Source organism: Myxine glutinosa, chromosome 8 (assembly GCF_964187855.1).
Source record: "Myxine glutinosa chromosome 8, kmMyxGlut1.1, whole genome shotgun sequence".
Classification (NCBI taxonomy): Eukaryota; Metazoa; Chordata; class Myxini; order Myxiniformes; family Myxinidae; genus Myxine; species Myxine glutinosa.
In genome coordinates this window covers 136,682,914-137,115,413 of record NC_136268.1, presented here as the reverse complement: position 1 = coordinate 137,115,413, position 432,500 = coordinate 136,682,914, and the positions used below count along the sequence as shown (strand labels likewise).

Genomic DNA, 432,500 nt, shown 5'->3' with positions numbered 1-432,500 from the left:
TTATTCAAAAAATAAAACTAGAAATTAATGCGTCATCTGCCAGTGTAATGGCCACATTCAAGAAGGAGTTCACCATCAAGAGCTGCATTTGGGCAGTTGCACATGCCTGGGACTCAGTAACACAACCAACATTGAAAAATGCATGGCATAACTTATGGCCACTTACAACATGAAGACTTTGAATGTTTCAAACTTTCACGTGAGAAGCTTGACCCAGCATAATTGCTACGTCATGCAAAGGGTATGAACACTGAAGTGGCTAAGGACTTGCATGAAGATGATGACATCATGGAGTGGATGAATTGCGACAGTGAAGTGCCTGTGGTCCGCCAGATGATGGATGAAGAGATTGTTGACATGGTTATGAACCCCAATGAAGAAAATAATGATGCCAGCGAAAGTGACAGTGAAGGAAACAAAGCATAAGATGACCATTTATCAGGAAATAAAACCTGGAGAACACTATATAAGCTTCTTGCAGGGGATGGATTATTTTTTAATCTCTCAACAAGAAATAATTAATATTCACCTCACCGAAGAAAAACGAATGAAGGTGAAACCGAACTTCATGAAACAAATGACTTCAGGAAATGTTTAATAGGTCAACAAAGCATTGTCAACAACCATTAAGTGGTAGTTCAACCTCTTTACAGAACCTATGTGTCTCTCTTTCCTCCCACCCTTATTTTTCCAACCTTTCCTCTATTTTGTCTTTCAACCCTGCTGTGGTGTTTCCATCCTCCTCCCTCCTCTCTACTGTTCCGTTTGTTCTGTTGCATTCTGATTCATTCAGTGTTTATAGCTCTTCCATGAGCCTTGACCTATTATACAAAAAAACCCCACAAAGTTTCATATTCTAAAATCAAAAAAAATTATATAATCCAAACTGTTCAGTCCCAAGAAATTCGGATTTGAGAATTTTCACTGTACAGTATATCCAAACAATCCGACATTTTAATCCATTTTTCTGGTCTAAAACACTTTACAGTCACTCACTGACGACCCTCTGAAAGATTGACAAAGATCCGTTTGGTCATCTCTATGAAAAATGGCAACACATAGACCCACAGGTCTTGGGGTCTTTTGGGTCTTTGGGGTCTTTCTGTCTTCTGGGTCTTCTGGGTCTTTTCTATCCTTTCAGTAACCGGGATCTTTTGGGTCTTTGGGGTCTTTATTATTATTATTATTTTTTGGTATACAGAGTCAAGGCTCATGTAAGAGCTGAAAGACCTTTTTGGTCTTTGGGTCCTTTGGGCCTTTGGGGTCTTTTCGGTCTTCAGGGTCTTTTCAATCTTTTAGGTCTTCAGGGTCTTTAAGAGTCTTTGGGATATTTTGGGTATTTTCAGTCTTCATGGTCTTTGGGGTATTTTGGATCTTTAACAGTCTTTGGGGTTTTTTGGGTCTTCGGGGTATTTTGGGTCTTCAGAGTCCTTGGGGGTCTTCTGCGTCCTTGGGGTATTTTGGGTCCTCTGGGTCATTTGGGTCCTCTGAGTCGGTGGGTACTCGGGGTTGTTTGGGTCTTTTGGATCCTCAGGGTCTTCAGGATCCTCAGAGTCTTTTGGGTCTTCAGGGTCCATTGGGTCTTCAGGGACTTTTCAGTCTTTTGGGTATTCAGGGTCTTTTGGGGCTTCGGGGTCTTTAAGGGTCTTTTGGGTATTTTGCATCTTCGGGGTCTTTAAGTGTCTTTTGGGTCTTTTGGGTCTTTGGGGTCTTTGGGGTATTTTGGATCTTCAGAGTACTTGGGGGTTTTCTAAGTCCTTGGGGCCTTTTGGGTCCTCTGAGTCATTTGGGTCCTCAGGGTTGTTTGGGTCTTTTGGATCCTCGGGATATTTTGGGTCTTTGGGGTCTTTTGGATCCTCAGGCTCTTTTGGGTCTTCGGAGTCTTTTGGGTCTTCAGGGTTTTTTGGGTCTTTGGGGGATTTTGAGTCTTCATGGTCTTTTGGGTCGAACAGTCTTCAGGGTCTTTTTGGTCCTCAGAGTCTTTTAGGTATTTTAGCCGGTGGACAAACAGTTGTGTTCAGAGATTCCCCATTAAACTCCCCACTCAAATCCCATGAAAGCACGACTCAAAGCCTTTAAAACCTACCCATATTAAGGACACACACACACACACACACACACACACACACACACACACACACACACGCGCACGCACGCACGCACACACGCACGCACGCACGCACGCCCACACACACACACACACACACACACACCAACATATTTCAACATACAGCTATTTGATCTTCATTTCAACAATATTGATAGATAAAGGTGATATAATATAACAAATATCATGAAACATTTACATTTTGTAGTCCATTGGATAATTTAAATAAACATAAATGCAAATTTTGCATGTGGAAAAAGTAAGTACACCCTTGGCTCTTATAGGTGGTATTGCCCCCTTTGCAGAAACAACCTCAAGTAGGCGTTTCTTATAACTGTCTACCAGTCTCTGACATCTTTTGTCTGACAATTTTTGCCCACTTCTCCATGCAGAATTCTTTCAGCTGTGCGATGTTTGAGGGGTTTCTTGTATGCACAGCTCGTTTGAAATCCCCCCACAACATATTGATGGGATTTAGATCCGGGCTTTGACTTGGCCATTCCAGAACCCTCCATTTCTTTCTTTTCAGCCATTCCTTGGTGGATTTACTGGTATGTTTAGGGTCATTGTCATGTTGCAAGGTCCTCCTTCGGTTGAGCTTCAACTTTCTGACAGATGGCCTCACATTATCCTCAAGCACCCTCTGGTACAATGAAGAATTCAAAGTGGATTCTATGATGGTGAGCTGCCCAGGCCCTGATGCAGCAAAGCTGCTCCCAACCATAATATTTCCACCACCAAACTTTACAGTTGGTATCAGGTTATTGTGGTCAAATGCTGTCTTTGGTTTTCGCCAAACATGTCTTCTGGTACTGTGGCCAAATAGCTCTATCTTTGACTCATCTGTCCAGAGCACATTGCTCCAGAAGTGCTGGTCTTTGCCTAGGTGTTCATAGGCAAACTTTAGTCTTGCCCTGATGTTCTTTCTGGACAGCAAAGGTTTCCTCCTAGCACACCTCCCATGTAGATCAAATTTGTTCAGCCTCTTTCTAATGGTAGACTCATGCACTTTGACATCAACAGTGGCAAGACCTACGTGTAGGTCCCGTGATGTAATTCTGGGGTTCTTAGAGACTTCTTTCAGCATCTTGCGGTCTGCTCTCGGCCTGAACAAGTTGGCAGTTGTTTGGAATCTTCTCCACTTGTTGATGATCTTCTGGACAATTGAATGATTGATTTCCAATTGTTTGGAGATCTTTTTAAATCCCTTCCCAAACTCGTACGCATCGATAACCTTCTTTCTGAAGGCTTCAGAGAGCTCTTTTAATCTAGGCATGGTGACGCCGCACACTTCAACAACAAAGAGCAATCCAAACGAAATCTCTGAGTTTTAAATAAGACAGGTTCCTCCAAGATCCTCTCTAACTAATCTAATCATTTGCACCTGAGCTGGTGCACCTGATTCTAATTTTAGGTATTTGAAGTAGTGATAAACGTAGGGGTGTACTTAGTTTTTCCACATGCGAAATTTGCATTTATGTTTATTTAAATTATACAATGGACTACAAAATGTAAATGTTTCATGATGTTTGTTATATGATATCACCTTTATCTATCAATATTGTTGAAATGAAGATCAAATAGCTGCATGTTGAAATATGTTGAAGAAGTCAAAACTTTACATGGGGTGTACTTACTTTTTCACGTGACTATATATATATATATATATATATATATACAGACTTGGCATTTAATATGGAATATTTTTTTTGTGGGAGTGAACTTACTTTTCAAGATGTCTTAGAACCAGAAATTCATTGGAATTATGTTGAAATTATTCTAGATTTTGTTAATGTGACCTTTAAAAGAAACAAAAACCACATTTGACATTTCGAAACAAATAAATTGATCCTTGAAAGTGATGTAAGCTGATATCGAACTCATTTCATGGACAGTACTGTGTTAAACTTCTGTACGTTTTCCCAGAAGTATCTCTTTATTTTGCACATTAGCCAAAAATGTTTTTAACAAAAACAAAAGTTAAATTACGACTGGGATTACGGACAGTAAAATTACAGTTCAGTACTTCATGTAACCCCCACGAGCATTCAGGAGAGCACGTACATGTTGAGGCATGCTGTTCACGAGATTTGCCAAGGTTTGGACAGGAATCGCTTGCCATGCAGTGAAAATAGCCTGCTGCAATTCACGCACAGAGGTCGGCTGCTGGTCCAAGTGGTCGATTTGACACGTTAATTCTGCCCACAATTTCTCTATCGGATTCATATCCGGGGACATGGCAGGCCACTCCATATGCTCTCCACCACGGTCAGCAAGAAAGTGTTGGATCATGCGAGCACGATGAGGCCGTGCATTGTCATCTTGGAAGACAAAGTTTCCTCGAAAGGCTGCACGAGCAAATGGAAGCAATGTTTCTTCCAGAAAGGCCCTGTACTTGAACTGGTTCAGGTTTCCATTCAGAACAACCAGGTCAGTTTTCCCTCCTGCATGAAAAGCAGCCCAAACGGTCACCCCACCACCTCCAGCTTGGACTCTTGGCACTATACAATGTTTGTTGTCGGCTTCATGCACTTGTCTGCGCACTCGGACACGGCCAACTTGACGATAGACCAGAAATCTAGACTCGTCACTGAAGATCACTTGATTCCAGTGTCCTGGCTGTCATTGATGGTGCTCTCTGGCCCACTGCAATCGGCGCTGGCGGTGTTGTCTGGTCAGGCGTGCCTTTCTCAGGGGACGCCTAGCATGATAGCCTGCTTGAACCAGTCCTTGGTTGACTAGCCTTCTGGATACAGGCACATTTGTCAGTTGCTGCCACTCAGCCCTAAGCCGATTAGCTGACTTGGTACGGCCATTGCGGACTTACCGGTGCAGCTGGCGATCATCCCTCCTCGTGGTTCTGCAGGGACGTCCTGGCCTCGGTATTGGAGTCGGGACACCCCTCTGAGCATTTCGTTTCAGGATCTTTGACGCCTGACCTTGAGTGATGCCATACTGCCGAGCAATAGCACGCTGTTTCATGCCGTAATTTTGTAAAGCCACCACTCCATGACAAACAGCATTGTCGAGTTGATGGACCATCTCCAGAGGAAGCGGCAATAACTTTGGGAGACGTGCAGCAGTTGCTTTCCACGAATACAGAACGCAACAACCCTTGTATACCCGACTGTGAAGCCAATCATCAAATGCACCTGTCCGTAGATTTTGCCACGCCACCTGTGATATAATCCTGTTGTTGACTTCTTGCTGCGACAATCAGTGACATGGTTTTTTTAAACAAATAAATCACCAAAGTGTAAAAGAAACTCACCAGATTGATATACTGAGTTAAGAAAGTAAACCCAAGTCAAGAAAAAAAAAATTCCATATTAAATGCCAAGTCTGTATATATATATATATATATATATATATATATATATATATATATATATATATATATATATATATATATATATATTTATATATATATATATAAGAAGCTTTATGATTATAGGCAAGCTTCGCCGACCTCCTGCTATATATCAATTGAGGCTTTTTAAAATATGCGTTTGCAGTTGTAAATTTTTATTGCGGTTTTTATTTCACAGTTTACAGTTATATAAATTACAATTTTCAAATGCTCGATATTGATTGAGGATTGTTTTTCTTCAACGGATGCGATTATGGTTTTTTATGTAAATTTTCATTTACGGATGCTTTGCAATGGGTCTGTGATTTTTCCCGGTGTATCAGCTTCGATGTCCGCCGGCACACCAAATTTCAGCTTTCTACATCATCTGGAAGATACCAAGCATTAATATCAGTCAATGCGTGAGTGGGAAGAATGATGTATATATATATATATATATATATATATATATATATATATATATATATATATATATATATATATTAGGATAAGTTTGTGTGTCTATTGGTCCCACCATGAAATACAGAAACGCCCCTTGGAGAGAAAAGCAATGTGAACTGGTACAAATTTATTCGAATTAATCCGAACTTATTGGAAAATTATAACTTTTAAAATTTAACAAGGAAGTTAACCTTTTTGTATAACCTCCCATTTTTGAGCTCTTTAAAACAATGCAAGAATAAAAATCTTCCTTTTTTTCCTTTTTGTAAAATGTGGTATTTTTCCCATGGGTATCTGCTTGCATTTCATATATATCTTGGGGAGATATTCCCATGTCACAACGAGAACAGCACTCAGTCGAGAGCATACCTCCGCCAGATGAACAGTTTACGTTTTGTATCCTAGACTAGACCAGAAAATCACAATACAGAATCATATTTAATCAATATCATCCATCCACAACTTTTTGAGATATCCTGCTATGTATCGTTTTTGGCCACATCTCCCAATGGTGAAGAATCACTTAAAAATTCTACTAGCCGGATCCGGATCCGGATCTTCACCAAAATGGAATCGATTCTTCCTTCTCACACACACAACCTGTCCACCAAGTATCGTCCAAATCCATCCATACCTTTTTGAGATATCATGCTATATGTTGGTTTTAGCCCTACCCCTCAATGGTGAAGAATCACTTAAAAAATCAAATATTTCTCATATGCGAATCCATATTCAGATCTTCACCAAAATAGAATCGAATAGTCCTTGTCAGACATCCAACCTGCTCACTAAGTTTTGTCCAAATATGTCCACAACTTTTTAAGATATCCTGCTATGTATCGTTTTTGGCCCTATCTCCCAATGGTGAAGAATCACTTATAAAATTATATCAGCCGGATCCGAATCCGAATCTTCACCAAAATCTAATCATTTCGTCCTTGTCACATATGCTACACCTCTGCCAAATTTCGTCCTAATCCGTCCACAACCGTTTGAGATATCTTGTTCACAATCAAACAGACATACAGGTGAAAACATGGTCCTTCCACCTTTGGTGGCGGAGGTAAATATCTCAGGGAAATCATCACTATATTTCACATATATCGCAAGGAAATCTTTGCATAATTCACACGTCTAATTTGTGAATGCAAAAACGTAGCAACATGCCATATACAGTACTCATAAAGGATGTGCCTGTTCAACTCCCATTTCAACATAAAAACGTTGCAACAAAACCACAAATATGTAATGGATTAAAAAAAAATTGACAGGTCTCAGCAGCCTTCGATTGTGGATTTGTGTTATGTAATATAGTAGCTTAATAAATACAATCAATTGATAATCACCATAAAGCTCCCTGGTAAACGTGTTATCAGTTTTTTCTGACTAAGTGGTATTCTTCGTCATTGCACAAGACAGACAAACAGACTAGCTGACCAGCAAGCAGTTTGTTTGCACACAACCTAATGACTGTTTTTTGGTTTCCCAAAGTCCTGGCAAATTGTCTTGTCTTAACCTGTAGAGTTTTCCTGATTATTTTTTTTTGATGTACAGTGGTTTAAAAAGTTTTGTACAATTTATCTGGAATTTATGCAGAACCATACTAAAACAACAATGCAGTGAACAAGCAATCAACTCGATCATAATAATTTGGGTTTCCCTGATCGTGATCCTATATGAACTTCTGGCTAATGATGTGGAACCCAGGTTCGAATCCTGTGTACCATGTGCTATCCATTGTCCGGCAATGTCCTTGTAATTAATGTAAATGTACAATGATGTTTATTATTATGTCTGTCTCCTCTGGTGTTGGCTTAGCGGTTAGGGTGCCGGCTTGGGATCCTAGGATCCTGGGTTCGAATCCCGGTCGATCGCTGATTAACGCCAGGGGGGTTGACTCAGCCTGTCATCCTTCCGAGGTCGGCAAATTGAGTACCGGCTTGCTGGGATAAATGATCGCGGTGTGTACCCCGGCTAGAATAGGTACACCATATCCCTGCGCATCGTAAGAGGCGACCAAGGGTTGACGTCAGGAAGGGCATCCGGCCATAAAACCATTGCCTCAAACAGGGAACCATGATTGTCATGGGGCCCGCAAGGCTAACCCCCGCTCTGGCGGGGAAAAGGCCTTAAAACGATCATTCATTCATTTATATTCTCCTCTATGTGATATGCATTCAAGCTTCTACGTGAACCGTAGATCAGTGTATAAGCAAATGTAGTGCATACCTCTACCAGGCGGAACAGTTTGTTTTGTATCCCACTGATAAACCTGAAATGCTTCCGGACGTGAAACAAATCTAATGGGCTTGTTCTTGTCACCGAAGCAACTCATCCAACAAGTTTGCAAAATCATGCTATATATTTTTTGACCCCATCTCTCAATGGTGAAGAATCACTTTGTTTGTTTTTAAAGATCCTCATATCAGGATCTTCAGCGAAATCTAATCAATTCTTCCTTGTCACACACCAAACCTGTCCACCAAATTTTGTCCTAATCTGGCCACAATTTTTTGACATATCCAGCTCACTGACAGACAAACAAACAAACAGGAGTGAACACAAAACCTCTGTCCACCTTCGGTGGCGGAGGTAATACCAATTGAAGGAGACAAACTCTTGCTTGTGGACACACGTTTTGATACATCTTTATGATACGAAATGTTTTTGAAACTTACTCACACTTAATGCAACAATTACAGTCACGTGAAAAAGTAAGTACACCCCATGTAAAGTTTTGACTTTTTCAACATATTTCAACATATAGTAAGGGCATTTTATGAGATATTTCACAAATCTGTTAACTAAATTGTTACCAAAAATTTTCTTCACCAATATGTTTGTAAAGGTGTGTAATAACATGTGTTAAAATGTTGAAGTTCAACTCCCGTGGGAAACCCAGAAAAAAAGCTGTTGAATTCGGGTACCGAAAAATTATTTTCGAGAATTTTTCTTATTTTAAATCGGCCCTTAAGTAACTTATGAGGGGTCAAATAAGGGTTTTTCATGATTCTGAGTTGATTGTTAACATTTATATTTTCACTTTTACATTTACACACAAAGTAGCTTTTATTTTACATACATATATAATACTCAAGAGTTATTTCTCATTCACAATGTCAGAAGTTTCAACAGTCATTGTCTATGTCTTCTTCAGACTCAACAACATCATGACTGCAGTTTCTGCATGTAATGCCATTACAGACTCCACAGGCCGAGATGCACGTGACCCCATTCTTCTTGCAGCTGCATCGCCGGTTGCTGCAATCTCCATGACAATTACAGCTCGTGAACTGCAATAGCTCCTCAGGAGCCGTGGGGTCCAGTGTTGGAACTGGCTCATACCCATGCACACCTATTGTCCATCCATAGTCACTGGGGTTCAGAGACATGCTCTGTAGAAGGCAGGCCTTTGTAAGCAGGCAAAGTTTCTAGTTCCTTCATGAGTTGACAGTACAGCCGTGCGCCCTTGGCATACTGATGATGGCCTGCAGCGGCAAAGATGTGAAGCATCTTGGTAACAATGCAGGACAGATGCCCATTGTGGTCTGCAAGTCGCTCGGTTCTGATAAAGACCTTGATCACATCTACCATGTGGTGGTACTCCACCCAGAGTGCAGGTGTTCTTCCTCCTTTTGCGAGTCGTTTGAAGGTTTCTTCAAACCTTTGCTCAAACACTGGCACTACTGGGTCTGAGTGTCTGGCTCCCATCTTCCCATCAGCCACCTTCTCCATGAAGGTCTTCATGTCACCACGCTCCTCCTCAGTGAAGGCAAGTTTCATGATGTGTTGATAGATGGCTGCATCGATGAGGAGGTGAACACGCATTGCCTTGTCAAAACATCCTCCATCCATGATGTGGTTGGCTGTCGTACTTCCAGGATAGATCAACTGGATCACATCTAGTAGTCCAGAATCTTCCATGATGTTACCCATTGATCCAAGATAAGACTTCAGCAGGTGAAACCACCCAACCTTGGAATGACGGGTAGATTTGCCTGCTTTATTATATTCACAGCCTTCAGCCAAATCGGAAGATCAAAGGTCACTATAGCGACCCCAGCGTGCCGTATGCACTCTTTCAGAGTGGTGAAGATGGTGTTGAGGTCATTAGGGTCTCCTTCAATAACTGGGAGGAACTCGATCTGTGTGCTCTGCTTTGCATCATTAGCATGGATTCTCTTCATCCAGCCATTCCAGTTGGAGTGTGGGAACTCAGGATCGTTGGCTTTGATCACCCACCCCACTGCCCAGAGTGTGTCACCTGGAGTGAGGAGTGGCTGATCATGAGCCAGGGAGGAGGAAAGCTCAGCGAGGGGGAGAAACATGATCGCGTTCGTTCCTATCTGTTTCCTGTTCGTAAATGGAATAATCTTTACTTCAGTTCCTCTCAGGATCTTAGCTTTGTCGAGTGCCTTCAACTTCACCCGGGGGAAAGCTGCTGTTGTCTGTGGATCTGGCAAAGGTGGTGCCGGAGAGGTGACTTCGATCCAACCCATTGAGTGAAAGGGAGTGTTTCCGTGAATAGAGACAATGTTTAAATCTATATTGTCTCCAACAAACTGAGTGACTGCATTGTTTGTTTCCCCAACCTCCATAAAGACCACCTGATCATTACTTGACAATTCACTTTCACTGGCTGGCACTTTGGCTGTCATCACTGATTGATCCTCAAGCGCAGCATCAACCGCAACCTCATCATTGATCTGTTCATCGGTTTCCTCCACAATGGTGTCAAGAGTGCCAGAAGTATCTGGAACATCATCTCCACTCCTACTATTAAGGAAGCAGTATTTGTAGTTTTGTGTCTCCGTGTAAGACTCAGTGAATCCCAGCCGGTGGAACTTGTTGAGCATCCATTTTGACCCAAATATATGATCAAGTTGTATGGCAAGCCCCATTTGGTGTGGCAATACTCCAGACCGAGGTCGACAGGCCTTAATAAAATTCTGCCCCCAAACGGCAACTCTTTCGTCTGTCTTGACAATCGGTCTCAAGAACATCTGAAGGCTTGCAGGAACAAGTGTCAGCTGACTATCGATGTCAGTCATACTGTGTGTGGTGGGGTATGACTTTGGACCTAAATCAATCAAGGCAATATCATTGGATATGAACTTGAGTGCCGTCTTTATGATCTGAGTCTTCTCATCTCCATGGTCAAGATTAGCATGATGCTCTCGCAGAATATTGTCGGTGCCATCTTTGAGACAGAGTACATCTGCCCTTCTTTCCTGTGTTGTGAAATACAAGGTGTCTTCGTATTTCTCTAGAAGTTTTATCTTTAGCCAATGCTTTGAATAAGAAAGGCTCTTCTCTGGTGACTGATCAAACTCCTGCAGCTTTTCATGGACTTGGTCCATGTTCATTACCCCATGCTCTAATTCTGAGTCTAACCATTCGCAGAATTCAATAAAAACTGCCTCTCGCTCCTCATCAATACTCCTCTGTCCTCTCTTCCTTTTTCCTTCCTCATCAGTCTTGGACAAACTGTCACCTCTCGCAAACATAAGTTTGCATCGCAAATGGTACAGTGTTTCTTCTGCTACCAAGTCGTTGATCCCTTCCAGGCGTCCAGTGACTTCAGTGCCCCAGTCATCCCCGCGACTCCGTGCTGTCTTCAGCAAGCTTGCCTTCAGTGTATCTGCAGTCAAATTATCTGGCACTCTGTATTTCTTTCTAGCTTGTGCTGGATTATTTTTGTAGAGCTGGGCTGGTTGGTTGCAAAGAATGCATACATCCTTATACAGGAGGTCAACTGACTGTGATCTTCTAGAACTGCAGCCAGTTGATGAACTGAACTCACAAGTAGTGCGTCTTCTCTTCAACTTTGATGACTCTTTCTCTGCCTTTGATGCTTGAGCTGACTTCTTGGTGGTTGCAACAAAGTTGTTGTACAGATCATTTTTACACTTCTGGTGGTACCTCAGTTTTCCTTCCTTTTGAGCCTCCTTCATACGTTCCACAACAGTAACATTTTCGACAGTTTCTGCTTGTTTCAATAAAGTTGAGTATCCCTTTGGAGTTGCCTGTATGAGCCTTTCAGCTGGTGTATCCGAGCGTGCACAGATGAAGCAATTGAGCACAGGTGGAGTAACGTCTTCATCCATATTGCTAGACTCCATGTCCTGCAAAGTAGAAAATGAGATATATTTAGAAATTATTTTTCCACAAAGGAGTGTCTGTGGTGAAATATAAATGTTAACAATCAACTCAGAATCATGAAAAACCCTTATTTGACCCCTCATAAGTTACTTAAGGGCCGATTAAAAAAAATAAAAATTCTCGAAAATAATTTTTCGGTACCCGAATTCAACAGCTTTTTTTCTGGGTTTCCCACGGGAGTTGACCTTCAACATTTTAACACATGTTATTACACACCTTTACAAACATATTGGTGAAGAAATTTTTTGGTAACAATTTAGTTAACAGACTTTCATATGTTTCCCTTACTAATACAGCTATTTGATCTTCATTTATCAATATTGATAGATAAAGGTGATAAAGGTGAGTCAAATGTGGAGCTATTTGGCCACAGTACCAGAAGACATGTTTGGCGAAAACCAAAGACAGCATTTGACCACAATAACCTGATACCAACTGTAAAGCATGGTGGTGGAAATATTATGGTTTGGGGCAGCTTTGCTGCATCAGGGCCTGGGCAGCTCACCATCATAGAATCCACTATGAATTCTTCATTGTACCAGTGGATGCTTGAGGATAATGTGAGGCCATCTGTCGGGAAGTTAAAGCTCAACCGATGGTGGACCTTGCAACATGACAATGACCCTAAACATACCAGTAAATCCACCAAGGAATGGCTGAAAAGAAAGAAATGGAGCGTTCTGGAATGGCCAAGTCAAAGCCCGGATCTGAATCCCATGGAGATGTTGTGGGGGGATTTGAAACGAGCTGTGCATGCAAGAAACCCCTCAAACATCGCACAGCTGAAAGAATTCCGCATGGAGGAGTGGGCAAAAATTTCTCCCAGTCGATGTCAGAGACTGGTAGACAGTTATAAGAAACGCCTACTTGAGGTTGTTTCTGCCAAAGGGGGCAATACCACCTATTAGAGCCAAGGGTGTACTTACTTTTTCCACATGCGAAATTTGCATTTATGTTTATTTAAATTATACAATGGACTACAAAATGTAAATGTTTCATGATATTTGTTATATTATATCACCTTTACCTATCAATATTGTTGAAATGAAGATCAAATAGCTGTATGTTGAAATATGTTGAAAAAGTCAAAACTTTACATGGGGTGTACTTACTTGTTCACGTGACTATATTTTGTTAAATAAATTACACAGTCAGCCTTTCTTTGAGGTTTCACTTTTAAGATGGCATGTCGCCAAGCTTTAAAAACTTCTTCTTCATCATCCTGTTCTTCTTCTTCTTCTTGTTCTATGAAGCTCAGACATTCGTTTGGTGCACTTTCTGCGATGTGGGTGGGTGGTGTGTTTCTGTGTCGATGATCTGGCTTGAACCCATGTTCCCTTGAGGCCAAGCTCGGAGCTCCATCTTCCCAATTAGGATGGATTATCCGTGTTATCCCTGATCCTGTGCGAGCAAGGTTCACCATGCTTGTTTAGTAAATGGCTCCTGCCCTGTTCACTTAGGTACTGAGCACTGGAGAACCAGATATTCATTGCTCGCTCGATATATAGGAAATCATACTTTCAATGTTACACTGGCCTGGTATGCCTACACCCCAGTACATCACGTCCTGTAAAGATGTAGGCCCAAGATTAAAATCTGCCGCTTCATTGCTTGTGGGTTTAAAGTCCATGATCTGTCATTTCAAATTTCCTGCTACGGACCGATAGTCTTTTCGACGCTCGTTTATTTTTTTTACAATTCGAGATCATAATAGTTAACTCCATTGATGGATCACAAACTTGAATGAGCAATTTCATGAAAGTTAAAACCTTTGAGAGCTGCGTCGAGTAATAACAGATTTTCTAAGTGACTTTTTACATTAGGCCATTGTATAAACCAAACCAAAACCAAACCTCACCTGAGTAGTTATGAATTAAATAACGAAAATTTATCTTCAGTCTAAAGCTTTAAACAAACCATAAAGTTTATGTTCTCTTAATCCAAAGTAGGTGACACATTCAAAAAGAATACCAGAACTAGATACTCAGAATAGTTCATAAAATACCAACTTTTAAATACTTGTTCATTTTATATGTAGTTATTAGTAAGAAAATATATTTCCTTACAAAACAATATACACTTACAGATTCATGGGGCTCGCAGGATGACTTAGAGAAAGTGTAGTCATCTTTGAGCTGTCTAGCCTGGAATCCAATCTTGACCGGGCTATAAACTGCCACCCTGGTGATTCGCATGCAGGCCTGGCCATGTGTGCGCCATCCCTTAAATCCATCTACAATCACTGCTCCATTGGTATATGTTAAAGATCCAACTGTGTGTCTTCCTCGAAGAGTAGGCAAGTTATTACCGGCACGCTGGGCAAATTTAGTCCACGAAATTAGGCAAATGTTGTCAGTATTTTGCGTCCATTTACCAATACACCACTCAATCCCCATTACCTTTCGCATGGTTTCAAAACCGGTCTTTGCATTTACCCCACATTGTGTATTTATTTGATGCATCACGCAGGTGAAACACCAACTGGAAACAACTGTATTTATTTGTATTTATTTGTGCATCACGCAGGTGAAACACCAACTGGAAACAACTGTATTTATTTGTATTTATTTGTGCATCACGCAGGTGAAACACCAACTGGAAACAACTGAAACAAAGTTACTTTCTGTAGGTGAAGGTGGTTGCTTTACCTCCACCCACCATTGTCACAATACAAACGCTCGCTCTCTCTCTCTCTCTCCAGCCATTTCCTTCCCAGATCCCACCTGACACCTCCTTCCACATTTTCTTCTCCTTATGTTTGTCTAAATACTCCTTCCTGTCATAAGGCACAACAGGAAGTCAAAGTCTGGAACTGTTAGATACGGGGACGAATGGTTCCCTTGCAACACGTTCGAGCTAGGTGAAGGAGTAGTGAGGTTGGTGGTGTGGAGGCTGGAGGGGTAGTGATGGATGGTATGGGGAAGGATGAGGTGTGTGATGAGTTCAATGAGGCTGTAGAGATATGGCAGAGGGAGATCTGTTGCTGCTCCAGTATAACAAGGCTTGCGTGTCATGGTGCTGAATCTGTGCACTAAAACTTTCAACAAGTTATTCTCACTGTTTATTTGTTCATTGTTTGTGTCATTTCTTCCATTGGAAATTAAAAAATACAAAGAAAAAGAAGCATAATTCTATTTTGCTGCACTTAAGCATTGTTTTTGCAAATGACAAAGGGATTAACTTATTCATGAAGACTTAAAACTATTGTGGAGTTTAAGTTTCTAGAGTCGAAATTATTTTTGTCTGATGTTTTAAAAGTTTAACTTCAAAACAAACCAAATTATTTATCTTACGATGCATCCTATCAATGCATCATGTAACCTTGTTAAAAGTAAAAACAAAAATATAAAACGGAACTTCATGACATCACGTCGACCTGAATATGGGATGTTCCTCCAAGCGTTTGTTGTCTAAGTAATGAAGACTTGCTGAGGTCTTCAAGATCGACATTTCACTCTTTATGCACAACACAGAACTGCTTCAGGTGGACTTAATGAATGAGAACCACAAACACATCCCTGAACCATAGAGAGTTCAGAGAACACCTCGTTCCACGCGGTCTTGAGAAACAAGGAAACAAGGGCGGGGCCTGCGAGCGGCAAATTTGATTGGTTGAGATGATGTAAAATGCCGGAATATTTTGTCCAAGTACTGCTAAACAGAAGGATTTTTGAAAGTGCTAAAAAGGCGATTTGTGTTCTACAGTGTTCACGTATGAAGTTCAATTAAAAATAACCACCTTTAGAGGCCATTTTTCTCCGCAAAGCGGGGGTTGGCCTTTTTCGGGAACCGTGGTTGTTGTTGTTTTTTGGTCCCCTTTTTGAAGCAATGTTTTCAATTGAAAGTTGAAAGTTTTTAAACTTAAGTTTAAAGTTAAAGTTAAAGTTTAAAGTTAAAAAGTAATTGAAAGTTCAATTGAAATTAAATAAAGTTTTTAAAGGTTGTGGGGAAAAATAAAATTCAGAAGTTTTCCGCGGTTGATGCAGCGTCTTTTACACCACCTCTTTGAACACGTTACATTAGTTCTTCATAATAATTTAAGCATTGAGAAAGAACATATCCAATCTCATACATCGACAGTAGTGGAAGCGTAACTCCTTGATTACAGCACTATCTACAGTATCATGTTCAAAAACAATCGTGGAGCAAATGACACTACAATGGAGTAATGAACCATCTCACACAACCCTGAATACTCACTCCAGTTACACCAATTGGTAATCTGCCAGAGATTAGAAGACAATGTTCAAGAATATTTAACACAGGTAATAGATAAGGTAATTATAATGGAAAGCACATGTAAGTTACCACACTTCATCTCCATATTTATACTTATGGAGTTTTGAAAGAAAATCAATGAGCCATCTACAGATTGCATATGAAAGAGAAGCAGAGAACTTGAGAAGATTAAATTTTGGGTAGAATGGGAAGACAAGGAAAGGAGGAAAGAGAGGATGGAGAGGATAGGAATAATGATAGGGGAGGGAAGGGAAAAGGATTGGTGTGGTGATCGAGGGAGTGAAAAAACTTGCCAGCTATTGTGTATGTAACATACAGACAACTCGATTTGTTTGTTAAGTGATGCCAATAATATGGTGTAGTGTTATACTTTGCTCCTTGTTACCCTCAATTGACTTCGAATGAAAACACATTCCAGAACAACTTCTTATTTTGTTTCCTGCAGATTTATGATTCTTACACAGCAGTAAACTTGCTTTGCACTGTATCAATATGCTTCAATAACACAACAACAATAAGCTTCCCGAACACAGCACCAATAAGCTTCCCGAACACAGCACCAATAAGCTCCCATAACACAGCACCAATAATCTTCCCGAACACAGCACCAATAAGCTTCCCGAACACAGCACCAATAAGCTCCCATAACACAGCACCAATAAGCTTCCCTAACACAGCACCAATAAGCTTCAATAACACAACAACAATAAGCTTCCCGAACACAGCACCAATAAGCTTCCCGAACACAGCACCAATAAGCTTCCATAACACAGCACCAATAAGCTTCAATAACACAACAACAATAAGCTTCCCGAACACAGCACCAATAAGCTTCCCGAACACAGCACCAATAAGCTCCCATAACACAGCACCAATAAGCTTCCCGAACACAGCACCAATAAGCTTCCCGAACACAGCACCAATAAGCTTCCCTAACACAGCACCAATAAGCTCCCATAACACAGCACCAATAAGCTCCCACAACACAGCACCAAAAAGCTTCCCTAACACAGCACCAATAAGCTCCCATAACCCAGCACCAAAAAGCTTCCACAACACAGCACCAAAAAGCTTCCCTAACACAGCACCAATAAGCTTCCCTAACACAGCACCAAAAAGCTTCCACAACACAGCACCAAAAAGCTTCCCTAACACAGCACCAATAAGCTCCCATAACACAGCACCAATAAGCTCCCACAACACAGCACCAATAAGCTTCCCTAACACAGCACCAATAAGCTTCCCTAACACAGCACCAATAAGCTCCCACAACACAGCACCAAAAAGCTTCCCTAACACAGCACCAATAAGCTCCCATAACACAGCACCAATAAGCTCCCACAACACAGCACCAAAAAGCTTCCCTAACACAGCACCAATAAGCTTCCCTAACACAGCACCAAAAAGCTTCCACAACACAGCACCAAAAAGCTTCCCTAACACAGCACCAATAAGCTCCCACAACACAGCACCAATAAGCTTCCCTAACACAGCACCAATAAGCTTCCCTAACACAGCACCAATAAGCTCCCACAACACAGCACCAATAAGCTTCCCTAACACAGCACCAAAAAGCTTCCACAACACAGCACCAAAAAGCTTTGTAGAAAACATGCTTTTGTGTATTTTCTTATTTCGTACCGGTCGGGATGTGTATTTAATATACACACAAACATACATACTTATACATTTGAAAGTGGGCTGGCAGGACAGCCCAGAAGGTTTTGCGCAATCACCACTGACCCGAGGGACGGTTCTGAGTGAAGGTTTTTAACATCTCTGTGGGTTCTTCTTCATCATTCCTGTTGCTCTAATTATCACTGGTATAATTTCGATGCTCTTCGGCTTCCAAGATCTCTTGGCTTCATTTTTGAGATTTTTGGTATTTTTGTTCATTTTCTTGATTCCTGCGTTGTTTAGTATTCGCTGGGTACAGACACCTCAATTAGCAGTCATTTTTTTTCCTTTTGTACCTCCGTACTATCTTGCTGTAAGTGTGTGTGTGTGTGTGTGTGTGTGTGTGTGTGTGTGTGTGTGTGTGTGTGTGTGTGTGTGTGTGTGTGTGTGTGTGTGTGTGTACGCACACAATCAAATGCACACTTCAGTTTCTCCTTTTAAATTTCAAACCAATATCAATAATAAATTTCACACCAAAGTGTTTGATAAATGAGATGCTTCTCCATTCCATGAATGTCTTTCATGGAAACAAACATTCCTAAAAAATCTCTACTATAATAGATACAGTTGTGTGTGAACGAATCAGAACAGTGAGAGCAACAACACACAGCATGGAACTTATCAATATACTAAAACAGCAAGTCACCTGTATTACAGACGGACGGACAGACGCTACAGTTAGCACATTATAACAAGTGTTTCAAGGGAGCACAGCAACAAAATATAATTTATTGGTGTCCTTTGAGTAATGTGCTGTGTGGATTTGCACCAAACTTAATGTTTTGCATTTAGGCCAAAATTTCCATCTTCGTTTCATCAGACCACATCATTTTTTGCCACATGGCTTCAGAATCTCCAGAGTGGTTTTTTGCATATCTCAAACGGGCCTCAAGCTGGGCTTTTTTGAGTAATGGCTTCCTTCTTGCCACCGTACCGTACAGGCCAGACTTGTGCGGTGCTTGGGATACTATTGTCACATGCACACAGTGACCAGTCATTGCCATAAAGGCCTGTAGCTCTTTCAAAGTTTCCATTGGCCTCTTGGTGGCCTCTCTGATCAGTCTCCTCCTTGACTGGTCATCCACTTTGGAGGGACGACCTTATCTAGGTAGAGTTTGGTGGTACCATAGGCCTTCCACTTCTTAATGATTGTCTTGACTGTGCTCCAAGCAATATCCAAGGCCTTTGAAATATTTTTATACTCATCCCCTGATCTGTACCTTTCCACAACTTTATCGTGGAGATCTTTTGAAAGCTCCTTGGTGCTCATGGTTCAGTCTTTGCTGTGAAATGCACTACCCAGCAGAGGAAACCTAGAGGAACAGCTGATTTTATTATGAAATAATTAGAATCATTACAATTTAACACAGATGGAGGTCAATTAACTTGGTGTGTGATTTTGAAGGTGATTGGTTGCACCTGAGGTAATTTACAATTCCTATTATAAGGGGGGTGGACACTTACACAACAAAGATAGTCTAGTTTTCTACTTTTAATTAATTTTCTGAAATTTATAGAATTTGTTTTTCACTTGTAGAAATTGTGATGTATAAATAAAGGTGGAAAAGGTCTGCTTTAATGCATTTAATTCCATGCTATAAGGCACCAAAATATGAAAATTTTGAAAGGGGGAGTAGACTTTCTTTCGGCACTACATATATATATATATATATGTGTGTGTGTGTGTGTGTATACGGATGTATATATATATATATGTGTGTGTGTGTGTGTGTGTGTGTGTGTGTGTGTATGGATGTGTGTGTATACGGATGTATATGTATATGTATGTGTGTGTATGTATGTATATATGTGTGCATGTATGTATGCGTTGAGATTTATACACCACACATGTGATTACGCTTTTGCAAAATGTATCTGTCACTGATATAAGGGCAAAACACTGAAGCATGGCGAGATGCCACATTGAAATGAGCACGCATTGTGCGGGCTCATTTAGCGTGCTTTTCCATTACCTGTCCTTTTCAATTTGCACACTTTAACCCCGTTGAGTCTCACTGTCCGCTCTTGGAAATGACATGTTAGAGGAAAATGTCTCTTTGTGGAAGCATTTTTTGCATCCAATTTGCCCGATTTTTCTCCTGCGGCTACATGGGTTGAGACCCTTAAAATATTCGCGAGTCTCATAATTATTTGACAAAATCCAAGTTTGCGATTACAAACCACAGCTGCAGCAGTGAGACGGTATGTGGTGTGCTTTTGGAAGCCGTCTGCCTCCACGGCCTGTGTGGTTACCGGCGATCTCAAACACTCCTCTGCTTTCCTCGTATGCTGCGGCTAGATTTGCGCAAAAAATTTCTCCAGGCCTGGCAGTGCCTCTTTGGACGGCTTGTGCACAAGAGAGTTAAACCGGCCCACGAAACGTTGCTGTTGCTGCAAATTGGTTGGACAAGTGCTGAACCGAGAGAGCGGTGTAATGATAACGCACTGACATGTAAATGCACAATAGGTTTTAATCAGGCAAAATTAATTGGACAACTTATCCATGCCATGGGAATTGTTTGCACTGCTTGCGTTCGATTGTGTGGGTAATTATTTATCTGTATGTACCTGTGCATCCAATTTATCAAGCATAAAGCGAAAATGCACCCGATCGAGTGTTTAATAATTACCTGAAAGCCATTGTCCGTTGAAATCGGAGCAACGACCGATGGGCCGAGGAGGTTCGGAGGAAACATCGAGGCTGCATTAAGCGGTTTAGGACTGAAATGATACTCGGCTGATGCCATCGTCGTGCGCAAGGATGCGTCCAACAGATCACCAAAATCGCCGTCTCTTTCTTGAAGAGGCATTTCCAGAGCACCATTTCCTGTCCCATTGCTGTTGTTTAGCTTCAGCTTTCTGCACAGCCATTGTGATGAAAATGCGAGAGCATGGGCATGGGCATGCGCATGGACATACACATGGGCATGGACATGGGCCGGAGAGCATGGGTGCTTGGTCGTCGTGCGCGATGATGATGACCTGCAGCCTTCGGTTGTGAAAGTTTAATACATTCTGCAATTCACTGTTTGAACTGGTCATTGCTGTTGTCGAAAACGCGCAGCCAATCTTGACATGTAGTTGTCGACACTACACCGGAAGCTGTTTTCTGTTTGGTGCAAAGATAAGTTGGAAACAAAAATGAAATTATTACAAGTATGTTGCGGATGAGCCAAGTGGCTGCTGTTATAAGATTGGCGGTGATGAATTGGTCTTCACGATCATCATCACGATCATCGGTTGGCAATCCTGAGCTTTTGTGACGAGACGTTGTCATATATTCTCTTGCGCTACATCTTATTTAATGGCCCCAATTAGGTCCAACTTTTTGTGGTGCCTTCAGAAATCAGCTAGAGGTACAGTGCCTTCAGAAAGTATTCACACCCCTTGACTTTTTCACATTTTGTTGTGTTACAGCCTGAATTTAAAATGTATTAAATTGAGATTTTTGTCACTGATTTACACGTAAAACCCCATAGTGTCAAACTGGATTTGTTTTCGATTTTTTTATTATAAAATAATTAAAAATGAAAAGCTGAAACGTCTTGAGCAAATATGTATGCAACCCCTTTGCTATGACACTCTAAATTGAGCTCAGGTGCATCCAATTTCCTTTGATCATTCTTGAGATGTCTCTACAACTTCATTGGAGTCCACCTGTGGCCAATTCAATTGATTGGACATGATTTAGAAAGAAACACACCTTTCTATATGAGGTCCCACAGTTGACAGTGCATGTCAGAGCAGAAACTCGACCATGACGTCCAAGGAAATGTCTGTCAAAACTACGAAATAGAATTGTGAGGAGGCATAGATCTGTGGAATGGTAAAAGACGATTTATTGAGTGTTGAATGTTCCTAATAGCACAGTGAGCTCCATCATTAGGAAATGGAAAGAATATGGAACTACCCAGACTCTTCCCAGAGCTGACCGTCTGACCAAACAGAACAACCGAGGAAGAAGGACCTTAGTCAGGGAGGTGACAAGAACCCAATAACCACTCTGAGAGAACTATAGAGTTTCTTGGCTGAAATGGGAGAACCTGCCGGAAGGACACGTCTCGGAAGAACTTTACAAATCTAGACTTTATAGGAGAGTGGCCAGACCGAAACGACTCCTGACAAAAAGGCATGTCAAAGACTCTGAGAGCATGAGGAAAAAGATTCTGTGATCTGATGAGACAGAAATTGAGGGCATGTGCATGGGCCGAAGAGCATGGGTGCTTGGTCGTCGTGCGCGATGATTTGGCGGAAACCAAGCACAGCTCATCACCCCTCGAACACCATCCCTACTGTGGAGCATGGTGGTGGCAGCATCATGCTATGGGGATTCTTTTCAGCAGCAGGGACTGCGAGACTTGCAAGGATCGAGGGAACAATGAATAGAGCCAAACACAGGCAAATCCTCGAGGAGAACCTGCTTCAGAGTGCAAAAGGCCTTAGACTGTGGCAAAGATTTACGTTCCAACAGGACAATGACCTCAAGCATACAGCCAAAGAAACACTGGAATGGCTTCAGAACAACAATGTGAAAGTCATTGAATGGCCCAGCTAATGCCCAGACTTGAATCCCATGAATAAATCTATGGAAAGACTTGAAGATTGCTGTTCACTGACACTTCCTATCCAACTTGATAGAGCTTGAGCAAATCTGCAAGGAAGAATGGGAGAAACCTCCCAAATCCAGATGTGCAAAGCTGATACAGACATACGCAAGAAGATTTGAAGGTGTAATCTCTGCCAAAGGTGCTTCCACAAAGTATTGACTCAGTGGGTTGATTACTTATGCAAATTCGATATTTCTGTATTTGATTTTTAATTATTTTGTAAAAATTTATATGGACAAAATTCCACTTTTGCATTGTGGGTTATTATGTGTAGATCAGTGACAAAACATTTCAATTAAATCCATTTTAAATACAAGCTGTAACACAACAAAATGTGAAAAGGTCAAGGGGTGTGAATACTTTCTGAAGGCACTGTATATTGCCCAAGTCTTTCATGAACTGGTTGGCGTGGCTTGACATTGACCTACCGTTGACAGGTACTTTGAATTTGTGCCGGCAATTGCCTATTCTTCACAAAAGACAATGTGACATCACTAATGTCCATTATGTAATGCTAGAAATCTGGACACCCAGCTTAATGTCCATCCGAGAGATGGCACAACTTGTGATGCAATGCCCGGCTTGCAAAGCACCAATCCAGCAGTTTATAGTCGGATTGGGGATCAAACCCAGACTCGACAGCTCTTCGTTGAGTGTGCTGTCTCTGCACCATCCTGTCAGATAGCTGTTGTTGTTGAATCTGTGGATAAATGTGACGTTTGGCACTTGTTGATGGTGTCTTTATTCTCTTTTTAATTGCTGATTGTAACACACCTTTTCCCAAACAACCGTTCGTCACATTCTGATACATTTCCTACCTATTTGGCATACTTTCCAGCTTGATTGCAAGTTACATATATTGTGAAAATCAATATTTATATATCGATTTTCTTTATTGAAATTTGCCTTAAACAAGTCTAAGAGCCACTAAATGTAAATGGTTATAGAGAAAAAGAAGAAGAGGAAAAACTGGCAAAACCTTCACAGAGTCCTGAAACAAGGAAGCCTCTTCACAGTATCACTGTGCAGGATGTCCCTTAGTATGACATGTCCTTATCTTTCAAATGATCTTCATACAAGCTACACCACAAAGAAGAGCTTATAACACAAACATAGAAACGAGAAACCATCTGAAAATGCAATGCCCATCATGGGTCCGTTTGCATTCAGACGTCTTCTTCTTCCATAAGCGAAACGTGGCAAACAAACAAAAACAAAAACAGACAAATACAAAATTAAAATTTATTTTATGCAGCCTTGACCTTTGAGCTTTTTAATTAAAATAATCAGGTTATAGATTTTGATTAGTGAACCAATTCAGTGACCCAATATGCAAATTTTTAGAAATTTCAGGTCAATTGGGTGGAAATTGGTGATTTCATGCAACCTTGCCCTTTGACCTTTTGATCAAAAAAACAAAACAATCACCTTCTAGCTTTTGATTGTTGAACCAATTAATTGACCCAATATGCAAATTCTTAAAATTGTAGGTCTTTCGGATGAAAATGGATGATTTTATGTAACGCTGACCTTTGACCCTATGACAAAATTATTAATTTGCCTTATCCACATTCTCGTAATAAAGCTTTATTGAAAATTTGATTGTCAGATTTTGGTGAAGATCTGGATCTGGATCGGAGAATATGTTAGGTGATTCTTCACCATTGAGTGATAGGCCTAAAACCGATATGTAGCACGATATCTCAAAAAGTTGTGGACGGATTAGTATGAAACTTGGTGGAGAGGTTGTGGGTGTGACAAGGACGAATTTTTGGATTTTTGTGAAGATCCGAATACGGATCATGGCACGGGAATTTTAAGTGTTTCTTCACCATTGAATTTCTTCACCTTGTCTTTAAAACAGCTGTTCACCGCCATCTCTTGTCGTCCCCCATCCAAAACCTTGATCTTTTCTACCCCCGCTAATTTCACCCCAGATCTACTTTTTTGAAATACCAACTTCTTTCCTGGAAGTCCTTGCAGTGTCCTTGTGTTTTATACTTCTCCCCTCCCCCCCTTCCCACGCCTCCTCCCTCCAAGCCCTCTCCCTCCCACAGATCTCCCGATGTCCCTGCTCTCAAATGTTGTGTTTGTGCTTCCCCTTCTCTCCCCATATTATCTACCGCTCCCCTTATTATATACTTTGTTTGTCTGTTTGATTTGTTTGTGTGGTAAATGTTAGCTCTTTCCCGAGCCTCGATCCTGTATACAAAAAATACAAAATAAATAAAAGAGTGATTGGGCTAAAAGCGATAATAGGTGGATGAGTTGGTTAGGCGACAAGGACAAGCCAATTAGATTTTGGTTCCGGTACAAATCCAGTTCTGGCCTCTAAGTGGGATACAAAACATAAACTGTTTGGCTTGGCAGAGGTGTGCTCTCTACCGAATGCCGTTGTAGTATTACTTAGTGTTCTCCATGTTCTCATAATGAAGGTTTGTTGAAAATTTGGTGACAAAAGGTGAAATGATAAAACTAAAAAACGCAACCAGGTGTATTTCCTCTGAATTTGCCCTTGGACATTTTGACCCAATTATCAATTAGTCTTCTCCATTATCATAATAAGGGTTTGGATACTTGATGACATAAGTGCAAATTGTAAAAAAACGTTATACCCTGGACACACACACACACATACACACGTAAAACTTGGCTCCTATTCCTAATAACAATCCTAAACAGTGATGACACCTTCCACATCAGCTCATTGAACTCATACGCTGCAGCTGCATTGGGCATCATCACATCTAAAATGATATTTTATATTTTTCTAAATCACCAAAGTATAAATAACAATCCCATGTGTTTGTGCAGCACAGTCCAAACTCTCAGTTCAGTTGCTGCAACGTCCTTCCGCATGTCGTCACAGTGCAGCTGAGCATCTGATGCTCGTCACGTGACCTGATATATGTTTCCCCGCTCTCTGCGAAGCATTTAGCATCCCGTCTTGAAAATGTCCGAGGGTGATTGAAAACCAGTGTTCGTTTGAAAACCAGTGGTGGAGAACTTCCCTGAAGGATAGGCGAACTCAGTAGAGTCGAATCTCACTGAACAAATGGCCCAAATCTTATACTCTCTGTAGACCGTCTGTGCTTCTCGGTGTTTCATTGTGTTCTTTGAATATTTTGCAAATGGAATTTTGGTTTTGGACGTGGATTAACCAACGGTTGACCGCTGTGGTTGGGAGATAGGCCAAGTTTCGGTCCCAAATGCAAAAGGCAACAACTGCAAACGTTTTCACGACTGCGCAGATGGCTCCGAGGAAGCGCATCGACTGTAACTCTCGAGGTATTTGAAGCTTGCTTTCATACAAATTCAGAGTGATCACGTGCTTAATTTTGAGGACACACTTGAAATTGGTTTCTCAAACATCTATCTGCATGAACGAATTGGTTTTGAAAATTGCTTTGAGGAAATGTTTGACCCCTGATACTTGACAAATTCCCCTCTTTTATACAACGTTTTTTTTGGTTAAAGACGTCACCGAGTGTTGTTACATATGTCATTCATGACGCCATCGGTATTCTGGCACTGAACAGGTAAATGGTAAGGTGTAATCCATCAGGCGTTCAGAATGTTTATAAGATACTTTTGTAAGTTGGTCAGGTTGAAGTTCACTTTTGTTTCTCTTATTATTGACGAGCTCGGCGTTTCCTGGCATTTTGAAGAAATTATTATTTTTATTGAAATGTTTTTGTGGGGGCCTAAAACTCTTCCATACACATACTAAGGCATGAGGTCAGGAATCATTTGATATTACCTTTGACATCGCCACAAAGGCCAACGCAATAGAGAGTGATTAAAAAAAACAAAAAAACTTTTTTTTCTTTCAAACATTCTTTCAATTTCTTCTTTTGCTTTTTGGCGTAAAACACTCCCCGGCACTCACTGATGAATCTGTGAAAGTTTGACGAACATCCATCTGTAAAAAATGGCCACACACACAAACACACAAACGGCTCTCTTATAATATCGATAATCAGAGTACCGGTAGTGTCAACGTTATGCATTCCCATACATGGTATAATTGTTATTTACATGCTTTTTGGTATACTGGTTGTTTTCAAATGTAGTCACGCATGGCATATAATATTCAAGGAAACAATAAATTATTCTCAATTCCCTGTTAACCTCCGTTTTGCTCATAAAGTAACAACAATCTGTAAGAAAGCAAGCAAATGATCGCAATATAATCGCTTGTTATCTCAAATTTCACGTTACTGTTTAGTTAATGTGTAAATAACACCCTCCTTCTTGTAGTGACGAGTCGTTTGGGAAACCATTGATTATTGCCATGTGTCAGATTCGCAAAAGCACGACTCGGTCCCAAGCATTAACAAATACCTTTGGATGGCACCCACAGGTGCAAACTACAATGACACTCCGTAGAGCGCATACTTCCGCCAGGCTGAACGTTTTGTATCCCACTGATAGGCTGGATCTGGATCTGGAGCTGAACCAAAATCTAATCTGCTTGTTCTTGTCACCGACTCAACTCATCCAACTAGTTTTGGCCGAATCCATCCACAACTTTTTGGGATATTGTGTTATATATCGGTTTTGACCCTATCTCTCAATGGTGAAGAATCAATTTTAAAAATCCTCCATATCCGGATCTGGATCCGGATCTTCACCAAAATCAAATACATTCGTCCTGGTCATACATCCAAACTTTCCACCAAATTTCGTCCAAATCCATCTACAAATTTTTTGAGATGTCCTGTTCACAGACAGACAGGATTGAGTAAAAACATAACCTCGGTCCACCTTTGGTGGTGGAGGTAACAATGTGTGCACACGGTGTACGTATTCCTTTCTGATGTGTGGATTTCTGGTTGCTGTGTGCCCTTTGCTACATTACTATATGCAACATGCATGATGAAGGGATGTGATAAATGTGCTTTTATCTCCTGAATGTATTTATTTTCTTTAGCAAACAACCTTCTTCCCCCTCACTTTGTCTCAAATAATTATCTAGAACATTTTATCTAAAATCTCATAAACAGTGTGATACAGTATAATACAGTATATTAACATCATATTCATGGAGTATAACAATTAAGCATCAGGTTCATTGAGTACAACAATTAAGCATCAGATTCATGGAGTATAACAATTTCTCTTCTCCAATGGCTTGATCTCTGATCATCAATTTGGTTTCAGACCAGGTCACTCTACTCTGGACATGCTGCTTCTGCTGTCTCAACAATGGATGGAGGTCCTCAATGCCAAACAGGAAATTAGAGCTGTCTCCCTCGACATATCACGTGCCTTCGACACGGTCTGGCACCCCGCTCTGCTCACCAAACTCTCCTCCTTTGGTATCCATGGAAATCTCCACGCATGGCTGGCGGACTTCCTCTCTAGTCGTCGTCAACGTGTGGCCCTGAATGGGTTTCTCTCATCTCCTCTTCCTGTTCAGGCTGGAGTTCCCCAAGGCAGTGTTCTGGGCCCCGTGCTTTTTCTGGTCTTCATCAATGATCTCTCTGACTCTCTCGAAAATCCTCTCTATCTCTTTGCTGATGACTCCACTCTCTGCCGCTCCATTCCTCTTCCCTCAGATCGGCAGTCTGCTGCCTCCTCACTCTCTGAAGACCTGGACAAAATCACAGACTGGTCAAACAAGTGGAACATGTCTTTCAATCCTGACAAATCTCACACTCTTACTATGTCTCTCCGAAAAGATCGACTGGACAACCCTCCCATCTACTTTCTCAACAATCCTCTCCAAGAAGTTCTGTCGCTCAAGATTTTGGGTCTCACTATCTGCCATGATCTTTCTTGGGAAAACCACATTTCCAAGCTGGCCTCCAAAGCCAGTCGCCGACTGGGCATCCTCCGTCGTGCGAAGTCCTTCCTCGGCACACCTGAGCTCCTCACCACATACAAGGCTTTCATCCGCAGCTCAATGGAATACTGTTCTCCCCTATGGGCCGGTGCTCCTGCCTCACACCTAGCTCGGCTTCACGCTGTTGAAACCAAAGCTTTCAGAATTATTGGAATCTCCCGCGATGAAGCTATCTCTGAGGGCCTTTCACTCACTCACCGCAGGCAGGTAGGTGGTCTTTCTGTCTTCTACCGACTCCTCTCCGGCCTTGCACCCCCAGCTCTCTCTGTGCTCTGTCCCCCAAATATTCCTACAGGTCGCACAAGATCTGCCAGCAACCCTCTGATGGTTAAACTGCCGAAATCTCGGCTCTCTGCTCACCTTCACTCTTTCATTCCTCTTTTCTCCCGCCTCTGGAACAAACTCCCTCACTCCCTTCAATCCCACTCCTCCCTCCAGGTCTTTAAAACAGCTGTTCACCACCATCTCTTATCTTCCCCCATCCAAAACCTTGATCTTTTCTACCCCCGCTAATTCACCCCAGATCCACCTTGTTTGAAATTCCAACTTCTTTCCTGGAAGTCCTGGCAGTGTCCATATGTTTTATACCTCTCCCACCGCCCCCTTCCCATGCCCCCCCCCCCAAAGCCCTCGCCCTCTCTCAGATCTCTCGATGTCTCCATGTCTCTCGGTCCCTGCTCTCAAATGTTGTGTTTGTGTCCTTCCCCCTCTCTCCCCATCTTGTCTACCGCTCCCGATGTTATATGTTTTATGTGTCGGTTTGTCTTTCTGTGTGATTAATGTTCGCTCTTTCACGAGCCTCGATCTTGTATACAAAACAAAAAAAAGAAAAAAAGAAAGAAAAAAAAAGCATCATATTCATGGAGTATAACAATTAAGCATCATATTCATGGAGTATAACAATAGAGCATCAGGTTCATGGAGTATCACAATTAAGCATCCGATTCATGAAGTATAACAATTAAGCATCATATTCATGGAGTACAATAATTAAGCATCATATTCATGGAGTATAACAATTAAGCATCAGATTCATGGAGAATAACAATTAAGCATCAGATTCATGGTGGATAACAATTAAGCATCAGATTCATGGAGTATAACAATTAAGCATCAGATTCATGGAGTATAACAATAAAGCATCATATTCATGGAGTATAACAATTAAGCATCAGATTCATGGAGTATAACAATTAAGCATCATATTCATGGAGTATAACAATAAAGCATCAGGTTCATGGAGTATCACAATTAAGCATCCGATTCATGAAGTATAACAATTAAGCATCATATTCATGGAGTATAACAATAAAGCATCAGGTTCATGGAGTATCACAATTAAGCATCCGATTCATGAAGTATAACAATTAAGCATCATATTCATGGAGTACAATAATTAAGCATCATATTCATGGAGTATAACAATTAAGCATCAGATTCATGGAGAATAACAATTAAGCATCAGATTCATGGAGTATAACAATTAAGCATCAGGTTCATGGAGTATAACAATTAAGCGTCAGATTCATGGAGTATAACAATTAAGCATCAGATTCATGGAGTATAACAATTAAGCATAAGCTTCATGGAGTATAACAATTAAGCATCAGATTCATGGAGTATAACAATTAAGCATCATATTCATGGAGTATAACAATTAAGCATCAGGTTCATGGAGTATAACAATTAAGCATCAGCTTCATGGAGTATAACAATTAAGCATCATATTCATGGAGTATAACAATTAAGCATCATATTCATGGAGTATAACAATTAAGCATCATGTTCATGGAGTATCACAATTAAGCATCCGATTCATGAAGTATAACAATTAAGCATCATATTCATGGAGTATCACAATTAAGCATCAGATTCATGAAGTACAATAATTAAGCATCATATTCATGGAGTATAACAATTAAGCATCAGATTCATGGAGTATAACAATTAAGCATCATATTAATGGAGTATCACAATTAAGCATCAGATTCATGAAGTACAATAATTAAGCATCATATTCATGGAGTATAACAATTAAGCATCAGATTCATGGAGTATAACAATTAAGCATCATATTCATGGAGTATCACAATTAAGCATCAGATTCATGAAGTACAATAATTAAGCATCATATTCATGGAGTATAACAATTAAGCATCAGATTCATGGAGTATAACAATTAAGCATCAGATTCATGGAGTATAACAATTAAGCATCAGATTCATGGAGTATTACAATTAAGCATCAGATTCATGGAGTATTACAATTAAGCGTCAGATTCATGGAGTATAACAATTAAGCGTCATATTCATGGAGTATTACAATTAAGCATCAGATTCATGGAGTATTACAATTAAGCATCAGATTCATGGAGTATAACAATTAAGCATCAGATTCATGGAGTATAACAATTAAGCATCAGATTCATGGAGTATAACAATTAAGCATCAGATTCATGGAGTATAACAATTAAGCATCAGATTCATGGAGTATTACAATTAAGCATCAGATTCATGGAGTATAACAATTAAGCATCAGATTCATGGAGTATAACAATTAAGCATCAGATTCATGGAGTATAACAATTAAGCATCAGATTCATGGAGTATTACAATTAAGCATCAGATTCATGGAGTATTACAATTAAGCATCAGATTCATGGAGTATAACAATTAAGCATCAGATTCATGGAGTATAACAATTAAGCATCAGATTCATGGAGTATAACAATTAAGCATCAGATTCATGGAGTATTACAATTAAGCATCAGATTCATGGAGTATTACAATTAAGCGTCAGATTCATGGAGTATTACAATTAAGCGTCAGATTCATGGAGCATACTGCAACAATTATCTCGAACTTTCCCTTTTACATCCAAAGCCTCGTGCTATGTACACATGCCTATGAGCTGTCTCGCCTGGGTTCGAATCCCAAACTCTAAACTCGCTATAAACCGCCACTTTGGTGTTTTGCATGCAGGTAGACCCATCATCGTGTGCACCATTCATCGGATTGACCTTTAGCCAGAGAACCCCTCTGCCAGCACCGGTTGTTGGTGGACATTAAAGATCCAATCATCCCACGGTATCTTTCATAATGAATCGGCGAGTTATCGCCGGCAACCCTGGAAACAATTACAAATTCCTGACACCTTCAGTCGAACATCAGGCAATAATTCACCGTTTCGTCCATCTCGATGCAATGGAACACAACAATAAGACAATGTACACAATATAATAATCTCTCGACACACCATAAATGGCACCAACTGTGTAATTAAAAGTGCAAAGGGTTTCTGAGTTTGTTTACTTTACAGCCGCATGAGATCGTAAATACATTTTTGACAAACTGCTGATAATGTTTAGTTCTTTCTTGGAGTTTTTCCATACGTAGTGTGCGACGGCCCAGCGGCACTTGCCGGATGTTACATCAATGATTTCAGACAGCGGACAGAGGACTATGAAAACGTAGTTTTACCCTCACAGTGATTCGGACATCTTGACTGCGTGTGGTGTGCCCGAGAGGATGATTTCTAATTTGTGGGAGAACGTAAAGTGTTTTGAACATAATTTACCTTTTTCAAAAACAGAGTTGTTGCAATACAACACTTGTCTGTTACTGCTACCTTAACGGCCCAAAGTTATTCCCACCTGTTGTTTGAGTGAACTGTCATTTTTCTTTCTTTTTTGGCTCACGTTTTTCACCAAGGCTTGCCAGGTCTGATGTTCACCTGAAAGATGAAGGTTTTTAAAGACTTACATGCCTCCGCCCCCGGAGGTGGCCGTCTGTCCGTCCGTACGGGCTAAACCTCGTTTTTCTCAGCAAACACATGTCCAATTGGGACAAAACTTTGAGGGTAGGATCGACACCTATGTAGAATGTTTTCATGATAATTGTCATGTCATAGGTCACGTAGTATGGCAGCCATATTGGATTAAACTCAAATAATTATAAAAATTATTTCTCGGAAACCGCTGAATGGAAAAATTTGAAACTTGGCGCATTGTCAAGTACTCCTAATGGGGAACAAAAGCATGATAATGATATCATCAGTGAAGTGGTGTACTAGCCAAAAATGTTTTAATAAAATGCCTCATCCTAAAAATCTGAAATTGCATGCACATGAGCAATGACCCATTTGTATTTTAATATTAAATTTATGACATCATAGGTCACATGGTTTGGTTTGGCAGCCATATTGGATTTAACCGAAAACCTCTAAAAAACATCCCCCAATCCACCAAAGCGATCTACTCAAAACTTTATGTGTGTCATTGACTCGGCATGACGATTGAAGGTTGATCACAAAAACATCATCGGTCACATGGTTTGGCAGCCATATTGGATTGAAGGAAAATATTAAATAATTATATCTCAGAAACCGCTTACTCTATTGATGCAAAACTTTACAAATGTCTTCTAACGCCATTGCTGCATATAGTTTGAAAATTATGACATCGTAGGTCAAGTGGTTTGGAATCCATCTTGGATAGAAAAACGAACCCTATCTGATCAGCACAAAACTTTACAAACGTGATCCCCTACCCATATGTATTCAGAGTTGACATTTTTAATATCATATGTCACGTGACTTGGCAGCCATATCAGCTGGAAAGCCAATAATTAAAAAAATCCCTTCTCCGAAACCGTGTCACCGATCGATATGAAACCTGTCCTGTCTGGTAAAAATGTGATACTTGAAAATATCTGAAGGGATTTAAATAAAACTTTGTTTATTCTTAGGACAGTGGACGAGGGCATCTACTTGTTGTCACGGGCAGGGACAATGTGGAGGCATATTGGCGACACAGTCGCATTGCTCTAGTTTATGATTATTTAAATTAATTCAGTGTCATAGTGCTAACAATAGCTCACCTACTCTATACGTTAAAGAACAATGTGGGATTGTTAACGTCCCCAAACAAACAGTGCAAGCAGACGGATCTTTTGGCCTAATGTATGTCTGATCAATGGTTCTACTCAATAATGAGTTCCCCTGCATGCGAAACACCATGAGGACAGTATACAGCTGGGTCGAGACTCGAACCTTGGTCTGATGGCTCAAAGACCAGTGCACATACCTCCAAGCCATCCTGCCAGACCTATAGCAGGATACAATTAGAACGGCACTCAGTAGAGAGCATTCCTCCGCCTGGTTGGCCATATCACTCAATGGTGAAGAATCACTTAAAAATTTCTACTAGCTGGATCCAGATCCGGATCTTCATCAAAATTGAATCGATTCTTCCTTGTCACACACACAACCTGTCCAACAAGTTTCGTACAAATCGATCCATAACGTTTTGAGATATCCTGCTATGTATCGTTTTGGCCCTATCTCCCAATGTGAAGAATCACTTTAAAATTAAATAATTATCATATCTGAATCCATACTCAGATCTTCACCAAAATCGAATCGAACCGTCCTTGTCACATACGCTACATCTCTGCCAAATTTTATCTGAATCCGTCCACAACTTTTTGAGTTATGTTGGTCACAAACGGACAGACAGACAAACGGACAAACAGACAGACAGGGGTGAAAACATAACGTCCATCCACCTTTGGTGGCGGAGGTAACAATTCGTCCTTGTCACACGGATTGGCCGGTAGGGCTGTAGATTTACAACAACAACAACAACACCAATGCTGTGATCAATGGGGGAAAAAAACCCAGAGAAAACAACCGGAAAGATCCTGGTAAATGTGCAGTTCGAACCCCGACTAAGTCACACCAAAGACTTAAAAATGGTCCGCGCTGCTTCCTTGCTTGGCACTCAGCATTCAAAAAGGATAGAGCAGAGACAAATTACCATATGTTGGCAACCATAGCACAGGCTTTGCTGAGCCTAATGGCCTCCTCCTGCATTGGGGTTCCTTACAAGGGAACTCCTATTATATTATTATTAAACAATAACAATCCCGTTAAGGTTGGGCTTGAAGCGGTGCACACCTGAATGCCGTGACGTCATCCAGCACGGCGAACCTTTTGAGAAAAATCTACTTTTGACTTGGCCGAATGAAATAACAAGAGTTGGAAGGAAATTTCGATCTCATAAGCAGAATTGTAAGACATTCCCATACTTATTTGGTCAAGGTTTGGTGATGATGTGCGAAGCGATGAGAGAGGATCCGGATCAGATATGGACAGACAGACAGACAGACAGACAGACAGACAGTCATTTTATTCATATCGGTAAGGAAATGAATCCAAAGGATATTTCAACCTCAGCTTTTGCTTTATTCTCAATTCCTTGTTCCACAAGCTTCCTTTAACCGTGAAAAATTGTTACCTTTTTTTTTTTTTGAGGTTATCTCTATTTTCATTGTTTTACACCGATGACATCACCCTTAAAATATACAATCTTTAGAGAGGTGTTTATCTTTAGGGGGGGGGGGGCAGATGGATGGGAGAGGGGTTTGTGGGTAAATAGGGTGGAGGCCCGACCATAAACTGTTGGATTGGTGCTCGCAGGATGGGTGGGCTCGCATCACAAAGTATGCCGACCCTTGGATGGAAGTTAAGCCGGGTATCCTATGTGTTAACATTAGTTGGTGGATGTTGAGGCCCACACCCTGAACAAATGACCAAAAAAATCCTGCTCCGAGCAGCTCCAATTGAACATCGAGCCTGACCAGCCAGTTTGTGAAAGACTTGGGCCAATCATATACGCTCTGTGAGCCACAGCTGACCCCCACAATAAAGTGTGATTCGTTTAGGCCATTAAGGTAGTACTAGATGTGAGGACTTATTAAATAATTTGTTTTTTGCTATTTCCCACCTCTATCCCCTGTAGCAGGTCTCTATTATGGAACTGGAGAGGGTGTGGTGGGTGGCATCATTATTAGACCTACTAGGTGCTTACCTTTTAGTTTGCTAGGGGATAAAATGCCCCTTTTCTTACATAATTCACGACCCCATTTCCCAGCCCACCTGCCATTCTTACATACTCCGTGCACCAATTCCAGTAGCCTACTTGTGCCAGTGTCTTCAGGGAATGCACAGAAACATCTGGGACACCTGGTATTGTAAACGCATGTAGCAACACATGATGTTGCTTCACTTTCGCCAGGTGATTGAAGAACCGTGCGCGTGTGCAGCAGATTCCACTGAGACCGATGGGGGATACCCCCCATCACTCCGGGATCCACAGCTGCCGGTTTTGATATAGTTACCCTGACATAAATCGGAAGACTTGAGAGACTGGAAATTAGCGTCGGTCCCATATTCGCTTGTTCCATGGTCTTTCTCGGTTGGAATATGGGAAGTTAAATCTCGAACAACGACCCACGGACTGTGGCAAACTTGGGGCGCAACGAATGGTGTGTGTGTGTGTGTGTGTGTGTGTGTGTGTGTGTGTGTGTGTGTGTGTGTGTGAACTTCAGAGAATAGTATGAACTGTACTCGAAAGTTACATATTTCATACTCATTTGGACCCTCTCTGCTTGTCGTGACACGTACAATAGGACACGTAGGACACGTACAATAGGACACGTACAATAGTGACACGTACAATTGTCGTGACACGTACAATAGGAAGGATGAAATTTTTATAAAATGAAAAACAAATAAATGCTGTTTATACATTCTTTCTCAACAAGCTTTCGAAACTTGAAACTAACGGGTCCAAATTCGTAAAAGTTACAAAAAGGGGGGAAAAATATTCTTTTGTTTCGCCCTGATCAGGTCATTTGCGTTAGGTCTGTTTGCGCAAGTGGATACAGTAGCTGCGCATTGGGGGACTTTCATTTCATCTCATAGTTGTGAATTAGCATAAAGATGTTTAGTAACTTGAAGAGTGCTAGCAGGATACTCTTCAACTTGACCATCAAGGTTAAGCTCTGGTATTAATGTGTCTGCCTGCAAGACGGTCTCTGAGGCTTACCTACACATGGAACAAGTTGCAAACTGGTCACAGGACTGTAGTGGTACTTGACTTGACTGTAGTGGTAAACCTTGACTGGTCACAGGACTGTAGTGGTACTTAACTTGACTGTAGTGGTAAACCTTGACTGGTCACAGGACTGTAGTGGTAAACCTTGACTTGACTGTAGTGGTAAACCTTGACTAGTCACAGGACTGTAGTGGTCCTTGACTTGACTGTAGTGGTAAACCTTGACTGGTCACAGGACTGTAGTGGTACTTAACTTGACTGTAGTGGTAAACCTTGACTGGTCACAGGACTGTAGTGGTACTTAACTTGACTGTAGTGGTAAACCTTGACTGGTCACAGGACTGTAGTGGTAAACCTTGACTTGACTGTAGTGGTAAACCTTGACTAGTCACAGGACTGTAGTGGTCCTTGACTTGACTGTAGTGGTAAACCTTGACTGGTCACAGGACTGTAGTGGTCCTTGACTTGACTGTAGTGGCAAACCTTGACTGATCACCGGACTGTCGTGGTCCTTGACTTGACTGTAGTGGTAAACTTGACTGGTCACAGGACTGTCGTGGTCCTTGACTTGACTGTAGTGGTAAACCTTGACTAGTCACAGGACTGTAGTGGTACTTGACTTGACTGTAGTGGTAAACCTTGACTGGTCACAGGACTGTAGTGGTACTTAACTTGACTGTAGTGGTAAACCTTGACTGGTCACAGGACTGTAGTGGTAAACCTTGACTTGACTGTAGTGGTAAACCTTGACTAGTCACAGGACTGTAGTGGTCCTTGACTTGACTGTAGTGGTAAACCTTGACTGGTCACAGGACTGTAGTGGTCCTTGACTTGACTGTAGTGGCAAACCTTGACTGATCACCGGACTGTCGTGGTCCTTGACTTGACTGTAGTGGTAAACTTGACTGGTCACAGGACTGTCGTGGTCCTTGACTTGACTGTAGTGGTAAACCTTGACTGGTCACAGGACTGTAGTGGTCCTTGACTTGACTGCAGTGTTAAACCTTGACTGCTCACAGGACTGTAGTGGTCCTTGACTTCACTGTAGTGGTAAACCGTGACTGGTCACAGGACTGTCGTGGTCCTTGACTTGACTGTAGTGGTAAACCTTGACTGGTCACAGGACTGTAGTGGTCCTTGACTTGACTGTAGTGGTAAAACTTGACTGGTCACAGGACTGTCGTGGTCCTTGACTTGACTGTAGTGGTAAACCTTGACTGGTGACAGGACTGTAGTGGTCCTTGACTTGACTGTAGTGGTAAACCTTGACTGGTCACAGGACTGTAGTGGTCCTTGACTTGACTGTGGTGGTAAACCTTGACTGGTCACAGGACTGTAGTGGTCCTTGACTTGACTGTAGTGGTAAACCTTGACTGGTCACAGGACTGTAGTTGTCCTTGACTTGACTGTGGTGGTAAACCTTGATTGGTCACAGGACTGTAGTTGTCCTTGACTTGACTGTAGTGGTAAACCTTGACTGGTTACAGGACTGTCGTGGTCCTTGACTTGACTGTAGTGGTAAACCTTGACTGGTCACAGGACTGTCATGGTACTTGACTTGACTGCAGTGTTAAACCTTGACTGGTGACAGGACTGTAGTGGTCCTTGACTTGACTGTAGTGGTAAACCTTGACTGGTCACAAGACTGTAGTGGTCCTTGACTTGACTGTGGTGGTAAACCTTGACTGGTCACAGGACTGTAGTGGTCCTTGACTTGACTGTAGTGGTAAACATTGACTGGTCACAGGACTGTAGTGGTCCTTGACTTGACTGTTGTGGTAAACCCTGACTGGTCACAGGACTGTAGTGGTCCTTGACTTGACTGTAGTGGTAAACCCTGACTGGTCACAGGACTGTAGTGGTCCTTGACTTGACTGTAGTGGTAAACCTTGACTGGTCACAGGACTGTAGTGGTCCTTGACTTGACTGTGGTGGTAAACCTTGACTGGTCACAGGACTGTAGTGGTCCTTGACTTGACTGTAGTTGTAAACCCTGACTGGTCACAGGACTGTAGTGGTCCTTGACTTGACTGCAGTGGTAAACCCTGACTGGTCACAGGACTGTAGTGGTCCTTGACTTGACTGTAATGGTAAACCATGACTGGTCACAGGACTGTCGTGGTCCTTGACTTGACTGTAGTGGTAAACTATGACTGGTCACAGGACTGTAGTGGTCCTTGACTTGACTGTAATGGTAAACCTTGACTGGTCACAGGACTGTCATGGTACTTGACTTGACTGTAGTGGTAAACCATGACTGGTCACAGGACTGTAGTGGTCCTTGACTTGACTGTAGTGGTAAACCTTGACTGGTCACAGGACTGTAGTGGTCCTTGACTTGACTGTAGTGGTAAACTATGACTGGTCACAGGACTGTAGTGGTCCTTGACTTGACTGTAATGGTAAACCTTGACTGGTCACAGGACTGTCATGGTACTTGACTTGACTGTAGTGGTAAACCATGACTGGTCACAGGACTGTAGTGGTCCTTGACTTGACTGTAGTGGTAAACCTTGACTGGTCACAGGACTGTAGTGGTCCTTGACTTGACTGTAATGGTAAACCTTGACTGGTCACAGGACTGTCATGGTACTTGACTTGACTGTAGTGGTAAACCATGACTGGTCACAGGACTGTAGTGGTCCTTGACTTGACTGTAGTGGTAAACCTTGACTGGTCACAGGACTGTAGTGGTCCTTGACTTGACTGTAGTGGTAAACTATGACTGGTCACAGGACTGTAGTGGTCCTTGACTTGACTGTAGTGGTAAACCTTGACTGGTCACAGGACTGTAGTGGTCCTTGACTTGACTGTAGTGGTAAACCTTGACTGCTCACAGGACTGTTGTGGTGCTTGACTTGACTGTAGTGGTAAACCGTGACTGGTCACAGGACTGTCGTGGTCCTTGACTTGACTGTAGTGGTAAACCTTGACTGGTCACAGGACTGTCATGGTACTTGACTTGACTGCAGTGTTAAACCTTGACTGGTCACAGGACTGTAGTGGTCCTTGACTTGACTGTAGTGGTAAAACTTGACTGGTCACAGGACTGTCGTGGTCCTTGACTTGACTGTAGTGGTAAACCTTGACTAGTCACAGGACTGTAGTGGTCCTTGACTTGACTGTAGTGGTAAACCTTGACTGGTCACAGGACTGTAGTGGTCCTTGACTTGACTGTGGTGGCAAACCTTGACTGGTCACAGGACTGTAGTGGTCCTTGACTTGACTGTAGTGGTAAACCTTGACTGGTCACAGGACTGTAGTGGTCCTTGACTTGACTGTGGTGGTAAACCTTGACTGGTCACAGGACTGTAGTGGTCCTTGACTTGACTGCAGTGTTAAACATTGACTGGTCACAGGACTGTAGTGGTCCTTGACTTGACTGCAGTGTTAAACCTTGACTGGTCACAAGACTGTAGTGGCAGAATGCCTCTAAATGGACGAAACCAGTGAAGAAGATCCACCGGCCATGGTATTGGATACCATGTGGGAAGGTCCGTGTGTGCAGCGTTGGCACAAATGGTGCACGTGTTCGACATCGGATGAGACAACAATGTAACCACAAGAGCAAGACCAAAATCTGACCCCAAGTTTAATTCCCAAGTAACCGCCAATCTAATCGCTGTACTTGCATCACGGCCATTTTTTCAGTAACCCTGATTAATCCAGAGCTGCTCAGCTCTTTCAAACACAACGTTGTGATTGATCTTTCAAAAAATGATCACCACCATGTGTTCTTGCCGGAAGTGCCTTTGAACCCAATGGGCCTGTAAAGTTCTTTGGCATTTGGGGGAAAAAACAATCTCATTTCTTGCCAGGTCCTCGTGATGACAGACACCCGTATGTCTGCACGGCTTCTCTCCTCACATCTGATATCTCATTTCCTCGGTGGATAAGCAACTCGTGTGGGAGGATCGGTGGAGTTTGAGAGAATGTCTAAAGTATAAACAATAATCGTGATAAGGGTGATGGAAAAGACATGGAATAAAAAAAGCAAACAAGGAACCAACCTTAGGGAAATTCGGAAAGGATGAACTTGATGACGTGCTTGTGGAATTGCGTGAATCTTGTGTCTGCCAAGAAATTGGTTCTCAAATCCTGGCTCTGAACATTACAATTGTGCAAGAAAATAGAATCCTGTAAAGTTTGCTATAACTGGTGCAGGCGACCATTCCTCGTCTTCCTCTTCTTCTTCTTCTTCTTCTTCTTCACTGTGTGCAGTCCTGCGCAAACTTAATACAAAAGGAAATAAGCAAAATCGAATCGCAAAGAGTTTTTGTCGTTTTGTTGTGAATTTTGGAATCGGGCAATTTGGGAAACACTCTTCTCAACAATATATGTGACATCTTAGGACGAAAGTTCCCAGAAGCCTTAGCAGTTTGGAATATGACATGATTTGAACTTTTCTGGTCTTGTTTGTGTTTTGCACCATGCTTGAGCGTGGGATTTTGTCCTTTACTTTGTTACTTCAACCCTTTCACCATATATACATTAGCTCAACCCCTCTAGCTGGATAGAGTGATACCATGTATCGAGTCCCAACATGGTGATTACCACACCTTCTGTCAGCATGCCCATCACACAGGTGCATTGTCTTCGGCTCTACTATAACACAGCCAGAGAGTTACAATTTGTGGTTGGGGAATAAAAGAGCAAACATGTCAGTTTTATAACCTGGGGATCATTGTGACGTCACCATCAACCATAAACAGATGGTGGTAGAAACTTTTATAGATTCGGCAAAAAAAATGGCAGACGTAGTTTAATATGAGGAAATGTAAGGTGCTGGGGATGGGTAGGAATAATGAAAATAGGGATTACATGATACAAAGGGCAGTCTTGGAGCGTGTCTCACAACGGAAGGATCTGGGGATGGCAATAGATAAGGGGGAAAAGCAGACAGCACTTTGCCAGGTAGCTATAGGTAAAGACAACAGGATTGTAGGTTGTATTCGTAGAGTAAGTAAGGAGAAAGTGTTAACACTATTGGTTCACGAGTTATCAAACAGAGTGACCACTATATTCGTCATGGGTGTGTGTCTGTCTGTCCGCAGCATAACTACCCGATGATATCATCCGATCGTGATTAAACTTGGGTTGGAGGTTGATATCATGATCTAGTTGTGTCCTGCCGAGAGTGGGCGTATTGTGCCAATTGTGGGCGGAGCCACACCCGAAAAAGATGTCTTTTTAGGGGGTAATCGAGTTCAAGCTACATCTTCTCCGAGGGAGTTGGTGGAATCTGACAGGGGTTTCGGTATTTGGTTCGGCCAATGTCATGTGTCTAGCCCCACGGAGCTCGATTTTTCATTTTCGCCCCAAGGTCAAGGTCACAAGGTCACGAAATTTAGAAAAGTCGATTTTTGATGGTTTTATTACATTGTTCGCTTCCTGATAGGGTGGAATGTCGTACATGATCTTATATTATCACATACATCATGAAATACAAGTTTTCCAACAAATTTCCGAATCTTCGACCTTTGACCTTTGAAGGTCACACAGGTCAAATTTTCAAAGTTGTCGGAATCGAACCGAATTTTCGGTATTGTGTAGCTAACTAACCTCATAACTGATTATACATTATTTTCTATCTAATTTCAAGATCAGTAACCTTCGTTTTGACATTTCAAGGTCACAAAGGTCAAATTTTCAAAGTTGTCGGAATCGAACCGAATTTTCGAAATTGAACCGAAGAATACCGCTCGCTCGTGAACCATCGTCGTCTCCTGACTTTATATTTTTTCCCGTGAGCAACACATGAGTTTCCCGTGTTGGTGAAAATTTCAGCTTTATACCATTTTTTTCCCAGTTGACCCCTTTCATCATTTTTTTCGACAAGCCCATAGCCGTCATTTTGTAAAATGGCTGTCACAGCCGTTAGTGGCCTAATCCAGGTTGCCTCCATATCCAAATATGTTTAGAATATGTTACTCTATCTCTTTGCAAAATTTGGCGCTTTTATCACAAAACGAATAATTGGTCCATATTTCTCAGCTAAACCGCTCTACTAATAGGAATTTAGTGAGGCCTCATCTATAATATTATGGTCAATTTTTGTCATCATCTCCGAGGAAGGATATAGCTGATGTAGAGAGAGTTCACCATAGTGCTACTAGATTGATTCCGTGGCCTATATAGTCAGGTTCACTATGTTAACAAATATAATTTCTTTCAAAATTTTGGGATTAGCAAACCTGTACGTTTTTGGAATCATCAGAGCATGGAGAATCCGAAAATCAATGTTGGCATTTGCACAGACACCTGCATGGCCGCCATTTTGGATTTTGAAAATGGCCACCATAAAATACATATTTTGTGCGATCTCGGCTTCTAGTCAGCCTAGAGACTTAATTAAATATGCTAATCCTATGTTTTCTGGGTCAAGGAATCCAATAAAGGCCTCAAAATAGTGCTCAGGATTATAGAAAAGCAACAAACAAAGGTAATTGAAAACCATTGTCTTTATATTTGTGATATAACTGTATTACATAATACATGATATTGCAAGTCCTTTGAAGTTATAGGTATGGGTTTATAAAGCAAGGAAGCAGCCTTGTTAGTATCAGATTGAACTATAAGTCCTATACACAGGATCTACGAGGTCTATACCGTTCAGGAATATGCTTTTACAGATCTTCATCACTGTCCTGAGTGTCATTTTCGCAAAGTCTCTACGCAAATGTAAACATTAATTTTTGGATTCCTCATGCTCTGAATATTCCAAAAATGTATAGTTTTGCTCATCTACCAAAATTTTGAACGAAAAAACATAGTGAACCTGACTAATAGCTAGACTAAGCTAAGAGGAGCTGTCTGAGGAGACAGGATGAGGAACCTCAGACGAGGGGAACAGATACAGGTATTGAGGATAGTGAAGGGTGTGTGTGTGCACAAGATAGGTGAGGTGAAGTGGAGTTTTTCAGAAGAATGGACAATTTCAGGACCAGGGGCCTTAGCTTGAGGGTAAATAAGATGAGAGTTATGACAGTTTTAATGCAGGAGTTTTTCAGTCGGAGAGTGGTCAATTCATGGAATGGTCTCCCCGGAAAGGTAGATGCCGTGGAGGTGGTGGATACGTTTAAATGGGAATTAGATAGGTGCTTAGATACATTGTACATTGTGGGGGTATCGGGATATTGGCTGGACGTGTAGGTACCTTGTGTGTGGATGGGTGATGATACCGGTACCGGTGCAGCGCAGGCCAAATGGCCTCGTCTTGTGCCAAAGGACCTTGTGTATCCTTGTGTAACAGTGGGACGAACTGTTGAACGTGACGTCACAGTGATGCGCAGATTGCAGAACTGACTTTTCCTTGTGTAAATTAGGTGGACCAGTGTAAATTTTGCAACCATAGAGCAATCATCCACTGCAGGATTAAGTCCGTATCCCATGTTGATTGAATTGAAATTTTAAATTAACAAAATCTTCTAATTGAAGTCAAAGGTTTTGTTTTTGGTAAACCCGAAGCGACGAGAATGACACTTTTCTGAAGAGCTGTGCGATTAGCAACCTATCGTATTGGGCCCGTCGGAAAGTTAAACTGTTGCGGACGAGGAAACCCTTGCAACATATTCGACAATATCCAGCATTTTCAGTTGCAATACGCACAGCTAAGTTGTGTTAAACTCTGACATCCTTCCAACCGACTCCCCGTTCTCAGCTTTAACTCCCGTCTCCCTCAATCCCCCAGGAGCGTAGCCTCTTCCACCACCACCCCCTCGTCCATCCCCACGTGCGCGGGAGCGACCGGTAGCTATCAGGAGGGACGGATGGAAGAATTCCCAGGACTGTAATCGGATGGACACAGGTGGAGAGGTCTACAGCAGCTGCCAGGAGGCGGCAGCTTGGGCTTGGGAAAAATTTGCTCACACCAGAGGAGTGTTTCTGAACACAGGACTTAAACAAATTTGGAAAACATAGATCTGTTGTTTTTTCTTCTTCTTCTTTGTTTCTATCACAACTGTGATAACACAAAGCTATCAGCACCACCTGTCGTTTCTCATAAAGACTTATTACTCGAATCGGAGTTCTCTTTATTTATTTAGCTTTCACAAGCTTTTAATGAAGATATGAAGGGAGTACAGTTAACACTGGAGAGTTCATAGAGCACATTACCCATGTAGTCTTGAGAAAAAAGGACACGTGTGGGCTCTGCGAGCAGCAAATTTGATTGGTCGTGATGACGTACAATGCCGTAATATTTTTTCAAAGTACAGCTAAAGTGGATGTTTTTTTAAAAAAGTGCCAAAAGGCGATTTGTGTTCTACATTCTTCAAGTATGTGATTAAATTGAAGTAAAATAACGATGTTAAAGGTTCAAGAAGAAAACTTTTTCCGCGAGCAAACTTTTTCAAACTTTTTTTAACACGTCACATTAGTTCTTCCTGCATGTGTGTGCCCCTTATGACATTTAAAAAAACGGATTTTCAATTTTATTTGATTGCCAGACTGGCAGACGGACTAAAGAAAAATCTCACCGCTATTTACACATGCGCAATCGGGACAAATTCAAAGCCAAAGTACTGCAAAACTACAGGTTTGTTTTCCGATTCGTGTTCAAACTGCAACATTCAATTTAAATGAAGTTGTTTCCCTGATAATAAATTGACGTTTTTAGGCAGGACAGACAGACAGGCAGAAGTGAAACAATTCCTTAACCCCGCTTTTTGCTTCGCAAGTGTGGGGTAAATATGCAAATGATACTGACATTTGTGCCCCCTTGTAGATTAGAGCAGGGATTTGAAATTTGTTCAGGATGCCACCGATAGCAAGGACACCGTGGGACGTTTGACATCGACAAACTGATGCCCGCAGATGGGAAGCCCAGTTTTGATGGCTATCCGAGGGATGGCAGAAACATGAATACCTTGCCCCACCTGTGAAACTCAATGATGACAGTTTGTAGCCGGGCCAAGATTCGAACCTGGGCTAGACAGCTGCGCATCCCTCTTGACTATCCTGTCAGCCCCACCAATACCAGCCGTAATCACTAATCACATGTTTTTGGCTGAATAAATGTGCTGAAAATCAAGATGGCAGCTCGTGATGTACTGAAGAAGGCAGAACCAGTGAATAATTCTTTAAATTTCTGGTGAACATAGATACCAAACGTGTTCAAACTGACAGATGATTTTCTGCACAGTGATCATGGTTACCTGCCAAGGTTTTGCACAAGCTTCCTTATAATCAAAGCACAGGTTAATTTTTGAACACACAAGATTAATTATGTTGGTTAGTACAAACTTGACATTGACTTATGCAATTAGGTACAGTATCTTGCCCATTATCAAAGCGAGGTCACCTTCGCAATTGCATGGGGATTTGAAAGAGGCGATTGTGATCCACAAACCAAGTCATCAGAATTTACAGGAGAACGATAAGCGGAGACGGTTTAATAAAGAAGCCCACCTGCTCGATATATCCACCTGTGCATGAAAACACACAAAACACTCGGGCGATGTCATGAACATCGACATAATGCGTACCGATTCTCTCTCTTATTATGCCATTTTATAAATTCCGATTGCTGAATCCACTACGCTGGTCAGTGAGCTCCATTGCTCAACATGCCAGTTTCTTGTGCCATCCCAGTTGTCACCTGGGGACATCAGGCCACAAACAGGTCAGCTTGTAGTAACATTTGGCTCAAAGGCCACTTTGATTGTGGGAGACTTGCTATCAAGAGACAGCGGAGACAAGAAAGGAAAACTTGCCAACGTCCATCTCCGCAAGGTCCTGTCTATACCTGTGATGTTTGGGGTTGACACTGTGGGTCCCACATTGGACTATATACAGCCGCCACACGACGCACAATGCTTATTGAGCACACCAACGAAGGGAAGAGATTATCGAAAAACGACGACTCACGCCATCATCATCATCGCTCTAATAATGGAGCTTTTTACAATATTTCACTAGAAATATCCTTTTTTGTAGCTCTTTTTATGGGAGTTGTGCATCAGCGAAATTTCTGTGCGATGGTAATAATAAAGATTCTGTGGGTGCATACATATAAAAATTTAACGCAGCCCAGACCTTCGGGGACAGCAAGCGAACCAAGATAAAACTGACACAGGTGTGACCAAGGAAAGGTGTAAACGCCCTCACATCTGATAACAGGGACCATAACAGGTCCACCGATATATGCAGGAGTCGTTTTTTATGGGCAGGTGTACACCGCAGCCTCTTGACCGAGCATAACTCACAGCTCACACATGGAATGATTTGCACACTTGACGGCGTGATAACCAATTGTAAAAAAGCATCAACGGGTCTGTCTACGGTTGCAAATGGCAAATGCTAGTCTATCTGGTTCACGCATCATCAAAATGACTCCGTTTCAATTGCTCGGGATTTCGCTCCGCGGATCTGCTCGGAGAGTGAAAACGAGCTGTGGTTACCGGCATACAAAGCACAGTGTGTCTGCTTTTAGTGGGAGAGGTTCTCGCCGTGCTCAGGAGTATCTTTTTGGAATCAAAAAGGCGAACAAGCGCCCATTGTCTGCGGACACTGATGAATCGCACGTCCGCGCACTTGACAGGCTCCAACGGGCCGAGGGAGGCAATTTTTCACCATCTACAGGTTGATAGCTGTTTGGGAAAATATCCAAGTTAGGTTTATTAATTAGAATGAATAGTTTGACATCATTAACGAGGAAAGTTTTCTTTTATTTTTAATAATGCCTCTGTTCACACAATTATTATTGTTCTTATTCTTTGTGCATCATTCTTCAATCCGAACCCTATTGTTGAGTATACATTGGGGTTCTGTTTAAACAGCTTGTTAGTTTTAAAATTTACTTTTATGCTTTTTCACCAAAACGATTTGATGTCTTTAAATCATTGTCTGCTTTGACGTGGGATTTTAATTTGGAAAAACAATCCAGAATGCTTTGCCATAACAGCCCTGCCATTTTCCAGACCACTTCAGTGCGCTTGTGCTCTCCTCCTTTCAGTGTGTGTTTCAAAAATGAACCTTGAACTGGCGTCGAATAAACTTCTCAAATATTGCTTTTACAACTTTAATGTGTTAAGTTGTCGCTGTTTGGTCGAGGCTTTCATGCCACTGACTATCGATTCACTGCACGTTATGGTGGCCTTTACTATGAGATGCTATTTATAAATTTTGATAAATTTTCAGGCATCGGGAAAGCACACACACACACACACACACACACACACACACACACACACACACACAAACACATACAAACACACACACACACACACACACACACACACACACACACACACACACACACACACACACACACCAATGGTACAGACCAAAGGAAAAGGAATGGATAGGAGGCTGTGGGAAAGGAAGGTGCGGGTGGGGTACAGGGTTTGGTTGGGTAGTGCGGAAGGGTAGTGAAGAGAAGAGGGCTAGTCGGTGGGGGTTGTGAAGCAACATGTAAATACAACAAAAGCAAACCAATTTATTATATAAAAGTAACTGAAATAAATAGCTTAATTTGAGTTGTAGAATACATGGAATTAATTGGAAAAGTAAAATGTCACATCAGCACCACATGATGAAACATACATATACAGTTGGACGCCGACATTTGTGGTCCCAACATTCGCGGTTTCTGCGTGTTTGCGGCTGATAAATTGTGACCTGCTTCTACATTTGCAGCCCTGTGTCCTACATATCTGCGGTTTTTCACTGGCGCAAAAAAAAAAAAAAAAATTCCAGGAGCCGCGAGAATAACAGTTCTAAAACATATCTTCCACCAGCTACACACAAAACATATCTTCCATGGGCTGCAAGCATGAGCTGTTTTTACATTCGCGGCCATGTGCTTCGCTTTTTCACGGGTTTTGCGGCCACCATTCACATTGTAAACATAGCTTCGCGGAATGTTCCACCTCTTTGCACTATAAACATAGCTTTGCGGGAATACTCGCCGCCTTTTTCATGAATCAGGAACCGCCGGGAACCTATAACCTATCCCTCTTTCCCCCATTGAAACAATGGCATGACATTCACAGATTTTCCTCGACATTGGCGGGATTTTCCTTGACATTTGCAGATTTTCCTCGACATTCGTGGATTTTCCGTGATTCAGGAACCGCCAGGAACCTATCCCCCCTTTTCCCATTGCAACAATGCTTCCACATTCGTGGTTCCGACATTCGCGGCATTTCCCAGGAACGTATCCGACTGTATATCAAAATAGAAGGGCACTAGGTAGAGCTCATACCTCTGTCAGGCTGAACAGTTTATGATTTGTATCCCACTGATAGGCCAGACTGGAACCGGACCTGAACCAAAACTAAATTGGCTTGTTCTTGTCATCTACAGTCACGTGAAAAAGTAAGTACACCCCATGTAAAGTTTTGACTTTTTCAACATATTTCAACATACAGCTATTTGATCTTCATTTCAACAATATTGATAGATAAAGGTGATATAATATAACAAATATCATGAAACATTTACATTTTGTAGTCCATTGTATAATTTAAATAAACATAAATGCAAATTTTGCATGTGGAAAAAGTAAGTACACCCCTACATTTATCACTACTTCAAATACCTAAAATTAGAATCAGGTGCACCAGCTCAGGTGCAAATGATTAGAACATCGTTATAGAGGATCTTGGAGGAACTTGTCTTATTTAAACCTCAGACATTTAGTTTGGTTTGCTCTTTGTTGTTGAAGTGTGCGGCATCACCATGCGTAGATCAAAAGAGCTCTCTGAGGCCTTCAGAAAGAAGATTATAGATGCCTACGAGTCTGGGAAGGGATTTAAAAAGATCTCCAAACAATTTGAAATCAATCATTCGACTGTCCGGAAGATCATCTACAAGTGGAGAAGATTCCAAACAACTGTCAACTTGTTCAGGTCAGACCGCCCCAGCAAGTTCAGCCCAAGAGCAGACCGCAAGATGCTGAAAGAAGTCTCTAAGAACCCCAGAATGTCATCACGGGACCTACAGGTAGCTCTTGCCACTGTTGATGTCAAAGTGCACGAGTCTACCATTAGAAAGAGGCTGCACAAATTTGATCTACATGGGAGGTGTGCCAGGAGGAAACCTTTGCTGTCCAGAAAGAACATCAGGGCAAGACTAAAGTTTGCCAATGGACACCGAGGCAAAGACCAGCACTTCTGGAATAATGTGCTCTGGACAGATGAATCAAAGGTGGAGCTATTTGGCCACAGTACCAGAAGACATGTTTGGCGAAAACCAAAGACAGCATTTGACCACAAGAACCTGATACCAACTGTAAAGCATGGTGTTGGAAATATTATGGTTTGGGGCAGCTCACCATCATAGAATCCACTATGAATTCTTGATTGTACCAGAGGGTGCTTGAGGATAATGTGAGGCCATCTGTCGGAAAGTTGAAGCTCAACCGAAGATGGACCTTGCAACATGACAATGACCCCAAACATCTATCTATAATTCCAGCAATCTCTGTGTGTCTGTCTGTGTGTCTGTGACCGCTGTTTCTCGACAACCACGGGTCCGATATACTTGAAACTTGCCAGGTATATTGCTGGGGACCCGAGGATGTGCCTTTTCAAGGTTTGTAATTAATCGGACAAGTACCTACCGAGCTATGTCCAAAAAACGCTTCAACCAATCAGAGAGCAGCGAGCTATCACGTGTGCCGAACCGTTAATGCAATGCAAGCGTTAATGCGTTAATGCAAGGCTTTTCTTTTTTTCCCTCTTCTCTTTCTACTTTTCCTTGCGATTAAATTGCAAACAGCCAAAATACGTTGGCGCTAATTGAATAATTGGCCATTAACACTAAAATAATCGTAACTGCGATATGCCAACTTCCGGACAGTGCAGCCTTCCATGTTGTTGTTGTTTGCAGCAGCTGTTTGCAGCAAGGCAAGGCTTTTCTTTTTTTCCCTCTTCTCTTTCTACTTTTCCTTGCGATTAAATTGCAAAAAGCCAAAATACGTTGGCGATAATTGAATAAATGGGCATTAATAGATAGATAGATAGATATGCGATATGCGAACTTCCGGACAGTGTGCGCGTTACGAGCTGACCGCCATTACGGTACGTAATTCGATTTCTTATGCGCATTATTTCTCCCAATTCAGTCAGAGCGAAGGGCGGAAGCGAAGAGCGTTGTTATTTTTTGTTTACGGGCGTACGGGCGGGGTAGAGCGTACGGGTAGCGTTTTTTTTTTTTTTTGGCAAGGAACGGGCACCCACGTACGGGCAATGCCCTAGTACCAGTAAATCCACCAAGGAATGGCTGAAAAGAAAGAAATGGAGGGTTCTGGAATGGCCAAGTCAAAGCCCGGATCTTAATCTCATCGAGATGTTGTGGGGGGATTTGAAACGAGCTGTGCATGCAAGAAACCCCTCAAACATCGCACAGCTGAAAGAATTCTGCATGGAGGAGTGGGCAAAAATTTCTTCCATTCGATGTCAGAGACTGGTAGACAGTTAGAAGAAACGCCGACTTGAGCTTGTTTCTGCCAAAGGGGGCAATACCACCTATTGGAGCCAAGGGTGTACTTACTTTTTCCACATGTGAAATTTGAATTTATGTTTATTTAAATTACACAATGGACTACAAAATGTAAATGTTTCATGATATTTGTTATATTATATCACCTTTATCTATCAATATTGTTGAAATGAAGATCAAATAGCTGTATGTTGAAATATGTTGAAAAAGTCAAAACTTTACATGGGGTGTACTTACTTTTTCACGTGACTGTATCCAACTCATCCAACAAGTTTCATCCGAATTGGTCCACAACGTTTTGAGATATCATGCTATATATCGTTTTTGGCCCTGTCTTTCATTGGTGAAGAATCACTTAAAAATACAGGATTCGGATCTGGATCTTCACTAAAATCGAATCAATTCTTCATTATCACACACCCAATATGTCCACCAAGTTTTATAATAATCCGTCCATAACTCTTTGAGACATCCTGTTCACAAACAGACAATTAACAGACAGAAATGCAAACAAACAGGAGTGAACACATAACCTCCATCCACCTTAGGACGTGGAGCAATCAATAGACAATTGGCGGAGACAATAAATTGCCATTTTATGTCACGTGGAGCAATCAACATCAGATGATGGTAAAGTATATAATACATTTTGTAATGTTGTTATCATGAACACTAGCAGTGCCAGAAAAGCAGAGAGGTGTCACAAAGGAGAAAAACAGAAAAGGAGAGAAGGCAAGTGATTTGTGAGACAAAAGGACACATCTGAGGAATGACAGAGCTGCCTTAAGGAGGGTTCAGCGTAGAGCAACTAGATGGATTTCCAGACCTAGCTATGAGCAGTGCATGAAGGAGACAGGACGTTTAACATTAGAAAGGAGGTGATTACGAGGAGATCTGATTGAGATGTTTAAGTTTATGAAGGGTATATACAATAAGTGCGGAAGACATTTTCAGCGGAACAGACCATAGCTTGAGAGTGAAGAACGGAATGCTCTTCCGGATAGTTGTTGCAGCAACAACAGTAGATAGGTTTAAATTGGAATTAGATAAGGTATAATTCCATTGGGGTTATAGTGGTACAGGTGTATATTTGTGGACATGTGCAGGCATGATGGGTTTAAAATGGCCTCCTTCTGCATCAAAGTTCCTTGTATTTCCTTAAGAGTCAGAAGAGGAGCTTGTCTAACCCCAAAACAGCCAATGGTGGATGGATAAGGTTTAGAGATGTGGTGAGGCCATAAAACAATTTATCAAAAACATGCAGGCCTTTACAGATGTGTTCTTTCAGAAACTTTTATTGGATGCATTTTGTCTAATGATCCTGAATTCTGACAAAAGTTTGGAATATCTGCCCTTCCATAAAGAAATGACGCACAAAGCGACTTGTTTAATGTACGTATGTGTTTAAATGACCGGTGCATTGCTCTCTATTCTTACAGGTTGATGATCAGATGAAGCTGCTCCAAAACTGCTGGAGTGAGCTCCTGGTGTTGGACCACATTTCTCGACAGGTCCAGCACGGGTGTGAGGGTACCGTGCTCATGGTCACCGGGCAACAGGTGCGATGCTTAGCCACGTCGTGTACTTGAGCACATCTTGTGTTCGGCTTTTCACCTCCACATAATAGAAATAACGGGTTTCCAAAAAAGAACTAATGGAAGGGATGAAGGAAAACATGTTGATGACAATTTCAAAGAATGACTAGGGCATTGCCCGTACGTGGGTGCCCGTTCCTTGCCAAAAAAAAAAAAAAACGCTACCCGTACGCTCTACCCCGCCCGTACGCCCGTAAACAAAAAATAACAACGCTCTTCGCTTCCGCCCTTCGCTCTGACTGAATTGGGAGAAATAATGCGCATAAGAAATCGAATTACGTACCGTAATGGCGGTCAGCTCGTAACGCGCACACTGTCCGGAAGTTCGCATATCGCATATCTATCTATCTATCTATTAATGCCCAATTATTCAATTATCGCCAACGTATTTTGGCTTTTTGCAATTTAATCGCAAGGAAAAGTAGAAAGAGAAGAGGGAAAAAAAGAAAAGCCTTGCCTTGCTGCAAACAGCTGCTGCAAACAACAACAACATGGAAGGCTGCACTGTCCGGAAGTTGGCATATCGCAGTTACGATTATTTTAGTGTTAATGGCCAATTATTCAATTAGCGCCAACGTATTTTGGCTGTTTGCAATTTAATCGCAAGGAAAAGTAGAAAGAGAAGAGGGAAAAAAAGAAAAGCCTTGCATTAACGCATTAACGCTTGCATTGCATTAACGGTTCGGCACACGTGATAGCTCGCTGCTCTCTGATTGGTTGAAGCGTTTTTTGGACATAGCTCGGTAGGTACTTGTCCGATTAATTACAAACCTTGAAAAGGCACATCCTCGGGTCCCCAGCAATATACCTGGCAAGTTTCAAGTATATCGGACCCGTGGTTGTCGAGAAACAGCGGTCACAGACAAACACACAGACACACAGACAGACACACAGAGATTACTGGCATTATAGATAGATGATAAGCAAAAACAATGTAATTATTTAAACAATGTAATTGTGTTAACAATGTAATTAAGACAAAACGTTCATTTTATCTAAAAATTATCAAAAAATTTTGAATTTTGTTTGGAGTTTGCAGTCTCCCATATCGCCCCACCAACTTCCAAAAATGGTTGTAGTTTTGAAGACCCATATTAAGAAATTGATGGAACCCGCATTGCTGCATGGTATGCAAGGCTCAGCTCCGATGTTTCGACCACCGAGTAGTTTCAGTCATGGTTGAAGACCACTGAGCGGTCCAACGTCAAACCTTAGTTTGACCTACTGGGCAGCTATAGTTGCACGGTGGCACCTTCAAGGTTAACAAGCTTGGAGTTGCACGTGGTCATTTTGATGACGCCGACCAGATTAAGTACGTTAGGCCTATTCTGGATAATTTCCTTAATAGACTAAAAAGGGTAAAAAGTTTTAGGTCAGGTCAGTCTTTTGGGAATGCCACTGGTAACATGTAACCCAGTGCTACCTTTCGCATGGTCGGGTTGTCTGCGACTAAACCGACACCCCTCACTGAGGTTTATTGTGGCATGGCTGACTGTGACACCTGAGAAAAGGCAGATGAGCTACCGTAGGGAGCCAATTGCCATCCAGTAAGGAGATGGTGTCCTCTAAAAAACACCCATCCCGTTTGGACCGGTTCAAGTCATACCAAAGAATCCACGTCAATGAAATGTATGATGATGATAATAATGGGACCCTAACACACCGGTTGCATGCCATGTTGTCATTGCCACGATTCGCAGGTGGATCTCTGCGCATTGTCTGCTCATGCCAGCGAACCTCTGCATGCGCTTCTGTGCCGCACCCAGGAGCTTGTGAGCAAACTCCGCTTGCTGCAAGCAGACCGCCGAGAATTTGTGTGCCTCAAATACTTGCTTCTGTTTAGTCCAGGTGAGGTCTGCCACTCTGTTGTTCGTCCGTTCATTAACCAATGAAAACTGATTTATGTTTAAAATGAATGTAAAGCCAGTAAGATGGGGGGTAGATGCCCCTGTCGTGAAGGGTGGGCATGATGCCACCCACCCGCTGTATGACCTCCTCGGTCCTGGTACAACCCTGTTCAGCATCCTGAACCTTTGTACCGGAGGGATACCTGGCTGACGGACGCGGGATAGCGGGCAATTCCACACGGACAATGTTCATTATATAATGAATATATATGAATTCGAACAAAAAGGACTGAGGACGATAACAGGTCAGGGGTGATAGGGTGAGGGGGGAATGTTGCCCCACCTTCCCCAACAGTAGCATTTTAGCCAATATCACTGTAATAACAAGGAAGGGAAACACCGTCAATTATAATTGTTCATGGAATATTTAATCGTGGAAGTTCCAATTGTACAGCTGGGGAGCCGAAGCTGAACACACTTTGCTTAAGGTTTCACTGCTGGATATGCTTTTTGGTGGTTGCATTCACATTATGGACACAACGCAAGGGAGTGTGTGTGTGTGTGTGAGTGTGTGTGTGTGTGTGTGTGTGTGTGTGTGTGTATGTATGTATGTGAGTATGGATATGCATTGTATGTGTGTCTTTCTGTGTCTGTGTGTGGTTGTGGGTGCTTCTGTCTGCATATCTGTCTGTGCATGTATGTGTGTGTATGTGTATGTATATGTGTGTGTATGTGTGTCTGTGCATGTATGTGTGTGTATGTGTGTATGTGTGTATGTGTGTGTATGTGTGTATGTGTGTATGTGTGTATGTTTGTATGTGTGTGATGTATGTGTGTGTGTGTGTGTGTGTGTGTGTGTATGTGCATTGTGCATGTGTGCATGTGTATGTGCATGTGTGCGTGTGTATGTGCATGTGCGTGTATGTGTGCATGTGTGTGTATGTGTGTATGTGTGTGTATGTGTGTGCATGTATGTATGTGTGTGTGTGTATGCGCATGTGTGTGTATGTGTATGTGTGTGTATGTGTGTGCATGTGTGTGTATGTGTGTGTATGTGTGTGATGTATGTGTGTGTGTGTGTATGTGTGTGTGTGTGTGTGTATGTATGTATGTGTATATGTGTGTATGTGTGTATGTGTGCGTATACTGTATATGTGTGTATGTGTGTATGTGTGTATGTTTGTATGTGTGTGATGTATGTGTGTGTGTGTGTGTGTATGTGCATGTGTGTATGTGCATTGTGCATGTGTGCATGTGCGTGTATGTGTGTGCATGTGTGTGTATGTGTGTATGTGTGTGCATGTATGTATGTGTGTGTGTGTGTGTATGTGCATGTGTGTGTGTATGTGTATGTGTGTGTATGTGTGTGTATGTGTGTATGTGTGTGATGTATGTGTGTGTGTGTGTGTGTGTGTGTGTGTGTGTGTGTGTATGTGCATGTGTGTGTATGTGTATGTGTGCATGTGTATGTGTATGTGTGTGCATGTGTGTGTATGTGTGTGCATGTGTGTGTATGTATGTGCATGTGTGTGTATGTGTGTATGTGTGTGCATGTATGTGTGTGTGTGTATGTGCATGTGTGTGTGTGTATGTGCATGTGTGCATGTGTATGTGCATGTGTGTGTATGTGTGTGCATGTGTGTGTATGTGTGTATGTGTGTGCATGTGTGTATGTGTGTGTGTGTATTTTGGTATGTGTGTGTATGTGTGTATGTGTGTGTGTGTGTGTGTGTGTGTGTGTGTGTGTGTGTGCGTGTGTGTGTGTATGTGTGTGTGTGTGTGTATGTATGTATGTATGTGTATATGTGTGTATGTGTGTATGTGTGTGTATACTGTATATGTGTGTATGTGTGTGTGCGTGTGTGTGTGTGTGTGTGTGTGTGTGTGTGTGTGTGTGTGTCGAAGTGGATTGTGGATTTAACAGAAAATATTCAGAAGAGTATAATAAGGGTGAGTGGGTGGAGGTGGCTACGGTTACAATATATTGTTTATAAAATATGTACTTTTATCATTTCTCAAAGAGTTGCCACAGAACGGTTGGCTAAACTAAATCGATGTTGCCCTTGTCCAAGTTAGTCTTTTGACATCATGTGGTTTAGTTATCTCTTCGCTCGCAGCATTTACATTCTGAAATCATCACTGAACGCAGAAGCACACTGAATTCACAAGTGTAGCTTCCTGCTCCAACGAGGGCTCCGAGATGTTTCCCAGGCTGTCGGTGCTGGGAGCAGTCCAACAAGGCCCAAGGGGCAGGGATTTCACAGATGGACATCTTTGCTAAGTGGTGAGACAGGTGCGCACGAATGCCATGTCATAGCCTTACCTGTCGCCCTTGACTAACTGCACAACCTGCGTTAAAAAGATGTTTCTTCCAGAATCGTTGACGAAACAAGAGTTTCAGCTGCATAGAGTCTCCTACTTGATCTGACGCTCTTAACAGCTTCGAGACAGTTGTTTGAATACCACAAGACATTCCAATCCAGATCACTGTTTAGCATTTACATTACTACACCATGAGAGCACAGATGTGTCTGCCATAGGGACGCCGTATGGTGTAATCTTTTGGCTGAGAAATGGGGGAAAAAAATCGCTGCTCGGTTGCTTTGGGAATAGTGACGGAAAGGCCTGTAACAGCCATCGCAACCACACTCAGCTGCCTCGCTGTTCTCCCTTTGATCCATCCGTGAGTACAAGACTAAGCGAGAAAGGAGCTCACTGAGAACCGGGGCAAACGCAGGTCATGGGATTGCCGCAAAGGACGCGACAAGGTACAAGGAGTACACGGGGTTCGACGGAAGGCAAAAGAGTTCATGTGTGAGTGCAGATGCTGGGCCAGAGTGTGCGTTTTCAGTTCTGGAATTCTGTGACCCAAATCCACCGGGAAGCATTGATCTGCGAGCGTTGCACGCCATTACGGCTAGGTGACCGTTTCTATCTGCTGCGTCAACTTGCACTCCATATTTCTTGAAAGAGTACTGGAAGCATCCGGCTTCCAGTTGCGGGAACAAGAGCGGGTTGTCGTCGCTTCTTCTGCAGCCTGTGGCTGCTGTTTGCATCATCTTCTGGAAGCGGGGCTGTGCCGCCGATGCAGTACCCCTGTTGCCAGTAAGCTGGTACGCATTTTACCAATCTCGGAAGGATGACAGGCTGAGTCAACCCACCTGGTGTTATGTCAATGGCATAACAGCTAAAGACCGACCCTGATATCTTAAGCGTCATCTTAGCCGTTGAGCCAACACCAGTTACAAGAGTGTGCAAAAAGCATCATGAGACAGCAAAGTAACATGGCGTCCAAACAATTGGCTCAAACTCAAAGTGGTGAGGAGTCGGTTGGGGGAAGGGCTAACTCGGGTGAAACAATCCTCATTTTGAGCTACAAGCAACGTGGGCCCGCGTCTCGCGGAGTGCTGAGAATTTCTTGCATTTGTTGAACTCTGATACAAGATGTTTATGAAAAGACATTTATTGCGGTGATTCTCATGGCTGACATTCCCAAAACATGAAGGCGTCGTTTTTTTTCGATTTGATTCCATTGTTATCTATCAACATCCATTAACCCTTGGCATTTTGCATCGTGTTGTACCATTTTACGGTGCTTTAATCCATCCTCTTGAATGTTTCTTGTTAAAATTATTATTATTGTTAATAATCTCTTCCTATCTTTGCTTTTTCTCATAATGATCTGTCCTCATCATTTTCATCATATAATTGGAAATGAGGTCACTTTGTTAGTGTGGTTGGCCTTGTTTGGTGTTCCCATCAGAACACGTTGCTCATGATGCTGGGAGACCAGATATGAATCCTGTTTCCTGTGTTGACATGTCCTTTATTTACTGATGTCCTTGTAACTAATGTAAAAGTCCATCAATTTCTTCTGATGCCCTTGTGCCGCACCTGATTTATGTACAAGTTCCTCAATACGCCTTAGACACCGTAAGGGTTATTTTATGAAATTATTTCACTCTTCTTCTTCATTAACATGCAGCACATGGCTCTTGGTGGCATCATTTGTTGGGGGTGCAGCTGGGCCAGTGATGCAGTGCCCCCAGTAGGTTAGAGCAGGAACTTGGAATTTGACCAGGGTACAGGAGATAGCCCACCTACACCTCATGAAGGACACCGTGGGGTCTTTAACGGCCACCAATTAATTCCGGCACATGCGGCGCCCATTTAATGTCCATCCGAGGGCACATTGATGCCTCGTGAACCTCCTGGATGACAGTTTGTAGCTGGGCTGAGATTCAAACCCAGACTAGACAGCTTATAGGTGAATGTGAGTACCTCTAGGCCATCCAATTTTCACTCTCTAATGATTTTTAAAAATTCCTTTTTTCTACCATATTACTATAATATTATGTTTGTAGATTAATCATAATTGATTTTTTTCTTTATTATTCCTTCATTTATTACATCATCAATTTCATTTTTTTCTGATGAATGACATCACTTGACAGTGATGAATGACATCACTTGACAGTGATGAATGACAGTGAGAATATCCAGGATTGAGTTGATGAGTGGTAAGTTACATTCGCCCCTGATTAAACAGGGTTACAACTATATCCAAGAAGAGGAATCTCAGCAATATTCCATGGAATTTCAATGGTATCAGCGTATTTCTGCAATGACAACATATTGGTGGTCGTCATAGGCCAGAAGCTCAACTGGAACAACCAAATCAATACCGTAACTATAAGAGCAGGACAGAAGCTGTGAACTCTCCAATAAGTAGTTTACCTCCTGTTTCCTCAATACTTCACCTTCTATAAGGCTCAGGTCAAGATTGTGATGGAATACTCATTTCTCACCTGGTTAGGTATATCCGAAACAATGTGTAACTCCATCCAGGACAAAGCCTCACACAACGATCAGCTCACCACAATCTCCAATCAACAACCCCCGCTTGTCTATCCAGCTGTCTTTGGTTGCAGTCTGTACTACAGAGTTTGTAGAGTATGCACTGCAGCAAACTATACCCTCTCTGCTTCGCCAACGCCCCCAGGCCCATTACACTAGAGCAGTGCGCACACGTACAAGTTGGCAAAACACGCCAACGTCAGCCTCAACTGCAACTCACACGACATCCTAACTTCTATGTTTGTGTACAACTACTCCGTCATCATAGATAGATCAAAATTCTTGGGAAAATGCCAGGGGCATAGAAAATGCCAAACAATAGAAAAAAAGGGACATTCAAAAAATCTCGTGTGCATGCTAGACTACCCTTGTGTTCTGAGGAGGAACCAGGTAATGCTATCGAAAAGTTCATATAAAGGGGCACCCTACATCTGGCAAATAAAATACATTTAGTTCTTCATGCAGGTGTATGAATCAAATTGGCACCCCTTTATATGAACTTTTCTAGAGCATTACTTTCAGTCCCTATGTTAAAGTGGCATACAGAGAAACTGTCCCATATAAAGGGGGGCGGGGGTGTTTGCACCTCCCTTGATACTAGAATGTCCAACCAAGTGCCATTACAGGTGAAGCATCTGCAAAGCAATTTTAAGAGAAGGCCCACTAGCACCTTCTAAATGCTACCTTCAAGGAGAGAGTGTAAATGCGGTTTCCATGCAAATCCCATATGCGAATAGTAAAAATCATATATTAACTGAGTTATCTTATTGCACTGATAAAAATGTATTTACCATCTCCCATTGCAATATACCATTTTCAGCAAGACACCTGCACCATGACTCCATTTGCCATTCCTGCTCCGCACCGTTTCCATTGGACGGATGCGGTTTAATGTCTTTCTTTCACACAGCTATAAACTTTGCTGTGACTATTGATTACCGAGGGAGACTTTGCTTGTTTTACATAAGAGCTTATCTTATCTTGCTGTACACGTACTCCACCACCGTCGGCGGAACCATGCCCAATCACACCTGGTTAACTTGTGACCCAAGACTTGCATTAATCACCAGCATTCTGACCTAACATCTCATAACAACTATACACATCAAAATCAAAGTCTCATAAATACACTCAGCAGATGCGAGCACAGATGATGAAACTTTGCAAATGCAGTTAAAATTGGGTGGAAATCAGTAGTTTCACAGGAAATTGCTGAGTTTGACTTGGAAAGATAGAATTAGGCCATGGCCAAAGTTATAACCCCCCACCCCATAAACCAAAGCGTAACAGCTGTTTCTCGAATGTGTTGTCCCTGCAGTGTCCCAGGCAGGCCCTGTCCATGCTATGTTTGGCATTACTTTACGTGGCGGTGAGTTGTCCCAGTGTCCACATGTGTGTGTTATGCTCCTCGGCCTGGGTTTTTGTGCCTGAAAACGAACGTACAAGCCACAGGACGGGTAGGAGGGAAGGCTACCCATTGGTAAGGACAGTATTAGCCAGCACATCAAGGTTTACTCAATCGCTTCCAGGCAGTGCCATAATGATAAATCAGTTTCTACAGAACGCGAGTATAACAGGTGCACAAAACGTTAGCCATTGGGGATCGGAGTCTTTCTCGAACACTCTCACAGCTTATTGTTTCATGATCTATGAGAAGCGTTCAAATAAATGATCTCCAAACAAGACACTCACATGAGTCCATGAAGCTGCAACTTGTTACTTGCGAAATTCGAAGATTTTTCAAGCATATTGGTTGAACTTCTGCGTTATTCTGTCTGTTTGTCAGTCGCCTCCAGGTCACAATTTTCAACCGATCTTCACGAAACTTCACCAAATGGTGAGGTTTGTCATAAGCAAGAAGCCTGTTGTTTTTGGGGTTAAAAGGTAAATAGGTCAACATAGGGCAAAGGTCACCAACTTTGTCAAATTCCTAAAATCCTCAATTTTTATCCGATTGACTTGAAATTTGAATAGGATTTGCATATATGGTCACTAAATTCAACCACCAACTATTTTTGAGGTCAACTTAGGCCAAAAGGTCAACATAGGCCAAATTTCTAAAATCCTCAATTGTTATCCGATTGACTTGAAATTTGAAGAGGACTTGCATATTTGGTCGCTGAATTCAACCACCAATAATTATTTTTGAGGTCATCATAGGCCAACAGCATAGTTTAGGGATTTCGCAAGTATCGTGCTATACACGACATTTTTTTTTTCCAATGCAGAAGCAGATAGAATTAGGAAGAAAAATGTTTCCTCACTAACAATAATAGTGTGTTGCAGGATTAGCCTTGCGGGCCCCATGACAATCCTGGTTCCCTGTTTGAGGCAATGTTTTTATGGCGGGATGTCCTTCCTGACGCCAACCCTTAGTCGCCTCTTTTGATGCGCACTGCGCAGGGATACCGTGTACCTATTCTAAACCCGGGTACACACCGGGATCATTCATCCCAGCAAGCTGGTACTCCATTTGCCGACCTCAGAAGGTGACAGGCTTTGTCCCCTGGCATGAATTCACCAATCGACCGGGATTCGAACTCAGGATCCCAGGATCCCGAGCCAGCACCCTAAACTGCTAAGCCAACACCAGGCTTACAGTATATGTATGTATATATGTTGGTCTGTCGCCATTTTTCTCAGGGATGGCTTAACGGATCTTTGTCAAACTTTCAGAGGTTCATCAGTGAGTGCCTGGGAGTGTTTTCGGCCAAACAAAAAAAAAGTTTTAACAAAAGTTCGGTTTTTTTGGATTTTTAAAAAATCGCTCGATAGTGCCGAAGCCTTTTTGATTAATGACAGTTATATACAAGTACACAATCGTATATATAAATACAAAACATTTACCAGACATTTGAACACAAATAATCAAACAATTCTGGAAGCAGGCAAAGTTAGTTGTAAGGCTTCTTCTGCTTCCTAAATTCATCATACTTAACTCAGAAACGTGATCATTGGCACATTCAGCAGCATATATTCAACGAAAAGGTAAAATGATGATTTGACATTTCTGATGGATTCTGATTTGGATGTATTTGCTTTTCCATTATATTTTCCCTCATTTCAAATATGTCTATGTTTCTTTTTCGCTTGAGCAATGCCGGGTACTCCAGCTATAAACACTTATATACTTTACTTGGGGTACAAATAGAAATACAACTTTGTCTGGGGGTAACATAGGCTATGTGGCTGCGGTCTTATGCGGGGGTGTGGGAGACCGGGAGAGGGGTGTAAATCCTCTATGTAAATGTGTACCGTGTCACGCCAGCTGGTGATGGTGGCAGAGGGTATCACAATTTCCCTTTTTTACCTGAGCAACACTGCAGTTATCAAGCACTCTTTGTACGGGTAAATTTTCCTCCTTCCATTCCCCTCCCTCCCTCCCCCAAAATGGAGGGGCCCGTCAAAGCCACCGCCCCGCCTCCCCCCCCCCCAAATATGTATAATGTATATGTAGTATATCTTTTGTTAATATCTCATTCGTACAACCTTTAAAGCACCCCATGTACCATGTATGCCTCCTGCTGCAAGTTATGTGCACTCATGTGAGATAATGCTTCACTTGTCATCTCAGTTTCTTGATATCTACTTCATAGCTTCAACATGTTTTCATCTTGAATGATTCCTTTTACTATTGGACTTTTTTGTACATTTATTGCAATTTTCCCTCCCAGGGTGAGCCCATAGTATCATAATATATCACTTTCATCATAATATATCAAGGTCATAATATATCACTTTCATCATAATATATCAAGGTCATAATATATCACTTTTAGCAATCAATTTCACACTCAATAAATGTGAATGTAAAATAAACCCAAACACAAATATTACAACATGAACATTGTTACTATTTAGCAGACGTCTAAAGTAGTCGATATACTGTACAGATTCACAAATTTTAACACAGGACATGTAAAATAAACCTAATTAAGAGGTGACACCAAATATCTGTGACATAAACTCGGTATCATTAGTTTCATCACTGACTGAAGGTTGTTTGTTGAACTTTCGAATAAAGAGTTGCTGGGTAAATCGGCATCCACAAGTAGTAGTGGTAATAGTAGTTCTGCTTTACCTACCTGTTTCATTGAAGCAGTATCATTTAATTGCTATTCCCTTATTTTCAAACCTTATTGCAAACGTTAATTTATTTCCTTCCTTTTGCGATCCATAGACTTTTTCACAAATGTCTGAAAAAGTTGCGTAATGGGTTTTTGTGAACTTATCTTGTTCTTTCTTTAAAAAAAAAAAGCATTATTTGCATCATCAATTTGACAACTGCTCTAACTGATATTTGCACTGAATCGTAGTAAAAGTTTATTTATTTATTTATTTTAAACAAATCTCTGCAATTACAGCCAAAGACACCTGTTCAAAGATCTTAAACACGAGCACTCTTGTGAACTCGTGAATACCCACCTGGTGATCACCTTTTGGGTGCATGCTCCACAGGAAATCTCCAATAAGCTCAGTACTAAAGCAATATCCATTCACACACTTGCTTTTTGGCTTTCCTCGAAATTGAATTTACTTTAATGCCCTTTACTTTTTTTCCTGTCTTTTATAGCTTCCGGCACCATTTTTGTCTGTGGTCCATAATAATATTGTAAATTTTTTCATGGGTTTGTTTGATTATGCATTTGTACGTCATTCTTTCATGGCTGAAGCGTAGCAGCTAGAGGCCCCAAATTTTAGGTGTTGGCACTTTAGAATGTAGGCAAGCTTTTTAGACATAAGCTACCGCACGATGGCCTTGACATCCATTTTGAGGCCACCAAATGCCGCTATATGTGTATATCGGGATGTGGTTTCAGGTAGTGCTGCCGCCGGCTTGCAGGGAAAAGGTAACCACCATGAGGCCAATAACTCCATAACTTTTCAATGTCCAACACATCCTGAAACCACTGCCCTCAAGCTCACCCAGCCAGGCAGTGCCGGATATCAACCACCCCTCTCCTGGGGCAGCGCCAGGTAGCGCCTGCTAGTATCATAATATAAGTTACCTTACAAATGAACTTCAATGCAGGAGGAGGCCATGAGGCCCATCAAAGCCTTTGTCATGATTGATAACCTATGGTTGATTGTCCATGCTCCATCCTTTTTTAAATGCCGAGCATCAAGCAACGCTTTTTTTTATTTTTAAGTGTTTGGTATGACTCAGCCGGGGTTCTAACCGGCCAAAGTCCCAGACGCAGTACAGATGATCTATCCATTATTCCACCGAGTCTGGTCAAAGAATGTCATGGAAATATATTCCACATACTTTACAGTGCAATGATGAGAGATCTATTAGGTTGAATCTATCAACCACAAGTAAATCTATCAAGATCAATCAAGTATGTGGTAATCAAGTATGTGGTGTAGTATGAGTAATCAAGTATGTGGTTGAATCTATTAGGTTAGGTTATTAGGTAAGATTAGCTTGAATAATCTCATATCAGGTTTAAAACAATAATATTGACATGAAAATGCTACATATCAATATTATTTAATTTCCTGCCTCTCCATTCTCATTCTGCAGATGTGAAGTATTTGGAGAATCAAGCGATGGTGGAGACCGTTCAAGAGCAAGTGAACGCGGCACTACTCGAGTACTCGCTCTGTCGCTCGCCACAGCTCTCCGACAAGTTTGGCCAGCTTCTCCTGAGGCTGCCTGAAATCCGCTCCATTAGCCTCCAGGCCGAGGAATACCTTTATTACAAGCACCTCAACGGAGAGGTTCCCTGTAACAACTTGCTCATTGAAATGTTACATGCAAAGCAGGGCTGATTAGCACTTGTCCACTGATGTTTGAACGCATATCGAGACGTGTCACAAAAAACGGTTTCATTTGTGATGTCAGATTGTTATCATTGTCATATTGTCTCTGCCCTGGTTAATGTAATCTTATTTTTCATTTTTTAAATCACATGCTCACAAAGTCTTCTGCCTTCATATGGTTTCCAGAAGCCTTTATGTACACACACTTTTGAGTGGGAAAAAGTGAATTTGCTTTTGTGCATTGAAGGCTAAAAGAAAAGGGTTGATTTATAATCAAAAATGTTTTCTTTTCACTTTGTCAGGTTTGAACATAAATTACTGACTGTCGTCACAAGCGGTGCACCGATAATGTTCCGACACCTGTGTCGTGTCATATTGGATACCTTTCGGCGAGACGGATATGCATTAGGTTACAAAATTTTGAGTCCTGAATACAGTTGTGTATGTAGGCAATCAAAGCTTTGTATAAAATGTACAATGATGTACATATTTATGAATTGAGATCAATTGATATTTGCAAAAAAAAACAAAAAACAGTTTTTAACGTTTACAATACCCCGCTTTGATTGGCTCTTTGCAGTGTTAAATAAGGCAGGATAAACCTTAAAATGGCAGCAGTGGAGAATCCAATACAGGCAAATAAGTAGGATAATGTGTTGCAAACAAAGCAAGCAAAGTACAAATGGCCAAAAATTGTTTGCATGCACAGAAACCCCAATAAAAGATGGAAAACAAGTAAACAGATTGACTAGTTATCATGGTTAAACATTTCCAGATATCTACAGGCCATAGTGGATGCTGATGGTTAAACAAATAACGTATTCCTTCCCTTATTGATGCTTCAAGCATAATTCACACATCGCCGATGTTAAGTCGAATACAGGTACTTCCGATAGTATGTCGTCTATTGTTTCAAATACATACGTAATCCATTTACAGAGATCACAATTTTCAATAGTTTCTCAATTTTTTGATGGAAATGAGTAACACTCCCTTTGTAGGGCTCACTATTTTGTACTCTACTATGTATATATATAGATATATATATATAGATATATTTGTGTGATTTAGATACTTAGATAGTAAGTGTAATGTTAAAATGTCCATTGTCCATCTGATTCCGAGCGGCTTGCATTTTTTTTTTTTTTTTTTTTTGTAATATGGTATGTGCATAGCGCAGCATTTTCATACGATGAATGCATCGCCTATTGTGCTTGTTACAAAAAAAAGAAAGAAGAGAAGACAAAACAATTTTATTTATTACCTTCATGTAAAGAAGCATACTGAGTGCACATTAAAGAATGGCACATCTTTGTATACGAGGCCAAACGCTTTAGCCGCACGTAGTGCGTGCACGTTTCAATCAGAATATAATATTTTGTTACAAATCAAAGTGCAACTTTGCCCATGTGTAGCTCTGGACTTGCTTGTAGATAAACCCCACCAACCCCTCCAAAAAAAATGTAACAAAAATTACTACTGTTCAGTACATATGACGGTACCAGTTATATGCTCACGGAACATTTTTGGAACTTTGTTATTTTACTGTGAGGAACACAACAGACGTCACACAGAGGTTTATTATCTAAAAGTTTGCGAGTTAGACATAGAAGGTGATGATTCCTTTGACGTTCTTGGTACACACAGGTGGGGTGATAGCTCCAATTACTTTAACGCCAGAAAACTTACAGTAATAGTTTTCCTTGATCTAATATACTATGTGTACTTGATTCTTGTGGTACCGACTTGAGCCTGTGAAATGTAGTCAACTGTATGTACGACTGTGCCTTGTGAGCTGTGAATAGACACAACATGCACACGAAACTGTCAAAACAGTTCGGTGTTTGCCATGGGCTGCCATGGACAAGTACTTACTGTACTGTCGAGTTAACCCACTGCCCTTCAGACACTGGACGGTCATCTTGTAATACCACCGTTTTCGCAAGAGGAACCATCGAGTCGGAACGTTTATCCCGGCAAAGATCCATATACTGTACAGTTTGTACATTTTTCAATAAAAAATGGGAAAACATGCATTCTGGACTTTGACTTATTATTCTCTTCTCATCCTGATGATCATCGCAGCATGTGGAGATGGCCGAACAGATCCTGTGATGCCGTTTCAAAGGTTTACATCTGATGGCTTATTTTATTCGAATTCAAAATTCCATCGATAATGTTTGCATTCCCTCTTCTTGAAATTATCAATTTTCCAGGATTGTCATGGAAAGAGATTAAGCGGTCTTGACGAGCTACAAGGAGTGATCAAAAGGTTCTACGAGCGAGATGGCTATGATGGTGCGAGATGAGGAGGGCGCTGTTGAAATATATAATTTGTGAGTAAATAGTTTTTCTTCCAATTAGTTACATACTTATGTATTGAAAAAAGTCCTTGGCCTTTCTTGGAAGATCAGGAGTATCTTGTCCATAAACATTTTTGAATTCACCATGTATAATTCAAACAACAACAACAACAACAACATGCATTTTAAGGCCATTTTCCCTGCTAGAGTGGGGGTTAGCCTTGCGGTCCCCATGACAATCTTCTCCATATTGCCCTATTTTCTGCATCTCTCCTTGTTAACCCCCTTGCCCGCATTTCTTCTTCCACCATCTTTAGCCAAGTCTTTCTCGGTCTAACCCCGTCCTCTACTTCCTTCTACATTAATTTCCATCACTCTTCTCAACCAGTCACTTTCATCCTTCCTCAACACATGACCAAACCATCTCAACCTGTGCCTCTTCACAGCATCAATCACAGGCAATATTCCCATCATCTTTCGCAATTCATCATTTGTCTTCCTCTCTCTCAACGATACTCCACACATCCATCGAACCATTCGCATTTCCACCCTTTCCAGCCTTCGTTGCTGCTCTACGTTCATTACCCATGTCTCGCTCCCATAAATCATAACACTTCTCACACATGCAGCATACACCTTTCCCTTCAGCTTCAGCGACACTCCCCTCCTCATCAGCACGCCACTCAGTTCCCGAAACTTATTCCATGCACATCTCACTCGAGCAACCGTTGCCGAGTCTGATCCACCTTCTCCATTCAGCATGTCTCCGAGGTAGCAAAATGTTTTCACACCTTCCACCGTGCTTCACGCCGTCTCCAAGATCCAACTCAACATTTCCTCCATCTGCAGCTCCCTCTGTGCACACCTTACATTTGAATGTAGCTGCCACACTGGTTAATGACCCTCTCAGACCACTACATTTTTGATGAACCCACTCAGCGCACATTGTACATTGAATGGAGTTCACTCCGACACCCTTCCTGTACACAGCACACGGCCACTTCCCAGTTCTTTCCACCTCACCACATGCTTTACCACTTGCCATCACCTTCGTCTTTCCGATATTCACCTTCAGACCTTTTGTCTCCATACATTCCTTCCACTTGTTCATCTTTTCCTTCAGTCCATCCATACTTTCCGCAATCAACACCAGATCATCTGCATACAACAACTCCCATGGTAAACCCTCCTTTACGTTCTGAGCCAGCACCTCCATCACAGCTACAAATAGTAGTGGACTTAGTACCGACCCCTGATGCACTCCCACCTTCACCTCAAACTCACCACTGTTCCCGTCCTTCGTCCTTACAGCGGTGCGCGCTCTTTTGTACATTGCCATCACTACTCTGATCAACCATTCCTCCACTCTTAACTTCCTCAATGCCCATGTCAATACTTTGCGTGGAACCCTATCGAATGCTTTCTCCAGATCAACAAACCCAAGAAACAACTTCTTCCTTTTCTCCATGTACTTCTCCTGCAACTGCCTCACAATGAAAAGCGCGTCTGTCGTTCCTCTTCCTGGCATAAATCCAAACTGCATTTCGTCGATCTTCACTTTCTTCCTTATCCTCCTCTCCAACACCCTTTCCAATACCTTCATTCCATGCTCCAATAACTTTATCGCTCGGTACAAGCCACACTCCAGAGGGTCACCCTTCCCCTTGTATAGAGGGACGAGGGTACTCAGTTCCCAAACCACTGGAATGCGGCCTTCTTTCACCACCAGATTACAGATCTCTGTCATTCTCTTCACACCCCAACTTCCTGCTGCCTTCAACATATCTCCCACAACTCCCGTCGGCCCTCCCGCTTTTCCACTCTTCATTGCTTTTATCGCTTCCTCAACTTCCTTCTCAGTTATCTTCTCTGCCGGTCCTAAAACTGGGTTACTCTCTATGTTGCCATCCCATTCATTCTCTGTATTCAACAGCATTTCCATATATATTTTCCATCTTCCTTTAATTCCATCTGGGTCGACAACGATTTGTCCCACTTCATCCTTCAAGCAACTCACCCCCATCACATCACACCTCTCGTTCGCTATCTGCTTTGCAATCCTGAATACTGCTTTCTGACCCTCTTCCGAATCCAAGCGTTCTCCGAACATTTTCCTACATGCCTCCTGCGCCTTTGCTACCTCTTTCTTTGCAGCCTTCCTGGCTGCCTTATAACTTTCATGCTCTGCTGTTTCTGCTCCCGTACCCTTCGCCTTCTGCCACTCCTTGAACTTCTTCCTCTTCTCGTCAATCCTCTTTCCAACTTCATCATCCCACCACCATGTGTCCGAGTGCCTCGGTGGTCCTTTTGTCCATCCACATTCCACATACCTCACCAACGGCTCCCAACAGACTAGCTTTCATTGACATCCAACCACTTTCAAGCTCAACCACATCATCCTCTCCATCTCCATCATCCTCAACCTCAACCTCAACCATGTATAATTCAAAAATGACAATAAACTCAAGATATCATGTAAGTGACATGAATTACCTGGTTTTGAAATTACTTTATACAATAACTAGCAAAATAACCCATCTCCAATTACGAGAAAAGATTAAGTTAATCTATCAATTTAAAATCTTTCATGAACTTCAAAAAAGGTTAATTGTGTTGCACACAGAAAATCCAGCCTTTTAGATTTGAGACCAATTGCTGGTCTTTATCCCCAAAATTGTAATATTGGTCACTTAGGCCTAACTTTATTGCCTCAAAACGACCTCTGAGGCGGTCTCCATATAGCCCATGTTACTTCCCACGCAAAGTTATGTCTGTACCCCGGGTATGGAGTTTATAGCTTTAAAGATGTGGCCATGCATGAGGAACAGACCCAAAGAGGGATGGAGAGGGAGAGGGGGAGAGAGAGGCTCACACTTATCTAATATACTATAAAGAAGAATGTTTGTGTGTTTGTTTGTTCGTTTATGCATTCGGACCCTGTAGGAACCAGGGCAACCAACCTTTTCATGGCATCCTCTTTCATCCAGAGGAAGGTCGAGGGCTATGTTCAGATAAATTTAAAAAATGATCCCAAATAAACCCATAAAATTGGCCCTCAATCCTCGATCGCGTCTTGTGCTTATATACTGGCACTGCCTGGGTTTTTTTTTTTCCACCGGGAGCGATTGAGTAATATGGATTGTGAAGATCATATGTTGAGGTTGTCGTGATTTGTTGTCAAGAATAACAAAAAAAATTATTATATTGTTTCATGTGCACCTGTTATTAAAAAGATTGCTTTACACAGGTTTATTATAACACAACCATGTTCAGGCCTCAGGTAAGTATGTTGGTTATACATTGCCTGGGTTTTTTTCCTGGGAACGATTGAGTAGTACGTTTTGTGAAGATCGTATGTTGAGGTTGAAGTGCTTGGTTGTATTTAAAAAATGAAATTAATAAAAAAAATTAAAAGTTAAAAGAAGCTCGCCATGTCCATATCAATCGGTTGCCATGTCCATTCTCAGTTAAGACCTCAAATGACATCTTGGCTTGAAAAGTATTTTTCAAGAGTTATTTCTTGATAACCTAGGGTAAACGTATCTCAAATAAGTTCTCCACATCATCCTTCATTCACATTCACGTGAGGGAAATGTGTGAATTAGTTCACAATATTCCTCAAATCAAGAAAAAGCTAACATTCATCCATGATTTAAAAAATTTCATGATTGTTTTGTCAGAACAGGAGTTTGGCTTAGGGATCACCTGCAAATAGACCCCGTCTACGAGTAAACAAAACAATAACATATACACTAACACTGACAAAGTTTTCCAGGATTGGAATTACAATATACAGTATATGAGAAAGTATCATTTATTTGTTTTTCCACTTATTGCTGACTAGCAGGCATATTCGGCATTGCCCGTTGCTGTTCTAATCCTGTTGGCATTTGAAAAAAAATCAAAATTTTTGAGATTTTTTGTGGTGGCCTAAAATACCTACACCAACTAAGGAATGGGTTCAGCGATCAATTGATATTACCTTTCATGTAGCTACAACGGCTTTGGCACTATAGAGCGATATTTAAAAAAATCCAACTTTTTGGGCAAAAATCTCAAAATCATTTTACCAAAAACACTCACTGATGAACCTCTGAAAGTTTAACGAAGACCCGTTTGGCCATCTCTGAGAAAAATGGCGACAGAGAGACAAACATATATCTCTCATAGCATAGATAGGTAGTCCACTTCCTGTTTTTTGAATTGTTGCTTCCTGTACAGTTCATTAATTGTAATTGTATCAGTTGTAAGTTGAATGTAATATAGGTCTCAGCCTGTTGTAGTTGAGCACCATCTATTGATGAGAGGCTGGAAGAATCGGCTCTTAACAGTGTACAGGATGTTTATTTGGAATGCCATATCGTAGAGCTGTCCTTTGAGTGCAGTCATTTATTGCATCTATTTTTTACTCCACAGTGGAATCTAAGGCCATGAGGAATCGGAGTCTCTCAACACGAGGATAAAGCCTGCTGTCTAGTGGACTGGTTGGGTAGTCTTGCAAACCACCTCAAATTAAATTCTTCCCCGCACTTATCTTTTGATCTGAAATCCAAATTTATTGAGTACTAGCCGAAAGCACCGGCGTTGCCCGGGTTCTTTTTGAATGAATTTACTACTACAATTCAGCTTTTACTTGCGGCCGTCGAAGATTGACTACTATAATTCAGCTCAGCTTTTAATTGCGAAATGGGCCCAGCCCAGCCGAGATGCGCCTCGACCGGCCTCGCCACCTAGCCTAAAACCTTCGCGGGACCCATCCCGACATTTTTTGTATTGGAGGTTTCCTCCTATCTTTCACCGTTCAGGAGATTAGCTTGCGCAGACAAACAAACAAAAACTTTCTTTTATAATATAGAGAGATATAGCAATAATAACAAATTAGAATTCACTGTTCCAACCTCTGTGCTTTTTATTTGAATAAATCCATTGGGGGTACATATGCTTACTCCAAGTACATCATGTGACCACTTTTGGAGGCAGGAAGGGAAGTATGGGTTATATCATACCCTTGGGTAGGACTATACTTGGTTGAGAGAAAAAGCTGTGTTGGTCCATTCCAAAGTTGCGCTTTCAACCCACATCAAGGCAGGACCCAGGGCAAGTAACCTGAAACTTGAAAATGGTTAGAGAAGAGTGATTACAGACATGGAGCTTGGTGTTGGCTTAGCGGTTAGGGTACCGGCTTGGGATTCTAGGATCCTGGGTTCGAATCCTGGTCAATTGCTGAATTAACGCCAGAGGGGTTGATTCAGCCCGTCATCCTTCCGATGTCGGCAAATTGAGTACCAGTTTACTGGTAATTCACTGTGTCGCAAGAGGCGACTAACAGGGTTGGTGGCAGGAAGGGCATTTGGCCATAAAACATCGCTTCAAAAAGGGGACCAAGGTGCCCCAAAAAAAGACATGCGTTTCATACTTTCCTCCCCCCAATCCCTCCCACTCCCACAGATCTTCCGTTTTCCCTGTTCTTTGCTGTTGTACCTGTGTTTTTCCCTCTCTCTCCCCCCATCTTGTCTCCCGCTCCCTTTTTTGTATGTTTTGTGTGTCCGATTTTTTTTTGTGATTGCCTCAAATGCCTCAATCATGTATACCTCATGCCTCAATCTTGTATACAAAAAATAAAATAAAAAAATTAAAAAAAAATTGTCATCTATCTATAATTCCAGTAATCTCTGTCTGTACGTTTGTCTGTGACCGCTGTTTCTCGACAACCACGGGTCCGATATACTTTTAACTTGCCAGGTATATTGCTGGGGACCCGAGGATGTGCCTTTTCAAGGTTTCATATTAATCGGACAATTACTTACCGAGCTATGTCCAAAAAACGATTCAACCAATCAGAGAGCAGCGAACGATCGCGTGTGCCGAACGTGGCGGGCACACTCTGCCTCGGATGGCACATTTGAGAGCGTATTCATTTATTTCACGTTTGCAAACTATGTTGGCGTTAAACTATGTTTTACAACTAATAAAAACGAATTTGCGATTCATTCGCTTTCCTGCGCGTTTGTGCACGCGATGGCGATTTCTTTACCAAACTCCGGAAGCCGTTCGCTTTGGACCAAACCATTGCATGTAAATAGAGGGGGGGGATTGTCACCACTCGCAAGCCGTTCGCTTTGGACCAAACCATTTCATGTAAATAGAGGGGGGGGATATAATTTTAGATATAGATATAGTACGGGCATGCCCTAGTCTATCTATAATTCCAGTAATCTCTGTCTGTACGTTTGTCTGTGACCGCTGTTTCTCGACAACCACGGGTCCGATATACTTTTAACTTGCCAGGTATATTGCTGGGGACCCGAGGATGTGCCTTTTCAAGGTTTCATATTAATCGGACAATTACTTACCGAGCTATGTCCAAAAAACGATTCAACCAATCAGAGAGCAGCGAACTATCGCGTGTGCTGAACGTGGCGGACACACTCTGCCTCGGATGGCACATTTGAGAGCGTATTCATTTATTTCACGTTTGCAAACTATGTTGGCGTTAAACTATGTTTTAAAACTAATAAAAACGAATTTGCGATTCATTCGCTTTCCTGCGCGTTTGTGCACGCGATGGCGATTTCTTTACCAAACTCCGGAAGCCGTTCGCTTTGGACCAAACCATTTCATGTAAATAGAGGGGGGGGGGATTGTCACCGTACTCGCAAGCCGTTCGCTTTGGACCAAACCATTGCATGTAAATAGAGGGGGGGATATACTTTTAGATATATATATAGTACGGGCATGCCCTAGTCTATCTATAATTCCAGTAATCTCTGTCTGTACGTTTGTCTGTGACCGCTGTTTCTCGACAACCACGGGTCCGATATACTTTTAACTTGCCAGGTATATTGCTGGGGACCCGAGGATGTGCCTTTTCAAGGTTTCATATTAATCGGACAATTACTTACCGAGCTATGTCCAAAAAACGATTCAACCAATCAGAGAGCAGCGAACGATCGCGTGTGCCGAACGTGGCGGGCACACTCTGCCTCGGATGGCACATTTGAGAGCGTATTCATTTATTTCACGTTTGCAAACTATGTTGGCGTTAAACTATGTTTTACAACTAATAAAAACGAATTTGCGATTCATTCGCTTTCCTGCGCGTTTGTGCACGCGATGGCGATTTCTTTACCAAACTCCGGAAGCCGCTCGCTTTGGACCAAACCATTGCATGTAAATAGAGGGGGGGGGATTGTCACCACTCGCAAGCCGTTCGCTTTGGACCAAACCATTTCATGTAAATAGAGGGGGGGGGATATAATTTTAGATATAGATATAGTACGGGCATGCCCTAGTGTTATCAATGGGACAGAAAGCCTTACCTCAGCGGTTCTTAACCTGGGGGTCGTGACGTACGCGCATATGCGAACAAAATACTGTGTGTGGTATGTACCTTTGTTAGGTTCCTAAAAATGGGCTCAACAAATTGATATGTTATTTATGACCCCTTCATGACCCCCAGAAACCCCCAAACGACCCCCAGGTTCGGAATCGCTGCTTTACATGATAGGGGAAATTATTACATGTACACTTTCTTACCCCTGGAAGTCACAGGAGCATCAGAGTCCTGATTAAGCCAAAAGCAGAAACGAAAATAATTTTCGTTATTTTCGCAATTTAAATAAATAATTATCAATCATTCCGTTTCCATCTGCAATTTCCTTTTTTGTTGTTCTCTCACCAAGATAGATTTTTATTATGACTCCGCACCCGAAGATGGCTGGAGGAGCTATGTTTTGGGGTTGTCCGTCTGGGGTAAACTTCTTTTTAACTCAGCAACCACATGTCCGATTGAGACGAAACTTTCAGGGTTGGATCGACACCCATGCAGAATGTTTTTTAAATGATAATTGTGACGTCATAGCTCACGTGGTATGGCAGCCACCTTGGATTAAAAACAATTAATTAGAAAATTATTTCTCAAAAAGTGGTGAATGGAATTTTTTTTGAAACCTGGCACATTGTCAAGTACTCCCAATGGGGAACAAAAGCATGAGACTGATGACATCATAGGTGAAGTGGTATACCAGCCACAAATGTTTCAATCCAAGGCCTTATCCTAAAAATCTGAAATTGCATGCACATGATCGGTGACCTATTTGTATTGAAATATTAAATGTGTGACATCATAGGTCACATTGTTTGGCAGCCACATTTGATTTAACCTAAAACCTTAAAAAAACACCTCCCAAACGACCGAAGTGATCGATTCGATACTTTTCATGTGTCATCGACTAGGCATGATGATTAAAAGTTGATCACGAAAACGTCATCGGTCACATGGTGTGGCAGCCACATTGGATTGAGGGGTAATTTTAATAATATTTCAGAAACCGCTTAACCTGTCAATGCAAAACTTTAACAATTTCATCTAACACTGCTGCTGCATATAGTTTGAAAGTCTGCATATAGTGTATGTGCTTGAATGATGATACAAAAATAATAAACTTAAATCCCTCACCTATTGTGGTCGCAAATCCATATGAAGCTACAAATCAATTTACGACAACTCTTCCTATTCTGATCTCTTGCTTTGTGCAATGAGTAAATAAATAAATATATAAATAAATAACACGAGTTCTCTTGCAAGGAACTTTAATGAAGGGGGAGGCACATACGCCCATCAAAATGTGTGCTATGGTTGCCAACCTATGGTTGTTTTTTTCCATGTTCATCCTGTTAAATGCTGAGCGTCAAGGAAGTCGTTGGAATGACTCGGCCTGGGTTCGAACCACCGTTCGAACCACCGAGCCCCCAGACTCAGAGCCCATACAAGAGCAGACGTCCGAACTCTAACCATTACACAAGCAAGTATATGAAATAGGACGCACTCCAGCATGATTGAACGTGCGAATGGCTCGTCAAGTGGTCGTGTGTTTGTATCACCATTAGTCCGTTCAATGGAGACCAGATGAAAGCAACATGGTTCATGACATTCCTGGATAATTGCATTTCTGCTTCATCCGCTGGATAAATGACGAGCGAAATAGGATGCATAGAATCTTTCTCATGAGTACCACGGTATGATTGTGTAAATTTGAATGTGCAAACGAAAAAGGCTGAGCACCTACCTCTTTTGAAAATTGCTCTTCGATAAAAGATTTGTAAAGCGAAATTTCAGCTTATTGTATTCAATGGGACAATTGGATGTGACAAAAACAGGTGTACACGTTGGAACCCATCTGTGGATCGGTCCCATCGGCCGATGGGTCTGACCCATCTGTGGATGCACGAGAAATGACAATGCAGACCCATCGGCCGATGGGTCTGCGCCATCTGCGGATGTGTTGTTCACCTTGAAGGAATGTGTTGACAGAATGGTGCTCTTCAATCAGGTACACAGTCATTGGAATTACATGTGGTAGGAATTTAACAGAGATGATTTTAAAATGTTTTATTATCTATTTCTACCCATCTATTTATACATTTTGTCAATACATTTTGTAATTAACAGATACATGGCAGTTTTAGTAAAGCTTTACATAACATACTCAACATTCATACAAAACATTAGGTGTTCTTCTGATAATGGCGGAGGGGAATGTTAAATTCCTTTATATTAAATTAAATAAAATAAAATTTAAATAAAATAAAATAATAAAATTTAAATTTTAAAAATAAAAGTTAAATAAAACATTTTAAAATCTTCTCTGTTAAATTCCTACCACATGTAATTCCAATGACTGTGTACCTGATTGAAGAGCACCATTCTGTCAACACATTCCTTCAAGGTGAACAACACATCCGCAGATGGCGCAGACCCATCGGCCGATGGGACCGATCCACAGATGGGTTGCAACATACACATATTGGGATGTTGCTTTAAATCAGAACTTGTCAAAATAATCAAATTAAACACAGGAGAAAGTAAAAGAGACATTTCTAAATAAAGTGTGGAACGATTGTAAAACGATTGTAAACCTCAGACACCTGCATCCTAAATAGGCACAATTTATGAGAATTTAAAATAAATGTGTTAAGTTATCTCGTTATGGTTTAAATGTGTTAAGGTATCTCATAATATGGTTTAGGGGGCTGACAGGATGTCTCTCTAAGCTGTCTAGCCTGGGTTTGAACCCTGGCCCATCTATAAACTGCCATCCTGGTGGGGCGATTCATCAATGTGTGTACCGTCCCTCGGATGGACGTTAAACGGTCTGCCAGCATTAGATGGTGAAGGTTAAATATCCCATGGGGTGCTTTGTGACGAGGAGGCGAGCCATCACCGGCATCATGGCCAAATTACAAATTCCTGACCCAACCAGCAGAGGGCACTCTGCATCAGCGGTGTGGCCGCACCCTCAGCCAATGATGCTACCCCGCATCCCTGTGCTGCACAGAAACAAAAAATATTAAGGTTTGGGAAATTCATACAGATTCACAGATTCACCTATGTACATCTTTTATCTTTATACGTACTTAACCTTCACAAATATATTTCATTGTATTCAATAAACATTTTTGTTTGTAATGGACTTTTGCGGTAAATCATGGTTTCCTGTCCAAATAAACCTGATTTAGGTCCCATATAGTCAGGGCCCTTAGGGATATTTTGGGGCCGTTTGGTTCAAATTCTTCCAAAAGCACCAAATTTGGCCCAGATGTTGCCCATGCCATACTCTTTCGATTTTTGACGGGCGCCAGGACAGGCGCCCCCCCCCCCCCGGGGGTCCCATATTGGCGAAATACTAAATGGCCGCCACCCGGATTAGAGGAAAATCAGTGAAATGACCAAAAGGGTTGGAATCATGTATGATACCACTTTTCAGGGGTTTTCGAGGTCGAGGAATCCAATTATGATGTTATTTTGATGATTCGAGGTCAAGGTCAACCCTCAAGGTCATCTTAAAGGTCATTTTTGAGTCAAACATGTCGGTTTTTGAGTTTTTTGTCAAGATTTACGCGAGGTTCACCATTTTATGTTTCTGGGTTGGATAATCGAACTCTGACCTTATTTTTGACAATTAGAGGAAATATTTACATGTCTATTTCCTAATTTTCAGGCATATGCAGTTCATCAGTCTAATTACAAAGGTACGGATTTTGATGTTTTATGAACTGTATGCCATATCCTTGTGTTTAATTTTTGTGCGATCATGATCCGGGTTCATGTATACATGATTGTATACATGTCATAAATATGACGTCATAGGTCATGTGACCTGGCGGCTATATTGGATTTTATGAAAACCTTAAAAATGGATCCCTGCCTTCATTTTTCGATCGATTCATTTTGAACTTTGACCACTTATAGTACGCCATGTGATTGGATGCATATCCTAATTATGACGTCATAGGTCAGGTGACATGGCGCGACGGATCGGTATGGTCCCCGGATCATACCGCCATTGGCGCCCGTCAAAAATCGAAAGAGTATGGCATGGGCAACATCTGCGCCAAATTTGATGCTTTTGGAAGAATTTGAACCAAAATATCCCTAAGGGCCCTGACTAATACACTTGATGGTGAATTTTAAATCACTAGCAACGGTACCCGCCCTAAGGGCGGGGCTTCAATTGCGAGGCGCAAATGATTATTTAACGAAATGACAAATGATTAATTATTTAACCATACCCCCATTCAATGAATGAATGAATGAATGAATGTATTTAATATGCCATGCGTCAAAGTTGGCAGCAGCGACAATATCAAAATGTTTGCCAAGAACTTCAAAGAGAGAAAAGGAACTTATCTCAGCAATGTCGTCTATCCTGAAGTTCTAAGCTGAAGAAGAGGTACAAAATCATTCCATTTTTTCCCCTAAAGAAAAGCGTATAGTTGATATCACGATGGAATAATATTTACCGATATGAACAGTGACGTGGCTTTTATTGAAATTCTAAAAATACTGTTTAGATTTTGATGATTTGCGTGTGATATGATTCAACGGATGTTCATATAAATCGTTTAAATAATCATTTGCGCCTCGCAATTGAAGCTCTGCCCTTAGGGCGGGCGCCGTTGCTAGTAATATACTAGTACCGACTGCAAAGCCGCAATGAGCCGGCGAAGCCAAAGCCTCTTGCCACTATTTTACCCATCACTATGGCATCAGTAGGTTAGGTAGTTGGAAGTAGGTAGGTGTAGTAGGTACCGTACCTAGTTCAAAATGACACCATTTCCATTCTGGATGAGATTAAAATTTATAAAATTTGCTTCTTGATTAATTCGGTGAATTCCGTCTCAACTTCGGATATTTCCGGCCGTGAAAAACTATCGCCGACGGCCGCGAGATTTCTAAAAAAAATTTTTTTTCGTCAATTTTAGAATATTTGACGCCTCCGATCCAGATCTACAGCCGAGTTTCTCCGTTTCGCCGAATTTCGCCGAATCTGGATCCGTCCATTTTCAGCCTCCGAAATGCGGTAAAAAGCTTTTTTGAAATATTTTTTCAAATACTCGAATCTCATTGGTTCCGGTGTTTGGTGACTATTTTCGTTGAAGATAACCAGGGCCCGTGCGGGCCCGGGGAACGAGGTTGGTCTTAAAGTATTTTAATTACAAATTAGAGGTGCATTACATTGTGAATCCAAAAAATACGGGTGAAACAAACTCCTATTGAACTTTTTCGCAATTTTTAATGCATACTTCCGCATCCGCAAGATGGCGGCCTCCATGGAGCGATTTGGTGCGTCAAAGCTTGGAAATCCTCAAAGGATTCAGCAAAATCTGGCTTTTCAACATAATACGTACGCGTTCATTCACAACACCGGCTTCGCCGGCTAATATATAATGGCGATACAACAAATTTTACCGCTTTGCTTTGAAGAACTGGAATGAAGGGGGAGGAGCGTGTTAATATGTCTGTTTGAAGGCTTCAGGTGGTGAGGGGGCTTGAAGCCTGATTTTAATCTTACAGCCGCCATGTTGGTGCTCGCCGTCACTGCGATGCAAAGCGAAAGACGCCTCAGAGCTGTCACATTCACAATCGCTATGTAGTATATAACCACCTTTAGAGGCCATTTTTCCCCGCAAAGCAGGGGTTGGCCTTTTTCGGGAACCGTGGTGGTTGTTGTTGTTTTTCGGTCCCCTATTTGAAGCAATGTTTTACGGCCGGATGCCCTTCCTGACGCCAACCCTTTTTGCCGCCTTTAACTACAAACAGGGAATTACCAGTGAACTGGTACTCAATTAGCCGACCTCGGAAGGATGACAGGCTGAGTCAACCCCCCTGGCGTTAATTCAGCGATCGACCGGAATTCGAACCCAGGATCCTTGGTATCCTAAGCCGGCACCCTAGCCGCTAGCCCAACACCAGGGATATAATCGCTATGTAGTATGTGTATGTAAAAAATTTAGTAATAAATTCTGTAAATAGTAAATAAATTTAGTAGTATTTTCAACCCTTTTCTCGTCTTATTCCTTTTCCTCTTTGCATTTGGTCGCTTTAGAGTTTTCCATATTGAGCAGCTGCGGTGCGATACGGCCAACGTTTGGGGTTGAATCGGGTTAGTTGGGGAATAACTGTTCGAGGTCACCGAGGTCACCGAGTCCGAGCACGGTGCAGCCGTGCAACGATCGGTGCAGCCGTTTGTGTGGTACGCGGGAAAATAACGTTATGCGGGAGTCCAAACTTGAAAATGCTGGAGGCCAAAGCTGAAATTGGAAAAACAATATAGCTTATTTTACTCCAGGAGATCCCAGGATTACCCACCCGAAATATCGTTGCGATCGGTTCAGCCGTTTTTGTGGTACCTTCGAACGAACGGACGGACAGACAGACAGACGGACGGACATTTGGTGAATTATAGTAAGATGATCCAGCCCAAAAACACATATTCAAATCCCATATACTATGTGTATATTAGTTCATTGTGTAAACCTGATGTTGGCTTAATGGTTAAAGTGAATTGAATGAGATATTAGGGTTCCTGAGTTCAAGCACCTGCCAAACTGTTGAACCGAAATCTGGTGGGTTGACTCAGCTCGTCATCCTTCTTACGTCAGCAAAATGAGTACCAGCTTACTGGTAATGAGGGGCACTGCATCAGCAGCACAGTGGGCTCCACCAAAAAATGATGCCACCAGCAGCCACAGGCTTGTGGAGCAAAAAATGATACAATTCTTGTGAAGCATGTACCTGCTCCTTCAGATGTCAAGCCACTGTATTTAATAAGTTTATTATTTATGCAACACAACAGAAAATTCCTTGATGTTACGTAGAGGAAATGCACAAGATTACCAATGCGACTTATATTTATCCCACAGATACACAGCTCAGCTCAGATAGAGGTTTGGAATAACATGGACTCTCGAATCTTAATGAAGGTTTTCTTCATCACCATTGTGGTACGATAGGGTGTTTATTTGTGGATAATCATCCCTCACTCCTCCAAAAATCCCGTCACTATGTGAGATAAACGTGTTCATGCAGGATGTTCAGATAGTACCAGGAATTCATCCATCCTTCTATGTACATGAAAGAACCTGTTCTTTTGCCAAAGCCTGAACTATTCAACAGTTCTCTACATTCAACTTTCAAGGTACCTCTTGAGGTGAACTTTGAGCTCGAAGAAAGACTTTGCAACCTGATGCCAAGCCAAATTTGCGAAATTCTTAATAAATGTGCGATGGTATAAAACCGGTTTGTAATGGACCAGGAAAAGAGTTCATCATTTGTTTTATACATACCTGTAGGTTTGATAGCAATGCTACTGCCATATATATGTGTGGATATATATGTATATTGCAAATCCAAAACCATGAAACCTATCAGACCCAAACTTTGCATGCAGACTTCTCAAACTCCAAGTGGATGAAAACTGGGTGATTGGGTGTGCTAAACACCCTTTTTGAAGATTAATTAACGGGGTGTTCATACCAAAAAACTTAAATAAACCTCACCAATGTGGTGGTCCACCATTTTGGTCAGCTCTCTGTGAATTTTTCTGGGTTCTTAACACGCCATTTTGTTTTGGCCTATTGAAATGTACCTTGGCTTGGAAACACGATATACTCTTACGGACTAATTAAAGCATATTATAAAAATCTGGATCCGGATTTGAAGATTGTATCCCATGCACTTGATAAGTACCGTACTGTAATCTGGAGTGAAATCTGAAAGATTTACCAACATTGGCGATTCTTAAAACAAAATGTATTTACATAAGTAAAGGTGTTCTCTTCCTTCTTAATTCACACCTCCATAGGATAGCATGTTTTTTCAAGTTGTGAAATGCTTCAACTTTATTCCCATTTGTCATAATTTCATTATTGTGATTGTAAACAAACAGAATACAGAGAAACAGCGTGAACAAAGCATTCGCGCTTATTCTTCTTCAAAGCATGACGGAGAAACTCAGCTACTAATGAGATTGTCTAAACATCAACATAAACAATAACATACATTTTATTACTCCTTGCTTGCGCTTTTCGCAACATACACCACCCAGATCTTCTTCAAACTCAACTAGAAACTTCTTATTCAAACTCTGAAAACGTTACAGAGAAAGTCTGCTTCTAATTTTTCTCCTTCAAACACTGAAAGCATTACAGAGAAACTCGGCTGTAGATTATCTAAAGGCTCCTCCGTTCACCACTCTTATGTCTGGGCGCATGGCGTATATAGAGTCTCACGGCTCTGAAAACGCCATGAAACTTAAAAAGAAGATTAAGATCCCTCCTTTTCCATATTCAGAAAGCGACGGGCGTTATTTTGAGAGAGACCAGCGGTGCCATCCTCATGGTGTTCACACTCGTCGAATTAACAATGCGTAAGTGGTAAGTTGAAAGTGACAGAAAACCAGTTGGTAGGAATCTAAAGCGGGTTTATTTATTTATTAGCTGTGAGATATTATTACTCTTATTACTATTAGCGTGGAGGGTGGTGATGTGGCTCTCGGTGTGGGAAAGCTCATGCCGGCACACAGCCAATTAACGAGAGTGATACCTTGCATATCGACTACAGGTCTATAAGTCCGTGTGTCAATCCTTGTGCGTGGAATGGAAGTGAAACATTGTGATTTTAAAATTGATCGAACTTTCCATCCAATATGGGTTTTGACCACAATAAAGCAGGTCTGTGGGTTTTCAGAAACAAAATGAGCCAAACCCATGAAATGCGGGCCACTTGCCATGGTGTCTGAAGAGCACAGGCTGGGGGTATGTTCTCCCCTCCGCTCTAGCTGCCCCCTCCAGATCTCCTCCACCTCATCCTCCTGCTCTCCCCTCACTGTCCTCTTGCTCTCTCCTACCCCCTTTCTCTCCCCCAATCCTATCCCTCTCTCTGTTTCTCCCACCACTCTCTCTCTCTCCCCCGCCTCTCTCTCCCCATCTCTCTCTCCCCCCACTCCTCTCCCTCTCTCCTCCAACCCTCTCTCCTCCAACCCTCTCTCTCGACCACCCCTCTCTCTCTTTCTCTTCATCACCCCTCTCTGTCTCCACACTCCTCTCTCCCTCCACCCCTCCCCCCCCCCAGAATTTTCCCGTCCCTTCTCCCCTCCTCCTTCCCCTCCCATTTTCCTTCCCTACGCCACACCTCCCCATCACCTTTCCCCTCCCCCTCCCTCCCTCACCCCTCACCCGCCGCCTCCCTCCTTTCTCTCCCCTCCCCTCTCTTGGCATGACACCAGGTGGGTAGCCTCGCTTTTCATATGCTTGGTGGCAGCTTTTGACTTTGCTTTCTTGAACTGCTCGATGCCCTTCTGTGTTTGCAGACATGACATCATCGTGATGACATCATCACGGCATCAGTCTAAGTTTAAAGCATTTAGTATTTTTATATATATATATATATATATATATATATATATATATATATATATATATATATATATATATATATATATAAATAAATATATAAATATATATCGCGATCGCGATCACGCGATCACGTGGTTAGAAATGTATAATCTCTCCCCTGAACAACTATTTTCTCTCATATATTATAACACCCTTTTCTTCTTTTCCTACAAAAGGATGCTTTCGTCTTGCTCACCAAATCTATTCATTCCAAAAAATATATATAATACCATCTCTTACAGTTCCTCCTTTCTACATTCCCTAAACTATCCAGAACTCCACCCCTCCTTCAGTGTCCTCAAACGTATTTTTGACTCGAAGGTCTCAAACTCATTTTGCAAAAAATGTTCGTTTCCCATGAATCGTACACTTTTCAAAATCCAATCTCACCCCTCCCCTCCAAATCCTCCCCATCACCCATCCCTTTCAAATCTCCCCCCTTGCCCCTTCCCTCCCCTCCCTCCTAAACTCCCCCCACACCCCTCCCCTCTGAGACTCTCCCTCGCTCCTCCCCTCCTAGACTCCCCTCTCACCCCTCCTCCTCAAAGCATCCTCCCTGCTTCTTCCCCCTTCCAACTTTCACCTTCATCTCCCCCAACCTTCTGCCTCGCTCTTCCCCCTCCTCAAATAACACCTCACTGTGCCTCACCCAATCTCCATCAAACCTTTTGTCTGCCCCATTCTTCCCTTTCTCCAAGCTATTCTGAAATCTCTGATACACCTTCAACAGCTCTCCCTACCTCCTCCTCCTCTTCCACATCTTACCCTACCCCTCCCCCCCCCCCTGTTCTGGACCCGATGCTCCCCCTTCCTTGTCATTAACGGTATGGACCTCAAACATCCGGGGCCTTCGCTCAAACTTGACTGATCTCTCCATACAGGTTGCTTCTGACAAACCAGATGTGATCTGCTTAACAGAAACTTTCCTCCTTCATGATGTCTCTGATGCCTTGGTATCTCTCCCAGGTTACTCCCTCCTCCGGTATGATAGACCTGAGCCTCGTCCTGGAGGTGGGGTTGCTATCTTTATAAAAAACTCTCTTCCTCACTCGCCCTCCACTGCCCTCTCTCCACCTCACCCCCAGGAATACCTTTGGCTACGGCTTCCCCTTCGCTCCCACCTTTTGTTCATATGTGTGTTGTACCGTCCACCAAACAGCGATGACTTCATCTACATCTCGCTGTCTGATAATATGGACCAACTTCTATCTACCCATCCCAACTCTCTCTTCCTCATATGTGGTGATTTCAATTGTCACCATGCCAGTTGGCTGGGTGTGGGTACCTCTCTCACCAGCCATGGCTCTTCAGCAAAGGACTTCTGCGACTCACTGGGACTGACACAATCTGTCAATTTCCCGACCCGGATCTCAGTCAACGGAGCATCTTCTCTTCTGGATTTGGTTATGACAAACTTCCCTGAAAATGTCTGCTGCTCTTCTTCTGCTCCAATCGGCTCATCTGATCATGTGCTTGTCAAAGTGGACATCTCTCTGACCATTCTCAGAGAGCCTCCTCAGCGTCGACGAGTCTGGCATTTCACTCAGGCCAACTGGCACGGTCTTCAAGCAGCCATCAATCACCTGGACTGGTCTCCCATCTCTACCGCCTCTGACATCAACTCATCCTGGGAATTCTTTCAAAGTAAATTGCTCTCTCTCATGCACAGATTTATCCCATCTTGTCTTCAGTTGTCATACCCTTCCTCCCGTCCATGGTACACGGAATCTTGTGGTGAGGCTGTTGCCCTGAAACAACTTGCTTTCGTCTCCTGGAAAGCAAATCCAACGGAAGGAAATCTCATTTCCTTTCACAAAGCCCGAAACAAGTGTGTGTCCACCCTCAGGAGAGCCAGGAAACAATATCTCACCGTTCTCAAGACCGAACTCTCTTATCTGTCTCCCTCTTCCAAATCCTGGTGGCGTCTGGTCAAATCTGTTTCTGGTGTTTGTTCCCCCTCCATCCCCTCCTTCACCTCAAACGGCTTAACGGCTGACTCCGCACGTGAAAAAGCTGAATGCCTCAACTCTGTGTTTGCCTCTAAATCTTGTGTCCCAAACCCATCCCTCTCTGTACCCACCGTACCCAGTCGTACCCAGCTGCTCCTGGACTCTGTGTCCTTTCCTCCTTACAAGGTGGAAAAGTTTCTGTCAACCCTCGACTCTGATTCTGCAACTGGTCCTGACGGCATCAGCCCACGGGTCCTAAAATCATGTTCTTCCGCTCTTTCACTCCCTCTTTCTGTTCTCTTCACCCTCTCTTTTGCTCAAGGTCATCTGCCATCTGCTTGGAAATCAGCCAACATCACCGCTTTGCACAAAAAAGGTGCAAAAACAGATCCCAGCAACTACAGACCAATCAGCCTTCTCCCAATTATCAGCAAAGTCATGGAATCCATCATTGCTTCAGATATGAAATCTTTCCTCTTCTCCAATGGCTTGATCTCTGATCATCAATTTGGTTTCAGACCTGGTCACTCTACTCTGGACTTGCTGCTTCTGCTTTCTCAACAATGGATGGAGGTCCTCAACACCAAACAGGAAATTAGAGCTGTCTCCCTTGACATTTCACGTGCCTTCGATACGGTCTGGCACCCTGCTCTGCTCACCAAACCCTCCTCCTTTGGTATCCATGGAAATCTCCACGCATGGCTGGCGGACTTCCTCTCTGGTCGTAGTCAACGTGTGGCCCTGAATGGGTTTCTCTCATCTCCTCTTCCTGTTCAGGCTGGAGTTCCCCAAGGTCGTGTTCTGGGCCCTGTGCTTTTTCTGGTCTTCATCAATGATCTCTCTGACTCTCTTGAAAATCCTCTCTATCTCTTTGCTGACGACTCTACTCTCTGTCGCTCCATTCCTCATCCCTCAGATCGGCAGTCTGCAGCCTCCTCACTCTCTGCAGACCTGGACAAAATCACAGACTGGGCTAACAAATGGAACATGTCTTTCAATCCTGATAAATCTCACACTCTTACGATGTCTCTCCGAAAAGACCGACTGGAAAACCCTCCCATCCACTTTCTGAATAATCCTCTCCAAGAAGTTCTGTCACTCAAGCTTTTGGGTCTCACTATTTGCCATGATCTTTCCTGGGAAAACCACATTTCAAATGTGGCCTCCAAAGCCAGTCGCCGACTGGGCATCCTCTGTCGTGCGAAGTCCTTCCTTGGCACACCTGAGCTCCTCACCACATACAAGGCTTTCATCCGCAGCTCTATGGAATACTGCTCTCGCCTCTGGTCTGGTGCTCCTGCCTCACACCTAGCCCGTCTTCACGCTGTTGAAACCAAAGCGTTCAGAATCATTGGAATCTCCCGCGATGAAGCTAACTCCAAGGGCCTTTCACTCACTCACCGCAGGCAGGTTGGTGGTCTTTCCGTCTTCTACCGACTCCTCTCTGGCCTTGCCCCCCCAGCCCTCTCTGGGCTCTGTCCCCCAAATATTCCTACAGGTCACACAAGATCTGCCTGCAACCCTCTTATGGTTAAACTGCCAAAATCAAGACTTTCTGCTCACCTTCACTCCTTCATTCCTCTTTTCTCCCGCCTCTGGAACAAACTCCCTCACTCTCTTCAATCCCACTCCACCCTCCAGGTCTTTAAAACAGCTGTTCACCACCATCTCTTATCCTCCCCCATCCAAAACCTTGATCTTTTCTACCCCCGCTAATTTCGGTCCCCTTGTGTTTTATACCTCTCCCCCCCCCCCCCCCTCCCCTTCCCACGCCTCCTGCCCCCAAGCCCTCTCCCTCCCACACATCTCCCTGCTCTCAAATGTTGTGGTTGTGTGCTTCCCCTTCTCTCCCCATCTTGTCTTCCGCTCCCTCTTTTTGTATATTTTGTTTGTCTGGTTGATTTGTTTGTGAAATAAATGTTAGCTCTTTCACGAGCCTCGATTCAGTATACAAAAAAAAAAAATACAAATATATATATATATAAATGTCGAGGTTCTTAACATGTTTAACACGCGTATTCGCGGTTCTTAACATGTGACCTACTTCTACATTCAGAATTTTCTCATTTGCGGTTACACCCTAGGATGCATGGCTTGGGTCCAATAGACCTGGCTGCCCATAGAATGCCCTGGAGCCATGCATCCTAGGATTAAATATATATATAATTTTTTTTACACATCAGGACTGGTCTCCGATATCCACCGCCACTGATATTAAGTCAGCCTGGAAATTCTTCCATAGACACCTGCTCTCTCTTTTGCACAGATTCATCCCATCTCTTCAATTAATCTTACCCATCCTCCCACTCTTGGTACTCTGAATCCTGTGGTGCGGCAGGTGCTTTAAAGCAACATGCATTCTTCTCCTGGAAGGCAAATCCATCTGAAAACAACCTCGTATCATTCCACAAAGCTCGCAATCAGTGTGTCTATTCTCTGGAGAGCCATAAAACGGAAAGGAAAAAACATAAATGCCCCCGCCTCCATTCAAACAATGCCCTCCACATTCGCGGATTTGACATTCGCGGCATTTTCCAAAAACGTATCCCCCGCGAATGCCGGAGTCTGACTGTATATACATACAGGGTGTTTCTAAAAGATTGATAGAACTTTGACTTCCTGCCATTTCTTTGGCTTTAGACCGACAACATTTTCCTTTTCAGAATTTGGTGGTGTTATCGTGGTATTTGTTCTCTGGGATTTCTAGCTCCGTAGCTCAACTATACCATTGATAGTGGAGCAGAAAACAAAAGTGGTGGCTCTGTGGTATGAGACTAAATCAACAACCACACAACATTTTCTGGGGGGGGCAGAACCACCTGATGAGATCACTGAGAGGTACCTATAACGGCCTAAGGTCACATGCTTCTGCACCTTCAATGCCAATGGGGAATGCTAGGGCCTTACTGGTTTGAGAATGACAACAGTAGGACGGTGACGATCAACGGTGAGCGCTACCTGGTCGTGCTCCAGAAGTTCCATAATGATTTATCCCAAAAGGTCACCCAAAACCAGCGCAGCATGACCTGGTTTATGCAGGATGGTGCACCCTCGCATACAGCTGGTGACACCATTACTTTCCTGCAGCAGCTCTTCAGAAACCGCCTCGTTGCCCTGGGTACCGACCGCTCTGTCTTCGTCAATCGCCCTGCCACACTGGATGATCTGAAGCAGGAGGTGTCAGGGTACCTCTAGGCAGTGCCACATGAGACCGACAGGAAAGTTGGACAGAACTTTGGAGTCAGGATCAATGCCTGTTTGAACCGCGGAGGGGCACACATCGAGACCGTCAATTACAAGGATTTTGCGTAAATGCCAATTTCAGTCCTTGGCCTCTTACTAACTCCAGCAGCGACTTTCTGCAATAGCAATAAGTTCGAGAAAATACCATGTCATAAACTTTCAAGGAATGTTTGGTTCATGTTCCTGCAGTTTCTGTTTCTTTGTAAATAAACGTTTAAAGTTGTATCACTCTTTTTGAAACACCATGTCTATATATATATATATATATATATATATATATATATATATATATATATATATATATATATATATATATATATATATATATATATATATATAATTATATATATATACATATATATATACACAACAGTATATATACTAATAGTGGAAAACATTGCCCAATAATTAACCCATAGTAATCGATATGTAACAGTCCATAATGATTATATTGTAACATTGTTGTTTTTACTTGCTGTTCGATTATTCGGCTTCTGGGTCATACCCATTTTAACGAGGCCAAACTGAAATATCACAAACCGCTCTACTTGTACTCTAATTTCTATTCCTTGGAGTCTACAAATTATTTGGCATCCATGAATTCCTTGGGGTCCATATTCCTTTGTTACATTTATCCCATTCTTCTCGATATCATTTTCAATGTTCGATTCCTGTCTGCCTTTATTGAGCCTTGTACTCTAAAACGCTGATGCATCAGACAGCTGAGATGGACAGAACATGTACACACTTCATATTATTAATAAAACGGTACAAGTATTTTAAGGGTTAAAAAATGTTGTTCAAATATATATGAAAATGTGTGAATGGCAATCATCAAAATCATATTTATTACTCATGTCCCCGGTATCAACTGACCAGAAAATCTCGTTCAAGAGTAGAAAACATCCTTGAAGCTGCTTTTGACCTTGCGGTTACCACACAAGGCCTCGGTATAATTCGCAAAGCTATCTTGTGGGTAGGTCACGTGACAGCCTGAGTGGGGTTTACCCACACAATTAGACGTGTGCCATTTTATGTACCTTCTGCCGTTTCCTAATTTCCATTCAAACAACAACAGGTAACCAGCTGGCATTACGGTGAGATGCAAGATGGTGGTTAAAAAAAGCTATTCTCATAATTATTGCGTTGGAATGGAAAGAACATGATGTTTTGAGCAATGTAGATGATTGTTATATTTATTAATATTCAATACTGATTAGGCCTTTAAGCTTTGGTAATATTATAAATAAGTTAAAGTAGATGATTGGACAACGGTAATTATTTTAAAACTTCACTTAGCAATTGTCGAGACACAATGAGCATTAAACACAATCAGCACATGTGCAAGTATATATGTAGGATTCTTCGTTTGTGGCCTGTAAAGTTTTGTTTCCCTTTTTTTCACTTTCTGCAACAGTAGAGCAACGTGACCTGTAGGCCTACGTTGGCCCGGTTGACCTGTAGGCCTACATCGGCCTGGTTGACCTATAGGCCTACATTGGCCTGGTTGACATGTAGGCCTACATTGGCCTGGTTGACCTGTAGGCCTACATTGGCCTGGTTGACCTGTAGGCCTACATCGGCCCCGTTGACCTGTAGGCCTACATCGGCCTGGTTCTAGCGTAAGTGAGGGCTAGCAAAGCGTCCAAGCGGAGAAGGATACCCAGATTGGCCCAGGGTCTGTGGATTAGGTTGACCTGAAGGCTTACATCGGCCCGGTTGACCTCTAGGCCTACATCGTCCTGGTTCTTGCGTAACTGAGGGCTAGCAAAGTATCCAAGCAGAGGAGGATACCCGGACTGGCCCAGTGTCCGTGGATTAGGTTGACCTGTAGGCCTACATTGGCCCGGTTGACCTGTAGGCCTACATCGGCCTGGTTCTAGCGTAAGTGAGGGCTAGCAAAGCGTCCAAGCGGAGGAGGATACCCGGACTGGCCCAGTGTCCGTGGATCAGGTTCAGCTGACCGCAGACACAGAATGACCGTGGGACAACGGCGCACACCGCGGTGATGGTGAATCGAGAGCTGTGGGCACGTGCAGATTGCACCCGGGATCCAGACCTCCAGGAGAATAAATCTTAGGAGTCTGGAAAAGAATTAAGAGAAGGCCAAAAGTGAAGACCACTTGCATATATTTAACACCGTAATACTGGAATCGCTGAAAAGAACTGACTGAAGGAAGCAATTTGAGGCGCTTAACCTAACACACAGCACAGTTCACACCGGGCATTTTGAGAGCTCCGACCTTTCCCAAACGCTAACAAGACCTTTAATTGTTTGGAAATCCAAATGCCTCACTGGCCGCGACGCCACAACCAGCACAGTTCCGACAGCCCACAGAAGGCAAGGTGCTTCGAGAGAGACAACTGCTGCAAAAAGCGAGAAATTAACGGAACATTTACATGCCTAGGCCAAAATATTCCGAGACGTCCAATTAAAGGAAGCGAGACTAAGTCATGTTCCATTGGATCTGGAGAAACCTTTCCAATGCCACTGGGATGGCATGTTGCTGAATCACTGATGCTGACGTATTTTGGGAAAGCAGTTTTTGCATTTGCAAGCTGGGGAAGTTCATATGTGCTGAATGTATAAATGGGAGGACAATTGCCATTTGTGCGTCAATTTATGAGGGACAGAGACAGACAAATGCAGAGATATGGCAGGAATTAGGAAGTGAATATTGTTCTATTTCATCACAGCTGTGGAGCTGACCTTGTCTCAGAATGAATGAGCAATCCTTAGGATGCACTAATCAGTGGGATTTTGGGAATAACCAAAATTTTCTGGTGGACGTTCATTTTATCAGTAATTATGAGTTTATTATTCTTTTTTGGAAAAGAGTTATTCAGCAATGGACACACATAATGGGGTAATCCGTTAACTTGCTGAATAGACAAGGTCGTGAAAGCCAATCAAAATGTGTCATATTGCTGAAAGCAAAGAATCTCATTGGTTGAAAGATTATGATAGACCGAATTTGCTGTGAAACCACAAGTTATGTAGTTTTGGTTAATTCTGTAAAGATTTTTAACTTGCGTTTCTATAGTCATGCGTCTGATGGATGCACGATGGAAGTTCCTTCTTTGGCAAAACACGGTGGCGGATTCACCTCGTAAGTAAGCTCGGAGAACCCTGCATTCCGACAGGCAAACAGTCTGGGTACACAGTCTACTCGGTGAGACATCACTGAAGCAACAGCGAGAAACAGCATCATATCGAGATGGGGACTGTGTGCTCAGCACAATATACGCTATGACAGCTCAGCCTGGCAGCGACATGGGCATGGAGCGAACCTTGTGGCGCACGTGTCTCAAAAATAGTCCACGCCACCACCGAGAGACCCTGAACATATCAAGGACCCGATTTGCAGCTGGCATGCGAAAAAGAAAACTCCCAATGCTGCAAAATTGAAATTGTCAAAAACTCAACATACACACGATTTGGTTGAAAGAGAGCTGGTGTTGTCGGTGAGATGAAGCATTATATAACCAACCTTGACTCCAACAGCGCTCATGCTCCATTCAAGGCTGTGGGTACTAAATTCAGCACTAATGTGCCGTGATAAGTGAAGTCCTGATACAAATCTCATTTGTCCACGCTCTATCCACACACAAATCATTTAAATATATAATGCGGCAATTATGCTAGCTCTCGGGCGTCAGCAAGTAAAGAGAAAAAACTCAATATTTTCTCTTTTCCAGACGCAAACTTATGGCCTCGCCGTGCCACGTGGGCGGTGAATCAACCGCCTGAATCCATGGGCAGAAGGTTAAGAGAGGGAAAGAGCGAGAGGGCACAGGCAGCTGAGAAAGCGGAGGAAAAAGCACTGCAAGCACTCTTCCATTGGAGTCTGTAAAAAGCAAAACTATAACATAATGAAAACAGATTAATTGAAAATAACAAAACTGTCACAACATCTTGGTTTGACATGAACAAATACTTCACTTTATTCTTTCACAAGTGCTTCCTTTTGATCTCCATGACACCTTGCCAAAGATCACATAACAATTCTGAATGCCATTAAATCTATCAATCAGCCAGAAATGTAATGAAGGGTAAAACAATTAAGTACAATAAGGAAAATTATTCAATCAAAAGCCAAACGTTATTGTTTAAATTATTAAATAGAGAATTCTGCTCAAAAGTTTGCAGGGGAAAAAAAAAGTACAAAAACTTTTACTAATTTATTGAAAATTAAATACAGAAATATCTAATTCACATAAGTATTCAACCCCCTGAGTCAATACTTCATGTAAGCACTATTGGCAGTGATTACAGCTTCGAGTCTTTGACTATATCAACTTTGCAAATCCGGATTTGTGGAGTTTATCCCATTCTTCCTTGCAGATTTGCTCAATCTCTGTCAAGTTTGATGAGGAGCGTCGGTGAACAGCAATCCTTAAGTCTTTCCCGATTCTCAATGGGATTCAAGTCTGGGCTTTGCCTGGGCCACTCAAGAACTTTCACATTTCACATGTTCTGAAGTCATTCCAGTGTTGCGTTGGCTGGATGCTTGGGGTCATCTTGTCTACCGCTCCCCTTATTTTGTGTTTTCTGTGTCGGTTTGACTTTTTGTGTGATTAATGTTAGCTCTTTCACGAGCCTCGATCTTGTATACAAACCCACCCTCCCCCTTCCCATGCCTCCCCCCCCCCAAGCCCTCTCCTCCCACAGATCTCCCGATGTCAAAGCTCTCCATCTTGTTCTCCCGCTCCCTTTATCATATGTTTTATGTTTTATTTGTCCGTTTTGTCTTTTTTGTGATCAATGTTAGCTCTTACACGAGCCTCGATCTTGCATACAAAAAAAAACAAGTACAAAAAGTTTTAATTAAAACAAAAGCCGCGTCGATGTTACACAATGCCTAGATGCAGCGTTGCCTATAACGTCGATGTTATAGGCACAGGACATTCCTATTGATTTGATTACTTGATGTTATTTTTGTGCAAAGTGAAAATATATCTCGGCAATTTCCCGTGTGTGGCGACGAATTTTTAATATATCTCGGCATTTTCCCGTCTGTTATTTCAGGCGGTGTATGACTGACCATGCCGCGATTTAAAAAAAATATATCTCGGCAATTTCCCGTGTGTGGCGACACGTGAACGAAGCTATGCTCCTCTCTCCACATTATTGTGACGACGTATAAATTAAATATTTCATCGTGACGATTGTCATCAAATGGACGAATTTTTAATATATCTCGGCATTTTCCCGTCTGTTATTTCGGGCGGTGTATGACTGACCATGCCGCGATTTAAACAAAATATATATATCTCGGCATTTTCCCGTCTGTTATTTTGGGCGGTGTATGACTGACCATGCCGCGATTTAGAAAAAATATATCTCAATGGACTTGAAGTTACAGGCCTTTGAGAATTCATTTCGGTCTATAAAGGGCAACTTTCATTCGGATTTTCTTCCCGTTTTTTTTCAACCGAGTCTAAAACTATGTTAGCGACTGTGAAAAATGAAATGATATATCGAATTTGTTTTGAAAAAAACTGTGTGAGAGAGGAAGACACCACGGGCCTACAAAACAGGCCTCAAAGCTATGCGAGTTAATAAAATGGTGGATATTTGTTTATATGAAGCCTCTCCCACAATGGGTGGAGCTATGGTTCCCAGAATGGGTGGAGCTTTGAGGTTTTGTCTTCTCTGCAAGAACAAGAACAAGAAGAACAACAACAACAACAACAGCAGATTGCACTCTATGAGCAGCGTCTGCGACGCGGCCAAAAAAAAAAAAATCCTGTTGGAATGTAAATCTTCGCTGCAGTCTAAGGTCTTTTGCACTTCGCTGCAGTCTAAACAGGTTCTCCTCAAGGATATTCCTTCATTTGGCTCCATTCATTGTTCCCTCTGCCTTTGCACGTCTCTCAGTCGATGCTGCTGAAGAGCATCCCCATAACATGATGCTGCCACCACTATGTTTCATGGTCGAGATGATGTGAGATGGGTGATGAGCTGTGCTCAGTTTCTGCCAGACGTAGCGCTTTGCATTCAGGCCAAAGAGTTCAATTTTCATTTCTTCATACCACAGAATCTTTTGACTCATGCTATCAAAGTCTTTCGTGTGCCTTTTTGTAAACACCAGATGTGTTGCCATGATTTTTCACCTTTTTCTCAGGAGTGGATTCTGCCTGGTCACTCTCCCAGAAAGCCTATACATGTGAAGTGCTGCAGAGACTGTTGTCCTTCGGGCTGATTCTCCCAACTCAGCTAAGGAACTCTAGTTCTGTCAGAGTGGTCATTGGGATTTTGGTCACCACCCTGACCAAGGTCCTTCTTGCCCAGTTGGTCAGTTTGGTCGACCGACCAGCTCTAGGAAGCGTCTGGGTAGTTCCGTATTCTTTCCATTTCCTAATGATGAAGCTCACTGCTCTTGGGAACTTTCAACACTCTAGAAATTGTTTTATACCTTTCCCCAGATCTTTGCCTCCTCACAATTTTATCTCGGAGTTCTACTGACAGTTCCTTGGACTTCATGGTAGAGTTTCTGCTCTGAAATGCACTGTCAACTGTGGCACCTTATATAGCAAGGTGTGTTTCTTTCTAAATCCTGTCCAATCAATTGAGTTGGCCACACGTGGTCTCCAATAAAATTGTAGAGACATCTCAAGGATTATCAAAGGTAATCGGATGCACCTGAACTCAATTTGGAGTGTCATAGCAAAGGGGTTGAATACTTATTGACTCAAGACATTTCAGCTTTCATTTTAAATTAATTTTTGACATTATAGGGTATTATGTGTAGATCAGTGACAAAAAAAATCTCAATTTAATCCATTTTCAATTCAGGCTGTAACACAACAAAATGTGAAAAAAGTTAAGGGGTGTGAATACTTTCTGAAGGCACTGTATAATACACACGCACACAGTATAATGATTAGTATGAACATATAAATGTCCTTATATTTAAATATACTTTTTTGGCGTGTCTTGGACTATTTTGTCGTGTCTTGAACTATTCCCTCGTAATTTTTCTTAAAACAGATCTAGAATACCAGTCTTACCTGTTGTGAAGCTGTGCAGTTACAGGCAACTGGTAGTTGGTGAACTTGTGGCTCGGGAACGTGGTTAGATCTCAATTGTCCTTCTGGATACAACACAATATCACATGAAACGTTTAAATTCTGCAAACGACCATTGTTCATCAGGACATACAACATACACATAATCTAGTGCATCACGCCTGATGGCAAAACTCAAATAATTGAAATGATCAACAGCTAAGCTAAACCAAGACGTGTGTGGTCTTTCATTACTTATGCCTTGTGTGTATAATTTGCCATCTCTAATCTTTTCTCCTGTTTTTACTTTCGTTTTATTTCCAAGCATGCATTAATAACAGTGTGAAATACTGTGTTACCATCCTAAATGGAAGCACACACAGTGTTGGCACTTCCTAACAATTTGATTGCTGAAATATTGAATTGTTTGTATTGATCACATCACTCATCATGCTCAACCTGAACAATCAATTCCATCAACAAAAAGTTGATGAGGGTATGGTATGTTTACTGCCATGGGAAACAAGGTAAGGCTGACATTTGAAGCGTTAGTTCTTTGTTGCAGTAGTTCTTTGAAAAAAACTTTGTCTCCAAGGAAGGGTGAACTCTCAAAATGTCAGCTAGGCATCATTTCCCATGGCAGTAAACAGGCTTTTATCAACCTTTAGTTGATAAAATCCAGTGTTTATCTTGTCCGCAGATGTAGACTGACAAAAGCCTTCACAGGGATGACTTTTCCGTTTTGTCTTTTAAATATGAAATCAAATGTTTTTCATCATGAAATATATTTATGAACAACAAACATGTCGTTTATAACATACATTTACTCATTCGGTGATTTTAGTCATACACCGTGTAATTCCAAGTATGTGTTTGGACATCCTGTTGGTCATGAATCTTGCAGGAAATGCTGGTGTGCCAGAGTGTTTCATGGTTACCAATAGAGTTTACAGGTTCTAGTTGTTTTGTATGTATTCTCTCAGAGGAAGGCCGACCAGCTCATCTCCAGGGGGACGCCACTTTGAGCTGGTGACGGAAATTGTTGGTCAAACATAAAACGTTGATGCCATGATCATGCGTTCTGGCCATGTGGATTAGCATGCATGTGATATTGTACGACCATGAGCTTTGGCCTGGGGCCAAGGTGCATGTGTATTCATTTCAAGAGTTTTGTTTAAATGTGTACTTTAGTCTTTGGGCCAAAGTACATGTGCTTAACTTTGTTCAAATGTTTGGTTGTTTATCACATTTTAAATATAAAGGTGCCTGTCTCTCAACATCAATGATGGCTGGGGAGCCAGAAACGTGTTTATGGATTGATTGCTTTCCCCATGGAGAAGGGGAGGTATTTATTTGCCATTAAAGGCTTCCAACACCTATGTAGGCACACTAAAGCTGCTGTTATCAACCGAGCAGCTAAAACTGCAGTTGGAGATTGTATTAATTGATATACTTTAATGCCGAATCGACCGGGAGTGCAATACATACATTTATATATATAATATATATAATATAATACATATTATAGTGCAATACATACATACAATACATACATTTATATAGACAGGCAGATGGTCTTACCACTTACCACTTGTGAAACTTACCACTTGTTTGAAATGTAATAAAATTGTAACAGTTCAAAATAAAACAAACCAACAATTGCTAATTGAAACATTGGCATTTTATTGATGACATGTCAAGTTTTTGACCAAGATACACCATCTCATCAGTTTGTTCTACAGTACAGAACAGCACAGGGTGCAATGTCAGTCCCCTTTCGATAGCGTGTGTGGCCACCATTGTTTTGGATACAGGCAGTGACGGCGGATACTGCCTACCAGTCTTTGGATGGATTGCTGCTGGATTCTGTCCCACTCAGTCCTCAATGTCTGAAGCAGCTCTGCCCGTGTCCTGGCCCTGCCAACTACGCGTCTCCCAAGCTCATCCCACAGGTGCTCTATGGGATTCAGGTCAGGGGAGAGCGCAGGCCACTGCATGGTGTTGATGTTCTCGCCTTGGAGAAATGCAGTGGAAAAGCGAGCAGCATGGGGACGAGCGTTGTCATGCTGAAAGGTTCTCAGTTCTGGGTGGTCTAGCAGGAATGGCAGCAGATGAGGTCGCAGGATGTTATCCACATACCACTGGGCGTTAAGATTCCCATCCACAACCACCAGTGGCGCCCTGTACCGGCCTGATATGGCGGCCCACACCATCACACTTGGGCCACCCCACCTGTTGGCTTGACGCACGCAACAATCGGCATATTGCTCGCCAGTTCTTCTCCAGACACGCTCACGCCCATCAGGACTGTCCACACAGAACCTTGACTCATCGCTGAAAGCGACCTCGTTCCACTGCGCCAAGGTCCACCGCTGATGCTGCTGGCACCATCTCTGTCGGTTGCGGCGATGGGCAGCCGTCATCAGGGGGCCTCTGTATGGTCTTCTGGCAGTCAGACCATAGTCATGCAGTCGTCTTCGTGCAGTATCATTGGAGATCCGTGGGTTTGCACGCCCCGGAGTTTCTGCCGCAGTGCAGGATGCTGGACGGAATCGATCCCGCAGGTGACTTCGGACCATCGGCCTGTCCTGCCTTGCAGTGGTGACTCTTGGCCACACTGATCGAGGTCTGTCATCTGCAGAGGGTTGGAGGGTGTCTCTGTCCACCAGGGCCGATATCGTCTGGTGTGAACAGCCAAGGCGACGTGCCACCTCACGGTAGCTCAGTCCGCCTTGCAGCATGCCCAGGGCACGCTGCCGTTGATCCCTTGACAATCGTGGCATGTTGATTGAAATGCCCATTTTGCACTGGCCTTTTAAAAGCCAACATCAAGACATCACGTGCAGCTCATTAAAATCATCTCGTACCCCTTGGCTAATCACTGACAGTCAAAACGGCTGTTCAACAGCTGTGCTATGAAGTGACCATTGAAGGTTCAAGGGACCATCCGTGACCATTTTGTCTGACAGTGAGGACACTATTGTCCACAAATAAGTTCACACATTTACTACACGCAGTGTTATTGTTGATATTTAAAGGTTTCAAAGGTGGTAAGTTTCTTTTTCGTTTCAGAGTGTATATATATATATATATATATATATATATAAATATATATATATAAATATATATATATATATATATATATATATATATATATATATCTATATATATCTATATATATATATATTGTTGCGGATATGGGATTTGCATCCATCCATATCCGCTTGTAAATATTCCCCTATTTCCTCAATACTTCCCAACTCTCCCCAATCCCCCATTCCCTAGTCCCATTTTCTGTAAACAACACTCTGTAGACCCGACCTCCCCCTATTTCCCCCATTAAATGTCGCATCCAGGTCCACCGCATCTCATGTAGACAACTATAGGACATCTTGCTAGTTATTCTTAGTCTATGTCAGGTAAGGATTCGTTTCCATTAATTCTGACCCTTCGTTGCACCAGAATGTGATTGTATGGCACCGTTAGGAAGTTTAGGACCTCCCAATACCTCTCCGCAGCTCTTCCTCACAGTTCTCTTCAACAACAACAACAACAACAACGAGCGCAGGGAGTGCGCGTCCTCACTCCGGCTTGGTAGGAGTGGTGGGAGGACACCAGGCCTTCCCAACGAGCCGCCATCGGACATGTGCTCGACGGGGTTACCAAACAGGGGCAGAAGATGGCTCCCTGTCGGCTCCTCGTCAAGGGCGGAGCCCGGTAACCCCCGCACCCAATGGAAGCGGCGGACCGGCCCCAGTTGGGGCGGAACCAACCAGCCGAGGGCGTGTCACTCCCCGTTGAGCATGCGCAGTAGGGAGAGAGGTGACGTCAGATGCGCGCTGAGCTTGAAGAAAGAAAGACGTACCCTCCGAGCGCTGTGAGACCTCCCTGCATCTTTGGACCGTGCTTTATCCTGTCCCCGAGCCAAGGTGCACCTTGTGCCATCGACCTACCTGTCCATTCCTGCCATCAATCCCTGTGTGAATCTGCCTTGTCCGTTTGTCCGTGGTCTGTCTGGGCTTTAAATAAGCCTGTATTTAAGTGCCCATCTCTTCTGTGTCTTTACCTCACTCTGCCTTGTAATCTACCCCTTTTCTCCACCACTGTAATTACACCCTCCTCCGGAGGTCTTGAGAACTGTACCCCCCTTGCGTCGTTTCATCTTTCCCAGTCGTCGTGTCCTTTCCATCATTGATTTAGCATAGCGCGATTTGGCCAACGTTAGAATCGGGTGCAGTTTGTTAATGGTTCGAACTACGGGTTACTAAACCCGCTCGGTAACCTAAAACCGTAGCTCGAACGGCCGTCTCTTCCCTGTCTCACGACCGAGCGTTGCACTCAGGTCCCGGGAAGGCCATTCCGACTTTCTGGCCCGAATACCCTGGCGGCGCTGCGGGCGGGAGGGAGCGTTGGGACGACCAGGAACGGAGAGTGGGTAGTAGAAGGAACGACGGGTTAATCTCCGCAGGGCAACGAGGGAAGCCCTCTCCGTTTCCGTAACAATATATATATATATATATATATATATATATATATATATATATATATATATATATATATATATATATATATATATATATATATATATATATATACAGACTTGGCATTTGTTATGGAATATATATATTTTTCTTGACTTGGGTTTACTTTCTTAACTCAGTATATCAATCTGGTGAGTTTCTTTTACACTTTGGTGATTTATTTGTTAAAAGAACCATGTCACTGATTGTCTGTCGCAGCAAGAAGTCAACAACAGGATTATATTACAGGTGGCGTGGCAATATGTACGGACAGGTGCATTTGATGATTGGCTTCACAGTCGGGTGTACAAGGGTTGTTGCGTTCTGTATTAGTGGAAAACAACTGCTGCACGTCTCCAAAAGTTATTGCCGCTTCCTCTGGAGATGGTCTGTCAACTCGACAATGCTGTTTGTCATGGAGTGGTGGCTTTACGAAATTACGGCATGAAACAGTGTGCTATTGCTCGGCAGTATGGCATCACTCAAGGTCAGGTGTCAAAGATCCTGAAACGAAATGCTCAGATGGGTGTCCCCACTCCAATACCGAGGCCAGGACGTCCCCGCAGAACCACAAGGAGGGATGATCGCCAGCTGCACCGGTTAGTCGGCAATAGCCGTACCAAGTCAGCTAATCGGCTTAGGGCTGAGTGGCAGCACCTGACAAATGTGCCTGTATCCAGAAGGCTAGTCAACCAACGACTGGTTCAAGCAGGCTATCGTGCCAGGCGTCCCCTGAGAAAGCCACGCCTGACCAGACAACACCGCCAGCGCCGATTGCAGTGGGCCAGAGAGCACCGTCAATGGCAGCCAGGACACTGGAATCACGTGATCTTCAGTGACGAGTCTAGGTTTCTGGTCTATCGTCAAGATGGCCACGTCCGAGTGCGCAGACAAGTGCATGAAGCCTACAACAAAGATTGTATAGTGCCAAGAGTCCAAGCTGGAGGTGGTGGGGTGACCGTTTGGGATGCTTTTCATGCAGGGGGCAAAACTGACCTGGTTGTTCTGAATGGAAACCTGAACCAGTTCAAGTACAGGGCCATTCTGGAAGAAACATTGCTTCCATTTGCTCGTGCAGCCTTTCGAGGAAACTTTGTCTTCCAAGATGACAATGCACGGCCTCATCATGCTCGCATGATCCAACACTTTCTTGCTGACCGTGGTGTAGAGCATATGGAGTGGCCTGCCATGTCCCTGGATATGAATCCGATCAAGAACTTGTGGGCAGAATTAACGCGTCAAATCGACCACTTGGACCAGCAGCCGACGTCTGTGCGTGAATTGCAGCAGGCTATTGTCACTGCATGGCAAGCGATTCCTGTCCAAACCTTGGCAAATCTCGTGAATAGCATGCCTCAACGTGTACGTGCTCTCCTGAATGCTCGTGGGGGTTGCACGAAGTACTGAACTGGAATTTTACTGTCCGTAATCCCAGTCGTAATTTAACTTTTGTTTTTGTTAAAAAAAATTTGGCTAATGTGCAAAATAAAGAGATACTTCTGGAAAACGTACAGAAGTTTAACACAGCACTGTCCATGAATTGAGTTCGATATCAGTTTACATCACTTTCAAGGATCAATTTATTTGTTTCCAAATGTCAAATGTGGTTTTTGTTTCTTTTAAAGGTCACATTAACAAAATCTAGAATAATTTCAACATAATTCCAATGAACTTTTGGTTCTAAGACATCTTGAAAAGTATGTTCACCCCCACAAAAAAAATATCCCATATTAAATGCCAAGTCTGTATATACATACATACATATATACAGACTTGGCATTTAATATGGAATATATTTTTTTTCTTGACTTGGGTTTACTTTCTGAACTCAGTATATCAATCTGGTGAGTTTCTTTTACCCTTTGGTGATGTCTTTGTTGAAAGAACCATGTCACTGATTGTCTTTCGCAGCAGGAAGTCAATAACAGGATTATATCACAGGTGGTGTGACAAAATGTAAGGACAGGTACATTTGACGATTGGCTTCACAATCGGGTATATAAGGGTTGTTGCGTTCTGTATCAGTGGAAAACAACTGCTGCACGTCTACAAAAGTTATTGCCGCTTCCTCTGGAGATGGTCCGTCAACTCGACAATGCTGTTTGTCATGGAGTGGTGGCTTTACGAAATTACGGCATGAAACAGCGTGCTATTGCTCGGCAGTATGGCATCACTCAAGGTCAGGTGTCAAAGATCCTGAAACGAAATGCTCAGAAGGGTGTCCCTACTCCAATACCGAGGCCAGGATGTCCACACAGAACCACAAGGAGAGATGATCGCCAGCTGCACCGGTTAGTCTGCAATGGCCATACCAAGTCAGCGAATCGGCTTCGGGCTGAGTGGCAGCAACTGACAAATGTGCCTGTATCCAGAAGGCTAGTCAACCAATGACTGGTTCAAGCAGGCTATCGTGCCAGGCGTCCCCTGAGAAAGCCACGCCTGACCAGACAACACAGCCAGCGCCGATATCAGTGGGCCAGAGAGCACCGTCAATGGCAGCCAGGACACTGGAATCACGTGACCTTCAGTGACGAGTTTAGATTTCTGGTCTATCGTCAAGATGGCCGCGTCCGAGTGCGCAGACAAGTGCATGAAGCCCACAACGAAGATTGTATAGTGCCAAGAGTCCAAGCTGGAGGTGGTGGGGTGACCGTTTGGGCTGCTTTTCATGCAGGGGGCAAAACTGACCTGGTTGTTCTGAATGGAAACCTGAACCAGTTCAAGTACAGGGTCATTCTGGAAGAAACATTGCTTCCATTTGCTCATGCAGCCTTTCGAGGAAACTTTGTCTTCCAAGACGACAATGCACGGCCTCGTCGTGCTCGCATGATCCAACACTTTCTTGCTGACCGTGGTGTGGAGCATATGGAGTGGCCTGCCATGTCCCCGGATATGAATCCGATAGAGAACTTGTGGGCAGAATTAACGCGTCAAATCGACAACTTGGACCTGCAGCCTGCCTCTGGGATGCAGCTATGTCTGAATTGCAGCAGACTATGTCACTGCATGGCAAGCGATTCCTGTCCAAGCCTTGGCAAATCTCGTGAACAGCATGCCTCGACGTGTACGTGCTCTCCTGAATGCTCGTGGGGGTACATGAAGTACTGAACTGTAATTTTACTGTCCGTAATCCCAGTCGTAATTTAACTTTTGTTTTTGTTGAAATTTTTTTTGGTTAATGTGCAAAATAAAGAGATACTTCTGGAAAACGTACAGAAGTTTAACACTAGTACTGTCCATGAATTGAGTTCGATATCATATTTACATCACTTTCAAGGATCAATTTATTTGCTTCGAAATGTCAAATGTGGTTTTTGTGTCTTTTAAAGGTCACATTAACAAAATCTAGAATAATTAACATAATTCCAATGAACTTTTGGTTCTAAGTCATCTTGAAAAGTAAGTTCACCCCCACAAAAAAAAAATTCCATATTAAATGCCAAGTCTGTATATATACATATACACACACATACAGGTTGGTCCAGAAACCCTGGGACCATTTTGATGAATGATACCTGCAACAAACAACATCGTTTATTATTATTGTTATTTTGTTCTTTGGTGCAAAACAAAAAAAATATTACTCGTTAAGCAGTCTAATCAGTCTAATATACATGAAACGTCTAATATACATGAAACAGATGCGTTCAAATGTTCAAACTGCTTTCCTTAATTGTCGATGCACAGCTGTAGCCGTGAAGAAACACTCTGACACACAGTTCTGCATGTTTCAGTCGTTAAAGCAGCAGTCTCATTACGGATGAATTGTTTCAAGTATCTGAGGGTCAGAGGATTCCTCGTATACACTTTGTGTTTGAGGAAACCCCAAATGAAGAAATCACAGGGTGATACATCACAAGACGCGGTGTCACGTGGCGGCCATTCACCCGAACCACGACGGCCAATCCATTTGTCTGTAAAATTCAAATTGAGGGCCTGGCGTACACTGGCAGCATAATGAGCAGGCGCATCATCATGCATGAACCACATTTGGCCATCATTGAGTGGAAATACATGCTGCTCCAACATTAGAAGGTAATTTGCAGCATTCACATTTTCTTCGAAAAATATTGGTCCAACAATGCCTCCAGAAGAAATGCCTGCCCAGACAGACACATTTGCTTGATACTGGACGTTGTGCTCAACAGTAAATCGTGGGTTGTCTACTGTCCATATCACGCTGTTATGACGATTCACAGAACCAGATAAAGGAAACTTGGATTAATCTGACCACAAGATCCTGTTCTGAAAATCATTGTCCATATCCATTAACGCAAGCAATGTCTCACATACCTCAACGCACCTGCTAAAATCATCCACAGATAGTTGGTGAATTAATCTGGGTATGTATGGTTTTGCATTAAGGTCTTTTAGTATTCTTCGAATCGATGATAGGCTTATGTTGGTGACGTTTGATAAACGACAAGTTGGTAATGGTGTGTTACTGTCGAGTTGTTGTTGAATGACCCCGCTCTGCTTTCCTCAGTTCGAACAGTGTGAGGCCTACCTTGTGACTGTTTTGGAGGAATGCTGCCGGTTTCATCAAACTGCTTGTTTATTCTGCCGATGGTTCTTCTGTCAATTGTGTCGGCGCCACATTCTTTGACAAGTTGTCTATGAACTTCAGCTGAATTTCCAGATACAGAATACAAGCGTACAGCATGAATTTTCTGTCTCACGATATCCTCTGTCATATTGGGGCGACTAATTCACAATGAACTGAACTAATGCAAAGACAAACGTGTGCAGCACAGTGAGCGAAGCTCACCCCAATCCATATCATGTTATTCACCTCACCGTGTTGCGTATCACGTGATGCCTGTGTCACATCCATTTATGAGTAATCATGTTTTGTTTTGCACCAAATAACAATAATAAACTTAGTTGTTTGTTGCAGGTATCGTTCTTCATAATGTGCCCAGGGTTTCTGGATCACTATATATATATATACAGTGTATATATATATATATATATATATATATATATATATATATATATATATATATATATATATATATATATATAGTTATGGTTTTTAGAACCTTCACTTTGTATAATAATAATTCTTGTAAATATCCCCCTTTGTAAAGGTTGCACCTTAGTTAGGCCCATGTACAACACATCGGACACTGTAGATTCTTCTTTAGTTATTTCATTAATATGTGTTTCAGGTAAGGATCTGTTTCCAAAAGTTGAATCTGTGTTGTATTAATCAAATAAGATAGGCCCCTTCAATTATCCCCAATCTCTCGCTCTCTCCAAAGTGCCAGTAGCCGTATTGCAGCGTTCGCTGCCTTTTTGGTTTGTTTGCTGGCCCCAAGCCGTCATTACGCACGCGGTCAGAGTGGGAGAAAAAGGGAGGAGCGGCCCGGAACATAGGTGTGGCCCCATCGACGCGTCACGAGGGGAGGTACGAACGAACCATTGTGACCAATCTGGGCCGAGGCGTGTTCACGGGTAGGCGGAGCAAAGCGGACGCGGCTTGATACGCGAGGCTTCCAATAAAAGTGGGAGCGCAAAGCCTTTTCACGGAGAGGATTCGGGAGAGACCGAGGGAGATGAACGACATCGGCAGAGGCGAGAGAACAGTGCAGAGGCGGCAAACATAAGAACATTGCGCAGAGGATCGTTTGGGACGATCGTTGTCAATACGAACTGCCGTGGTTTTGAGAGCGTCTGGTACGCTATACGTTCATTCATCCCAGCCCCTTGCATTTGTAAGGTCCGGTCGCGCGCCAACGACATCAAGCTGCCAGCCGTCCTTCACCCGTGGACACGGAGCCTGGACCATCCCCTCACCTGGAACCATCTGCCTGGACCTTCCTCCCCTACCAGCTACCTTTTGTGTGAGTCTGTTTGTATTGTCATGGGCGTGTTATATAAGAGTGTCTAAGGTTGCCCTATGTTCTTTTGTTTCCTCTCCTTGTATATTCCCTTCTTTCATTTCCTCTTTTAGATAGTAATAAATCATATTTGTTCTTCCTTTACCCTTCTTATTCTTTGGTTCCTCTCATCCGGGTCGCTTTAGTCTTTTCCCCATTGAGTACCTGTGGCACGATTTGGCCAACCGCTATAGTCGGGTTTAGTCCTTTTGTTAACGGCCTGAGTCGTGGCTCGCTTCGCTGGCGTGTCCATTACAGCCGCGGCTCGGGCGGGGTTCATTTCCTCGCTTACCGGAAGGCGCTGGTAATTAGGTAATAGGAACAATTGGCCTACCACCCTATTCAGCGCTGACCGGAAGTGACGTCATAGCTCCAGGACCGGAGACGGCCAGTTTAATAGACGAGGGGATTAACCCCCCCCCCCCCCACCTCGGTAAGGGGAGCGCCATACTCTGAGATCCGTAACAATATATATATATATGTATATATATATATATGTATATATATATATATATATATATATATATATATATATATATATATATATATATATATATATATATATATATATATATATATATATATAGATATATATATATATATATAGATATATATATATATATAGATATATATATATATATATATATATGTATATATATATATATGTATATATATATATATATATATATATATATATATATATATAGATATATATATATATATATAGATATATATATATATATATATATATATATATATATATATATATATAGATATATATATATATAGATATATATATATATATAGATATATATATATATATAGATATATATATATATATAGATATATATATATATATATATATATATATATATATATATATATATATATATATACACGCATGCGTGAAGATCGGGAGGAGCACTCGTCACACTCCATATATCTCATCATACTATTAGTTACATACTATTGCAATGATAATGGTTATGATAATGCCACAAATTCTAATACATAATGATAATGATAAACATTATTATGATAAAAATGAAAATAATGGTAATAAGAATAATGGTAATAATGTTGTAATGGTACATGATGATAATGTTAATAATATTGATGTAATACACCCTTCCTGCATCAATAAAGGCTCGGAGAAGCATCTCATGTGAGGAGCGTTCAAAAAGTTCTGAACGAGATACTTACATAAGTCAATGACATGTCAATATATAATATATATAAGGTAGGTACATACAGTGAAAAATGCTACGTTAAAAAAAACAAAAAAAACGAAGCACATGCACTTATATTTAAAAAGAAAATGTTGGCGTGTCTTGAATTGTTCTGAGTATCTCATTTGTAAAACTTTATGAACACCCACCGAAAAAGAGGAATTGAATGTCGAGTAAGGAAGACAGGGGGCATAATATGTACAGCAACCAGAAGATTAAGAAAGAGATCACCCTTTAAGATTACCAAAAACAACAACCATTAAAGTGGTAGTAAGGGTAGTAAGCGTGCATTTAACCATCAGTCTTGGACACATCTTAAGTCTTTGTTTAAAGACGGACCACTTCACGTAAGGCAGAGAGAGAGAGAGAGCACAATGGTAAGTGAGACAAGTAAAAAAAAATAGGAAATGAGCTGTGGGAATCAGGGACACAAATCACTGGACAGATCAGTAGGGAATTTTTAATGCAATTTTTTTGACTCGGTGGTAAGCATGATAACCACTCAAGCCTTTTTGGCCGAGGAGATAAAGCCACAGACTTGGAGGTACACTATGTACTACTTGTGAGAATCTCCTGCAAGTGGTGATACACTGAAGTGATGATAATGTGAGCGTATCGCAGAACGGCAAATGTTTCCCAACGGTCGCTCTCGTGGAAACATCTGACTTCTTGGATTGAGACGTCAAAACACAGGATGTGACTTTGAGCCATATTCTATGAGATTCAAATCAACAAACTCTCCTTCAAGTGGAGGTGCAAGCAATGACAAATTTTACATTTTGAGCTTTTCTTCCAATTCCATCATAAACTTTAAGAAGAGTAACAGTGCTGCAACCAAAAATGAAAAACACAATTTTTACCTCCACCAGCGGTGGTGTAAGTTGTGTTTTCACCCCTGTTTGTCTGTTTGTGAGCAGGATATCTCAAAAGGTTATGTACGGATTTAGATGAAACTTGGTGGACAAGTAGGATGTGTAAGAAGGATGAACTGGTCCGATTTTGGTCAAGATCCAGATTTTAAATTTTTTTAAATGAAATGTGATTATTCAACATTGAGAAATAGGGCCAAAAACGACAGATACCAGAATATCTCAAAACGTTGCGGAGGGATTATGACAAAACTAGGTGGACGAATTGGGGAGGTGAGAAGAACAAGCCGATTCGATTTTGGTTTGGGTCCGGATGCAGATCTGGCCCATGAGTGGGATACACAACGTGATCTGTTCAGTCTGGCGGAGGTATGTGCTCTACCGAGTGCCGTTCTAGTTCTATCCTGTAGTCACCAGATAATACAATGATGTATTTACTGAACTAGATATGGAAGAAAAGCAAAAGCAGAATTTGATAAAGCTGTGGAAAGATAAACAAATGACGATGAAGATAACATTCTATATTTTCTCCACTATGTTATCCTATATCTAGGTGATATGAGTTTTATACGCCGTCCCGGTGAAGCAGACTTGTTTACCGGATGATAGTTAATTTGCAAAACGAAGCCTTGATGGAACCACTTTTGGTGCAATTCTGCATCAAGGCATGCAGACAGATAAGTCTAAAACGGTACAGGTTAATCTGAAACACAGACTTAAATCTGCTGCTGTTGTGGGGGATGAGGGGAGGGAGGAAGGTAATTAAATTAATTATCTTTTTGAGCTTTCAGGGCCTGTTTTGAGTAGGTGCAGACAAGGACAGGAAATGAAAGCATCATGTTTTGGTCAACGAGGAAGAACATGTATATGTATGTATATATATATATATATATATATATATATATATATATATATATATATATATATATATATACATGTATATATATATATATATATATATATATATATATATATATATATATATATATATATATATATATATATATATATATATATATATATATATAATATTGTTATGAATTTGAGAATGGTGTTTTTTTTGTGTTGTAAAATATCACCCTCCTTCCTCCAGTTGTTGTGTATGAAGGTCAAAGGGCGTCCCTTAGTTAGGTCATATACAATCACGTAGCCAAATCATAGATCTCCCTGTTCAGTAGTTATCTCCTTATTGTGTGTATTAGATTAAGGCTGTGTCTTCCATTAATTGACACTCCATTGCACCGAATTCAGACAAGGTAGATTCCCTGCACATTCCCCTTTTGTCATGCCAACTGCATCGGGCGGTTCGCTGCATTCTGCTGCAGCTGTGGGTTGTGGTTGTTTTCGCTGCAAGACTCCATTAGCCACGAGGTCATCTCGGAGCCGAAGGTGGGAGGAGTCGGCCCAGCGCCGGGAACAAGGCGTGGCCTTGCCAACGCCTCCTCTAAGGGCGGGATCGGTGAGCCCTCGCGACCAATCAGGGCCGAGGCGACCTCACCAATGGGCGTGTCCTGGAGGCCGGCAGCTTGATCGCGGGAGGCGAGATATAAGCACGGGCGGAAGCCTTTGAGAGGGAGAGGGGAGATATACGGCAAAGAGAGCGAACCATTAAGTTCAAGAGAGAGAGAGAGAACCCGTCACGCCAGACCCCCCACCAGCAGCTTGGCTCCACCAGCAGGTTGGCTCCACCAGGCAGCTCTGACCCGTTACCCCGCGGGAACCAGGATCGGTGGCATCGGTGGCTGTCGAGGTCCAGCCCGACGTCCCGTGCGGGATCAAGCTCCAGTCAGCTCCGTGCCTTCCTCCCCTTCTCTGCCGTCCCAAACCATTCCTGCCATCATCCCCCGTGTAAGTGTGCTTGTAGTCTGTCTTTTGTCTTGTCCTGGGGTATAAGTTAAGCCTGTTTAGTGAAGCTAGAGTTTCACTGTGTCCTTCTGGTCCATCCCTCTTTCTGCATTATTTTATTATCCTTCCTTCTTCCTTGGTTTCTTTTGGTTGTAAATAGTAGTAATAAATTATATTCGTATTTCCTACTTCTGTCTTCCTCTTCTTCCCATCCGTCGTCTTTGTCTTTTCCAAATTGAATACCTGTGGCATGATTTGGCCAACGTTCAGGAATCGGGTCTAGTCATGGTTAATAGTTCATGCCGCGGTTGCTTAAAACCGCTCGGCAATTAACATCTGTCCGCGGTATGAACGGGGCTGTGCCACCGGCCTTTCCGGAGGTCGCTATACAGCCACAGGGACCACGTCGGTCAGTCATAAGCGAGGGGATTAATCCCCCCTTTGTAAGTAGGGAAGGCCGACGTTGGATTCCGTAACAATATATATATACATACAGACTTGGCATTTAATAAGGATTTTTTTTTTTTTCTTGACTTGGGTTTACTTTCTGAACTCAGTATATCAATCTGGTGAGTTTCTTTTACTCTTCGGTGATGTCTTTGTTGAAAGAACCATGTCACTGATTGTCTTTCGCAGCAAGAAGTCAATAACAGGATTATATCACAGGTGGCGTGACAAAATGTAAGGACAGGTACATTTGACGATTGCTTCACAATCGGGTATATAAGGGTTGTTGCATTCTGTATTAGTAGAAAACAACTGCTGCACGTCTACAAAAATTATTGCCGCTTCCTCTGGAGATGGTCCGTCAACTTGACAATGCTGTTTGTCATGGAGTGGTGGCTTTACGAAATTCTGGCATGAAACAGCGTGCTATTACTCGGCAGTATGGCATCACCCAATGTCAAGTGTCAAAGATCCTGAAACGAAATGCTCAGAGGGGTGTCCCTACTCCAATACCGAGGCGAGGACGTCCACGCAGAACCCCAAGGAGAGATGATCGCCAGCTGCACCGGTTAGTCTGCAATGGCCGTACCAAGTCAGCTAATCGGCTTAGGGCTGAGTGGCAGCAACTGACAAATGTGCCTGTATCCAGAAGGCTAGTCAACCAACGACTGGTTCAAGCAGGCTATCGTGCCAGGAGGCCCCTGAGAAAGCCACGCCTGACCAGACAACACAGCCAGCACCGATTGCAGTGGGCCAGAGAGCACCGTCAATGGCAGCCAGGACACTGGAATCATGTGACCTTCAGTGACGAGTCTAGATTTCTGGTCTATCGTCAAGATGGCCGCGTCCGAGTGCGCAGACAAGTGCATGAAGCCCACAACGAAGATCGTATAGTGCCAAGAGTCCAAGCTGGAGGTGGTGGGGTGACCGCTTGGGTGGCTTTTCATGCAGGGGGCAAAACTGACCTGGTTGTTCTGAATGGAAACCTGAACCAGTTCAAGTACAGGGTCATTCTGGAAGAAACATTGCTTCCATTTGCTCGTGCAGCCTTTCGAGGAAACTTTGTCTTCCAAGATGACAATGCACGGCCTCATCGTGCTCGCATGATCCAACACTTTCTTGCTGACCGTGGTGTGGAGCATATGGAGTGGCCTGCCATGTCCCCGGATATGAATCCGATAGAGAACTTGTGGGCAGAATTAATGCGTCAAATCGACAACTTGGACAAGCAGCCTACCTCTGTGCGTGAATTGCAGCAGACTATTGTCACTGCATGGCAATCGATTCCTGTCCAAACCTTGGCAAATCTCGTGAACAGCATGCCTCGACGTGTACGTGCTCTCCTGAATGCTCGTGGGGGTTGCACGAAGTACTGAACTGTAATTTTACTGTCCGTAATCCCAGTCATAATTTAGCTTTTGTTTTTGTTGAAATTTTTTTTGGCTAATGTGCAAAATAAAGAGATACTTCTGGAAAACGTACAGAGGTTTAACACAGTACTGTCCGTGAATTGCGTTCGATATCAGTTTACATCACTTTCAAGAATGAATGAATGAATGATCGTTTTGAGGCCATTTTTCCCCGCTAGAGCGGGGGTTAGCCTTGCGGGCCCCATGACAATCACGGTTCCCTGTTTGAGGCAATGTTTTTATGGCCGGATGCCCTTCCTGACGCCATAACTTTCAAGGATCAATTTATTTGCTTCGAAATGTCAAATGTGGTTTTTGTTTCTTTTAAAGGTCACATTAACAAAATCTAGAATAATTTCAACATAATTCCAATGAGCTTTTGGTTCTAAGTCATCTTGAAAAGTAAGTTCACCCCCACAAAAAAAACATTCCATATTAAATGCCAAGTCTGTAAATATATACTAGCTTGGCTCGGCTCGCGCACAGAGAAACGGGCTTGTTTTAACTGAGGATAATGACTGTACTTGAGTTTCTGTGTTGTCATGATTGACACCAATCATAATACAAACAATTACTTTGCACAAATTTACTTGTAATGTTTGTGATATTACATTTTTACAAGCAAATTAGGTTTTAAAAAATATATAAAAAATAAAAAAGAACCCCTCAGCACATACATACGGGAGGGGTAGGTGCAGACTGGAAGTTTGGGACGATTACACCTCACCACCATGTAATTAAAAACACCTCACCACCACATAATTAAAAACACCTCACCACCACGTAATTAAAAACAACTGACCACCACGTAATTAAAAACACCTCACCACCACGTAATTAAAAACACCTCACCACCACATAATTAAAAACTCCTCAGCACCACGTTATTAAAAACTCATCACCACGTAATTAAAAACTCCTCACCACCACATAATTCAAAACACCTCACGACTACGTAATTAAAAACACGTCACCACCACATAATTCAAAACACCTCACCACCAATTAATTCAAAACACCTCACCACCATGTGATTTAAAAACACCTCACCACCATGTGATTTAAAAACACCTCACCACCACGTCATTTAAAAACACCTCAGCAACATGTAATTCAAAACACCTCAGCAACATGTAATTCAAAACACCTCAGCAACATGTAATTCAAAACACCTCAGCAACATGTAATTCAAAACACCTCAGCAACATGTAATTCAAAACACCTCAGCAACATGTAATTCAAAACAACTCAGCAACATGTAATTCAAAACACCTCATCACCAAATGAATCAAAACACCTCATCACCATATGATTTAAAAACACCTCACCACCACGTGATTCAAAACACCTCACCACCACGTGATTCAAAACACCTCACCACCATGTTATTAATAACACTTCACAACCACGGAAACAAAAGTTTGAGGGAGTAGTTCAGTCACAACACAGACACTGCCCAGATATGTAGATAGATAGATAGATCACTATACCTGAGTTATTGTTTTGTCATGGTTTACACCAATCACAATACAAACAATTATTTTGCACAAATGTCTTTGTAATATACATGATATTACATTTTATAAACAATTGAAGTTGAGGATTTAAGTTGAATTTTTTTTTCTTCAAAATAAATAGCCTTAGGACATACACAGAGCAGAGTATTTGTAAACTGTTTTTGCTCCTGAGATGAAGCGTTAACAACATTAACTTTGCCTTTCAGTTTAGATTTTGTGTTGCACTTTTCGTCCTATTTCCAAAAATTGCTTTAAACCTATGTTTTGCACAAGAAAGTTGCATTGAAGCACAATCTATTATCAGTAGATAAGCAGGTATATCTTTGATAAGAGTTCTGTTCACATATTATGTTTATTTTGCAAATTAAACACATTATGTTGGGTATACCTCAACTTTTAACTGGCAGTGTATATATGTATAATATATGTATTACTAGTGGGGTCACCCGTGGGAATTCCACGGGCATGGGCGTGTGTGACATCTGGACATCTTCATTTAGATGCTGCACATTCAGTTTTACAAAATGGTTACTGGCAATTTATCAGATCCACAAATGATGGAATCTACACAATGTATTTATTTCTGATAACATGTGAATGCGCACATGGGAAATACAGTTTGAAATGTGTAATTACATCTCATGTAAAATGTGACTTCAAAAACTCAAATCCTCTCCCTCCCCACCCCCATCCCTCCCACATCACGCACACTGCACCGGGGAGAGGATCACTCACAGGGGTGTGGGTCACACACAGAGGAGTGGGTCACACACAGGTGAGTGGGTCACACACAGGTGAGTGGGTCATACACAGGGGAGTGGGTCACACATGGGTGAGTGGGTCACACACGGGAGCGTGGGTCACACACGGGAGTGTTGGTCACACACGGAAGTGTGGGTCACACACGGGGAGTGGGTAAAACACGGGGGGGGGGGGGTCACATACGGGGAAGTGGGCCACACACGGGGGAGTGGGTCACACACTAAGGGGTGGGTCACACACGGAAGGGTGGGTCACACACGGGGGGGGGGGGGGGGTCACACACGGGGAATGAGTCACACACTGGGGAATGGGTCACATGGGGGGTGGGTCACACATGGCGGGGAGTGGGAAACACACAGGGAAGTGGGTCATACATGGGGGAGTGGGTCACACATGGGGAGAGGGTCACACACAGGGGAGTGAGTCACACACGGGGTAGTGAGTCACACACGGGGGAGTGGGTCACACACATGGGAGTGAGTCACACACATGCAAGTGGGTCACACACATGGGAGTGGGTCACACACATGGCAGTGGGTCACACACATGGCAGTGGGTCACACACATGGCAGTGGATCACACACATGGCAGTATATCACACACATGGCAGTGGATCACACACATGGCAGTGGATCACACACATGGCAGTGGGTCACACACAGGGGAGTGGGTCACACACGGGAGAGTGGGTCACACACGGGGGAGTGGGTCACACACGGGGGAGTGGGTCACACACGGGGGAGTGGGTCACACACGGGGGAGTGGGTCACACACGGGGGAGTGGGTCACACACGGGGGAATGGGTCACACACGGGGGAGTGGGTCACACACGGGGGAGTGGGTCACACATGGGGGAGGGGAAGAGGATCACGACGTTCATTGGTGGTCTCATTCTGTTCCCTCATTCTTATGATGTGTTGCCTAGTTGTGTAAAATGTTTCGAGCAATCCACTCTGAGTCTGGGATGTCGGTGGTTTTAACCCTACCATGGCCAAGTCATACAATGACTTAAAAATGGTATGGGCTGCTTCCTTGCTTGATGTTCAGCATTTAAATGAGGTAGAGCATGGCCAAGCAACCATTGAGCAGACTTGATGGGCCTAATAACCTCCTCCTGCATTTAAGTTCCTTGTAGGAAAACCCATATTTACCTTCATATAGAACTTGTTTTGATTTCGTCACTGGTAGAAAAACACTTTACTACTTACACATGTATACAGTGTGTATATACGTATATCTATATATATATCTGTGAAGTGTCTGTCCTGTCCTGTGTTGTGTTGTCATGTCTTGTCTTGTCACTGAACTACTTTCTCAAACTTTTGTGAAATCGTACCAAACTTATGGTATGCACATATCTCTCCCGTCGGTATGTCCTAAGGGAATTTTTTTGTGAAAAATTTTCGATTATTATTATTATTTTTTGGGGGGAATTTTTTTGGGGGTAAAAAATTTTTTTCAACTTAAGTTTTCAACTTCAATTGTTTATAAAACGTGATATCACGTATATTACAGATACATTTGTGCAAAATAATTGTTTGAATTATGATTGGTGTAAACCATGACAAAACGGCAACTCGGGTACAGTCATTTATCTATATATCTACACATCTGGGCAGTGTCTGTGTTGTCACTTAACGACTCCCTCAAACTTTTGTTTCCGTGGTTGTGGTGTTTTTAATAACGTGGTGGTGGTTTTGAATCACGTGGTAGTGAGGTATTTTGAATTATGTGGTGGTGAGGTGTTTTTAAATGACGTGGTGGTGTGGTGTTTTTAAATCACATGGTGGTGAGGTGTTTTAAAATCACATGGTGGTGAGGTGTTTTTAAATCACATGGTGGTGAGGTGTTTTTAAATCACATGGTGGTGAGGTGTTTTGAATTACGTGGTGGTGAGGTATTTATAATTACGTGGTGGTGAGGTGTTTTTAATTATGTGGTGATGAGGTGTTTTGAATTACGTGGTGGTGAGGTGTTTTGAAATACTTGGTGGTGAGGTGTTTTTAAATGACGTGGTGGTGAGGTGTTTTTAAATGACGTGGTGGTGAGGTGTTTTTAATTTCGTGGCTGTGAGGTGTTTTTATTACGTGTTTTATGGCTGTGAGGTGTTTTTATTACGTGTCTTATGGCTGTGAGGTGTTTTTAATTTTGTGGTGGTGAGGTGTTTTTATTTCGTGTTTTATGGCTGTGAGGTGTTTTTATTACGTGTTTTATGGCTGTGAGGTGTTTTTAATTTTGTGGTGGTGAGGTGTTTTTATTTCGTGTTTTATGGCTGTGAGGTGTTTTTAATTTCGTGGTGGTGAGGTGTTTTTATTTCGTGTTTTATGGCTGTGAGGTGTTTTTAATTTCGTGGTGGTGAGGTGTTTTTATTACGTGTCTTATGGCTGTGAAGTGTTTTTAATTTCGTGGTGGTGAGGTGTTTTTATTACGTGTTTTATGGCTGTGAGGTGTATTTTATTTCGTGGTGGTGAGGTGTTTTTATTACGTGTTTTATGGCTGTGAGGTGTTTTTATTTCGTGTTTTATGGCTGTGAGGTGTTTTCAAATTCGTGGTGGTGAGGTGTTTTTATTACGTGTTTTATGGCTGTGAGGTGTTTTCAATTTCGTGGTGGTGAGGTGTTTTTATTACGTGTTTTATGGCTGTGAGGTGTTTTCAATTTCGTGGTGGTGAGGTGTTTTTAATTTCGTGGTGGTGAGGTGTTTTTATTATGTGTTTTATGGCTGTGAGGTGTTTTGAATTACTTGGTGGTGAGGTATTTTGAATTACGTGGTGGTTAGGTGTTTTGAATTACTTGGTGATGAGGTATTTTGAATTACGTGGTGGTGAGGTGTTTTGAATTATTTGGTGGTGAGGTGTTTTGAATTACTTGGTGGTGAGGTGTTTTGAATTACGTGGTGGTGAGGTGTTTTGAATTACTTGGTGGTGAGGTGTTTTGAATTACGTGGTGGTGAGGTGTTTTGAATTACGTGGTGGTGAGGTGTTCTGAATTACTTGGTGGTGAGGTGTTTTGAATTACGTGGTGGTGAGGTGTTTTGAATTACGTGGTGGTGAGGTGTTTTGAATTACGTGGTGGTGAGGTGTTTTGAATTACTTGGTGGTGAGGTGTTTTGAATTACTTGGTGGTGAGGTGTTTTGAATTACGTGGTGGTGAGGTGTTTTGAATTACGGGGTGGTGAGGTGTTTTGAATTACTTGGTGGTGAGGTGTTTTGAATTACGTGGTGGTGAGGTGTTTTGAATTACGTAGTGGTGAGGTGTTTTGAATTACGTGGTGGTGAGGTGTTTTGAATTACGTGGTGGTGAGGTGTTTTGAATTACGTGGTGGTGAGGTGTTTTGAATTACGTGGTGGTGAGGTGTTTTGAATTACTTGGTGGTGAGGTGTTTTGAATTACTTGGTGGTGAGGTGTTTTGAATTACGTGGTGGTGAGGTGTTTTGAATTATGGGGTGGTGAGGTGTTTTGAATTACTTGGTGGTGAGGTGTTTTGAATTACGTGATGGTGAGGTGTTTTGAATTACGTGGTGGTGAGGTGTTTTGAATTACTTGGTGGTGAGGTGTTTTGAATTACGTGGTGGTGAGGTGTTTTGAATTACGTGGTGGTGAGGTGTTTTGAATTACGTGGTGGTGAGGTGTTTTGAATTACGTGGTGGTGAGGTGTTTTGAATTACTTGGTGGTGAGGTGTTTTGAATTACGTGGTGGTGAGGTGTTTTGAATTACTTGGTGGTGAGGTGTTTTGAATTACGTGGTGGTGAGGTGTTTTGAATTACGTGGTGGTGAGGTGTTTTGAATTACTTGGTGGTGAGGTGTTTTGAATTACGTGGTGGTGAGGTGTTTTGAATTACGTGGTGGTGAGGTGTTTTGAATTACTTGGTGGTGAGGTGTTTTGAATTACTTGGTGGTGAGGTGTTTTGAATTACGTGGTGGTGAGGTGTTTTGAATTACGGGGTGGTGAGGTGTTTTGAATTACTTGGTGGTGAGGTGTTTTGAATTACGTGGTGGTGAGGTGTTTTGAATTACGTGGTGGTGAGGTGTTTTGAATTACGGGGTGGTGAGGTGTTTTGAATTACTTGGTGGTGAGGTGTTTTGAATTACGTGGTGGTGAGGTGTTTTGAATTACGTGGTGGTGAGGTGTTTTGAATTACGGGGTGGTGAGGTGTTTTGAATTACTTGGTGGTGAGGTGTTTTGAATTACGTGGTGGTGAGGTGTTTTGAATTACTTGGTGGTGAGGTGTTTTGAATTACGTGGTGGTGAGGTGTTTTGAATTACGTGGTGGTGAGGTGTTTTGAATTACTTGGTGGTGAGGTGTTTTGAATTATGTGGTGGTGAGGTGTTTTGAATTATGGGGTGGTGAGGTGTTTTGAATTACTTGGTGGTGAGGTGTTTTGAATTACGTGGTGGTGAGGTGTTTTGAATTACGTGGTGGTGAGGTGTTTTGAATTACTTGGTGGTGAGGTGTTTTGAATTACGTGGTGGTGAGGTGTTTTGAATTACGTGGTGGTGAGGTGTTTTGAATTACTTGGTGGTGAGGTGTTTTGAATTACGTGGTGGTGAGGTGTTTTGAATTACGTGGTGGTGAGGTGTTTTGAATTACGGGGTGGTGAGGTGTTTTGAATTACTTGGTGGTGAGGTGTTTTGAATTACGTGGTGGTGAGTTGTTTTGAATTACTTGGTGGTGAGGTGTTTTGAATTACGTGGTGGTGAGTTGTTTTGAATTACGTGGTGGTGAGGTATGATCGTCCCAAACTTCCAGTCTGCACCTACCCCCCCCCCCCCCCCCCCCTATGTGTGTGCTGAGGGGTTCTTTCTTGGAAAAAAAACATTCAACCGAAATCTTCAACCTAAATTGTCGATAAAAATGTAATATCACAAACACAACAAATACATTTGTGCAAAATAATTGTTTGTATTATGATTGTAAATCATGACAACACAGCAACTCAGGTAGTCATTATACTCAGGTAAAATAAGCCCGTTCCTTAGTAACGGACCTAGCGAGCCGAGCCAAGCTAGTATGTATATATATATATATATATATATATATATATATATATATATATATATATATATATATATATATATATATATATATATATAGACACACACGCACATACACATACATATACACATACATATACAAACACACATATATATATATATCCAGAAAGACAAATTGTTGGTATTCATGCCACAAAGACCCTATTTTCTTTGTTACCTTACTCTGATAACAGCGCAAACATTCCGCAGAAGCATGCAAATGCGGACAAGAAATAAGCATATTGGAGCAAACATCCTTCATCAAGTGACGTCATTCCTTGTATAAAAATAAATATTTCTCAGTAATATTACAGAGAGGAAATTGAAATGCGATGCAGATTCTAAGTAGATGAAAGACTAAGATCACATCATGGCAGGTATGAGGTGAACCCACGTGCTATGGAGGACTCTGTGGACATAGAATCGATCTCCATTTGGGGCTGATGATTAAGTGGGCCGGGTAGTTCACAGGTTAGTTCTGTGTACACGTTCTCCTCTTGTCCTCGCTCGTTTAGGGTCAACCCGGTGGGTCCTGTAACTTGGGATTCTGTGCCGGATGGGACTCGGGAACTGGTGAGAGAGCTGGATGGCCGAGAACTTGCGGCGCAGTTCTTGGAGCGGAAGAAGGGAACGGGGGTCGACAGTTAGAGACGTGTCATTCAAAGAAAGGACACAAAGGGTGAATTCAGAAAAATGAAACGGTTTACACCAAGTGTCAGGAACACAGCTCTTTGATTTTATAAGAAGATTGCGCCCCTTGCTGGACTTTCCCCGAATGTTCTCGTTAAAAACAGAATGCTAATCTCTCGAACAAGTTGCGTAATTGTGGAATAAAATACCGTAAAGAGGAATAAAGCACCCGATGTAGCATGGTACTAACATAGCTGCATTAGAAAGGGAACCTACAGTTACAAAAGGTCATGCGACTTACATGAGGCATTTCAAACTTTGTAAGAATGAGACACACAACAGTCCAATGATTGCCAAAAAAAACAAAAACAAAAAACAAACCCTTGGCCTGTTTCGGGCAAGTGTGAGTATCGGTTATCCTGTTCTGAGAACATGTTGAACACATATTATACACTTAACGTGGTGCTATATAGAAAATCATGCCCCAGTTGTGAAGATTTACCTGAAACCAAAATAAAAATACTTTTCCTATGAATAAAAATATCTGAGTGAAAGGAGTTATGTATTTAGAAAAGAAATACGTGCTGAGGGATTAAACCTGTGCGCCATTTGTGTTCTCCTAATTTGGCTTCAGACAAAACAATCGCACAATCTCCACCATGTTGTTTTTTTCTTTTTCACTCCCCAGAATCCACTTTAAAACGTACACCATGTTTGCCATAACCTCTGCCCCCTTGCACCCTGACCCCACATTTTCTGAGTTTTCTTGACGACTATCGAATCTCAAGGTGCTCAACACTAGATAAATATATATATATAATCATTCAGTGCTGCATCGCATGGCACGTGCACACACACACACACACACACACACTGTATATATATATATATATATATATATATATATATATATATATATATATATATATATATATATATATATATATATATATATATATATATATATATACAGTGCATTCAGAAAGTATTCAGACCCCTTCACTTTTTTCACATTTTGTTATGTTGCAGCCTTATGCTGAAATCGTTTAAATTCATTTTCCCCTCATCAATCTACACTCAATACCCCATAATGACAAAGAGAAAACAGGATTTTAGAAAGTTTTGCAAATTTATTAAAAAGCAAAAAACTGAAATATCACATTGACATAAGTGATCAAGTGACTCAAAGTGAATCAATCTAGAACTCTTGAGGAAGATTAACGGAGGCGTGTGGCTTTGTCACATGTTGTTAATCGAAACGTTGAGTCATTGTTTGTTCAATTAACAAACTATATATATACAGTCATGTGAAAAAACAAAAAAACAAAAAAAAACAAAACTGTGTGTACCGCAATGAGCATGAAGAAAAGAAAGAAAACCAGATAATTGTCTGAGGAGATCAGACAAGATTGTAGCCAAGCATGGATCATCTCAAGGCTACAAGTCCATCTCCAGAGACTTTGATGTTCCTGTGTCCATGGTACGCAATGTTATCAGCAAGTTTAAGGCCCAAGGCACTGTAGCCAACCTCCCTGGATGTGGCTGCAAGAGAGAACTTGATCAAAGATTGCAGCAAGGATTGTTCGAATGGTGGGGAAAGCGCCTCGATCAACTGCCAAACAGATTCAAGCTGACCTATTGACACAAGGTACGACACTTTCAACTCGCACCATCCATCACCAACTCAATGAAAGGGGGTTCTATGGCAGGAGACCCAGGAGGACCCCACTGCTGGGAGAGAGAGACATAAGAAAGCCCGACTGGCGTTTGCCAAAACACACCTGAACAAGCCAAAATCCTTCTGGGAGAATGTCCTGTGGACAGATGAGACCAAATTATAGCTTGTTGGTAAAGCACATCATCTCTATGTTTACAGAAAACAAAACTAGAACGACACTCAGTCGAGAGCATGCCTCCACCTGGTTGGCCATGTCACTCAATGGTGAAGAATCACTTTAAAAAATCAAAAAAAATCCTCATATCTGAATCCATATTGAGATCTTCACCAAAATCGAATCGATTCGTCCTTGTCACACACCCAACCGGTCCACCATGTTTCGTCCAAATCCGCCCTCAACTTTTTGAGATATCCTGCTATGTATCGTTTTTGGCCCTATCTCCCAATGTTGAAGAATCACTGAAAAATTATATTATCGTAGCCGGATCCGAATCCGGATCTTCACCAAAATCGAATCATTTTGTTCTTGTGACATACGCTACATCTCTGCCAAATTTCGTCCGAATCCGTCCACAACTTTTTGAGATATTTTGTTCACAAACTGACAGACAGGGGTGAAAACATAACCTCCATCCACCTTTGGCGGCAGAAGTAATGAAGCCTTCGAACAAAAGAACAAAAGAAAGAAAGAAGAAGAAAAGAAAAGAAAATGGACAAAATCACAGACTGGGCAAACAAGTGGAACATGTCTTTCAATCCTGACAAATCTCACACTCTTACGATGTCACTCCGAAAAGACCGACTGGACAACCCTCCCATCTACTTTCTGAATAATCCTCTCCAAGAAGTTCTGCCACTCAAGCTTTTGGGTCTCACTATCTGCCATGATCTTTCCTGGGAAAACCACATTTCAAATCTGGCCTCCAAAGCCAGTCGCCGACTGGGCATCCTCCGTCGTGCGAAGTCCTTCCTTGGCACACCTGAGCTCCTCACCACATACAAGGCTTTCATCCGCAGCTCAATGGAATACTGTTCCCCCCTCTGGGCCGGTGCTCCTGCCTCACACCTAGCTCGTCTTCACGCTGTTGAAACCAAAGCGTTCAGAATCATTGGAATCTCCCGCGATGAAGCTACCTCCAAGGGCCTTTCACTCACTCACCGCAGGCAGGTTTTTTTTTTTTTTTTTTTTTTTTTTTTTGTATACAAGATCGAGGCTCGTGAAAGAGCGAAAATTAATCACACAGAAAGACAAACAGACACATAAAACAAATAACATCGGGAGCGGTAGACAAGATGGGGAGAGAGGGGGAAGGACACAAACACAACATTTGAGAGCAGGGACCGAGAGACATGGAGACATCGAGAGATCTGTGGGAGGGAGAGGGCTTTGGGGGGGAGGCATGTGAAGGGGGGAGGCATGTGAAGGGGGGGAGGCATGTGAAGGGGGGGGGGGGGTGGGAGAGGTATAAACATATGGACACTGCCAGGATTTCCAGGAAATAAGTTGGAATTTCAAACAAGGTGGATCTGGGGTGAATTAGTGGGGGTAGAAAAGATCAAGGTTATGGATGGGGGAAGATAAGAGATGGTGGTGAACTTTCCGTCTTTCCGTCTTCTGCCGAATCCTCTCCGGCCTTGCCCCCCCAGCTCTCTCTGGGCTCTGTCCCCCAAATATTCCGACAGGTCGCACGAGATCTGCCTGCAACCCTCTTATGGTTAAACTGCCAAAATCAAGACACTCTGCTCACCTTCACTCCTTCATTCCTCTTTTCTCCCACCTCTGGAACAAACTCCCTCACTCTCTTCAATCCCACTCCTCCCTCCAGGTCTTTAAAACAGCTGTTCACCACCATCTCTTATCTTCCCCCATACAAAACCTTGATCTTTTCTACCCCCGCTAATTTCACCCCAAATCCACTTTTTTGAAATACCAACTTCTTTCCTGGAAGTCCTTGGTGTCCTTGTGTTTTATACTTCTCCCACCCCCCCCCCCCCCCCTTTCCCACGCCTCCTCCCCCCAAGCCCTCTCCCTCCCACACATCTCCCGATGTCCCTGCTCTCAAATGTTGTGTTTGTGTGCTTCCCCTTCTCTCCCCATCTTGTCTACCGCTCCCTCTTTTTATATATTTTGTTTGCCTGTTTGATTTGTTTGTGTGATAAATGTTAGCTCTTTCACGAGCCTCGATTCTGTATACAAAAAAAAAGAAAAAAAAAGAAAAAAAAAAAGTAAGTACACCCCATGTAAATTTGGACTTTTTCAACATATTTCAACATGCAGCTATTTGATCTTCATTTCAACAATATTGATAGAAAAAGGTAATATAACATAACAAATATCATGAAACATTTACATTTTGTGGTCCATTGTATAATTTAAATAAACATAAATGCAAATTTCGCATGTGGAAAAAGTAAGTACACCCTTGGCTCCAATAGGTGGTATTGCCCGCTTTGGCAGAAACAACCTCAAGTCGGCGTTTCTTATAACTGTCTACCAGTCTCTGACATCGACTGGGAGAAATGTTTGCCCACTCCTCCATGCAGAATTCTTTCAGCTGTGCGATGTTTGAGGGGTTTCTTGTATGCACAGCTCGTTTCAAATCCCCCCACAACATCTCGATGGGATTTAGATCCGTGCTTTGACTTGGCCATTCCAGAACCCTCCATTTCTTTCTTTTCAGCCATTCCTTGGTGGATTTACTTGTATGTTTAGGGTCATTGTCGTTGCAAGGTCCACCTTCGGTTGAGCTTGAACTTGCTGACAGATGGCCTCACATTATCCTTAAGCACCCTCTGGTACAATGAAGAATTCATCGTGGATTCTATGATGGTGAGCTGCTCAGGCCGTGATGCAGCAAAGCTGCCCCAAACCATAATATTTCCACCACCATGCTTTACAGTTGGTATCAGGTTCTTGTGGTCAAATGCTGTCTTTGGTTTTCGCCAAACATGTCTTCTGGTACTTTGGCCAAATAGCTCTACCTTTGACTCATCTGTCCAGAGCACATTGTTCCAGAAGTGCTGGTCTTTGCCGAGGTGTTCATTGGCAAACTTTAGTCCTGCCCTGATGGTCTTTCTGGACAGCAAAGGTTTCCTCCTGGCACACCTCCCATGTAGATCAAATTTGTGCAGCCTCTTTCTAATGGTAGACTCGTGCACTTTGACATCAACAGTGGCAAGAGCTACCAGTAGGTCCCGTGATGACATTCTGGGGTTCTTAGACTTCTTTCAGCATCTTGCGCTCTCAGGCTGAACTTGCTGGGGCGGCCTGGCCTGAACAAGTTGGCAGTTGTTTGGATTCTTCTCCACTTGTAGATGACCTTCCGGACAGTCGAATGATTGATTTCAAATTGTTTGGAGATCTTTTTAAATCCCTGTATATATATATATATATATATATATATATATATAGTTACGGTTTTGTGCCGCCCTTCTTACCCTTACCAAGGGGGGATTAAGCCCCTTGTTCTTTCTGGGTTTGGCGTAACTGAGAGACTTGAAACGCCTCTCCCGGGCAAACGCAAGTTAGGGATTCGGGACCAATTCTCCCTCGTACCTAAATACCTGCGCCGCCACGGAAGCGGGGAACCAAACCTCGCACAAGCCACGTGTAATTTGAGTACACCGAGTGGATTGCATACCACGTGGTCCGTGCAGTCACCGTTGATATTGGACCTCGATTAGAGCGGTTTTACTCGTACCACGCTTAGTCAATGATGGAAATCACAAGAACAATCGAATGGAAGGAAGAACACAGGTTTAATTAGTATTCGCAATATTATGTACAATGATCGGTAGAAGCAGAGACACAGAGCAGAACTTAAGCAGTCTTATTCCAAAACCCAGACTCGGGCCCGTTCACACTTACACAGGGGATTGCAGGCATGATGATGTTCAGGCCAAATGCGCCGACTTGGTCGTCCAGGAATGGCCCCGTCCGGCTCTCCTCGGTCACAGCACGTCCCGCGATGATAGCATGCAGGCGGTTGAAGGATCCTCGTAGCGCGTCTCTCGAACAAAAGCAGATGATGAGGCAGGAAGGCGGGAAGGAATGTACGCGTCTCTCGGCGCGGCTGGCAGTTCCACAGCGCGTTTAGCAACCAGCGCGCTATCACTCACGTAACGCAATGCACTATAGCGGCTCGGCTTCAAGCTCAACCGAGCGTCACGTTAATATGAGCATGTATCTTGGTTCATGCGTGTCTTCCTCCGATCTCGTATCTCTCAAACTCCACTGCTGACCGCGCTCCTTCCACTCCTCTTCTCTCTCGTCAGTCCTCTCAATGCAAACTCACCGCCAACTGCTCGACGCTCTTACTCCACTTACTGCTCACCACGCTCCTTCTACTCGCGAGTCCTTACTCAATTCCACTTACTGCTCCTGGTGGCTTTGCACAACGGCTTATCTCTGCATGCCCTGAGCCTTCTCGAACGTTCCAATCACGCCATGTGACGCAGTGCTGCAGCCACACCCTGTGAGCCCTGATTGGCGGCTCACGCTTACCGTCAGCTTCTCTGCCACCCTCATTCGGTCCCGACCCGACCCTTCAGGCCGGCCTCGTGTTAATTCGCGCCAAAAAGCCAAAACAGCACAAAGAGGCATAAGGCAATGGAGGCGGGATAAGGCAATGGAAGTATGAGAAGGACCTATTCTCCTTACTCTACTCAACGCAAAACTAACACAGGAAAAGGTCTATTCTCACACATACTATGAAATAACTGAACTATCGCGAGGCTACGTGTTGTTTGTGTGACTAACTATGAGGGGGAAATTTAACCTTTATTATACAAAACTCAAAACCGCAACACTACCCCTCTCCCTCTTCAGACTCGTCCCCGAGTCGAACCTAAAAAAAAAAATGGAACGACCGGTTTTGAGAATGATCTGGAAATTAACTTTTACTTTTACATGTGACATATAGATGTGGTTCCCTCTAACATTTCCTCTAACCCGTGGGTGTGACAGTTTTAAAACACGAAATATGTCCCACCTATTGCGTTGAGTAGCTACTCTAACAGAATCACGCCCACAATTCGAATCCGGAATTTGTCAAATGAAACATAAAGCCGGTGGGCAGCATTTTATATACAAACACAGAAAAACTTACTTATTTACAGTTCTATGACCCAGGACCTGTCCTTTTTGGAAAGAAGATTGGAGGGGAGAAAAATCACAGCAAAATACTCAAAAACACACTCAAAATCATCGCATTTGCTACTTGCTTCTTGCATCTTCTGTGTGCATATATCAAACCGGCCAGCCCCCGGACCGGCATACAGGCCATTCCTGCTCTTCAGGGCTAACTAAACTTACAACTCTTCTCGTCCCTAGAACACCATAATAAAAATGCACAACAAAATGCTTTTATTTCTCTGCTAGGCAGGGCCAACCCTATGTGGTCCGACTGCGTGACATTAATGCCACTCAAAACAAGTGGTCCGAAGATGCAAGGTGAATTTGCAGCAAGGTGCTGCACAGTAGAGGTGTAAGGCCACAAAACCTGTGGTCCATGAGTGTATGTGGTGCAGCAAAGTGTTTGTGGCAGCAAAGTGCTGCACAGGTGCATCAAAGTTACAACACAAGGATATGGCAGCAAAGTGCTGCGCATTTCGGCTGCACAGATGTAGAAAGTGCGGCAGGGATGCTGCACAGATGTAGCAAGGTGCAGCAAGATGCTGCACAGGTCGATGGTGCTGCGCAATTGCACCTCCAAAGTGGTCCTGGGGTGGGGGGGGGGGCGGGGGGGGAGACAAAGCACGACCAGCAAAGCGGAAAGGGTGCAAAGGTACACAGCAAAAAACAAGGTAATGCAACGTGAGGGGCGCGGAAGAGTGAGCAGAGCAGGCTCGTCCCTATCCGTTCATATCCCCCATCGTCGGCTTACATTACCCTAACCCTTCCTTGTATTTACAAATTCGTCTCTACGTCTTGTCTCCCATATCCCCCTCTATACCAAATTCGTCTCCCAATCCCTCCCAGGAAGGAAGGAATGGAACAACAATGTCCCATTACGTCGTGATGCGTCTTTACCACTCAAACAGTCTACCAAGCCCTGGTGTGGAGTTCCATCCTCCTTGGTGAATGGCTGTGGATGGCACGAAGGGGATTCTCATCTCCTAACTACACTACTGACATTAACTCATTTAAACTACCCGGGGTTTTACCCTGCCAATCGGCCATCTTTAAACTATGTGGTTCTAAAACCGAATTCCCATTGTCCACCCTGCGGTGCCCCTGAAATTTGGGTCTCACTCCCTCAAATTTTCACACTGTGCCTTTGCACAATTTCAGGGCTGGGTCCTGTGGCTCCACTAGCAGTTCCAACTACCTGCGCACCTCCGTCACTGAAGTCGCCACCCGGGCTTACCTGCTCCTGCGACTAACTAACTGGGGAAGGCCCCTCCTGGCATTGCACCCCCTGATGCCCACCTTGGCATTGGGCAACCTGGGTCCTCTCCTGGGATCCTCGGGCCCCACTCACAACTACCCTAACTGGCTCCCAGAGCCTACCTGCGGCCTCACCTGGCCGACAAACTACCAGTGGCGGAGTGCCCCAATAACCATACGCACCAATTAAACCACACGCCCAGCCATTCCATAGTCTCACGCACCCTCCAAAGCACTACTTGCCACTACCTGCACCACAGGTGTCAATATCCAGACAATTTACCTCAGCCCTCTACCTGACTTTACACTACCCCCCCCGGGCTTTCACGAATGGGTTCCATCTCCCCCCATTCACTCCTTCGCACCATGCATTCCACACCTTTTATTCCCACACCAAGCATTCCACACCAAACATTCTCAAACACCATTTATTTCACACACACCTTTTGTCTAGCACACCTTTTGTGCTCACACACCTTTTTCCATACCCTTCAACACAATTCCACTTGTCTCATCACAATTCCTCACACATACAGCATCATCTAGCGAACTGCTTTTCCCCTAAAACTCGTGCTTCCCCGTCTTCCCTTTACACAATGCACTCCCTTCATCATTATCAACCATCTAATCTACCTACGTCCCCACTACAGTACAAATGTCACTACTTAAATCTCATGTCCTATACAGTCTTCTAATTCCCTAACAATTATTCTAGCCCTCCCTTGGCTAGCTTCGGTGCCCCATGGAGGTAACCATCGCTGGCCTCCCATGTGCCTGTCACTGCCCATCCCCCTAATCTAATGCTCATGAGCCCTGTGCGTGTGAGGAATGGTTAAACTACCATTCCCCCACGTAGGGTACACTATTTCCATCAGTCCACTACACTCGAGCCTGTTCGTGCGGAAATACATTGTCACAGCTCGGATTCGAAAGGCCGAGCGATCCATGCGGTTGGTTAGTCTACTGTAGGTTGGGTCCGTCCGGCATTTTCAATCCAGGGGAGGAGGCATGGATGGGCCGAGGTTCAGGGCTCCATCTCTGCGTGGGGCCTCGCGGTCCCACGCACGATGGCCCAACCACCCACGGTCGGAGCACCGCACTCGCTAAGGTGCGCGGCTCCGAACTATCCTACCTCCCCTTGAACCTCGCCGATTGCCTTTCCCGTCACGGCATGGCACCAACCATACAGGGTGGGGTCCGGCACGGGTCGTGCACGTCGGTCCTTGTGACATGGCCGTGGCATCGATCCCAGCTGGTCCTTGCCGCACGCAACTCACCGACGGCTCACGTCGGCTATCCGTCACACTAAATGCTACCCCGGTCGGTGTCGATGCTTGAGCCGCGTTCTCACCACTCGCGACCCACTTCACACTCGCACACCGAGGCATCCCTGCGCCTCCCATACATTCTGTTACACACGCTCCTTCCACGTCCGCTGGTGTGCATTCTCCCTCGCACACCATACTCGCACCTGCACACCTACGCGCACTCACACCCCTCACACACTTCAGTATGCACTCTTCTTCTACGCACTCTTCTACCGCACACTCTGTAACACCCATGGGTGTGCACTCTCCTGTTGCACACCCAATCATAGCACACCCTCGTGCACACCCTGGTGCACACTCTTCCGTTGCACACTCGGTAACACCCCTGGGTGTGCACTCTCTTGTTACACACCCTGCAACACGCTCTGGTGTGCACTCCTGCACACTCTCGGTAACACACTCTGTTGTTACACACTCTTCCCGCACACATTCCGTCATACACCTTTCTCGCTCACACTCATGCTCCGGTGCACACTTTTCTCTCACACGCGCACCAGTCGCCCTCGTACACCGCACAATGGGCCTTCCACGACCTCCCGGGTTTCGTTTCTTTCCCAAGCGCACCAAAACCCTTTTCGCGCCAAACACACTCGCGCCATTATTCCTACTCACCTTGGGGACCTTCTTTCCCGCCAGCACCTGCAAACTTTCCATTTGATTTGCAAGCCCGACATCACGATGCAAATACAGACTTTGTACAAATCCCATCTCTTTCTCCCGCGATTGATTTTCTGTTTCTGCCGTCTCTTCGGCCCAATTGTTTCTGCAATTTCCATTATTTCTTCGACGACCGCCGGCACGCATAAAATTTTTTCGTCCAATTCGGCGGCCGTCGGCTCTTTTACACCCCGTGTCACGATTTCTATACCCTCGGACATCTTAGCTGCGCTCTGCTCTACCTCACTCCCCACGCGTTCCTCACACCGCGTCACCTCATTGTGCCCCAATGCGACCTCCTCGCTCAACCTGCGCCCAATGTCCTTCCCCGCTTTTCTCATATCCCTCTTCGACGCCACTCTCATTTTTTCCAATTGATTCTTTTGGATCTCCATTTTGTTTTCCAAACCATTTTTCACCTCTTCCAATTCCCGAGTGGATTTGTCCCCCATTTCCTTCAATTGACCACCCATTTTTTCCATATCCCGGGTGGATTTGTCAATTTGGGCGTCCATTTTTTTCTCTTGGATGTCCATTTTTGCCATTATTTGGTCCATAAATAATCGCATGTACCCTGGCATCGCGGGTTTGGCTTCCGCCGCCACGTGCGAAGCGCCACCATTTTCTACCCCTGCTGCCGGCCCCTCATCAATTTCCTCCTCTTCTACCAACTCTTCCTGTGGGTCCTGGGTCATTAATTCCTCCTCATCATCTACCCCCACTGGCATCCGACCGCCTTGACTAGCCATGGCACGAATATAATTTGGCTTTTGCTACTAATTTTAGTCCACCCGTAATTTTGAGTGCGTGAAGCACATTCCAGGTCCAATCCCACTCCCCAACACCAAATGTTATGGCCAATATGTAAATTTGGTGTCCAAAATATTGTCCAAAAATTTTGTCCAGGGTTCCAAATCCCACTCCTGACACCAATTGTTACGGTTTTCCGCCGCCCTTCTTACCCTTACCAAGGGGGGATTAAGCCCCTTGTTCTTTCTGGGCCTGGCGTAACCGAGAGACTTGAAACGCCTCTTCCAGGCAAACGCAAGGTAGGGTTTCGGGACCAAGTCTCGCTCGTACCTAAATACCTGTGCTGCCACGGAAGCGGCGAACCAAGTCTCGCACGAGCCACGTGTAATTTGAGTACACCGAGCGGATTGCGTACCATGTGGTCCGTGCAGTCACCGTTGATATTGGACCCCGATTAGAGCGGTTTTACTCGTACCATGCTTAGTCAATGATGGAAATCACAAGAACAATCGAATGGAAGGAAGAACACAGGATTAATTATTATTCCCAATATTATGTACAATGATCGGTAGAAGCAGAGACACAGAGCAGAACTTAAGCAGTCCTATTCCAAAACCCAGACTCGGGCCCGTTCACACTCACACAGGGGATTGCAGGCAGGATGATGTTCAGGCCAAACGCGCAGACTTGGTCGTCCAGGAACAGCCCCGTCCGGCTCTCCTCGGTCACAGCACGTCCTGCGATGATGGCAAGCAGGCGGTGGAAGGATCCTTGTAGCGCGTCTCTCGAACAAAAGCAGATGATGAGGCAGGAAGGCAGGAAGGAATGTACGCGTCTCTCGGCGCGGCTGGCGATTCCACAGCGCGTTTAGCAACCAGCGCGCTATCACTCACGTAACTCAATGCACTATAGCGGCTCGGCTTCAAGCTCAACCGAGCGTCACTTTAATATGAGCGCGTATCTTCGTTCATGCGCGTCTTCCTCCGATCTCGTATCTCTCAAACTCCACTGCTGACCGCGCTCCTTCCACTCCTCTTCTCTCTCGTCAGTCCTCTCAATGCCAACTCACCGCCAACTGCTCGACGCTCTTACTCCACTTACTGCTCACCGTGCTCCTTCTACTCGCGAGTCCTTACTCAACTCCACTTACTGCTCCTGGTGGCTTTGCGCAATGGCTTATCTCTGCACGCCCTGAGCCTTCTCGAACGTTCCAACCACGCCCTGTGACGCAATGCTGCAGCCACACCCTGTGAGCCCTGATTGGCGGCTCGCGCTTACCGTCAGCTTCTCTGCCGCCCTCATTCGGTCCCGACCCGACCCTCCAGGCCGGCCTCGTGTTAATTCACGCCAAAAAGCCAAAGGCAGCACAAAGAGGCGTAAGAGGCATAAGGCAATGGAGGCGGGATAAGGCAATGGAAGTATGAGAAGGACCTATTCTCCTTACTCTACTCAACGCAAAACTAACATAGGAAAAGGTCGATTCTCACACATACTATGAAATAACTGAACTATCGCGAGGCTATGTGTTGTTTGTGTGACTAACTTTGAGGGGGAAATTTAACCTTTATTATACAAAACTCAAAACCGCAACAATATATATATATATATATATATATATATATATATATATATATATTTATATATATATATATAGTGTTGCGGATATGAGGACTGTATTTTTTTTTATTGTGTGTATTATTATTATTGCTTGAGTCTGGCCCCTCCTGCCTCCGGAGCTGTGTAAAGGTCAAAGGGCGTCCCATAATTAGTCCAAAAGCATGCACGTCAGCCAATCATAGAATACCCCTGTTCGATAGTTATATCTTATTATGTGTTTTAGGGTAAGGCTGTGTCTCCCATTAATTGAAATACTCCATTGCACCAGTGAAAGAGATAGATTCCCTTCATTCCCATTTCCAAAACTTTCATTTCCCCTTTCGTCATTGCCAGGCCTCGAGTGCCATTGTCAATTACCTCCCCTCCAATTGCCGCCATTGACCACGAGGCAGGGTCGGAGAATAAAGGCGTGTCTCCACCTCGTCATAGAGGGGAGGAGTGAGCCAGCCCCACTCGACCAACCATGAGCCAGGGGTTTGGCTAGAGAGGGCGGAGGAAGAGCGATCGGGGAGGTTCGCAAAGGTTGAGGGGCGGGGCCTATATAACCCACGGCAGGGCGTTTCCCGAGGAGATGAGCTTCTACAGAGAGACGAGAGGGAGTCCAAGCAGTTGGGTCCAAGAGAGGCGCTTTGAGTTGAGTCCAAGAGATGCGCTTTGAGTTGAGTCCAAGAGAGGCGCTTTGAGTTGAGTCCGAGAGAAGTCCAGAGTTGAACTGCAGCTCGAGCCACCGAAACTGCACTTACTGCAGCTCGAGCCACCGAAACTGCACTTACTGCAGCTCGAGCTACCGAAACTGCATTTACTGCAGCTCGAGCCACCGAAACTGCATTTACTGCAGCTGGAGCCACCGAAACTGCAGCCACAGCAGCGTGAGGCCTGGACGGCAGTTTGGAGCAGGGCCGCGAAGGAACGGCGGCTGCCCAACGAGTCGATCATGCTGCAGGACCAGTTGGACCTCCCTATCCCGCCAGCCATCCATCTGCCATCCCTATCATCATTCCCCGTGTAAGTGTGCTCGTAGTCTGTCTTTTGTCTTGTCCCTGGGAATAAGTCAAGTCTGTATAAGCTAATAATTTTCACTGTGTCACCTGCGTCTGATGTGCCTGTAAATAAACGTGACTGCTCCTTTTTGCTCGTGTGTAAATAATAATAAACCCCGTTACTCTTCTGTACGTCTTCTTCCTCTTTGCATTCGTTCGCTTTAGAGTTTTCCATATTGAGCAGCTGCGGTGCGATACGGCCAACGTTTGGGGTTGAATCGGGTTAGTCGGGGAATAACTGTTCGGTCGCGGTAATACCACCGCTCGGTAAAATAACATCTTTAACCGCGTCCGTAACAATTGGTGTCAGGAGTGGGATACGAGGCCCGAAGCGCGCTTAACGCGCTCAAAATTACGAGCTGCTGAAAAATTGTGTTTTAAAGAAAAACCCGAATTTTGAAATCGCGCCATGGCTGGTCAAGGCGATCGGATGCCGGTGGGTGAGCTAGAGATAGACGGGGTGGAATCGACCCAGGACCTTGGGGAAATGTATATGGAGGATGTGGTTGAGGGGGTATCAGACGCGCAAAATGGCGCTCTCGCGCACGAGGTTTCGGGCGCGCAAAATGGCGTCCTCGCGCACGTGGGTGTAGCGGCACCAAATTTTGCCGCGCCCGCGACCGTAGCAGCGCCACCGGTGGATTTGAACCTTTTTTTTATACAAATGAAGGCCCTTATGGAGAAGAATAGTGAGCAAATGAGGGACGAAATGAGGGCTAATAGTCAGCAATTAGGGAACCGGATGGAGGCTCAGAGTGAGCAAATGGGGGAATTGGGGGGCAAAATGGGGGTAATGAGGGACGAAGCGAGGGGTATCGGTGAGGGATTAGAAAAAAAATTTGAAGGGTTAGACAACGGGATAAAAGAGGTAAAAAGTGGGTTAACGGGGGTGGAAAATAGAATGGCTGCCCAGGAGAATCAGTTAGAGGGGGTGAAAAATGGGTTAATGGGGTTAGAAAATAGGATGGAAGACAAATTGCGGGAAATAGGGGAGCAATCCGCCCGGGAAATCGAACAGATGGGGAACCAGCTAGAGGAGGTGAAAATCGGGTGAGAAAGTAAATTGGATGCTCAGAGGGATGAATTGGGACAGATGAGGGTGGCATCTACAAAAGAGAGGGAGGAGATGAAGGAGGAAATACGACGAGGTGTGAGTGAGGAGGTCTCGGGGGTACGCGAGGAGGTAAAGCGAGGCGAAAAGCGTATAGAGAAAGAGGTGAGAAATGGGACGGCAAAGTTACAAGGGGGCATAGAGGACCTGACGGAGGAGGTGGAACAGCTGACGGAGGGACAGACGGAGTTAGTGGAGCAGGTTCAAAGGAACACTGTGGTACTAGGAGGGTTAAAAGCGACACAAAGAGATATCAAGGACAACTTAATAGCGACACAGAGGCAATGTCAGATGGTACGTGAGTGACTGACAACGAGGTTGGAAGAGGTGACAGAAGTAATGGAGACGAAGGACCGAGAGGTGAGGACGCACATAGAAACGGTCAAGGTAGCCTTAGAGGATGAACTTGAGGAGACGCACCGGGAGATAAAAGAGGTGAAGCAAAAATTAGAGGAAGTGGAAGAAGAGGTGAGTGAAATTAAGAAGGGACGGACAGAAACTAAGAGGGAGATAAAGGAGGAAGTCATGGAATATGTACAAGGTCGGTGCTCAACTCATAATGATGTGCTCGCTAACCAAATAAAGAATTTGCAGGTGGCGAAGGAGGTGAGGAGACGAGGTGCCAAGGTGAGTGGCGATATACGTGAAAATGCATATGATGTGAGGGGAGCTTCAGTCAGCTTGGGGGTTGTTGTGGACCCGGGTGTTCGTGAGAGGCCGTTGGTGAAGTGTGCGACAGGTCTGGTGTGCGAAAAAAGAGGTGTGCGAGAATGTCCGACCATGGGGTGTGTGAGGAAAAAGTGCGCGCCGAGGAGTGAGTGCGCTGTCGAGAGTGAGTCTGTCGTAGCGCATGTGCGAGGGAGCACATGGAAGCGTGTAGTGAGGAGTGTTACAGAGGATGTAACGGAAGTATGCACGCCTGTGGTGAGTGTTACAGAGGAAATAACGGGAGAGTGTGCGCGAGAAAGGTGTGTAACGGACAGGTGCATGGGGAAAGAGTGCGCTGTCAAAAGTAAGAAAGAATGCACACCTGTGGTGAGTGTTACAGAGGAAATAACGGGAGAGTGTGCGCGAGAAAGGTGTGTAACGGACAGGTGCATGAGGAAAGAGTGCGCTGTCGAGAGTAAGGGTGAGTGCGCTGTCAAGAGTGGTGGTGAAAGTAGTGAGAGTGACACGGAGCGTGAGTTGGTTGTGACAGGTGAGCGAGGATGTACACCTGGAATGGAAGGATGCACACCTGGAATGGTAGAGCGTGTATGGGAATGCACGCTGGAATTGGTCGTGAGGCACGTGGTTGGGTGTGCGAGTGAGAGCACACCTGTGATTGTCACAGAGGAGGTGACCGAGGAGGGGGCGCAAAGAGGTGTGTTGGTGAGGTGTGCGAGCGACGAATGTGTGCCAAGGTGTTCGGTGGTCAGGTGTGTGACCAAGTCTGTGAGCGGAATGAGTTTAGAGAAGGTACGACGAGGAGCATGGGAACAGCTGGATGTATGGGCAAGAAAGGGGTAGCGTATGCGTGTAAGCATGCAGGTGAGGCATCGACGGTAACCGGGTTAGCGGTTAGAGCGACGTATAGCCGAATCGGGCCCTCGGTGCGTGCCGGGCTTCGCGTGCCGCGAGAACCAGCGGGGATCCGAAGCACGGCGGGTTCGAAAGGACCGCCGTACGTGATCCACGCTGGGCCGCGCTGGGAACGGCCGCGTCCGTGCTCCGCTAGGCGGAACGGGCAGCCCGATAGGAAGGGTCGTCATGGCGACCCCTTTTTGTTAAGGCGTTCCGGCAGGTCGAGATCGGGCAATTGGATGGCTCCGCGCCGAGGTGGTGCATGGGATCTCGTCCCGGGTAAACCTCCTTCCCTGCACCGAATGTCGGACGCATCCAGCCGCCGGCACCAAACAACCCGCATTCATTGCGCGGCTTTACGAAGCCGGGCTTTGGACAGGAATTGGCGCACCGAGAGGCATTAGGGAGTAGACTGTGTGACGAGAATAGTGTTTTGGCCCCGAAATTAGAAAAACAAAATTTGATGATTGGCAAAGGATTGGCAGAGTGATGATTGGTAATGATACAGTGATTGGTAGATGATTGGCAAATTTTTGATTTGTTGGATTTGGTGTGCAAAATTGATAGTGGAACGTCCCCGATGTGGTGGGATGGCAACTCTGTCATCCCTCACACCGTGGGGCAAAGGAGCATTAGCTTATGGGGTTTATGGCAGTGAAAACTAGCCCGGGTGGGTTTGGATAATGTGTAGGGACCTAGAAGATGACATTAGGTAACGTTAAGATTAGTTAGTGACAAGGATACCTGTAGTGGGGACGCAGGTAGATTAGTTTGGATGATAATGACGTAGTATGTGCTTAGTTTAAAGGGAAGACGGGGAGCACTAAGTTAGCAGGGCAACAGGTAGTTCAGATGATGCCGTGTGAGTGTTGGAGGTGTATTCAAGTGTATTGAGCAGTGTGTGAGGATTGAACAGGTGTGATTGCACAGGTGTGCAACTGAACAGGTGTATGGAGCAGTGTATGAGGGAGTAGTGGTGATGGGTGTTGTGTTGACCAAATGGTCCAGGAAGAGGAGGAGGGTGCAGGTGGCACCAGGTGTGAGTGCACAGGTGTGCAACAACAGGTATGAGGAACCGGTGTGTGGAATAAATGGTGGAAATTGTGGAGTGGAGTGGATGGTGCGAAGGTGTGAATCGGGGAAGGATGGACCCCCATCACGGATACCCGGGGCGGGTAGTGTAAGTGTTAGGTAGAGGGTACAGGTAAATTTGTGGTTGGATATTGGCATCTGTGGTGCGGTTTGAAGAATGATGTTTGGATGGGTGCATTAGTGTTGTGGAAATGGCTGGGCCTGTAGCTGTTAGAGTGTGTAGTTGGTTTGGGCACTCCACCACTTGTGAGGATGTCGGCCAGGTGAGGCCGCAGGTGGGCTCTGGAGCCGGTAGTTGTTGTGGATGGGGCCTTGAGGATCTGGAGGACGGACCCGGGTAGCCCAGTGCCAGAGGGCACCGAGTGGGGGTGACAGAGCCAGGAGGGCCTTCCCCAGTTAGTTAGGTTAGGGTGAGGAGCTAGGTAAGCTCGGGTGGCAACTGCAGTGGTGGAGGTGTGCAGGTGGTAGACCTGCTGGGGAGAGCTACACATCACAGCCCAGAAATTGTGCAAGGGCACCGGGAGATGAATCGGGGGAGTGAGACCCCAAATTGAGAAGCACCACAGTTTGGGTCAATGAGAATTGGTTTTTTAGAACCCATAGTGTAAGTTGGCCAATGGATTGGCAGGGAGAGACCCCGGGTAGAGTAAAGTGTGTTAAAGTCATTTAGAGGATAGATAGGATGCAGGATCTCCTCGCACCCAATCTGCATCCACTCACCTGAGGTGACAGGTACTCCGCACCATGCCATGTTTATTATTTTTTGAGGCAAATGTTTTGGATTGTGAGACGCATCATGACGTGGGTGTGACATTGTGCTTTGTGTTCCATCTCTTCCTGCTTATGAGGATTGATGATGAATTTGGTGATGGCAAATTCTTGGATAGAGGGATTGTGGAGACGAATTTGGTATAAGGGAAACATGGGAAGACGTGACGATAGCGACGGATTGGTAAAGGTGTAGATTTTGTAAATATGGGGTAAGAGCAAGGGGTAGTGTAGGTGACGGGGGGGGGGGGGGGGGGTGACGTACGGTAGGGACGAGCTTTCTCACTTCGCTCTCCGTACGCATTTCACCTTGCTTGCCTTATTGATGTGTACCCTTGTGACCTTACCCCTCGCTCATTTGTTTTCCCCCTTTTGTCTCCCCATGACACTGTGCGCCATTGGGCGCCGAGGGGAGCGTGCGTGAGTCGGCATTGTGCCGCCCGGAACTCTCAGAACCAGCTGTCTGCATCGATGCACCACATTATGGGAACCACATGCCTGTGGCGAGCAACACTGATGGACCCCATGGGTTGGGGCATGGCCCCTCTGCTGGAACAGGCCATGAGGGCCCGAAATCTTGCTGGGCGGACCATTGGCCGCAGGGCACCGATGCCCCACAGGTGAACCACACGTAGTCGGCCCTGTGGGCCATAATAAAAGAAAATAAAAAGGACACATTGGGTGCATTTTTCAGTTCGATAGGCCGCCAGTAAGAAAGCAAACAAAAATGACAACAACTGGAAGAGATAATAATAGCCAGCAGAGGGAGCCGAAGAGCAAGAGACCACCTGCAGGGTTAGGGGTTGTTGGTTTATTTTTATTATTGAACATTGATGAACAGTGATGACTGCACCGATTGGTGCTTGGGGGTATTGGTGCGTTTTTGGGTGCTTTCATGGTGCGTCGATGCAGAGCAGACTGTCTCCCCCCCCCCCCCCCAGAAAGAACAATTACAGGTCCTGGGTTAGTTTTGTAAATAAAAGCAGAGTCATTGTAAATAATGCTCCCCACCGTCAGTGTGTAGTTTGAAGACCATTCCGCCAATTCGGTTAACTGTGGGCGTAAGTCTGTTAGGCAGGGTGCAATGGAGCAGCGGGACACATTATTTATGTTTAAAAACTGTCGCACTCAGGGTCAGGTTAAGAGTAGAGGGAACTACACCTACGTGTCACACTAAATAAAAGTTGTAGGCCCGGGTCGTGCCTAAGAGGAGGAGGGTGCAGTGTTGCGGATATGAGGACTGTATTTTTTTTTTTTGTGTGTATTATTATTATTGCTTGAGTCTGGCCCCTCCTGCCTCCGGAGCTGTGTAAAGGTCAAAGGGCGTCCCATAATTAGTCCAAAAGCATGCACGTCAGCCAATCATAGAATACCCCTGTTCGATAGTTATATCTTATTATGTGTTTTAGGGTAAGGCTGTGTCTCCCATTAATTGAAATACTCCATTGCCACCAGTGAAAGAGATAGATTCCCTTCATTCCCATTCCCAAAACTTTCATTTCCCCTTTCGTCATTGCCAGGCCTCGAGTGCCATTGCCAATTACCTCCCCTCCAATTGCCGCCAATGACCACGAGGCAGGGTTGGAGAATAAAGGCGTGTCTCCACCTCGTCATAGAGGGGAGGAAGTGAGCCAGCCCCACTCGACCAACCATGAGCCAGGGGTTTGGCTAGAGAGGGCGGAGGAAGAGCGATCGGGGAGGTTCGCAAAGGTTGAGGGGCGGGCCTATATAACCCACGGCAGGGCGTTTCCCGAGGAGATGAGCTTCTACAGAGAGACGAGAGGGAGTCCAAGCAGTTGGGTCCAAGAGAGGCGCTTTGAGTTGAGTCAAAGAGATGCGCTTTGAGTTGAGTCCAAGAGAGGCGCTTTGAGTTGAGTCCGAGAGAAGTCCAGAGTTGAACTGCAGCTCGAGCCACCGAAACTGCACTTACTGCAGCTCGAGCCACCGAAACTGCACTTACTGCAGCTCGAGCTACCGAAACTGCATTTACTGCAGCTCGAGCCACCGAAACTGCATTTACTGCAGCTGGAGCCACCGAAACTGCAGCCACAGCAGCGTGAGGCCTGGACGGCAGTTTGGAGCAGGGCCGCGAAGGAACGGCGGCTGCCCAATGAGTCGATCGTGCTGCAGGACCAGTTGGACCTCCCTATCCCGCCAGCCATCCATCTGCCATCCCTATCATCATTCCCCGTGTAAATGTGCTCGTAGTCTGTCTTTTGTCTTGTCCCTGGGAATAAGTCATGTCTGTATAAGCTAATAATTTTCACTGTGTCACCTGCGTCTCATGTGCCTGTAAATAAACGTGACTGCTCCTTTTTGCTCGTGTGTAAATAATAATAAACCCCGTTACTCTTCTGTACGTCTTCTTCTCTTTGCATTCGGTCGCTTTAGAGTTTTCCATATTGAGCAGCTGCGGTGCGATACGGCCAACGTTTGGGGTTGAATCGGGTTAGTCGGGGAATAACTGTTCGGTCGCGGTAATACCACCGCTCGGTAAATAACACATCTTTAACCGCGTCCGTAACAATATATATATATATAATATATATATATATATATATATATATATATATATATATATAATATATATACTATATATACTATATATATATATATATATATATATATATATATATATATATATATATATATATATATATATATATATATACATACATACATATACCGTTTTCAAGAAAATACAACCAAATTCATAGAAAATCAAATAAAAGGAGAAACAATCAATGTAATGTACTACATTCCAAAACAAGAGATTGCAAAGACAAGGAAACACCTACATGTAAATCTCTAATACATTTTCATTTACTCCGCATATTTTCCCCACACACCATGTTTCAACAAAGGCCTTATATTACTATTTGCATTGCTACTATAATACTTAAATTCCAGTTTTAACCGAGTTGAGACCAGGGATTGGAAGTGCAGGATCACATTACATTGCTCGTATGGCTTGCCCTTAATTTTTGCTTTTCTCGACAAATAGATGGCCAGTTTAGCCTCTGACAATAAATAATTTAGAAACATTAACAATTTTTCCTTTGCTAAAGTGACTCCAAGTCCAAAAATAAAAAACCGGAGAGAAAAAGGAACATTAACTTGACAAAACACATTGTTCAGTAAAAGAAAAAGAGGACACAATCATATGCAATCAACATACCCATGAAACAAATCTTCAATATTATTACAAAAGGGACAGCTCACCGATACCATGGCATCCAAACGGTTTACAAAAGTGTTTGTTGGCAATACCCCGTGAGCCAGTCTCCATTGTAAATCACCCGACCTTTTTGATATGGGTGTACCATACATTGATTTCCATTCAGGTTCAAAAGGGGGGCCATTAGGTAAAAGAGCTTTCCATCTCATAACTCCTGCTGTAGAGGTGTTTACATTAATCAATGAAAGACAGAACTGGTACATAGATTTACTCTCAAGACTACTAAATAAACAAGAGCCATTACTGACTGGGGACAAAGTAGAACCGGTGAAAGCAACAAGTAAGTTAGGAAGCGAATGATTATGGCTGCCCATTTAACCCCAGTACTCTACTGCAATCCAAGGCTAAAGGATGTACGAATGACTTCGACAAGTACCTGACATACAGCTCTCATTGATCTGGTACCAGTAATCTCAGTGACTTCCTTTGCAGATCTCCAACCACAATTTGGTGAGTCACGAAGATGCCAGACATTTCTGATGCCACCTGAAATGAAGTTTTGGGCAAAACAACGGCTCTTGGGAACCTGGGGAAAGAGTGGGTTTAGGAATAGAGGTTCTCCCGCAAACATTTTAACCTCATAGGACTCCTTTTGGCGGCTTACCACTTTGGCTTGCCAAGCATTCAACAAGCTCTGGTAGAACAGAGGAAGGTGGGACACATCAACCTTTTGGGGTTCGATCAAAAATGTCTCAAGGCCGTAGCCGAGCATTCCAGCTTGCCTCGATATTCGTTGTGCCACAGGGTGCCAGGGCAGTTTTTCAACATTGAGCAGACGTTGTTGTATTGACTTCAGCCAAAACGCCATCAGCCGACACTTTAGGTCAATGAGCCCTTGGCCACCAAAAGACAAGGGGCGGCAAAGTACGTCCATTCACAACCAGTGGTAACCTCCCCAAAAGAAATTTACCAGTGTCTGTTGAATAGCCTTAAGCAAGCCCTCTGGTGGCTGCAAACAAATAAATTTATGCCACAGGACAGAGGCGACCAAGGTGTTAATAATCAGTATTCGGCCTCCAAAGGACATTTGTGGAAGGAAACTTTTCCATTTGTTGAGCCGCTTGGTTGCCTGTTCTACCACTCCTTCCCAGTTAATATGGGAGTACTGATTGGGTCAAAGATAAACACCTAGGTATTTAACCCCTTCTCTTGTCCAACTTATGTCTTTCGGAAGAGACTGAGGGGGAGTGAAGGGAAGCCTACCGGATGTACCGTGAGCTGAGGACACCCACAGAGCTTTGCTCTTTTGCCAATTGCACCGCAAACGTGAAGCAAGGTAAAACCTGTGTAAGGACTCAACAAGAATGGTTAGGTCCTTATCATTCTTAATGATTACACAGACATCATCAGCGTATGCTGATACCATGATGTGGTTCTCTTCTGCAGAAGGCACAAAGCTGGAAAGAGAGGCTCTCAGACTTATGAGTAGTGGCTCAAGAGAAAGGCTAAACAGCAACCCTGACAAAGGACAGCCTTGCCGAACACCCCTCTGAATCTGAATGGGTGAACAAAGACGATTATTTACTTTGCACAAACTAAATACATTGTTGTATAACAATTTCAGAAAGCCTATAAACTTTTCACCAAAACCAAACTTTTGCAGAACATGAAACATGTAAGTATGATCAATGCTATCAAAAGCCTTTTCAATGTCTCGGAAATTCAACCCAAGCCCCTCTTCCTCCTTAAGGCCACAGTCTATCAAGTCTCTAATTAAAGAGACATTATCAGAGACTGATCTTCCCGGAATGCTGTAACTCTGATCAGGATGAACAACAGTGCCAATGACAATCTTTAGCCGATTGGCCAACAATTTGGAAAAAAGATTGTAGCCAGAACACAGTAATGAGATGGGGCGCCAGTTCTCTATCCGATGGAGATCACCACCTTTTGGGAGAAGGCATACAACTGCTCTTCTACAGCTGAGGGGTAGTATGCCAGAGCGTAGGCTTTCTTGTAACACCAGCAATACTTCTGGACCTAAAATGTCCCAAAACGCTGCAAAAAATTCCACTGGAAGGCCGTCGATCCCAGGGGCTTTTCCGTGTTCAAAGCTACGCAGAGCTGTGCTTAGCTCCTCCAAAGTAAATGGCTCTTCAAGACCTTGACACTGGTCACAACTCAACAAAGGCAGGTAATTCGTCATATCATCAACCATATCTTTACACACAGCTTTCTCTGCAATTATACCAGAAAAAACCTTTTCACAAGCATCTTAACATCACTTTCATTTTGTGTAATATTCCCCTTAGCATCTAACAAGGAAAACATTTGCCTTTGGGACTTCTTAACCCCTTCTAACTGGAAAAAACTTGTTTGGGGTGTCAGAGAACTTCACATTTTGGATTCTGAGTCTAACTGACATCCCCATTACTTTTTCATGAATCAGTTCTCTTAAATAAACTTTTTTCTCCAATAATAACTGAAGTTTCCTGCCATTTTGAGACTTAGCCAGGTCTTCCTCAAAGGGTGAAATTTCAGTTTCTAAGAGAGAAACAGCAATCTTACTCTTGCTTGTGGAAAAGGACTTAAAATATTGACAAAAGACACGAATCTGGGCTTTCACGTTATCCCACCATAACTGAACAGAAGAATAACAAGGTTTTCTTTGGATGAGTGTTTCCCAAAAACTACGAAAAGTATCCTTAAAACAGCAATCCTCCAACAGGCTGGTATTGAAAGTCCAATACACACTTTTACGAATTGACTGAGAAAAGGAAAGACCAAGTACAACCAGGTGGTGATCGGAGAAAGTAGAAGGGAAATGATTACAAGACACGAGTACGTTTCTAAAAGTGGATTTAATATACCATCTATCAAGCCTTGCAAGTGTTATTAACCCACTAGCACAACGGCACCATGTGTATTGAGATGTTGAAGGGTGCTGTATACGCCATGCGTCAAGTAGACCAAGTGATGAAAAACAATTCAATAAATCTTTATGAGATTCTGGATGTGGTTCTGGTGTATTTCTATCTAAACTAGGTTCAAACAATTGAAATCTCCTTCAATACAAATACAATGATCAAAGGCTACTGTGTGAAGGTAATTGGCCAGACGTGTGAAAAAATCTTTACGAGCTAAGCTGCTACTCGGAGCATATACATTGAGTAGGGTAAGGTGAAATCCTTGATAGACCACCTCTAAGGATGCTAAGTGTCCTATAACTATTTCATTAAAATTACAAGAGTCAGGAACAAACCCCGGACGAAGCAAGAAAGCAATTCGCGCAGAAACAGAAGACAGATTGCTAAAGAAGCACTGCCCAGTATTAAGGCGAAGCCAGTCAGGCTGTGAAGTCTCTGTTATGTGTGTTTCCTGCAATAAACATGTATCGATATGTTTCTGAAACAATAAGTTTTTAACTTGGAGCTGACGTAAATGGTTAGCACCACCACCATTCATGTTTAAGGTGCCAAACAGCACTTCCTTCCTTTTCATGCCTTATCAAGGGGGGTTTAGCTGCTGCTGAGACAGTTCCAACCTTGCTTTTGTAATGAATTGCCTCAGTCGATGAATTTGTGCTTTTGTTACTTCAAAATCTTTAGAATTTCGAACTATACACTTTGCAGTCTGCATGAAGGAAGGCAAGTCAGGAAAATGTTTTTGAATCATGACATTTCGCTGCCTAAATGTCTCATTTAGAAAGGTCACAATAACCTCGGGGGGTATTTGTAACTGCTCAGATGACGACTGTGACGGCTCAGTCACCTCCATGTCATCATCTGAAGCAGACAGCCCAGATAGCATTCCACCAGGTTCATAAATTTCAGTTTGAACTTTTACCAACTCGTTTATAGATTGGTCTTGGGTCTGGGGGGGAGGAGGGGGCTGGGGAGGTCTACTTCGACATGAGATGGGGCTGTTACACCACCATCTTGTACAACTACGTCCTCTGTCGAGGCCACACAAACTGTATTCTGATCATTTGTTGCAGTGGGAACATTGGGAAGGATTGATGCACTATTTTGTTGAGGCTCAGGCAGTGGTGATGATGATGATGATGGTGGTATCTCCTTACATTCAACCAACGTCTCACCAATAATAATAGACCCTTCATTTGTACAACTATTTGATGGAACCGTACCACCTTGTGCACTTTGGATTAAAATTCCATTATTGGAGGATAATCCATCTTTTTTCTCACTATCTTGAGGTTCCTCAGCTACTGCACCACTCGTATCGAGTACACTACTTTTGGGGAACTAGTGGAGCCACGAGGAGCGGAGGCTCTAAGTTTTTTTGCCACAGTCACAAAATCCTCTTTACCCTCCTCACTCTGTAAGGACACAGTGTCAGCGGAAACATTTGAGACACTGGGTGTCACCTCCTCCACCACACGAGGTAGTGGGTTGTTAACCGTTTTACAATCTTGATCGACGTGTCCTGATTTCCCACACTTTGAACAAGCAGCTTTCGGACAAAATCTCTTTAAATGCCCAAAAGCCCCACAAAGAAAACATGTTAAGGTCGCTGATGAAGCGTATATTTGATAATCACTTTTAGTCATCAATTTTAATCTTAAATGAAATCTTTAAACCCGTATCATCCCCACGGTCTGGAAGAACCATGTGAAGCTGCCGTCGAAAGCTCATCACGTGCTCCACTTTTTCATGGCGCCACCCGAGGGGGATCATCGAGATTCTCGAAATGATTGTACCATATCGAGACAAAACAGACACGAGTTTTTCATTGGACACGAAGGGAGGACAATTTGAAACGATTATTTTCATTGCCGGGACATCCATCGTGGAGGCCATAACAATGTGTCCACTCTCTGTGGTTAACCCGGAACTCACGACATCGTGAGCTAGATGCTCATCTGCAATGAAGACCACTACCTTCTGGTTCATACGTGACGCAGCACGTACATGTTCGATTCTGATAACCTCTCCAACCGCCAAGACGATCTCTTCGGTCGGAATCCCTTCAGGAGGGAGACAAACTAGAGCATGTTTGCGGGTTAACGATTCTAACGCAGCGTCTCGCTGCGAACGAGTCGTCGCCTTGACTAAAAACAAAGGAACTCCGTTTTACCCGAACAACTCAGGTTGAGGAGAATAAAAAGAAAAAAAGGAAAAGGTAGTAATAATTAAACCAGAAAATACATTTGATTTAAAGTGGAACGTCTATACTCTGACTAGATGCGGGATTAACGACGAAGTGAAAAAAAAACGAAACCAAATTTTATCACGATAACCATCGCCCAGAATGGGGAAAGGCCTACGGTCAATACCTCCAAATAGCTGCTCTCTCTCTCTCTCTCTCTCTCTCTCTCTCTCTCTCTCTCTTGTCTCGACAAAGAGAGGAAAACACGGGGAAAACTCCACAAACACGTTCAAGACACAAAGGGAGTGAAATGGGGATAGGAAAGACAACAACACAGCACAGTACTCACAGCTCCTCACACACAGCCGCCATGACGCCACACCCAAATCGCAACCAGCCGGCAGGGGGCGAGAGAGAGAGAGAGAGAGAGAGAGAGAGAGAGAGAGAGAGAGACAGAGAGAGAGAGAGAGACACAGATAAAGACAGAGAAAGACAAAGAGAGAGAGAGAGACAGAGACAGACAGACAGAGACAGACAGACAGAGACAGAAAGAGATACAGAAAGAGAGACACAGAGAGAGACAAGTCAGGAGACGACGATGGTTCACGAGCGCGCAGTATTTAATGACCAATGACGGACTATAACCGAAACAGGCCCGGGCTGGGGGGTCGGGGGCCCACATGGCAGGTGTCGGCCCCCGACATGCGGTGCACATGCCTATTTACAAAGGGCCCAAATGCGCTGCGTATGCAGGCCTTTAAGAGCCAGCTGTACGTAATTGTGTGTGGTGCTGGCCTGGAAATGTCAAAACGAAGGTCACTGACCTTGAAATGAGATCGAAAGTAATGTATAATCAGTTATGAGGTTAGTTAGCTACACAATACCGAAAATTCGGTTCGATTCCGACAACATTGAACATTTGACCTTTGTGACCTTCAAAGGTCAAAGGTCGAAGATTCTGAAATTTGTTGGAAAACCTGTATTTCATGATGTATGTGATAATATAAGATCATGTACGACATTTCACCATATGAGGAAGCGAACAATGTAATAAAACCATCAAAAACTGACTTTTCTAAATTTTGTGACCTTGTGACCTTGACCTTGAGGCGAAAATGAAAAATCGAGCTCCGTGGGGCTTGACACATGACATTGGCCTAACGAAATACCGAAACACCTGTCAGATTCCACCAAATCCCTCAGAGAAGATGTAGCTTGAACTCGATTACCCCCTAAAAAGACATCTTTTTCGGGCGTCGCTCTGCCCACAATGGGCGCAATACACCCACTCTAGGCAGGACACAACTAGATCATGATATCAACCTCCCACCCAAGTTTCATCAAGATCGGATGATATCATCGGGTAGTTATGCTGCGTACAGACAGACAGACACACACCGATGACGAATATAGTGGTCACTCTGTTTGATAACTCGTGAACCAATACAGAGAGAGATAGAGAGACAGAGACAGAGAGAGAGAGAGAGAGAAAGAGAGAGAGAGAGAGAGAGAGAGAGAGAGAGAGAGAGAGAGAGAGAGAGAGAGAGAGAGAGAGAGAGACAGAGAGACAGAGAGACAGAGAGACAGAGACAGAGACAGAGAGAGAGAGAGGGAGAGAGAGATATATGGGAAACATCAAACAGAAGGGTTGAAGATCAAGATGGAGGGAGAAGGACAAATAATGGGTTGGGGAGGAATTGGGGACAGGACAGGATGCATGTGGTGGACAAGATGGATACATTAGAAAATTCTCAGGAGGGAAAACTGGAAATTTGGAATGAGGAGGGATTGGGGTTGGTTAACGAGGGTAGGAAAAGATCATGGTTTTGGATTGGCGATGATCTGAGATGGTGGTGAACAGCTGTCTTGAAGACCGGGAGGGAAGAATTAGATTGAAGTGATGAAGGAAGTTGTTTCCACAGATGGGGGAAAAAGATGAACAAACGAGTGGAGGTGAGCAGCGATCCATCCAAACCAGTGAGTAGTTCCATAGGTGGTACAAAATGCAAATTGTACCAAATTTTATTAGGCACAATTGGCATTTGTCTGTTCAGAAATATCCCACAATAGCAAAAGTACACGTTGCTTTGCTGGAAGATTTAATCTCAAGACATTGTACTTCACAAACATTCTGCTCTATTCACTCTATCATCTGTCCAACGTCATCTTCCATCTGATTGGAAGTCAGGTAGCATAACCTTTGTTAACAGGTCAACTTGCTGCTTACATATAGCATGAGCAAAAATCACCTCCTGCTTCACTGCGAAGGTCAGTGTTGGATGCTGTGGTTTGAACCTCTGCTTCAAATGAATGAAATGAAACATTCTGAAAATTTCAAATTATTCTCACTCAGATTTCATCATCACCATAATGTATATTGTCAAGTTATTTAAACCTTCTTAATACAAGAAGATGATTTGTAATACTGGCTACCACCGGGGGTGATAAACGATACACATTTATGAAGAGAGAATTGGGGTCTTCCCACTACCTTGACCCCTTCCCCTAGACATGCTACCCTGACAGAAACCATACTCGTGGTATCCTGAGGCAACATGCAACATTCTGTTGGATTTGGTTCCATAAGTTTTTTTTAAAGTTTTTGAAAATAAACAAAACAAGTCAGGAGACGACGATGGTTCACGAGCGAGCGGTATTCAATGACAAAGGATGGACTACTTTGAAATGGCCGTCCTTTGTGACCTTTAAAAGTCAAAAAAGACATTGAAAATACATAAATAGGAATGTATTATCTGTTATGAGACTAGTTAGCTACACAATACCGAAAATTCGGTTCGATTCCGACAACTTTGAAAATTTGACCTTTGTGACCTTGAAATGTCAAAACGAAGCTTGTATATCTTGAAAAAACGACCTTGAAATGAGATAGAAAATAATGTATAATCAGTTATGAGGTTAGTTAGCTACACAATACCGAAAATTCAGTTCGATTCCAACAATTTTTAAAATTTGACCTTTGTGACCTTCAAAGGTCAAAGGTCGAAGATTCTGAAATTTGTTGGAAAACCTGTATTTCATGATGTATGTGATAATATAAGATCATGTACGACATTTCACCCTATCAGGAAGCAAACAATGTAATAAAACCATCAAAAACCGACTTTTCTAAATTTCGTGACCTTGTGACCTTGACCATGGGGCGAAAATGAAAAATAGAGCTCCGTGGGGCTTGACACATGACAATGGCCTAACCAAATACCGAAACCCCTGTCAGATTCCACCAATTTCCTCGGAGAAGATGTAGCTTGAACTCGATTACCCCCTAAAAAGACATCTTTTTCGGGCATGGCTCCGCCCACAATGGGCGCAATACGCCCACTCTAGGCAGGACACAACAAGATCATGATATCAACCTCCCACCCAAGTTTCATCAAGATGGAATGATATCATCGGGTAGTTATGCTGCGGAAAGACAGACACACACACACAGACACACACACAGACAGACGCACACACATGACGAATATAGTGGTCACTTGATAACTCGTGAACCAATATATAAAAAACAAATATATAATAAGCAAATATACAAATTCACGTTTGTAGTATAGACAAGTCAGGAGACGACGATGGTTCACGAGCGAGCGGTATTCAATGACAATGGACTATAGCCGAAATAGGCCCGGAAAGGCCAGGCCGGAAATGTCAAAACAAAGGTTACTGACCTTGAAATGAGATAGAAAATAATGTATAATCAGGTATGAGGTTAGTTAGCTACACAATACCGAAAATTCGGTGAAAAATGAAATGAAAAAAAATTCAAAAATAAAGAAATAAATAAAAATGGAAAACGAAAAATTGAGCTCCGTGGGGCTAGACACATGACATTGGCCAAACCAAATATCGAAACCCCTGTCAGATTCCACCAAACCCCTCGGAGAAGATGTAGCTTGAACTCGATTACCCCCTAAAAAGACATCTTTCTCGGGCGTGGCTCCGCCCACAATGGGCGCAATACGCCCACTCTAGGCAGGACACAACTAGATAATGATATCAACCTCCCACCCAAGTTTCATCAAGATCGGATGATATCATCGGGTAGTTATGCTGCGGACAGACAGACACACACACACACAGACACACACACAGACAGACGTACACACATGACGAATATAGTGGTCACTTGATAACTCGTGAACCAATAAAAAACAAGGTGAAATAAATCCAAACTTTCAGTCAAATCCAAGCACATGTACCTTTACCTCAAAGAACAAGGTAAATAATAGCCCCGTGGGGGACTGGCGGTTATTTCCCTATGGTTTCTGAGAAGATTAAAAAAACAAATAATCTGAATTTGCGGTGAAATTCACCTTACTGTTCTGATGTATCGTACCAAATTTATTTCATATCGTTCATGTAGTTTGTGAGGAAAATATTTTAAAGTGATTACGAGTGATTAGGGGAGGGAGCCCATGGCCCCCTTTCCAGTGGATATACAGCCATGGGGAGCATAATTTAAGGTTAGGGCCTGGTCACGATGCCACATGGCCAGTTTGATCTGAATCTAGTGCCAGTTTCTGAGAAGATTTTTAAATGAAATACCATTATTTGGAGCAACCTCCCTCTCCCACACCCTTTTATCACCTTTAAATGAGCGGATCCTGATGGGGAGCACAACCCTGTGAGACCTTACTGTCCTGATGCATTGTCCCAAATTTGGTCCGCATCACTCAGGTATTTGAGATGTTTTAGTGAAAATGAGATTCGGGGAGAGGAGCCGTGGCCCCCCTTTCTGGGGGAGGTACGGCCATGAGGAGCACAGCTTAAGGTTAGGGCATGGGTCTGATGCCTCATGGCGAGTTTTGTCTGGATCTGTCTGGTGGTTTCTGAGAAAACGATTTTTGAATGAAATACAAATATTTGGGGCAACCTCCTCCCTTTTATCCTCTTCAAATAGGCGGGTCCGGGAGGGGAGCACAACCCCGTGAGACTTTACTGTTCTGATGCATTGTGCCAAATTTGGTCCGTATCGCTCAGGTATTTGAGGAGATGTTTAAGTGAAAATGAGAGATTCGGGGAGAGGATCTGTGGCCCCCTTTCTGGGGGAGATACGGCCATGAGGAGCACAACTCATGATGCAATGCGATGCCTCGTGGCAAGTTTGGTCTGGGTCTGTCTGGCGGTTTCTGAGAAGAAGATTTTTGAATGAAATACCAATATTTGGAGCAAATTTCCTTTCTAGGCCTTTCACTGCCTTTAGAGGTGGTGCATCCGAATGGGGAGCACAACCCCGTGAGACTTTACTGTCCTGATGCATCACACCAATTTTGGCCAATATCGGTAGGGTGGTTTGTGAGGTCAATATTCAAATGTTCAAATGTTCGGAGAAATAACCTAAAAAGTGTCGATCATGGTAGATCTTGCCCAAGCAATATATCTCCCACTCCTTAGGCGAGACTCCAGAGCACATCGTCATACAAAAAAACATCCTGGTCCAAAAGGCAAAATGTATGGTCTTGCATGCTATGCCTGCTGTTGCTGCCTGAATAGATTCTCCAGCAGGAGAAAAGGGAATATCCAAGATAAATTGAGTGGAAGGAAAAAGAAAATCCCTGCCTCAAAGACAAAGGCTAACAGGAATGGAATGATGCTGAAAATTCCCCTTCCACCCTCACCCCACCTCTCCCACCAAAAACCCTCACTGGCAGGGATGGAAACAAAGTGAGAAATGTAAGTTGAAATGAGGAGCAGTTAGGAAGTATGCAAAATCAGAAGTATAATTATAGAAATACCAAGAAAGAGAAACTTTTTTCACAGTACCTGCATATCATTAGCATAACCCTAACCCTAACCCTACCCTACCCGAACCCTAACCCTAACCCTAATCCTAATCCTAACCCTACCCTACCCTACCTACCCCATCAATTACCCTACCCTAAACCTAACCATACACTACCCTAACAACCCTCCATAACCCTAACCCTACCCTAACCCTAACCCTACCCCTACCCTACCCTAACCATAACCATAACCCTAATTAGTGGATTGATTTATCCTGAACCAGGTGTTTGATTAATTTCAAATAACTTTTGAAACTTCAATTTCATAGTGAAATTAAAACAGATTAAATGCTCGAGATAATTCACCCTTTGAAGGTGTTTTTTTCCGAGTTGTTACTCCCGCCAGGGAGTAATGCATTCGATCTTGTCCGTGCGTGTGTGTGTTCGTGTTTGTGAACAAGATATCTGGAAATGTTCTGAACGGATTTGGATGAAAGTTGGTGGGATGATTGCCCTTGGGATAAGGAAGAATTGATTAGTTTTTGGTGAAGCTCAGGATAATATTCCCGATCCAGGAATTTTTTGAAGGATTGTTTACCATTGGAAGACAGGGCTCTTTTTTTTAAACATTATCTTCTATATATTATATATTTAACATTGTGATATTAAAATAGTTTTCATATTTGTTGTAAATGTAGTTTAAACTCGTGGTTATGCGTTAGAGCGGTGTAATTTTTTAGCAGCGTCGTCTTCAAGGTTCTTTATTTTTCTTTTTTCTAATAAAGCCATATTATGTCATTTTAAAACCACCAAAGTGTGTATTCGGTTTCCCCGTTTCATAAAATGTATCGTTTGATACGTATACTGCTTTAAAACTTTTTTTTGTTGTTTTTTTTTTAACCTCAGAAGAGATATCAACATTTACCTCAGCGAATGTCAATCGCGGTGTCAGTATTACTATTTGATGAACTTATAAAGACTTAGGTGACTTATAGGTGTGACCAGCATGTGCACGGGATTCTTCCCAGAAGAATGAGTGGTCGCATTAGCTTGTGCGACCTAAAATGAGCGAGTTTTGTTTTGACGTTTGGGCCAGTTTTACATGTTGTATCCCTAAGGAATGAAACGAACGTTTTCCAGGCTTACAATTTTATTTGAAGTCACACATGCCTCAACATACACTCACTTATATAGAATTGAACGCTGAATCCGAAAATGTAAGTGAAATTGCCTTGTTTTTTTTTTTTTACATTATCTTCTATATATCCTATATATATAATATATCTGTGCAGTCTGTCTTGTGTTGTCTTGTCTTGTCACTGAACTACTCCCTCAAACTTTTGTGAAATCTTACTATTCCAACTTGACCCACGGCGGGAGTATGCGCTCTACTGAGTGGCGTTCTAGTTTATGACTGTACTGAGTCTAAATGAAATGATATGAAGGCTTCATTCCAATCTGGCAGGCAATATCTGACCCACCCGTGGAACTACACTTGGAGCGGAGAGTTTACATATTTACACCTGTCGGTGAAACCGTGCTACTTCCCCAAGTGACCCACCGCCTGCAAAGGGTTTCCCCGACAAGTCCCCAGAGATTTTTGAGGAAACACAAAACTTTCCTTCCAGTCTTAAATTAGTGACCACAGCAGATGGTGCAGCTCTGTGGGTGTGTTGAAAACCGCCCTCGCAAACCAGCGGAGTCTCAATGGGAGGATTGAACCATGGGTGAAGAGTGTAAGCTCGAAGTAGACCCGTGACAAGCGGACATCAAAGTGGGAACATAAAGCAAACCATGTCTCTGCTTCATCCCGTTATCGGTTCATGTCCGATGGTTACAGTCGACACACTAATCGGGGTGTTGCACTGCTTGCATGAAGTGTAAATGGGCATTACCTTTCTCAGAAAATGCACGCAGTCCACATTATCTACCTTACTATATGCTAAGGTAATTGTGTTGCAGAGTTTCTCTATAAATGTCGATTAATAAAGCTTTCAACAATTCAGTGTTAACGAAATTCAAGAACCTTTTAATGCAAGAGGACATTTTGGCCCATTATTGCTTCAAAAATGAAAAACATTGTTGCCGACAACATTGTTACAACCATAGATTGACATCTATCGTTCTGCTAATGAATTATATTCCCTTTCCTATTTTTGGAAGAATAACAAAAAAATATCACTCAACCTTTGCTTCCATTTCGTTCCCAAGTAACCTATATTTGTTTTTCAAAGCCCGAGAGTAAACCGTCCCTATATTATTTGCTCCTTTGTGCACCACAAACAACGTCTTCCTGCCATGCCCGAACACGATGTCATTCCTTTAATATCCTTTAACTTCCTTTAATATCCCTTACTCACACTCCTTCGAAAGAACACACTCTGTCTACACATTCATGCCTGCCTGCACTCACCCTACCGTCATTCATGCCTGCAATGACTCCACCGTCATCTATGTCTGCAATGACTCCACATATCATCTGTGCCTGCAATGACTCCACATATCATCTGTGCCTGCAATCACTCCACCGTCATCTGTGCCTGCAATCACTCCACCGTCATCTGTGCCTGCAATCACTCCACCGTCATCTGTGCCTGCAATGACTCCACCATCATCTGTGCTTACAATCACTCCACCCTCATCTGTGCCTGCAATGACTCCACCGTCATCCGTGCCTGCAATGACTCCACCATCATCTGTGCCTGCAATCACTCCACCGTCATCTATGCCTGCAATGACTCCACATATCATCTGTGCCTGCAATCACTCCACCGTCGTCTGTGCCTGCAATGACTCCACATATCATCTGTGCCTGCAATCACTCCACCGTCATCTGTGCCTGCAATCACTCCACCGTCATTGGTGCCTGCAATCACCCCACCGTCATTCTTGCCTGCAATCACTCCACTGTCATCCGTGCCTGCAATCACCCCACCGTCATTCTTGCCTGCAATCACTCCACTGTCATCCGTGCCTGCAATCACCCCACCGTCATCTGTGCCTGCAATCACTCCACCGTCATTGGTGCCTGCAATCACCCCACCGTCATTGGTGCCTGCAATCACCCCACCGTCATTCTTGCCTGCAATCACTCCACTCTCATCCGTGCCTGCAATCACCCCACCGCCATCCATGCCTGCAATCACTCCACTGTCATCTGTGCCTGCAATCACTCCACCGTCATCCGTGCCTGCAATGACTCCACCATCATCCGTGCCTGTAATCACCCCACCGTCATCAGTGCCTGCAATCACCCTACCGTCATCCGTGCCTGCAAACACCCCACCGTCATCCGTGCCTGCAATCACTCCACCATCATCTGTGCCTGCAATGACTCCACCGTCATCCGAGCCTGCAATCACTCCACCGTCATCCGTGCCTGCAATCACCCCACCGTCATCGGTGCCTGCAATCACCCCACCATCCTCCGTGCCTGCAATCACCCTACCATCATCCATGCCTGCAATCACTCCACCGTCATCCGTGCCTGCAATCACTCCACCGTCATCCATGCCTGCAATCACTCCACCGTCATCCGTGCCTGCAATCACTCCACCGTCATCCGTGCCTGCAATCACTCCTCCGTCATCCGTGCCTGCAATCACTCCACCGTCATCCGTGCCTGCAATCACTCCACCGTCATCCGTGCCTGCAATCACCCCACCATCATCCGTGCCTGCAATCACCCCACCGTCATCCATGTCTGCAATCACCCCACCATCATCCATGCCTGCAATCACTCCACCATCATCCATGCCTGCAATCACTCCACCGTCACCCATGCCTGCAATCACCCCACCGTCATCTCTGCCTGCACTGACCCAATTTTCATCCCTGTCTGCACCCACTCCAACCTCACCAGTGCCTGCACCCACTCCAACCTCACCACTGCCTGCACTTGCTGCACCCTCATCACTGCCTGCACTTGCTGCACCCTCACCACTGTCTGCACAACCCTCTGTCTCCACCTGCTCAGATACTGCCTGCATCCAACATTTATCACAGTTTACAATCTTCCTCTATTCTCCTTGTTCCTCTAATTGCTTTGCTCTCTGTTGACTCCTTTTCCATCTGTATGTTCTCCACCAGTATTTACCTGCACTGTCCACTGATTAATCCAATCCTATGATAAAATCCCCCCAAACATATAAAATAATAATAACCTACTTCTCGACTTGTTACTAAACGAATCGGCCTTGGAACACATGCCTTCAAAGAAAACGAATGCAATTATCCATTAATCTGCTATTAACACTACTGGAGCCTTAAATATTGAATAGACCACATTTTACAGAGCAACGCAATAGCAATAACTTAAAAACCAACAGTATAATAACACCTTATCACCTCTTTCCTTGGATTTTAACAACATATACCATAACATTCATTATAATTATCATTTGGTATACTGACATTTAAGCTTATCTTATACATTGGAACAAGTAATTTTAAAGATTTATGGGTGGTGGGACAGCTATTGGTGATGGGCTCACTGTTGAGCTGTCGAGTCTGTGTTACGTCTTTTTATGGGGATCAGATTTAACTAAAACGTGCCGTTGTAGTTTAGTGGGTGCGGCATCTTGGAGCCCACTACTTCTCGGATGGGGAATCCAACCCTTGACTGTGACATTTCTGAGTCTCAAGTAATACATTCGCAAAGCAGTAATAACATTCAAAACTAGAACGGCACTCGGTAGAGAGCATACATCCGCCAGACTGAACAGTTTACATTTTGTATCCTACTGATAGGCTGCACCTGCATCCGGACATGAACCAAAATCGAATCGCTTGTTCTTGTCGCCTTAACCAACTCATCCATTTTGTCATAGGTTGTCCACAACTTTTTGAAATATTATGTTATTTATAGTTTTTGACCCTATCACTCATTGGTGAAGAATCGCTTGATAAATTTAAAAACTCTCATTTTCGGATCCGGATTCGGATCCGGATTTGGACCTTCAAATCAAATCAAAACCAAAATCAAATCGATTCGTCCTTGTCACATACCCAATCTGTCCATCAAGTTTCGTCCGAATCCGTCCACAAATTTTTGAGATATCGTGCGATATATCAGTTTTAGCCCGATCAATCAATGGTGACAAATTATCTAAAACAATCTCTGATCTGGATCCGGATTTGAATCTTCACCAAAATCCTAGCAATTCTTCCTTTTAACACAACCAAACTGCCCACCAAGTTTTGGCCAAATCCATCCACAATTTCTTGAGATGTCATGCTATATATAGTTTTTTTTTGGCCTATCCCACAGTGGTGAAGAATCACTTAAAATTCTCAGATCCTGATACACAGATCTGGATCGTCACCAAAATCTAATCAATTTGTCTGAGTCACATGCCCAACCTCTCCACCAAATTTCGTCTGAATCCATCCACAACCTTTTGAGATATCCTGTTCACAAACAGACAGACAAACAACCAAGAAAGACGTTGTGCAGAGCATGATACATGCAAAATCTACCCCACACCCCAAAAAAGGTTGCCATGGATACATCAAATTGTCAATTTCATTAACATTAAAATTGACGATCTTAATCAAAGCACAGATCTTTCACATGAAAATTGATCATTATTTAGATGAAACTTGATGATTTTAGAAGTTTGACCTGGAGTTGACCTTTGACCTTTTGACCTTAAAATAGTTGCTTTCCCTATTCAATGATGCATTATGCAATTGCTCTTTAATTTTCAGGTTAATCATATGAAAATTGACGATCTGTCAGATGAAAATGGATTTTAGAAGTTTGACTTGGAGTTGACCTTTGACCTTTTGACCTTAAAAATAGTTGCTTTCCATATTCAATGATGGATTATGCAATTGCTCTTTAATTTCCAGGTTCATCATATGAAAATTGACGATTTGTCAGATGAAAATGGATTTTAGAAGTTTGACTCGGAGTTGACCTTTGACCTTTTGACCTTAAAAATAGTTGCTTTCCCTATTCAATGATGCATTATGCAATTGCTCTTTGATTTTCAGGTTCATCATATGGAAATTGACGATTTGTCAGATGAAAATGGATTTCAGAAGTTTGACTCGGAGTTGACCTTTGACCTTTTGACCTTAAAAATAGTCGCTTTACCAATTCCATGATGCAATATGCAATTGCCGTTTAATTTCTCAAGTTAAGAGGATGAAAATTGATGATTCTTCAGATGAAAATTGCTGATTTTAGAAGTTTGACCTTGAGTTGACCTTTGACCTTTTGCCCTCAAATATAGTTGCTTTCCAATACTTTCCAATAATCCGGCCTCCCCTCGCCCACCCACTTTAGTTTCCACATCCCAAATAACCAAACCAATTTTGTTTGTTCGTTTTGGAAGTTGCTGTTGGTCTCGTCATCAATATGAAAGTCACAGACAATTAATGTTTTGAACATTCTATCTCTCTATATGTACATCTTAAAAACACACACACAAAAAAATAATCATGTATTCACATACGAGTACAAATGTATGAAAACAACTGCTCGTTTTACATCAATGGGATGTGCGGTGTATAAACGGGTCTGAGTGAGAGGGCAAGGCAACTTCCTCGCTCCCCTGGAATTAGCTACAGACTCACAGAGAAAGAGAGAGCTTTTCGTCGCTCCTTCATCCTTTTGAAGGTTGTGCGTACCTGTCAGCAAGAGGTACATGCAAATACACAGTCAGGAAGTGGCATTGTTTTTCCCAAACATATTTTCGTCTCAGTTTTTTTAACAGCAACAGAAAGCAAGAAAAAGACAACAGTCGTGTTTTCGAAGGGCGGCACACTCGTGGCACACTCTAGGCACACTCGTGGCACACTCGTGGCACACTCTAGGCACACTCTAGGCACACTCGTGGCACACTCTAGGCACACTCGTGGCACACTCTAGGCACACTCGTGGCACACTCTAGGCACACTCTAGGCACACTCGTGGCACACTCTAGGCACACTCTAGACCGGTCCGATTGCTGGAGTTACGAAGAGCTTGAACTTGATGGATTTAGGCCTATCCTCCACCCACCACTCCGAGACTTCTTCCTGTTGCAGTATAAGTTATCATATCCATCACAGTCTATTTTCGGCTGACCCTTTTGCACAAAAGAAACATATTTATAGGACGTCATACAGTGTAAAGTATTTCTTGCCACGTCCTCGAGTACGTAAACGTCTGCACTCTGTCTATCCTAATCGGCTTATCTAAAAGCCGAGCCATGGACACGTGTGCGGAGACGATACAAGCGAGCGCAAACCACAATCAATCAGAGCATTATTTAGGATGCTGTTTCGAAACTAGGATTTGAAAGAAAATGTTCGAAATCACCTTGAGGCTGCGACCGTTCAAAGCCGCACGGTTTCGGTGCTACGCGTGTGGCCGTTTCTGAGGGAAGCTTTACGTGTGAGCGATCGCTCGGAGACGGGAAGATGAGGTGCTTGTGGTGGTTCGACGCAGAAGCTTGGTATCACCCTGTGGTTTGAAACTTAAATCGGGATACATTCCTAGGATGTGTTGACGGGTGCGTATCAGTTTCCGAGAATGCAGAAACGGAAAAAAAAGGTTTTTTCTCTGTTCAGGCCTACAACCTCAAGATGGCCGTGTGGTCACGCACAAGAAGGTGGTGAATGTTGCTGTTTAGAAACGAGTACCATCTAATTTATGTTCATCGATTGATTGATGGAAAGTACATCATTATCTCCTCGTCTCCTATAAAATAGTACTCAGGATTTGTAATTACCAGCCCATCTATATATTATGTAAGCAAGCGGCGGAGTGGAAAAAATTTCAATGTCATCTTACCTCTGTGTTATAAACACCGTAAACAAGGAAAATGAAAAGGCCCTGAAAAAGACAACACAAGATAAATTTCAGTCAAACTTCTGGAAAGAGAACAATCTTACTACGTATTCTGGTTCAAACCTGCACAGAGTAATGTGTCACACTCTTATTGTACAGGCGGCGTCACATCTCCTGCAGTGAGGTTTTCTAGGCTGCCATGCACATTGGGTTACCCTGCATCACCTCCACGGAAAAGGCCAAGGATGTATCCATCCCTTTTCTTGAAATTTACATTCCCCAACATTCTGTACATTTTCCTGGGGAAGGGTCCTAAGCACGGCGCCTTTATGCAGGCACGGTTACATCTACAGCACATGATGCAGTGTCACGGTGGTGCACATGGAAGCAATTCCCTTGTGCAAGGCTTTGCATCTGGCAAATGCATTCAGGCAACCTCATGCTACTAACCCTTATATAATAAGGTGGGGCACGATGCCCCCCCCCCTCCCACACACACACACACACACACACACACACACACACACACACACACACACACACACACACACACACACACACACACACACACACACATATATATATATATATATATATATATATATATGAATTTTGGGTAGGGGCATATATAGATTTAGGTAGATCTGCATAGGTAGGTGCTTCGACTGTCATGACAGGGAATCCTCACCTGTAATAAGTTCTGTCTAGGCGGATTGTCGGATTAAGCTGTGTGTCTGTGTCCCCGCCATGAGCGGGCGGGGCATGTTAAGTAGTTGAAGGGATTATGCTAATTCCCCTGTGTATCATTCCCTCTGTGATCATTCCGGTGTCCCTTATGGCAACACATCACATACATTAGCTAGGCCCAATAGAGCACCAGATTAATTAAATTCCCCCGCCGCCACAAAGACTCACGGAAGAACAGACCGGAAGCAACCACACACAACGGCGCCATGACAGGCAGACATCGAGCAGGCAGGCCGAGAGCCACACCCAGGAGAACGCATGATTGACAGGGGGGAGGGGCAAGTTGGAAGCAGGTCCCTGATTGGAGAGTAGGGAAGATGAAAGACATGCCACACTGATTGGCCACCGACAATGACGTGCGACATGATGACGTAACACCAAAGACGCGAGACGCTCGGCCAATCAGTGCGGAGGGCGCAAAACATTATCAACAAGCGACGTACTCATTGGAGGAGAAGCGCCGGCGACATGAGGAAGGCACGAAAGGCCACAAGGAAATGATGCAGTGGTTGGAGGGGAGAGCTGACGTCATGGGACGAGCAATATAACCACTCGCTGGCCGACATTTCCTTGTTCTCGTGTTGGATTCTTCCTGGCCGGACCTCCCTCTCTTCTTGCCTTCTCGTTCCCATTTGGACCTTGTTTATTGAGCGCTGACGATCATCCTCCCCTGTTGTTCTGGCTCCGGGTGCCTGCGTACGAGTGCTGTGTGGCGTGGGACGGACCGTGCAGTGAGGCCGGTATTCACGGCGACCGGAGCCGCGTCGGAAGGAGCCTGACCGACCCGACATCCAGACTGAGATAAGCTCGCATCCACAAACACAACGGTTTCTTTGATTCAACTATCCATTTGTTGTGTAGTCGAAGTCTGTATGGGGACATCCCAATTTAGGACATTTATTTACCGGTGCGTTCTTGTTATTGGCATCCGTGGTAATAAAGCCTTCTTCTTTTGTATATTCTAAATCCCGTATTGTGTGAGTTTAATCACTTTTCAGGTTGAAGACGCTGGCATGCGCGGACCATGAGGTAAATCTCGCCGCTTCTTCTTCTTCTTTCCTTCTACCTCCCACGCGTGTATAGGAAATCCGCCATTGATCGTCACCTCATTAAGCTCGTTTCCATCCGTGATTGAGCGGTCTTCACCTGCCACAGGTATGTATAATATATATACATACATACACACACACATATATATATATATATATATATATATATATATATATATATATATATATATATATATACATACACATACATATACATATATATTGTTGCGGTTTTGAGAACCCACACTCTTGGAAATATCCCATCATTAAAGGTTAAACGTAGCACCCCATAGATAGGCCACAAGCAACACGTAGGTCACCATAGGACTTCAGTTATTTCATTAGTATGTGTATAGATAAGGCCATGTTTCCAATAGTTGAATCTGCGTTGTGTCAATCAAATAAGGAGTAGGCCCCATTTCGTCCATTTTGGCAGCCTCCCTCTCCAAGCGACGCCATCAAGCGTGCCCTCCTGTCTGTACCCCATGGCCCTCCCAATTGTTACGCGCCTTGCCAGCAGCCTTCGCTGCCCGTGAGCTCGCTCAACGCCGCCATAAGCCACGAGGTAAAGCCCGAGAAAGGAGGCGGAGCACAAGAATGGAGGTGTGACCACGTCAACCCACCATCAGGGCGGGGCCGGTAAGCGATGACCAGCCAACCAGGGCTGAAGTAAGATCGCCTGATATGCGTGGCTTTTGGGCTGGCGGAGCGATCGCTTGTTTGAGATATAAAAGCGCGAACGCAAAGCCCTTGCACAGGACTTACCAGGGGACTTATGCAGCGGCGCTCATTAAAGAGGACTTGTGGGTACATGCGCTTGGCAACAGGACTGATGAGAAGAGCTCGCCTTGAGAGGACTTGTTGAAAGATTGGTGTTGACAGGACGTATTGGGAGAGCGCACATTACAACGAACTCGTGGGTACATGCGCTTGATCAGAGAGGGCTCGTTGGCATTGGGAGCTCAAAGCAGGACCTTGGAGAGGGGGCGTTTGGCGCGAGTGTGCAACTATTACGTATGCTAGTACCAGGCTTCCCACCCGTCATTATAACTGTCCGTTCGCGTTACACTGAAGAGCTGCCTGCCGGGTTTCGTCCGCTGGACCGGAGCCTGGACCGGAACCGGATTGGAGCCTGGACACACTGGTGACCATCAACCTGTTCCACCCTACCATCTACAATCCCCGTGTGAGTGTGTATGTGAGACGGGCCCATTTGTCCAGGGAATAAGATAAGACTGTTTAAGGCTGCCCTGTGTAACTGCTTCTTCCTCTTCCTTGTACATTCCCTTCTTTCGTTTCCTCTTTACTTTGTACATAATTAATAAACCCATCTGTTCTTCCTATCCTCCTGGTTTCCTCTAATCCGATCGTCTCAGTCTTTTCTCCAATTGGGTAAGCGTGGCACGATCGCAACCACTATAATCGGGTCTAGTCAATTGTTAACAGCTCGGATCGTGGATTGCTATCCGCTCCGCATTTTCCATCCATATCCGTGATTCGAGCTGGGAGTTATTCCCTCGTTTCTGGTCGGCGTTAGTAATTAGGTAGTAGCAAACCCCTAGGCCTAACAAACCCGACCTAACGCCGTGCCTGGAAGGACGTTATAACTTCCAGGACTCGCGTCGGTTAGATAAAAGGACAAGGGGATTAACTCCCCTTTATAAGGGGAGAGCCGACGTTCGAGATCTGTAACAATTGGTGTCAGGAGTGGGATTTGGAACCTGGGACTAAATTTAGTAGACCAAATTTTGGACACCAATTGTGCTATTGGCCGTAACAACTGGTGTCTGGGAGTGGGATTTGGAACCCGAACCAAATTTTCTATCTTTTGGACAATTTGGTCAAAATTAAGTGCGGCCGAAATTTTATTTAACACCTAAATTTTGAATCGTGCCATGGATAGCCAAGGCGATCGGATGCCGGTGGGGGAAATAGAAGTAGAATTAGAGTTAACCCAGGACCCCCAGGAGGAAGTGGAACAATTGGGAGAGATGGAGGAGGAAAGGAATGAGGGTGCGGCAGTGGGGGTTGCAGGCGCACAAAATGGCGGCGCCTCGCACATGGCGACGAGGGCCGCGCCCGCTGCGCAAATGGGGGTGGGCGACATGCAAGCCTTAATGGCGCAGCTCATGAATGAAATGAATAAAATAAACGGTAAATTAGACACCCAAAAGGACGAGACGAAAGGCCTGGGAAACCAAATTGGGGGATTGCGAAATGATATGGGAAACCAAATTGGGGAATTGCGAAATGATATGGGAAACCAAATTGGGGGATTGAAAATTGAGATGGATGCACAAAGTAACCAAATGAAGGATGGGTTAAGTAATTTGGAAAATATAATGGGGGAGCAATTGGGAAGTCAAATTGGGGGGTTAGAAAGCAAATTAGGGGGATTAGAAAACAAATTAGGGGGCCAGTTGGAGGACGTGAATGGCCAAGCCAGAGAAATCAACGAGGGGTTAACTGGGTTTGAAAACAGAATGGGCCACGTAAAATAACATGGGAAAGACAGAGACCGCAAGTCGAGTGGGAAAGGCACACGGGTATGTGACGGGGTAGCGCGACTTGAGAAGCGCGGGGAAAGCGAGGCTGAGCAAGGCATGGTTATGTGGACCGGGGTAGAAATCGCGACTCGGAGGATAGAAAAGCCGACGACCACAGAATTAGAAAATTTTATTTTATTAGTGCCAGCGGTCGTCGAGCTGAATGAGGAAAAAGAAAATGAAATAATCGTAGTTGAAATCGGGATTAAGAAGCCGGCGGACTTAGAAGAGCAATCGCGGGAGGAAAGAATGGAATGTGTGCAAAGTCCGTGTTCGCATCATGATGCCATACTTCTTAACCAAAATGAAAGTTTGCAGCTGCGTGTGGAGAGGAGGATCCCAAAGGTAAGCCGGGCTGTATATGGCGTGACAAGGTTTGGCGCGAAAGGATTTTTCGCGCGCTTGGGATCCTGGCGGCACCCGGGCGCTCGTAGAAGGTCCGTGGAGAGGTGTATGAAAGAGAATGGCACGCGTGTGAGTAAAAAATGCGCGCCGAAGCGCGAGTGTATTACAGACTGCGAGGAAGGATGCACGAAAGAGTGTGAAAGTGAGGGAGAATGCACAATGGAGTGTATGTGTGAGAGTGAGTGTGATACAGAGAGTGAGATGGATGGAGAGAGTGTGTGAGGATGCACACCGGAGATGGATGAGGAGCGTGTGTGGGGATGCACACCGGAGCGGGTGAGTGGGTATGTGCAAGAGTGCACACCCATGAGTGGTACGGAGGACGTACCGGAGGAGAGTGCGCAAGAAGGTGCGCGAGGAGTGCGTAATGGAGTGTGCAGAAGGAATGAGTGCGCATGAGTGGTGTGCACCTGAGTGTGGAACGAGAGAGTGAGGTGACGAAATGTGTGGGATGTATGGGAGGCATTGGAGCGCTGCATTTTGCGAGTGAGAAAAGGACCGCGTGGTGCGAGCATGCGATTCGAGCATCGACGATGACCGGGGCAGCAGTTAGGCTGACGGGTAGCCGACGCGAGCTCTCAGGGCGTGGTGCGCATTGTGTGCTGTGGGGGCCGGCGGGGATCGTTGCCCCGGTGCTTTTGCAAGGAGCGCCGTGCACGATTCGGGCCGGGCTCCGCCCTGTTTGGTCGGTGCCGCGTCGTAGCGGCGACCGGCACGATTCCGGGGGAGAAAGGCCAGGTCGGACCTTCGCCCCCTGGCGGGCGTGGTATTCCGACCGGGGGAGGTTGGGTCATCGGGCCGGAGACCGAAGGGCTCCGCACCGAGATGGACCTTGGAACCTCGGCCCAAGTATGCCTCCTCCCCAGAATCGAAAATGCCGGACAGACCCAACCTACAGGAGACAGACCGCCAATATGCATTGCTCGGCTTTTCGAAGCCGAGCGGTGGAAATGTATTTGCACCCAGAGGCTCAAGTACAGTGGACTAATGGCGATAGAATGGCAAATGGTATACGGTGTAGAGGGATGGTAGATCTACCATCCCTCACATCGTACCTTGGGGCAAAGGAGTTATAGACTTATGGGGTTTGGCGGTGTGAACTAGCCAGGGTGGGCTAGGATAAATGATAGGATTCTAGAAATGACCATAGGAGACTTGAGATTTAAGTAGTGACATTGTACAAGTAGTGGGGATGTAGAGAGATTAGGTGGATGATAATGACGAGGGATGTGCAGTAGTATAAAGGGATGACAGGGAATGCACGACTTTTAGAGGGGCAGTAGTTAGTTCGATGATGCAGTGTGTTTGTGGTGTAGTTTATTAAATGAGGAATTGAATGAGAGTCTTGCTGGGGAGCATGTTGAAATGAGGAATTGGAGTGTGGGAATATCTGAGCGAATGAGGCAATGGTTTGGAGAAGTGATGTTTTGTGAGGGTATTGTGGATGAGTGTAATGGTGTTGAGTGAATGACTTGCATAGGATGCAAGTGGAGATTTGGGGTGTATGGAAACAGGTGTGTGGAATAATTTGTGTGGAGTGAGTATTGTGGGATGAGTGGAGTGGAGTGCATGGTGCGAAGGAGTGGATGGGGGAAGGTTGGACCCCTTCACGAATACCCGGGGAGGGTAGTTTAAAAGTAGGTAGAAGGAGTAGGTAAATTGGTTGGATATTGACATCTGTGGTGCGGATAGTAGCAGAGTACTGCTTGGATGGGTGCATAAGTGTATGGAATGGCTGGGCGTGTGAGCCTGTTAGTGAGTGTGGTTATTGAGCACTCCGCCACTGGTAGTCTGTCGGCCAGGTGAGGCCACAGGTAGGCTCTGGGAGCCAGTTAGTGTTGTGTAGAGTTCAGTGGGGCCCGAGGATCCTCAGGAGAGGACCCGGGTAGCCCAATGCCAGAGAGGGCATCGAGGGGGTAAGTGCCAGGGAGGGCCTTCCCCAGATAAGTGGAGTGTGAAGGAGGTAGGCAAGCTCGGGTGGCGATGTTCAGTGGCAGAGGTGCGCAGGTAAGTAGACCTGCTGGGAGAGCCACATGACCCAGCCCCGAAATTGTGTGAGGGCACAGAGAGAAAAATGGGGGGAGTGAGACCACAAATTGGTAGAGCACCACAGGATGGTCAATGGGAATTGGTTTTTAGAACCACATAGTGTAAAGAGGCCAATGGATTGGCAGGGCAAGACCCCGGGTAGAGTAAGAGAGTTAAGGTCATTTAGAAGGATAGTTAGGAGAAAATCTCTTCGCACCATCTGCATCCACTCACCGAGGTGACAGGACTGCAGACCAGGTTTTTGCAAATGTTTGGAATGTGAGACGCATCAGGACATGGGTGAGACATTGTGTTGATTCCATCCCTTCCTTCTTGGGAGGGATTGGTGACGAATTTGGTTTAGGGGAGATATGGGGAACAAGACTGGTAGAGACGGAATTAGTAAATTTGTAAAATTGTGTAAATACGGGGAAGGGCACGGGTATTGTCGGTTGACATGGGGGGTGACGAACGAGTAGGGACGAGCTTTCTCAGCTCGCACTCCAGCGTCCCTCATGTCGCATTACCTTGTATGATGTGTACCCTTGCGCCCTGGCCCCCCGCTAACCTCTGCTTTGTCTTCCTTCCCCACTCATGGACCATGGTCTTCTGTGCGAGGGGAGTGTGCAGGTGCCCTGAATTGTGCGGCCGCACTTTTTCTGCCTGCACCCTTGCTGCCTGCATGCCTGCCTGCACCGGTACACCCTATGGACCACACGTTCTGTGGCCTGGCACCTATGGACCACACGCTCTGTGGCCTGGCACCTTTGGACCACACATTCTGTGGCCTGGCAACTCTGCTGGGACAGACCATTGCTGCCAGCAGTATCTGGCTTGCGGACCACTGTTTTAAGTGGCATCGATGCCATGCAGGTGGACCACCTGAGTTGGCCCTGCTGGCCATAAATAAAAAAGCGGACGCGGTTTGTGCCCATTTTATTAATTAAAGAAAATCAAGCAAGAAGATACCGCCAAGATACATCGGCCCAGCAGAAAAGCACCAGAAGCCATCTTTTTTTATTTTAAAATGTTTTTATGTGTGCATTTTTGGTGCTTTTCATGCATTTTTTTTGGTATGGTGCATTTTTATTGGTACATATGGGTATGGTGTATCGGTGCAGTGCATTGCAATGGCATTTCCTCTTTTCAAAAATTCCTTCTCTTTTTCCCACAAAAGACAGGTCCTGGGTTGCAGTGTAAATAATTAGTAGTGTCTTGCAAATAATGCTCCCCACCGGCTCTATGTGTAGTTTGAAAACCATTCCGTAATTTGGTTAATTGTGGGCGTGTCAGTTAGATAGGACACAACGCAGCAGGGGGGACATATCTAGTGTTAAAACTGTCGCACTCAGGGTAGTAGGTTAAAAGTAGAGGGTAACCACACCTAAGTGTCACATGTAGATGTAAAAAAATAGTCCTGATGTTTCGGCTCGGGGCGAGCCTGGCAAAAGGAAGGGTGCAGTGTTGCGGTTTTGAGAACCCACACTCTTGTAAATATCCCATCATTAAAGGTTAAAGGTAGCACCCCATAGCTAGGCCACAAGCAACACGTAGGTCACCATAGGACTTCAGTTATTTCATTAGTATGTGTATCGATAAGGTCATGTTTCCAATAGTTGAATCTGCGTTGTGCCAATCAAATAAGGAGTGGGCCCCATTTCGTCCATTTTGGCAGCCTCCCTCTGCAAGCGACGCCATTAAGCGCACCCTCCTGTCTGTACCCCACGGCCCTCCCAATTGTTACGCGCCTTGCCAGCAGCCTTCGCTGCCCGTGAGCTCGCTCAACGCTGCCATAAGCCACGAGGTAAAGCCCGAGAAAGGAGGCGGAGCACAAGAATGGAGGTGTGGCCACGACAACCCACCATCAGGGCGGGGCCGGTAAGCGATGACCAGCCAACCAGGGCTGAAGTAAGATCGCCTGATAGGCGTGCCTTTTGGGCTGGCGGAGCGATCGCTTGTTTGAGATATAAAAGCGCGAACGCAAAGCCCGTGCACAGGACTTACCAGGGGACTTATGCAGCTGCGCTCATTAAAGAGGACTTGTGGGTACATGCGCTTGGCAACAGGACTGATGAGAAGAGCTCGCCTTGAGAGGACTCGTTGAAAGATTGGTGTTGACAGGACGTATTGGGAGAGCGCACATTACAACGAACTCGTGGGTACATGTGCTTGATCAGAGAGGGCTCGTTGGCACTGGGAGCTCAAAGCAGGACCTTGGAGAGGGGGCATTTGGCATGAGTGTGCAACTATTACGTATGCTAGTACCAGCCTTGCCCCCCGTCATTATAACTGTCCGTTCGCGTTACACTGAAGAGCTGCCTGCCGGGTTTCGTCCACTGGATGAGTACCTAGTACCCTCCGCCTGGACCTGGACCTAGTACCCTCCGCCTGGACCGGAACCGGATTGGAGCCTGGATGCACTGGTGACCATCAACCTGTTCCACCCTACCATCTACAAAGCCCGTGTGAGTGTGTATGTGAGACGGGCCCATTTGTCCAGGGAATAAGATAAGACTGTTTAAGGCTGCCCTGTGTAACTGCTTCTTCCTCTTCCTTGTACATTCCCTTCTTTCGTTTCCTCTTTACTTTGTACATAATTAATAAACCCATCTGTTCTTCCTATCCTCCTGGTTTCCTCTAATCCGATCGTCTCAGTCTTTTCTCCAATTGGGTAAGCTTGTAAATATTCCCCGAGAGGGCTCGTTGGCACTGGGAGCTCAAAGCAGGACCTTGGAGAGGGGGCATTTGGCATGAGTGTGCAACTATTACGTATGCTAGTACCAGCCTTGCCCCCCGTCATTATAACTGTCCGTTCGCGTTACACTGAAGAGCTGCCTGCCGGGTTTCGTCCACTGGATGAGTACCTAGTACCCTCCGCCTGGACCTGGACCTAGTACCCTCCGCCTGGACCGGAACCGGATTGGAGCCTGGACGCACTGGTGACCATCAACCTGTTCCACCCTACCATCTACAAAGCCCGTGTGAGTGTGTATGTGAGACGGGCCCATTTGTCCAGGGAATAAGATAAGACTGTTTAAGGCTGCCCTGTGTAACTGCTTCTTCCTCTTCCTTGTACATTCCCTTCTTTCGTTTCCTCTTTACTTTGTACATAATTAATAAACCCATCTGTTCTTCCTATCCTCCTGGTTTCCTCTAATCCGATCGTCTCAGTCTTTTCTCCAATTGGGTAAGCGTGGCACGATCGCAACCGCTATAATGGGATCTAGTCAATTGTTAACAGCTCGGATCGCGGATTGCTATCCGCTCGGCATTTTCCAACGATATCCGTGATTCGAGCAAGAGTTATTCCCTCGTTTCCGGTCGGCATTAGTAATTAGGTAGTAGGGAACCCCTAGGCCTAACAGACCCTACCTAACGCCACGCCGGGAAGGACGTTATAACTTCCAGGACTCGCGTCGGTCATATAAAAGGACAAGGGGATTAACCCCCCCTTGATAAGGGGAGAGCCGACGTTCGAGATCCATAACAATATATTGTTGCGGATATGGGATTTACATCCATCCATATCCGCTTGTAAATATTCCCCTATTTCCTCAATACTTCCCAACTATCCCCAATCCCCCATTCCCTAGTCCCATTTTCTGTAAACAACACTCTGTAGACCTGACCTCCCCCTATTTCCCCCATTAAATGTCGCATCCAGGTTCACCGTATCTCATGTAAGACAACTATAGGACATCTTGCTAGTTATTCTTAGTCTATGTCAGTTAAGGACTCGTTTGCATTAATTCTGACTCTTCATTGCACCAGAATGTGATTGTATGGCACCGTTAGGAAGTTTAGGACCTCCCAATACCTCCCCGCAGCTCTTCCTCACGGTTCAGCAACAACAACAACAACAACAACGGCGGCGGCGCGGGGAGTGTGCGTCCTCACTCCGGCTTGGTTGGTAGGGGGTGTTGGGAGTGCACCATGCCTTTCCAACGAGCCGCCATCGAGCATGTGCTCGACGGGGTTACCAAGTAGGGGCTCGCTGTCAGCTCCTCGTCAAGGGCGGAGCCCGGTAACCCCCGCACCCAATAGAAGCGGCGGCCCGATCCCATCTGGGGCGGGGCCAACGAGCCGAGGGCGTGTCACTCCCCGCTGAGCATGCGCAGAAAGAGGGAGGTGACGTCAGATGCGCCCTGAGCTTGAAGAGAGAAGGACGCCACCTCCGAGCGCTGTGACACCTCCCCGCATCTCTGGACTGAACCGTGCTTTATCCTGTCCCTGAGCCAAGGTGCACCTTGTGCTATCGACTGCCTGTCCTTCCCTGCCATCAATCTCTGTGTAAGTCAGTCTTGTTCCGTTTGTCTGTGGTCTGTCTGGGATAGATAAGATTGTGTCTAAGTGCCCATCTCTTCTGTGTCTTTACCTCATTACCTTGTAATCTACCCCTTTTCTCCACCACCAATTATATCCTCCTCCGGAGGTCTTGAGAACTGTACCCCTTGCGTCGTTTCATCTATCCCAGTCGTTGTGTCCTTTCCAATCATTGATTTAGCATAGCGCGATTTGGTCAACGTCGGGTGGAATCGGGTGAGTTGGGGAAGAATCGGGGGAACTGTTAGGTCGCGGCAATACCACCGCTCGGTAAATAACATCTAATCCGCGATCCGTAACAATTGGTGTCGAGGAGTGAGATCGGACCCGAAGCGCGCTTAACGCGCTCAAAATTACAAGTAACCGAAATTTGTTTTGTTTTAAAATAAAAACCCGAATTTTGAAAGTCGCGCTATGGCAGATCAAGACGGCTGGGTTCCGGTAGAGGAGAGTGAGGCAGGGTCGATCCAGGACCAAATTGAGGGACAAGAGGAGAGCGAAGCAGTGAGGGCGGCAGGTTCGCAAAATGGCGTCCTCGCGCACGAGGTTGCGGGCGCGCAAAATGGCGCCTCGCACATGGCTACGGCGGCCGCACCCGCTGCACAAGTGGGAGGGATGGCCCAAATGCAGGCCCTCTTGGAGCAATTTATGGTACAAATGCAGGCGTCCCTCAACCTGCAGAAGGACGATATGAGGGCTAATAGTGAGCAAATGAGGGCTGATAGTGAGCGATTGGGTGAGCGATTGGAGGGCCAAATGGGGGTAATGAGGGACGAAGCGAGGGGTACCGGTGAGGGGTTAGAACAAAGGATGGGGGCCCAGATCGGAGGGTTAGGGAGTAGAATAGAGGGATTAGACAATAGATTAGGGGAAATACAGGAGGGGTTAATGGGGGTAGAAAACAGAATGGCCGCTCAAGAGAATCAAATGGAAGGGATGCAAAAGGGGTTAGAGGGGTTAGAAAACAGTATGGAAGGCAAATTGAGGGACATGAGGGACCAAGCGGAAAGGGAAGTTTAAAAAATGGGGCAGCAGATAGAGGGGGTCAGAATGGGGGTAGAAACTAAATTGGATGCTCACAGGGAGGAAATGGAGCAGATGAGGGTGGCATCTGGGCAGGAGATGCAAGTGATGGGAGAGGAGATCAGAAGAGGTGTGAGTGAGGAGGTCGGAGGAGTGCGCGAGGAGGTGAGGCACTGTAAGGAGCGCATGGAGAAGGAGGTGAGAAAGGAGACTGTAAAATTGCAAGGTGGTATAGAGGAGTTGACGCTGGGAGTAGAACAACTGACGGAGGGACAAAAAGAACTAACGGAGCAGGTTCAAAGGAACACTGGGGTACTAGGAGGGTTAAAAGCGACACAAAACGACATAAAAAATGACTTGATAGCGACACAGAGGCAATGTCAGATGGTACGTGAGGGACTGACAACGAGGTTGGACGAGGTGATAGAGGTAATGGAGACGAAGGACCGGCAGGTGAGGACGCACATAGAAACGGTCAAGGTGGCCTTAGAGGACGAGCTTGAGGAGACGCACCGGGAAATAAAAGAGGTGAAGCAGAAATTAGAAGAAGTGGAAGAAGGGGTGAGCGAAATTAAGAAGCGACGGAGAGGGGATAAGAAAGAGATAAAAGAGGAGGTAAAAGAATTGGTCCAAAGTCTGTGTTCGGATCGTGATGATGTGCTCATTAACCGGATGAGGGATTCGCAGGTGATGGAGGAGAAGCGAAGAGAAAGAGGACCCGGTGTAAGTGGTGACCAATATGGTCGTGCGTATGATGCGCCAGGTGATTTAATAAGCTTGGGGGTCTAGATGGACCCGGGTGTTCGTGAGAGGCCGTTGGTGAAGTGTGCGACAGGTCTGGTGTGCGAAAAAGGAGGTGTGCGAGAAAGTCCGACTCTGGGGTGTGTGAGGAAAAAGTGCGTGCCAAGGAGTGAGGGTGCTGTCGAGAGTGAGTCGGTCGTAGCGCGTGTGCGAGGGAGCACATGGAAGCGCGTAGTGAGGAGTGTTACGGAGGGTGTAAAGGGAGAATGCACGCCTGTGGTGAGTGTTACAGAAGATGTAACGGGAGAGGGTGTGCGAGAAAGATGTGTGACGGACAGGTGCAAGAGGAAAGAGTGCGCTGTCGAGAGTAAGGGTGAGTGCGCTGTCAAGAGTGGAGGTGAGAGTAGTAAGAGTGACACGGAGCGTGAGTTGGTTGTGACAGGTGAGAAAGGAAGCACACCTGGAATGGTAGAGCGTGTGTGGGAATGCACGCTGGAATTGGTCGTGAGGCACGTGGTTGGGTGTGCGAGTGAGAGCACCCCTGTGATAGTCACAGAGGAGGTGACCGAGGAGGGGGCGCGAAGAGGTGTGTTGGTGAGGTGTGCGAGCGACGAATGTGTGCCAAGGTGTTCGGTGGTCAGGTGTGTGACCAAGTCTGTGAGTAGAATGAGTGTACCGAGGTGTGTAAGAGAAGGTACGACGAGGAGCATGGAAACGGCTGGATGTATGAGCAAGAAAGGGGTAGCGTTTGCGTGTAAGCAAGCAGGTGAGGCATCGACGGTAACCGGGTTAGCGGTTAGAGCGACTTATAGCCGAATCGGGCCCTCGGTGCGTGCCGGGCTTCGCGTGCCGCGAGAACCAGCGGGGATCCGAGCCACGGCGGGTTCGAAAGGACCGCCGTACGCGATCCACGCTGGGCCTCGCTTTGAACGGCCGCGTCCGTGCTCCACTAGGCGGAGCTGGCAGCCCGATAGGAAGGGTCGTCATGGCGACCACTTTTTGTTGAGGCATTCCGGCAGGTCGAGCTCGGGCCATGGGATGGCTCTGTGCCGAGATGGTGCGTGGGACCTCGGCCCGGGTAAACCTCCTTCCCTGCACCGAATGCGGGACGTATCCAGCCGCTGGCACCAAACAACCCGCATTCATGGCTTGGCTGTACGAAGCCGGGCTGTAGAAGTGAATTGGCGCACCGAGAGGCATTAGTAAGTAGACTGTAATGACGAGGATAGTGTTTTGGCCCCGAAATTAGAAAAACAAAATTTGATGATTGGCAAAGGATTGGCAGTAATGATTGGCAGATGATGCGTAGTGATTGGCAAATTTTTGATTTGTTGAAATTTGATGTGCAAAATTGGTAGTGGGAGATGCCCGATGTGGTGGGATGGCAACTCTGTCATCCCTCACAAAGTGGGGCAGATGCGCTATAGTTTATGGGGTGTATGGCAGTGAAAACTAGCCCGGGTGGGTTAGGATATTGTGTGTAGGGCCCTAGAAGATGACATTAGGTAACGTTAAGATTAGTTAGTGACTGATACCTGTAGTGGGGACGCAGGTAGATTAGAGTGGATGATAATGACGAGGGAGCGCAATAGTTTAAAGGGACGACTGGGAAGCGCAAGTTTCAGAGGGGAGTAGTTAGATGAGATGATGCTGTGTGAGAACTGGACAGGTGTGTGGAGCAGTGTATGAGTAGTGAGTGTTGTGGATCAGCGCGAATGCGCTTGGGGGAGAGAAGGGTGCAGGCGGCACCAAGTATGAGAGCACAGGTGTGCAAGTACAGGTGTGTGGAATACATGGAGTATTGGAATGAGTGGTGTGGAGAGAGTTGGAGTAAGTGGTACGGAGTGGTGTGCCTGGTGCGAAGGTGTGGATGGGGGAAGAGTGGACCCCTTTTCACGAGTACCCGGGGAGGGTAGTTTAAAGAATAGTTAGAAGGTATAGGTAAATTGTGGTTGGATATTGGCATTTGTGGTGCGGATGCAGAATGGTATTGTGGATGGGTGCATTCGTGTTGTGGAAATGGCTGGGCGTGTAGCCTGTTAGTGTGTGTAGTTGGTTTGGGCACTCCACCACTGTGAGGATGTCGGCCAGGTGAGGCCGCAGGTGGGCTCTGGGAGCCGTTAGTGTCAGTGGGTGCCTGAGGATCCCGGGTCTGGATCGGGCAGCCCGTGCCAGAGAGGGCACTGAGGAGGTGAGAGTGCGAGAGGGCCTTCCCCAGTTAGTTAGGTTAGGGTGAGGAGCAGGTAAGCTCGGGTGGCAACTACAGTGGTGGAGGTGTGCAGGTGGGTAGACCTGCTGGGAGAGCTACACGTCACAGCCCAGAAATTGTGCGAGGGCACCGGGAGATGAATCGGGGGAGTGAGACCCCAAATTGAGAAGCACCACAGTTTGGTCAATGGGAATTGGTTTTTAGAACCCATAGTGTAAGTTGGCCAATGGATTGGCAGGGAAAGACCCCGGGTAATGTAAAGTTGTTAAAGTCATTTAGGAAATAGTTAGGATTGATGAACCTGTCGCACCATACGCAGCCACTTACCTGAGGTGATGATGATGACTCCACACCTGTGTTCCTTTGTTCTGTGTTGCAGGAAAGGAGAATTGCTGTGTGGATTTGTGAGACGCATCACGACGTGGATGAGACATTGGGGTGATTCCATCTCTCCCTCCTTAGGAGGGACTGATGATGAATTGGTGATGGCAAATTTTGATGTTGAGTTGGAGATGGCAAATTTTGATGAGAGTTGGAAATGGCAAATTTGATTGGTTAGGAGGGAGAGAAGACGAATTTGGTTTATGGGAGGAACGGGGAAGACAGTAGGGACGTTTGTTGATGTGTAAAGTAGATGTTTATGGGTAGTGTTGTGTTTTGTGGATACAGTAAGGGGTAAGGGAGGGGCAATGTAGGTTACCTGGTGGGGGGGGGGGGGGGGGCGTACGGTAGGAATGTACCTGTCTCACCTGGTTCCCATGTGCCCCCAGTGTGCATTACCTTGCATTGCGTGCACTTTTGCGCCCTTACCACCTTGCTCACTTGTCTTATTTTGTCTCCCACCTCCGAGGATCTGGCTTTGGGGCAGAGAGAGAGGAGAGAGAGGTGCTGGCTCTGCAGTTGTGGGCCTGTACTTCCGCTGCTTGCTGCCTGGATCGATACACCATATGGACCGCAATTTTTGTGGCCGCCCACCATGGACCGCAGTTCTTTTGCGGGCAAGCACCACCCGTGGATGGACCTCTGGGTCAACGTGGCACCTATGCCATACAGGTGAACCACTTTTAGTTGGCCCCCCTGACGGCCACAATTTAGAAATTGACGCGGTTGGCGCCTTTCTTTATTTTTAAAGAAGCCAGAAGGCCAAGTGCACTCCAGGAAGGCAAGACCAGCGGCAGAACATCGGCCGGCTGCGACACCACCGGTGACCATGGACACTTGATTGTGCATTTTTATTGAACACTTTATTGGTGCACCGGATGGTGCTGACTGTGTGTATGGGGTGGTGCTTTTGGTGCTTGGATGGGGTGCTCTGCACATTATTAAAGGCCGTAGGGCCACAGGGCACTCGTGGGTTGGTGTATCGATGCTGGCATGCGTGCTCTCTCTATGCATAACATCTGCATGTGTTCCTCAAAGAACAGGTCCTGGATCGTAGTGTAAATATCAGTGTAGTCTTGTGTAAATGATGCTCCCTACCGGCTGTATGTTTAGTTTGAGGATGCTTTCCGCGATTCGGTTATCCTGTGGGTGTGTTTCTGTTAGGAGAAGGGTGCAACGTCGCAGGGGGACATATTTACTCATTTGTGAACATCTGTAAAACTGTCGCACTCAGGGTTGAGTTAATAGTAGAGGGAACTACATCTGAGTGCCACACTAAAGTAGGTAAAAATTTATCGGGTCGGGACGCCCCGAGGTAGAGAAGGGTGCAATGTTGCGGATATGGGATTTACATCCATCCATATCCGCTTGTAAATATTCCCCTATTTCCTCAATACGTCCCAACTATCCCCAATCCCCCATTCCCTAGTCCCATTTTCTGTAAACAACACTCTGTAGACCCGACCTCCCCCTATTTCCCCCATTAAATGTCGCATCCAGGTCCACCGCATCTCACGTAGACAACTATAGGACATCTTGCTAGTTATTCTTAGTGTATGTCAGTTAAGGACTCGTTTCCATTAATTCTGACTCTTCGTTGCACCAGAATGTGATTGTATGGCACCGTTAGGAAGTTTAGGACCTCCCAATACCTCCCCGCAGCTCTTCCTCACGGTTCAGCAACAACAACAACAACAACAACGGCGGCGGCGCGGGGAGTGTGCGTCCTCACTCCGGCTTGGTTGGTAGGGGGTGTTGGGAGTGCACCATGCCTTTCCAACGAGCCGCCATCGAGCATGTGCTCGACGGGGTTACCAAGTAGGGGCTCGCTGTCAGCTCCTCGTCAAGGGCGGAGCCCGGTAACCCCCGCACCCAATAGAAGCGGCGGACCGATCCCATCTGGGGCGGGGCCAACGAGCCGAGGGCGTGTCACTCCCCGCTGAGCATGCGCAGAAAGAGGGAGGCGACGTCAGATGTGCCCTGAGCTTGAAGAGAGAAGGACGCCACCTCCGAGCGCTGTGACACCTCCCCGCATCTCTGGACTGGACCGTGCTTTATCCTGTCCCTGAGCCAAGGTGCACCTTGTGCTATCGACTGCCTGTCCTTCCCTGCCATCAATCCCTGTGTAAGTCAGTCTTGTTCGGTTTGTCTGTGGTCTGTCTGGGATAGATAAGATTGTGTCTAAGTGCCCATCTCTTCTGTGTCTTTACCTCATTACCTTGTAATCTACCCCTTTTCTCCACCACCAATTATATCCTCCTCCGGAGGTCTTGAGAACTGTACCCCTTGCGTCGTTTCATCTATCCCAGTCGTTGTGTCCTTTCCAATCATTGATTTAGCATAGCGCGATTTGGTCAACGTCGGGTGGAATCGGGTGAGTTGGGGAAGAATCGGGGGAACTGTTAGGTCGCGGCAATACCACCGCTCGGTAAATAACATCTAATCCGCGATCCGTAACAATATACATACATACACATACATACATACATACATACATACATACATACATACATACATACATACATATATATATACAGTGGAACCTTGACTTACGAGTTTAATTCGTTCCGTGACCGAGCTCGTAACTCAAATTGCTCCTATCTCAAATCAAATTTCCCCATTGAAATGCATTGAAATGCTATTAATCCGTTCCAGCCCGCCAAAAACCACACCAATTTTTTTTAAAATATACAGTATATATAAAAATATCTCGCGCTTTATATTTCACCTGTATGCAGCATACAAGTTGGCAGGATGGCCTGGACTGGAGGTACGCACACTTGATTCTAAAGTCTAAACTGTCCAGCCTGGGTTTGAATCCCGACCCAGCTATAACCTGTCATGGGTGAATCACAGGCAGGGTGATTCATCAATGTGTGTACCGCTAAACTGGGCGACCCGTTTGCGTTCCATTAGTTGTTGGATGTTAAGGATCTCACCGTGTTTTCCACAAAGAGAAGGCGAGCTATCGCCGGCATTCTGAACAAGTTGTGGCCTGGCATGCTCTTCTCCTCTGCCGTTATATACGTCCTCCTCGGCACCTCGCTCATGTTTTTCGACGATTGCGTGTTTTATATCCAAGCACAAGTTTTATATAAAACACGACGATTGCGTGTTTTATATCCACAAGTTGTGGCCTGGCATGCTCTTCTCCTCTGCCGTTATATACGTCCTCCTCGACACCTCGCTCATGTTTTTCGACGATTGCGTGTTTTATATCCAAGCACATCATCCTCTTCTTCTTCTCAGTACCGTGTTTTCCACAAAGAGAAGGCGAGCAATCGCCGGCATTCTGAACAAGTTGTGGCCTGGCATGCTCTTCTCCTCTGCCGTTATATACGTCCTCCTCGGCACCTCGCTCATGTTTTTCGACGATTGCGTGTTTTATATCCAAGCACAAGTTTTATATAAAACACGACGATTGCGTGTTTTATATCCACAAGTTGTGGCCTGGCATGCTCTTCTCCTCTGCCGTTATATACGTCCTCCTCGACACCTCGCTCATGTTTTTCGACGATTGCGTGTTTTATATCCAAGCACATCATCCTCTTCTTCTTCTCAGCACTGCACTTGCCACTCACTTTCTTAGGCCCCATGGTTAAAACTAAGAAATTTTCCGAAATAACCAAAATGCGAAAACAAAAATGCAGCGCTATACGACAGAGATACGTACTGTACTTGCACGGCAAGATAACCACGTGACCAGAACCCACCTGGCGGCGTAAACTCGAAATAACCAAAATGCGAAAACAAAAATGCAGCGCTATACGACAGAGATACGTACTGTACTTGCACGGCAAGATAACCACGTGACCAGAACCCACCTGGCGGCGTAAACTCGAAATAACCAAAATGCGAAAACAAAAATGCAGCGCTATACGACAGAGATACTGTACTTGCACGGCAAGATAACCACGTGACCGGGTGGCGAAAGCTCGTAACTCGGATTTCGGCTCGCATCTCAAAGCAATAAACCGCCCGAGCGACGGCTCGTATCTCGAAAAACTCGTAAGTTGGGGCACTCGTAAGTCAAGGTTCCACTGTATATATATATATACGTATATATATATATATATATATATATATATATATATATATATATATATATATATATATATATATATATATATATATATATATATATATATTGTTACGGATCTCGGGGGTCGGCGCTCCCCTTATCAAGGGGGGGTTAATCCCCTTGTCTTTTTCGCTGGCCGTCCCGAGTCCTGGGAAGCTATAACATCCTTCCTGGCACGGCGTTAGGTAGGGTTTGCTAGGCCTAGGGGTTCGCTGCTACCTAAGTACTAACGCCCGCCGGAAACGAGGGAATAACTCCCGCTCGAACCACGGATATGATGGATAATGCCGAGCGGTTAGCGATCCGCAATCCGAGCTATTAACCAAGAGACTAAACCCGATTCTAGCGGTTCCGAAACGTGCCACAGGTACTCAATTGAGAGAAAGGATGGATGCGATCGGATTAGGGAAAACCAAGAAAGAACAAGGTAATTTATTTACAAACCAAAAAGAAGAGGAAAGGAAAGAATGTACAGGAAGAAGAAGAAGAACCAGGACACAGGGCAGTCTTATTTCAGTCTTAACTTACGATCCCAGACAAAGATACACACTCACACGGGGATTGTAGCTGGTAGATGGAAGGTCCAGGTGGATGGTCCAGGCGATGGGGTCCAGGCTCCAGTCCCGCGGGCGAAACCCGGCAGGCAGCTCTGCGCGTAGTTGGAACGCGACCGGACCTTACATATGGCAGGGGGGGGGGGGCGGGGGGAGGGGGGAAAGGCTCGTTTCCTTTGTACGTAATAAACGTATTGTCGAGTCAAACACTCTCTCTCTCTCTCAAGTTCGTTATCAGCGCCAGCGAGTGAGTCCTCCTTTGCCAATGTGCGCTCTGTATAGGCTTTCGCAATGCACTCAGCGCTCTCTCATCAAGTTCACCAAAAGAAGAGTCCGTGCAAGTCCTGTTACAAGAGCGCCGCTGAACAAGTCCTGTGAAACGGCTCTGCGTTCGCGCTGATATTACGCGAGCCAAGATTACTCCGCGCGCTCCAAAACCACGCCCGCCAGCGATCTCACCTCAGCCCTGGTTGGTTGGTGAGGGATTTCCGGCCATGCCTTTGATGGCTGGTTGATGGGCCACACCTTGTCCTTGGCGTCCCGCCCCCTTTTCCTCTGGCCTGACCGCCTGGTTAATGGCGTCGTTTGAACGAGCTTCAGCTCAATGGCAGCGAACGCTGCTGGCAAGGCGCGTAACGGCGGCGCTTGGAGAGAGAGGTCGCAAAATGGACGAAAGGGCCTACTCCTTATTTGATTGACGCAACGCAGATTCAACTATTGGAAACACGGCCTTAACTAAAACACATAATAATGAAATAACTGAGTTCCTATGGTAGCCTACGTGTTGCTTGTGGACTAACTAGGGGTGCAACCTTTAACCTTTAATGTCATATTTACAAGAGTTATTTATTTACAACAAGTGTAGGTTCTAAAACCGCAACAATATATATACATAATATACATATTGTTGCGGATATGAGGATTGCATTTTTTTGATTGTGTTGTATTGTGGTAAATTGGTGATGAATATTGTTTATTCTGTGCCTCCTGCCTCCGGAGCTGTGTAAAGGTCAAAGGGCGTCCCATAATTAGTCCAAGAGCATGCACGTCAGCCCATCATAGAATACCCCTGTTCGATAGTTATATCTTATTATGTGTTTTAGGGTAAGGCTGTGTCTCCCATTAATTGAAATACTCCATTGCACCAGTGAAAGAGATAGATTCCCTTCATTCCCACTCCCAAAACTTCCATTCCCCCTTTTCGTCAATTGCCATTCGCATTGCCAACCAACAATTGCCGCCATTGGCCACGAGGCAGGGTTGGGGAAGAAAGGCGGGTCCCCACCTCATCATAGAGGGGAGGAGTGAGTCAGCCCCACTCAACCAACCACGAACAAGGGGTTGGACTTGGAGAGGGTGTGGAGAGAAACATCGAGGAGGTTCGCGAAGGTTGAGGGGCGGGGCCTATATAACCCGCAGCTAGGGCGTTTCCCAAAGAGATGAGTTTTTACAGAGAGACGAGAGGAAGTCCAAGCGGTTGAGTCCAAGAGAGGCGCTTTGGGTTGAGTCCAAGGGAGGCGCTTTGGGTTGAGTCCAAGAGATGAGCTTTTACAGAGAGACGAGAGGAAGTCCAAGCGGTTGAGGCCAAGAGAGGCGCTTTGGGTTGAGTCCAAGAGAGGCGCTTTGGGTTGAGTCCAAGAGAGGCGCTTTGAGTTGAGTCCGAGAGAAGTCCAGAGTTGAGCTGCAGCTTGAGCCACCGAAACTGCATTTACTGCAGCTCGAGCCACCGAAACTGCACTTACTGCAGCTGGAGCCACCGAAACTGCAGCCACAGCAGCGTGAGGCCTGGACGGCAGTTTGGAGCAGGGCCGCGAAGGAGCGGCGGCTGCCGAACGAGTCGATCGGTTACAGGCACCAGTTGGACCTCCCTATCCCGCCAGCCATCCATCTCCCGCCAGTCCTATCATCATTCCCCGCGTGAGTCTGTCCTTGTTTGTTCTGTCCCTGGGTTAATTAAGACTGTAGGTAAGCTAGCGTTGCACTGTGTATCTAATATCTTCTGTAAATAAACGTGATTGCTTTCTTCCTGCTTATATGTGTAAATAATAAATCCAATTACTCTTCTGTACGTCTTCTTCCTCTTTGTATTCGGTCGCTTTAGAGTTTTCCATATTGAGCAGCCGCGGTGCGATACGGCCAACGTTTGGGTGGAATCGGGTTCTAGTCGGGGAATAACTGTTCGGTTCGCGGTAATACCACCGCTCGGTAAAATAACATCCTTTAACCGCGTCCGTAACAATATATATATATATATATATATATATATATATATATATATATATATATATATATATATATATATATATATATATATATATATATATATATATATTGTTGCGGATATGAGAACTGTATTTTTTTTCTTGTGTGCTTTATTATTATTATTGTGTATTCTGCGCCTCCTGCCTCCGGAGTTGTGTAAAGATAAAAAGGGCGTCTCGGTAGTTATTCCATGAAACACCACATTGCAGGACCCGATAAAACCCTTGTTCAGTAGCTTATATCTTATTATGTGTTTTAGGGTAAGGCCTTGTCGTCCATTAAAATGACATTCCATTGCACCGAGTAAAAGAGATAGATTCCCTTCATTCCCATTCCCAAAAACCTCCATTTCCCCTTTCGTAATGGCCAAGCCTCAATTTGGCAATTACATCCCCTCCAAAGCCGCCATTGACCACGAGGCAGGGTTGGGGAAGAAAGGCGGGTCTCCACCTCGTCATAGAGGGGAGGAGTAAGTCGGCCCCGCTCATCCAACCCAGAACGAGGGGTTTGGCTTGAGGGGGCGGAGAGAGAATGCTTGGGGGAGGTTCGAAAAGGGTGAAGGGCGGGGCCTATATAACCCGCCGTGGGGACGCTCCCAAAAAGGAGAGACAAGCAGATGAGTCCAAGAAAGTTGCAAAAAAAGGTCCAAGGCTGAGCTGAGCTGCGTGGTGAGGTGCAAAGGAAAGAGCTGGGTCGTCAGAGCAGAGCTGAGTTGTGAGGTCCAAAAGCAGAGGTCATCCAGGGAAGCGCAAAAGCCTGCTATTCGTCACCTTGCTCGCCAGCGGCAGCGTCTACAGCAGCAGCAGCAACAACGCTCGCCAGCCGCTTAGGGGCCTGGACGGCAGTTCGGAGCAGGGCCGCGAAGGAACGGCGGCTGCAGAACGTGCGTATCGTGCTGCCGGACCCAGTGGACTTTCCTCTCCTTCCAGTCAATCCACTCTGCAATTCCCCGCGTGAGTCTGTGTCTTCGTTTGTTCTGTCCTGGGTATTAAGTAAGCCTGTTAGATAAGCTAGTAATTTGCACTGTGTCGCCTGCGTCTCATGTCCCCTGTAAATAAACGTGACTGTTCTTCTTGCTTGTGTATGTGTACATAATAAACCCCGTTACTCTTCTGTACATCTTCTTCTTCCTCTTTGCATTCGGTCGCTTTAGAGTTTTCCAGATTGAGTATCTGTGGCGCGATACGGCCAACGTTTGGGTGAATCGGGTGAATCGGGTTTAGTCGGGGAACAACTGTTCGGCCGCGGTTACACCACCGCTCGGTAAAAAAAAAAAAAACATCTAATCCGCGGACCGTAACAAATTGGTGTCGGGGAGTGAGATACGAGGCCCGAACCAAATTTTTAAAACAGCCAGAAAAAAATTTGGTCAAAATTTGGAACCACCGAAATTTGTGTTTTAAAGCAAAACCCGAATTTTGAAATCGCGCCATGGCTGGTCAAGGCGATCGGATACAGGTGGGTGAGCTAGAATAGGGGTTAGGAGTAACCCAGGATCAAATGGAGGGGAGCAATGAGGAGAAAAATGGCAATGTGATTGCGGAGGTTTCAGACGCGCAAAATGGCGCTCTCGCGCACGAGGTTACGGGTGCACAAAATGGCGCCTTTGCGCACGCGGTTACAGCAGCACCAAATCTGGCGGCGCCCGTGACCGTAGCAGCACCGGTGAATTGGGACATCTTTATGATACAAATAAAGGCGCTCATGGTCCAGACAAGTGAAGACCTGAGGAATGAATTGGGGAACCGGATGGAGGCTCAGAATGAGCAAATGGGGGCAATGAGGGACGAATTGGGGGGCAAAATGGGAGAAATGGAAGGTACCCAGAGGGAGGCCTTACACAAACTGGTTGGGTCCCATTTGGACCTCTTCTCCTTGTCCACCGAGGATATTGGACGTACGGGCCTGGTGAAAGATCAGATCCACACCGGTGAGGCCCGGCCTATTCGTCAGGCCGCCCGACGGCTCCCTTGGAGCAAGAGGGCGGAAGCTGACGAGCAGGTTGAAAAAATGCTCGACACAGGTGTGATCGAGCCCTCGGGAAGTCCTTGGATGTCATCTGTTGTGCTGGTCAAAAAGAAGGATGGGACCACGCGGTTCTGCGTGGACTATCGCCAGCTAAACAACATGACACTCAAGGACTCATATCCCCTGCCAAGGATTGATGACACCCTCGATGCCGTTGCGGGCTCAAATTGGTTCACAACTTTGGACCTCAAGAGTGGGTATTGGCAGGTGGAGATGGATCGGACAGGGAAGGAGAAAACGGCATTTTCCACAGGTAAGGGGCTGTATCAGTTCACTGTGATGCCGTTTGGTTTGTGTAACGCCCCCGCCACCTTTGAGAGATTAATGGAGCATGTGCTAGGCGGCATGCCATGGCAATCATGCCTGGTATACCTGGATGACGTCCTGGTACATGCCAAGACCTTCCCCCAGGCGTTAGCTAATTTGGACCAGGTGTTCGGGTGCCTCAGGCAGGCAGGGTTAAAGCTGAACCCGAGTAAGTGCACTTTGTTTGCAAGAGAGGTGGCCTATCTAGGTCACGTGATCGGCTGCGAGGGGGTAAAAACGGACCCAGACAAAATTAAAGCGGTAGAGGAGTGGCCCGCACCACGTACCATCAAAGAGGTGCGGGGATTTCTAGGACTCTGCTCCTACTACCGGCGCTTTGGGGCAAAATTTGCGGAGTTGGCCCGTCCCCTCACCGGCTTACGGAGAAGGGGACGCGATTTAATTGGACGCAGGAGTGCCAGGAGGCCTTCCAAAAATTGAAGGGGTGTCTAACATCCGCACCCCTTCTAGCTTACCCCACTAGCAACGGGGCATTTACCCTGGACACGGATGCGAGCCAGGAAGGATTGGGCGCAGTTTTGTCTCAGACACAGGAGGGCGTGGAAAGAGTGATTGGTTACTATAGTCGGGCCTTAAGTAGGCCCGAGCGAAATTATTGTGTCACTCGCAAAGAGTTATTGGCTATGCTGGCTGCCATGAACCATTTCCACCCGTACCTGTACGGGCGGAAATTTTCGGTTCGAACTGACCATTCCTCCCTGCAATGGCTCCTTCAGTTCAAGGAACCGGAGGGCCAAATTGCAAGGTGGTTGGAAAAGTTGCAGCAGTACGATTTCAATGTGACCCATAGGGCCGGGAAGGCCCATGGTAATGCGGACGCACTCTCTCGGCGTGCTTGTCTGGGGGAAAACTGCAAATTTTGTGCGAGACACGAGGAGAGGGAACAATTGGGCGATTCTGCCCTGATTCTCGTCGTCCGGGCAACCCGGGTGAGAGGGCCAATTTTGCCACTAACCGCGGACGAGGAATTTGGAGATTTGGCTTGGAGCACGGCCCAGCAGGAGGATCCTGTCCTGGGGCCGGTGTTCAATTGGGTCAAATTGGGGCAAAGACCAAAGGGGGAAGAGGTCACCCCCCTCGGGGCGCAAACAAAGGCGTATTGGGCTCAGTGGCAGACCTTGGAGTTGAAAGGCAACATCTTATATCGCAAGTGGGTGGAGGTTCCCTCTGATAGAACGTCCTGGCTGGTGATAGTCCCAGACAAATTCAAGAACGTCATCTTACAACAGGTGCATGGTACCCACTCCGGCGGCCATTTGGGCAGAACAAAGACAATATCTCGGGTCCGCCGGAGGTTCTATTGGGTGAATATGGGGCGCGACATACAGGACTGGTGTCGGAGATGCGACGCCTGTTCTGCCAAAAAGGGACCAGCACGGAGGATGAGGGCCCCCCTTCAATTACATCAGGTGGGGGCCCCCCTTGAGTGGGTGGCTATGGATATTCTAGGACCGCTGCCCCGCACCCGCCAAGGTAATAAGTATATCCTCGTTGTAATGGACTATTTCACCAAGTGGCCGGAGGACTACGCCCTCCCCAACCAAGAAGCCGGGGTTGTGGCGCAGGCCTTCGTAGAAGGATTTGTATGTTGGCACGGGATTCCACAGGAGCTGCACACCGATCAGGGACGAAATTTTGAGAGTCAATTATTAAAAGATGTGTGCAGACTCCTGTCAATTCGAAAGACCAGAACCACGCCCTTGCGGCCACAATCTGACGGGATGGTGGAAAGGTTCAACAGAACATTGATCCAACAACTGGCATTATTCACCACCACCCGTCAGGATGACTGGGACGAACATCTCCCGTACCTGTTGATGGCCTACCGAACTAGCCAGCACGGGGCCACCGCATGCAGTCCAGCGTTGCTTATGTATGGGCGGGAGTTACGGGCTCCCGCCGACTTGCTATGCGGTCCCGTGCCAGACACCACGGATACACCGCCGAACGTCACCTGGAGGAAGGCATGGAGCGGGTCCATGCCTTCGCCCGCCGCCAGCTCCATCTGGCGGGGGCCAAGATGAAGCGCAGGTACGACGACCGGAGCCAGGGGAGTCAATACGCTCCGGGGATGAAGATTTGGTTCTTTAATCCCCGGAGGTGGAAGGGCAGGTGCCCAAAACTCACCTCCCCCTGGCAAGGCCCGGGAGTCGTCCTGTCGCAAATCTGTGACGTGGTCATTAAGATCAAAATGGGGCCACGGCCCCCCCCCTCGGATCGTCCATGCCGACCGGATAAGACCTTATGCCGGCGAGCAGGCGCCCTCATGGATCGCCTCGGCTCTAGATGCCGAGGCAGGACCCAGTACCTCTTGCGACGGGGGCTCGTAGCGTCAGAGGACTGGGGGGATGGTAGTGGGAAATGCCCCCATGTGATGGGATGGCCAATCCACCATCCCTCACAGCAGGGGGGCAAAGGAGCACTAGGTTTATGGGGTTGATGGCAGTGAAAACTAGCCCGGGAGGGTTAGGATATATCGTGTGTAGGGATCTAGCGAAGATGACATTAGGTAACGTTAAGATTAGTTAGTGACAATGACACCTGTAGTGGGGACGCAGGTAGATTAGTGTGGATGATGATGACGTGGTATGTGCTTAGTTTAAAGGGAAGACGGGGAGCACTAAGTTAGCAGGGCAACAGGTAGTTCAGATGATGCCGTGTGAGTGTTGGAGGTGTATAGAAGTGTATTGTGAAAAGTGTGTGAGGAACAGGTGTGATTGCACAGGTGTGCAACTGAACAGGTGTATGGAGCAGTGTATGAGGGAGTCGTGGTGATTGCGTGTGGTGTTGACCAAATGGCCCAGGAAGGAAGGAGGGTGCAGGTGGCACCAGGTGTGAGTGCGCAGGTGTGCACCGACAGGTGTATGGAGAATGCTTGTGTGGAATAAATAGTAATATGGAGTATATGGGGTATTGGAATGGATGGTCGTGGAAGTGAGTAGGATGGAAACTGTGGAGTGGAGTGGATGGTGCGGAGGTGTGAATGGGGGAAGAGTGGACCCCCATCACGAATACCCGGGGCGGGTAGTGTAAGTGTTAGGTAGAGGGTACAGGTAAATTGTGGTTGGATATTGGCATCTGTGGTGAGGGTGAAAGAATGGAATATGGATGGGTGCATTAGTGTTGTGGAAATGGCTGGGCGTGTAGCCTGTTAGTGTGTGTAGTTGGTTTGGGCACTCCACCACTGTGAGGATGTCGGCCAGGTGAGGCCACAGGTGGGCTCTGGGAGCCGGTAGAGTTGTTGTGGATGGGGCCCGAGGATCCGGAGGACGGACCCGGGTAGCCCAGTGCCACAGGGCACCGAGTGGGGTGGCAGAGCCAGGAGGGGCCTTCCCCAATTAGATAGGTTAGGGTAAGGAGCTAGGTAAGCTCGGGTGGCAACTGCAGTGGTGGAGGTGTGCAGGTGGGTAGACCTGCTGGGAGAGCTACACGTCACAGCCCAGAAATTGTGCAAGGGCACCGGGAGATGAATCGGGGGAGTGAGACCCCAAATGGAGAAGCACCACAGTTTGGTCGATGGGAATTGGTTTTTAGAACCCATAGTGTAAGTTGGCCAATGGATTGGCAGGGAAAGACCCCGGGTAGTGTAAAGTGTGTTAATGTCATTTAGAAAGTAGTTAGGATTGGAGTCTCCTCGCACCATCTACATCCACTCACCTGAGGTGACAGGTACCTCCACACCATGCCATGTTTGATTATTTTTAATGTGCAACTATTTTGGATTGTGAGACGCATCATGACGTGGGTGTGACATTGTGCTTTATGTTCCATCTCTACCTCCTTATGAGGGTTGATGATGAATTGGTGATTGCAAATTTTGGCTAGAGGGACTGTGGTGACGAATTTGGAATAGAAGAAATATGGGGAGACGTGACAGGAGCGACGAATTTGTAAAGGTGTAGATTTTGTAAATATGGGGTAAAGGCAAGGGTAGAGTAGGTGACAGGGGGGTGACGTACGGTAGGGACGAGCTTTCTCATTTCGCTCTCCGTACGCATTTCGCCTTGCATTGCCTTATTGATGTGTACCCTTGTGACCTTACCCCTTGCTCATTTGCCTTCCCCCTTTTGTCTCCCACATGACCTGTGCGCCATTGGGCGCCGAGGGGAGCGTGCGTGAGGCCTCCATTGTGCGCCCGGAACTCCCAGAACCAGCTGTCTGCATCGATGCACCACATTATGGACCACATGTCTGTGGCCGAGCACCACTGGTGGACCCCATGGGTTGGGGCCTGGCCCCTCTGCTGGAACCGGCCATGAGGGCCCGAAATCTTGCTGGCGGACCTTGGCCACAGGGCACCCGATGCCCCACAGGTGAACCACACGTAGTCGGCCCTGTGGGCCATAAATAAAGAAAAATAAAACGGACACGTTAGGTGCATTTTATTTTCACAAATAGGCCACCAGCAAAGAAAAGACAACATCTGGAAGAACAAATAATAATAGCCAGCAGAGGGAGCCGAAGAGCAAGAGATCACCTGCAGGGTTAGGGGTTGTTTGGTTATTTTTATTCATGAACATTGATGAACTATGATGACTGGGCACCGATTGGTGCCTGAGGGTGTATTGGTGCATTTTTGGGTGCTTTCATGGTGCGTCGATGCAGAGCAGACTGTCTCCCCCCCCCCCCCCCCCCCCCCCCAGAAAGAACAATTACAGGTCCTGGGTTAGTTTTGTAAATAAAAGTAGTGTCAATTGTAAATAATGCTCCCCACCGTCAGAGTGTAGTTTGAAGACCATTCCGCAATTCGGTTAACTGTGGGCGTGAGTCTGTTAGGCAGGGTGCAATGGAGCAGCGGGACACATTTATTTATGTTTTAAAACTGTCGCACTCAGGGTCAGGTTAAAAGTAGAGGGAACTACACCTACGTGTCATACTAAATAAAAGTTGTAGGCCCGGGACGTGCCTAAGAGGAGGAGGGTGCAGTGTTGCGGATATGAGAACTGTATTTTTTTTCTTGTGTGCTTTATTATTATTATTGTGTATTCTGCGCCTCCTGCCTCCGGAGTTGTGTAAAGATAAAAAGGGCGTCTCGGTAGTTATTCCATGAAACACCACATTGCAGGACCCGATAAAACCCTTGTTCAGTAGCTTATATCTTATTATGTGTTTTAGGGTAAGGCCTTGTCGTCCATTAAAATGACACTCCATTGCACCGAGTAAAAGAGATAGATTCCCTTCATTCCCATTCCCAAAAACCTCCATTTCCCCTTTCGTAATGGCCAAGCCTCAATTTGGCAATTACATCCCCTCCAAAGCCGCCATTGACCACGAGGCAGGGTTGGGGAAGAAAGGCGGGTCTCCACCTCGTCATAGAGAGGAGGAGTAAGTCGGCCCCGCTCATCCAACCCAGAACGAGGGGTTTGGCTTGAGGGGGCGGAGAGAGAATGCTTGGGGGAGGTTCGAAAAGGGTGAAGGGCGGACCTATATAACCCGCCGTGGGGACGCTCCCAAAAAGGAGAGACAAGCAGATGAGTCCAAGAAAGTTGCAAAAAAAAAGGTCCAAGGCTGAGCTGAGCTGCGTGGTGAGGTGCAAAGGAAAGAGCTGGGTCGTCAGAGCAGAGCTGAGTTGTGAGGTCCAAAAGCAGAGGTCATCCAGGGAAGCGCAAAAGCCTGCTATTCGTCACCTTGCTCGCCAGCGGCAGCGTCTACAGCAGCAGCAGCAACAACACTCGCCAGCCGCTTAGGGGCCTGGACGGCAGTTCGGAGCAGGGCCGCGAAGGAACGGCAGCTGCAGAACGTGCGGATCGTGCTGCCGGACCCAGTGGACTTTCCTCTCCTTCCAGTCAATCCACTCTGCAATTCCCCGTGTGAGTCTGTGTCTTCGTTTGTTCTGTCCTGGGTATTAAGTAAGCCTGTTAGATAAGCTAGTAATTTGCACTGTGTCGCCTGCGTCTCATGTCCCCTGTAAAGTACATAATAAACCCCGTTATTCTTCTGTACGTCTTCTTCTTCCTCTTTGCATTCGGTCGCTTTAGAGTTTTCCAGATTGAGTATCTGTGGCGCGATACGGCCAACGTTTGGGTGAATCGGGTGAATCGGGGAACAACTGTTCGGCCGCGGTTACACCACCGCTCGGTAAAAAAAAAAACATAACATCTAATCCGCGGACCGTAACAATATATATATATAATATATAATATATATATTATATATATATATATATATACATATATATATATATATATATATATATATATATATATATATATATATATAGATAGATAGATATTATATATATATATATATATATATATATATATATATATATATATATATATATATATATATATATATATATATATATTATATATATAGATATATATATAGATATATATATATATATATATATATATATATATATATATATATATATACATGCATATATATACATATATATATATACATACATATATATATACATACATATATATATATACATACATATATATATATACATACATATATATTGTTGTAGATATGAGGATTGTGTTTTTTTTGATTGTTTTATTCTGGACCCTCCTGCCTCCAGTCTGTGTATAAAGGTCAAAGGTCGTTCCGTAGTTATTTCATAAGCACCCACGTAGCCAATAATAGATTTCCTCCTTGTTGACAGTTATTTCCTTATTCTGTGTAGTAGGCTAAGGATTTGTCTTCCATTAATTAATACTCCATTGCACCGAATTCAGACAAGGTAGATTCCCTGCACATTCCCCTTTCCTCAATTACCAACTGCATTGAGCGGTTCGCTGAATTCTGCTGCCGCTGTGGGTTGTTGTTTTCGCTCCAAGACTCCATTAGCCACGAGGTAGGCTCGGAGAAGAATGGGGAGGAGCTGCCGAATCCTGGGCGTGCCCGCCCATCGTCATCAAGGGTGGAGCCAGAGTGCCGTGCCGACCAATCAGGGCCGGGGTGAGCTCACCGATGGGCGTGTTCTAGCGGCCGGCGGCTTGATCGCCCACGGCGTTATAAAAAGCGCACGCGGAAGCCTTTGGCAGGAGTGATGAGAAGGAAGCCTCTGAGAGAAGTGCGCGAAAGAAGCGCGGGGGAAGCCTTTGACACAAGTGCGCGAAGAGTGATGAAAAGGAGTCCTGAGAAAGCACACGACGTCCCCACGGCAGCAGTTTGAACCACCGGAGCTTGAACCACAGGAGCTTGAACCACAGCAGCTTGAACCACAGCAGCTTTGAACCATCGCAGCTTTGACCGCCGCAGCTTGAGCGTAGACGACAGGTTGCTGTTGAGGAAGGGTGGCGGCTGCTCCCTCCCGGCCCGGCCGTCCTCTGGTCCGAGCTGAACCTTCCTCCCGGTCCAGCCAATCGTTCCTGCCTCCATTCCCCATTCGTGTGAGTCCGTCTTTGTTTGTTCTGTCCTGGGTTAAGTAAGACTGCATAGGTAAGCTAAGTTTCACTGTGTCCTTCTGGTCCGTCCCTCTGTCTGTAATTATTTTATTATCCTTCCTTCTTCCTTGGTTTCTTTCAATCCTGTAAATAGTAATAAATAATAATCGTATTTCAAACCTTTTTGTCTCCTTCTTCTTCTTCACATCCGCGTCGTCTTTGTCTTCCCAATTGAACATCTGTGGCACGATTTGGCCAACGTTTCAGGATCGGGTCTTAGTCATTGTAAAAACGGTTCGGGCCGCGGCGCCATCCGCTCGGCAAATCAACATCTTATCCGCGGTCCGTAACAATATACATATATATATATATATATATATATATATATATATATATATATATATATATATATATATATATATATATATATATATACATACATACATACATACATACAGATGACCTTGAGCAAAAGAGAGGGTGAAGAGAACAGAGAGAGGGAGTGAAAGAGCGGAAGAACAGGATTTTAGGACCCGTGGGCTGATGCCGTCAGGTCCAGTTGCAGAATCAGAGTCGAGGGTTGACAGAAACTTTTCCACCTTGTCAGGAGGAAAGGACACAGAGTCCAGGAGCAGCTGGGTACGACTGGGTACGGTGGGTACAGAGAGGGATGGGTTTGGGACACAAGATTTAGAGGCAAACACAGAGTTGAGGCATTCAGCTTTTTCACGTGTGGAGTCAGCCGTGTGGCCGTTTGAGGTGAGGGAGGGGATGGAGGGGGAACAAACACCACAAACAGATTTGACCAGACGCCACCAGGATTTGGAAGAGGGAGACAGATAAGAGAGTTCTGTCCTGAGAACGGAGAGATATTGTTTCCTGGCTCTCCTGAGGGTGGACACACACTTGTTTCGGGCTTTGTGAAAGGAAATGAGATTTCCTTCCGTTGGATTTGCTTTCCAGGAGACGAAAGCAAGTTGTTTCTGGGCAATAGCCTCACCACACGAATCCGTGTACCATGGATGGGAGGAAGGGTATGACAACTGAAGACGAGATGGGATAAATCTGTGCATGAGAGAGAGCAATTTATTTGGAAGAATTCCCAGGATGAGTTGATGTCAGAGGCGGTAGAGATGGGAGACCAGTCCAGATGATTGATGGCTGCTAGAAGACCGTGCCAGTTGGCCTGAGTGAAATGCCAGACTCGTCGACGCTGAGGAGGCTCTCTGAGAATGGTCAGAGAGATGTCCACTTTAACAAACACATGATCAGATGAGCCGATTGGAGCAGAAGAAGAGCAGCAGACATTTTCAGGGAAGTTAGTCATAACCAAGTCCAGAAGAGAAGATGCTCCGTTTACTGAGATCCGGGTCGCGAAATTGACAGATTGTGTCAGTCCCAGTGAGTCACAGAAGTCCTTTGCTGAAGAGCCATGGCTGGTGAGAGAGATACCCACACCCAGCCAACTGGCATGGTGACAATTGAAATCACCACATATGAGGAAGAGAGAGTTGGGATGGGTAGATAGAAGTTGGTCCATATTATCAGACAGCGAGATGTAGATGGAGTCATCACTGTTTGGTGGACGGTACAACACACATATGAACAAAAGGTGGGAGCGAAGGGGAAGCCGTAGCCAAAGGTATTCCTGGGGGTGAGGTGGAGAGAGGGCAGTGCAGGGCGAGTGAGGAAGAGAGTTTTTTTATAAAGATAGCAACCCCCTCTCCAGGACGAGGCTCAGGTCTATCATACCGGAGGAGGGAGTAACCTGGGAGAGATACCAAGGAATCAGAGACATCATGAAGGAGGAAAGTTTCTGTTAAGCAGATCACGTCTGGTTTGTCAGAAGCAACCTGTATGGAGAGATCAGTCAAGTTTGAGCGAAGGCTCCGGATGTTTGAGGTCCATACTGTTAAAGAAGAGGAGGGGGAGCATCGGATACAGAACAGTGGGGGGGAGCGGTCGGGTAAGATGTGGAAGAGGAGGACGAGGTAGGGAGAGCTGATGAAGGTGTGTCAGAGATTTCAGAATAGCTTGGAGAAAGGGAAGGATGGGGCGGACAAAAGGTTTGATTGTGATTGGGTGAGGCGCAGTGAGGTGTTATTTGAGGAGGGGAGGAGTGAGGCAGAAGGTTGAGGGAGATGAAGGTGAAAGTTGGAAGGGGGAAGAAGCGGGGAGGACGGTTTGAGGAGGAGGTGTGAGATGGGAGTCTAGGAGGGGAGGAGTGAGGGAGAGTCTCGGAGGGGAGGGGTGTGGGGGGAGTTTAGGAGGGAAGGGGCAAGGGGGGAGATCTGAAAGGGATGGGTGTTGGGGTAGATTTGGAGGGGAGGGGCAAGGGGGAAGATTTGAAAGAGATGGGTGATGGGGATGATTTGGAGGGGAGGGGCAAGGGGGTAGATTTAGAGGGGAGGGGTGATGGGGAAGTTTTGGAGGGGAGGGGTGATGGGGAAGATTTGCAGGGGAGGGGTGAGATTGGATCTTGAAAAATGTACGATTAATGGGAAACGAACATTTATTGCACAATGAGTTTCTTGAGACCTTCGAGTCAAAAATACGTAAACCCACGGATCTCCAATGATACTGCACGAAGACGACTGCATGACTATGGTCTGACTGCACGCCCCGGAGTTTCTGCCGCAGTGCGGGATGCTGGACGGAATCGATCCCGCAGGTGACTTCGGACCATCTGCCTGTCCTGCCTTGCAGTGGTGACTCTTGGCCTCCCTGATCGAGGTCTGTCATCTGCAGAGTTGTGGAGGGTGTCTCTGTCCACCAGGACCGATATCGTCTGGTGTGAACAGCCAAGGCGACGTGCCACCTCATGGTAGCTCAGTCCGCCTTGCAGCATGCCCAGGGCACGCTGCCGTTGATCCCTTGACAATCGTGGCATGTTGATTGAAATGCCCATTTTGCACTGGCCTTTTTAAAGCCAATTTCAAGACATCACGTGCAGCTCATTAAAATCATCCCGTACCCCTTGGCTAATCACTGACAGTCAAAACGGCTGTTCAACAGCTGTGCTATGAAGTGACCATTGAAGGTTCAAGTGACCATCCGTGACCGTTTTGTCTGACAATGAGGACACTATTGTCCACAAATAAGTTCACACATTTACTACACGCAGTGTTATTGTTGATATTTAAAGGTTTCAAAGGTGGTAAGTTTCTTTTGCGTTTCAGTATATATATATATATATATATATATATATATATATATATATATTGTGACGGATCGCGGTTTAGATGTTATGATGGGCCGAGCGGATGGTCCACCGCGACCTAACAGTTCCCCCGATTCTTCCCCAACTCACCCGATTCACCCAGACGTTGGCCAAATCGCGCTACGCTAAATCAATGATTGGAAAGGACACAACGACTGGGATAAATGAAACGACGCAAGGGGTACAGTTCTCAAGACCTCCGGAGGAGGATATAATTAGTGGTGGAGAAAAGGGGTAGATTACAAGGTAGAGTGAGGTAAAAGACACAGAAGAGATAGGCACTTAGATACAATCTTATCTATCCCAGACAGACCACAGACAAACGGAACAAGGCTGACTTACACAGGGATTGATGGCAGGTAAGGACAGGTCGGTTGATAGCACAAGGTGCACCTTGGCTCGGGGACAGGATCAAGCACGGTCCAAAAGATGCAGGGAGGCCTCACAGCGCTCGGAGGTGGCGTCTTTCTTTCTCCAAGCTCAGCGCGCATCTGACGTCACCTCCCTCTTCCTGCGCATGCTCAGCGGGGAGTCACACGCCCTCGGCTGGTTGGCTCCGCCCCAGATGGGACCGGTCCGCCGCTTCCATTGGGTGCGGGGGTTACCGGGCTCCGCCCTTGACGAGGAGCTGACGGGGAGCCCCTATTTGGTAACCCCGTCGAGCACATGTTCGATGGCGGCTCGTTGGAAAGGCCTGGTGCCCTCCCAACACCCCCTACCAACCAAGCCGGAGTGAGGACGCGCACTCCCCGCGCTCGCCGCTGCTGTTGTTGTTGGTGTTGTTGTTGTTGCTGAACCGTGAGGAAGAGCTGCGGGGAGGTATTGGGAGGTCCTAAACTTCCTAACGGTGCCATACAATCACATTCTGGTGCAACGAAGAGTCGGAATTAATGGAAACGAGTTCTTAACTGACATAGACTAAGAATAACTAGCAAGATGTCCTATAGTTGTCTTACATGAGATGCGGTGAACCTGGGTGCGACATTTAATGGGGGAAATAGGGGGAGGTCGGGTCTACAGAGTGTTGTTTACAGAAAATGGGACTAGGGAATGGGGGATTGGGGATAGTTGGGATGTATTGAGGAAATAGGGGAATATTTACAAGCGGATATGGATGGATGCAAATCCCATATCCGCAACAATATATATATATATATATATATATATATATATATATATATATATATATATATATATTTCAAATTCCCTGCTATCCGGAGGAGTCTGTTAGTGCAGACATACAGGATACTGAACTAAGAATCAAAGAGATTATACGGAGGCAGGGGGAGGGGGTTCTAGCCCCACCGTACTCTTGTGCCATTTTACAGTAATCTAAACACTGCATTATAGCGACACGTCTCACAACGACAATTTGACTCTCACGGAACTAGTCAAAAGCCCTTGTTTGAAGTGTGAAAAATCATCAAATAATCAGCTGCCTTACAAAGTCCTAATTATTGTGGCACAAGCATCACGGGCTTCCGGAAAATAGCACTGGAGTAAAAGTATCACGTGACTCATTATGAGGATACTGGGGTCAGGGTCATAGCAATCGAGTGCTATTGGTCCTCACACATGCAGGTTCCCTTAAACTCCCTAGCCAATTAGAGAGTGCTCGCCTCATCAAGTATCCAAACCCATTTGGAGCGGCATCTGGTCCTTTCCCTATTAGGCATTATGGGATTATGGTGGGATTAGGAAGGACTGCCCTCTAATGGTTAAACAAGCGCAATAAATGTTCAGACACTGTTGCCACAGCTAATCTTCTTCTCCTCTGTTGTCCATAAACTTTGCCTCCAAATCCTTTGGTACGATGTGAAATACAGTAAAACAAAGTCATTGTGACAACTCTCAAAGCTCATTCACCAATGCGTATGCAAAACCTGACTATGGGATGAAATCATTCCCAGGAGTGAGGCTGTGATGTCGCCACAGTTCCCATCCCCCTCTGCCTTGTAGATCAGCCCAGGAATTCAGAATTTGGCCAGGGTACAAACACGTGACTGTGTAGTGGTTTCCAAAGCTACCATCGGGTGTTTTATACCCTGGATAACCAAATTCTAACAGACAGGAAAGGCAACCTAACGGCCTTCTTGAAGGAGTTCATAAACCTTCGAATTAGCGCTCGGTTTAGAGTTTGTAGTCAGTCTGGGACTCAAACCAAGACGAGAAGGTTCAAAGATGAGTACATGACCTCTAAGCGATCCTGTCAGCCCAAATTGTGGTTGATAAGTGTGAGAAGTAGATCGTTTGCCACATCTCTTAAACTGATAGTTTTCAGAATAACGAAAAGGATGATCAACCAGCACAGAAATAAGAAGTTATATAATTTGCAAGAAAGGAGGGCAATGGCTCATTATATGATAAGGAAAAAGGGTTGTTGTTCATTTTAATGTTTTTTTTTTTTTTTACAAAGATGGAACCCATGGACGAGCTGAAGGCAATAATTAATACTTACACTGCATTAAAAGCATATGGTAGTAACCTCTACGAAATGATGGAGAATTTTCGGGAAGAATATAATGTGTATATATATATATATATATATATATATATATATATATATATATATATATATATATATATATATATTAAGCTCTTTCTAACCACTGACTGACTCAATGACTGACTGACTTACTGATACCAATGTTGGGTACCTTCTGGGTGTCGTAGAAAGCTGAAATTTGGCGTGCCGATGGACATCAAAGCTCGTACACCGGGAAAATTCACAGAACGGTCGGAAAGCGTCCATAAATGAAAATTTACGTAAAAAACGTAAACACATAAATAAATTAAAAAACCTCAATCGATATCTAACATTTGAAAATTGTAATTTCTATAACTGTAAACTGTGAAATAAACATGACAATAATGTCTGTAAATGGAAAAAATAAAGAGTGTCTGTAAATTAAAATTTTACTTTAAGAAAATGCAAAGGCATCTGCAAGAAAAAAAAAACCTCAATCGATATCTAGCATTTGAAAATGGTAATTTCTATAAGTGTAAACTGTGAAATAGAAATCTCAATGAAAATTTGCGTAAAAACTATAACCGCATCTGTAAAATAAATAAATAAATAAAAACTTAAATTGATATCTAGCAGCAGGTCAGTGATGCTTGCCTATTGTAATGAAATTGTGTATAAGTTTAACCCAGGTGTTATGCGGTCTCTGTCCGCTGCGTGGCAGTTATAAGAACTCTGACAGACAGTGCTATGACTCATTCCTGTGACATTTATTCTGTGTAATGTTGTGCATACTTAGATGGTGCGTATTGCTCTTTGTTCCAGGCTTGCTTCTACTAGTTGCAAATCCTTTACTGCTTCCTGTGAATGCTGAATATTGATATGTTGCTTGATGATTGTCTTACAGGTATTGCTAGAGATCAATTCAGAATTAAACTCACAATCTGGGACAATGTTGTAACTCTGGTTTTTACAACAATTATTTCTGTTCCAATCCAATCTCGGAGGCTGATCGCATCTACACCGGGTTTGAATCCGGACAGAGGTTGTACCAGTTCACCAGGCTGCCTTTTGGGGTCACCAATGGGGTAACCTGCTTCCAAAGGGCTATGGACGACATCATTGCTAAGGAGGGCTTAACCGATGTCTTTGTTTATCTGTATAATCTCACGGTTTGTGGGTACGATCAAGCTCATCATGATGCTAACTAGAAGCGCTTCCTCGAGGTTGCGCACAAGTACCGTCTGACTATGAACAAGGCTAAATGTCGCTACTCCACTCAAACAATAGATCTCCTGGGGTACACCGTGACCCACGGCACTATCACTCCAGACAAGGAGCGACTACGACCTTTGCTCGACATGGCCCCGCCACTCGATCGAGCTTCTTTGAAGCGTGCTCTCGGGCTTTTTGCTCATTACTCGAAGTGGGTTCAAAATTTTTCTGAGAAGCTTCCTCCCCTCGTGGATTGCAAGGTGTTCCCCATGGCTCACGCTGCTAAGGCCGCTTTCCATGGCCTGAAGTCCGACATAGCTGGCGCCGCTGTGTTGTCTATTGATGAAAACAAGTCCTTTGTTTTGGAAAGCGATGCATCGGATCACGCGATAGCTGCTACACTCTCTCAAGGGGGGCGACCTGTGCCATTCTTTTCAAGGACCCTCTCCCCCATGGAACGAAGACACTCGTCTGTTGAAAAGGAGGCGTACGCCATCATTGAGTCTATCAGGCGCTGGCGGCCATATTTGCTTGGCCGATGTTTTGAGATCATTACGGATCAACAAAGTGTTGCCTTTATGTATGACATGCGTCATGCTCAGCGCATTACGAATGAGAAAATCACTCGCTGGAGGATTGAGTTAGCCGATTTTTGTTACACTATCAGGTATCGTCCGGGGTGGGATAACCTCGTAGCAGATGCATTATCATGGCTGGCGGTGTGTGCGAGTCTCACCCCCTTTGAGGACCTGCACGTTCTTCATGACACATTGTGCCATGCTGGCGTGACGCGTTTAGCTCATTATGTGTGCAGGCACAAATTTCCCTACTCCATTGAGGATATTCGTCGGCTATGTCGCACTTGTTCCGTTTGTGCTGAACTCAAACCTCGTTTCTACAACCCTCGGATGGGTACGCTAGTCCAGGCTACCCGGCCGTGGGAGCGCTTGGCCATGGACTTCAAAGGGCCCCTGCCGCCTTCGTGTCTACCGTCTTGTCCGGGAATACCGGCTTCGGCTTCGGGTAGTTCTCGTTATCTTCTCACGGTGGTTGATGAGTTCTCCAGATTTCCCTTTGCTTTCCCGTGCGGGGATATGTCCGCTGCCACGGTTATCTGGTGTCTGCGGGAATTGTTTTCTATGTTTGGGAATCCGGCCTATGTGCACACTGATCGTGGAGCGGTGTTCCTATCCCAGGATGTGAGAGCATTCTTGCTCCAGCGAAATATCGCTTCTAGCTATACTACTCCGTATAGGCCACAGGCGAATGGACAGGTGGAACGATTCAATGGCATTATATGGAAAGCCATTACTCTGGGCCTTAAGTCCCAAGGTATCGGACTCGACCGGTGGACCTGGATGGTACCCGGGGCGCTCGGCTCGATCAGGACTTTATTGTGCACTGCTAATAATCAAACTCCCCACGACTGTATGTTTCGTTTTTCGCGATGTTCTGGTGGTTCCCGTCCTTTGCCGGGCTGGCTTGCTGAGCCCGGACCGGCTTTCCTCAAACACGCGGTTCGCTCGAGTAAATACGACCCCCTCGTTGACAAGGTTCGTATCCTCCAAGCCAACCCCGAGCACGCTCGAGTGCTGATGCCAAATGGACGTGAGTCTACTGTCTCGGTGCGCCCTCGTGCCCCATGTGGGGATACTGTCGGGCTGGACTTCGGCATGGTTAACCGACAATGAAGAATCTATCATCTACCCCACCACCACACGCGCCCAATCTGGATGGCTTTGTGGAGCCACGCCGTCACCCGAGTTAGGCGGAAATTCCGATGCGGAGGAATTCGGTCCCGTGGTTGGGGCTCCTGACGTCTATCGGACACGCGCCGGAAGAGAAACTCGCCGCCCCTATCGCTATGGCTGGACTGACTGACACGGATTGCTGTTAACTGATGTTTCTAGGCTGCAATGACTTGCGAGCTTGATTTCTGCCACGAAGGGTAGTGTAGTTTTAACGCCGGGGAGAATGTAATGAAATTGTGTCTAAGTTGAACCCAGGTGTTATGCGGTCTCTGTCCGCTGCGTGGCAGTTATAAGAACTCGGACAGACAGTGCTACGACTCATTCCTGTGACATTTATTCTGTGTAATGTTGTGCATACTTAGATGGTGCGTATTGCTCTTTGTTTCAGGCTTGCTTATACAAGTTGCAAATCCTTTACTGCTTCCTATGAATGCTGAATATTGATATGTTGCTTGATGATTGTCTTACAGGTATTGCTAGAGATCGATTCAGAATTAAACTCACAATCTGGGACAATGTTGTAACTCTGGTTTTTACAACACCTATAACCATAACACTTTTATTTATGATGTATCTACTTAGGAAGCATGGTTTATTATTGATTACACAATGTGTAAACATACCCCACTAGTACTATATATATATATATATATATATATAGATATATATATATATATATATATATATATATATATATGCTGTTTTATATATATACAGAATATATATATTGTTATGTGCTCCTCCCCAACCCCCGGTCACGGTGTACCTCCGAGCCCCGAGAGGAGTCACGGCAGAAAAATGTGTTATTCTGTATGTCAAAGATCAATGGTGAAGCCACACCAATTGTTAACAACAAACAAATATTGTATTAAGATCACACAAGAATAACAGTACAACAATAATAGTAATCAAAAGTACAATCAATATATGTCCTATGATGGTACCATCAGTTTCGTAGTATATAACTCACTGTGCTCCAAGTGAGTGAAACAAGAACATTCCCAATGTCTTTTTCCCAGCTTCAAACCAAAGTTGATTCCGGTTTCAAACCAAAGTCGATCCCGGCTTCAAGCCAAAGTCGATCCGCTCCAGCGATCGTCAGAACGATGTCTAATTGAGACCAGAATCCCGTTCGGATGACATCACAGTCACGCGGCCAAAACTGCGCAAAGGCACCCTCAAGGCGACTGGGAAATCCAAAGGCACCCTCCAGGCGACTGGGAAATCACACCCTTGGGTATGGACATTTCACGGCTTCAAATCGGCGAACCGCAGATTTACCTTCAAAATCCACGTTACACACACACACACCAGATAAACATCTGAATGCGGTGAAAATGGCTGAAGCGAAGCAAAGACCTTGCGCAATGCACAAAGCGCGCGAGTCAAAATGGCCGACAGCCCGTTCTCGAGGCGTAACAGCCCGACGATGATTCTCCTCGGACTCAACCACCAAAACCTGACACGCAGGTTGATCTGTCACAGCGATAACAACTCTGTCGCAGGAATCCCTTTCCTGGGAAACCCAAAGTTCACGAGCGATTCTCGTTCGACAACGTTCGCTCAGGACCTTGAAGCAACTAGGCTTCTTGTCCGACGACTCGCTCCGCCTTCTCTCTCTCCTCCTCCTCCTCTTCTTCGTCGTCCGGTTCCGGTTTCATTTAAGACCTTAACTTTTTTACCTTTTGAAAATAGTAACCTCTATCTCCCTTAAACGACAACAATAATAGTACATGGAATCAAAAATGTTTACAGTGGATGAAAACCACAACAACGGAAGTGACGAATCCGTAACAATATATATATATATATATATATATGCTGTTATATATATATATATATATATATATATATGCTGATATATATATGCTGATATATATATATATATATATATATATATATATATATATATATATATATATATATGTATTACAATTTTAGAAACAGGAATCAAATTCCTGCGAGGGGCTAAGTGTGAAAAAATTCTGACAATGCGGGGCTCGAACCACGGACCTCCGTTGATAACGCGTCAACAGCCCACTGTGCTATTGAGCCAGCCACAATCTCCTCAGAACTTTTCCACACTTAACACTGCGAGCTTTATCATGGCCGATGTCTTACATGCCTGCTAAGCAGACCCCGAATGTTAGCGTAAGTATATGCATGCGTATGTATGTGTGAATAAGTAGAAATGCATTGAAGATTAATTGAAATACAATTTTAGAAACAGGAATCAAATTCCTGCGAGGGGCTAAGTGTGAAAAAATTCTAACTCAATGCGGGGCTCGAACCACGGACCTCCGTTGATAACGGGCCAACAGCCCACTGCGCTATTGAGCCAGCCACAATCTCCTCAGAACTTTTCCACACTTAACACTGCGAGCTTTATCATGGCTGATGTCTTACATGCCTGCTAAGCAGACCCCGAATGTTAGCGTAAGTATATGCATGTGTGAATAAGTAGAAATGCATTGAAGATTAATTCAAATACAATTTTAGAAACAGGAATCAAATTCCTGCAAGGGGCTAAGTGTGAAAAAATTCTGACTCAATGCGGGGCTCGAACCACGGACCTCCGTTGATAGCGCGTCAACAGCCCACTGCGCTATTGAGCCAGCCACAATCTCCTCAGAACTTTTCCACACTTAACACTATATATATATATATATATGGATGAAATGAAAACCACAATTAAACTCTCTCCTCCTCCTCTTCTTCGTCGTCCGGTTCTGGTTTCATTTAAAACATTAACTTTTTTACCTTTTGAAAATCTTAACCTCTATCTCCCTTAAACGACAACAATAATAGTACATGGAATCAAAAATGTTTACAGTGGATGAAAACCACAACAACGGAAGTGACGAATCCGTAACTATATATATATATATATATATATATATATATATATATATATATATATATATATATATATATATATACTGTTAATGAGGGGTATTGTGATGCAATTAATAAACCATGTTCACCAGGGACATCGTACCTGCAGTGAGTTGAGAGTGACAAAAATGTAAGCAAGTGCAGGATTCAAGTGAACAGTGACGCCACAAAGCCACGTCAAGCCGAGGATTGGCAGCAGTACCACCATTGCTTTAACTGCAGACCTGCCACACACACACACACACAATGTGCATCCACAGTTTAAAGGTTGGAATCCATGTACTTCTATGTGTCACCTTGATCAAAGACAAGTATTGTCTTCCGTTCAATAAACAATATTATAAGCATTTATACAATCCGAATTGTGTTATTACCCTACGTTCGCAAAGCGAAAAGTGAGGTTAAGCAGTAAGTTGCATACATACATATGTTGTACGTACGTACGTACGTACGTGTCTGCATTTTAAAATTCATTTTCTCGGCAAGCATTGGTCCAATTGACACGAAACTTTGCAACGTAGGAGCGCCTCTTCCTGAAGAATCATTTAGTGATAATTATGACGTCATAGGTCACGTAGTACAGACGCCATCTTGGAAAAATGTTGCACGTCTATATCTCCGAAACCACTTTATGGAAAAAAATTGAAACTTGACTCGTTGTCAAGTACTCCGGATGGGGAATAAGATATGTTAATAATGACGTCATCTGTGCCTTCGTTATGACGTCATAATTCAACAAGTACAATGCTTAGTCAGATCAATTGTAAATTTATTGAGCGTGATCTCACAACAATTATATTGGAGAATGTAAATGTATGATGTCATCAGTCACGTGGTCTGGCAGCCATGTTGGATAACGAAAAAAACCAAAACTTAAAAACAGAAGAGTTGGCTCGCACCAAGTTGACTGTGTGGGGTAAGTATTCTATGAATGTCATTTATTTATCAATGAGAAGATCAATTTCTATCTGTACATCCTTTTCTTCTTTAATAGGAGAAACTATTCACAACTTCTTGAGAGGCTGGTTGAGGTGTGGGGGAATGTTTCTTGCCCAAATCTTTCACGAAGCAGCTGGCTTGGCCTGACATTAGATTGGCAGGAATTTGGCCAGAATAGGATTAAGCTATCTGCCATCCATAATGGTAACAATACAGATAACATTTATATGTACACAACTGTTGTTATAGTGATTCGTCTTTGCATTGGCCTGTTTGGCATTCTCAGTTGATGACACAGCACATGACGCTGGCATCCCAGTTTGAAATCACACTTACTGTGCTCACATGTCCATGGTCCACTAATGCCATTGTAATTCATTTAAAGGCACACTAAATATCTTCCAATGTCCTTGTCCAAAATGTGATATTTCTACAAGCTCCCCTATAGTCATATCTCACTGTAAAATAAAAGCACATTACATGCTGATGAGACTACCGGTGCCTTACACATATGATATCTAGCCCACGCAAGGCAAACGTACCGTATCTGGTCATAGGTCTGCCCAGAAGTAGAGCTGTTTAGAGCCAGCATGATGGAGCGACGCTTTGCAGTCGCCAATGTAATCAAGAGGACACGAGTCAAAATGCAAAGATTTACCTGTGGATGCAAGGATTCATGAATGTTATAGAAACATGCATCTCAACATGATGGTTATCAATTTATACTGGCATGGTGGTGGCCCATTGGTGAGTATCTCTCAGATTGAGGATTCAAATACAAGTGAAGACAACAGTATTAATGAAATGGATCCTAATGTTATATGGAAACTGAACTAGTCTTAGGAGAATAGTTAAATGATTCTGGGTAAAAAGCTAGTTGGCTCTTTAATGGCCTACAGCAACAGGACAACATGCCCTTGCTGCCTCGTCAGGTCTACATATGATTCTAGTCCACCCACTTTGTGGTCGACTCTTAACGCCCGCAGCGCAATTTGGAGCTGAAAATTGAAATTGGACATGTTAAAAAGCAATACTGCTCAAAGAAACATCACTTCCAGCATAAAAGAAAACCTCATCAAAATTACCTTTAAAACTCTGCCGAAGGCCTACAAAATTCCATTTCAGTCTCACAGGCACATGCACCACCTCCTGTGCAACAATATTTTAAGCTTAGTAAAGTGAGAAAAAGTTGCTACAGCATAAAGAGAAAAAAAAATTTCCCCCAAAGGACGAGGAAAGGAAAGGATAGGAGAAGGGGTAGTAAGTGTGTTGAATACTGCGCTGTCACGTCTTGTGTTTGAGAATGAATTTGCAGCCATTAAATTGTGGAGTCTTATGCAGCCAAAGTGCACAAAAGAGCAAAACCACAGAGGCACAGCCAACTGGAGGTGTCTTTTTATCCAAAGGCCCAGTTGGTCTTTTAAAGTTATACAAGGACATAGAAGAAACGTTAAAGCTTGATGAGGACATTTGCTCATCATTTTGGAACCATATCAGCAACACACCAATTCAATGTATGAGGCACATACATATAGTCATATATACAAACAAATATCAAAACCTAATCACATCTCTCACCCATAATTGGAGTGAATAATCAATCAGCAGTAACCTACCCAATTATTACAGCTGGTTAGGATTTCCATAACTTAACCCCCATGCTCTTCTAGCCAAGGAAAACTGCATAAAGCAACCAAGAAAAGAACCACAAGGTAAGCCCTTTGCTGTTTCAAACCCGACCCGGATTATTCTGCAGCTGCAGACATTCACAAGTAGTACGCACATAGGAATTCCAATGCTACACTCCTCGGATTCCGAACCGGCTTCGTCACTTATTGGTGAGTAATCGACAGCATAGACAGAAATGCGCACCATAGAATCTCCCAAGCACATACCACGTGCAATGCCAATAGCAATTTAGATATAAACAACAACACAGCTGTATGTTCACCTATTGGTCTTGCATGACCATTTATTATCAGTTTTGCATCTGTGATCCTCCCGAAGGTGACCTCCAAGAGAAGAGCATGGAAGGTGATACAACTGAAGATTCCACAAAATATTTGTGCTTTTGATGAACCTGACAGGAGAGGTTTGATGCTAAACAGAAGAGGAGGAAGTGTGGCGTCAATTCCGGACACACATAGATCTGCAGAACCTTTTCATTTCATTCTCTTCTTTCCTCTTGGAACAGATGGCTGGCATCTGGAGCTAAAGAAGAGGTCAATTGAGGGAAATTGGGATAAACGATGCCCCTCCCATGATTATTATATATTTCATTTAAACGAACACCCAGGGCATTCGGATTCTATTTTTGGAGGGATGAGATTCTTCCAGGAATGCGTTTGCATTGCATTTACCAAAGTAGAGAATTGACGGCTTTATTACGTCGGAATGAATCAAGCAAAACTGAGGGCTGAATTATACAATAACATTATCGATGCAATAGATGTGATTGATACTATGGGTCAAGAAGAAGATTCAAATGTAGGACGAAAAGTAATTCTCCCAGAAACAGCAACAGGAAGTCCAAAGCATATGCCAAGGTTATTTCAAGATGCCATGGCAGTTGACCAGGTCCATGGAAAGCCAATCCTTTTTCCGCAGCTTGATGGAATACTGCTCTCCCCTCTGGGCTGGTGCTCCTGCCTCACAACTTGCTCGGCTTCACACTGTAGAAATCAAAGCATTCAGAATCATTGGTATCTCCCGCCATGAAGCTGATTCCGAGGGCCTTTCACTTTCTCACCGCAGGCAGGCTGGTGGTCTTTCTGTCTTCTACCGACTCCTCTCCGGCCTAGCTCCCCCAGCTCTGTCTGTGCTCTGTCCCCCAAATATTCCTACAGGTCGCACAAGGTCTGCCGGCAACCCTCTTCTGGTGAAACGACCAAAATCAAGACTATCTGCTCACCTTCACTCTTTCAGTCCTCTTTTCTCCCGCCTCTGGAACAAACTCCCACATTCTCTTCAATCCCACTCCTCCCTCCAGGTCTTTCAAACAACTGTTCTCCAACATCTCTTATCTTCCCCCATACAAAACCTTGATCTTTTCTACCCTCGTTAATACACCCCAAATCCTCCTTTTTCAATCTCTGACCTCTTTCCTGAAATTCCAAGTAGTGTCTATTTGTTTTATACCGTGTTTTATACCATTTGTCCGATGAAGATGAAATTTCTTGAGCATCATCTTGGCATAAATTGGTAGAGAAAAAAAATGACATCATCGGTCACGTGGTTCGGCCACCATATTTGTTTTAAAACAAAAGCCTTAAAAACCACTGAAAACATGTCCTGGCGAGGGTCTGGAAACTGATTGCTCTTTCTAGTTATTATATGTTTTATGTGGTGTCTCTGTTTATGTCTTTGTGTTTTATGTTTCAGCTCTTACATGAGCCTCGACTTTGTATACAACCCCTCCCCCCTCCCTCCCCCCAAAAACCCCCCAAAAAACAAGTAGGAATCGAAAGGAGATGCAGCATACTCTTTTGCCTGGACAAACACCGGAAGATCGGCCTGATTTGGTTGCCAGATATTTCAAACGGAAGTTGCAAAACAATGATAAAGGAAATACTCCTCGGCCAAGACCAACCTGAGATCTTTGGAAAGTAGTGGTCTTTCTTTTGGTGATATAAGTCCAGGAACAAGACCTTCCGCCTGCCCATATCCTATTGATTATTCAGACAACAGATCGATTCATATCAGCAGAAGATGTCGATAAAATAATCAGTGCTGAGAGTCCACCAGATCCAGAGCGATTTGAAGAAGGCTCACTTAAGCATGAACAGGCCAAACGGCTTGAACTGTTGGTTTAAAATAAAAAAATTTTACATGGAGTAAAAAACAAACAAAAAAAACCACATGGACACAGCTAGGACTTCCAGGAAAGAAGTCGGTATTTCAGAAAAGTGGATCTGGGGTGAATTAACGGGGTTAAATGTAAATTAACTTAAATTAACTTAATTAAATTAACGGGGGTAAACCGGGTAAATTGTGAAGAATCATTAAAAAAAATTTAAACTCGTATCCGGACCCGGTTCTTCACCTAAATCGAATCAAGTCACACTCCCAACCTGTCCACCAAGATTTGTCTGCATCCATCCACAACTTTTTGAGATATCCTACTCACAGACAAACAGAAAAACAACATCGTCCACCTTCGGTGGGAGAAGTGATGGACGGCAAGTTTTCTTTCAAGAAAGGTAAGAGAAGGATTTTTTGAATAATACAGTCAAGGAAGATTGAATTGACAGAATCATCATACTAAAATACGCCATTTCGTGTCTGTCTGATAAATTTTTGACGCCAATACATTCCGTCGTTACTTATCCGATCTCAACCAAACTTGACAGGATGACCAAGGGTTACACAATGAAGGTTGCAGCGCATTCATTTGCCCCTCTCCCCAAGGGGGTTTTCTCCCCCGAGTGGTGTTTCCCCACCATTGCCGTCAATGGGGTTGCATGTTGAGGTGTATATCCATGTTAAATAGCTTTATCGTGGCGTATTTCCAAAGAAGAAGATTTATCGTGGTGTTTTTCCAAAGATGATTTTAATAACAAAATTAATGATAATCGCATATTATTAATGTTATGTCAAAACAATATTAATACTAATAAGGTCTCAATTCCCCAAGGCCTTTTTCCTGCAGTGACAACATGTATCAATAGCTTATAGTTATAATGGCGTTTCCATGGGAGCAATGGCTGCTACAGGAAGTAAAAATATAAACCACAAACATGTATGATCAGCTTTTTAAACAGTCGCTAATGCTCTTTATAACACTAAATGAAGAAATTTGGAGGAATCCCGATATCTGTGAAGAAAGATTTACATACAGAACTGAGTGAAAATCTATGGTAATCTATATACCCCACAAATGTTGGGTTAATAACATGGCCCTTTCTGGCGCTACCGCGGCATTTTTTGTAGCGAACTTTTGAAACTTGATCCTACTGTTTAACAAGAAACTGAAAGGGAGGAAGCCCGGGTTGTGCTCATTTACCAAGCAGCTAGCTAGCACTTGCCAAGCCAGCCATTCCTTAACGGTTTCGAATGGAGCGCTTGCTCGAATGCTTAAACCACTTGGCGATCTCTCCACAAGAAACTTGGTAAATTAACACACACCCAATGTTCTTGAGACTCGACCATAGATCGACTGCAATCTATATACCCCAAAGAGGAATGACCCTTCTTGCCGCTCCCGTAGTGAGCGGGTGTACTAGTTCTTCAAATTCAATAGCGAAAATCCATTAACCCCACGGCAACATACTCAGATTCTCCAAAGCAATTTGTTTACGACAGCAGAGAAAAAGGACGGAAACGCAGAGAGGCAAAAATGGATGCAATTGGACATGTCACTGTTCACCCTAGAGGAGGAGAAGAATTTTACCCCCATATGTTCCTTTGTCATGATCATAGCAGAGGAAGAACCTCCGATGAACATCTTAAAACAGTGGAGAAACATACATGTGAAACATTTCGAGAAACATGTGAAGAATGGCTGGGTTTGTACTTGGCTGGCTGGCTTTGTCCTTGGCTGGCTTTGTCCTGCAATCAGAGAGCTCTTCGTAACATGGCTTCTGTACTGCCACCCAACAAATGCGACTCAGCTTTTTGAAAACCATTGGCAAGTATGGATCGATGACTTCAAACGTAAAGTTCAAGAGGAAATCCCAGAGGATGTTTTTAAGGCCATGGTACCGATGGACTTAGAGAATAGACTGCAGCTTTAGGGAAAAGAACTGAAGCATTTCCTTCCGCCAGAAGTTGAACAAAACCTTAGAGAGAGGATCAAGCCAATTGAACACATTGACGGAATTCACCACCATGTGACCATGCAAGAAGAGTTGGACTTTAATCATGAAGAGCAAAATGAGTTTGCAGCAGTGAATCCGGCAAGACTGACCGACTCCCTAACAAAATCAGCTATTTGATTCGGTAATTAACGTGATTGAAAACAATCAGTCCATAGCAACCATCATTGATGCAAGAGGTGGAACTGGAAAGACATTCCTCCTAATATAACCTTTCGCACTTCGAGTGGATCTGTCCTTCCAGCAGGGAAGGACATTCCCAGAAATACTATTCCCTTTGTCGTGTCCTAATTCCATGCCTCAGTCGTAGCCAAGTAGTCTATCCGATTATATTTCTCATTTTATTATTTACAGCAATTAATGTGCAACTGAGTGGCTTGCCACATGAGAGGGCAGTTAATTGTGTCAACAATATTCATGGACGTCAACAACCACATATAGTCAAAAGCAGGTAAGGATGGCATTTTACCTTCCCTGAACCACCTTTAGAGGCCATTTTTCCCCACAGAGCAGGGGTTGGCCTTTTTTCGGGCACCGTGGTCCCATTTTTGAGGCAATGTTTGTTGGCCTTTTTTCGGGCACCGTGGTCCCCTTTTTGAGGCAATGTTTTATGGCCGGATGCACTTCCTGCCGCCAACCCTGTTAGTCACTTCTTGCGACACACAAGGAATTACCAGTGAGCTGGTACTCAATTTACCGACCTCGGAAGGATGACAGGCTGTCAACCCCCCTGATGTTAATTCAGCGATCGACCGGGATTCAAACCCAGGATCCTAGGATCCCAACCCGGCACCCTAACCGCTAAGCCAACACCAGGCTGAAAAATGTGAATTTTACCTTCCCTAAAGGACAATTTTGAAGTAGATGGGTTCATGTGAAACGAACTATGAACACTAGGAGGCTACCGTACTCGGGGATAACTCTGAACCATCGATCACTGTAAACAAAAAATGGCCAAATGACGGACATTTCAGCCACAGCTTGCCCTTCATCGAGGACTATTTGAGTTGTGTGAACCCGTTTTTAGAGTAGCGAGACTGCATGGCCAAGCAATGCGCTACAAAAGCTCTTTGGTTTAGATGAGGAGTTACCATCTGAAATGCCAGCTTCTTGTTTGCCATGGCAGTTAACATATTACGCACATCAGCATTCAGTTGATTCCATCCATTGCTCTACCTGTCCGCCGACGTAGAACGACACGAAGCTTCACGATTAAGACTATTTTTCCATTCTGTGATACAAAACTCTTAATGATATCCCCAACTACACAAGTTTCGTTCTTTTCCAACTTGCTATTACCCTAAAGGAGCTCATGATGTTGAATTGGAGCACAAAAAATATATAAAATGAAACTCGTAACAGATGCAAGCATTAACTGAAGTAGCTCAGTGGCCTAATCTGCATCACTCTATGATCCATGTCTTCCAAAGGAGCTCGTTTCGTTTTCAAAAGAAACGATTCCTGAATCATGGCTGCCCTCTTTTGGTGTTGCTTTGTAATGTTAGCTCACAGTGCAACTCTTTATAAGGACACTTATGAATGCTGCATTTGGTCTCAGTCTACTCGATAAACTTCTGAATTTGAGTTTGACATCAACTTACTTTGGGTGATTGAAAATATAGCAATCCTTTATTTATTTTTTTGTATACAAGATCGAGGCTCGTGTAAGAGCTAACATCAATCACAAAAAACAACAACGAACGGACACACAAAACATACAAAAAATGGAGAGGGAGACAAGATGGGGAGAGAAAGAGGGGAGCACACAAGTACAACAGCAGAGAACAGAGACAACGGGAGATCTGTGGGAGGGAGAGGGTTTGGGGGGAGGAGGCACGGGAAGGCGGGGTGAGGGGAGGGGAAGTATAAAACACATGGACACTGCTGGAACTTCCAGGAAAGTAAAAAGTCGGTATTTCACAAAAAAAGTGGATTTGGCATGAATTAACAGGGGTAGAAGAGATCAAGGTTTTGGATGGGGGAAGATAAGAGATGGTGGTGAGCAGCTGTTTTGAAGACCTGGAGGGAGGAGTGGGATTGAAGCGAGTGAGGGAGTTTATTCCAGAGGCGGGAGAAAAGAGGAATGTAAAAGAGTGAAGATGAGCAGAGAGTCTTGATTTTGGCACTGATTTGCGCAGAGAGTCATTTGTGATTCATATTAATCCAGATAGCACATCCTTTTGAGCAGCCACTTCACAGAGGTAAACGAGCTCGGGGGTGTGTGGGGGTGCACAAACTCACAGTGATGATAAAAAGGACAGGACCCACAAATGCCCAGATGACTCCACTCTGAACGTCCAGCCAGCAATGAGTGCTTGCAGATGTATAGGAATCAAAAGCAGCGAGTAGAGTGATTCCAACTATAAGCACAGGTATACCTGCAATGTACATGGGATGTCAGTTTAAGAGCAGATATTGACGTCGTGCAAAAGTAGTCAGGAAAACCGGGACACCAGACTTCACACGGGATCAGGTGCATCCACGGAGGAATAAACACATCATAGCATTGAGGAATTAGATTTCTTAGAAATTGCAAAGCTTTCAACATACGAAGTGGCATCGCAAAATGAATACCTTCAATCTTATTCTTGAAGGGAGATTCCAAAACTTGGAGGGAGACTTGCGTGGTCTTAACGAAAATAATTTAAATAATTATTATCCAGAACTAGAACAGGGGAATGCAATGAATGAGGAAAGGGGCCAGCAGGGGAGGGACACTTCCTCATTATTATAATGTTTCCAAGAATTCTGTTTTGCCAGGGTTTTAATTTTTTTTTTTCTGTTCATGCATTGAAGTTGAGATAATGTCTGTTTAGAGAACCAGTTAAGTAAGGTAAGAAGCTAAGTTTGGTTGGTCCTGAATGGGTTAAGGTAGTTCATATAACGGGTTAAGCTCGCTTGATTGTTCATGCTTGTTTGACCGATTTCTAAAATTAAAATCACAAAATTAATCTAAACATTTCACGTCAATAAATGAACGAAGAATGAAAGTTTTATTTTTTATTTTTCAAAACATTGGAGTCAGAGCCTCTATCAAAAGTATATCATAGGAGAGCAATTCAAGCTCTACCTGTATATTATGTAATAGTAATTTAGTTCCGGCCACAAATTTTATGCAACAATATTGTCCATCTACCCTGTGTTGGCCTAGCGGTTAGGGTGCAGGCTTGGGATCCGAGGATCCTGAGTTCGTAATCCCGGTCCATCGTTGAATTAACGCCTGGGGGGTTGACTCAGCCTGTCATGCTTCCGAGGTCCGCAAATTGAGTACCCGCTTGTTTGGATGAATGTGCCGGTTTGTGCCCAGTTTAGAATAGGTACACCGTATCCTGCGTGTCGTAAGAGGCGACTAAATGGATGGCGTCAGGAAGGGCATCCGGCCATAAAAACATTGCCTCAAAATGGGAACCATGATGATTGTCATGAGGCCTGCAAGGCTAACCCCCGCTCTAGCAGGAAAAATGGCCTTAAAAGGGGGAATTTTTTATTATTTTCTAGCTACCCGGTCCATCAGAATTGTGCAGATGTTGCGCATTTGCCTTTGAGCTGTACAGTCTGAGTTTTATTCTCCAACCTGACTATGAATTGGTGGATTTATGCTCATCATCAGAGCTGGGCATTGTATCGATGAGTGCGATAAATAATAAGTTTGGGACATGTCTGCTCACTCGCATTGGCTGGTAGACGTTAAAAATCCCATGGTATATTTAGACGTCTAGTGGGTGAGTTAACAACACCACCCTGGCCAAATAACTACCCGAACATACAAGGGGCAATGCATCAGAAGCACAGCTTATGCTCCCCATATAAATTATGTTATCAGAAGCCGCTTGCTGCATATAAGAGAAAAAAAAGAAGAAGTCTACCCAGAGCAAGTTAGAAAGGAAGTCTCATCAAAGTTGATCAAAACATTTGGCATCTACCAAAGATGGTCACCAACATAGTCACGTGTGCGGTGGAGCAGACTGTTTACCAAGAATGTCTTGACAAGTGTTGATGTTACTTCCTGTCGAGGTTGCTCATGGCAGACAATATCATTAGCCCATCCGTGCAGCAGGAGACGGGGTTTTGCAATCACTTTGTGTGTGTGTGTGTGTGTGTGTGTGTGTGTGTGTGTGTGTGTGTGTGTGTGTGTGTGTATGCATGCGTGTATGTGTTTATGTGTGTGTGTGTGTGTGTGTGTGTGTATGTGTGTGTGTATATATATATGTGTGTGTGTGTGTGTGTGTGTATGTGTGTAATGTGTGTGTGTATGTATGTATGTATGCGTGTATGTGTGTGTGTGTGTGTGTGTGTGTATGTGTGTGTGTGTGTGTGTGTGTGTACGTGTGTGTATGTGTATGTGTGTGTGTGTGTGTGTATGTGTGTGTGTATGTATGTATGCATGTGTGTGTGTGTGTGTGTATGTATGCGTGTGTGTGTGTGTGTGTGTGTGTGTGTGTGTGTGTGTGTGTGTGTGTATGTGTGTGTGTATATGTGTGTGTGTATGTGTGTGTGTATATGTGTGTGTGTATGTGTGTGTGTATATGTGTGTGTGTGTATGTGTGTGTGTGTGTGTGTGTGTGTGTGTGTGTGTGTGTGTGTGTGTGTGTGTGTGTCTGTCTGGACCATAACTTTTTTCCCATTTGAGCTTTTGTCATCAAATTTTCAACAGAGCTTTATTATGATAATATGGAGAAGGCTAATTAATAACTTGGTGGAAATGTCAAAAGGTCAAAGGTCAGTGTCACATACAATCATCAATTTTCATTAAATTAACCTGAAATTTCAATTTATCATTTAAATTTTGTCATCAGATTTTCAACAAAGCTTTATTAAGATAATATGGAGAAGAAAAATTAAAGATTTGTCAAAAGGTCAAAAGGTCAGCGTCACCTAAAATCATCAATTTTTCATTCAAATGATCTGAAATTTAAATTTATCATTTGAGTTTTTGTCATCACATTTTCAGCAAAGCTGTATTATGAGATTATGAAGAAGGCAAATTAATAATTTGGTCAAAAGGTCAAAGGTCAGCATCAAATAAAATCATCAATTTTCATCCGATTGACCTGAAAATTTAAGAATTTGCATATTTGATCACTGCATTAGTTCACCAATCAAAAGCTAGAAGCTGATTATTTTTTTTAGATCAAAACATCAAAGGTCAAGGTTGCGTAAAATTGCCAATTTTCACCCAAATCGTCCTGAAATTTAAAGAATTTGCATATCGGGGCACTGAATTGGTTCAATAATAATCAAAAGGAAGGAATCGATTGTTTTTTAATTTTTTTTATAAAAGGTCAAAGGTCAAGGCTGCATAAAATCCTCAATTTTCATCCAATTGACCTGAAGTTTTAAGAATTTGCATATTTGGTCATTAAATTGGTTTACCAATCAAAAGCTAGAAGCTGTTTTTTTTTTAGATCAAAAGGTCAAAGCTCAAGGTTGGGCAAAATCGGCAATTTTCACCCGATTGGCCTGAAATGTAAAGAATTTGCATATCGTGTCACTGAATTGGTTCAATATTCAAAAGGTAGGAGTGGATTGTTTTTTTTTTAGATCAAAAGCTCAAAGGTCAAGGCTGCATAAAATCATCAATTTTAATTTTGTATTTTTTTTAACGGTTTTCGTTACTTTGAGCATACGGAATAAGAAGAAGACGTCTGAATACAAACGGATGCACGCAGATGGCCTCAGCATTTTCAGATTCTTTCTAGTTGCATAATTTTAGGACTGAACTAAGATTTTTCCACTTCCGACAAAAACAAGTCCATGTTAACCTTGATCCATCCTTTTATTACATGCAAGACATTAGTAGACATTATTTTTCTTTTATATGAACTACAAGAACATTTGTACACAAGGGATAGATAATCACAATGTTTGTGATTGGAACCTGAGAGCTCAGTATCACAAGCCATGTGTTGAGATGGAACATGAAACAGGTGAACCCCACACACTCAAATTTGTGGTTACATGAGCGAATATGTTCAGGTTCGACGGACGTTGAGCGATGGCAAACCGTACCCCATCCAACAATGTAGTAATACTTCATATGGCTCTCCTCGCTCAGATTAACTGTGACAACCTTGCTCCAAAGCAACAAACCCTCCACAAGCATCCAGGTGAAGGAGGCCATGAAGAGCAGGTGCATGAGTGCTGTCACGACCGTGCAAGCCACCTGTAGGGGATGGAATAATGCCTAGTTTGACATATATGGCCGCAGGCCCAAAGCCGGTGATGAAAAATGTGCCACTTGGAATTGCCCTACCTGACTGGAAGTGGCAGAGTTGCTACACAGAAGAACCACCTGGGCAGCAATGAGGGACAGGAACAGGTTCTTGTGGATGGATATCCGGTCCGACTTCGGGATGCTACAAAACAGAGTTTTCTTGTTATTTTTTTCCAATCACATTGATTTTACAATCCACCTTTGTTAATCAAAGCATGGCCGTCTATTGGAGGAGAGCGATCTTGTGAAACAGGCAGAGGTAGCATGTGACAACTTAAAAATTTAACATTATACATTTAAAAAGAGTTGGCCATTAAGTGGCAGTAGCCTGGCCATATTCGAGATCTCTGCCCTAATTGATGGGGTGCTGTGTCATTGTCATCGACCCAACATTGGTGTAATCCAGTACGCTGACACTGAAACTGCCATTCTGAAAAATCTTGTAATCTCCTAAAGATAGCATAAAGGAACATTTTGTGTTGGTATAAAATACCAAGATTCTTTCAGGGAATAAGGTGCGATATGTCCATGATGTAATTTTATTACTTCCAAAATCGAAGATTTTTCCAAGTATATTGGTTGGTCTTGTGCGTTATTCTGCCTCTCTGTTTGTCTGTTTGTCTGTTTGTTACTTGGCAGAATAAAAAATAAAAAATTTCAAGTATGTTGATCACTCCGGTTTGTATGTGTTTGTTTGTCCGCTCACTTATACTTGCCTACAGGTCACAATTTAAAACTGATCTTCACGAAACTTCACCAAATGGTAGTTTGTGGTCCGACAAAATGCTATATTTTTTTTTAGGTCAAAAGGTCAGCAAAGGTCAACCACTTTTTCACATTTCTAAAATCCTCAATTTTCATCCAATTGACTTGAAATTTGAATAGGATTTACATATCGGCTAACTGAATTTAGCCACAACCTATTTTTGAGATCAGCATAGGCCAAAAGGTCAACATAGGCCAAAGGTCAACCACTTTTTCACATTTCTAAAATCCTCAATTTTCATCCAATTGACTTGAAATTTGAATAGGATTTACATATCGGCTAACTGAATTCAACCACCAACTATTTTTGAGATGAGCTTCGGCCAAAAAGTCAACATAGGCCAAAAGTCAACCACTTTTTTTGAATTTCTAAAATCCTCAATTTTCATCCGATTCACTTGAAATTTGAATGGGATTTACATATCAGTTAACTGAATTCAATCAACAACTATTTTTGATATCAGCATAGGCTAAAAGGTCAAAATAGGCCAAAGGTCAACCACTTTTTTTGAATTTCTAAAATCCTCAATTTTCATCCGATTCACTCGAAATTTCAAAAGGATTTACATATCGGCTAACTGGATTCAACCACCAACTATTTTTTAGATCAGCATAGGCCAAAAAGTCAACATAGACCAAAGGTCAACAACAATTTCACATTCTAAAATCCTCAATTTTCATCCGTTTCACTTGAAATTTGAATGGGATTTACATATCAGTTAAATGAATTCAACCAACAACTATTTTTGAGATCAGCAGAGGCCAAAAGGTCAAAATAGGCCAAAGGTCAACCACTTTTTTCGAATTTCTAAAAGCATCAATTTTTATCCAATTGACTTGAAATTTGAATTGGATTTTCATATCAGCTAACTGAATTCAACCACCAATTATTTGTGAGGTCAAAAGGATGCTCTACAGAGTGCCATTCTGTTTGTTCTCTTTTGCCAAGTGTCGCTCTATGAGTGATTTTTCATTTGTTTGTCTGTTTGTTTGTCAATCGCCTACAGGTCACAATTTCGAAAATCACAATCACAATTTAAAACCAATCTTCATGAAACTACACCAGATGGAAGAGTTGGTCATAAGGAAGAAGCCTATCGATTTTAAAGTCAAAGGTCAAAGGTCACCTTGAGGTCAAATTTCTAAAATTGTCATTTTTTTTCATCCGATTGACTTTAAAATTAAACAGCTATTACATAGTGCATCACTGAATTGGGAAACCAACTATTTTTGAGGGCAAAAGGTGAAAGGTCAGCTCAAGGTCAATCTTCTAATATCATCAATTTTCATCTAAAAAATCATCAATTTTTATGTGAAACATTTGTGCTTTGATTAAGATCGTCAATTTTTGCGTTATTCTGCCTCTCTGTTTGTCTGTTTGTCTGTTTGTCTGTTTGTTTCTTGGCAGAATAAAAAATAAAAAATTTCAAGTATGTTGATCACTCCGGTTTGTATGTGTTTGTTTGTCCGCTCACTTATACTTGCCTACAGGTCACAATTTAAAACTGATCTTCACGAAACTTCACCAAATGGTAGTTTGTGGTCCGACAAAATGCTATATTTTTTTTTAGGTCAAAAGGTCAGCAAAGGTCAACCACTTTTTCACATTTCTAAAATCCTCAATTTTCATCCAATTGACTTGAAATTTGAATAGGATTTACATATCGGCTAACTGAATTTAGCCACAACCTATTTTTGAGATCAGCATAGGCCAAAAGGTCAACATAGGCCAAAGGTCAACCACTTTTTCACATTTCTAAAATCCTCAATTTTCATCCAATTGACTTGAAATTTGAATAGGATTTACATATCGGCTAACTGAATTCAACCACCAACTATTTTTGAGATGAGCTTCGGCCAAAAAGTCAACATAGGCCAAAAGTCAACCACTTTTTTTGAATTTCTAAAATCCTCAATTTTCATCCGATTCACTTGAAATTTGAATGGGATTTACATATCAGTTAACTGAATTCAATCAACAACTATTTTTGATATCAGCATAGGCTAAAAGGTCAAAATAGGCCAAAGGTCAACCACTTTTTTTGAATTTCTAAAATCCTCAATTTTCATCCGATTCACTCGAAATTTCAAAAGGATTTACATATCGGCTAACTGGATTCAACCACCAACTATTTTTTAGATCAGCATAGGCCAAAAAGTCAACATAGACCAAAGGTCAACAACAATTTCACATTCTAAAATCCTCAATTTTCATCCGTTTCACTTGAAATTTGAATGGGATTTACATATCAGTTAAATGAATTCAACCAACAACTATTTTTGAGATCAGCAGAGGCCAAAAGGTCAAAATAGGCCAAAGGTCAACCACTTTTTTCGAATTTCTAAAAGCATCAATTTTTATCCAATTGACTTGAAATTTGAATTAGATTTTCATATCAGCTAACTGAATTCAACCACCAATTATTTGTGAGGTCAAAAGGATGCTCTACAGAGTGCCATTCTGTTTGTTCTCTTTTGCCAAGTGTCGCTCTATGAGTGATTTTTCATTTGTTTGTCTGTTTGTTTGTCAATCGCCTACAGGTCACAATTTCGAAAATCACAATCACAATTTAAAACCAATCTTCATGAAACTACACCAGATGGAAGAGTTGGTCATAAGGAAGAAGCCTATCGATTTTAAAGTCAAAGGTCAAAGGTCACCTTGAGGTCAAATTTCTAAAATTGTCATTTTTTTTCATCCGATTGACTTTAAAATTAAACAGCTATTACATAGTGCATCACTGAATTGGGAAACCAACTATTTTTGAGGGCAAAAGGTGAAAGGTCAGCTCAAGGTCAATCTTCTAATATCATCAATTTTCATCTAAAAAATCATCAATTTTTATGTGAAACATTTGTGCTTTGATTAAGATCGTCAATTTTAATCTTAATGAAATGGACAATTTGATGTATCCGTGGTAACTATATATTTTGGGGAGGGGAGGATTTTGCAAGTATCGTGCTGTGCATGACGTTTTTCTGGTTTTATTTATTTATTTGCATGCAGCCTCCAGATGCTTGGCTGCATCATTTTCTGGGGAGTGATCATGCTGCTGATGCAATGCCCCCTTACCAGCTAACGGGTACTCATTTTGCCAACCTCAGAAGGACGACAGGCCGAGTCGACCTGCCTGGTGTTAATTCAATAGCACAACAGGGACTTGAACTAAAGAACCAAGGATCTCAAGATTGCCACCTTAACCATTAAGCCAACACCAGGCTCATGATGTAGTGATTAACTCAAACGTCTCCAAAATACAAGAATGAAATAGCCAGTTATGTGATCCTGATTCGTTTTTAACACGTTTCCCTGAATGGATCATTGGACAAATTATTATCCTTTTACAGCTCAGAGCTGGAAAATGTGTCATTGTCAAGTATTCAATCATGATTTACAGCTTATCTATATATAATATAGGCCTATATGTGATATTATTGATGTATAGATATGTTTGTGTAGCAATAAGGACAAAAACCTGCATCTCTGATGTCTGTGAGTTCAAAAATCGGTAAAGACAACAGTATTAAGGAATTGTCTAATATTCTGGAATCTCAGCTATAGTTTCCATTCATAGCCAAAGACAGCCTTTCACAAATGGCACACGAACAACCTGGGAAGGCAAATTTGTTTACAGTGTCGGAGCTGCTGCCCTAACAACAACCTCATCTCAGTGATAGAAAGTAGTGTATCTTGGTGTAAACGTAAAGGGTCATCAAAGAAGGGCAGTCCTCCCTCTACTACCTGCAGTTTTAGGCAGAAGTTTGTTCAGGGTGCAGGTGGACTCTCCGTGATTGGTATCCTTGGTATCCTAGATATCTTATTGGACATGGTATCTTTAACATCGACCAACATCCATTGCTGCTATGAGGGTCTCCGGCTTAACATCCATTTGAAGGACAGTGCACACAATGGCGACCTGAAATTTCAATTTACCATTTGAGTTTTGTCATCAAATTTTCAACAAAGGTTTATTATGATAACACGGAGAAGGCAAATTAATACCTTTGTCAAAAGGTCAAAAGGTTAAAGGACAGCGTCACCTAAAAGCATCAATTTACATCCGATTGACCTGAAATTTAAATTTACGATTTGCGTTTTGTCATCAAATTGTCAACAAAGGTTTATTATGATAACACGGAGAAGGCAAATTAATACCTTTGTCAAAAGGCCAAAAGGTTAAAGGTCAGCGTCACCTAAAATCATCAATTTCCATCTGATTGACCTGAAATTTAAATTTACGATTTGCGTTGTCATCAAATTTTCAACAAAGTTTTATTATGAGAATATGGAGAAGCCAAATTAATAATTTGGTCAAAAGGTCAAAATATCAAAGGTCAGCGTCACCAAAAATTGTCAATTTTCATTCGATTGACCTGACATTTTAAGCATTTGCATATTGCGTCACTGAATTGGCTCACCAATAAAAAGCTAGAAGCCAATTGTTTTTTTGGATCAAAAGGTCAAAGATCAAGGTTGCATAAAATCACCAATTTACACCGGATTGACTTGAAATTTAAGGAATGTGCATATGGGGTCACTGAATTGGTTCAATAATTATCAAAAGGTATAAATCGATTGTGTTTTTTAGTTAAAAAGGTCAAAAGTCAAGGTTGCATGAAATCGGCAATTTAAATCCAATTGAACTGAAATTTTAAGAATTTGCATATTGGGTCACAGAATTGGTTCACCAATCAAAAGCTAGAAGCTGTTTGTTTGTTTTTTAGATCTAAAGCTCAAAGGTCAAGGCTGCATAAAATCATCAATTTTCATTTTGTATTTTTTAAAACTGGTTTAGTTATTTTGAGCATACAGAAGAAGAAAACCTCTGAATACAAACAGATGCAGACAGGCTTTGCATTTTCATACACTTTCTAGTTGAATACAGTTTTATAGGCACTGCCTTGCCAGTGGAGAATGATAAGGTAAGACTTCAGAACCCACTGTTACTAAACACACAATGGGTTATTTAACACCCGGAAGTGAGTGTTAGCAGAAGAAACAGAGGGATTACCACCAGGCCTTCAAAAGGTGGTGCACTCCATGATGCCGTGCGATAACCGTTGAGTGACATGGATCCTAATCTATCGTGAAATTAATCTTCAAGGCAAAACAACCTTGAGACGAGTACGTTATCACTGAACTAACGATTTCGTTTTTACAAATAGATAGAGTTACGGGATGTTAAGAAACAATAAGTGAACAGTAATAGTACAACTTGGGCTGGCAGGATGGCTTAGAGCAGGGGTTAACCTTTTTCCCTGTCAAGACCCCCAACGGATTGCCCACGATGTCCCTATACCCCCTTCGCCAGACTGTTGACTGACCAAGGCGCACCGAAGGTGTACATAGCTCGGGGGGACTGGAGGCATGTCACCCTATAATTTTTTTGATTTCTAGGTGCTCTGTGGTGCATTCTGAGGGGTGTTTTTACTTTAATTGCCTATTTGTTGGATGAAAATTGGTAACTTATTACCCAGAAAATGAGCCAAGTTCGGGGATCCGCGCCTGATTACCAGTCCCATTAGGTTCCAGTGTGACTTCAAAACATCTCAATAGCTTAGTTTTACATTATGGATAATTAGGAACAGAACAGGAAAGAAAATCATTAGGATTTTATCCCTATTTATTTCTTTGCTTGTTAACAAAGAAAAAAAACCAAACTAAACTAAACTAAAACATGCAAGTTTTATGCAAGCCGTTTTACTAGTCCAGTGAGATTGTTGCTGCTGTTTTCGTGCATTCAGAATATGGAATCGGGGCACAGTTCGTGACAACGCCACTCGCATATCATCGGACACATCAAGTCGATTTCTCCACTTTGATTTCAGGTTCAATAATGCAGAGAAACCTGTTTCACAGAGATACGAAGTTGTGAAGGGAACCAACACGTTCATTACCCTCTTCGCCAAGCTAGTGTAAGCCGCTATCTGCTCACACCAAAACTGCTTAAAATCCAGCCCAGCCTTTCCGAAATCAGCTTTCTGTCTTTGATCTTCTTGGAACTCGATCAAATCATCCTTCACTAAATCGTTGTCACTCATAGTATAAATATCAAACAAAGGGTTCTGGATCCAAATGGATTCCGTGCTAAAATCATCAATATCTGAGAAGTAACCCTCAAAATTGGTACTTAGGACCTTCAAATGGTCCTTGACTTCTTGAAGTATTTCCCCAGGCAATGCCTTTTCATCTTCTCCATCAAGAATGATATCGCCAAGGATTGGAAAGTTCGCCATGTTTCCGCTTTCAACACGGCGACTCCAAATAGGTAATTTCTTCGTGAATGCCACTAGCTTTCCCCTGGCTTGAATAATGTCCACATCCCTTCCATGCATCGACATGTTCAAGTCATTGAGGTGACCGAAAATATCAGCCAAATATCCCAGGCTAACAATAAAATGCTCATCTTCAAAAGCGTTCGCAAGAGGGGATTGTTGATGCCTGAGGAATTCGAGAATTTCTTCCCGAAGTTCCACTACACGTGCGAAACCACGACCACGAGATAGCCAAAGTACCAACGTACAGAATTTTTGAAATAGCCGATGATTTAATGCCCGTCCACAAATAAAGTTGACTGTCTGCACGACTATTACCTTCACTTCTTTCAGTTTCTTTGACAACGTTTTGGACGCCAAGGCTTCGCGATGTTGAACACAGTGTGTGGTCAACACATGTGGAGCTTTTTCCTTGACCAGAGCGATGAAACCAGATTTCTTGCCCCATCATGGCAGGAGCTCCGTCCATGCAAATAGACCCAACAAAATCCCATGTTAACTCATGGTGATCAAAGAACAGTTCGATCAACTTGAACACATCAGCTCCTTTAGTTGTTGTTTCGAGTCGTTCGCATGATAAAAATTCTTCCTCGAGTTTCATTTCATGAACGTAGTGGACGAATACGAGCAATTGACAGTGGTTTGAAACGTCAGTCGATTCATCGAGCTGCATGCTCATTTTTGCAGGACTGTTTTTCATCTCGCTGACAATTTGTGTTGCTATGCCCTGACTCGTGTCTCCAATTCTCTGGCGTACAGTGTCGTTGGACAAGGACACCTGACTCAATCGCTTCACAGCATCCTCCCCCAGCACGATTTAAACCATCTCCAACGCACAGGGCTTCACTAGGCTTTCTCCGATTGTGTGGGGCTTCTTTTCCTTGGCAAACATGTACGAAACTTTGTAGGAGGCTTCCAGAAGAGGCTTCCCAGTGGGAACAAACCCATGCGATGAAAGAGTTCCTTTCTGATCATAACGAAGTCTTTTCACGTTGAAAGCATCAATGAAGGTGTCAACATGATCCCTGTGTTTGCTTTGGAGGTGCTCTCTCAGTCCTGATGGCTTCAAATTTCCATTGCTCATTACCAAATTGCAAAGCATGCATTTGTCATGCACACGGATATCCGGCCGCCATATTTATATTATTGCATTATAATGAATGTGAACGCCCTATTTTTTAAAATATACTTTGAAAACGTTGAATATCTTCAGATAAGTAGGCTTACTACTCACTTGTTTCGCAAATGTTTTCACCGGAATCAAATTGAGAATGAGGTCGTAATTGCCGTAATTGCCGATATTCGGTTCTTCACCGAATGTCCTAATGGCCGACAATCTCAGGTAATGTAGGGCCTACATTACGTGACAGCACATTGGCTCAGTGTGAACTTTGACCCGCCCTAATCACTATGTAAATGTTCTCATTGTCATGTCAATCATGTATTGTAGTCGCATGCATACGCCCGGGGCGTATAGTTCATTTATTCGAATTTTATTAGAAAACTGAATTTATATTTGTTTGAAATATAATTATACAAATATAATTTGTTTTGAAATATATATATATATATTTAAATATATATTTATTATATATTTAAAGTTGATATTTCATTGAATTTATTACAATTTATTTTTATAATTTATTACGAGTCCCATACCCCCAGATTTTGTTTCCCATACCCCAGGTTAAGAACCCCAGCTCATACTCACCTCTAAGCTGTGTATCCTGGGTTTGAATCCTGTCCCAGGTCTAAACTGTCATCCTGGTGTTTCATAGGCAGGTGATTCATCGGTGTGTGCTGTCCCTCGGATGGACAATAAATGGGGGTCCCGTATGTCGTCATTTGTTGGTGGGCGTTAAAGACCCCAAGGTATCCTTGGTGAAGATTAGGTGAGCTATCGCCATCATAGTGGCAAAATGACAAAATCCTGTTCTAACTGCTGTTGGACAGGCAATGGCAAACCACCTAGCATAACCCTGGCTCAGGAAGCTGCGCCGGTGGCACCGACGCTCTGGAAAGAGTATGGTGCATGAGAAAGAGTATGGTGCATGAGAAAGAGTATGGTGCATGAGAAAGAGATTGGTGCATGAGAAAGAGTATGGTGCATGAGAAAGAGTATGGTGCATGAGAAAGAGAAAGAGTATGGTGCATGAGAAAGAGAAAGAGTATGGTGCATGAGAAAGAGAAAGAGTATGGTGCAAGAGAAAGAGCAAGAGTATGGTGCAAGAGCAAGAGAAAGAGTATGGTGCAAGAGAAAGAGAAAGAGTATGGTGCAAGAGAAAGAGAAAGAGTATGGTGCAGGAGAAAGAGAAAGAGTATGGTGCAAGAGAAAGAGAGAAAGAGAGAAAGAGTATGGTGCAAGAGAAAAAGAGAGAAAGAGAGAAAGAGAATGGTGCAAGAGAAAGAAAGAGAGAAAGAGTATGGTGCAAGAGAAAGAGCAAGAGTATGGTGCAAGAGCAAGAGAAAGAGTATGGTGCAAGAGAAAGAGAAAGAGTATGGTGCAAGAGAAAGAGAAAGATTATGGTGCAAGAGAAAGACAAAGATTATGGTGCAAGAGAAAGAGAAAGAGTATGGTGCAAGAGAAAGAGAAAGAGTATGGTGCAAGAGAAAGAGAGAAAGAGAGAAAGAGAATGGTGCAAGAGAAAGAGAAAGAGTATGGTGCAAGAGAAAGAGAAAGAGTATGGTGCAAGAGAAAGAGAAAGAGTATGGTGCAAGAGAAAGAGAGAAAGAGAGAAAGAGTATGGTGCAAGAGAAAAAGAGAGAAAGAGAGCAAGAGAATGGTGCAAGAGAAAAATAGAGAAAGAGAATGGTGCAAGAGAAAAAGAGAAAAAGAGAGAAACAGAGAAGAGAGAAAGAGAATGCTGCAAGTGCAAAAGAGAAAAAGAGAGCAAGAGTATAGTGCAAGAGAAAGAGAAAGAGTGTGGTGCAAGAGAAAGAGAAAGAGTACAGTGCAAGAGAAAGAGAAAGAGTACGGTGCAGGAGAAAGAGAAAGAGTATAGTGCAAGAGAAAGAGTATGGTGCAAGAGAAAGAGAAAGAGTATGGTGCAAGAGAAAGAGAAAGAGTATAGTGCAAGAGAAAGAGAAAGAGTATGGTGCAAGAGAAAGAGAAAGAGTATGGTGCAAGAGCAAGAGAAAGATTATGGTGCAAGAGAAAGAGAAAGAGTATGGTGCAAGATAAAGAGAAAGAGTATGGTGCAAGAGAAAGAGAAAGAGTATGGTGCAAGAGAAAGAGAAAGAGTATGGTGCAAGAGAAAGAGAAAGAGTATGGTGCAAGAGAAAGAGAGAAAGAGAGAAAGAGTATGGTGCAAGAGAAAAAGAGAGAAAGAGAATGGTGCAAGAGAAAGAGAAAGAGTATGGTGCAAGAGAAAGAGAAAGAGTATGGTGCAAGAGCAAGAGAAAGACTATGGTGCATGAGAAAGAGAAAGAGTATGGTGCAAGAGAAAGAGCAAGAGTATGGTGCAAGAGCAAGAGAAAGAGTATGGTGCAAGAGAAAGAGTATGGTGCATGAGAAAGAGTATGGTACATGAGAAAGAGTATGGTGCATGAGAAAGAGTATGGTGCATGAGAAAGAGTATGGTGCATGAGAAAGAGTATGGTGCATGAGAAAGAGTATGGTGCATGAGAAAGAGTATGGTGCATGAGAAAGAGTATGGTGCATGAGAAAGAGTATAGTGCATGAGAAAGAGTATGGTGCATGAGAAAGAGTATGGTGCATGAGAAAGAGTATGGTGCATGAGAAAGAGTATGGTGCATGAGAAAGAGTATGGTGCATGAGAAAGAGTATGGTGCATGATAAAGAGTATGGTGCATGAGAAAGAGTATGGTGCATGAGATAGAGAAAGAGTATGGTGCATGAGAAAGAGTATGGTGCATGAGAAAGAGTATGGTGCATGAGAAAGAGAAAGAGTCTGGTGCAAGAGAAAGAGCAAGAGTATGGTGCAAGAGCAAGAGAAAGCGTATGGTGCAAGAGAAAGAGAAAGAGTATGGTGCAAGAGAAAGAGAAAGATTATGGTGCAAGAGAAAGAGAAAGATTATGGTGCAAGAGAAAGAGAAAGAGTATGGTGCAAGAGAAAGAGAAAGAGTATGGTGCAAGAGAAAGAGAGAAAGAGTATGGTGCAAGAGGAAAAGAGAGAAAGAGAGAAAGAGAATGGTGCAAGAAAGAGAGAAAGAGAGAAAGAGTATGGTGCATGAGAAAGAGAAAGAGTATGGTGCAAGAGAAAGAGCAAGAGTATGGTGCAAGAGCAAGAGAAAGAGTATGGTGCAAGAGAAAGAGAAAGATTATGGTGCAAGAGCAAGAGAAAGTTTATGGTGCAAGAGCAAGAGAAAGATTATGGTGCAAGAGAAAGAGAAAGAGTATGGTGCAAGAGAAAGAGAAAGAGTATGGTGCAAGAGAAAGAGAAAGAGTATGGTGCAAGAGAAAGAGAAAGAGTATGGTGCAAGAGAAAGAGAGAAAGAGAGAAAGAGTATGGTGCATGAGAAAGAGAAAGAGTATGGTGCAATGGAAAGAGCAAGAGTATGGTGCAAGAGCAAGAGAAAGAGTATGGTGCAAGAGAAAGAGAAAGAGTATGGTGCAAGAGAAAGAGAAAGATTATGGTGCAAGAGAAAGATTATGGTGCAAGAGAAAGAGTAAGAGTATGGTGCAAGAGAATGAGAAAGAGTATGGTGCAAGAGAAAGAGAGAAAGAGAGAAAGAGTATGGTGCAAGAGAAAAAGAGAGAAAGAGAGAAAGAGAATGGTGCAAGAGAAAGAGAAAGAGTATGGTGCAAGAGAAAGAGAAAGAGTATGGTGCAAGAGAAAGAGAAAGAGTATGGTGCAAGAGAAAGAGAGAAAGAGAGAAAGAGTATGGTGCAAGAGAAAAAGAGAGAAAGAGAGCAAGAGAATGGTGCAAGAGAAAAAGAGAGAAAGAAAATGGTGCAAGAGAAAAAGAGAAAAAGAGAGAAAGAGAGAAGAGAGAAAGAGAATGGTGCAAGAGAAAAAGAGAGCAAGAGTATGGTGCAAGAGAAAGAGAAAGAGTATGGTGTAAGAGAAAGAGAAAGAGTATGGTGCAAGAGAAAGAGAAAGAGTATAGTGCAAGAGAAAGAGAAAGAGTATGGTGCAAGAGAAAGAGAAAGAGTATGGTGCAAGAGAAAGAGAGAAAGAGAGAAAGAGTATGGTGCAAGAGAAAAAGAGAGAAAGAGAGAAAGAGAATGGTGCGAAAGAAAGAGAGCAAGAGAGAAAGAGAGAAAGCGTATGGTGCGAGAGCAAGAGAGCAAGAGAGAAACAGTATGGTGCGAGAGAAAGAGAGAAAGAGTATGGTGCTAGAGAAAGAGAAAGAGCGAAGACAGAAAGACTATGGTGTGAGAGAAAGAGAGAAAGAGAGAAAGAGAGAAAGAGTATGGTGCGAGGGCAAGAGAGAAAGAGTATGGTGCAAGAGAAAAAGAGAGAAAGAGAGAAAGAGAATGGTGCGAAAGAAAGAGAGCAAGAGAGAAAGAGAGAAAGCGTATGGTGCGAGAGCAAGAGAGCAAGAGAGAAAGAGTATGGTGCAAGAGAAAGAGAAAGAGAATGGTGCAAGAGAAAGAGAAAGAGAGAAAGAGAGAAAGAGTATGGTGCATGAGAAAGAGAAAGAGAGAAGATAGAAAGACTATGGTGTGAGAGAAAGAGAGAAAGAGAGAAAGAGTATGGTGCAAGAGAAAGAGAAAGAGAATGGTGCAAGAGAAAGAGAAAGAGAGAAAGAGAGAAAGAGTATGGTGCATGAGAAAGAGAAAGAGTATGGTGCAAGAGAAAGAGCAAGAGTATGGTGCAAGAGCAAGAGAAAGAGTATGGTGCAAGAGAAAGAGAAAGAGTATGGTGCAAGAGAAAGAGAAAGAGTATGGTGCAAGAGCAAGAGAAAGAGTATGGTGCAAGAGAAATAGAAAGAGTATGGTGCAAGAGAAAGAGAATGGTGCAAGAGAAAGAGAAAGATTATGGTGCAAGAGAAAGAGAAAGATTATGGTGCAAGAGAAAGAGAAAGAGTATGGTGCAAGAGAAAGAGAAAGAGTATGGTGCAAGAGAAAGAGAAAGAGTATGGTGCAAGAGAAAGAGAAAGATTATGGTGCAAGAGAAAGAGAAAGAGTATGGTGCAAGAGAAAGAGAAAGATTATGGTGCAAGAGAAAGAGAAAGAGTATGGTGCAAGAGAAAGAGAGAAAGAGAGAAAGAGAATGGTGCAAGAGAAAGAGAAAGAGTATGGTGCAAGAGAAAGAGAACGAGTATGGTGCAAGAGAAAGAGAGAAAGAGAGAAAGAGTATGGTGCAAGAGAAAAAGAGAGAAAGAGAGCAAGAGAATGGTGCAAGAGAAAAAGAGAGAAAGAGAATGGTGCAAGAGAAAAAGAGAAAAAGAGAGAAAGAGAGAAGAGAGAAAGAGAATGTTGCAAGAGCAAAAGAGAAAAGAGAGCAAGAGTATAGTGCAAGAGAAAGAGTGTGGTGCAAGAGAAAGAGAAAGAGTATAGTGCAAGAGAAAGAGAAAGAGTATGGTGCAAGAGAAAGAGAAAGAGTATCGTGCAAGAGAAAGAGTATGGTGCAAGAGAAAGAGAAAGAGTATAGTGCAAGAGAAAGAGAAAGAGTATGGTGCAACAGAAAGAGAAAGAGTATGGTGCAAGAGCAAGAGAAAGATTATGGTGCAAGAGAAAGAGAAAGAGTATGGTGCAAGATAAAGAGAAAGAGTATGGTGCAAGAGAAAGAGAAATAGTATGGTGCAAGGGAAAGAGAAAGAGTATGGTGCAAGAGAACGAGAAAGAGTATGGTGCAAGAGAAAGAGAGAAAGAGAGAAAGAGTATGGTGCAAGAGAAAGAGAAAGAGTATGGTGCAAGAGAAAGAGAGAAAGAGAGAAAGAGTATGGTGCAAGAGAAAAAGAGAGAAAGAGAGAAAGAGAATGGTGCAAGAGAAAGAGAAAGAGAGAAAGAGTACGGTGCATGAGAAAGAGAAAGAGTATGGTGCAAGAGAAAGAGAAAGAGTATGGTGCAAGAGAAAGAGAAAGATTATGGTGCAAGAGAAAGAGAAAGATTATGGTGCAAGAGAAAGAGAAAGAGTATGGTGCAAGAGAAAGAGAAAGAGTATGGTGCAAGAGAAAGAGAAAGAGTATGGTGCAAGAGAAAGAGAGAAAGAGTATGGTGCAAGAGAAAAAGAGAGAAAGAGAGAAAGAGAATGGTGCAAGAGAAAGAGAAAATGAGAAAGAGAGAAAGAGTATGGTGCATGAGAAAGAGAAAGAGTATGGTGCAAGAGAAAGAGCAAGAGTATGGTGCAAGAGCAAGAGAAAGAGTATGGTGCAAGAGAAAGAGAAAGATTATGGTGCAAGAGCAAGAGAAAGATTATGGTGCAAGAGCAAGAGAAAGATTATGGTGCAAGAGAAAGAGAAAGAGTATGGTGCAAGAGAAAGAGAAAGAGTATGGTGCAAGAGAAAGAGAAAGAGTATGGTGCAAGAGAAAGAGAAAGAGTATGGTGCAAGAGAAAGAGAGAAAGAGAGAAAGAGTATGATGCATGAGAAAGAGAAAGAGTATGGTGCAAGAGAAAGAGCAAGAGTATGGTGCAAGAGCAAGAGAAAGAGTATGGTGCAAGAGAAAGAGAAAGAGTATGGTGCAAGAGAAAGAGAAAGATTATGGTGCAAGAGAAAGATAATGGTGCAAGAGAAAGAGAATGGTGCAAGAGAAAGAGAAAGAGTATGGTGCAAGAGAAAGAGAGAAAGAGTATGGTGCAAGAGAAAAAGAGAGAAAGAGAGAAAGAGAATGGTGCAAGAGAAAGAGAAAGAGAGAAAGAGAGAAAGAGTATGGTGCATGAGAAAGAGAAAGAGTATGGTGCAAGAGAAAGAGCAAGAGTATGGTGCAAGAGCAAGAGAAAGAGTATGGTGCAAGAGAAAGAGAAAGATTATGGTGCAAGAGCAAGAGAAAGATTATGGTGCAAGAGAAAGAGAAAGAGTATGGTGCAAGAGAAAGAGAAAGAGCATGGTGCAAGAGAAAGAGAAAGAGTATGGTGCAAGAGAAAGAGAAAGAGTATGGTGCAAGAGAAAGAGAGAAAGAGAGAAAGAGTATGGTGCATGAGAAAGAGAAAGAGTATGGTGCAAGAGCAAGAGAAAGAGTATGGTGCAAGAGAAAGAGAAAGAGTATGGTGCAAGAGAAAGAGAAAGATTATGGTGCAAGAGAAAGATTATGGTGCAAGAGAAAGAGAAAGAGTATGGTGCAAGAGAAAGAGAAAGAGTATGGTGCAAGAGAAAGAGAGAAAGAGAGAAAGAGAGAAAGAGAATGGTGCGAAAGAAAGAGAGCAAGAGAGAAAGAGAGAAAGCGTATGGTGCGAGAGCAAGAGAGCAAGAGAGAAAGAGTATGGTGCGAGAGAAAGAGAGAAAGAGAGAAAGAGTATGGTGCTAGAGAAAGAGAAAGAGAGAAGAGAGAAAGACTATGGTGTGAGAGAAAGAGAGAAAGAGAGAAAGAGAGAAAGAGTATGGTGCGAGGGCAAGAGAGAAAGAGAGAAAGAGTATGGTACGAGAGAAAGAGAAAGAGAGAAAGAGAGGAAGAGTATGGTGCGAGAGAAAGAGAAAGAGAGAAAGAGAGAAAGAGTATGGTGCGAGAGAAAGAGAGAAAGAGTATGGTGCGAGCGAAAGAGAGAAGAGTATGGTGCGAGCGAAAGAGAGAAGAGTATGGTGCGAGAGAAAGAGAGGAAGAGTATGGTGCGAGAGAAAGAGAGGAAGAGAGAAAGAGTATGGTGCGAGAGAAAGAGAGGAAGAGAGAAAGAGTATGGTGCGAGAGAAAGAGAGGAAGAGAGAAAGAGTATGGTGCGAGAGAAAGAGCGGAAGAGAGAAAGAGTATGGTGCGAGAGAAAGAGCGGAAGAGAGAAAGAGTATGGTGCGAGAGAAAGAGTATGGTGCGAGAGAAAGAGAGGAAGAGAGAAAGAGTATGGTGCGAGAGAAAGAGAGGAAGAGAGAAAGAGTATGGTGCGAGAGAAAGAGAAAGAGAGAAAGAGATAAAGAGTATGTTGTGAGAGAAAGAGAGAAAGACAGAGACAGAGACAGAGACAGAGACAGAGAGAGAGAGAGAGAGAGAGAGAGAGAGAGAGAGAGAGAGAGAGAGAGAGAGAGAGAGAAAATAGTACAACTTACTCTAATATGACAAACAGTGCCATTGTGAGCAACAGAGCACAAAGTGAGGTTCCACAGCCCACTAATGTCAGAACGTTCAGGATTTCTTCTTCTGCTTTACCTCTCTGTAGGAAATAAACACAGATTGAGAAGTGGTTAGTCGTGACGGTGAACAGATGAAGTAATAGTGTGTGACTGTTTCTGGAAGGAAGATCAATTGTCCGGTGATTCCGTTCAATATTTTGACAAATTAGATTACAGCGCAATAGTGAAATTATTAATTGAAATATCGCGAATTGTGTTGAAATCAGTATTTGTTACCTTAACATCTACCAGCTGAAGCAAAACCGCAAAGTTGGTGGTATGATTGCAATAACACGAGGTAAAGTTAATGTCGGTGTGGACCGGCTTACAGCCATCATCAGACCAATCTCCTCCGGCATCCTCACTGGAAAGGCAGAACGAGATGACAAGGGTTCAAGAACTGCAATGAGCAACATTGTTAATCTCACTTTAACTCCAATAATAATTTACAACTGACAGTTTTAAGGTCCATTATGCATGCAGTTAAAAAGCAATTGGATTTCTAATCCTACAGCCGCAGATTTCCACTGGCATGGCTATCTGAGGTATTGGCGGCACACACAGACGAAGGCCTGCATCGCCATGTTGCAGTGGCACACTAACACGCACACACGCACACACACACACACACACACACACACACACACACACACGAGGAGACATATTGGAGCCTTCCTGCTAGTGACCCGGGCATTCTCATCTACTGCAGCTAGAGCTAATCATACAGTTAATCCCCAAGTCGGGAATTTCTTCAGGATAGCATCATGCAATGTCATACACTTTGCGGAAGTTATCATGGGTTATTTGACATCCACAACTTGATTGTAGATGGGACAGCCAGCTTCACATTCCCATATGGAATGTAGAACACCCTGAGCCCCTCAAACACCAGTCGCCGCACCAGAAGAGGAGTTTATTTTAACATCAGGTCAGTCTTTTGGGACCACCACATGTAACCCAGTGATACCTGCCTCATGGTCGGGTTGTCAGCGACTAAACCGACGCAACTCATTGGCTTTTCTAGTGGCGAGGGTGACCGTGCCAACTTTCCAAGACTTAAAACAACACCTGGCAAAGGGCGGATGAACTCCCGCAGGGAGCCAACGGCCATCCAGTAAGGAGATGGTGTCTCCTAAATCTAAAAAAACACCTGTCTGGTTTGGACCAGTCCAAGTTACCCAAAAGACTTTAAAATGGTACGTGCTGCTTCCCTGCTTGAAAAGGATATAGCACGGGCAATCCCCATTGGTTGGCATCCATGGGGAAGAGGAAATGCCCCACTGAGTACGGTGAGAAAAGCTGCACCATTGTTATGACGTCGCTGGTACCTAGAGTATCCCAGGAAGTGATGCCACTTCCCCCAAGCTCAGTGGCTGTGTTTGTTTGTCTTGTCAGTATGTCCTTGTGTGTGTATGTGTGTGAGCTCTACTATGAGCCTTAGCCCATGGATGAAAATAAATAAATAAATAAAATTGTTCAGTCAGTCCAGTCCAACTTCATCAGGAATTAAACACAGGCTACACAGCTCAATGATGAGACCACGGTCTATTCTCGGCACTATTCGCATCATCCTATTATATGATTACATCACTCAAACCCAGCTTTTCGGGACAATACAAGGTTGTGGATTGTTCAACGCATCTGATTTTAATAGATAATGCTTGTCTTTGTAAAGCAAAGTGGCCTTGAATGTAGTCTCACAAAGCATGTTGTCCTGCTGTTAGCAGGTTATAAAGGTGCACACCTGGTGGATTCATACGATGCATGTTAAATGGGGTTGCCTTTGAAAACTAATACTGCATCTGGTTATAAAAGCCAGCAGGATAACTTGGAAAATTGTGCTTTGCAGTTTCTTCAACTATCACCACCCAGGCTGAGAACTCACTTGAGGCTGAAATTCCAAAAAACACAAACAGACTTTCTTGGACTGAGGATTTCTTCCTGCAAGAGAAGCAAATATCACTGTTAGCCCACTTATTCGGTATTATATTTGATCAACACTTCCAAAGAAACCACTGTAAAGTAATAACATAATTTTTATGCAACTTAAAGGTATATCCAAGTACGCGGTCAAACCAAAAACATCATATGAAGGTATCTTTAAAGTGAAATATACAAATTGTTATTGAAATACAGAAGGGACAGAAGGAACTTAGTCTAAGTAAGTGCCCCTTCACATTCCCATATATCCTCGTTTTTCCTGGTTATATCTTCAGTATCCTGAATCTTGGTAGCTGATCGAGTGCTCTCTGGATGACGGTATAGCAGACGATTCAAATAACAAAGTTCAGTATTATAATGTTTGTGGGGAAAGAGGCAATAGTTTTATTAAGGCTGTATAGACACTTGATATGTTCGTATAGCTTTAGGACTTCTTACCAGTATTAAGTGTTTGTGTGTTTAGGGAAAGGAATGTTTAAGATTTGTCTGCAAGGGGACGGTTATTTTCTGCTTAAAACATAGCTGGCTGATTAAGAGGTCTCATGTCTCTTCTCTTTGTGCAGCTTTGGGGCTGTGTGACTGTACTTGCCATCCGCATGGGATTCTGGTCTCGATTGGACATCGTTCTGGCGATTGCTGGAGCGAATCGACTCCAGCCTGAAACCGGCAGAGCCTGGAACAGTGTGGGGTGGATGGGGGTGATGTCACATCTCCTCTGTCCTGCTGTCGGTGGCCAATGTGTGAGAGACAGGGATTGGTGAACGTCTTTGAAGCTGATCCTTGTGGAGGTGGGCATAGGAGGCCTGAGTCATGAGGGTCTCGGGGATGAGATGGTAAAACGCTGGATGCGGGGCAGTGGAGACCTTGTTGCCAGTGATTTGTGGAATTCCTCGGGGTGCGGTTGGCTAATAGAACACAGCTCTGTGAGGATGTTAGGCGCTTTTGCTCTGGTTGTTTGCTGGGGGAATGAGAGAGAGAGAGAGAAGGAGATAGCACCATGTGTGTACACCTTCTCCATGTTCTGCTCCAGCTTCATGCCCCAGCCGCCTGTCCAGTTGCGTGCTACAATGCTACATGCTCCGGTTGTGTGCTCACCCAGCTACCATGATTTCCTGCTGCACATCCCAGGTCATGTTTTAATGGTTACGTGTGTGTTTGGCACTTATGGGGGAGATAGGTTGTTGTCTTGTGATTTTGTTTCTTGTGAATTGTGACTTATTGTGTGACAAATTATAAATATATTTCTTAAAGAAGGGCTTGCCCTGTGCTTCCGCCATTTTGTCCTGCAAACAATTGGGTTCATTTGCAATTCCTGGATGGATTGTAATGTTGTTTTATAAGCAGCATGGGATTACCTCAAATTGGATCACAAGTTGGGAACATTTGCTCGATGTCAGCGCAGGAGAAATATTTTTAATCGAGCCATTGTTGAAGCCTTAGCTTCAGTATGTGACGGTTACCACTCAGGTGTGGTAGCTCCCTGTCTAAGAGGTTGCCGTCCACACAACACTATACTGAATGGAATTACTGTGGAGGATATTGAAAAGGAGGGGAAGTGGTAACTCACCCCATCTTTCCTGATAGGGGAATCTTGCCTCATATAACTCTGAAATAATGTAACACAAAATATCCTTAATTGACGACCCATTCCTCAGTACTAGTCATTTGGGTCAAGCTCTAAAGTACCACCTACTTAGATAGGGATAGTTCATAAAGACTAATGATGAAGGTATTGCATTGGATCTCTGAGTCTAATGATCTCTGAGATAAGTGAAACTCTAAAAAATTATTGGAATCTCTCGCGATGAGGCCGAACCACAAGGTTTGTTCCTCTCACATCGCAGGCAGGTTTCTCTGTTTTCTACTGTTTATCTTACGATATTGCTCCATTTGTTCTCTGTCCGTCGACTCTCGCTATCTACTCCAGGATGCATACATTCTTCCAATAGCCCCTCCCTGGTTAAACATGCAAAATCCAGGCTAACTGCACACCTCAACTCTTTATTCCTCACTTCTCCCATTTGTGGAACCACCTTTCGGAGACTGTTCTGTCTCACTCTTCTTTCCAGGGCTTCAAGCAAGCAGTGCACCATCAACTATGGTTATCCACAATTCTGACACATTATCTGATCTTTATTACCCCCATTAGCCTTTCCTAACCTAACTATATATATATATTAGGGTGCATCAAACGCCCCATGATTTTCAAAAAGTTGTTGTATTTTAATGTCTATTCCCTCAAATGTTACACTTGTTGGTAGAAGTATGTATGCAAAAAATAGATGAAATCAGAGGTGGTCCTGGGTGGCCACCGGCCACTTTTATATATTTAGGGCCATTTAGGGCCACAGCTAAACTACTTTACAAGATAATGTAAAATTAACTACAAGATAATGTAAAATTAACCATTATACCTATATACAAAAGTAAAGTCCTACTTTTACTAAATGCCTAATATCAAACAGTTAAAACAACCTTACATGTCAATGTAAAATTAACCAAAATCGTTCTTCATATTACAAAGTTGTAGTACAGTGTTGTAGTATTGTACTTTCATTGATTAAAAGTTTGAAAATGTATTAAGCACAACGCCAATGTCACTACTCCAACTTTGCTCGTTTCCGCAAATTTGGCCTCGCTTTGCGGTCACATTCAACCACTTGAAGAAGATTTTGGAAGTGGTCTTCTCTTCTTGCAGTTGAGACAAAATCAGTTGCGAGCTTTACTGCTCTCTCCGCAGGGTCATTCACAACATTAAGCCCATCCACAATGGACTTGGCTGCCTTGAAGTGCTCATTGTTCTGCCAAGTGTCAACATCCTCTGTTAGGAAGGTCATATCTAGGTGAAGAAGGTTTACTGTAAACCACGAGTCCTCGTTCACAAGATCAGCCAGGGTTGTCGCTTCTGTAATTTTTGGAAATGACGGTTTGCCATATCCAGAACCGTAGCGGTGTTTTGGAGTGCTTGGCATTTCATCTGGTTGTATGGCCAGTAACACATCTGCAAGGGCACGACGATCCTTTTGAGGAATTGCATTGCTGAACAGTGCCAAAACAACCAGTTCTGGGGTTAAATACCACAAATGTCTATCAAAGGCTTTCACAGCGCTGACTGAAATGGTTGAGTTGACAGCTTTATAGTTGAGCAGAGTCTTGTAAAAGCACAAATCAAACCATGGGGCATTTGAAGCAGACTGACATATGAGCCACCAATCACAATAAATATAAACAACAAAAACAACAAACTCCTTCAGTTTTTTCTGTTGATGTTGTGTTGTTACAGTTCCTCGAGGTAGTAGAGAAATTTGCTCTTCAAGTAGGCATATTTTGATGGAATAAAGAATCTTTGACATCCACCTTGCTTTATGCATGGCCCCTGGTCTGTGGAGTGTTCCTTGTTTTGTGACATCATCATCGAGGACTACCTGGCAGAGTTGTGCCATTTCCTTGTAGTCTTCCCTACAGTATGAAGCGCTTGTGCGGATTGTGCTTAAAACCTTGTTTTTGCAGGATAAAAGCAGCTGTTGTGCATAGTCATTGTACATGGAAATGTCAATTTTGGTTAAACTTTCATTCTTTGCATGCGATATGCGTTCCCAATTCTTCTGGAATTTTTGGAACAAAGATACTTCTGGAGACTTTGATGCCTCAATTTTGAGAACGTCAAACACATGATCCAGGATTACCTCTCCAACATGATGGCGACATGCACACCACAGAAGAGCACGGTCCAGTTTTGATTGAATGGTAACACAGGCAGCTGTAACGTGTCCAGTGTTTGATGCTGTTGTGTCAAAACATAAGTTGACAACTGATTGTTTGCACTTCCATGAATGTAGATACGTGTAAGTGTGCTCGGCAATGATGTCACCTGATGACCTATCACTTCCAGGAGGATATCTAGCCACCCCCAGTAGCTTTACATCAGTGGCATTCCCAACCAACACTGGCAATCTTTCTTCCTTGACATTCTTGTTTGTGAGCGTTGGTATCTGCTTGCCATCCCAGTGAAGTGTTGCAGCTGTTGGGGCGATCCAATTTTCTTGAATATCTTTGGCGATAGCACTTGTTATTGATCGTCGAGCCTTATCAGCAGTTGAGTACGACTTGGCCACACGACGTGGATCACCTCCTGCCTCTTGAATTACAGCTTTGGTGAGCGCAACCTGTTGAACAGGAGTTATGTTTAGTCGAGTAGCAACAGACACAACTGAATGTCTTTTCAGAATATCATGAGGAATAAAGGCAGATGTACCTGCATATGTTGATCTGTGGTGACTACGCTTCCTTTGAAACTCTGGAATCGCCTCTTCTTCAGTTTCTTCCAAGCTATCTGCAGAGTCACTATCATCAGAGCATACAGAACTAATTGTCATCTCTTGTACACTGGATGATTCATGACGTTCTCGTCTTGAAGCTTCCGCTAAGAGGCGTTTTTCTTTTCTATGATCTTTATCAACTTTCTTCTTGTCAACACCACCAAATGAGGCTACTCTGTCAGATTTCATTGACTCTAAAAATACTCTATCTTCCTCATTCTTAATGTTTGTCATTGCATCTTTTGTCCATACACCAAAGGTCTTATCAAGACGTTCATTCATGGTTTGCAACTTAGCCAAAGTGCTTGGAGATTCTCGGCGAGAAACAGGTATTTGACGCAATTTGTTATTGTCATTAAGAAGGTCAAGTATTAGTTTGCAGCATTGATGGTCTGAAAGCATAGGAATATTTGCTTTAGTGTAGAATTTTTTCAGCTGGATAAGGACGATGCTGGCAGATTTCCATTTCAGTGGCTGAGTTTGTTTGCCTTCACATATTTCTTTCTGGATGTACCACATCACGCATCGAAGAACCTGCCGGCAAGTTGGGAGGCGGACTCCTGTCAATGTACCATCTGCTTCTGTAAAAGCATTGCCAAGACCAAAAATGGCACTTGCTAATCTGGTCTTCTTATCTGCCATCTGAAAGAAAATAAAGGATATTATTAGACTACTAGTATGGGACCCACGATTAGACCTCCGATTTCATTCATGTAAAAATACAAACTAATTATCAAACCATCGTTTTTTGCATAAAATTGTTATATTTGTATTCCTCTCATCAAGACCTTCAATTTGATACCAAACATGACTAGGTTTGGGTGTAAAATAACAAAATCAAACATTTTTACATAGTGCGGCCCCGAAAATGGCCCTAAATATATAAAAGTGGCCGGTGGCCACCCAGGACCACCTCTGATTTCATTTATTTTTTGCATACATACTTCTACCAACAAGTGTAACATTTGAGAGAATAGACATTAAAATCCAAGAACCTAAGGGCGTTTGATGCACCCTAATATATATATATATATATATATATATATATATATATATATATATATATATATATATATATATATATATACAGTATATATATATATATATATATATATATATATATATATATATATATATATATATATATATATATATGTGTGTGTGTGTGTGTATACTGTATATATATACTGTATACACACACACGTGTGCGTGTGTGTGTGTGCGTGTGTACATGCTCTTTTATCCTTTTAAATGTGGAGCATCAAGCAAGGAAGCACCACGCTTTTTTTTTTTAAAGTCATTGATATGACAAATGACTTGACCGGGGATTGGAATGCCAAACTCCTCGACTCAGAGTGGATGCTCTAACTCTAACGAATTACGCCTCATTAAATCAGAATTTAATTTAAGTTTATTTTGGACATCTGAAGTTTATTATTAAACATTACTTTCAGGTCACAATGATAAATGGAGGTTTTTCTTTAAATGAATGATCGCATTGTGATCAACGTTTCTTCAAAGAATTTCACTCTGGGCTGCCGTTCTTAACAATGCTGACATGGTTTGTTCAATTTTGTGGTAATCCTAACGTCTTATACGGCACACACTGTTAAACAAACCAATTACAGTTGTATTTATGCGTTTAAAATTTATCTCCTTTGGTACCATGCTATTCTTCTGGTTGGATGTTGAGCTTTGCCTGCATGCGCAGCTTTTCAAATGCAGCATGGAAAGTGGCCGCCAGAAACAGGAGACAGACGAACACACGGATGCATGGACAGACACAATGGTTCACATTATATTATAGTTCACCAGCTGCCATAGACTAGGTGCTTTACTATCTGTGCTTGAGGTGATCTATGGAGATAGAGCCTTGCATTTGGTGGGGTGGACCTACTTATTGAAGTCTGGATGTGATGAGTCCAGCTATTACAGCTTCACAATACCACTCGACCTGTTGTTGCCTATTTTACAACTCGCTAAGCGGATGCATTAGCTAAGTCATTCATTAAATTATTTTTCTTATTTTCATGTGTTAGGTTTCTACTCATGCTCTTTGCCGTTTCCATACTTTACATTCTCGCCATTTTCATTTTGCATGGTTATGATTTTACATAATGTACACTTGACTCATTTACATAATGTACACTTACAGAAAGAATTCACACCCCTTGACTTTTTCACATTTTGTTGTGTTATAGCCTGAATATAAAATGGAATTAATTGAGATTTTTTGGTCACTGATCTAAACATAATACCCCATAACGTCAAAGTGGAATTTGTTTTTGAGAATTTTTTACAAATTAACTAAAAATGAAAAGCTGAAATGTCTTGGGTTAATAAGTATTCAACCCCTTTGCTATCACATTCCAAATTGAGCTCAGGTGCATCAAAAAAATTTTTTTAATGTTGGAGGTTCCAGGCATGGACTATATAACCCCAGAGGCCAGGCCTTAAATAAAAGAGGAGAAAAGTGTATGATGAAAAGTATATGTTTTTTTTTTTTTGCGAGAAAGAGGGATTGAAGCTAGCTAGCCTCGTAGCTGTAGTTTGAGTGAGACAGTAAATAAGACCAGAAATCCGGACACAGAGAGTGTAAGATGGTTCTGGGCAACACTTCAATGCTCCAAAGTCAGGACAGTAGTACTACCCTGTGCGGTTGCTGTCTACAACCTACTACTTACAATTCAAGTCGTACAGGACAAATACCTTTGAACATCCTTGAGATGTCTCTACAACTTGATTGGAGTCCACCTGTGGCCACAATTCAATTGATTGGACATCATTTAGAAAGAAACACACCTTGCTTTATAAGGTCCCACAGTTGACAGTGCATGTCAGAGCAGAACCTCTACCATGAAGTCCAATAAACTGTCCGCAGAACTCCCAGATAGAATTATGAGGAGTCATACATCTGGGGAAGCGTATAAAACAATGTTTAGCGTGTTGAAAGTTCCCAAGAGCACAGTGAGCTCCATCATTAGGAAATGGAAAGAATATGGAACTACCCAGAATCTTTCAAGAGCTGGCTGTCCTACCAAACAGAGCAACTGGGCAAGAAGGACCTTTGTCCAGGAGGTGAAGGACCTTTGTCAGGAAGATCCCACTGACCACTCTGACAGAACTACGGAGTTCCTTGGCTGATATCGGAGAACCTACTGGAAGGATAACAGTCTCTGCAGCACATCACAAATCTCGGCCTTATGGAAGAGTGGCCAGATGGAAGCCACTCCTGAGAAAAAGGCACATCACAGCATGCCTGGAGTTTGCAAAAGGCACATTAAATACTCTGAGAGCATGACACAAAATATTGTGTGGTCTGTTGAAAATTGAACTCTTGGGCCTGATTGCAAAATTACAACTGGTGGAAACTGAGCACAGCTCATCACCCATCCAACACAATCCCTACTGTGAAGCATGGTGGTGGAAGCATGATACTATGGGGATGCTTTTCAGTGGCAGGGAATGGGAGACTTGTAAGGATAGAGGGAACAATGTGACAAGGACGAAATGATTCGATTTTGGTGAAGATCTGGATTGGGATCCGGCTACTAGAATGTTTTAAGTGATTCTTCACCATTGGGAGATAGCCAAAATCAAAAACGATACAAAGCAGGATATCACAAAAAGTTATGGACGAATCTGGACAAACCTGTGTGGACAGGTTGTGTGTGTGACAAGGAAGAATCGATTCGATTTTGCTGAAAATCTGAATATGGATTCGGATATGAGAATTATTTAATTTTAAAGTCATTCTTCACCATTGAGTAATAGGGCTAAAACCAACATATAGCAAGATATCTCAAAAAGTTATGGACTGATTTGGACGAAACTTGGTGGTGTTACGGATTCATCACTTCCGTTGTTGTGGTTTTCATCCACTGTAAATATTTTTGATTCCATGTACTATTATTGTTTTCAAAAGGTTTATTGTTTATGAACTGTTTTCAAAAGGTGAAAAAGTTGGAGTTAAAAGAAACCGAAAACCGGATCGGGAACCGAACGACGACGAAGAGGAAGAGGAGAAAAAGAAGGCGGGGCGAGTGAGTCGGAGAAGAAGCATAGTTGCTTTGCGGTCTGGAGCGAACGTTGGCGAGCAAGAGTCACGAGTGAACTTTGGGTTTCCCAGGAAAGGGATTCCTGCGACAGAGTTGTTATCGCTGTGACAGATCAACCTGCGTGTCAGGTTTTGCGGTCGATTCCGAAGAGAATCGTTGGACTGCCGTTACATCTCGAGTACGGGCGTCGGCCATTTTGACTCGCGCGCTTTGCGCGTCGCGCAAGGTTTCTTTGCTTCGCTTCAGCCGTTTTCACCGCATTCAGACGTTTATCTGGTGTGGGTGTGTGTAACGCGGATTTTGAAGGTTAATTTGCAGTTTGCCGACTGTGAGCCGTGAAACGTCCATACCCGAGGGTGTGATTTCCCAGTAGCCTGGAGGGCGCCTTTGGATTTCCCAGTCGCCTTGAGGGCGCCTTTGCGCAGCTTTGGCAGCAGGACTGTAACTGCCAACCCAACAGGATTCTGGTCTCGATTGGACATTGTTCTGACGATCGCTGGAGCGGATCGACTTTGGCTTGAAGCCGGAATCAACTTTGGGTTTGAAGCCAGGAAAGAGACATTGGGAATGTTCTTGTTTCACTCACTTGGAGCACAGTGAGTTATATATTACGAAACTGATGGTACCATCATAGGATATACGTATATTGATTGTACTTTTGATTACTATTGTTGTTGTACTGTTATTCTTGTGTGATCTTAACACAATATTTGTTTGTTGGTAACAATTGGTGTGGCTTCACCGTTGATCTTTGACAAACAGAATAACACATTTTTCTGCCATGACTCCTCTCGGGGCTCGGAGGTACACCGTGACCAGGGGGTTTGGGGAGGAGCACGTAACAGAAATTGGGGGCTCGTCCGGGATAACGGAAATTGGGGGCTCGTCCAAAATTGATCTCCGGGAAATCTCGGAATCTCGAAAAATCCTAAAATCTCGTCCGGGATTAAATTCCCTAACACTCGTCCGGGATATAATTCCCTAACATTCCCAAAATTCCCAAATTTGGAATTTTTCTAACATTCCCAATTTATTTATTTTTTAATTGAAAATTTTTGTGTGAAGGTTAAGAGGTGCTAACTAATAGTCACCATGGTGTTTGACGCAGAACAGTTTGCGGCGTCCCCTAACGAGGCAGAGTTCCAAGCGTTAAAAAGATCAGAACTCTTGATATTGGCCAGACATTTTAACTTGGAGGTCCGAGCTCATATGAAGAAAGCAGAGATGCAGACATTGGTGGTAGAATCTCTGGTGGAACAAGGAACATGGAAAGAGGTAGCCTTGGATTCGTCCAAACCCGAGGAAAAAGAAAATGTGGCGCTCCGGAAAATGAAGATGCAACTGCAGAGCCAGCAAAGGTTAAAAGCAGAGGAAAGGAAAGCAGAGGAGAGAAGAGCAGAGGAAAGGAGAGTTGAAGAAGAAAGAAGAGCAGGAGAAGAGCAGAGGAAAGGAGAGCCGAAAGGGAGTTAAAGGAACGTGACATGGAGTATCAGAAGGAGCTTAAACTCAAGGAGCTGGAATTAATGGGAGAACCGAGAGAAGTAGTATCCATGCCGGCTAGTTCAACAACTAGTCAGAACACTTGGGATGTTGGTAGGCATGTGAGGCTGGTTCCACCCTTCAATCAAAAGGAGGTAGCCAAGTTTTTTTTACACTTTGAGAAAGTGGCTCAAATGCTAAAATGGCCTGTGGGGTCCTGGACTATGTTAGTGCAAAGTGTTCTGGTGGGTAAAGCTCAAGATATCTATTCGGCTTTACCGATTGACCAATGTGCAGATTATGAGATAGTGAAGAAAACCATTCTCAAAGCCTATGAATTGGTCCCTGAAGCTTACCGGCAAAAATTCAGGAATGCCAGGAAGAGGGATAGTGAGACCCAAGTGGGGTTTGCCAGAATGAAGGAAACCATGTTTGATCGGTGGTGTGATTCGAAGGGGATTGCAAAAGACTTCAAACTGTTGCAACAATTGATCTTGGTGGAGGAATTCAAACAGTGTGTCCACGCGGACATTAAAGTACATCTGGATGAAAAGAAAGTACCAGAGTTGTATGAGGCAGCAACCATGGCAGATGACTATGCCTTTACACACAGGATGGGGTTCCACAAACCTAACTTTCCGCCGAGAGTTAGCCAGGGGAGTTATGGTAAATCCGGTGCGGAGAACAAATATTCATGGAGGCGGCCTAGAGATGACTATGAGGACAAATCTGATACCGTGACTTTTAGGGATCAGAAGACAACAGTTCCAAGACAGACCTATCTTCCGGGGGGCCCGAGGCAGACCACGAGTTTTTCCTCTGGGCCTACTTGCACTTTTTGCAAGAAACCTGGGCATTTGATGTCCCAATGTTACGCCCTGAAAAGAAAAATCAGGAGCGGAGTCAGACTAGTACAACTCCGAATGCATTGGCAAATGCAAGAAATCGTCCTTGGAGGACAGTGCTTTGTGAAGGTTCCCATGCCAAAGTTACGGCATCACAGAACGACCTTGTTCAAGAGGGTTACAAACCTTTTATTTCAGAGGGGTTTGTGTCACTGGATGGAGACTTAACGAACCAGAGACCTGTTAGGGTATTGAGGGACACCGGAGCACTTCAATCTTTGATGCTTGTAGGCATTTTGCCATTGTCAGAGAAGACGGCAACTGGTATTAGTGTTCTTTTACAGGGGGTTGGTGGCTATGTGAAAGCTCCACTTCATGTCATCCATTTGAAGTCTGATTTGGTGTCAGGACCGGTCACTGTAGGTTTACAAGCCACTCTTCCTGGAGAGGGAATCTCTTTGGTTATCGGGAATGATTTGGCCGGTGGTTGAGTTTCTGGTAATCCGATGTTTGTTGAAAAGCCTAGTATGGAAAATAACACCGCACGGTTGGAGCGGAAGATTCCGGGTATCCTTCCATCCTGTGCCGCGACTCGTGCTATGGGTAGTGTGGAAGTGTAACTCAGTGTAACTTATTAATTGGCACTGGTAACTTATTAATTAACCTGGTAACAAAGCAGATACATTTTACCTGCAAACTATGTGAAAGACGAGTTCGTAAATGAGTGTTAGGAATGTGCCCGAACATGATAATCTCTTGTCCACCTGGTCACAGCCCCTGGCTGAAGCACCCCCCTATCGTTTGGTAAACGGAACTCACAGCAGGAGGGGAGCGAGCTGATGCCAGGACTCGGTGCACGCATGACCTCGGGGCATTAGCGGAGAAAGGATTAACGGTCAGCGGACAGGGGATTAAGTCCAGTTTGTCCATATAAACAAGAGCAAACGTGGAGTCGAGAGGACTTGCTACCAGGAGCTCTGACCAACGGGAGTGGCGGAGGAACATCAGCAGAACGAGAAGGAAAAGCAAAAAGAGTTAACCTGGTCCATTGAATTATGCGGTATTATTTGGTAAATGGAATGAAGTGAATAACCAGTTAATAAACCAGACCTTTTGTAAACCTGTGTCCGGTCATTGGAGTCTTGAGTCTCTCAGATACAAATTCTTCTACAATTTGGAGGCACCGCTGACATCAACTGAACACAAACAAGTCTTTAAAAGGTGAGTGTGTCTTGTTTTGTCCAGTATGATTTACGAACTTGGGAATAGTTATGTTGTATATACATGGAGGATTTGTGTGGGACTTGTGATTGTCCATAGGTAATCCAAGGATGAAACGTTTTAAACGATTGTAGCTATAATTCGTGTTTTCCTAAATGATTTCTGTAAATACGTATTTTTGCGCTGTCTAAATAAAATGCACAAGGTCGGCGCTGGTCATTAAAGGCCTTACTGTGACCTGGAAGCAAACGGAGCATGCGTGCACCTTGCGACCATTTGCTTCCAAGACGTGTAAGGCCGGTAAAGTAGTTTTTTTTTTTTTTTTTTTTTTTTTGCACTTGTTCAAAGCACTCGACTTGCTCGGCGAGCGACAGGGAACCGGGAAAGGGAATTATATTTATATATATATATTTTTACCTCATTCCAATTTATGGTATTGCGACAAAACGGCTTATATCTTTGGAACGACTGGTCGGATTTAGACAAATTAAAACTCGTTCGATCAACAAATAAATTCATGACAGACAATCCCACCTCATGCCGGTCCAGAATTACTGTGAAAGATGGCGATTGGATAAAAATTGCATACCAACACTCCCTCACTGTCCCTCATTGTCCCTCATGTCCATTCCGGCACCCTGTCTCTTGCTCCCGCTCCTTTTTCCTCCCTTTACTTCCCATTGGCGGACGTTTTGCGAGAAGCAAAGCGTTTTGCAGGACGCTTCCAGGAAATAAAACCAGTGCTGTTGTTTTTTTTGACGAAATTTGCCAGATAAATAGCATGGGTGACACGGACAAAATGATTGGATTTTGGTGAAGACCCAGGTGCGAATCCGGCTACGAGAATTGTTTAAAGTGATTCTTCACCATAAAGAGATCGGGTGAAAAGCGATATACATGATATTTAACATAATATACTTATTAATGTTATTATTTTAATATTATTCATATATATAAAAAATAAAATAAAAAAGTGACAAAAACACGCCGATTCCATTTTTGGTTCAGGTCCGAATCCAGATCCGGCCTATCAGTGGGATACAAAACATAAACTGTTCACCAAGGCGGAGATATGCTCTCTACTGAGCGTCGTTCTAGTTGTGTGTTTGTTCGTCTGGGCGATATCTTAGCCATCCTTTGAGATAGGAAGCTGAAATTTGGGGAAATTGGTGAACAAGTGCTTTTGAAAAATAATAATAATAATAATAATAATAATTCTGTATTATTTGGTTAACCAGTTTGTGTGAAACCTCAACCTAAATATAAAAATTGATCTGCTTGGTGTTAGTTTAAGGGCTGTTCCAAATTTATCCTGATTATGAGAAATAATTACAGGAAATGTGTACTGTTCTTGTTTGGTGATTATGAGACAAAAACAGCAGAGTGGGAATCGGCAGACAATGGAACAGCTAGCGACGAGTGTTTGTGAGTAACAACCACCCTCTGGTCGAGGCTCATAGGAGGGGTGATGCTTACTGATTCGGCACGCTTACAATAGGTGTTAATGGTGGGATGTCAGAGGTTTTGGTGTGGTTTAATGTTCACACTGTTTTGGAAAATAATGCTCGATGCAACATGATCCTAAAAAGAACCCATCCCTACATCGAAAGATCAGGAAGGGAAGGAATGGAAAATTTGAAGTATTAAAGTTACGGAACTCAAAATGTCTGGGTTTGGATGTAGTCATTAAAGGATTGAGTCATTCATTGGTGTGATGATGGTCCTAATATTTTGATAAATGTTTGATAATGGTCCTGGTAATTTTAGTCTGGTAAGGTAAGGTAAGGTTAGTCCTGGTAAGGTATATTGCTGGGGACCCGAGGATGTGCCTTTTCAAGGTTTGAAATTAATCGGACAAGTGGTTCCCAAGGTATGGTCACCGTACTCGCAAGCCGTTCGTTTTGGCTTTGCGAATGGACCAAACCATTTCATGTAAATAGAAGGGGGGGTTCTGTGGTCGTTCGCTTTGGCTTTGCGAATGGACCAAACCATTGCATGTAAATAGAAGGGGGGTTCTGTGGTCGTTACTGCCACGTGGTTTCAAAGTTTTTGTTGTTGTTTGCACGCATGTTTTTTTTTGTTTTTTTTGCAAGCACGTACGGGCAAGCACGTACGTGCGGGCACGCCCTAGTATATATAAATAGAGGTAATATTGAGTTATGGAATTAATTGCTTTCAACAATGCAAAGGGTGACAAGATATGGGATTTTAATGGGATTTTAATGAGATTTTAATGGGATATTGGTTTAGGAATGTTTAGAGGTCATTGCAATGTGATAATCCACAACGTTTCACTTTCGTTGTTGCAACGTTTTGCTCCAACGTTTTGGGGACACTCAAATGTTAAATAAATCGGATAAGAATTCACGATTTATTTAATTATGAGCGATTAATGAAGTACTTATTTAATTAATTACATTTCTTATTAAATTACAGTAATTACATTACAGTAATTACCTGAGGTAATTACAGTAATTACAGTTCCGGTAATTACAGTAATTACAGTAATCATTACAGTAATTGCAGTAATCTTATTACAGTAATTACATTACATTAACTCAGGCACCTTTTGAGTAAGGAAGCTGATATTTGGACATGACACTGACCAAGTGATGTGGCTGTCAAGGAAAATATTGATTTATTGATTAATCATTTAATAAATTAACTCGTTGATTTATAAATGACTTATTTATTTAAAAGTCCTCAGAAATACATCTTCGGATGAAATACTTACAGATTGGTTATGCTATGAGCCAATTGATTAAGGAAAATATTTTGTGATGGCCATATTGGCAATTTCGTGGCCATATTCGTGGCAACTCAGTTAGTGCCACTGCACCTTTAAAATGCATCCCTGCGTTCATTTTTCGATCGATTGAGTTGAAATTTTGAACAATCGGATCTGGACTGTCGTTGTTAACGACTCTAGCACGCACTCGTCCAATCAGGATGGAGCGGTATGGTCCCCGGATCATCACTGCCCACAGTTTTTAATTAATTTTACTTTTTCTCTTGGTCATATAATTTTGAAGACATGCATGTCATGATAGAGGAAATGTTTGTTCTGTTGAACGGAATAAATGTTGTTTATTTGTGTGGGTGTGTATTTTTGTGTATTTTGGATATATTTTTCACGACTAGTTCCAGTTAACATCCTGCAAAATTTGCTCGTTTGCTGGCCGAGTCGAAATTGCGTTGAGCTTCTATGGCATGCGCCATTAAAAGCGCTGTGTAATGGTTGAGCTCCCTTTATTTCGTTTTGGTCATGCGGATGAGCAAACAAAGTGACAAATGCTGCGGCTGGAGCAGTAGAAGCGATGTTTTTTTAAATGGAAACGATGTAATGAGTAATTAAAAGTGGGAGGGGGCAACACCACGCATAGCTCTTTTAAGGTGTGTATAAACCCTGGAATAAACGTGGGAGGGGGCAACACCACGCATACCTCTTTTAAGGTGTGTATAAACCCTGGAATATTTCAGCAATCAATACAATGCTGAAACTATGTAAGTTAAGTTAATGAGTAATTTAATAAGTAATTTAATGAGTAATTTAATGAGTAATTTAATGAGTAATTTAATAAGTAATTTAATGAGTAATTTAATGAGGAATTTAATGAGGAATTTAATGAGGAATAAACGTGGGAGGGGGCAACACCACGCATCCCTCTTTTAAGGTGTGTATAAACCCTGGAATATTTCAGCAATCAATACAATGCTGAAACTATGTAAGTTAAGTTAATAAGTAATTTAATGAGTAATTTAATAAGTAATTTAATGAGTAATTTAATGAGTAATTTAATGAGTAATTTAATGAGTAATTTAATAAGTAATTTAATGAGTAATTTAATGAGTAATTTAATGAGTAATTTAATGAGGAATTTAATGAGTAATTTAATGAGTAATTTAATGAGTAATTTAATAAGTAATTTAATGAGTAATTTAATGAGGAATTTAATGAGGAATTTAATGAGGAATTAAAAGTGGGAGGGGGCAACACCACGCATACCTCTTTTAAGGTGTGTATAAACCCTGGAATATGTCAGCAATCAATACGATGCTGAAATGATGTAATTTACTGTGTAAGATGGTCGACCTTGGGTTTGTTTGGGTTTTGTTGTTTATTTTTGTGGGTGTGTATTTTTGTGTATTTTTGATATATTTTCACGACTAATTCCAGTTAACATCCTGCAAATTTGCTCGTTTTCTGGCCGAGTCGAAATTGCGTTGAGGTCCTATGGCATGCGCCATTAAAAGCGCTGTGTAATGGTTGAGCTCCCTTTATTTCGTTTTGGTCATGCGGACGAGCAGACAAAATGACGAATGCTGCGGCTGGAGCAGTGGAAGCGATTTTTGAATTGTTCAATGATTATTCGATATTGTTATGACTTATTGTCAATAGGTATACTAAGTGGCCATGAGGTAGCCTGTTGCTATGTACAGTTTTATTCTATTGTTGATTATACCACATAGCTGTGGTGATAAAGGAAATGTTCGTTTTAAATAGATGATTATGATAGGACCATGACTATAAAATCATGATGATTATTATGAATGATATCATAGGGTTCAAATGCAGAATGATTGCATGAACTTGGGAAAGAACTTTCAAGCCCTATGGGATAAATTGGGTGTTACAAGCGATGGAGTTTCAAAATTTAGCATGATTGAAGGAATTTTACAGTCTTATTTCAGGAGTTTTACGAAATTTATATTGCCAAGAGATTTTGGGTACTATTAAAAGAAAAAATGATGAGATATTTTTCCCAATGAACTTTAATATCTGCCATCCATTTTGGCTGTCTCACGAATGAAGGATGAGTTGCCTTTAGTGGTTGCAAAGAAAATTTGTGGAGACCAGGCAAAATGGGGAAATATGTCAGATATGACCCTAGGACAGGACGGTGATTCATCAATTGACATGAGGTACGAACCCGAGGTGACGACCGATGAAATTCGATCTCAGTCAATGGATGGACCTGTCCTGACATCATTGGGGAAAGGGCTTATGCAAGGAGACATCCAAAATGATTAATTTGATTTATTGATGAATATTGATGAATTAATTGAAATTGAATAATTGATTGAATTGTTGATTGATTGAATCTAATTGATTGAATTTAATTGAATAAATTTAACTGAATAAATTGAACTGAATAAATTGAATTGAATATATTGATTGTTTGATTGATGAAAATGCGGTCTCAAGAAAGAAGCTTTGATATCTTTGCGAGATATTATCAATGTGGAGACAACCTGGGAAAATTGAGCAAGGTGGTGAGTTTATATACAGATATATATGTGCGGTTACCATTGTGTGATTTCCCCGTCAACAGAGCGGACACCTGAGGATTCACCCATTTCATACTGACCCTCCGGCTCATCTGCAAATACTGATCTGTGAGATTGGATTGTGCAAAAGCCACAGCTGAGGGAGATTCTCTGGAAATCACCGTGTGAACAGGTGGAGAGATCCTTCCTGGAGGTACGAGTGAAGCTTTAGAGGAACCTGGAACAAGCTACAACACATCCAACGCTACTTTGATAAAAGGCAGAATGGGAAATGGAGCCTGCAAGAATACACAAGGACAACCAGAAATTCCACAAAAAGGTACTTGTACACATCATATGTACGACCGTTATGGTGCCGAAGCTATAAGGCAGGTCGAGAATTGGTATTTGTGGACAAAGGGACATGATGAGGAGTTTCCAAGAGATGGTACATTTGAGCGAAGTCGATTGGAAAGATTGGAACAAAGATTGAAAGCCAGGAAGAGACAGAATCTAACGGTAGACTGGCTTGCATTCCATCTTTGGGATGGTGAATCCAGACAACGGGAACAGCAAGAACGGATAACGGATCTAGAACTTAAAATAAAAAGGATACAGGATACAGTGGAGGAGACAAATGCACAACTGCCCTCGAAATTAGGAATGAAAGGGACAGTTGTCCCATCTGATTTCCAGTTGTCTCCCCAAAAAGGACGGTACAGAGAATTTTTTCGTGTTTCGGGAGATAACGAGAGATTGCAGTGGCAACTCAGGGATGTAGAGATGCAGCCCAGCAATACAAGTGCACAGGTGCACAGACCAGGCAACGACAGAAACCGGTGTTTCAAGTGTGGACGGATGGGACATTGGAAAAGAGGATGTCCGTATACCAAAAGGAAGACAAGTTCATAGGGTAAACTAAGATCAAGGGTACCAGTGCTGACCGATACCTCAGACAATGATTAGGCCTTCATTGCGACAAATCCCAAATGACGATTGGCCTCAACAAATTAGATTACTGGACAAACATGAATAACTGTCGATGATTCTTGGGTCTGAAAAGTTTTCAGAGCAAGAATTATTCATTTTTTCTTTTGCTTGTAAGCAAATTAGTAATTAATTGATCACATGCCGAAATTGGATCTTTTATGTTGGGCACACAATTTTAAATTTACAAAGTTGGAACAATTGCTTTGCAAATTTTTGAAACCAGGTGACAAGGGTCACATGATGATCAGGTGAGAATTTCGGACTAGTGTTCCGCATGATTGATAAGTCAGTGGTCGACTGACATGTAAATGGGTGTGTAGTCAAATTTGGATAAATTATTGTGGGAACTGAAAGGGTAATTTCAATGTGACATCATAGGGGTTTTCTAAGAATAAACTTTTTGGTCCATTTGTGTATTAGCATTTATAAAAAAATTTAAGGACAAATTTTATGAAATTGAAATAAAATTGACACCCATCTTGATCTGTAAATAATAGTTCCAACGCAAACAAATACGCATAATGCATGTGTGTGTGTATTTTTGTGTGTCAATGTTAGTGTTTTTTTTATTGTTTTGTGTATCAATCTTACAAGATTGTTGACACCGACAGTGTGCCTGTCTGGAAATGGATAGTTTTATGTGGATGGGATTGAATATGCAGAGAATCCGTAAAATAAAATAGAAATATAATTTGATTATTAACATTATCTCTTTTGTCAAGGGAGATGGAATATAAAGATTTGATGTGCTGGGTTATGAGCAGCCATTAATTAATAGTAAAATTGTGAGTAATATGGGGATTCCATTTTGATAGAATTTATATGAGAATTTGTAATTTGATATGAGATTTGGGGATTTATGAGAGTAATTTGAGAGATTTATGAGAGAAATGAGATTTTGAGAGAGATTTGAGAGAAATGAGAGATTTATAAGAGAAATATGAGAGTAATTTGGGGATTCCATTTTGATAGAATTTATATGAGAATAACAGCTATTTATGGATATGAGCTTCATAAAAAGAAATGAGGGAGTACAAAATTAGCCAAATTTGGGAGAGGTCTTACACTGACTTCCCAGAATACTCTGCTCACGGATTTATATATATATATATATATATATATATATATATAAACTTGAATTTTATCAGCATATAAATTGTGCTGTACGTATGGATGTGTATTAGGCATAGATGATATGGGAAAATAGTAAAGAAAATCTTGCTGATTTGAACTATTGTGAGTTTTAAAACGGAATGCATTGTGCATCTTAAACCAAGGGGCAGACATGAACGCGCTGTTACGTTATTTATACTCAGAACGCGCTGTTACGTGTACCTGCAACATATTTGTTAATCTCGCACACCTATATTGGCAAACTGGTGTCAGTAGTACTGACTGGGTGCATAGAAATGGATGAGCAACAGTTAAGGGGGTGTAAAAAAAAAACACTTACTTGGATATTTTCTACAAAAGTAGGGGTTTCAATAAGTGGTACCATACACATGGGATTCATCAAATTAAGTTTTGGAGTTCAAACAAAGTCACTGGTTAACAGATGGGAATGGATAGTAAATAAATTCTTCGATGCTGGGTAAATGAAGTGAGATATTACAAAGACTTATTAGAGCTATTGTTCTTCCTTGCAGCAGTGGGAGAAAATTTAGATCCAACATAATGAATCTATAAATGAATGTGATAGGGATAATATCCTCAATTTGTACTAATTATTTGATTGTGGGTAAAGGAATTAATTTATCGTAGTGGATTGTTAACAAGCAGCCTGAAATGTCCTGAGAGTGTGCATCCATGTAATCAGAAATCCCAGATTTGTTTTTACAAACAACATTTTGGTAGAGATCTTATGTGGACGAATACTTGCTTGGTAGATAAAAACGGTACTGCATGTTGGCAGCCACTTCAGTGGCCATTCAGGCCGAACAAATAGGAAAAAACTGTAATTGAATATGTAATTTACAGATGAGTATTTGGGAAGTAAAAAGGGAATTTATTGATTTGGGAGACATTTTTCGAAGGTTTATTAAAGTGTTGCAATATGACATTTGGCAAGGAAAATTATTGGATGGGAAAATTAGATCTGTTTATAAAATGAGTTTGTTGACCCATTGAAGTTAATTCTTTGAATTGTTGTTTAATTAGCATTTTGAGTTCAAATTGGAAATAGTTTGGTAGAGCTTTGGTTAAAACCTTTGGTTGCAGTGTTTTGGAACAAATTAATAAACCGTAGGAGGTTGATAAGAATAGAAACAAATATGGACCTAAAATAGAAAGATTGTTATGATGATATGAATAAATACTGAGATTAAAAGATTAAATCAAGTGATGTTGCAAATGAAACAGTAGAATTAAGATAATGGCATAACGACAATGTTATGAGTTGTGTCAATTACAATATCAGTGAACTCATATCACCACGAGTGACACACTGTTAGGAAAAAGAGGGAAAAGAAAAAGTGGAGAGGAATTATGGTAATAATACATTATGTTTAATTTGTTGGTTTGGAAAAATTGTTGTTGGGAATTAGGTATTCCCGTTTGTGATTGTAATCATATACAATGCTATTCTTAGTTTAGTAATAAAATACATACCTGATTGAATATTATTTGTGTGACGCATATAAATGAATATAACTTTTGTGTTAAGGAAAAACAACAAATTGTTGAATGTGAAACTGTCGGAAGATATACATGATTATGCTGATGTCATGGTAAGATGTACCCTATCTGATCCAGTGTGTGCGGAAAGCAGATTCAGATGTGACTGAGCATAAGGATAAGACGAGATCACATTTTGGAGGGATTGCTAATGGAATTGGGAAGAAGTTCGAGAAAGAAAATTTGTGGCTAAAAAAAATGAAGTTAATCGTGGCATACACCCTCTTTCTCAAAGAATGATGAAGACATTCTCCCGTGTAACTTGGAGATGAATGCTTACCTTCACCAAGGAAATTTATGTGACCATTTGCCTGGATCACACTGCAACATATGAAAGAAAGGCGATCACTTACTCTTGTTCGAAGGCTTCGAACATTCACCACATCAGAAGTTGCAGGACAACGACATTTTACCTGCAACCTCTGTGAAATGCGGGGACATATGTTATTACTTCACCAACGTCCGGGGAACCAGCATGGAGCTGCAAAAAACGGCTGTGCCCTTGTCACAACAGCTGTGCACGATTCTGCTGGTTGCTCCTGGTAAGGACCATGAATGACCTGAACACCATGGTCCCAACATCATTGTGGATGCATCCGGCATCCCTGTTCCACATCTTGCTGGCCAATCAACGTCACACCAATACTTGCTGCCCACTCACAATGAGGGAGGAGGCAAGTCGACTACAACTGGGTGAAGGCCTTGTTCAGGAATTACTATGGTTTACAGCAAAAAGTGGCAAGAATGCTACAAGGAGAGCAGGGTCAGTCTATGACTCCGCAATGTTACCACAACAGCGAAATCCTACACGAAGTAGTGCAGGAGCTATGAAGACATTAGGAGAAAATGTTTCATACCAGGATTCAAACACAAGTGATCAGCCCTTCCTTTCAAACAAAGTCAACATTTGTGTGGAGGCAAACGTTTTTTGCCAGATGGTGCAGATGCTTTACAAAACTTGAAAATGAAGTGAAATTGTTGTATCTTGGTGATGGTGAAGTGTTGTTTTGAAAATATATTTGTGATGCAAATGCAATAGATTGAACGATATGGAAGGAGTCAATGACCAACGAAATGTTTTGTGATTCTTGCAGGATGACGGTGTATGCCCAAGGGAATTTGATTACCAAAGTGATTGATTATTTACTTATACTTGTAATGATGTTTACTTGTAGTGATTGATTATTTACTTATACTTGTAATGATGTTTACTTGTAGTGATTGATTATTTACTTATACTTGTAATGATGTTTACTTGTAGTGATTGATTGTTTACTTATATTGATGTTTAGATTAATGGTTAATATAAACAAAAAACAAAAAGATGAGGGAATTGTGGAAGTGTAACTCAGTGTAACTTATTAATTGGCACTGGTAACTTATTAATTAACCTGGTAACAAAGCAGATACATTTTACCTGCAAACTATGTGAAAGACGAGTTCGTAAATGAGTGTTAGGAATGTGCCCGAACATGATAATCTCTTGTCCACCTGGTCACAGCCCCTGGCTGAAGCACCCCCCTATCGTTTGGTAAACGGAACTCACAGCAGGAGGGGAGCGAGCTGATGCCAGGACTCGGTGCACGCATGACCTCGGGGCATTAGCGGAGAAAGGATTAACGGTCAGCGGACAGGGGATTAAGTCCAGTTTGTCCATATAAACAAGAGCAAACGTGGAGTCGAGAGGACTTGCTACCAGGAGCTCTGACCAACGGGAGTGGCGGAGGAACATCAGCAGAACGAGAAGGAAATGCAAAAAGAGTTAACCTGGTCCATTGAATTATGCGGTATTATTTGGTAAATGGAATGAAGTGAATAACCAGTTAATAAACCAGACCTTTTGTAAACCTGTGTCCGGTCATTGGAGTCTTGAGTCTCTCAGATACAAATTCTTCTTCAGTAGGAAGCGCTCTGAAGAGAAGAGGAAGGTACTGACGTCACGCTTTGCACAGGCACGTCTTGTCAAGTACCCTGAAACTAAGTGTCAGTGCACACGAGTCATGAATGGAGGCAATGTTGGCAAGCTCTTTGTAGGTGGACTGAATTTTGACACAAGAGAAGATGTTCTGGACTCTATCTTTGGCAAATATGGACCACTCTTGGAAGTGCTACTGATAAAAGACAGGGAGACGCAAAAGTCGAGAGGGTTTGGCTTTGTCACGTTTGAAAACGCAAAGGACGCCAAAGATGCAGAAAAGGATTTGAATGGCAAGGATTTGGATGGTCTGACCATAACAGAAGAGAAAGAAGGCAGGCCATGGGCGTCGAGGGGGCTACAGAGGAGGAAAATGTGGAGGTAGTTTCAGGGGTGGCTATGGCTCCCGGGGTGGGAGTAGTAGTTTTGGTGGCGGCCGCAGTCGTGATTACTATGGAGGCTCCCAGCAGCAGCAGCGCAGTTTTGGTAACTCTCGACGGGATGACTATTACGGTGGTGGCCGAGATGGGGACCGCTACTCACGTGACTACAGCACCCGACTCTACAATTGTGATTATGATTTTTATGATCCAGAGAAGATTTGGAAGCACTGAATGCTCAGGAGCAGCCGAGCCAATATTCCTGCATGGATTAACCCGTGAACTCCACGTTCCTAAAGGCATCCATGTAGTGAATACTTCCAGGCCTCACCACCCAACCACCATGAAACCTGGCTCTCAGCTCGGCCTCCTTCAAAAAGTGCTATAGACTTGCCTTGCTTTGGATTTCACTGATCACAACCCCTAAACCTTCATTCAAAAAATGAAAAATAAAAACCAGAGGTTGATGAGATGGAGTTTGGCTTTGCAGGAGTTCAACTTCGAAATTGAGCATGTAAAGGGCAGGGACAATGTCGTTGCTGATGCTTTGTCCAGAGTGAACTAACTTTGGAAATTTCTGTAGGTTGTTTGGAAGTGTTGTTGCTTTATTTTTGGAAATATTAATTATCGTTACTCACGGGAATTGATGATTTGGGTGTGAGTTTTACTTTTGTTTGTTAAAAGAGTTTTTGCCTGCAAAGAAAGTTTTCACGATGTTCAAACTTTCTTTCTTGAGGGGGGGAAGTGTTACGGATTCGTCACTTCCGTTGTTGTGGTTTTCATCCACTGTAAACATTTTTGATTCCATGTACTATTATTGTTTTCAAAAGGTTTATTGTTTATGAACTGTTTTCAAAAGGTGAAAAAGTTGGAGTTAAAAGAAACCGAAAACCGGATCGGGACCCGGACGAAGACGAAGAGGAAGAGGAGAAAAAGAGGGCGGGGCGAGTGAGTCGGAGAAGAAGCATAGTTGCTTTGCGGTCTGGAGTGAACGATGGTGAGCAAGAGTCAGGAGTGAACTTTGGATTTCCCAGGAAAGGGATTCATGTGACAGAGTTGTTATCGCTGTGACAGATCAACCTGCGTGTCAGGTTTTGCGGTGGATTCCGAAGAGAATCGTTGGACTGCCATGAAGTCTCGAGTACGGGCCGTCGGCCATTTTGACTCACACGCTTTGCACGTCGCGCAAGGTTTCTTTGCTTCGCTTCAGCCGTTTTCACCGCATTCAGACGTTTATCTGGTGTAGGTGTGTGTAACGCGGATTTTGAAGGTTAATTTGCGGTTTGCCGACTGTGAGCCATGAAACGTCCATACCCAAGGGTGTGATTTCCCAGTCGCCTGGAGGGCGCCTTTGGATTTCCCAGTCGCCTTGAGGGCGCTTTTGCGCAGCTTTGGCAGCAGGACTGTAACTGCCAACCCAACGGGATTCTGGTCTCGATTGGACATTATTCTGAAGATGGCTGGAGCGGATCGACTTTGGCTTGAAGCCGGAATCAACTTTGGGTTTGAAGCCGGGAAAGAGACATTGGGAATGTTCTTCTTTCACTCACTTGGAGCACAGTGAGTTATATATTACGAAACTGATGGTACCATCATAGGATATATATTGATTGTACTTTTGATTACTATTGTTGTTGTACTGTTATTCTTGTGTGATCTTAATACAATATTTGTTTGTTGGTAACAATTGGTGTGGCTTCTCCGTTTATCTTTGACATACAGAATAACACATTTTTCTGCCGTGACTCCTCTCTGGGCTCGGAGGTACACCGTGACCAGAGGGTTTGGGGAGAAAATCCTCTCTATCTCTTTGCTGATGACTCCACTCTCTGCTGCTCCATTCCTCATCCCTCAGATCGGCAGTCTGCAGCCTCCTCACTCTCTGCAGACCTGGACAAAATCACTGACTGGGCAAACAAGTGGAACATGTCTTTCAATCCTGACAAATCTCACACTCTTACGATGTCTCTCCGAAAAGACCGACTGGACAACCCTCCCATCCACTTTCTGAATAATCCTCTCCAAGAAGTTCTGTCACTCAAGCTTTTGGGTCTCACTATCTGCCATGATATTTCCTGGGAAAACCACATTTCAAATCTGGCCTCCAAAGCCAGTCGCCGACTGGGCATCCTCCGTCGTGCGAAGTCCTTCCTTGGCACACCTGAGCTCCTCACCACATACAAGGCTTTCATCCACAGCTCAATGGAATACTGCTCTCCCCTCTGGGCTGGTGCTCCTGCCTCACACCTAGCTCGTCTTCACGCTGTTGAAACCAAAGCGTTCAGAATCATTGGAATCTCCCGTGATGAAGCTACCTCCGATGGCCTTACACTTACTCACCGCAGGCAGGTTGGTGGTCTTTCTGTCTTCTATCGACTCCTCTCCGGCCTTGCTCCTCCAGCTCTCTCTGGCCTCTGTCCCCCAAATATTCCTAAAGGTCGCACAAGATCTGCCTGCAACCATCTTATGGTTAAACTGCCAAAATCAAGACTCTCTGCTCACCTTCACTCTTTCATTCCTTTTTTCTCCCGCCTCTGGAACAAACTCCCCCACTCCCTTCAATCCCACTCCTCCCTCCAGGTCTTTAAAACAGCTGTTCACCACCATCTCTTATCTTCCCCCATCCAAAACCTTGATCTTTTCTACCCCCGCTAATTTCACCCCAAATCCTCTTTTTTGAAATACCAACTTCTTTCCTGGAAGTCCTTGGTGTCCTTGTGTTTATACTTCTCCCACCACCCCCCCCCCCTTCCCACCCCGCCTCCCCCCCACACATTCCCAATGTCCCTCACAAATGTTGTGTTTATGTGCTTCCCCTTCTCCCCCCATCTTGTCTACCGCTCCCCTTTTTATATACTTTGTTTGTTTGTCTGTTTGATTTGTTTGTGTGATAAATGTTAGCTCTTTCACGAGCCTCGATTATGTATACAAAAAAAAAAGGAGCACGTAACAGTGGACAGGTTGTGTGTGAGGCAAGGAAGAATCGATTCAATTTTGGTGAAGATCCGGCTCCAGATCCGGCTAGTAGAATTTTAAAAGTAATTCTTCACCATTGGGAGATTGGGCCAAAAACGATACCTAGCAGGATATCTCAAAAGGTTGTGGATGGATGATATTGATTAAATGCGATTCTGTATTGTGATTTGCTGGTCTACTCTGCGATACAAAACGTAAATTGTTTACCTGGCGGAGGTATGCTCTCGACTGAGTGCCGTTCTAGTATTGAGGTTGTAATTGCCTGGCATCATGCGTGTAAACACCCATCATTGTCTGGCATCATGCGTGTAAACACCCATCATTGTCTGGCATCATGCGTGTAAACACCCAACATTGTCTTCAGGGTGGTATCAGTTGTACAGGGTAAGGCCCTATAATGACCAACACCAAGTCATGGCTGTAAAGCAGCATAACACACATTGATACATGTTTGCATTTTCTTTTCATTCAACATGAAGGGTCTCATTTTGTTTGTCAGATTAGAATTCCATAAATCGACGAAGAAGAGTGACGAGGGAGAAGAGTGAACTCCTTTTATAGCACCAACTTTGTACTGCTTATTATACAGCAATATGGAGCTTAACCCCAAAAGGCCCTTTGATATTTTGACCACGTGGGCATGCTTTCACTGCGGATCAGCTGATTACAAAAGCCGTGACAGCTAAAGGTAATGCTCAGATTATATTTCTAACCGGGTGGGATGAGAAACCCAAAGGACATTTGGGTAACCTGGGTGATGTTGCTGCAGAGATTTTACCTTTGGTACTTTTGTTCTGTCACAACACACGCCTATGTTCAGTTTAGTGATGTTATTTGTGACATTTCATCTGCACCAACCACACTGCATGAAACAATCAATGACCGGAGAAGGAAATCGAGCAAACATTCAAATTGAATGAATGCTCTTCCTTCTTAATGCCTTGTACTTTCACTCCACGAGGGAACTTGGGAAGATTGACATCAAATTTTGGTGTTTCTGTTGAGTTATTGCTCATGAATGGGAACGATATGACGCACTCTAAATAATTTGATGAATTAAGGGTCATGGGGTCAACTTGATTCGAGGTTTTGTGAAAGTGTGCTTATCATCAGGGGGCGCTCGTGTGATGCAACTAGAGGGTATCAGAGGACGAGTTCAGGCCTTGTCCAGCAGGGAGCGCAGCAAGAACGTTTCAACAAGATAATGTCTTCTGAACCCTTGTTCAAAGTGTCACTTCTCAGATCTAGCTCAATTGACAGTCCCTTGTAATACCAGATGTGCAGTCATGTCTCGTTTTGCCAGTAGGTGTAATACTGTAATATGTTAGATGGAAGATTGAAGCCCAATATGCTTTTGTCTTCACAAGAATACAGAGGATTACATTGTGTTAATATTTATCCCTGCCTTGTATTGCCCACTGAGGGCTTTCAAAATTAAAACAAGACAAAGGTAGTAGGTAAAAGAGAGAGGGGGAGAGGGGAGACAGAGGAAGAAAGAGTAAGTGAAAGGGAGAGAGAGAGGGGGGGGGGGAGAGAGAGAGAGAGAGATAGAGAGAAAGAGAGAGAGAGGGAAAAGGACGAAGGAGAGAGAAAGGGAGAGAGAGAGAGAGAGAGAGAGAGAGAGAGAGAGAGAGAGAGAGAGAGAGAGAGAGAGAGAAAGAGAGAGAGGGAAAGAGAGAGAGAGGGAAAGAGAGAGAGAGGGAAAGAGAGAGAGAGGGAAAGAGAGAGAGAGGGAAAGAGAGAGAGAGGAAAGAGAGAGAGAGGGAAAGAGAGAGAGAGGGAAAGAGAGAGAGAGAGAAAGAGAGAGAGGGGAAAGAGAGAGAGAGGGAAAGAGAGAGAGAGGGAAAGAGAGAGAGAGGGAAAGAGAGAGAGAGGGAAAGAGAGAGAGAGAGGGAAAGAGAGAGAGAGGGAAAGAGAGAGAGAGGGAAAGAGAGATAGAGGGAAAGAGAGAGAGAGGGAAAGAGAGAGAGAGAGGGGAAAGAGAGAGAGAGGGAAAGAGAGAGAGAGGGAAAGAGAGAGAGAGGGAAAGAGAGAGAGAGGGAAAGAGAGAGAGGGAAAGAGAGAGAGAGGGAAAGAGAGAGAGAGGGAAAGAGAGAGAGGGAAAGAGAGAGAGGGAAAGAGAGAGAGGGAAGAGAGAGAGGGAAAGAGAGAGAGGGAAAGAGAGAGAGAGGGAAAGAGAGAGGGAAAGAGAGAGAGGGAAGAGAGAGGAAAGAGAGAGAGGAAAGAGAGAGAGGGAAAGAGAGAGAGGGAAAGAGAGAGAGGGAAAGAGAGAGAGGGAAAGAGAGAGAGGGAAAGAGAGAGAGGAAAGAGGGGAAAGAGGGAAGAGAGGAGAGAGGGAGGGAGGAGAGAGAGAGAGAGAGAGAGAGAGAGAGAGAGAGAGAGAGAGAGACAGAGAGGGAGAGAGAAAGGGCGAGAGAGGGAGAAAGGGTGAGGGAAAGAGAGAGAAGAGAGAGACAGAGAGAGAGACAGAGACAGAGACAGAGAGAGAGAGAGAGAGAGAGAGAGAGAGAGAGAGAGAGAGACAGAGAGAGAGAGAGAGAGAGAGAGAGACACCTCCAGAGGCCAGCACAGAGACCAATATCCAAAAGGATTGTGTGCAATGGAACCATGGGATTTTTCTTGACTGATATTATTGGCAAATGTTTGGGATTATGCCATTTCATATATCGGCAGGCATATTCAGCCTATAGGGGCATGATAATCAGCATAGAAAAGCAGTAATTATTTCCTTTAACTCTTAAATGTCCGTCCGGGTTTTGATATGCCAGCCAATGCCCATGTGCAATTCCTGTTAATGAGAAATATGTATGAAGAGCAATTAGTAAGTCCATGGCCTGAAATAAAGAAGACAATAACAGTTACCATGGTAACAATGACTATTGTTCAAAATTTTGCTTATACAACTACTTCATCAAAATTGCAGGTGGGATAGCATATTTGCTCCGTCCATTTATTCATATGGCATTTGAATTCCATGTGACGTGACAGCAAAGCACCTCCGGTGGAATTCCAAATGCATCGTTGTTGACCGGCAAAGCCAGGCTTTGATTTATTGTTACATTCTGTTCTTTTTAACTTTCATCCCTTACCTCTTTTTTTTTTTTTCCTTTTTTTCTCTTTCGTGCACATACATCACAGACAGGGAACAGAGATTAGAAGTCATCGGTGATTTGAAGCTAGGATCCCAGTACTATAGTTAAAAGTAACACAGACAGTGAAAGCTCGACCAATGTTGGAAGGCCTTAACATCACTTAGTCACGTGATTTGCAAGGCAATTAAAACTAACTTGGAATAGGCCTCTTCTGCCAACCCCATGGACGCTGCCGTTTTTGGAACATGCTCGAATATCTCACTGAATCTCAGCGATTATACAAAGTCATTTTTGTCCAGACCTAGAGAGCCATTTCTGGTATCATTCCAGGAATCGCTTTTAGAAATCAGGAGGCAGTCTCCATGGAGACAGATAGATAGCGTTGGATACAGATTTATAGGATAATGTTGTGCTTTTTGATTCACCGGAGCGCTTCGAGTGCTTATTTTATAACCCAGGAATAATTGCTTTTACAGTTGTGCACTAAAAGTATTTATAACTATTGTTGTTGTCCTTTATGTAATTATATGCAAGAGAGACCAGGGATTGTTGGAACATGGCAATTGTATATACAATCAGTTCTTTGTTTTTGATGCCATCACATGTGTGGTGGAAAATTAGACAAGATAGGAACTTGCTGCCGTTTTGTTTTCAAGAAAATATATGTACTTGGAACACTGAAGAGGTCAAAAAACACAGAACTATGATTGGATAATCGAAATGTTTCAAGACGCTTCATGTTCCAGCTCGCCCAGGTCTCCAAAAGTCAATGTCATGATAGAGAGATCCATTGTTGCCAGAAGTGCAAGAATCATTTAAACCAAATACTTACGACCAGGAAAAAGAATATTTGCTCATTCTTTATGTAAAAAACTGTAAAATTCTCATTCTTTATGTAAAAATCCCTGGTGTTGGGCTAGCGGCTAGGGTGCCGGCTTAGGATCCAAGGATCCTGGGTTCGAATCCCGGTCGATCGCTGAATTAACGCCAGGGGGGTTGACTCAGCCTGTCATCCTTCCGTGGTCAGCTAATTGAGTACCAGTTCACTGGTAATTCCCTGCTTGTCGTTAAAGGCGGCAAAAAGGGTTGGCGTCAGGAAGGGCATCCGGCCGTAAAACATTGCTTCAAATAGGGGACCGAAAAACAACAACAACCACGGTTCCCGAAAAAGGCCAACCCCCGCTTTGCGGGGAAAAATGGCCTCTAAAGGTGGTTATTATTTTTTTATGTAAAAAAGACAGATTGAAAAATAAAATAACAATATTGTAAATATAGAAATAAGGATATTCATTTATTTGGATTGTTTGAGTCGATAAAACGAAGACCTGCTTTCCCTTCATGTCAGACAAAAAAGATGGAGCTCCTGTCATCTTGTCACTTAAAATGTTATCATAAAGCAGAGGTTCGGGTCATCTGTAGAGTCAATATCAAGTGATAAACGGTATCACAGATATTGCGACACAGTATTACAGGTATCATTAAACAGCATCATGGGTATCACTACACTGTATGACCATTATCACTAAATGGTATCACAGGTATCATTAAACAGTATCACAGGTATCACTAAACAGCATCACAGGTATCTCTAATTGGTATTACAGATATCGCTAAATGGTATCACAAGTAACACTAAACAGTGCATGGGTAACTCTGAACAGTATCACAGGTATCACTTCAACTGCATCACAGGTATTGCAACACAGTATCACAGGTATCAGTAAACAGCATCACAGATATCTCTAACGGTATTATAAAGCACAAACAGGTATCACACGCTAAACATCAACGGTCGACATTTTAACATCGCTAAAAGGCTGAAGGGATACATCAACCCTCATTAATCCGGACTACTATTATTCCCAGCACCCACTGTCGGATTAGCGAGATTGTCGGGTAAACGATTTTGCGGATTAGAGGGATAAAAAGAATGGCGGAAATCTGTTCCTGGATTTTTTTGGTCGGATAGCGAGATTTCCAGATTAAACGGGGTCGGATTATCGAGGGTCGACTGCATATGAAATGTTGAACTTGTATCGTAATCTCAATGATACATCAATCACATTGTCCTCATGATCAGGTAGCCTAATTGTGGCCAAAATATTTTGGGTCAATTTGGACGTGTTCTCTGCACTGAAAACCCCAGGAATTTTAACCAATAAAAACTGCACAAAAATGCTTTAATGCTAAAACATCTTCAATTGGATATTTCAAACCTCACCGGGATGCGGTTCTGGCAGCGTATTGTTATTCCATGTGGGAATTTTGTTTTCCTGGGTCAAGTGGTACAAACATGTCCGGCCTGAATAAATTCATTCATTGGTAGTTTGGTAGGTGATTGACTATGTGAGGATTTGAAAAAACAAAATAAGCGGCAGGGCGATGGGATTTGAACAAAGATGAGATGAGCAGGTTCTTGAAAGACAAGAGCTGGGTCTGTGCCCTTGTTACCAAGCTGCCAGGTGTGGCCGAATAACAGTGAAGACGTAGTCCCGCAGGTGAAGGCTGGTATCCATCTGCATCGGCGGACAGGTACACCAATATATGGAATAAACCAGAAGTTGATCGAGGTATACTAGCCACCATGGGAAGCAAGGAGATGACGTTTCAGGTGCTGAGTACGGTGAGAAAAGCGGCGCCATAGTTATGACGTCGCTGGTACCCAGAGTATCCCAGGAAGTGACGACAGTGACGGAACTTTCCCCAAGCTCAGTGGCTAAGTGTTTGTCTCGTCAGTGTGTCCTTGTGTGGGTGTGTCAGTTCTACTATGAGCCTTAGCCCATGTATTAAAAAAAAAATAAAGGTGTTAACGCACCATCTCCATAACAAAATAACCTGCCCAGGTGCCTTCTGAGCATTGTCAGGAGGACGTTGGAGGAATATACCAGACTGTCTGGCACCGCAGCATGCACCCCCCAAAATGGAGATGCAGTGGGTCTCAGTTTACCGGAATCTGATCCTCGGGAGGATTTTAAGGTTAACAACCCCATCCTCCCCACGGACGGGAGTCGTTAACTCTCTTTTTCTGCGACGAAGGGTTAATTCCCGAAACATCTGCTTCCCCTTGCTTCCCACTCTGGTTAGCATACCTCGATCAACATCACATTGATTTCATCCATCTTGCCAGAATAAGGTTCAGGTTCATTCCTTATGTCATTTTCTAATTTCTCAATCACCGCATGATTGTTTTGTGTTAAGTGCTTCAAACGGTTCCCCTGAGTCTTAATGTCAAACATGAAATTAGAATTAATAACAGACTGTCAACCGAAGCTCTGTACCTTTGTTCATTTTTTAATTTGAATGCGTAACACTTTAAGAGCTACATCACATAATATGTGTAAACACAGTCCGTGCGTGGCAAATCCACCCACGTAATTGCTCCGCTCTCACACACCCTGCTCCTGCCACTAGTAAACACAGTCTGTGATAGGTGCACTAATTAGATACTAAAACACATTAACCAATGACATTTGCTGCAATTTTGGACAGACTTGAACACGTCCACCTGGTCAAAGTCACCGCTTGCATTCGATCTGCTCAGACCATCAGTTGTTATGCAGTACAGAAAATTGAGAGATATTTCCCTGTCTGACATCTCACTTTTTTTTTTACTTTTTTATACTTGGGCTAAGGCTCGTGATAGAGCTGACACACACAATTTAAATTTCAGGTAAATTGGATGAAAAATGACGATTTTAGGTGATGCTGACCTTTAACCTTTTGACCTTTTGACAAAATAATTTATTTGTCTCTCCATAGTATCATAATAAAGCTTTGTTAAAAAAAATTGATGACAAAACACAAATGGTAAATTGAAATTTCAGGTCAATTGGATGAAAATTGATGATTTTATGTGACGCTGACCTTTGACCTTTTGACAAAATTAATAATTTGCCTTATCTGCATTATCATAATAAAGCTTTCGTGAAATTTGATGACAAAATTCAATTGGTAAATTGAAATTTCAGGTCAATCGGATGAAAATTGATGATTTTATGTGCCGCTGACCTTTGACCTTTTGACATTTTGACAAAATTATTAATTTGCCTTCTCCGTATTATCATAATAAAGCTTTGGTGAAAATTTGATGACAAAACTCAAATGGTAAATTTCAATTTCAGGTCAATTGGATGAAAATTGATGATTTTATGTGACGCTGACCTTTGACCTTTTGACAAAATTATTAATTTGCCTTCTCCGTATTATCATAATAAAGTTTTTGTGAAAATTTGATGACAAAACTCAAATGGTAAATTGAAATTTCAGATCAATTGGATGAAAATTGATGATTTTAGGTGATGCTGACATTGAACCTTTTCACCTTTTGACAAAATTATTCATTTGGCTTCTCCATATTATCATAATAAAGGTTTGTTAAAAATTTGATGACAAACATTTAACACACACACACACACACACACACACACACACACACACACACACACACACACACACACACACACACACACACACACACACACACACACACGAGATAAACACTTAACGCAGCCACTGAGCTTGGGGGAAGTGCCGTCACTACCGTCCCTTCCCCGGATACTCCAGGTACCAGCGACGTCATACCAATGGTGCCACTTTTCTCACCGCACTCAGTGGGGAATTTCCTTTTTTATATTAAAAAACGCCGCTTTTCTTGAAAAAAAAAATTCCACAAAAATAAAAACATTTAGGGTCAAGGCTAAGTTGGGCGCCACTTTAGTCGACACAAGGCCGTTGCGGCAAATTACAGGAGTCAGTGGATCCGATGAAACAGATCAGGGCCCACATGCATCTGGGTCCTCAGAACTGTGGGTGGTGCTCCATTAGACAATAGGTCAGGCCGGAGAGCCTTCTTCAGGAATAGATTTTGCCAATGTGCGGCTCATTGGCAGTGAAACCATGCAAGCTGGCCTTCTGACCACCATTGCCTTTCCCATTAACCACACCACACTGTATAAATGTCAGACGGCAGCATGACGTGACGTGGCATAAAGGCTAGAGCAGGAGGATGACAAACAAAGACAAAAGGCCTCACCTGACTCCTATGTTTTACGGTGTAGAAAATTGGAGTGGAGAGACTCTTGGATGCTGCGTTTTCATCACCAAGGAGTCTAATGGTGGCGGATATCACAGCCGAGCTCAGCACTCGGTCTTCTTCTCTGTGGCAAACTTTGCTTCCTGAGTTTCCCTCTCTCACACATCTATTGGGCACACCATAGAATGCAAGGACAACTGGGACATTGTAAAGCATTAACATGGTCATATTAACTCTTAGATGCAGACGTCAAAAATCCTATATAAACGCAGCCATTGGGCCTCGGAGGCCCAACGGATGTATTCGTGTAATGTTTTATTTATTAATTATTTTTTTATAGATTTTTTTTCTTTCAAATCCTTTTTCAATCCAAGCCGATGCTCATGGATGTGTATTTGCTCAGAAAATGTGAATCATTGATCCTATTAGTTGAAAGAATCCCATACAAGTAATGAATCTTTTTTTTTTTTTTTTTTTTGCAAATTTTTTTTTTTGGTTCCTGGTTTTTAAAACTTTTTTTCTCTAAAAAGTTGAGGCTCATGGAGGAGTATTTGCTCAAAAATATGATTCACTAATCCTTTTATATAGAATTTATATGTCCACAACTGTCAAAAATCCTACACTTATGCAGCCATTGGGCCTCGGAGGCCCCACAAATGCATTCGTGTAAATTTTTTAATTTTCATATTTTTGTCACTGAATTATTTGTAACCAAGTTATAGGAGCATATAATGAGGCTCATATCAAGAAAATAATGATATAACATAGTAGTACAACAACATTTATGCGGGGCCTCGAAGGCCCCAGGCCTGCATTCGTGTCAAATTTTCGGGTTATAAGTGAAGAATGAAGATTTTCCCACGAGCCTGAATGAAAAATTTTTTTATATCACTGAATTTTGTGTAACAACATGAAAGTCGGTGAAAATGAGGCTCATTCCAAAAAGAAAATTGTACAGCATAGTTTTTGCAACAAAAAAAAACTTTGTGGGCCTCCGAAGCCCAATCACTGCTTCCAAGGGTTAATGTGACCTTGAGCTAAAAGTCCGAATTGATTGGCACTATTCCTGTGCATAACAAGTAGCATTATGAAAGAGACAGGGCCAAAGACTTAGTTGAGGCGTGAACTCTACTTCAAAATAATGGATTTCCTTTTTGCTCCTGTCATCATGTTGCACTCCCATAATCCCTCTCCCGTGCATCCTCCAGAAATCTCTTTTTTTTAAACCACTTCCAACATCAAAACTAAAATCTTATTAATGCATGTCCTATCAATGAACCCCTTGCACAGCCAGGTTGCGAGAAGCAATTGGAACTAATTGTAGAATTAATGGAGCAGATGGCACAGATAAAAGTAAGAGGAAATTGTTTCACACATGAGCGACTGAAAATGGAGTGCAAGCATTCCGGTATATTCCACATGGATTTTGTACTTGCTTTAAAGAACAATTGGCAGGTTTGGGGATTTTGAGTTTATGGACGGGGTAACGTGAGCAGATAAGTGAGGGAAATGGGCTTGTACAGCAAGTGCTGGTTTCAGAAATGAATTCTTTATTGCTTAACTCGTTTGATTTGCCCGTATTTGGTGAATGCAGACATATGGACGTCGCCGATTGCGTGCAGATGCAAATGCCATTCCAGATTTCCTGTAAATAACTCGATTTTAAAGTCATCATAGTTTTGGCTCACATGCAAAAAAAGTCATCTCCAGGCTCATTGAGATTCAAAATGTCAGAGCATTCCGCTCACTGGTCTCGCAACCCCCACTGACATTTCCAAAGTGAGCCACTCACCCAGTGAGACTTTTTAAAGGATCTCCACCACGGTCTTCCCATTCAGTGGTAGTTTGCTTTACATCGATTGTACATACATCCTGGGTAGCAGGGTAGCAGTTTTTCAGCTACCCCAGGGAGTGACGTCCCTGCCCTATGCGAGTCCCTGGCCCAACTGGCTGCGGCTGAAAGTACCTGGTATGGGCCCCTTGTCCAGGGTAATGGATCCCCACTTCCTTGTGGGGGAAGCCCCTTTAGGCTAAGGCTATGAAAAGGACAGTCAGGTATCAAATCGCACCTGTAGGTCAGTGCTACATCGTGGATGAAGGTGCCCATGAAAGTCAGTGGTGGCACCAATTTAGACATCACTGCACAGCATCTGCAGACAGCTGTGTCTACTTAGGACATCAAGGGCAGGCATCATCACACCGATGATCTGGGCAGTCTGCTGCGCCCATGTGCATTTACTGCACCTGCAGCCAACGATGCTCATAGGAGAGTGGGAGAGGGATAGCACACCCCTCTATCACTTTAAACACTTCTCTGTGCGGGGTTTTCCCTTCATTGGCACCTGCTCACCACCCATTTTTACCCATACAGCCATCGCACAGCACACAGCGCTTAGTGAGCACGCCAACGAAGGGAAGAGGTTCGGTGAAAGCGACGACTCACACCATCATTGTTTGTCCATCCAATGAAAGTCCAAACTTTCAGCACGAAGGAGAAATTATAACTTAAGCGATGATTGTCGGTGAGACTCTGAATCCTAATTAAGCGATTTTGATTTTTGAAATTTTTTTTTGTGTGTCTGAGCCAAAACTACAATGACTTTAAATCGAGTTATTTACAGAAAATCTGGAATTTCATTTTCATCTGCACACAACTGGTGCCGTCCATGTGTTTGCATCCACCAAATATGGATAAATCGAATGAGTTAAGCAATAAAGAATGCATCTCTGAAACCAAAACTTGCTGAACAAGCCCAGTTCCCTCACTTATCCGCTCAAATTACCCCTTCCATAAGTTGATTCAAAGTGCTTTTGAATCGCTTCAATTCTGCAGGTAATTTTACACCTTCATTGCTGGATTCCATTATGGTTCGTCAAGCTAGCTTTTTGTTCTTTTACAAGAGCGAGGCTCAATGAAGAGCAAGGTCATAGCAACAGTGGAGTAGCGGGGCAAAGAATTGGCACAACCAGAAAGGGGATAAACTAACAGGAAAGTAAGAGGGTTGGGTTAATAAGGGTCTTCTAGGTTACTTTCATGGTGCCTTTTCTGCAAATGGCACAAGGACCAAAAAAAAGACCTATAAAACATTCCGCAACAAGTTTCCGTTGTTGATTTCAATTCACGAATCGACTAATCCAATGGAAATCCCAAAGCAAGTGACTTTTCCGGTACTTCCTGGTAAAGCTCAATAGCTAGCAGACTTTTGTGTACTGTGAAATGAGTCACCCTTCCCCAGTATATGGGGTTCCTGAAACATCTATTTAAACCACAAAGCAAATCTTTTATTGGTATGAACATTTGGGATTTGTTTAAAAGTGTATCGATGGATTCTGGAAGGCAGGTTCGCTTGTTAGGCAAAAGTCAAAGTGTGAAGTGTTAAACTCACAAACTCCTTCTCCTCTCAGTCTGGGTCCCTCTGGAGTCGCCGGCTTGGGATGAGGTGAGCCGGGCCAAACTGCTGTACCTTGCACTTATAAGTCCAACATACTGGTGACCTGAAACAAGTTTCACTGCAGGTTACATTGTGAGCTTCGGAGGTCGTCAAGCTCTTTGTGGATCAACAAGGAATTTTCGTACATTGTATGCTGGGATAACAGTTCATTCAGAGACTAGCAAGGTAAAATAAATGTGAGAGGCAAAAGTCACACAACACACAACAGGCAATTTAAGGCCATTTTCCCTGCAAGAGCAGGGGTTAGCCTGAGAGGCCAAAGTCAGAATTTACTATATACCAGGATCTGGACATAGAGGACTGAACAGCTCTGTGTCCAGGAGACCTCATATTTACCTTACATTAAACATAATAGCAAATAATACATACTGATAAGACTTATCTGACTCTTTACTCAAGACATTGTTCAAAAGCACATGTTACCAAATAGTGCTCCAATGTATAAATGAACAAATGAACTGCCCCCCTTTACAAATACAACAAGAAAGAGCAATCAGAGATTGCAAACCCTCACCAGGATGTATATTTTCAGTGGTTTCTAAGGCTTTTGTGTTGGCAGCAAAACAAATATGGCGGCCGAACCACGTGACTGATGACGTAATCATTTTTTTCTCCACCAATTTATGTCGACATGACACTCAAGAAATTTCATCTTGATAGGATGAATTTTATACTTGTCGAATTATGACGTCATAATGGAGGCACCTATGACATCATCATTAACATATTTTATTCCCCATGGAGAGTTCTTTACAATGAGCCATGTCTCAATTTTTTCTATTCAGCGCTTTCGGAGATATAGAGGTGCGATGTTTTTCGGTTTTTCCAAGATGGCGGCCGAACCACGTGACCTATGACGTCATAATTATCATTAAAAAATTCTGCAGGTGGCGTTGCACCTATGGTGAAAATTTCCTGTCAATCGGACCAACTTTTGCAGAGAAAATCGTATTTATTCTGTGCAGACAAACAAACTGACTCAAATACAATACCCTCTCCTCAGGCGAGGGTAACAATTATCGAGTTACAGGCAGTCCCCGAGTTACGAACGCCCGACTTACGAACGCCCGTACTTACGAACCGACCTCCGTAAAGCCTATGATTTAAAAAAAGAAAAAAAAAATTAAATTTTGTTTTTTTCTTTCTGTATACAGAATCGAGGCTCGTGAAAGAGCTAACATTTATCACACAGAGGAAAAATCAAACAGACACACAAAGTATATAATAAGGGGAGCGGTAGACAAGAGAAATATGAGAAAAGCTCTGTTCAAGCCACCCTTGATGTTTACTTTAAGAAAATTGACCAGCACCAGGTCCATCCTCTCCAGCACCAGGTCCATCCTCTCCAACACCAGGCCCATCATCTCGGAGAGAGATATCAAGGTATGATTGTTTCAAGGTTTGCAAGACATCAATTGGAACGAGAGTAAGTGTTAACCTTTAATCATTATCTTTTCTTTTCTATCTAAACAGTTTAAGAAATGTTTCTTTCATGTTTTTTATACCTATAGATGTTTTAGGTAAAATATATACTATATACTAAGACAAACATTTGAGTAATTGACGCTAGATGTGAACCGTACGCAACTGTTCCGACTTACATACAAATTCGACTTACAGACAGACTTAAAAACGGAACTCGTTCGTAACCCGGGGACTGCCTGTATATGATTGGTTGAATCATGGAGGTCTCATACTTGATTGCGGCTTGATTTGAAACAAAGGTACACAAATCGATGAGATGCTACGAGTATGGTAACTCCAGTAAACAATGAATAATGGCATAATATACCACATACAACACAATGTCAGTTTGTGTGTTTGTGCAGATGTCTGTCCCCCTTCATAAGGGAAGGTTTTAAAGGCCAATATTTTAGCACGAATGTGTGTTCACTACAGTCTATTTTGGGGGGGGGGGGGGGGGGGGGGGGAACAAACTCAAAAAACCTTTTCCATAAAAGAGTAGTTATGTCTCTTTTATTGGAATTGTAGACGGTGGCTTGCAAACCGAGTCTCAAGGGCGGTGTACAGCAGCGTTTTTCTAAATAACAATAAATACAAGGTGCAGGGAGGTGAAATTTGCTGCAAGTGATGTGCAACATGTGGGGACTAAACCGAGTGTTCATTTACGTCCACAGGATGTCAAATAAATAAAGAAGATACAAGCACACATGAAACTCGGCTGAGGCTTCAGACTTTGGCATGCTCAGGCTGCACCATCAAATATACTGTTCGACCTGTCAATTTTTAACAGACTTTTTATTAGTATGACATGTTTGTTGCTATTTCTTCCAAACGAGGCTAGAGTGTCATCGGTTGATTTGTATTACTAGTACCCGACTGCAAAGCCGCAATGAGCCGGCGAAGCCAAAGCCTCTTGCCACTATTTTACCCATCACTATGGCATCAGTAGGTTAGGTAGTTGGTAGTAGGTAGGTGTAGTAGGTACCGTACCTGGTAAGACTTGGTAAAAGAGAAGAGCAGACAGTCCTCCCCAATACCTACATACAATAAATGTCACAAGAAGCTTAAGGAAGTAACTATACGATGTGCTAGCTTAGGGCCTATTTTAAGATATTTTAACTGGGCTTAACATACGTTTTCACAGTATGTGTGTCGTCTTCTAACTTCAGTCGCTGTCAGGGCTGGTTCTCTCTGGGCACTGCGGCTTCCTCCACCAGAAGAAGTTAGCTTGCAGTAAGATCAGTGCCGACAGATCAGACGATAGCGCCGTTTCAACGGCAATGTGTGACTGTCGTTAATCAAACCGAGCTTTCTTTCTTTATGTAAACCGCTTATACCGTATTTTTGGCCGTGAAAAACTATCCCCGACGGCCGCGAGATTTCTAAAAAATAATTCTTCGTCAATTTTAGAATATTTGACGCCATTTTCACCCGCCGAAACGCGTAATGAGCTTTAAAAAAATATTTTTTCAAATGCTCGAATCTCATTTGTTCCGGTGTTTGGTGACGATTTTCATTGAAGATAACGAGGTTGGTTTTAACGTATTTTATTTACAAATGAGAGGTGCATTAGATTGTGAATCAAAGAAAGACGGGTGAAACAAACTCCTATTGAACTTTTTCGCAATTGTTTTATGCAAACTTCCGCATCCGGTCGATGGCGGCCTCCATTGTGTGATTTGGTTTTAGAAATATTTTTTCAAATGCTCGAATCTCATTGGTTCTCATGTTTCATGTTTGGTGACGCTTTTCGTTGAAGATAACCAGGCCCGTGCGGGCCGAGGTTGGTCTTAAAGTATTTTAATAATAAATTAGAGGTGCATACGATTGTGAATCAAACAAAGACGGGTGAAAGAAACGCCGATTGAACGTTTTTCAATTTGTTATGCATACTTCCGCATCCGCAAGATGGCGGCCTCCATTGCGCTTCGGAATTCTGAAGCCAAGGCATAATCTGGTTTTCGACATAATACGTACGCGTTTATTGACAACACCCGCTTCGCCGGCTATGATGTCTTCAAGAAGATGCTCCGACTGGGAGTGTCAACACGTGAGGAGCAAAGGGGTGTCATCCATCCATCTTCATAATTAATGTCATCTTCACAAGGTGGATGAATAACCACACAGTGAAGAAATGAAGTGTCTGAGGGCTAAACTTGTAACAAAATACCAGATATGAGTGAAAGATAACATAAACTTGCTTCATTTTCATGGATATCCTCATTCAGCAAGTATCACGATGGATTGCAGAATCGCATCATCTGGTTGGGAGATTACGGAACCCTGCAGACAGGGACTTCAAGACAGGTGAGCAAGTGATTAACGAAAGGAAATGAGTTATTGGCTATGTCCTCATGCCAACAGAAATCAATGAAAGTGGCAATAAGGACATGATGTCATTGGATAAGGTATGTGGCAATAAGGAATAATTAGTTTGCGGATGCCAAAGGGAGGGTCTGTCCCGGATGCCAAATACTGTAGGTACGCCCCGGCTGGGCAATGTATTTTGTCAAAAATCTAGGTTGTAATAGAGAGCTTCGTAAGCGAACCTCTATGGCAATTGCATGTATATGTAAATCCATTCAAAATTTCACTGTCATTCCCCTTTCCCTTGGGAACAAAATTTCATGTTGTCATTTCAAATGTCCCTTCCATGATCCGCCATCTTGCCCCTTCCATGATCCGCCATCTTGCTCACGTGACCTTGCTTTGGTCTGGCGCGACCGATAAATTATTTTCACCTGCTGATTAAAATCAATAAATTACAATACAGTACTGTACAGAACGGATTTTGAATTCGAAACCACTCATCATTTACGTCAGCTACACCTACTTCAGTTTTCCGCCAGCTACACCGACTTCATTTATAATTCTAAGCCCAAGATCAAACAACCTAGCCTAGCTCGGCCAAGGCCTACAGATGTTTGCGAGGGCTGCGTACTCGATCGACTGACCATTGTCGACGAAGCTCTCTCTACGCTATGCGTATTTTTATATTAAAATTATAGTTTATGGTGATGTTTTGCCATTCTCATTAATAGCTGAATTTCTTTGTCATGCTTTGAAGAAGGAGAAGAATAAGCACTAATGCTTTGTTCATGCTGTTTCTCCATATTTTGTTTGTTTGCAATTGCAATAATTAAATTAGGACAAATGGGAATAAAGTTGAACTTGAAGCATTGTGCAACTTTAAAAACATCCTATCCTAATGAGGTGTGAATTAAGAAGACAGTGCAGAAGGAGGAATGACAGCCTTGTTTCCATAAATACATTTAGTTATAAGAATCGCTAATATCTGAAATTTTTCAGATTTTACTCCAGATTTCAATACTTATTTAATGTATGGGATCCAATAGATCTCGATTATATGCTTCAATTAGTCCATGCCAGTAGATAGTTTTTCCAAGCCAAGGCACGTTGAAATAGGCTGAAACAAAATTTTCGGCATAAGAACCCAGCGACATGACAGACGGCTGATGAAGATGGTGCACTGCCATTTTGGCAATGGTTGTTTTGGTTTTTTTGTTATGAGCACCCCGTTAATCATCTTCGAAAGGGGTATTTAAACACACCGAGACACCCAGTTTTCATTCATGCAATCCCTTGGAGGTCGATAAGTATGCATGGAAAGTTTTGTGCCGCTAGGTTTCATGGTTTTGGAGTTATGGAGGAGGCACACACACACACACACACACACACACACACACACACACACACACACACACACACACACACACACACACACACACATACACACACACACAGTCTTTTATTATTATAGAGTGTTTTTGGCTCTATCTCTCAATGGTGAAGAATCACTTTACAAATTCTAGTATCTGGATCCAGATCTGGATATTCACCAAAATCTAATTAATTCGTCCTTATCACAATCCCAATCTGTCCACCAAGTTTCATCCGAATCCGTCCATAGCTTTTTCAGATATCCTGCTCACAGACAAACACACAATAAGACAGACAGATCGACGGGGGTGAAAACACAGTCTGCATCCACCTTCAGTAGCAGAGGTAAAAAGGAGAGGAGAGGACAAAGAAGAAGAAGAAGAAGAGGAAGAAGAAGACGAAGAGGGAGAAGAAGAAGAGGAAGAAGAAGCAGAGCAGGAAGAAGAAGAAGGTGATACTCCACATACAAGCAATCAATTATAGTCTGCATATTATGCTGACTGTATAATATAGGTAGAAGGATGCTCACACTGATCCTACTACAGGTGATCCAAGTGGGTGTTGAAAATATGTACCGCATTGTGTCCGTTTTACCTCCTATAGATACAAAAAGTTTCCCAAGGTGAATCGACTTGCTCTGTTTCTAGTTGGGAAAAACTGATTACCAAGCACTATTTCTAATTAATACCCGGCATGCACTCGGTCCGATATTTAGCCATGCACTGAGCTATTAAACTAATGAGCTTGGAAGTATTGACCCTGTCATTAGAATAACATTGATAGTTTTATTTGGTGATGTTACAAATTTGTTCCGATTGTATGCTTCATCATCTATCTATAATTCCAGTAATCTCTGTGTGTATGTATGTATGTATGTATGTATGTATGTATGTATGTATGTATGTATGTCTGTGACCGCTGTTTCTCGACAACCACGGGTCCGATATACTTGAAACTTGCCAGGTATATTGCTGGGGACCCGAGGATGTGCCTTTTCAAGGTTTCATATTAATCGGACAAGTAGTTACCGAGCTATGTCCAAAAAACGATTCAACCAATCAGAGAGCAGCGAGCTATCACGTGTGCCGAACGTGGCGAACAGACTCTGCCTCGGACGGCACATTTGAGAGCGTATTCATTTATTTCACGTTGGCAAACTATGTTGCCGTTAAACTATGTTTTAAAACTAATTACGTGCACGCTATGGCGATTTCTTTACCAAACTCCGCAAGCCGTTCGCTTTGGACCAAACCATTTCATGTAAATAGAGGGGGGGGATTGTCACCGTACTCGCAAGCCGTTCGCTTTGGACCAAACCATTTCATGTAAATAGAGGGGGGGGGATATAATTTTAGATATATATATAGTACGGGCATGCCCTAGTATTCTATAAATACAACCAAGGGCAAATATATGGGGAATCCCGAGGCTCCTTGCATTGTGGTATTAAATAAGAGGAAAAGTGCACATGTGCACAGGTACATCGTAAATTAACTCATTAACAAGTAATCGTGAAATAGTCTCCGAATAATTTGTTTGTCCAGGTCGAACATTTTGAAAAAGGAACAACCTGCCATGAGCAGCTTATTCGTGTCTTCTGGAAGGATGAGGATGTGATCCGAGGTATCGGTTTGCAGAGACTCGTCTGGATAGTACAAGATGCTCTGATTGGCCATCTCCACTAGATCCAAATACTGCAAGTGGAAATCTGAAGCACAGCGCACATAATGACACCTCAATATTTTTATCCATGTGACGGCAAGTCAACACACCAACAGACAATACACAGTAGGATAAATGTCGACCCGTCCGTCTGTCTGTTTGTTACACATAAACTCGTACACCTCTGGACGGATTTGGACCAAATTTGTTACACAGGTAAAGGGTTTTCCCGGCCAGGTTTTGGCGGAGTTAATGGGAAACCCCCGGGAACCCGCAGAAAAATGATGATGGGTATACATCCTCGCTGTTGCAATTGGTTTGAATAGCGCCACCTTTGGTGAAGGTGAGTGTTACAGGATGAATTGAATCAGCAAGAGGATTGCCCTACATACCCAGGTGGCCAAATGGGTTTAACACACATGCCGTGCTGTAAAAGATTGGCTGCCAAAAATCATATCTATATATATATCTAGGAACAAAATGTATATGGACAACCTTCCCAACAAGCTACTGCAAATCTGTACGAAGGCTCGATACAATATGACCCGACACACGAATACGGCGCCTGCAGCCATTATGATTCATCCATGTTCCTTGAGCAATGATGAAGGAAAAACTTTATTCTAACAAATCAAATCGACTATATAAGAGAGATTTTTGACTGTGTGTGTGTCTGTCTGTCTGTGTCGCCATTTTTCTCAGATATGGCTGAACGGATCTTCGTCAAATTTCAGAGGTTCATCAGTGAGTGCCTGGGAGTGTTTTAGACAAAAAATAAAAATAAAAAAATTTGAAAAAAAAGAGAACGTTTAAAAAAAAAAATTGCTCGATAGTGCCGAAGCTTAAAAAAATTAATGACAGTTATATACAAGTACACATTCGCAAAAAAATACAAAACAATCACCAGACATTTGAATACAAATAAATCATACAATTCCGGAAGTGTACGAAGTTGGTCGTATGGCTTCCTCTTCTTCTTCCTGATCGGCATCACACTTCACTCAGAAACGTGATGAATGCCACATTCACCCCATTCACCCACCAGCATATATATGAACCCCCTTCCTCTCTTGCCTCACCCCTCCCTTTCCCCCTCCCTTCCCTTCGCCACCCCCCCCCATCACCCCTCCCCCCCCACCCCCCCCCCCCCCCCATCACCCCTCCCCACCCTCCCCTCCCTCTCCCCTTCCCCCCACCCGGGGGGGGGGAAGGGTACATCTGCTAGTATATCATAAATAAATTGTTATTACTCCATGAACCATTTACATCTCAATATAAAAGGCATATTTTGGGGGCAAAACATTAAATAATTGTTGAAAATGCTCAATCATGAATTTAATTGTTTTGTTTGTGAACGTAACATTAGAAGACGCATTTCTGTGGTGCTGTTAGTTATCACTTTCTGATTCACTGCTGCTGTCAAAGGTGGCAGTATAGTGGACACAGCTGCACTTATTTTTCGATCCCTGACAGCGGCAGCCCATATAACAGGTAATGTTCTTCTTCCCACATGAGCAGTTTGTGTTGCCGCCCTTGGTGCAGCCACAGGAGATCGTCTGCATCATCTGCTGTGGCCAGGTCGGGTGTGTGGATTGCACTGGTACCAGCTTTCCATCATCCACGGCCCACACATAGTCCTCACATGGTTCGACACTCGGCTTGCAAATGTGAGCACTCTTGTCGATTGCAGTCGCCAACGCCGTACGTTTGAGATGTTATTGGAATGCGTCCTCTGTGGGCGGCACGTTTGAGATGTTATTGGAATGCGTTCTCCGTGGGCGGCACATTTGAGATGTTGTTGGAATGCGTTGTCCATGGGCGGTAGCAGCTTCAGCAGAGTTGACTTGTTGTTTAGGAACTTGTGAACTCGGAGCTTTCCAAGGTCTGAACGCTCGAAGTTATCACCCTTGTTGGTAGATACAGCGACCACAAGCTCCTTTGCCTGGTTGATCTGCTGTGATCCAAGCCGGACCTTGATCTTCGTCCGCAAAGTCTTCCAATGCCGAGATGTCGGTTGACTTGCTTCTGCATGAAGGCAGAGTAACTATGTGTGCTTCTTCTTTGCCCCAAAATATGCCTTGATATTGAGATGTAAATGGTTCAGGGAGTAATAACAATTCATTTATGATATATTTGGTTTGTTAGAATTAACTTTTTCCTTCATCATTGCTCCAGGAACATGGATAAACGATAATGGCTGATCGCCGCTGAAGGCGCTGTATTCGCGTAGAGGGTCATGTTGTATTGAGGCTTCGTACAGATTTGCAGTAGCTTGTTGGGAAGGTTGTCCATATACATTTTGTTCCTAGATACATATAGATATGATATTTGGCAGCCAACCTTTTTACAGCACGCCATGTCTGTTTTTTTCAAACAAAAACTAGGTTGGCCCCCTTGGTAACATGGGTCGTGGTGCCAACCTACACTTTGTGGTGAACTCTGAAGCATGTTAAAGCAACCCGGGATGTGCACTATCCTGCAGCCCATAAAAGGCAGCAACAATCACACAGATAAACAATTTTAAAAGATTAGAACAATTGCTTGTGCAAAATTATTACATTTAATTATTTGATCACAATTTTCAGTCTTGTCCCTAATTTTGAGATTACATAACTTCAGGAGGCGGATCTAGCATTTCAAGATGCCAAAGCATTAGAGGGCGAGCTCCTCGGGAGTTTTTGACTAACATTTGTGATGAATGAGAAAAGCCATCTGGGAAGTTACAAGTTGGGGCGCGGGGAGGTGAGAGAGGATAGGAGAGGTGAAGGTGCTTATGGGGGTCTCAAATCAAAATATTTTAGAACGTTACACTTCAAATCTGGCACTTGATGCAATCTGGATTCCCCAAATCATTATTCTTTGCTCGGTTAAATGAATAAAAACGTAAGGACAAGAGAAAAGAAAGTTGGATAATACGGATCTACACACAGTTGGGAGGAGGGAAGGGGTTAAATGACAAAATTGGGAAAATGACAATTTAAAAAAGAAAGAGGAAATGACAGTAATAAAGAGAGACAAGGTGAAAGAGAAGAGAAGGCAGAGATCGTGGAATGTGAGAGAGAAAGGAAAGAAGGTTGAGAGGAAATGGAAGATGAAGGGAAGGGAAGGAGGAAAGGGGACGTAAGCAGGTTGATGGAGTACTGCTCTCCCCTATGGGCTGGCGGCTCCCCTGTCTATCATCTTGCTCAGCTTGACACCATGGAAACCAAGGTCCTCAAGATTACTGGAATCTCCCGCAATGAAGCCGAGTCGAGGGGCCTATCACTTCGCCATTGCAGACAGGTCGGTGGTATCTCTGTCTTCTACCACCTCCTTTCTGGTCTTGCACCCTCTGGTCTTTCCAACCTTTATCCCCTCGAGGTTTCTGCAGGGCTCACACAGTCCACCAGAAACCCTTTTCTGGTGAAACGACCTAAATCCAGGATCACTGCTCACCTCCACACATTTGTGTCTCTTTTTCCACATCTGCAGAATAAACTTCTACATTATCTTCAATCTCATTCTTCTCTCCAGGTCTTCAAGACACCTGTTCACCACCATCACAGATTGTCCCCAATCCAAAATCATGGTCTTTTCTCCCCTCCTAATTCCACCCCAGTCTCTCATCCATACACATTTCCAGTTTTCCCTCCTGAGTCTCCTTCTGTATCCATATTATCCAACCCATGCCTCCTCTCCCACCCTCCATTTATCCCCCCACCCATTATTTTCCCAATTCTGCCTCCATCTTGGCATTTAACTCTGCTGATGGTGGTTCCCCCCTCTCTCTATATCTGTTCCTTTTGCGTGCGTCTCTAACGTGCCCTTTGTATCCTGTTACATCCTGATCCGTTCAGTGTACTAGCACTAGCTCTTCCATGAGCCTCGACTATGTAAGCAAATTTTAAAAATTTAGAAAGATACAACGAGATAGGAGTGGTGGTTAAAAATCCTGAGATACATGCTTACATCATGAATATACAGTCACGTGAAAAAGTAAGTACACCCCATGTAAAGTTTTGACTTTTTCAACATATTTCAACATACAGCTATTTGATCTTCATTTCAACAATATTGATAGATAAAGGTGATATAATATAACAAATATCATGAAACATTTACATTTTGTAGTCCATTGTATAATTTAAATAAACATAAATGCAAATTTCGCATGTGGAAAAAGTAAGTACACCCCTACCTTTATCACTACTTCAAATACCTAAAATTAGAATCAGGTGCACCAGCTCAGGTGCAAATGATTAGAACATCGTCAGAAAGGATCTTGGAGGAACCTGTCTTATTTAATCCTCAGACATTTAGTTTGGTTTGCTCTTTGTTGTGGAAGTGTGCAGCGTCACCATGCCTAGATCAAAAGAGCTCTCTGAGGCCTTCAGAAAGAAGGTTATAGATGCCTATGAGTCTGGGAAGGGATTTAAAAAGATCTCCAAACAATTTGAAATCAATCATTCGAATGTCCGGAAGATCATCTACAAGTGGAGAAGATTCCAAACAACTGCCAACTTGTTCAGGCCAGGCTGCCCCAGCAAGTTCAGCCCGAAAGCAGACCGCAACAATGCAAGATGCTGAAAGAAGTCTCTAAGAACCCCAGAATGTCATCACGGGACCTACAGGTACCTCTTGCCACTGTTGATGTCAAAGTGCACGAGTCTACCATTAGAAAGAGGCTGCACACATTTGATCTACATGGGAGGTGTGCCAGGAGGAAACCTTTGCTGTCCAGAAAGAACATCAGGGCAAGACTAAAGTTTGCCAATGAACACCTCGGCAAAGACCAGCACTTCTGGAACAATGTGCTCTGGAGAAATGAGTCAAAGGTAGAGCTATTTGGCCACAGTACCAGAAGACATGTTTGGCGAAAACCAAAGACAGCATTTGACCACAAGAACCTGATACCAACTGTAAAGCATGGTGGTGGAAATATTATGGTTTGGGGCAGCTTTGCTGCATCAGGGCCTGGGCAGCTCACCATCATAGAATCCACTATGAAGTCTTCATTGTACCAGAGGGTGCTTGAGGATAATGTGAGGCCATCTGTCGGAAAGTTGAAGCTCAACCGAAGGTGGACCTTGCAACATGACAATGACCCTAAACATACCAGTAAATCCACCAAGGAATGGCTGAAAAGAAAGAAATGGAGGGTTCTGGAATGGCCAGGTCAAAGCCCAGATCTAAATCCCATCGAGATGTTGTGGGGGGATTTGAAACGAGCTGTGCATGCAAGAAACCCCTCAAACATCGCACAACTGAAAGAATTCTGCATGGAGGAGTGGGCAAAAATTTCTCCCAGTCGATGTCAGAGACTGGTAGACAGTTATAAGAAACGCCTACTTGAGGTTGTTTCTGCCAAAGGGGGCAATACCACCTATTAGAGCCAAGGGTGTACTTCCTTTTTCCACATGCGAAATTTGCATTTATGTTTATTTAAATTATACAATGGACTACAAAATGTAAATGTTTCATGATATTTGTTTTATTACATCACTCTTATCTATCAATATTGTTGAAATGAAGATCAAATAGCTGTATGTTGAAATATGTTGAAAAAGTCAAAACTTTACATGGGGTGGGTGTACTTACTTTTTCACGTGACTGTATGTATATATATATATAATTCACGTGTTTACCTGTTTTAAACACATCAGGAAAATAATGTTAAATCTGTGCAATGTTTAAAGTACATACTTAATTCTTTTTCTGCTCTGTTTTTCCATGTTTTTAGAAGAAAACGAATTTCATTTTCATGATTTGTATGTTCTCGGTAATTAGCCGTTTGGTCACACTCGACAGGTGTTTGAGAAGATGAAATTGAACCATCAATATGACTTCGGAACACGGCCTTGTTATTGTTTTACAATGACGACAAAACCAAGTTGCCTTGATGTGTTTTGCTCCAAATACACTGGAACGTTTTTGCCTAGAGCTCAACAAAAGCCCATTGATTGAGCATCACCAAGCTTTGCACGTTATCGTGTATTCCGAGGGTCCACCGTGCAAACACCGAGGCATCGAAAGCCTCAGGGATTTCCACGATGAGGCTTGTGGAGAATGATAATCACGTTTATATTCCTGCGTAATCATGTTGTATTCATCAAACACCTTACAAAGGGCATCGGCTTCAAGATGCATTAATATGGGAGATTGTGTGATGAAGCCATTTTTACAAATGCAAGAGTTGGTTGTGGCGCGATGGATGCATAGTTGTAGCTCTGCAACATGATGTCACATTATTGAATGCCTTTATTATAATTATTATTATTATTGTTGTTGATTTGATTGTTGTATGCACATTTCCAGCCCATGTCTTTGGGTGTTTGTGTCTCTCTCTCTCTCCACAAAGGTACCACATCCCATCTCCCCATATCTCTCTCCCTCCCCCCCCCCCCCACTCTCTTTATCTCCCTCCCCTCCATCCTCCATCTCCCTCCCCATCCATCATCTATCTCCCTCCCCCTCCATCCTCTATCTCCCTCCCCCTCCATATCTCTCCATCCTCCATATCTCTCCACCCTCTTTATCTCCCTCCTCTCCATATCTCTCCCCCCCCCCTCTTTATTGCCTTCCTCCTCCATATCTCTTCCCCCTCCTCTTTATCACCCTCCTCCTCCATATCTCTTCCCCTCTTCTTTATCTCCCTCCTCCTCTTTATCACCCTCCTCCTCTTTATCACCCTCCTCCTCCATATCTCCTCCCCCTCCCCTCTTTATCTTCCTCCTCCTCCATATCGCTTCCCCTCCTCTTTATCTCCCTCCCTCTACATTTCCTTCCCCCCTCTTTACCTCTCCCCCTTTCCATATCTATCTCTCTCCCCTTCTCTCTACCTCCTTCCCTTTCCAACTCTCTACCTACCCCACTTTATCCCCCTCCCCCTTCCATATCTCCCTCCCCCTCCCCCTCTTTATCTCCCTCTCCCTCCATAGCTCTGTCCTCTTTATCTCCCTCCCTTTCCATATCCCGCTCTCTCTTCCTCTCCCCCTCCATATCTGTCCCCCTCTTTATCTCCCTCCCTCTCCATATCTCCCTCCTCCTCGTTATCTCCCTCCCTTTCCATATCTCTCTCCTCCTCTTTATCTCGTCCCCTCCTCCATATATCTGTCCCCCTCTTTACCTCCCTCCCTTTCCATGTCCCTCTCACCCCCCACCCCTCTATCTCCTGTCCTCTCCAGATCTCTCTCCCCTCCTCTCTATCCCCCTCCCTCTCCACAAATCTCTGTCTTTCTGCCCAAATGCAGGTTCTTTGCTACCAAAGCAGTCTCAAAGGCAAGCCTTTGCTTTCCTAGCAGTAGCCACAACAGGAATTTTGGGATTGTTCAGGGTGCCGGAGATAACTCATCTATCCATTGCAAAAGACAACGTGGGATCGCACACATCCACCAACGAATGCTCGGAGACGGGACACGCAGATTAGTGTCCATCAAAGGGACGGCACACTTTGTGATGGCACGTCATGCCTGTCAATTACCAATGCGACCGTTTTTTGTTAATTAGTGGATCAAACCAAGGCTAGATAGCACTAAAGTAAGATCGCTTCGTCTGCACTGTCTTGTCGGACCCTTTGGCTAAAACTGTTGATTGCAAACTGTTGCAAACATCTCTCATCAGATATACTGACAATCTCTTCAGATGTCTACCTTACTATGTATGCTGTGACTGTACACTCAACATGAAAATGCAAGTACCCTGCAAACAAAATATTACACCAACAAGCGTCGAATTAATGTGTCACAGGTATATAATTATATTCGGACAAAGGTAATGCCACAGCAATAATCACCAATGTTTTCTGCATTGATGGTGATGTTCAGCTGATTAGATGGTAGGTAATTCAGTAGTCTGGATGCAAATTCATCCAAGTTCTGGGCAACAATCATGGGACCTCCGATCACCTACCAAGAGTGATGGTGATAAAACAAGGAGACATGAGGGACACAAAAAAAAACCAGATGTTTGGATTTACAAGCAGCATCCCCTCATGTGACAAACATTGATGTTCTTCCGATCTCACGCTCTCATAAAGGTAAAACAGATGTCTATGTCAGGCCTCTGGTAGTCGGATGACACATGCTCGCTGTTGTCTGAATCGCTCCGGGATTAATCCTCAGTGTTAGTAGGAGTACCAACCATATAGATATGGTGACATCAAGGGATGCTAAATTACTGCATAGTGAAATCCATGCATCAAAGAGAATGTAAAGCCAGCAGTCCCATATGTAATAATGTGGCCCCACAGTACACTGTAAATTAAAGGTTAGGCCTTTGGGGTAGATACCACTATAGCAACAAACGCCCATGTTCAACTACCTGCCATTATAGTCCGGGACTGAGATGTTCATTCCTTATTACCCGGCGTACAGGAAGCAGAGAAAGACGGAGTCAAGCCATTGGTTCGCCACTGTCTGTCTGGCTACAAGAATCAGTTTATGATTGAGGAACAACTTGATTTCAATTGAATTTTACATATTGAACAGGATTCGGAACTTCATTCGGAACACAAACCCACAGTTTAGCAGTACTTTGCCTCTGAGTTTGTCCCAATTGCGCATGCGCAGAGAGGAGAGATAATATTTTTACTGTGTTTACCTGTCTGGCAATCAAACAAAATTGAAAACCATTCCAAAAAGGAAACTTACTGTTTTTAAGGATGTCATAAAGGGCACAAACACCAGGCAGGAAAAACTAATGTAACGTGTTAAATAAGGTGGTCGAAAAGACATAAACGGTGGTAAACTTCCGAATACCTTTTTTTTTGACATCCTTTAAAACATGTATTTTATTTCAAATGAATTATATACTTGAACAAAAAAAAATAAAAAAACCACCTTTAGAGGCCATTTTTCCCCGCAAGCGGGGGTTGGCCTTTTTCGGGAACTGTGGTTGTTGTTGTTTTTCGGTCCCCTTTTTGAAGCTATACTTGAACAATGTAGAACACAAATTGCCTTTTTGTTACTTTCAAAAACATTCCGTTAAGCAGTACAAATATTCATGCCCTGAGGGCAGAGTATCTATGAGAAAATCTATGGGAATCAGTATTCATCCCATCAAACCCTGAGAACAGAATAACTGTTTGAGATTCTGACAAATATGGCGACGCGTAGCGCTGTATAGTTACCATCAGACCTGTCATGCAAGGTTCACAGACAAAAGGAATGCAGATCGTGCTCAGAAACACAAAGCACGAGTTTAAAAGACTCTTCCCATGTCCTTTTTCTCAAGACTGCACATTGTAAGGTGTACTATAAATTCTCTAGTTTTTACATAGTTTGGCTGAAAGTCTTCAAAAGACTAATGGTGTTATTTTTGAGCCAGCTTTTGCAAGGTGCACTCTAATGGTGCAACGTGAGGGAGGTGTTATCACCCAACCAGGTCAAAATGCAACGATGATCGACTTGGACACTTGGAAGAATTCAAAATTATTCTCAGTATGTTATTCCTAGTCGACTTGCAACAAACAATAATATATTTATCCCCTATTTTTGGCTGTTTTTATTATATTTTTGGTATTTCAGCTAAATTTTAAAACTATATTTTTTCAAAAAATAGAAAAAAAGGTTTTCCTTTCCTTTTTTTTTTTACTATTTTGTGGACTTTGGTGGTTGCAGTACTCTTTTTCCCCCCACCATTTTGTTCTCAAAAATTGTAATGCTATTTTTTTTTTTTTTTACTATATTTCTGGATTTAGTGTTTTGCAGCAAGTTTGTTACTATTTTTTCACTATTTCCTTGGATTTTCTTCCCACCAATATTGTTGCTATTTTTTCACCATTTTCATAAGCCTGGTATTGGTTTAACAGTTAATGAGGCTGGCTTGAGATCTTTGTGTCCTGAGTTTGAGCCCCTGATGTGAGGTTGAAATAACACCAGATTGGTTCACTCAACATGTCATCCTTCTGAGGTTGGCAAAATGAGTACCAGCTTAATGGTAACAGGGACACTGACTGCATCAGCAGCACAGCCACACCCCCAGAAAATGATGCCACCAAGCAGCCATAGGCTGCATTCGAACCGATGAAGACTATTTTTGTGGTCTTTTTTGTTTTTTAACACCAAATTTTCCCCCATTTTTTTCTTCCAGAACAGGATACTGAAAATATACTAGCGGTACCTGTGGAAAAATCTACATTGAAAAATATACAACTTAAAGAGAACTAGAACAATGCGACTGTCACCCATATGCCTCCACATAGTCCCACAACGGGTAGATGCCATCACTCTGCATATCTATGGGTAGGGGATCACGTTTGTGAAGTTTCGTGTTGATCGAATAAGGTTTGTTTTTCTATCCAAGATGGCTGCCAAACCACGTGACCTATGACATAATTTTCAAACTATATACAACAATACTGTTGGATGATATTTGTAAAATTTCGCATCGATAGGGTGAGCGGTTTCAGAGATACAATTATTTAATATTTGCCTTCAATCCAATATGGCTGCCAAACCATGTGACCTATGATGTCATAAATTTAATATTTCAATACAAATGGGTCATAGATCATGTGCATACAATTTCAGATTTTTAGGATAAGGAATTTGATGAAAACATTTTTGGCTGATATACCACTTCACCGATGATGTCATCATTATTATGCTTTTGTTCCTCATTGGGAGTACTTGACAATGTGCCAAGTTTCAATATTTTTTATTCAGCGGTTTCCGAGAAATAATTTTTTAATTATTTGCTTTTAATCCAAGATCGCTGCCATACCACGTGACGTATGACGTCACAATTATCATGAAAACAATCTGCATGGGAGTCACTCCTACACTGAAAGTTTCGTCTCAATCGGACTAATGGTTGCTGAGAAAAACGAGGTTTAGCTCGTACGTACGGACGGACGGACAACCCAAAAACATTATGCCTCCGGCTACGAAAAAGTGAAAAATCAACAAATGGATATAAACTTATCCAGGTCCATAACATGGGTGTGGATTACACAAACTTTGGATATGAAGTAAATTGGCAAGTATGTAAACTATCTGCTCAATGAAAACCTGATTCAGCACTTAACAGTTAACTGGTAGAATATATATATATATATGCAAAGATTTGCGGTTGGGAGTAAGTCCAAATGACTCCATGGTAAGATCTCCATCCTTTAATTGAACAAACAATGACTCAACGTTTCGATTAACAACATGTGACAAAGCCACACGCCTCCGTTAATCTTCCTCAAGAGTGATAAAATCATCTCAACATCCCCTTATATGCAAAGTGGGCGGGGTATATGCAAAGTGGGGTGGGCAAAGCTGGACAGCCAATGAAACCGTATCACACCGCTCTCGTGAACGGAGACGTTACTGACCAAATTCAAAAATCAACCGCATATTAACGGTTCAAAATAATCCTGTAAGCAATGCTGGATTATAACAAGTGTTTAGAAAATCAGGAACAATCATTACATTTAATTAAAAGTTAAACTTGTAAACAATTATTAAATTGTAAATTAAATTAAAACTGTAAATATATGAAAGCAAAAAATTTTAAGATAAAATAAAATTGCCATAATATCAAGATCATCCATCACATGTGGCCCTATGCGGTAAAGGGGAATGCGGGAAGTAGAGGGGTCATAGGGGGGGATAAAATGGGGGGGGGGGAACCAGAGGGGCGTGGAAGCGGAGGGGGGGGGGGTTGGGAGAGGGGTGGTTTGGACGGAGGAGGGGAGGGGGCAAATTGTCCGAATAAAAACCTTGTGTGACATATTATGTGGACTCGTTCAAAGTACGGAATGCCTGCTTCGTTTACACAAGAGTGGGTCAAACGTTACCGGTAAGTCAACTACCTCTTGTGTGATCGAGGTAACAGTTTCTTCTGTGTGCCAAGCCTCCATAACACGTCTTCTGTTTCTGTTGGGTGTTGAACCCAAAATATTAACCCTATCCCATAAAGGTGTGTGGCCTTCCTTAAGGCCGTGTTTGGCAATAGCAGATCTACTGGGATAATTACATTCAAATGCTTTTTGGTGTTCAGCAATACGTTGACCTAAGGTCCTCCCGGTTTCACCCACATACTCAGCTCCACAACCACAGGGCACTACGTATACCACCCCTGACCTATCCTTCCTCGGAAGCTTGTCCTTGACCCTCATAAGGGCTTGGCGAAGGGTGAAAACCGGTGTGAAACTAACCCTCACTCCTGCCGATTTCTGCGAAATTTCTGCGAAAATTTCTCTTGCAAATAATAATTTCGTTTCTGTGAAAGGGGGCAATACCACCTATTAGAACCAAGGGTGTTCTTACTTTTTCCACATGCGAAATTTGCATTTATGTTTATTTAAATTATACAATGGACTACAAAATGTAAATGTTTCATGATATTTGTTATATTATATCACCTTTATTTATCAATATTGTTGAAACTAGGGCATGCCCGTACTATATATATGCCCGTACTATATATCTATCTAAAATTATATCCCCCCCCTCTATTTACATGAAATGGTTTCGTCCATTCGCAACGACCACAGAACCCCCCCCTCTATTTACATGGAATGGTTTGGTCCATTCGCAACGCCGGCACACGCGATCGTTCGCTGCTCTCTGATTGGTTGAATCGTTTTTTGGACATAGCTCGGTAAGTAATTGTCCGATTAATATGAAACCTTGAAAAGGCACATCCTCGGGTCCCCAGCAATATACCTGGCAAGTTAAAAGTATATCGGACCCGTGGTTGTCGAGAAACAGCGGTCACAGACAAACAAACGTACAGACAGACAGACAGAGATTACTGGAATTATAGATAGATGAAGATCAAATAGCTGTATGTTGAAATATGTTGAAAAAGTCAAAACTTTACATGGGGTGTACTTACTTTTTCACATCACTGTACATATATATATAATTTCAAAACACACCTGGTCACAGGTGTGCCTTAATGACCGGGGCCTCAGTCGAGGTCCTCAGCATTATCCCGTTTCGGCCCTTCAACCTCGATACGATCAGCTAATGTGGGCCAGGAAGGGCACATAGCCTCCACATGCAGCAACTACACCCGGATGCGTACATACCCCCACCCACAGCCAGTGAGATCACAGACTACAAAAACAAAACCGCCTCCACTCTCAGAATCCACAGCCCCTCATCCACTCACTCATACGCCAAAAAAAACAAAAACAACCGACCACCTACCCTTACAACATGCACCACTCAAAGAAAAACACATTCATGCAAAACCACACCCACTCCTGCAACACACACACACACACACACACACACACACACACACACACACACACACACACACACACACACACACACACACACACACACATCTCCATTTCCCTTCAACGCTCAGTCACTACTCCTTTTGACTGAAATGAACCACCACCCACAACCTCAACCTACACCGTTCGACGTGCCTCCATAAACTTCCTCCATATCCAAATTGAGCCTTTCAAGGCAACCTGGGCCACTTTGTCACACATCCTCCTTCTTTCTGTCCCAAACACTTCAAGCCGAGCAAGAAATGCAGAAAATGAATTGTCAATATACCCTCTACTCCTCACCTAAAATGGCTGACAATAAACTTGCCAACCTTTCTCCCGACACTCTGCCTCCAGCTCACTGTACTTTCCTCTCTTCCTCTCGTGCACCTCCTCCATGTTCTCTTCCCAAGGTACAGACAATTCCCTAAAGATTACCTGTCTTGTTGCATCTGACCAGATGACAATGTCAGGCCGCAACCTTGTCACACAGATCTCCTCTGGGAATACCAATTGTGGCTTTAGGTCTGCCACCACCTGCCAATCACAAGCATCTGACAGCCTTCTTGCTTTCACCTCCTCCTCTTTCCACCTCTTACCACTTGGCCCCTCTTTGACAAACAACACCTCTCCCTATCGGTCTCCTTTTCCACTCTTCTCTCTCTCGATCTCAGCACCTCTTGTTGCACCATCTGCACTACCACCACCCGCACCTGATCATGCCGCTACTTGTATCTTCCTGCTACCAGCAGGAATATATATATATATATATATATATATATATATATATATATATATATATATTGTTACGGACGCGGTTGAAGATGTTATTTTGACCGAGCGGTTGGTATTACCGTGACCGAACAGTTATTCCCCTAACTAAAACCCGATTTACCCCAAACTTTGGCCGGATCGCGCCACCGCTATTCAATCGGGAAACCTCTAAAGCGACCGAACGAGAATGAAGAAGAGGAAGAAGTACGGAGGAATAACAGGATTTATTATACACACAAGCAAAAAGAAGGAGCGATCAAAGTTATTTACAAGCAATGGATGGAAGAAGCAGTCACACAGTGAATCGTTAGCTTATACTATTCAATTTACTTAAATACCCCAGGACAACATTCAAGACAGACGACGTTCACACTTACACGGGGGATATTGCAGGCAGGTATGGCTTGAGGATGGATGGTTGTTTTGGGAGGCAATGGAGGGTCCAGCGTGGATTGCTGCCTGGCGCGTCCTTTTCGTGGCCTGCGGCCCCTTAGCTGCCCCCTTAGCTGCAGCGCAGCTGGTCGCACAATGGCTCGCACACCTGCTCGTTCAGGCGTCTTCCTTCTCCCCAGCAACAACGAGCGACAGCAAGCAAGAGGACGGGGTCAGAGCAAGAGAGTGGAGTGCGTCCCGCGTCGGCTTATATTGGTTTCTCACCGAACCTTCGCGCACTTTCTCGGGGGTTCCCGCTCCGCCCTCTCTTAGCCAAACCCCTTGTTCTGGGTTGGATGAGCGGGGCCGACTTACTCCTCCCCCCTATGACGAGGGGGGCGACCCGTCTTCTCTAGCCACTCCCCTTGTTCGTAATGGCCGCAAATGGCGAAAACCGGTCAGCAGCTGCAGGTAAGGCGCCGTCACGTTGCACAGCAGTTCAGTACTGCAATAAACGGTTGCTGTCAAAGCTCAAGTGGGGGAATCCCTGGCACTTGAGCTGCCATGGATCATCGGAGGGGCCTACGCTTTATTTCGTTTGATGCAATGCAGAGTCAATCTAGTGGGAAACACATATTTAGCCTACATAGAATAAGGAAATAAACTATTTAAAAAGATATATCGTGGCCTGTGTGTAAGTTTCATGGAATTAACTAGGAGGACGGCTGCGACCATTATTTACATTACAAGGGTGTTACACACAACAAAACCATACTTTTCACATTCGTTACACTTTCTCCAAAATTGTTACACTTCTCAAAACCGTTACACTTCTCAAATTCGTTACAATATATATATATATATATATATATATATATATATATATATATATATATATATATATATATATATATATATATATATATATATATATATATATATACACATATATACACATATATATATATATATATATATATATATATATATATATATATATATATATATATATATATATATATATATATATATATATATATACATATATATATATTGACTAAAATATATAAAAATCTATTTTGAAAAATATAATTATATATATTATAATAATATATTGAAATTATGTAGAAAAATATAAAATATATTGAATATGAAAATATATATTGAAAAAAATTAATATATTGACTCAATATTGTATAATATAAATTTTGTATGGAGAAATATCAAGAAAAAATATATTTTTGGATGTATTATTTCCCTATTTTTCGCTTATTTTCTTTTCGAATAGGGATGGTAGCAGTGATGTCAATGATACAATGATACTGAGACCTATGAAGTCCTCTTTGGGTCTTTAATCATGACAAAGTTAAACTCGTAAAATTCGAAATACAACCATGAGCTTTCAATGAGGTCTTGATATGGCTAGTGGAGGAGATTTCACATTACTCTGGAATAAAACACATGGACACTGCTAGAACTTCCAGAAAAGAAGTCGGTATTTCAAAAAAAGTGGATCTGGGGGTGAATTAACGGGGGTAGAAAAGATCAAGGTTTTGGATGGGGGAAGATAAGAAAGAGATGGTGGTTTACCCCCAAACCCTAACACTTCAATAACTAAAATATACTTACCCCACGCATGCGAAGCTAAAGGTGAGGTTAAGCAATTGGTTCACTCTGTCTGTTCGTCCGTCTACAAACGTCAGCGTATGATCGAGGAACAACTGAATTTCAATTTATTGAATGTTATATTTTGAACATGAATCGGAAAACAAACCTGGAGTTGAACAGGTATTTTGGCTCTGAATTTGACATGATCACTGATGCGCAGAGAGGAAGTGAGATAATTTTTCTTCAGTCTGTCCACCTGCTTGCAGTCAAATAAAATTGAAAATCATTCCAAACAGGAAACTCACTGTGTGTCCTTTATGACGTCCTTGAAAAATCAATAGACACGAAGAACTAATGTCACGTGTTAAATAAGGTAGTGTAAAAGGCGCTGAATCAACAGTGGTACACTTCCAGAATTTTTTTCTCTGCGACCTTTAAAATATTTATTTTATTTCAATTGAACTATATAATTGAATAGTGCAGAACAAAAATCGCCATTTTGGCACTTTCAAACCCTTTGGTTTAGCAGTACTTGGAAAATATATTATGGCATTTCACGTAATCTCAACCAATCCAATTTGTCGCTCGAAGACCCAGCCCAAGTCCTTTTTTCTCTCAAGACTGTGTGGGGTAAGGTGTTCTATGAACTCTCTAGTTGCTGTTTAAAATCATGCCTATGGTACCATATTCTATAGCACTTCATTACCTCTGCCACCGAAGGTGGATGGAGGTTATGCTTTTACCCCTGTCTGTTTTTTGTCTGTTTGTCTGTATATTTGTGAACAAGATATCTCAAAAAGGTGAGGACGGATTCAGACTAACTTTGGTGGAGAGGTAGCGTACGTGATAAGGAGGAAATGAAAAGATCCGGATTCGGATCTGGCTGATATCATTTTTTAAGTGATTCTTCACCATTGAAAGATCGGGACGAAAAGCGATATATAACATATTTTTAAAAGTTGTGGACGAGTTATGAATAAACTTGGTGGACGAGTTGGTGGGGTGAAAAAAACAAGCCGATTCGATTTTGGTTCAGGTCTGAATCCAGATCCGGCATATCAGGTGGATACAAAACAAACTATTCAGCCTGGCGGAGGTATGCGCTCTACCGAGTGCCGTTGTGATTTGAATCTGTGTTAAATGCAATGATTTTTTTTTTTTAAAGTAATCATAATCTATTACATATTACAAACCATGATATCTGGCCATGCGTTTGTCTGTCTCCCATTTATGGTGGCTTCTTCCTTCACCATCTTTGAAAAGCTCAACATTCACTTTTGAAATGATGGGAGAACAGGCATGAATAATGTTGATGTCAAATTTTGTTTCTCAAGCAGAATATTTTTCCCTCTTTTTAGATAAATTGAATCTCCACCACCCGATATTGCACCACCATTTAGGGCTTGGTGGTATAAGTAGCTCAGAGCTTTGGCTCCGAGTGAAACAAAAATTGCAACACAGTTAACCTTTTTAAATCAATGAAATAATTTAAATTGACAGATTAATTTAAACTTTTCCCGCCGCTAGAGACGGCTATTTTGTTTGCTTTTCTCATCACTGGAGATGGGTACTTTTGCTAGTACTGAAGTAGATAGTTCATAGAACACCTTACCCCATGCAGTGTCAAGTATTCAATTAGGCAAGATTTTAAAGATTGGATAAAAAATTAATTCCGGAAGTTTACCGTCGTTTAAACAGCGTCTTATACACTGCATTATTTAACATGTTACATTAGTTATTCCTGCCTGTTGTTTATGTCCTTTATGACGTCGCTAAAAACAGTAAGTTTCCTGCCTGGAATGATGTTCACATGACTGGGGACAGGTACTTTTGCTTGCTTTTCCTGTCACTGGGGACGAGTACTTTTCCTAATGTTTTATAATACAAGATGGAGGCTCATGTAAGTATGCAGTGACAGAAGGTAAAAAGGCAATTGCAATGTAACTCGACAGACTCGACACACAATGATCGATTGTCACACAAATTTTTAACTCTCAGGATACAGGCCCGTTTCACGTCCACACCATCTGCACTCTGACGTAACTCCTGGAAACGGAAACAGACCCGTTTGAACACGGGGAACGTTTGCACGTCCATATATAACAGCAATGTACTGAGAGTATGGCACCTGTGGGTAACAATTGGACACAACAAGCAATGGAATGAATGACCAGGAAAAGAGGAGAGAGAGAGAGGAGAGGAGGAAACAAAGTAACCTGAAAGTAAGAGGGTCCAGATAGGTAGGGTCAATGGGGGTATAACATATTGTGGGTAGAGATGGGATGACATGAGATGGCGGTGCACTGCTTTCTTGAAGCGCTGGAAGGAAGAGTGTGATTCAACAATCTCGTGAATGCAATTCAACAAATGGGAGAAAAGGAGGAATGGTGAGACTGGATTTTGGGAGTTTATCAAGGAGTAGGTTACGGGAAGTATGCACATCCTGGAGAGGTTGGGGAAGGAGGTGAGATAATTGTTGCGATTTTTACTGAATGCCTCAGGATATCAAATGTCAATTGTAATTGTGGTTATGCATAAGGCAAATAAAATGATTTCCACATAATTCATTCTGAGCATTTAAAGATCCATAAATAGAACAATGTAATTATAGAGATGTATATGTGATGTATCAGGGCACATTGCATTGACAGTCAATATATATATATTATTTTTTGGAAAAAAAGAAGGTACATCGGAACCTGTCATTGGAGAATAGAATTGGCAATTAGAGGACGGGCAATAGTGAAGAGGTATACCAATGAAGGCGAGTGTGTTTTGTCGGTGGGAGACAGGGGAGACGTGTCTCTCCCCCCCTACTTTTTAGAAAAGGGGGGACAACATAGCGATTGCCCACCCCACCCCCATCGCCCCCCACAACCCTCCACGTATTTGGACAAAAACAAAAATTGTGCATTCTGTGTTCAAAAACATTAAAAAAAATTGTGCAAAAAATAATACATTTTATGAAACGTTTGAATGAGCGGTAGCGTACATTACTTAAAGAGTGGAATCTTAATAGATTCTATGCTTTTTGGGAACATTGTTTACCTGAATGCTCTACGGCCCAAACATAATTAACCATCTTTGGCTGCAAATGCTCCATAGCACACACGGATAGCACCTGAGAGGGCAAGTTGATAACACTTGAGGGAATGTCTCATTATATCATCAATAATCATCATTATCATCATCATCATCGTCATCATCATCATCATCGTCGTCGTCGTCATCATCATCATCATCATCATCATCATCATAGTAAAATACACAATTTGGTGTCTGTCTTTGGTGGATGCACTTAGTTGTTAGTTATCCAATCTGAACCAAACCTGCCAGGGTGACTACGGGTCCATCATACCTCATAAGACAAAGGTTGTGGGTACAAAGTTTTCCCCCATCTCTGAGCCTTCCAAAGCAAACCCCAAAACAAACACACACAAATACAAACACACAAACACACACAAATACAAACACACAAACACAAACAAACAAACATACACAAACTCAAACAAACAAACCCATGCACAAACCCACAAACAATCCCACACAAACAAACACATAAACACAAACAAACTCATAACACACTGTCATAGTACTTCTCATTGTATGCAAGTCACATATATATGACAATAAACTCATTATTATTATAAACACAAACCCACAAACAATCCCACACAAACAACCCCATAAACACACACAAATACAAACCCACAAACACACACAAACAAACAAAATACAAACAAACACACAAACTCAAACAAACAAACCCATGCACAAACCCACAAACACACACAAATACAAACCCACAAACACACACAAACAAACATACACAAACTCAAACAAACAAACCCATGCACAAACCCACAAACAATCCCACACAAACAAACACATAAACACAAACAAACTCATAACACACTGTCATAGTACTTCTCATTGTATGCAAGTCACATATATATGACAATAAACTCATTATTATTATAAACACAAACCCACAAACAATCCCACACAAACAACCTCATAAACACAAATAAACACACAAACAAACCCACAAACAATCCCACAAACAATCCCACAAACACAAAAACCCCACAAACAAACCTATAAACACAAACAAAACCTCACACCTTGCTCGGCTTCACGCTGTTGAGGCCAAAGCTTTCAGAATCATTGGAATCTCCTGCGATGTAGTCAACGCCGAGGGCCTTTCACTCACTCACCGCAGGCAGGTTGGTAGTCTTTCTGTCTTCTACCGACTCCTCTCCGGCCTTGCTCCCCCAGCTCTCTCTGTGCTCTGTCCCCCCAATATTCCTTCAGGTCGCACAAGATCTGCCTGCAACCCTCTTATGGTTAAACTGCCAAAATCAAGACTCTCTGCTCACCTTCACTCTTTCATTCCCCTTTTCTCCCGCCTCTGGAACAAACTCCCCCACTCCCTTCAATCCCACTCCTCCCTCCAGGTCTTTAAAACAGCTGTTCACCACCATCTCTTATCTTCCCCCATCGAAAACCTTGATCTTTTCTACCCCCGGTAATTCACCCCAGAGTCCTTGCAGTGTTCATATGTTTTAATCCTCTCCCACCTCCCCCCAAGTCCTCCCGATGTCCCTGCTCTCAAATGTTGTGTTTGTGTCCTTCCCCTTCTTCCCCCTCTCTTTTGTGTCCTCCCCCCTCTCTCCCCATCTTGTCTGCCGCTCCCCTTGTTTTTTGTGTTTTATGTGTCGGTTTGTCTTTTTGTGTGATTAATGTTTGCTCTTTCACGAGCCTCGATCTTGTATACAAAAAAACAAAAAAACAAACAAAAAAAACCCCACAAAGAATCCCACACAAACAAACCCATAAGCAAACCCACAAACAAACCCACAAACAAACCCACAAACAATCCCACAAACAATCCCACAAACAATCCCACAAACACAAAAACCCCACAAACAAACCTATAAACACAAACAAATCCACAAAAAAATCCCACACAAACAAACCCACAAACAAACCCACACGAATCCAAACACAAAAAAACACAGACAAACCCATGCAAATACAAACACAACCAAATCCACAGAAACACAAACCCGCACACAAACACACCCAAATACACACAAACCCATACAAACCCACAGAAGCATAAACCCACAAGCAAATAAACAAACAAACCCACAGAAACACACACACCAAAGCATTGCGTCCGGACATTGTACTCAGGAACAAAAAGGAAAAGACAACATTGATGATTGAGATATCAGGACCCAGCGATTTTGGCCTAAACAACACAGAAATCAAGAAAATAACCAAATACCAGGATTTCAAAAATGAGGTTAATAGATCTTGGAAGCTGAAGAGCATCGAAATTGTACCAGTGATAATTGGAGCAACAGGAATGATGAAGAAGAACCTCACTGAGATTTAAAAAAATCATCCCCAGGAATATTACCACAAATGAACTACAACTGGAGGCAATTCGTATCCAAAGCATTTACCTCTTATCTTCCTGACTATATTTAAGTTAAACTAACTGGCTCCGTATTCCATACTGGTTCCATCAATCCTTCATGAAATATTGATCCGACATTTTCTATCTTCCCAACCTCTGCTTCGTCTCCAGTCCCTGTCCCAATTGATTGTTAAACATTTCTGCTCCTGATATATTAACCCCCTTATCTATCGTATTCAATACGCTTGGATACAAGTTCCCCATTCATGAATATTTATCCACCCTTTCATTTCCAAACAGCTTCACAACTTCTTCAATATTAATTATATTGTCCTCTGACAGCTCATATTTTCCTCCTGTAAAGCCCTTTCTTTGCTCCGGTACAATCCCTACACCTTTTCCTGTATATGGGAATGTAAAATACTGATTTGAAATTCTGCCATCTAACTGTCCTCACATTGCAATCAATCTCCCTGTACTAAGCCAGACTGGACAACTATCGAGGACGCCTCTTTGCGGTGGTTGTACCCCTCAACTCAAATTGGGGGGGGGGGGGGGGGGGGGGAATCTTCCTCATTCTTCCCTGCTGCCTGGATTTGTCAGGGCAGCGCTGTCATGATCAGAGAGCTGATCGGTCCACATGGACCGGCCCTTTTCCTCTTGTCTCTCTGTCTGTGTGTCTCTCTACCTCTCTCTACCTCTCTCTACCTCTCTCTACCTCTCTCTACCTCTCTCTACCTCTCTCTACCTCTCGCTCTCTCTCTCTCTCTCTCTCTCGCTCTCTCTCGTGGCCCTGACTTTGTGAAGGCGGGGGTACACCATCTTGGATATGGGGGCTATCTACGTCACTCCTGGGAGATCGATCGGCTGTCTCCGTGCCGCAGGCTTGTTCAAGAGAACTGTCCGGGGCTATACAACAACAACAACAACAACAACAGCCCCGGAACAGTTTAACATTATCTTTCATACATAATGCAAATATTTAAAGAAATATTTTTTGTTCTGCCACAAAAGGGTTGTTGTATCCCTTGCTATATGTAATGTATTCCTTTGCCACTAAATTTTTCCTTTTATGACTAATATTTCAACTTACTTTAGTTTTCCCTGCCTTCATCCACTACCAATCCAGTCTCTTTCTAAAGTTGAAATGCTATATATGTACTTGTCCCACTCTTCCTGATTTCCTTGCTAATTCAGGCTGATCTCTTTCAAAGTTTTACTGGAATTGACCAACGCTGCAACTACCATATGATATGCTTATACATCTGCAACTTTTGTTTTAAAGTTCCTGTCTAATCGACCCACGAAAGACCTGCCTTCTTGAAGTTTAACATCTTTACCAACTTTAAAATCTATTCTTTGCATACTTAGAATTAGCTGATTTAACAGTCAAGGTTTTGGAATTAATTGAAACTGCTGGGAATCTGACGCTCTCCCCTCTGGGCCAGTGCTCCTGCCTCACACCTAGCTCGGCTTCACGCTGTTGAAACCAAAGCTTTCAGAATCATTGGAATCTCCCGTGATGAAGCTATCTCCAAGGGCCTTTCACTCACTCACCGCAGACAGGTAGGTGGTCGTTCTGTCTTCTACCGACTCCTCTCCGGCCTTGCTCCCCCAGCTCTCTCTGTGCTTTGTCCCCCAAATATTCCTACAGGTCGCACAAGATCTGCCAGCAACCCTCTCCTGGTGAAATTGCCAAAATCTCGGCTCTCTGCTCACCTTCACTCTTTCATTCCCCTTTTCTCCCGCCTCTGGAACAAACTCCCACACTCCCTTCAATCCCACTCCTCCCTCCAGGTCTTTAAAACAGCTGTTCACCACCATCTCTTATCTTTCCCCATCCAAAACCTTGATCTTTTCTACCCCCACTAATTCACCCCAGATCCACCTTGTTTGAAATTCCAACTTCTTTCCTGGAAGTCCCGGCAGTATCCATATGTTTTATACCTCTCCCACCCCTCCCCTTCCCATGCCTCCCCCCCCAAAGCCCTCTCCCTCCCACAGATCTCTCGATGTCCCTGCTCTCAGATGTTGTGTTTGTGTTCCTCCCCCTCTTGCCCCATCTTGTCTACCGGTCCCCATGTTATATGTTTTATGTGTCGGTTTATCTTTCTGTGTGATTAATGTTGGCTCTTTCACGAGCCTCGATCTTGTATACAAAAAAAAAAAAAGCATCTGTACTGAGAATATCAATCTCGTAATGAGCAGGGATGTTTGATATCAACTTATTCATTCTGACTCATAACTGAGAAGACATCATCAAGGAATGTCCGATCCCTGTTTATGAAAGTGGTGCGAGACATTTCTTAGAAAAATATTTTGATGTCGATAAGTAAGAATATTTAATAATTTGAGAGAATTTATGTTTAAATCTTTAATTAAATCAAATTAAAAATCAAATAAATCAAATCAAATCAAATAAAAATTAAATAAAAATTTTAATCTTTAAATCTTAATATCTTTAAATTTAAAGTGTTGGTGCAACATATATGTTTTGGGGTGACATGACAACTAACTTCAGGGTTCATCCTGTAAGACTTTTATCCTCCATAACTTTTTTCATCCTCCATAACCTTTTGAGATATCCTGCTACATGTTGGTTTTAGCCCGATCACTCAATGGTGAAGAATCGCTTAAAAAGTAAATAATTCTCATATCCGAATCCACATTCATATCTTCACCAAAATCGAATCGATTCTTCCTTGTCACACACACAACCTGCTCACCAAGTTTCGTCCAAATCAGTCTATAACTTTTTGAGATATCCTGTTATGTATCGGTTTTGGCCCGATCTCTCAATGGTGAAGAATCACTTTTAAAAATCCTACTAGCCGGATCCGAATCTGGATCTTTACCAAAATATGATCATTTCGTTCTCGTCACATACGCTACCTCTCAGTCAAATTTCGTCCGAATCCGTCCACAACGTTTTGAGATATCTTGTTCACAATCAAACGGACAAACGGACAGACAGACAGACAAGGGTGAAAACATAACCTCCATCCACCTTCGGTGGCGGAGGTAAAAATACCAAAAATTAAGGCCACTCAAGTCCCTGTGGACTGTGAACAAATTAAAAAATATATGTTCCATTAAATAGAAGGAACTTCATTGTGAGAGGAGTGGATAGAGGAGTGGATAGGTGGATAGGTGGATAGAGAGGAGTGGATAGGTCCAATAAAGCCTTAACTATGGTTAACAACCTCATGCATCAATTGAGTTTATAAAGATATACCGGTACCTAAGATTATCTTCCTTTCCACTTGAAAACCAAAATCGGGACATTGGGATCAATGTTAAGTGATAAACTGAGAGTTGATGGATCAGGAAACCTCAGTGTCAAGAATGAGAAGATAATCAAGTGAAAGTTCTAATGGTGGCTTATGAATTGGCCAATAAGTGTCACAAAATTAATGGCAGTATGATCCCAACTCTTCCTCAATAAATGAGCAGAAGAATTTATGAACCATAAGTCAAATAAAAGTCATTTAAATAAAACCAACTCACTAAGAAGATGGAAATGTTAAACCAAAATTGATGCGGACCTGCTGAACTCCATCCCATTGTGGAGAGTTGCGTGCATCCAGGAGCTGTCCAGCTATGCCCAAGAAGGCACCACACACACGCTCAGGGGACATGTCTAACGTGCCCGCTCGATGCTCTCCCATCAGGCCGCTCACATCCTGCAGAAGTCGTGTCACCACGAGCACATCTGTGGCCTGCAGCACCACTCCACCATGGAGGAGCACCCGATGGGCCTTTTCCGCCAGCTCGACTACCGTAGAAAGGTTTTCAAAAAGAAGATGGCTGTCCATGCCCATGAAATCAGACACCTGGAGTATATCATACCGTTAAGTAGGAATGTTATTGTCTTTCACTTCCTTTTCTACATAACTGGAATTTGTTATTGTCAGAGGGGTTACACATCCCCTTTCACATCAATTAAACTCTACTCTTCCCATCAACTTCATCGAATACATCGACAACAACCAAGATTATATAAATTTGTCACTTACATACTTACTGTTGTGTTTCCAGCGAGGGCAGTGAGCTTTGAGACAAAATCTGTAGTCAAATTCGAACTCAGTTGTTGGAATGTATTAAATCCATCTAAAAATGACACATGAATGTCCTCACATTCAGCAAGAAATGCAATAAAGGTCAACATTCTTGATGAGACATAAAGAAAGCCATTTGATATAATAATTCAATGGAATGACACAACCATTGGTGAGAAATGGAATATGAGATGTGTTAAAGAGAAGATTGAAAAGTGATGAAAATTAAGCACGAGACATCTGTTTAATTCAAATAGTGGATTTTAAGAAACACATAATTTGACTTATAAATTCTTTGCATAATCCTTTAAGTTATGGCAGATTAATGTTAATCTGATACCATTCATTGGAAATGTAATTTGGTGTCTGCCACTCTACCGAGGTACCAAGCATAATTACACTGTCAAACAATGTTGATATACACAATACACACACATATATATATATATATATACACATATATAATCGCACGGTTTCCAAAAGGAAATATATTACTCATTATTCATACTTCTTCGGTATTTGCAGAAGGGAAAATGTTCTTCTTGACAATCGGAGAGTTGCCACTTGCCACTGCGAGGGTGTAATGTGATGCAGGATGTGCTGGTGAGGTTTTGAAAACTGGTGGTGGAAAGATTGTGGTAATTTTGACTCCTGGGAATGGGTGCTTGAATACGAGACTCTGTACGTTGGAGGTTCGTCTCTGCTGGTATTAGGGGAGGTAAATATTCAACAAACAGAAAAATAACATGAGACTCGGACTTTGACAATGTCAAGATTGCATCATCCATTTACCGAGGCGGCTAACACCATATGTGCTATTTAACTTTTTACTCTCACCAGAGGAGATGGTATTGCATTTGGGCCTGTTTGTTAATTGTAAAATCGAAGATTTTTCAAGTATATTGGTTGGTTGCGTTTGTTATTCTGTCTGTCTGTCTGTATGTGTCACTCGCCTGCAGGTCATAATTCCAAACCGATCGTCATAAAACTTCACCAAGTTGTAGAGGTCGTCACATTTTCATTACCTACCCCTACACACAAAACAATATATATATATATATATATATATATAACAATATATATATAACAATATATATATATATATATAACAATATATATATATATATATAACAATATATATATATATATATAACAATATATATATATATATATATATATATATATATATATATATATATATATATATATATATATATATATATAACAATATATATATATATATATATATATCTATCTATAATTCCAGCAATCTCTGTGTGTCTGTCTGTGTGTCTGTGTGTCTGTGTGTTTGTCTGTGACCGCTGTTTCTCGACAACCACGGGTCCGATATACTTGAAACTTGCCAGGTATATTGCTGGGGACCCGAGGATGTGCCTTTTCAAGGTTTGTAATTAATCGGACAAGTACCTACCGAGCTATGTCCAAAAAACGCTTCAACCAATCAGAGAGCAGCGAGCTATCACGTGTGCCGAACCGTTAATGCAATGCAAGCGTTAATGCGTTAATGCAAGGCTTTTCTTTTTTTCCCTCTTCTCTTTCTACTTTTCCTTGCGATTAAATTGCAAACAGCCAAAATACGTTGGCGCTAATTGAATAATTGGCCATTAACACTAAAATAATCGTAACTGCGATATGCCAACTTCCGGACAGTGCAGCCTTCCATGTTGTTGTTGTTTGCAGCAGCTGTTTGCAGCAAGGCAAGGCTTTTCTTTTTTTCCCTCTTCTCTTTCTACTTTGCCTTGCGATTAAATTGCAAACAGCCAAAATACGTTGGCGCTAATTGAATAATTGGGCATTATGTTTTACAACTAATAAAAACGAATTTGCGATTCATTCGCTTTCCTGCGCGTTTGTGTACGCGATGGCGATTTCTTTACCAAACTCCGGAAGCCGTTCGCTTTGGACCGAACCATTGCATGTAAATAGAGGGGGGGGGATTGTCACCACTCGCAAGCCGTTCGCTTTGGACCAAACCATTTCATGTAAATAGGGGGGGGGATATAATTTTAGATATATATATCGTACGGGCATGCCCTAGTATCTATAATTCCAGTAATCTCTGTGTGTTTGTTTGTTTGTACGTTTGTCTGTGACCGCTGTTTCTCGACAACCACGGGTCCGATATACTTTAAACTTGCCAGGTATATTGCTGGGGACCCGAGGATGTGCCTTTTCAAGGTTTCATATTAATCGGACAATTACTTACCGAGCTATGTCCAAAAAACGATTCAACCAATCAGAGAGCAGCGAGCTATCGCGTGTGCCGAACGTGGCGAACACACTCTGCCTCGGATGGCACATTTGAGAGCGTATTCATTTATTTCACGTTTGCAAACTATGTTGGCGCTATGTTGGCGTTAAACTATGTTTTAAAACTAATAAAAACGAATTTGCGATTCTTTCGCTTTCCTGCGCTTTGTGCACGCTATGGCGATTTCTTTACCAAACTCTGCAAGCTGTTCGCTTTGGACCAAACCATTTCATGTAAATAGAGGGGGGGGATTGTCACCGTACTCGCAAGCCGTTCGCTTTGGACCAAACCATTTCATGTAAATAGAGGGGGGGGATTGTCACCGTACTCGCAAGCCGTTCGCTTTGGACCAAACCATTTCATGTAAATAGAGGGGGGGGGATATAATTTTAGATATAGATATAGTACGGGCATGCCCTAGTATATATAACTGTAAGAAATAGTAGAAACTCCAAAGTACGAGCAGGGCGTCTCATTTGTATTGAATATATAATCGTTAGATTAAATAAGACGCGGACGTAGCTTCAGGACGTCGATCTTTAATTGTCGACAAGCTTTCGACCAACAAAGGTCTTCTTCTGAGTCAGCCCCAAGATGACTTCCGTTGAACTTGGGGCTGACTCAGAAGAAGACCTTTGTTGGTCGAAAGCTTGTCGACAATTAAAGATCGACGTCCTGAAGCTACGTCCGCGTCTTATTTAATCTAACGATTATATATTCAATTCAAATGAGACGCCCTGCTCGTACTTTGGAGTTTCTACTATTTCTTACAGTTATATATATATATATATATATATATATATATATATATATATATATATATATATATATATATATATATATACAGACTTGGCATTTAATATGGAATATTTTTTTTGTGGGGGTGAACTTACTTTTCAAGATGACTTAGAACCAAAAGTTCATTGGAATTATGTTGAAATTATTCTAGATTTTGTTAATGTGACCTTTAAAAGAAACAAAAACCACATTTGACATTTCGAAGCAAATAAATTGATCCTTGAAAGTGATGTAAACTGATATCGAACTCAATTCATGGACAGTACTGTGTTAAACTTCTGTACGTTTTCCAGAAGTATCTCTTTATTTTGCACATTAGCCAAAAAAAATTTAAACAAAAACAAAAGTTAAATTACGACTGGGATTACGGACAGTAAAATGACAATTCAGTACTTCGTGTAACCCCCACGAGCATTCAGGAGAGCAGGTACACGTTGAGGCATGCTGTTCACGAGATTTGCCAAGGTTTGGACAGGAATCGCTTGCCATGCAGTGACAATGGCCTGCTGTAATTCACGCACAGAGGTGGGCTGCTGGTCCAAGTTGTCGATTTGACGCGTTAATTCTGCCCACAAGTTCTCTATTGGATTCATATCCGGGGACATGGCAGGCCACTCCATATGCTCTACACCACGGTCAGCAAGAGAGTGTTGGATCATGCGAGCACGATGAGGCCGTGCATTGTCATCTTGGAAGACAAAGTTTCCTCGAAAGGCTGCACGAGCAAATGGAAGCAATGTTTCTTCCAGAATGACCCTGTACTTGAACTGGTTCAGGTTTCCATTCAGAACAACCAGGTCAGTTTTGCCCCCTGCATGAAAAGCAGCCCAAACGGTCACCCCACCACCTCCAGCTTGGACTCTTGGCACTATACAGTCTTCGTTGTGGGCTACATGCACTTGTCTGCGCACTCGGACGCGGCCATCTTGACGATAGACCATAAATCTAGACTCGTCACTGAAGGTCACGTGATTCCAGTGTCCTGGCTGCCATTGACGGTGCTCTCTGGCCCACTGCAATCGGCGCTGGCTGTGTTGTCTGGTCAGGCGTGGCTTTCTCAGGGGACACCTGGCACGATAGCCTGCTTGAACCAGTCGTTGGTTGACTAGCCTTCTGGATGCAGGTACATTTGTCAGTTGCTGCCACTCAGCCCTAAGCCGATTAGCTGACTTGGTACAGCCATTGCAGACTAACCGGTGCAGCTGGCGATCATCTCTCCTTGTGGTTCTGCGTGGACATCCAGGCCTCGGTATTGGAGTAGGGACACCCCTCTGAGCATTTCGTTTCAGGATCTTTGACACCTGACCTTGAGTGATGCCATACTGTCGAGCAATAGCATGCTGTTTCATGCCAGAATTTCGTAAAGCCACCACTCCATGATAAACAGCATTGTCAAGTTGACGGACCATCTCTAGAGGAAGCAGCAATAACTTTTGTAGATGTGCAGCAGTTGTTTTCCACTAATACAGAACGCAACAACCCTTATATACCCGATTGTGAAGCCAATCGTCAAATGTACCTGTCCTTACATTTTGTCACGCCACCTGTGATATAATCCTGTTGTTGACTTCTTGCTGCGAAAGACAATCAGTGACATGGTTCTTTCAACAAAGACATCACCAAAGGGTAAAAGAAACTCACCAGATTGATATACTGAGTTCAGAAAGTAAACCCAAGTCAAGAAAAAAAAAAAATTCCATATTAAATGCCAAGTCTGTATATATATATATATATACATATATATATATATATATATATATATATATATATATATATATATATATATATATGTATGTATGTATGTATATACACACAGTCAGGGCTAAAAAATATTGGCACCCTTGCACCATTTCTTCCAAAAAATTGTTGAAATTAAAAAATATTTTGGTATCCACATATGTATTTCTTTGGTTTGCAGTGGAACAAAACAAAAAAAACTGAAAAATTAGTAAATCTAAGCTTATTCCACACATAAATCCTAAAATGGCCCGGACAATATCATTGCCACCTTTTAAAAGTTGTTATAAATAATTAGATTTCAAGCAGGTGATTCTCCTTTACTTTGGAATTGGACTCACCCATGGTGAGTTGCAGGTGCCTGCGATATAAAAATCACTCATTCAACCAGTTTGAACAGAGAAAAGGAGTCATTCTGCTGTTTTGTGTCACTGTGTGTACCGCAATGAGCATGGAGAAAAGAAAGAAAATCAGAGAATTGTCTGAGGAGGTCAGACACAAAGTCCATCTCCAGAGACTTTGATGTTCCTGTATCCACCGTATGCAATGTTATCAGGAAGTTTAAGGCCCATGGCACTACAGCCAACTTCCCTAGATGTGGCCGCAAGAGAAGACTTAATCGAAGATTGCAGCGAAGGATTGTTCAATGGTGGAAAAAACACCTCGATCAACTGCCAAACAGATTCAAGCTGATCTTCAGTCACAAGGTACAACATTTTCAACTCGCACCATCCGTCGCCAACACAATTAAAGGGAGTTTTATGGTAGGAGACCCAGGAGGAGAGAGAGAGAGAGACAGAGAGACAGAGAGAGAGAGAGAGAGAGACAGAGAGAGACAGAGAGAGACAGAGACAGACAGAGAGAGACAGAGACAGAGACAGAGACAGAGAGAGAGAGAGAGAGATAAAAGAAAGCCGGACTGGAGTTTTACAAAACACACCTGAACAAGTCAAAATCCTTTTTTGGAGAATTTCCTGTGGACAGACGATGTCAAATTAGAGCGTTTTGGAAAAGCACATCATCTCTATGTTTACAGAAAACAGAATGAAGCCTTCAAAGAAAAGAACACCTGCTCTACAGTCAAAGATGGAGGAGGTTCAGTGATGTTTTGGTGGTGCTGTGCTGCCTTTTGGAGCACAATGTTCAACCTAGTGTCAGAAAGCTGGGTCTCCGTCGAAGGTCATGGGTCTTGCAGCAGGAAAATGACGCCAAACACACATCAAAAAGCACCCAGGAATGGTTCACGACAAAACGCTGGACTGTTCTGAAGTGGCCAGCAATGACTCCAGATCTAAATCCCATTGAAAACCTGTGGGGAGATCTGAAAACAGCAGTTTGGAGAAGGCACCATTCAAATCTGGGAGGACTGGAGCAGTTTTCCCAAGAAGAGTGGGCCAAACTGCAAGTACAGAGATGTAGGAAGCTCATTCATGGCGAAAGGAAGCGCTTGACTGCAGTTATTTTATCCAAAGGCTGTGCTACCAAATATTAAGTCGAGGGTGTCAATAATTTGGTCAATGCCATTTCTTTAGATTTTCTGATTTATTTTTTCTTTTTTGTGTACAAGATCGAAGCTCGTGTGCAAGCTAACATCAATCACCAAAAAAAAAAAAATAACGGACACACAAAACATACAATAAAGGGAGCGGGAGACAAGATGGGGAGAGAAAGGGAAGCACACAAGTACAATAGCAGAGAACAGGGACATCGGGACATCTGTGGGAGGGAGTGGGCTTGGGGGAAGGAGGCATGGGAAAGGGGGGGGGGGGGGTGGGAGAGGTATAAAACACATGGACACTGCTAGGACTTCCAGGAAAGAAGTCGGTATTTCAAAAAAGTGGATCTAGCATGAATTAATAGGGGTAGAAAAGATCAAGGTTTTGGATGGGGGAAGATAAGAGATGGTGGTGAACAGCTGTTTTAAAGACATGGAGGGGGGAGTGGGATTGAAGAGAGTGAGGGAGTTTTTTCCAGAGGCGGGAGAAAAGAGGAATGAAGGAGAGAAGGTGAGCAGAGTCCGTTTCCGGTCTCCGTTTCCGGTCTTGCTGGCGATGGTTCATTTTTTCGCAGCTCTCCACGCTCTCCATCTAAATCGAAGTTAAGTAATTGTTCCAATTTGTATTTTCGTTATAACTGTATTTCTTTTATGGTGTATGTACGTATATTGTCCCGTCAAAGATTTTCGGTGCAAATCTTTCATACCTGTATTGAAAATCGTGTTAATTCGTGTCGTCTTGAGGTCTTGTACAGTGTACACTGTACAACCTTGAGGCTTTGTTTTTCTCTCAGCGCCTGTCGTTTGTGATCCAATAACTTTCGTTCTCTGTTTTCGCAGTCTTTCCACCCCAAAGCCTACTTCCTTATGTAAATCTCAACTCAAAAAAACAAAAAAAAAGACATTACCTTCTCTGTGCTCATTCGTTTATTCATTCTTATTCGTTCGTTCGTTCTTCGACCACGTGTTTCTCCCCCATTTCCCCAGATAGATTGTCAAATTTCAACTCGTTATTTTATCGTCCATGTGATATTGTTTGATTATAGTTAGTTTTGGTTTGAATTTCCTGTAACTCGTAATTAATTAATCGTGTTCTGCTCCTCGTGTGTGGCCTTGTAGTTGTACCCCCGTCGGTGTTTTATTAACTTAAGCGTGTTTTGCTTGGCTCTTGGTTTTTTCCCTTCTACCCCGAACATAATACTGTCTAACGTTCTAAATCCCCACCCCCCCCCCCCCCCCAAAAAAACAAAAACATTTATTTTCTTTTCTCCACGTGTACTGTTGTCTCATCCTGTATTTTCTGTCCAGGTGTGCTGTTCGCCCCACCCCCATTATCTCCTTGCCATCCACCGTTTGCCCTGTTCACGTGACTCGTGGTGGTCCCTCTCGGCTCTCCCCCCGTTGGTATTTTTGTGCATATAAGATTGTTCATAGTTCTGTTTAAATATTATTTAAATATGTTTAACCTTTCCCCTTCTGTTTTTTATTCAGTGGTATATTACAACACGCTGTTTTTCTTCCTATTTAAAAGGCTTTTCTCAATTTCCTCTCCAACTCATTCCACTTCAAAAAAAAGAAATTCAATATCTTATACGTCTCCCTCACTACATGGTCTAAATTCACATTCATTCCATCCCTCCTCCATCGTTCTGAATCGGATTGCTAACTTGAAAATCACAACAAACCCAATTTGTTATCAATGTTCGTCGTTCATTAATCATCCACTTTCTAAACTCCCCTCTTGCCCCTCCCATCCAAATCCCCCCCCTTGCACCTACACTCCGAAACTTCCCCCTTGCCCCTCCACTCTTAAACTCCCCCCTTGCCCCTCCACTCCTGAACCCCCCCCTTGCCCTTCCCCTCCTAAACTTCCCATTTGCCCCTCCCCTCCTAATCCCCCCCTTGCCCCTCCACTCCTGATCTCCCCCCTTTCCCCTTCCCTCCAAAACTCCCCCCTTGCCCCTCCCCTCCTAAACTCCCCCCTCACTCCTCCCCTTCAAAACTCCCCCCCAATCCCTCCCTTTCAATTCTCCCCCCATACCATTCCTCTCCAATTCTCTCTCCTCCCCCCTCCTCCTCCAAGCTGCCTCCTCCCCACTTCGTCTCCCTTCTATCTCATACCTCCACCCCCCCAAACCTTCTACTTTCCTCTGCCCCCCCTCAAACAACCCCTCACTGTGCCGCATCCCTTCACCATCAAACCTTTCATCCTCCTCATCCTTCCCTTTCTTGGAACTCTTCTGCAACATCTGAAACACTATCAACTGCTCTCCCTACCTCCCCCTCTCATCCTTCATCTTACCCTACTCCTCCCCTCCCCTGTCCTGTACCCGATGCTCCCCCTCTCTCTTCATTAACGGTATGGACCTCAAACATCCGGGGCCTTCGCTCAAACCTGACTGATCTCTCCATACAGGTTGCTTCTGACAATCCAGACTTGATCTGCTTAACAGAGACTTTCCTCCTTCAAGATGTCTCTGATTCCTTAATATCTCTTCCTGGTTACTCCCTCCTCCGGTATGATAGACCTGAGCCTCGGCCTGGTGGTGGGGTGGCTATCTTTGTCAAAAACTCTCTTCCTCACTCTCCTTGCACTGCTCTCTTTCCTCCTCACCCGCAGGAGTACCTCTGGTTACGGCTTCCTCTCCGCTCCCACCTTTTGTTCATATGTGTTCTGTACCGTCCCCCAAACAGTGATGACTCCATCTACATTTCAATGTCTGACAACATGGGCCAACTTCTATCCACTCATCCCAACTCTCTCTTCCTCATATGTGGTGACTTCAACTGTCATCATGCCACCTGGTTGGGTGTGGGTTCCTCTCTCACTAGTCATGGCACCTCAGCAAAGGACTTCTGTGACTCACTGGGATTGACACAATCTGTCAATTTCCCGACCCGGATCTCAGCCAATGGAGTATCTTCTCTTCTAGACTTGGTTATGACAAACTTCCCTGCTAATGTCTGCTGCTCTTCTTCTGCAAACCATCTCTTATCTTCCCCCATCCAAAACCTTGATCTTTTCTACCCCCACTAATTCACCCCAGATCCACCTTGTTTGAAATTCCAACTTCTTTCCTGGAAGTCTTGGCAGTGTCCATATGTTTTATACCTCTCCCACCCCCCCCCCCCCCTTCCCATGCCTCCCCCCCAAAGCCCTCTCCCTCCCACAGTTCTCTCGATGTCTCCATGTCTCTCGGTCCCTGCTCTCAAATGTTGTGTTTGTGTCCTTCCCCCTCTCTCCCCATCTTGTCTACCGCTCCCGATGTTATTTGTTTTGTGTGTCTGTTTGTCTTTCTGTGTGATTAATGTTCGCTCTTTCACGAGCCTCGATCTTGTATACAAAAAACAAAAAAAAAACAAAAAAAAAAACAATGACATCAGTCACGTGATATGACGGCCATCTTAGATTGAAGGAAAACCTTTAAACATCTTTTTCTCCAGAACTGCTGAACGGACCAATACGAAATTTCATATGTATGATCAACTCCCCACGAAGAAACAAGTTTTTAAACTATGACATCATCAGTCACGTGGTATGACGGCCATCTTGGATTTAAGGAAAAAGTATTTGAAAATCCATATCTCCAGAACCACTCAACAGATCAATCCTAAAATTCATAAGTATGATTGACTACATATTTGGTGGGCCACATTTCTAACTTCTGATGCAGCCAACATTACAAATAAATGTTTTGCCTATGATGCTGCGTTGCCCTGATTAAGCCCCAACAAGGGCGAAACCAGGTCGGTAACTGTGAGTTTTGCATGCACTTGTGACAGTATCTGAATTTATAATCCATAATGACGCACTGCTAGATGGTTCCCCTGGAGCTTTGCAGGCAATGCGGACATGCATGGCGATGACGTCATGACGTTCGCTCATTAGGTTGGAGAACCAGATTACAGATACCATATATATATATATATATATATATATATATATATATATATATATACAATTAAATAATTAGCAAACAGATAAATATACAATTAAATATGCAAAAATATAGAGTTAAATAATTAGTTAGAAAAAGTACCCTTGCAAGGACGGATGTGGTCAGAAATTTCCACGGAGCTTTCCACATCTAGGAGCTTGCGGTCCCAGGAGAAGAGGAGAGCCTCTTTGGGCACCACACACTGATGCATTGCTGCTAATATGTCAGGCTCGCTCAAGCATCTCTGCCACAGATGAAAGTCCGTCAGGTTCCCAGTGAAGGCCTCGTTAAGTTTGAAGGAACCTCCGAGGGAATCCTGCTCCTGTCAACAGGTAATGATAGACTCTTTGTGGCTGAGAACAAGAAAGTTTTGGATCATTTCTATCCATGCTTTGATTTTTTGACAAAGTTTATAAATTTCTTATTTTGGAGAACACATGAGAATTATCCTGATTAAAACATTCCTCACTTATGTCACAGTCCCACAGAATGGTGCAGAGGGAGTGCACTTAACCTTGAGATATCTAGTATGGGTTCAGTTACCGACCCAACTATAAATTGTCAGATGGGTGCTTTGCAGGTATGATGATAAATCACAAAGTACACGCCTGCCTCGGATGGACGTGTTACTGGTTGCCCTGTCTCCTTGCATTATCTGGTGTACATTAAAGATCAAGTGGTGTCTTTCATAAAGAGTTTGTGAGTTATCAAAGGAACACTATGTCTAACCAGGCGGTTCATGAAAAACTTGTGCTACACTCAGTTGAGATTATTTGGGGCAGTTAATGTAGTAGTAGTAGTAGTAGTAGTAGTAGTAGTAGTAGTAGCAGCAGCAGCAGCAGCAGTAGTAGTAGTAGTAGTAGTAGTAGTTGTTGTTGTTGTTGTTCTCGTAGTGGGAGCTTTGCTTATATCTTAGAAAAGACCCCCCAAGGAAAATGAGAATAGTACACACATTGGGGGTTCTTTTGCATCCACATCTTTACAGAAGGACAGTTGACTTCACTTGCACTCCAAGGAATCCCATGATCAAGGAGCTGGGGTGTGTTCATTTCCCAGGTTTCTTGGACAGAGCTCGCAAAGCGGCTTAATAACGCAAGCAAGCACTACATTCGAAACCGTTGATAAGAAACGGCTGGCTTGACAAGCGCTAGCTAGCTGCTTGGTAACTGAACATGAACCCTAATGAGATGGTCAGCAAATAATTACTACACATCATCAGGTCTCGTGTTAAATGCCTCTGAAACATTTGCAATGATGCTGCAGATCAGGTATTGCAGACCCCTGTGCAGTGGGATACGAGGTTTTGTAATTGGTGGCACGTGTGTGTGTGTGTGTGTGTGTATGTATTATGTATGTGTATATGTGTTTGTATGTATTATGTATGTGTATATATGTATGTGTGTATTATGTATGTGTATATGTATGTATTATGTATGTGTATATATGTATGTGTGTATTATGTATGTGTATGTGTGTGTATGTATTATGTGTGTGTATGTGTGTGTGTGTGTGTGTGTGTGTGTGTCTGTGTGTGTGTGTGTGTGTGTGTGTGCATGTATGTATGTGTATATGTATATGTATGTATTATGTATGTGTATATGTGTGTGTATGTATTATGTGTGTTTGTGTGTGTGTGTGCATGTATGTATGTGTATATGTGTATGTATGTATGTATGTGTATATGTGTGTGTGTATTATGTATGTGTATATGTGTTTGTATGTATTATGTATGTGTATATGTATGTATTATGTATGTGTATATGTATGTATTATGTATGTGTATATTTGTATGTATGTATTATGTATATGTATATGTGTGTGTATGTATTATGTATGTGTGTGGGTGTGTGTGTGTGCAATTAATTATATTTGCGTATATTTAGGTGTGCATATATGCCACAAACAATATAATTAATTGTGCAGTAATTGTTAGATCTTACAAGTTAAAATAAACCAAATAATTACCTACTTATTAAACTTATTGACTTGTAGCAAATGTGTGATGCAATATGTTGGTGAAACAATGCAGAGATGAAATGTAAGAATGAATGCACATAGGAGCGGCAGAAAAAAACCTCAATAAACCACCAGTTGTCCAGTGGTCACTCGTCACTTTACTTATGGATATTGTAACAAGACCGAAAGTTTAACAATGGCATAACCAGGCTTGTTTTATACTTCAGTTGAAGAGGATAGTATGACCTGGGTAGGGTACCAGTTGTAGTAAGTTCAGGAATCTCCTTTAATCAAGTGGTTTATTAAAGACGATACCAAGCTCTCACAGAGCACACGCCCCTCATGACGAGCCGCCATTAACCACCCAAGCCACGCCCCCAGACGTCATTACGCAGTACGTAGTACCAATCACAACATCTCCCTTTCATTGAAATTATTATGTTTGTATGCAACAAAACACTACTAAACTAAATCAAAATAATAAACACAATCAGACACAACTGGTACCACACATGGATGGGATATGGGGTTACTGTTATAACTCTTAACCAAAATGTAATTACTGCTCAGTATGATTAGCTAAAACAGAGAAAACACAGAATCATTCCAATCAACGCATCGTCTCTGCACCAATATTACAAGGGCTGATTTCTGGTGGTCGTTATTCACTATCACGATATCTCAACGGTTTTCGAATCACACGGCCTGATCTGGTCGAGTACGGAGAGTTGTCCGGCCTTGTTGTCTCAGCACTCTCGTCATCCTTGGAGCTGGAGCAGCCGTTAGTTTCCATTGCTGAAGCGTCGTTGTTGAAATGTACGTGTCGAGCAGTTGGTAGACTTTGATGTGTTGGTTGGGTCGGTTCGTCCTTCCACTTGGCGCCACAATCGGGTGGATGAAGTTCACGCAAGTGTGCCCTGGTTCTTCGAAGATGCGTCCCGTTAGGCGTCTGTACTATATACGAGCGGGGTTCATTACAGCGGGCCACAACTTTCCCGGGGTACCATTGGTGCGTGTCCTTGTTCAGAATCCGAACCTGATGTCCAATAACCAATTCAGGTAATTGCGGCCCAGCCGTTCTGTTGTATTGCTTCGCCATCCGGTCTCCACGTTCCTTCAATCGTTCCTGAATTTCCTGATGCCTTTGTTGTGCAGGAACCAACAGACGACTTGGTAGGTTGGTGCGTATGGGCCGGTTGAACAGCATTTCGCTTGGACTTGGGAGGTGGGAATCTACAGGTGTGCACCTCAGGTGTTGTAGTGCAATATCTATGTCACTCCCTGATCTATTACACTTTTTGATCATGTTCTTCACTATTTGAACTTGTCTCTCAACCAATCCATTAGGCCTACTGCGTGGATACCTCGGCGATGTTGTCGTGTGTTTTACATTCCATTTGGTACACATATCACGGTACGGCTTACCCACATATTGAGGTCCATTGTCCGATATGATCTCCAGAGGTGGGCCGAACATACTGAAACACTCAGATGTGGCCTTGGCTACTGCACTGCTCGTCGTGTATTCCATTCTCTTCACAACTGGGTACTTGGTGTAATAATCCATCACCAAGAGGTAGGTCTGCCCGTGTAGCTCACACATATCACTGGCTACCTTTGTCCATGGTACCGCTGGTATCTCATGAGCTATCATAGCCTCACGCCTTTGTTCTGGTTGGTTCTCTTGACATGCCTTACATGTTCTGACAGCTCTCTCAACGTCCAGATATATACTTGGCCAGTAAACACATTCGTGTGCTAGACGTTTTGTCTTTTCGATCCCCATGTGCGCCTCATGGAGCTGGTCGAGGATATCCTTCCGTAGCTGCTCTGGAATTAGTACCTGTCGACCTTTGAAGAGCACACCGTCACAAATACCAATTTCATCACGGTATGGCCAGTACGGACGTAGGTCCACAGGCAGCTCTGTAATCCTAGCAGGCCACCCTCGATGTACAACCTGCTGCAATGCTCGAAAGCTTCTATCAGCCTTTCCACACTCTCCGAGTTGGTCCTGTTTCCTTGAACTGAAATCAATGAGGTCAAAGCGATGATGATCATCCACATCATCAAGCTCAATACCATCTACACGTGTCCAACTGCAGTTCCTGATTGTTCTCTGGGTTCGGTAGCCTCGACAGCGTGTCTGATAGCATCATCTCACGGCCGGCCTTATACTCCAGATCAAAATCGTAGCCTTGGATTTTCACAAGAAGGCGCTGAAGCCGTGGAGGGGCGCTTGTAAGCAGTTTGCTGATGATCATGACCAATGGTTTGTGGTCTGTGTATACCTTGAAGCGTTTCCCAAACACATACGTATGGAACTTCTGTATGCCAGCAACAAGAGCCAGGGTTTCTCGTTCAATGTTTGAATAAGCAGACTGAGTGGGTGTCAGAGTTCGTGACGCAAAAGCAACAGGCTTGTCATCCTGCAAAAGGCATGCACCCAGTCCCTTCTGTGACGCATCTACTTCCAAAACTGTCTCCTTGTCATGATGATAGTATGTTAGACAGGCGTCTGCATCAACACTCTGTTTCAGTTGCTCAAATGCAAACTGATGGTCTTCCTGCCACATGAATGGCACTCCATTCTTCAGTAAATCTCGGAGGGGTGCCACTTTATCCGCAAAGTGGGGAATATGTGGTGACAGATATCTCATCAGTCCAATGCATCGGCTCAAGTCTTCCTTATCCTGCAGTGACGGCATCTTCCGGATGTCGCAGATCTTCCCAGGATCAGGTGAGATTCCTTGTTTGCTGTAGATTGAGCCGAAGAAGTTGATACGGTCGGTCTTGATGATACATTTCAAAGAGTTGAAAACCAGACCCTCTCTTCGTGCTACTTTCATCAGGTTCAGAAGATTACGATCATGCTCCTCTTCAGTTCGTCCTGATACTGCCACATCATCGGAGATACCAATACAGCCTGGTGCTTGCTCGAGTATGCGGTCCATGGCTTGCTGGAACAGATCCTGGCTGACACATAACCCAAAAGGCAATCTCTTGAAGCACCAGCGCCCAAAAGGTGTGCGGAATGTGGTCAAATCCTGGCTTTCTTCGTCCAGATGCACAGCCCAATAACCAGCCCGAGCCTCTAATTTTGAGAATATTGTGGCGTCAGCAAATTCTGGGTTCAGCTCGTCTAATGTCGGTATTTTATGTGGACACGTCTTCAGCCAAGAGTTTAGGCGTTTTGGATCGAGACATACTCTTAAGCTCCCATCTTTCTTTACACTATTACAGATGGAAGAGCACCAATCCGTATGATAGTCCACTTTCCTGATGATACCCTGTTTTTCCATTTTCATTAGTTCCTCCTTCAACTTCCCTTTGATGTGAACACTACACTTCCTTGGTGCGTCAATCGATGCCTTTGCATCAGGCTTTAGATGAAGCCTCACCTTTTTTTTTTTTTTTCTGTGTACTGAATCGAGGCTCGTGAAAGAGCTAACATTAACTTCACAAACAAATCAACCAGACAAACAAAATATATAAAAAGAGGGAGCGGAAAACAAGATGGGGAGAGAAGGGGAAGCACACAAACACAACATTTGAGAGCAGGGAGATGTGTGGAAGGGAGAGGGCTTGGGGGGAGGAGGCGTGGGAAGGGGGGGGGGGGGGGGGAGAGAAGTATAAAACACAAGGACACCAAGGACTTCCAGGACAGAAGTTGGTATTTCAAAAAAGTGGAATTGGGGTGAAATTAGCGGGGGTAGAAAAGATCAAGGTTTTGGATGGGGGAAGATAAGAGATGGTGGTGAACAGCTGTTTTAAACCTTTGCCTGAAGAGCTCACCTCCACACGTGTCTGATAGTTATCCCGTTTAATATGAATATCTCACCTCCACACATGTGTCTGATAGTTATCCTGTTTAATATGAATATCTCACCTCCACACATGTCAGATAGTTATCCCGTTTAATATGAATATCTCACCTCCACACATGTCTGATAGTTATCCTGTTTAATATGAAGAGCTCACCTCCACACGTGTGTCTGATAGTTATCCTGTTTAATATGAATATCTCACCTCCACACATGTCAGATAGTTATCCCGTTTAATATGAATATCTCACCTCCACACATGTGTCTGATAGTTATCCTGTTTAATATGAAGAGCTCACGTCCACACATGTGTCTGATAGTTATCCCGTTTAATATGAATATCTCACCTCCACACGTGTCTGATAGTTATCCCGTTTAATATGAAGAGCTCACCTCCACACATGTGTCAGATAGTTATCCCGTTTAATATGAAGAGCTCAACTCCACACATGTGTGATAGTTATCCCGTTTAATATGAAGAGCTCAGCTCCACACATGGGTCTGATAGTTATCACGTTTAATATGAATAGCTCAACTCCACACATGTGTGATAGTTATCCCATTTAATATGAAGAGCTCAGCTCCACACATGGGTCTGATAGTTATCCCGTTTAATATGAATAGCTCACCTCCACACATGGGTCTGATAGTTATCCCGTTTAATATGAATAGCTCAACTCCACACATGTGTGATAGTTATCCCGTTTAATATGAAGAGCTCAGCTCCACACATGGGTCTGATAGTTATCCCGTTTAATATGAATATCTCACCTCCACACATGTGTGATAGTTATCCCGTTTAATATGAAGAGCTCAGCTCCACACATGGGTCTGATAGTTATCCCGTTTAATATGAATATCTCACCTCCACACATGGGTCTGATAGTCCCTTAAAATTCCCAATGCAGTCAAACCTGTCCGGGAACAGCCTTTTCAAATCATCCACGAAATTCACCTTGTAGGCCTGTTCCTCATGGCGCATTGGTTTCAGAATCCTTGATGCTGGAGGTGCAGCCTTCAGCAATGTCCTCCGTTGTCCAGCAATGCTGTTTATGGTGATGATGTTGAGGCGTTCACACGCTGGTAGTCCAAGTACTGCAGGTCCAGGTACTTCAACCACATAGAACCTGTACTTGAACCAATCTGAGTCTTTATGTCGACACAAAAGCTTTAGGATTCCATGCCACTTGATCTCACTGCCATTGTAAGCAGTGAGCTTGGTCCCACCAAGCGGAGTCAGTTTTGACATCCATTTGTTTCCATACATGTCCTTCACAATACGCTTTGGCAAAGTATTCCCTGACGCACCTGTATCCACTTTCAACTGCAGTTTGTATACACCTTTCATGTCAGGGCATACAATGTTCAATAATGTGTACACTTCATCCCTCGTCTCCTTCATACACAGTGCAGATACCCTGATCACGTGAAACGGCTTGGTGTGTTCATATGTGTCAGTGTCACTTTCGTAACTGTCTTCATTGCCTTCAGTACAATACCCCGACACTTCATTCACCGAGGTCCCATTATTGTTACTTCCCCGAAGCATACCTCTCAACTTGCTTCTGCTGACTCGACGGCCTCTTCCACCCATTGCAGGACGGCGGCTCCACTCGTATCCATCAGCATATCTCGTGCTTCGTTTGGGATTTTCACAACAACGGGCCCAGTGTCCCAGTTCACCACAATACTTACAATAATCATTGTATGCTGGGCAGTTCCATGGTGGATGTGATATTGTGATAGTCCACACCTTGTGCACTTTTGTCGATGTGTCATGGCATTCACGGACGATGAAGGCCCTTCCATCTTCTGGATGGCCTGCTTTCCGATTACCATTGCTTCGTACTTGCGTCCCTCACTTAAAACCAGGTCCATGTCGTACCCGACCTCCTGGTCGAGCAGATGCTTTTGAAAATCAGCATGTGGGGTGCTCGCAACAATCAACTCGATAATCCGTTCCGAGAGTTCTGCTTCGGAGAAATTGCACAACCTTCCCTTCCGTCGGCATCGGTTGACCAAATCATCAATGGACTCTCCTTCTTGCTGCCGAAATCTCATCATTTCCAGCCGGTGAATCCAAAAGTTTACATGAATGTCCAACTGATCCTCGAATAATTTATATAATTTATCCGGATCCTTTTTATCATCCTCACTCAGAGTCGATGCATTGATCTGCCTCAGTCTTTCGTCTCCCACAGCAATCTGAATCTTGATGGCCTGCCTGGCTTTAGTATCAATGCCCTCGTCCGACAACACCAAGTTCATTCGTTGCTTGAATAACTTGAAGGTCTCCGCCAGGTCCGAGCTGGACCAGTCCATTGTCGGGAACTTCGCCATGTTGAAAAAAACACGGAACGTGCCGCCGTGGTAATCCGCAAAGAAAACAAGACCAAACGTCAAACTGCTTGTTGATCTTCACGATCCCGCGCTGCCACCATGTAGTAAGTTCAGGAATCTCCTTTAATCAAGTGGTTTATTAAAGACGATACCAAGCTCTCACAGAGCACACGGCCATCATGACGAGCCGCCATTAACCACCAAAGCCACGCCCCCAGGCGTCACTACGCAGTACGTAGTACCAATCACAACACCAGTTAGGCCCAGGCCTCACTCGGCCCCACCCACAGCGGCCTCATCGGCCCCGCGCACAGCAGCCTCACTCGGCCATACATGCACTACACTCTTCCCCCCCTTAAGTCACATAGTCTTTCAAATATGCTGGTCGCACAATGCGTCTAGAAGAAACACACGGGCAGTGGACATGATCGGCGACGGTGAGGCATTGGAAACAGATGACGGCTCCACACCAGACACCAAGCGAAACTCAACCAAAACCAGAGGAACATCCACACTACTCTCACTACCATGAACATCCGGCTCCACAGATGGATGGGCAGCTGGCCGAAACGTGGTCACGTGCACCGCAATGGATGAGGACACATCGCACGGCAGGACAGAATTGGTTGTGTGTGAATGACCGGACTTCCGAGCCAACAATTGATTCACATGACGTTTCCAGATAAGCCTGGCCGAAGTACGAACAAGGTAGTTAGCCAGACCGAAAACTCGGACCACAACAGCCGGCACCCATTTCTGTCGGTGTACATAGTCGCATGCCAAAACTGGCTGGTCCACCGTGAATTAACGAACATTGGTCACCGTAACAACTTCAGGTGCACCAGGTCGAAGCAAATCCAGGCACGACCGCAATTGTCGGCCATACATGCGTGCCGCCGTGGTAATCAGGTGGTTCCTGTGTAGTAGAATGCACTGAATTATGATAGTCATGAAAACACACATCAACCCAAGTCTGCAGAGATCGAACCGCTTGGCCTCTACGCAAGGCATGTTCCAACGTTTTGACAAATGACTCCGCCTGGCCATTTGTAGCTGGGTGGTAAGGCGCCGACCTCAGGTGTTTGATACCATCAGCACGTATGAACACAGCAAACACCTCAGATACAAACCGCGAACCATTATCCGAAACTAAAATGTCCCGAACCTCCTTGTTCGCAAAAATACACCGCAGATGCTTCACTGTGTTCTCTGCCAAGGTGGACTGCATTATAGCTACTTCTGGTCACTTTAAGTAAGCATCGATCACCACCAGAAACATGCGGCTCATAACTGGCTCTGCAAAATCTACATGAACGCGCTGCCATGTTCTATCAGCAGGTGGCCATAACAACGACACACGTGAGGGATTATCAGCATCAGTTTGACACATATCACATGCTTTTACCATCCGCTCGATGTCCGCATCAAGCCCGGGCCACCACAACAAACTCCAGTGCCAATGACCAATGGTGAAACCACACCAACCAATTGTTACCAAAAAACAAATATTGTATTAATGTCACACAAGAATAACAGCACAAGTACAATATTAATCAATTGTACAACAAATATTATATCATTCCTATGATGGTACCATCAGTTTCTTACTCAATAACTCACTGTGATCCAAGTGAGCGAAAAGAACATTCCCCAAAGTCCCTGTCCTGGCACCAAGCCAAAGTCGATCCACACTCTGGTGATCGCAAGAAAAAGGTCGTATCGAGACCAGAATCCAGGTCGGCTGACAGTCAACGCTGCCAAGGAGGCGCAAAGGTGCACCCAAAAGGTGACTGGGAAATCACACCTTCGGGTATGAATGTTCAACGGCTCCCAAACGGAGGACCGCAAATTCCCACTCAAAATCCACGTTGCACACGCAAACCAGGCTAACGGCTGGGTGCGGTGAAATGGCTGGAGCGAGGTGAAAAGGCTGGAGCGATGCGAAATGGCGGGAGTGAGGCAAAATGGCGGGCGGGCCTGTAATGGAGGCGTACCTGCTCTCCAACAACGATTCTCTTCGGAATCAACCGCAAAACCCATCACGCAGGTTTATCTGTCACCGCGATCACAACTCTGTCGCAGGAATCCCTTTCCCGGGAAAACCAAAGTTCGCTCGTGACCCACGTTCGCCAGCGTCTCCTCGAGACCTCAAAGCAGCTCGGCTTTTTCTCTTCCCCGACCTCCCTTGCTCCGCTTTTCGCTTCCTCCTCTTCTTCTTCCGGTTTCTCCCGATCCGGTTTCCGGTTTCTTTTAAAACACTAATTTTTCACCTTTTGAAAACAGTTATCTCCATTTCACTTAAACGATAACAATAATAGTACATGGAACCAAAAATGCTTACAGTGGATGAAAACCACAACGATGGAAGTGACGAATCCGTAACAATACACTGACACGTATTGACCGTAAGGAGGTGACGATTCTCCGGCGCAATCTCAAGATGAACGTATGTATCGCTCAAGTCCAACTTCGTGAAGTGCCGACTCCCCGCCAACTTTGAATACATCTCGTCAATTGATGGCAGTGGATACTGCTCCACACAGAGATTGGGGTTAACAGTCATTTGAAAATCACCACACAGGCAAATACCTCCATTCTGCTAAAGCACTGTGACCACGGGCGTCACCCACTCAGTGTTCCACCGGTTCAATGACCCCAATATTTTCCAATCGATCGAGCTCCGCTTTGACCGATTGCGAAGGGCATATGGCACCTGTCGAGGCTTACAGAATCGCAGACTGACACCCTTCTTCAGGTGCAGGTGAACTTGAGCACTTTTGAGCTTCCCAAGTTCAGGCCCGAATAGAACTTGGTGTTTTTCCAAGATCCCCTCCAAGCACGAAGGAGACGGAAATGACGTATGCACACTGTAAATGTTTGCACAATCCAGACGAATGGTGTGCAACCAATCACGATCAAGTAGAGATGGTCGAGAACCATCAACCACATGCAGGGGCAACACTGCTTGCTGGTCCTGATAACAAACCAATACATCCATCAAGCCAAATGGCTTTATTATCCCCCCTGCGTAAGTACGAAGGGTAGTGTGTATGGAGGCTTACACCGGAAAACCAAACTGACGCCAGATCTGTTTACTCATGAGACTGACTGATGCCCCGGTATCCACTGTGAAGTTGACTGGTCTGCCATTCACACTGACAGCCACCACAAAGGGGTGATTCACAGCTGACATCATCGGAAACGCACCCTGTTGATCAAACTCTCTGCCAGCCCCGACCACATCAACCGATGATGGTGCCCGGCCCGGACAGACCCTTCACACATGGCCCATCTTACCACACCGGTAACACACCGCATTCCAAAATGGACAGCTCCCATGAGAATGTGAACCACCACATCCCTGACACGGCTGCTGTGGTAGTTGTCCCTGAAACGCACTGCTTGCATGTACCAAGTAAGAAGAAGAAGAAGAACCCTGATCCACCGGCCCAGTTGGAGAATTGCGAGCACGTGACCCTCCAGCAGCTATGGCATTAACAGCCGAGTCCTCCCCAACAATGGCGCGAACATCCTTTCTAGCCTGTTCCATCATACTCCGAGACCTTTCCATACGACGTGGCCATGGTCCGAAAAATGCTTGTCGCCAATTGTAATGTCTTTGTTATAAAGATGTGAACAGCGGAGAGGATCAAGCACCATCTTTATTGAAGGCAACGGCAACACAGGCCTCATTCGGCCCCACCCACAGCGGCCTCACTCGTACATGGCACTACAACTTACAGATTCGGCAGCAAGGTCCGTGTCGATCACATTTCAAAATCAGAATTTGTATTGAGGAATTTCTGAAACCTCCTACCTACCTTACAACACCTGCTGGAATCCCAAAACGTTCCACAGAAGGTTATTATATTTCCTTTCAGTAAAATATGAAACTGTAATGGTTACTAAACAATGTCCCCCTGTCATGTGACCAGATCCTCAGCTCTGATTGGTGGACGTTTGTGGGGACATACATACATATAAGGGAAAGACAGACAAACGCTGTCCCAGATGGAATTGCCATACGGGCTACTTCAGTGTTCAGGTTTTGAAAAGATAAGTGAAAAATGGCCGAAAAAAGGATGGAATGGAAGCTAAATTCCATAAGATAACTTCTCTGCATTAAAGAATTAAGAACGAACTGATTAACCTTATGGATTAAATGAAAGAAATAATGACACATATACACAACATAACGGACAAAACATAATCGTCTCTGTTTTTAACACCTCACCAGGAGACTCTCAGACACACAAAGTAAAATAATTACCTTCGCCACCAAAGGTGGATGGAGGTTATGTTTTCACCCCTGTCTGTCTGTTTGTCTGTTTGTGAACAAAATATCTGAAAAAGTTGTGGACGGATTCAGACGAAATTTGGTAGAGATGTAGCGTATGTGACGAGGACGAAATTATTAGATTTTGGTGAAGATCCGGATTCGGATCCGGCTACTAGAATTTTTAAAGTGATTCTTCATCATTGAGAGATGGGGCCAAAACGATACCTAGCGGGATATGTCAAAAAGTTGTGGACGGATTTGGACAAAACTTGGTGGACCTGTTGGGTGTCTTACAAGGACAAATATATTCGATTTTGGTGAAGATCTGAATATGGATTCGGATATGAGAATTATTTAAAATTTTAAGTGATTCTTCACCATTGAGTGATATGGCCAACCAGGCGGAAGTGTGCTCTCTACTGAGTGCAGTTCTAGTTACTCCCGCCAGGGAGTAATGCATTCGATTGTGTCCGTCCGTGTGTGTGTGTTTGTGTGTTCGTGTGTTTGTGTGTTTGTGAACAAGATATCTGGAAAAGTTCTGAACGGATTTGGATGAAAGTTGGTGGGATGATTGCCCTTGGGATAAGGAAGAATTGATTAGTTTTTGGTGAAGCTCAGGATATTATTCCGGATCCAGGAATTTTTTGAAGGATTTTTTACCATTGGAAGATAGGCCTCAGTTGAGGCCACCCACGGCGGGAGTATGCGCTCTGCTGAGTGGCGTTCTAGTTATGAATGTAAAAGTCCAGTTACAAATCCACCACAACAAATAGGAAATGAGTAGTTAGATCTTAACAAATCAAATATCTGTACATTACTTAACATCAGAATTAAGATCAATACATTAAAAAAACAAGACTGAAAGTCTAACAACGGCGTTGCCGGGTTTGTAAAATATTTAAAACCTCAAACACATATGACTAGCTTTTTAAACAGTCGCTAATGCTGTCTTCCTATGGGGATACTTGAAATCAAAAGTTTACGCCACCAAACCTCGCACCATCATGGCATTGAAAGAACCTTCGATACGGTCTGGCTCACCAAACTCTCCTCTTATGGTATCCATGGAAAATCTCCACGCCTGGCTTGTGGACTTCCTCTCTGGTCGTAGTCAACGTGTGGCCCTGAATGGGTTTCTCTCATCTCCCCTTCCTGTTCAGGCTGGAGTTCCCCAAGGCAGTGTTCTGGGCCCTGTGCTATTTCTGGTCTTCATCAGTGATCTCTCCGACTCTCTGGAAAATCCTCTCTATCTCTTTGCTGATGAATCCACTCTCTGCCGCTCCATTCCTCATCCCTCAGATCGGCAGTCTGCAGCCTCCTCACTCTCTGCAGACCTGGATAAAATCACAGACTCGTCAAACAAGTGGAACATGTCTTTCAATCCTGACAAATCTCACACTCTCACTATGTCTCTCCGAAAAGACCGACTGGACAACCCTCCAATCTGCTTTCTCAACAATCCTCTCCAAGAAGTTCTGTCGCTCAAGCTTTTGGCTCTCACTATCTGCCATGATCTTTCTTGGGAAAACACATTTCCAAGCTGGCCTCCAAAGCCAGTCGCCTCCCGACGGAGGACTGGGCATCCTCCGTCGTGCGAAGTCCTTCCTTGGCACACCTGAGCTCCTCACCACATACTAGGCTTTCATCTGCAGCTCAATGGAATACTGCTCTCCCCTCTGGGCTGGTGCTCCTGCCTCACACCTAGCTCGGCTTCACGCTGTTGAAACCAAAGCGTTCAGAATCATTGGAATCTCCCGCGATGAAGCCGATTCTGAGGGCTTTCTTTCTTTCTTTCTCTTTCTCTTTCTCTTTCTCTCTCTCTCTCTCTCTCTCTCTCTCTCTCTCTCTCTCTCTCTCTCTCTCTCTCTCTCTCTAACCGCAGGCAGGTAGGTGGTCTGTCTATCTTCTACCGACTCCTCTCCGGCCTTGCCCCCCAGCTCTCTCTGTGCTCTGTCCCCCAAATATTCCTCCAGTTCGCACAAGATCTGCCAGCAACCCTCTTATGGTTAAACTGCCAAAATCAACTATATTCACCTTCACTCCTTCATTCTTCTTTTCTCCCGCCCCTGGAACAAACTCCCTCACTCTCTTCAATCCCACTCCTCCCTCCAGGTCTTTAAAACAGCTGTTCACCCATCCAAAACCTAGATATTTTTACCCCTGTTATTTCACTCCAGATCCACTTTTTTGAAATACCGACTTCTTTCCTGGAAGTCCTAGCAGTGTCCACCTTTTTTTTTTTTACCTCCTTCACCCCTCCCCCCCCCCCCTTCACACGCCGCCTCCCCCAAGCCCTCTCCCTCCCACGGATCTCCCGATGTCCCTGCTCTCCATCTTGTTCTCTCGCTCCCTTTATCATATGTTTTATCTGTCTTTTTTGTGATCAATGTTAGCTCTTACACGAGCCTCGACCTTGTAAACAAAAAACAAAACAAAAAAAACCGCATCACGGAAGAAATTCGAGCAATTGACACAGATTTATTGCGACGGGTTATGGACGATTTCAGGTCTAGATTACCTGAATGTATCCGTTTTGGTGGAGGCCACTTAAAAAAATTTTTTTTTAAAGTACTGATTAATAAATTGTATTGTACTGCTGTTTTTCAACTGAAAGCGTTTTGCTTTTTATTTTACCCAGTTCTCCACAATAACGCTTAAAAACCATCACATTCCATTCACTCACCTTATATATTAGGTTATAACCTGAAAATATATAGATACTGTTGCGAATGTGGAATTTGGCCTCTATATCCGCTTGTAAATATTCCCCTATTTTCTCCAATACTCCCCAACTTTCCCCAATCCCCCATTCCCTAGTCCCATTGCATGTAAACAACAATCAGTAGAGCCGACCTTCCCCTTATTCCCCCATTAAATGTCGTGCCCAGGTCCACCGCACCACACGTAGACAACTTTCGGACATCTTCCTAGTTATTCTTAATCTATGTCAGTTAAGGCCTCGTTTCCATTAATTATGACTCTTCGTTGCACCAGAATGTGATTATATGGCATCAGTAGTGAGTTTAGGACCTTTCCCATACCTCCTCCCATCTTCTTCCCCAAACAACAACAATAACAACAACTACAACAACAATTACAACTACAACTACGACTACAACAACAGAGGGGCGGGGAGTGTGCGTCCTCACACCGGCTCGGTTACCCGCCATGACCATGCGCTCCACGGCGTTACCCCGAAGGGGCTGGCTGTCAGCTCCTCGTCAGGGGCGGAGCCAGTAACCCCCCCACGCACCCAATGAGAAGCAACGTGCCGATTCCATCTGGGGCGGCGCTAACGAGCCGAGGGCGTGTCACTCCCCGCCGGATATACGCGGCCCCGCGCCGGATGTGACGTCAGATGCGCCTCAGCTTGGAGAGAGAAGCCACCGCCACCCCCAGCGCGACGATACCTCCCCGCATCTTTGGACCGGACCGGACCGTACTGTACCCTGCCCCGAGCCCAGGAGGACCTGGAGCCATCGATACCCGCTTTCCTGTCATCAACCCCCGTGTGAGTCAGCCGTTGTCCCGTTTGTCTGTCGTCTGTCCGGGGTTAATATAAGAGTGTGTCTAAGTGCCTGTCTTTCTGTGATTATACCTCTAGCCCCTGTAATCTGACCTTTCCGTACGAATATAATCTCCTCCGGAGGTCTTGAGAATTGAAACATTGGTGTCGTATTGTGTTATTGTAATCCAGCCGGGTGTCTTCTTTTTCTTATTGAGCCAGCATCGCGCGACTAGTCAACGTTCGGGCACAATCGGGTAACTTGTGCAGACGTGGTCATACCATAAAACCGCTCGGTAAATAACATCCAAGCCACGTCTGTAACAATTGGTTGTCAGGAGTTGGATTCGAACCTGGGACTAAATTTATTTGGCCCAAATTTTGGAACACCAATTGTACTATTAGAGTAACAATTGGTGTCTGGGAGTGAGATTCGAGGCCCGACCAAATTTTGAAAAAAAAAAAAAACGAATAGAGGAAAAAAAAAAAAATTTGGTCAAAATTTGGAGCAGCCGAAATTCGTTTTGTTTTACAAAACCCGAATTTTGAAAGTCGCGCTATGGCGGATCAAGACGGCTGGGGTCCGGTAGGGGAGAGTGAAGCAGGGTCGGTCCAGGACCAAATTGAGACACGTGAGGAGAGCGAAACAGCGGGGGTAGCAAACGCACAAAATGGCGCCTCGCTGGTCACCGCGCCCGCGACCGTAGCAGCGCCGCCGATGGATTGGGGCCTATTTATGGAACAAATAAAGGCGCTCATGGTCCAGACAAGTGAAGACCTGAGGAATGACTTGGGAAACCAAATGGGGGTAATGGGAAACCAAATGGGGGTAATGGGGAACCGGATGGATGCTCAGAGTGAGCAAATGAGGGTTGATAGTGGGCGATTAGAGGGCCAAATGAGGGGTACCGGTGAGGGATTAGAAAAGAAATTTGAGGGGTTAGACAACGGGATAAAAGAGATGAAACATGGGTTAGAGGGGGTAGAAAATAGAATGGCTGCCCAGGAGAATCAGATAGAGGGAGTGAAAAATGGGTTAGAGGGGTTAGAAAACAGTATGGAAGGCAAATTGAGGGACATGAGGGACCAAGCGGAAAGGGAAGTTAAACAAATGGAGCAGCAGATAGAGGGGGTCAGAATGGGGGTAGAAACCAAACTGGATGCTCACAGGGAGGAAATGGAGCAGATGAGGGTGGCATCTGGGCAGGAGATGCAAGTGATGGGAGAGGAGATCAGAAGAGGAGTGAGTGAGGAGGTCGGAGGAGTGCGCGAGGAGGTGAGGCACTGTAAGGAGCACATGGAGAAGGAGGTGAGAAAGGGGACTGTAAAGTTACAAGGGGGCATAGAGGTCCTGACGCAGGAGGTGGAACAGCTGACGGAGGGACAAAAAGGACTAACGGAGCAGGTTCAAAGGAACACTGCGGTATTAGGAGGGTTGAAAGCGACACAAAACGACATAAAAAACGACTTAATAGCGACGAAGAGGGAATGTCAGATGGTACGTGAGGGACTGACAACGAGGTTGGACGAGGTGATAGAGGTAATGGAGACGAAGGACCGGCAGGTGAGGACGCACCTGGAAACGGTCAAGGTAGCCTTAGAGGATGAGCTTGAGGAGACGTACCGGGGAATAAAAGAGGTGAAGCACAAATTAGAGGAAGTGGAAGAAGGGATGAGCGAAATTAAGAAGCGACGGAGAGGGGATAAGAAGGAGATAAAAGAGGAGATAAAAGAATTGGTCCAAAGTCTGTGTTTGGATCGTGATGATGTGCTCATTAACCGGATGAGGGATTCGCAGGTGATGGAGGAGAAGCGAAGAGGAAGAAGACCTGGTGTAAGTGGTGACCAATATGGTCGTGCGTATGATGCGCCAGGTGATTTAATAAGCTTGGGGGTCGAGATAGACCCGGGTGTTCGTGAGAGGCCGTTGGTGAAGTGTGCGACAGGTCTGGTGTGCGAAAAAAGAGGTGTGCGAGAAAGTCCGACTCTGGGGTGTGTGAGGAAAAAGTGCGTGCCAAGGAGTAGTGAGGGTGCTGGCGAGAGTGAGTCGGTCGTAGCGCGTGTGCGAGGGAGCACATGGAAGCGCGGTGTGGTGAGTGTTACAGAGGGTGTGACGGGAGAGTGTGTGCGAGAAAGGTGTGTGACGGACAGGTGCATGAGGGAAGAGTGCGCTGTCAGAAGTAAGGAAGAGTGTCCACCTGTGGTGAGTGTTACCGAGGGTGTAACTGGAGAGTGTGCGCGAGAAAGGTGTGTGACGGACAGGTGCATGAGGAAAGAGTGCGCTGTCAAGAGTAAGGGTGAGTGCGCTGTCAAGAATGGAGGTGAGAGTATTGAGAGTGACAAGGAGCGTGAGTTGGTTGTGACAGGTGAGCGAGGATGTACACCTGGGATGGAAGGATGTACACCTGGAATGGTAGAGCGTGAGTGGGAATGCACGCTGGAGTTGGTGGTGAGGCACGTGGTTGGGTGTGCGAATGAGGGCACACCTGTGATTGTCACAGAGGAGGTGACCGAGGAGGGGGCGCGAAGCGGTGTATTGCTATTGGTGAGGTGTGCGAGCAACGAATGTGTGCCAAAGTGTTCGGTGGTCAGGTGTGTGACCAAGGCTGTGAGTGGAATGGGTGTACCTGGGTGTGTAAGGAAAGGTACGAGGAGCATGGGCACAGCTGGATGTGTGAGCAAGGAACGGGCTGCGGGGTGTAAGCGTCCAGGTGAAGCATCGACGTTACACGGGTTAGAGGTTAGAGCGACTTTTAGCCGAAGCAGGCCCTCGGTGCGTGCCGGGCCTCGCTTTGAACGGCCGCGTCCAGGCTCCACTAGGCGGAGCTGGCAGCCCGATAGGAAGGGTCGTTATGGCGACCACGTTTTGTTGAGACGTGCCGGCAGGTCGAGATCGGGACATTGGATGGCTCCACGCCGAGGTGGTGCGTGGGATCTCGGCCCGGGTAAACCTCCTTCCCTGCACCGAATGCGGGATGTATCCAGCCGCTGGCACAAAACAACCAGCATTCATTGTTTGGCTTTACGAAGCCGGGCTTTGGACAGGAATTGGCGCACCGAGAGGTATTAGTGAGTCGACTGGGTGATGAGGTTAGTGTTTTGGACCCAAAATTGGAGAAAAACAAAATTTGATGATTGGCAAAGGATTGGCAGAGTGATGATTGGTAATGGTACAGTGATTGGCAGATGATTGGCAAATTTTTGATTTGTTGAAATTTGATGTGCAAAATTGGTAGTGAGAGACCCCCGATGTGGTGGGATGGCATCCCTGCCACCCTTCCCATGTGGGGGGCAAAGGAGCAATAGCTTATGGGGTGTATGGCAGTGAAAACTAGCCCGGGTGGGTTAGGATATTGTGTGTAGGGATCTAGAAGATGACATTAGGTAACGTTAAGATTAGTTAGTGACTGATACCTGTAGTGGGGACGCAGGTAGATTAGTATGGATGATAATGACGAGGGAGCGCAATAGTTTAAAGGGACGACTGGGAAGCGCAAGTTTCAGAAGGGAGTAGTTAGCTGAGATGATGCCGTGTTTGTGAGAATTGAACAGGTGTGATTGCACAGGTGTGCAACTGGACAGGTGTGTGGAGCAGTGTATGAGTAGTGAGTGTGTGGATCAGCGCGAATGCGCTTGGGGAGAGAAGGGTGCAGGTGGCACCAGGTGTGAGAGCACAGGTGTGCAGGTACAGGTGTGTGGAGAGAGTTGGAGTGAGTGGTACGGAGTGGTGTGCATGGTGCGAAGGTGTGGATGGGGGAAGAGTGGACCCCTTTCACGAGTACCCGGGGCGGGTAGTGTAAGTGTTAGGTAGAGGGTGCAGGTAAATTGTGGGTGGATATTGGCATTTGTGGTGCGGTTGCAGAATGGTGTTGTGAATGGGTGCATTAGTGTTGTGGAAATGGCTGGGCGTGTAGCCTGTTAGTGTGTGTAGTTGGTTGGGCACTCCACCACTGTGAGGATGTCGGCCAGGTGAGGCCGCAGGTGGGCTCTGGGAGCCGGTAGTTGTGAGTGGGTGCCTGAGGATCCCGGGTGTGGATCGGGCAGCCCAGTGCCAGAGAGGGCACGGAGTGGGGAGAGAGCCAGAGGGCCTTCCCCAGGTAGTTAGGTTAGGGTGAGGAGCAGGTAAGCTCGGAGGCAACTGCAGTGGTGGAGGTGTGCAGGTGGGTAGACCCACTGGGAGAGGTACACGCCGCAGCCCAGAAATTGTACGAGGGCACCGGGAGATGAATCGGGGGAGTGAGACCCCAAATTGAAGAGCACCACAGTTTGGCCAATGGGAATTGGTTTTTAGAACCCATAGTGTAAGAGGGCCAATGGTTTGGCCGGAGAAAGACCCCGGGTGGTGTAAAGTTGTTAAAGTCATTTAGGAAATAGTTAGGATTGATGAACCTGTCGCACCATACGCAGCCACTTACCTGTGGTGATGATGATGACTCCACACCTGTGTTTTCTTTGTTTGTTGCAGGAGATGAATTGCTGTGTGGGTTGGTGAGACGCATCACGACGTGGATGAGACATTGGGGTGATTCCATCTCTCCCTCCTTAGGAGGGACTGATGATGAGTTGGAGATGGCAAATTATGATGTTGAGTTGGAGATGGCAAATTTTGATGAGAGTTGAAAATGGCAAATTTGATTGGTTAGGAGGGAGAGAAGACGAATTTGGTATATGGGAGGAACGGGGAAGACAGTAGGGATGTTTGTTGATTTGTAAAGTAGATGTTTATGGGTAGTGTTGTGTTTTGTGGATACAGTAAGGGGTAAGGGAGGGGCCATGTAGGTTACCTGGTGGGGGGGGGGGGGCGTACGATAGGAACGTACCTGTCTCACCTGGTTCCCATGTGCCCCCAGTGTGCATCACCTTACATTGCGTGCACTTTTGCGCCCTTACCACCTTACTCACTTGTCTGCTTCTTTTGTCTCCCACCTCCGAGGATCTGGCTTTGGGGTAGAGAGAGAGGAGAGAGAGGTGCTGGCTGCGCAGTTGTGGGCCTGCACTTTCGCTGTTTGCTGCCGAGATCGATACACCATATGGACCGCAATGTTTGTGGCCACCCACAATGGACCGCAGTTCGTTTGCGGCCAAGCACCACCCGGGGATGGACCTATGGGTCAACGTGGCACCTATGCCATACAGGTGAACCACTTTTAGTTAACACCAAGTGCACCACAAGAAGAGCAAGAGACACCTGCAGGGTTAGGGGTTGTCGAATTTATTTTTATTCCAATGAACAATGGTGACTGCACCGATTGGTGGTGGGGTGGTGCTGTTGATGCTCGGGAAAGGGTGCTCTGCACGTTATTAAAGGCCGTCGGCCACAGAGCACTCGTGGGTTGGTGTATCGATGTTGGCAAGCGCGCTCTCTCTATGCATAACATCTGCATGTGTTCCTCCAAAAACAGGTCCTGGATCGTAGTGTAGATATCAGCGTAATCTTGTAAATAATGCTCCCTACCGGCTGTATGTTTAGTTTGAGGATTCTTTCCGGATTCGGTTATCCTGTGGGTGTGTTTCTGTGAGGAGAAGGGTGCAACGTCGCAGGGGGACATATTTACTCATTTGTGAATATCTGTAAAACTGTCGCACTCAGGGTAGAGTTAATAGTAGAGGGAACTACATTGCGTGCCACACTAAAGTAGGTAAAAATTTATCGGGTCGGGACGCCCCGAGGGTAGAGAAGGGTGCAATGTTGCGAATATGGAATTTGGCCTCCATATCCGCTTGTAAATATTCCCCTATTTTCTCCAATACTCCCCAACTTTCCCCAATCCCCCATTCCCTAGTCCCATTGCATGTAAACAACAATCAGTAGAGCCGACCTTCCCCTTATTCCCCCATTAAATGTCGTGCCCAGGTCCACCGCACCACACGTAGACAACTTTCGGACATCTTCCTAGTTATTCTTAATCTATGTCAGTTAAGGCCTCGTTTCCATTAATTATGACTCTTCGTTGCACCAGAATGTGATTATATGGCATCAGTAGTGAGTTTAGGACCTTTCCCATACCTCCTCCCATCTTCTTCCCCAAACCACAACAATAACAACAACTACAACAACAATTACAACTACAACTACGACTACAACAACAGAGGGGCGGGGAGTGTGCGTCCTCACACCGGCTCGGTTACCCGCCATGACCATGCGCTCCACGGCGTTACCCCGAAGGGGCTGGCTGTCAGCTCCTCGTCAGGGGCGGAGCCAGTAACCCCCCCACGCACCCAATGAGAAGCAACGTGCCGATTCCATCTGGGGCGGCGCTAACGAGCCGAGGGCGTGTCACTCCCCGCCGGATATACGCGGCCCCGCGCCGGATGTGACGTCAGATGCGCCTCAGCTTGGAGAGAGAAGCCACCGCCACCCCCAGCGCGACGATACCTCCCCGCATCTTTGGACCGGACCGGACCGTACTGTACCCTGCCCCGAGCCCAGGAGGACCTGGAGCCATCGATACCCGCTTTCCTGTCATCAACCCCCGTGTGAGTCAGCCGTTGTCCCGTTTGTCTGTCGTCTGTCCGGGGTTAATATAAGAGTGTGTCTAAGTGCCTGTCTTTCTGTGATTATACCTCTAGCCCCTGTAATCTGACCTTTCCGTACGAATATAATCTCCTCCGGAGGTCTTGAGAATTGAAACATTGGTGTCGTATTGTGTTATTGTAATCCAGCCGGGTGTCTTCTTTTTCTTATTGAGCCAGCATCGCGCGACTAGTCAACGTTCGGGCACAATCGGGTAACTTGTGCAGACGTGGTCATACCATAAAACCGCTCGGTAAATAACATCCAAGCCACGTCTGTAACAATACTATTACCATGATATGAATTCCAAACTTGATACATTCTTAAAATCTATACATTGCATTCAAACATTTTAGTATCAAGTTATTAAACTCCTCTCAGCACGGAAGCGGCACGCAAAATTGTAATGCCACGTGGAAAATTATACTTAAGAATTCATAGCTTGGTCAGTTTTCATCCATTTTTAATAATTTAAAGTGCATTCTAAAACTCTTTTTATGAGAAATAATATTCTACAACAGTTGAATTGCTATAATTGGAACAAAAAAATAGAAAAAAATAAATAATTTATCATCATTCAAAATCATCTACCAGGGCAAGCTACTGTAATTGGACCAAATGTATAACTCAAATTCCTGACATGCTGAGAAAATTCTGCCTTCAGAATCAGAATCTGCAAACTCGATTTAGTCTAGAACATATGTTTCTACCCCAGGAGCAAAATCTTTGTTGTCCAGTGTAATCTTCCAAGCAACACCAATATTATATATATTTTAATACATAATTTTTCTGTAGATTGATTGAAGGCTAACAGGATAGCCAAGAGATTATGCACACTCTGATTATGCCTCTGACCTGTCTCTCCTGGGTCGAAATGTCTGCCCAGCTACAAACTGCCATCCTGGTGTTTCACAAGCAGGGTGATTCATTACTGTGTGGGCCGTCCATCAGATGGACCATAAGCTGGATTGTACGTTAGTCTGCACAACTTGTTAGTGGACATTGAATATAACACGGTATCTTGTGCGAAGAGTTGGCGATTTATTGCCAGCACCCTGGCCAATTGGTTATAAATTCCTGTCCAAATCGCCTTAAGTCTAATGTCAGACTTGTGGTTCGTGAAAGAGCTGGGACAAAGATGTTCTCTGATAACAACGTGGGATTATTAATGAAATAGTAGTATTAGTACAGGGTGACCCCAAAAAAACAGAACCCATACTATTTCATATAAAATCCTCATTTATCACTCGAATGACACAATTTTGGCACAAATTACAGGGAATAGGCCAGGACAAACTGTGCTTAGTAGTGCTTAAATGAGGTGCTCCAAATGTTTGCAATGACGTTGAAAGCATACTGGGATTTTAATGGAAAAATTGGATAATCACTGCTGCATTTCACTGGAAGAATTATCGATATAATTGTTGTTTTGAGTTCCTCACTGAATTGTGGCCATCCTCTGTAGACGTTTTCCTTCAGAGAGCCCCAATTATAGACAGACCTGGTGAGTGTGGGACCCATTCGACAGCAAATCTTCCACTGATGACTCTGTCACCAAAGTGTGTGTTGAGCCAGTTCAGCGAATCATTTGAAGTGTGGAGAGTGGCTCAATCCTGTTTAAACCATTGTTCTTCTCTCGAAACCCCGTTGTGACTGCCTCAGGCCCTCTAAAACTTCCCAAGAACTGGGATGCGACATTTCATATTGACAGTCAATGTCTTCCTTGTCTGCGTCATCCTCATAACCAGCCAAAGGGCCAAATATTCCATGTTTACTGCTTGCAACCCTACCCAGTGCATTTTTCTGTATGGAGAGGTCACTCAAGCACAAGATCGGGGGCAGGAGGGAGGTGCGCAGGGTAACAATTCCCCTTACAAGGAACATCGTAATAACTACATTCATGTATTCTGAAATCTATATATTTGTTTCTAACTCTTAGGGCCTAACTTTGACTGAATTATGGACAGAGGATCAGTCGATCTCCAGTATATGCAGTTCTTGGTGTTGACATGCCCATAACAAAGGAAATGGGCCTCTTCAGAAAACCAGACATTGTCAAAGGAAGTTATGTTTTTCTTGAATCTTGCTTGCAAACCAATGGCACATTGTCACTCTTTTCTGCATATGGGCTGCAGTTCATACTAATATCAAATGCAGAAAAAATAATATCAAAGTAAACCCAAAGAAAAATACAGAACTCAAACACTTAACATCTTCTGCAGCTATGCAAATTGGTTGCTGCGCATAAGCTGACAAGTGTTAACCCGAGTTCAAATTGTAGCATGCGCATTTCCTAAATGTGAATTTCTGACAATAATCTATAACTATAAGGCACTCGGTAAAGCGCATACCTCCCTCCGCCAGGCTGAAAGTTTTAAGTTTTGTATCCCACTGCTGGGCCAGATCCGAACCTGAACCACAATCAAATCAATTCGCCCTTGTCAAACACCAAACATGTCCACCAAGTTTTTGCCGAATCCGTCCATAACTTTATGACATATCCTGCGCACAGACAAACAAACAGACAGACAGACAGAGACAGACAAAAACAACAGCGGTGAAAACATAATCTCCATCCACCTTCAGTAGAGGAGGTAAGAATCCCATAATTCAACCCATAATTCAAAAAGATAATTATTTACAATCATAATTCAAAAGTCTATATTATTATAATCACTGATACAGAAAGTTTATCAATTACGACATCTCTGATATTAATAATGCTTTATCTAAAAACCAACTCCTGATACGAAATGTCGTGTTCAGCACGATTAACACTGCTTCTGAACGGATCGGCCAAACAGACTTTAACTCCTTCACACTGTCATTTATGGTGGACTTTACGCTCGCGTGCGGGAATGAGGAGAATCACGAGGCCCCTTATCTGTTTTAAAACCAAACAGGTTATTTCCCGTAACACAAACAAATAACTGGAGAAGGTGAATTCAATAAATAACTATCTATATATATTGTTGCGGATATGAGGATTGCATTTTTTTTTATTGTGTGTATTATTATTATTGCTTTATTCTGAGCCTCCTTGCTCCAGTGTGTAAAGGTCAAAGGGCGTCCCATAATTAGTCCATAAAGCAAACACGTCAGCCAATCATAGAATACCCTGTTTTGTTTTTTTTTTTTTGTTTTTTTTGTATACAAGATCGAGGCTCGTGAAAGAGCGAACATTAATCACACAGAAAGACAAACAGACACACAAAACAAATAACATCGGGAGCGGTAGACAAGATGGGGAGAGAGGGGGAAGGACACAAACACAACATTTGAGAGCAGGGACCGAGAGACATGGAGACATCGAGAGAACTGTGGGAGGGAGAGGGCTTTGGGGGGGAGGCATGGGAAGGGGGGGGGGGGGTGGGAGAGGTATAAAACATATGGACACTGCCAAGACTTCCAGGAAAGAAGTTGGAATTTCAAACAAGGTGGATCTGGGGTGAATTAGTGGGGGTAGAAAAGATCAAGGTTTTGGATGGGGGAAGATAAGAGATGGTGGTGAACAGCTGTTTTGAAGACCTGGAGGGAGGAGTGTGATTGAAGTGAGTGTGGGAGTTTGTTCCAGAGGCGGGAGAAAAGAGGAATGAAAGAGTGAAGGTGAGCAGAGAGCCGAGATTTCGGCAGTTTAACCATCAGAGGGTGGCTGGCAGATCTTGTGCGACCTGTAGGAATATTTGGGGGACAGAGCACAGAGAGAGCTGGGGGAGCAAGGCCGGAGAGGAGTCGGTAGAAGACAGAAAGACCACCTACCTGCCTGCGGTGAGTGAGTGAAAGGCCCTCAGAGATAGCTTCATCGCGGGAGATTCCAATGATTCTGAAAGCTTTGGATTCAACAGCATGAAGCCGAGCCAGGTGTGAGGCAGGAGCACCAGCCCATAGGGGAGAACAGTATTCCATTGAGCTGCGGATGAAAGCCTTGTATGTGGTGAGGAGCTCAGGTGTGCCTAGGAAGGACTTCGCACGACGGAGGATGCCCAGTCGGCGACTGGCTTTGGAGGCCAGCTTGGAAATGTGGTTTTCCCAAGAAAGATCATGGCAGATGGTGAGACCCAAAAGCTTGAGCGACAGAACTTCTTGGAGAGGATTGTTGAGAAAGTAGATGGGAGGGTTGTCCAGTCGATCTTTTCGGAGAGACATAGTAAGAGTGTGAGATTTGTCAGGATTGAAAGACATGTTCCACATGTTTGACCAGTCTGTGATTTTGTCCAGGTCTTCAGAGAGTGAGGAGGCTGCAGACTGCCGATCTGAGGGAAGAGGAATGGAGCGGCAGAGAGTGGAGTCATCAGCAAAGAGATACAGAGGATTTTCCAGAGAGTCGGAGAGATCATTGATAAAGACCAGAAAAAGCACAGGGCCCAGCACACTGCCTTGGGGAACTCCAGCCTGAACGGGAAGGGGAGATGAGAGAAATCCATTCAGGGCCACACGTTGACTACGACCAGAGAGGAAGTCCGCAAGCCATGCATGGAGATTTCCATGGATACCATAGGAGGAGAGTTTGGTGAGCAGAGCTGGGTGCCAGACCGTATCGAAGGCACGTAATATGTCAAGGGAGACAGCTCTGATTTCCTGTTTGGCATTGAGGACCTAAAGCCATTGTTGAGACAGCAGAAGCAGCATGTCCAGAGTAGAGTGACCTGGTCTGAAACCAAATTGATGATCAGAGATCAAGCCATTGGAGAAGAGGAAAGATTTCATATCCGAAGCAATGATGGATTCCATGACTTTGCTGATAATTGGGAGCAGGCTGATTGGTCTGTAGTTGCAAGGATCTGTTTTTGCACCTTTTTTGTGTAAAGCGGTAATGTTTGCTGATTTCCAGGATGCTGGCAGATGACCTTGAGCAAAAGATAGGGTGAAAAGAACAGAGGGTGAGATAGAGCGGCAGAGCAGGATTTTAGGACCCGTGGGCTGATGCCATCTGGTCCAGTTGCAGAATCAGAGTCGAGGTTTGACAAAAACTCCTCCACCTTGTCAGGAGAGAAGGTCACAGAGTCCAGGAGCAGTTTGGTTCGACTGGGAAAGGTGGGAACAGAGAGAGATGGGTTTGGGACGAAGGATTTTGAGGCAAACACAGAGTTGAGGCATTCGGCTTTGTCACGTGCGATGTCAACTGTGTGGCCATTTGAGGTAAGGGAGGGGATGGAGGGGGAACAAACACCAGAAACGGACTTGACCAGATGCCACCAGGATTTGGAGGAAGGAGACAGGTTTGAGAGTTCATTCTTGAGTGAGGAGAGATAGTGCTTCCTGGCACTCCTGAGGGTAGACACACACTTGTTCCGAGCTTGGTGGAAGGAACTGAGATTTCCTTCAGTTGGATTAGCCTTCCAAGAGGCGAAGGCAAGTTGTTTCAGGGCAACTGCCTCACCACAAGATTCAGTGTACCATGGACGGGAGGAAGGGTAAGACAACTGAAGGCGAGATGGGATAAATCTGTGCATGAGAGAGATCAGTTTGCTTTGGAAGTATTCCCAGGAAGAATTGATGTAAGAGGCAGTGGAGATGGGAGACCAATCCAGACGATTGATGGCTGCTTGAAGACCGTCCCAGTCGGCCTGAGTGAAATGCCAGACTCGTCGACGCTGAGGAGGCTCTCTGAGAATGGCCAGAGAGATGTCCACTTTGACAAGCACATGATCAGAAGAACCGATTGGAGCAGAAGAAGAGCAGCAGACATTAGCAGGGAAGTTAGTCATAACCAAGTCTAGAAGAGAAGATACTCCATTGGCTGAGATCCGGGTCGGGAAATTGACAGATTGTGTCAATCCCAGTGAGTCACAGAAGTCCTTTGCTGAGGTGCCATGACTGGTGAGAGAGGAACCCACACCCAACCAGGTGGCATGATGACAATTGAAGTCACCACATATGAGGAAGAGAGAGTTGGGATGAGTGGATAGAAGTTGGTCCATGTTGTCAGACAGTGAAATGTAGATCGAGTCATCACTGTTTGGGGGACGGTACAGAACACATATGAACAAAAGGTGGGAGCGGAGAGGAAGCCGTAGCCAGAGGTACTCCTGGGGGTGAGGAGGAGAGAGGGCAGTGCAAGGAGAGTGAGGAAGAGAGTTTTTGATAAAGATAGCCACCCCACCACCAGGCCGAGGCTCAGGTCTATCATACCGGAGGAGGGAGTAACCAGGAAGAGATATTAAGGAATCAGAGACATCTTGAAGGAGGAAAGTCTCTGTTAAGCAGATCAAGTCTGGATTGTCAGAAGCAACCTGTATGGAGAGATCAGTCAGGTTTGAGTGAAGGCCCCGGATGTTTGAGGTCCATACCGTTAATGAAGAGAGAGGGGGAGCATCGGGTACAGGACAGGGGAGGGGAGGAGTAGGGTAAGATGAAGGATGAGAGGGGGAGGTAGTGAGAGCAGTTGTTTGTGTGTCAGCGATTGCAGAAGAGTTCCAAGAAAGGGAAGGATGAGGAGGATGAAAGGTTTGAAGGTGAAGGGATGAGGCACAGTGAGGGGTTGTTTGAGGGGGGGGCAGAGGAAAGAAGAAGGTTGGGGGGGTGGAGGTATGAGATAGAAGGGAGACGAAGTGGGGAGGAGGCAGCTTTGAGGAGGAGGGGGGAGGAGGGAGAATTGGAGAGGAATGGTATGGGGGGAGATTTGAATGGGAGGGGTTGGGGGGGAGTTTTGAAGGGGAGGAGTGAGGGGGGAGTTTAGGAGGGGAAGGGCAAGGGGGGAGTTCAGGAGAGGAAGGGCAAGGGGGGAGTTCAGGAGTGGAGGGGCAGGGGGGGATTTTAAGAGTGGTGGGGCAAGGGGGGAGTTTAGGAGTGTAGGTGCAAGGGGAGGGATTTGGATGGGAGGGGCAAGAGGGGAGTTTAGAAAGTGGATGATTAATGAAAGACGAACATTGAAAACAAATTGGGTTTGTTGTGATTTTCAAGTTAGCAATCCGGCTCAGAATGATGGAGGAGGGATGGAATGAATGTGAATTTAGACCAAGTAGTGAGGGAGACGTATAAGATATTGAATTTCTTTTTTTTGAGGTGAAATGAGTTGGAGAGGAAATTGAGAAAAGCCTTTTAAATAGGAAGAAAAACAGCGTGTTGTAAAATACCGCTGAGTAAAACACTGAAGGGGAAAGGTTATACATATTTAAATAATATTTAAACAGAACCGTGAACAATCTTATGTGCACAAAAATACCAACGGGGGAAGAGCCGAGAGGGACCACCACGAGTCATGTGAAGGGCAAACGGTGTATGGCAAGGAGTTAATGGGGGCGGGGCGAACAGCACACCTGGACAGAAAATACAGGATGAGTCAACAGTACACGTGGAGAAAGGAAAATAAATGTTTTTGGTTTTTTTTTTGTTTGTTTGGTTTTTGGGGGTGGGGGGGGGGGAGGTGGGGATTTAGAACGTTAGACAGAGTATTATGTTCGGGGTAGAAGGGAAAAAAACTAAGAGCCAAGCAAAACAAGATTAAGATAACAAACACCGACGGGGGTACAACAACAAGGCCGCACACGAGGAGCAGAACACGATTAAATAATTACAAGTTACAGGAAATTCAAACCAAAAGTAACTATAATCAAAACAATAACGCATGGACGATAAAATAACGAGTTGAAATTTGACAATCTATCTGGGGAAATGGGGGAGAAACACGTGGTCGAAGAACGAACGAACGAACCGTTCGATAGCTTATATCTTATTATGTGTTTTAGAGTAAGGCCTTGTCTTCCATTAGAATGACACTCCATTGCACCGAATCAATAGAGAATAGCTCCCCTTCAATAATTCCATTTCCCAGCCAAACTCTCCATCTGTGGGTAAAGCAGTTCACAAGCATGGGGTGCACGTCCTCTCAATTCGCTGCTATAGTGAAAATGTGCTCCGTGCTCTGTTTGAACAGGAGGGGCGGGGTCGCCAGGGAGAGGCAAGCCCAGGGCGCGCCAAGAAGGGCGGGGCTGTGCAGCCCCATGCCCAAATAAGGAAACAAGCCCGTGGCTCGCCACGAGGGGTGTGCCGTCGGCGCGATGCCCAAATAAGGAGACAAGCCCGTGGGATTACCATACAAGGTCACGAAACAGAGCACGGGGGAGAGGGCGGTACCGAAACCGTGGAGGGCGTGTCAGTCCCGCGCTAAAAGGAGAAGTGAAAGAAAGGGCGAGAGAGACCCGCGCTGGAAGGGAAGTGAGAGGAAGAAAAATACGAGCTGAGCTGCGTGGAGAGGGACACAACAAAAGAAAGGGTCCAAGAGAAAGCCGAGGAGCTTTTACGAAACAAGCTACACGAGAGATACAACAGAGGAGTGCAGCCCCGTTTCAACCAGCCGCGTGAAGCCCTGACGGTGTGCGCTGTAAAGCGGATTTACAAGGAGCTGCCGGCTCCCCGCTTCCCGCCCGGAGTGGACCTGCTTGCTGTGCCCGGTGATCCCACCTGCTCATCCTTTCCAGCCATTCCTGCCTGCAAGTTCCCCATTTTGCCTACGTGAGTTTGTTTTGTTCGTGCTGTCCTGGGTAGTAACTAAGTCTGTATAAGCTAGTAATTTTCACTGTGTCACCTGCGTCTCATGTCCCCTGTAAATAAACGTGACTGCTCTTTTTGCTTATGTGTGTAAATAATAATAAACCCCGTTACTCTTCTGTACGTCTTCTTCTTCTTCTTCCTCTTTGCATTCGTCGTCTTAGTCTTTTCCCGATTGAGTAGCTGTGGCGCGATACGGCCAACGTCTGGGTGAATCGGGTTTAGTCGGGGAACAACTGTTCGGTCGCAGAGCCTCCGCTCGGCAAACATACCATCCTTAACCGCGGACCGTAACAATTGGTGTCGGGGAGTGAGATTCGAGGCCCGAACCAAATTTTTAAAAACATCTAGAAAAAAGAAATTTGGTCAAAATTTGGAGCTGCTGGAAATTTGTGTTGTTTTAAAGCAAAACCCGAATTTTGAAATCGCGCCATGGCTGGTCAAGGCGACGGGATGCCGGTGGGAGAGATAGACGGGGTGGAATCGACCCAGGACCTCGGGGAAATGTATATGGAGGATGTGGTTGAGGGGGTATCAGGCGCACAAAATGGCGCTCTCGCGCACGTGGTTGAGGGGGCCACGGCCGCGGAACCAATGAGCGCGGCCCAAATGCAAGCCTTCATGGCCCAATTCATGGTGGAAATGCAGAAAAAAACGACAATATGGAACGAATGAGGGACGAAGCGAGGGCTGATAGTGAGCGAATGAGGGACGAAGCGAGGGCTAATAGTGAAAAAATGGAAAACAGAATGATGGGGGCCCTTATGGACAAAATGAGGGATGAAGCGAGGGCTCAGAGTGAGCAATTGGGGGTAATGAGGGACGAAGCGAGGGGTACCGGTGAGGGGTTAGACAACGGGATAAAAGAGGTAAAGAATGGGTTAACGGGGGTGGAAAATAGAATGACTGCCCAGGAGAATCAGATAAAGGGGGTGAAAAATGGGTTAATGGGGTTAGAAGATAGGATGGAAGACAAATTGCGGGAGATAGGGGAGCAATCCACCCGAGAAATTAAACAAATGGGAGAGCAGATAGAGGAGGTAAAAATCGGGGTAGAAACCAAATTGGATGCTCAGAGGGATGAATTGGGACAGATGAGGGCAGCATCTACAAAAGAGAGGGAGGAGATGAAAGAGGAGATACGACGAGGTGTAAGTGAGGAGGTCTCGGGGGTACGCGAGGAGGTAAAGCGAGGCGAAAAGCGTATAGAGAAAGAAGTGAGGAATAATACGGCGAGGTTACAAGGGGGAATAGAGGGTCTGACGAGGGGAGTAGAACAGCTGACAGTGGGACAAAAGGAACTAGTGGACCAAGTGGAAAAGAACACGGCAATAATCGGGGGGTTAAAAGCGACACAAAAAGACATTAAGAACGAATTAATAGCGACACAGAAGGAATGTCAGATGGTACATGAGGGGTTGACGAAGAAGTTGGAAGAGGTGACAGAAGTAATGGAGACGAAGGACCGAGAGGTGAGGACGCACATAGAAACGGTTAAAGTGGCGTTAGAGGAAGAGATAGAGGGGGCGCACAGGGAGATGAAGGAGGTAAAGGAAAAATTAGAGGAGGTGGAAGAAGGGGTGAGTGAAATTAAAAAGAGACGAAGGGAAACTAAAATGGAAATAAAGGAGGAGGTAATGGAATTGGTACAAGGTCTGTGCTCGAATCGTGATGATGTGCTCACTAACCAAATAAAGAGTTTGCAGGTGGCAGAGGAGGTGCGGAGACGAGGTGTCAAGGTGAGTGGCGATATATTCGGAAATGTATATGATGTGAGGGGAGCTTCAGTCGGCTTGGGGGTTGATTTAGACCCGGGTGTTCGTGAGGGACCAATAGTGAGGTGTATGACTGGTCCGGAGTGTGTGGAAAGAGGAGGTGTACAAGGAGGTCTGGCTATGGGGAGTGAGGGGGGTGCTGGTGAGCAAGAATGTGCGGGTATGGAGTAGGTAGCGGGTTGCGGAAGGGCGACCCAGGCATCGACACCAAGAGGGGTAGTGTTTGGAGGGACGGGGGACGCGCGGGAGCCCCCTGGGAATAGCGTACTGTGGGAGCCCGAACGGTTTGGTCCCGCGTTGATCCCGCAAGGAGTGACGCGCGGGGTCCGACCTTCGGGCGCCCACAAGGTCCCACTCGCGCCGTATGACGGCAAAAGCGATTTGAGGGCGTACCTGGCGCAGTTTGAGTACGTGTGTAAAGGCAACGGTTGGAATCCGGACGAAGGTGGAGTACACCTGGTAGGGGCGCTGCGCGGTGCGGCGGCGGAGGTGCTGACAGCTTTACCACCGGGTGCTCTCACCTTGTCAGCTCTCCGTGCGGCTTTAATTAACCGTTTCGGTATCGAGCAGCAAAGCGAGCTTGTTAAAGCTCAACTGGCGCAGCGTAAACGCAAGCCCCAGGAGACCATCGGGGAACTTGCTCACGATATTCGCCGCGCGGTAGGGATTGCGCACGCGGACATGGCAGCGAGTTCCCAGGAAAGCCTGGCGCTGGATCACTTTATTCAGGCCCTTCCGGATCTGGAGCTCCGACAACAGCTCGCCATGTGGCACCCGCAGACCATGAGTCAGGCGGCCGACGCTGCAGCCCGTTGGGAAGCAGCGAGGCCCCTGGCCCGGGGAGGCGAGCGCCACGCAGTGGCGGTGCGTCAGGTAGGGCCCGTGATGGGGGTCGCCCCCCCCGGGGGGCCGGCCCCCGACGGGGGCCCTGACCTGGAGAGCATGGTTCGGAGGCTGGTGGATCGGCGTCTAGCGGGACCTGGACCATGGCAGGCGGCTCCAGTGATGGCACCCGGTAGTCCCCGACAGAGTACCCCAATTCGGACCTACAGGGGGGGAAAATTTGGAATACCGGAGGCAAGCACCTTACCAGGTGAGGTGCTATAATTGTGCTAGGATGGGTCACCGTGCGTGGGAGTGTCGAGCTCCGCGCCGGGACGTTCCCCGTCAGCCGATGCCCTCAACTCCGCCCAGTATCGATCGGCCTAGCCGACCACAGACACCCCCCCGCCAGGGCCAGGGAAACTAGAACGTGCCGGGCATGCAGGGCGGTGTTCGGCCGTAGGGGATGGAGAGAAGCCCTCGTCGACGTGACAGGTCATTCATTGTGGCCAAATTGGAACAGGTAGTTTGACAATTCGGTGCAAAATTGCCGGCGTGGGGGTAGACGCCGTGGTGGACACGGGAGCCAGCGCCACGATCATCAGCCCCGTGGTCCTTAATTCGAGTGCAGACGGCTGGGGTAAAATCCAGCGTCTGGAAAATCATAGCTTGCAGCTGGCTACCGGGGCAACGGCTCCGATCATAGGGCGTGGTTTTGTGACCCTCAAGTTGGGATCGGTAAAGCAAGAGATAGAGGTTTGGGTGGCGGAGGTGTGCGACCCGTGCTTAATAGGGTTGGATTTGTTGACTGCCGGCGGTTGTAAAATCGACTTGGGCCGGGGGATCCTGCAATGGGGGGTGGAAGAGCTACCGTTGGAGGGGGTGAGCACGGCCGAGAGGGTGGAGCTGGAGGCTCCTGAGGCCGTGACCATCCCTCCGGGGGCCGAGGCCATAGTGCCGGCCCGATGGTCAGCCCGCCCGACATGGCAGGAATCCTGCGGCCTGGTCGAACCGGTGGCAGCGCGATCCATACCTGGTTTAATCGTGGGCCGCACCCTTGTAAAAATGGACAGGCCGGTAGTGGCCGTCCGAGTAATTAATATTAGCACAGAACCACGCACTATAGTGAGGGGCACGAAGGTAGCTGGCTGCACCCCAGTTAGAGAAGTCGCGTCAGTGAGGGGCGAGAACGTCCAGCCGAGCCGGCCCCAGGGGGAGCCTTCAATAAGTAATAGGAATTGGCCCGATCCCATTTGCGAGATGGTAAATCGTAGTAGTGTAGAGTTGGGAGGTACCCAGAGGGAGGCCTTACACAAACTGGTTGGGTCCCATTTGGACCTCTTCTCCTTGTCCACGGAGGATATTGGACGTACGGGCCTGGTGAAACATCAGATCCACACCGGTGAGGCCCGGCCTATTCGTCAGGCCGCCCGACGGCTCCCTTGGAGCAAGAGGGCGGAAGCTGACGAGCAGGTTGAAAAAATGCTCGACGCAGGCGTGATCGAGCCCTCGGGAAGTCCTTGGATGTCACCTGTTGTGCTGGTCAAAAAGAACGATGGGACCACGCGGTTCTGCGTGGACTATCGCCAGCTAAACAACGTGACACTCAAGGACTCATATCCCCTGCCAAGGATTGATGACACCCTTGATGCCGTTGCGGGCTCAAATTGGTTTTCAACTTTAGACCTCAAGAGTGGGTATTGGCAGGTGGAGATGGATCGGGCAGGGAAGGAGAAAACGGCATTTTCCACAGGTAAGGGGCTGTATCAGTTCACTGTGATGCCGTTTGGTTTGTGTAACGCCCCCGCCACCTTTGAGAGATTGATGGAACATGTACTAGGCGGCATGCCATGGCAATCATGCCTGGTATACCTGGATGACGTCCTAGTACATGCCAAGACCTTCCCCCAGGCGTTAGCTAATTTGGACCAGGTGTTCGGGTGCCTCAGACAGGCAGGGTTAAAGCTTAACCCGAGTAAGTGCACTTTGTTTGCAAGAGAGGTGGCCTATCTAGGTCACGTGATCGGCCGCGAGGGGGTAAAAACGGACCCAGACAAAATTAAAGCGGTAGAGGAGTGGCCCGCACCACGTACCATCAAGGAGGTGCGGGGATTTTTGGGACTCTGCTCCTACTACCGGCGCTTTGTGGCGAAATTTGCGGAGTTGGCCCGTCCCCTCCACCGGCTTACGGAGAAGGGGACGCGATTTAATTGGACACGGGAGTGCCACGAGGCCTTCCAAAAATTGAAGGGGTGTCTAACATCCGCACCCCTTCTAGCTTACCCCACTAGTAACGGGACATTTACCCTGGACACGGATGCGAGCCAGGAAGGATTGGGCGCAGTTTTGTCTCAGACACAGGAGGGCGTGGAGAGAGTGATTGGTTATTATAGTCGGGCCTTAAGTAGGCCCGAGCGAAATTATTGTGTCACTCGCAAAGAGTTATTGGCCATGCTGGCTGCCATGAACCATTTCCACCCGTACCTGTACGGGCGGAAATTTTCGGTTCGAACTGACCATTCCTCCTTGCAATGGCTCCTTCGGTTCAAGGAACCGGAGGGCCAAATTGCAAGGTGGTTGGAAAAGTTGCAGCAGTACGATTTTAATGTGACCCATAGGGCCGGGAAGACCCATGGTAATGCAGACGCACTCTCTTGGCGTCCTTGTCTGGGGGAAAACTGCCAATTTTGTGCGAGACACGAGGAGAGGGAGCAATTGGGCGATTCTGCCCCGATTCTCGTCGTCCGGGCAACCCGGGTGAGAGGGCCAATTTTGCCACTAACCGCGGACGAGGAATTTGGAGAGTTGGCTTGGAGCACGGCCCAGCAGGAGGATCCTGTTCTGGGGCCGGTGTTCCAATGGGTCAAATTGGGGCAAAGACCAAAGGGGGAAGAGGTCACCCCCCTCGGGGCGCAAACAAAGGCGTATTGGGCTCAGTGGCAGACCCTGGAGTTGAAAGGCAACATCTTATATCGCAAGTGGGTGGAGGTTCCCTCTGATAGAACTTCCTGGCTGGTGATAGTCCCTGACAAATTCAAGAACGTCATATTACAACAGGTGCATGGTACCCGCTCCGGCGGCCATTTGGGCAGGACAAAGACAATATCTCGGGTCCGCCGGAGGTTCTATTGGGTGAATATGGGGCGCGACATACAGGACTGGTGTCGGAGATGCGACGCCTGTTCTGCCAAAAAGGGACCAGCACGGAGGCTGAGGGCCCCCCTTCAATTACACCAGGTGGGGGCCCCCTTTGAGCAGGTGGCTATGGATATTCTAGGACCGCTGCCCCACACCCACCAAGGTAATAAGTATATCCTCGTTGTAATGGACTATTTCACCAAGTGGCCGGAGGCCTACGCCCTCCCCAAACAAGAAGCCGGGGTTGTGGCGCAGGCCTTCGTAGAAGGATTTGTATGTCGGCACGGGATTCCACAGGAGCTGCACACCGATCAGGGTCGAAATTTTGAAAGTCAATTGCTAAAAGATGTGTGCAGACTCCTGTCAATTTGAAAAACCAGAACCACGCCCTTGCGGCCACAATCTGACGGGATGGTGGAAAGGTTCAATCGAACATTGATCCAACAACTAGCATTGTTCACCACCACCCGTCAGGATGACTGGGACGAACATCTCCCGTACCTGTTGATGGCCTACCGAACTAGCCAGCACGGGGCCACCGCATGCAGTCCAGCGTTGCTTATGTATGGGCGGGAGTTACGGGCTCCCGCCGACTTGCTATGCGGTCCCGTGCCAGACACCACGGATACACAGCCGAGGGAGGGTTACGCACGTCACCTGGAGGAAGGCATGGAGCGCGTCCATGCCTTCGCCCGCCGCCAGCTCCATCTGGCGGGGGCCAAGATGACGCGCAGGTACGACGACCGGAGCCAGGGGAGTCAATACGCTCCGGGGATGAAGATTTGGTTCTTTAACCCCGGAGGCGGAAGGGCAGGTGCCCAAAACTCACCTCCCCCTGGCAAGGCCCGGGAGTCGTCCTGTCTCAAGTCTGTGACGTGGTCATAAAGATCAAAATGGGGCCACGGACCCCCCCTCGGATGGTCCATGCCGACCGGATAAGACCTTATGCCGGCGAGCAGGCGCCCTCATGGATCGCCTCGGCTCTATATGCCGAGGCAGGACCCAGTACCTCTTGCGACGGGGGCTCGTAGCGTCAGAGGACTGGGGGGATGGTAGTGGGAAATGCCCCGATGTGGTGGGATGGCAACCTTGCCATCCCTCACAGAGGGGGGCAAAGGAGCACTAGTTTATGGGGTTGATGGCAGTGAAAACTAGCCCGGGAGGGTTAGGATATATCGTGTGTAGGGCCCTAGAGATTGACATTAGGTAACGGTAAGATTAGTTAGTGACAAGGATACCTGTAGTGGGGACGCAGGTAGATTAGTGTGGATGATAATGACGAGGGAGCGCAATAGTTTAAAGGGGCAACTGGGAAGCGCAAGTTTCAGAGGGGAGTAGTTAGATGAGATGATGCCGTGTGTTTGAGGATTGAAAAGTGTGTAAGGAACAGGTGTGATTGCACAGGTGTTCAACTGAACAGGTGTGTGGAGCAGTGTTTGGGTGATGGTGATGTGTGTTGTGTTGACCAAATGGTCCAGGAAGGAAGGAGGGTGCAGGTGGCACCAGGTGTGAGTGCACAGGTGTGCACCAACAGGTGTATGGAATAAATGGTAGTGTGGAGTATATGGAGTATTGCAATGGATGGTCGTGGAGTGAGTATGATGGAAACTATGGAGTGGAGTGGATGGTGCGGAGGTGTGAATGGGGGAAGAGTGGACCCCCATCACGAATACCCGGGGCGGGTAGTGTAACGGTTAGGTAGAGGGTACAGGTAAATTGTGGTTTGATATTGGCATCTGTGGTGCGGGTGGAAGAATGATGTTTGGATGGGTGCATTAGTGTTGTGGAAATGGCTGGGCGTGTAGCCTGTTAGTGTGTGTAGTTGGTTTGGGCACTCCACCACTGTGAGGATGTCGGCCAGGTGAGGCCGCAGGTGGGCTCTGGGAGCCGGTAGAGTAGTTGTGGATGGGGCCCGAGGATCCGGAGGACGGACCCGGGTAGCCCAGTGCCAGAGAGCACCGAGGGGTGACAGAGCCAGGAGGGGCCTTCCCCAATTAGATAGGTTAGGGTGAGGAGCTAGGTAAGCTCGGATGGCAACTACAGTGGTGGAGGTGTGCAGGTGGGTAGACCTGCTGGGAGAGCTACACGTCACAGCCCAGAAATTGTGCAAGGGCACCGGGAGATGAATCGGGGGAGTGAGACCCCAAATTGAGAAGCACCACAGTTTGGTCAATGGGAATTGGTTTTTAGAACCCAGAGTGTAAGTTGGCCAATGGATTGGCAGGGAAAGACCCCGGTAGTGTAAAGAGTATTAAAGTCATTTAGAGGATAGTTAGGATTGGAGTCTCCTCGCACCATCTACATGCACTCACCTGAGATGACGTACCTCCACACCATGCCAGGTTGTTTTGATTATTTTTTATGTGCAAATGTTTTGGATTGTGAGACGCATCATGACGTGGGTGTGACATTGTGCTTTGTGTTCCATCTCTTCCTGCTTATGAGGATTGATGATGAATTTGGTGATGGCAAATTTTGGATAGAGGGATTGTGGAGACGAATTTGGTATAAGGGAAACATGGGAAGACGTGACGATAGCGACGGATTGGTAAAGGTGTAGATTTTGTAAATATGGGGTAAGAGCAAGGGTAGTGTAGGTGACGGGGGGGGGGGGGGGGGTGACGTACGGTAGGGACGAGCTTTTCTCACTTCGCTCTCCGTACGCATTTCGCCTTGCATTGCCTTATTGATGTGTACCCTTGGGCCTTACCCCTCGCTCATCTGTCTCTCCCCCCTTTTGTCTCCCACATGACCTGTGCGCCGTTGGGCGCCGAGGGGAGCGTGCGTGAGTCGGCCATTGTGAGCCCGGAATTCCCAGAACCAGCTGTCTGCATCGATGCACCACATTACGGACCACATGTCTGTGGCCGAGCACCACGTAGGGACCCCATGGGTTGGGGCGTGGCCCCTCTGCTGAACCGGCCATGAAGGCCCGAAATCTTGCTGGCGGACCTTGGCCACAGGGCACCGATGCCCCACAGGTGAACCACACTAGTCGGCCCTGTGGGCCATAAATAAAATAAATAAACATGGACACGTTGGGTGCACTTTATTGTTATACAAATAAGCGGCCAGCAAAGGAAAGACAACATCTGGAAGAAATAATAATAGCCAGCAGAGGGAGCCAAAGAGCAAGAGACCACCTGCAGGGTTAGGGGTTGTTGATTTATTTTTATTGATGAACTATGGTGACTGCACCGATGGGTGCTTGAGAGTGTTTTGGTGCGTTTTGGGTGCTTTCATGGTGCATTGATGCAGAGCAGACTGTCTCCCCCCCAGAAAGAACAATCACAGGTCCTGGGTTAGTCTTGTAAATAAAAGTAGTGTCAACTGTAAATAATGCTCCCCACCGTCAGTGTGTAGTTTGAAGACCATTCCGCAATTCGGTTAACTGTGGGCGTGAGTCTGTTAGGCAGGGTGCAATGGAGCAGCGGGACACATTTATTTATGTTTAAAAACTGTCACACTCAGGGTCAGGTTAAAAGTAGAGGGAACTACACCTACGTGTCACACTAAATTAAAGTTATAGGCCCGGGAACTGCCTAAGAGGAGGAGGGTGCAGTGTTGCGGATATGAGGATTGCATTTTTTTTGATTGTGTGTATTATTATTATTGCTTTATTCTGAGCCTCCTTGCTCCAGTGTGTAAAGGTCAAAGGGTGTCCCATAATTAGTCCATAAAGCAAACACGTCAGCCAATCATAGAATACCCCTGTTCGATAGCTTATATCTTATTATGTGTTTTAGAGTAAGGCCTTGTCTTCCATTAGAATGACACTCCATTGCACCGAATCAATAGAGAATAGCTCCCCTTCAATAATTCAATTTCCCAGCCAAACTCTCCATCTGTGGGTAAAGCAGTTCACAAGCATGGGGTGCACGCCCTCTCAATTCGCTGCTAGAGTGAAAATGTGCTCCGTGCTCTGTTTGAACAGGAGGGGCGGGGTCGCCAGGGAGAGGCAAGCCCAGGGCGCACCAAGAAGGGCGGGGCTGTGCAGCCCCATGCCCAAATAAGGAAACAATCCCGTGGCTCGCCACGAGGGGCGTGCCGTCGGCGCGATGCCCAAATAAGGAGACAAGCCCGTGGGATTATCATACAAGGTCACGAAACAGAGCACGGGGGAGAGGGCGGTACCGAAACCGTGGAGGGCGTGTCAGTCCCGCGCTAAAAGGAGAAGTGAAAGAAAGGGCGAGAGAGACCCGCGCTGGAAGGGAAGTGAGAGGAAGAAAAATACGAGCTGAGCTGCGTGGAGAGGGACACGACAAAAGAAAGGGTCCAAGAGAAAGCCGAGGAGCTTTTACGAAACAAGCTACACGAGAGATACAACAGAGGAGTGCAGCCCCGTTTCAACCAGCCGCGTGAAGCCCTGACGGTGTGCGCTGTAAAGCGGATTTACAAGGAGCTGCCGGCTCCCCGCTTCCCGCCCGGAGTGGACCTGCTTGCTGTGCCCGGTGATCCCACTTCTGCTAGTATACAATAAGAAGAAGAACCACCTTTGGAGGCCATTTTTCCTCACAGAGCAGGGGTTAGCCTTTTTCTGGCACCATGGGCCCCTTTTTGAAGCAATGTTTTGTGGCCAGATGCCCTTCCTGCCACCAACCCTGTTAGTCGCCTCTTGTGACATGCAGGGAATTACCAGTGAACTGGTACTCAAATTGCCGACCTCGGAAGGATGACAGGCTGAGTCAACCCCCCTGGTGTTAATTCAGCAATCAACCGGGATTCGAACCCAGGATCCTAGGATCCCAAGCTGGCACCCTAACCGCTAAGCCAACACCAGGCTTATATATACAATGAGACTATATACAAATAACTATGTACAATGAGATACAAAAATTAATCTAAAGGAGTCAAAGGGGCATCACTCCAGACACAAACACAGATGGGGAAAGGGACAAAACAGGGTGGCTTATTTCTGGTGGTGGTGGAGAAGTTGAAGGAAGGTTGGTGCTGAGGAGGGAGGTGAAGATGGTGATGAGGTAGATGATGAGGTGATGAGACCAGCAGAACGACAAAGAGGCAGCAGGCAGATGAACACGAGCCCAGGGTGAAGGCAGGCAGGCAGGATGATCTCCTTAAAACTCTCCTCTGAGTGCAATGTTCTCCCTCACATCCTTCAATCTCCTCAGATCTTTTCAATCTCTTCCAGTTGTCTATAGTTCTCCTCAGAAAACTGCGATGCTATCAGAACCATTCCAACTCCTCTGAGCACACTGAACCGAGAGCTGCAGGCTCCTCCCTCTTCTCCCTGGGAAATGCTCCGCCCATTCCTCCTCAGAACTCCATGATCCCTTGCGTGCCACAAGCTCCTCCCCTTTGCTCCCTTGACAACTCTCTGCCCCTCGAGGGGTTGTGCTCCACCACCTTCATGAGATGACCATACTCCCCCCCCCCCCCCCCCACATTGCCTGGCAGAGTCCCATTGCTATCTGCCTCGCTCTTCTCTGCTCTTAGAACTCTGTCACCTGGTGCACTTGGTGAATGTGAATGTCATTCCATTGTAAATGTCACCTGGTAAACGTCGTTTACAGGGAGCTTTGTATGCACATTTAATTAAGTTTATCCCAACTATTTTAATACAATGCCTCACCCTCCATATGGTGCACATTCAAACAAACAATCCTCAAGCTGATGTGTCCCTACTTATTACATCAATATTGGCCACCTACTCGCACACAGACCATACTACTCTATGCAGTTCTATCGGTTCTAAGTTAATCTTTAACTCCCACCCCCTCCCCACAAATGCAACAATACATTAAATATAAATAACATCAATAATGTAAATAATGAGCTTTTAAAATATCAATAATGAGCTTCAAAATTATAATAAAAATCCTATTGATTGCTGAATATTGGTGACATCACAATACAAAATGATAAGGTCATAGCTAAGTCCATATTAATGTCAAATATATTCATGACATTTTATATGACAAATGATATGGACTCTTGGTACATCTAATTTTATCAAAAAACAAGTGTTGACAAATATGTTGAGATGCATGTTGCCTAGTAATTGCCAAATTTTGACAAATAACAGTTTGTGCTATAACACAAGAACATACAAACTTGTGACATTTCTACTCACTCGTCATCACTGTCACCGAGATCCTCTGAAGAATTACCTAAGTATCATTGCATTTGAAAGTATCTGTGCAAGGAAATGTATTTTGTTTACAGGAATATGTACTGTGACTGCAGTCCCCTTTTCACCCCCACATGTCATCAATTCATGTTTGGCCGTGGGTGCAGGTTGAAGGTTCATCCAATCAACAGTTATGTTTCCATCAGTCATAGACCATCCATGTGAGCTTGGAATATCAGGACATACCTCCAGCTATTTTTTTGGACTGGATGACAAAGGGTTACACAATGAAGGTTGTAGCGCATTCATTTGCCCCCCTCCCCAAGGGGGTTTTCTCCCCTGAGCGGTTTTCCCCACCATTGCCGTCAATGGGGTTGCGTGTTGAGGTGTATATCAATATTAAGTTAGCTTTATCATGGCGTTATTCCAAGGCCACTTCCAATAACAAAACCAACGATAATAACATAATATTAATGTTATTACAAAACAATAGTAATACCAATAACATCCCACCTCCCCAAGGGGGTTTTCCTCCTTGAACAAACGTCGAGTCAACGTTTATAAATAGCTTATCATGGCGTTTTGTGGGAGCAACGACCCAACAACCTCTATCAGAAGTAAAAATATTACAAGTCAGGAGACGACGATGGTTCACGAGCGAGCGGTATTCAATGACAAAGGACGGACTATAACCGAAACAGGCCTGGACTGAGGGGTCGGGGGCCCACGTGGCAGGTGTCGGCCCCTGACATGCGGTGTACATGCCTATTTACAAAGGGCCCCAATGCACTGTGTGTGCAGGCCTTTAAGAGCCAGCTGTACGTAATTGTGTGTGGTGCTTCCCTGGAAATGTCAAAACGAAGGTTACTGACCTTGAAATGAGATAGAAAATAATGTATAATCAGTTATGAGGTTAGTTAGCTACACAATACCGAAAATTCGGTTCGATTCCGACAGCTTTGAAAATTTGACCTTTGTGACCTTCAAAGGTCAAAGGTCGAAGATTCTGAAATTTGTTGGAAAACTTGTATTTCATGATGTATGTGATAATATAAAAACATGTACGAGATTTCACCTTATCAGGAAGCGAACAATGTAATAAAAGCATCAAAAATCGACTTTTCTAAATTTTGTGACCTTGACCTTGGGGCGAAAATGCAAAAATCGAGCTCCGTGGGGCTAGACACATGACATTGGCCTAACCAAACACCGAAACCCCTGTCAGATTCCACCAACTCCCTCGGAGAAGATGTAGCTTGAACTCGATTACCCCCTGAAAATACATCTTATTCAGGCGTGGCTCCGCCCACAATGGGCGCAATGTGCCCACTCTAGGCAGGACACAACTAGATCATGATATCAACCTCCAACCCAAGTTTAATCACTATCGGATGATATCATCGGGTAGTTATGCTGCGGACAGACAGACAGACAGACAGACACACACACACCCATGACGAATATAGTGGTCACTCTGTTTGATAACTCGTGAACCAATAAACCAGAAACACGTATGATTAGCTTTTAAACAGTCACTATTGCTGTTTGTAACACTAAATAAAGAAATTTGGAGGAATCCTGACATCCGTGAGGTAAGTTTTACTTCCAGAACTGAGTGAAGATCTGCTGTACTCGATATACCCCAAAAGGGTTGGGTTAATAACACGACCCTTCCTGCCGCTAACGTGGCATTTTTCATAGCGAATTTTTGAAAGACGCTCCTCCTGTTTAACACGAAACAGAAAATTTCATTTGTCACGAAATATTCTCGAACTGCAAGAGCATAATGTGCTGGTGCTCCATCTTGTTGCATGATAGATGTTGCCTCGAGACCTCTCTCACGCAGTTGTGGAACACACCACATCTGTAGCATATTCAATAAGCAGTGTGATTGACACTTGTATCAAAAAAATATGGCCCTATGAAGTGATCTTCTGAAATTTCTGCCCACATCATTACATGAGGAGGATGCTGTTCTATTTCCTCATAAAAATGAGGATTTTCTTTGCACCAAAAATAAACATTCCTGGATCGATTGATGAGGTAAATAACACACTCATCTGAAAAAAAGTCACTTCGTCTTGATTTAATGGTGGGAAATCGCTGCAGAAGAGCCTTGCAAGTGAACTCAGAGTGGCCAAGTCTCTATCGGAAAGCTTTAACACATTCAGGCTTAAATGGCTTCAATCCAAGATCCTTTTTCATTATTTTTTGAACTGTTGAGCATGGAATGCCTAACTCAGAAGATCTTTTTCGAGATGATTTCAGTGGTGATCTCTAGCAGGATGCTTCAATAATGAGATACAAAAAAATATCTAAAGGAATCTAAGGGGAATCACTCCAGACACAATCACAGATGGGGAAAGGGACAAAACCGGGTGACTTATTTCTGGTGGTGGTGGAGAAGTCGAAGGGGGGTTGGTGCTGAGGAGGGAGATGAGAATGGTGATGAGGTAGATGATGAGGTGATGAGGAGACCAGCAGAACGACAAAGAGGCAGCAGGCAGACAAACACAAGCCCAGGGTGAAGGCAGGCAGGCAGGATGATCTCCTCAAAGCTCTCCTCTGAGAGCAACGTTCTCCCTCACACCCTCCAATCTCCTCAGATCTCTTCAATCTCTTCCAGTTCTCTATAGTTCTCCTCTTGGTTGAATTCAGTGATCAGATATGCAAGTCCTCTTCAAATTTCAAGTTATTCGGATAAAAATTGAAGATTTTAGAAATCTGACGTATGTTGACCTTTTGGTCTATCTTGACCTTTTGACCTACGTTGACTTCAAAAATACTTGGTGGTTGAATTCAGTGACCAGAAATGCAAATCCTTTTAAAATTTGAAGTCAATCGCATGAAAATTGAAGATTTTAGAAATTTGGCCTATATTGACCTTTTGGTCGATGTTGACCTAAAATATAATTGGTGGTTGAATTCAGTCTCTTTTATGTTGCCCCTGTTGGTGCCCTGATCCCCCTCTCTAACGTTCCTTTTGTTCTATTGCGCCCTGACCCGTTCAGTGTTCTTACTCTTCCATGAGCCTCGACTTTGTATACAAAATAAACCAACAAACAAAGGTAATTTAAAAAAATAAAACCTTCGTTCTAGTTGAAATGTACTTCTAGATAAAGTTGAACCTCTGAGAATGTTTGTAAAAAACAACAACAAATCAGTCAGCCATGTTGTAGTTGTCATCATTTTGGGATCTTCACGGATTTCTATTGCAATGTGCTGGCTGCCACTATATTTCGCTCTTCTACGATTTTTACTTTTTAGATTACTGGTCTTATGGTAAATCCTGGTGCTTTTCAGGCAGAGTGTTGCATCTCTGAGCACACTGTGCCACACATGGGATGTTAAAGCAGATGTCTCGTATCCCTGGTGGGATGGGATGTTAAAGCAGATGTCTCGTATCCCTGGTGGGATGGGATGTTAAAGTTTTATGTGCAAATGACACACAAGTGAACACATCGTCACGTGGTATGGAATTAAGACAGAGTTCCAGTCTGTAAGCAACAATGCATTTCAACTGGTCCCATACAGGCATCATGGTGCACATAAAGCATCGTGAATGCTGGTTTCTGTGCACAAGTGGTGAAGACTTGGAAAGAAATGATAAAGGGTGTTATTGTCAACCAGCCGCTCCGTAGCTCCGGCAGGGTGAAACTACAGGCTTCAGGCAAAACTCAATGGCTGTAATGTTTACATGGAGGGCAGGCAGGGTGAGGGACCAGTTAGGGCCTGACTGTCACACAAGCGATCATTGGCTGATCTCATGTGCTTTCCTATGCACCCTATCCCTAACTATAACCCAAAGAAACAACCTTTAGTGGCCATTTTCCCCCGCAGAGCAGGGGTTGGCCTTTTTGGGGCAACGTGGTCCCCTTTTTGATGCAATGTTTTATGGCCGGATTCCCATCCTGCCGCGAACCCTGTTAGTCGCCTCTTGCGACACACAGGGAATTACCAATGAACTGGTACTCAATTTGCCGACCTTGGAAGGAATGACAGGCCGAGTCAACCCTCCTGGCGTTAATTCAGCGATCGACCGGGATTTGAACCCAGGATCCGACTATCCCAAGCCGGCACCCTAACCGCTAAGCCAATTTTGTGTCCATCCGTTAGACTGGTTTTTGACCATGATACATTCAATCGTTGCTTATCCAATCACAACCAAGCTTGACAGGGAGACTAAGGGTCACACAAAGGAGGTTGTAGTGATTAAACTCCCTCCCCCCCCCCCCCCCCACCCCCAAACCCCAATGCAGTTTTCACAGCCAATGGGGTTGTGTGTTGAGGTGTATATCTGTGTTAAGATAGCTTTATCTATATACCCCAGAGAGGAATGACCCTTCCTGCCGCTCCCGTAGGGAACAGGTGTACCAGTACATCTAAATACAGATAATCATGTACAATCACAACAGTTCAATGTAAGCATGAATTGTAAGCTGCTGCTCTTTAGTGATGTCCACAGGTAGAAGAGGAAAGATCAGCCAATCATCGCTCGGATGATCATTCATCACCAATGGCTTTATAAAAGGGCCAGAAAAAAAACCCAAGACTTCACCTGTGCGAGGATGAAAATGCCACCGCCAGCAATGTGACTGCCAGCGTGCAGGCCACGACCACGTCCTCGAGGCTTGGCATCCATATAGATAATCCAAGTGCCATCGTGACCATCCCACGTCACACACACGTGATGCCAACGGCCGTCGTTTAACGCCATCGGCCGGTACGGGCCATGCTTTCCGTGTACGATCACAGCAACCTGGACAGGTTCTCCGGGAGCCAAAATGTTTCCACGGAGCTGAAAGGCATTGGTGAACTCTGGGGCAGCGTACGAGAAGATTGTGAGGATACCTGCTTGCCGTTCGACGCATTGCAGGCGGACGCACATGGTGACAGCCTCCACCGGGGGCATTTGAACCCTCAGTTGGGCGTATTTGAAGTCCGTGCGAGAAGGAAAATTCAGCTGGGGTGTTGTTTCAAATCCTAGAAATGGGGAAGCAGGGGTGGGAGGAGTGGAGGGGATCAAGAGAAAGGAAAACATCCTGAGAGCTTGTCTCCAAAAAATAGCACAGGGAGAGCTTGGAACTAAACACTGTGGCCTGTCCATGCATTATGTATGGTCTTTACAAAATAAGTGGCTCGGATAAATCTCAATGGCTACAAGGGCCTTGGAAGTGTTCTGATTAAAAATGGATTGAATGTGAGTTTTTTGACATTGTCAGAGGGCAGTGAGCTATGACAAATGAAAGTTGAAAGAGAGGATAAAAAATGGGAATCATATTATGCAACTTATGCGTATTACGCATGAAAAATATCCCTCTCCTGGATATATGATAAAATATCCCTCCTGGATATATGATAAAATATCCCCCTCCTGGATATATGATAAAATATCCCTCTCCTGGATATATGATAAAATATCCCTCCTGGATATATGATAAAATATCCCCCTCCTGGATATATGATAAAATATCCCCCTCCTGGATATATGATAAAATATCCCTCTCCTGGATATATGATAAAATATCCCCCTCCTGGATATATGATAAAATATCCCCCTCCTGGATATATGATAAAATATCCCCCTCCTGGATATATGATAAAATATCCCTCTCCTGGATATATGATAAAATATCCCTCTCCTGGATATATGATAAAATATCCCTCCTGGATATATGATAAAATATCCCCCTCCTGGATATATGATAAAATATCCCCCTCCTGGATATATGATAAAATATCCCCCTCCTGGATATATGATAAAATATCCCTCTCCTGGATATATGATAAAATATCCCTCTCCTGGATATATGATAAAATATCCCTCTCCTGGATATAGGATAAAATATCCCTCTCCTGGATATATGATAAAATATCCCCCTCCTGGATATATGATAAAATATCCCCCTCCTGGATATATGATAAAATATCCCTCTCCTGGATATATGATAAAATATCCCTCTCCTGGATATATGATAAAATATCCCTCTCCTGGATATATGATAAAATATCCCTCTCCTGGATATATACTCAAAGGCAAAGGTTAAACACAAAGGTGACACACAAACAACAAACAGAATCAGTGTTAAACTTTTACTGCCGCGAATGATATGTTATTACATGGAAAGACAAATGTTTCAAGGTATGGTAACGATCAACAGTCCATAAGAACAGCGCACCTGGCATATGCAAATGAGCCACAACACAAGAGGGGGTTCACAAGCAAGTTCACACGGTCAGTAGCGAGTGTGTCCACCTTGTGCATTGATGCAGGCCTGGCACCTTCGCCTCATTGAGGCCACTAAACGTCGATGAAAGTCCTGAGCAAGATTATTCCATATCCGAGGAAGGATTTGGCGGAGTTCCTGCAGCGTTGTTGGAGGATTCGGATGACGTCGTAAACGTCGCTCCATTTCATCCCAGACGTGTTCAATGGGTGACAAATCAGGGGATCTTGCGGGCCAGGGTAACACATTAACATTGTTCTGATTAAGATACTGCTGTACAACTCGAGCAACGTGTGGTCTGGCGTTATCGTGTTGAAACGTCACTCCAGGGCCGTTCTGTTGCAAAAAACGGTAAAGCGGCCATTTGCAAAATCTCGTCTCGGTACCTCACAGCATTCAAGTTCCCCTCAATCACAATCATTGGCATCCTTGCTGCAGCTGTTATCCCACCCCAGATCATAACGCCCCCACCTCCAAAACGATCCCCTTCCAGAACACATGGCCTGATGTAACGTTCACCTGTGCGCCTGTAGACACGTGTCCTGCCGTCAGCTCGGTGAAGAAGGAAACGTGACTCATCAGTGAAGAGAACTGTTCTCCACTCACGTGCTCCCCATCGCAAGTGTTGTCTGCTCCACTGTCGACGTCGATGTTCTGGCGTCAGAATTGGCCGTCGGGCTGGGCGTCTTGCACGGATGTCGTAGATGCGTAGACGTCGTCGAACTGTTCTCGCAGATACACCTCTGTTGCCAGGTATGGTATGGGCTCTAAGGGTTGCTGGCTGGAACCTGTGTCGGAGGTGCGTGGTTCGAATCCATCGGTCTTGACGTGGGGTCGTTACTGGTGGGCGGCCACTACGGGGACGGTCTATAACTTGATTGTTTTGCTGAAAACGTCGCCATAAGTGCCAAATGGTGTTTCTATGGACGTTGAATCGACGAGCAACATCACGCTGCGAGGTACCAGACTGAAGCATACCTATAGCTCTCCATCTGTCATTTTCCCCGAGGCGTGGCATGTCGGACTTGTTCCAGAACGATGAATAGAGGTGTTTTTCTGACTTCTGCACTTCTTAAGACTGCATTGAGTGGAAATGATAAGCGTCTGTTTGTCTGGCCTTTTAAAGTGAACATTGCTGGCCATTTTTCTCGAATGTGTCATGCTTCTTGCAAATTTCGTGCAATTCGAACAACAACTGCTTGGTTGCCTTTCTTCGACCATTTTAACACACTCTTTCTCTGATTCAAATCCAAAAATTCATTCACAAGATTACCAATGAAAAAATTCTATGTCACAATAACTTTTGCCTCTGAGTATATGATAAAATATCCCTCTCCTGGATATATGACAAAAAATCCCTCTCCTGGATATATGACGTACATCCTCCCTACCATCCTGCTACCAAACATCCTTGACTTCCTTTTCCAAATATTTTTTTGTACGGGATCAAGGGTCACAAGGCACAATATAAACGAGGGTGAAGCGCCAATGAACGACAATGGAGCAGAGCAGACACAGGCAGACAGCGGGCACAGACAAACCCGCAAAGGCGAGAGAAACCAACAGACAACATCGGTGTATGAGGGCAATTTTTTTTTTAATGGGATATTTCCCGCCACAAAGCCTACAGGACCACTCGAGGTGGGGGGCTACACAAAGAAAACAAAAGCAGAACAACCAGCCCCTTGGATTGAAACGAGACAAATATAGAAAGTTGTCTCTTCACAGAACAAAAGGGGCTGGGAGGGGTGAACTAGTCTTCTTCGAGACAACAGGGCCTCTACCCCCATTAAATGTCATGCAAGTAGACCAAAAAAGCACAGCTAAGGAACAGGGTAATTACAGATAGACAATGTTACAGGGCAACAGAAATGATCATGGACAGACATCGGAGACAAAATGAGATGTTGCTGGAATGCTGCAAACAAATGACCAAAGGAAAAAAACAAAACAAAGACGTCAGGCAGAGCACGATACTCGCAAAATACACCTCTCCCCAAAAATATAAAGTTGCCATGGATACATTAAATTGCCCATTTCATCAAGATTAAAATTGACGATATTAATCAAAACGCAGGTCAATCAGATTACATTTGATGATTTTTCAGATGAAAATAGATGATTTTGGAAGTTTGACCTCGACTTGACCTTTGACCTCGAAATTAGTTGCTTTCCGAATTCAGTGACTTAATCTGCAAATGCTGTTCAATTTTCAAATCAATCGGATGAAAAATGACAATTTCAGAAATTTGACCTCAAGATGACCTTTGACCGTTCACCTCAAAATCAATTAGCTTCTTCCTTATGATCAGATCTTCCTGGTGAAGTTTCATGAAGATCGGTTTAAAATTGTGACGTGCAGGCCATTGACAGACAGACAGACAGACAGAGACAGACAAACAGTAAAACGCACAAGACCAACTAAGATACTTGAAAAATCTTCGATTTTGCAAGTAATAAATAATGAGTTCCCTTACAAGGACCTTCCACAGAGGTGGAGACCATTAGGTCCATCAGAGACTGCACTAGTCGTTCCAACTATTTTTTTTAATGTTGAAGGTCAAACAAGGAAGCGGCTCGTACCATTGTTAAAGTCACAGCCGGGGTTTGAACCGTTTGCCTACCCGACGAACAGCGACACTCCAAGCATTACACCCACCAAGTCTGGTTAGATCATTCTCTTAGATTTATCTTGGAATGAAATGCTGTTAATAGAACCAAGGCACATCAAGTAGTAGTAGCAGTGGTAATAGTAATAGTAACAGTAGTAGTAGTAGTAGTAGTAGTAGTAGTAGTAGTAGTAGTAGTAGTAGTAAGAGTAACAGTAGTAGTAGTAGTAATAGCAGGAGTAGTAGTAATAGCAGGAGTAGTAGTAGCAGTGGTAATAGTAATAGTAACAGTAGTAGTAGTAGTAGTAGTAGTAGTAGTAGTAGTAGTAGTAGTGCTTTTGTTGGAAAGGTTACAGAGATTTGCGTTCAGAGCTCATGCAAGCTCAGGCAAACATATGTTCCCAGTTTAATGTCGCTCAATTCCTCATCTCTGCAAGTCCATGGTTTGAACTACAGTAGCCAAGGTAGAGCATTTTGAAGAGAAAGCACTACCAAGACAGATAAGGGGAAGGTAAAAGAACGCCAAAGAACACCAAAAAAAAAGAACGCCAAAGAACACCAAAAAGAATGCCAAATAACACATTTATACAAATAAGAGCAAAATATCTTGTGGGGAGACCGTACAAAGTGCATCATTTATAGTCCAGGTTTCCATAACTTTTGAACAGTGTTACTATATTCTGCCGCCTTGTACTCCGAAATAATGCGTGAGCGTATTAAGCCCTTCAGACATACAGAACTGTGTTCCACCACATCTCTCTCAATTTTTGCCTTCCTGGTTTTATATATTGCCATTTTCCCACAGGCTAAAATAAAGTGAACAAGGAGATCACGGGACTTGCTTAGTTTCTTTACCGGGTGCCCGATGATAAAAAGTGTTGGAGAGAAGTGAAGCCAGAAGCGCAAGAGAAGATTTTTCATCAGTAAGAACACTGGTTCAAGACGGTGGCATTGAAGGTATATGTGAAATATAGTTTCCCTTTCACCGCAAAAGCAGCAATCCTCTGGGAAGTTAGTGAAATGCCGCATCATAGATCCAGAGCTCAGTGCACCATGTAGCAACCTCCAACTTAAGTCTGCCATCATTCTTGGCGTTGGGTAGAGATAGAGTGAATCCCAACGTGGATGAACAGACGAAGGAAGTGGAAGAATCTCACGCCAGGGAGTATCTAGTCGGGTTGCAAGAGCTATATAATGGAGCGAGTGGATCACTAGCAGGTATATATTTTTCCTTGATAGGCCACAGAACGACATTTCCACTGTGCCAGGGGTCTTACTCATATTGTTTGCAGGTATTGGCTGAGAGAGCTCGCAACATCGTGGTCTGATTCTAAAATCCATGGAGTTACCGATGGACATCTGTCCAGATCCATCACCGTCTTTGGGATTCTCTAGATATTCCAGACAATCGGGAGGCAAGGAGCTTTTGACCTCTTCAAGTATCCTGGAGGGGATTCTGATTGTCCTTAGGCCCATTTTCGCTGCGAGTTCCTTGGGTAAAATAAGCCTTCTCTTCCCATCGTTCAGAAGGTCTCCCACTGTGGATATGCTACCAGCTAAGAGGCTCCTTCTTACTGAAAAGGAAGCCAGAGTTGGGCCCTGTAGAAGAGGGTTGAGAATGAGCGGTTCTTCTAGCAGGTCCTTGCCTGGATAAGGAACTGTTCTTTGTACATCGACTACATTCCAAGCCTTCAGCATTTCTTGATAAAAAAGAGGCAATGTAGCACTAGACAGGCTCCGAGATGTAATGATGAAAAGATTCCTTTTGTACCCAAGATTGAGCACTTTGCTGAAGAAGTATGATGCCAGTGAGCACCATTGCGGTGCAGGGTTCACATGTAGGTAACATTGTGTGGTCTTCAGCCTGGATGCATGGTAGTGGCTTCGAAGGCAGGGAAAAGACTGTCCACCTTCTGCAAAAGGCAAGCTCAGAATGCCCAGGGAAACCCAGTGTTTACCATTCCAAAAGTAGTCCAATAGCTTCCTTTGCATCTTAACCAGAAACTCCTCTGGAGTGCTTATGCAAGAGAGCCTGAATACTAACTTCGGAATTATAAACTGTTTAATAAGGAGTGTTTTCCCCCTCAGAGACAGGACTTTTAGTAGTCCACTCCAGTCTCTCAACTTTGCTTCGATCTTGTCCCATAAATTGTTCCAGTTAATGAGTGGTGAGTACCCATGGGAAGTGGACAAGTGCACCCCCAAATATTTGAGCTCATTGCGACTCCAGGTCAATTTCTGAAAAAGTGTTGGTAACTCCTTTACCTGCATTTGTCCAATTAGAAGCCCAGAGCTTTTCCTCCAATTGATTGTAGCAGACGATGCTGCTGAATAGACCTGCTGACAATCATAAACTACTTGCATATCCATTGCATTACTGGCAAACACGAGAACGTCATCTGCATATGCAGAAAGTTTGAGGTTGACCCTGTTGTGTGGCACCACAATGCCAGTTAGCCTTCTTCTCATCAAACAAAGGAAGGGTTCAATACATAGGGAATATAATTGGCCAGACAGGGGACATCCTTGTCTTATTCCTCTCTCAAATGGAAAGGGCGCGAGCAAGAAACCGTTGACTTTAACTAGGCATTCTGCCGACATGTACAACATCTGAATCATGCCTACAAATCTCCTCCCCAACCCAAAAGTTAGCAAGGTTTCAAAGAGATACTCATGGTTCATCTGGTCAAAGGCTTTCTCCTGATCCAAGGAAAGGAATCCGACTTGAGTCCGAGTCATGTCCGCATACTGTATCAGGTCTCTGACAAGGGATATGTTGTCATGTATTGTCCTGCCTGGAATGGCATAAGATTGGTCCGGGCTGACTAATTTTGTCAGGACTCGTCCGAGACGGAGTGACAACATTTTAGCCATGACCTTATAATCCACACACAGCAGAGACACAGGGCGGTAATTCTTCAAGGCTCTCAAGTCACCCTCCTTGGGGATCAAGACCAGAATCACTCGACGCCAAGAAAGGGGCATTATACCTGTATCACATGCTTCCTGATCTACGCTTAGGTAATCAGGTCCAACCAAGTCCCATACTTTTGTATAGAATTCACATGATAAGCCATCCATGCCAGGGGATTTATCTCTTTATAGGCTGTGCAGGGCGGTTTTCAATTCTTCCTGAGATAATGGAGTCTCCAGCTGCTCCCAGTCTTCTACAGAGGCTTCAGGAAGACTACTCCACAAAGTGCCACCTGCACCTGCATCTGTGCTCTTACCCAAATACAGCTGAGCGTAAAAGGCTCTAATTCGTTTTTGAACACCCTCCGAGCCATTGAGCAAGAGACCATCTTCTGCGAGAACACTCGCTCTAGTCCTGAATTAACCTTTGCGTTTTTCCACCCCTTTGAGATAATTCAGGACATATTCATCCTCAGAAATAAACTGCAAACGAGAGTGCACATACGCCCCTCGTGCCTTCACACGACTACATGCTTTAAGGGTGCTCTTTTTTTCTTGGTATGCCTGTAGTTCAGTAGAGGTAAGTGTGGCCAGGTGCTTCTCAAGGTGCAGCAGTTCCTCTTCCAGTCTTTTGATCCCTACCCCAAGTGTTTTGCTCGATCCATATGAGTATTCCTGACACAGCAATTTCAATCGTACCTTGCCTACATCCCACCAGAATCCAAGTGAGCAAAAATCTCCTTTTTTTATTCCTCCAGGCTTGCCAAAAATTCAAAAAGATTGACAAAAAGGCTTCATCCTGACTTAAAGCATTGTTCAGGTGCCATAAGCCAGGGGCTTGCCTTGTTTCCGCCAGGGAAAACTTAATCCAGGCCAAGTTGTGATCTGTGAAATGGGCAACTTTTATGCCGGAGTCACTGACACTCTTACACCAACGGTGAGACACGTAAATTCTATCGAGCCGGGATTGTGATATATGACCACCTCTGATACTCGTATACGTGAATGTTCTGTCTGTGGGGTGCTGTATGTGCCAAGTATCCCTCAAGTTTAACAGTGTTATGGTTTGTTGTAATATTCTTACAGAGGGATTATGCGGCTCCTGACCTATTCGATCAAGGGAGGGGTTTAGAGTGCAATTAAAGTCTCCTCCAATAATTACACACTCTTCACCAGGCAAGGTGAGCATGAATCTCTGCAACCGGTTGAAGAAAATTCCCCTTGCAACTCCTACACAAGGTGCATAAATGTTGACGAAATTGACAACAAATTCTTCAAACTTTGCTTTTATATGTAGCAACCGCCCCACACTGGCTTCCTTTACGACAAGTATTTCAGGTTTCCTCTTTGGTGAAAAGAGGGTAGCCACTCCACAAGATGTGTCCGTTAGGTGACTGAAAAAGGCCAAGCCTTCCCATTGGTTTTCCCATCAGGATGCAGCCTCTGGGGTCGTGTGGGTTTCCTGCAGAAAGGTTACTTCAAGTTTTTCCTTCACACAGAATGACAATACCTGGTGCACACGGAATGCATCCTTACAGCCATTGACATTCAATGATCCTATTCGTAAGTTTGATGTCATTATTGTATTGAGAGTTTTGTTTCTGTGAAATTCATCCTCCTAAACGAATTTATATTCAGGCCCGTAACTCAACAACTTTGCTAGAAATTTCCTGACTCGGGCTTGTTCGGCCGAGCCTGAAGTCCTTGTTTTATGTCCCTCTCTCCTTAGTACATACAAGGAATGCACTAGCAAGTCATAATCTTTCCACCGTTTCAGCGGATTTTCCACTTTCTTCCTGCTATGCAAGCTTTGTTCAAGGAACTCGAGTATCTCCTGGCTGGGAATGCAGGAATGGCGTCCTGCAGGTAGGTCTGTCTCTAAACCAGTCAGTGACCCTTGATAGTCTTCCCCATCACCAATACTTTCCTCATCATCGCTGTCTGGAGGTTCAAGATCCTTCTCCTTTAGTGAACTTGTACAATGTGTCAAGTCTTCTGCCATGTCGTCTCTCAAGGCTGACTTGGCATAATCTTCTGGCGCAGAGGAACGCTCCTTTGGCTCTGATGCGGCGGACGTTGCTTCACCTGTGGGAATGGATGCCTCCTCCTCAGTTGGTATAGGAGATCCAACCTTTTGGGGTGGTAAAATAGAGATGTGCTCAACTATTCCCCTTTCTGCGCCAACAGTGAGTGAAGTGACATCACCTGAGATGTCGGTCAGTGCCAGCAACTTTATTGATGCTTGTGTGTCTGGTTCCCTCTCTCTGTCTGTCCCACCGATGAATGCTACTTCAGCATCCTTTGAAACTTCGGTGTTAATCCTTCGGTTCAGAACTGCTCTTGTAGATGTTTCAATCCCTGGTTTATTTTGAAGCTTCGTTTCAGTTGTTATTGTTGGATGCATTTTCTCAGGAACCGACATCACAGTATCGTTTGGCCCTGCCATGTCAGATACCTCGAGGTTGTTTATCTTCACCATGCTGGGTTTACTACCTGACGGTCTCCCTTCCTGTTCATTCTTCAAACTGTCTTTGGGTGGATCTGAGAGAGAAGACTCTCCATATCCTGTCGTTTGATGAATAGTTTCCTCTTCTTCTTCTTCTTCCATTTCTTCAGTTTGGGTTACCACTCTCTTCTCCTTCAGAATACTAGGCCTTACAAATCCCTTTGACACATTACTTCCCGTGTTATCCTCAATTGTACCAGGGTGTTCCGTGGTCCCATCCTCTGCGGGTTCTGATTTCCTCTTCTGTGCTCGCTTTGCCTTCCCTGCTCCAACTGCCTGCCATTGATTTATGGCAGCGGAAGAGATGGGATGAGAAGCTGGTATAGAACTTTCTTGAGGGTCCACTGCCCTCGAGCACAAAGGAGCAGCCGCCTCTCTTAGGATACCTTCAGTGACGCTGGGATCCTCTCGAGGCTGATCTGGACGTTGAGGAGCCGCAACCTCTCTAATGATAGTGGGGGCAGTCTGCTCTCCTGTGATCCTTCGCTTTGCATACAAAACAACGGGGTTCGTTTGTCATATAAAACACCCTGTAATTCTTTCCGTCAAAAGGAATAACAAACGACCCCTCACATTCAGCATCCTTTCCCAATTCAATGGAGACTTGTCTTTTAAAAGACCAGACATGTTGTAGGGAGGGCTCATGACAGCCCAAATACACAGGCTTGATGAGTGATCTCAACACTCCCAGTCGTTCCAGGAAAGGCACCACGACATTGTCAGGCACGTAAGGAGGTATATTAGATATAATTATCCTTGTACCAAGACTTGAGAGCGGCTCGACTTGTACAAAGAGTCCTCCCACACTAATCCCTTTCTCAATGGCTTTGTTTGCTGCAGCCTCTGAGTTAAGAAAGAACACAGCTTGTCCATACATTTTCGAGGCTGCAACTATCGTTGCTGGATCAACCACACTAGCGAGTGCGTTCACATAGGCCTCTATTTGGGTGATTTGTCCCAACTCACATTTCACCCCATGCTTCCTTGTTAACGCCTTAAACGGGTGGGCAGGGCGGTTCCCACCTGCACCAGAGGTAGTAGCGGCCATTTTTGCCCATGTACCATCCAGAGGCATGATTGCTATCAACGGTATATTTCCCGTCAAATGAAAATGAAAAAAAAAATCAATTATCTCGTTCGCGAGCTTTTGCTTATTTTAGCACGACCGTACCGGTATGCTAATGATTAACTCAAAAGGATAATCAAACGCGCGTTGAGCAAATAACTTATCGGCTTAATCGCCAAAACTATGCAAATATAGCACAGAAAGTCAAGGGTCATTAAGCAAAAACAAGGAAGTCAAACAGTTTGTGATACGCCACAAATCGGGCGCGGCAAATCTAGTCCCACACGGGTGCGGCCGCACGCCGCGGCTAGGCCCGAACACAAAGGGCTAATAACTCAAACGGGACGTCAAAGTAAAGTAACAAAATGAACCAACTCGGTTCAAATAACCCAAATAAACCAAAAATACAAACGAAACCGGAAGAGGATGAGGAGGAAATGTCGAAAATAGCACGGCTCGAGGAGCAGCAAAATGGCGTGGCATGGCGTATTAGTAGTAGTAGTAGTAATATTAGTAGTAGTAGTAGTAGTAGTAGTAGTAGTAGTAGTAGTAGTAACCGTAGTAGCAGTAATAGTAGTAATAGTAATAGTAACAGTAGTAGTAGTAGTAATAGTAACAGTAGTAGTAGTAGTAGTAGTAGTAGTAGTAGTAGTAGTAGTAGTAGTAGTAGTAGTAGTATAGTAGCAGTGGTAATAGTAATAGTAAAAGTAGCAGTAGTAGTAGTAATAGTAATAATAACAATAGTAGTAGTAGTAGTAGTAGTAGTAGTAGTAGTAGTAATAGTAGTATAGTAGCAGTGGTAATAGTAAAAGTAGTAGTAGTAGTAGTAGTAGTAGTAGTAGTAGTAGTAGTAGTAGTAGTAGTAGTAGTAGTGGTAGTAGTGTATGTTCTGTCCTAAAATATATGTCCTTAGCATAATACATATATGTACAAGGTCCTCAACACGTTTTTGACAATCATACAAGGTGACAGTGACGTGTCCCCAATATAACAAGCGTTACGCCTAGGTCCCCCGTCGGTGAAGTGATGTGAGTTGGCAAAGTGGAAGACGCAAGGCGGCCATCTTGGATTTTGACGTGGCGACCCAATTTTCAATAGCGTTCTCCCTTATGCCGAGATGCACCCACACACCAGATTAGAAGTTGGTACTTCGCTTATTTTTCAAGATATTCCGCTCACAAGGTTCAGACATACATGGTGTCAGACATACATGGCGGCGGCCATCTTGGATTTTGACGTGGGTTGCACCCACACACCAAATTAGAATTCGGTCCTTCGCTTACGCACGCACGGACGCACGCACGGACGTTCGCACGCACGCACGGACGCACGCACACACGGACGGAGGGGAAAACCATAGTCCCCCTTTCGCTCTGCGGTGCGACGAGGGACAATTACAAAGTCCATTGGCATGCCTTGTTCATGATGTTAGCATGACCCTCATATCCAATATGGCCACTTACCCTGATGATGCGGCACTGGCCTAGGCATAATGGCTCCTTTACCACCGCCGCGGAGCACCACCTTTAACCACACTGGTCCGTGGGCACCCAAAGTCCAAAGGTTTTGGGCAACAGCAGAGTTTTCCTGAGCAGACAGGATTACCACTGCACGACCAAACTTTTGTCGACAAAGGCGTTGAGTGACGGGCCACGAAACGGACACGTTCCACACTTCAAACACCCATCCGTCCAGCTCAAAGTGCCTCTGAAACGTGATTGCAGAGGGTGCATCTGCAGGGACGAGGACGACACATGTTCACATTTCTGATATGCTATAATTTTATGGACACGGTACGTGCAATCTTTTGTAAAGGTCCGTCAGACGATGTATCACCATTAGTTTATAGGTTAAAATGAAGGACACTCGAAGTAAAGCCCGGGATGTCAAACGTGGTGGCACAGCGTTTCGATGCTGACAGTAATTATACACGATGTAATTCCTAGTTCGGTTTCTGTTAGCAAATGCAAATGTTCAGTTTGAAGGCGTCATGAGGACGGTTGTGGTTGGAATACAAGGAGCATAAACAAATGTTCTTGAAACGAGATGCTCTCAAATAGAACCAAGACGTGCAAACCTTAGAATTTATTTATTTTTTCAGTCTATACATCTTATAAATATTTTGAAGAGTTTGTTACTTGGCAAAAAAAAAAAAAAAAAAATTTTTTTGCAAGTATGTTGATCACTCCGGTTTGTGTGTTTGTTTGTGTGTTTGTGTGTGTGTTTGTTTGTTTGTCTGTCTGTCCGCTCAATTATACTTGCCTACAGGACAACAATTTTAAACCGATCTTCACGAAACTTTAACAAATGGTAGAGTTCGTGGTCCGACAAAATCCTATATATTTTTGGGGTCAAAAGGTCAAAAGGTCAACATAGGCCAAAGGTCAACCACTTTTTTCAAATTTCTAAAATCCTCAATTTTCATCCGATTGACTTGAAATTTGAATAGGATATACAAATCGGCAAACTGAATTCAACCACCTACTATTTTTGAGATCAGCATAGGCCAAAAGGTCAACATAGGCCAAAGGTCAACAACCATTTCAAATTTCTAAAATCCTCAATTGTCATCCGATTGACTTGAAATTTGAATAGGATTTACATATCGGCTAACTGAATTCAACCACCCACTATTTTTGAGATTAGCTGAGGCCAAAAGGTCAACATAGGCCAAAGGTCAACCACTTTTTTGAAATTTCTAAAATCCACAATTTTCATCCGATTGACTTGAAATTTCAAAAGGATTGTCATATCAGCTAACTGAATGCAACCACCAACCATTTTTGAGATCAACATACGTCATAAGGTCAACATAGGCCTAAGGTCAACCACTTTTCCCAAATTTCTAAAATCCTCAATTTTCATCCGATTGACTTGAAATTTGAATTGGATTTTCATGTCAGCCAACTGAATTCAACCACCAATTATTTAAGAGGTCAAAAGGATGCTCTACTGACTGCCATTCTGCTTTGTTCTCTTTTGCCAAGTGTCGCTCTGTGAGTGATTTTTCATTTCTCTGTTAGTTTGTTACTCTTTCCTGGCCGAACTGTAGCATCGAGGGGCTCCAAACTTCTGGTGTTGGTATTTGAGAATCTGGCCAAGTTCTAAGCTGAAACATGTTGGCCTTGATGTCCATTTTGTGGCCAACAAACGCAGATATAAAGTGAATACTGCGATGTGTGGTCAGGCAGTGCTGCCGCTGGCCCACAGGCAGAAGTAACCACCATGAGGCCATTAAATAACTCCATGAGGCCATTAAATAGATTCTCTACGTCCGACAGCGCCAGGTACTGCCTGCCTCACCCCCCCCCCCCCCCTAGGCAGCGCCATGTACTGCCTGCCTCAACCCCCCCCCCCCCCTAGACAGCGCCAGGTACCAACTGCCTCAACCCCCACCCCCCCCCCCCTAAGCAGCGCCAGGTACCGCCTGCCTCAACCCCTACCCCCCCCCCCCCTAGGCAGCGCCAGGTACAGCCTCTCACCCTCACCCCCCTCCCCTAGGCAGCGCCAGGTACCGCCTTCCTCACCCCCCCCCCCTAGGCAGCGCCAGGTACCGCCTGCCTCAACCCCCGCCCCCCCCCCCCCCTAGGCAGCGCCAGGTACTGCCTGCCTCAACACCCACCCCCTTCCCCCCCACCTCCCCTAGGCAGCGCCAGGTACCGCCTTCCTCACCCCTCCCCCCCTAGGCAGCGCCAGGTACCGCCTGCCTCAACCCCCGCCCCCCCCCCCCCCCCTAGGCAGCGCCAGGTACCGCCTGCCTCACCCACGTACAGCCTCACCCCCTTGGCAGTACTGGGTACCCCCCTTTTGTACTGTATGTATGTATGTATGTATGTATATATATGAAGAAATTGACTTTTTGTTGGCGTGTCGTGGATTATCGCGAGTACAGTATTTCGTTTCAAGAACATTTTGAAAGTCACTCATAATTACTTGTTTTCATTGATGTGAAACAAATAAATAAATAAACGTGTTCAACTCAATATTTTGAATAATTATTGACTCGTGTATCGCATACTGCTGTCTGTTGGGATAGCATAGTGGTTTGCCTACTTGCCTTTGAGCTGTCTGTCCTGGGTTTTAATCCCGACCCAGCTATAAACTACCATCCTGGTGTTTTTGCAGCCTTAGAAGGGCATCATTTTGAGTGTGCTGTCCCCCTGGACGGAAGGAGGTTAAGCTGGGTGTTCCATCTGTCAGCAGTATTCGGTGGCCATTAAATATCCCACGGGTGTTCTTCGCGAAGAGGTGGGAGAGTTATCGCCGGCAACCCAAATGCTCGGTCAAGAGTATGGCAAATTTGATTGATCGATGGCATCATGTGATACGATTAATCAAATAATGGCATGCAGTACTCCACATTTGTCTCTTCTTTTGTGAATCAACCATTGAAATCATCATTGAAGGGCAAACTGAAAAAAGGTACACTATCATTGGATGATCTCTAAACTTTGTGTTTATTTCATGTGAGAATAAGGAAAGCAGACTCACCCAAGTTAAAATCGTTACTGAAGCACATGGCCATCTGTAAAATAAATGATTGCAAAACCATTCAAACTGTGCATGAAAGATAAATAATTAAAGGTTAATTTTATGTTAATTTAAAAATGCGTTTATGAATCTTTCATGGAGTAGCTTACCTGGGAAAACATGAGATGTGCAATGAGACACCAGAGCGCAAAGGCCATTTTCCTACAGAAAAAACATTGAATGGTTAAAAATAGGGAAAAATATTCCACGTTTATGGAGAACCAGGAAACAACCTCCTTTAACGGCCCCAATTATCCCCACTTTCTTGCAGGGTCAGCCGGGGAAACGTTTTGTCCCAGGTCTTCCACAAACTGCCTGGGCATGCCTGCCGTTAGATTGAAAGAGATTTTGTGGAAGAATTAGTACTTGGTTTCAGGGCGGCAGCGATTACGCACCAACTCCTCGAAAAAGGCATCATGGGATCTTTAAGGTCCACGAGCTAATGCTAGCAGACGGGACACCCGGCTTAACGTCCGTGCCGAGGCGACGGCCATCTGAAGCGACGGCCATACTGTTAACCGCCAATCTGACATTTTATTGGCAGGTCGGGGATGGAAGGTGTGCTACCTCTACATCATGCTGCCGAATGGTTGCTCGAACTCTATCACTAATATTTCTCAAATTTGGGAGACGGTTCTCAAATTTGGGAGACGGTTCTCAAATTTGGGAGACGGTTCTCAAATTTGGGAGACCGTTCTCAAATTTGGGAGACCGTTCTCAAATTTGGGAGACCGTTCTCAAATTTGGGAGACCGTTCTCAAATTTGGGAGACCGTTCTCAAATTTGGGAGACCGTTCTCAAATTTGGGAGACCGTTCTCAAATTTGGGAGACCGTTCTCAAATTTTGGAGACCGTTCTCAAATTTGGGAGACCGTTCTCAAATTTGGGAGACCGTTCTCAAATTTGGGAGACCGTTCTCAAATTTGGGAGACCGTTCTCAAATTTGGGAGACCGTTCTCAATCTGGGAGACCGTTCTCAATCTGGGAGACCGTTCTCAATCTGGGAGAACGTTCTCAATCTGGGAGAAAGTTCTCAATCTGGGAGACCGTCCTCAATTTATGGAGACCTTTCTAAATCTGGGAGAACGTTCTCAATTTGTGGAGACCGTCCTCAATTTATGGAGACCGTCCTCAATTTATGGAGACCGTCCTCAATTTTTGGAGAGCACCCTCAATTTTTGGAGACCGTCCTCAATTTTTGGAGACCGTCCTCAATTTTTGGAGACCGTCCTCAATTTTTGGAGACCGTCCTCAATTTTTGGAGACCGTCCTCAATTTTTGGAGACCGTCCTCAATTTTTGGAGACCGTCCTCAATTTTTGGAGACCGTCCTCAATTTTTGGAGACCGTACTCAATTGTTGGAGACCGTCCTCAATTTTTGGAGACCGTCCTCAATTTTTGGAGACCGTCCTCAATTTTTGGAGACCGTCCTCAATTTTTGGAGACCGTCCTCAATTTTTGGAGACCGTCCTCAATTTTTGGAGGACCGTCCTCAATTTTTGGAGACCGTCCTCAATTTTTGGAGACAGTCCTCAATTTTTGGAGACCGTCCTCAATTTTTGGAGACCGCCCTCAATTTTTGGAGACCGTCCCTCAATTTTTGGAGACCGTCCTCAATTTTTGGAGACCGTCCTCAATTTTTGGAGACCGTCCTCAATTTTTGGAGACCGTCCTCAATTTTTGGAGACCGTCCTCAATTTTTGGAGACCGTCCTCAATTTTTGGAGACAGTCCTCAATTTTTGGAGACCGTCCTCAATTTTTGGAGACCGTCCTCAATTTTTGGAGACCGTCCTCAATTTTTGGAGACCGTCCTCAATTTTTGGAGACCGTCCTCAATTTTTGGAGACCGTCCTCAATTTTTGGAGACCGTCCTCAATTTTTGGAGACCGTCCTCAATTTTTGGAGACCGTCCTCAATTTTTGGAGACCGTCCTCAATTTTTGGAGACCGTCCTCAATTTTTGGAGACCGTCCTCAATTTTTGGAGACCGTCGTCAATTTTTGGAGACCGTCCTCAATTTTTGGAGACCGTCCTCAATTTTTGGAGACCGTCCTCAATTTTTGGAGAACGTCCTCAATTTTTGAAGAACGTCCTCATTTTTGGAGAACGTCCTCAATTTTTGGAGAACGTCCTCAATTTTTGGAGAACGTCCTCAATTTTTGGAGAACGTGCTCAATTTTTGGAGAACGTCCTCAATTTGTGGAGACCGTTCTCAATTTGTGGAGACCGTTCTCAATTTGTGGAGACCGTTCTCAATTTGTGGAGACCGTTCTCAATTTGTGGAGACCGTTCTCAATTTGTGGAGACCGTTCTCAATTTGTGGAGACCGTTCTCAATTTGTGGAGACCGTTCTCAATTTGTGGAGACCGTTCTCAATTTGTGGAGACCGTTCTCAATTTGTGGAGACCGTTCTCAATTTGTGGAGACCGTTCTCAATTTGTGGAGACCGTTCTCAATTTGTGGAGACCGTTCTCAATTTGTGGAGACCGTTCTCAATTTGTGGAGACCGTTCTCAATTTGTGGAGACCGTTCTCAATTTGTGGAGACCGTTCTCAATTTGTGGAGACCGTTCTCAATTTGGGGAGACCGTTCTCAATTTGGGGAGACCGTTCTCAATTTGGGGAGACCGTTCTCAATTTGTGGAGACCGTCCTCAATTTATGGAGACCGTCCTCAATTTATGGAGACCGTCCTCAATTTTTGGAGAGCACCCTCAATTTTTGGAGACCGTCCTCAATTTTTGGAGACCGTCCTCAATTTTTGGAGACCGTCCTCAATTTTTGGAGACCGTCCTCAATTTTTGGAGACCGTCCTCAATTTTTGGAGACCGTCCTCAATTTTTGGAGACCGTCCTCAATTTTTGGAGACCGTCCTCAATTTTTGGAGACCGTACTCAATTGTTGGAGACCGTCCTCAATTTTTGGAGACCGTCCTCAATTTTTGGAGACCGTCCTCAATTTTTGGAGACCGTCCTCAATTTTTGGAGACCGTCCTCAATTTTTGGAGACCGTCCTCAATTTTTGGAGACCGTCCTCAATTTTTGGAGACCGTCCTCAATTTTTGGAGACCGTCCTCAATTTTTGGAGACAGTCCTCAATTTTTGGAGACCGTCCTCAATTTTTGGAGACCGCCCTCAATTTTTGGAGACCGTCCTCAATTTTTGGAGACCGTCCTCAATTTTTGGAGACCGTCCTCAATTTTTGGAGACCGTCCTCAATTTTTGGAGACCGTCCTCAATTTTTGGAGACCGTCCTCAATTTTTGGAGACCGTCCTCAATTTTTGGAGACAGTCCTCAATTTTTGGAGACCGTCCTCAATTTTTGGAGACCGTCCTCAATTTTTGGAGACCGTCCTCAATTTTTGGAGACCGTCCTCAATTTTTGGAGACCGTCCTCAATTTTTGGAGACCGTCCTCAATTTTTGGAGACCGTCCTCAATTTTTGGAGACCGTCCTCAATTTTTGGAGACCGTCCTCAATTTTTGGAGACCGTCCTCAATTTTTGGAGACCGTCCTCAATTTTTGGAGACCGTCGTCAATTTTTGGAGACCGTCCTCAATTTTTGGAGACCGTCCTCAATTTTTGGAGACCGTCCTCAATTTTTGGAGAACGTCCTCAATTTTTGAAGAACGTCCTCATTTTTGGAGAACGTCCTCAATTTTTGGAGAACGTCCTCAATTTTTGGAGAACGTCCTCAATTTTTGGAGAACGTGCTCAATTTTTGGAGAACGTCCTCAATTTGTGGAGACCGTTCTCAATTTGTGGAGACCGTTCTCAATTTGTGGAGACCGTTCTCAATTTGTGGAGACCGTTCTCAATTTGTGGAGACCGTTCTCAATTTGTGGAGACCGTTCTCAATTTGTGGAGACCGTTCTCAATTTGTGGAGACCGTTCTCAATTTGTGGAGACCGTTCTCAATTTGTGGAGACCGTTCTCAATTTGTGGAGACCGTTCTCAATTTGTGGAGACCGTTCTCAATTTGTGGAGACCGTTCTCAATTTGTGGAGACCGTTCTCAATTTGTGGAGACCGTTCTCAATTTGTGGAGACCGTTCTCAATTTGGGGAGACCGTTCTCAATTTGGGGAGACCGTTCTCAATTTGGGGAGACCGTTCTCAATTTGGGGAGACCGTTCTTAATTTGGGGAGACCGTTCTCAATTTGGGGAGACCGTTCTCAATTTGGGGAGACCGTTCTCAATTTGGGGAGGCCGTTATCAATTTGTGGAGGCCGTTCTCAATTTGTGGAGCCCGTTCTCAATTTTTTGAGGCCGTTCTCAATTTTTTGAGGCCGTTCTCAATTTTTTGAGGCCGTTCTCAATTTTTAGATGCAGTTCGCAATTTTTGGAGGCCGTTCTCAATTTTTGGAGGCCGTTCTCAATTTTTGGAGGCCGTTCTCAATTTTTGGAGGCCGTTCTCAATTTTTGGAGGCCGTTCTGAATTTTTGGAGGCCGTTCTGAATTTTTGGAGGCCGTTCTGAATTTTTGGAGGCCGTTCTGAATTTTTGGAGGCCGTTCTCCATTTTTGGAGACTGATCTCAATTTTTGGAGACTGTTCTCAATTTTTTGAGACTGATCTCAATTTTTGGAGACTGTTCTCAATTTTTGGAGACTGTTCTCAATTTTTGGAGGCTGTTCTCAATTTTTCGAGACTGTTCTCAATTTTTGGAGGCTGATCTCAATTTTTGGAGACTGTTCTCAATTATTGGAGACTGTTTTATTTTTTTATTTTTTTTATTTTTTGTTTGTATACAAGATCGAGGCTCGTGAAAGAGCGAACATTAATCACACAGAAAGACAAACAGACACATAAAACAAATAACATCGGGAGCGGTAGACAAGATGGGGAGAGAGGGGGAAGGACACAAACACAACATTTGAGAGCAGGGACCGAGAGACATGGAGACATCGAGAGATCTGTGGGAGGGAGAGGGCTTTGGGGGGAGGCATGTGAAGGGGGGGGGGGGGGGTGGGAGAGGTATAAACATATGGACACTGCCAGGATTTCCAGGAAAGAAGTTGGAATTTTAAACAAGGTGGATCTGGGGTGAATTAGTGGGGGTAGAAAAGATCAAGGTTATGGATGGGGGAAGATAAGAGATGGTGGTGAACAGCTGTTTTAAAGACCTGGAGGGAGGAGAGGGATTGAAGGGAGTTTGGGAGTTTGTTCCACAGGCGGGAGAAAAGAGGAATGAAAGAGTGAAGGTGAGCAGAGAGCCGAGATTTCGGCAGTTTAACCATCAGAGGGTTGCTGGCAGATCTTGTGCGACCTGTAGGAATATTTGGGGGACAGAGCACAGAGAGAGCTGGGGGAGCAAGGCCGGAGAAGAGTCGGTAGAAGACAGAAAGACCACCTACCTGCCTGCGGTGAGTGAGTGAAAGGCCCTCAGAGATAGCTTCATTGCGGGAGATTCCAATGATTTTGAAAGCTTTGGATTCAACAGCGTGAAGCCGAGCCAGGTGTGAGGCAGGAGCACCAGCCCATAGGGCAGAACAGTATTCCATTGAGCTGCGGATGAAAGCCTTGTATGTGGTGAGGAGCTCAGGTGTGCCGAGGAAGGACTTCGCACGACGGAGGATGCCCAGTCGGCGACTGGCTTTGGAGGCCAGCTTGGAAATGTGGTTTTCCCAAGAAAGATCATGGCAGATAGTGAGACCCAAAAGCTTGAGCGACAGAACTTCTTGGAGAGGATTGTTGAGAAAGTAGATGGGAGGGTTGTCCAGTCGATCTTTTCGGAGAGACATAGTAAGAGAGTGAGATTTGTCAGGATTGAAAGACATGTTCCACTTGTTTGACCAGTCTGTGATTTTGTCCAGGTCTTCAGAGAGTGAGGAGGCTGCAGACTGCCGATCTGAGGGAAGAGGAATGGAGCGGCAGAGAGTGGAGTCATCAGCAAAGAGATAGAGAGGATTTTCCAGAGAGTCAGAGAGATCATTGATAAAGACCAGAAAAAGCACAGGGCCCAGCACACTTCCTTGGGGAACTCCAGCCTGAACAGGAAGGGGAGATGAGAGAAATCCATTCAGGGCCACACGTTGACTACGACCAGAGAGGAAGTCCGCAAGCCATGCATGGAGATTTCCATGGATACCATAGGAGGAGAGTTTGGTGAGCAGAGCTGGGTGCCAGACCGTATCAAAGGCCCGTGATATGTCAAGGGAGACAGCTCTGATTTCCTGTTTGGCATTGAGGACCTCCATCCATTGTTGAGACAGCAGAAGCAGCATGTCCAGAGTAGAGTGACCTGGTCTGAAACCAAATTGATGATCAGAGATCAAGCCATTGGAGAAGAGGAAAGATTTCATATCCGAAGCAATGATGGATTCCATGACTTTGCTGATAATTGGGAGCAGGCTGATTGGTCTGTAGTTGCAAGGATCTGTTTTTGCACCTTTTTTGTGTAAAGCGGTAATGTTAGCTGATTTCCAGGATGCTGGCAGATGACCTTGAGCAAAAGAGAGGGTGAAAAGAACAGAGAGAGGGTGAGATAGAGCGGCAGAGCAGGATTTTAGGACCCGTGGGCTGATGCCGTCTGGTCCAGTTGCAGAATCAGAGTCGAGATTTGACAAAAACTCCTCCACCTTGTCAGGAGAGAAGGACACAGAGTCCAGGAGCAGTTGGGTTCGACTGGGAAAGGTGGGAACAGAGAGAGATGGGTTTGGGACTAAGGATTTTGAGGCGAACACAGAGTTGAGGCATTCGGCTTTGTCACGTGCGATGTCAACTGTGTGGCCATTTGAAGTAAGGGAGGGGATGGAGGGGGATCAAACACCAGAAACGGATTTGGGAGACGCCTGTGTGCTGGCACGCTGTTCTCAATTTTTGGAGACTGTTCTCTATTTTTGGAGACATTTCACATTTCCCAATTTTTGGAGGCATTACTCAAATTTTAGGAGCATTTCTCAAGTTTTGGAGACATTTCTCAATTTCTGGAGACATTTCCCAATTTTTGGAGGATATCAGGAGTTTTTGGTGTTGTCATGACTGCGTTCCAAAACTCGGTGCATGTTGCATCAATATACATTGCAATTGGGTTCTCCTGCACCTGTCTGCCAATAATATCGACATGTCTGCCCTATTGTTCACCTTGACACAAACCTTGCGGCACCAAGCAAATGAGGAAAGAGTTGAGAAGATCCCAATGTCACAGAGGAGTTGACCAGTTGGCGATGGCTCAGAGATTGGAGACGTCTATTCCGAATTTGATTTGCGGAAGGACTTTTATTTGCCATCCATCCATCAGAGAGGACATATCGCCAACCGCACTGCCTGCTAGCTCTCACGTTGAACTTTTAAATATGTCATTGCACCTTTCGTAAAGAGAAGGTCACTGTGTGCTGGCACGCTGATATAAATTCTTAATTCCTGCTCCAATCTATGGAGGAACTGCATCAGTGGCTTTTCGGACTCTCAGTGATGATGTAACCTGTGATCTTTGGAGGAATTGCATCAGTGGCTCATCTGACCCTCAGAGATGATGTAACCAGCAGACGGAGTTCGGAATTGAACCCTATAGTTAAATATGCATTCAATAGATGGATATAACGTAACGGAAATGTTACAGTGAATGTGTTGGATCATCCAGTAACCTTACACGTTTAAGGTGAATCAGATGTTTACTTCACGGCATCTGAAGTAATTAAAAGAGTTCCCTTACAAGGAACTTTGACGTTAGGCCCATCAAAGCATCACAATGGTTGCCAACCTATGGTTGTTCGTTCGTGCTCTATCCTTTTTAAATAACTGATCATCAAGCAAGGAAGTAGCGAGCACATACCATTTTAAAAAGTCTTTGGTATGACTCGGCCAGGATTCGAACCACCGACCTCCTGGTCTCAGAACAGAATCTCCAACCATAACCCATCCCAAAGAGTCTTGTCTTGATTTACATTTGAATTTCAACAGGTTTACAAAGGATGTGCAGGGTGGGAGGATTCATTTGGCTACTTGTTTTGGGAGGATTCATTTGGCTACTTGTTTTGGATGTACTTTCCAATACTTTTGGGAATAAAGTATATTCAGATTTGAAAGCCTTATAGGGGCTGCTGCAGCAGTTATAGACCAGTAACTGAATGAATGAATGAATAATCGTTTTAAGGCCATTTTCCCCGCTAGAGCGGGGGTTGGCCTTGCGGTGCCCCATGACAATCATGGTTCCCTGGTTGAGGCAATGTTTTTATGGCCGGATGCCCTTCCTGACGCCAACCCTTGGTCAGGCTCTTTCGATGCGCAGGGATACCATGTACCTAAATCGGGGTACATGGCACGCCGTGATCATTCATCCCAGCAAGCTGGTACTCAATTTGCCGACCTCGGAAGGATGACAGGCTGAATCAACCCCCCTGGCGTTAATTCAGCGATCGACCGGGATTCGAACCCAGGAACCTAGGTATCCCAAGCCGGCACCCTAACCACTAAGCCAACAACAGGGTTAATTAACTGAATGAGTTAATGTTTAACATTAACGATGAAGCGCACAGGTAATTTGAATATAGCAAGACCAATAGATGCATATACACCTCGTCTTTGTGAGGTATTCCTTTGGGATTATTAACGTATAAAATCCCTGGTCGCTCACCTGGTAGAATTAAGCAGTATACTACACCGATTAAAGGTATTTTAAACTGTATCAAGGTATTTTAAACCAATTTCAATGGTTGCTAGAAGACAGGGCAGCATGTAGAATCACACTAACATAATCATAAGACTTTAAACAAACAAACCAAAAAATACCTACTTTGGGGGGAATCGCTCCCTCCTTCCCCCTCGTAGAACCCCATAGACCCCGATTTTTATAATGCTGTGAACAAACATTGGTACAACATGGGTGATGAGAGTTGTGATCAAGTTTCATCAAAATGTGTGTGTAGTTTCGGAAAAGACAGCAAATACCTAATTTAGGGGGTCAAACCCCCCTACAAGTGTGTAGTTTTGGAAAAGAGGGCAAATACCTATTTTGGGGGTCAAACCCCCCTACAAGTGTGTAGTTTCGGAAAAGAGGGCAAATACCTAATTTAGGGGGTCAAACCCCCCTACAAGTGTGTAGTTTCGGAAAAGTGGGAAAATACCTATTTTGGGGGTCAAACCCCCCTACAAGTGTGTAGTTTCGGAAAAGAGGGCAAATACCTAATTTAGGGGGTCAAACCCCCCTACAAGTGTGTAGTTTCGGAAAAGAGGGCAAATATCTATTTTGGGGGTCAAACCCCCCTACAAGTGTGTAGTTTCGGAGAAGAGAGCAAATACCTACTTTGGTGGGCTTAAACCTCCCCATGGACTTCCTTAGACCCAGATTTTTTTTAATGCCGTGAACAAACTTTGTACATCACAGGCGATGAAGGTTGCGGTCAAGTTTCATCGAAATTGTGCGTGTAGTTTCTGAGAAGAAAGCAAATACAGTACCTATTGAATCCAGGTGAAGGTCACAGGTTAAAGTATCGGTGCCAACTCAACTGTACCTGTGCGATGGCGGTCTATTGCTACTTACAAATACCATATTCCGTTTTCAAAACAACCAAATGTCTCGAATGTTCGCCATTACAACAAGGATGTATACAATCCTACACGAGCGACTCACCAGCGGACAGGATGGATTTCGCTGCCGGGGTAGAATGGTGATTATCCTGACGTTAATGCTCCTGGAATATCACATCGCAGTCGCTCGGTGAAAACATTCTCGGTTGACTGTTTCCAAATGAAGAGCAAAAATCGAAGGAGCGATGATGAATAATAAAAAAAAAAGGAATAAAAAAAAGAACTTTTGTAAAGTAGTTCCTTCCGCATGTGTAGGTCTGATAGAGAACAGCAGGGCTGACGAATTGCCCGTGAAACTTTTAGCAATTTGGCTTGGGCCAGCCCCAATGCCTTTTCATATGGAAATGAGGGCATCAATCTCGGTGGGCGAGGCGGGTGCGGGCAGCTTTGGGTGTGTGCACTACACTGATAGGTCTCCAAACGAAACGAGAAATAAATCTTCCACTCCATGTACTAACATCAACACGAAACACCAACCCTCCCCAGTCCCCAGTGCCCACCACTCATGCGTTGCCAGGTTCTCGGTCGTGCGCCGCGTTTGACGCACCGGTTTAAGTCATTTAAAGACAGGTCAGGTCGGTTTAAGTCATTTAAAGACAGGTCAGGCCGGTTTAAATCATTTAAAGACAGGTCAGGCCGGTTTAAGTCATTTAAACACAGGTCAGGTAATTTATGTCAGGCTGTTTTAAGTCAAGCCGGTTTGAGTCATTTAAAGACACGTCAGGTCGGTTTAAGTCATTTAAAGACAGGTCAGGCCGGTTTAAGTCATTTAAAGACAGGTCAGGCCAGTTTAAGTCATTTAAACACAGGTCAGGTAGTTTATGTCAGGCTGTTTTAAGTCAGGCCGGTTTGAGTCATTTAATGACAGGTCAGGCCAGTTTAAGTCATTTAAAGTCAGGTCGTGCAGTTTTAAGTCATTTAAAGTCAGGTGGTGCAGTTTTAAGTCAATTAAAGTCAGGTGGTGCAGTTTTAAGTCAATTAAAGACAGGTCAGGCCGGTTTAAGTCATTTAAAGTCAGGTGGTGCAGTTTTAAGTCAATTAAAGCCAGGTGGTGCAGTTTTAAGTCATTTCAAGTCAGATAAGGTCGTTTAAAGTCAGGTCAGGTCGCTTTAAGTCATTTAAGGACAGGTCAGGTCGTTTTAAGTCATTTAAAGTCAGGTCGTGCAGTTCTAAGTCATTTAAAGTCAGGTCAGGTCGCTTTAAGTCATTTAAGGACAGGTCAGGTCGTTTTAAGTCATTTAAAGTCAGGTCATGCAGTTCTAAGTCATCTAAAGTCAGGTCAGGCCGGTTTAAGTTATTTGAAGTCAGTTCAGGTCGTTTTAAATCATTTAATATTAGGTCAGGTCGTTTTACGTCATTTAATATTAGGTCAGGTAGTTTTAAGTACTTTAATTCAGGTCAGGCTCCTTTAAGTCAGGTTAGTCTTGGGATTGCCACTGGTAAAATGTACCCCAGTGCTACCTGCCGCATGGTCAGGTTGGCGGCGACTAAACTGACACCAATCACTGGATTTGCTGGTGGGGCGAGTGATTGTGACACCCTTCCAGGACTAAAAACAACACCTGGCAAAGGAAGGATGACCTCCCTTCGGGAGCCAACCCATTCAGTACGGAAACGGTGTCTCCTAAAAAAACACTCAATGGGGGTAGGAAAATATATTTTTCCACCTAGCCTAGTTATCCCTTCCGGCAGAGTGGTCCTGTGAAAATGTTTCCTTTTTTCAGGACTAGGTGAAGGTTTTGTCAGTTTTTTGTACACCGCTCCTTTCCTATGCCATCTCCAGGCACTGCATGACGTCATCACCGAAGAGGGCCCGGAAATGACGCGCGCTGAAAGGGAGTACTCAGTTTTCACTCCGGTTTGTTGTTTGTTACTCGGCAAAAAAAATTTTTTTCACAAGTATGTTCATCACTCCGGTTTGTGTTTGTGTGTGTTTCTCTGTCCGCTCAATTATACTTGCCTACAGGTCACAATTTTAAACCGATTTCACGAAACTTCACCAAATGGTAGTTTGTAGTCCGACAAAATCCTATATATTTTTGAGGTCAAAAGGTCAACATAGGCCAAAGGTCAACCCCTTTTTTCAAATTTCTTTCATCCTCAATTTTCATCTGATTGACTTTAAATTTGAATAGGATTTGCATATCAGCTTACTGAATTCAATCACCAACTATTTTTGAGGTCAATATTGGCCAGATTTCTAAAATTGTCAATTTTCATCCGATTAATTTAAACTTTGAAGACGGTTTGCATATCAGGTCACTGAATTGAACCACTAATTATTTTTGACGTCAAAAGGAGCTTCACTGAGTGCCATGCTACTTTCTTCTGTTTTTCCAAGTGTCGCTCTACAAGTGATTTTTCATGTGTCTGTCTGTTTGCATGTCAATCACCTACAGGTTACAATTTTCAACCGATCTTCACGAAACTTCACCAAATGGTAGAGTTGGTCATAAGCTAGAAGCCTATTGTTTTTGGGGTCAAAAGGTCAATAGGTCAACATAGGCCAAAGGTCACCAACTTTAACAAATCTCAACTCCTCAATTTTCATCCGATTGACTTGAAATTTCAAGAGTATTTGCATATCTAGCCACTGAATTCAACCACAAAGTATTTTTGAGGTCAACATAAGTCAAAAGGTCAACATATAGGCCGAATTTCTAAAACCTCAATTTTCATCCGATTAACTTAGAATTTTAAGAGGATTTGCATATCTGGTCACTATTTTCAAACACCAAGTATTTTTGAAGTCAACATAGGCCAAAAGGTCAACATAGGCCAACAGGTCAACATAGGCCAAATTCCTAAAATCCTCTATTTTCAGCCGATTAACTTGAAATTTTAAGAGGATTTGCATACCAGGTCACTGAATTCAACCACCAATTATTTTTGAGGTCATCAAAGGCCAACGACTTATTTTATGGATTTCACAAGTAACAAAGCCAAAGCCAAAACCAAACGCCAAAACCAAAGTTATGCGCCAAACGCCAAAACCAAAGTTAAGTTTCACGCGACAAAGGTGCCCCGGCAATTAAGCGCTGGAGGATATTTCCCTTGCGCTCGCGAAGCGAAAAGCGGGGTTAAGCATTTAGTTGCGTACGTGTGCCATGTGCCGTGTGCCGTATGTGTCTGCATTTTAAAAATTCATTTTCACGGCAACGGTTGGTTCGATTGACACGAAAGTTTACCATAGAAGCGCCTCCGCCCGTATAATTTTTTTATTCATAATTATGACGTCATAGGTCACATGGTACGGACGCAATCTTGGAAAAACGTTACACCTCTATATCTCCCAAACCGCTCAATGGAAAAAAATTGAAACATGGCTCATTGTCAAGTACTCACCTTGGGGAATAAGATATGTTGATAGTGATGTCATCGGTGCCTAAATTATGACGTCATAATTTGACAAGTACAACGCTTGATCTGATCAGTATGAATAAAATAAAAATTCCTCTACAACTGTTAGAGAGATGGACACGAATTTTTCAGAATATGTGCGGCTCCTCCTGTATAATTTTTTAATGATAATTATAACGTAATAGGTCATGTCGTACAGACGCCATCTTGGAAAAAATATCGAAAAAAGTTGCACCTCTATATCTTTGAAATCGCTCCATGGAAGAAATTGAAACATGGCTCATTGTCCAGCACTCCCCTTGGGGAATAAGATATGTTAATGATGATGTGATCGGTGCCTTTGTTATGACGTCATAATTCGACAAGTACAACACGTATCCGATCATTGTGAATTTTTTTTCTCAGCAACTGTTGGTCTGATGGGCACGAAATTTTCACCATAGGAGCGCCTCCTCATGTAGAATATTTTAATGATAATGACGTCATAGGTCACGTGGTACATGCGCCATCTTGGAAAAACCGAAAAATGTTGCACCTCTATCTCCAAAACCGCTGCATGGAAAAAATTGAAACATGGCTCATTGTATTAAGAACTCCATGTTCTTAATACAATGTTCTCCAACTCCATGCTCTCCATGGGGAAATGATGTTGTTAACAATGACGTCATTGGTGCCATAATTATGACGTTGTGGCGGACACAAAAGCCCACTGGCGTGGTGACATCATTCCACGCACCAAGTGGGCGGTGGCCACGCCCGAGGGGTAGGCGTGGCCGCATGATATACACCGGGCGACCAGCCCGGAGTGTTTCAGTGTTACAGTGTAGTCTTACAATAAAGACGTTTATATGTTACCGCTTGTCCGCTTCCTCCTTGCTCACAAGCAGCGCGTGTAACGCCGCGCTTTACTGGTGACCCTCGACGTTGGATCTGCCGTAGCGATCCTTCCGAACACGACGCCATTGCAATGGCCAACGACAAGGCAATGGCGATTAAACTTCCCGAATTTTGGGAGGCCCAGGCCGAAGTCTGGTTCGTTCAAGCCGAAGCCCAATTTCAGCTTCGGCGCCTCACCAACGACGACCTGCGCTACTGCCATGTCGTCGCCTCCCTCGGGCCCGGCACGGCCGCTCGAGTTGTGTCCGTCCTTCGCCACCCACCGGACGGCCACAAGTACGAGGCACTCAAGCGGCTACTCCTAGCCACGTTCGGCCTCACGGACGACGCACGGGCCGATCGCCTCCTGGATCTCCCCGAGCTCGGTGAGACGCGCCCGTCGGTCCGAATGGACCATATGCTGTCACTGTTGGGCGACGAAGCCCCCGGTTCGCTATTCCGGGCGCTTTTCCGGCGCCAACTTCCAGCGCAGGTTCGCCTCGCGTTGGCCGGGACCGAGCTAACGGAACCCCGAGCATTGGCCGCCAAGGCGGACAGGTACTTCGCCGCTTCGGACACGCGGGCGAGCGTCGGCGTGGCCGTCACGGCCCTCGACGCTGATGTTCAGCAGCATGTTCCACAGCATCAGCTTCTACAGCGCGCTGATGTTCAGCAGCATGCTGATACGCACCTCGTGAACGCCGCCACGCCCCGCCCACCGCCGCGGCGAAAACCGCCACCGCGGGGAAACCCGCCAACTCCACCGGCCGGGCGGAGCCAGCCGCGCTCCTCCAGCTCCACCACCTGGTGCTGGTTCCACGCCAAGTTCGGCCACGAAGCTCGGCGGTGTCATCCGCCGTGCTCCTTCAACGGGTCGGGAAACGCCCGGGCCGGCGCTCAATAGTGGCGATGAGCGCCGGCCGTTCGAGCAGCCTGCTGTTCATAACGGACACCTTCTCCGGGCGCCGTTACCTGTGCGACACGGGAGCGCAGGTGAGTGTCATTCCCGCCGGCACGTCAGACAAGCACGCCGCGGGTGGGGGCCCCGCGCTGCTTGCCGCGAACGGGACGCCCATCCGTACGTACGGAAAACGCTGCCTCTCTCTGCGGTTTGGAGGGCAGGTTTTCCGATGGACGTTCGTCACCGCCGACGTGCCCATGGCACTGCTTGGCGCGGACTTCCTGTGCGCTAATGGGCTCCTGGTCGACGTCAAGCGCAGACGGCTTGTCCAGGCCGAGACGTTCAGCTCGCTCGCTTGTGCGTTGCCCAGCTCAACGAGCGGCTTGCCAAGCGGCTTGCCGAACGATTCGGTTCCGGCCACGTTGGTCTGTACGCTTCCGGCAGCGGACGCATTCACCCGCCTCCTCGCCGGCTTCCCGGCCCTCACGCGGCCCACCTTCTCGGCGGGGGCCGTCAAGCACGGGGTGGCCCATCACATCCCCACCGTCGGGCCACCGGTCTACGCCCGGGCACGCCGCCTCGAGCCGACGAAGCTGGCGGTGGCAAAAGCGGGGTTCGCTACCCTGGAGCGACTCGGCATCGTTCGGCGCTCAGAGAGCGCTTGGGCGTCGCCGCTGCACATCGTGCCGAAGCCCGGCGGGGGATGGCGACCGTGCGGGGACTATCGCCGTCTCAATGACGCCACGACTCCCGACCGCTACCCCGTCCCCCACATTCAGGACTTTTCCGCCCGTTTGGCGGGCAGGTCCTTCTTCTCGAAGGTGGACCTCATACGAGGCTATCATCAGGTCCCCGTCAGGCCGGAGGACGTCCCGAAGACGGCGGTCATCACCCCATTCGGACTCTTCGAGTTCCTGCGCATGCCCTTCGGTCTGAAGAATGCGGCTCAGGCGTTCCAGCGACTGATGGACAGCGTCCTGCGTGACTTGGATTTTGTCTACGTCTACCTGGACGACATCCTCGTCGCCAGCGCGTCCCGCGAAGAGCACCTACGCCACCTCCGCACGCTCTTCGAACGCCTGGGCCAGCATGGCCTGATTGTGAACCCCGCAAAGTGCCGGTTCGGCACCGCCACAATCGATTTTCTGGGGCACCGTGTCACCAGGCACGGAGCCGTCCCCCTGCCGGCCAAGGTGGAGGCGGTGAAGGGGTTTCCGCGCCCCCGCACGATCAGAGGGCTGCAGGAGTTCCTGGGCATGGTGAACTTTTACCATCGGTTCCTGCCCCGTATCGCCCAGCTCCTGCGCCCCCTGCACGAAGCTCTCCGAGGTAAGCCGGGCAAAGGCGACGTTACCTGGACCGAGCAGATGGACACGGCGTTCACGGGCGCGAAGCTCGCCTTGGCTAACGCCACCATGCTCGCGCACCCGGCGCCCGATGCACTGATCGCCCTCACCACCGATGCCTCGGACTACGCGGTGGGCGCGGTGCACGAGCAATGGGTGCGTGGAGCTTGGCAACCGCTGGCGTTCTTTAGCCGGCAGCTTCGCCCGCCCGAACGCCGTTACAGTACCTTCGACCACGAGTTGCTCGGACTTCACTTGGCGGTCAGGCACTTCCGCCATCTGCTCGAGGGCCGGGCGTTCACTGCCTTTGTCGACCACAAGCCGCTGATCTTCGCGATGGGCAAGGTCACCGAGCCGTGGTCGGCCCGGCAGCAGCGTCACCTCTCGGCCATGTCCGAGTACACGACGGACATCCAGCACGTCGCGGGGAAGGACAACCCGGTGGCGGATTGCCTTTCCCGGGCCGTCGCCCACGCAGTCCACCTCGGCATCGACTATGCCCGGATGGCAGCGGACCAGGCCGCTGACCCCGACGTCCAGGCCTTGCGGACCGCCGTCACGGGCCTCCGCGTCACCGAGGTGCCGTTCGACGGCGCGGGCGTGGCCCTCTTGTGCGACGTCTCCCTCGGGCGTCCTCGCCCCATTGTGCCCGCGGGCTGGCAGCGCCAGGTGTTTGACGCCATCCACGGCCTGTCCCACCCGGGCGCGAGGGCCTCCCAAAGGCTGATCGCCGACAAGTTCGTCTGGCATGGCCTCCGGAAGGCCGTCCGCGGCTGGGCCAGGACGTGCCTCGCGTGCCAGCGCGCCAAGGTGCACCGGCACACCCAGGCCCCGTTGGCCCCGTTCACGGTGCCGGAACGCCGGTTTGACCACGTCCACGTGGACCTGGTGGGACCTCTGCCCCCCTCGCGGGGTTTCACCTACGTCCTCACCATGGTGGACCGCACCACCCGGTGGCCGGAGGCCGTGCCCTTGGCGTCGACAACGGCGGCCGATGTCGCGCAGGCTTTCATCGCCACCTGGGTCGCCCGGTTCGGCGCCCCCTCAGACATCTCATCCGACCGCGGCCCCCAGTTCACCTCGGAGCTCTGGGGGGCGGTTGCGCAGGGGCTCGGGGTCCGGCTGCACCGAACCACGGCCTACCACCCCCAGGCTAACGGCCTGTGTGAGTGATTTCACCGCTCATTGAAGGCCGCGCTCCGGGCCACCCTCCGCGACGGCGGCTGGGTCGACAGGCTCCCCTGGGTCTTGCTGGGCCTCCGGACGGCGCCCAAGGAGGACCTGCGCGCATCCGCGGTGGAGTTGGTCTTCGGGCAACCGCTGCGGGTGCCAGGCGAGTTCCTCCCCGACTCCACAGCACCATGGTCCGCGGCACAGCAGCGCTCCGCTCTGCAAGAGACCGCCCAGAGGTTCGCCCCGGTGCCAACGGCATGCCACGGGCACCCACCGACGCACGTCGCCCCGGAGCTTCGCACGGCGGAGTACGTCTTCGTCCGCCACGATGCCCATCGGACACCACTGCGGCCCCCGTACGACGGGCCTTTCCGCGTGCTGGAGACCGGGGTGAAGCACTTCACCCTGGACATCGGCGGTACTCCTGACCGCGTTTCGGTAGACCGCCTCAAGCCGGCCCACCTCGATGTGGACCATCCACCGCCAGTGGCCCGACCCCCACGTCGGGGCCGCCCTCCTGCGGGCGGACCCCCAGCACCGCCCAGCCCCGCCGCCACGCCGCCCCCCGGTCCTGCACCCATCCCAGGGGCAGCCAGGGGCATCCCACCTGGCATCCCTGCACCCCGGACGCCGCCGATCGCCAGGGGGCGCTTCGGCCGGGTCATTCGTCTGCCCCGCAAACTGGCCCTCCAGGTGCGCGGGAATTCTGGGGGGGCACGTGTGGCGGACACAAAAGCCCACTGGCGTGGTGACATCATTCCACGCACCAAGTGGGCGGTGGCCACGCCCGAGGGGTAGGCGTGGCCTCATGATATACACCGGGCGACCAGCCCGGAGTGTTTCAGTGTTACAGTGTAGTCTTACAATAAAGACGTTTATATGTTACCGCTTGTCCGCTTCCTCCTTGCTCACAAGCAGCGCGCGTAACGCCGCGCTTTAACGTCATAATTCGACAGGGACAACGCTTAGTCTGATCAGTTCGAAATGTATTGAGCGTGATCTATGCAACAATTATATTATAGAATATAAATTTATGATGTCATCGCTCACGTGGTCTGGCAGCCATATTGGAACAAAGAAAAAAAATGTTCAAAAACAGAAGAGTTAGCTCACAACAAGTTGAATGCGCAGGGTAAGTATTCTATGAATACCATCTATTTATTTATTTGGCATAGGTGCGGTGTGATTTGAATGTATCTGTACTTGTTTCCTCTTATTTTTCTTTATAGCCTTTTACACTCCTTGGCTTTCAGCCTTGTTGAGGGTGAACTTCAATAACAGAAAAAAACTGGACGATATTCATAGAATACTCAGCCCACGCACGCACTCTTGAGAAGCACTTGGAACGAGCCAAGTCTTCTGTTTTTAAAGGTTTTTATGCCCCCGCCGACGAAATCGCCGGAGGCATTATGTTTTCAGGTTGTCCGTCTGGCTGTGCGTCCGTTCGTCCGTTCGTCCGTGATAGGTTTTCGTTACCGCGATAACTTGAGAACGGCCAAAGGGATCTTAGTCAGACTTGGTGCACTTATGTATGATTAGGTAAAGATGAACTGACTATATTTTGGGGTCACGAGGTCAAAGACCACAGGTCAGAGGTCATGTTAGGTAAAAATCCTGTTGCCACGATAACTTGTGAACCGGTGATGGGATTCTGACCAAATTTGGGACAATTATGTAGAATGATGTAAAGATGAACTGATGAGATTTTGGGGTCAAGAGGTCATAGGTCAAAGTCTGTAATAGGTCTATAACTTGAGAACGGCTGAAGTGATCTAATTTAAACTTGGTACAGGTATTATAATGATGTAAAGATTAACTTATTAGATTTTGGGGGCAAAGGTCAAAGGTCAAAGTCTGTAATAGGTCTATAACTTGAGAACGGCTGAAGTGATCCAATTCAAACTTTGCACACATATGTATAATGATGTAAAGATTAAATGATTAGATTTTGGGTACTAATGTCAAAGGCCAAAGGTCAGAGATCATGTCAGGTAAAAATGTGATAACTTGTGAACAGCTGAAGGGATATAAAATAAAACTTGCTACAGGTATGTATAATGATGTAAACATGAACTGATACAATTTTGGGGTCAAGAAGTCAAAGGTCAGAGGTCATGTGAGGTAGAAATGTGATAACTTTGAACAGCTGAATAGATTTAAATCAAACTTGGTACAAGTTTTGTAATGATGTAATAATGTGGGCGGCGGCATATTAGTTGACGTCGTGACGTGGAAGAGTGCCGTGATATAGTTTTGTTTGATACAATATGGCTGTCAGACCACGTGACCGATAACGTCATAAATTTCTTGACATTCTCCGATATAATTGTTGGGTAGATCACACTCAGGAAATTTCAAACTGATCAGAAAAAGTGTTGTACTTGTCGAATTATGACGTCATAATTAAGGCACCAATGACATCATACTTAACAACATATTCCCCATGCGGAGTTCTTTACAATAAGCCAACGTTTCCATTTTTTTTAACGGAGCATTTTTGGAGAAAGGTGCAACGTTTTCTGGTTTTTCCACGGTGGTGCCTGTAACCACCTGACCTATGACGTCAAAATTATCATTAAAATTTTCTACAGGAGGAGGCACTGCTATGTTGGAGATTTCATGTCCATCGGACAAACAGTTGCAGAGAAAAAAAATTCATACTGATTGGATCAAGCATTGCACTTCTCGAATTATGACGTCATAATTAAGGCAACGATGACATCATCATTAACATATCTTATTCCCCATGGGGAGTATTGACAACGAGCCATGTTTCCATTTTGTTTCCATTGAGCGATTTCGGCGATATAAGAAATGCAAAGTTTTTCCAAGATGGCGTCCGTACCTCGCAATTATCACTAAAATTATACACGAGTAGACGCATACTATGGTGAAACTTTCGTGTCAATCGGACCCACAGTTGCCGAGAAAATGAACTTCCAAAATGCAAACAATACGTGACATACAACATACGTACGCAGCAGGTATGCACGCATTTACCCGATCGCTTAACCCCGCTTTTCGCTTTGAGAGCGCAGGTAACAACTCGTGTTGAGTTCTTGAGTAGTGTTCGACCGTACACCTGTTGTACACGCGGACGTACTGTGGGGTCTGTTAATGTTACTCTGTACTATTCCTGGGAAGTCACAGCCACACTGCCCACACAGGTGGTGGATCCCGGTGGGGATCAAGGTCCTCTTCTAACACCATGGAGATGACTCGATCCATTGCGTGAGTCATGCGTATGGATTGAAGAAACACCTCGAGGCTCTATTCATGTGGCTGCGCATTGTCAATGGAAGGCAGGCCATAAATTTCCTTTCTTTGTGGAAAAACGCTTGCCTGGACGACTGCACTTGGAATGAGGCTCCGCGGGGAGAAATTTGCCCGAGAATGGGGGATTGTGGTTTTGGCAGCCGACGGAGGAGACTCGGGAGGGGCACCACAATGGTAGCAGTAGAGACCAGAGGGGTGGTGTAACGACTCTGCTCACCCTCCATGGTGTGAACGCTGATGGGCTGTCAGCGTGGCCTGGGGGGAAATCCATACTAACCTCTTAGTCATCTAGCCTGGGTTCCAATCTCAGTCCAGCTATAAACTCCCATCCTGGTATCTCGCAGGCCGGGCGAGACATCAAGGTGAGTGCCCTCTCTCGGATGGACGTTAAATGGGGCGTCCTGTCTGCCAGTAATATAGTCGGTGGAAGTTAAAGGTCCCACGGGGCACGGTGTCCTTCCTGAAGAGTAGGCGAACTTTCGCCAGCATCTCAAACAAATTCCAAATTCCTGGCACCCTGACGCAAAGGGGGAATACCATCAACCAGACCCCCAGCCAAAGATGCCACTCGCAGTCGCAGCCTTGTGGCGCATAAAAATAATTTTAGGAAATTAGTACAAATATTTTACCAACTTTTTGTTTAACACGATTTTACATTTTGCCCACATATGAAGCTATCAAATCAAACGCAATTTTACAAGAGGCGGTAATAGTTCGGGAATATCTACATATTACGTACGCCAATATGCATCGACTATGTGGGAGGGTTGTGAAGAATGGTCTCAATGATAATTTTAAAAAATGGACAATGTCTCTCTCTGGGATCACCTGGTTGAATTAACACCAGGTGGGTCGACAGCCTGTCATCCTTCCGAGGTCGGGAAAATGAGTACCAGCTAGCTGGCAAGATGGCACTGCATCAGCGGCACAGCCGCGTCCCAAGAAAATGATACAGCCAAGCAGCCATAGAATGCATACAAATAAATAAATAACCTACCGGTACCTGTCTTCTTATTACCGAAAAATATGATTACAAAAATAAAACATCCTCATGATATCCCTGTGCCTGCCATTTTCTCCTTTCCATTCCTACTGCCATTCCCTCCAGGTTAAATGGCCTCCTCCTGTGTCCAATATTCTTATATGTGTTTCCTTCAATAAACAGTAAATAATTCCTCAACAAACAGTGCATGAAATTAATGGGAAAAACTTTCTGATCTATTTCGAAGAAGAACAATATCTCTTCGAAAAAAATTCTCGTGGATGATGCTTGGTTGCACCATGATGACTCAGAGGTAAAGAATGAAAGTTCAGTCTCTGGAGAGACCCGACTCCCAACTGTTAAGGAATTTAATTTGTTCATTTTAATTAAATGGACATAAAGGAAACATTTCTCTGTTAAACGACTTCTGCGGAACTCGACTTGAATACAATATTTTTTCTCTGACAAGATGGCGTGTGAATAATACCAGGAATACATCGATATATATATATTGAAGGAACTGCGCTCCAACGCGAGTCGAAAGAATTGACGCGACCAAAGACGGAATTCGTCCGAGTTGCTTTATTGAAACAAAACAGCTCAGGTATTCTGACAAGCCCGTTTTTCGGGCAACAATATATATACACATTTATGTCGGGAAGTTTGCCCGGCAAAAGCTATACCGGGCATGCCCGGGTATCAAGGGCGAGCCTTGGAAAGGCGAGTCTGTACCTGCCCGGGCGTGTTTGGCTGCGGCCTGGCAAGTCGAGGCTAGGCGTGCCCGGGCGCTCTGGGCGAGCACTGGAAAGGCGATAGCGGGCATGCCCGGACGCTCTGGGCGAGCCCTGGAAAGGCGATAGCGGGCATGCCCGGACGCTCTGGGCGTGCCCTGGAAAGGCGATAGCGGGCATGCCCGGACGCCCTGGGCGAGCCCTGGAAAGGCGATAGCGGGCATGCCCGGACGCTCTGGGCGAGCCCTGGAAAGGCGAGAGCGGGCATGCCCGGGAAAGACGAGACCGGGCGTGCCCGGGAGGTTCGGGCGTGCCCGGGAACAGTGAGTCCGGGCATGCCCGGGAGAGGCGCGTCTGGCCGTGTTCTGGCCGGTGCAAGGCGATTATGTACATCCAGCGGTAACCGCTACACACGCCCCTCCAGAATCGACCTGCACCGGCAGGGTCAATTTAAGGGGGGTCCGGATGACCCGGCCGAAGCGACCCCTGGAGGGTCGTGGGGAGGGGTCTGACGTGGTGGTGGGTGGTCGAGCGGGGGGAACTGTGGACGGGGGGCGGCCTCGCCGCGGAGGAAGGGCCAACCGTGGTGGTCGGTCGACGTCCATGTGCGCCGGTTTGAGGCGGTCCACAGAAATCCGGTCCGGCCGGCCGCCGAAGTCGACGATGAAAGACTTGTCGCCCTGTCGCAGGACCCGGAAGGGCCCGTCGTACGGCGGCCGGAGTGGCCCCCGGTGCGCGTCATGACGCACAAAGACGTACTCCGCTGTGCGAAGCGCCGGGGGGACGTAGGACTGGGGGCCACCGTGGCGGGACGTCGGCACGGGGGCAAATCGTCGGGCGGCCTCCTGGAGGTCCGAGCGCTGGCGAGCGGCGGACCAGGGACTGGTAGCGTCAGGCACGAATTCGCCCGGGACGCGGAGTGGCTGGCCGTAGACGAGCTCGGCGGCGGACGCCTGGAGGTCTTCCTTGGGGGCCGTGCGAAGGCCCAAAAGGACCCACGGCAGCCGGTCGGCCCAACCGTCGTCCTGAAGGCCGGCCATGAGTGCGGCCTTCATGGAGCGGTGAAACCGCTCGCACAACCCATTGGCTTGGGGGTGGTAGGCCGTGGTGCGGTGCAGCGTGACCCCCAACGAACGGGCGACCACGCCCCAAAGCTCAGACGTGAACTGTGGGCCGCGGTCGGACGAGATGTCCGCTGGTGCGCCGAAGCGCGCGACCCAGGTGGCGATGAACGCCTGCGCCACGTCGGCGGTGGTGGTGGAGGTGAGGGGCACGGCCTCCGGCCACCTGGTGGTCCTGTCCACCATGGTGAGCAGGTGGGTGAACCCCCGCAAGGGGGGCAGGGGACCCACCAGGTCCACGTGGACGTGGTCGAAACGCCGTTCAGGCACGGCGAAAGGTGCCAGCGGGGCCTGGGTGTGGCGGTGGACCTTGGCTCGCTGGCAGGCCGTGCAGGCGTTGGCCCAGTCGCGGATGTTTCGTCGAAGGCCGTGCCAGACGAAACGCGCCGACACCAGCTTCTGAGAAGCTTTCCGGCCCGGGTGAGAAAGGCCGTGGATGGAGGCGAAGATGCGGCGCTGCCAGGAAACGGGCACGATGGGGCGAGGCTGGCCCTGGGAGACGTCGCAGAGCAGGACGGTGCCCGCGAAGGGGATGTCGGCCAGGCGGAGGCCCGTGTCCGCCACGCGGAGTGCCTGCACCGAGGCGTCGGTGGTCTGGTCGGCCGCCATGAGCGTGAAGTCCACGCCGAGGTGGACCGCGTTCGCGCTGGCCCGCGAAAGGCAGTCGGCCACGGCGTTGTCTTTGCCGGCGACGTGCTGGATGTCCGTGGTGAACTCCGACACGGCGGAGAGGTGGCGCTGCTGGCGGGCCGACCACGGCTCCGTGACCTTAGCCATTGCGTAGACCAACGGCTTGTGGTCGACGAAAGCCGTGAACGGGCGGCCCTCCAGGAGGTGTCGGAAATGGCGAACGGCCAGGAATAGCCCGAGCAGCTCGTGGTCGAACGTGCTGTAGTTTAACTCGTTCGGCCGGAGTTGCCGGCTGAAAAAAGCGAGTGGCTGCCAAACCCCGTCCACCCATTGCTCATGGATGGCGCCCACCGCGTAGTTGGAGGCGTCCGTAGTGAGGGCGATGGGCGCGTTGAGCACCGGGTGAGCCAGCAGCATTGCGTCGGCGAGGGCCCGTTTGGCACTGGCGAAGGCCGCGTCCATGGCCGCGGACCAAACAATGTCATGCTTGGCCGGCTTGCCCCGGAGGGCCTCGAAAAGGGGCCGCATGAGCTGAGCAGCGCGGGGCACGAATCGGTGATAAAAATTCACCATGCCGAGGAACTCTTGGAGGGCCTTGATGGAACGGGGGCGCGGGAACATGGTGATGGCCTCGACCTTGGTCGGCAGCGGCACGGCCCCGGTCTTGGTGATGCGGTGGCCCAAAAAGTCAACGGTCGTCGCGCCGAAGTGGCATTTGACCGGGTTGACAATTAAGCCGTGCTCGCTGAGGCGACCGAACAGTGTTCGGAGGTGGAGGAGGTGCTCGGCGCGGGACGTGCTGGCGACGAGGATGTCGTCCAGATAGACGAAAAGAAACGGCAGGTCGCGCAGCACGCCGTCCATCAAGCGCTGGAACGCCTGGGCCGCGTTCTTGAGGCCAAACGGCATCCGCAAAAATTCGAACAGGCCGAACGGCGTGATGACGGCCGTCTTCGGGACGTCGGCCGCCCGGACAGGTACCTGGTGGTAGCCCCGTATCAGGTCAATTTTCGAAAAGATGACCCGTCCCGCCAAACGGGCGGAAAAGTCCTGAATATGCGGGATCGGGTACCTGTCGGGGGTGGTAGCGTCATTGAGACGGCGGTAGTCGCCACACGGGCGCCATCCACCCCCCGGCTATGGCACGATGTGCAGTGGCGAGGCCCACGCGCTATCGGAGCGCCGCACGATGCCGAGGTGCTCCAACGTGTCGAATTCGGCCTTTGCCACGGCGAGCTTGGCTGGGTCGAGGCGGCGGGCCCTGGCGTAGACCGGCGGGCTCGTAGTGGGTATGTGGTGCTCGATCCCGTGCCGCACCGCGACGGCCGAAAACGTCGGCCGCGTGAGGGCCGGGAATTCCACGAGCAGGCGAGCGAACTCGTTCGTTGCCGGGAGGGCGCACGCCAGTTCGGTCGGCGCGGAGCTGCTCATTGTGCACGCCAGGGAGCTGAAGGTCTCGGCGTGGACAAGGCGACGTCGTTTGACGTCGACCAGCAGCCCGTGCGCGCAGAGGAAGTCAGCGCCCAGCAAAGCCACGGGGACGCTGGCGGTAACAAAAGTCCATTGAAAGCGCTGGCTGCCGAAGCAGAGGGTTACGACGCGTGGGCCGAAAGTGCGTATGGCCGAGCCATTAGCAGCGACCAAAGAGGGGCCGCAAACTGCGCCCAGCCTGTCCTGCTCGGAGGCGGGTATGACGCTCAGTTGGGCGCCGGTGTCACACAGGAAACGCCGCCCAGACGCTTTGTCCCGGATAAACAGCAAGTTGCCCGAGTGGCCGGCGCTCATGGCTGGGAATGAATGCCGGCCCGGCCGTTTCCCGACCTGCCGAAAGTGCACGGGGGCCGGCACGTCCAATCCTTGTGTCCGAACCTGGCGTGGTAATAACACCACGCACGGTCAGGTGGAGGCCCCGGCCGTCGTGTCGGAAGCGGGCGGTGTGGCGTGGCGGCCGCCAGTTGCACCGGCAGTTCGGCCTCCAACCGCGCAGGGCGCTCGGGCGTCGCCTCGGACGGCGGCGGGCTCCAGGTAACCGCGCCGATGTGCTGGCCCGCCGAGGAGATCTTATCGGCTTCCCTGGCGAGGGCGCGGGAATCCGTGATCAACGTGCCAGCCAGGGCGAGGCGTACCGGGTTAGGCAGCTGACGGAGGAACAGCTCCCGGAACAGGAATGCCGGAGAGTGCTCGCCGAGCAACGAGAGCATATAGTCCATGCGCTCGGACGGGCGCGTGTCGCCGAGCTCGGGCAGGTCAAGCAGGCGCCGTGCGCGTGCTGCCGGTGAGAGGGCGAAAGCGCCGAGGAGGAGCGTCTTCAGCGCGTCGTATTTGTCAGCAGCCGGCGGGTGCTGGAGGAGGCTCAAGGCGCGGGCCGCGGTGGCGGAGCCGAGCGCCGCCACAACATGGTGGCAGCGGGTGTCGTCCGCGGTGATGCCTCGCAGGGCGAACTGGGAGTCCGCCTGGGCGAACCCAACAGCCGCGTGAGTCTCCCAGAAGGTAGGCAGTTTAAGCGTCACTGCCGTATCCATGTCGGTAGGTCACCAATGAAGGAACTGCGCTCCAACGCGAGTCGAAAGAATTGACGCGACCAAAGACGGAATTCGTCCGAGTTGCTTTATTGAAACAAAACAGCTCAGGTATTCTGACAAGCCCGTTTTTCGGGCAACAATATATATACACATTTATGTCGGGAAGTTTGCCCGGCAAAAGCTATACCGGGCATGCCCGGGTATCAAGGGCGAGGCTTGGAAAGGCGAGTCTGGACCTGCCCGGGCGTGTTTGGCTGCGGCCTGGCAAGTCGAGGCTGGGCGTGCCCGGGCGCTCTGGGCGAGCACTGGAAAGGCGATAGCGGGCATGCCCGGACGCTCTGGGCGAGCCCTGGAAAGGCGATAGCGGGCATGCCCGGACGCTCTGGGCGTGCCCTGGAAAGGCGATAGCGGGCATGCCCGGACGCTCTGGGCGAGCCCTGGAAAGGCGATAGCGGGCATGCCCGGACGCTCTGGGCGAGCCCTGGAAAGGCGAGAGCGGGCATGCCCGGGAAAGACGAGACCGGGCGTGCCCGGGAGGTTCGGGCGTGCCCGGGAACAGTGAGTCCGGGCATGCCTGGGAGAGGCGCGTCTGGCCGTGTTCTGGCCGGTGCAAGGCGATTATGTACATCCAGCGGTAACCGCTACAATATATATATTGTTATGGATCCGGGGGACGGCACTCCCGTTAGCAAGGGGGGGCTAATCCCCTTGTCCTGTTAAGCTGGCCGTCTGCGCCGGTCCTGGTACTTATTACGCTCTTTTGCGGGGTGAAATTGGTCAGGGTTATTGGTCAAGGTGTTCTCCCGAATACCTTTACCAATCCCTCCGCAAAACAGGGAGACAAGTACCGCTCGAACCACGGACAACATGGTATTTGCCGAGCGGTTTAGCAATTCGCGATTCGAGCCATAAGCAATTGACTAACCCGATTCCGAGCGTTGGCCAAATCGTGCCACAGGTACTCAATTGGAGACAGGACGAAAGCGATCGGGGGAAAGAAGAAACCAAAGGTAAGAAATAACAGACATTTATTAACTATATACAAAACGAAAACCAAAGAAGAAGAAACGAAAGTAATATACAGAACGAAGAAGAAGAAGACACAGGGCAGCCTTAAGCAGTCTTATATTATTCCCCAGGACAAACAAACTCACAACAAACAGACTCACACGACAGGGAATGGCAGGCAGGAAGGACTGGAAGAAGGAGAAGGGTCCAAGTGGGACAGCAGGGCTGGAAGGTTCGGGTAGAGGCACAGCAAGGAGGTCTGCTCCAGGTCCACGCTCCAGGCCGGAAGCGAACAGCCAGCGGCAGCTTCACGTATTCGCTTTCACACACGGTCGGACAATGTCAATTGACTACTGTATTGTTGTCGCCGTCACGGACCCACTCTTCTGCCTCACGATCCAGCGGTATGCTCGCCTGGTGCTGCCCTCATCTGCCGGATCACGTCTCTCTCTGCCGGATCACGTTTCTCTTTGCCGGATCACGTCTCTCTTCCAAAAGGCTTCGCGCTCGCGCTTATATTACGTGCGTTGGAATCAATGCGCGCTTCATAGAGCCACGCCCGCGATGGTACTTCGCCAGCCCTGGTTGGTCGGTAAGGGCTTGCTGACTCCACCTCCGATGACGAGTCGACGTGCCACACCTTCTTCCTGGCGCTCCGCCCCCTTTCTCGGGCCTGACCGCATGGCTAATGGCGGCCTGGGCAATCAAACGAACCAAGACAAGGGGCAGCGAACGCTGCACGACTGTTACTTTGAAGCGTGGTGGAGGCGATTGGGGGAATTGAAAGGGGCCTATCTTATTTGATTAATGCAATGCAGATTCAACTATTGGGAACAGATCCTTAACTGAAACACATAATAATGAAATAACTACGGAGAGGTCCTATGGTTCGCTACGTGTTGTACCTGGACTAACTAGGGTGCGATCCTTAACAAGCCAATTGATGGGGATATTTACAGGGGAACATTTATAAGGGAAACATTTACTAAAATTTACTAGTGAAGGTTCTAAAAACCGTAACACAGCACCCGTTTTTCCTCTAGGGTCGTCCCGACCCGAAATAACTTTACTTAATGTGACACTCAGGTGTAGTAGCCTTCTACTATTAACCTTACCCTTGAGTGCAACAGTTTTAAAACAACTACGTATGTCCCGCCTGCTACGTTGCATCCTACCTAACAGACTCACGCCCACAAAATAACCGAATCACGGAATGGTTTTCAAACTATACATGAAGCCGGTGGGGAGCATTATTTACAAAACACTAATTTGTATTTACACTGTGAACCCAGGATCTGTCATTTTGGAGACAAAAATATGTTTTTGAAAAAGAAGAAGAGCATGCACTGCACGGCACCGATACACCATACTTAGGTGCCCGGGGATGCACAATTGATATTGCAGTGCATCCCCGAGCACAAGAGCATTACACAGCACCAAAGCACCAATCAGCACCAATAAAACACCAAAGCGCCATCCAGTACTCATTGCCCACATATAAACAACACAAACTGTTGACCGGGTTGGCAGCTCCTGCTTCCCCTGCTCTGCTGTTCCGATGTTTCTTGTGGTTGTTCTTGTTCTTGGCGGCTTGCTGCCTATTTGAAAATAATAAAAAGGCACACAACGCGTCCATTTTTATTTAGGGCCAACAGGGGCCAACTATGGGTGGTCCACCTGTATGGCAAAAAGGCGCCACCTCACCGTGGTCCGCAAGCAAGAACTCTCTCTGGCCATCATGGCCGGTCCCAGCAGAAGGGCCAGGCCCCAACACGTGGGGTCCATCAGTGTGTGGTGCTTGGCCACAGAAACGTGTGGTCCATATGGTGGTGCTAGGCCGCAAGTCGTGCGGTCCATAAGGTGGTGTATCGATCCAGGCAGGCTGTGCAGCGGCGGCTCGGGCACACAAGTGTGGCTACCTGCACACTCCCCCCCTCCCCCCCCCCCCCCCGGACCCAAAATAACAAGCCGTGAGTGGGGAAGGGACACAGCAAGCATCGGGGCAAGGTCACAAGGGTACACATCAAAACAAGGCAATGCAGAGGTGAGGTGCGCATGGGAGTGAGCGGAGAAAGCTCGTCCCTACCGTACGTCACCCCCCCCCCCCCCTGTCACCTACCCTACCCTTGCCCTTACCCCGTATGTACAAAACTCTACACATTTACAAATTCCGTCTCTACTGTCTCGTCTTCCCCATATCTCCCCTAGTACCAAATTCGTCAACAATCCCAATTTCTAAAATTTGCCATCAATCAATTCATCATCCATCCCTCATAAGGAGGAAGAGATGGAACAACAAGCACAATGTCACCTCCACGTCATGATGCGTCTCACCATTCTAAAACATTTGCACCAAAAAAAAACAACAACCATGGTGTGGAGTCATGCCATCACCTCAGGTGAGTGGCTGCATATGGTGCGAAGGGATTTCAATCCTAACTATCTATCTATAATTCCAGTAATCTCTGTGTGTGTGTGTATGTTTGTGTCTGTGTGTGTGTATGCGACCGCTGTTTCTCGACAACTACCGGTCCGATATACTTGAAACTTGCCAGGTATATTGCTGGGGACCCAAGGATGTGCCTTTTCAAGGTTTCATATTAATCGGACAAGTAGTTACCGAGCTATGGCGATTTCTTTACCAAACTCCGCAAGCCGTTCGCTTTGGACCAAACCATTGCATGTAAATAGAGGGGGGGGGATTGTCACCGTACTCGCAAGCCGTTCGCTTTGGACCAAACCATTTCATGTAAATAGAGGGGGGGATTGTCACCGTACTCGCAAGCCGTTCGCTTTGGACCAAACCATTTCATGTAAATAGAGGGGGGGGATTGTCACCGTACTCGCAAGCCGTTCGCTTTGGACCAAACCATTTCATGTAAATAGAGGGGGGGGATATAATTTTAGATATAGATATAGTACGGGCATGCCCTAGTACCTCTAAATGACTTTAACACTCTTACTCTACCCGGGGTCTTTCCCTGCCAAACCATTGGCCATCTTACACTATGTGGTTCTAAGAACCGAATTCCCATTGACCAGTCTGTGGTGCTCATCAATTTGGGGTCTCACTCCCCCGATTCAACTCCCTGTGCCTTCGCACAATTTCCCGGCTGGGTCACGTGGCTCACCAGCAGGTCTACTCACCTGCACACCTCCGCCACTGTAGTTGCCTCTGAGCTTGCCTGCTCCTTACCCGAACCTACCTGGGGAAGGCCCTCTGGCTCCCTTACCCCACTACCGCCCTCTCTGGCGTCGGGCTACCCGGGTCCATCCTCCGGATCCTCGGGCCCCACTGAACAACTCTACTGGCTCCCAGAGCCCACCTGCGGCCTCACCTGGCCGACATCCTAACAGTGGCGGAGTGCCCATTTAACCATACACACACTAACAGGCCACACGCCCAGCCATTTCCACTTCACTAATGCACCCATCCAAACACCATTCTACCACACGCACCACAGATGCCAATATCCACCACAATTTACCTATACCCTCTACCTACTTTTAAACTACCCTCCCCGGGTATTCGTGAAAGGGGTCCATCTTCCCCATCCACTCCTTTCGCACCAACCACTCCACTCCACATATTCCACACTACTCACTCCACATCATCCATTCCATACTCCATTCCATCTATTCCACACAACCATTCTCCATACACCTGTACTTCACTTGCACTTGCTCACTCACCTGGTGCTCACACACACCTGGTGGCTCTTGCACCCGTCTCTCCTCCAGGACCATTCATTCAATACAACTCACAATCACAATTACTCAATCATACACTGCATCATCTCAGCTGACTACCCCCTTCTGAAACTCGCGTTTCCCAGTCGCCCCTTATACTATTGCGCTCTCTCGTCGTTATAATCCACTAACCTGCTACGTCCCCTCTACAAGTACATGTCGCTACTTAACTCTACAGTTAACTATTGTCATCTTTCTAGGTCCCTAACAATTATCCAAACCCTCCCTGGCTTGGTTTGCACCGCCATAACCCCATAACTAATGCTCATGTGCCCGGGGGTGTATGGGGGGGATGGTGGATTTGCCATCCCTCCACATCGGGCATCTCCCATTATCAATTTTGCCCATCCAATTTTTGCCAATCAAATTTGCCAATCATAGGTGCCAATCAATTTTACCAATCCAATTTGCCCATCCAATTTGCCAATCCTATTTGCCAATCATATTCCCTATCCCTACCAAATGTCCATTAAATTTCGAGCCTCGGTGCGGGAAATTACATTCTCAAAGCGCGGCTTTGCAAAGCCGAGCAATGCATACGGGTGGTTTGGTCGCCTGCAGGTTGGGTCCGTCCGGCATTCGGTTCAGGGGAGGAGGTTTGGTTGGGCCAAGGTTTAAAGCACCATCCCGGTGCGGGGCCTTTCGGTCTCCCGCCCGATGGCCCAATCCTGCCCGGCCTGAACGCCACCACCACCAGGGGGCGCCGTTCCGATCCCTCCTACCTTCCCTCGAACCGGGCCGGTCGCCTTGCCCGACAAGGCGTGGACGCGACCATGCAGGGCGGGGCCCGGCGCGGATCGTGCACGACGCTCCGAACAGGAGCGACGCAGCACCGACCCCCGCCGGCTCCCGCAGTACCCCAAGCCCGGCACGGACCGGGAGCTCGCATCGGCCAAACGTCGGTCTAACCGCTATCCCGTTTAACATCGATGCTCCCCGTACATGCTCACACCACTCGTTCCGTTCGTTATTCACACATCCAGGTGTCTCCATACACTCCGACGTGCATTCTCGCTCGCACTCGGTTTTACTCCCACACTTTGTAACACACTCGCGCTCCGACGCCATTCGTACACGCGCCATTCACCTTCACACATCTTTTCCTCACACGCGTGCCATTGCCATCCATAACGCGCACCACGGACCTTTTACGAGCGCCTGGGTTACACCTGCATCCCAAGCACGCGAAAATTCTTTTTGCACCATATACCACCTTACTCACCTGGGCGTTTCCTCGTCCTCGCTCCAACACCACCTGCAAATCTTTATAAGGATTAGCAAGTACGGCATCAGGATGTGAATTCAGACTTTGTACATTGTCCATTTCTTCTTGCCGCGAGTGCTTTTCTAAGTCCCCGGTCTCTCCAATTTCAATTCCCACTACTAGTCAGGTTCACTATGTTTTTTCGTTCAAAATCATGGTAGATTAGCAAACCTATACATTTTTGGAAACGTTATTACATGGAAAATCAGAAAATCAATGTTTACATTTGCCAATTCCGACCAATTCGATTCGACCAATTCGACCAATTCGACCAATCGACCAATTCCATTCGACCAATTCGACCATTCGACTAATCGCTTCGATCGACCATTCGACCATTTGACCAATTCGATCGATTCGATTCGATTCGATTCATCGAATTCGATTCGATCGACCATTCGACCAATTCGATTTGCCAATCAATTTGACCGACCTTTGCTTGTGTGGAACGGACTGTGAAAACGATGCGGACTATATTGTCGGATACGACACACAGGACAGTGATGACGAACTCTAAATGGCATATTCTGTAATCGTGTATGTTTGATGCCATTGACTGCCTGTGTATATTTTGTCATTGACTGCCTGTGTAGATGTGAAGTTATACTGACTGCATGTGTATATATGATTTTGCTGACTGCCTGTGTATGTTTGGTGATATGAATTATTGTGACACATTTTGATGTTATTAACTGCCTGTACAAAATGATAACATGTATTTGATTATGCAACTTATCGCGAATATAAAGACAGTATTTTGCAATTCAAAACCTTTGATTCGTGTCTTACCATTCCCCATAGCACTAATTTGATACTATCATTGGATTCCTTGTCCCTGAAAATATAGGTTTAGTATATTTTTAAAAGTTTTTAGGGTAATTAGAGGCAGAAATAGAACAAAATATGTATTTTACAGTGGCCATTTTGAAAATCCAAAATGGCCGCCATACAGGTATCTCTCCAAATGTAAACATTGATTTTTAGTTTCCTTATGCTATAACGTTTCCAAAAATGTATAGGTTTGCTAATCTACCATGATTTTGAACGAAATATCATTTATTGACATAGTGAACCTGACTATACTATTTTTTCTTTATTCAGCTCGACGACCGCGGGCTCACATGAATTTGCCTTGTCCAATTCGGCGGCCGTCGGGTTTTTCACACCCCGTGTCGCGATTTCTATCCCGGTCCACCCGGCTGTGCTTTGCTCCACCTCGCTTCTCCTATGCTCCTCTTCGAGTCGCGTTACCTCGTCGCGTACCCTTGGGACCTGCTCGCCCAACTCGCGGTCAATGTTCTCCCCCATTTTTTTTTATTCGGTCACCCATTCTGTTTTCCATTCCCTCTCTATCGGCCCTCATTCCTCCCATACCCTTACTCAATCCCCCTAATTTGGTTTTTCAATCATTTCCCATTTCCTCAATTTGGCTTCCCAATTGCTTACTCCGAGCCCTCGTCTCTTCCTTTTGGGTGTCTAATTTACTATCCAATCGCTCACCCATTTCATCCATTTTATGCTCCACCTTGATCATATAAGCTCTCATTTGCATCATAAATAATTGGAAGTCGCCTAGCCCCGTGGGCTCGGTACTCGCCGCCACGTGCGAGGCGCTGCCATTTTGTGCGCCTGCAACCCCCGCGACCGCACCCTCATTGCTCTCCTCCTCCAATTCCTCCCTGGGGTCCTGGATTGCCTCTAAATCCTCATTCTCCCCTACCGGCATCCGATCGCCTTGATCATCCATGGCACGATTTCAATTTGGGTGTTATAATAAAATTTCGGCCGCTCGTAAATTTTGACCAAATTTTTAGACAAGAAAATTTGGTTCGGGTCCAATTACACTCCTGACACCAATTGTTACGGATCCGGGGGATGGCACTCCCGTTAGCAAGGGGGGGGGGGGTTAATCCCTTTGTCCTGTTAAGCTGGCCGTCTCCGCCGGTCCTGGTACTTATAACGCTCTTTTACGGGGTGAAATTGGTCAGGGTTATTGGTCAAGGTGTTCTCCCGAATACCTTTACCAATCCCTCTGCAAAACAGGGAGACAAGTACCGCTAGAACCACGGACAAGATGGTATTTGCCGAGCGGTTTAGCAATCCGCGATTCGAGCCGTTAGCAATTGACTAACCCGATTCCGAGCATTGGCCAAATCGTGCCACAGGTACTCAATTGGAGACAGGACGAAAGCGATCGGGGGAAAGAAGAAACCAAAGGTAAGAAATAACAGACATTTATTAACTATATACAAAACCAAAACCAAAGAAGAAGAAACGAAAGTAATATACAGAACGAAGAAGAAGAAGACACAGGGCAGCCTTAAATTATTCCCCAGGACAAACAAACTCACAACAAACAGACTCACACGACAGGGAATGGCAGGCAGGAAGGACTGGAAGAAGGAGAAGAGTCCAAGTGGGACAGCAGGGCTGGAAGGTTCGGGTAGAGGCACAGCAAGGAGGTCTGCTCCAGGTCCACGCTCCGGGCTGGAAGCGAACAGCCAGCGGCAGCTTCACGTATTCGGTTTCACACACGGTCGGACAATGTCAATTGACTACTGTATTGTTGTCGCTGTCGCGGCCCACTCTTCTGCCTCACGATGCAGCGGTATGCTCACCTGGTGCCTCCCTCATCTGCCGGATCACGTCTCTCTGTGCCGGATCACGTCTCTCTTTGCCGGATCACGTCTCTCTTCCAAAAGGCTTCGCGCTCGCGCTTATATTACTTGCGTTGGAATCAATGCGCGCTTCATAGAGCCACGCCCGCGATGGTACCTCACCAGCCCTGGTTGGTCTGTAAGGGCTTGCTGACTCTACCTCCGATGACGAGTCGACGTGCCACACCTTCTTCCTGGCGCTCCGCCCCCTTTCTCGGGCCTGACCACATGGCTAATGGTGGCTTGGGCAATCAAACGAACCAAGACAAGGGGCAGCGAACGCTGCCCGACTGTTACTTTGAAGCGTGGTGGAGGCGATTGGGGAATTGAAAGGGGCCTATCTTATTTGATTAATGCAACGCAGATTCAACTATTGGGAACAGATCCTTAACTGAAACACATAATAATGAAATAACTACGGAGAGGTCCTATGGTTCGCTACGTGTTGTACCTGGACTAACTAGTGTGCGATCTTTAACAAGCCAATTGATGGGGATATTTACAGGGGAACATTTATAAGGGAAACATTTACTAAAATTTACTAGTGAAGGTTCTAAAAACCTTAACAATATATATATTGTGTGTGTGTGCTTCTATATATATAAAACACAGTTTGTGTGTGTGTGTGTGTGTGTGTGTGTGTGTTTGTGTGTGTAATGTTACCGATAGACTCCTAAACGGAGAGGCTCACGTGCTTGATATTTGGCATAGACATGGCCATTGAGCCTGGGAAGAACATGGCCTACCTCAAAATATTTATTTCATAATATTTTTTTACCATATTTTTACCTCAGCGCATTTCAGCGAGGAATATTATGCATGGAATCTGAGGCGGTGGCAGAGCAGAGCGCTGATTTGCTCAGAGCGATCACGTGATGTTCCTTGCCGCCATAAACTCACAGTTAAGCGTTCGCACGTAATTCAGAGCGAAAAGCGATTGCGTTTTTTCACATTTCAGCGAGGAACATTGCCATTCACACCACATAGGTTTTCTTTTCTTTCATCTTTAGATCCATATTTTTTTTCAGCTCACAGCAAGTAGCATAGATTTTAGCATGATTAGCATTTAGCATGATTTAGCATGATTTAGCATAGATAGTAGCATGTTTCACATAGATTTTCTTTCAGCGAGGAATATTATACACGGAATCTGAGCCGGTGGCAGAGCAGCGCGCTGATTCGCTCAGAGCGATCACGTGATGTTCCTTTCCGCCATAAACTCACAGCAAGTGGCATAGATTTTAGCATGATTAGCATTTAGCATGATTTAGCATGATTTAGCATAGATAGTAGCATGTTTCACGTCGATTTTTTTTCAGCGAGGAATATTATACACGGAATCTGAGCCGGTGGCAGAGCAGCACGCTGATTTGCTCAGAGCGATCACGTGAAGTTCCATCCCCGCCGCCAGACCATTGAACATAAAACACAGTTTGTGTGTGTGTAATGTAATGTAATGTTATCTCCCCTCCCCCCTCTGTCCTCCCCTCCCCCCTCCATCCTCCCCTTCCCCCCCTTCCCCTCCCCCTCTCCCTCCCCCCTCCATCCTCCCTTTCCCCTTCCCCCTCCACCCTACCCCCTCCATTCCCCCAAAACGGGCAGAAAATCTGATGGAAGTTGCCCTTTATAGAACGAAATGAATTCTCAAAGGCCTGTAACTTCAAGTCCATTGAGATTTTTTTTTTTAAATCGCGGCATGAACAGTCATACACCGCCCTAAATAAGTGATGGGAAAATGCCGAGATATATATATTTTGTTTAAATCGCGGCATGGTCAGTCATACACCGCCCGAAATAACAGACGGGAAAATGCCGAGATATATTAAAAATTCGTCCATTTGATGACAATCGTCACGATGAAATATTTAATTTATACGTCGTCACAATAATGTGGAGAGAGGAGCATAGCTTCGTTCACGTGTCGCCACACACGGGAAATTGCCGAGATATATATTTTTTTGGCATGGTCAGTCATACACCGCCTGAAATAACAGACGGGAAAATGCCGAGATATATTAAAAATTCGTCGCCACACACGGGAAATTGCCGAGATATATTTTCACTTTGCACAAAAATAACATCAAGTAATCGAATCAATAGGAATGTCCTGTGCCTATAACATCGACGTTATAGGCACAGCTGCATCAAGGCATTGTGTAACATCGACGCGGCTTTTGTTTTAATTAAAACTTTTTGTACTTGTTTTTTCAAGAAAGAACCCCTCAGCACACACAAAGGGGAGGGGTAGGTGCAGACTGGAAGTCTGGGACGATTACACCTCACCACCACGTAATTCAAAACACCTCACCACCACGTAATTCAAAACACCTCACCACCACGTAATTAAAACACCTCACCACCACGTAATTCAAAACACCTCACCACCACGTAATTCAAAATACCTCACCACCAAGTAATTCAAAACACCTCACAGCCATAAAACACGTAATAAAAACACCTCACCACCACGAAATTAAAAACACCTCACCACCACGAAATTGAAAACACCTCACAGCCATCAAACACGTAATAAAAACACCTCACAGCCATAAAACACGGAATAAAAACACCTCACTACCACGAAATTAAAAACACCTCACAGCCATAAAACACGTAATAAAAACACCTCACAGCCATAAAACACATAATAAAAACACCTCACAGCCATTAAACACGTAATAAAAACACCTCACCACCACAAAAATAAAAACACCTCAGCCATAAAACACGTAATAAAAACACCTCACCACCACGAAATTAAAAACTCCTCACAGCCATAAAACACGTAATAAAAACACCTCACCACCACGAAATTAAAAACTCCTCACAGCCATAAAACACGTAATAAAAACACCTCACAGCCATAAAACACGTAATAAAAACACCTCACCACCACGAAAGTAAAAACACCTCACAGCCATAAAACACGTAATAAAAACACCTCACAGCCATAAAACACGAAATAAAAACACCTCACAGCCACGAAATTAAAAACACCTCACCACCACATCATTTAAAAACACCTCACCACCAAGTAATTCAAAACACCTCAACACCACATAATTCAAAACACCTCATCACCAACTAATTCTAAACACCTCACCAACACATAATTAAAAACACCTCACCACCATGTGATTTAAAAACACCTCACCACCATGTGATTTAAAAACACCTCACCACCACGTCATTTACACCTCACCACCACATAATTCAAAATACCTCACCACCACGTGATTCAAAACCACCACAACGTTATTAAAAACACTTCACAACCACGGAAACAAAAGTTTGAGGGAGTCGTTAAGTGAGAACACAGACACTGCCCAGATGAGTAGATATATAGATAAATGACTGTACCCGAGTTGCCGTTTTGTCATGGTTTAAACCAATCATAATTCAAACAATTATTTTGCACAAATGTATTTGTAATATACGTGATATCACATTTTATAAACAATTGAAGTTGAAAAAAAAAAAATTCCCAAAAAATTCCCCCCCCCAAAAAAAACATTTGGAAAATTTTTCAAACAAAATACCCTTAGGACATACCGACGGGAGAGATATGTGCATTCCAGAAGTTTGGTACGATTTCACAAAAGTTTGAGAAAGTAGTTCAGTGACAACACAGGACAACACAACACAACACAACACAACACAGGACAGGACAGGACAGACGCTGCACAGATATATATATATATATATATATATATATATATATATATATATATATATATATATATATATATATATATATATATATATATATATATATATATATACAGACTTGGCATTTAATATGGAATTTTTTTTTGTGGGGGTGAACTTACTTTTCAAGATGTCTTGGAACCAAAAGTTCATTGGAATTATGTTGAAATTATTCGAGATTTTGTTAATGTGACCTTTAAAGGAAACAAAAACCACATTTGACATTTCGAAACAAATAAATTGATCCTTGAAAGTGATGTAAACTGATATCGAACTCAATTCATGGACAGTACTGTGTTAAACTTCTGTACGTTTTCCAGAAGTATCTCTTTATTTTGTACATTAGCCAAAAAAAATTTCAACAAAAACAAAAGTTAAATTACGACTGTGATTATGGACAATAAAATTACACTTCAGTACTTCGTGTAACCCCCACGAGCATTCAGGAGAGCACGTACACGTTGAGGCATGCTGTTCACGAGATTTGCCAAGGTTTGGACAGGAATCGCTTGCCATGCAGTGACAATAGCCTGCTGCATTTCACGCACAGAGGTCGGCTGCTGGTCCAAGTGGTCGATTTGACGCGTTAATTCTGCTCACAAGTTCTCTATCGGATTCATATCAGGGGACATGGCAGGCCACTCCATATGCTCTACACCACGGTCAGCAAGAAAGTGTTGGATCATGCGAGCACGATGAGGCTGTGCATTGTCATCTTGGAAGACAAAGATTCCTCGAAAGGCTGCACGAGCAAATGGAAGCAATGTTTCTTCCAGAATGGCCCTGTACATGAACTGGTTCAGGTTTCCATTCAGAACAACCAGGTCAGTTTTGCCCCCTGCATGAAAAGCAGCCCAAACGGTCACCCCACCACCTCCGGCTTGGACTCTTGGCACTATACAATCTTTGTTGTAGGCTTCATGCACTTGTCTGCACACTCGGACGCGGCCATCTTGACGATAGACCATAAATCTAGACTCGTCACTGAGGATCACATGATTCCAGTGTCCTGGCTGCCATTGACGGTGCTCTCTGGCCCACTGCAATCGGCGCTGGTGGTGTTGTCTGGTCAGGCGTGGCTTTCTCAGGGGACGCCTGGCACGATAGCCTGCTTGAACCAGTCGTTGGTTGACTAGCCTTATGGATACAGGCACATTTGTCAGTTGCTGCCACTCAGCCCTACGCCGATTAGCTGACTTGGTACGGCCATTGCGGACTAACTGGTGCAGCTGGCGATCATCCCTCCTTGTGGTTCTGTGGGGACGTCCTGGCCTCGGTATTGGAGTAGGGACACCCCTCTGAGCATTTCGTTTCAGGATCTTTGACACCTGACCTTGAGTGATGCCATACTGCCGCTCAGTAGCACGCTGTTTCATGCCGGAATTTCGTAAAGCCACCACTCCATGACAAACAGCATTGTCGAGTTGACGGACCATCTCCAGAGGAAGCGGCAATAACTTTTGGAGACGTGCAGCAGTTGTTTTCCACTAATACAGAACACAACCACCCTTGTATACCCGACTGTGAAGCCAATCATCAAATGCACCTGTCCGTACATTTTGCCACGCCACCTGTGATATAATCCTGTTGTTGACTTCTTGCTGCGACAGACAATCAGTGACATGGTTCTTTTAACAAATAAATCACCAATGTGTAAAAGAAACTCACCAGATTGATATACTGTGTTAAGAAAGTAAACCCAAGTCAAGAAAAATATATATTCCATATTAAATGCCAAGTCTGTACATATATATATATATATATATATATATATATATATATATATATATATATATATATATATATATATATATATATATATTGTTACAGACGCGGTTTTAGATGTTAGTTTACCGAGCGGTTGGGTATTACCGCGTCTGAACAGTTACTCCCCGATTAGAACCCTATCCCGCCCGATTCCACTCGAACGTTGGCCGAATCGCGCTACGCTAAATCAATGAAGGAAAGGACACAACGGCTGGGATTAATGCAACGACACAAGGGGTACAGTTCTCAAGACCTCCGGAGGAGGATATAATTGGTGATGCAGAAACGGGTAGATTACACGGTAAGAGGTAAAGCACAGAAAAGATGGGCACTTAAACACAGTCTTATCTATCCCCGACAGACCACAGACAAACGGGAAAAGACTGACTTACACGGGGATTGATGGCAAGGAAGGACAGGCAGTCGATAGCACAAGGTGCACCTTGGCTCAGGGGCAGAATCAACACGGTCCGGTCCAGAGAGGCGGGGAGGTATTGTCGCGCTCGGAGGTGGCGTCTTCTCTCTCCAAGCTGAGGGCGCATCTGACGTCACCTCCCTCTTCCTGCGCATGCTCAGCGGGGAGTGACACGCCCTCGGCTCGTTGGCTCCGCCCCAGATGGAATCGGTCCGCCGCTTCTATTGGGTGCGGGGGGTTACCGGGCTCCGCCCTTGACGAGGAGCTGACAGCGAGCCCCTGCGTGGTAACCCCGTCGGAGCACATGTTCAATGGCGGCTAACCAAGCCGGAGTGAGGACGCGCACTCCCCGCGCCGCCGCCGTTGTTGTTGCTGTTGTTGTTGTTGTTGTTGCTGAACCGTGAGGAAGAGCTGCGGGGAGGTATTGGGAGGTCCTAAACTTCCTAACGGTGCCATACAAGCACATTCTGGTGCAACGAAGAGTCAGAATTAATGGAAACGAGTCCTTAACTGACATAGACTAAGAATAACTAGCAAGATGTCCTATAGTTGTCTACGTGAGATGCGGTGGACCTGGATGCGACATTTAATGGGGGAAATAGGGGAAGGTCGGGTCTACAGAGTGTTGTTTACAGAAAATGGGACTAGGGAATGGGGGATTGGGGATAGTTGGGAAGTATTGGGGAAATAGGGGAATATTTACAAGCGGATATGGATGGAGGCCAATCTCATATCCGCAACATTGCACCCTTCTCTACCTCGGGGCGTCCCGACCCGATAAATTTTTACTTACTTTAGTGTGGCACTCAGATGTAGTTCCCTCTACTATTAACTCAACCCTGAGTGCGACAGTTTTACAGATGTTCACAAATGAGTAAATATGTCCCCCTGCGACGTTGCACCCTTCTCCTCACAGAAACACACCCACAGGATAACCGAATCGCGGAAAGAATCCTCAAACTAAACATACAGCCGGTAGGGAGCATTATTTACACAAGACTGATATTTACACTACGATCCAGGACCTGTTCTTTGAGGAACACATGCAGATGTTATGCATAGAGAGAGCACGCATGCCAGCATCGATACACCAACCCACGAGTGCCCTGTGGCCCTACGGCCTTTAATAATGTGCAGAGCACCCCATCCAAGCACCAAAAGCACCACCCCATACACACAGTCAGCACCATCCGGTGCACCAATAAAGTGTTCAGTAAAAACAAAAGCACAATCAAGTGTCCATGGTCACCGGTGGTGTCGCAGCCGGCCGATGTTCTGCCGCTGGTCTTGCCTTCATGGACTGCACTTGGCCTTCTGGCTTCTTTAGAAATAAAGAAAGGCGCCAACCGCGTCCATTTCTAAATTGTGCCCGTCAGGGGGGCCAACTAAAAGTGGTTCACCTGTATGGCATAGGTGCCACGTTGACCCAGAGGTCCATCCACGGGTGGTGCTTGCCCGCAAAAGAACTGCGGTCCATGGTGGGCGGCCACAAAAATTGCGGTCCATATGGTGTATCGATCCAGGCAGCAAGCAGCGAAAGTACAGGCCCACAACTGCAGAGCCAGCACCTCTCTCTCCTCTCTCTCTGCCCCAAAGCCAGATCCTCGGAGGTGTGAGACAAAAGAAAACAAGTGAGTAAGGTGGTAAGGGCGCAAAAGTGCATGCAATATAAGGTAATGCACACTGGGGGCACATGGGAACCAGGTGAGACAGGTACGTTCCTACCGTACGCCCCCCCCCCCCCCACCAGGTAACCTACATTGCCCCTCCCTTACCCCTTACTGTATCCACAAAACACAACACTACCCATAAACATCTACTTTACACATCAACAAACGTCCCTACTGTCTTCCCCGTTCCTCCCATAAACCAAATTCGTCTTCTCTCCCTCCTAACCAATCAAATTTGCCATCTCCAACTCAACATCAAAATTTGCCATCACCAATTCATCATCAGTCCCTCCTAAGGAGGGAGAGATGGAATCACCCCAATGTCTCATCCACGTCGTGATGCGTCTCACAAATCCAACAGCAATTCTCATTTCCTGCAACACAGAACAACGGAACACAGGTGTGGAGTCATCATCACCACAGGTAAGTGGCTGCGTATGGTGCGACAGGTTCATCAATCCTAACTATTTCCTAAATGACTTTAACAACTTTACATTACCCGGGGTCTTCCTCCTGCCAAACCATTGGCCCACTTACACTATGGGTTCTAAAAACCAATTCCCATTGATCAAACTGTGGTGCTTCTCAATTTGGGGTCTCACTCCCCCGATTCATCTCCCGGTGCCCTCGCACAATTTCTGGGCTGTGACGTGTAGCTCTCCCAGCAGGTCTACCCACCTGCACACCTCCACCACTGCAGTTGCCACCCGAGCTTACCTAGCTCCTCACCCTAACCTAACTAACTGGGGAAGGCCCTCTCGCACTCTCACCCCCTCAGTGCCCTCTCTGGCACGGGCTGCCCGATCCACACCCGGGATCCTCAGGCACCCACTGACACTAACGGCTCCCAGAGCCCACCTGCGGCCTCACCTGGCTGACATCCTCACAGTGGTGGAGTGCCCAAACCAACTACACACACTAACAGGCTACACGCCCAGCCATTTCCACAACACTAATGCACCCATCCACAATACCATTCTGCAACCGCACCACAAATGCCAATATCCAACCACAATTTACCTATACCCTCTACCTAACACTTACACTACCCGCCCCGGGTACTCGTGAAAGGGGTCCACTCTTCCCCCATCCACACCTTCGCACCATGCACACCACTCCGTACCACTTACTCCAACTCTCTCCACACCACTCATTCCAATACTCCATGTATTCCACACACCTGTACTTGCACACCTGTGCTCTCATACTTGGTGCCGCCTGCACCCTTCTCTCCCCCAAGCGCATTCGCGCTGATCCACAACACTCACTACTCATACACTGCTCCACACACCTGTCCAGTTCTCACACAGCATCATCTCATCTAACTACTCCCCTCTGAAACTTGCGCTTCCCAGTCGTCCCTTTAAACTATTGCGCTCCCTCGTCATTATCATCCACTAAGCTACTACGTCCCCACTACAGGTATCATTGTCACTAACTAACCTTAACGTTACCTAAGGTCATCTTCGCTAGATCCCTACACACGATATCCTAACCCACCCGGGCTAGTTTTCACTGCCATCAACCCCATAAACTATAGCGCATTTGCCCCACTGTTTGTGAGGGATGACAGAGTTACCATCCCACCACATCGGGCATCTCCCACTACCAATTTTGCACATCAAATTTCAACAAATCAAAAATTTGCCAATCACTACCCATCGTCTGCCAATCATTACTGCCAATCCTTCGCCAATCATCAAATTTTGTTTTTCTAATTTCGGGGCCAAAACACTATCCTCGTCATTACAGTCTACTTACTAATGCCTCTCGGTGCGCCAATTCACGTCTACAGCCCGGCTTCGTACAGCCAAGCCATGAATGCGGGTTGTTTGGTGCCAGCGGCTGGATACGTCCCGCATTCGGTGCAGGGAAGGAGGTTTACCCGGGCCGAGGTCCCACGCACCATCTCGGCACGGAGCCATTCCATGGCCCGATCTCGACCTGCCGGAATGCCTCAACAAAAAGTGGTCGCCATGACGACCCTTCCTATCGGGCTGCCAGCTCCGCCTAGTGGAGCACGGACGCGGCTGTTCAAAGCGAGGCCCAGCGTGGATCGCGTACGGCGGTCCTTTCGAACCCGCCGTGGCTCGGATCCCCGCTGGTTCTCGCGGCACGCGAAGCCCGGCACGCACCGAGGGCCCGATTCGGCTATAAGTCGCTCTTACCTCTAACCCGGTTACCGTCGATGCCTCACCTGGATGCTTACACGCATACGCTACCCCTTGCTTGCCCATACCTCCAGCTGTTCCCATGCTCCTCGTACCTTTCCTTACACACCTCGGTACACTCATTCCGCTCACAGCTTTGGTCACACACCTGACCACCGAACACTTTGGCACACATTCGTTGTTCGCACAGCTCACCAACACACCTCTTCGCGCCCCTTCCTCGGTCACCTCCTCTGTGACAATCACAGGTGTGCTTTCACTCGCACACCCTACCACGTGCCTCACTACCAATTCCAGCGTGCATTCCCACACACGCTCTACCATTCCAGGTGTGCTTCCTTTCTCACCTGTCACAACCAACTCACGCTCCGTGTCACTCTTACTACTCTCACCTCCCCTCTTGACAGCGCACTCACCCTTACTCTCGACAGCGCACTCTTTCCTCATGCACCTGTCCGTTACACACCTTTCTCGCGCACACTCTCCCGTTACACCCTCTGTAACACTCACCACAGGTGTACACTCTTCCTTACTTTTGACAGCGCACTCTTTCCTCATGCACCCGTCCATTACACACCTTTCTCACGCACACTCTTGCGCACACTCTCCCGTCACACCCTCTGTAACACTCACCACAGGTGTACACTCTTCCTTACTTTTGACAGCGCACTCTTTCCCCATGCACCTGTCCGTCACACATCTTTCTCGCACACCCTCTCCCGTTACATCCTCTGTAACACTCACCACAGGCGTGCATTCTCCCTTTACACCCTCCGTAACACTCCTCACTACGCGCTTCCATGTGCTCCCTCGCACACGCGCTACGACCGACTCACTCTCGACAGCACCCTCACTCCTTGGCACGCACTTTTTCCTCACACACCCCAGAGTCGGACTTTCTCGCACACCTCCTTTTTCGCACACCAGACCTGTCGCACACTTCACCAACGGCCTCTCACGAACACCCGGGTCCATCTCGACCCCCAAGCTCATTAAATCACCTGGCGCATCATACGCACGACCATATTGGTCACCACTTACACCGGGTCCTCCTTCTCTTCGCTTCTCCTCCATCACCTGCGAATCCCTCATCCGGTTAATGAGCACATCATCACGATCCGAACACAGACTTTGGACCAATTCTTTTACTTCCTCCTTTATCTCTTTCTTATCCTCTCTCCGTCGCTTCTTAATTTCGCTCACCCCTTCTTCCACTTCTTCTAATTTCTGCTTCACCTCCTTCATCTCCTCGTGCGCCCCCTTAAGTTCTTCCTCTAACTCCACCTTATTTTTTTCTATGTGCTCCCGCACCTCCCGCTCTTTAACCTCCATCACCTCTACCACCTTGTTCATTTTCCTCGTCAGGTCCTCATGTACCGTCTGACACTCTTTTTTAATTACCCCTATGTCCTTTTTCATCTCCTTCTGTGTCGATTTTAAACCCTCTATTACCGCTGTGTTCTTCTTTACCTGGTCCCCCAACTCCTTTTGTCCCACTGTCAGTTGTTCTACTCCCAGCGTCAACTCCTCTATACCACCTTGCAATTTTACAGTCCCCTTTCTCACCTCCTTCTCCATGCGCTCCTTACAGTGCCTCACCTCCTCGCGCACTCCTCCGACCTCCTCAATCACACCTCTTCTGATCTATTCTCCCATCACTTGCATCTCCTGCCCAGATGCCACCCTCATCTGCTCCATTTCCTCCCTGTGAGCATCCAATTTAGTTTCTACCCCCATTCTGACCCCCTCTATCTGCTGCCCCATTTTTTTAACTTCCCTTTCCGCTTGGTCCCTCATGTCCCTCAATTTGCCTTCCATACTGTTTTCTAACCCCTCTAACCCCTTTTGCATCCCTTCCATTTGATTCTCTTGAGCGGCCATTCTGTTTTCTACCCCCATTAACCCCTCCTGTATTTCCCCTAATCTATTGTCTAATCCCTCTATTCTACTCCCTAACCCTCCGATCTGGGCCCCCATCCTTTGTTCTAACCGTTGGCTATTGGCCCCCATGTCCTCCCTCAATTTCTCGCTGTTGGACCCCATGTCCTCCCTCAATTTCTCGCTATTGGACCCCATGTCCTCCCTCAATTTCTCGCTATTCTGGGCCATAAGGGCCTTCATTTGTATTTAAAAAAGGTTCAAATCTACCAGCGGCGCTACTACGGTCGCGGGCGCGGTCGCCGTGGCCATGTGCGAGGCGCCATTTTGCGAACCTGCCGCCCTCACTGCTTCGCTCTCCTCTTGTCCCTCAATTTGGTCCTGGATCGACCCTGCCTCACTCTCCTCTACCGGAACCCAGCCGTCTTGATCCGCCATAGCGCGACTTTCAAAATTCGGGTTTTTATTTTTGTAAAACAAAATCAAATTTCGCCGTTAATAATTTCGAGCGCGTGAAGCGCGCTTCGGGTCCGATCTCACTCCTCGACACCAATTGTTACAGACGCGGTTTTAGATGTTAGTTTACCGAGCGGTTGGGTATTACCGCGTCCGAACAGTTACTCCCCGATTAGAACCCTATCCCGCCCGATTCCACTCGAACGTTGGCCGAATCGCGCTACGCTAAATCAATGAAGGAAAGGACACAACGGCTGGGATTAATGCAACGACACAAGGGGTACAGTTCTCAAGACCTCCGGAGGAGGATATAATTGGTGATGCAGAAACGGGTAGATTACACGGTAAGAGGTAAAGCACAGAAAAGATGGGCACTTAAACACAGTCTTATCTATCCCCGACAGACCACAGACAAACGGGACAAGACTGACTTACACGGGGATTGATGGCAAGGAAGGACAGGCAGTCGATAGCACAAGGTGCACCTTGGCTCAGGGGCAGAATCAACACGGTCCGGTCCAGAGAGGCGGGGAGGTATTGTTGCGCTCGGAGGTGGCGTCTTCTCTCTCCAAGCTGAGGGCGCATCTGACGTCACCTACCTCTTCCTGCGCATGCTCAGCGGGGAGTGACACGCCCTCGGCTCGTTGGCTCCGCCCCAGATGGAATCGGTCCGCCGCTTCTATTGGGTGCGGGGGGTTACCGGGCCCGCCCTTGATGAGGAGCTGACAGCGAGCCCCTGCGTGGTAACCCCGTCGGAGCACATGTTCAATGGCGGCTAACCAAGCCGGAGTGAGGACGCGCACTCCCCGCGCCGCCGCCGTTGTTGTTGCTGTTGTTGTTGTTGTTGTTGCTGAACCGTGAGGAAGAGCTGCGGGGAGGTATTGGGAGGTCCTAAACTTCCTAACGGTGCCATACAATCACATTCTGGTGCAACGAAGAGTCAGAATTAATGGAAACGAGTCCTTAACTGACATAGACTAAGAATAACTAGCAAGATGTCCTATAGTTGTCTACGTGAGATGCGGTGGACCTGGATGCGACATTTAATGGGGGAAATAGGGGAAGGTCGGGTCTACAGAGTGTTGTTTACAGAAAATGGGACTAGGGAATGGGGGATTGGGGATAGTTGGGAAGTATTGGGGAAATAGGGGAATATTTACAAGCGGATATGGATGGAGGCCAATCTCATATCTGCAAACAATATATATATATATATATATATATATATATATATATATATATATATATATATATATATATATATACATATATATATATATATATATACATATATATATATATATATATATATATATATAATATATATATATATATATATATATATATATATATATATATATATAGAAAATTTAATAAGGAAAAATAATGGAAAATATATGGAAAAAAATACGTGGCCTAGATATGTACATGCAGTGCCTTCAGAAAGTATTCACACCCTTGACTTTTTTCACATTTTGTTGTGTTATAGACTCGAATTTAAGATGGGTTCAATTGAGATTTTTTTTGGCACTGATCCACACATGATACCCCATAATGTTAAAGTGGAATTTTTTTAGAAATATTTACAAAATAATTAAAAATGAAATACAGAAATATCTAATTAACATAAGTATTCAACCCCCTGAGTCAACACTTCGTAGAAGCGCCTTTGGCAGTGATTACAGCTTCAGGTTTTCTTGGGTATGTCTTTATCAGCTTTTCACATCTGGGTTTGGAGAGTTTCTCTCATTTCTTCCTTGCAGACTTGCTCAAGCTCTGTCAAGTTGGATGGGGAGCATCGGTGAACAGGAATCTTCAATCAAGTCATTGTGCCAAACGGGGGGCGGTGTGTGTGGGGACAGGTCTGGAGTCCTTCCCCAGGAAATTTTGAAAAACAGATCATCGGAAATGGCATTTCCTGCGTTCTTGGAAGTTTCTGCAGTCCATTGGGTTCTTCCCTGGCCCAATAGTTCAGCAGATGCACCACGACTAATGGGCAAAGTGGCGAACTGGTGAGCGGACCTGCCTAGCCGTTCCTTCATAAAAATAAGAATGACCGCAATATGGTCACAACCCGCAACAAAATAGTCACGGGCCTATTGGCGAATGCGCAAATAAAACACTCTTTTAAGGTGAACAGCGTGATTGGGAAACACACATTTAATGCGATATTAATTAATTAACTTGACACCTCTCACCACGTGTGTACCTTGTAAATGGTATATAAGCCTTCATGTCAGCCCTAATTCTAAGCTGAACACTCACCTGCATTCCTTCAACCCTCTATACACTCGTCTATGGAACTGACTCCATGTGTCTGTTGTCTGATGCCCCAGCCTTCAGTATTTCAAGAGTGCTGCTCAACGTCACCTCATGCTTCCCCCCATAACGATAGAATATATTGTTGCGGATTTGAGAATCCTGTTTGTAAATATCACCCTGTGTAAATGTAATGATCCTTGTAAATACCTCCGTTAATTGTAAAGGTCAAAGGTCATCCCCTTAGTTAATCCATCGCATGCACGTAGAAAATCATATACCCTTCTAAATAGCTATCTCTTTATTCTATGTTAGTTTAAGGCCCTGTTTCCCATTAGTTGACTCTGCATTGCATCGAATCGAATAAGATAGATCCCCTTGTTCAAATTCCCCCAAAACCTCCATTTCCAACTGCATCATTGCCATTCGCATTGCCAACTACATTTGCCGCCATTATGGCGAGGTCATCTCGGAGAAGAAGGTGGGAGGAGTCAACCAAGCGCCAGGAACAAGGCGTGGTTTGCCAACGCCTCATCAAGGGGGCGGGATCGGTGAGCCCTCGCGACCAATCTAGGCCGAGGCGAGCTCACCGATGGGCGTTTCTAAAAGGCCGGCGGCTTGATCGCCACGCGCCTTATAAAAGGAAGTTGGGAGGGACTGCTTAAGCAGATGACCGAGGAAGCCCCCACGAGCAGATGACCGAGAGAGCCAGAGGCGTGTCGAGGCAAAAACCAGCTCTGCCGCGTGTGACGAACGACATACGTGTGCCGCCGCCGCCTTGCTCGCTTCCAGCCCGGAGAGGACCTGCTTGCTGTGCACCCTGCCAAACCTTCCAGCCTTGTGGTCCCACCTTCCTCTCCCTCCAGCCAATCCAATCTGCAATTCTCTATTCGTGTGAGTGAGTTCGTTCTGTCTGTATTGTCCTGGGTATAAGTTAAGCATGTATAGATAAGCTAGAAATTGCTCTGTGTCCTTCTGCTCCCTCCATTTTCTGTATATTACTTTGATTGCTTTTCTTCCTTTAGTCTTGTGTAAATAATAATAAATCCTGTTATTTCCTACCTTTGCCTTCTCTTTCCTTCACATCCGATCATCTTTGTGATTTTCCCATTGAATACCTGTGGCACGATTTGGCCAACGTTTAGGATCGGGTTTAGTTTTTGTTAATGGTTCGAACCACGGGCTGCTAACCCGCTCGGCAAATAACATCTTGTCCGCGGTCTCAAACGGGGTTGCCCACCTGCTTTGTGGAGGGCTCGGCGGGGGCGTATGGGAATCCTTTGACCGATCGCCTCGGCCAATCCCACCCCACGGAGGAGCGGGGTAGCTTCAGGATCGGAGACGGCCAGTGAAAATAAAAGGGGGATTAACCCCCCTCTTGCTAAGGGGAAGAGCCGTACTCCGTTTCCGCAACAATATGAAGGTTGATGTCATTATAACATCTGCAATGGGAAGGTCGACAATGCTCCACATGTAGAGAACCTTCAAATCTGTTCATTTTTGTCAGGTCCGACCTGGATTCGGACCTGAACCAAAATCGATTTGGATTGTTCTTGTCGCCTAAATAACTCATCAACCCAGTTTTGTCATAATCGGTAAACAACTTGTTGAAATATACTGCTCACAAACAAACTAACAAACAAGAAATATGTAGAGCATAACTTGATACTCGTGAAATCTCTAAAATAAGTTGTTGATCTGTTGGCCTATGTTGACCTCAAAAATAATTGGTGCTTGAATTCAGTGACCTTCAAATTTCAAGTCAATCGGATGAAAATTGATGATTTTAGAAATATCTCCTAATTTGTTGACCTTTTGGCCTACGTTGACCTCAAAATAATTGGTGCTTGAATTGAGTGACCTGATATGCAATTGTTCTTCAAATTCAAGTCAATCAGATGAGAATTGAAGATTTTAGAAATTGTAATGAAGTTGTTGACCTTTGGTCTATATTGACCTTTGGACCTATGGTGACCTCAAGAATAATTGGTGGTTGAAAAATCATTTGATATGCAAATCGTCTTCAAATTTCAAGTCTATCGGATGAAAATTGATAATCTTATAAATTTGGCCGATGTTGACCGCAAAAATAATTGGTGGTTAAATTTACAGACCCGATCTGCAAATCATCTTCAAATTTCAAGTTAATCGGATGAAAATAGAGGATTTTAGAAATTTGGCCTAAGTTGAACTTTTTGGCCTATGTTGATCTCAAAAATACTTGGTGGTTGAATTGAGTGACCTGATATGCAAATCCTGTTTAAATTTCAAGTCATTGGATGGAAATTGCAGATTTTAGAAATTGCGCCTAATTTGTTGACCCTTTGGCCTAAGTTGACCTGAAACATAATTGTTGCTTGAATTGAGTGACCTGATATGCAAATGCTGTTCAAATTTCAAATCAATCAGATAAAAATTGAGGATTTTAGAAATATCACCCAAGTTGTACTTTGGCCTGTTTACGTTTTGGCCGATGTTGACCTCAAGAATAAATTGGTGGTTGAATTAATTTGATATGCAAATCCTCCTCAAATTTCAAGTCAATCAGATGAATATTGATGATTTAGAATCTTGACAAAGTTGTCGACCTTTGGACTATGTTGACCTTTTGACCTCAAAATCAACAGGCTTCTTCCTAATGCCAAACTCTACCATTCCGTTAAGTTTCGTGAAGATTGGTTTTAAATTGTGACCTGGAGGCGATTGACATACACACAGACAGACAGACAGAGAGGGAATAACGCATGCAACCAACCAATATACTCGCAAAAATCTTCGATTTTCGCGAGTGCTAAACAGACAAACGGGGGTGAATACATAACCTCCGTCCACTTTCGGTGGCATAGCTAACTGGTACCTTTACCATACCTGGATTTACAACTCCAGCAAACTTTCTCAAAAATGTAAATAATGCGTGTTGTTTTATTCAACAGAGCTCAGCCCCAAAAAAGCAATCAGCCCAGTAATGCCAATGCATCTTTCTAATCCAAATGGAGTTTCTACAGCTATACCGCCTCAATTATGTGCCCCCATCAATAGGAAAATGTGTATCCCACATTACAGGGTACAATCCCACAAAATAGCAATGAAATTACCATAAAAAAAATTGTTTTGGACATCATGCAAGTCACTTCTAACTTGAAGACTGCTCTGGAATTTTATACCGAAATATAAGAATCCCTTTTGTTTTGACGTCATTCGACATCCCAAGAGGTCACGGATGCGATGCTGATGAATCGGAGAGCTTTGGCACTTTCTCTCGCCTTATTACGAATTCATCACGCACTGCAGATGGTCAGCTGTGGCTTCCAGATTTTATGGCTGCCGCTATCGCTGCAACCAGACGTTTAGCCTTCGCTCTTCCATTCGCTGCCAACAGCCTGCCGAACTGCCGTGCTGCGTTGATAAGACCTGTGCGTGGATGAGAAGCTGTCAGGGAAGGTAACCTCTATCGAATGCTTTCCTTGTGCTCAGTCGATACAACTCCTGGCACAATGCATGGCTGAAATTTTAATTTGGAAGAATGAAATGCCTGCTGAAATGTTTCCACTTTACACACAAAAGTTGCATTTCACTAAATTAATCTGAGCTGATGTTGAGTTTCAAAAGAAATGCACGACAATGATGGAGCTGATGGAGGAGCAAAGCATCAGAGTGCAAGGAGGTTTGGACCGACACACTTAGGGCAGAATTAACCTCGCGGATCATCGACCAATGGACAAGCATCACCTGTATGATAGGTTGAGGGTATTGCAGGAAATTATTCCTCAAAGCAAAAATATAAATGGCAACCAGAGAGGTGTAATATGGTGGTCTTCTTTCATATTTAGTACAATGCTGTGGAGTAGCATCTTTTTCTGAAGACACATGTACCGCAGATACAATGCCCTCTGTAGGTTAGGAAATGGTAACTTGCTCCAGGGTGCCGGTTATAGGACACCTTGGGATGTTTAACGTCCACCACTAATGTTGGTAGATGGGACACCCAGTTTAATGTCCATCCAAGGGACGGCACACACATCGACGACTCACTCAGCCTGTGAAACCCCGGGGATGGCAATAGCTGGTCGAGATTGGAACCCAGGCTGGACAGCGTAAATGTGCATACCTCGAGGACATCCTACAAGCCCTAATTAATATGGTGGTGAGCTGAAACTTTGAAACAGTGGAGGGACCCAGCTATATTGTTAAGACGTCACCTTTACAACACAACACAACAACACAACAATGTTTGACCAACGTTGGAAAATAGACGTCACCTTTACAACCAATATACAATGTTCGGCCAACGTTGGAAAATAGACGTTGCATTTGCAACCAATAAACAACGTTGGTGCAACGTTGGAAAATAGACATCACCTTTACAACCAATAGACAACGTTGGGCCAACGTTGGAAAATAGACGTCACCTTTACAACCAATATACAACGTTGGGCCAACGTTGGAAAATAGACGTTGTATTTGCAACCAATAAACAACTTTGGGCCAACGTTGGAAAATAGACGTCGCATTTGCATGCAATAAACAACGTTGGGCCAATGTTGGAAAATAACGTCGCTTTTGCAATTAATAAACAACGTTGGGACAATGTTGGAAAATAGATGTCGCATTTGCAAATAATAAACAAGAAGACGTTATGCAGAGCATGATACTTGCAAATACATAAATTCATAAATCCTGAATACGTAAATAAGAAAGAAAGATTTACATATACAAAATTAAAGACTAATTTTATTTAGTTTTCTTTCTGAACATAAAATGTTTGATTTTTTTTTTATGATACAGAAATTATTTAAATATTCACAAAAAACAACAAATTATTTACATGGACATTATAACATTCAGCAAGAAAAAGCTCTTTAAACAACCCGGTGATCATAGGAAATTCCTTGAGAACACTTAACAATATTGCGCATTTCTAAATTACTCGGAAATTCTAAATGTTATGTTAGTGCATAAATGCATCCATGATATAATTGAGGACGTTAGATTTATTTTTTCTCGTCTTTTCCACTTTCCACAGGCCAAACTACCCTCATGGGTGTTTTTTCTTTTCGACAACAGACTTTGTGTGTATTATATGAATTTATAAATTACATCTCGGTGCTAGGGGCGCAAGCATTGTGACGCACGTTATGTTTTTACAGCTGGAGGAATTTGCACTCGGGGAACTAAAAGCTCAGGTGTGAAGCGTCGGTAGAAAGAAGAATCCTATTACGAGAGGAGGGTCGGTCGTGTGAGAAAGGGAGGAGGGAGATTCAGTAAGGTGGTATAATAAGGTATGTATTCCTCCCTGAATGTTTTGCGAATAAAAATGCGGAAAAACTAGCAAACGGACATTGTTAAATATTGTCTCCAGAAATAATATATATATATATATATATATATATATATATATATATATAAAGCAGTAAAGTATGTTTGTTTGTCCTCTTATAACTCGAGAACTACTCATCGCAGAGGAAAAACCAAAGGAATATTCGGAATCAGTACGTCTCAGAGCAACTACAGCACACCTTAAATTTTGAAAAACTTCGGGT

The 432,500-nt window shown here is 44.6% G+C and overlaps 3 protein-coding genes across 6 annotated transcripts in view; 1 reads left to right on the top strand and 2 right to left on the bottom strand.

The window, feature by feature from the left end:
• LOC137432931 (steroidogenic factor 1) overlaps positions 1-65,586 on the top strand; it is an 88,326-nt gene extending 22,740 nt beyond the window's left edge. For 3 of the 4 annotated variants that reach the window (XM_078783742.1, XM_078783743.1, XM_068125253.2), the window contains 3 exons: positions 52,233-52,352; positions 54,089-54,236; positions 64,620-65,574. In XM_078783742.1, coding sequence (XP_078639868.1) covers positions 52,233-52,352; positions 54,089-54,236; positions 64,620-64,867 — 516 coding nt within the window. In that variant the 3' untranslated portion in view covers positions 64,868-65,574. Of the gene's footprint in view, positions 1-52,232; positions 52,353-54,088; positions 54,237-64,619 lie in introns of all 4 variants that reach the window. The other variant, XM_068125252.2, reaches the window with a different exon arrangement.
• Positions 65,587-89,756: 24,170 nt separating this feature from the next.
• Positions 89,757-377,837, bottom strand: ADGRD2 (adhesion G protein-coupled receptor D2). The gene is made up of 26 exons (XM_078784001.1): positions 377,776-377,837; positions 377,625-377,676; positions 377,476-377,509; positions 374,448-374,717; positions 362,222-362,646; positions 315,035-315,254; positions 305,201-305,392; positions 304,659-304,744; positions 304,180-304,467; positions 287,026-287,137; positions 279,163-279,300; positions 272,382-272,490; positions 268,996-269,161; positions 234,692-234,747; positions 233,044-233,170; positions 232,744-232,847; positions 216,640-216,742; positions 216,396-216,549; positions 212,628-212,764; positions 205,116-205,231; positions 203,738-203,858; positions 160,049-160,090; positions 158,848-158,901; positions 120,010-120,226; positions 96,105-96,187; positions 89,757-91,174 (listed from the first exon to the last, which is right to left on the bottom strand). Exons 1-26 carry the CDS (start codon positions 377,835-377,837, stop codon positions 91,046-91,048), a joined length of 3,597 nt encoding a protein of 1,198 aa, XP_078640127.1. The 3' UTR covers positions 89,757-91,045.
• On the bottom strand, positions 237,041-239,710 carry LOC144893334 (uncharacterized). The gene is made up of 2 exons (XM_078783744.1): positions 239,003-239,710; positions 237,041-238,913 (listed from the first exon to the last, which is right to left on the bottom strand). The coding sequence occupies exons 1-2, from the start codon at positions 239,096-239,098 to the stop codon at positions 237,348-237,350; spliced, it is 1,662 nt and encodes a 553-aa protein (XP_078639870.1). The 5' UTR covers positions 239,099-239,710; the 3' UTR covers positions 237,041-237,347.
• Positions 377,838-432,500: the final 54,663 nt, after the last annotated feature.

What these genes read in the sequence shown, in the direction of transcription:
- ADGRD2 (XM_078784001.1), bottom strand. Translation starts at nt 377,837, where the DNA reads ATGCCCAGGCAGTTTGTGGAAGACCTGGGACAAAACGTTTCCCCGGCT. An exon ending in CCGTAAAACATAGGAGTCAG is followed by an intron (nt 234,748 to 268,995) that starts GTGAGGCCTTTT and finishes CTTCTCTTGCAG; the next exon opens with GAAGAAATCCTCAGTCCAAG. An exon ending in TTACTACATTGTTGGATGGG is followed by an intron (nt 212,765 to 216,395) that starts GTACGGTTTGCC and finishes TGTACATTGCAG; the next exon opens with GTATACCTGTGCTTATAGTT.
- LOC144893334 (XM_078783744.1), bottom strand. Translation starts at nt 239,098, where the DNA reads ATGATAGTGACTCTGCAGATAGCTTGGAAGAAACTGAAGAAGAGGCGA. An exon ending in CCACAGATCAACATATGCAG is followed by an intron (nt 238,914 to 239,002) that starts GTACATCTGCCT and finishes CCTGTTCAACAG; the next exon opens with GTTGCGCTCACCAAAGCTGT.